Here is a 516626-nt window from a genome sequence, read left to right on the forward strand (position 1 = left end):
CTAATTTCAATCCATTATGATCTGATAGAGTACAAGGTAGTATCTCTATCTTCTTGTATTTGCTAACAGTAGCTTTGTGGCATAAAATATGGTCTATTTTAGAGAAGGATCCATGTGCTGTTGAGAAGAAAGTGTATTCGTTCTTTGTTGGATGGTATATTCTATATATGTCTGTTAACTCTAAATTGCTGATTGTGTTGTTGAGATCTATAGTTTCTTTATTCAATTTTTGTTTGGACGATCTATCCAGTGGTGAGAGAGGTGTGTTAAAATCGCCTAGTATGATTGTGTTGTGGTCTATTTGATTTCTGGAATTGAGAAGGATTTGTTTGACGTACGTGGATGAGCCAATGTTCGGGGCATAGATATTTATGATTGTTATGTCTTGCTGATTTATGCTTCCCTTAAGCAGCATGTAATGTCCTTCTTTATCCCTTCTGACTAGTTTTGGTTTGAAGTCCACATTATCTGAGATGAGGATGGATACTCCAGCTTTTTTGCTGTGTCCGTGTGCATGGTATGTTTTTCCCCATCCTTTCACCTTTAGTCTATGGGTGTCTCTTTCTATGAGGTGAGTCTCTTGCAGGCAGCATGTTGTTGGATTTTTCTTTTTAATCCAATCTGCCAGTCTGTGTCTTTTGATTGATGAATTCAGGCCATTAACATTCAGGGTTATTATTGTGATACGATTTATATTCCCAGTCAATTGACTCATATTTGTTTTTGACATGATTTGGTTTCTCCTTTATTTGGCTATTCCTTTAGGCTAGCGCCTCCTGTTGCTGATTTGCATCATTGTTTTTCATCTCTTCCTCATGGAATATTTTGCTGAGAATGTTCTGTAATGCTGGCTTTCTTTTTGTAAATTCCTTTAGCTTTTGTTTATCATGGAAGGATCTTATTTCATCGTCAAATTTGAAGGTAAGTTTTGCTGGGTATAAGATTCTTGGTTGGCATCCATTTTCTTTCAGGGCTTGGTAAATGTTGTTCCAGGCCCTTCTGGCTTTTAGGGTCTGGATTGAAAAATCTGCTGATATTCTTATTGGTTTCCCTCTGAATGTAATTTGATTCTTTTCTCTCGCGGCCTTTAAAATTCTGTCTTTATTTTGTATGTTAGGTATTTTCATAATAATGTGCCTTGGTGTGGGTCTGGTGTAATTTTGTATGTTTGGAGTTCTATAAGCCTCTTGTATTTGGTTTTCCATTTCATTCTTCAGATTTGGGAAATTTTCTGTTATTATTTCATTGAATAGATTGTTCATTCCTTTGGTTTGTTTCTCTAAGCCTTCCTCAATCCCAATAATTCTTAAATTTGGCCTTTTCATGATATCCCATAATTCTTGTATATTCTGTTCATGATTTCTTACCATCTTTTCTGTTTGGCCAACTTTGCTTTCAAGGTTAAATAATTTGTCTTCAATGTCTGAGGTTCTGTCTTCCAGGTGCTCCATTCTATTGGTTATGCTTTCTATGGAGTTTTTAACTTGGTTTATTGTTTCCTTCAAGTATTTCAGTTTGGTTTTTTTCAGTATCTCTAACTCTTTATTGAAATGATCTCTTGCTTCCCGTATTTGGTCTTTTAACTGTTGATTGGTGCGATCATTTAATGCCTGCATTTGCTCTTTCATCTCCTTCTTCAATGCCTGCATTTGCTCTTTCATCTCCTCATTTGCTTCCCTGATTGTTTTAATTACGTACATTCTGAACTCCCTTTCTGACATTTCTTCTGCTGTGCTGTCATTGGGTTTTATTGATGTAGTATCTAGGTTTGTTTGGGACATTTTCTTCCCTTGTTTTCTCATATTGGTCAGTTGTCAGTGGGACCCTGAGATATTGCAGTTTTCCGCTATTGGCTTATAGTGTCCCGGTAGATTTCCAGTGTATCACCTCCCAGCCTTCAGTAGCCTGATGTCTTGGAGGAATCTGATAAAGCAGCGTATCCGAAGAAAACTGCCCCTAGCCCCCTACTGGTTCCACGATTTGGAACTGGCTCTGTGCTGAAATGCTCTCACTGTGGGCCTGCACCGTGCAGCTGGCCGTGTGGGCGGAGCTCACTGCCGGAGTGTGGAAGGCTACCTTGGGAAGACTCTAGCTGCCCTGCCCGGCTCCAATAAGCCACCTCTATCTGGGCCTGCCCCCCGGGCTGAGCTTTACCCAGTGGGCAGACTCACCCGTGGCTCTATTTCAGTCCCAGTCTCTCAATGCCTCCCCTTCTTAACTCCTGGGTTCTGGAGCGACAGGGGGTGCAGTCTCCCTCTAGGCCGCCATCTTGGATCGCCCCGAGAAGAGAGCCTGCAGCCGGAGTGGGCAGAGCCGCCTGAAGAGGTGTCTGGCTGCCCTGCCCTGATCCCAGAGGCTGTTTGCGGATCGAGGCTCTCCGTTGGTTCGGGGGCTTGTGGCTGGTTCTATGTAGAAAGTCTCTCACTGGGCGGTCAGCTCCGAGAGGCTAGCCTTGAACGGCACCTCCCACCGCAGGGGTCCAGACTACTTGGGGAAGTCTCTGGCTGCCCTGTCTGGACCCTGAATCTGCTTGCGTGCCAGAGTACGCTGAGCTGCACTGGCTCCGGGACTCGGAGCTTGTTCTGGTCAGAAAGGCTCTCACCAGCGGGCCAGTTCCGTTCCGAGAACCTGGAGAAGCTGGCTGTGTGAGCGGGCCCACCGCCGGAGTGCGCAGGGCTGCCTGTGGATGACTCTAGCTGCCCTGCCCGGCTCCGATAAGCCACCTCTATCTGGGCCTGCCACCCGGGCTGAGCTTTACCCAGTGGGCAGACTCACCCGTGGCTCTATTTCAGTCCGAGTCTCTCAATGCCTCCCCTTCTTAACTCCTGGGTTCTGGAGCGACAGGGGGTGCAGTCTCCCTCTAGGCCGCCATCTTGGATCACCCCCAAGTCTACTGATTTTTATACCACAAGGGAACTAAATTAGGATTTCATTTAGTTATAATATCCAGTTTTTTGCAATGCTAAAAAGTATCCAAATATTTCAGGCTCCAGCTTGGTCTCCCCATTAAAAAAAAAATAGTAACTCTGATTCCGGTACTTGGAGCTGAAAGGCTGACAGCTGGGATACTTTCATTACATTCATATTATTCTTCAGAATTCTTCAGAAAATTTTATTGTGAATTTTTAATGTTATCACCTCACCTAAAAATAAGTACTTAATACTCCCTTCATTTCTCTTTATTTTACACATTACCATGAACTTACACACACACACACACACACACACACACACACACGCAAACACATTTTATACCCAATATCATCTCACATATAATACATGCATCTATAAAACATTCAGAGCCCACATATCCTTCACACATATATCTGAGAAATAGGCACCAAACCCAAATCTAATGTATGCATATTTATATAGATTTATTTATCAGAGATGGCAAATAGGTTCTGTTGAAAGGTCAGTGCCATTCAATTAGGGGTCTGCCTGTGGCACTGTGTTCATAAAGCTGGTGAGACCACCTTTGAGCACATAAGAACTTGGACTATGATTCTTTTGTGATGTTGGCTTTGGATACCAAGGTTGAAATGGGGACTTAAGTCAACTTATTTGCCATTCTGTCCTTTAAGAATCTCAGACATGGACAGATTTTTTTAAAAAGTATACTCTTGCTGCAAACTTACCACAGGTAAATGAACAGTAATTGGTGCTCCCAAGAATTGAGGCAGGTGGAAAAGTTCTTGGTAGGGATGACCTTGATGGAGAGAACAAAGATAATAGTAAAAGATTTGCAAAGCACTCATCGCTTTCAAAGTAACCCCATGTGTTTTACCCCACATGGGACCTCTGCAACCTGTTTTACTTTATAGATTACAAATCTAAAGTAAGCAGAGTTCAATGAAATCTTTGGGGCTTAGAAATTCAAACATGGTCATGTGGAATTTTAGGCAAAAATTAAATGCAGAGAGTCTGATCCCAAACTAAGATACCTTCAGGGATATAAGACAGCTTCCCAGAAATTGGAGGAAGCCCACTTCTCTGAGGTAAAAATGATTAGGAGTTGTCCTACATGTTTTTACTCATTCATGTAACAGATATTCATTAAGTGCCTCCTGTATACAAGATTCAATCAGTGATTATGAGGATGGTTTGAGTATTTTACAAGATGTTTCCAAGAAAAAAATGTTAGAATGCAAAGCAAGAATTCACTATGGCATTAGAAGTATTAAAACAAATAAATATTCAATGTAACAAATATATAACAAACAATAAACATTATTTTCCATGGATCAGGCACTATACTAGGTGATACTACTACAAATCAGAAAAAAAAAGTCTAATGCTTGTTTTCTCTTAATTTTATAAATTAATTCGCCCACTTCTCTGTCATTCTAGCAATTTGGTATCCATTTAAATCACCTGAGAAGTGTGTTGTTTTTTTTTTTTTTGTTTTTGTTTTTTTTGACTCTCATAGCCGAATCATTTCACCTCTGAATGTTCTTACATGATCTCACATGTGAGCTTTTAGGGGACACCTCACATCCAAACTGTAACACTGAGACTCAGAAAGTCAAAGACTGAATGTTTTCTCTCTTATGTGGAAAAGAGAGAGAGAGAGGGAGAGAGAGAGAGAGATGGAGAGGGAGAGGGGGAGTGAGAAGAGAGAGAGGGGGGAGAGAAAGAGAGAGAGAGAGAGAATAAAAAAGGGATTTCATGAAAATAGAATGGATACCAACAGAGCAGAAAAAGGGAATTGAGAGCTTGAGAGTGAGAGAGGAGAGGAGGGCATGAGGAAGTACTGGGGATGAAATCCACCAAACTGCACTGTGTCTATGTATGATCATACCACAATGAGTCACACGTGTGCACGTGCACACATATACATACATATGTATGTATGTGTGATTTACTGATTAAAAATACTCATAGAAGGGAGACCAGTGAGGAGAATAAGAGGATCAGGTGGAGGGAAGAGGGAAGAAAAAGTGGAAGCACTGGGGAATGAGACTGGCAAAATTATGTTATGTGCATGAATAAATATGGTATCATGAATCCCAGTATTATGTATAATTATAATACACCAATAAAAAAAAACAGGAAAAAAATTAGAAAAAAATGAATCTCTACTATACAGATTTTCCTCCTAAATTCTGTTTTAACAACTATAACGTTCATATTTTATTAGGTATTATAAGTGATCTAGAGATGACTTAAAGTGCACAAGAGGGCGTGCACAAGTTATATGAAATTACTATGCCATTTTGTTTTTTTGTTTTTTTGTTTTTTTTTTTTTACATTTACATAGGGTAATGATGTCTATTTTATTTTTCCCCTCCCCCCACCCCTCCCACCCCTCTTTTCCCTCTACACAGTCCTTCTTTCCTTCATTCTTACCGCTCTCCTTAGCCTAACTCTAAACCTAACCCTAAACCTAATGTTAGCCCCTCCCGCCCCCCATTATATGTCCTCATCCGCTTATCAGCGAGATCATTCGTCCTTTAGTTTTTTGAGATTGGCTTATCTCACTTAGCATGATATTCTCCAATTTCGACCATTTGCCTACAAATGCCATAATTTTATCATTCTTCATTGCGGAGTAATATTCCATTGTATAAATATGGCACAGTTTCTTTATCCATTCATCAACTGAAGGGCATCTAGGTTGGTTCCACAATCTGGCTATGGTGAATTGAGCAGCAATGAACATTGATGTGGCTGTATCTCTGTAGTATGCTGATTTTAAGTCCTTTGGGTATAGACCAAGGAGTGGGATAGCTGGGTCAAATGGTGTTTCCATTCCAAGCTTTCTGAGGAATCTCCACATTGCTTTCCAGAGTGGCTGCACTAATTTGCAACCCCACCAGCAATGTATGAGTGTTCCTTTTTCACCACATCCTCGCCAACACCTATTGTTGCTTGTATTCTTGATAATCGCCAATCTAATTGGGGTGAGATGAAATCTTAGGGTAGTTTTGATTTGCATTTCCCTTATTACTAGGGATGTTGAACATTTTTTCATATATCTGTTGATTACTTGTACATCTTCTTCTGTGAAGTGTCTGTTCATTTCCTTAGCCCATTTGTTGATTGGATTATTTGTATTCTTCGTGTAGAGTTTTTTGAGTTCTTTATAGATTCTGGAAATTAGCGCTCTATCTGAGGTATGGTTGGCAAAGATATTCTCCCACTCTGTAGGCTCTCTCTTCACATTTCTGATAGTTTCCTTTGCTGAGAGAAAGCTTTTAAGTTTGAATCTATCCCAGTTGTTGATTCTTGCTTTTATTTCTTGTGCTATGGGAGTCCTGTTAAGGAAGTCTGATCCTAAGCCAACAAGTTGAAGATTTGGACCTACTTTTTCTTCTATAAGATGCAGGGTCTCTGGTCTGATTCCAAGGTCCTTGATCCATTTTGAGTTGAGTTTTGTGTAGGGTGAGAGATAGGGGTTTAATTTCATTCTATTGCATATAGTTTTCCAGTTTTCCCAGCACCATTTGTTGAAGAGGCTATCTTTTCTCCATTGCATATTGTTGGAACCTTTGTCTCGTATGAGAAAATTGTATTTATTTGGGTTTGTGTCTGTGTCCTCTATTCTGTACCATTGATCTACCTTTCTATTTTGGTACCAATACCATGCCGTTTTTGTTACTATTGCTTTGTAGTAGAGTTGAAGATCTGGTATTGCGATACCCCCTGCTTCGCTCTTGCTACTGAGGATTGCTTTAGCTATTCTAGGTTTTTTATTCTTCCAGATGAATTTCATAATTGCTTGCTCTATTTCTGCAAGGTACATCATTGGGATTTTAATTGGAATTGCATTGAATCTGTATAGCACTTTAGGTAGTATAGCCATTTTGACGATATTAATTCTGCCTATCCAGGAACATGGGAGATCTTTCCATCTTCTAAGGTTTTCTTGAATTTCTTTCTTTAGTGTTCTGTAGTTCTCATTGTAGAGGTCTTTCACCTCTTTTGTGAGATTGATTCCCAAGTATTTTATTTTTTTCGATGCTATTGTGAATGGGGTAGTTTTCCTAATTTCTCTTTCTGAAGATTCATCACTTATGTATAAAAATGCATTGGATTTATGAGCATTGATCTTGTAACCTGCTACTTTACTGAATTCACTTATGAGTTCTAAAAGTTTTCTGGTGGAATTTCCAGGTTCCTCTAACTATATAATCATGTCATCAGCGAACAGGGATAGTTTGAGTTCTTCTTTTCCTATTCGTATCCCTTTAATTTCTTTGGTTTGTCTGATTGCTCTGGCTAGAGTCTCAAGGACGATGTTGAATAGGAGCTGTGAAAGAGGGCATCCCTGCCTTGTTCCAGTTTTTAGGGGGAACGCTTTCAGTTTTTCACCATTTAGAATGATATTAGCCATGGGCTTAGCATAGATTGCCTTTATAATGTTTAGGAATGTTCCCACTACCCCAATTTTTTCTAGTGTTTTGAGCATGAAGGGATGCTGTATTGTATCAAATGCTTTTTCTGCATCTATGCATCTATTGAAACAATCATGTGATTCTTAACTTTAAGTCTGTTGATATGGTGAATGACATTTATTGATTTCCAAATGTTGAACCAACCTTGCATCCCTGGGATAAAACCCACTTGATCGTGGTGCACTATCTTTTTAATATATATTTGTATGCGATTTGCTAAAATTTTGTTGAGAATTTTTGCATCGATGTTCATTAAGGATATTGGTCTGAAATTTTCTTTCCTCGATGTGTCTCTGTCTGGTTTAGGTATCAGGGTGATATTGGCTTCATAGAACGAGTTTGGGAGGGTTCCCTCCTCTTCTATTTCATGGAATAGTTTGAGGAGTATTGGAATGAGCTCTTCTTTAAAGGTTTTGTAGAACTCGGCTGAGAACCCATCTGGTCCTGGACTTTTCTTTGTTGGTAGGCTTTTGATGACCTCTTCTATTTCATTGCTTGAAATTGGTTTATTTAAGTTGTGTATGTCCTCCTCGTTCAGTTTAGGTAGTTCATATGTCTCTAGAAATTTGTTGATGTCTTCGAGGTTTTCTGTTTTGTTGGAGTATAGATTTTCGAAATAGCTTCTAATTATGTTTTGTATTTCACTCGTGTCTGTTGTGATGTTTCCTTGTTCATTCCGAATTTTAGTAATTTGAGTTTTCTCCCTCTTTCTCTTTGTTAGTATGGCTAAGGGTTTATCAATTTTATTTATTTTTTCAAAGAACCAACTATTTATTTTGTTAATTTTTCCGATTGTTTCTTTTGTTTCGATTTCGTTGATTTTGGCTCTGATTTTAACTATTTCCTGTCTTCTACTACTTTTGGTATTGGTCTGCTCTTCTTTTTCTAGCGCTTTGAGCTGTAGTGTTAAGTCGTTTATTTGTTGATTTCTACTTCTTTTTTTGAATGCACCCCATGAAATAAATCTTCCTCTAAGTACTGCTTTCATAGTGTCCCAGAGATTTTGATATGATGTGTCTTTGTTCTCGTTTACTTCTAAGAATTTTTTTATTTCCCTCCTGATGTCTTCTGTTATCCATTCATCATATAATAGTGTATTATTTAGTCTCCAGGTATTGGAGAAGTTTCTGTTTTTTATTCTGTCATTTATTTCTAATTTCAATCCATTATAATCTGATAGAGTACAAGGTAGTATCTCTATCTTCTTGTATTTGCTAACAGTAGCTTTGTGGCATAAAATATGGTCTATTTTAGAGAAGGATCCATGTGCTGTTGAGAAGAAAGTGTATTCGTTCTTTGTTGGATGGTATATTCTATATATGTCTGTTAACTCTAAATTGCTGATTGTGTTGTTGAGATCTATAGTTTCTTTATTCAATTTTTGTTTGGACGATCTATCCAGTGGTGAGAGAGGTGTGTTAAAATCGCCTAGTATGATTGTGTTGTGGTCTATTTGATTTCTGGAATTGAGAAGGATTTGTTTGATGTACGTGGATGAGCCAATGTTCGGGGCATAGATATTTATGATTGTTATGTCTTGCTGATTTATGCTTCCCTTAAGCAGCATGTAATGTCCTTCTTTATCCCTTCTGACTAGTTTTGGTTTGAAGTTCACATTATCTGAGATGAGGATGGATACTCCAGCTTTTTTGCTGTGTCCGTGTGCATGGTATGTTTTTCCCCATCCTTTCACCTTTAGTCTATGGGTGTCTCTTTCTATAAGATGAGTCTCTTGCAGGCAGCATATTGTTGGATTTTTCTTTTTAATCCAATCTGCCAGTCTGTGTCTTTTGATTGATGAATTCAGGCCATTAACATTCAGGGTTATTATTGTGATATGATTTGTATTCCCAGTCAATTGACTCATATTTGTTTTTGACATGATTTGGTTTCTCCTTTATTTGGCTATTCCTTTAGGCTAGCGCCTCCTGTTGCTGATTTGCATCATTGTTTTTCATCTCTTCCTCATGGAATATTTTGCTGAGAATGTTCTGTAATGCTGGCTTTCTTTTTGTAAATTCCTTTAGCTTTTGTTTATCATGGAAGGATCTTATTTCATCATCAAATCTGAAGGTAAGTTTTGCTGGGTATAAGATTCTTGGTTGGCATCCGTTTTCTTTCAGGACTTGGTATATGTTGTTCCAGGCCCTTCTAGCTTTTAGGGTCTGGATTGAAAACTCTGCTGATATTCTTATTGGTTTCCCTCTGAATGTAACTTGATTCTTTTCTCTCACGGCCTTTAAAATTCTGTCTTTATTTTGTATGTTAGGTATTTTCATAATAATGTGCCTTGGTGTGGGTCTGTTGTAATTTTGTATGTTTGGAGTTCTATAAGCCTCTTGTACTTGGTTTTCCATTTCATTCTTCAGATTTGGGAAATTTTCTGTTATTATTTCATTGAATAGATTGTTCATTCCTTTGGTTTGTTTCTCTAAGCCTTCCTCAATCCCAATAATTCTTAAATTTGGCCTTTTTATGATATCCCATAATTCTTGTAGATTCTCTCATGATTTCTTACCATCTTTTCTGTTTGGCCAACTTTGCTTTCAAGGTTAAATAATTTGTCTTCAATGTCTGAGGTTCTGTCTTCCAGGTGTTCTATCCTATTGGTTATGCTTTCTATGGAGTTTTTAACTTGATTTATTGTTTCCTTCATTTGAAGGATTTCAGTTTGGTTTTTTTTCAGTATCTCTAACTCTTTATTGAAATGATCTCTTGCTTCCCGTATTTGCTCTTTTAACTGTTGGTTGGTGCGATCATTTAATGCCTGCATTTGCTCTTTCATCTCCTCCTTCAATGCCTGCATTTGCTCTTTCATCTCCTCATTTGCTTCCCTGATTGTTTTAATTACGTACATTCTGAACTCCCTTTCTGACATTTCTTCTGCTGTGCTGTCATTGGGTTTTATTGATGTAGTATCTAGGTTTGTTTGGGACATTTTCTTCCCTTGTTTTCTCATATTGGTCAGTTGTCAGTGGGACCCTGAGATATTGCAGTTTTCTGCTATTGGCTTATAGTGGTAGATTTCCAGTGTATCACCTCCCAGCCTTCAGTAGCCTGATGTCTTGGAGGAATCTGATAAAGCAGCGTATCCGAAGAAAACTGCCCCTAGCCCCCTACTGGTTCCATGGTTTGGAACTGGCTCTGTGCGGAAATGCTCTCGCTGTGGGCCTGCACCGTGCAGCTGGCCGTGTGGGAGGAGCCCACTGCCGGAGTGTGGAAGGCTACCTTGGGAAGACTCTAGCTGCCCTGCCCGGCTCCAATAAGCCACCTCTATCTGGGCCTGCCACCCGGGCTGAGCTTTACCCAGTGGGCAGACTCACCCGTGGCTCTATTTCAGTCCGAGTCTCTCAATGCCTCCCCTTCTTAACTCCTGGGTTCTGGAGCGACTGGGGGTGCAGTCTCCCTCTAGGCCGCCATCTTGGATCGCCCCGTGAAGAGAGCCTGCAGCCGGAGTGGGCAGAGCCGCCTGAAGAGGTGTCTGGCTGCCCTTCCCTGATCCCAGAGGCTGCCTGCGGATCAAGGCTCTCCGCTGGTTCGTTGCCGGAGTACGCTGCGCTGCAGTGGCTCCGGGACTCGGAGCTTGTTCTGGTCAGAAAGGCTCTCACTGGCGGGCCAGTTCTGTTCCGAGAACCTGGAGAAGCTGGCTGTGTGGGCGGGGCCCACCGCCAGAGTGTGCAGGGCTACCTGTGGATGACTCTAGCTGCCCTGCCCGGCTCCGATAAGCCACCTCTATCTGGGCCTGTCACCCGGACGAGCTTTACCCAGTGGGCAGACTCACCCGTGGCTCTATTTCAGTCTGAGTCTCTCAATGCCTCCCCTTCTTAACTCTTGGGTTCTGGAGCGACTGGGGGAGCAGTCTCCCTCTAGGCCGCCATCTTGGATCGCCCCGAGAAGTGTGTTTAATGTGAGAATCTTATGTATTTGGTGAAGAGTAGACTCCAGAAATCCAAATTTTCAGCAATCTCCCAAATATCTCTAAAGCCAAATGGCATTTGATCATAAACTTCACTATGAAATGCATTGCTGTATTTGGGTGTTAGTGAACATAGAGTTAGGAGGTGAGTAACTTAAATTCTATTCCCTTGGCAACATGATCATCTATAAACCCAGTTACCCAGTTTCCCCCAGTGGGAACATCTTGTAACACTACAGTGAAACAGGACCAGGAAATCAATGGGGATATAGTCAAGATACAAAGTATTCCCCTTACAAGGATCCCTCCTGTCATCCTTGCACAATCATGGCAACTTTCTACCCCAGTCCTTCCTTAAGCCTGGACTACTAACCTCTTCTCCAGGTCTGTAATTCTTTTGTCATTTCAACAATACTATGTTGGTAAATCATACAGTCAGTATGCGAACTTTTGATACTGACTCTTTATCCCACTAAGTATTCATCAGCGTGGTCATATGCACCAATTTTTCACAGCATCTTGTTGCCGAGTACTATTCCATTACATGGATCAACCAGCTTGTTTAATCCCTCACCCATGTAAGGGCATCCAGTTTGTTCCTAGCTTTTGACTATGGTGAATAAAGTTGCTGTACACATAAATGTAAACAATATATACTATTAACCTTTTCAAAGAGTCACACTGGTTGAATAAAATGTAGTAAATTAGCTTACTGGTTTCTGGTTTGCTGGCCTCTAATGTTCGTAAACTGAAAACCTTAATTCCATAAAATGCATAAGTCTGGTGATGCATTTCTACAATAGAAATTTTTACAAAAATAAAATTACCAGACACAGTTTGGAGTCCAGTAGCTAGGAGAGCTTCTTTGTTTAACATTGGTTATGACAAGTTACAGAAGTCAGAGTTATTCCCCTTTCCAGGGTTGCCATTTATCCATTTATTTCTATATCATCTATTAATGTTTATATATATATATATATATATATACACACATATATATATATATACACACATATATATATACATGTGTGATGAGACAGATTTTAGAATCTGTAAGCCATATAAGTTCTATCACAACTACTGGCCTCACCATTGTAATGACAATAACAACTTAAATACCTGAGAATAATAACTTAAAAGAGGAAAAGTTCATTGGCTCAGAGTTTCAGAGATTCAGTCCATTGACAGCCAACTCCATTGCCCTGGACCTGAGGTAATGTGCAGAAGAGCATGGCAGAGGAAAGCAGCTCAGCTGGTGACTGCGAAGAAGCAGAGACAGAGAGGTGAAGGAGTTGCAAGGAAGATAAACTCTTCCCTGGTATGCCCCATGACCCCCTTCTCCAGACAGCCCCATCTGCCTACACTATCAACAGTTAGTCCATTAAAACTAGGATGGACTGATTAAGTTACAGCTGTCATAGTCTAATTATTTCTCTTCTGAATATTCCTGCATTGACTTGGGAACATTTGGGAGACACCTCATATCCAAATCCTAACATTATGTGTATATAGCAATGCTGTGAAAAATACATTGGTGTTTTAATACTGTCCAATACCTTTGAACAACCTTTATAACAATAGCTGACATGCAATATAGTGCCCTGGCCACAACCCTACACTGATGCATGCATCATCAACAAGCTGGAGGCTGCTCCAATCTTTTTACACCCATGTCTTAGAAACTTACTACTGTGCTTACTCTTCCCTTAACAGTTTTCTTGATAGCCCTAGAATCTTGACTTAAAATTGACAGATATCAATCTGCATTTGCTATAAATCTACTTCTTTGCATGAAACTGTGGCCCTGTGAGTATCTACATTTTGACAGAAAGCATCATATGGTCATGTGATGTAATAATATGCAGTTATTAAAATAATCAGTTAACAGAATCAACAATCAATAAGAGAATTACAAGCTCAAATGTAATTCTCAAATGTTTATTTCTATGGCTGGGGATATAGCTCAGTTGGTAGAGTGCTTGTCTTGCAAGCACAAGGCCCTGGGTTCAATACCCAGCACTACAAAACAAAATTTATTTCTAGTTTGAACATCTATTTCTCCAGAGTTCCAGATTTCCACTCAACAACTCCATCCACATGATCAACTATTATTTGAAAATGCATGTGACCCAAACAGAAAGTTGTTCAGACAAAAAAACAGGCATCACCCTTGATTCTTCCTTCTCCGAGTCGACTGCTCATTCAAACTATCAGTACAACCTGTCAGCTCTGTATCTAAACATGTGTAAAGTATTTTCACTTCTTTCCATTGAAATCACCTCCACATACTCATTTAGGCCCAATTTGAGTGTCACTTTAGGAGTGATACCTGAAAAGCTAAGCTTGGTGGCTCATTACCATGTTTCCTATTTTAACAGCTTTAAAACACTTAGTGGCTGAAGTGACCTTGTTTGTTCACACTTCCTTTATCTCACTCTCTTCATTAGGATATCAGTTCTTAGAGGTAAGGAATGCTATTTATTTTGTTCATCACTATATTCCTGACATCTAAAACTGCCTGGCATATAATAGTCACTCAAAAAATATTGACTAACTACCTATTCCCACAGCACCACTTTATTATTTTAGAATTTTCAACAATATTCTTAAGTATGTGATGTGACTTCAGATAAATTCCTTTCCCTAGGCATTTGTTTCTTCTTTACAAAATGAGGGGAAATGAATGACCTAGAAATTTCTTATATACCTATGTTAAAATTTCATGACTCTGTGTGTGCAAAGTTGACATAAATTATAAAATATTCCTTTCCCACTCAAGTCACTATTATTTCTATTTAGCTTTTCTATTGCCATAAACCATAATACATATATAGGTATATATACATATATGCATATATGTGTATATATGTACAAAGTACTTTGCGTGTGTGTGTGTGTGTGTGTGTGTGTGTGTTGCAGTTCACAGAATACTTTATTTTTCACAGATGGGGATCTATAGACCCAGCGTAGGCATATATGACAAGTTTAAATTCACCATGAACCTCATTTCATTAAAAAAAAACTTCTTTTTATGAACAAAAGTTGATGGCTAATATTTAATTTTTTCATAGCTATGAATGATGTAGACCCCTGATAATGGTCTTTCTACAAAATGCCTTTTCAATTAATAAAATCATCATATATGTGGTTTAAGGCATTCTAATATTGTTTCCCAGTCTTTGCAATGATTTTGATTAGTCCAGCCCTTTCAGTAAGAAAAGAGAGAGCTACTGAATGTTTGCATTGAATGCACAAAAGACCCACATGACCAATTCTACTCCCTTCCCATCCCTCAATAGCACTCACTATTTTCCCATTTGAGTAGTTCTTTGAGTAGATGCATTGTTTCCAGAAAGCCTCCACAGTGAATAGTAATACAGAATAATTATAAATATTTAGTTTCAAATTTCCACTGCACAACTTACTAATTTTGTGACTGTAAACAAGTCATACCCTCCTTTTCTTCACCAATAAAGTACATAGGAATAGCTACTTAAGAAAATGTAATAATTAAATTAGACAATGTAAAATAGTGCCTGGTATATAGTATACAATCAGTCAGTGGGAGCTCCTCCCCATCCTGTTACCTTGAAGAAGTAACATATCAATCTGATCACACTTTAGCAAACAGGTCATAAGGAAATAAAGGGAAGGGAAAGACAAAATAGGTTTGGAAAATGGTACTAAATAAATGGTGTTAAATGAGTAACTTAATTACAGACAGATACTAGTTCTACATATTTTGATAAAACAGTAAAGAACTGAATGTCAAAAATTCTTAGAACAAGACAATTACACTTTAGTTCCAAGAAAGAAAGGTTGGCATTTCTTTGCAATCACTTGAACTGAATTTGTTTTCCTCTAATTTGGGGTTTCTAATATGAGACTCTGGCACCATTTGGACCCTCTAACTTGTGAGATGTTTATTTAACCTTCTTCTCAGGTTAGAGAAGTCAAGACGGAATTTTCTTCAGTCCAATTCAAACTTAGAATCCAGAAAGAAATGAGTGGTAGGGAAAGATATTTTGGAGGTGGTGGTGGCATTTGGGTAGCCAACAAAATATGAATCCTGACTTGGAAACAGTGTTTGGGGAAGGTGTTGGGAACTTAAAAGGAGAAAAAAGAACCTAAGAACTAAGGAATCATGGTTGATGTAACATCGAAAAGGCTGTATTAGGTAACCATTTAATGTCCTTCATCTCAAAGGTTATATAAACCCCCTGATTTAAACCTTCTTTCTAAAATGAATTCTATAATTTCTACCATCACACTGTATTCTTGCAATATGTCCAGCAAAGTTTGAGCCCAGTGGATTGTGCTTAGATATTTTCCTTTTGATGTTTATTGTATTCTTAATTTCTGAGTGTTCTCATAGAGATGATGCACTGTAGAGAAGGTATGTTGACAAGGAGTGAGGAACAACGTTCCTTTGGGTGAGACCCTCCACTGGTCCACCACACAGTCAGAGTTGTGCCCACTCTGATTAACACCATTCTGAATAGGAGTTTTCCCTTTCTTCTTCCCATCTTCTGGTCTGCTTGACCCTTCCCAAGCAGGAACTCAACATCAGCACATGTCCACCTTCCCTCTTCCCCAGTTACAACCCTCACTCCCCACCCATCCCACCTTGTCCCTGAAACTCCAAAGACACTCTCAGTGCTCCTAAGGCTTCAGAATAAAAATTTAATAGTATTTCCTTCCAAACAGGTGGAAATACCTATTATAAAGAAAACTGTACCATTCCAAAGGCAGAGACTGAGTTTGTTGTTGTTGTTTTGTTTTATTTTGGTGTGGGGGAGTGCTGGGGATTGAACTCAGGGGCACTCAATCACCGAGCCACATCCCCAGTCCTATTTTGTATATTATTTAGAAACAGGGTCTCATTGAGTTGCTTAGCATCTCACTTCTGCTGAGGCTGGCTTTGAACCTCTCCTTCCTCCTGCCTCAACCTCCCAAGCCACTGGGATTACAGGTGTGCACCACCACACCTGATGAGACTGGTTATTTTTAATCTCACATTTCCAATGCACCTTTATTTCCATACACTTTGTTTTTAGTTGCGGAATTATCTTTAAAGAGCTGGTAAGGATTCAGTGGAAATAATATCTGATGCAGAGTCCTGGAAGCCTGAAATATAGACAGAAGAGAAGAACCAAATTCCCAGGAGACAGTCTAAAAGAACCTAAACCAAGCTGGTGAAGGAATGCTGGGCAAGCACTGGTTTTGACCAAAGCCATAGGAGGGACCTATATCCTTCAAAGGCCAAGGAACCGTGAAACTCAACAGCCGGACCTTGAGTAGAAGTGGTGGGGGCAGGGTGAGGCACCTACTAAGAAAGTAATGTCAAGATTTGGCACACAAAAAAAGATTTTTGTTGTTTTGATGGGGTTCCATTGTGTTATGAATCTGTTATTTTCAATGAGATTCAAGGGAATTTCCAGGACTTAGAAAGCACCAGAGAGAAGAAATCTTAAGTGAGCCTTACAATCAGAGAGAAGTAGGATAAGAGATGACCAAATGAAATTGAGTTAAGGCAACAAAATAAAATGTCGAATGCTGTTAACATGTGCCAAGTTCAGTAGACACATGAGTTTGGGTTTCAGTTTTTTTACAGACTTGTAGTATAAGGTTCTCTCAAGTGAATATATAAGTACATTGTATTTTAAGCTGTTTGTGTGTGCCCAACTCTAGTGAATATGACATGAAGGGGAAGGAGGGGAAGAAGAAGAGGTAGATACAGGACAGGGGTGCTACTATCAAGAAGCAGCCCTCTATACTGAAAACTCCTTGTAGAGGCAAAAATGAAGATTAATCCAAAATAAGCAAGTAACAAGAAACTCACCTAACAGAGCCTTTAGCCAGCTATGGTGGCTGCCCTTGACCCATAATTATGGTAGGAGTATGTAAAGAGTTTTATCACAAAGAGCTTTAATAGTGTTGGGCATTCTTGACGGAGCTACCTGGAACTCTAGCAATTCTAAGGGAAGCCAAAATCTTCCCGCGGAACTTTTCAATAGCCCACCTTCCGCGAAGGCAGATGTGTAGTTGATCCTTAGTTTTGCATTTGAAACCCAGTTTTTCTCCAGTCTGAGGAAAGTCTTTCCAACCTTGCCCAAAGACAATATAAATTATATCTATATTGTACTTGTTATTAAGTAAGTCCCTGGAGGCTTTTTGTTTGAGGTCTTAGTTTTTAACACAATTGCAATTATTTCCTGAGAGCCAGAAAATAAATGGCCACATTTATCGGCAAGTCAGAAATCAGGTTAACAGACAAGACATCTTGCTTAGACGCAGCGCCTAGGTCGTTGGTGAAATTGGAAAGAGCCGGTAGCCACAGACAAGTCTTGGGCCCCAGTTTTGAGTCGTGTCTCCTTAGCTGCACCCAGATCGACTGTGATCGCGAGAGGAATTTTCCCAAGGAGAGACAGCCCTAAAGGGCACCTTAGGTCCACGCTGCGGTTTTCAGTGCTTTTTCATCTTCAGCGAGGGGACAAGGTATTCCTCAGGTAAGGTGACGACCACAACAGAGACCGCCCCAGGCCCGGAGCAGCGTGGGCTTCTGCGACGCAGACCCTCTGCCTCTGCCAGGGCCCCCTCCACTGCCTGGAACCCAGAGCGTCTGCAGTGCGCCACCCCCAGCCCCGAACGGCTTCAGGAAACAGCCTGCAGAGAATTCTGCTGGGGACCTAGTGACAGCGACCAGGCCTTCAGTCCGCGAGCCCAGGAGCAGGACCCTGGCCGCTCCAGTGCTCGGTCCTCCTAGCTCCCACGTCGCTGCGCCCCACCTACCGGTGCTGACCCTTTGGTCTCCCTCCCGGCTCCCCACTTGGCCCGCAGCCCCAGCCGCCGCCGGGCTGGCTGCAGAAGCCGAAGGGCCGCGGGTACTGGTGCGCACCCGCTGCCGCAGCACCACGTGTCCGCACCCGGCTTGTGCGGGAGGAGCCGGCCGGGCCCGGCTCCCAGATCCTGGGCGCAAACCTGCAGCTCCGCGGGGTCCAGCCGGCTGGCGGCCGAGCCGGACCCCGGCCTCCCGGGCTCACGGAGGTTCCTTCTGGACCGCGCGATGGATCTCTTCTGCGAGAGAAAGGGTAAGTCCAGGGCGTTTGTGCGGGCACTGGTCAGCGCCTGTGGGCACAGGAGGGCAACTGATATCTTCGGTTCAATGGGGGTCCAGGTGGCAAGCTGTGATCCTGGAGCTACCGCTTCCATTGAGGGATATGTCGAGGGTGCTCAGGGACAAACAGAAGTAGGTCATGGAAAATGGGACATCAGAGGGTCTCCCAGCAGAGGAAGCTCAGGAGACAGTGTCCCTGTTTGGTTATTACAATGATTGAGCTTTGTGACAAGTAAGGTTGGCGTTCAGGGTCGTTTTTAGATCTCCCTACACTATTCTCCTCTGGTACAGGGTTTGAAAATGGTGCCTTTTGAAAGGTAAGGAATACGTGGTCTTCAGAAGTCTCAGTAGTTCTTTCCAAAGTTGTAGGCAGTTCAGAATCCCTAGAGGGTGCTTTATGAGTTTCTGCTTCCCAGAGGAACTTCCATACATTATTGGAGGTAAGAAAGGAGAACCATTTTTTCATCAGGGCTCAGTTGAAAAGTAAAACATCCTCGTGTTGGATGCTATCAACAGGTTTGAATTTAAAATAGGAGTGAATTGTAGAGCGGAAGAGATCTATAAGCTTAAAATGATGCGTGGGCAGGGATTTTTTAAAAACTTTAAGTGGAAGGTGTCTCTTGGGGAAAACTGCTTTCTTGATGTTATCTTCTTCCAAGCAGAGCAGGTGGTGTTGTCAAATAAAGCAGGAGAGTCCACTAAGCTCCTCATGATCCTCTAGTCCTCACCCTGGCCCTGGGTGGTGTGCAACTTCAGAATCTGAAACTCCCTTCTCAGTAAAGTGCTGAATTTAAACCCCACAGTTCAGAATCTTCAAACCTAAAGTCTTTGCTGCAGCATTACCAACTCAGATAGTTGGCCAGGCACATTTTTTGAAACGTTTGCTTCTTCTTTCTCAAAGAGTACGCTTGGGGACAAAAGAAGTTAGGTGTCCTCTGTGCCAGATTTTTGCCATATGTGCATTTGGCGAGAGAAGAGACAAAGTGAAATCATTTTTTCTTCTTATGTGCTTGGGAATTTGGAGCAGCAATATATTATTATAATGCAACTTTTGGTTATTTAATTTATTTGACAATGACACTACTTTAATGAAAAATACATGTGCAACACACTGTTCTGTGATGCTCTTCACATTTTTACATCATATTTCTTTAATTAGACTTGCACTTAACAGTTTGAAGGTAAAATCATGATTGAAAACAAAAAAAAGATGTGGTCTTAAATAATGGCCCCCTAAAAATGGGTCAAAACTTCATTTTTATGAATAATGTGTTAGTCAACTCTGTTTCTGTGACAAAATACCTGAGAAAAACATCTTGAAGGAGGAAAGATTCACTCTGGCTCAGAGTTTTCAAAGGTTTTAGTCCATAGTCACTTGACTTCTTTGTTTCTGAACTTGTGGTAAGACCCAGACATGACAGGAAGTGCATGGTAGAGCAAAACTTCTCACCTCATGGTCTCCAAGAAGCAGAAAGTTTAAGGAGATGCGGGGGACAAGATATAGCCTGCAAAGGTCTGCTCCTCAAGGACTCATTCTTTCCAACCAGACTCCATGTCTTAAATTTCCACCACCTCCTACTAGTCTATGAAATTATGATTTAGTCCATGGATGGGGTTAGAGCCCTCACAATACAATCACCTTTCAAAGGTTCACCTCTGAAAACTGCTGCCTTGGAGACAAAGCCTTCAACACATGAGATTTGAGGCACATTTTAGGTTCAAACCACAGAAGATGAGCTCCTGAAGCCTGCATTGAATTGTCTAGGGGTTTGAATAATTAGCAGGTGGCAAACAGAACCAACTATCTTCCAGTATCCAGTAGTGTGGAAGATACATACACACATACAAACACACACACAATTTGTACAAACTAGTGATTGGCAGAGCTTATAGAGGGGTGAGAGGAAAATGAACGTAGCATGGCAGAGATTTTCGTGTGATGGTAGGACTATGTATCTTTATAGTGGTGGTAATTACACAATCTATGTGTGATGAAATGTCAGAGCTATAAACACATTTCACCAAGGTTAATCTCCTGGTTTTGATATCATACCATAGCTATGTAAAAGACAACCATTGGGGGATACTGGGTCAAAGGTGCATGGGTCCTCTCTATATTATCTTTGTTATTTCCTATGAGTCTATAATTATTTCAAAATGAAAACTTGCCTTAAGGTCATTTTTTAAATATACCAGATTTCAACATTGATTATTTTTCTAAATTTGTACACAAAATAACTTGTTTTACTGTATGTATGTTGTTTATTTAATACATACTATAAACTAGTACTTGTGTGCTTCTTTATTGATATTTTAAAAGATCATGTATATGTTTAAGGCATTATTTCTTGTTTTAGTCAATTTTTTTCTGCTATAACCAAAAGACAATTTTAGAGGAGGAAAAGTTTATTTGGGGGCTCATGATTTCAGAGGTCTCAGTTCATAGAAAGCTGGCTCCATTCCTCAGGGTTTGAAGTCAGGCAAAACATCATGGCAGAAGAGTGTGGTGGAGGAAAACAGCTGAGAACATGGCACCAGGACACACAGAGAGACTCCACCCTTCAGATACAAAATATATCAAAGGCATGCCCCCAATAACCCACCTCTTCCAGCCACCCTCTTCCTGCCTTCAGTTACCACTCAGTTAATCCCATCAGGGGATTAATTCACTGGTTGGGTTAAAGCTTTCATAGCCCAATCATTTAACCTCTAAGCCTTTTTGAATCGTCTAACACATGAGCTTTTGGTGTACACCTCACATCCAAAGCATAACCCTTTTTATGCTAAGCTATCAGTATAGCCTGAGGATACTAAATAACATCTTAGCAATAGATATTGTTTTCAATTTGATTATTTAAAATTTGGGAGAAAAGGAGAAAGTATCTCCTTTAAATAGTTATTATGCTAAAAAATATAACAGGTTGCTTTTACTTTCTTTTCTCTCTCTCTCTCTCTTTCTCTTTTTATCTCCCCTTGCTGTATGAAAATACTGAGGTCTTAGGTCTACCCTTGCTCTTTCCTCTTGCTGGCTGTGCTTTGGGTGACTGAACCCACAGCCATCACCCAGCAGAAATGATAGAGGATTGGCTTTCTATAGAAAGAAACTGGTGTTCATAAAGATTTATCTTTTTCGGAGAAATTAAGAATGTAAATTAATTAATTAAAATATCTGAAAAACCTTCTATAGATTTTTAGAGCTATTCTCACTAACATTAAGGTGAAGATTAGCCACCACTAGCAGAAATCCCAAAATATCTAAATGTATTCACAAATGAGACAGAAAGTGAAATCTTCAGTGGTCCCATACACTGAGTTCCTAGCAGGTGCTGGCAAAGGAAAAAAGTCCTCTGTATACACAGTTCTGACCAAAGAATTATCCTTCTATCGGTGAGAAAGCAGGATTTCCAGAACCTGGGTTTTACTAGTATACTTCACAATCTTTACCATGTCTGAATGTGAACTTATTATTATTTATTTACTATTATTTAAATTGACAAATTGTTTTTTTCATTTAGCCTTTTTCTAAGAAGTAATACCTATGAAATGCCAGGTTTTATATGTTAGTTATAATTTTCCTAATGTGTAAAAATAAATATACAACTTCTAAAGCGAGTTATCTGAGGATCACCAGAAATCATGTGTGCACCACCACTCGTACACTTGGCACATTGAGAGACCCTGTACAATGTCAAGGCTTTGGAGAGTGGTCCAGGGAGTGATGCAAAAGGAAAGTCGAGCTATGCAGAGCACTTAGAGAACATATGACATTCATTAAAAATTTGATTCTAGATTATTTGTCCATTTATGATCTTGAGAAACCTCAAATTATGTTTAGAGTGAATACTTTAGTGTTAGGGCAGCCCATTTCATCATTGGGAAGATCCAGTTATCCTTATATTGAGATTAGATTTGAATTCATCTGGTCGTAGTATCTCTGATGTCATTTAATCAGAAATTCCCATTAGTAATAATATGTGAAACCTTCCCAGATGTGTTAATGAAGTACATGTACCTCACCACGTCCCAGGCTGACAACCTGTGGGCCAGAATTAGTCTACAGATGTATTTTAAATATCAGGGGAGCAAGTATGGTGGCACACACCTGTAATCCCAGTGACTCAGGAGGTGGAGGCAGGAGGATTGCAAGTACAAAACCAGCCTCAGCACCTTAGTGAGGCCCTGTCTCAAAAAACAAATAAAAAGGCCTGGGGATGTAGTTCAGTAGTAAAGTGCCCCTGAGTTTAATCCCTGGTATAAAAACAAACAAACAAAAAAATGGGGCACTAATAAAAAGGTTGAAATTAATTAATTTATTTAACAAATCAAGAGATTTCACATAAAATTTCCAAATTTCTGGCTTCCCTGGGAAAATGAAATGAAAGCAGTCGGAGCTGAGAAGTTCTGGCTGGGACACATGCTCTTCTGCTGCCAGTGTCCATTGCCACTGAGTTTGATTGTGCTCTGACCACTTTGTTCAGTGTGGTCTGAGTAAACGTCTGGGGTTCGTGACCTCTGTCCTAACCATTTCTCAGACTACTTGTCCTAACTCTCTCTGTAAATGACTGAATGAATAAATAAGTAAATATATAGTTAAGCTTGGTCCAAGTTATTCTTTTGAACCCAGACTTATCTCAGTATCATTTTTTTCTTGCCCAAGAGCTCAGAGACCGTATTTTTTATTAATTTGTGCCAAAATATTACCTAATATTTCATTTTGTTCTCACCAAACAGTATTTTAGAGACTCTTCCTTCTCTTTAGATCTTGAAAACTCAAACTAAATGCTTCATTTCTAGATGTCAATCCTCATGGCATCTTTCTCACGTCCAGGGTTCTTCAGACACATTTATACCATGATTCTGGTCGTAAAAGACAAGATTATAAAGCCTGGGATATAATTTGTCTGACAAATGAAATGCCTTTAGAGAAGTTTATAGTACAACATGACCTGAGCTTCATTCTCCTTTACAAAGTTTTATTCTGCCTTTTTTAGTTTGGAGATCATTTTTAGTTGGTAGAAAAACAAAAGAGTAACCAAGGAGTTCTGTATTCCTATAGTCACCTATCATTATTAAATAAACTGCAACAACTAATGGGTTTATACTTTTCTCTCTCTTCCTTCAAACATAATTTAAGGAAATATTTTGCCATTTCTTAATATTTTTGTAAGTCAGAGTTTAAAATTAGATTCTAGCCTTCCTGACCCTCTATAATGTATCCTTCCTAAAATTAGATTCCAGTCTTCTGACACATCTTACTGTATCAGATGTTTCTAGAATCACAAACTCGAATTTTTAAATTATTCACATTAATACTAGAATCAGATTTTAATATAATTAATCACCATTATTTAATGTATAAATGTGGTCACATGAAATAGAGATACAAAATAATAACATGGTGTCTGGCTCTTTATGTTGAATGCACAAGTTGAATAGAGAAAGGGAATGAATAAGAAGTTATCTAGTTCTTCAAAAATCTGGATAAAATATAAATTTAATCTCAGAAGAACGCATAGTTTTTATTCCCTGAAGAAAGTGACGAACCTTTGGTGATCCAACCAAAGACAATTTCCTGAGTTAAAACTATAGAAATCAATTTTAGGTTCAACTTACAAACTGAGCATTTCTTTCCCAAAGGCAGAGCTAACATCTTTTGTAGTATAAATGAAGAATAGAGTGGGATGTACTGTTAACCAGTCTTCTCCCGTGTTTCTTGGTTTAAATTGTGCCCAGGGAAACTCAATTCGTAATTTCATACCATTAATACACATTAAATTAACTTTAAAAGGTATGGAATGATAGTCTGAGTGAGTAGGCACCATTAAACCTAATGACACTTAAATGCATTTATCACAGTGATGCATGTCTTTGAAAACGCCATTATATTTTTCCATAAGATAAAAAGGGTTGAAAGTGTAAACTTCCTATTATCCAGCTGAAAATTCCTTATTATTTATTTGATTCTTAAAAGGTATTAAAATGGAAGATGGCTACTTTAAAGTTTTTTTCTTAATTTTAACCTAAAGAGAATAGGAATGGACCCCCTAGAGTAAGCTTGAGTGCTTTGTCCATGGTGCTGAACATGCCTCTTCTTCAGTGGTTCCACTACAGGGATAGGTACAGAAAGAGATTTTATTTATTTATTTATTTATTTTAAGATTTCTTCTGATTAATGAGTTATAGGAATGCAAATATTGACTTGGAATTCACTTATTTTTCAAATTTGTAAACAGCATAGCAAAGAATTTTCATACATTAATAGTTTGTGTATTTGAACAATGTAGAGAATGCATTTCAAATATTTGTTTTTAACCTATTTGAAGTAAAACTTGGGATTTTTCATCATTTTGATCCTTTATTTCCTTTATTTATTAAAGCATAATCACAGCAATACTGTTTAATAATTTTAAATTTCTATTTCTTTTCAGAAACTCTTCCTTTGGGATTTTCTTATGCTAATAATAATGCTTTTCCTCCTTGACTTTAATTACAGTAGTCACTTTAGGTCTTCTTTGTACAATTTCAAACCACAGGAAACGTCATATATCTTCTGATAATGGATCATTATTTGCCTTCCTTTCATATGTATATAAAATACTATCAGTTACAGATCAAGTCAATGAATACTTAATAGTATTAATAGGTACAATTGTGAGGATTACAAAGTTTTCCTGAATGACCCTTGTCTCTGAAGCCTAAAATTCAATGATTATTTCATCTGCATGAAAAATAAAATATAATACAAAGCAGTATATGTCACAGAAATTCAAGATCATTAAGGGACTGGACCTGTTTGATATTTTAAATAATTTATCTCTAGAATGTAATACAGTTTATAATACATAGTGAGTGCTCAATAATTTTTTTTTTTTTTTGTGGTACTGGGGATTGAACTCAGGGTCTTGTGCTTGCGAGGCAAGCACTCTACCAACTGAGTTATCTCCCCAGCCCTCAATAAATATTAGTTAAGTGTTAGAATGTGAATAAATGAATAAGTGCAAAAAGAGTTAGAATTTGTGGCATTAATTCCATGGTATTGGTTTACAGTGACCCACTTTAAAATGGTCATGCATTCCCAATTATTAAGTTATAGAAATTGATAAATATATTTATGTTTCTGTTTTCCCCAATGAATTAAATTATCAAGAGCAAAATAATTCTATCATTTTATTGTATGTTTAATGCTAGTTATCTTTAAAGGGGTTTATCTATGACTCTTCATAGGAAACTAAAATGACTCTTAAGCAACCTAGTCAATAATTAGGATTCAAAATCAAAATTCAGAACTGTCTAATTTTGAGTTTTTAATCAGTACTATGCCAAGACCTCAACCAATCCTTTAGCAATTAAGTGCCTTTGTAATTTCCATGTCATAATATACATTTTAGCTCCTTAGAAATCTTTCTCTTGATCCGTTTGTAAAAGATTTCTTACCTAGACAAACTTCTTGTCCTGGATAACAGTAAAGAAGTCACTTTTCTCCCTTTGTATAACTGAAGAAGGATAAAATCAAAAATAGCCAACAGCCATAACCATGTCTGGGTAGATATGGGAAGAAAATGATGGGGGCAGGGATAGCTAGCCCTCTCTAATCTCAGTCCCCATTCAGAATGTTTTGGGGGCTGTGCAGCAGTGATAATTCTCTGAGTGTGTTCTTTCCTACTTCTTTTTATAAAGAAGTAGCTCTGGCAGGGGTCCAGCCAAGGACTTGAAGAAAAATGTTGCAGGCAAAGAGACTTATTTTCCAGTTTCCCACAAGACTAAAGTCAAACACCTGGGCATGTAGATCATTACATCTTATACATTAAACTTATTTGCAAAAGCTTCATTAATAAGCCCACTAAGTCATTTTCTCACATTTCTTCCTGTCTGGTTGTTATTTCTTGTCTTTATGTCAGGTGTGTGTGTTTTACTGGGGCTTGATACCAGAGCCTCGTACATACTAGACAAGTTTATGTAACATTTTTTTAAACAAAAAATCAAAGCCAGCATCTATTAATAGCTGTCACCACTAGTTATCACTGAAGTTTGCCCATAAATACCATCAATCATCATCCACTCAACCCAAAGTAAAAATACTGATCACTTTTCTTAAAAAAGTACTAGGAGTATAGATTTGGTAGGGTAGTTGTATTAAGCACATAAATTTTTGTCATTTATAAATTTGCATTCTGACATCCAATTAAGGAACCTAAAAATGAAAAGTTAACCAAATCCAATAGTGCTAAAAATACTCCATGTACTAGCAATGCCTAACACTCATTTTACTTATTGGTGAAGGCAAAAGACATTCTGATTCTTGCTGAAATGATGATCAAATTATGTACTAAAGTGACTAATATATTATTGATGTGCTCATTAATCCTGTATTTGACAATAAATATACACAGAGACATGTAAATTAAATGTGTGATGGCTTCATTACTTGCTCTAAATGACTTTTTCTCAGTCACTAAACTTAGTGTTCTATTATCTCATTATCACATACAATGAGAAAAAAATTAACTTTATCAGTTATGCAGGTACTGAGAAAGGGATAATATAACACATAAAATATTTTTAAATTCTTTTTAAGAACTTGTGATTGGACAGTAATTCCCTACCTTATATTCTCTCTATGCAAAGAAAAACAGCATTAAACATGATTTCAAATTACTTCTCCTATACTTGAAAATATATCATGTTAGCACAAGAATAATTATATTGTTAGTTATTTCTCTCTTCATGGTCTTAAATTTTTCATAGCATTTCTCATTGCATCCTAAGCTTTGATCTATATTTCACTGCCCTAAGGAACATCTTTCTTTTTCTACTAACTGCTTTTATATATGCCCATGAAAATTTTGCACACCAGGGAAAAGAAAATGTTGAAAAATATTCAAAGACATATCCTTGACTTCCTTAATGGACATTCACAAGAAATGGAAAATTTCTTTTTTGAAAGTCTGTAATGTAGATATGTCTCTTACAAATGAGATCAGGTAATATGAATGTGACCACAAATTTCCAACTGTTTAGATTGACACATTTATTGTGTGGCTTGTTCTACTAGTACACAAGGGAGGTCTCATCTTCTGGGACTTATTTTTTTTCCCCATCAGGATTTTTAAGCTGCAAGCTTTGTCAGGCCACATCAGTGTTCCCTGAGCAAGCAAGAATGCAAACTGTGATTTTAGCATTTGCATTCTACTTAGAACAAAGGGAGGCGCCAGAAAGCATTACACACCAGTGTGGATATTGCTGGTTTCCATTTAGAGGGTACTCATAGCCATCTGACTCTTGGGTTCATTTAAACAAGTCTCCAACCCTTGGCCCCAGAGCTGAAGCCTTATATAGCTCTTTCTACTTGCATGATACGGTAATATTTGATACTTCTCCTCCCTAACAGGTAAGTTTGCTTGTGGTGATGAGGGAGAAATGTTTGTTTTTCTAGGGGGTTATATTCTTGTCAAAGATTTGTCATAAAAATATTAAGGAAAATGGATTAACTAAACCACAAAAAAAATTTTTTTTAATGTTGCTGATTTTCCAAAGAATCCTAGTTTGGGAGTTGTAAGGAATGTGTAGAAAATTTAAATTTCCAAATGGACATTTCAACAGAATTTATGCTGCCTGATTTATAATTCTTGCAAAGAAATTACAAAAGCCACTTACCTTAAAAATTATCCCTAATTTGTCACTAGGGTATAAAACAACTTTCCTTGTATAAACCATACAAATATAAAGTTGTATTCTTCAATATGAGTTATCTGTGATCTGACAGACAAGGAGAGAGTTACTAACTATGGTGTACCTATTCCCATACTTTCCATATTATAGCAGTAGAGAGAATGATTGGATTTCAATTAGTTTCTTTTCAGAGTTTATTCCAGGTCACATAATTTTATACTATAAACTTTACCCTAGAATGTAACAGAAAATTAATGCTCTTGATCTAGAATCACTTTTCATGAAATTGATTTGAATGTTAGTTGTTTTGAGGTTGTTTAAACGTGGCAGAAAATTAAATTCTAATGGCACTTAGAACCCACTGGAGCATTACTGTAAGACCATATCTGAGGAAGGCTGTTTGACACCTTCATTGAGCTTCCCTCCAGGCCCCCATGAAAGAAACTCTTTGAGGTTGAGGCTGAGTATACTTCTCAGAGGACACATCTAAGAGAATGCCCCATGAGTATATATTCCTTCTATCTCTAATGGTATGAATGAATAATGAATAAGAAACTTATGAAATATGCACTCAAATAGCCTTCCTCTGTCTTTAAGAAAACACTATGCCACACCCATACATAAAACTGCTGAAATAAAATGTGCCTTGAATTTAATATGACTGCACCATAAAGAATAGTTTCTACAAATAAATTTAGTTCATGCTATCAAAAAGAATTATTATGGGGGAAGAAAATCAGCATTACACATTTGAAGTGAAGATTTCCATACCTGCTTACTATGCTGTTAATCAGAAAGAACAAATAACCTCATCTAATAGATTCATAATTTAAGAGTTGTTTTGGCCAGTCTTTTAAAAGAATCTGTAGGGTTTTTATTCCTTAGAACACAAAGAGGAGAAATTCCATATCAAGGTTCCCTTTGATACTCAATGTAAAGCAATCTCTCTCTCTCTCTCTGTCTCTCTCTGTCTCTCTCTGTCTCTCTCTGTCTCTCTCTGTCTCTCTCTCTCTCTCTCTCTCTCTCTCTCTCTCTCCCCTTTTCTTTAGAAAAAAATTACATTGCCAAATTATATTATATATGGAAGGGAGGGAAGAAAAGAAGGAATCAGGATTGTTTGGGGGGAAAAAGTGATATCTTGGGCAGAGAGGAGGTAAATGTTCTTTAATTTAAAATTTTATACATAAAGACCTTATATTTAAAACAGTGATGAAATAAAAGTTATATAAGTGAACCACCCTTTATGCTTTCATTCAGTATCACTCATGGGAACAAGAAGTAATTATACAATAGCCTCATAGAAATAATATCATAGAAAAAACATCGTAGGAAGACTCAACAAACATTTAGAAATTAGGTGAGTTAATATATAAAAAAATAGATCATAAAACTAAAATATATAAGGTAATATTATTAAGGTTGTATTTTTCTGAAATTTTTTTACATGTATGAAGTCTGATTTTTCAAATTTTCTTTAAAGTAGAATTTAACCTGTTTAGTATTGTTTTAATCTTTTTATTAGTACATTGATGCATTCACATAGATGTTGGTAATAGCCAATAACAGAATAAAACAGAAGCTAATTTTGACATCATTAAAATGAATTTATTTATTGAAGTTCTGCTCATAATTTTGCTACCGTACTAGTCTTTTCTTTGTTTGACCTGAGCTTGCTACGCCTCTACATTTATACAGAAAACAAACATAACAGTGATGATAAGCATCCATCAGGTATTGAATTGCTTTGGCATGGTTTACATATGTAGCTAGGATTCAGGTTCAGTCAACACTGCTTGTGTGAAGACAGTTATAATCGAGGAAAGGATGTTTAAGCTAACAAATGTCCTTCATATGGAAACTCTAAAATTAATAATGTATTCTTTCCTGCTATGTATAATAGCCTCTGGCTATCTTGAACTTTCCTTAGACAAGCAGGGGAAGAAAAGTGAGGAAAGTAAAGAATAACCTAAAGCAGCTTTTAACTAGTATAAGGAAATCACCCTTCTCTTACTTGTACTGCAGATGTTAAAACATAAGAGTATTTACATAACATCTGACCTCCTATGAAACCAGGAATGACAATGTTTTCCTGTTGAAGTCAAACACATTGATATGTTCTACATAATAATACTGTAAAAATGCAGTCTATTCAATAAAATTTCATATGTATTTATGCCAAAACCAATAAATATTTTCAATCTCTTAAATTAAATGCTTTTTTTCTTTTCTTTTTTATTGTAAAAAAATGGAATACATGTTGTTTCTCTGTACATGGAGTAAAGGCATACCATTTGTGTAATCATAAATTTACATAGGGTAATATTGTTTGATTCATTCTATTTTTCCCTTCCCCCCACCCCTCCCACCCCTCTTTTCCCTCTATACAGTCCTTCCTTCCTCCATTCTTGCCCCCATCACACACCCTATTATGTGTCATCATCCACTTATCAGTGAGATCATTCGTCCTTCAGTTTTTTGAGATTGGCTTATCTCACTTAGCATGATATTCTCTAATTTCATCCATTTGCCTGCAAATGCCATAATTTTATCATTCTTTATGGCTAAGTAATATTCCATTATATATATACCACAGTTTCTTTATCCATTCATCAATTGAAGGGCATCTAGGTTGGTTCCACAATCTGGCTATTGTGAACTGAGCAGCAATGAACATTGATGTGGTTGTATATCTGTAGTATGCTGATTTTAGGTCCTTTGGGTATAGGCCAAGGAGTGGAATACCTGGGTCTACTGGTGGTTCCATTCCAGGCTTTCTGAGGAATCTCCATACTGCTTTCCAGAGTGACTGCACTAATTTGCAGCCCCACCAGCAATGTATGAGTGTACCTTTTCCCCCACATCCTCGCCAACAACTATTGTTGCTTGTGTTCTTGATAATTGCCATTCTAATTGGGGTGAGATGGAATCTTAGGGTAGTTTTGATTTGCATTTCTCTTATTACTAGAGATGTTGAACAATTTTTCATATATATGTTGATTGCTTGTACATCTTCTTCTGTGAAGTGTCTGTTCATTTCCTTAGTCATTTGTTGATTGGATTATTTGTATTCTTGGTGTAGAGTTTTTTTAGTTCTTTATATATTCTGGAGATTAGTGTTCTATCTGAAGTATGAGTGGCAAAGATTTTCTCTCACTCTGTAGGCTGTCTCTTCCTATTGCTGATAGTTTCCTTTGCTTAGAGAAAGCTTTTTAGTTTGAATCTATCCCAGTTATTGATTCTTGCTTTTATTTCTTGTGCTATGGGAGTCCTGTTAAGGAAGTCTGATCCTAAGCCAACATGTTGAAGATTTGGACCTCCTTTTTCTTCTATAAGATGAAGGGTCTCTGGTCTGTATCTGAGGTCCTTGATCCATTTTGAGTTGAGTTTTGTGCAGGGTGAGAGATAGGGGTTTAATTTCATTCTGTTGCATATGTATTTCCAGTTTTCCCAGCATCATTTGTTGAAGAGGCTATTTTTTCTCCATTGCATATTGTTGGAACCTTTGTCTAGTATGAGAAAATTGTATTTATTTGGGTTTGTGACCATGTCCTCTATGCTGTACCATTGATCTACCTATTTTGGTACCAATACCATGCTGTTTTTGTTACTATTAATTTGTAGTAGAGTTGAAGATCTGGTATTGCGATACCCCCTGCTTCACTCTTTCTGCTAAGGATTGCTTTAACTGTTCTGGGTTTCTTATTCTTCCAGATGAATTTATGATTGCTTGTTCTATTTCTGTAAGGTACATCATTGGGATTTTAATTGGAATTGCATTGAATCTGTATAGCACTTTTGGTAGTATGGCCATTTTGACAATATTAGTTCTGCCTATCCAAGAACATGAGAGATCTTTCCATCTTCTAAGGTTTTCTTTAATTTCTTTCTTTAGTGTTCTGTAGTTCTCATTGTAGTGGTCTTTCACTTCTTTTGTGAGATTGATTCCCAAGTATTTTATTTTTTTCGAGGCTATTGTGAATGGGGTAGTTCTCCTAACTTCTCTTTCTGAAGATTCATCACTTATGTATAAAAATGATTTGAATTTATGAGCATTGATCTTGTAACCTTCTACTTTACTGAATTCACTTATGAGTTCTAAAAGTTTTCTGGTGGAATTTCCAGGTTCCTCTAAATATATAATCATGTCATCAGCGAACAAGGATAGTTTGAGTTCTTCTTTTCCTATTCATATCCCTTTAATTTCTTTGGTTTGTCTAATTGCTCTGGCTAGAGTTTCAAGGATGATGTTGAATAGAAGTGATGAAAGAGGGCATCCCTGCCTTGTTTCAGTTTTTAGGGGGAATGCTTTCAGTTTTTCACCATTTAGAATGATATTAGCCATGGGCTTAGCATAGATGGCCTTTACAATGTTAAGGAATGTTCCCACTATCCCTATTTTTTTCTAGTGTTTTGAGCATGAAGGGATGCTGTATTTTATTGAATGCTTTTTCTGCATCTATTGAAATAATCATGTGATTCTTAACTTTATGTCTGTTGATATGGTGAATGACATTTATTGATTTCCGCATGTTGAACCAACCTTGCATCCCTGGGGTAAAACCCACTTGATCATGGTGCACTATCTTTTTAATATATTTTTGGATGTGATTTGCTAAAATTTTATTGAGAATTTTTGTGTCGATGTTCATTAAGGATATTGGTCTGAAATTTTGTTTCCTGGATGTGTCTCTGTCTGTTTTAGGTATCAGGGTGATATTGGCTTCATAGAATGAGTTTGGGAGGGTTCCCTCCTCTTCTATTTCATGGAATAGTTTGAGGAGTATTGGAATGAGTTCTTCTTTAAAGGTTTTGTAGAACTTGGCTGAGAACCCATCTGGTCCCGGACTTTTCTTTGTTGGTAGGCTTTTGATGATTTCTTCTAGTTCATTGCCTGAAATTGATTTATTTAAGTTGTGTATGTCCTCCTGGTTCAGATTAGGTAATTCATATGTCTATAGAAACTTGTTGATGTCTTCGAGGTTTTCTGTTTTGTTGGAGTATAGATTTTCAAAATAGCTTCTAATTATGTTTTGTATTTCACTCATTTCTGTAGTGACATTTCCTTGTTCATTCCGAATTTTAGTAATTTGAGTTTTCTTCCTCTTTCTCTTTGTTAGTGTGGCTAAGCGTTTATCAATTTTGTTTATTTTTTCAAAGAACCAACTCTTTATTTTGTCAATTTTTTTGATTGTTTCTTTTGTTTTAATTTCGTTGATTTCGGCTCTGATTTTAACTATTTCCTGTCTTCTACTACTTTTGGTGTTGGTCTGCTCTTCTTTTTCTAGGGCTTTGAACTGTAGTGTTAAGTCATTTATTTGTTGATTTTTTTCTTCTTTTGTTGAATGCGCTCCATGAAATAAATCTTCCTCTAAGTACTGCTTTCATAGTGTCCCAGAGATTTTGATATGATGTGTCTTTGTTCTTGTTTACTTCTAAGAATTTTTTTATTTCCCTCCTGATTTCTTCTGTTATCCATTCATCATATAATAGCGTATTATTTAATCTCCAGGTGTTGGAGAAGTTTCTGTTTTTTATTCTGTCATTCATTTCTAATTTGAATCCATTATAATCTGATAGAATATAAGGTAGTATCTCTATCTTCTTGTATTTGCTAACAGTAGCTTTGTGGCATAAAATATGGTCTATTTTAGAGAAGGATCCATGTGCTGCTGAGAAGAAGGTGTATTCGTTCTTTGTTGGATGGTATATTCTATATATGTCAGTTAAGTCTAAATTGTTGATTGTGTTATTGAGATCTATGGTTTCTTTATTCAATTTTTGTTTGGAAGATCTATCCAGTGGTGAGAGAGGTGTGTTAAAATCGCCTAGTATTATTGTGTTGTGGTCTATTTTGATTTCTGGAATTGAGAAGGATTTGTTTGACGTACATGAATGAGCCAATGTTCGGGGCATCGATATTTATGATTGTTATGTCTTGCTGATTTATGCTTCCCTTAAGCAGTATGTAATGTCCTTCTTTATCCCTTCTGACTAGTTTTGGCTTGAAGTTCACATTATCTGAAATGAGGATGGATACTCCAGCTTTTTTGCTGTGTCCATGTGCATGGTATGTTTTTTTCCCATCCTTTCACCTTTAGTCTATGGGTATCTCTTTCTATGAGATGAGTCTCTTGCAGGCAGCATATTGTTGGATTTTTCTTTTAATCCAATCTGCCAATCGATGTCTTTTGATTGATGAGTTCAGGTCATTAACATTCAGGGTTATTATTATGATATGATTTGTATTACCAGTCATTTGATTCATTTTTGTTTTTTGACATGATTTGGTTTCTCCTTTATTTGGCTATTCCTTTAGGCTAGTTCCTCCCATTGCTGATTTGCATCGTTGTTTTTCATCTCTTCCTCATGGAATATTTTGCTGAGAATGTTCTGTAATGCTGATTTTCTTTTTGTAAATTCTTTTAGCTTTTGTTTATCATGGAAGAATTTTATTTCATTGTCAAATCTGAAAGTAAGTTTTGCTGGGCATAAGATTCTTGGTTGGCATCCGTTTTCTTTCAGGGCTTGGTATATGTTGTTCCAGGCCCTTGTAGCTTTTAGGGTCTGGGTTGAAAAATCTGCTGATATTCTTATTGGTTTCCCTCTGAATGTAATTTGATTCTTTTCTCTCACGGCCTTTAAAATTCTGTCTTTATTTTGTATGTTAGGTATTTTCATAATAATGTGCCTTGGTTGGGTCTGTTGTAGTTTTGTATATTTGGAGTCCTATAAGCCTCTTGTACTTGGTTTTCCATTTTGTTCTTCAGATTTGGGAAATTTTCTGATATTATTTCATTGAATAGATTGTTCATTCCTTTGGTTTGTTTCTCTAAGCCTTCCTCAATCCCAATAATTCTTAAATTTGGCCTTTTCATGATATCCCATAATTCTTGTAGATTCTGTTCATGATTTCTTACCATCTTCTCTGTTTGGTCAATTTTATTTTCAAGATTAAATATTTTGTCTTCAATATCTGAGGTTCTGTCTTCCAGGTGTTCTATCCTATTGGTTATGCTTTCTATGGAGTTTTTAACTTGGTTTATTGTTTCCTTCATTTCAAGGATTTCTGTTTGGTTTTTTTTCAGTATCTCTAACTCTTTATTGCAATGATCTTTTGCTTCCCATATTTGTTCATTTAACTGTTGATTGGTGCAATCATTTAATGCCTGCATTTGCTCTTTCATCTCCTCCTTCAATGCCTGCATTTGCTCTTTCATCTCATCGTTTGCTTCCCTGATTGTTTTAATTATGTACATTCTGAACTCCCTTTCTGACATTTCTTCTGCTGTGCTGTCATTGGGTTTTATTGATATAGTATCTAGGTTTGTTTGGTACATTTTCTTCCCTTGTTTTCTCATATTGGTCAGATATCAGTGGGACTCTGAGATATTGCAGATTTCCTCTATTGGCTTATAGTGTCCCTGTAGATTTCCAGTATCTCACCTCCCAGCCTTCCGTGGCCTGAAGTCTTGGAGGAACTTGATAATGCAGTGCTTCCGAAGAAAGCTGTCCCTAGCCCGCTACTGGGTCCAGGGCTGGGGGCTGGTTCTGCGTGGAAATCCTCTCACTGGGTGGCCTGCTCCAAGAAGCTGGCTATGGACCCCGCCTGCCGCCGGAGGGAGCAGGGCTGCTTGGGGAAGACTCTAGCTGCCCTGCCCTGCTCCAAGAAGCTGCCCACTATCCAGGCCTGCCACCCCAGCGAGCTTCCCCCCGGTGGGAGAGACTCACCCCGTGGCTCTATGTTGGTCCGAGTCTCTCAATACCTCCCCTTTCTGAGTTCTGGAGTAACAGGAGATGCAGTCACCCTCTAGTCCTCCATCTTGGATCAATTAATTGCTTTATATAGTAATTCAGTGAGTAAATAGGCAGCATTTCTACTACCTGGTAACATTTTGCTCTGTTTTCAATGTCTCCCCATTTATAGGCCCTTAAATATTGGACATGTGGATGAATTTCAATCCATTTTTCCTTAAAATTTAACATAATTGAATTAAGTACATTTTAAAATACACATAATAAAAATTAAGAGGAATTTCAAGTTACAAATTACTGAGGTTGGGTTGCCAACCCAATCTTTTCTACTGTGACTATGTTGAAGGACTACAAATTTGGAAATAAAACATCTAGCATTCAGTGTGGCTCTGGCTCAGTCTGTGTAGTCATCTTGAGAGCTCCTAAGATATATTCATCATTGCCAGCAGTAGTCTGAAAAAGCAAGATACTGTTTTGCTATTTTAAATGATACCATGAAGACTACATCTTTGCTTTTATTTTTCTTGTTGGAAAATTATGTGATGACATCTTTCTCAAAATCACTCCTCATCCCCTCTTCTAGCATTCATGTGCATAGACAAAAGTGGTAAAGTCACATTATGTGCTGGGTTTAGTTTTTAAAGAAAGCACGCAAGGAAAATAATAATAGCATTAAAAGATCTTAGAAAACTATTTAACTCATCCATAAAGGTCACTATTCATTTTCCTTCTAATATCAGAAGAGGCCATTTTTTCTTTAAATACCAGCTGAAATTGTTGACTTATAATTAGAACCCTGATATAAAAAGATTTGGATCTTTAAACGCAAGAACACACATGGTTCAGGGAGTGTGAGCCCTAAGGAGACAGCAGATCCACACCTCCCGCTACTCTCAAAACCAGGATGAGCCGATGTCAAGTGGAAGAGCTGTTTGATGAAACTCTCTTTCTCTGGACTTGAATACTTGAATAGTTGAGTTTGATTAATTTAAATGAGTACTAGGACAAGATTCCACTGTTTTGCCAAAATGTCTTTTAGTCTCCTTGAATGAAAAGCTTCGTGATGTCAGGCTAGTTCTAAGAGTTAGGCAGGAAATGATAAAACACATAGTGAACTTGAGCCTTGGTATTAAAAGCTATGAGTCTGAAAACCATTTTTACCAGATACTTCACTTTCAACCAGTTACTCCCAACACCTCATGCTTCAGTTTCCTTAATTATCAGATGTGGGTCATAACACCCACCTCAAGCCATTAACATTAAAAGACAGAACATTCATTCAGTCTAATATAGTGTTTACCAATAATTGGTAGCTATTACTATTAACAGTGGTTACAGTAATGACTATTTAAGCCCTTTTGTATTTCTTTTTTTAAAGCCAATAACCCAAGGGTGGTGAGAACAATTTGTATACAAGGTACTAAGTGTTTCCAACCTAATCCCTCTTATAGTACCATGTTCCTTGTCTTGTGCAACATTTGTCTACCCGTTCTGTCATTTCGAAATAAACTTATAAGCTAAAACTATGAAACATACTTTAATTATTCTTAATTTATTGATCTTACTATTCTCAAATTATGCAGATTTTATTTGACAGGAACTAAGCTATGTAAAGATGTTTTATTCTGACCTCTTTTAAGAGACAAAGAGAGGAATATAAAATATGCTTTGAAGAGTTTTATTTATCCTTAGTATTTTTTGCAGTTTGAGAAGTTTTAGGTACTATTTAAGACATGAATTACCACATTTTCTTTGTGATGTGATGATAATGACATTTTAATGCCTTCCTTCTTTATTTAGGGAGTACCAATCATTACAAAAACATTATCAGTAAACATCCTTGTCATATCAGAAGAAGTTCATGCTGCTACATGTTCTTACTCTCTGTTGTGTATAATAATTAATTTTGTTTGAGAGTCAACATTCTCCTTATGGCTTACAAATTTCAGAAAAAAATGGATCATTTACCTTTAAATTAGAGGTCAAGCTAAAATGAGTTAATTGAGCATGAGAAGGTGGGATACAAGAAAATATGTAAATCTAATCCATTTTCTAAAAGCTATAAGCTCTTAGGAAAAGTAGATGCTATTTATAGTATTCATGGAGTTGTACTCTAACATCAGAGCACATAATATAGTTTTAAATATACAATTTTCTGACTTTGAATAGAACAGTGGTTCTCAGTTGAGGACAATCTTGTCTCCCAGGGTACATCTGGTAATGTCTGAAGACATGTTTGGCTTGTTCTAACCCGGTTGAGTAGAGCGGAGGGTGGCAATTACTCGGGGATTGCAGTGGGAAGAAGTTGGTGATGGCGCTAAACATCTTACAGTATAAAGAACTACTACTAGAGTTATCTGGCTTGGTATGTTTGCCATGCTGAGGTTCAGAAACCTTGGAATAAAGCCACAACCCTTTAAGGAATATGTTGTGCTACGGGATATTTTTCATTCCCAGTCCAGGTCCACATGACTGGACTAGCACTCTCTGCTCAGGATCACCACGGTGGCCTTGGTGATTGTCTTCCATTTTAAAGCTGCAGTTTTCCAGGGTTCTATTTACAGAATGTGCCATAGTTACTCAGTTTCTAACGGAGATGAAATGTGATTTGGAAACTTAACAAGAAATACGAAAGCTCTCCGTTAAGAGAACTTGTGGAAAATGAAAACTGAACAGCAGGCTTCTAGTTTCTTCTCTCCCCAAATGGCCTTAGTGGATTCAAAAATGGTAAGTGTGAATCAAACTGCTTTGTATTTTAAGAAGAAGCATTTGGGAAGCATTGGTAGAATGCCTTCAGGACAAGAAATCTTCACTGTCACATGATTACTTATTTAAAAATGTGATGAAGTGTGAAGAAACTGTACCAGCAGGAAGAGTCATTTAAAATTAAAAAAAAAAAAAACACTGGAAAAACAATTTCATAGAACATGTACGTGGTTACAAATCAGCTGGCACAGGCAGTACAGCTTTCTTGTTTGTCACAAATCCGCTGAATTTTCTTAACTGACAAGCTGAAAGGGAGCTCAACAATAATTTATCTGCATTAATGATCTGAGTTGGAGGGGAAAATGGAACTTTTCACCTTTAACCTAATTTGCTTCATTTAACTCTAGTCAAAAAATGAAACATAAATTTTAAAACCTGCAAAGAAGGTGTTTCTTAGCCCCTCAATTTAAAGAATTTAAAGCCTTTGATCATGTTAAAAGCTATCAGAACACTCTCCTAATGGACCCTGCTTCATCCAACTGGTCAATGTCAATGTATAGACCTCTGCTACCCAACAAGGTAATAGTAACCACGTGCACATTAAGCTCTTGAATGTGGCTCACCTGAATTAAGATTCGCTGCAAGTGTAAAACACAAACCGTTCCAACAATTTGGGACACTGAGGCAGGAGGCTCACAAATTCAAGGACAGTCTCTGCAACTTAGTGAGACCCTACCTCAAAATAGAAATGACTGGGGATGTAGCTCAGTGGCAATGCAGTCCCCGGTACTGCAAAACCAAACACAAACAAAAAAGACCACACAAACCAGATACTGAAGGTTTGCATCCCCTCCCAAATTAAAAACTCTTATTTTAATTTTTACGTTGATTGAATTTTTGAAATTATAAAAATTGGATGTATTACAATAAGTAATATTGTCCAATTCATTTTACTTCTTTTTTACTTTTTATGTTGTCAGTTGAAAACTTGAAAGAACATTTTCAAGTGGCTCATTATATTTCTTTCTGATTGTTCTGGCCTAGACCTTCCAGTTTCAGTTAAGTAATCACTTTCATGATCAAGTAGGTGTTTGTGAATGATGCCAACAGGAAGAGAAGTACATAATCCTACAGAGTTTGCTAGTCCCTTCCTTATGTGGTATCACTTTCATGTGTTAAAGACTGATTTCCCTATTTCTGCCCCTCAGGATCCTTCTCTTCCTCAGAACCTTCTGCTGCTTCTAAACCCCTTTCCTCACAACACCCCACGTTCTGTGTTTTCCAGGTCATGCACTCCCTTTGATTCGGATGCCTTCTTCACTCACCTCCACCTCCATCTTAAAGATCTAATTCAAAATATTCCTTCCTTATAATTGTTTCCCCCACCTTCAGGTGGTCTCTCCCTCTTCAGACCTCCTGGGCATTTAATTGCTAACCTGCCTTTCTCAAAACACTTCTAACACTCATATTGCCAGATGTTACATTTTCTGAGGGGGAAAAAAAGTTCCATGGCTAAATGAGTTAGAAAAACAGAGTCAAATTGACCTCTTTACTGGAGGATTTTTTGGGCCCCTCATAGATTAAATCTGTATTAAGAACTTTTAAAGAGCAATATGGAACATAGCATTTTCCATATTTTTGACAGGAGCACATTTTTTCCCATGCATAATTCAGGACTGAGTTCCTAGCTACATACTTTGAGAAAAAGTGTTATATACTACTAATAGGCACATGACTTTTTGTGGGATTTTTTTTCCTCTTGATTGGGACCATTATATAAATCTCATTCATTTGCTTGAAGTTTCAGACTTATATTTGTTTCCTAACTTGTACTGTGTGTGATTTATTAAAGCCAGAAATTATCTTTTTTGAAAATTTTTAATTTGTTTTAATTAATTATACATGACAGTAGAATGCACGTTGATACATCATATATAATGGAGTATGAAGCCAGAAATGATCTTGGTTAGTACTGTGCAATGTGAATAACTCCCTGTTGACTGAGCTTAGGATACTGAGTGGTCATACTACATTTGTATTAGTCCTACTACTAATAGCTGTACTAATCAGACATGCACTAGAAGTTTACCTTGCAGTTCTTACTATTGCCCAAGACTTTTAAATTTAAACTCTGACTAGTGGTAAAAATGTAGGAAAATATGCAACCTATTCAGTATGAAGTAGTAGCAGCATACCAAGCAAAAATAGCACTGGTGTATTTTTTAGGCCACAAGGAGTAAAATCACTGGAAAATATAGATCGGGGTCAAATTGGATATTAGAAAATGAGAGTTAAAAAAAGAGAGAATTTAAAGTAAAAATGTACTAGGAAAAACATAAAGACCAAAATCAATAATAAAATTATTACTTAATAATTATTAAAATATAAAGAAATATTTTAATACTAAAAACAGTAGCCACTTCTATCAGATATTGACTTGGTTGTATGTCAAGTATAACTTATTTTTTCAAAATTACACACTCACTGACCAATATCAATAGTGTCCTTGATTCATTATTATTATACACATATGCATTGACTAACCAAAATTAGAATATTTAGGCATACTTTAAGAGTTAAACCTGAAATATGATACTCAGGATATAAGTTAGAAGCAACCTGGGTACTATCCTAACCTATTCTATCCTTCCTTTTATTGTTCTATCAAAGTCAGTCTTACTGCTTCCCTTCATCCCTTGTATTTGTTCTTTTTAGTTATACATGACAATAGAATGCATCTTAACCTATCATACCTACACGGAGTATCACTTTCCATTCTTGTGGTTGTACATGATGTGGAGTCACACTGGTTGTGTATTCATATATGAACATAGGGAACTTATGTCCTATTCATTCTACTGTCTTTCCTATTCCCCCTTCCCCCGACTCCCCCATGTTGAGAGTCGACATTCTCATTATGGCTTACAAATTTCAGAAAAAATGGATCATTTACCTTTAAATTAGAGGTCAAGCTAAAACGGGTTAATTGAGCATGAGAAGGTGGGATACAAGAGAATATGTAAATCTAATCCATTTTCTAAAAACTATAAGCTCTTAGGAAAAGTAGATGCTATTTATAGTATTCATGGACACACACACACACACACACACACACAGGTAAGATGTGACTGAGAGAGACTATGTCTTGTGTCTCTTTATATTTCTAGTGCTTGGTATAGTCCTTTCAGTACTTGTGGAATCCCTGACAGTGGCATTAAACTAACCATCCTGTTGAAGCAGGAGTAGCTATTTACTTGGTCTCTACTGTATGTACCTTAGGATTGGATCCAAGTTTCTCTTAGTAGCCTACTCTAAATATCATCCATGACTTTTTCTATATCATAAACATGTTTTCATCTTTGATGAACAGTGTTATTTACAATCTGCTTACTGTGTTTGTGGCCAGGTACTTTGGGAGGTTAAAGAGAAAATGAAACACATACTTCTTTTGCCTTCCTGAGATCTGGTTGGGTAGAAAAAAATAACAGATCATTATAAAACAAATGGAATGTGAATTCTCATTTCTGTGGAACATATACTTCAGTTCAGAAAAGGGAAATTGAAAGTGGGACCAAAATAAACAAGTAAAGCCAATTTGTTTAAAGACTGTTGTGGTGGATATGGGAAAAACCATGGAGATTTTTGAGAAGAGGGCCCACAAGCCCATGGAAGTCGGGAGAGACTTGGAAGGGACGGCCATGCCAGAGACTGTAGGCTTTAGACTATGTTGGAAGGCTGGGACCAGAGTAGGAGCAGTTTTTGAGAGAACAAACGCAGCCCAGTGACTGACTAGAAATAGGTGGTTAAAAACAAAAATGTCAGTGAGACAGTCAAAAACTATCCCAGGGTACTGAGCACAGATAAAAAAGTAGTAATAGCTAAAGATTTTGAGCATTTTCTCTGTACCAGGTAGTATTTTATGTGCCTTTTCAGGATTTTCCTGAGTTTTATGATGCAATTATTGATGTACGTACTAACATTTCCCCATGTTATTAAATGAGAAAACTGAAATTTATAGAGGAAATATAAGTTGTTCAAAGTCACAGCTGAGCAGAAATTTTAATGAAGACAGCCTAAATCCAATGCTCTAACTTCTATGCTATCTCTGTCTCACATCCTAAAGAAGTGATGATGACAAAGATAAATTTGGGATGAGGAACTAATTTGAGAATAAGGAATAATAACGTTAAATATATAGCTTGGGTTGGAAACAACAGTATTTCCAAGTAGACATGTCAGGTGAGATTTAGAGATAAAAGACCTCATCTTGGATAATCTAAATAGTTATCATCAGAGAGAAATAAAATTCTCAAGAGACAAGATCATAAGAGAGGTATTAAAATTGCAATATTTAATAGATGCTACTCCTTAGAAGTAATGAATTTGTAAGCATTCATATTGGTATTTCATGTTATGTGACCCAAGCCTAGTGCTCTATAAATTTCTCTGACTACACACTTCTATTACAAAGAATTGCTGAACATATGTCATTAGTATATGTAATTTATTTTCCATTATTCTTATATGTATAGCTGATGAAGAGTTCATACTGGGAAAAAAGGCAGCTTTACCAACTTTGGGTTTGCTTCTTCTTGCACTATCAGCCTCAAATTCAGTCTGAGTTTCCTTTTCAGGGCACTTTCTTTAAAAAAGTATTTTTTTCTTTGTAGATGGACACAATACCTTCATTTTATTTATTTATTTATTTTTTTTGTGGTGCTGAGGATCAAACCCAGGGCCCCCACCACAAACTAGACAAGCACTCCACCAATGAACCACATCCCCAACCCTGCAGGGCACTTTTTAATGTCATTTCTTCAAATCATTGAGTTACTACTTCTCCGTGTTATGCAAGCTCATGCAAACTTCCACAGTGTTACAAACATACTGTAAGTGAAAGAAAAACACGATTGTCTAAGCCTGCCTTATGGATCTGTCCTGCTCACTGCACTTGCCTGGATGGCACCAAACATTTGATTTAAGAGGTCAATAGGGGTTCTGGTATCATCCCATATATTAAATACCAAAATTTCTCATTTACAAATTGCCACTCTAGGGTTTCCTTTCCATACCCAATGATATCTTTAGCAGCTTCCCACCCTGACAGGGAGCTTTTCTGCACTTTGGAGACCTCTGACTTTGTTCTGAACTTTCTCAAAGATCAAAAGATATGTCCCCATCTCATTTTCCAGGATTTTCTGGGTGAGAAGTCTGAGATTGCTGTATCTATACACTGTATGGTGGGCATACTTCGGTCCAAACCCCACACAGCCTTTCCCTTTCCGGATTCCAGTCTTTCCAGTTTTAGTCTCTTCTTACAACAGCCTTATTCCTTTTTGATCATTTTAATTTCCCTTTTCCCCTTTAATTGCTTTTAGCTTTGATCTGTGTTTTATAATTCTTAGATAAGACATTGAGAATTTCATAGTATTTCCAGAGTAAGCCACTGTATACTTTGTATGTTTCCAGGATCTTCTTTCATAATACCTAGAAACTCATGTCTTTTCCAGTTGCAATCTCTGTGGAATGAGACCCTCCCTTTTATCTGTCAAATGTAAAAGTAGTACCAGGGTCAAATACTCAGTAAGCATTCTCTTAGAATAAGTTAGACACAAAAGTCAAATGGTAATGTCAAAAATATTTATTAATCCTTGTCAAGTGAGTAGAAAATATTATTAATATATGTTTTAATTAGCTTATTGCTTTTAAATTTATTTTTAGTTCCTATATTTTTTGTTACTCACTTCCTTGTTTTCTTTAGCCTTTAAAAAAGGCTTCCCTATGCTTAGAAGGTAACAATCTTATTGTGTAAATAGATAGGCTAGTCACACTACCCTTGGAAATGTGCTCTCTTTTGAGCCATAGAAAATAAGCCTTAACATTGAAAAATAGTGTGAATATTAAGATACTAAACAAGGATTTTTATGGGATTATTTTTTTAAAAATTTTTTTAGTTGTTAATGGACCTTTATTTTATTCATTTCTATGTGGTGCTGAGAATCGAACCCAGTACCTCCCACATGTCAGGCAAGTGCTCTACCACTGAGCCACAACCCCAGCCCACCTATGGGGTTATTTGAGATCAGATGCACTGATGTAGTTAAGTACACAGTTCAGAAAACTGGTGATCTACTCATCTCTCCAAAACATATAAATAATGAAATATATTTTAAAATAACTTGCAAATTCTTAACATAGTACCGATGGGAGCCATTCATTAAAATTGTAAATGTGAAAAAAAAGTAAAGCTTATAAATAACTGAATTAACTTCCTTCCTAAGCTAACAAGAAAAAAGGCTTTGACTTTTTGATGTGTAAACAAAAATGTGGTTCTAGTTTTATTTTGAAATCAGTATGGAAATGTATGTTTCTATACATTCCTTATTGAAATCAACCAAGCCAAACAGGTAGTGGCAGAAGATGGCTCAGAATTAGGAATTTTTTAGAGTATTTCATTAGAGATACTTAGCTAAATGGCTTCTTGATTCATAAACATTAAGGTTAAAAGAAAAGTATTTTTGTCCTTTTCCATGAAATATTTATATTTTCACATGATAAATGTACTTAGAATTCTATCAATAACTTTATTTCAACAACTGATTTGAGAAACAATTTATCTCTAAAACTAGTGACATATCTACTTTTACCTTCTCATGTAATTTGCTAGATTGCAGCAAACTGGAAAAGTGCTGTAAGATGGGGGGGGGGGGGCCAAAGTGGAAAACAGGAATAGAAGGGAACAGCTGGTGGCTCTTGGTGTGGGCAGAGTTAAAAATGGCAGGCACAACTGAAGAGCCCCTGTGAATCTGGTGGTAAGGTTGTGCGGAGTAAAATTTTTTTGTTCTCTGCATACAAAAGAAAAAATTTAAATTCAGCCCGTGTGAAATACAGCACTACTTTTGCCAGTGACATCATGGGCTTCAGGTTGAAAAATAACACTGTAGGGCTGGGCTCAGTGGCAGAGCTCTTGCCTCCTGTGCACTGAGAACTTCAATTTGGTAATCATGAACAGAAGGTTTATAGGTGCTGATGCAAACAAAAGGTAGCAGATTGTCAAGTTGCTGTTTATTGCCTACACAGGGGCTAACCTGGAAATGCCTTTGGCTAATTGTCTCATGTCGTCAAGCTAGAAGTCCATCATAGAGTGAACCTGGGCAAGACTACCTTTTGGAAAGTAAATGTAAACTCACCCACATGGTTGAAAAAGTCATCAAACATGATATAATTGTCACTTCCGTGAACCCAGTACTTTTCCATCCTTATTGGAAAACACAAGGGTCTGAGAACAAAAATGCTAGTGACCTTGTAATAAGGTATATGTTCTATGTGGGTAAAATCAATTCAACAAATGTAAATTATTGGATTTAAAAGAGGCTAAGAAGGTGAATGAAGAAGGCTTGGAGAACTTAATTCTTCACACAGTTTTAGAGTTTGGATTGGGTGTAAATAGCAATCATTGGTATGATGGATGACAGCATTGGCTCTAATTTTCCAATGAAGAGACTTTTCTGACCTAACCAAGAAGGAAATGTCCTTCCTATTTTCAGGAACTTGTCTTAGTCATCATTTAGAAAGCTAGTAGCTATGAACACACAACACTGGCTTTGTTGACATTTTTGCCATACTTGTTTCTTTTGATATGTTAAAGAACTCCCATTTGTCTTTGTGAATTGGAAACCTTTTGTAGAAGAGGATTCGGCAACCCTGAGGAAGTAGATGGAATGCATTCATTATAGCATAAAAATAGGATAGGCAGAGCTCTTCTTCATACATTTCTTTGTGTCAGTACTTCAACTTATTGAAAAAATCTCAACTCCAGGCCTAAAAATGAGGGTTCAGTGCCTCCTGAGGATGCTAAACCAGTCTAAAATTTGTCCTACACATTCTACTTATTATCTGAGACATTAGATTTACTCTTCCGATGGTACTGTCTTCCGGAAAGACAGTATGACTAACTGTTTGCCACATCTCTTCTTGAAAATGCTATAGCACCCTCAAGACCCACAAGAGAATTGAGAAAGAGACCTCATGTGGTAGTTCATTCCACTGGTGAATGAAGAAAAAAATTCAAGATAGCATCTTTCAGTATGATGGGAACAAATGGGGATAGAATTCCAACAAAAAATGTTCAAGAAAGCGCCCTCATTTATATACTAATGTTATTAGAAACTGTGTACATCATATTTGGGTGTCTCTATAAAGAAGATGCCTCCCAGTATTTAAAATTATTGTGTATAAATGCATAAAAAACAAATAAACAAACTTAGAAATATGTGGAGTCAAAGAACTTGAAATATTTATTAAGCCCTTTGAAGGGCTGCTGCAGTTAAATCATGTGGATTCTTCCCAGTTGGCAAGGGAATGGCATTGCTAAAGGTTTCATATTGAAAAGCCTCACGCAGCTATCTAGGCAAGGAGTTTGGCACTGGTGCTGAAAAACTACAGACAAATGCCCAAATCATATGATTTGTATTCTGCAGTCATTCTGAGTTTCAGTGGCAACAGAGAAAAGGAAAGGATGAAGTCAGATTACAGAAATAGAATTTTTCAGGAAGGATTTAAATATCTAATGCTTATTTCCACAGGAGACTATAGCTATAGACCTGCTGTCAATCTCCTCTTACTGAAGTTCACCTGTTTACCTTGGGGCAAAACATCTCTAGAAAACCTTGGTTTTAAAGGAGAACAATATTCCTATTTTTAAAAAAATAGAATTTTCTGCTTAAACCTCCTCAGCAGATTATCTCTCACTATATTTTTAAATTACAAAGTGACCATTCTTAAATGAAGTATAATCATAGAGCTATTGTACAGCAAATGAAGTTAAAAAAAAAAAAACAGTGCTCTTTCTACCATCAAGGACTTATATGTTCACTTAGATTTCATGTTCACAGAAACAACAATGCTCTGTGCACAGGGATTCAGGAGATCCAGCAAAAGAGAAAAGAGATGCTTAATTTTCCACTTGGTCCCCTTTATTAACTATAATGAAAAAATTACAATCCTTGTTTTATATTAGTGAGTAGGAGTGTTGTGTTCTTAATGTGCATTTATTTTATTTATCTTAAAATGTAGTTTAAAGCTAGAAAATAGCAGTATCTTAATGTTAAATGAGTCAAATGTTACCCTGCAAGTGTCAAAGTGTCACGTTTTATTTTAGTATTTAAAAATCATCCAAAGGGATCCAGCATGACTCAGTTTCTGGGTGAAGCATATTACTCTACTTTTATTCTCCATGACCTTATTACAGTAAAAACACTGCTTAGGGCATGGTGTAAGGGCACAGAGTAAAATAAGAATCATCCTGATTTCTACTATCAAGGCAAACTATTTAAATTTCTCCCAAAATTAACCAGAGTTCTTGGTGTTTTAACAAGGGCTCAATTTGTAGTTGTTGAATAAATAAAATCATGTGTTTATAGAAAGTCTGGAATTCAAGGGATTGGATTTTTAGTCAGTGAAAGTATAACTGTAAGGTGATGATCAGGAGAGCATTAGGAAAACTGCATAATTATCATTTTCTTTATCTCCATTGTGTTTAGTGATTAATAATCTTCATATTTTAAAAAAGACAATAATTTAATGTATCCATTATTTCATAATCAAAAACCCAAAATAAAAAAGCAAAAGATATTTAATTCTATATTTATTCCCCATTCTCCACATTTCAGTCTGTTCCTATAGATGTATTTCAGAATTTCAAATACTGTGGAGAGAACTACTGACATTAGGGTTGGCAGAAAAAAATACAGTAAATTATATGCAAAAATTCCAGGTGTTTTTTTTTTTTTTGTGGGAACTATAAGCATATTGGCTTTAACAAATTCACGCTTCTATATTTAGTATCTCAAGCATTAGGAAATTGGCTGCTTGCAAAATATATTTAAAGTAGATTGCTAGTGTGAGATTTTCTCCTGCCTAAGGAACTATTTCTTATTTTTCCAAGTTTCAAAATAGATCTACTTAAATCATGTATGCATTTGAAAATGATGCATTATCCTGAGTTTATTAAAACAATAAAAACATAGAAATGCAATGATATGAATATTTAAAAATATAAGTGCCAATGCCTTTTAAATAAAAATCCTTGTCTAGAATAGTTTTCTATTTTAATACTAATGGTCTAGTAAGTGGCAGGAGAAAACAGAAAGAAAAACCATAACAAGGAATCATAGAAATAGTTTTTTAAGGAACATACTTTGAATTCTCATTCAAGGGAAGTGAATCCCCTAAAATAATGAACCTAAGATGAATATTTTATAAAACATAAGATAAAATATATGTATTTTCTGTGGCAGAAGCTTTTCAAGTTACACCAGTTCGGAAATCATTATTTCACTTGGTCACTTAAAATTCTTTTGAATTACATTGAATTCATGTTATAAGCCCAAAACACAAGACCTATGTTTCTCTTATCTTTAATATGTCTTCATCTTTCCATTACACTATATATATATCATATAGTTCTAGCAGAAAGTATTTCCAAAGCCAGGAATCGTTCTCCCCAATTGTATGCTCAAGACAGGAGTCAATTTCCTAAATCTAAAAAATTTAATTGTCCAATGAAGATGTCTGAAGATGTACATGGAACTGGACAGTGATTGGGATGGAGACTGGAGATGGGGAAGAGCATTCCAGGGAAAGGGACTCCTTGTGGAAGCCTAAGGTGGGATACTGGGTTAGATCAGGAGGGCTCTTCAGTCCACGCATGGTGTGTGAACTTTATGAGAGCAGTGGTGGACATGGAGAGGTTTCATCTGGGGCTGGGGGAGGCTTGGTAGGGATCTGCACTTCAAAGAGACTGTGCTAGCTACTGTTTAAATTCTAGACTAGACAACTTAGCAAGACTTTGTCTCAAAAATAAAACTATAAAAATAAAAGGGAATGTAGCTCAATGGTAGAGCGCCTCTGGGTCCAATCCCCAGTACTATGGGGGAAAAGAAAGAAAGAAAAAGAAAGAAAGAAATGAACTACAGGGAACAAGTCTGGAATCCAGGTTAGAAATTCAGGCAGAAAAAGGTGAGAGAAGTTAACACATTTGAAAGATAATCAGGAGATAGAACACATAGAATTTAGGTTCCAGGTGGTTGTAAAACGGTAAGGAAGAAAGAAGAGTTAGGACTATCACCCCGGTTCCAGGTCTGCATGATACCATTTATTAACTTGGGGACTACAGACATAAGATCAGCATATAGAGGAAGTGGGATTAATTCAATCAGGAATACAGATAATTTATATCCTATGGGATATAAAAGTTGAGATATCCAGGTGGATTATGGAGTAATATGGATTTATAAAATTTATAGAAAACTTGCCTTTAAATAGTAATTGAAGCAATTGAAAATAATGATATTACCCAGGGAGAGAAAGAAGGATGGAAGTATAAAATGCCAATACCAACACATAAGTAAGGAGCTGAAGGTCACTGAAAAGTAGGGAAAAAACCAAGAGGCTGATGTTACAGCCAGAAGTGGCTTTTAAAATGTAATAGTATTTATGCGAAAGGCCAATAAGCAGTCAAGATTAGGATAAAAACTTACCATTAATTAACCACATGGTTTGGTAGGATGAAGGGCACAGGAGTGTACTGGAGTGGGCCAAGGGGAAGGGACGGTCTGAGACAGATGACATAGGTAGCTAGCTCTTAAACAGAAGTATGGTGATAATGTTTATAGCAGCACAATTCATAATAGCCAAACTATGGAACCAGCCCATGTGCACATCAACAGATGAATGGATAAAGAAAATGTGGTATGTATACACAACTGAGTTTTGTTCAGCTATAAAGAAACATGAAATGACATCATTTGCAGGAAAACAGAACTAGATAGAGAACATTATGTTAAGCTAAATAAATCAAATTCAAAAGGTTAAAGGCCCTATGATTTTTCTCACATGTGGAAGCTAGAGAGGAAAAAAAAAGAGAGATGGGGGAAGATCTTATGAAAATCAAAGGGAGATCAGTAGAGGAAAGGGACCAAAGAAGTGGGAGGTGGGAAGGGAAGGGAGGAAGGAGTGATAGTGATCAAGTTATATTGTTATATTGTGTATTGTGTGCATGTATGAATATGTAACAACAACAAATCCCATCATATAATGCACCAATAAAAAATGTGGGAGAAAAAAGAAGTTTGGTGTTAAATGAAAAGAAGCAATCAGGTAGTATTAGATAGATAAAAGAATTTCAGAGTCATTTATTTCACCAACAAAGATTTCAGTTGTTTAAATGTTTATGTGAAATGCCCAGTAGAAAAGCAGATTGAAGTCATTTTTAAAAGAATAATAGCTAATAATAATAGGTTATATTCAATTATGCTTAGTGTGTACTGAGCACTCTTCTAAGTTCTTTATGTGCATAACTCTATTGATGTTTACAAATTCCTAAGTTTATTTTGCTTTGCAGATAAAGGAATGAAAAGCTGGAAAGTTAGAAGGGCTGATAGGATAACTTCCTTTATGAGGTAGAAAAGAATGGGATCCAGAATAGGTAAAGGAATTACCATTTCATAGGAAGAAACAAAACTTCCATTCTGAAGGACCAGAAGAGGGAGGGATGAGATGGAGGCAGGTGCATTTATGGGTTTGGAACTTCTGTTTTGTCTGTCAATCTGAGGGTGAGGGCATCTACACAGCACCGTATTGCTGAGATAGTGGGCTGGTAGGTTGGAAGTGTGGCGAAGGCTTCAGTGAACCCTGTGGTGAACAGGAGAGAACACTGCCTAGAAAGCATTGGTGATTTCTAGGCAGCGCTGAGGCCTTGATACAAGTGGAGAGCAAACCAGGTAGTGCCGTTCATCACCAGTGTCGTGGGGTTTCCCCTGGTGTTGGGCTTCAGGTCTGTGGGAAGATAGGGCTGTTAAGACTATCTAGGAAAGTTCTAGGAGTCAGCATGTTGGATCCACCACAGGACATGGAAGACCTTGGAGGCAAACCAAACACGCAGGGTTATGGGGGAGGATGGGGAGAGAAGGAGGGCGTGGATACATTTAATTGGCACTTAATTGCCCCTTCTTAAAAAATAGAGTATGATTGGACCTAATTAACCAGATAAAAGAGGAATGGATCATGTCCAGAGACTTAAAAAATAGCTTAGTTAAGTGGCATATGAGAACTCCCTGCACTTTTTATTTTTTCTGCACACCAAAAGCTACTCAAAAATATCAAATCTATTAATTAAAAATATAGATCCGTGAATAATAACATAGGGACCATGTAATATCATTTAACATTCTTTTTGGAAGAACGTATTTGATTATTTAGCTAAAATTGAATCACATAGTTAATCCTCTCCAGAGTTACTTTGAATTGAAGATAGAAAAGAAGGAAGAAGAATAAGAAGAAACATATTGTTGAATCTCCAGTTTGCACAAGGGAATGTGATGGGTTTATTGTAAGTTTTATATAATTTAATGTCTGGACTAAACCTATGAAGTAGGACCACATGTATATTTTGCAAATAAGGATACAAAGACACAGAGATGTTACCTAACTTTTCTAAAGTGGTTCAGGGGGTAAGCAGAGGAAAAGTTTGGAACCATTGTCTATTGACAATGAGTACATACTCATTATCCCACACTGACTAATGATTGTGTTCACTAACATTCAGTTGTTTTATGTGGCCTTACATTTTGAAAATTCTCTGAAACAGTGATGAGAAAGTTTGAATAAAGGCACCAATAAACTTTACCTGTCAAAAGAAAAATTCACCAGTGAACCAATAGGTGGCAGTATAATATGGCAGTCATATATTTAACTAATCTTGTTAATTGACAAATAATTGTTTGAGGCACCCTGTGTTGTGCTTGGCCCTGTGCTAGTTGAGTGAAAGGAGAGAGAGATAAAGAGGGAGATGAAGAAGAAGAGCAGAGATAAAGTAAAAGGAACTCTCAAGAAACCAAAATTATAATAGGACCTATATAGTCTTCAAAATTCATCTCAGAACTCAACCCTGGAAACCCCAGATGCCAGCAAAACCTCTATTTATCTGACTTGGTGCCAACAGTGAACAGTGTAACCACTGATAAAATGTCCCCATCTCTGTTAGACCATGAGATACCTTGAGGACAGGAAACTGCTCACCTTGAACACCTTGGAACCAGGGGTTGAGCCAGTGCCTAGCTTGGGTAGAAACAAAATAAATATTGATGGATGATAAGTGAACTACTTAGTGAAAGATGTCTGACTGTTTTATCACTTTATCCCTCTTTAATCTATTTGGGAGAAGTTCTATCAATATCTTTTCTAGTGAGAAATTCAGTTTCCCTCTATATATGTCATAGGTCATATGGGGAAAGTGTACCATTTTCTTTAATAAAAACTAAAGTTCTTTAGAATCCTCTGATTAGACATGTGTAGACAGATGCATCATCCATTGTGCCACTGGTCTGTTAGTAAAAATGAACTGTCTTTAGGATGAAAATATGGATCAAGCTGACTGGCAGTCATAGTGGTTGGAATATTTTGATCTGGAGGAAGAGAGGATATCTAACAAGCCCTAACCCTGTGCCAGACATACATGCTAGACTTGTCTAATCCTTATAACAGTATTATGAGCTAATTATTGTTATTAAGTCCATTTTATAGGTGTGAAAATGAAGCTCAGTGAATCTAATTTGCCCAAAGATATTAACTGGTGCAACTGGATCTTCCTTTTTGTTTTTGTTTGTTTGTTTGTTTGTTTGACTAAAATGCCTTTATCAGATGCTAAGTCCTAGAGAGATTAAAAACTTGCTTATACACAAATGGTATGCCTTTACGCCATGTACAAATAGAGAAACAACATGTATCCCATTTGTTTACAATAAAAAGAAAAAAAAAATAAAAATAAAAAATAAAAAAAAAAAACTTGCTTAAAGTAGCACTGTCAGAAAGAGGCAAAAAAAAAAAAAAAAAAAAAAAAAAAAAAAGAAAGAAAGTCTCCTGTCCAGGCTTATAGGACTCAGGACCTCATACTTCCTGTTCAGCTACATTTCCTCATCATCACAGATCTCTTTGTAGACTTGGGAAACCCATTTCACTCTCCTATTCTCTCCTGAATTAGCATCACATTAAGGAAGCCTGTAGAAATGGATGCAGGTGTTTCTCTCCCAGCCTCTGAATTGAGATAATTCTCTTGCTTTAACTTTGATAATTCTCCACTAGCAACTCTTCCTGAAACTTTGGCCTGGTCCAGATGCCACCAGGTCCAGATACCCAGGAAGCCATCATGGAGCTTCTAAGCTTCCAGAAGCATCCCCAGCTATTCATCAACAGTATCTCAGATTAAAGCACAGACAGAGGACACACAGGAGTAACTGCATGGGTAAACAAGGGGCATTTGAGCCCACCAGTCATCCACACAGCCAGATGCATCAGTATCAATAGGCTCAAAATGCCATATGTCACTTAGAATTTATTCTCATTTTAACAATGCTGTTTTGATGCATAATAAATAAGCCTGAAAGCAAATAAGCAAAAATGCTAACAGAAAGAATATGGATCATTGATATTAGGACAATGAAATAAGTGAGTTTTTTCTTTTCCAAATTTTCAATGATGTTTTCAGTACCTTTAAAATCAATATTAAAGTTACCTTTGTTTAAAAAAAGCATTCTTTTCTTTGATCTAACAGCATTCTGAAAGTAGCTAAAGAGGAAATGGATAGATGAAACAATATAGTCCAGATTCCTCAATCATAGATTTATTTTCCTACAAATTTTTCTGCAGTGAATTGGAGAGGACCTAGGGTACACAACAAAGGCTGTTTTCTAACTGAGTCACAAGATTTCAGGGGTGAAGGAAATTGCTCCATATGAATGGCCTTGGAGGTGGAAATAAAGCAGCAATCAAAACTGCCGTCAGCTTTACAACAGCAGAGGTACCCTCCCTGCATCCCTGATAGCCCACCGCTGCCTGGGTTCCTGTAGCTGCCATCCTGGAAGTCACCTCTAGGCGCACTCTGCTCTTTTTTGCAATAATGCTCACATCCTTTGAGTAGATGATCTCAAACCCTCTTTCCCTTCACCCCATCATTTAGCAGAAGAAAAGGCAGAATTCTTTCAAAAAGAATGCTAGAAAGGGGAAGAGAAAATAAGTACAAAACCATGGACATACATGGAAGTATGGAGAACAGATCCTTTTTAATGTAACTTGAATCTAGCTATAGATCTACTTTCTGAGAAGCCAGATTAAAATTTTCTTTTCCAAGCCTAGAGTACTATGGATGCTGAATGAATCCCTCAGAGCCTGGGTACCTCCTCTGCTCCTGCTGCATCTGAGAAAAGTCTTGGTCTCCACTGCTCATCTGTTCTCTAGGTAGCTAACCTGCTGGGTCAGGCAGTTTCCGACTGCCCTTCTCTCACCTTCTGGTCTCTCAGGGAAGAAAAGTGCTTCTCTTTCAGACCCAGAATTCAGCATCTGGATGTGGCCTTTCCTGGACCTACCTCCTTTACCCTTCCTGGAAGTCTGTGAGATCAGCAGATTGTCCAGCCGCCCAAAGCATTAGGCAAACGTCAAGACTCTGTCTCTTCCACATGGCAGGCTTCATACTCATCCTTTCCAGTGGACCTTCGTTTCATTCTAATCCATTGTCACATTACAAATATGCACCTATTTGTCCCATCATATGTTCCCATTTTTGTTTAAAATAATCACTGAGCTCATGTTTTAGCTAGTTTCTTACCCTATTTTCACAAATGGGCAGAAGTCCAGAAACATTCAATGGCATGTTTTGGAAGACCACCTCATATCTGCTTCCCCATAAGAGAAGTAAAAGATTATACCCTTAACATCCTTCAAAGCCCCTCCCCAGTCCCAACCTCTGCCTCTTCCTCTGGAGTTTCCCTTAATTTCTTTTCTTCCCTAAGAGATGCCTCTGACTGAAAACTCTTTTGCAGAGCAGAGATAGTTGACACACTCTGAACCCAAAGAATGTTCATGCCACCCTGCCTCCAGCTACCCACTCCTCTTTTTATCCCAGGTACTCTCTGGGCCCCCTCCTCAGGGATTGATCTAGCATAATCCTAATCATTACAGATTTATAGCATCAAAATACCTTAACCATATAGTACCAATAACATATACAATAAGAGGAGGGTTGATCACTCACACATGCTCTTAAAGGAGAACAGGCAGCTCTCTCTCTGGTAAGAACAACATGGGTCTCCACCCCACCACAAAAATAAAATCCCAGGATGCCCCAGAATTCAGTTTCTTTTCTTCATGACGTGTTGTAAAGCACGTCAGCTGCTCCTTGTTGCTGTGCAGATCACCCAACATCAGGTCACTGAGAGAGACGGCAGCGCTTTCTCGCACAGCTGATAGGATTAGGAGCCGGTGCTTTGTCAGCCCTGACTGAGTCCAAGAAAGCCCCAGCACAGGCAGGTGAGATGTGAGCAAGAGTGGATGCGGAGGACTGTGGGGTGTCTTGGTCTTATGGTGCATGTTTTTCTCCTTGGCAGTGAATTTGTATTGTCTTTTCTGTGAAGTTTGTAGTCTAGGGGCTCCTGTCAATACAAACCTGTCCTTCATCACTCTTCTGGTTTCAGGCATTGGCCACTTACACCTCATTGGATTTTTGTGAGGCTGAAATAAGATTATATATGTGAAAGAGCTCTGAAAATTTAAAGTTTTGTGCATATGAAAGGTATGAATCATTTAATTACAAATTTTACAGAAAGAATCAAATAACTTATGCCATATTTGGGTCCTAATTAGATAAAGACATTTCTTACCCCACCCCCAATATGCAGTATCTCCTCTGTTTCTTACCAGACCTAGACAGGTATATTAACTGTAATCTCTAAGTGTTTGATTTTCCTCAGGCAGTGGGTGTTTTCTAAAATCCAGCAATAAATTTGTTTTTCAAGGAAAAGTCACAAAATTATGAAACAAGATAATAAAATCAGGTTTTAAGTAGAAAATGATGCATAAGAATATGATAAATCAGATGCTAGATGAATATCTATATTATGCTGTATTAAATTATATGTCTTTGATGGTGTCATTCAAATGTTATATTTCTCCAATGACAGGAGAAAACCTGGAATGAAACTAAAGGCAGAAAAGATTGCCATTTGTAAAACTTGCCTTTTAGAACAGCACAAAAAAGGCTTGGGTTCCAAAAGTAGAGAGCTAAGGGGCATCTGAACACTAAACCATCAGCCTTTCCCTTGGCAAGGTTGCTATGGTGACAACAGTGCTACTGCACAGCCTCTCGGTGCCTGCACTTCTGCAGTAAAAGCTTCCATTGAACACATGTTGGATTTTTTAGGCACACACCCCATCATCAAATACAGAAACATATTGGAGGCAGCTTTTATCCCAGACATGTGCTAAACAGAAGTTTATATCTATGTTCTTCATCCTGTCCTGATAGGCTCCTTAATGTAGTTATGGGATTACTTGTTCGTGCATTCATTGGACAGTTAGATTGGTGCCTACTGTGTGTCAAGAATTGTGCTAGGAACTGGTTACAATCCTTGGTGGAAATAAACAAGTAAATGGTGGATTTCTAGCAGGAGATCACAATGGCTCTCCTAGGGGTAAATGCAGGTGTCCTGAAAGTATTAGGGAAGGTTTCTAGGGAGAAGTTGTTTAAATGAAACAGTGTATCCTTAGGAAGAGGAGGATGAGTGGAGAGGATACAAGAAATGCTCTAGACAGAGACCCCAGCTTGTGCAGCAGTCTAGAGGGAAAAGAACAGGAAATCTCCAGGGAAAGGAAGTGCTACAATTTGAAGTGGAGGGTGAGCCCCAGAGCCTGAGCCCCTGGCTGGGAGGGAGGATCCCTACAAAAGAAAAGGCAAGCAAGGAGATTGGAGAGGAGTTGGATCCTGAAAGTTCTTTGTGTCCTCTGAGGAAGTTTGAATATTACCTGGAGATTAAGGGCGGGGGGGGGTCATTAATGAATTTTAATGGAGAAGCATGATTTGATTTAGCCTTTCATGAAAGCCTTTTGGAAAAATTGAAAGACAGATTGACAAGAAAGGAATAAGAAATAAGACTGGAAGAAAGACAACTTTAGCTAGATTCCTGTTGAAACAACATGGAGTGATTATGGTTTAAAATCTAAATGAACATAATGGAGATAACAGTGGACAGAAGTGATCAGATTCAAGTTCTTTAATACCAGGGTAACATGGTATTAATTTGGAGGTTTATGCCGTGTGTGGGTTGGATAAAGTGAGAAGAATCAAGAATCGCTCTGAAGTTCCAACTTGAACACCATAGAGGGTGTTTCTTCTATCAGGTTCCCAAACTCAACACTCAGTTTTTGGTGGGGAACTCATAACTTAATTCCTATATTACTGTATATGACCCCAGACTCATAATTTTAGAAATAGTAGACTGTATGAATCATTTTGAACTGTCACTTTCCTGAGGCCCATATTTGAGATAGCTGTGGGTGAAGGACAAATGAATCAATTACCTCTTCACCCCAAAGAAAGAATTCTAAGATTACTAACCTCACTGCTTAATGAACTAAGTATACTGATTGAAAAGGGATGAGGATTTGTGGAATAAAATCTCTTTGGGGGTTACAGGAGGAAGACAAATTAATTTCAGTAACCCTGTAACTTCTGGATATTTCTGTACTCACAATGTGCATCCTTAGGTATGAGAGTTGAAGACTCAAGAGAAATGTTTGGAGGGCAAACAGATGGGGACAGTGGAGGTTCAATACAATTTCCAGCCGTAATAGTCCTTCTAGCTAGTGTATAGGAAGCAAACTGTTCACCCCACATTGCTATTTAGAATTTTCTCCAATATTGAAGAAAGTATATGTAAGTCATTAAACAGGTTGAATTCCATCATCAGGTAAGATTTAATAATACCAAGTGTAATAAATCAATACATGTAACTTGATCCTCAGACAGGTTTTTTGAGATTTTTTTTTAAACAAATGTGTCCGCATCACAAATATTTTTTCTGCCTGTCACTAAAAGGCATCAGCAAATTTTGACTGGACTAACCACCCTTTGGACGGTTCTGCTCAATTACCTGAGTATGATTTTTTTTTCTCATATAATCTTCACAGCTATCCTTGAGGTGGGTATTATCATTATGCCTCAATTTAACAAGGAAAAACTTGACGTGCACGGGGTCAAGAACGCTAGGCATGAGGCTCTGAGCCTGAAGGGATTGGAGTGTGACTTGAACCCGGTTTCTGAGTTCAAGTGCAGAGTTGTCCCAACAGCAGTGTGCCTGGGCAGCTGCGGGGTAGAGCTCCGGTTATCTGCCTGGCTTCCCCAGGCGCAGGGAGCCTGCCTTCTTGTTTTCCTGCGGTGCTGGGCTGCGCTGCCAACCCAAGGCCTTTCTGACGCAAACCCCCAAGGAGAATTCCAGCCTTTGAAATCCAGGAACCACGATGCTGTGCCAGTCCTGCAGCATTGGCTCGGCAGAGGTTCCGGAGAAGGGGGAACTGCCCCGCCATCCTCGGGTGAGGTAATTGTGGGGAGCAGTACATTGACTTAAAACCGAGAGACCAAGCAGGACCACGAGGGGAAAACTTTCCCTTTCTCCATTTTGGCTCTCGGTGATGTGGCAGCTTTTCTCAGCTTGTCCATCCAACGCATATCACCATCAAGCCCGAACCCAGGTGTTTAAAAAAGAGAGAGGGTGGAGGCGCCTCTGGGCTGGAGGCGCCTCTGGGCTGGAGATGCTGCTGACCTCCGCCTGCCGGCATCGGGTCACTCTCAGCAGGGGAGGGGGCGCCTGGCACCGGGTTTGGGGTCGTGCCAGCAGCGAAACCCGGTGGCGGTGCGCCGAGGCACGGATCAGCTGCCGGGGCGGCAGGTGAGGGAGGTGGCCTGGAAGCGCCCCGGGAGCGGTGGCGGTGGCGGCGGCACCACGTGTCCGGCCGGGGCGGGGCGGGGCGGGCGGGCGCGCCCTCGGAGCCAAGCGCGAACCGCGGCGGCGGCGGCGGCGGCGGCGCGTCTGACCCGCAGCAGCCGCCGCCGGCAGCCCGCGGCGCTCAGCGCAGTGTCCTCGCTCCTCTGCACGCAGGTGCCTCCTCCTGGACGGCGGCAGCGGCGGTGCGAGGAGCAGGCGGGCAGTGGCGTGATGGGGCCCCTCCGGGAGACCAAGGTAAGGAGGACACGTCGTGTGGGCGTCGGTTGCAGTGTCTGAGGGCGCGGGAGGGAGGAAAGGTGGGAACTGAAGGGTGAGAAGGGGGCCAGGTGAGGACAGCAGGCGGGGGCGGTTAGAGTTGAGTAAAGGAGGTGGAAGGAGAAGGCATTTGTTTAGATGATGCGATCTGGCAAATGAGAAGATGGCACCAGAGGAAGATATTTGGGGGATTGACATGAGTATTGGAAGGATTGACTTCAGAGGGTTAATAGGGTTAATCCTGTGTCCTGAAACGGGGTTTGAAGCTTTCAGTTGACAGCGTGTGTGTGTGTGTGTGTGTGTGTGTGTGTGTGTGTGTGTTGTGGATAAAAGGAATTTGATGTATTCGTGACTAAGAAATAAGGACTCCAGTGTGTCAGTGACCCAGCATTGGTACATTCTGCAGTGTGCCAAGCAGAGTGGCTGGCGTGGGATACCTGCTGGGCGACTGACGTGCAGGGCGGATCCAGAGGCTGGGTGCGGCTTGCAGCCCCTGGATAGCGCGAATGCCTGAAGGCACCTCAGATGTTCCCTGCGGCCGGGGTTTTCCCTTCAATTCTGCACTATGCCGATCTCCCAGAGGTGTTTACTTTGGCCTTGACCCTTCCTGGTAAGCCGAGGAAATGAGCAGGAGGTCATGTTGCAAAATGGTGTTTGTTACCTAAGCCAAAGCCCTCTTTCAATTGCAGAGGTTGGAGGGAGCAGTGGCATTTTTGCAAAAAGCTACTCCTAGGAATCCATTTAATAAGGGTGGTGGAGGACCTGAAAATCACTGAATTTGAAGCTTACTCTCTTTCTAGACGCTGTACAGCCTTTACCTCCTAAATTTAGTCTCAGTTTCCTTGTCAGTAAATAGGAACATGAATTAGTGTCTTCTCTGTGTTGCAGTCAGGGGTGTAAAGATCGAGTGAGATAATGGTTGGGAAAGAACTTTAAAACTGAGCAACATTTCAGAATATTACTTTTTATGCATTTTAAAAACCAAGGCATGGCAAGGTATTTCATGCTACATTTTTAAGGAGACAGAAAGAGAAATCTCTTCTCATGGTGTACTGTAAGAAAACAAAAGCTAAAACATGATATAAAAGGTGGAGCCATCTTCCCGAGTATTGGATTTGTGTTTGCTTTTCTGTTGGCAACAAGCCTTGTGTATCAGGATATTAATGAATAATTAAGATCCTGTCTGGAAGAGGAGGGATTTTAAAGATAAGTGTGTGTGATCCATCAGAAAAGAATTGTTCCAGGTACAGAAGTCTACTTTGTGAGGAGACAGGAAAATATAAGTCAAATTGTCACAGCTAATGCAGGCAAAGCAAAATGGAAGTGGAAAGGAAAAATGTGCTATAATCAAGAACCTTTGAAAGCCTGAACCTTGAATGTGATAGAAAAAGCCAGGTGAGAAGGTGAGTCAGGAGTGGCATGGGGAAGCAGGCAGTTTTCCTGAAGTGGCTCTTCAGTTGATGAGAAAGGTAAGCTCAGTGCAAGAGTTTTGGAGCTCATTTCAGTGCTTGAGATAAGGACTACACTGTGAAGACTCCATGTTTGGTAATTTAACTTCTTAGAAACTGATCCTTGAAGGAGCAGTCAGGAGTTGAGAGGGGGCAACAAGTTTCCTTTTGTTTTCTTTTTGATGTCCAATTATGAGAAGGAGCAGAGAGTGCAGCATCATGAGAAGGAGATTTCCCGAAGCCGGATTCCCCGGTTGATTCTTCGGCCCCATCTGCCCCAGCAACAGCACAAGGTGTCCCCAGCCTCTGAGTCTCCCTTCTCTGAGGAAGAGAGCAGAGAGTTCAACCCCAGCAGCTCTGGGCGCTCAGCAAGGACCATTAGCAGCAACAGCTTCTGCTCAGGTACAGTACATGAGAAGCCACCCAGCATGAAGCATGTGCATGGCAAGTGAAATGTGAATAGACCTGGGCTGCGCCCCCTACAGCCTATAACTGAACTTCTATTAGGGTGACTTGTATAAGACTGGACCTTTTTGGCTATTCTGACCTATTGGCTCTTTTGACATATTTGCTATTTAGTTTCATATGGTTCAACTTGGTGAAATCTCATAACTGTTTCTGTATGTTTTTCTAATTTATAATTTAGAATATAAAATCTAACTTTTTTCTGTGACTGTTTAAAATGTTTGTTTTTTTTTTTTTGTTAAATCTAAGAAAGATATTCAATTGAATTTTATACTTGCAACTGCTATAAGCCTACAACTTTTGATTATGGAATCCCTAAAATAAAGCAACTTCTAACAAATGAGGTTAAGACCAAGGAGGGCTATACTGCAGGACTGACCTCGTAGTTTAGTGACTGACCCTTTTACACTTGCAATGTGACTAAGTTCCTTAAAACTCAGTTGTTATATCCATAAAGTGAGATGATACAGGTTGGATTATCTTCAGTATAACATGCTTGGGACCAGAAGTTTTGAAGTTTGGATTTTTTAAAATTTTGGAACATTTGCAATGAGATATCTTAGGACTAGAAGCCATGCCTAAACATAAGATTTATTTATGTTTCATACGCCTCTTCTACATATAGCCTAGGGTAATTTTATATGATTTTTCTTTAGTGTACCTGCTTTATGCCTGGAACCTGTGACATGAAGTCAGGTGTGGAATTTTCCACTTGTAGCCTTAATTTGATGCCCAAAGAATGTCACACTTTAGAGCATTCTGGTTAAGCACAAGGATGCTCAACTGGTACCTACTTTGTAGAGTTGCCGTAAGAGTGAATGAGACTCTTTTCCTAAATGTACTTCTACCTCAGAGTGTGACTTACAGAGGTGTTTAGTAAAAGACAGTTGTTAATATGATGAAGGACTGAGATCAGTTTTGGCACATGATCAAGGAAATTTCCTTAAAGTGCAGGTATTTGGTAAGAGCATAAATCTCTTTATGCCTAAAGGTGTCACCATTATCACTTGACAGAGCCTATGATACCTGTTGAAGTACATGACTTAGAAGGACTTGTATTCTTTAAGAAACATTGGAAATTTGGGTAAAATTCATAGGAGCATGGGCCTGTGATTATTAAAGAATGTTTCATGGATCATTTTTTAGAACTTAGGGAACATGTAATTTGAAGATTAATGCATGCATGAGGAGGGATGTGTGCATCAAGATACCATGACTAGTGCTATCACTTAGCAAGATCCAACATTCCATTGCAGTTAGTGCTGGAAGTCACATTTTACCAGTATTTTATAAATGCAGCTTTGGGTGTACTACATACTTTCAGAAAATAAGTCCATTCTATGCAGAAATTGTATGTTAGAAGTATTTTCCTATGTCCTTTCTATTTTATTTTTCTCTGAAGACTCATTTGCTGCATAGTTCTGCAAAAATTCTACCCAAATATTGTGTTTTAAAACCTATTTCATGACACTAGAATGATATGAATCAAGTTTGAAATGAAAACCCACTAATGGTTTGTCTAATTCTCTCCCAAGGAGAAAACAAAAGGATCACTGATAAACTAGGCCCCTTAGGATTCCTGGAACCTGGAGTTGGATTTGCAGAATGTAATGCTCTTTACTTTAACTCCATTTTGGAGCTTAGGGCCCACTCTGGTGAGTGTGGGGACATCATTTCAAACGGACACTGTTTTGTGTTCATAACTCAATTCCACACTTATTCCTGGTATTTTCCCATGTCATCAATTTCTCTAACTTTGGGTTAAGTAGAATTATCAGGAGAGAAAAATTTGATCAAAACAAAACAAAAGAAAAAACCTAAATATATTTTAGAAAACATAAAGGCAAACCAATAAAATTATTAATTTTGGTCATGAATCATTCTCTCCCTGACCTGTTTCCTGAATCATCTCTTCTTCCTGGAAGACCTGTCTCCCACTAAGGCCATAATGGTGTACATGAAAATCGAAAGTAGATATTGATCTTTCTGCCATTAACTAGCTGAGAATTGAGTGGCAGAAACATATAATTATGGGCGTCTGTAAACCAGCCTTCCAGTCTAGCCTTGCACACTGCCTCCAGACAGGAGTCTCTCCATTCCTCAGCCCCTCCCTCATCTCTCCCTCATCTTCCTGGGTTGGCAGCTCCCTGAGGTTTGGGTCTGATGCCTTTCCCTTTCTTGCTTTCCTTTTCTACAGAGCTCAGATGAACCCCATGAAGGCTTTTGAGTGCTGTGCTGACTAAAATTGACAGCAGCAAGGCCTTTGGGGGCATGTTAATGATGCTTTAGGAGGTCAGTCAGTGGGTGGAAAATAAATGGGTTTGGTACTATGGGGAGCATTCATGCTGCAGGCAGTGAGGTAGAGAATGTAAAATATGTCCAACCAGCAGGGGGAAATAGCCAGTTTTAATCCAGCCACTCTAACACAGAGGCCAGAATATGTGTTGCTTAATCGTGGCAGTTAAATCAGAACAAGATACACACAAACATTAAACATGCCATCCTCTTGCTAGAACAAAACTAAAATATCCTCGAGCTTCATAGCCTTGCAGGGATCATTCTGCATTAGCATATGTTCATTATAAATCATCACACTCACTAATGTGAAAGAGGACATGCTTAGTTAAGGGAATTCTTACAATCTGGAAGTGAAATTATAAAGAAAGAAGTTATTTTAATAGAATGAAATGTACTTTGAAAATTATATTTTCTTTTCCCCAAATTGCTATCAAAGGCATTAATTGTGAAGTGTCATGTCCTAAAATATTCATTTTTGAAAGAAAAACAATATAATGAGCTTTCAAAGAGTTAAATTTACTTAATATAAAAGATGATCCTTTATTTTGAGTCTGTTACTCCAGTCATTTATATGAAAACAACTATTCATGATGTGGATGGTATTTATACTTGGGCAAAATAAATGACAACTGTATGTTGATGTTTCCTTTACCCTCACCCTCATATTTTACATATAATTTTACTGATCAGTGTGATTCAAAGTCTGAAATCCATTTCCAAAGTGGCCTGTCCATTTTTACCTACTTTTCCTTTTCCCTCCCCCACTCCACTGCCTCCCTCCTCTCTTCCCATGGGAGCCTTGGCAAGGAACATTTAATGACTGGATATTCTATATGCTAATTTGTATGTGTGTCTATCTCATTTCAGAGGGGAAGGAGTTGAGTGTGACCTTTTGCAATTCATTTGGGGTGTGTCCCCAAAGAGCTCATCTTTGAATGCTTCTTAAGGCAGGATCTTTTTGAAGATACACACGTGCCGTGTGCACTTTGTCAGCACATGAGTGTTTTTGCACTCAAACATTATTCTAGCATTTAAACAGCCTTTCTTTACATTGTACTCAGTCAGTCCCGGGACCTCATTTGGAGACCATCACATTGTATTGGAGGTCAGGCCCTATTTTGAATGTACAGCATGTAGATCATTGTACATTCTTAGTAAATGGTAATTAAAGCTTAATTTAAGTAAAATAATACCTAGGAAGTATAATCAATAGTAAGCTAGTAGAAATAATACGCCTGCTTTCACATTCCCCCTTTTTAACAATTTTGTTGTTTAAAACCATGTTTTCACCTAAGGTCACCCTATCATTTTCCCGCCTCATCTTCCTTGTTTTTAACATGCCCATAAGAAGTAATAAAACCCACACACTTTTAGTTTGTGTTCTGGGTGTGGCCTGTTCCATGTAGGCCTCTATCCTTTTTTTCCTCCCATTTTTTGTTTGTAGTGAATTGTATTTGTCATTGTCCTGTGACTCTAGCTACTGTGAGAAAATCTGGTGACCTGGGTGAGTGTGTAAGGCTCAGACATCAGTCACCTGCCATGGTTAGCAGCCTGCTGTGCATTCCTCTTTGCTTAGTTGAGGCAATAATTACCCCTTAGAACTGGGAGGCAGATGGATTGCTGGGTTTTAAGCTAGTTCTCCTTGGGGTGCCTTGTAAACATGGCAGGTGGAACAAATTATGCATATAGAACACTGGTTGTTTTATGGGAGGCCAGTAATTTTTCTGGGTTATTTTCATGTTTCTAACGTGCACATTCAGTTAGATGGGCACATTGTAACTTACATTAAAAAAAAACAGATATCAGGTCAACAAACGAAATGGTCAGAATTGGATATTCTTTGCAGTCTAATCTGAGGAAGGTGTTTGCGAGTATTTTTGTTTTTATAGTGACGTGGAAGAAATCACTCTTTGAGTGCCAGTGACCTAGAGGTAATCATTGTTGCTGTTTGTGGGTAGAACAATTAAAGCAAATTATAACCTGACTAGTGCCCTGCTGAGGCACGACAAAGCCTCGAAAAATTTGTCAGGCCTTGCCAAGCAGAAATATTTCTGCTATGCTTTTGTCTAGTTGAGGAAACTTGGCATCTGGATAGAGTGAACTTTTGAACATAATGATTAGAATTGAGATGAACTGCTTCCAGAGAAGTGAGCTGCAATACCAAATTATACTATAATTGAATGACTGCCAACCTGCTGTGAACTGCAAAACAAAGACCCTAAGAGTTTAGTATCACTTTAATGAGTCTGGGACTGAGGTAGATTACCTAATATATATTTCAAGGGCTTAGCTGCCTCAGCTCCAGAAATATGTACCTAATGAAATAGGTTACAGATGAGGGTGTCAAGGCAATATTTCTTTGAAAATGTGTTAACTGCAATTAGAAAGACAAGAGCAAAAGTTTCTTGTTACCATTTAATAATCTTAACATATTCTTAGCAATGGGAACTGTGAATAGTAATCATGATGGAACTGGACCTTGTCTGAGAGCAAATTGTGGTACTTAAGCTAAAAGTTTTTTTTTTTTTTTTGACACTCATCCTTATGGCAATGTTTCCCAATTTCAGACGATGGCCTCTGTCTACTTAAAAATCCTTAGCAAAACTTGTTTAAAATGTGAACACTTCAGCCCTACCCTGAGCCTGTCATCTTGGAAAAGGAGGGCCTAGAAATCTATATTTTGCAGGTTTTCCAGATGTTTCTTATGCATGAAGTCTGGGCCTCACTCCTTTGCAGTCTCCATGTGTTTGGGGATGTTGTATGAGCAATGTGAGGGACATGCCCAAAGTAGCACCACAAGATGACCAAAAATCCAAAGAAAGTAGAAGTGGTGGCCAGCCAGCTGTTTATACCAGTGGCCATGGTGCAAGGTAACTGCCTCCATGTCCCCTAGAATTAATAGCTTCTGACTATACCGACAGGTCCAATCTCTTTAGTCTTAGCAATAGTGTTACTTAAATCTGCATAATGGGTTTAAATTGTGCCCAAATGGTAGAAAAGTAAAGGAAGCAGATAGAATTTTCTTACTTTATTTTCCTACATAATCCTCTCTGAATTTACTCTCTCTATCCACAGTTTTTATTTTCCTATTTTCTTTCTTTGGAATTGGGATGACTTTGGGCAGACTGAAAGTGAGTATACTAGGTATACCAAGAGTAGACCCCAAGCACCTAGTGGTTGCAGTAAAAGAAGAGAAGCAGAGACCTGGGCATTAGAACATTTCCACTTTTTACAAGTTTTCACCAACATATATGTTTCTAGTAAAGATTTTATTTTATTAAATGTCTGCTAAGAATTAGGAATTGAGCTGAGGCTATAAGGATGAAGGAAATGTGGATTTAAAAAATCAATCATTTTACTGCCTTAACTTAGACACTTAAAATAAATGGAGTAACAAATATTTGGAAGTGATTCTCACTCTACCTTTCCTCACTTGTTTTGTCTCTCCTTTTCCCAAAACCACCCGCTACACCTTCCTGCCTTGTAATTTGAGTTTGTTGCTCCACTTATTATCAACATTGGCCTCTCATGTTTCATAAGCCCCAGGATATAAAGAAGTGACTTAGTGAGTATTATGTAGGAGATAAACGGAAACCTTTGCTTCGAGGGACCTGAGTTAAAGGTGTGAAATAAGATAGAAAGGCAGGAGACCAGATCATGAAAGACCTCATGTGCTAAGAACTGATCTGCGAGATTAAGGGCCCCTACAGGAACCAGGCCAATGTAAAGAATGAGACCACCTGGTCAAAAGACAATGGCAGAGACTCTAGAACTGGATGATCTGTGCCACTCCAAAGGGATTCGGAATTTTTAAAATTCAGTTTCTTAACTCACTCTTTGTACAAAGAGGGTGCATAAGTAGCTGAATATGGCCCATAGCTGTCATTTCCCAGTTCCCAAAGATTTAGCACAACCAATGAAGAATTATGACCGGGTTCATAAGGTCAAAAGATCTTTCTATTATGTGTTGGACAATGGACGGGAGAGGGCGAGAAGTGATGGAGAGTTGCTGCTTACTTTGAAGGCCATTGCAGCAATATTAGTGAAGCATTAGGTGTGAGCTTTGGGATCTGAACAGTTGGGTGTTAGTTGCCAGTTGCAAGTAGAAGGGAAAGAAAGGGGTCTTTTCCAAATTCCCACTGGACAAACACAAATGGAGTAGGAGAAGCGGGGAGGAAGATCCTGAGTCCAGTTAATTAGTTCGATTTAGGTTTTGTTGCCTTGGAGACAAGATCTGAAGCCACAAAGGGATAGTGGCAGCTGAACTCAAGGGAGTCAATATTCCAGAGAATGTGTATGGAGGGACATTTGAGGACCAAGGCTAGTATTCTGAAGTACAGCTGGAGTAGGCAGAAAAGGACACCAAGAGGGTATTTAGCACTAGGTCACATCCCCACGTTCCCAGGATCTGACTTGACATTAGCTACCACCCCACTCCACCCTCCAGGTGGTTTTCATTCTGAGAAAGCTCAGTCTCCTCCCATCCATACAGGGGAGGCCCACTCCTTGGGAGACTCCATGAACTTCAGGTTTACAAATCTGCTGGGTGTGCTTGTATATAAGTTGACTTTTCTTGCTTGCAGGCACGGGATGTGCCCAAACCTCCCCTTCTGCTCAACTTGCCTCTCTTCTGCTCTGAAGGTCCCACCCAGGTCCTCCCACTAGAGCAGAGGCCTCCTGACCTGGTACTTCGGGCCGTCCTCCTGCCCCAAGGTCCCCTACCTGCTGTTGGGCTTCCCATTCTCCAGAGGAGATCTGTTATTTCCAGGCCACTGCTCTCTCTTTACAGGGAAACCAAACCAAGCTTCCAAATGCACAGCCTGTGCCCATCCTCAGGATCATGCTGCCCACCCTATCCCACCAGAAACCACATCCACTGCCGTTTCTCAGGCCTCCTTCTCTTCACTAGCTGACCAGTCTTTATTCTCCCTCTTATGTGGGTGCCTGTGAGGAAAGGATCCCTATAAGACACTGACCTAGTCCTCAGAATTATGGATCCTAACTTTCCCTTCCAGTTATTTTGTGTTGTTTGTGAGGGTTTTTTTTTTTTCTTTAATAATTATTTTTTAATTCAAAAGTAACAAAAACTTGTTATTATAAAATATGCAAACACATGGCAAGTGTATATAATCACATTTATAGGATTTGTTTTGTTTTGCTTTTTGCTGAAGATTATGCTCTCAGTGAGCCTTCCTTTTCATTTGTTAGGTATTTATTGAATACCTGCTGTATGTGAGGCACTATTCTAGGAACTGAGCTCAGCTCCTGCTCTCACGGGTTGTGTGTTCCAGGTAGTGCCTGTGACTATAACTGCTTGTTAGCACATGGAAGTCCCCCCTCACTCATGTCATTGTGATGACAGACCAAAATTACACTCTACTGAGGACCATCACTTAGTCATTCTTCTGTGGGTGGATATTTTGTCTGGGAGGTTAACTTTCAAAATTCAGAATTTTGTTTTCTGAATGTTACTGGAATTAGACTGTATAAAAGCATATTTCTTCTTTTACTCCCTTTATTTTTTTCTTTTTTTAAACAAGTAGGCTGAGAGGGTAGCTCAGTGGTAAATCAGGTGCTTAGCATGCATGAAGCGCTGGGTTTAATCGCCACTCCCCGCAAAAAAAAAAGTAAATACTACCTAAAACAATTTTTAGTTTCCAATTATAAAACTCAGTTGTTGCAATTTCATAAAGTGTATAGTAAGCATTGGGTTTTTTTTTTTTTTTCCTTTTTTACATTTTTATTCCTTGCTCTATCTTGACCACCAAGTCTTCAGATTCTCAGTATGAGAAAAAATAGAACTGAGTAGAAAAATTCACATTGCTTCATCACAGCTAGCTATAATCTAGGCATCCTTAGAACGCATGGGAGCCTCCTTAATATGAGGCTCTCAAGAGATTAAGAGCCTTCCTGGTCTGTGTCTGCTTCTTCCCCTCCTAGTCTTCCAGCTCTACTTCCTCTCTGTCCCCCTTGCCTCCATCTCCTCCAATCATGAAAACAATTAAGAGAATTGAGCCTTTAAAAAAGCATGGCTTAGAAACTGCAAATAAATCTATATTGCAAAGGAGAAGGGAGGTCAGAAAGGTTTGTTACGTGCCTATTTGGGAAAGATCATAACCCCAGGAAAGAAAGAACAAGAGAAATAAAAGCTTTCATGACAGGTGAATTCACCACCCTACTTGCCAGACTTACCTCCCTTCTGGGAGTGACAGAGCCACCTGTTTCCCAATTTCAGCACCAGAAATTCCAGCCCCTCCTTGACCAGAACGTCTGGGTAGATTCATTACATTAAATATTTTGGACCATGATGTTTTCCCTCCAGATTCCCTCCCCAGGGGCAAATCACACAGTTTGATACTTGGTAGAAAACCAAAACCAGGTCAGGGACCCTTGGAGAGCTCTGGGTCCTTTGAGGAAATGGAGCTTTGTGGCCTCAGTCCTCTGTGTGTGTCCGTTTTCCTGCTCTGCCCAGGGCTTCACCAGAGGACTTTTATGGGAGCACTCAAGGCTCCAAAATAGCTCAGAAATCCTGGGAATGTTTACACGTGAAGTGATTATTTTGTCTCCAAGAAACAAGGGAGGCAGCCACTAAGTAATGATTCCGCTTTCCACTTCATTTTTAGAGAGAGTGGTTCCGTGCCTTAGCCAGAGGCGCTCCTTTGAGTTAGCTTGACAAGCTCATTTCCATCAGCATGCTCTGAGGGAGGCAGCATTCAGAGAGAAAGAAGCTCCCTGACCCCTCATCTCTGTGACTACTGTCCCCTTTCTGTGCTCCCCTTCACAACAAAACTTCACCAAAACCTCTGTCTCCATGATTAGCCCTTCTTAAGTGAGTGAGTGGCAAATCTAACATTCCCTTGCTGTCCTCATTGCCCTTGACCTGTCAGCAGCAGTGACACAATGGAACAACCCTTCACCCTCTTTGGCTTTTGTGACCCCACCCTTGAGCATTCTTTCTGTCTCTCAGATCACTCCCTGGTCACCTTCATGGGTCCCCTTCTCTTCCTGCCCTCCCCAAGGGCTGTGGGGGCTCTGTATCTTCATATCCTGCACCTGTAGGGTGGTATGCTCTTGACCTGCCCCTGAACTTTGTATTCACTTATCCAAGTGTTACTTGATTCCTCCAGTGTCACGTTTAATTAGTGCCTCAAAATTCCCATAACAAAACCACAATTCTTGATTTCGCCTCCTACATATTCATAAATCCATTTCTGTTCAACCAGAAATGACCACCATATATCCCCTTGTTTAAGGAAAAAAACTCCAGATTTCCTTCCTATTCTTCATTGTCATGAATAAATGCTTTAAATTATTTTCCCAAAATATCTCAAATTCATTTACTTTTCTAGTCAAACCACTCTTCACTTCTCAGTTGTACTGTGATGGTGGCCAGATGGGTTGATTTGCTACTGCCCTTTCATTCCCAAAGGGGTCACACAGCATAATAGTTAAGGTGGAGGCACCAAAGTTAACCTCTCTGGATTCATACGATGACTCTTCCTTCACTGATTACAAACTTGGGGAGGTAGCTTAAACCCTAGTGCTAGTTTTGTATGCCTCCTGCAAATCTGAATGACAATAGTGCCTGTCTCAAAGGGATATTAGATTAAATTAGTTAAGACATGTTAAGTATTTAAAAACAGCACTCACTACTTAATAGGCACTCCACAAGTATCAGCTAGATACATTATCGCTAATTCAGTCTGTTCTCCTTTATGAGCAGAGAACACATTTTTGTTGTCTTGTGTTTAATGCATACTATGGCTTCCATTGCACTTAATGATTCCTGGCTTACAGTCCTGTACGTGTGTGGGCTTTTGCTTCTTCGACCTCCCTATCAATCATTCTGTCCCCATCAGGCTCCCTTCAGTTTCTTCCATCTACCATAGTTGGTCCTATCTCAGAGCTTTTTGCACTTGTTTTTCCTTTTGCCTGGAATTTTCCCTGATTATCTACTTTTTAATTTAATTTTAATTTTAATTTTTATATTTTTGGTCTCAACTAGGAACTTTCCATGACAACTTATCTCATGAAGTCTTTCCTACCTCCCATCTGTTTGGTCTACATAACATCACCCAGTTTGTTTCATTAACAGTACATCAAAATCTAAAATGCCTTCTTTATAGAATTCTCTACTTAATTGTTTTCGTTCTCTCCACATCACTAGAACTCCTTGAGGAAAAGGATCTGAGTCTTGATCATCATTACATCTCTCATACATAGAATAATACCTGGCACACAATAGGAAATCAGTAATAATTTGTGAAAAAGAATAAGTGGGTCGGTGGATGGATTAATGGGTGGATGAAATTCTTATACCTAAATATTGGCCACTGGCTAGTAACATATTGTATAATTCTGAAGCTAAATTAGTGTAGAGCCTTGTAGACTTGTGACTTCTCACTATGAAAAGATGCTAAAATTTGGTGGAGGAATAGAAGATTCAAATTTACTTTTGAAAACCTAGAATGCAAAAGTATGTGTTCTGTACATATGGCTACATGTGTTGAGGCAGGAACTCTAAACAGAGAGTTTCTTGCCCTTAAATTTTTGTGGTCTGCTTATTATGGGATGGCTTTTTTCTAACAGCTTCCTTTGTCTGTTTTTAATTTGGGCATTCTCAGAATTTCTGATGTTTCCTCTTGGAATAAACACAAGTAGACAAAAAATTAAAAACAGCTAGCTAAAAAAACAGGCACTTTGTCATACAAACCTGAGTTTGAGTCCTGAGTCAATTACTTAGTAGCAATGTGCCCATGAAATTCTTAACCTCCCTGAGCCTCAATTTTTCTCAACTGTAACACATTGTTAAAATTGCATGATAAAAACTAGTGTGCTGACCACATGATGGGTACTTAATAAATGTTAATTTTCTTACCTCACCTAAATCCTTTCAGTGCATGTGAAGGGTGTGTTGTAAGAATTTTGCATGACCACATTTAACTTTTGACATTTTATCTGTCTCCATCAAACTGTCTTTAAAAATGCCAGTATCTGAAACAGTAAGATTAGTAGTTACAGCAGCATCTGGTACATAGTACTTAATAAATATTTACTGAATGAATGGATAGTCAATAAATACTGCTTTTAATCATGAGAATAAACTAGACTTCCATATAGTTCAAAGTAATGTTTTCTTAAAATAGCAATGATTTTTCCCTTAAATTATGCAACTGAACACTGAATAGCATCAAACCATAACTGAATGTTTCAAGACAGTATGGCACAAAACCACGTTTTCTTGTGCCTTATGTTATTTTTAAGCATGTCTTCTGGAATTGTTCAGTTCAACATTTTGGAAAACCAGTGAACTCTGAGATCTAAATTCAAAAGGGAACCAGGAGGTGTAGAGATGCTTCTTGAACTTTTAAGTAGTATTCTGTTTGCACTCTCTGTAACCTGGTGTTTTATTCTTATATATATTTGGTGCAAGGAAATTTAATTAGGTCATTAAGATTTCCACCAAATGTGTTTGATAGTATAATTGTTAAGCACATTTGTTGAGTATCAGGAAATTTTAGAATACACATCCACACACATGTGCACACACTTTGGGCAATCTTAATAGGTTAAAACCTAACAGCAAACTAGGTGAAATATGACAAAGGATTTCATATACATCATTAAGAAAGCCTGATTATCCAGATAGAAAACTAACCTAAGGACAATTAAGAAAATAAGGAAAAAATAGATCAACAAACATGAAAGACATTCAGATTCATTCATAATTAAAGACTTTCAAATCAGAGCATCAAAAATCCATTTTAATTATTAACTTGAAAAAGTAAAAATAAAATAATATTTATTACTGGCAGGAATTTAATAGATGGAGTGCTCTCATACAATAATAGGACTATCAGTTGTCTCAAACTCCTTAAAAGGTTTAGAAATTCTACTAAACATGCATTCTATGAGCTAAACAAAAATTGAACCAAAGATGTATGTATAAAATGTTATTAAACCACTTTTAGTAACAGCAAGAAAAATAGAAAACTAAAGTACCCTGTGAGATGGAATTGATCTTTAAAATCCTATGTTCATATCTATTTTAAATAGGTACTTATTTAAATAGGTACTTATTTATAGGTACTTAAATAGGTACTTATTTAAAATAACATTTTCAAAAAATTAAATAAAATATTTTGAAACTGTTTAAGATGTATTAAGAAATCAGAATAGTACAATGAACTCTGTGTGCTTATTTCACTTTAGCCAGAATAAATCATAAGGAGATATTGCTAAATAATAGGAAGATATTACTATATTTATTACATCTCTCCTTTTTGTATCTTTTGCTGAAGTATTTTGAAGCAAACCTCCAGACATCATGTCATTTCATGTCTACCTATATACATCAACATAAAATAAATAAATAGTCTGGGGATGTAGTTCAGTGGCATAGAGCTTACCTACTATTTACAAGGTCCTGGTTCAGTCCCCAGCACTGCAGCAGAAAAACAAAACAAAAACCATGTTTTCTTATACAATTACAGTGCCTTTGTAATTACTAATATAATTAATGTAAGTCCTCCCTATGGTAGAGAACACTGAAATATCCTTAATTGTCTCAGTAATGTCTGAGTCCTTCCTCCTGATCATTTTAACCCAGAGCTCAACAAACTTTTTCTGCAAAGGGCAGATAGTAAATATTTTCAATTCCACTGGCCACACAGCCTCTAGCAATTATTCAGTTCTGCCATTGTTGCTAGAAAAGCCACCATAGACAATAAAGAGGACTGGGTATGACTGTGTTCCAACGTTTTATTTGCACAAGCTGGCAGCCTCTGGCCTTGACCTGAAGGCTGCAGTTTTCCAGCCCGTTTAGCTCATTATTTTCCATGTCTTTCGTAAGATGGGCTTTAGCTTTAAAGCCTTGATTAGATTAGGGATCAATTTTTTTTTTTTTTTTTTTTGTGGCGAGAATACTTCATTAGGAGTTCTGTAGGTTTCCTTTCACATCCCATCAGATTGTCCCCCTGATGGTGATGCTAATATTTGGTGGGTACATGCGGGTAAGGCCTGATCCCTACACTGTAAGCTCTTGATTAGCCTTTTGTCTAATTGTGCTTGTTACCTAAATTAATTACTTCATTAGAGGTTGCAAAGTAGTAATTTTTTATTTGTATTATTGTTCTCCTTTTATTAACCAGAATGCTTCTGCACAGAACTTTCCAAAACCAATGGAAGATTTCAGTTACATTCAGTGAAATCTAGTATAGAAAATGTATAGAAACACATTTTGCAATCAGGATATATGCTAATTTTTCCTTTTAATTGATAATTTTCCATATAAAGTGTCACTTCCAATGATTTCCAGGACATTGGGAATTTGGGGAGTGAAGAGGGCCTTTCTCATTTTATTTTTATACTTTTGTGTGAAGATGAATTAATAAATCCTTTAATATGTCTACGGTTATCAGTCATCTGCATTAATGTTTTTTTCATGCTCGAATTATTCCATCTTTGGTTAATGGGGACCCCTTTGTGCTGGTTCCTTGTGTTAGCTTCTTTCTTACTAACCTAACAAGTTCCTAACAAGGATTATTCAATGACAAGATAATGAAATTGTCTATAATATATGTTGAAATTTTGATAAAACAAAAAGCAAGCAGGCAAATAAACCATATTCATCATTCAGAAAAGTCTAATGAAGTATGCTAAATTGTTCAATGTTTTCTGGGAAACACAATTATAGGAAAATAGTATTTATTGTTTTAATTACTTCTTAGTACTCTTCTGTACTCCAGATTTCCTCACAATGTGTTAATTTTATAATAGTAAAACGAAGTTAAAATTTTTATAAGCTCAACAGAAGATGTTCAAGTTCTTTTCATTTAGCAAGTTCCTTTAGCACATTTAAAATAAGATTTAAATTAGTTCAAAAAGTACTTAGACACATATTTTCAGAATTGTTAATAATTCTGTTAATTGATAATAATTAAAAATTTGAGCTATTTCTCATGTTCTCAAAAAGTTTGTAAGGTAAAGACAGAAAAACGATTTAAAAAAAAATCAATGTTTAACAATATCCATAGAATCATAAGAGTTGATTGTTTCTCCCTTCTGTCCTTATAGGCCTTGGGAACTTATATTTCTTAATAACAATGTAGAAAATACTCTGTAGTATATTTCTTACAGCACTTTAAACAGACCACATATTCTTGAGGTTCCTAGATCTGTAAGTATTCTTTCTACCCACTCTTAATTCTGTGTGTTCATAGAGTCTAAGAAAGTTAAGAAGAATAACAACATAGCCTATTTCTGAATATCAGTTGAAGCCAAAATGTAAATTAGTTTCCTTCACTATGGAAAGTGATCTTTAGGTATGGCCTTGATGAGGTTACTTTTACCTAAGTTCCACAAGGGACCATTCAGGACCCATCTAAGTGGGAGTTGAAATATTTGACACCAGAGGGAAATTATTCCATATTTACAAATGAGTCTCCCTTTGCACAACATGTAAAGTGGTCCTGTTTCTTTTTAATAGTTATACTTCCATGAATAATAGAGAAAGAAATGTGGAAGCTCAACTACGTAAGGATCGTACGGAAAGGGGATATTAAACTCTTCCCCCTCCAGTAGACCAAGAGTCTTCATATCCTCTTCCTGAATAGTCTTGGAGCAAAGCTTCCCTCACAACATAACCAGGTGGAAAGTTCTTACCTTCCTCAGGCATTCTCTCGGAAATGTGAAACATTCTATTCTTTTTGGATAGATCATTCAGGATTTCCGCCATTGCCTTCCCAGAAATAGTTCTATCATTTCTATCATAACAGAAATTTTTGTCATTGATAAATTTTTATATTAACATATAAAAGCTAGACTTATAAATATCATGTTCACAAATCTGTAGATTCCACAGGCCAAGTGTATGTCAGGGTTGCAACAGGAAACAGAAGGCACACTCAGAGAGTTGAACTGAAGCAGGTTTAATAACTCCATCTCTTTAATACATGTAGTGCAGCACATGGTGAGATTAGATCTGAACAACCAAACATCAGCTTTACTTCCCTGTTCTTAGATTCTTGATGTAAATGTGAGCTGTGAATATTTACATCGAATTTTGAAAAGTAGTAGTATGATCATCTGAACTGGTAGTGAGCACCCACCTATGTGGTGAAGAAAGAGAGTTGGGGAGGGAGACCAGGGAAGGAACCCTGAAAGAGAATTATTGACAATATAACCATTCTTTGGTGATGCACAGAGTAAAACCCCTCAGGTGCCACAGGTGACCAGATGACTCTGGCACATGTACCTCTTTGCCTGTGCTGGGGTCTTATTTTTATGCAAAGTGTGTCTTCTATCATAGGAACTAAGTTATTGACTGTGCCCTTTCTGAACTAGATTCCTCTGGTTGTGTGATCCCATAGACAGCATAGGCAGACATCTCAAGGTACTCTGAGAACTCACTGATATTTTTGGTTAATAGACTTGCCAGTTTTCTAAGAACTGTACACTGATAGTGATATATACCAACTCTTTTTGACTTTTCATAAGATGCATCTGGATGAGGACAGGGTACAATACCTGTGGGCTGTTTTGGTACCAGAACCTGATACATATTTGTTGAGCCAATGAAAGACCCTTTCTTACATTACTATTGTTTCCCCCACAATATGAAGCACAATAATAAAGAGTTAAGAAATGGTTAATGTAGTCCCAGGGGGAGCTCGAAGCAGGTAGATCACACATTCAAAGCCAGCCTCAGCAATTTAGCAAGGCCCTAAGCCATTTAGCAAGATCCTGTCTCAAAATAAAAAGGTTTGTGACTCAGTGGTTAAATGCCCCTACGTTCAATCCCTATTACCAAGAAGAAAAAAGAAAGAAATGTTTATGTAGTTTATGTAGTGATTCAGGTGCTTTAAGAAATACCCATAGTTCAAGATTTATTTAGGTATTATGTTCTCATTCCCTGTCCCCGAAATACAGACTGTAAATACGAGTAACAGGTGAGGCACACACTCCAGGTGAAAAATTGCTACTGCCCTCCTCACACTGCCACCGCTCTAAATAATTTCAATTCTCAATTTTTATCCAGACCCTAGCACTTAATTCTGAAATTACTGGTACTGAAAACATGACAAGTACATATTCTTTCTTATTTAATTCCATCAAACTGTTTATAGAACCAAACAAAACACATTGCTTTCTCTTTATTGAAAGCATTATTTTGATAGCATTTCTCAATACTGTTTCTTAGAACTGGAAATTGTTTAATTTTGTCCCTTTAAATCTGAGGGTTTTCAATAAAAATGGCTTTTTAAGTTAGACATTCTGAATCTCAGATTTTTATTTATTTGGGCCCTCTCTCTTTCAAAATAAGTAATTTATGGAACTGAGTCATAAAGAAATAATTTTAAAAGCAATTGGTAATTTTAAATGACTAGATGTCATTGATTTGAGTTTATCTGCTTTGGGATAGGAATCCAGAGAGTGTCTGTGAGGTGATGTGCAGACCTGTTTGAGCCTTGTGCTGAGTCTGGCTGAGTAATTAGCAACTTTGCACAGCTAGAGAGGAGTTCAGGTGTCTTTGGGTTGAAGCTGGGGACATGCAAATCTAAGGGAAAGGCCGCCACAGTAAGTGATGAAATAGCTGAGCAGGAGTAGCCTGGAAGGTCTCATCACTCCATGTAGGCGGTTGTTTCTTTGGGGGTCCAGGAAGGACATAGCGTGTTTAAAGGAGCAGCAAAGGCAGGAGGCACGAGCCAAATACCAAACATATTGATTCCAGAAACAGTCTGGGGAGGTCCTATGAATATTAATATGCCCAAAAGTTAAAAAAAAAAAAAAAAAAAAGACATGGAAAGAAATGAATCATTTGACTAGTGCCAAGTTCACTTTGTTCCAGGAACTGGGATATTTCATAATAAAAAAATGAAATAAAAGCCAAAAATGAAGCAATGGCAATTCCTTTTCAGATGGATTCGAGGCTTAAGTCAGGCAATGAGTATATTTTATTCAGGTCTAGTTCTGTTTCTGTCATTATTCCCGCTGTTGAGTCTGAAGATAGTCTTTGATAGATGGCGAATTATTTTGGTTCTCTTAATATTCATAAAAATTTAATAGTGCTATAAATGATCAATGTTACATATCATTATTCATTCTTTTGTCTAATTAGTTGTCATAGTTGGCCTGGGCATCAAAATATGTCCATATAATAATTTTTTAGTAATAAAAATCTACCAGACTGACCAGTTTGAGTAGGCATTACTTGAGTAAGTAATTCTAATTTGGCTTTAAATTACAATATCTTCCTCCTCATCAATTATAAGTGAATTAATGAACCATCATAAATACTTAAATAAATAGGGAAAGGATTTATAGGAGTCAGCAGTATGAATTTCCTGTTTGCCTAATAAACATCTTCACAGGTCACTTCATATCACACATACTAACTTAAAATAATGAACCTGGTAATAAAAATCAGTAAATTGAAAGTTAAGGGACTGTTTCTAAGTTGAATATCATTTTCAATTTACCAGTTCACTCCAGACAGAAATCTATCTGGTTGATATATTTTTGGTGGTGTATATGTGATAAAACAGGCTCACTTCTTTGCACTTCCCTGAACTTCCAAAGGCAGCAGTCTTACCTATCAAACTCTATTAGCCAATTGGTGAACCAAGCAGTCAAGTATTAGGTGTGGTCAATAATATTTGAGGAACTTTATTTTCCTAACACAAACAACTCTGAAGAGTGACCCTGAGTTGTTCTGGTGAACTTTTCATTACTAATTCCATCAAAAGTGTGTGGACAGATAGGACCCAAAATTATACTAAATAAGGATATTCAAACAGACATATGTTTAGGTTTTCACATTGTGTTACAGAAATATTTGTGATCAAGAAATCTATTAATGTTTTGCCTTACTTTAAAATGCTATTTTCTTTGTTAATGTGAGTGACAAAGAAAAATGAAATCATCAAAGAGAGTCATCCACAGCAGTTCACCTGGCCCACCTAAGCCAAGCACGTGTGAATGCACAGGGCGTGTACGTGTGCGCCTAGAACCCTACATGGCTTCTCGCTGCCATCATTGATTTCCTGCCCTCATTAAGAACTTATCGATCCCTGTTCTCTAGATGACACAGGCTGTCCTAGCAGCCAGTCAGTATCTCCAGTGAAGACACCCTCAGATACCGGGAACAGCCCCATTGGCTTTTGCCCTGGAAGTGATGAAGACTTTACCAGAAAGAAATGCACCATTGGAATGGTCGTTGAGGGAAATATCCAGTCAGCCCGATATAAGAAGGAATCAAAGTCAGGCCTTGTAAAGCCAGGTAAGTGGACCAACTCTTCATATTTTATCTGGGTAATAATATGACTGAAGCAATTTTGCCATTTGAAACAGAACATCTATATATCAAGTCAGGAATCACTAATCCCAGTACCCAGAAATATTTTTCAAGGGGGTAGGGTGTCGAGTGGAATATTTTTTTGTAATAGTTGTTACTAATTGAGTAAGTATAGTGACCTGTGTTTCTACTATAAAGAGATTTCTATTAAAGGAACCAAGTTGAAGGAATATAAGCTGCATGATCTAACAGATATTTAAATTATATGATCAATTCTAGCTAAGATTATAAATTATAAAAATAAATTGGTGCCTTTCAAAGTGACTACTATTTATGAAAAGAACAATTTATCTTGATGCTAATCTACAGAGCTGAGCATGCTTGCTAATTTACCTGCTTTATTTTCTTTTAGAGATTTAAATATGAATATGATGTTATACATATGCAAATAGATGTTCAATAATTAGAAAATATTCAGTGATATAAGATGAAATTAGGATAAATATTGCAATGAGTGTGATACCACAAGCATTGGAAAAGGTTAATTTTCAGAATCTACAATATATAAATAAATGTTTTGTATCTCAGAAACAAACAGATATATAGCGAGAACTTTAAAATAAGAGGACCTGAGCTAATATGAACTTTTGGAGACAGCTTCTGTGTCACTTTCTTTTCCTTAAATCCACATTTACACTATATGTTTATACTGAAAAGATGCGTTAGAGGCTTTCAGGAGTCCCCATTCCACATTTGCCTTTTAACTTTTGTTTGATGACATTATTATACAAGGTGCTGCAGATGATTTTACTTTGATGGGGCCAAGGCTGTGTCCTGTGTCCTTTTCTGTTGGGTGTTTGTGTCTGTCTGCTTTTGAGCTTCCTGAATAATTGCTGTGCACAGCATATCATAATGGATTATTCTTCCTCTTGCTTTTGGTCGGCCAAAGAGAATGTCATTTTATCTCAAAGAAAAACTTCAACTGTATGAAAAAGAAGTGAATTGCTAATTGTCCTTTGCTTTGGAATAGTATGAAAAAGAAAAAGCCTAATACACAATTGGGGAAGAGAGAGAGTATATAAAAGACAAAAAGGAGTATTATAAAGTATATGGGATCCCCTTAGTATTTAAGAAAGAAACAATGAGCAAAAGAATGTTGTGTAATTATAGCCAAGAAATAAAAATATTATCTTGTGTACCCAAGGAACAAGACTGCCATACTTTTACCCCCCTCAGCTCAACTGTCTTTTTTAAAAATTGAGATATAATCCACATATCATAAAATTCACCTATTTCAAGTATAAGATTTAGTGGGCTTTAGTCAATTAAAGTTACTGTACAAACATCACCATTATCTAACTCCATGCCTATTAGCAGTTCACTGTCCATTCTCAGCCCTGCCCCACCCTGTCCCTGGCAACCACTAACTTTCTCTCTGTCTGGATGGATTTGACTGTTCTGAACATCTCATAAAAATGGAGTCATACATTATATGGCTTTTTGTGTTTGACTTCTTTCACTTGTATTGTTTTTAAGGTTAACAAGGGTATATGTATCAGTACTTGTTTATTTTCATGGTTGAACAGTATTCCATTGTATGGATAGTCCACATTTAGAAGTAGCCTTTTTTAAAAATAATTTTAGGTTTATAGAAAAATTGAGTGAAGAATATTGAAAGTCCCCCTGGATCCCCTCATTACTAGTACTTCCCGCTTCACCTGTTTAAACAGCTTACTTTAGTGTGATAGTATAACACAATTTGTTTATCCATTCATGATTTGATGGACATTTGGGTCATTTCTACCTTTAAGCAGTTAAGAATAATAGTGCTGTGAACTTTGGTATACAAGCTTTTGTATGAACTTTTTTTTAGTTCTCTTGGGCATATACTTAGGAATGAGATTCCTGGATCATATGGTAACTATATGTGTGATTTCTCAAGGAACTACCAAAATGTTTTCCAAAATGGCTAAACCATTTTACCTTCCACCAGCAATGCATGCGGATTCCAGTTTCTAGACATCCTTCTTAATACTTGTTACTATCTTTTTTTATTATAATCTTTGTGTTAGTCTGTTTTGTGTTGCTGTAACAGAATACCTAAGACCAGGTAGTGTTGAAAGAAAAAAATTGTTTCATATAGTTTTAGAGGCTGAGAATCAAGGTCAAGGGGCCCAAATCTGCCAATGCCCTTGCATAGTAATGTAGAGGAGGGCATCCCTTGGCAAGAAAGGGAGTGTGCCAGCTCAAGTCTCTCTTCTTATAGAGCAATTCCATCAGGGGACTATGGGCCTATACTACAGGGGGAAAAAATGCCCATATGCACAAAATATTATGTACTAAATTCAGAGGTATATTTATTAAGATTTTTGAACCTAGTTTTAATGATTCTTGCCCAAAGGCAGAGCCTAAGGCAAAACTTTTATCAATTGCTTCTGATTTAATTGCTCACAGGCTTAAATGTCGCCTAAGCAATCTTTACCTGGTGTTCTTTTTATTTACTTGTACAAGGTAAAGGGATCCACTGAGTGTCTTAGTTGCCTAAAATTCCTCACATCATCATTCCAAAGGATGCTACAACTTTGGAACAGGACTCAATTCTCTACAGTAAACTCTTTGTATTTGAGAAAAATCTGCACAGTGACCTATACGTCTTTGAACTTTTGGCCTGTCAATCTAATAAATATGAAGAGAGGAAATCCCGGAAGTGAGGCCCCTGACTGACTCTGCATTTCTAAAATACAGAGACATAATCTATCACAGCATAAGAAGATAATGCTGTAGGTTAAAATGGCTTCCTCCCGGCCCGAGCTCTTCCCTCCCCTCAGCCAAGACTGATCTCCAGCTCTCCATGTGCGCTCCACTTTTTAAAAATAAATCGACTCATTAAAACCGATACCAATTTATTAAAATAGCAAGCAATTAGTGACTCTTGTATATGTGCTCAGGGATCCTTTAACATTAAGTAACCAAAGCCCATCTAATTTTAGGCCCACTTTTCTAGATTCTGGAGCACTGCAGTTCACCTCAGAAAGGAGTTATTGAAATGCCCCTGAGGTCAGTAAGATAAAGAGCTAATAATGATCACAGGGTCTGTGATGCAGAAAGATAAGGGAAATATGTCACAGGATGCTGGGAAGGTTTGGAAAGGGGAGCTGAGCAGTGAGCAAGCCTGTGCTTTGCCAACAGGGCCCTGTGGTGCACACAGTAGTGAACACTTCCTGCCAGGCAGGAACTCCTTCTGGAAACTTCTTGCAGGTGGTGAACCTTCTGTCATTTTGGCTTCTATCACTTCATACCTATGCAGATTTAATTAAAAATTGCCAACAAGGAGCAAAGAACACCATTCCTATGGTCTGGTAGGGTGATGGCTTTGTGTTTTCCTGTTTTCTTTTTATCCACAGTTCAGCAATATATACATTCAAGGCTGAATCTCCAGAGCCTAATTTCATGTCTGTATAAAGCAGGCATCCAATAAAAATTTAAATAGGAAACACAGTGTGTACTTTGTGCAAGGGATTAGGGTTGTTTTTTTTTTCATGTTTACAGCACATAATTTATTAGATGCTCAAACAGGAAAAAATGTGATTGAAAACAGACCAAATAACTAAAAACTGGACCTTCATTTGAATTATACAATCAGAGCCATCATCTCTGATTTTGATTTATAGTTGAATTTCTAAAGTTTTTTTCAGTGCATTATAACTATACATAGTAATGGAGTACATTTTGACATACTCATCCTCTACTGGCTTCCTTCTGTTTATTTTTTTTTTAATTGTTGCTTTATAGATATACCTAAAGGTGGAATTCACTGTGGTGTGTGTACACACACACACACACACACACACACACACACATCATAATTTGGTCAACTTCATTTCACAGTTCCTCCCATTTAAGGGAGGACTGAATGTGAGGTACGTGGGGAAGGGTTGCAGGAATGACCCTGTCATCATCCTGCCTTTAGGAAGCTTGTAATTTAAGGAAGAACACGGTGAAATAAATCCCGATGAACCCTGCAGATTAACAGAAAAGGAATGAAGGCCTTCCAGGGGGAAACTTTTTGAGGAGTCCTAGAAGGTGACATTCCTTCCCCTGAGGTGCTTCTCTAGTATCAGTCTGTAGTCAGTTTCCTGATGGAACTTTTTAACCAGTTATGAAAGGCCTAATTGGATTACTGCGAGAGAGTACATTAAGTGACAATAGGGAGCCAACTTTCTTGCTTGATTTATTACTTACAGAGTATCTTAACCCAGGAAAGAAAAAGATCCACTGCCATTGTTTCACAAATAGAAGCACTAAATCCTTTGTCCACAGACTAGTTGGAAGGGTGGAGAAACAATTACACAAATTTAAACAAATAATTAGAAAACGTGAAGGTGATGATTAAGGAGATCAGGAAAGAACAAGTGGTTAGGGTCACTATAATTGAACAGAAATCCACATTTAGAAACCTTGAAATGTTGAAATCTGCATTTGAAAGACGCCACTGTATCTCCTTAGCATTCAAACCAAGTTAGTATTCCCTTGTTATCAGACACCACCCAGGCTATTGAAATAGGAGCCCTGCAAGCTGAACCATAATAACCTCACAACAATAGCCAGGGATTGGTTACTTTAAAAAAAAAAAAAAAAAAATTTCCCACATTGAGAGGCATTTGCTAGAAAACTCAGAAGGCACCAAAGAGGTTAGTGATTAATCAGCACTGAGTCCCTTGATAGAGCCTCTTTCACACACAACCATAGCCCACAAATGTTTCTGTTCTTATCAAGAGCATCATTTCCACTTCAAAGTTAGTTGTGTAGAATAAAACGACAGCTTATTCTTGTAATAATTTGAGCTACCTATAGTAGTTCAAGGAGATTTGAGCACCTAGGCTTCACAGCTGCTCCCCATGTGTCTGTACAGGGGGAGAGGGAGCCAGACTGTATCCTACACACTAGGTCCAGATCTTCTTATCTCCATCTTATAACTGTGTGATCTTTAGCTGCTTGTCTTCTTTTTTGAAACTTTGTGCTCTGCATCTATATAAATGGATTATTAAAAAGACTTTTGAAAGAGATTAATTCCTCACTATATGGTAGTGAGGGCCATTTGTAGTTCTTAATAAAGATGTAACAAATTCCATGCACCTTATTTACAGGAAAACTCTTAAAACCCTCACATAGGACTTAAGTTTATTTGAAATAAAATTCTAGCTTGTCTTATTAGCCCAGTTCACATAAAATGAGAAGAATACTTGATAAAGGAAGACAGTGTGACCAAAGTGTGAATTGACAGCTGAAGGCTTGACAGTGAGCCAAGAGATAGGGAAATAGGAAAGAGTAAATGAAAGACCACTAAAAGCCTAGTGACCTCTAAAGTGTTATAAGCCATTACCAGCTTCAAATACTTGGTGGCACTTAGTGCAGTAATTGATGTAAAAGCAGACAGAATCATTGTGATGTTGGAATTTGGAAGAAAATGATGGGTATGAAGGCAGAAAAATGTCTTACACATTTAAAAATATTTCTATAGAGTGAAAAAACTAAAAATTTGTAAGACTTTGGTTATGGGGACTTTCTATATTCTTTGGGAAGGTATTATTATTTTTTAAATAGCTCACTAGTTATTAGCAAGTCTTCTAGCAGCAAAGCTCAGCCTCATATATAGACTGCAGACTATTTCAGATACTGAAAGCCTTATGAAAATATTTGTAAGGATATATTAGATGTACATTTAGGCTTCAAAAACATTCTGACATATGATTTTTTTTTTTTTTTTTAGTCAATAGTTATTGGGCACTGACTGTTCCAGGCAAAACTCCAAGAACTTAACTCATTTAATTCTAACATTGATGTGAAAAAGGGTCATCATTAGCCCCCATTTTACAGATGGGGATACAGAGGCACAAACAGATTTAGCAATCATCCAAGGTCACACACACAAGGATTTTAAAGAACATAATCTTGCCCCCAACTCTTAAGCATATAATAATTGTAAGACCTGCCTTCAAATTATTAATTTTAGTTGAAGTCGAGGAGTAACCATTAAGAAAAATGTGGGGCTGGGGAAATAGCTCAGCTGGTAGAGTGCTTGCCTTGCAAGCACAAGGCCCTGAGTTCGATCCCCAGTACTGCAAAAAAAAAAAAAAAAAGTAAAGAAAAATGTGGCTGATATAAAACACAAATTATTTTTCTTTAATGTTGATAGAGGCCTAAAAATTCGTATAAAGTCTTATAAATTAGCTGATGAGAGTCCATTTGTAAACTTTGCTGGCTATTGCTGATAACAAAATTAATAAGACTCAGTGTCATTTCAGGGAAGTACAGAAAGTCAAATACTTAGGACTCTCTGGAGCAGGTCAGTAAAATGAACATGAGAACATGGACATCACAGGAAATGTAAGGTATTTAGCGATTTCCACTTGATCCTGAACTAGTCCTTTCTCTACTGGTCACAAATGGTTCACCTGCTGCCCCACATGTCATGGATACTTTCTTAAAGGAAGATCATTAGACTTCGTCAAGCGAGAGTTTTTGCATTAATACTGAAATAAATATCTGCAACTTTCTTTCATCGGGAGAGAAAGAATGTTGAGATAGAATATAGCAGATAATGTTTTGTGGTGACTGTTAAAAGTTTATCACTTCTCCTCAACCAGGGACCAAAACAGTAAAATAAACAGTAATGAGTATTTGTCCTTATGGAAAGTTTATGTGTTTACTTTCATGCCTTTCTCCCATCTGGGATGCACCCAATCAAGCAATGGTGCCAAGTAGACCTTAGTGGAGTTTCCCTAAGAATTAGCAGATCATAATCGTCTTCTTCTCAGAGGTAACTACCATCCAAAACCCAGGTCTACTGGGATTTATTACATGTACAGTGTTCATAGCCACTGATTTGGAGGCCTGCCAAAGGTTCACTTAGTTCTCTAATGTGTTGAGAGGGAAGCATTATAAGTCACTTATATACAGCAGAATCGCCAGCAAACAACACACCCATCATTGAGGGTGCTTATCAACTGTCATCTTAACAGAAATAAAACCTGGAAATGTCTTTCATGTGTAAATTATGCAAGTAGATGCTTTAGACTGGGCTTCCCTCCCAACCTCAAAATCAAGGAGGATTCTGCCAAGGCCTGGGTGTGGTTGAGGGGATCCAGAAAGGTATGGTGAAATACTAGGCACTGGCAACAGCTTGGAGCCATTTCCAAATCCTGAAGGGGCTAGAGGAGGGTCATGTTACCTAGAACCCAAAGACAGCCTTGGGTGAAGGACTTGGGCAGAGGAACACAGCCTCTGGCAGAGAAGGAGCCAGAAGGATAAATGCCCTGACTTCACTGTCTTTGCTGGTAGGATTTGTTGTGTGGCACTGGGTGTATCCTAGGGTTACTGGCAAAGAAGTTACATGTTGAATAGCATAGCATGTACCCTTGGGTAGTTCATTGAGTTTAATTTTTTCTACCACTAAACTTGTATATAATAGCTTAGGTTGTCAGTAAATTGCATGAATGTGGGCCATGGTTTAGTGAGGTAATACTTCAGGAACATAGCTGTAACAAGCTTGCATTCTAAGATGCATGAACTAGAATGTTTGCAGCATTGCAAAAATCTAAAGGAAAGGGAACCCTCACTTGACCATGTGGTTAAGAAGAGTTTCTGTGAAACTAGGTTTGAATCTCAGCTATGTATTTGCCAGTTTTTGTTCATTCATTCAACAATTTATTAAGCATTTACAATGTGCTGACAGTATTGTTCCAGGCATTAAGGATAGAAAGCAGGCGAGATGCCCGTTCTCATGGTGCCTGCCTTTAATGGGAGATGGCTACTGCATATGCACACAAGCAAGTTCAGATAATGACAAATGAAACAAAGTAATGCAGTATAGAGCTGGGGCAGGGGAATGTCTAGGGAGATGACATCTGAGCTGAGAATCTCAGCCTCGGAGAGGGCCCAGGGGATGCACAGGTGGAAGGCAAAGCAGTGAGTTAGGAAGGGAGTTAGGGGGAGCAGATGAAGTCTGCAGAGTAATGGGAGGCCATGAGGGTTTTAAGAGAATGGTTTGATATATGTTTTTGAGATCACTCCAATGATTCTGTGGTACCTGAATTATCAAGAGGTGAAGCCAGCAGCAGGACACTAAATTGAGAGGCTTATCCTAGGATGGAGGCAAAGGAGACAGAAAAGGATAAGGATGCAGTACACATGACAGCATGTGACTCCCCATTTTCCTAATGAGACTAGAGATGTTTACTTGATAACTCCAGTAAGCCTTTTGCAACATGGATGAAATATCAATATCTAATTTTTTTAATTTGTAATTTTAGTTAAATGTTTTTGTACTCTATTATTAATTTAGAAATATTTCTTTTAGGCATTTTTCATTTAAAAACTTCATTCACTCTTTCTCATCTCTAGAGTGACTTCTTAATTCATCTGACTTTTCCAGAGTAAATCATCTTCACTTCTACCTAGATTGTTTGAGATAAAGCAATTTTGAATCCATGTCTCACTCTCATTGGTCATTTGTTCAAGCCAGCCAATAGGGTATAGGCTAAGTTACTGTAACAAATAGACTCCAAAATAGAGGTTAAAACTAGACAGATGATTGTCTCTTGCAAAATAGCATATCTGGGTGATTCAGGCTGATAGGCAGCTATGCCTCCTTAGCACTAGGCTACTGCTTCTGGGACCAGAGTGGCTCTCATCTGCCTAGCAGAAAGGAGGGGAGAGGGACCAGGGGACACTCTGGTCATTTTAAGGTCAGGATGAAGTGCCACATGTCGTTTCTAATTATATCCCAGGACATCCTAGTCAGATGGGCACCTGTTTTTGTAGAAGAGGTGGAGAGTAGAAGTAGACATTAGTGAACAGCCAGCAGGCTGTCACTACATCCACTGCATAGCCTGGGACAGCTGGCTTTTCTGTTATCCTGTAGATGTAGATAATTATCTTTCTCTCTCCAGAGCTATTCAGTTCCCAAGTTCAGATAGCAAGGGATGTAGGGTTTTGTGATCTCTACAGCTTAACTATTGACTGTGTTACCATTTAAATGAATCTTTAAAAGCATGGAGAAGCCATACCTTAGGAATAATTAGAAAATCTGCTTTTGAATTTCTCTGTCTCTTTCACTTGAAACAATCCCGTTGGTTGACCTCTGAAGGCAGCCAAAAGTACCACAGACGGAAGCCAGTTCAGACTGACGTGTCTTTTTTGAATGGCACTTTTTGTTCAAAGAAGGTAATTATGAAACAGCCCTAAAATAAGAGGCTTTGAAAAGACTCTAATATAAGGGGATTTCTTCTTTTCTGAGAGGTAATTGTGCAAGGAGAAGTACTCATCTTATATTTAGACATAGAGGTAGGGAGAAGCAGTTGGGGGAAGGGTTAGTGGGATGGAGAGTGAATCTGTAATATAAGGAAATGTTTTCTCTTTTTCTTTAATATGGAAAATAACTAATACCTAGCTTTTTTCCATTGCTGTAGTATTCATAAAGGATATTGGTTATATATCAGTGTGTATGCACCATTTAAATACTACTCAACACTGAGGGTAAAAAATAGACATCCTCTGTCTTGGCAAATAATCAGTCTCAGCATTTGACAGGGGACTGTTTATAGTGACAGAACTGGCCTGTTCTACAGTCTAGTCTCCATGAATAATCACATTCACTGTTGTTGTAAAAGGAGAAAAGAGGAAAGTTTACAAATGGCACACCTTTAAGGCATTGGGATGATCACTTACTGCCCCACCTGTGTGGGTTCTATTTTACCTCTGGTGCCTCATTGGTAAGAATTATTCTGATATGATGGAGGGCTTTGGCGGAAGCTAAATAAGTATATAAATACATATGTTTACTTTGAGAGAGCTCCTATTGGAAGTAAGACGCCTACTAATGTCCCAGAGAGCCCCGGACTCCATTTTCTCTCCTCAGAACAACAGATCTGTCCTGTTCCTCTCTTCCAGGCAGTGCTGTGAAGTGCCTTGCATATTTAAATAGCTGGAATTCATGAAGTACACAAGTATTTTCCTCAAAATGTCACATGCTTGCCATTAAATTTAGGGAGGTGTGGGGTTTTTATGTAATATCTTACTTGCTCATGGTGATATTATAATATGGAAAAATTGTTTTGTTCCAATATTGTCAAAGGATTAGTGTTGACTGTTGTGTAGGCATTTGCTTCTATTTGACAGTTTGGTATTTCTTCAGATGCTTTTGTGTCCATTCATGAGGGCAATGGTTTCATTTGAAATGCTGCAGTCACCAGGGAGAAGGCCCTGTGCTTTTCCCTGATAGGTCCACTCTCCCTCTGCCTCCTGTTGCTATGGTGCCCAGCAGAGTAACTTCCTTGCCCTGCACATGCAGGAGGCTCGGTCTCCATGGATACCCCACTCTGAGACTGTACTCTATGGAGAGATGAGCAGCACACACTGTATTTCTGCAAAAGACATACCCCAGCCTGTGGTGGGAGGCTGTTTGCAGAGGCAGTGTTTGCCATGAAAGTCTACGGAGCTTACCTTCTAAGTAAGTAGTATTAGTCACAGTAAGTAAATAATTACATGGGATCATTGAGGATATTCTCTGTGTGTGTGTGTGTGTGTGTGTGTGTGTGTGTGTAAAGTTAGTTATAGTAGGCTAAAAATGTATACTAAAAACAAATTTTCACCTCCACCTTTTAGATATTCTGAATACATGGCCAATAACTAAACTTTTCAAAATATACACATGTATTGTTTTAGATACTCCTGGTAGTTTGTGAGTCTGTTTATGTCATTTCACATGCACACATGCATGCGCATGCACACACACACACTGACCATGTGGACGGTTATATTTTAGAATGCTCTTCTCACCCTGGAACATTGCATGTTGCATTTGTAAATACCAATCATGGCCTTCCCAGTTGTGTGTTTGGGGGAAAAGACAAGCACAGCTATAATTAATGCTAATTGGCACTGCACACAGTTTGCAGTGGGCCTCTGTGTAGGCTGGGACGTGATGTATTTATTATCAAGAGAGGACCTGCTCATGTGATTACAAAAAGGAATGCTATGTCCGCTGGCTCACCCTGAAAATTATTCAGAGCACATCTCTCTGACCTGTTTTAATTTACTTTGCTCACATGGCCTCCAGTAGAAATTCTGAAGCTCTTCGTACCTACAGAATGGGGATGGGGAAGATTTTTACTTATATTAATTCATTTGCTTTATCATTTCCACTTTTCTGTACATTCCAAGAGTGTAAGGATTGGTTTCCCAATGTTGTAAAACATATGCATCATCTTAAAGGGCTTTTCATCTTTTGGGCAAATGATTAATGCCTGTGCTGTTAAAATTATATTAGTAGAAACACAAGAAAGACTCTGCGTATGGTAACTTCAACTCTAGTTTGATAAACTTAAAATTGTATAAAATTGTTTTTTTTACATAGTCTATAGGAAATAACCAGCATCTAGCACCTCCAAACAAAAATCAGAACACTGACTAGAAAGATATAAGAAATTCGCTTTTAATCATGTAAAACAGTGTGCACAAAACATTATGCTAGGCAGTAAATTTTTTCTTTTTTCTATGCTCATGTCCGTCCAAGCAAAGGAGAAACTGTTCAATGTCATCTTTTCCAACAGTTAGTCATGGCTTAGTGTTCATTATTCCAAGTGATGGAAAGATACCACCCTTTGAAAATGTGACTGTACCGATGACAACTTTGTTCCTGATTTTGTCACAGGGGCCAAGATTTAGGTCATTGCTTTAATATTTTATAAATATAAACTTCATTGTAGTTAAAGTGTAATGGACAAACATGGGTACATGGTCAGTTCTGTAGATATCATGGTTTTAAAGAACTGGAAACAATGTCCATGACATTTCCTCAGAGTTTTCACCTCACTTGTAGTCTAAAGCCCATATCTCTTCTCAAAGTTTCTGATGAATCTTCTTGTCCTTCATGTCTCTGAAAACCCGGATAGTGTGGAATTTTTATCCTACCTCAAAATGTCTGTCTCTCCTCTCTAAAATTGTTCCCTCATCTGTATAGTGCAGATAAAAATAGTACCTATCAGATAAGACTGCTTTGAAAAATTCAATGACCTAATCTGCAGCACAGGATATACATTTTAGCTGCTGTTGTATCATGGTTGCTCTAAGCATCATCGTCATCCTTGTGACAATGCACAGAGGTCAGTGTAGGTTTTAGCTAATAGCCAGAACAGTTATTTAACTTGATTTTTTTCAAGTTTTATATTTTATATCAAAAAGTTACTAAGAACCTATATGTACTTGGCATTTTGAATGGAATTATGGAATTCAATGTGCACAAGAATGTAGCTCATAGAAAATGAAATATTCATATTAATTTTCTCCTTTTCAAATGTGCAGCTTTATTTTGCTAAATGTGTGTGTGTGTTTGTGTGTGTGTGTGTGTGAGATAAAATGTTTATCACTTACTTTTGTTGCCACTAACACAATGGACATGGAAGACACTGCAGTGGAGATGTAGGATAAAAGAAGCTAGGCCACAGACTAATTCGTTACTACTTATAATGAATTAGAAATGTAACAATTAAAATCTAGGTTCAAATTTTTAAGCTCACTTCCTTTTCTGAAAGAATTTCCGTTCAGAGTGCAGTCAATGATGTATTTTTAAAAAAAATTAATTTCATTGAGTTGAAGGTTTGGGGAATGATGGGAGAGGAAGAGATGGGAAATGATTGATTAATCTGTTTAAAAATAGGCCCCATGCTGGGATTTTTCCTTTTGCACTAATCCTGTGTGACATCTGAGCCAAAAAAAATAAGACCAATGCCACATGTGCAGAGCCTGCTGGTGCTGCTTTTACAGTACATGAAGAGTTGACCTAGATTACATTTTGCAGCTTTATTTTTATTTTAATGTCATTTTCATTTCCCACTTCTTCTTTCTGGCACATTCTCTTCTTTCCATCTGTTTGCCCTGGAAAGAACATGGCATGTACAAGAAGGATGATACCAACTCACTTGAATGGGAAAGGGGAGGCATATACATTTTTAGGATATGGTTTAAAATGAAGCTTCTAGAGGTTGGGAACTTGGAATCAATGATAGTCCACACATGCTGAATGTATTTCACTGAGTATAATTTCATATGCAATATCACTCAGATGATATAGTTAGAATAAGCCTTCTTTCCTAATGTTTCAAGGCAAAATTAAATCCTTAGTGGCATCTCCACTGAAGTGATGATCTTATATTTATATTCTCCTGGTCTGTGACCAGAATAAATGACCCACTTTCTTTTCCATTGTAACTGGTCATGCATCTGCATGTTGAGGCGGTGCACAATTTGTTAAGTGTTTGTTAGGTACTTGGTGCTGCTGTCATGAATTTTGGGTCATATCCTTTTGTTGACCTCCAGGGGGCTTTTTGAAGTCTCTATTTATAATTCTATTTGCTGAGTCCTGTCTTTCACTGGGGGACTTTGTGGCAGTTTCAGATGAAGGGATGCTCCCTTGTCTTGTGTAGCAGTAACATTGTTCAGGGAAACTGGATCTTCCTGAGTCTTTGAGCTCCTTGTGCTCACCTCTGAAGCTGGGATAGGCAGGCTCTGCAGACCTCTGCCAGGAAGATCTGATTTCTGCTGAAGTTCTTGAGAGAGAGAGAGAGACTATGCCTACACCTGATACGAGGCTACTACATGACACACACTGCTTCTCTCCTCTTCATTCGTGGAGGGAGTGAGGGATCCAAGCCAGGCTTAGCAGCACTAGTTCACAGGTGATGGTCTAGGATCTACAGATAGTGCCCTCATCTGGTACTGCCAAGCCCAGAGAAGAGGGATGGTAAAGGGCTTTGCCTAGGCAAAGCTGGGTCATTCTTAAGGTCTGGCTGGGATTCTCCAGTTTAGCATTTCCACCCTTCCTTTAGTCATCAGTCTCAGCCACCATTCAACAGAACTGAACCCAGTAATACTACTACTTTTTTTCCCCACAAGTATGTATTGATAAGCCAGGCAGTAGAATAAAACAGTAAATCAGGACCCCTGTATATGTGTGATATGTTTCTGGGGGAGGTACAGGGTCCCATGAGAGGAAAGAGGAGGACCATGGTCTGTGAAGGCCCCAGGGAGCGTGATGTAATATTGACATTAAGAGCAAAACCAGATCTTTAGGTGCAGAGACACTTGAGGATTGACCTTGACATGCCATTGTTGTTAACTAAAATACTATGTATGCCCTTAGAGGTTTTTTTTCTAATTAAATTATGGTCTCTATGTTACATTTATAATTAGTGTTTAGATGGCTCTCTACCAGGAAGTGAACTTCTCTGTAACAAGGACTGTTTCCTTTCTCTCTCTCAACCATTTATTATCTTGTGTTTTAAATGCACTTTTATTGCTTCCATTTTTTTGTAAAAAAAAGAATATTACACATAATGTGATGCATAAAAAGCATGCATGTGACACCTGTGTAGGCCAGATGGCACACTCATGCAGCAGGTACTTGTGAGCTGGCCCTGCATTTTAAGCGTTGCCACCACCAAAGCTGCTCGTGCGCTCAGAATCCATTCTGTTTCCACCAGGGGTAACCACTACATGGAAATGTGTGTTTTATCATTTCCTTTAAGAATAATTTTCTTTTCATGTGCCCCTAAAAGTATGGTGGAACACAGGGTAAAGTTTTAAAGCCCCGGAGTCATGTCGTCTTTGCCTTTGTGTTCCCCTCAGTTAGCACTGCACCCCGCACTTAGTAGGTCCTCAAGAGATGCCTGTGAGTCAATGAACATGGCGGAACCTAGAAGATATTTTTGCAGCTGTGTATGCCAAGGTGGAATTGAAATCCAACTCTAGAGGACTTGTCACTTTTGAACCTTGCTGATTTCATCTCACCAGGGTGTTTGTAAATCTACAGTAAAGAAATTGATCGCATGTTTATTTACCTGTTTGGGGATATTTTGAAACTAGCATTTCCAAAGCCTACTTAATCTCCTTTTTACTGCTGTGTGAACACTCTCCAGTGGTTCTAAGGAGAGTGACCTTAATTAGCTTACAAGACTCTGCTTTGCTTTGCTATTCCATTTTGGTTTCTCATCGAACATTGTGGTGTGGGGAGAGGAGGAGAGCAGAAAGGAGAGAACATTGAGTACACTTGAATTTAAAAGTTAACTTGCACAGGGGGTGGGGCCAAGTGGCTGAGCAAGCAAAGGGTTGGCCTGGGAACATGTGCAGGGTGCCAAACTTCCCTGGGAGTTGAGATCCTGGAGAAGGTTCCATTAAACAGGCCTATAGAAATGCAGAACACAGGCTGTGTGCAGAGAACAGTGGAATCGTGAGTACAATCCATTCTTTTTAAGTGCTGTCAACCACATTAGGACAAATAGAGAGCTTTGGGGAGGGGACTAGGTGGAAGGGAACATTCAAAACATTTTTTCTGGAGACTTGAGAGTTGGAATAATTTTCAGTTGACAGTGGTATGAGGTGAAATGGTGGTGCCCATTATTGAAGGTGAAATACCCCATCTCTCTTTGGCTGGCTCCCCAGCTCCTGAAGGGGCGCTGAAGTGGGAGCACAGCATCCCAGGTGCAGGTCCCCTCCAGGAAGTTGTTGGGCCTGCTGGACTTTGAACAGGTCCGGGGGCAAGAGTGCAGGAGCTGCCCCACCTGCCTTGCACCTGCTTTCCTGAGCCTGTCCCTAGTCCAGAAACCGCCCAGTTGTGTGGCCAGGCCTTTCCCTGGAAACATTTCCTTGTCATGGCAGTTAACCTTTCCCACTCTCACTTAGTTCTTGGAGCACATGTCAGAATTAAAGTAAGGCACACTAGGCCTTCCATTTCTCCATTTGTTTTTATTCTCACATTCTGAACAGATGTCAGAATTGCCAGAATTTACCCAGCTTATCTGTCTGACTTTATTGATAGTTGTGCTTGCAAAAAAAAAAAAAATATTGCATTAAAGATTACGCAAGGGAAAATCCAACCTACATCTTGGAGGATCAGATTATTCATTTTTTTTTAGAAGTTCTTTAGGCCCTATGAAGAAGAGTTTTTATTTTCATTTGATTGATATAATTCCTTCTTTGTTGGTTTTTCTGCTCTTTGTTGTGTGGAAAACATGTTTTTCCATTTGATTATTCTTTTATGTGGGTAGCACTGCACCCAAGTGTGTAGCCTAAGATAAAGGCATTTTTAATGTTTAACTTGCGTTTATACATTTCCTGTTTTAAATTCTTTCGTTTGCCTGGAGTTCTGCAAGCTTTTGAACCTATACAGTTAATTTTGGGAACCTACAAGCTATGTGGAAATGAACTGCAGAGTCAGGTCTCCTTCCCACTTGCCATGTGACCTGTCTGCTAACTCTCATGGTCACCTGAATTGCCGTCCAGCCTCCAGCATCTCCTCCAGACATTGCTGTCACAGTTTCTTCATAAAACGCCACTTGGTTCACCCCTCGAAACTCACCCTGGCCCCCTCTGGCCTCCACAGTGACATGTTCCCTACCCACCATGGCCATTGCAGAGGTCTCACATTTTTCGACTTTCTCACTCTTTGGACTTCATCCTCTCATCTGATCACAGAACTCCATCCAGACAAGTGACTCTGCTCCATTCCTGCCCCATAGTTTCCTTCCTCCATGTTTTGGTTTATCCTATCCCTTTCACCTGAGGTCAACTCCCTTCCACACCCCAACACTTGGTCCTTTCTGTCCGGTGCCCCAGGCCCATCTCAATGACTCTGTCTCATGATATGCCCCTTTGCCCTCTTCCTGACATGTGAGCCAAGAGTATTTCCTCCTCCTGTGTGTTCTAGGTGACCCCTCTGCATTGTGCTCCTGTAGCCTCATTGTTGGTGTAGCTCAGCACCTTCTGCAGGATCCTGAGCACTGGAACTGCGTTTCTCCATGTCCCTTTCCTATGGGGCTGCTTAGTGCATGGAAGTCTCAGCACTGACTTGCAGTGAACCAACTTGAATGTTATCATCTTAGCTTCCAGTTCTTAGATCTTTGTGACATTTGATCACAAGGAACCAAGCAGAGAGGGCAAAGAAGAACGTTCTTTGGGAAGAAACAACTGTCCTGTTGAATGAGTCAGTTTTGCTGTTGACTAGCTCTGTGGCTTGGGATGAATCCCATCACCCCTCAAAACCTCATCTTTACCCTGTATGTCTTTGGGAGGAAGAATGAAAGGAAATAGCAGGTATAGCGTTCTGGACAGAGGAGACTCTGAGTGCACAGTGGCTAGTAGCATTGTTATCTGACTCTGTCATCTGTCATATTCATTATCCCTTCAAGGTTTGTGTAATCTGTAGTCTGCTGTCAGTACCATGCTTTCCACATTTTCTTTCACGTCATTAATTAAGCATGTTAAATGGGATAAGGGCAAGCACAGAGCCGGGCAACACATTACTAGCGATTTCCCTCGAGGGTGACAGGCAGTCCATTAGTCAGCATCCTTTGGGTACTGAACTGTGCACATGTCAGCCTTGTTTGTAAGAGTATCCTAAATGTTTGTATTAAATGTCTACTGAATTCCAGATATATGAGTTACATGGCAATCATAACTGTCAGAAGAGGATGTGAGAATTGTTTTTCGTATATGGCTCTCAGTGAACTCCTGCTGCCTCCTTCTTGCCTTATTAAGGGACTTTTTCTACACTTCTCTGGTGATCAACATCACACATAGCAATTAGTGATTTTCAGAATTTATTTTTGCTGTGTAGTACCCTGCATATTTTTTTTTTGTCCATTTCCAACCTGCCACCTCTTTCTTTGTGATTTCTCAAAAGTTGGTGAAGCGATTTCCACGATCATACCTGTGAGTCCTTTCAGAACCTTTCTTCCCTCACTCTTTAAATAATTCTTCTGAGTCTATAGCACTGTGCTTGGCTCAGGGGTTCAGTGATGGGAAGACAGAGGTCTTCTCAGTCTGCTTGTTTTGTAGATGATAGTATCCTGGGCTGAAAACTTGAGTTTTAAGAGATTTGAACATATGGGATGGGGGTAGGAATGGAGGAAATATTTTGATCCTAATTTATTGTAGATAATATCAGTCTGTCAGCTCAACTTAACTAACGGGAAAGCAGGAGAAGGAAGAAGGTAACTTGGCCAAGGCCCCTTCCAGGAGACATCACTGATTGCCAAGGGCAGAAGAACCTTTAATGCTGTGAAATCTTTGAAGGCAACAGCACCTATTCTGTGCTACATCCTGCATTAGTCACCTGGGATATAATGATGAACATGTATTAAGGCAAACCAGCAATTACCGTCCAAGAATTTAAATGCTAGTTAAATTCTGGGCGAGGTCAGTGCATAAAGGAGGGGCACTAATCCATTCCTGAAGGAACTGAAGGTCAAGGCTGAACTGAATGGTGATGAGCAGGTTAGTATAGTTAGCCAAGTCCAGAGAGAAAGGAAATAATATTGTTACAAGAGTGTGTGTTCAACTGGGCAGCTAGGAACTGGTGTTACCCTCAGGAAATGGTTTTGCTGGCCAGAAGTATGGCAGGAGCAAGCTGAAAAGCTCATTAAAGGGCTTGTGGATCATGCTAAGGAGTTTGGACTTTGTCTTAAGGACACGCAAGCCCATTGAAGGATTTTAACAAGAGAATTATCTAATGAGATTTATTCTCTGGAGCAGTGTAGAAGACAAAAAGTGCTGAGAACCACCCAGCAGCTGGGCACAGTGCAAGGCAGTTTCAGTAATTGTGGGTGAGAAATGATGAGGGTTTCAGGCAAGAGACAGGGTATAACAGCTGACCACAATTTGTAGTGACATATTGGAAACCTGTTTTGGAATGATTCTCCCAACTTTCCTGTACATGAAGATCACCTGGGCCATTTGTAACAATCTGGATGATGGTGCTGACTTGAAGGAATTTTCAGTCATCAGATCTGGAGTATGAGTCAGGAATCTGCATTTTTAATAAATAGTCCCGTGATACTGATGCAGGTGGTCCTCAGACCACACCATGACAAACCCCTGTTTGATGCTATAATATGGCAATACTTCTTATATTTTTGCTGTGTTAACTTTTTGCCTGAGAATGAAGATTTAGTCCCAGTGTCTTTGATGAAAGTATGAATGACTCAGCCCTAAGGGATCCTGTGTTGACAAAGAGCAGGCTCCTTGCTGGTGTGGTCTTTGCTCACTAATTGTGTGCTCCATCGTTGGGGATGCAGAGCAGAGTAGGGTAGGGGTAATCTTGTTGAGACCCTTGTTGCAGATTGGTTGTAAACGTACTTTCTTTCCTTCTCTGTCTCTCTGTCTCTGTCTCTCTCTGTCTCTGTCTCTCTCTGTCTCTGTTTCTCTCTCTCTCTCTCTCTCTTTCTCTCTCTCTCTTTCTCTCTCTCTCTCTCTCTCTCAGGGGATTGAACCCAGGGGTGCTTAGTCACTGAGCCATACCCCAACCCTTTTTTAAATTTTATTTTACTTTGAGACAGGGTCTCACTAAGTTACCTAGGGCCTACGTTGCTGAGGCTGGCTTTGAACTTGAGATTCTCCCACCTCAGCCTCTTGAGCCACTAGGATTACAGGCATGCACCATTGCACCTGGCTTCAAAGGTTTTAGCATGCCCTTTGCAAAAGTGAGAAAGCAAACATAAGGGAACAAAATATCCTTAACCCTTAAAGTCCCACACAGGCTTGTTTTCTTCTTGTTTAAGGCATATTTTGAAGCATTTGTTATTGTGGCAATTCCCTTCCAAGCTTTACCATTTATGAGCTGTGTGACCTTGAGCAAGTTACATGTGCTCTCCTTCCCTCATCTGTAAAATGGGAGAACTATTGCACCTATTTCACAGACTTGACGCGAAGATTAAATGTATGCACATAGTAAGCCATTTCTAGCCATTATTGACAGAAGCCAGGTGACCAGTTATAAGCTTACCACTGTTTTAGTTTGGTCATTTAATAAACACTTCACCGTCTTAAGACTTACTTTAAAAAAAAAAAAAAAAAAAAAAAAAAAGCAAGTCTCTGATGTCCATATACATGAATTCTTAGAGAAGCTCTTCAGCAGCATACTCCCAAATACACAGATAAATAGGCTAATAATAATGATGGACACTTACTGTGCACTTGTAGTGAAACATTATGACACTTAATTCTTAAAATAGACCTATGCAATAGGCAGTCTTTTTACCTTTTTAGAGTGAGAACACTGAGGCATAGTAGTTTAAACAACTGCCTAAAGTCAGTCTGTCATGAAAAAACAGATATTTGAACTCTGGACTTGCTGATGCTAGAACTTGCTCTTAACCATGGCTGTGATATATATATATATATACACACACATATATATGTATATTTATCTCATATATACAATTATATGAAGCATAGTACCGCTTTGTAGTATGCCAAGTAAATTGAACAGTTGACTCATTTTTTATGTGAAATGTTCAAAAGTGATTCCTAAAATGCATACTATAGTATGTATCTATATTTAAATAACTAACAAGCCTTCTGCTCCCTCTTTCTTAGGCAGCCTCTGAGAAGGGACCTCTGATATGGGTGAATCTAGTAGTGGTTTTAAAGTTTGGTGTTCATGTAGCTGGAGAGTTTATTTAAACCTGTGGTACTGGGCCCTGCTTCTGCCTGTAAGTTCATGAAGACTATTTCTCAGTGAGTTGGAAACATGTTCCCAGGAGATGCTGGGAATCTCTTAGAGGGATGAGAGAATGGTGAACTTGAGAGGAGAGAATTTTTAAAATCTATCCCACAATTGCCTCATCTGCTGCACAAATCATTTAATTTCACAAAGACATTTTGAAGAGACAAATGGCAGCTCTAGTATGTAGATGCTTAGATTACAACCAAAAGACAGAAATCTTTAACATTTCTGAAGTAGGGCAACTGCTTTCTAATGTAGACTTTATATGGTGGCTTTCCCCTCTCCAAAACAATGAGACCTGGTTTACAACTCTGATGTAACTCAATCCCAGTGTTTGGCCTTAGAATTAGAAACAAGTTCCGGGCTGCATTCAACATCAGCATGTATTCAAAAGGAAGTCTCCTATCACTTCCCTGGAACAAGAATTGTTTCCTTCAGTGAGGCTGGATGAGTAATCCAATAACTGGATCATCTCACATCCATGGGCTAGTCTCCTTATGGAGGTAAAGGGCAGGGTCATAGAGTGACCTAGTCAAGCCTACAGGGTACCAGGCAATCCCTGATCTTTTAGTCAGAACTGCCATAGGATGAAAAGTCACCTAGGCATGTTGGACTCTAAAATTGGGATAGCGTAAAGCAGAGATCGTAGCTTTACTTTTAACTTTTGGTTCGCCATAAAAACAGGGAAAGGGGAAAGGAATGTAAGAGCAAATGTGTAAGGACAGACAATTCACACAACATTTCTTTTTGTCTGTGGAATACATTATTTTGCTCCTGGAAATGCAAATAAATGTTTATAAGAATGGAAAATTTAGCTAGCCGAATAACAAATCCAACTCATTCTCTCATCATCAGGAGAATGAAGAAATAAATTGTGGTATAAATCATACCCTGCAATATTATATAGTAGTTACATGAAGTTGAATGAATTAGAACTATGTAGAAAATTTTAGCAATATAATATTGAGTGAAAATTGTCTCCAAAACTTATATATATCATGATAATCTGTTCACAAAAAAGTTAAAAACAAAATAAGAAACAGTCTTCTTTTTAGGAATACCAATAGATGTGATAATTATTTGTAAATGAAAGTGGTAAAAAAGAGATAGGATGGGATGGATTGCATAAGTAGATGTAAGTTCATGTCGGTAATTTTTGTAACTGGTGTTGATATCTTCATTTATTATAATATTAAACATAACTACATAACCAAAACACATCAGTCAGTAAATAAATATGGTCTTGTATGGGCCAATGATGAGTATGTGTCAAAAATCAAGGATTATAATTAATCCATTTTTGTACATTTGAAATTTATACCAATAAAAGAAAAAAATTAAGAAAAATAACTTTTTGGGTTCCAGAGAAAATAATGAAATGTCACTCTTCTGTAGATAGTGTACTTGGTTTGCACACAGCACTGTATGACCTGAGCCTTTTGCCTCTTTCTCCCATCTCTCACGTCACTTGTTCCCATTATAAATGGAGACCATTAGAGGCTATCAGTAGAACCACTTCAGACAGAACTGTGCAGTAGTATCCCTGAGGTAGGAAAAACACGTGCCTCCTGTTCTTGGATCCACCTTTCTGAGAAAGGTAATGTTGTCTCAGAGAAGTGAAGGCAGAAATTTTGGAGAATGAAAAAGATGCACGACTCTTAATGTCACCAGTTACAAACACTGGGGCCTGCATCTTAGGAGGATTTTAACTTATCCACCTTTAAGTTGCTTTTGTGACCTCATTCCCTGTGGTGGTTACCTCTCCTGTTTCCTGTATAACTCTCTCCCATACATGGTTTCCTTAGTCCTGTGGCCATCTCCACTGTTCGGCATGTCAGGGTCTCGAATAGTTGTGAATTGTTTAAAAATGTAGCTTGATCTGTGTGTCTTCTCCATCAAGTCTTGGTTCTACCACCTGGAAATAGTCTTTTTCTTTTTGATCTTTTTGAGCATTTTATGTCTCTCTTAAGATAGTACCCTCTTTCTGAAGCCAGGACCAGGGTTTCAACTTGCTAGATATGTAAAGAGCTGAAGGAAGTATAAGATAGTACCCTCTTTCTGAAGCCAGGACCAGGGTTTCAACTTGCTAGATATGTAAAGAGCTGAAGGAAGTATAAATATGAACTAATGAAATCTCACTGTTGTAAGATGTTGGCTCCTACCATGTATTATTTGTGATCCCCAGACCCTACCGGAAGGGTTTGATAATTAGCTACCCCTATTGTTTAGTGTGCTGCAGGTCTTCCTGTGAAATTAGAGAGTTAGGTCAACACAGCCAACATCTGAGAATTCATTCATGAATTTATAATCTAAAGGGATAAGGAAGAATCCTTTTGATCCACTTCTCTTAGTTTCTTTTCATGACTGTTTTGCACCCTTCCTTGCCACTCACACCCCACATGACAGCCTCACCTCATCATGAGTCCTTTCTCCAAATCTGTCTCCCTGATTTTTGCCTCAAAAGTATTAGGACCTAGATGTGGAATGTTAGTTGGCTTTTCATCACCATGACCGAAATGCCCAGTATGCACAACTTAAAGGAGGAAAGGTTTATCCTGGCTCAAGATTTTAGAGGTTTAAGTCCATGGTAACCAGCTTCATTGCTTTGGACCTGAGGTAAGGCAGAACATCTTGGTGGAAGGGTCTGACAAAAGGAAGCTGCTTAGTTCATAGTAACCAGGAAGCAGACAGAGACAGACAGAGGGAGAAAGACAAAGGATCCTGGGACAAGACATAGTCCCCAAGGACAAAACTCCAAGGACCCACTCCCTTCTGTTGGGTCTTACTTCATATACTTTCTACCATTTCCCAGTAGTCCATTCAAATTATGAATCCCTTAAAGGAATAATCCCTCATGTGGTTAGAGCCCTTTTGATCCAATTACTTCCCCAAATCCCCATCTTCGAACATAACTGGACTGAGGACCAAGCAGTGGTTCAGAGAGGATAATTGTAAGAAAAATTAAGACAACAGCAATATTATAAAGTGCTTACTGAGTGCCAGGCACTTCTTTTTACATGTTTTACATGAATTAACTTATATGATTCTTACAACAACTCTGTGAGATACAGATATTATTATCATATTAGTATTCTCCTTTCAGAGATGAAAATGAGGCATAGAGAGATTGTTTTTCCCAAGGTCACACAGATAGTAAATGTGGCTGTTAAGAAAAAGCAAAGAAGAACGACTTCATGGAGATTAAAAATTCAAGCAGGAAAGAGAAGAAATATTCATGAATCAGGTTGAAAGGACATCAAGATGTTGGCAGTAGAGGCTGTAACCAGGTTTAGCAGTGTGATTCTGTTCTGTGTAAATGGCATGATGGTGGAGGTCAGTGCTGCTGAGAAGGTCAAGGGAGTGAGCCAGTCTGACACTCGCGTTCTGAGTGGGTGATGGAATGGGAAGCTCCCATGCTGCCGTGGGGGCAAGGAACCTGTGAATCCAGAGTGGATTGTGGCATATAACGAGGTGACCGACCAATGGGGACAAAACAGGAGGGGAGTCAGTCCAGGCTATTAGAGGCAATTTTAAAAAGTACTCAAATGCAGAAGTGAGGAGAAAACATGTTATTTCCGAGTCCTGTTGGACGCCTTGGCAGTGAGTTTTAAATTATGTCATCTCTACTCCAGCAAGTGGGAGTTTTCCTTTCATTCAGATCTAGAAATGCAAGACAGCACCCTCTTACTGAGAAGAGTGGAGAAGGAAGTGGCTCCAAAAACATTCCCATCCTTTGCTTCCCCGTTATATTCTGGACTTGAAGTCACAGCTCTGCTCTGACTTATTGCCATTGATGGCTTCTCTGTCTCCATTTTTCTCTCCTGTGCTTTGATACCCTACCTCGCCTTAAGTCTCCCCACGTGGCACCTTGCTCCACACCCACCCACACCACTTTTCTGTGCTGCTTTTCCCTGATTTAGATTTTCCTGCCAGACATAGAGGGCAGACATCTCATTTTGGTAAACACTGGATAAACACTTTTCCTTAAATAGAAGCAGCGGTCTTTCGAGCTAGTTTTGTTGAAGGGGCAGAAACTCAGTTTGATTCAGCAACTTTGACAAGATTTCAAAGATAAGGACCAGGTTAAAGTCTGGAAAATACTGCAGGGAGGTTGTGGCCTATTATTACCAGGTCCCCAGGATAACCAGTTAGGATGAAGTTCATGGCCATTGTGGATGCCACCCTTCCCAGCCTGTTCAGTGAAAGGCATTGGGGGAGAAGGCTGTCTCTGGAGCCTACCCATCAAAAGGCTTGTTGCTGATGCTGATTCCATCATTTGGAAATTGAAGGATGCCTGTGCTTGGTTCCTTTGGTGCTGTCTGCCATGGACACAAAGACCACACCGAGGACAAGTTAGGGTTGACAGAACAACTCAGCAGTTGTGTATGCTGCATTGTGAGATGTTGCTCTCTGCTGAACAGTGTTTGACGTTCCCAACTGCACACTGACTGGTCCTTCTTTTAAAAGAGGATGGTGAACATCTCAAACCATGAATCAGTTGCTAGCATCCCTCTAGCTTTGCAAACCAACCTTTGTATGAGTTCAGCTGCAAATGACTCAGTTTTGAACAACCTGTGCCCTATGTTTTTCCCCATGTTCCCTTCTAGGTCTCTGAAATGGATTTGTCCTGGGAAAGTGTTCCTGAGACCTGTGAGAGTATAAGTCACTCCACAAGTTAGATTCTTTTCTCCTGGGTACTTTGCCCTCAGTTTTAACTTTTGTTCACTCACCTCTTACTTCACACTGAAGAAGGTCCTTGTAGAATAACAGAACTCGAGAAGGAAATCCAGTGTTCCTTCTCTTTGGAGCTCTGTTCATCACAGCATGGTTCATGAACCACCCACTACACAGTCATCTACAGCAATTCTTAAAACTGCAGATTTCTGAGTCCCCATCCTCCTAGACCTTCTGAACTGAAATTTAGTGTTGCCCAGAAAGAGTCGGCATTATTAAACTCCCCAGGTTATTCTCAGACACCATAAGGTACAGGAATTATTACTTATTTTATTGCAGTACTAGGGATTGAACCCAGGAGTGCTCTACCCCTAAGCCACATCCCCAGCCTTTTTAATTTTTATTTTGAGACAGGGTCTTGCTAAGTTGCTGAGGGTCACTCAAAGTTGCCTAAGTTGGCTTCAAACTTGTGATCCTCCTGCCTCGGCCTCCCTAGGAGGGATTACAAGCATACACCACCTCGCATGCTCTCACTAAGAAGTGTAGGTGGATATCATTGAGCATGTCAGGCACCTCCTATGCATTAACTTATTTCATCTTCATGCAACCCTATGAGTGTGAAAGCATTATCTCCACACCTAGAGCAGGGCCTAACATATGGCAGGCACTCAGTAAATATTTGTTCAATAAATAGTAAGCTAATCTTTAAAAACACGTATGTATATACACACATATATACTTAAATGGGGAAACTAAGGTGTGGAGAAGTTAAAAAACACTTTGGCAAAACCAAACACCTATTGATATTTCTTTATCCTCTGTTTATCATTTTCTCAGTCAGCAGGTGGATTGCCTACTTTTCTGCCAAGGATAGGTAACTGAACCAGCCTAAGATGGGCATGTGAACAAGGTAGATCTGTCCTTGACACTGGCTCTCTTAGGGCCTCTCTTGCCTGCTCCCTCCCGCCCTTTCTTAGACTTTTAAACCACCTGGTTCAAGAGACTGGCCTGCGCTGAGTGCTGTGAGTAAGCCAACTCACATTTTCCCTGGGGATTTATGAAGGCCGGATTTTGACCAAGGGCAACTCTAGAGCTTTTTGGAGAAGTCCATGGGAAGTCCGATTCAGGATACCCCAACTTTAGAAACACCCTATTGTGTATATGCACTTGTACACACATTTGCACATGCACATACACACACACACACAAACACACACAGAAAATAGAAACTGCTCTTCGCTGAACAATGGCAGAGGGAAAACTACTTTTGTAGAGAGTGATTATAAAAACGCATGACTTCAGTGGAATAAGTTATTTCCTCTTTTTGATCTTTTGAAAGAAAAGGCATATTGTTTGAAAAGGCCTCTTTTGTCCCTGAAGCCCCTGTACCATTAGTTTTAGCTAAAATGATAATAAATGTGTTGAGTGCTTGCTGTGTGCCAGGCATTGTTCTCATTTCTTGGCACGTTTCACAGTTCCTTAGCAATATTAACTTAGTATCTTCATCCCCATTTAACAGATGAGGAGACTAAGTCAGGGAGAGGCTAAAACTTTCTCAGGACTCCACAGAGAGTTAAGTAGAGGAGACAAGATTTAAAAACAGGAGACTTGACTCTAAAGTCCTCAAAGTACTATATTCTAAGGCACAATTGCTTTTATTATAAAAAGATTTTCCTTAAAATTTTTAATTTTTTTAAAGAAGAAAAATCCCAAATTATTCATAAGTGGCAACCTTATATCTATTATTTTTTGTGATAAGAATAATATGCACATGGTTAGGAAAGCCAAATGGCTCAGAAAGATAATAAAATGAAAATGGGTCTCTTTTATATCTGCTTTTTCCCATTCCCAATGGAAACCACTATTAGCAGATCTTTTTTCATCTTTCAGGAAGACTTTTTTGTTTTTGTTTTTGTTTTGTTTTGTTTTGTTTTATTTTATTTATTATTTTTTTGGTAATGGGGACCAAACCCAAGGGCACTTTACCACTGAGCTACTTCCCAGCCCTCTTTGTTTTTTGTTTGTTTATTTTCAGACAAGTTCTTGCTAAGTTGTCAAGGTTGGCCTCAAGCTTACAATCCTCTTGCCTCAGCCTCCAGAGTGGCTGGGATCTCGGGCATGTGCCACTGCATCTGGTTTGGGAAGAATGTTCCGCCGCATAGCAGGTTGCATATGATTTGAAGATTTATTTACACAAAAGCAGATATACCTCGCATACTGTGCTGCATCTTGTTTTTCTCAGCTAATATCAGGTCTTTGAGGTCTTTTCACTTTAACACACTTAGGACACATCACTCCCTTTCATGATTGCAGAATGCACTCTCAGGTTGCTCTACCACCTAATTTAAGCAGTCACTATTGATGGACCATAAGCTTGTGTTTTTGAATGCTCCTGTGCAGTGTAAATTCCTAGTCATACAGATAGTATCAGTTCACACTCTTACTAACTATCCCAGTGTCTGCTTTCACAGACCCTTATCAGAATACATATTATCAAACATTTTTGGCCAAATTTATAGGTGAAAAATTTCCTTGTTTTATTTACATATTTAATGAATGAGACTGTGTGCTCCCTCTTTTTTTTTCCTGTTATCCGTTGATGTCCTTTGCCCATTCCTTTGTTAGTTATTTTTCTTATTAGTATGAATTTGGGATAAAAGAAATTAGCCTTTTATCATATGTTGGACCCTTTGTCTTTGACAATGTTATTTTTCCATAAGCAGTTTTATTTTTATGTAGTTAGATCTATCAATTGGAATCATTCACTTCTAAATACTTTAAATTTGAACTTCTCCTTTGCTTTTAAATGTCTGTATGTGTTTTTAAGTAAGTATATGGCAGCTCCAACAATTGAACATCAATCACAATGAAGATAAATCATTTCTGAATTTATGATGTAAATTGAAATTATATTTATAATTTTTCAAGAAGTTTTCGGTTCTGAAATGCAAGAAAATCTGCATATATGTCTTCAATCAGTTTATTGATCTTTTATAAATACCCTCTTTCTGAAATAAGTATCAGTGGGGGTTCAGGGAATCAGTTTGCAAGAACTAAAAGGAAAGTCCTGTTTGTGAAGAGCTTCTTGCATTCCTTGGCTGGACCCCCAGACTTTGCAGCTAAAAGTCTACCCACTGATCTACTTCAGAGCATCTCATTTTAATAGTGTCTGCTGTAATTGCATGTGTTCCCTGCTCCAGCTGCTTCCTGATAGCTGTGCTTGGCTTCAGTGAAAGTGGCTCCTCTCTCCTCCCTAGAGACCTTTAAATAAAAGAACTGCATATCTTTGTGTATGTTGGGGGCGGGGGCAGGATTGGAAATGAAGGGGTAGGAAACTAATTTTTTTCCTTTTTTTAATTTGCTGCCTCTATTTGAGGTGGGGATATAGATGGTCAACCTGAATTAATTTGATAGCTTTGCAGAGACAAAGGATAAAGGAGGGTTTGGAGTTTCTTAAATCAATGGTTTCAAATGGCTTAATACAGCTTAGTAGATGGCAGGGTTGCTCTGTTCTCAGAGGCCTTGGGTGTTATGACATATGAGGACTCCACAGTATCCAGAAGGCCAGCAAAAATAATAACGTCCTAAGAGACCTGATTACAGCCAGTGTTTTTAAAATAAGTCCAGGGCTGGGGTTGTAGCTCAGTGGAAGAGCACTTGCCTAGCATGTGTGAGGCACTGGGTTCGATCCTCGCACCACATAGAAATAAATAAAGTCCCATCGACAACTAAAATACATTAAAAAAAAAAAATACTGGAGCTAGGGATGCAGCTCAGTGGTAGAGCACTTGTTTAGCACATGCAAGGCCCTGGGTTCAATTCCCAGCATTGCAAAAATAGTTTTTAAAAAGACTGGCTTCATTCACAGTTTTTTCCTTCCATAAAAATAAGCCTAGTTATTAGTTTTAGCTTTTTTTTTTTTTTAATTGCCCAGGGATTGAACCCATAGGCACTTTATCACTGAGCTACATCCCCAGTTCTTTTTATTTTGAGGCAGGGTATGTTGCAGAGACTGGTCTGGAACTTCCAGTTCTCCTGTTCCAACAATCCCAAGAAGCTGGGATTACAGGTGTGTGCCACCACAACCAGCTAAGCACATAGTCTTTTGTTCACATTTTTCCTTCTCTACTTCCCTGGTCTTAGCCATATATGCACTAGGAGCTTATGACTAAGGTTATTAAGAAAAAGCAACCTCTGAAAAGAATCCAGCAGTACCACCAAATAAAACTGCACTAGTGTTTTGGGGAGGCCTCCAGGCATAGCTTCTTGATAACTGGAATAGTGCCCTCTGCTGCAGATGCTAGTTCAGCATTACAAAGTACCTTAAAGGTCATCATACTCATCCTCCCTGTTCAATCCTGGAGCCCTAGAGCATCAATCCTGTAGCTGACTGAAGACAGTTTTATGAGGGAAAAAGGCAGTGTTGATGAGAATGACTTGGATATGCTTATTTTAAAATTCCTTTCAACTTCTCAAGCATAATTTTCAATGGCTAAATAGTTTCCCATGTTCCACTGTAGTATTTCCAATGACATTAGAGATTTTCCAATTGGGTATCTACAGGCAGACAAATGAGGCAAATAATGCCTTGACTTTAGACCAGTGCCATCCCTAAATCCCTATGGGTGTGAGGTATGTATTAAAACTCTTTCAATTGAGCATATCCTTTGATTTAAAATTCTACTTTTAGGAATGTATAGAGATCAGCAAGCAGAGAAATACATACATTTGTATGCCCAAGGATATTGAACATTGGCCTATGTTTAGGAGCATTATACCTGGGGGCAGATTCCAATCTTCATATTAGTTGTGTCTCTTTGCTTATGCCATTCTCCTCCCCTCCATCTATAAAAGGGACTGATAATTGTCCCTACTTTATAATTGTCCCTACTTCATGAAAATTAAATAAGTTCATAAGTAATAGGTGCTTAGGATAGTTTCTGGCATACAGTGTTTCTGATAATACAAAAATTGGACTTAGCCTACATACATATTCATTGATTTTGTTAAAAGTGTGGTATGTTTTAGAGATATTCATTTAATATTAGAAAAATTAAGTAGGTTACATAATAACATGTTAAATATGAATGGTCACTAGTTATATACCAAAGGGTTAATGATAAATATTTTTGGTGATGGGATTATAGATTTTATTTCTCCTACTTGATCATTGCTAAATTTTCTACAAAATTTTCTTAATTGTCTACAAAAGAAATAACAAAAGTTGCCTTTTTAACCCCTCTAGAATCATAATAATAGCTATTATTTATTCCAAGTTAAAGATGGGTCAATTGCTTTTCTAGGCTATATATTATGTGTATATTAATGGTTACAGTAATTCTTTGAAACAATTGCTATCATTATCATTTCCACTTAACAAATAAGGAAACCGAGTCACAGAAAGGTGAAGTAATTTTTCTAAAGTCCTCCAAATGGTAAGTAGTGGTGGTGTTTGACTGAGTCCAGGCCATCTGACTCAGGTTCTGTGTGTTTGTTTGGTTTCTCTGTGTATGACTTTAGTAGCCCAAAAGAACCACGTTGAACTACTTGCATTGAGCCACTCTGTCACTGAAATCTACGATGGCACACTGTGCCTGCAACAATGCTGTAGCTGCACTGTTGAAAGGAAATGAATAGCATGCCTCTTCTTCCTTTTATCTTTGTTGCCATTTAATAAATAGTATTTCTCTGTTATTTTTCTTAATAAACTGGGAGGGTATATCAGATGATCTATTAAAATCAGCTGTCTCAGTTGGGCATGGTTACCTGCATGCAGCTACTCCGGAGACGGAAGCAGGAGGATTGCTTGAGCCCAGGAATTTGAGAAAAGCCTGGGTATAGCAAGACCCTGTCTCAAAAATAAAATAAAACTAGTTGTCTTGTGTATCCCTCAAAAAGAGCTCATTGATTTTTACATTGTATTTATCAACCTGGATATAGTTTATATTTTTTAAATCACAAACTGAAGTAGTTGTGAAGTGTCATTTGCATTTTTCAGCACCATATTCAAATAGTTCCAAATACAGCTGTGGGGCATCCTGAATGTGTCTTACAATCTTTTTCAGTTATGCAGAGGATGAGATAGAAAAGTACTGGGGCAAAGTGACCTTAGGCCCTGCAAATATGTAAGAGTCAATATATTGAGTTCCAGTAGCAATAAAGTATGGAACAAAGTTATCCCTTTAGCTCAGAAAATATAGTCACTGCAGATCAAAAGCATCCTGAGGCAACAATGGATTTTCAGCAATTTTCTGTTTCTGTTCTACAGTTTGTTTTTTATGGAGGCAGTTAAATTATAATTAATGGGGTTTTGTATCTTTTAAGGAATGAAAACTGGGTGTTTCTGAGTAATAATTTCACATTAGAAAATAATAACTTAAACCTGGTGGCTGCAACCACAGGTCTATTTTTGAAAATTGCCAGCCATTATCATTTAATAACCATCCTGATAATTTGCTTGCAGACAAAGCTATTTGAATTAGGCTATCAGGAAGAGTGTGTTGCTGGATTGCACTACCAATCATGAATCCTTGAGATTGTAAAACTACAATTTAGCCAATGCATTACTTAGAAGCAACTAATTAGGTTTGGGGAGCTTCAGGAGTTCCTTACATCATTAGACAATATCTCTGCAATCCTGAAGGAATCGCTGGTATGGGTCCTGATAAATTGCCACCCTAATCTTCTTGGAATTCTGCTGGGAGATGGGTGGCACAGCTGTTATCTGATAAGGGGAGGAAGGGTGGACTTCCTGAGGGCTCCTGGAAGCTAGAGAAGCGACTTGTTTCTCTCCACTTCCTTGTAGCAGAACTAATAAAACACCTCAGAGAGAGAGAAATCTGTTCACAGTGAGCCAATGTCTGACTCCATCTTGTTCCTATGGCTCACCTGGGTCTGTTAGGGAGATGAGGATGTCTAGTTGATTCAGGAAGCTCCCTGTTTCCCTGCTCCCTCCCACTGCCTTCCCAAACTGGAAGCATGGTTTTGAAGTTTAATGTCTGCCTTAAAAAGCCAAGATGAAATGGCAAAAAGAATAGAAATAATTTCCTACAGGGCCTGGAACCTTAGGATGATGATAATTATTGTTCACTGGGCTGGGTAGATAGCTCAGTCGGTAGAGTGCTTGTCTTGCAAGCATAAGGCCCTGGATTCGCTTATGAGAAACTCAAGAATTTAGATTACTTTATTTCCCTCAACTCAGAAAGGAGAACTGGTTCTCTGGCTTTTAGGATGGAAAAATCATTAATTGTGTTGTGGGAGTTAAGTAACAAGGTCTCATAGTATAATTTTATTTCCAAAAGCTCATGGATTTCCATCTTTCTCTTTAAAAGTCCTGTTTTACTTCTTCCTGTTGTTCTCTCTTGCCTCTTCTACCCTCCCCTCATCCCCCAGGCAGTCTATAGAAATATCTCCATTGTTGCTGCTTCAAAACTCTGTGCTTTCTTTTAGAATGAATTTATGTTATTTTACCACACAGTGTGTTTCTATTATAATCACACACCCAACTCTGCTCTGTACTCTAAAGGTAATGAGATCTTTGTGAACTGAGAAACAACCCTACCCCAAAGCTAAGATTCTGAACTTCAGGATAAGTCACAGGTCCCATAACTGTCACTCTGTTTGGAAATGTTAATGTTCTGCTTTGGGTCAAGGTTCTGTTCTTTATAGAAAAACTGAAGCTGCAGTCGGAGAAAGTCAGATCTGTAATCAGATCTTGCCAGGTCAAGCACTTTATGGAGGCCTGGCTTTCCTCCTGACTCCTCCTAACCACTTGGACCTAATGTGCCAAATTCAACTATGACTAGCTGACCACAAAATCCCAAAGATAAACTGACTTGGGAAAAATACTTTTGAACTGATAAGTGTGCTTTTCCTTTTGTTTACACTTTGGGTGTGCACACTGCTGTTGTTGAGTGACAGCCTGACCCAGGGAGGCGGGCATTTCTCTCCTGCCTTGGGCCACTGTTGGTAACCTGCTGGAAGACTGGCATCCTTATGGAACCAGTCTGGCAATGCATCTAGCCTGTGTTTATGAAATGATGTCCTTGTGCTCCTGCTTTCTCTTGTCTGCTCTGAGAAATCACTGAGAGCTCAGAAGCTCTGGCATTTGGACCCTTGCTGAGTTAGCGTTTGCATTGCAGGCAGCAGCGATCTCAGGCAGGGCACTGGCCAGCAGGTGTCCTTTCCTTTCCTTCATGCTTCTCCCCTGTTGTTTTTCAGGTAGTGAAGCTGATTTTAGCTCCTCCAGCAGCACGGGCAGCATTTCGGCTCCTGAGGTCCACATGTCTACTGCGGGAAGCAAGCGGTCCTCTTTCTCACGCAAGTAGGCACTGTTCCCTGCTCTGTAATTAAGACGCTTTACAGGTGGCTTGCCCGTACCTTATGTTTCTACAGAAGCACCTGGATTACCATCCATTTGTATGTGTTATTATTCAGTGAAATTTTGATTTTTGGTTGTTTGTATTTTAGAGTGATTTGCAATTGGGCATTTTCCCTTCAACACTTCCTGTGGTCATGTGGAGCCTGTCTTGTCCCCCCACAGCTGTGTCCCATCCAGTCTTCAGCTCTGTGTCCACTCATCCCCTGCCTTCTCTCCCTCATTGCCCTGTCAACTTACCTGGGGATCAAACTACTAGTCTCCCATTTCATGAGTCCATCGTTTTTAGCTGTAAAGCCTCTTTCCTCTAGCTGAGTTTCCATTTTTCATCTTTGTGAAGGAAGCATTTACCCCTGATCGCTCCCAGCTTGTTCTTGGAGAAGGAGTGAAGAAAGTGTAAAGTTCATGGTTGAGAGCAGGGACCATGGCAAGACGCAATAGGGCAAAGTAACTGAGTATGTGGGCTCTGCGGCTGGGCCACCTTGGTTGGAGTGGCAGGCCCTGAGCAAGTTGCTTAACTTTCTAGGCCTCAGTTTCCTAATCTGTAAAATAGAATTGTAGGGATACTTACCACATAGGGTTTTGGTTGAATCAGTGCTGGGGGCACAGTAAGCATAATCAGATGTTCACCACTGATGTTATTTGAGTTGGCTGAGAGGACTGTGTGAAAATAGAAGCTACCATTCACATTTAGCAGAAGGGGGAATCTCTACCTGCCACCTGTGTCGTTGTTCATTCAACAAGTATTCATTGGATTTTTACCATGAGCAGGATCTAGAGATAAGGCTGTAAACAAGACTCCATGCAAGCTATATTTTTCTAGTGGGGCAAGAAAAGCAACAAATAGTAAATAATGTAATTATTTTAAAAACCCTTCAGTTAAAGGATAGAGAGCATAATGGGACTGGTTCCAGGATTCCCCAGTAATAAGATGAGCACTGAGAAGGAACATTTAGGGAGAGATGAAGTGAGCCTACCACCACCTAGAGATCACTTTTCTTCTGACTTTTTAAAATCACTTGACTCTCCTGTGCCATAATATCCAAATTTGTAAAAAGACTGTTGGACAATATGATTTTCAAGATCCCTTTCTAGAAAAAACAAAATAAAACAAAAACATGTAGATTCCAGAAGCTTGCATTTCCAGAAAGCAGTAAGCAAATACTGCCTATTTTTCTTAGGTGAGCAGGTTTGTCTAATGTCAAAACTGCAACACCCCCAGTGCACAATTTTATTGTTAAAAATAAAACTGAAGCTAGATAAATATGTAAGAAAAGAGTGAAGTCCACAGTGAAAAAACATAATTACTCTATCCTCAGATTCCTTCTCTTTTGGAAATAAAGTGCCTCTGGCATCACAGGGCGTGAATATAAACATTCTCTGTATAAATCAGATATGACTGGCTCTGACAGTCAACCATTTATCTCACCCATTCAGGAAATTAGCACATTTCCATGGTACAAGGTATCAAAGAACATAGGCCAAAAAAGAAGCCAATTTTATTAAGCATTTCAAAGGTATGTGGGCCTATGGTTCAATTCCAGGGTCATTTCAATAGTACAGAGGGACCTTAGAGAAAATGTTCTAGTTTGGAATTCATTATTTCTTTAAGTGTTCAAAAATTGACATATTAAGCATAATACAAATATAATTGCATCCAAATCATATAGATGCTTATACTAGAATCTGGCAGCCAAACAGTAATAGACTTCACACATTTAATAGTAATTAATAGTTGAAAAATTGAAATTGACTCCTTACCTTTCTTTATCAGATGCAGGCATGGAGTGCCGTCGTAGATTTCAGTGACAGAGTGGCTCAAGCATTTCAGCTGATCTGTGTTTTGTGGGACCATACATTGATGGTGATTCCTGTAGATGAACCGGGTATCCATGCCAAACAATAGTAGCTTGTGATCTTTATAGTCGTCTGGTTCCTCCTGTGGCAAAGGAAGGTTAGCATTTGGTGAAGGAGTTGGAAGCATGAGGGATAGGGGAGTAGCTGAGATTCTTCTTCACAAATGACTTTAAAGTCAAACCTTTAAAGGCTTACAAATTTAAGGAAGCCTCACTCTTATTTCTAAGGAATTGTCTTTCTTAAACTAAACTGCTGTTTTGTTCAGAATCAGAAATGGAGGAGGGGATGCTTGGAATCTGGGGTCAGACAAACCTGGGCTCAAAGACAGCCTCTATTGTTTATTAGGCATTTGACCCCAAGCCTCAGTTTCTTGTTCTGGAAAGTGAGGTAATAATACATCTGCTTCACTGAGTTAAGTGAGCTGATGTATTTGATTGCTTGATAAGGTGTCCAGACTTAGTAAAAGAATCAATAGAGAGTTGCTTTTTCAGTAGTTGAAAATAAAATAGATATGCTGCTACTGATGATTTTGATTATGGTGATGGTGATTGTATTTGTCTGCTAGAGGTACAAAACAAAATGTCAGAGTGGGTGACCTAAACATAAATTTATTTACTCACAATATTGGGAACTAGAAGTTCAAGATCAAGATGTCAGCAGGACTGGTTTCTTCTGAAAACTCCCTCCTTGGCTTATAGATGACTATCTTCTCTGTGTCTTTAATGTCTTCCCTGTATACATATCTGTGTCTAAAGTCTAAATTCTCTTTGATTATGCAGATACCAGTTAAATTGAAAAAGAACACACCTTAACTGCCTCATTCTAACTTAATTATCTCCTTAAAAGCCCTGTCTCCAAATGAAATCACATTCCGAAATCCTGAGAGTTAAGGCTTCAATGTATGAACTTGGGGTGGGAGACACAGTGTAACCCATAACAATGAGGCTGTGGGTGGTGATGCTGCTGCTGCTACTGTAGATACAGTGATGGTAATGGGGGGGATAATGGTACTTTCCACTCACTCTATTCAGGTATGCAGGAAGGGCACAGGGTTGGTAAAATTTCCTCTCCTTTGTGCACTCCATTCTTCTGGCCCACCAGACCAAGGAATTGGGGGTGGGAGGAGGAGACCAGCACAGGGCTGGCCTGTTCCTGACCTTGACAAACATGGAATTCCAGTGTCCTCTTTGAAAATGTTTTTTACATCATCAATGATGAGTTTGTGCTTATATGTGTTAGCATTTCAGCTAACAGAAATGAAAGGAACAGAGCTAATAGCCTTAAACATGTAGTTTCATTTTTAAAGGCTGGTTATTAAAACAGTCTCATAATCTCTTTTCTGAGATATTTATGAAGTCTTGATTATACTTTAGTAATCTTTTATAGCTTGAAGAACCTTTACTTTGTTCTGGGTAGCAAACGGATTCCCATAAAAATCCTCATCTAATTTGTCACATGCACCTTGATGCTTTGTTGTACTATGTATGTTGTGGTAAATTTTTCAGGTGGTAACCACATGCATAGCCAGTACCTAATATACCTCTTTACAGGCCCAAAGGAATGTATTGCATTTTTGTGAAATAGGAAACATTTCTGTAGAGTTACAAAAATCTGAATTTGAATCCCTGCTCACCTGTGTGTTCTTGGACCATTTATCTTCCTTGAGCCTGTTACTTCACATGTAAATGGGAGGTAATAACCACATCAACCTTGTAGATAATGGTCAAGTGAAATGAAACGAAGTTCATAAAGGATCTGAAACAGCACCAGGGTCACAGAAGGTCCTCAGCGGAAGGTTAACTCAGAACAGAATTCCCTGGGTCAAAATTAGGGATAGCTCTTGATATTCTCTCCTAATGTGTAAGGGTTAATTCTTCATATTTTGTAGTCATATTAAGAAAAAGGCTAGCTGGTGCCAGGCTTAGAAGTGAAGCATGGAAAAGAAAACTCAAGCCAGAATGTTTCTTTTAGCTACTCATGAGGCTCTTCCTGCCGAAGTTGGTTTGTCCCAAAGCCATGGAGCCCATCTGTTCCATATAAAATGTCCCCTTCTCACAAAAATGAGAGAGAATCCATTTGGGTGATTTCAAAAGAAAAGAACTTTTAATTTTAGAATTTGGTAGTTTCATTTATGTATGATTCGCTGGGTTGACAGCTAGTTGAAATTATATTTGATTTTAAATAAGTAATTAAGGTTTTGACGCCAAGTTTACCCTCACACACACTCACATTCACATTTGTACACATTTCTCATTGAGATGTGTCAGTTGGATAAAGCTGTAAGTAAAATTGCAAACAGAAGGGAATGTCCAAAAGAAGTACTACCATATGAAAGGAATCTTCTTCCTCTATTTTTTTGTAATGCCATTAAGTAATAAAACTAAAACTAAAACTTTTATCCTGTTTAAGCAATTTCAACATTCTCATGGTACTTCCCTTTACTGGTGGGTGTCAAATCTCTGTAACTAGATTAACAGGAAAGTCCAGACAAGAAGATCCTGTAATACTAGCCTACCGTTCAGTTGCATTTAGCCTCTTAAATGCACTTACATGCACTTTTTGATTTTTCACATCAGTTCTGTAAGGCAGAAAGGGTGTGTGTGTGTGTTTGTGTGTGTGTATGTGAGGGGGGGCTTACCTAACAATGTTCTTAATAAGTCTAATAAATGGCAGTGCCAGGACTCAAATCCACTGGCCTTACAGAGAGTACCTACCATGTGCCAGGAAGTAGTGGGGATGTAAGAACCGTTTGTGTTCCTGCCCTCAAGGAATTCCAATCCAGCAGGCAAAACAAGGAAATATGCAATGGTGACACCACATGACAGTTTTCATCCTGGAAACTAGCAGAATATTAGGGAATACCCAGGAGAGGTACCTGCCCTGGCCTAGGGGACAAAGTAAAAGATGGCTTCTTGGAGTAGCTTTCTCTGAATCTGAAGTAGGAGACATCCTGGTATCTAGGGACATAGGGAATGGAGCAGGATAACATTCTAGGCAGAAGAAATTATAAGTTCAAAAACATAAAGGTGATTATAAGCATGAATTCTTCAGGAAAGTAGGTTGTTTGGAATGTTGGAGTATGAAGAAGGAAGGAGGGCTAGTGAGTATGGGTTGGAAGGGGAGGTGAACTGGACCTTGTGAGCCATCTTAAGGAAGCTGCCCTTCATTCTGGAGTCACTGTGACACCATTGAAGGGCTTTGAGGAGGACAGTGGTGTTCAAATTCCATTTCAGAAAGACCACTCCAGACACATATCAACCTGCTGCTGGAGTGAACAGAGCAAGAGACAGGGGTACCAGGAGGGGACTATTGCAACATTTTTAGGTTGTGTTAAGTCATTGAGGATGGACAGAAAAGAAAAAAAAAATTAAGTGGTTAAAATTATAGACTTGAGTCAGGTGTGGTGGACCATTCATGTAATCCCAGGGACATGAAAGGCTAAGGCAGGGGGCTTACCAGTTTGAGGCCAACCTCAGCAACTTAACAAAACCCTGTCTCAAAATAAAAAATTAAAAAAGGGTTGGAAATATAGCACAGTGGTACAGTCCCCCTAGGTTCAACCCCCAGTACCACAAAACCAACCAACCAACCAACCAAACAAACAAATTATAGATTTGATACATTCTGGTAGCCTCTTCATCTGTTTCCGCTTCTGTGGGCAATTTCCATTCCTATTATCCTCCAGATGAATCATCTTAATTTTCTTATTCCAACATAAACCAAACTCAAATTTTTCAACCAAAACAGTTGTACTGGGACAAAACCCACATCTTCAAAACAGCCGCCAAAATGAACCTAAGCCAAATCAGTATTTAACATGATGTGTGTTCCTAACAATCAATTGGGTTTAATCCAAAACAAGCTGTTTGATCAGAAACTATTTAAGAGAGAGGTACTAATGAGGCCAGTAGGGGAAATATTAGGCAGGTGGGGAAAAGGCTGCTTGTGAGGCTCATTTGCATCAGAATTAGATTGTCCCTTTGGACTCCATGAATTGGATTTTCTCAGTGGTAACTAGCTTTAGTGAGGGGTAAGACATTGGCACTTGAGCATCTCTAGCAACAAGAATGCTTTGTAAGGAGGAAAAGTTTATTTTGGCACAGTTTCAGAGGTTCAGCCCACAGTCAGCTGACTCCATAGCTATGAGCCCAAGGGGTGGTAGAACATCATTGTGGAAGGGAGTGACAGAGGGCAGCCGCTCAGGACATGGCAACCAGGAAGCAGAAAGAGAGCTCGGTCCACCAAGGACAAAATACAAACCCCAAAGGCATGCTCCCAGGGACCTACTTCCTCCACCCACACAATATCTACCTAGAGTTACCTCGTAGTTAATCCATATCAGTGGATTAATCCACCGATTTAAATTAAAGCTTTCATAATCCAATCAATTTGCCTCTGAACATTCTTGCATTGTCTCATACATGAGGTTTTGAAGGATACTTTATATCTAAACCATAACATTCCACCATTGGACCCCAAAAGCCCATGCCCATCTCATAATGCACAACACATTTAGACTATTTCCAAGAATCCCTATAGGCTTAACAGTTTTAGCATTGTCCAAAAGTCCAAGTCAGGTCTCTTTTGAGATTCAAGGCAAGCTGTCAGCATAAGTCCCTGTAAAAATCAATGCAAGTTACATATATCCAATATATAATGGCACAGAGTAAACATTTCCATCCTAAAAGGGATAAACAGGGAAACAGAAAGAAGAGATGGGACCAAAACAAGACCAAAATCCAGCTAAGCAAACAAGCCCTGTAGCTTCATGTGTAGCATTCTTTCCAAAAAGCTTGTGTATGACCTTGCTAGTTACAGCCCACATGGTCTCTCACTTGGTTTGTCTCTGCTCAATTCATGCAGCTTTCCTTAGCAAACATTCTACATTACTGGTATCTTTTAATCTTGGGGATCTGCACTGAAGTTTTATGTTCCTTCTTACGTCTTTATGCATCATCCTCTAAGGGGCTGCCTGCAGGGATTCCAACCCTACTACACATTGCCTGGCTTCCCAGGCCTTTCTTTGAAATTGTTCCCCTAATTCCAGCATCCTGCATTCCTGCAGAACCAGCACAATACATGGTTGACAGCAAGGTTTGCCATCATCTTGAGCAGTATCCAGGCCTTCTGGGACTACAGCTGCAGTGACCTCTGAGGGCCTGGGCAGCTAAACACGGTGAAAGAACTCCCTAGGCCCCTCTTGTGCAAGCAGGGTGCCCCCATGGTATCTTCTCAAATGAATTTTTACTTTAACACCCTTGAGCCTGAGATGGGTTACAGTCTTGCTAATTCTTGAGATACCCTCAAGCCAAAATCTTGCCTTTTGTCTCTGAGTAAAGTACTTAGCATATAAAGATATATGCTATATAGATAGATGTGGCTATAATCTCTATAACAATCACACTTTCCATACCAGTTTTACTTGCACTTTGCTGGCCAAACTGAAAGCTTTTCAAATCTTTCTGCTCTTCTTTCTGCTCCTAATTATCACAGTAAACTTGACAAAAAGCATTCGGTAATATTCATGCCACTGCCTGAATGCAGTACTGCCTTAAATTTTCTCCACCAGAATTAGTCCAGCACTTTTAAATTCAGCCTTATGGAAAGTCTCAGGAATGGGCAACGTGTAGACAGCTGCCAGAATGTAACATGAATGACCTCTATTCCAATTTCCAATACAATTCCCCTTCCTCTCCAAAACTTATGAGCACAGTCTTTACTGTTCACAGCCCTGTCAACATCCTGGTCTTTTGAGCTCTCACCAGAATTTCTCATTAAGCCCCACTTACAACATTCTAAAGCTTTTCCAGCTTGTATGCTTTTCAAAATTCTTTCATAAACCAGTTCCGAAGGCTTCTGAATCACATGGTCAGGTTCGTCACAGCAATGATCCCACTTCTTAGTACCAAATTCCATTTTAGTTAGTTTTCATCTCTGTGACCAAAAGACCTGTCAAGAACAACTTAGAAGAGGAATACTTTATTTTGGCTTATGGTTTCAGAGGTTCAGTTCATGGCTGGCCAACTCTATAACTTTGGACCTGAGGTGAGGCGGAATATCATGGTGGAAGGGTGTGGTAGATGGAAACAGCTTAGAACTTGGCAGCTAGGAAGAATAGAGCTCTGGCAACAAGAATTCTAAAATCTGTCATGCTCTTCTTTCAGTCGAGGTCCTCATGGGCGAAGTAATGGAGCCTCATCGCACAAGTCTGGCAACAGTCCTCCATCCCCACGGGAAAAGGACCTTCTGTCCATGCTGTGCAGGAATCAGCTGAGCCCAATTAATATCCATCCTAATTATGCCCCTTCCTCCCCAAGCAGTAGCAACTCAGGCTCCTACAAAGGAAGTGACTGCAGTCCAGTCATGAGGTGAGTCTGGTTCCCCTCTTAATTCTTGCTTCTTAGTTCATACTATTTCGGAAATTTTTCTTTAAAAAAAAAAAAGGAGAAAAAGTACAACTCTTTATGCCCTGCCCTATTTTGTAACAAGACACTACTCTTTCCTTTCCCACACTAAACTAATCCTTCAAGAACTGCTGCAGAAAGAGCACAAACCACAGTCTCTAATGAGGTCCAACAGTCCAAACAGGGAGGAAAAATGGCACAGTGGCAGCAGAAGGGAAGTACTCATTTCCCTCAGCAGAGAAAGGAAGCATGCATGTGTTAATTCATTCCAACACTGAATCACTGAATGTTTTCTGAGTTCCACGTATGATGTTAAGCACTGGGAGTAGAACAGTGAACTGAAATGGCCCTGTGCTCACTGCTCAGAGAAAGACATTAACCATCTAATGACAAAAACAAATACAGATTATTCTGCAAGTATTTGCTGCTGTATGAGTGTGAAAAGATGGTGAAGGGGTCCAGCTGAGGCTGGAGGGATTGAGAGACCACCCTAAGAAAATGAAATTGAAGTGAAATTGGTAGAGAAGGGAAGGACTTAATAATATGGGGTAGGGAGGAGTGTGGAGTAGCAAAAAGGAACTGCACATCCAAAGGGGCCAGAGAGGAGGTCTCGAGGGTTGAGAACTAGACACAGACATCAGAGGGTTACAAGCACAGGAGGCAGGGGAGTACAGTGGCTTGGACTGGGTCCAGAGTCAAGGAAGGAGCTGGCAGCCCTCTCTTCTAGTCCTAGTCCCTGTTCTCATTAGGCAGCTCTCTTACAGCAGGGATGCCCAGCTCCTGACCGGGCCTGAGAGAGGCCAAGATTCCTGCTGGGACTGTGTTTGTAGAATATCAAGCACCTCTCTCACAAAACATGCCAATGAGAGCGGAGTAGGTTTGTTCCCTTCATAAGAAATGTAAAGTGTGCCAAATCAGCACACTCACACCAGGGATTGATTTCAGAACATTCTGAATTCCACTCATGGCAAGCAGGATTTTAGGCAGCGGCACACTGCACAGAAAGTTGCCTTCCTCCCCACTCTATTCATTGCCCTTTCATATAATAGCATGTCACTCTGAACTGACAGCCCAGGCCTGTGGATAATTGTGCATTGTTTCATATGAGATCTTTCCTAAGCCATAGAAAATCTGCCCCCCCATTGTCCCCACCTTCATGCAGACCTCAATTTTCTGTTATTTATGGTACTACTATTGACAGGTATATTACAGTCCACCTTCTGAAGTAAGCTCATTTGTTACTGAGGTTTAAGACCCTAACACATGGCTGCCATTTCTTCTCAAGCCATCAGCTGTGTCTTAGTTTGGGCTGCTATAACAAAGTGCCATAGATGGGAAAATCTATACATAGTAGAGATGTTTCTTACAGTTCTGGAGACTGGAAATCTGAGATTGTGGTGCCAGAGTGGTATGGTTCTGGGGAGCTCTCTTCTGGGTTGTAGACTGCCAACTTTTGTTTCCCCAGAAGGTAGAAAGAGAGAGCTTGAGAGCTCTCTTGGGTCTTGTTTATAAGAGAACATACATGACCTAATTACTCCCAAAGACCCCATCTTCAAATACAATCACAATGGGGGTTAGGATTTCAATATATGAATTTTGAGGGACATAGACATTCAGTCTATCACAGTGTGTTACTTTTCTTTTCTATGGAAAAGGAAATGGCAGAAAGTAACATCTCATTACTTGGCTTGTTTCAGGAGGTCTGGAAGGTACATGTCTTGTGGTGAAAACCATGGTGTCAAACCCCCAAATCCAGAGCAGTATCTGACTCCTCTGCAGCAGAAAGAAGTCACAGTGAGACACCTGAAGACCAAGCTGAAGGAATCCGAACGCCGACTTCATGAAAGGTGAATCTGTAGTCCTTGCACAGTATGGTTTAGGACAGTTTTCTGTTTCCCTAAAATGAAATGTGAACCCAAACTACAAAGAAAAATAGAAAAGAAAAAATGATTTTATTTTAGTTTGTCAAATTTCCAAAGCTGGTCTCTGAACAGAGCCATTTCATACGTCTTTAGGGTTTAACTGTTTCAGGAATTCAGGGGGTCTAGTAGGTTAGAAGGGCCCCTCTGTTTTTGCTGGGTGTGTACAGCTTCAACATGAAAAAATTGGGTGTGTATGTGACTATTTTTAAATGGCAGAAACACTTGCAGGAACAATTCTGTACTTCCAGAAAAATGGGTCACACATGGCCCCATCCAACCCTATTTATCTCAGCAAGAGAGTACATATCTGCGTGCATTGTGATTCCTGCAAGCTATTTCTGGGCTGAAGGAAGAGGTTTCATTATTCTTGGCCAAGCTTTGAGGTTAAAAAAAAACCATACACAACAACAGAAAAGCCCATGCTTGAGAGATCTTATCTCAGAGAGAAAAGACCTTTGACATCTTGGGGGCAAGCCAGTTTTTCTGCTTGATAGCTTTCCCCTGGAATATTTTGGGACAGATTAACAAAGCTCTACTCAGGGTAGATGTGAGCTCAGGGTGAGGGTGGTGTTTGCATCCTCTTGGGAATTCGGGGTCTGATGCACATGGCTTCTTGAGCAGCCCCAGCCTCCTCTGCTGCCACAAGGATAGGGAGAAGACTCAATGACTTTGACTGATAAAACTGGGCAGATAATATTATAGGCTGTGAGAAGGACCTTTTTTTTTTTTTTTTTTTTTTTTAATCTTCCAAGTTAATTTGATGTTTTACCTGTTCAAAATAGACTTGACTCCCAAATTCACTTCTGGAGTGAGTCATACCATACTTTCTGGGATTGTTTGGTCTATGATGTGAGGAGTTCATGGAAAGATTTGTGAAAGACACAAAAAATAGCATAGATTCTCCTTAGTGTGGGATTGGTTCAGTCGTTTTACCTGAGAGGAGATGGAGTAACTTTTCACAAAGTCCTTGTAACATGTAGCATTTTATGATTTAAAAACATTTTAGTTATCATTGGAATATGATCAGAACAGCTTTCAAAGCTAAAACTTACCATTTCAGCTTCTGTCCTTGATAGGTAATTAAAAACAAAATGAACTTTCCTTCCACAGCTGTTTATAAGTATTATGAAATGGAAGGCTATGGACATAAAAGCAGGCTAAGAGGTTCTAATAATAAAATTTCAAATATTAATATTGAGTAGAAGATAATGCTTGTAAAGTAGTTCATGCAATGTTGACAATAAGTACTCTAAAAAAATGGTAGCTATTTTAATTCTGATTCTGGTCACTATTATTACTTTAGCTAGTTTATAATTGGTGAAAATTCATAACTAATACCTGACAAAATCATTCCAAAGTGGTTTTAACCTCTATGTTGGAAGTGGCAAAGCCTGGGCTCCAGGCTGTGTGTCAGAATTGCTTATTGCCTGGTTCCAAGTTCACTTTGTTCTTAACGGTGCTTGCCGACCCTCTAGGGAAACTGAAATCGTGGAGCTCAAGTCCCAGCTGGCCCGTATGAGGGAAGACTGGATTGAAGAAGAGTGCCACCGGGTTGAGGCCCAACTGGCACTCAAGGAGGCCAGGAAGGAGATTAAGCAGCTCAAACAGGTCATTGAAACAATGAGAAGCAGCTTGGCTGATAAGGATAAAGGCATTCAGAAATATTTTGTGGACATAAATATCCAAAACAAGAAGTTGGAGTCTCTGCTTCAGAGCATGGAGATGGCGCACAATGGCTCCTTGAGGGATGAGCTGTGTCTAGACTTACCATGTGATTCCCCGGAGAACAGCCTACCTCTAAACGCCCCATTTGGCAAGATGGCAGGTGGATTGGTTCTGGAAGAGCAGGTCACAGAGGAGGGGGCCGACAGTGAGCTGCTGGTGGGAGACAGCATGGCCGACAGCACAGATCTGTTAGACGGGATGGTGACAACCGCCACCACAGATTCTGGTGAACTTGAGCTTGTTCATTCCACCCCCGGGGTCAAAGTCCTGGAGGCGTCCCCCAAGGGGGTGGGCCGCGAGGAGGGCAGCGCAGTGGTGGAGCAGGCAGTGCAGACCGACGTGGTGCTCTTCAGCCCGGCTGTCTCTGAGCTCATTCAGAATATGCTCAAATTCCAGGACCCTTGTCCCTCGAGCTCAGTTTCCCCTGACGAGTCTGGGGCTGACTCGATGGAGAGCTTCCCAGAGTCCATCTCGGCCTTGGTGGTTGATTTAACTCCAAGAAATCCCAACTCAGCCATCCTTCTGTCTCCCGTGGAGACCCCGCTGGGCAAGGTGGCTATGGAAGACCGCGCCAACCGCCTCATGAGAGAGCTGGATTTTTCAGCCTGTGTGGAAGAAAGATTGGATAGCATCATTCCGCTGCCCCCCGGGGGTGTCGTGAGGCAGTACTGGAGCAGCAGTTTCCTGGTGGATCTCCTGGCTGTGGCTGCCCCTGTGGTGCCCACTGTTCTGTGGGCATTCAGTACTCAGAGGGGGGGAGTAGATCCGGTCTACAACATCGGAGCCTTGCTACGAGGCTGCTGTGTGGTTGCCCTGCATTCCCTCCGCCGCACCGCCTTCCATATCAAAACCTAAATAGAAGTTTTTGCTGTGTGCCAATTCGTCCTGTGTGCCAGGTAGATAAACAGCAGGTCGATCTGTGGCAGTCTCTATTCTGTCGTTTTGCTCCTCGGTATTTGATTTGCACTATAGTTAGTTGAAGCCTGTTCACTGTTTAAAACCGGAGGTATCTTCAAAGGCATGGAGACCTGGTTCCAGTAAATGTCCCACCAGTGTGGTATAGAAAGCATGCTCATGACCCTGCCCGTGTCGTCTGAGGTACCTATTATCCTAGTGGTTCAGGAAGAGAAAATGCAAAGTTTGCACTTTCAAGACAGCTTCTCCAAGGCTGGCATGTTATCTCCTTGCTTTGCTTTGTGCCGTTGTAAAATGTGTAACTGTTCCAGCATTCCAATGGTCTTGTGCATAGCAGGGGACTGTAACCAAAAATAAAAATGTATTTGTGTAATTGATTTGAAGAAGTCTTGAATAGCTCTTTAGTGTCTTACTTGGGGTTGATAAGGTTTGACTGTTTGCAGTTTTTAAATAAATGTAGCTCCAAAGTCTTAAATGGCTTGTTTGTTCTTAAACTTGTTAATTGATGAAACTGTATGTAAGTTTACAATGTACTAACTTATTTTTTTGCTTATTCTATATAGTGTTTTACTGGAGATTGTTTGTAACCACACACTTAAGCATGATGAAAATAAAGATTAGTGTTTCCATTTAAATAAAGGTTTTATCCTCCTATAGAACAATTGTGTTTACTTTTGTATATAAGAATAAACTAATAGCAGATCGTCCATCTTTATCAATCTGTAAAAATAGAATTAAGAAATGAGAAAAGGTAAAATAATTATTAAGGGTGAAAACTTCCTACCTTGATGTGAAAAAAAAATAATTTCTACAAAAAAATAGCTTTGTTTGCCCACATATGTGTTCAGTAAGCATATTAGGTGCATGAGCGATGGAGAGTGTGGTAGGACCATCTATCCTCCTTCCCTTGCAGTGATAGAGTTAGGGTGGGTGCTGGGAAGGGATGAGACAATATTTGATCTGTATTTATTCACTTATTCTTTATACCATGCTTATGGGATGGATAATATTCAATTTTACAGATAGGAAGCTAAGCCTTAAAGAGAAAAATCGCTCAGGATCTCACAGTTCATCTCCAAAAACCAGTATTTCAAGTGCTTGCTGCAAAACAAATACTTTTCTATCTTACCATACAAAGGGAGGAGACCTGGGATGAGCAGCCACATTTCTCACCCAGAAACTCTTCCACCATAGCACTTATTACCTTTAAACATACTTTGTTTTTCATACTTTTTAAAAACTTTCTATGTCATGGTTATTACCCATCTTGTCCTTGATATATTTATGAATAAGGCCGGAATCTTTATTCTATTTAGTCCACAGATGTATGTCTAGAACACAGAATAGTAGGTGCCATATACTAAGAGGTCCAACAATCATTGTTGAATAAATTAATCCAACAGCTACTTACTGGGTTTTCACATGCTGACACTTTGTTAGACTGGTCATCCATAGCGCCCTCAGGGAGCTTATTTTCTATGACTGTGAAAGAAGGTACATGCCAACAAAGATAGTTTTCAAGAGTGGTACTTTGCAGGAAATAAGGCATTTTGACTTAAGAATGATGAAGATTAGGAACCTATCTTTGAAGAAATAACATGCTAATGGTTGAAAAGGTCAATCATGTGAAGATATGGATAAAATTTACAAAAAGAACAAATGCAAAGACCCTGAGCTAGAAAAGATCTTTATAGGTTATGGAGCATCAAGGAGGCTAGAATGGATACAGCAGAGTGAGGGGGAAGAGGGAGACTGAAGTAGACAGAAGTTGATTCATATGGGGTCATGCAAACTGTGGTAGGGGTTTGAATTTATTGGCAGAGTAATGAGAAAATATTGATGGATTTTGAACAAACAATGACATAAATTTCTTCTTTTTTTCCTCTTTTAAAAACGTGATTACTATATGCAGAGTGAATTGTAGGTAGATAGGAGGGAGAACAGGAAGACCACTTAAAAGTCTATTTTAATAGTGCAGATGAGATTATGACTATTTGGGGATAGAAGATTTGGCAATTAAGTTGAATAATTAAAAGATATAGCTTGAAAATAATTTTGATGTGATCTGCTGATGGATTAAATGAGAAGTAGGCTGTGAAGAAGAAAATTAAGATTGGCTCCTAGAATTTTGACGTGAACAACTAGATTAATGTTAGTGCTATTTTATGAGAATGTTAAGAGTTCAAGAGGACCAAGCTTGGCTAGGAAAATAAACTTGAGATGTGTATTGAAATCTGTGGAGATGCCAGGTAAGTAACTACATATATGAATGTGAAAATCATGGGAGCTGTCACAACTAGTTATAAAAGTTTTTACATATTAAAAAGCCATGAAAATAGATGAGATTATCCAAGAGTGTATAGAAAAGCCAAACCTTGAGTCCTGTGGTACTTACACATTTAGAGGTGGAGGATGAAGAATCAACAAAACCAGAGGCAGCCTGAGAGGTAGGAGGAACACTTGGTGGAATGTAGTGTTACGAGAAGTAAGAGAGGAGAGCGACTCAAGAGGAATAGAGTGGTCAACTGTGCTGATATTCTACCAAAAGGATTAGTGACATCAAATGTTACATGTCCACCGACTTGGACAGCAAGTGCTTAGCAACCTCATCAAAATAACACTCTTTGGAGAAAAGGGCATGGAAGCCAGATTGTAGCAGGTTAAAGCGTGAATGGAAGAGATAAAATAGAAATAATTTTGTGCAAAAATTTAAGTTTTACTGTGAAGGGAAGTGGGTGGTAGCTACAAAGAGATAAGAAGCGAAGGGCTTTATTTTTCAATATTGAGAGTAGAAAGAATGTTTATATGCTTTAGTGATTGAGCTAATGAAGGGAAAGAAATTTCTGACAGAAGAAAAAGGGAAGGGAAGAAGAGAAGAGAAGGAATAGGATCTAGGGCAGAAGGACATTTGTGGAAAGAAGAGGTTCATCTGTTTAGGATTGCTTCTATTGGAATAACCTGTATTCCAATGTATGTACCTTGGGCACACACATTTGTACTAACAACACACATCTTGCAGTTCCTGTCAGTAGGAGAGGGGTTTGGCTGAAATAGAAGGGAAACTATTTCTGGAGGTGAATAATTGGAAGTATCCCAAAATAATGCACCATACTGACTCAGGTTCCTTCCTGTAGTCCAGCTCAGACTAATACCTAGATACTGGTATCTTCCTTAAAGTCTCTCCTAGTGTTTATTTTTAGTCATTGCTAAATGAAGGCATTTTTACTTTAAGAAGAATTATAAGGCTGTTTTTGGCATCAGAAACAAATATATCTGCCCAAGTTCGGCACTGTTGCTTGTCAATTCAAGATGGGCCAAAAGAATGGACTCTAGTGAGAAAGAATGTTCATGACCATATGCATTTATGTTACCAAATTGGAGGCAGATTATCACCAAGAACAAATAACTTTGTTGTCTTGATGTCCTATATCTCTACAGAAACCAAAAGACACACACAAAGTAACTCAAAATTTGAGACATTGGACGCTATATTTTGTCCACATGGGATGAAATTTGCACAAAGGTAAAACATGAGATGCTGAAGCAGTTATTCATTTTTCTTCTCCTCATCTCCATATCCCACTCCTACTCCTTTAGAGTTATTAGCATTTACAGTCTCTGAAAAATTACTGCTTTGATTCAGAACAGTTTCTCAAAAATGAGTCCCTTGGAGTAAATAAAGGATGGAACATGCTTGCCTTTTGGAAGCCCAAGGCATTGGCTGGTTTTGTGGACAGGATGATCTGATCCCACACAAAGAACACCTCAGAGTTGTTTCAGTAATTTGGGTGACTATGATGCACAAACAGGCAGGAAAATGGAAAAAAAAGAACAATTTCATTCTATCAAACTGCTGTTCCATCAAAGCAAATGTTAAACATTTCCTACAGTTATGTGTGCAAACATTCCAATTAATAAGAAAAGATTTTCCCAAAGGGATATGTTGACCTTTCCAAGTTGAGCCGTTCAGAAAAAGGGGGAGAAACAATGCACTCAGATGCCAAGCGTTTCTGACATTTACAGAAGAAAAAGGAAGCCTGTGATTCACATTTATTATAGGCCCTGCCCAAGTGCTTGGGTTTGATATATTTTTCTCGAGGGTTTTTCATTTTAAAAGGTTTGGGGTAACTTCCCCACTTTGAGTCAGAGAATCCTTTTCACAAAATTCATTTGTTCCCAAACTTGCCAGACAAAAACGTATAACATAGCAGTAACCTAGGAAATTAACTATTTATAGCAAACTCCCAACTGTCCTGAGCAAAAGCAATTAGAAAATCCAAATAGAATAAAACAAGTTTATATCAGGTAATTTTTTTTTTTTTTTTGGTACCTGGTATTAAATTCAGGGTGCTGTACCACTGAGTTACATCTCCAGATCTTTTTTGAGACAGGGTCTCATTAAGTTACCCAGGCTGTCCTTGAGAAACTGAGATCCTCCTGCCTCAGTCTCTTGAGTAGCTCATATTTCAGCATGCATTCAACTTCAGGTGTTATTTTTAAACCACTAGAAAATATGCTTTGCTGTGACCACTAATTTATCTACCATAATGATTGTTACAATGATTATAACAATAAATCCAAAGAATGCTAAAATTTGAAAAAGTTTAAATGCTATCAGAAGAGTTTTGTTAAAACATTAAAATATTTCAGTAGCATTCAAGTTTGTTAAAAGGTTTATCTCTTTAGAAAAGTGTTTTAAACATAGAACAAAACCAACATATAAAACATGAGTGAAGTTTTTGGAAAAGGGACACCAGGCCTGGGGCCCGCCATTTGCCTCCCCCTCTTCCACTACTATGATCCCTTTATTAGCTTTTTGTTTCTGATATTTTTTTAGTTGCTGATGAACCTTTATTTATTTATTTATTTGTTTATTTATTTATATGCAGTGCTGAGAATCAAACCCAGAGTCTCACACATGCTAGGCAGGTGCCCTACCACTGAGCTACAACTCCTGCTTCCTGTATCACCTTTGAGAACTTGCAAATCACTTCAATTATAAACCAGGCTCTCTGAAAGTTGCCAATTCCTGTAAGAGCTCATATATAGGAACTTTCAGTTCACTGGAATAGTATTCTGGTTAATGCTGAAGATAATTCTCTATTGACCTAAACAAATGAATGCTTAATGAAAATGGTTTGTAACCCTTTCATATAAAACTTTGTCTGTCAATGCTCTGTTGGTTTAACTGTAAATAGGACTCATTTCTCCAGAATACACAGGCCATGTAAGGCATCTAGGGCTATGGTGACATTCGTTGATTATGTAAATCAATGTCTAGACTCTCAGTTGTGAATATTAAAGTTAGGTGTCACACCTTAAGAACCTCCTTTCCCTTCCCTGCAATCAAAATAGCTGTGTTTGAAATAGTTTGCCAGTTTCTCTTTCTACAGTAAACAATAAGTGCTGGCATTCTAAACTGCCCTTTTCTGAACCAGCATATTATTTCTGCTTTGTTGGTTGTATAGAGAAAACTAAAAGTGAAAGCAATCTTTATAATTTTTATGTTCTCCTAAAAGCAGGACATTAAAAAAAATTTTAAAAATATACTACTACTCCTAAGGGCTCTTTCTAACCAAATAGATTAGGCAATTTTGAAATTCAGGTGCACTGCACAGCCTTGCAAAGCGCTCTTGGTATTTTTGTGTGCTATAAACGTTCATGTGTCAAGTTAAACATATCTATATTCTCATCCACATCATTCTTCACTTAGTACTACAATAAAATAGTAAAAAAAAAAAAAAAAAGGTCTAATATTTAATGATGATGTCATTTTGTTCCCAGAAAATAAATAAGCATTGTTTTTATTCAGTAATGGTTAACATGTTTGGAAATGGCATTTCTATATGAGTTAAGGATTTAAATTATGGTTTGAATATTTTAACAAGTGAAACTAAGGGGCAGTGGTTAATATTACAATGAACAAAACTTGGCCTTAGAATAAGTCAACATACCACTAAAATCTGAGTATGTCCTTTTGAGTCTTCTATGCAAGGAAAGGACTTTTCCTGTGCTATTCATTCTCTTTATAAATTCCTCAAGACATACATTAATAAGGTAACTAGACAAGGTTAGGAACATTTGTAGCAGGCAGTTCACTACACACATTCTTGGTGTGCCTAGGCGTGAAACCCATGGCCTCATCAGAATTAGAACTCAATTAAGCAAGCTAATTGGCCTATCTTTGCACATATGTAAACATAAATCACATTTCATTTTGCCTTGATTATAATCTGACCCAAATAAACTGTGAATACATAATTATATAGCATATCATTCAGTTATAGCTGTCATTTATAAGAATATAAAAACCAAGTGAATTTTCTTCCAATTTATTAAATAAGACTTAGAACACAAACGGGTATTAATCACTAAAATTTCTAACAACCATCTTCATTACAAGCTAGAGAAGAACTTCTAATGGCTAATTTTTGGAAGCTCATCATTTCTTCGAGAAGAATTATACGTCAGAATACACAGAAAATGGAGTAACCACTGATGTAACCTGATCTCAAAGCTTTCTGTTTTCCTATTAATCAAGAATAAAATTGACTTAAGTAGTGGTTTCCTTATATGTGAAATGAGGATAATATATGCTTCACAAGACTGCTAAGAGTCATTGATAAAGTCAGACTCCAACAGTGCTAAGCATATATGCTAGTCAGATTTCCATTGCTGTGTCAAAAACCTGAGATAAACAACCTAAAAAGGAGGATTTATTTTGGTTCAGCATCTCAGTCTATGGTCACTTGGCAAGGTACATGGCAGAGAAGAGCTGCTCACCTCATAAAAGTTGGGAAGCAGAAGAAAAGGGCTAGGATCCCAATATCCCCTTGAAGGACACGCTCCACTGACTTAACTTCCTTCCCTAAGCCCAACTCCTAAAGGTTTCATTGCCTCCCAATAGCAAAGTTGATTACCAAGCCTTTTACCATATGAGCCTTTGGAAGACATTTAAGATCCAAATTGTAATAGTATATCATAAATGTGGATTCTCTGACTATATTTCTAGTTTAATTGAAAAGTACATAAAATATTGCAAGATCAGTCAACTTTTCTCACCTTCAGAAAGGAAGAGACTGTCAATACCACTGCATGGTGAGAAGCAATGTGAAAAGTGTACTGGACTCATAACTACCATTTGGTGAATGTTTATACTTAACACTCAGCTATTCTTTGAAACCACAATCTCCATTTAAGACTTACAAACTTAGGCAGGCTGTTTATGTCACATCATCTCTGTAGCAATTTTAAGGACCCTTGAGCAGTCCTCAACTCATCAGATCAGATCAATATATGAGGAAAATACCTGCAGAAAGAGCCATAAAAGTCCCTTGAAAGAGGGAGACTATTTTGGATTTCACTTTCATTCAGTTTCCTCTGAAAAAGTTGCTGCTTATGAATTAGTTTTAGCAGTGGGTATGCAAAAGAAATCTATAGAAACAGGAGGAAAGTTTCCTAGAATAGAGTGTCCGTTTCCAACCCTGAAGACAAGCTTTCTAGTGAAAAACCATCTTACTACTCTAAAAATTTGCTGGTTACTGAGCATACCCAACTGGCTATAACTAAGAGCACTGAAAATAAAAAGTAGGAAGTAAAGAACAATTAAAAGAATTTTTAAAAATTGATTACAAAAGGAATTCTAGCTTTTGTTGTAACCCTGGAATAGTAGTTTTGTTATCTTTCATATTAGGACAAGGAAACTTAAAAAAAAATAGCTAGGGAAACGGCAGAAACAAGTTTAAGTTTTAGTGATCAAATATGCTTTTCATAGTCACCACCTTCTTCAGCCCTCTAGTTTACCTGATAGTAGCCTTTCCTGGAATGTTTTGTAGGCCTTTGCCCATTGCTTCCTTCCCAACTTGGTTTCAGCTAGAATACTCAACTTGTTAACTGTTGTATCCTCTTCCACACCTAATGAAAGGTTTCCTTTAAACAAGGGGACAGATTGTGAAAATCATTGCAGGAAGTTATCCCAAATTTGAACTACACAGGATTAAACAAAAGATGAATGTTTGCTATATCTGGCCCAAACCATCCCTTGAGTAAACAGCATTATTAACAAAACAGCCATTTTGAAAAATCGGCTATAGTTAGGATTATGCTACAGGGGGAGCTAGATCCAGAGTGATGTTGGAAGATCAATCCAGATGGTTTCTATTGCTACCATCATCTCCCCAATCACCAGTCTTTATCCAGGAATTCAGATGTAGAATTTTGAATCATCAGTTCTAAAATGTCTGTTCAGTTAAATATGCTATCAAATGGAGCCAAGAGAGGGTATCCCTAGCTCGAGCTTAGTAACAGTAATAACTGGATTAAAGAGAAATTAGAAAAACTATCCCATTCTCAATAACCTTAAAATAAAAAAATACTTGGGGATCAATCTAACAAGAGGTAAAAGACCTCTACAGTGCAAACTACAGAACACTAAAGAAACTGAAGAGTATCATAGAAGATGGAAAGATCTCCCATGTTCTAGATAGGCAGAATTAATAGTTAAAATGGCCATACTACCAAACGCACTAAACAGGTTTAACATAATTCCTATTAAATTCCAAAATGATACTCTTTGCAGAAATAGAAAAAGCAGTTGTGAAATTCATTTGGAAAAATGAGAGGCCCAAAATAGCTAAAGCAATCTTCAATGAGAAAAGCAAAGCAGGAGACATCACAATACCAGACCTAAAATTATACTACAGAGCCATAGTAGCTAAAACAGCATGCTATTGGCACCCAAACAGACATGAAGATCAATGGAACAAACACACGGTGAAGACCCAGAGACAAACCCATGTAAACTCAGTTATTTTATACTAGACAAAGGAGCCATAAACATACATTGGAGAAAAAATAGCCTCTTCAACACATGGTACTGGAGAAACTGGAAATCCATATGTAGGAGAATGAAATTTAACCCCTATCTCTCACCTTGCACAAAACTCAACTCAAAGTGGATCAAGGACCTAAGCATTAGAACAGAGACCCTGTACCTACTAGAAGAAAATGTAGGCCCAACTCTCCATCAGGTCGGTTTAGGAACTGACTTCCTCAACAAGACTCCTAAAGCACAAGAAATAAAATCAAGGATCAATAAATAGGATGATAGCAAACTAAAAAGCTTCTTCACAGCAAAGGAAACAATCAAAAACTTGGAGAGCCTACAGAATGGGAGAAAATTTTTGCCACCTGCACCTCAGATAAGAGCATTAATCTCCAGGACATATAAAGAACTCAAAAAAACTTAACACACATTAAAAAAAACCCAAATAACCCAATCAATAAATGGGCAAAGGAACTCAACAGGCACGTCTCAAAAGAATACAATTGGCCAACACATTTTATGAAAAAAAATAGATGTTTTCAATTTCTCCAGCTACTAGAAAAACGCAGACTAAAACTACAATGAGTTGAGTGCGGTGGTTCACACCTATAATCCCAGCAGCTCGGGTGGCTGAGACAGGAGAATTTCAAGTTCAAAGTCAGCCTCAGCAACAGCAAGGCACGAAGTAACTCAGTGAGATCCTATCTCTAAATAAAATACAAAAAAGGGCTGGGGATATGACTCAGTGGTTGAGTGACCCTGAATTCAATCCCTAGTATCCCATACCAAAAAACAAACAAACAAAAAACTACAGAGATTTCATCTCACTCCAGTCAGAATGGCAATTAATTATCAAGAACACAACAATAAAGGTTGATGAGCATGTGGGGAAAAGGTACACTCATACACTGCTGATGGGACTACAATTGCAAATTGGTGCAACCATTCTGGAAAGCAGTATGGAGATTCCTTAGAAAACTGGGAATGGAACCATATTTGACCCAGTTATCCCACTTCTCAGTATATACCCAAAGGACTTAAAATCAGCACTACAGTGATACAGCCACATCAATGTTTATAGCAGCTCAATTCATAAAAACTAAGCTATGGAATCAGCCTAGCTGCCTTTCAAATGAGTGGATAAAGAAAATGTGATATATATATATACATGGAATATTACTCAGCTATGAAAAAGAATGACTTTATGACTTTCACCAGTAAAGGGATGGATGGATCTGGAGACTGTCATGCTAAGTAAAATAAGTCAATCTCGAAAAAACAAAGGCTGAATGTTCTGATATGTAGATGCTAACACACAACAGGGGAGGAGGGAAGAATAGAAATTCAGTGGATTAGACAAAGGGAAATGAATGCAGGGAAGGGAGAGAGACAGGGAATAAGAAAGATGCTAGAATCAATCAGATGTAACTTTCTTATGTTCATATATGAATACGTCACCAATGAAACTCCACATTATGTATAACCACAAGAATGGAATCCTAATTAAAGTTACACTCCATGTATGTATAATGTCAAAATATACTCTATTGTCATGTTTATCTAAAAAGAACAAATAAAAAAAATAAAGAGCAAATAGCTGGAAATCATTGAACGTCTATATAAAAAAATACAAAGTAAGATTCATTAAGTGATTACTTATCTCAAATGCACAATTCAGAAAATGGGCAGAACCACTAATTCTATTTAAACCCATCCATAATTCTTCTTTATCTCTAATAAGCTTCTAAAACAGATAATTATCAAAAGGAATGAAAAACCAAAACCACAAATTTAGCAACTAAAAACAATAGTTTGCTACTGTGAAGTGTTTATCATATATATTTAACTTGACTTCTTTTGAGACCATGATATTCCCAGTGTGGAAATTTAGTTTACACATCAACAGAGATCAAAAATAATTCCAGAACTGTTATCTATTCTTTTCATGAGAAAAATCTATTTCTTTGTAATTAACCATACAGACTATAAATTCTAAGTCTTTTATTCTAAACAATAAAAAAACCAAAGAGCCAAATAAACAAACAAAACCTCGGGTATATGAAAATTATGACCAAAGCAGACTTCCAATATTTTTCAACTACTGGGCAAAAGCAGTAAATGCAATTGTACTAAAGGATGCTATTCCTTTATGAATCCCAAAGTTTGAGAAATCACATAGTATCTCCATAAGAATTAAAAGTAAATAAATACAAAAGGATAAAGAGAATAGACACATTAAAAATTTGACTCTAATTCTAATTAATTATAAGCTTACTGGCAGAAACTAATAAACACAGTAACTAAAAATGCGTTTTGGCACTATAAAAAGCTTTCCACCAGTTAAATTTGACTGTCTATAATCAGTCACGTTTAGTCTGGAAGCTCAGGCTAACTTAGGAAACTTATTGAATAGTTTGTGATTTTACCATGAAATATTACTAATTCAAATATATTATCAATATTTGGGCTGTAGAATTTTAAAATTCCACAAACTGTTAATTCTGGGCAGTAACTTTTAGTAAGTAAAAAATCTTTAAAAATTCTAAAGCCACAGAAAAGCAGGCTAGATTCATTTTAATTGTGGAGAAAAATTTAGTGGGATTTTAAACTCCAATCTGTTTTTCCCCCTATGAATACAATATGCAACTATTTCTTTATGACAAGCCTATGAACACCATAAATAAAAGATTATTACTCCTATCATGGTTTATAATTTAATGAGTCCAAAATGTTATCATAGCCAACAACACAGGTAACCTGCATTATGCTAGACATATAGAAATCATCCAGAAGCTTTGAAATAGTAGAACTAAAGTCTTTCTGCATTTGAAAACTTAATGGCTTTTGAGGTGGAGGAAGAAGGAAAGTATGTAAAGACACCATGACATCTTAGAATCTGTAATGAAAGGGAAAAATTATCAATACCAATTAAAACTCACAAGTTATAATAATGTAAAACAAATTTGTCATTTTTAGCTGATTTTCAATGTTTATACATGCAATATAAATTACAAATATGCTTAACATTATACCATCCAAAAGAAAATAATGAAGTATAAAATATTTATGATAAATAAGATTATTGCATTTAATGTCATTTTCTTGAAAACCAAAAATTTCATATCCCTTAATCTTGTATCAAACATAAGCAACACCAATCCAAATTAGAGAAAATGTATGCCAATATCAGCTTCTGGCAACAAAAATAAAGAAGCTGAAGCTCTACAACTTGTCTAATTTAGGTCAGGTAATAATGGAAACAAAGAATATTAAAATTATTTATTTTATAATTATGCACATTGAAGGAAAGCATAATAGATAGCAGAGTTCTTTTCCATCATAAAATTATTTACAACCATTTAGCTAGAAACACTAGCTTGAGAGGTACTGGTATATTCCATTCATAATAATTTCTTTACAGCAAACAACTGTCATATTTGGAGCATGTTGAAAAAAATATTGTCTCATAAGTTCTTTTTGTTCTTTTGAGTCTTAATCACTAAGAGTTCAAGGTACTTTGGGAGAATTCTGGTGTCCTGGATGGCCTGATGAATGCACTGAAATTAAGCAGTGTGTTGGTATTCTGAAAATACTCTTAAATCCATGTAAATGATGTGTGGGTGGTGGAGCTCAGATTTCTCCTACTGGCACTATGACATTTGAAGAACATTTGTTATGAAAGTTTCACACCAATTTTATTTTGTTCTTTCTTCATTAGCCTCTGTGCTTCCTTTTCCATTTTCTTCCTCTGTTGTTCTGCTGCTCTCTTTTCTCTATCTGCTATTTTCTGCTGCCTGAAGAGAAACAAAAAGGATCTGAAGTTCAAAGTCAGCCATAGCAACTTAGTGAGGGCCTAAGCAACTTAGGGAGACTCTGTCTCAAAATAAAAAATAAGGGCTGAGGATGTGGTTCAGTGGTTAAGTATCCTAGGTTCAATCCCTGGTACCAAAGGTGGGTGGGGAACAGTCTACATCTTTTTACCTTTCTTAGATTATTTCCACTAAGATACTACTTCCATTCAACTCCAGTTTTTTATGAGGATACCATTCAGAAAGGCTTGATATTGAGGATTAAATCTCTTGTTATTATAATAGTCTAAAACAATTAGCTAAAAAGAAAATAAAAACTTAAGATATACCTTCCACTTAGAAGCTAGAAATCTTTGATCAGCTCTATTATAAGACAGAGTGGTGGGTATTTGCTAATTCCACATTATGAATACATATCTTCTCCTTAGCCTCTTCTGTAACTCCACTGGCCCAGAATCACAAAGTCTATTCTTGTGGACTGACTTGTGTAGGGAGTGGGGAGGTAGGACTGGGGTGATGAAACAGGAAGAAAAGGACCATAAATTGGTCCTAAATCTGAAGAGTTAGGGTGTGAGAAAATAACTCAAATATGCAAAGTTAAGGAAGAAAGTGTTAAGTCACAATTGAGCATGTGATAGTATGGTACCTTTTTTACAACTTAAAAGCTGAGCAAAATGTATACATACAGTTCTCAATCATAATTATAAATGGGAGTAAGAGAAAATTTATTTTTGGAACCATTTTGACTTTTACCATGAATTAACTAAGCTTAGAAGAACAAAATAATGTTTACCATTACTTAACTAAGTCTCTAAAAAAGAACAAAAGTGAATCTACTTTTCTCTACCCTGATTACTTTGAAGAAAATCTGATAATCTGCACTAAAATACTTAACATGTTAGCAAAGAAAAACAAAAAAAGGAGACAGGAAAAGAACTATAAAGGGTTAGCCAGTTTATAAATAAATATGATAATCAATCTGATGTGGTTACTAGCTGAAGTAAAAATATCAATAACTAGTGTATGCACACAAAATAATTTATAGATCACTGTACATAAAAATATACTTCACCTCTCCAGATTAATGTCTGAAATTGTCAAAATACTAGCTTTTCACTTTAACAATACTGATCATAATACTTTAATATTTTAAGGTGGCAATGGGAAAAGTCTGCGAGTAAGAGTAGATGGCATATGGACATACTTTTACATTGCTATTTTTTTAGGAGTAGCGATGAAATACGGAAACCTCCAAATCCCTTTGGCTGAACTTGTACAATGTGCAGCAGGAACCATGTCTTTTTTTGACTAATAGTCTCAGTCTCTGAAGCTGCTATTATAATGCAAAATGCTATCATTATTATTATTTTAAAAATTTTCGTTTAGTTTAGGAAGCAAGAGGGGAAGGAAAAGAAGGTTTTGATATAGTCATCATTAAGATATTTGCGAGTTCATGGCATAAATTCTACAGAATATCATTAAGATGACTGGATTCCAAATGAACAGCTTTTCCCTTTATCCTTGTAGCTAATGGTACCAGTAATCACTAAATCCTCCAAATTTTCTAAAACATTCTGAATTCTGTGTATCTATGATAAAGTTTAAAAACAGAATGAAAAAAGGATTATGATCCTTGCAACATGACTGTTATAGCCCACAGTTTAAAAAAACATTTCCTTTATAAAAGACTAAGCTATTCTGACCAAACAGGCACTAAATATTAAAAACTCTTACAACCTCACTGATGAATATTAAAATGTGACCACCTTCCCTGTCAAACAAAAAACAAACAAAAAAGACATGCTGAAAATATAAAGGACAAGATAAAAACCAAAATTGCAGCAGTAACTTTCAGCTATTTAACTGCACCCTCTGCTGGTTACTAAAGATAATTATAATCTACCAACAAAGACAGGAAAGGAAAAAACAAAAATAAAATCTGTTAAGATAGATAATGGTAATTCATTTTCTATCCCTATGATAAAAGTAATCTTTATTTTAAAATATAAAAAACCCAATGTAATTTATTATGTATTTTTAAAATACTTAAGTAAATTAGATATATTTAAATGAGTTTTAATCAGTGACCATAATCACATAATCTCCTTTAAGATAATTCTCTTTTTACTCTTTGACCTAATACAGAAATAGCAAGAATGAATTTTATTGCTCACCAAAACAAAGAAAGAACTATCAACAAAATGAACTTTAAAACCCTCAGAATAGCATTTACTTCTCTGTAGGACAGGTAGCTCACAAGTTTTCTACTATGTTCATAGGGTTTTCATGAATATCAATTAAGATATACATACAGATGAAGAGCACTACATTAATTATTTTCATTCAAATATGCAGAGCTGGGCACTACACTAAACCTTGAGGAAATTAAAGCAAAGCAATAATTTCTGACCTAGAAGAATATATATGGTAGTTCAAATTTATAGTATAACAATGATTACAATAAGATATTTACATGTAAAAGATTTCCTTTGCTCTTAATAAAATTATTTTATTGCTATAATGCTTTAATTTTTGATAGCATACAAAATAGCATATGTTTCTGAGATACAGAACAAGTCCATCTGAGGTCAAATGAGGAAGAATGAAGATAGACAATTGGCAGAATAGGCTTCCTTGACCTTAAACATAATAGGGAACAAATCTAGTTCTAATTAGGTTGTGATGTAAATATCACTCAAATACCTCAGAACTTCTTCTGCTTGCCAGGCTGCATCTTCTTCTTCTTCCCATGCATTGGTATTTTCTTGCCAGGTATCTAAGTCACCTAATTCAGACTAAATTAAAAACAAAGCAAAATTAAGATAGTAAAGAGCCATCTTTTTTCCTCATGGCAGTCAAGAGTATCTTCTGAAACATAATTCAGAACCTGTTACTCTCCTGTGGTTTCTCAACTTCGTTACTATGTCTTCTACAAAGCATAAATGATTTGGGCCTTGAGTTGCTTAGAACTGCGAGTTTCCTGATGATATACGACTTTCAGTGCTAAAAACTCTTGGGCAAGTTCAGTTTTCTTCCTATATTGTTTTACAGGATACTGTTTTATACTTAATTTTCTGCTTTTGCTTACTTAGTTTGGAATAGGTAAGAATAGAATATTTCTTCTTTCTGTTTCTCTCTCTTGAATAAGAGGAAGGGGAAGAAGTGAAGACACTAACTAATCCCAGACTAAATTAGAAATGTTTGAACTAAACTCTGTGCTGAAGAGTAGTTTCCAAACTAGCATAGTCATCTTCACTTAAGCATATGTAATTTTGTAATTAGAAGGAGATTTGTTCAGCTCCACTTACTATCTCCATCTTAGGCAAAAATTACAAATTAGGAAAAATTTATCTTTAACTGGAGTACTATTTCTTCCCCATGCTTCCTTTCCCCTGCTCTATATAACCGGTATCATCAGCTTGGTTACTATCTTTCACTATTCTCCAGTTCAGACCACTAAAAAGTTCTTCCCTTCCAACACCCTCCATCTTCCAAGAACCAAGAAAAATGAGATGTTTGCTAAGGTGTGGAAGTGATAATATGCATAAAATAACTGGTACCAAACTGCAAATCAATTATATTCTGTTTCAAATACTTACCCCCTAAAAATGTTTTGAGTTTCTTCCCTTGACCATAAATACAATAACATCCTGTTAAATATTCCTAAAATGTTTCTGATTATCTGTTTAGTATTTTCTAGAAATAAAGCTATTAACACAAAGAAAAGAAGCATTTTTAAAGCTACTGAACCTAAGTATAGATGATACTCTTGAAAAGTCCCAACTTATCCTCTCGACAGCAGTTAGTAGAAGTCTTGGTTTCCTGATACCTTTGTCAATACTGATAATGCTTTCTTTTCTATATTTGCTAACTTTTTGTGTGTGTGTGTGGTGCTGGGAATTGAACCCAGGGCTTTGTGCTTGCAAGGTAAGTACTCTACCAACTGAGCTATCTCCCCAGCCCTATATTTGCTAACTTGATAAAACTTTAGGGCTGGGGAGATAGCTCAGCACCGGGGGAAAAAAAAAAAAAAAAACTTTAAAAAAAGGTATCTTGTTATTTTTACTTTGAATTTCTTTGAGAACAAAATCAAACTTTTCTTCATGTTGTTATGTCTATTTCTTTTTTAAAGATTTTTAAAAATTGTAAACAAATGGGGTACATCTTGTTTCTATTTGCACATGAAGTAGAGGCATACCATTTGTGTAATCATAGATTTACATAGGGTAATGGTGTTTGATTCATTCTGTTATTTTTTCCTCCCCCCCACCCCTCTTTTCCCTCTATACAGTCCCCCTCCTTCCTCCATTCTTGCCTCCCTCCCACCCCCCATTATGCATCATCATCCGCTTATCAGCGAGATCATTCATTCTTTGGTTTTTTAAGATTGGCTTATCTCACTTAGCACGATATTCTCCAATTTCATCCATTTGCCTGCAAATGCCATAATTTTATTATTATTTATGGTTTAATATATTCTTAGTTGTTAATGGACCTTTATTTATTTATATGTGGTGCTGAGAATTGAACCCAGTGGCTCACACATTTCAGGCAAGCGCTCTACCACTGGGCCACAACCCCAGCTCCAAGTTATATCTATTACTTATTTGCAAATTTTCCACTCATACTATTTCTCAATTTTTCCAACTGGGGTATTTGATTATTAGTATAGGTACATCATTTAGATGTAAGAAAAGTAAAACTACCAAGATCACAGTAATAGAGATGGCCTTCCCAATAAAAAAGAAAAGATTAAAAAGGGTTATATAGATTTGCCTACCCAAAAACTAGATTTATCTGCCCATCAAAAAAACATCAAGGGCAGGGGATGTGGCTCAGTGGTAGAGCAGTTGCCTAGTATATGGGAGACACTGGGTTTGATCCTCAGCACCACATAAAAATAAATAAAATAAAGGTCTATCAACAACTAAAAAATATTAAAAAAAAAAATCAAACCAAGTTATAAAGTCAAGAACAAGCTGAAAAAGCATTAATGATGACAGAAAAAAGTTTATATTCTTAGTATAAAAAGAATTCCTACAATATAAATTATAAATTTAAAAAGAAAAATAGAATGTTCAGTTTAAAGGAAGACTAATTTGTAGAATGAATGATAAGATATTTTTGGTGTTGAGAACAAGGTTAGCATTCTCTCCTGTGCAATCAGCGTCCCTTTACTTTGTCTGCTTGGGAGGATCCATCCCCAGACCTAAGCTTAAGGATGCTTTGATTGATTATATTAGCTACCTATTGTTGTGTAATGACCCCAATAGCACTGGAGAACTCCTTCATCTACCCTATGTACCCCTTCCCCAGTCTTTAAATGGCTGTATATTTTCAACTTTATAATAAGCTATATAAGAATTATAATAACAATTGTAATTAGAATTACAGTTAGGCAGTATACATTACTAATTCTCCTGGCAGAGCTAAACTACTTTACCAATATGGATCAACATATGAATAAAGTTTAAAACTGAGAAATAGATAAAATTAAGTATTATGATGCTATGTTATTTAGAGAAATATCTATGATATTATCATACTCTCATTAAAATATCTGACATTATTATATCACGTAACTGCACAGGAGTTATCAAAGTTCATAATTACATTTGTATATGATTATTTATCTAATATTATGTCTCCCCCACTAGAATGCATTCTCCTGAGGCAAAGACGCCGACTGTTCTGATTGCTTACCACTGTATTACGAGGACCTAGCACAGGGTCTGGCATTAGCAGGAACAGTTATTGATCAATGAATTCAAAACATGCATAAACACTGATCCCCTAGAAAAAGTGGCCTCAGAAAACACACATTCATTTTCTGTCTCTCAGATCACTTGTTCTGGGAAAATCAGCAGTTATGTCATGAGGAAATTCATGGCAAGGAACTGAGGCTTTGTGTAAACAAGCAGCAATAATTGGTCAGGCATGTAAGTGAGACTCCTTTGAAATGAATCCTCTAAGCCCAGTCAAGCTACTGTAGCCCCAGTGCAAGGACTTATTCACACACACATTAAAAACCCAAGCCAGAAGCATTCAATTTAGTCAGTCTGGGTTCCTGATCCACAGAAACTTTATGTGATAATAAATATGTATTATTGTTTCAAGTCACTAAATTTGGGATCACTACGCAACAGGTAACTAATATAATCAATCAAAGGATTCTTAAGCTTAGGTCTGGATCCAAGTATTTGTATGTTTTAAAAATCTCTAAAACTGATTCTAATAATGTTCCCAAGGTTGAGAAACTCAGTTGTCTACTTTCTTTACTATTTCCTTTAAAATTTTCATTTACATGATTTAAATGAAATCATACTTTTAATGTAAATAAACTCTACTAGGGAAACAATCCATAACTCACTTAAAACTAACCTGCTATTATAAAGGTTTATGTCTTAGAAGTAATCTCCTAAAGTCCTTATTTTTAAATAACATATTTTGTCTCTACCTTTCATGTGAACAATGGAATCCTGATATTAATATTTGAGTAATTTGCACTCTCATAAAATGATAGGAGTGGTGAAACTACAGATTAACTTCTTGCAAACTGGTAAACCTGTTTCAAAGTCATAGAAATTATAAATATCATGTTCATTTAGTCATTTTCCTCTACTTTAAAGAAAAACAGAACCAAGGCTTTCCCTCTCGTTTTTTAACATACTTACAGATTGGTGAATAAAAGGCATATCTTGTGTAGCTGCTAATCTACTGGAGAAACCTGTGCTACCATCTGGGACGCCAAAATTTAATGGTTCTCTCTTTTTAATAATGATCTGAAAAATAGTTGAAATAAGATTATAGGGATATTTTACACAGAACTATATTAAAATAGATAACTGTCCAATGCATTTTGTAATGACTTAAAATATACTATTCTTTTTAAGAAAATTTAATTTAAAAACAACAACAAAAAAATAGTCTGTAATGAGTATCAAAATTCTCAGGAAACTGTCACAAATCAGTTTCAACCTAAGAAAGATTGTGCTTTACTCCCTAAAAATAGTAAGTTCTCGTCTTCATTTTTCCTCTTCCTACTTTCCCCAGAACCCCAAAATATAATTAGGATATTTTAATTACTATATTAAATAATAATATTTATAATATCCTGCTGAAAGTACTACCAGCTCCCTTAACATGTCGGATATCTATAAATACAGTAACTCACTTGGGTCAGTAGTAGTAAAACACTCTTACTTGAGTTCTGGTTACTTTTATTAAAACCATTTCCAATCTAATTAATTTTAAAAAGTACTATTATAATGAACATACTGTTGTTATGAAAAACAGCAATATACTTCCATGATACAATGTATTCATCTAGTATGACACTTATAAATAACCTTTGAAAAACACACAATTTAATGCTTTTCAGTTTTGAAGCATTAGGACAATTCAATATAGCATAATGTAAATTTTATTAACCTAGATTATGTAAATATAAATGTATAGCTGAAATTAATAGGTAGAAGAGAGTGAGGAACTGTAGTAGGAAGTGGAGAATAAATAATGTCCTCATTTTATAAAGTGTATGCATATACATCTATATGAAAAATTTTCCTTATTGGATTAAATAAGAAATGAAGCACTAAGTGTGTTTATCTCAAATAGAAGAGAAGAGTGGAATAATATTACAATATATGAAGGAGTTGGAAGAAAGGTAAGAACAGACTGAAATAAATCCTCAATTACCGTAGTATGATGTCAATAGGTAATGTCGATGAACAGTAAATCAAATACCAATGTATAATGTTACAAGTTTTGGAGATACAACTTACTACATCTATGTCTAAGTTATTTGAATATATGAAGTTCTTATTTAATATGACAGAAAACAAAATGATAAAAAAAAGATTTTTCAATACCAAATACTAATTATACTGTTTAAAAGTACAAATCTTTAACATACTTTCTGAGTTTTCCTTATAGTTGGTGTCATGTCCTTAAAATAGTCAGGTTCCATTTGTTCCAAAGCATTTTGTTGTGTTGCCACATTCCCATTCCCTCCTTCAATCTTTACACTTGTGGGTGCATCTTCATCCCAGGAAGTCCACTCTTCCACATCTGTCTAAATAGTTAACATTGTAGGTTATGAGGACAATGCACTGAACAGCTCATTACTCATTTATTAGAAAAATGGGTTTCTGCCCATTGAAAACACTTGTTTTCAAACTTTTTTTGACCCACAGTTCAATTCACATACCAAAATGAGAACAGATGTTTAAAAAGTACTTTTATTATGGGGTAGACATTCTAAAATATTCTGTTCTGTTCTATTTTGCTCTATTCTTTCCCATTAAAAAGAAAAAAAGTAAAATAAATAAATAAGTAAATAAAAGAAGGAAAAAAGCAAATGCTTTGGAAACTGAACCAACATTAAGACTATAGCTCAAAGGAGGAAGACTGGAACTTTCCACCCAAGTCTAATCAAACTTATAAAATAGAACATATTAACACTGTAGAATTTAAATAATCTCAAAATACAATATTTAAAATGCTTTTGAAACAATCCAGAATTTATTATTCATCACATGTGGAATCAATAAATCTCAATTCACATGGAAAATGAATTAATAGATGCCAATTCCTCAATGATGTAAGTTGGCATTATCTAAGACTTTGAAATGTAAAAATGTTCCAAAAAGTCACAGAAAACACTTGAACCCACTGGAAAGAATAGAAAATGTCAGCAAAGAAATAGAAGATAAAATGAAGAACCAACTAGAAATTTTAAAACTGAAAAATACAAGAATGGCAACAAAAAAAACCCCAACTACCAAATTTTGACTAATGGTATACAATCCAGTTTGAAAAATACTGTTCCATAACATTTAATTTTTCAAAAAAAATTTACCTGCTTAGGAACTGATGAATAATCAACTGTAGTTGGCAAAGTTATTTGGTCTCCACTTAATTTCCTTCCTCTGCCAGATCTGAAACAAACATGATATAATTTATTTCAAGAACTACCAAAACAAACAGGTGAAAAGCATTACAGTCAGTAATTTAAGGCTTATAAAATAAGATCTTTCTCAAATTCATAATTATTGATTTTAGTAATTATTGCTCATCAAGCTATGACGAAAATAAAAGGCATGAATCACATATGTTGTGAAAGTCTTTAAAATCTTACGAAAATGTAGCTGCTTTTGGGGTTAGGACTCAGAATTACGGAGAAATATAAAGTCAAAAACAAAGATGCAAGGTAGTTTCAAACCATACTCCTTGGAGTATAGGTGAAGCTCTGGGTCATCTTATAGCTTCACTGTAAGGGGTGGACTGGCTTTTATGTTGTACATACTGGGTTTCTTGGTAAGACTATTAAAAAGTTTGAAAATCGCTAGGTTGAACTAAATTATAAACTGAGTTTTAATCATCAGTAGGAAAAGTACTACAGGATGTACTGTTATTCCACTGCTAAGAAAATGGGCTCCAGACACTTTGCTGGGAAAGTGGGCTTTGGAATCTGTTACTTCTATTGAGTCTGGTTAGAATTACCAAAACTCTCAGTTTCAATACCCTCACTTGTAAAATGCAGGTATTCAAACCTGCTTTTGTAGGGTTTTTGTGGAGATTTAAATGACATATTTAAAGCCTAGATAGTGCCTGCTACATAGAAAGAAACTCTGGTAGCTATAACAAATGACTAGTCATTTGCTTCATTTCAAGTAATCTACAAACTATCTACTTAGAGCTAATTGGTAAAGACAGTTATCAAGATGTTACACATTATTTGTTTAAAGGATGAATAGAAGTAGTATAGTCCATGACAAAAGCTTGATAATTTATAACACATGACCTGTTCTTTTTGACACTTAAAAGAGGTTTATCTTAACAGAGTTGGTTTTCATTAAAACTGAACATATAAATATGCTATATATGTTATATGTATTTATATTAATTGCAGAAATTTATAGTGATAACAGGAAAATCCTTAATAGTTAAAATCAAATGCAGTTTCTTATTCTAAAACTAATCAATACAAAAAGAAAACACCTATAACTCATCGCCAGTATTAATACAATGCTTCTTTTAACATTCTGGTAATTACTATTCATTCTTATTCTAGTTTACATAGTGAATTTCTCATCGTTCCCTTTTATTCTGATAACTTGAGTACTTAGTTCCCTGTTTTTTCTGATTCCCAAATCCTGTCCTCTTGGGTGATTTTAACAGTCAACCACCTAAATTTTCCATTTCTTTCTCCATTTCATAGACTTGTTCCCTCTGCAATACTCTGCATTCTTATATTTCCCAGCCTTCTTTGGATCTAGGTGGCCATATAGCTAAGTTCCAGAGAGTGGGAACAGAATTGCTGTGTACAACTTCTAAACCTATCTACTAAAAAGACAGCTAATTGCTGTCCACTTTCTATTTTACTCTACCTTACTCTTAGTGCATCAGTAATATTTTCACTGTACCCCTAAAGACAAAATAAATACCAACTGTTCCACTGATTAACTAGTTAGGCACAAACAACTTAATACTCATTATGTCTTAAGTGCTTAGTTGCCATTGAAAAGTCAGTTGAGAAAAATAATACACATAAATTTAAAGAAAATGTGTTTTTATTTTGAATGAAATAAAATTCCTTACTAATGCAAAGTGTGTGCCTGTTGGACACTGCATTGTTTCTCAAGCATTTAAATCAAATTAGACACTGCCACCTTCATTTTCTGTTCTACGTTAATTTTGGTGTAGTACTTGATTTTATTAAAACCTAAAAACCTAACTTTGCACAGACATGTCATGAAACATAAAAGGAAACAAAAATTTATCTTCAGCATTAAGAACAATTCATCATAAGGAATGCTGCTAGATCTCGTGTTGCAAATAGAAACTATCTTGAGTTATGAGTTCATGCATATTCAACAGATATTGACTATCACTGTGTTTCACTGGGGTTTAAAAATTTTATAGCACCCTGTGGGAAGCCCTGAGGCACCTTAGCACACAGTTTAGAAGTCATAGTTCTAGAGTATGGTCATGTGTCAAGAGAGAAGGAACTGGAATCTATGGGTAATGGATAACCTACTGATGCTGAATAAATTACCTGCTCTGGACTACCTGCATATTCTGGAACATTACTTAAGAAATTAAAAAAAAAAAAAATCTGTTTTATTTAGGATTTCTGTTACATTTTTTAATAATATAAAAACAACATTCCTATAGTAGTACCCACAGAAATAGCTATGCTGAACCATCTTAAAACATTCCAATAATGACACATTTCATAAATTTCTGAGATGATTGTAATAATGAAAGCTAGCCTGCTATAGAATTACTGAAATTCTATAGTATTAAACATGTTACTTAAATGGAAGATGTAAGAACTTGAAAAAAATAAAAACAACTCAACTTCACTTTCTAGATTTGAAGTAGAAACCCAATATTTTAAAAAACACCAGAAATTAATGAACAAATATTACAATCAACAGAGTGTACACACAGAATCTCTTCTACATTTTTGAAGTTATGAAGGAATCTAAAACTAGCTAGAGATAAACAGATCAGTTTGGATATAAAATTTACTAACCTGCATATTAATCTCTTTAGGAATGAGAATACCGTTGCTAAGCAGGTACAAACTTTAAATAGCCGAAACTGAGTGATGGCCATGATGGGAATTAAAACCTGCAGAAAAGGCACACACACACAAAAGCATTAGATGATTTCATACTCCATAATCCTGTTCTTAAATCAAGTTGAAAAATACTTATGCACTGAGAAAATTCTTACATATTTTAACTTTTATCTAGAAGCTATGAATATAACAAATTTTAAAGTATAAATAATATTAACAACTTCAGAAATTAGGTTTTTAAAGAGTTTTTGATAGTTTGTGAACAAAATCCCTTGAACAGTTTTTGAAAATCATTTTGCTTAAATAATCTATTTTGTACAAATTTACTTCAGATTTTCAAATTCAAAAAGTATATATTGTCTTTTTGTACCTTTTGAATTTTGAACTATGTAAATACAGCACTATTCAAAATATTTTAAACATTTTAACCTTCAGATAGATCTTATTACACCCATTTATAAATACAGAGAAACTAAATTACACGAAGTTGAATAATTGCTTAAAGTCACATAGCTTATGAATTGGAAGTAACCAAAGAGCACATCTAGTACAATGGTTCACAAATCTGGAGATCTGTTCAAAGAAATATTGATACCTAGGCCGGATTTGAATCATTTTCCAAAGGGTAAGATCTGGTCACTGCCAATAAGCTAATAAAAGAGATAAAAACTATTCAACAGAAAAGGCAACAGAAAACAAGGGAAAGGAACAAATAAAATACTGTGAAAATAAATTGCAAGATAACTGCAAATTATCTAACATTCCAACAAAAAGGTAGATGCTAGATTGAATAAAAAAGGAAGGCCCTATTATATGTTACCTGTAAGAAATGTATTTTAAATCTCAAGATATAAATAGGTTAAAAGGATGGTGAAACTATACTATGCTAACACCAATCAAAAGAAAGCTGACAGGACTGTTTCAATGTCAAACAGATGGTAGAGAAAACAATATTACAAGATATAAAAGTCAACTGACAATAATAAAGGGTCCAATCAATCATAAGTACATGATAATAGAAAACATGTCAAAAATTTCACGAGTTCTCTCATGAGAGAGATTACATTATTAAGGCTTACAGATACGAAAAGGATAATGAGAAAACATTAAAAAACATTATAAACAACCTATGACTCTATTTGACAAATGAGATGAAACAAGTAAATTCCCATTAAGATACCAAAGTACAATAAGAAATAGGTAACCTTAAAACTTCAATATCTATTAAACATGAAATAAATTTATAGTTTAAAAAACTTCCAGTTCTAGATGGTTTTACTATTGAATTTACTATTTAGGAAGGTGTAATGACAATTTTACAGGAACTGAAAAAGACAAAATATTTCCCAACTCATTATTTGACATCAGCATTACATGGACATTAATCCAAAGACATTAACAGAAAAAAAATACTAGAGACTAATATCTTAAGAATATAGAAGGCAAAATCACTTAAGAAAATATCAGTAAATCGAATACAACCATGCATAAAAGGACTCCATCATTACCAAGTGGGCTTAGCCCAGGTTGTAGGACTGATTTAACATTCAAAAACCAAAAGTAATTCACCATATTAGCATATTGAAAAACTTTTCAGTAGAGACAGAAAAGGTCTTTAACAAAATTCAACATCCATTTCTGATAAAAACTTGGAGGAACTAGGAATAGAAACTTTCTCAACCTGCTTAACAACATCTATTAAAAAAAAATAACCTATGGAAATATGAGAGTAAATGTGTGAAAACTGTACTCCTCCCCCTAAAATCATGAACAACTCAAGTATGTCTACTTTACCACTTATACTCAACACCATAGGACAGCTTCTGGCAAAATAAAAGAAGGAAGGAGGAGAAGGGGATCCAGATTAGAAAGAAAGAAAATTGTCTATGCAGAAAATTCAGTGGACTCTACAATCAATTATACTGTTATATGTTACATCAATCAGAAAAAAATGTATAAAACATCAATAAATATGATACCTAGGGACAATTCTAACGAAAGATATGTATACTAAAAATGACCAAATTTTGATGAGACGTGTTTAAAAGACTTGCATTATTTTAAAAGACTTTTCCAGGGTTGGAAGACTCAATATTGTTAAGATATCAAGGCTCTCCAAATTGAGCTATAGATTTGATGCAATCCAAATCAAAAGCTCTGTAAGCTTTTTCTCTAAGTTGACAGGTTAATTCTAAAATTCATATGGAAATGTAAAGAACATATAATTGCCAAAAGAACACTGAAAAAGAATAATGTCAAGGGCTGACACTACCAGATTTCAGGACTTGTTATAAAGCTACAAAAAACAAAACTATGTAGAACTGGAGTCAATATACACCAATCAATGGAAAGTACAGAAATATACTCACATAAATACGAACTGAAATTTAACAAAGATGCAAAGAAAGTTCAGGGGAAAAGGATAGTCCTTCCAACAAACAGTGCTGGAAAAACTGGGTATTCACATGCAAACAACAAAAAACTTCATACCATTAACAAACAATAACTCAAAGTAGATCACAGACCTAATAGAAAATCTGAAGCTACAAAATTTGTGAAAAAAAATTTCTGACTCTAGAATAGGAAGATAATTTAGATTTTTATTTTAAAATAAATACATAAAATGATGGTCAACATCATTAATCATAAGAGAAATAAAAATTAAAGCCACAGTTAAACCTACTTATACATCTAATTAAATTAAATTGCTTAAATTAAAAATAATGATCAAAACAAATACTGGCAAGGATGTAGAGCAACTGGAACTCTCATACGTCAGTAGAGGGAAAGCAAAATAGTACAAAGTTTTTTTTAACTTATTACTAAGTCAAACAAACATAAGATATATGAAGACATAAATAAAAACAAAGGAAACACAAGATAAATGAAAACAAGTGCCCATACAAAGAATTTTACTTGATAGCAATTGTATTTTAAATAGTTCCAAACAAGAAACAACCTAAATGTACATCAACAGGTAAATGAACCAATTGTGGTATGTTACATGCTCAACAATAAAAATGAATGAACTATTGTTATAATAGCATGAGTATATCTCAAAATTATTATGCCAAAGGAAAGTCACGGTCCCAAAATGATATACTGTGTGATTCTACATACTTAAAAAAGAGAAACCTCTAGAAAATGCAAACAAATATATAATGACAGAAAGCATATCAGTGGTGCTTTCAGATGGAACAGGGAAAGATGGGAAGGACAGACTGCCAAGGAGCATGAGAATATTTTGAAGATAATACACATATATATTTTTTGAAAGTAGTCATAGCTTCAGAGACATAGCCATCAAAACTAACCAAACTGGGATGGGAAGGGTGGCACATGCCTGAAGTACCAGCAGCTGGGGAGGCTGAGGCAGGAGGACCGCAATCTCAAATCCAGCTCATACAATCTCTCAAAACAATCTATACTGAGACATTTTTGGACAACACTGTATCATATAAATTAGAAAAATTTTCAGATTGTGGTTTGAAATTTAAAAGAACTCATTAACACTATCATTATCTTATATTGATTATTTGCTATTCTTTCTGGACAGCCAGTTTCCATTAGGAAACTAGGGCAATTAGTAATAAACACGTTTCCAGATTTCTCTAGGAACTCTGATTTTACCATAGATTTCAATAACAATTCTTAATTGTACTAATTCTTACTATATACCAAGCATTTTTTTTAGTGCTTTACATGATATAACTCACTTCATGTTCACAATATCCCTGTGAAGGACTTGAAACAAGTACTTTTGATCTCTATTTTAGATACTGAAGTTGGGATACAGGGAAAGTAACCTGCCCAAAAACAGAGAGCTGATAAAATCTAGAACTAGCATTTGAATCTAGGTTCCAGTATCTAAATCCTTACAGATCACACTCACAGTCCCTCCCCACTATAATTAAAGATATGTATTTCTAAACAGAAATGCTACAGGAACTGAAAACTAATTAAAGCTATAGTAATGACAGGAATAAAAAAATTCTCAAAAATGGTAAAATGGGTATTATTTTGCCATCCTTTTAAATATGGTCATTGATTTTACACATTTCTTTACACATTTTAGTTACCCATATCATATATGTATTGCATATATTATTTAAGTAGTCATTATTTATTTAAAATTACATAAAATGAGTTTTGGTATAAGTTAAATTGACAATATTAATCTTGAATGCTCCCATTCAGGGGCTCAAAAAATGCAAAAGGAAGAAAAAGGCAAAATCTCTTAATCCACAGGAGACAGTCATTTTTCCACTGTTGAGAAGTAGAGGAGATCATATATTAAATCAAGTCACAAGACATATACAGGCATTCTCTCTCTCCTCTCTTTCTCTCTCTTATATACACACACACAGTTTCCAATAATGAAATTTCGTTTTTTAGCTTTTCCTTTTCTTTTGTCAAAGGAGGAAAAAGTATGAGTACACATTTAGAATCATGACTCCTGTGGTGGATTAACTCGATAATATATGTCATCCAAATTCTTCATTTCCTAAGCGAGGAAAAAAGTTAACCGTGATGCTCAAATTAAAGCAACTAGGTAACAACAGTCACAACTAAAATTCACTGGCCTTCCCAGTCCATTAACATCTTTAGAAACAATCACTATAGTTGGCTAATAGAAATATCTGAAGTAGTGATTTCCTATGAGGGGAAAAATAAAAATTCATTATTTTTTCCCAAAAATAAATAATATAATTTGTACTTCAGTTCTATACAAATTTACTTAAAAGGGAATGAAACCAAAAATTAAGTAACAATTATCAAGTAACCACATTAAAGAGACAGCTTTATATTCCTCCTCAAAACTGAAATGCTGATTCACTTTTTAATTACTTTATATAAGATAAGCAATAACACTGGAAAAAAACAAGGACTAAATTTGTCCTATATAAACACCAGCCCTATACAATTAAAACATGCTGTTTTAAAACTGATTTCATAGGAATAAAAGCAGAAAGCACTATCTTGTTTTTAATTATGTGAGTTGAGAATCTCTAATCTGAAACTTTAAATCTGAAATGAATGCCACGTGGACATTTCACCATGATTCTTTATTTCATGCACAAATTTACCTTTGGGCAATGCCTATAAGGTATATGTGAAACAAATGAATTTTATAGGCTTAAACATGGGTCTCATCCTCAAAATATCAAATTTTATATATGCAAATATTCTAACCTCCCTTCTCGCCCTACACAAAATCTAAAATCTGAAATACTGGTCCCAAGTATTTTGGATAAGGGATACTCTAACTACATAGGCAATAATTTCTTAAATTCTTAAAAATAGCATATAATAAGGTTTTTCAACTAACAAAATATTTCCTTGTGTGGATTAAAATTTTAATAATAAAAATGAATGGTCACTTCGGAGAGGGAGCATGGGAGCATTAGGAAACTAAGATCTGTATCTCATCCTGGGAGGTAATATCACCATATACTTTACTGTACATACAGTTTATGTGATATACTCAATAGAAAAGTTCAAAACAGAACCACGAAGGAAAACATATTTAGTTCTCATGGTACCTGATCTTGATTGCTCTGCAGAGCCACTACTGCCAGTTCTAAGAAAGGCAAAACATACAGCTAGTTCTTTCTATTTCCAGGACTAAAAATGAGCTTATAGACTATCACATGTACAGTGACAGAGTTCCAAAAGAATCCCACAGCAATGCTCATATATTTTTGTATATATGGAGGCCGCCTCTTCATGAGGTCATTTACACAAAGTTGGTCCTAGAGATGGCCTACTAATTGAGAGGCCAGACAGAACAATGACTCCTAAAGAAAGTAAAATAGGATATTATTAAAAAAATTTCACTACTCAAGTCATTTAAATGCTTCTGTCAAATACATTCCCAATCAATGGTTTACTCACATTCAAAAACACAACATTAACTCCCTTTCTCTCATATTGACTTACATTCAAACTGCCAAAAAGGCCTTACTGAAATTTACTAATATTGCCCATATTCTTTCCTATTTCCACTGTAACCTGCCTAGCAAAAGCCTTTATTACCTCTTGTCATACTAATGTGAAGTCTTTTAATTCCATCTTCTGTGAGAAACTCACATTTTCTAGATTGTACTATAGTTATTACTATATACTCTACCTGCCCTGTACAGTCCTTCACCACAGGATTCTATTCACCTGTACCTTTAGTGCACTATTTGTGAAGACTTGAAAGAAAGGTTTTGATTGCTTCATTATGAGTAGAATGATCTGAATAAGATGGTGAATAAGAGCTTCATTTCAAGCTCATTTGTCAACAATATAACTCTCAACAAAAATAAAAGCAAACTTCTCTGAATGACAATTTAGCATAAATTTTATGAAAAATTATAAAAAGACAGCTAGTAGAAAGATTAGAGTATGTGGCAGTTGGTGGGAAAGAAAACAACCAGAAATACTCCATCAGGAATCTGAAAGAAGACACTAGGGAATGGGAACAAGGGCTGATCTCAATATATGGATAAAAAGATGAGAACAAATTTCATATAGAGCCTCAGTAACCACAGCCATTACCTTCCTACTATTGTTGTCATTATTAGGTAAGTATTTGTTCACTTGAATTGTTCCAACAGTAACTGTAAATAAAATTCAAAGTTTTTTCCCAACAGAAAAACAGAAAATTGAACAACTGTTGATACAGAATTCCTTCCCTAGCAATTAAGAATAGCCTCATTCTATGGAAAATACGCTTAGTGATTAATGAAAGAAAAGAACTAGTAGTCATTGACCATCTACATGTGTCAAGTACTATCTAAATATTTCCTCATGTAATGTACAAAAAATCATGAGGTTTTTGTTTTTGATACCAGGGATTGAACCCAGGGAAACTTTACCAGTCACATCCCCAACCCTTTATTTTTTAAGACACATCTCACCAAGTTGCTTAGGGCCTCACTAAGTTGCTGAGGCTGGCAATTATGCAGGTATGCCACTGCACCCAGCCATCAAGAGATATTACCTTCTTATTTCATAGAATCGAAGCACAGAGATAAACACATTTCCATATTCCTGTATCTAATGACTTGTTCAAACCTAAATCTATTTAATTGAGCAATCAGGAATAACTCACTAAAGGGTTGGGAAGGTGGCTCAGTGACAGACTTCTTGCCTCACATGGATGAAGTCCTGGGTTTGATCCCCAGAACCACAAAACAATAACATCAACAACAACAACAAAAAACCCTAAAGGAAAATAACGCTCCCCAAATGAACATTTTTATTAATTCAGTAAAGATATTATAATTTCCAAGGTAAAATTTCCAAACAGTTTTTGCACTGAAATGGGAAAATAGGATGAGCTATCAACCAACACTTTGGATTTTATCAATTACCCTGATTTACTGACAGGAATATTCTTCCATGCCTGTATTTACTTAAAGTTCCAATTCAATTAAAGGATTATAAATATTACTATGTAATAGATACCACATGGCACACTGGGAAACACCCCAAGTCAGCAGAGAAATCCTGCATTAGCTGCTCAATTGTCATGAGTTTGAACGTGTACTTATTCCTCTTATTGAACACAAAAGGCTAAGGAGGCAGGACTCCATTGGTGTTGCTCAGTTGATATCTCTAGGTTTTAGCCAATGCCAAGTACCTAGTAGGTACTCAAATATTTCTTGAATGAAAAAAAGTAACATTCTTGAAACACTAATATATTCAAGACATAGTTCTTGGTCACATATGTTCTTCCACTTCACTGGAATCATAAGGATGACCAAAAAGGTTGGTGTGTGTATTCCCATTTTAATTGGGAATAAAGGTCAACAATTGACCCAGGATTTAAAGAGACTAATGAACCCAAGTCCCAGCTCTCCCACATCACATTTCACTTGTGAAAGCTTTTAATTTTGTACCCAATACTTCAGTAGGATTTTTGAAAAGCCCTCAAATTACAAACCTGAAAAGTATGTATCTTAGACTACTTAGCACTTTGGATGCTTTACAATACTTTCTAGGACCAAGCTATACTATTACTCTACTATATGTTCCTTATTAATTATTAGGAATATACAGAAACTTGAGATATAGCAAAGTAAATTTCAGGATTATGAAGCAACTTATCTTAGAGCTTTTGAAAAAAAATGACATCCCTAGGAAATCAAAAGAAATTCTGTTGTCGACTGAAAAACATTTTCCTACAACAAAAAGTAATACTATTAAAAGTATTATCTATTAGAAGGTATCGTTCCTTCTTGTAATTCTCAGTAAACCGCTCGAAACCCAGGGTGTAGATCCACTATGTCACGACTCATTAAACAAGCCAGTCAATCTGTTTCCAACACACTGAACGAGGCGTTAAGTGCTGTATTTCTCTAAAACTACATTTCTGAATCTTTCACACCAAAGCTTGAAAAACCATCCAATCAAGTATGGGACGAAAATATACTCTAATTAAATCTGTAGTTCTCTAAAGTAGCTTAAAAGAAAGTTCCAAAGATAAAATTTACCTGGACTCACTTGAATTTGAAAAACAAGGGTTCAGCAGTAGCCGCAAGTAAGAAAAGAAAAGCGGAAACAGAAGTGGAGCGTGAGAGCAGGTGGTAAAGCCAACATTCTGTGCCATCGCTGGCAACCGTAAGTCGGGCCCTCAGTGTGGCACCACTGGGGCTGTTGGCAAGGCGGGTGCGTCTCCTACAAGTCTAAAATGAGTTTCATAACTCAAGTGGTTTAATATCAGATCCCCCACCTAGAACTGGTTGAAGAGGGAAAAAATCATACCCACTGCACAGATGAGAAAAAGCGTGCGCTTTCAGGTCACGCGTCCCACGCCCGGCGCACCGCGCTACGTGGAACGCTCGCGGCCGCCGGAGGTGGCGCCGGGTGGGCTGGGACGGGGACTGTGGGGAGATCAGCCTGGAGAGGTGCGAGGCCTCTAGAGAGAGGGCAGGGAGGGCCGGCGAGTTTCCCTCCCGGCTGGGGAATTTCAACACTGGGGGTGTTCCGGGTCGGTGCCTCACAGGCCCGACTCCCACGCGTGAGCGCGCCATGGCTAGGGCTACACGCCCGACCCGCTCCTGGTCGCGCTTCCCTCGCCCCAGAGGTCACCCTGACCCGGAAACAGAACCCTAGACTGGCGGTCGGCCGTGGGGGGGGGAGGCGAGCCGGAGGGGCTCAAAGAAAGGTGGGAGGGCGGGAAATGGGGGGCGAGACGGAGGGCTGACGGGGAAGGGCATGTGACACCCTAGGGCTGGGGCTGGGGTCAAGGTGGGGATTGGGAGAGAAAAGCCCCTCGCGGGCGCGCGCAAGCCAAATACACTCACCTGCCCCTCCCCCTCCCCGCCCGGCGGAGGCTCCGAGCTGCCGCGGGCCGCGCGCGCACACGAGGCGCGCGCGCGCGCTGCCGGTCGTTTTCTCGAGCTCGCGCTCCGCCTGTTCAGTCCCAGCCCCGCTCATTCAAAGCCGGGCGCGCGCTCCGTCGCAGCCGCCGTTGCCGCCGCGCAGCTGCCATAGCCGCCCCCTCTTCGGGAAACACTCCCCCAGCCCCTCCCGCTCGCCCTCCTTGAAGGCGGCTCTCCGTTGTCTCCAGGCTCTGACTTCCGCACCCCGCCCCAAGTGCTGCCTGGTCCAATAGGCAAAAAGCTGTGGGTCTGGCGTCGGGACTGGAAGCCAATGAATGTCGAGGGGCGGGGCGAGCGGCGGCCGGCCTGCGGAGGTTTTGTCGCGGCTGCCTTTTTGTGACCGTTGTAAACTGTGTGGGATTTTTTTAGTGGAGTGCCTCGGTTTGCGCTAAGTTGTCCTACTCTCCTTTTATGTATAGTGCCTCCCAATCAAACCTTTTTCTGTCCCACCCATGGAACCCCGCTGCTAGACAGTACTAGGGAGAAATCGCGTCTATTTTGCAAAAAAATGGGAAGGTCCCCTCAGTGCCAGCATATTTTGTATGTGACCAGGACAGAGCCTAGTCATTCAGCCACCTGAGGGATGCTAAATGCTGACTTTCATTCAGACCTTTGCCCCTTCCGCGTTTTTTTTTTTTTTTTTTTTACAAAATTTCTTTTAACTGAAAGTAACGAGATATTTCACCGAGTGCCTTCATTTGTTCCTCTGTTGCAACCAGGGCTGGCCATTTTCCCAAGTTGTGTCCTTTTAGTAGTTCTCTCTTTGCAACCCGATTCTAATAATAATTATTATTAATAATATAATAATCCCCCCCTCCTCCAGCAGCAGTACCACCACCACCACCTTCTTTCCCCTCTTTCTCCCTTCTTTATTTTCTCTTATCCAATGCTTTAAAAACTTTGGAGTTTCTTAGGGCAAGGGACCCTAAGAAAACTGGTTGTAGAGTGACTGGTGAGGGAGGCTAGAAGTTTGTATGGTCAAAGCCTGAAAACAGTTTATTTAAATCGTTCCTCAACTAGCTTTTTTCTTCATATACCTCTTTTAAAAAAAAACTATTACTACCTTTTTTCTCTCACCCTGACCCAGCACTCACTGACCTACTTACCTTTGTAGCAATCTGCCCCCACCCTCCCCACTCCAATCTACTCCACATTTCCATTAATAATTTAATATTTTTAACTTCAAGGAGGGAAGAAAGTAAATTGAACTCTTACTCTGGTTCTGTGTAAACATAGATAAATTATTTAATCCCTTAGTCTCCGTGTCTCCATCAGTAAAATGGCCACAATAGTGCCTACTTAGATGGCTAATGCTTGCAAAGCTCTTAGTGCATAGCAGGTATTCCCAGATAATAGCTCTTACTGCAACTACTATTATTGCATGACATCACCATTAACTGTACCTCCCCCAATCCATGAAACCCTCTGCTGTCCCTTGACGACCTGCTCTAACTTTTGTATCTTATCTTGCCTAAATTCTAATAATATAAGATTTCCAATATTTTTTGGATTCCCCAGTTCCAATAATCTTAACACAATTTTAATTTTTTTGTACCAGAAATTGAACCCAGGTGTGCTTTACCATGGAGCTAAGTCCCCAGCCCTTTTTATTTATTTATTTTATTTTGAGACAGGGTCTTACCAAGTTGCTTAAGGCCTAGGTAAATTGCTGAGGCTCACTTTGAACTTGCGATCCTCTGGTCTCAGCTTCTCCGGCCGCTGAGATTACAGGCATGCGCAATTGCGCCTGGCCATAAATAGGCTTTCAAATTTTTTTCCTTAAAGACATCTTTGCTTCAGATTGTTCATGATTATTCAGTTTTCTTTATTAAATTTTCCATTTCCGTATGAAACAAAGATATGTTTCTCGAGAAACAGCTAGTTGCAGAATTCTTGTTTCCCAACACAGTAACAAATAGAAAACAACAAGACTTGCTAAGGATTTCAACAAATTTTATATTAGAAATACCTATAAGAGAAAATTTCTAAGCCATCTTTACTTGTTGAGTGGTAACCCCATAATTGGAGATTATAGGTGTCAATAATTTGGAATCTTGTTTGGAGATCAGCTCTTCGAAATTTGCAGTCTTGTCCTTTGCCCAAACCTGTGGGAGCATCATCAGGGAACCACCAAATGTCAAATGGGAGGAGCATAAAGGCATAGAACTTAGTTTACGAAAAAACCAAGAAAAAAGAACAGTATGTGAAAGATTTTTTTTTTCTGGATTGCCTATATTCGTGGGATGTAGTTAATTCTGCCTTCTCTGTGCACAAAACATTTAGCCACTTTAAACTTTCTGATCAGCCTCTGCTCATCTCTCTGCTCATCTAACCAGCTTGATTTATTCAGGCCATTAGCTTCCAAGCCACCTTAGTCTCCCTCTTCAAAGCCTGTACAGTCTTTGTTGTTCTGAGTTCTCCAGCTGGTGCTGATTTCTGTCTGGTCAACTGTCTCTGCCCAGGAGGTTGGAGCAGACCTTGAGAATACAGCCCTGTGCTTCCAGATTGCCCCCAACCCAGTTCCCTGGCTCTTCACCAAAGGTGTTTTGTTTTGTTTTTTCCTCCCCTCAAGCACAATTTTAGACCTGCTGTTCTGACTTGGACTTTAATGGGGTTTTATTAATGAGCAGCTGTTCATGGTTGAATACAGATCATAAAGTCATTTTTTGATAGAGCAAAACAAAACCTTGCAGCTCATAGAGTGATGACTTTAAACCGATAAATTTGAAAGCATAGAATTTTCTGATGATAATTTTAATGGATAGTTTTATTGCTCTTTCTGCTAGAAAAATATACTTGCTTTCAAAATAATAACTTTAAATATTCTGGAAAATTATATGATTTTTTATATTGAAAACCACCATTTAATAGTTAAAGTCAATTACTTAATAAAGAAACCGAACAGTCTGAAGCAGCCTTTTAATTGCTGGGCCACTAAATGAAAATTAACTTTCCATGAAACATTTAAATAAATATTTTCCATCATAATTGTTACTACAATCAGTAGTTTTTATTGCTTAATACAGAACCCAGATTTAAGAAAAATTTGAGAGTTAACCAGTTTCTTCAAAAGGGGCCTAGAGTGAAAAGGAAAAAAAATGCACTTTTATTTTTTTTACTAGAAAATTATTCAGATGAAAATATGGGTGAGTTATTATTCTATGTTCAGTAGTGAGATTCAGAAATGTAATACTACTTGGCTAATGTTCATATTGGTACAAGAGCTATCATATAGTTCAGCTATATTATGATTTCAGTAGATTTGATATGAGCAAGATCTGGCAACCTAAGGCTTTTATTATTTTTAAGAGCAAATGTGTTGAAACACTCATCCAACCAACATAAAACAAAAACATCTATATTGTATGTGGGTTGAAAACAATACTGAACTAACAATAGAAGTCTCATCCCTTTAGTTCCATACATGATGGACATCACAGTCGTGACCTTGAACAAGTTTGACTCAAGTTTTCTCTCCAGCAAAAATAGGTTAATAATTCCTTACTTGTGGATTTATTTTGAAAATTAAATTTCATAATATATTGGAATTGTGTTAGAAACATAGCCATAAAATCAATGAAAGCTTCCAGACATACAGGTTTATCATCTCTAAGTCCAGTAGAATCCTCTGGAGCTCACAAGAAATGGTGCTTCCAAGGAAAATACAAGTGAATTTTTCTTCACCATCAACCAGATAAAAGACTTGTTTGTCAGTAACCCATTAAAAAAGGAAAAAGGGAGAAAACATTAAGTTTTGAAGCTGCAGCCAGAAATCAGCCTTCTCCCCTTGACCCTACCCAGCTTTCTCCCCCTCCTTTGACTTAAAGTCATAGGACTGAAAAGCAGCTGTCAGGACTACAGCACTGCAACGCTTCCCTCTCTTCAGGCTTCTCTCACTACTCCTGGGATACTTTTCTCATAACAGCATGCACTACTAATTTTTGTCCATTCTTTCTGTGCTTGTCATTTTGGCACATCCAGATTATCATAATGACCCCCTAACTAGACTTATATATTATTTTTTCATTCCTTTAAGTCAATTCAATGCTTTGTTGTCCAATTACTCTAAAGTCAAAGTACAGCCTTCACTATGGTAATTGTTCTGTTCAAGATTCATTCACCATTGTTCATCAATTCAGAATCTCTTGAGAGGATGTGTCTTGATTGTTAGTCTTTTTACGTCTTATTTCTTTCCCTTTTTTTTTTTTTTTGGATACCTGGGATTGAACCCAGGGATGCTTAACCACTGAGCCACATCTCCAGCACTTTTTACTTTTTATTTTGAGGCAGGGTCTCACTAAGTTGCTGAGACTGAGTTTGAACTGGTGATCCTCCTGCCTCAGCCTCCGGAGCTGCTGGGATTTCAGGCATGCGCCACCATACCCATCAGTCTTTAATTTTATTTCTAACTGTTGTTTTCGAATCTTCTTCTGGCCACTTCTGGCCACTGAAAATATTAAACATATCCAACAATTCTTGTTAAAGGTGTTTGTCTATATATACCATACATCTAGTACAGTTAAAACTACTCACCTCCTCACAATGGAGTATATTTCTTGCTGTAGTTCTTATTTGAAATTATATCCTTTATAAGTGAGAAATTCATGTTATACAAGAAATTTTTAGTGTAAAAGCTTAATATATTTCCCTTCTTCCTCGGGAGAATTTATATCTATGAAGAAATCATCTGCCTGAATTCATAAATTAAAGAAAAACCAAATGAAAATACTTTTCTCACGTAGCCAGGCATACTCATAAGTATCTTACCCAAAAGGATTTTCTTTTCTGCTCACAGGCCCAGAGCCCATTACCATAGCAACCATAACTAGTTGGTGTGAATTTTATACACTGTTATTTGAAACATTAAGGCTGTAAGTCAGGAGAAAGTACAATTTCTATAACATTTTGGATTTCTTTATTTCAAAAATCGACTGGGGGAAAAGTTTCATCATGCTGCCTATTCATTCATTCATGTGAACAGTTTATTCTACACTTATAGGTACACTGTGTGCACACTTTTTAAAGAAATCAAAGGAACACATAACCCTTAACCTAAAGGAACTTCCCTCAGAAAGTTGGTATTCATGGGTAAGCAGCATTCCTGGGAGTACATTTTATCCACAAGGATTTTAGAATCACCAATCATTATTACTGTATCAGGACCCGTGAGTAAGGTGGTGGCAAGAGGATTGTATCTGGTTGATTACCACAGGTATTCAAGTACTTACTGTAATGCCTATTGTAGGCCCTTCTGTTTTGGTCTTACATAGTGTGTGTGGTTACTCTCTGGATAGGGGAAGTTGTAATAAGTAAATGTTGGTGTTTCTTTCTCTGGAAAAGATTGGCTACTCCTTAGCAGGTAGTGCCACTATGAGGAAGCTGAAAATGCCCACTGACAAGAATAGAACACTGGATAAGCGTCTCTGCCCTCCCACCTAATGGATTCAAAGCAAGGTTTAAACATTTCCATTTGGAGGGTGTGAGTATGTGGCTATCTTAAGTTCTTTTTCTTTTTTTTGGTCCTGGCACTGCCCCTACCCATCTACTCCACCTGCAGGAAGACTCATTTCCTGCTCTCTTGTTCTTTTCAAATTTTGCCACATCAGACATCTAATGAAACCAGGAGATACACTGATTAAAATTAGGATCCCCACCAAGTATCGATGAGGCCCTAAAAGATCAAGTTCTGGTAGAGTGCACCACAATATCAGGCGCCCAGACTTCTTCCAGCTGAATTTTCTGCCCCCTTTCCCTCATGGGCTGGTCTTTGTCCTTTTGGTCCAAGGAGGCATCATGGTGCCTTGGTGCAGCAGGAAAAACAGGAAGTGAAGAAGAAGGGGGCAAAGGGATGCATAATAACCATGTTTTAAGAAAAATTTCTAGACTATGCCACAAGGACATTTCTGTTTTGATATCCCACAGCACAGAAGTTGCACACTGTTCATTGCAAGAAAAGCTAGGAAACAGTTTTTTTTTTTAGGTGACCCTGTGTCCAACCAAAGATTCTAATAATTAGCACTCACATAGTGCTTATTACATGCCAGGCACTATTCCAGTGTAATAAGAAGCTTAATGATTTACTGAGATAATGATTAAAAAACATGATAACATTACGGTAATAAAAACCACAGGGTGGCTATCACTTAATGAAAGTCTACCACCTATTGAGCTCCACATATGTAACACACATATGATATCATCAGTCCTCAAAAACTACACCACAAGATGGATATTTTCAGTATCTTATTGGTGATGAAATCAAGAATAAGGAAAACCAAGAACTTGCCTGAGAGCATAGAAATGGTAAAGTATAAACCTCAAATGTGAACAGCAATTTTGACAGAAACATGTTTTATTAAAAACTCTCTTTACAATGAAATACTCTCCCATGCTTGAAAAATGAGAGGCAATTAAAACTTGGAACTAAGGCTCTGGAGTTAGATTGCCTGGGTTTGAATCTCAGCTTTATCATCAGTAGCTCTGAGAACTTGGGCATTTTTCTTAATCGTTTTTGGTTTTGAGTTTCCTTGTCTGGAAAAGGGGTGATAATGTTACAGGGTTATTGTAAGGAGAGTCATGTAGAACACTCAACATCTCTTATGGCCCTTTGTAAGCATGTGGTCAATCTCCATTTCATCAATAGTATTGTTAGTAATAGGGGATAAAAACAAGAGGTAAAAGCAGATGAACCATCTAGAAATCATGGCACTGATCAGAAGAGGAATGAGCTTAGGAAAAAGAAGAGACAATAGTATAAGATATAAACATTTTACTTCCTATGAGAAATACAGGAAGACGTTCTCATTACCTTCCCATTCTCTTTTCCTTACATTGACCACATTTGAAACATTATTTTACCAATTTTTCAGGTCCTGAATAGAACAGTACTGAGTAGGAAAAAATAAACAGACTCAGTTTCTCCTGCCATATGCTCATAACAGATCACTTCCATCACCACATGTGTAGGGTTTTCTTTCTCTCACAAACCAAGAAAGTAATCCTGGCAGCAGACATCAGCTGGGTGTACTCTGATTCAATTCATTTCTGATACTGTCTACCTAGAGACAACTTCAGATCCTGCAGATCGAGTGCACAGTTCCCAAAACTGTCCCCTGGCTTTAGAGGCCAATGGCAAGTCCCAAGTGGCAGGTTGTTTCATCTGTTCTTCTATCAACTGGCCATAAATCAGAGTAACCACACCCCCTCCTCAGGTTCATTTACATTGCCTAAAGTGGCTGGAGAACTCAAACACTGAAGTTATGTTTACCAGTTTATTATAAATGATATCATAGAGGACACAGATGAAGAGATGAATAGGGTAGAGGTATGGGGGAAAGGAAACAAAGCATTCATGTTCTCTCTGGGGTGCCACCCTCCAGGAACCCCTGCATGTTCAGCAATCCAGAGGCTCTCCGAACCTTATCCGTTTAGATTTTTTTTTTTTTTTTGCGGTGCTGGGGATTGAGCCAGGGCCTTGTGCTTGCAAGGCAAGCACTCTACCAACTGAGCTATATCCCCAGCCCCCATTTAGATTTTTTTTTTTTTTAATTTTTTTTTTCTTTAGTTGTCAATGGACCTTTATTTTATTTATTTATTTGTATGTGGTGCTGAGGATTGAACCCAGTGCCTCACACATGCTAGGCAAGTGCTCTACCACTGAACCACAACCCCAGCCCCCCGTTTAGATTTTGATAGAGAATTCATTGTGTGTCTGTTATAGCTAAATATGAGGTGTACTAGTTACAGCTAAATGTGAGGTACCCACATGTGTGAGCTGATGCAAGAAGGTTTAGAGGTGAAATGATTGGGTTATGAGAATTTTCGACCTGATAATCAGTGTATTAATCCCCTGATAGAGATTAACTGGGCGGTAACTGTAGGCAGAAGGGGAGTGGCCAGAAGAGGTGGGGTCACTGGAGATATGCCTTGGAGGGTATATCTTTTGTCCCTGGTGAGGAATGCTCTCTGCTTCCTGATGGCCACATCCTGAGCTGCCTTCCTCTGTTACACTCTTCCACCCTGATGCTCTGCCTCACCTTGAGCCCAGAGAAGTAGAGTCAGCTATTTATGATCTGAGCCCTCAGAAACCATGAGCCCCAACTAAACTTTCCCTTCTCTGTATTGTTCTTATCAGGTCTTTCGGTCCTATCAGTGAAAAAGCTGACTAAAACAACATCTAATATGAATAAGCTGGGTGGGAAAATGCAGCAAGTTCTGTCTGTTCAGAGTCTTTTGGCCTCTCTGTGTGGCATTTCTCCATCTCAAATATGGGATAGGACCCCTTCTGAAGTGGGAGTCTTCTCATCTCCCAAGCAAGGTGGGGAAGATTAGAGTTTCTATGACCTCTCTGTGGGTAGGGAAATTATATTTTCTATGGTCTGTCTTTGGGAAGGATTTATAAGCCAGGAACTGTGGGTGAAAACCAAAATATATACATATATATTATAATATCTTAAGTACTAACATACCAGAGGATTTTTATGACTTGTTTAGCAGCAAAATAGCCACTTCTTATATTTTACAAGTGTTTTAAGAATTTAAACACTAATTTCTTAGAAATGTCAGAGAAATATTATTTAAAAGTAAATAATTTAAAAGTAAAAGCAAAAAATAATAAGTGGCCATCAAACGAATAAGGGCTATGGGAAACCATATTGCCCACGGGTCCCTAGTAATTCAGGTATTTTCAAAAGTAGTAAATTGCAACTTATCTAGTATAAAGCATGGTGGGTATGTACTATGATGATTCCAGAAAGTTCTTAAAAAGCAGATAGCTAAAAGCAGTTAAATCAGAAACTTTTTAACGAAGTCTGTGGCCAAGAAGCAAATTTTTAGAAATTCCTTTTATTGCCAAATATATTAGAAAATCTCCTTATTAAAAAAATCTAGAGACAATTTTTGACTGAAAACTTAGAATGGATTAGAACTGTTAGGTAAGGCAAGAGTGCAGATGGTGCCAATTTTGTGGTTTTCACAGTGTTCTGATGTGAAAGACATTTTTGTATCTCTTCCAGAACCTAAATGTAGGAATTTGTTTCATAGATGCTAAAATTGCAGTTCTTGGAATTTAATTTCCTAGCAGACAGGCAGCATCATGGAATGGAAAATAAACCTGGTTTGCACTGAAGAACTTGATTTTTAAATCTTAGCATAGAATGGGGCACGTGTATTCTCTCTCCTCCACATTTAGGAACACAAGTTTTTCACCCCATCAAGGTAGGAACTGAATACAGTATGAAAGTGCTGAACTAGTTAATGGTGTACGATCCAGTAGCGAGTGTCAGTGGTCCCTGGACATGGCAAATGTCTCTCATGAAGGGCTTTCATGTGTTCGCCAGACCTCATCATCAGGTACCTCTTGCCTATAATTTCCTTAAAATTTTGACCATTTCTATTATAGCTGCTTACTCAAATTTATTCTATTGCTCCTAGGCATCTAGTAGTCCCCTCCCAGTGCCCTTTGCCTGTAGTCTGCTTCCCTTCCAGGCAGCAATCCTGGAAAAGATTTAAAGCTTCCTTATTGTTTGAAATTAATCTTCTCTCTTTCTCTCTCTCTCTCTCTCTCTCTCTCTTAGACACACACACACACACACACACACACTCACACCTCATTTCATAGGACATGCTATACCATGGTATTTCTTCCTAAATTGCAGCCCTAGAGTTGGTGGTCACCCACTGCTTCAGCTATGACTCAAAACAGCATTTGTGTGCCTCGAACCTCAGGGAACACCTAGTAAGCCTTCTGTGAGCCAAAGGAAAGTTCTTTCTTGACTTGGCATTCCATGCCAGTACCCTAATTCCTTCTCTTTGCAAAGGAAACCTTCTAGTACAGCCATCTCCGAAGAAATGCTCTCCAAAAATCCTCAATTTTCTACTCTTCCAGGCTACCTTTTTTGAAAACTGCTGACTTTGGTAACCTCTTTGTACTTTGTCTAAGCCAAAACTTCAGTTTTAACATCTGGTTAAAACTGAATTCCTGTGACCCACAAAAATCCAAGCTCTTTGACACATGTACTGAAGGCTGCCTCCCCCACCCCCACCCCTGCACAGCCTTGTCTTGCCTTTCCATTTGTCCACATTTGGCGCTCTCACAATGTTAAACTGCTTGTTGACTTCCCCATTCCCCATGCTCCATTTATCCAATAAATAGCAAAGGAGCATTCACTAGGGCTAAACATCTTGGGAGATGGCAGGGGAAAATGCTGAGTAAGGGAGAGTCGCCACCTGTGAGGTACCTGACACCTAGTGATCTTTCAGCCTTTGCTCTTGCCACTAAACCTTCTCCTGACTCTTTCTTTAATCCTGTGTTTCGTTTCTCAACACTCATCTTCTGGAAGTTGTCCCTCATTTATCTGTATCCTAACAGGATACCCCTTCCCTCCAGGGAAGGGCCCCCTCTCCTTCACCCCTCTAGCACTAGGCATCTATCTCTTATAGACCACATTGTATTGAAATGATCTGTTTCCACTATTTCCCCACCTACCCTGTAAACTTCTGAATGGACATAGAATCTTATTCCTTGTAGTCTTCCTCCTCATTAGAATGCCTAGTACCTAGAAGAATACTAAATAATTGTTTTTTCAACTGAATGAAGTGCCAAATATTTACAAAGATATTTGGATTTATTAACTGGTAGATATTTATAATTTTTTTTAACTAAGCAAGACTAACGATGATGAGAGGTGAATATACTAGATGATACACAGGAGACAAAAGTATGGGCTCTGTTGAATTTTCTCAGCTGTCCCCAAAGCTTATTGAGTATCACTTGCTAGAAAGTAACTTGTGAGTACTATTTGTACCTGCCCTAGACACAACTATAATGCCTTCACTGGGAATTCTGCTAAATTAAGATTCCCTTTAGAATTTTATGAGTTACTTAGCTTTTGTTTAACTTAGTTACATTAATCTGTGGCTTTTCTTTATTCCCCTTTTTAACCTCCTGAAAATAAGGTTGTTCTAGTCTCTTGTTGCCAGGGGTTAAGGGAGGTCCCACTCAGCCGTGGCACATTTTTTGCCATGCTTAGATTGAACCCAGGGCCTTGCACATGCTAGACAAGCACTCTGCCTCTCAGCTACACCTCCAGCCCTAGAAGTGGCACTTTGAGTGGGAAGGGGGTAAACTTGGTCTTTTTCAAAAGCTTTATCCAGAGGCACCCAGAAAAGTCTTCTTAGAACACTGGCCAAGGTTTGGGAAGCGCAGAAATCTAAAATAGTATAAAATTCCTGGATTACCATGAATCTGGAAGGCAGTAACTCAGTATGAGAAAGGTCTAAAACAATCTCATCTCTCCAAAATTCTCAGAAATTTAGAATGACAGATTGTTGGAAATCAGAGCCTCATGATGAATGGAGAAAATCAGATACCCCCCTCTCTCTATATATATAAAACTCCATATATATAAATATATATGTAACTTTTATATACATACATATATATATATATATATATATATATATATATATATATGTCAGAATGGTTCCAACTTGATCTAAAGATCTTCATTCAGAACTTTAAATAGCTTTTAGCTATTTAAAGGATTCTATGATTTGTTGGTACAATAACTTGGAAATGATATATCTACTTCCAAATTAGAGATTTCTGAAAGCTTTTTGAAATAAGAGCATACACATATGAGGAACAAAAAGAAATGTATATTTAGAAGAAATCTGATTTTCTATTAAAGCTAATTAGTCCATTTTATATATTATAAAAATACATTAGCATATGTTTTTGAAAACACTATAGACTTTTTCATGTAGTGTACCAAAATAGCTCACGAGCAAGCAATTCTTGTATTTTTGTTTTCAGCTTACGCTTTGGAACAGCACTATAGTTGCTTCCTGAAAAAATGAAAACAATACAAAATAATTTTAAACAGCAGTAATAACAAAATACAATTTAAACTGTTTTGTTAATTTTAACTTTAAAAACATTTTATAGTATAGGTTAATGGGGCAAAAATAATGTCAAAAGTGATGTTCACAAGTTAGTATTTCATCAATATGGAGGTTCCTCAAAAGACCAGGAATGGAACCAGTATATGACCTAGCTATATCACTCCTCAGTGTGTATTCTAAAAACTAAAATCATTTAACTATAGTGATATATGCAAATTCATGTTTATAGCAGTACAATTCACAATAGCCAAACTATGGAACCAGCCTAGGGGTCCATCAGCAAATGAATGAATAAAGAAATGTAGTATATATACACAGTGGAGTTTTATTCAGCCATTAAGAAAAATGAAATTATGTCATTTGCAGGAAAATGGGTGAAACTTGAGATTATTGTTAAGCAAAAAAAGCTAAACTCAAGATCAAGGGTCATATTTTTTTCATGTGTGTGGAAACTAGAGAAGAAAAGGGAAAAAGTGGGGAAGGGAATCTCATAAAAATCATGAAAATCAAGGGAAATCAGTAGAGTAGAGGTAAGAAATCAGGGCAAGGGAAGAGGGGGAAGGGAAGGAAAAGGGAAATGCTGGGGAATGATATTGGCCAAATTTTATTGTTATGTGCATGTATGACTATATAACAACAAATCCCACTATTACATACAACTATAATGTACCAATGAAAAATATGGAAAAAAAATCACAATGTATAAAGGTGTTAGCTTTTCAAAGTTTAGCAATTTTATGCTAGAATCAGTAATCCTATTTTTTTTGGTAAAAAATATAGAGAAAGTATTGTGGTACTTACACTTTTTTTTGATTCAGACTTTGCCATTTTATTTAGCAAAATGTCATGATTCTCTTAATAGTAAAGTACTGTTAAGTCAGAATGCAAAGTTATAAAATAATCCACCATGTCAATGCATTAAAGGTGTTTAAATCATTTTGTCTTAATTTAAAAATGGTTGTGTATTTAGCAGCAAAGAAGCCGCTGGTTAACTATTTTATTTGGAAAAAGTCCTGAAAGAGACTGGGAAACTATTATCATTACTAATGATTTGAAAATAGAACTTTCTTATTTGGGAAACTACAAACGTTGTCAGGATGAAGCAGAATGAAAAGTTAGTGAAGATAACTGGAAAACAATGCATTTAATGAGGAAAGACAAAATGCACTAGTATTTATCAAGCAGTATTTACACACTTAACCAGCTAGACCTTGCATTTTAATGCTCTGAGGAGAAAAAAATGAATTTAAGCAATATTTACCCTGCTATTATAAAATAAAGCACTGGTATTTTATTAGAATTCTGGAGACAAGAAAATGAGCATAAGAATAATTTGTGTGTTGGTCATTTGACTGTTTTCCCTCAGCTCCAACTTTCTGACTGTGTCCCTACCCCACCCTGCTCTTCTATATTCACTATGAGAAGACAGGATCTGGTCTCTGCAAACCACACTTCTCCCTTGACAGCTGGATCCTAATTAGCTTCCTACCCTTAAGAGGGAATCCAGGATTTGCTCCTTCTTGTATTGGGGTTGCTCCTGGAGCATCTTTGGTTGATTTCAGTCTCCGTTTTGTTTTGTTACACCTAGAACCAGCCTTATTGTGTGCCCTTATTCTGCCCTCTCTTATATTTAAATTTAAAATCTAGCCTTTGTTTTTATTACTTGAAGTACTTCAGTGTCCTTCTAAATTATTACTCTACCCCATGTTCTTCCTCAACCTTGTTAATATTTCTTATGTGAAGCTTTCATTTCATTAATTATTGGAAATTCTTCTTGATGAAATCAATTGCAAGCTGATTAACATCTGCCAATCAATATTCTTTACAATTTGGCTATACTACCCAACATCTCCCCCTAAGTCAGGGGTGAGGACTTGATCTTCTTTTAAAAGTTACAATCAACTAAACCATATTTTTAGTACCTATAACATGTAAAGCATGTGGTCTTCTAAAGTCTCATAATTGAGGAAGATAGGTTCACATAAAAGTTTAATACAAGTACACTATAGGAAGGGCTATAATAAAGATATAAACAGAGACCAATGGAGAGGGTAACTGAATACTTTGTAGAATGGAAAAGGAGAAGGGAAATTTCCTAGTGGAAGTGGAGTTTGAGCAGAACCCAAAGGGTGCTGGGAGAGGTGGACTGGACAAGCAGAGGACATAGCCCAGACAAAGGGAACATGCAGAATGAAAAGAATCTTTTCTAGGGATGATTTGGTAAAAAGAGGCAGACTTCAAAACTTACTTTGGAGCTTTGGAATTGGTTTATATTTTGCATGAAGTGATGAATCTTTGAGGACTTGAGATTACCATTATAGCTACATGATCTTGTGCTTATTTAGGAAGTTAAATCCAACACCAATATGGAAGGCAGAATGGAAGTGAGGGGGGTTGTAAGCAAGGAATTCAGGAGACTCTTATAATAGGTAAAGTGAGAAGTAAAATCCTAAGTCTAGCAGTGACTTTAAATGGGGAACAGATATGAGCCATCATGGTTGGATATAGATGGTACTAAGACCACTTGAGGGGACATGGAGCTTGAAGGAAAGGGAGAAGTCTAAGAAGTATCAACCTGAGGGATCAGAAAAGATGGCACTATCATTAACTGAGACAGAGTGGCAGGTGTAGAAATATGTTTGGGAAAGAGAAAATGAGGAATTCAGTGTAGAGCAGGTATAGTTAAAGATGCCTTTTTTCACTCTCACTTCTTTCTTGGTTCCTACCATATCCCTGTTCTTGAATGCCTTTTTCCTCCCTCTCCAGATCTTTTATATTTTATACAACAGTACCAACTTTCATGTGAAGTGAAGTGACATTTACCATCTTCTCTAATCACTATAGCCAGTAGGGACCTTTCCTTCCTACTAATCTTCCTAATATTCATTGTCACTGTCTGCCACATCTTGTACTGGCATCTGACTTCCACCATTCTCAGCACCTTATCCCATGTGACTCAGGCAAAGCTAATTAAATCCTGTGGCAACAATAATAGGTGCAGTGTCCCAAGCATGTGTCCCAAGCCAGGTTAAAGGCATGATTTGGGGATTTTTGCTGACTCTTTCTGCATTGGCTGCTGAACTGGTAGAAATTAAACCTGTTGGTGAGTACTTTTGCCATGAGGACTGGGGAGAGGAGTTGGCCTAGTAGTGAAGCTGCCACTGAGGAGAATGAAGACAAAGGATGGAGAGCACAGGTTCTAGATGGCATCGCCCGAGTCCTTGGGTTTAGCTAAGGTAGAAACCAGATGACTTCTGGACTGTTCAGTCAAGTGATCTTTTCACTGCCTGAACCATGTCACACTGAGTATCTGCCCCTTGATATTGAAAAGGAGTGCTGACATTACCTGCAGTTTTCATTCCCCATGTTCCTTTGTAGCAATATGTAATGTGAATAACATTGCCTGTACGGTTGCCTAGTCTCCGCCACAAAGGCTCTTACTCTCCTCTCTGTGTCCCAATGGTGCCATGAACAACTGCAGAGCACATGACCTTTACTTGGGAAACATTTACTGGTGTCTGAATATGTGGAGACATAGCTGACATAAAAAAAATGAACTGTACCTACCTATAATTACATTCAAATAAAAAGTGCAGTCATAAATATTTTCAAGAACAACATTCTTCCCAGCAGAGAGCTAATGACTACCATCATTAGTTGGGCAGATGTAGCCATAGCTGCTGCTTTACTGCTGCTGCTGCTGCTGCTGCCGCCGCCACCACCACTGCTAATGCTGCTGCCACTGCCACCAGAGACAGGCTGTGCCAGCAGACTAAAAGTGTTGGATTCTACCCGAACCGCATTATCCAGGAGGAATTCAATCTTAAAATTTTTTCCTAGGAGAAAGAGAAAGCATCATAGTTATTGACTTCCTTATTTATTTTCAAACAACTCCAATTTTGGTTTCATTGACTTATAGTGTCCAATTCCTAATGAAGAATTTTTGGAAATTGAGGCAAGTGAACTAGTTTTAAGCACAAACAAGAGTAGAGAGGGTCTTGAGTGAGAAGAGTTCAATCTGTCCATTATCCATGGGCAGGGAACATAGGTAGATTTTTCTCCGTGCAGCAACAGAACCTGCTTCTTAGAGTTCTTTGCTAGAGAAAGAGGCTATTGGAAACATAGGACAAGAAGGAAGACAGGTGGAAGTGCTGAATCTATTTCCTCCCTGCAAACCTGACCTGGGGTAGGGAAGCCTCAGCTCCACTTGGGGAAGGTAGTGATGGATACAGAACTCCATATTTTAAAAAATTTTAGGTTACAGAAGAGTTGAAAAATAGTACAACAAATACCCCTGTGCTCTCCTCTCAGACTGAACAATTATTAACCATCCTCCACGTTTGCTTTAAGTCAGAGACTGTTTTTCCATTGCACCATTGAGACCCTCCCTTCCTTTCTTCCTTTGTTCTTTCTTTCCTTTCTTCCTTCCTTCCCCAGGTAGAGAGACATCTTGGGAAGACACTGTTAACTATATAGATAATATGCAGGATAAATGCTTATCCAGATGTTTTTTTAATCCACATGTTAAATCTTCTTGCAGTTTTGACATCAGATAACCAATATATATAATTCCCTGGTATAATTTCTTCTGAGACTACTACTGTCTAATAACAGTAACCCCATAGAGTAGGGCTTGGAATACTTATAAAACCTTGTTAGTTCTTATTTTTCTGTTCTTTCTATTATCTGTTTTTAAAAAGTCACTTCTGTTTTCATTCTTCCTTTCTGTTTTAGGGAGAGAATATAATTACATCTAGACCTCATTTGTGCCTTCAAAAATAGTAGCAATGCATTCTATTGCTTTCAAGAGGTATGGACACTGTTCTATACAATTTCCTGTCATGAGATTGCTGTATTTAAGTTTTCTCTCTTCTCAGTCTGAAATAAAAAAAAAAAAAACCCTATGTTTTTGTAGCAGATACATTTTTTTTCTTAACACTTTCAGTGAGTACAGAATTTAAGGTGTCTTTTGCAATGTATTTTGGTTTTCTTGTTCTGCAATATTGTTAGCAAGGCAAAATGAGCTTCTTGGAGAGACCACATGGAGGAGAACTGAAGAATCCAGCCAAAATCCAGAATCAAGATCTGAAAACTACAACCCCAATCAAGCCATTCTAGGTACTCCAGCTAGTATAAATGACTGCTGAAACCCCAGAATTGTGGAACAGAGATGAGGCTTCCTGGCCCAAATTCCTGATCCAAACAATTGTGAGCAAATGGAATGGTTATTGTTTTAAGCAATTAGATCTTCAATTGGCGTGATATGTAATAATAGGAACTGACACAAAAACTAAACATTACATAAGTTTATAGACAAACATGTCCCAAAAGTCTGTTAATAATACTATTTTTATCTAAGTTAGTCAAAGATGCAATCTCGGTATTTAACAACTTCTCCCACCCTTTTCTGACTCTCACATCCCTATTATCTGTTCTGCAAACCACAACCTGTATCTCCTCTACCCAGGTGGCCCTTCTTTGCTCTGCAGAGCTATATGTAGAAGAAAGACACTGTTGCTGGTCTGTTAGGCTGCAGTATGATCTGCAAGGGGATTTCCCTCAGTGCAGTGACAGTGTGGGTATCTATTAGAAAGAACCAGGGGAAAACTGTTTTGTTAATTTTCTCACACTTTTTTTTTACACTAATTTTACTGTAGCTAATCTACGAACTGGCTAGCTGATAAAAATAATAAAGAGATGACTATATTTGCATTCCCTTATTATATATATCCAGGGATCTGGGACCCCATACTTGATGAAAGGGGAAAGAAAGACTGAGAGAGGAAGAAGAAGGAGGAGGAGGAGAAAGAGGAAGAGGAGGAGGAAGAGGAGGAGGGAGGAGGGAGAAACATAAATAAGATGCAATGGCATTTGTCCACAGCAGGTCAGATATACTTCAAGGGAAGAGTTGAATTAAAAAAAAAATACTGTATAAAATGAAGTGTTTAAATTATTATTTTGTTACCACAATAAAATGCCAAAGTCTATTTCACTGCTTTAACACTCCAGTGATCTGGTTACTTTGGAACATTGCTATTTGGAACTAGAAGTTTGAAGACCAAGTCTCTGCCACCTGGCACTTTTTGGGTCCACCTTCATGAAAAGATGAGCAACCTTCTCTTCAGGCAGCATTTCTGTCATGTGCCTCATTTTCCATAAAGTTCCAGTGCTACCAACATTTAGGCTGATTGGTAAAAGAATTTGACTCTGTCCTTAACCAGCAAGTATTAAGACACTGTAGGAACTTGTCCAAAAGCAGCATGTTGGACTCATTATCATTTGATTCTTATCAAACATTAGGTTAAGATATTGCTGTCCACTAGGCAGAATGAACATATGTGGTGTAGGGCATTATCAAACCATGAAGAAACAAAAAATAAAGGGAAAACCCCCTGAAATTATTTTAGCTTTTGGTTTTCATTTTAAATATAAGAGCAGTTTTGAATTTTTTCTCTATTTTACTCTGTGTAGTTATTTTTATTCAGACCTGTGTGTGTGTTTTTGACAGGAGAGAGCAATGGTAAGAAGTGGGGACTGCTACTATATAATCTTTAGAAATGTTCTTAAATGAACCCCAGATTGGCTAGAAAGATTAATGGAGGTCTGTCTCAAAGAGATACCCCATAATCCATCAACAGGAGAAAGCTGGGTGTTGTGGGCTTTTGTTTTGTTTTTTTTTTGTTTTTTGATATATCATTTGGTCTCCAACAGAATAGCTTCTGCCAACAAGAGTTATGCCACAAACCCCTAAATAAGAAGCATCACTGTGAAAGAAATGGCTGTATTTACTGTATCAGAATTGAAGTATCATCTAGTACAGGTTCACTGGGCATACTTAACAAGAAGTCATAGAAGACTTTGTTCCATTCTCAGAGATTGTTATAATTCTCCACAGCAACTGCTTGTGGATCTGATAGGTGCTGTGAGTCATGATAATGCTCGTGTTTTCTCCTTTGCATTGACTTTGAGAAAAATTACAGCCAACTTTGTAGCTCAACTGTGAACTCCTTTATTGGGTCTTAAAGTTATTTGCACTTATACTCTCCTTTTTTTCTTGAATTTGAAAATTTGCATATAAATTTTTCTTATTGTAAGTGTAACACACATTTATAAAATTTAGAATACACAGTGGATAAAAAAAGAACATATGAATCATGATATTCTTATGTATATCCTCAGAAACAAATCCTCAATTTGTTTTGCATATCAAATATATTTCATATGCTAGACTAAATATATTCTGAAACAAGGCAGTGTATAACATTCTCTTTTCTATAATTTATTGACCAAAGTATCAAAGAATGTTCTGTTCATTAAAAGACAATTATAATTATCCCTATTATGAGAGTTCACTCACCTGTTCTAAGAGGGGTAAGGTCTGTGTAGTTGGCCCAACAGCTGTTAAATGGAATTGTTGTATTACCACCAAGACCACTGATTAGGTTATTACTGGAGTCCTTCAGCACAGCCTTTAAAGTCAGTGAAGTAATCCCAACTGAGACACAATTACCCTACAGGAGAAAGAGTAGTGGGAAATTATAACAATTTCTCTTTCCCATGCTCTTTAAAAAAAATGCTAAACTTTATTTCTAAAAAATGCCTAATTATAAATTTACAATCTGCAGAAGCTCCTTACCTCACAAAAGAAGCTCATAGCTGGGCAGAAGGGCAACCTCATTTAAATAAAATGTTCATATAATAGTTAACAAGATTATCCACAATATGAGTCCAGCTTCTAAGGGGCAGTGCCATCCTCAGGTTGCCAACATCCCTGTATTAGCTAAATTGGTTCACCCTCCTGCATTTATAGCTCAACCCCTGGAAAATGTCCAGTTGTGACTTACATCAGAATCAACTGCCTTTACTGATGGCTGCTGAGAGAACAGTTGTCCTGGCTGTGCTGCCACTGGCTGGACCATCACCAAAAGTGAGGACACAAAGGCCACGTGGTGAACAGGAAATGCAGACCTTTCAACTGGTTCGGCCGTCACCTGGCATAGACAGGAGTAAGGAAGTCATTTTCTAGTGATAAACTTCATTCCTCAGCAAGCCTGTTTCAGCCAGGCTAAGTATATAATACAGTCATTGTTGATTTATAAACATGTCCAATATGTAAAACTAGTATTATTACAATATTTCTTTTAGATCAGATATATGAAACATTGTTATAAATATTCAAAGCAAAGTACATGAGGAACTAATATGGAATTTAGAAGATACACTTCTTTATTCAATCTAGTTTATTTTCTTTGAACAGCATTTTTACCATCTTAGTGATCCCACAAAAAATAGTCATAGTGAATTACAAAGACATACCCTCTAAGCTACTGTCTTGAATTAGAAAAGGAGAGTTAAAATAAGTAACAATATTCTAAATATCTAAAGTGCATTTTTTTCTAATTGCATGTTCTTACCTTAATCCAGCCAGGATCTCTTGGGCTGGGGATAGGATTGGTAATAGACATAGAAGAAATATTAAAGCCCAAGATACTACTGGTTTTTCCTAAAATTGTGGCTTGTCCAAGAGAACCAGCAATTTCCTGGAGTTCATATAATTGCATCTGACCTATAAGGAATCAGTATGATAATATTTGGATTATAAAAATAATGAACTCTAAAGACAAGAGTTTTTCACTTTTTTTTATGCATTGCTCCATCACATTATAGCATCCTAAGACTTTCTAAATGTACTTGGAAAAAATATGACAGAGTCATATTCATGAGGTATAGAAAGTTAATAACCCAGTAGAATATGTTTCATTCTGGAATTAAGGAAAATACAAAGGTAGATAAAACAAATACAAGAAAAATAAATGAAAACAGAGAGAGATAATCTCTCTTAATTTAATACTTTCCCATGTCAGTTTTTGTATAGAAGCAAAGCACTATTGTGCTTTTCTATTATCACATAGCCTTTTTTTTTAAATAGCATGTTAATTTTGGAATGTAAGAATAGTTAGCATCCATTAAATTATACATGTTTATTAGTAAGTTGCTAAGGTTTTCATTAAGTTGTCAACGAATGTTACTTGCCTTGTACATTTGACAATTTTCAAGGTTAATTTCAACACTACATATAGTTTCTGTTCTCTTTTTCTGGCATGGGAGGGCTGAAATTTCCTCTTAAGCCTGCTGCAGTCATGATCCTCCCTTACCTTAGAAGGTGGCACCTCCATGCCTCATATTCTTTGTCAGAGCCTGGTGCTTTTGCTTGATTCCTTCTACTGTACCTTTCTGCCATACCATAGCTAAGCAATTATTAATTTCTGTCTCTACTATCAAAATCCTAGGTAAAGCTATCATTACTGGGTCTCATATCCATTCTTGTCACTTTCCACTCCATTCCATACACTGTAGTTAGAGTGATCTTTCTAAAAACAGCTATAGTCAGGACGATGCTTGATGTACTGCAGGCCTTGCTAAGTCCTTTTTCCTAAGTAATCTGCATCTTCCATATCCAGAGTCATGCCTTAAGGCATCAAACCACTGAGTTTCTTCCATTAAAGCTGAACTATGAAGCTTGGTGTATTCAGAAAAGGGAGTTGATGACACATGACACTTTAAAACCCACAGCCAGGGAATTTTAGTTCCTATCAGTTTAAAAAGTTCTCTCTTGGATGACTCAGACTCCTTTGGACAAATGCTCAGTCTTCCAGGTTCCTCTCTCATCCCTGACTCCTTCCAGGACAGCCTTCTCCAGAAAGCCTCCCAACCCAACCAGGAGGGCTTATGTGATCTAGTCACAGTAGTACAAGGGTGCTGCATGTCCACACACTACTACTACTTGGTCTTCACTGGTTTGGGGTACAGAGTGGTAGATCTGACCTAGTTTGTACTGTGAACAGTTTCCCTCTGACAGTTTGGCATGTGGAGGCATTTGTTTCTGCTAACTGCCATGTAGAAACCAAAGACCTTAACTTTAAGACCTCTTACTCCTGAACCCAGGACTCTGCCTGCCCAGAGATCTCCTTAGTGTTTAAACAATTCCTTTCTAGGACATCTGGGGACTTCTAGATTTCCTAATACCATGTGAAGGCTGCAGAGAACCAAGAGTACAACTACATGCATGTCTTTGTTTCCATTTCCCAATATTTTGCAGTGATTCACTCCATGTCAACTAGTAGGGCTTTTCTTAAATTATGACTTGCAACCCAGTGCCAATCTATGTCTGAAAAACATGCCACTAGCCTGTTCTTCTTTGCTGTCCCTATGTTCCATGTTCTCAGATTAACACTATTTGGAAAAATCTAACAAGATAAAACTGCTTTAAAGAGATGGGCTGGAAGGAGTTGTGTGAAGAAAATTAGGGGACATATAAGAAATAAATCACAATTTATTTCTTTGGGCATCTAGTGGCTAGTGTGGTAAACTTTGGGCCTACATGCAAGAACTAACCAAGAAGTTCTAAGAATGGGTGAGCAACCTACATGTGTACCATGAACCCACTACAACTCCTATACTAAATTTAAAGTCAAAATTATGTTGAGCCCAAAGCACTGAGACTGTAAGTCCAAGAAAATACAAGGTTAAGGAAGTCCGCTATGACTCTAGGCAGAGAATAACAGGGAAGCTCTTGTTGCAACACATGCCTGTAGCCTCCTATGCTCTTCCAACCAAGAGGGTTTCATTGACAGACTCTGCATTCCTAATCTCTTATCCATGAAGTCACTTCCTTTGGTAGATCTTCCCAGATCTTTTATATTGGTTGATCCTTTTATTTAATTTGTTAGTCACTATAATAACAAAACAAAGTCTGAAATGCCTTTACAATTTCAAATTTGGTTGGGATTACAGAAGTAGAGAAGGAAGTGTTTCTAGACCTTTGCGGAGTTCAGGAGCTGGGAGGATTTCCTGAGGCCTGGCTCACCGGGCCCTGCTAGGATTATTTATGGCAGTGAACTTGGTAATTACATTCTCTATCTCACAGTCTACTCTTCATACCTGTGGTGTCACTGCCTAGGAACTGAGCGGGAGGATCTCCAATCTCCAATTCAATTGTGCCACCCATGGATCTCCTCCTCCGCAGATTCTCCCCTCTCATTATTTTGCTGACACGGATTTTGTCACTTGGTATTTTTAGGAACAAGATAAGATTTCTAACCAGCTTATGTGAGCTATAAAAATCATCTTCTGTTATAGCAGGTAGTTGGAAAGAAACAAATATGACTGCAGCAGTGTGGATTTCAACAGGTGTAGTTCCTCTAACCAAAAGGTAAAGCATCTGGTAAGGTCTATCAAAGTAGTTTTCACCCAGGAGAGTGGAATCCAAGCGAGGAAGTACTTGCTCTATGATGGAAAAAGGTCAAAACAGTACAATTAAATATATTTATATCATCACAATTGCCATTCATACTTAATATCTGTTTGAATATAGAAAATTCCAAAAAGTTCAATGTTAGTGCTTTCATAAAAAAAGCATGTTGAGAACTAAAACATTTATAGGACTGACATACAAAATTAAATTAAAGCCAATTCTTTCAATAATACCATTAATACTTGCTATACATTAAATGTATTTTTAAAACCAATTAGCCTTAAACAGTATGAATGAGAAACAAATCTAATTATAAATCCAGAAGCTTATAACTATACTTGCAGTTCTATTTATATATACAGAATTTTAAAACCTTGAATGAGGCATTAGGTAATTTAATATATAAATTTAAGAACCATCTGATTTATACAGTGTCATATAGCAATTATTAAAAGACCACTTTCAATTTAGTGTTTCTATTTTATGGAAGATAAAAGAATCTAATAAAACAAAGTATGTATTAAAGCATCTCAGAAGAATCTTAAGCCAATGGAACAGGTTTACATGTTAGCTGAAAAATCCATGGCTATTGAAAAATTATACTAGGAAATTAATTTTAGAAAATTGAGTTGTTTATATATCTGAGTGAATACATATATATATATTTATGTGTATATATATATATATGCATATATATAATTTATAGCAGAGTATCAATAATGGTTAAGAAATAATAAATTCACTAACATATATTGAACCCAAAGGATGAATAATATAATAGTAATGTAATATAATAAGACATGTATCTTCTTACCACATTTCATAGGGAGGCCAACTAGGGAAGAAAATCTTGGGGAAGAAGAAGGAATTTCTTATGAATGTAGCAGATTATAGCATTAAGAAGTCATCTCGATACCTACTAGAATAAACCCTGGATGCAGTATGGCATAAACATTGTGTGAATCTGAGGAAGTTGTTTTGTATTATAAATTGAACATTTTCTCAAGTTACTGTTAGAGATGTATACATCTATCCTAGGTAACTTTCTTATCACAGTAATGAAGGGATCAGAGACATAGATATAACATTTTAGATAAGCTAAAATATATGTCTGTATTCATAATACAGATACAGTATATTTGCATTACAGGTGCCAAAGTAAAAATTCACTTAAAAGCAATGCTATTGGGCTGGGAATGTAGCTCAGTGGTAGAGCACTTGCCCAGTCAGCATGAGACTGAGACCCTGGGTTCAATGCTCAAATGGTCAGTGCAGGAAAAATAAATAAATAAAAATCTTTTTTTGTTGTTTTCAGAAAAATAACGACAACACATACACATATTTATAAGAAGGCAATGGTAATATTGTTTTTCAACCCTTTGGTGTTGGGGGCTATGCCATGCGGACTCGCCAAGATGGCGCCTGGCAGCCAGCCAGAAGCTGTTTTGATCACATCGGAGGTACGGGTGCACAGGTGTTCCCGAGTGCTCCTGCTCGCGCCTGTTCATGATTGGGCAGCTGGCTCCTGGCCTGATCTCAACTGGTGTGGCTCCGCCCTCCACCTTTTGGAGGGAATATAAGTGGACAGTAGGTAGAAGGTAAGGAGCAGCAGCTAGCAGAAAGAAGCAGAGAAGCCATTAGCAGAAAGGAAGAAGAAGAAGCGGCAAGCAGATAGAAGCAGAGTAGGGGCAGCGGCGGAAGGCAGATTGCAGAGCGGAGAACTGAGAACACATCTTTAGGTTGCAGATCACAGATCGCAGTACGCGGGACACATCACTAAAGCACCTTAGGTAGACACACCCTTAGTTCACAGGATGCAGGATGCACCTTTAAGAAGAAGAAGCAGAACTAAGAAGACATGGATCTCTGAAAGTGTAGTCTCTCTCTCTAAAGCAAAGTCTCTCTCTCCAATAAGCAAAGCCTCTCTCTCTCCTCTCAAAGCAAGTAAACCTCATTTCCTCTATCCTTTATAAACAAGCAAGCAAGTAAGGAAGTAGCTCAGAAATAGAAGTAGCTCAGTTTCCAGTCCACCACCCATAAAGACCCGCGCAAATTGTTGCTGCAGGTGGTGACAAATATCCATGGATTTGGTACCGCAAAGAGCCAGTGACACTTTGGCACTTAAAAATCAATTCTATATATTAAAGTCTGCCTATTGAAATAGTTTTTCTTTTCCTAACGACAGGGTGCTTGGTACCATGTGTGTTAAAAATTCATGAAAACTAAGCTATAAATATGTATATATGAAAAGGGATAACACTGATTCTCTTAGCTTTTAAGGAAGCAAGATAGCACAATAGTTAAGTTCATGAGTTCTAGAACTGGACCCTGTCCTTGCCCTGTCTGCACCAGAGTTGAGACTATTAAGGACTGGACTGTGCCCCCTCCAAATTCATATCTGGGAGCCATAATCCTTAATATGATGATATTTGGAAAGGGGCCTTTGAGTGGTTTAGATAAGATCATGAAGGTAAAGGACCTTAGGATGGAATCAGTGCCCTTAAGGAAAGAGACAGATTGCTCTCACTGTCTCTGTCATGTGAGAACACAGCAAGAAAGTGGTCTTTGCAAGCCAAGAAGGCAGCCCTCACTAAAACCTGACCATGCTGGCACCCCAATCATGAACTCTCAGTGTCCACAACTATAGGAAAATAAATTTGTTTCCTTTTTATGTTGCATTTTGTTCCAGCAGCCTTAAAAGACTGAAACGGAGACTGGCAAATTATTTCACCTCCTGTGCCTCAGTTTACTAATCTGTCCCTCCTAGTGTTGTTATCATACAGTAACAATGGATTATTTAGAAAGCACTTAGCACAGTGCCTGACACATAGGAATGTCTGTGGAAACATTATCAATTTGTTTTACTAGTTAAAATAGATTTGTTTTATAAATGGCAAAGTGTACAGGTCACTCGTAATACTCTCAAGTTGAGCTTATATTATGGTCTACAGCATACATTTATGTAATGGTGAGCCAAGATTATGGATCACATCTAAAAAGGATGATCAGTAACACAAGGAATGGCATATCTGATTGCAATGTCATTAGAATAATCCTGTTTCATATAAACACTTAAATGAACAGAGATGGATCCTGGTTTTATATGTATTGCTAATTGGGTAAGTGTATCCTCTACATATATTCATTGAAGCCACATTTACATTGTCATATTTACTTCATAGTGTTAGGATGGTGTTATAATAGCTTTTTTGGCAATATGCCTGGTGACTACCAACTAGTTTAGGTTCTGACCTCCATGAAATAGAAGTAAATAAGAGATAAAGTACTAATTTTCTGAGCAAAATCTCCTTGGACATAGGCATAATTAAACTTAATGAATGTAGAATGAAAACCTTCCCAGGGAGCAAAAGGTAGATCATTATTTAAAAAAAAAAACTTTTATTTTTATGTGCAGATCAGTGGGTTCCATCAGCAGTAATCTTTTAGGACACGCCATACATGAGCATGTCTTATTGTTTGGTGGACCACAGCCAAAAACTTATTTTCTCCTATATTAATCAATAGCTAAGGAATTTAAAATGTTAATAATGAAACATTGCAAAGAATTTTATTAGTAACTAAATACAAACAACCATGTGTACATAACTCTTACCTGCGTACAGATGCTTATTAAGTTCACAGTATTTTTTCTGGGTGTTCCACACTGTATTTTTGGGACAAACCAATGAATTGTTCACATACACATCCAAACGCTGAAGTGTGGAATAAAAAATTCCTACAAGAACAGCCTGTTAAAGATAAGCATGTTTGTGTTTTAAAATATAAATAAAACAATATTTAGATCTTAGCACTTAAAAATGTCCTTCAACCATATATACATTCTGTAAAATATTAAAACTAATAAGTTTTGTGAATTTAGGGCAAATATTGAACTAAATTTTTAAAATGGGTTATGTTCAGTTATTCATTCAGAGGTTATAATTTAACCCTTACTTGATGACTCTCTGTAGCACAATGTAAAACAGGAAATTATTAGAAGAGTATCACTGAGATGAAGAAAGGGTTCCTTAAAGGACAACAAAGTCCAATACAAGCTTTTAATTCCAGGGGCAGAGAAAGGGGGCACTTAACTGTGCTCTATATTATGGAGCCACACAAAACTGGGTACTTAATGGTGAAAGAAATGTTTATCATTGAGAAAAGTTTGTTATTAAGGCTTATAAAAATCTAATGCAATTACTGTCCTCTCCAATTATTGGATTTTGTTCAATTTTCATGTTTGTATTCCTTATATCAAACATGACTACAAAGTAAAGAGACTGGCTTTTGCAGTGGCAAGGAAGGATTAATAAGGAGTCTCATAAGCCATAACATTTGGGAATCTTATTGATATTATCTTCAGTGGCAGAGAATATTAAAGGTCACATTACATTGTCATCAACATTTTTTATTTTAAAATTAAAATATTCTCTTTTAATTTTTAAAAAAATCAAAAGTTATGTTCCTATCTCAGTCTGGCATGAGGGTAGCTGTAGGGAAAAATCACTACCTTCTTTGAGCTTACATCCTAGTGAGGTCAGGGACTAGAAACATTAAATACTGAAGTCTGAATCATATTAGAAGGTGGTAAATGCTACAGAAAAGGCAAGGTAAATCATGGTATGAGAAATTGGGAGACCCAAATGGTGGGAGGTAATCAGGGTAGGCCTACTGAGAAAATGGGAATTGAGGAGATGGGGAATTTAGCCATCTAGGTTAGAATGTTCCAGGCAGATACAACAACATCTGAAACAACTTCCAGGTGGTAGCATGTCTGGTATACTGAGGAACTGCGAGAAGCTCAGTGTGGCTGGAGTAGTAGAAGCAGCAGCCAGGGAACTAAGGTATGTGGAGGTTCACATAGGGCCTTGTAGATCTTTGTGAGGACCCTGATTCTTGTACAGTAGAGATCAGCAGGAAAATCATTGCAGGTTTTGGGGCAGAGGAGAGAGCTGATGTTGCATTTGGCCAGAGAGGAGATCTGATGTTTTTCAGGTATCTTTCTGGTTACTAAGGTGAGAATAAACCATAGAGGGTAAAAGACAGAAGGAGGAAAACAAGTTTCCTGCCTTAATACAGGGAAGAGATAATGATGACTCTGCTGGATAGCAGCAGTGGAGGTGGTGAGAAGTGATCGGATTATAGATATTTTGAAGGGATTCTAAGCAGAATTTATAAATGAATTGGATGAGAAATGTGACAGAAATAGACAGGTCAAGAGTGGTTCCCAGATTTTGACTTAAAAAATGGAAAAGATGAAAATTTCTATAACCTGAGAAGGAGCAGGTATGTCTCCTGTTCCTCCACTTCTGAATTCACATTTTTTGCATCATATCTTCCTGTTACTAGCACTCTGGAACTTTGAGGTCTCATACTCTTAGAAAAGAAAATCTAAATTATAGGACTACCATTCAATCTCATACTTTTTTTCTCACTGACATAGTGAGCATAAATTTAATTATTCCAGCTGAATTCATTTTATAGCAAATATTTGACATTATTGAAGATGTCTGTTATGGTTTGGATATGAGGTGTCCCCCAAAAGCTCATGTTGGACAACAGGAATGTTCAGAGGTGAAATGATAGATTATGAGAGCTGTAACCTAATCAGTGGAGTAATCCACTTGATAGATTAATAATGCAAATGTATTACTGGGTGGTAACTGTGTATAGGTGGAGCGTGGCTAGAAGAAGTGGGTTACTGGGGTCATACCCTTGAGAATTATGTTTTGTCCCTAGTTCCTCACTCTTTCTCTGCTTCCTGGCTCTGATTATCTGAGCATCCTTTTCCACCATGATATTCTGCCTTGCCTCAGGGCCAAAGTAATGGAGTCAGCTGACTATGGACTGAACCTCTGAAACTGAACCCAAAATAAATTTTTCTTCCTCTAAGTTGTTCTTATCAAGTATTTTGACAAAGAACCAACACAATGTTTAGAGTAATATGCTACAATTTCTGAAGTAAATTCCAAAGCTTTCTCTCTCTCTCTCTCTCTCTCTCTCTCTCACACACACACACACACACACACACACACACACATAATGGCACTATGGAAAAGTAAATATATAATTCCAAGTGTCCAGTTTTGGATGTACACTATTTTATGTCAAAATTCAGGTTTGTTTGCTAATCACACACATCATAGGCATCACTGTTATGTCTTATATATGAAGCACCAAAACCAATTAAATATTTAGAGGAGGCATATTTTGTATCTGTATATATTTTCAGGCTGAGAAAAACTGTATGTGCTAATAGTATTTTTTGTAGTAAACTAATGTGTGTTTTGAAAAAAAACAAATGCTCATTTAAGAAGGATGATAAAATCCTTAACAGATAAAAATACTTGCAGATAATCAACTACAATAACTTTTAAAGACATTATTTCTACCTTGTCTTACCTTATTTTGGTCAACGTTAAGTAACATCAATCGAAGATTCTGAGGACTGGTACCAGTGAAGTAGACTTCATAAGATTTGTTTAGAGCCACAATGCTATGAAACAGGGACAGTCTCCTCTGACATGTGTATCCAGCACACCAGCCATGATCCTGGGGGCCTAAATCCATGCAAAATGAAAAAGTAGCAAATGTGGTATTTAAAATAAATTGCAGTGGTCAATTTCAAATACAAGTTCAGCATTTTTATCATATTCATCCACCATTGATCCAACTATCCTAAACTCTGACTAAAAAGGAGGGCAGGGGAGGAACTTTCCTATTACCCTTATTTTTACAATGCCTAGCATTAGAGGAATAAATTAATGTGTTGGTGAGGATTTAAACTGGAACATCACTGAGGGAAATAGTAGATTTACATGTATCTCTCATTTAATAATCATTTTCAGGTCTCACACAGTGAAGTAGAAAAATGTTTGATTCTTTCTCTTCCCTACCAAGTGTGAGTTTGGGCATGAAATCACTTTTCTCAAGCTCTGTTCTAATGATATGTGATGAAATAGGGGCTGTACTTGGAAAACATGGACCTATGAATGCCTAAACCATTGATTCATTAATGAGTTCTTTCTTTCTTTCTGTACCAGGGATTAAACCCTGGAGGCACTTACCCACTGAGTCACACCCCTAGCCCTTCGTTAATTTTTAATTCTGAGACAGGGTCTTGCTAAATTCCTTAGGGTCTCACTAAGTTGCTAAGATTGGCTGCCTCAGCCGTTTTAGCCAGTGGGATTACAGGCCTGTGCCACCAAACCTGGTTTAATTTGTTCTTTCACTTGGTCCTTCATTAGTTAGTTTGTAAATTCACCAAATAAATTCATTTTGATCAAGTCTTTAATCTTCCTACATTTTAGTTTTCATTAAAAACTTGTTTAGTCATTTGTTAAAGACAATGACTGCAGCTTCCATTGGGGGGATCAACATGATTGACAACTGAAGCCATTTTTAAATAACACTCCATCAAACCCTCTAAAAACCTAGGAGATGGTGGTTGCCTTTTTACCTGTAACTTGATTTTCAGAGCAAACTTCTCTATCTGATTTCAGTGAAAACACAGTGAAATATGGAATGATGAATTTTCTTGATGTATTTATTCATTATGTCTGAATTTCCTAGCTTACTTGGAAACATTATCAATATTTATGACTAAACTTCAATTGAATTTTAAATCAATATAAACTTATAAAGCTCAAGTATAGCATAACCTTTCTCTTGGCATACAAAGTATAAACTGTAGTTTGAATATAACTTCTTTATGTGTTTTGAAAACAAACATAAAGAAGCAATGTCTATGTATAAAATGAAAAGTTTAGAGTGACAAAAAAGTCATGTTTTAAAAATAGAGTATTAATATTTGAAAGGAAATTTTCATGGTGTTTGGTAATTTCATCTCGGGGAATTTTTTCCCCCACCTTGAGAAGCCCAAGCTTCAGTGATTCTTATAACAACCTTTATGATTTTTCCATGCTACTGTCATTTGCTTAAGACTCCTTTAAATTGATTACTGGTTAAAGTTTAAATTCTTTTAAAAGAGAAATGTCATGTCACTAATGTAAATGGAAAACTTATATTCACTGTTGGAAAATGGAAATGTAAAAATACGATGAAATGTTTCTCCATCACATAAGGCAGCAATTTGAGAACATCTTTTTCATTCCCCTGTTATTCACTGATTGATCTTCAACTGTTCCCCAAATCTCTGCTTTGTAAAATCTGAAAATCGGCACTTGAAATTGCCTTGACTGCAGGCCACAGAGACCACATGGATTGCGTGTTCAGGCAGGAGAAGTGAGAAGAATCTTAAAATCTTTGGGATAACCTTGAATTAGTTCCTTCTATTCTCTTTAAAAAGTTTAATGCATATTTCTGTTGGGTATTAGCTATTTTATTGAATTCTAATTTTTTTTTTCTTTTTTTTTGGTATTAGGGCTTGAACCCAGGGGTGCTTTATCCCCAGTCTTTATTGACCCGCTGAGGCTGGCCTTGAATTTGCAATCCTCCTGCCTTAGTCTCCCAGATTCTAGACTATTTTGATACATTTTAGGTCACTACCACATCAGAAATCTGTCTGATCTGTTATGTGTCCCTTCAGTTCTGAACCTGCTTACTAAGTAATCTTTGATCCCTGTGTCATTTCAGTCACATACATAAATCCATACCTATGTTTTCAGTTCCTTTCAGAAGTTCGTCTTAGAGAAAAGAGGGGTGGGAGGGGTGGGGGGGAAGGAAAAAAAATAACAGAATGAATCAAACACATTACCCTATGTAAATTTATGATTACACAAATGGTATGCCTTGACTCCATGTACAAACAGAGAAACAACATGTATCCCATTTGTTTACGATAAAAAAAAAGAAAAAAGAAGTTCATCTTATTTATTTAAAAAGTCTTGGTTTCCTAAGTTGACCTGAGGCCTACCAATATCATTATTTATCCTCTGTATTAGGGTCATCTAAGACCACAATGAAAGGAACCTGGACTCTGAACCTTCATGAACTGGTCTCAAAAGTCAAAGACATCAAATATGGGGGGGAAAAAAAGTACATTGGATACAAAAAAAAAGTCTTCACAAGAGTCATGGGAATGAAGAATGATTAAATTGAGAACACCCCTTCTCAAGTATTCTAAATAACACATTAGCTATTTTATAATTTAAGTACAGCAAAATGTATTTTTTGAGATATTTAGGACGATTTTTTCTTTAAAATATCTACCTCACTTCATCAATAAATTAATACTTCTCCTTCAAATGGTTCATTTAAAATAGTTGTCTTTAGCTGGGCATAGTGGCACACACCTGTAATCCTGGTGGCTCAGGAGGCAGAGGCAGGAGGATCAGAAGTTCAAACCCAACCTCAGCCATTTAGTCAGGCCATAAGCAACTTAGCGAGATGCTGTCTCAAAATGGAAAAAAAAAAAAAAAAGGGGGGGGTGTGGGATGTAGTTCAGTGGTTCAACCAGTGGTTTGGTACTGGGTTCAATCACCAATACCAAAAATATTAAAAATTAAAAAAAAAATAAAATAGATTCTGTGGCTTTCCTGGTTAGGAACTGCTAAAGAGTAAAGTCTAATCCTTGCATATAGATTTTTCTTATAAATAGAAGGCAGAGAAGTTCTGATGTTTACTAGTTTTATGTGATAAATCATTTATGAAATAGCACCATATATGTAATAGAATATGTTGAGTAACTAGTTCACTTACACTATACACCTACCATTAAGGAGATCAACAAAACCACTGCTCACGATAGCCACTGGTGAAAGTCTTCGTGTTTCTGTGTCAGCATCCAAGCTTTCAATAACCATCATTGCATACTCCATACCAAAGCACTGATAGCTCTGCCACTCTGGAATGTATTTACAGGTAGAATCTCTAATAATTCCTAGAAACATATGTATATGCATTTTAGCCATGAGAAATAACCTCTCTGCAAAATATTCACACACCTACTTTGTGGTATAAGATTAATAAAAAAGTAGAACATATGCATTATTGGTTGAGTACATCAATCATGAAAAATGTGTTTTATTTCATGAACTTATGGTCTAACAATATAAGATTCAACAAACCTTTATAAGGTGCTTTCTCAGTGACAGGAATTTTACTTCCATTCAAGAATGTGAGCATCACCTTAGGAATTCTGTAGTCTCCAATTCCTAGTTGACTATTTCCATTCCACTCATATTCTGCTTGAGGTATCACTGAACCAGAATTCCCTAGAAAGGAGCCATCCATGTCTCTAAGAAAAGATTTTCTTTTGGCATCACAAACCATGTCTACGCAATCAGATGGATTCACTTTACTAGGAAGAAAAGGCAAAAATGAAAGATTTAGTGCCTTGTTCTAAGAAAGCAAGATGAATAGACTTGAGTATTTGACAAGTGGGTTTAAAAACGTTGATTGATTTAATCTTGTTTCAAAAGGACTTAAAGTGGGACCCAGTAGCATATACAATTAGCATTGTAATGAGGTCTGTTTTTCCATTGTGCTGATTTGGTTCATTAGTATGAATTCATTAATATTTCAAAATGACAAGTTGTACCTGTGGGATGTAAAATTAGAATTCCAATATGCTATCCCATAATTGTTGAGGGATAGATTTCATTTTTGTGCATGGTTCATAATATACTAACTTTGGCCTACAGAGCAGGTAAATGGTTACTCTGTTGTACAAGACATCTTAAATCCCTATGTGAGGCAGGAAGTCTTTATTATTTTTCCCTCCCTTCTTGTCTTTAAAAATTAAAAAGCATTACTTATTATGAAATAATTTAAATATTTAGTGAAAATTCAGCCTCTTTCACATTCTTATTCTGAGTCTTAGGCTCTTCACCTATTGCAGATTGTTGCATAGTCTCATAGACCTTTGTCTGTGCACAGATATACTTGGGTTGTGATTTTTATGCTACATATTGGTGACCATTCTGTAGATTAAGAAACAAAGCATTATAAAATGTACCACAACCATATGTGGTACATTAACTTCATCTTGAGTTACCTGGAGTGTTGATTGTTCCCTGCTATACTAATAAAATAGGTGCCAAATTGCAATGTATTACATATTCAAATAATATATGGTATACAAAGAATACCATGATATAGGCTGTGAAGAAATATATTTTATATCAGAGGTATAGCACAATATAAGAGTAGAAAGCTCAGATCTTATTAGGTTGTACTTAGCATCTCTCTCTTTTTGTTGTAAGAGGAACATGGGCTATAAGTTGTCCTTTACTATAATATTCTAGTTTGTGAGAAGAATTTTAATAAGCATTTCTGTTGTTCATGTAGTCTTTGTATTCAAGTACGTGCAACGTGCTTTTGTAAGCAAGTCTATTGAGTAGAATGCTTGGTGGCACACTTTCATTCCATGGCTCTGAGTTTAGTTTCAGGTTCACAAGATACAGAGCCTGAGAGGTGGATTTTTGTGTTAGTTATGGAAACAGCACTCTCAAAAAAGAGGAAGAGAAGCCACAAAGAGAAAAAGAAAGAAGACGACTGTGGTCTTTAGGTTAGTTTCAGTCTGATTCCATGGAAAGCTCTGCAACTTGAAATGCATTACAGTTGTTGCTACTTCAAGACACAGAGGCCAACCTTGTATTCCGGAACTGATCAGTACCGCAAGTGTAGTGGTAGGATCAAGGGCTTTGGATAAAATCAAAATTCTGGAAAAAGCAGGTAATTATGCTATAAACCAACATTTAGATCACTGCCTTGTAAAGACGATCTGAGAGAACACCAACAGCATCCACTAGGAGTGTGGACCTCAAAGTAATTATATTTAAAAGCATAATATTTTCTTTATGACCTGAATATTAAAATTATAAATTAAATATGAATAATTCAATGTCAACTAAATAGAAACTAGTGAGAAAGGAACTCTATTGAACCAAAAATCACAGTAGTTAAACAATTATTAAATGGGTAAGTGTTGGGCTATCATCAAAGTAAAATCAGATAAAGTTAAACTACTTAGGATATGTTGAATTTTTTGGAACAATGGCTATTTAATTACAGAAAAATATTCCTTTTTTTATCCCCTAAAGTGCAAATGTACAAAAATCTCTGATAGAATTTTTCTTTCTTCCAATATTGTTTACATAAAATTCCTGATCTGTACTGTCAAAAACAGCAGTTATTGGTTGTGTTCTTCTATGTCCTAGAATCCAAATAACTAGCTTCCATAAATATTCTGATATTACTGATTTTATAAGCATAGAACCATTGTTCCAAGTTCTGTGTATTTATAATCACAGTGATTAGAAAGACTGATGTTTAATTTCCAAGCACATTTGGAGTGCCTATGATAGGATATTTGGAAAACAACCAGTAGCAAAAATAAATAACAGAAAGAAAACCTAGATGCCCTTTAATAGATGAATGGATAAAGAAACTGTGGTATATATACACAATGGAATATTAATCAGCCATAAAGAAGAATAAAATTATGACATTCCCAGGTAAATGGATGGAATTGGAGAATCATGCTTAGTAAAATAAGCCATCCCCAAAATCCAAAGGCTGAATGATTTCTCTAATAAGTAGATGATAATACATAACAGGGGAGGGGGTAAGGGAAGAATGGAGGAAGGATGGATTGTGCAGAGGAAAATGAGGGGTGGGAAGGAAAGAAAGATAATAGAATGAGACAAACATCGTTACCCTATATACCTGTATGATTACACAAATGGTGTGACTCTATTTCATGTACAACCAGAGAAATGAAAGTTGTACTCCATTTGTATACAATGAATCAAAAAATAATAAAAAAATAAAGGCCTATAAATTATAAATGGCAGGATAATTTTGTGGGGGCTGAAGATGTTGATAGTCACCTTTTCAAACAAATTATCATTAAAGTGATTCTTTTATGTCTTTGTAAAAAAAAAAAAGAAGAAGAAATGATAGAGATATATCTCATCCTTTAATGACTATTAATGGAGAGGTATCAATGTAAAATAAATTTTAGACCCAGCCTCGTCTTTTATATTTAATGACCTTCCATCGTTGTTTGCAGTACTAGGGATTAAACCCACATATGCTAGGCAAGCACTGTACCACTGAGCTACATCTGCAAATCTTTTTTAAAAATTTAAAATTTTGAGACAGGATCTCTAAATTTCCCAGGCTGACCTGGAACTTGTGATCCTCCTACCTCAGCCTCCTGAGTAGCTGAGATGACAGAATGTGATACCATGTCCAGCAATGCTGATATTATAGATAATACATAGAAATAAAAGTGAAAATATATAGTAAAGTCCAGTTTTAAAAACTCAACTGGGAAAACTTAGATTTAGGTTATTAAATTCTGAATTTTCAAAATTCTGATTAAAGTTTGGTAGAAATTAGCAGTTATTTTAATATACAATTTTCTCAGATCTTTAACAGGATACAGGAAGAATGGAAAATTATAAATATAGGAAAGAAAAAGCTGAGTTTTCACATTTTTTACCTTATATCAGGCCTGTGTATAAATATTTTGGATTGTTCAATAGTATCAACGAGTTGAATATTCTTCACATGGATTGGATGTTGCAAGTCCTCATTTAAAGGGTTAGTAATGAATATCACATTAGTTTCCCCTGAGCAAACATTCTTAAATCCAATGAATGTTGAATCTAAAACATAAATAATACAAAAGTAATTATTTTCTCTGGAGAAAGTGGTAAAACAGATTCATTCCAAGCACATTTATCTAACACATCCTTTGCTACATTTTTGAACATGGAGCTCTTCCCTGATATGGTTAAAAAAAAAAGTCTACCATTATTTATGGTAGAGTATTGTTGCCCTATATCTATATGACTGGTTAATCCTCTCCCACATATTCTCTCAACTTGGCCATGTGACTTAGTTTGGTCAATGGGACAAGAGTAATTAGCAGAAAACTGGAGAGTACTTGGGTATTAGGGCTGGCTCTTTCTTGATGCTCCTGGGAATTCCATAACTTTAAACATGTGAGTAAGTGCAAATACTCTGTTAGTTGGTTTCACATCACTGTGAACAAAGTACCTGACATGAACAACTTAGAGGAGGGAGTTTATTTTGGTTCATGGTTTCAGAGATATAGTACATGGTGGACCAACTCCATTGCTCTGGGCCCAAGGTGAGTCAGAACATCATGGTGGAAGAACATGATGGAAGAGTTATGTTCCCTTCATGGCAGCCAGGAAGCAGAAAGAGAGGAAGGAGTCACAATGAAAATGAACTCTTCCAGGGCATGCCCCAGTAACCCACTTCCTCCAGCTATGTCCCTTTTGCCAATATATACCACTAGTTCATTCAAAGTAGGATGGGCTAAAGCTCTCACAGTCCAATCATTTCAATTCTGAACATTCCTACATTAACATAGGAACTTTTGGGAGATACCTCACATCCAAACCATAACATATTCCTATCACCCCTGTGAACAGACGGCACTGCTGTTAGTAAGCACCAACCAGTAGACATGAAAGTAAGGCTATCTCAGACTAACCAGACCATAGCCATCCTGGCATAGTCTAATGAATAAGCCCAGCTATAAACAGCAGAAGAACTACTTGACTGATTAAGGCTCAAATTGCCAATCCACAGACCATGAGCTAATAAATGGTTGTTTAAAGACTCTAAGTTTTGGGGGTGGTTTGTTATGCAACAAAGTCTAATTGAAACACTATTTTTTTGTCTTTGCTTCTTTTATGTGGACAAAATAAAAATGATTGAATCCAGAAACTTAATCTCCATTGTCCTTAAAATCCAATAAATCAAAATACAGAAAAGCAAAAGGTGGCCTCCAAATTTCTTAAAGCAGGTATTGTTACATATTACACTTCTTAATTATATTTTCTCTTAAGAGATTTTACACATGAATACGAATCGATAGATGGGTGTTAATCAAATGCCACAGTAAAAGATGCTGTTTGTTTCCTGCCTAAATCTCTTTTACTGAGGCAGTGTACCCAATCTCTAGCTCCTCTTGTAAGTGTTGGCTAAAAGCCACATGTAACTAACTGTCTTCTCTAAAGAATTTCCCTTGGTCACTTGAGGGTCCCTCACCTTAGAGATTATGTACTCCACCATTAATACAAGGATAACTATGACTGACTGGTAGGAGATATGGAAGAATCTTAGGAAAAATATGGAGTATAATTTATATGCCACAGCTCTCTAAAATATCAGATAGAAGCCAGACTCTAGTTGAGGCCATATCCTTGCTTAGCTTCCTCCTGTATTCTATCCTATTTCCCTCACTCCCTTTCACCTGAAAGCACTTGCATAAGAATTTCACTCCTGGGTCTACTTCTAGCAGGTGGATGAATCTGTGGAAGTGGGTATAAAGTACATGTATTGCTTACAGAAATCATTCAATACAGAAGAATTCCCTGGAGAACCAAAGGAATAGAATGATTTTTCCAGTAGATGTCAGCTAATCTTTGTCTTCAGCTCTTCCAGTCATTTCCAAATAGACTTATGAACTAAGTAGCCTTGGTGGTAGAAATAGAGGCTATGTGTGGACTCAAGGCATGAACGCCTTCTTTGAAAGGTCAATCAAGTTATTTCTACCACTGAATGACTAACCAAAATTTCTAGGCACAGAAAACAAAGCTGAGTCTTTAGTACATTCTTCAGGAAGTCAATTAATTAATTAAATTCAAATTGATTATATCAGATTTATTCTACCCTAGAAAGGTAGAATTCATATTGACTGGTATTGATATGTTTTCCTGGTATGAATTCTCCTTTCTTGATTATAGGAATTCAGTCATTCTAACACTAACAAAGTGATCTAATTACATGGGATTCTCCACAACATCACCGTGGACTAATAATCTAGTTTTGCAACATGGATATAATGGTGGGCATATAACAATGGGATCACTATGGAGCAATTGCTCTAATAGTGTACTACAGCATTCAGAACCTATTAGTCTAACAGACTGATGCAATAGTCTCATGGAGGTACAATTGTGGTGACAGTTTTAGAAATGGCAACCTGGAAAAATAATGTTAGTAACTTAAAAAACCAACAGCCATTCTATGATGCTAAATATACAAAATAATAGAATACATGGTACCGAAGTCTAGAAGCAGGAATAACCCGTTCACCATTATGTCTGGAAAACTACTTGGGAAATTTGGCTTCTAATCCTACAATTTTATTTATTTATTTGGTTTTATTTTGATTATTATTATTTTTTTGCAATGCTAGGGATTGAACCTAGGACTTCATGGATGCTAGCCAAGTATCTACCACTGAGCTACATCCATAGCCCTCAATCCTACAATTTTAGATTTTATGAGTCTGGAAGTCATAGGGCTCAGAGGGATAATGTTTCCACCAGAGCATATAGTACATGTCCTAGTAAACATAAATCAATGACTACCTTATGGTCACTTTGGTTGTCAGATAAATAAGGCATTTACCATCTAGAAGAGGTAACTGACCCTTATCACTACAGAGAGGGAGGCCTGCTACTACATAAGGGAGGCAGGGAGTACTTACATGATCCACTGGGATATATGCCCAATGTTAGCTATAAATGGGCAAGTACAGAAATCATGGTTTCAGAAGGGACCTTTTAATAACAGGGGTGAGAGTCTGAGCCATCCTACCAAACAAGCTATCTTGGCCAATGAAATTGTTAGCTAAGAAGGAAGGAAATATAGAAAGGATGATGGAGGAGAGACATGTGTATGACTTATGATCTAAGGACCAGCTTTGTAAGTGTGATTACTATCCTTCTTAAAACGTGTCCCAGAAATTTTGATCATGGAGAATAAACTTAATGTAACTAGTAGAACAAATTTCATTTAACTAACTTAAAAAATGCAAGCAAATGCAAGTGGCCCCAGGAGTGAACTGAAGCAGACATAGACCAGCAAACCCATCTCCCATCTCAGTGAGTATTGGTTATTAACTGCTCAGAGCTGTCATCTTTTTCAGAGAATTAGCTTTAGCCAAACAGGAGCAACGTCACCAGGAAATTAAAGCCTTCCCCACAGTGCAGCTGTATCCAAACACTGACTAATATGGAGGTACAAGTGTTCACTCCCCACTCCCTCAATGAGAGACAACTCATTGGCAATTTACATTCCAGAATTCTCTGATGGGATCAAGTGGAGTTATACTCCAGCTTATACTAGATACTTGCTGAGCAACTTCCCTTACTCTCTCCTTCAGTACCTTTCCCTTGAGCATTCTTTCTATAAACTAACATAAAAATTCTCATCTAAAGTTCTGCTTCCAAGGAATTCAGCCTAAGTCAATCATCTTTCATATGCCGTCTTTTAAGACTGTGTCTTAGGAAAGAAGAACAATTATTTGTGTTTCTTTCAGCAATTTTACTTTTAAGACTCCATTTCATAAGAAAATTTTAATGCTATATATTTATAATATTTTAGGAAATAATCTTTATTTCTAGCAATATGTGCTCAACTAATCTATGTAGCATGCTATATAATGTTCTCTGAGGATATTCTCATTACAAGAAACAGTGAAAAATGATGGTCATATGTTTCACATTTCTGAGACCTAAAGTTATAGGGATAATATGTCAAACCTTAGATATCTAATTTATGAACCACTTCATTCAAAGAGACACTGGGTTAAATTAACAGGGAAGAGAGACTTGTGAAACAAATACAGTGTGGCACAGCATAGTTAAAACGCAAAATGAAAATGGAGTGTTCACACATTCATTTATATATAATTATTTTAAATTTCTAAGGAGGCCATCTGTTTCAGTGAATTTTGTGTCAGGAGAATTTTATGTGAATTCTAGTTTTGCCAATAATCGTGGCAATTCCACAAGATATTTAAGTTCAGTTGTAAAAGGAGATAGTAATAAATCATCCTACTTATATAAAAGGGCTTTTGCAAATTATATTAAATCACTCTACCAGTGTTATTTTCTGTTGGTTTGGAAGAAAAATGTCATTCTTCAATATGTAAAAATTTTTCCAGGGAACCATTCTTGAAACTACCTCTGATATCTAGCTTCTTTTCAATATTATTGAGAAGATTCATATAAAAATTCATTTAAATAGTTTTTACTTATAATAAAACATTATTAGTTATGCAGTACTTTAAATATTCATTATAGAACTTAGTTGTATGTATTCATAAAAGTCTGTTCAAACTTGCCTGAGACATCCAAAAGGCCACTGATAGCATTGTAACTCATGACCCCTGCATGAGGCTTCCTCGGTGACATGTTATGAGCTGAAGCAAAGGTAGGCCAACAAATCCCACTTCTGCCACCTTTGACAGAAAGAAAAAAGTTAACAGAACGTGAATTTGCATTTATGTGAATGTCAACATTGAAATTTCAAATTTTCACCTGAAGGAGGTCTGGAACTCCGATGTGCAGCAGTGAGCTCAATATTGGGATCATCATTAGTTAGGACATCAGAGCAATTAAATGCAGGACTACTTCCAACAATTAATGAGCTCTGTTTTTAAAAAAGCCAAACAATATACTTTTAATAACAGTGCTTCCTAAAATAAAACACAATAATGAATAATACTGAACTCTACTCTAGCAAAGCAACAATCACACAATTTAGAAATAGAACATTCTTTAAAACAAAGATGAAAAAGGTCTGATTGTTGCCTCAACTGGAATGACACTCAAAGCAAGAGACATTATATGCCCATAATGATATAAAATGACATGTTATGTTCCTGTGATATAAATATGTCCAAGGAATAGTAGAATCACAAAGTGGAGGAAGTGTTATTACCACCTATGCTCTTTCAAGAAAGGCTTCATGGAGTGAAAATTTAACGAACTATTGTACAATTAGTAGGTGAAAAGCAAGAATAGATGAGGGAAGGGGAAGGAGAGGTAAGAATAAAGTTTTCTGGTAGAGGGCATGATGGCAAAGGCAGAAAGGTATGGGCTAGACAGAAGTCAAGGAAATTATTTTTATTAGTCTTTCAATAATTTTACCGTTCTCAGAGTTAATCTTTCTCCTTGTTCATTTCTTACCTTAACCTGTACTGTTTTACTGGAAATTTTGTGAGAAACAGCAGCTGGCATGTAAATCATTGAAAAAATAGCCATTCCATTATCAACCAGGGTCGTGTTATAGATGCGCACACTCTCTGTGGTCTGCAAAACAATTTGTATGTTACATAATGCTAAGAACAATCATAAAAAGAAATACTCACCACCTTCAGTCACATTTACCTGAAAATAAATTCCATAATCCCAGCATGTCCAAATAGTAAATCCCTGTATAAGAGAACATCCAGGAAGGCCATCTTGATTCATATAGATGCCATATAAACCTCCATGGGCTTCATTGTCAAACCAGTTTTCCATGGGATTAGATTGTCCTTAACAGAAAATATAGACCCAGATAATTAATGTTACAAGCTGTGCTACACTGGTTTAATAAGCAGCATCAAAGTTAACAAAATTTTATATAGATGTGTGTGCATATATATATATATATATATATATATATATATATACACACACACACACACACACAGAGTTCCAATGTAAATTTTAATGTTTTCAAGGCTTACTCTACTTATTCTTTGGCCTTATCTAATATGTCTCTTCATTGTTAGTGAGAATAATTGGATACTCATTTGTGAAAGTTTGGTTTAGTGTTAGCACCCTAATTATTATATCTGTTTAAACAAAACATGAGTTTTATTAGAAAGAGGATGGGGATTAGATTCAAACAAACCTAAAGCTAAAATACAGTCAAACCACTTGCTGTCTGTAAAATGCTGCCTCTGCCCACCTTTTTGTTGCTGGCTCTTTCTGTTCATACCATTTTCAAGAGTCACTTCCTTAAAAGGCTTTCCCTGACCACTTGATTCAACATGGCACTTCAGTCATTTAACATTGACTTAAAATCTTTTCACTTGGTATTTTATTTATTATTTGTGAAGTATTCTTTCCTATTTCCTAGTAGAAAGTAAGCTTCATGGGAGGAACTACTGTGTCAGGCTCATTCATCACCATTATTCCTGGATCCTAGACAAAATTCAGAGATAGGTGCTCCTTAAATATATTTTTAATTGTTATATGCATGATCTCAGGAAAGTTGTTTAACCTTTTAGAATCTTAGTTTCTTTGTGCATAAAAAGTTTTAATGCCTAATTCAGGTTGCTGTTTTTTTCCCTCAAATGAAACAAAATAAACCACATAAGGTGTATTGCAAATACCCTCAATAAATGAACCTATATTCATTGTTAATATACAACAGAATTTAATTGGGTTTTAATGGAAAGTTTTACTTATGTCTGAATCAGATCAGTAACCTCAATAACTAACTCCATCTCCAAACATGCATAAGTTGAATAATTGTCTTCACAGAGCAGCAAAGGATATTTAGGACCAGCTGTCTATCTTGGATCTTCTGGTACCTGATTTCCTTCTATCTTCTATTGATTTTCCCTTTATCCTAGTTCTTTGAATTTTATCAACTCCTGCCTAGGGTTGATTTTGTTCCTCCCTAGGAATATGCTTACATTTTTCTCCCTGAACCCATATAGTGTAGCCCCATGTCAAGTATGACCCCTTCTCTGAACCTACCACATGCCAATGTCCCCTTCCTGGCAACCCAGACTCTTTTTTGGGATGATTTGGATAAACTGATGAGGGTTACAGGAACTTAATCCCCCACTCCTTGGTGATGTTTCATATTTCAATTGCTATAAATCCAAAACCTTATAAAAGTTCTCAATTATTTAGTAATATCAATATAATCAGTGAAAAATGTATTACATGGCATTATATATATTAGTAAATATTCATATTCAAAGGTCATATTTGATTTCCATAAAACCATAACAATGTCATAAAAGTTGTTGAGAAATTACAGATTTTAATTTTTAATGTCAAAGAAAAGCTACTTTGTGTTGTTGGAAACAGATATTTAATAGGAGCATATATGAAGGAATCAAATATGCCGACAAAGTTGTTTTATTCCTTTGAAATTATTTTGGACAAGAATAAAATTAGCTTGTCAATAATTTCTGAATTTATGGAGAAAATACTGATTCAAATAATCTTAAAAATAACTAACCCATTAACTAGTATACTAGTTAAAACAGGAGAATCTTATGGTATGTAAATTATACCTAATAAAGTTATTAAAAATAATACCATGCTGAAATTTTAAAAAATCAATTTTAAAAGGCACACAATTTTTTCAGGGAAAGTTCTATTCCGTTTAAGTTTTTAAAGAGATAAAGCTGAAACTTTATAATTTTACCTTTTTGATGTGGTAATAATTAATTTACATGGTTTAATAATCAAGACCTTTTAATAAGTCCCTATTCACCTTGTTCCCATTCACCTTCTAAACCTTTTTGTCTTTACATGTTCGGTATTTCTTTATGTAAGCATACATGCCAAACACATCCTTATTTTCTTTCCTTTCTTCCACAAAGCATCTTATAAATGGATCATATACAATTCAGCATTATATATACCATTGTACACCTTCCACTTATCCTGGAGATTTCCCCATATCACACACAAAGCTCTTCTGCTTTCTTGCTCAGAGGGATCTAGTGTTCAACTGTTTGACTTAAACAACCAGTCCACCATTAAGGAATACAGAGTGGTTTTCAACACTCTGCTAGCATTCATGAAAAACCTTGTTTATAAATCATTTTCTAAGTATGTAAAGGCAATCGTTAGCTAGATTACTAACAATGGAAATGCCAAGGTGGTGCATACCTGTAATCCCAGGGGCTTAGGAGGCTGAGGCAAGAGGATCACTAGTTCAAAGCCAGCCTCAGCAACTTAGCAAGGTCCTAAGCAACTCAGCAAGACCCTGTCTCTAAATAAAATACAAAAAAAATCACTGGGGGTGTGGTTCAGTGGTTAAGCACCCCTGAGTTCAATTCCTGGTACCAAAAAAAATAAAAAAAAAAAAAGTAAATACGTGTATGAATTTGGTAGATATTGTCAGATTCCCTCATGTAGAGGTTATTTTATTTTGTTTTGTCCTTCAACAGGCCAGGTGTAATTTTCCTGCTTCTCTCCAGTCTTGCAAAAAGAGTAGATGTTTGGTTAGTTCTTGATTTTCAGTAATCTAATAGAAAAATGTATTTGACAATTATTCATATCTTTTGGCTTATTTTGCATTCATGTTTAATACATGAATATTGGGCATTTAGTCAATTAAAGCAGAAGCCTAGAGTAGTGCCATATCCCTATAGCAAGTATCTTTATTTGCCATAGAAGTGCTATTTCTGTGAATATGATAGTGGGATGAGGTACTCAGTATTTAAATACCAACCAAATCAAGAACAAATGGTTGCTACTGGGATTTTTAAATCATAAACTTAGAAGAACCAAGTTTTCCTTAAAAGTCTATTCATTTTTCTTTAGACTTAATATTTTTCATTTGAAAAAAGTGACCTTGTTGAGTTTTTTCAATGTTCAGAAGGAAGAAAGATCACATAATGAATCAACAAATAATAATTTTTCATTTTAAACACATTTGAACAAGTTATTTCCTAGTATTAGTGATTCTATGCTAAGACTTACTTGAACAAGGTTCACCATCAATGCGGTATCCTGCTCTTCCAAATCCAGCAACTACATTATTTTGTAAAACTGTATTGGTCCCTTTATTAACCTAGCACAATGATAAAGAAAATACTTTGGGTTAGGTTATTACATAGTTATCCAATGAAAGTAAGTATATAACAACATACTTGTGAAAATCTTTAAGTATGATAAGACTTCAGAAGAAATTATTCACTCCATTTAAAACAATCACTAAGTACTACATCCTCATTAGAAAACTGCATTAAAGAGATTTTTAAAAACTTCAATCACAAAATATATTGAATAAGGTTCAAAATTTACAAGCTTAGGACAAATTTCAGTATTATAGGAAGTTCACAATGATGTTATTACTCCATTTATATTTTATTAAGAATTTGATCAATTTACTTTAAAAAAAAAAAAAGACAATTAAGGCAATCGGAGTGTGCTGTAGGCTTCCCTGGTGACATTCATTTAAGTAAATCTATCATCCTCAAAACTAAGTTAGCACAGTGAGCTGTCAGAGTGGTAGAAAATGAAAGTATAGATCACAGAAGTTTGTTTCTTATTTATGGTATCAGCTTAACAGTAAAAAAGGAAAAAAAAAAAACTTCAAATATTTAAAACACTCTAACTTTCCATATGGGGGAGGAAACTAAACCAGAGTTAATAAGTAACATGCACAAGGCACTTAGTCAAATAGCTGCAAAGAGACCCTTTACTCAAACTTGAGAATGAAAAATAATACTGGGGACAAAAGGAAATAAGACAACTATTTAAACCAATGAACTGAAAGAGAAAAAAAAGACAATGGCTATCAGAGTTCACAACATATTTAAATTTTTTTATTAGTTGTTGATGGACCTTGATTTTATTCATTTATTTATGTGTGGTGCTGATAATTGAACTTAGTGCTTCACACATGCTAGGTAAGTGCTCTACCACTGAGCCATAACCCCAGCCCAGATCACAACATATTTTTAAAAGTTTATTCACTCCTGCAGTTAACTCAAACATTTTATTTATTAGTTCATCAACCTCTAAGAAAGAAAAAGCTTTCAACAACATTTGGGGATTGGCAGTTCCTCACAGAAATTATAACTATAATTTTATATAATTATGAATTTGTTTTCGCTACCTCAATGGCTGCATGCCAAAGAGTTGAACTTAAATCTTTTCTGTTCTGATAGGTTCCTGGCCAAACAGAAAGTGCAACCAAATTTCCTCGGACTCTGTTGGCATCCCCCCATATTCTTATGCCTGTAATAAAAAGCAGAAAGAAAGAAAAATTCCCCAATATACATACGTTAACTTATAATCAATACTTTCAGATAAGCATAAATAACCCTGCTTGAACTGGTAATGTCTTTCATTTTTTCATGACATTATTTTTCTAGTTAGAGCCTGACAAATGATCCTATTAGAATTTAGAGTGAAGTCTCTGAAATCTTTGATATTGAACTCTACCACTTCAATAAATACAGGAATTAGAATCTTCTAGGGTGCTTGTTCATAGGCCCCACCTCACATTTTAACAAACATGACTTTTATATACATTAAACAAGTCTATATTATGTTGTATACCAATATGAAACAAAACATACTTAAAATTATATGTGTATTTTTAAATAGAACAATAGTTTTATCTTTATTTGTGATTAATCTTTATAATTATATGTGAGGAGATTTAAAACCACAGTAATGTAAATGCTTAGTGATTAGATAACTTACTAGGTCATGGTCTGGTAATAATTCTTCTATGCCCTAGGACTGTACTCTCCAGATAGCCATAGCCACATATGGCTATTGAAATGTAAATGAAGTACAATTAACATTAAAAATTGAGTTCCTCGGACAAGGTAGCCACAATTCAAGTGCTCATTAGCCACATGTAGCTTAGTGATTACTGTATCAGCACAGATATACACACTTTCCATCCTGACAGAAAGATCAATTGGCTCTAGGGTTTACTGATAAGATAGCCTCAGAAAGACAGGCTATTCAGTAAAAAGATTATTATATTACCTTCCCCAACTGTAAAGTGAATGATGTTGTCATCTATGTCCAAGCCATCTGTCCCAAACACACCAATTGCTGGGGAGAAGCCATGGTGGAAAGCACAGCCTCGGATATAAGATGAGCCGTGGTCTTCAATCTATGGAATACCAAGACCAGTAAGCATTGAAAATGCAAAATTAAAATATATTTAAAGGAGGCGATTGCCCAGGTCTTTTAATAGTAGATCTTTTTTGTCCTGGGAAATTTTCATGTGTCTTGAATTTATAATTAAAAAAAAACTAAAGACATACGCATACTATCAATGTGAATTTTTAAATCTCTCAAGTTCTTTTTTATGCCTACATATTTATGTTATCACCTATAAAATGCTAAATTCTTAAAATTATTCTTCAGAATACTGTATTCTATGATGAGTGGGGGAGAGTTGTTTTTTTTTTTCCTAATTACAAAAAAAATAATTCTTTAGGCAAGAGGTTACCATTTAGATGTCTCTAGGAATGAGTCAGTGAGCAGGTTAGGGGTTTCAACTTTAAACTTACAAAATTTTTTATTTCTACTAGAAAATATGCTCTTTCCCACTTTTCTTAAATCACCAGCCCTCTCAGGATATTTATTTCCTTACTTGTGGAAACATAGATAAACAGACATACTTATTATTTGAGAAATGTAGGAAATACTTTAACAGAAACTGCTAATCTTGGACTTAACAAAAGAAAGTGAAGATTTGAACCACTGTTATAGATGTTTAATTCTGTTACTTTTTCTCTGGTTTTTACTGACCTTAAATAAATGAATAAAATAAGTGAATCAAATACTGCTGAGTCTAAAAAAGTTCATGGGAAATATATTAAAGAAAGTTTTATTATATTAGATAATACTTTTAGCTATTTGAATATATAGCTGCTTAGTTAAGTTAAATAAAAAAATTTATTTTGAACATATGTAAAAATTAAAATACAAACCTGTCCTAGGTTAAGAAATGTTACAGCATATCTTGGATCAGTGCTATCCCTGAAGCCCTCTTGACCACTGTGATAAAATTCCACATTACTTATTCTTGCATTTCCTAGGGGAGGGGAAGGTGAAAATAAAATTTCCTAAAACAAATAGAATAAAACATTTTGGAAAAGTTATATAAAACTCTTTGAATTTTCATAGGTACTTCATTAGTTTTTCTTTGCTCCTTTAATCCAGAAAAGACAGTATTCCTCAACTGTTTTATCCATTGGCCCTCTTGTTAAGACATTTTTTTCCCTAGCAGCCTTCCTTCCCCATAAAATTATAAAATATTAATTACACAGATATATCCTATATCTGTTAATAAAAAGTGGCCCATTGAAGGATCACAAACTATTGCAAAATCTAAGTTATTTGTCCCAGAAGAACCAATTTTCTCCCCCGTTAGGATAATATTGCCCTGTTGAGAATGCATACACAAAGCATGAGATATAATTTACCTGACATTTCAGTTTTGAGACTATAAAAGGCTTTTAAGGGCATTATCTTTGAGAATCTCTTTCAGAACATATACTGCCAATTATGCACTGGTCAGCTTATAATAAGTACCACTGAGGTAACAAGAGATAATTTTATAGGTTAGTTAGCAATAGCAATAACACTCCATGTGAGATTGTTCTGTGCCAAATACTATACAATGGCTTAGCCGACAATATATGGTTTAATTTTATAAAGCATCTTATGAGTTAGAAGCTTTTATAATCTTTATCTTCTAGAAAAGGAAATTGAGGCACAAAAATTTATGCCTGAAAAACAACAGTTAAGGATATTCCTTTTTTCAAAAACTGATATCTAATGGAATACATTGAAGAAGGGTTATGTTTACTAGAAGGAAAAAGCCTGTCTTGAAATTCAAGAGTCAGATATTGAATATATGACAGAGAACATAAGAATAATAAGATAGAAACAGAGAAGAAATGGTTATTACAGACAATCTAGCATCCATTGATGTATTTTCTTTACTAATATCACAAAATGACATATAGGAGCAAGGGAAGGTTGTCATGAGAATATTGTCCATCATAAAATTTGAAGTAAGACACAGATTACTATCCAAAATCAAAGCAACACCATTCTTTTAATCACCTCTTTCTTGGTCTTTAAAGATGGATAATATTTATGCCATAGTATAATGATTAAATGAGATAACATGCACTTGATATTCAGCATGATGCCTGTGATCACTTACCATGCTCATCATTACCACCATCATCATTATCAAATAAACTTCTGTTGGTAGATTATGATCAACAGGTAGAAGTTACATTGGGATAGCTTTTTGCTCAACATAAAGATTTTCTAAAAAGTAGAGTTGTTGCTAAATGAAAAAAGTACTATCAAAAACAAGACCAGATGGCCTACTCCTGGAGCCCAGATTATGGAATCCAAACACGAGGTTCCAATGAAAGTATGAGGGCTACTCAGAGAAAGAACTGACTCTGAGTTTCAGAAAAAATAGTATAGGAGGTGTTTATCACATCATAGGTGAAGATTTAAAAATACTAAGTCATGTCAAAAGGATATAGGCATCAACACAAAAAGGTTCTGAAGACCAAGATGGGACATTCTTAGTAACAATACAAATAACAATGGATTAGAACACAGCAAATAGGTTGAAATCCATGAGCTCACAATGATACTAAAAAGAAAACAAGTAAAAATGCCTTTGTCACTGTTGGAGGATACTTGGAATCAACTCATTCAGAAAATAGTTAGTATGAGGAGAGAATCAAGCCTTTCCCTGCATTTCCTATATGAACTGTCCTTCAAGTTCACTGAATAGTTGTTTAGGGAAACTTCTTTTTATGAGATGTATCCTAGATGACAATTAAGTGAGTGGTAGAATTAATATGCCACCACTCTAAATCTCAGTGATTTAGTGAATCTATGCAATGACTGTTAAAGATAGCTAACACCATAAAAGAAGAAATGATTATATGCTAACAGTAGTGAAAAACTATTGCCTAAAAACTGAGTCTGAGTCTGATCAAGTCTCTAGTTCTGAAGCCTGTGTGTAAGAAATACAGAGGAGACAGGAACTTTAAATGCCAGGAATGTAATTGCTAAATTCCAAACTGTTGTAAAATCTATAGGATAAATTTCCCAACTTCTTTTATAAATTTCTATGAAAAAGAAATGAATCAGCTGGGCATGGTGGCACACAACTATAATCCCAGCATTTTGGGAGTCTAAGGCAGGGGGATCACAAGCTTGAGGGCAGTCTCACAATTTAGTGAGACCCTGTATGTTGTCTTTATTATAAAATGATCTCCATTTGGGAAAGAGGTTGGCCTATCTGTTATCTGAGGTCATTATGAGATATTCCTAGTGTCCATGAAGATAATATAAATAGTCAATAATAGGGAATTAATTTGGAGAGTAAAGTCTGAACAACATAATCACTTTTAAAGCTTTATTTTTCCATGTTATACTATGAATAAGTGAAAATTATTTAAGAAATAACTAAAAATAGAAGAGAACATGTAATATTTCATTTAGAAAAATAAACTGAATATATATCAACCTTGAAATGTCATCATATTTCCAGTGAATGAGCTGACCAGGATGCGTGCACCAAAAGAGTCCTTGGCCCAACCTGGGTAATCTTCACCAACTACTTTGATGTTTCTACTCAGTATCCCAACATCAGCTGCTAATGAATAGCTCTGACCTGTTTCAGGGACTTGGTATCTTTCAGCTGCAACAGAAGGACAGTCAAGTGCTGATTATATCTGCCTTTAGTGGTTTCTTTACAGTTCATAGGCTAACTTTCTAATATGCCAAAAGTCAACATACATGTATGAATTGATTGAATTTATATTCTTAAACATAAATAAATGGCAGACTATAATTAAGACACTATTTTATTAATAAACTGAAGAACAACCAAAAATTTTTTCCTGTTTACATCAAAAAGATTATTTTAATCAGCAATTTTACAGTTATTGCTTAATAAGACGTGAAAATAGTGTGCAGTCACTTCATATCATACATTAAAACAATTTTGTGCAATGAATTACTTATTATAATTTAATACAAAAGAAAATGAATTAAAGAAGTAAAACAAACAAACAAACAAAAAAACTTACCCAAGGCTCTGAAGAGAATTAGGAACATACAGATATTTCCCCTGACACCTGTACCTTGATTTGCTCCATGTTTCCTGAAGCATGTTGTGTATCAACCACAATTTTTTATAAATATGAGGTAGAATATTAAACCCAATCTTCACATTTATGTCTTAGTAATTGGAAAAACAATCTAAATTACCCTTTCTATTTCTAGAAATGTTATTCAAAACTTTAAGATTAACGGGTTCCTTTCAAGGAGAAAGAAATGTCTGATATTTTAAATGAAAGGATCTATAATATAAAACTTCAAAACCCAATTGCTTTATGGTTAATTAGACCAATTGTTTTATAATTAGCAGTAACTTCATAATTAAGCATTCTTCAACCAAACCTTTTACTTTTATGTAAATAAAAATATGTGATACAGAATGATAGATATACATGCCTCTATCAAAATAGCTCTTAGAAAAGTTTTTCAAAGTTTCTTTCTCATTCTAGTCAAAAGTCCCCCAGTCTATCCTGGTGCCTCACCACTGGAGTTGCCATGGGAAACAAAAACTGCTGAGAACTTCCCTAACTGTACTTCCCTGTCTGCTTTTGCTGCCTGAGATTCAAATGAAAGGAGCCTGTAAAATGGAAAGGTTCGGATGCTGGGAACCTTCTCCTGCTCCTACAAGAGAAAAAAGTCATCAGATGATATTTAGTTATTTTTTCTCTCCTTGAGAATTACAGCTTTTGACATTTTATTATAGCTTGTCTGAAGGCAATTAAAGTTGAAAAATGTGTCCATTGAACAAATTAAGACAACCTTTGTTTTGGACCAAGTTTTTTAAAATCCCATTGTGTATAATAATCTCCTAGAAGCCTGCTTAGAATAGAAAGTGTCACAGCCTTGCCACATAGACTGTGACAAGGTGGGTCCTTGCAGAATATTTGCTCAATCCATGAATGAATGAATGCATATAACAGGGACTATTGGTAGCCAACACATGAATAGTATCATCCCTTGGGTACCAAAGTCAATCTGGGTGAAATGCTCTGCTAAAATGTTTGTGATAAGTTTTATCAAAGCATTATAATTATAGAATAGAGCACTAAAATGTGAACATTTCCAGACATTTTAATTATATATCTATTTGGTTCAAGAGTAACACTTACCAAGGTGAGTGTAGGAAAGGCTATCATTGAGGATGAGAATTTTGTTTCCATGCAGGATTTTAACAATGCGTCTAGTTTCTGTCTGGTAGAGATCGTAGCTTGTGGTTGTTATCACAATATCTTCTCCCTCCTTAGAAAAATTTGTGTGCCAAATTCAAGAACAATTTTAAAAACATGTTTAAATTTCTTAGTAAGACTATTAAATAATTCTAATTTAAATGATATATGAATAGTCATCAGTATTATCAGAAAGAACTAACTGTACATTTAGGTCTCTAAAAATAAATGTTATGTTTGATATTAAGGATTTTAAATTGAGCCAGGTGCAATGGTGCACATCTATATTTCTAGCTACTGGGGAGGCTGAGGCAGGAGGATCACAAGCTTGAGTCCAGTCTGGGCAATTTAGAGAGGTCAAATCTCAAAATAAAAAAGGGCTGGGTTCAATCTTTAGCATCGCCAAATAAATAAATAAATAAATGAAAGAAAAAAGAATTCTAAATTGAGATTTTGCCATTTACATTCTACCAAAATCTCTCACGTAACATAATCATTTATTGAGTATCACTGGGTTTCTGATTTGCTTTTTTTCCAAATGCTTACCATGTAAAATCACAAATTAGAAGTGAAGCGATAACCAAGAAAAAAAAGCATATTAAAAATAATTCCATTGTCTCTTTTGCAAGAATTCGTAATGAAAAAAATCTTTTAAACAAAAACTTTCATATTTTTCTTTTATAACATATCTGTATCTATATATTATATTCACATATTCTGAAGTATTTTTGAGACCATGATTTTTAAATGCCTGCTATCAGGTCATTCCTTGCAAACTCATCATAAATTATATATTTCTCATTGAGTTAATCACAAAAAAAAAAATGCCCATGAGAACAGAGAAGAAATATTTTAGAATGAACTACATAATATTTTTTCTACCTGCCAATCCACAGCTTCCTTCAGAGAAAGGACTTTGGAACCTGCCTCTGCAGTTTCTGACAGTTTAGTTTTATATATTGAATGTGGAAGTCCATGAAGATCCAGCTCACCAAACACCCCTGAAGGAGAAAAGCATTACTATTTATTCACCACACAGAACTGAGTTAGGTGCTAGTATAAAATGAAACTTCTCATTAATAATATTTTAGTGTATTTTAATAAGCAATTGAACATTTGAAAATGAATGAAATGAATTGTGGTTATCTGCTCAGGACTGTGCAAGAAAATCCACTTTGACCTACTTCTAGGAATCTCATCCACAGGAATGAAATCTAATACCCAAGGATAAGGATATTTACCACAACATTTGGAAATTTTGGAAAACTGGAATTAAGTGTACATCAATGGGGATGAAATAAATTGTAATAATGTCAATATTGTAATATTCTATAAAAAGGAAGAGTTCTATCCATAAATATAACTTTGGAAATGTGTCTATGTTAGCCAAAAAAGAAAACTGCATAATAATATGTTTAGTTTGGCCATGTTTTAATAAAAGGAACATTATTACCACCATAAATCAGTATATATAATATATAAATGAAGATAAAAATAACTTAGGAAGACACATAAAAACTGTTCACTAATGCAAGTTTCCTTAAGATGGATAGAATTGGAATGATACATTCTTGTTCAATTTTTATGTTAAAAATATTGTTGTTTGAATATATTAATTTAGTTATATATATAACTAAAGTTATATATATAGTTTTATATATATATATATTATGTATATATATATTTTATATATATATATATATATGTGTGTGTGTGTGTGTGTGTGTATAAAATTTGCCTTAGGACATTTGCCAGTGGAGACCTGACCAATTCAATCTTGACTATTTTCTAACCCCCTTATTTAGAAGTTTTACAGTGGAACAATTGTAATACCTGTTTTTATGTGACATCTATATGTGATGTAGTAGTATTAATAAAAGCAGTTATTAGTTGTAAGCAATTCAACTCTTCTAGGCTCTAACAGGAATACTCATAGTACACCAATGTAATTGGGAAAGCGAAGCTCAGCTGCAGTCATGACTGGGTAATTGATAGCACAGTCAGCTGAACCACAGATTATTAATACCACAAACAGAATAATGTGTAGGAAAGTGGTCTTTTAAGGGAATGCACTAGACTATGAAAAGTATTATCGCTTATATAAAAGAAAGATTATAAAGAAGACCAGACCAGAGAAATAATATTCATATGTAGAAATCTGTTAAATTTAGTTTTGTAATTTTGGGACATTATTTAATTTAATATTTCTACTACTTTTATGACCCTTTATTATAAATAAATCTCCATAAAAGCTCTTGATACCATACTATCATGAACTGAGTAGTGCTATTTTAAAGTAGACTCTCAAAACTGACATGACATGTTTGGTATCTGGAGACACATACCTAAGACTTTTGCCCCTTGATTTGGTCCTTCTGGAAGAGCCCATTCTGGGGTAGAATGATTTCCTCGAAGAACAATCTGTAATTCTCCATTAAAAGGGTTATCTTCCCAGCCACCAATTAATCTACCTCCCTGTAGTGGAGCAAAAAAATTGTTAATAGTTTAAAAATTGAGCAGAAACAGGCTCTCATCCATAAAAAAGATCACTGGCAGCATCCCCTAGTAAAAAGTAAAGCATTTTGTTACAAAAGTATTGTAATGGAAGTGACTTTAACCCATTTCCTTTGGGATAGTCAGGTTAAAGGATTTTTCCAAGGTCAAATTCAATATCTACTTACTGTCAGAATTGGACCTAAAACTACTGGAGTTTGAACAAACCACACTATATGTGGATGTAATATGCCATATACAAAACATACTCCTCAGATTTACATCTAAGCTATGTGATTCATGAACTAACATTATTAATAATAATAGCTATTATCAAATGCTTGTAGATTCTATGTCAGGCATACTCTGTAAGGCTTCACATATTTTAATTACATAGTTTAACCTCTACCCTAAACCCATGAATTGGTATTTTTAGTCTTGCTTCATATGTGAAAAAAATGAATGCAGGAGGTCAAATAACTTACCCAAGTTTACCTAACAAAGTCTACCCCAAATATTATGCCCTTTAAAGCATCAAAGAATAGCTTTGCATCACTGTGACCACTCTAGAGGAGAAAAGTTTATATGGGGCTCACAATTTCAGAGATCTGAGTTCACAGATGGCCAAGTTCATTGCTCTGGGCCCAAGGTGAGGCAGCACACCATGGCCGAAGGACTGGGGAGGGGAAAGCAATTCACCTCATGGTGACCAGGAAACAGAGAGAGAGGAAGGGACTACAGGGAAGATGTACCCTTCCAGGGCATGCTCCAGTGTCCCACCTCCTCCAGTCACATTCTACTGCCTATAGTTACTACCTAGCCCATTCAAATTAGGGCAAACTGATTAGGTTATAGCCCTTAAACTCCAATCATTTCACCTCTGAACATTCCTGCTTAATAAGGCTCTTTAGGGAGACAACTCATACCTAAACCATAATAGTTATAAAGCACTTTTTTTTTAATGGTGATTAATAGCTTTTTGGTTAGACCATTCTTTTTTATGAACAATAATAAATGATGTCAGAACAGTTAAACTGTAATGTTGTTAAATGTTCAAGACCATATGAGGTTTATGAAGAAATGGCATGATGGTTCCAAACAATTAAGACATTTTTATTAGTCTGCTCTTGCCTTCATAATTCCACCTATTTCCATTTGTTTTAAGAAATATTGTTTCTTTTCCTCTTTAAAAAAATGGCTTAAATCTTTTGTTTCCAGAACTCCTAGGGATCCATTGTTTTTTGAAGCAAGTTTATAGTTTAGCTTTACCTAATAACAGTACAAATATCTTAAGTAGAATTGACACTGGGCAAGTCTTAGATTACGTAGAGGGAAATGAGAGGGAGGAAGGGGCGGGGGTATGAAAGATGGTGGAATGAGACAGACATCATTACCCTATGTACATGTATGATCACACAAATGGTATGAATCTACATCATGTACAACCATAGAAATGAAAAATTGTACCCCATTTGTGTACAATGAATCAAAATGGAGTCTATAAAAATTTTTTTAAAAGATACATAAAACACACACACACAAATTTTTTTTTGATAATTACTCTTTACAGGATGTTAAGTCCACAATTTAAAGGAGAGCAGAAATATATTGACTTATGTGAAGCTTGCATTTCATGGACTAGAGCAGCTGTTTGTTATTTACACCCTTTGAATATATTTTCTTATTATTATTTCAGTAAGTCTACATCTCAGAATTTGATTAAGAAGAATATAAATTATGAGACCTCATTTTTACCTGCACTGATATGTAGGTAGCATTCAAAACAACTCTTCTGTATGAAGGCCCTGCAGGTCCCATATTGGATTTATCTTCCAGTTCCAGAACTCCCCAAATAATGAGCCTTTCCATTGGTGGTATATCTGTGTCAGCTACAATCCATGTTCCTATAAAATAATAGTTTAAGAAATATAATATAATCCATAGACTGTATCTGATGATAAAACAGACGGGTTTCAGTAAGTCTTGGTTTTGAAGTTTATGATCAACATTTCCACAAAATGACTAATTCCTGTTTTCCCAGAAAATGTGTTATTGAGAGTTTTTCACTTTTGCCTTTGTTTTTTTTTGTTTTTGAGATAGGGTCTCACTATGTTGCTCAGGCTGGTCCCAAACTCCTGGACTCAAGTTGATCCTCCTTCATCAACTACTCTGGAGTAGTTGGGACTATAGGCATAGACCACCACACTTGGCTTATGGTATAGACAATAGTTTGGTTCAAATCCACCTAAAACTCAGAAGATTACATTTCGTATCTGGGACATATGAACGGAATTCATCCCTTCACATCTGCTCTTACCCCCAGGCACACTGCATAAAGATAGAAACCTAAATATTGAGGCATCTGTCCTGTTTTAGCATGAAAGTTACACAAAGAGAAGAATTTATCTATTTATATTTGTGTATTTACCTTCAGGAATAACCACATTTGCTCCCGGATAGGGTATGGTATAATTATTTTCTTGAGATGACTGCCAAAAAGAATCATTTGACCATAAACTGAAAAAAGAAGAGAATTATTTCCAAGAATTACTATCTTTATATATTTAACGACCATCTCCTTAGGGTACAGCACTATATTAGGTATTTTGAAGATGACAGAATGTTAGTTTAGAATTTTGCTAAATAGATAAGCTAATATGGACAATTAATAAAATACTCAGTATATACAAAATATTTATATATTTTCCATTGAAGATAATTTTCTTTTTATCCACAGTTTGAATGACTTTTTCTCCCACTAAATCCATGTTGTGATATACTCTCATTTTGTCTGTAATATAAAATTTCAATTTCCCTATAAGATTTCATATGGCAAATTGTATACACCTGTAATTCCAGTGGCTTGGGAGGGTGAAGGTTGGAGGATTGCAAGTTCAAAGCCAGAGTCAAAACTTAGCAAGGCCCTGTCTCAAAATAAAAAATAAAAATGGCTGCAGATGTAGCTCAGTATTTACATGCCCCTGGATTCAATCCCTGGTGCTAAAAAAAAAAAAAAAAAAAAAAAAAAAAAATTTAAAGTTTTTTTTTTTTTTTTTCATATGGCAGAAAACTAAAAAGAAATGCATACTTGGTCCATTTAAAGACTCTTGACCCATGACCTATGGTACAGTTTCATGGGGAAAGCAGTGGAGGATAGACAGCCTTATGATTTTAATCCCTATGACTTCTGGAAAGTACCTTTTAATGCAAATTGTTGTTAAGGACATAATTATAAAGTTGACATTTTCCTTTTGGAAAATATTCACAATTGTGCAGAAATTGTTCTACTGATCCAGTAAAAAAATTAAAAATTTCGTGATGCTAATTCTGAAATTCTACAAAAGTATCAACATGCAGTTTGGTTAAAATGAATGCTTTTATTATAGAGTTGCATTGCTAAATTGCCTTACTAAGAAATTGGTTGAGGGCTGGAGAGATAGCTGAGCTGGTAGGGTGCTTGCCTTGCAAGTACAAGGCCCTGAGTTCAATCCCCAGTACCGCAAAAAAAAAAAAAAAAAAAAAAAAAAGAAAGAAATTGGTTGATAATTATCTCCTCATAAAAATTATATTAGGGGATTTTAAAAAGAGGTTAGCATTTAGAGTTATTTAGACTCTCAGTAATACATTATTTTCCCTGAAACAATTTTAGTGAAGGTTTTTTTAAGGGGTTGCTCCTATATAAGCAATCTGAGTGGCTTCGCACATATTCAGTGATTTGCTTTTTCTGTGTTTTCTCAAGATTAATAATAACCCTCTCTTTCTATTCCCACCAACACTGTTACTATCACCACGCATGTCACACAGTCTTATTTCCTATTGTTATGGTCCCACTGTCATGATCACTAGGACCGAATCCCTCTTCAACTAGGGATTGTGTTGTATAGCTAGAGCTTAATGTTCTAATCCCAAGGTACCAGTTCTGGATTAAACTTCAGTTTGTTTTGCTGATAGCTATCTGAATAATGACATTAATCAATTTCATTACAGCTGTTTCCAGTGAGGAAATCTCATGCCATGAAGAGAAGAGACTATACTATGACATATGCATGCAGCCTATCATTATATATCTGTATTCTATTCGGGTCCAAACCAATCTGAATCTGTTAGGCTAGTCATAATATGTATTAATCAAAAAAGTGTTAATTATGTAATGATTATATCTACCTTCCTTAGACTGTATAAGGGCATTATGGTCAATAACCTTGATAACCCATGTCTCTTACAGAGCTCTCTAGGGTCTTTTTAACACCTTCCTGCTTTCTCCATTGTCCACATAATACACACTCCACAGAGCAGCAAAAGGAGTCTTTTTAAAGTGTAATTTGGAGTATGTTAACTTCTCAGTTTTATATCATTATATGTCTCCTTTATTTCTACCTACTGATCCAAATGGCCTGACTGACGCCTCTTTACATCACTATTTCCAGAATATTCTCCCTTGCTCAGATCCAGCTGTGAAAAATTTCTCTCAGATCTTTGATGCCACTCTCTTTCTCACATCAGGGACTCTGCACAAGCTGATCCCTTGGCCTCAAACATTCATCTCCTACCTTTTCACAGTGAGCTCTCCCTTATCCTTTGGACGGCAGCTTTGGGTTTCTATCACCCAAAGGCAGCCCCAGTCCAATGTCCATTTCCTTCACAATACCGATCATAGCTCACACTTATGTCCTTTATTTTCTGTTTACTTGTTTGCTTGTTTTGTGGTCTCTTTGTTTAGAATGCTAGTGTAATGAAGTCAGGGATCACATCCCCAGTGCTTGGCACATAATGGGTACTTAGTAAGTAGTATTTTAGTGTTTGAGTGAATACATAAGCAAATTAATCATTATTCTTTTGTACAATAACCATTGCAGTATCCACACATTTTGAAATGAAATTTACCTAATAAATATCTTTGAGTTGAACTTGATGCACTACAGTGGGTTCTTAAATGCCCATTGGTTTTTTAATCATCACCATCATCATTTTTATCATTATTAGTTGTTCATGAGGGATGCAAATATACATCAAACAAAGATCATGCCTTTAAAGGCCTTTAAAGTTCAATATTGAAATGAAAGGTAACATCATGTATGGTGTTTTAGTCAGGTTTTTTTTTTTTTAATTTTTATTTTTTAATTTTTTTTTTTTTTGTCACTATGATCCAAACACCTGACAAGAACAACCCAGAGGAGGAGAAATTTATTTCAGGCTCATGATTTCAAGTTCTCAGTCGATGGTTGGCTGACTCCTTAACTTGGGGCCCAAGGTAAGGCAGAGAACATCATGGGTAAGGGTCCATCAGAGGAGAACTGCTCAGCTTATAGTGGGGTTAGGAAGAAGATAATGAAGGATGGAGGGGGAAGGGGCCACAGGGAAGATAAATTCTTCTAGGGTATGCCCCCAGTGACCCACCTCTTCTAGCCACACCCTACCTGCCTACAGTTGCTACCTAGTCCATTCAAACTAGGATGGACCAATTAGGCTATAGCTCTCATAATCAAATCATTTCACCTCTGAATATTCCTGAATTAACTGGGGTTTTGGGGAACCCCTTACATCCAAACCATAATGTATGTTAATTAGTAATACAAGGTAGTAAATAATGTTTCATTTGAGAAATAAAGGTAAAAAGCCATATGAGTTACAGAGACAGAAACAAAAATTATTTTATTCCAAATAATAAAAACTGAGATAAAATATTTGAAATAAAATTAAATAAGTTGTCTTATGAGATTTGAACATGATAGTTATTCTAAGAGAGCATCACCCACAAAGAAAACACTGGATTAATGAAGAGATTTAGTTTTCAGTGCTGGACTACATGTGCCAAATATAAGTTCTATGATCTCAAGTATTTTATTTAAGGTCACTGGGCTTCAACTTTTTCACCTATATAAAAAGGAAGCTGGGTCAGTTTAATAATCCAAATCTAACATTCTGCAACAGTGAGATTGCCAATTAAGTTTTACAGGTATTGTTTTGAGATTATTTAATTTTCTCATGGGTGTGGTTATAAGGCCAAACTAAGCAATAAGTGTGGATGTACTCTGAATTATAAGGCACTGCACAGAAGAAAAGCATTATCATTTCAATCAGGGATAACATATGAAAAAAGATTACTTCAAGAGGTAGTACGAGTTATTTACTACAAAAGGTCTACATACTCATAAGTGGCTGGTCGTTTCCTGGGAATTGGGGTTCTTGAGGGGGGATGTACAGGAAAGCAGTCCTGGAGAATACAACAGTAGGCTTGGAAATTAATTGTTACATCTTTCACATCAGGATCCAGGGTCCCAGAAATGGGTTGACTCGGATGAAGGTCACTTCTTCCTGACACTGAAAGTAAAGTAAAAATGGTTTAAATTAGCATGTTGATCAAAGTACTTGAAAGGAAACAAAATCATAGCATTTTTGGAAATATTCTTTAAAACCGAATTTGGTATAATTTATTTATTTATTTATTTATTTATTTATTTATTTATTTTTATTGTAAACAAATGGGGTACAACTTGTTTCTCTGGTTGTACATGAAGTAGAGGCACACCATTTGTGTATTCATACATTTACATAGGGTAATGGTGTTTGATTCATTCTGTTATTTTTTCCTCCCCCCACCCCTCCCATCCCTCTTTTTTGGTATAATTTAAATGTATGGAATAGGTATAGAGAAATCCTAACAGAATGTATATCTTATTAAAAAAATACAAAGCTGAAATATCTTGAAAAAATGGTTTAGAATTTAATTTAAATTTATTCATAAACCTCTTATGTTATAAAATTATTAAATAATAAAAATGGAAATAAAATATATGCCAGAGTCCTTTGTACTCATTTCCTGTAAGTAAGTTGGTGTTATCTCCAAAAATAAAATGCAAGTTCTTAAACTCAAAGCCTTCTCCAGCATAAATTAAGTCTCTAGTCCTTTCATTCAACAGATATTTATCAAGTCCTGCTAATACAGAGTACTGTATAGCACATTTATCTTTAAGCAACTTTCTCATCCTTTAGACAAATAATTAGATAAAATAATCACTTCTGCATAATGAATACATACCCAAGTAGTATAGAGTACTAGTATTTGCTTCAAGATGCCAGTCTCCATTCTTACTAGTATTCCAGTTCAGTGGATTTGAAGAACCATTCCTCATATCAATAACATTAAACATATCAGGATTCTGAGTGAAGTTATGTGATATAATTACATAGTCTTCTTCCTATGACAGTGTGTAGAAAAATGCCTCATTTTAGATGATAGTACTCTGTATAATATACACTAATTTTAATGACATAACTAGCCTCTGTATTATGTTATGACAAAAGTTTTAGTTTCAGTTTATCTTTTATTTTGCAGTTTTGTTTATTAACATTTATACACCTTTGGCTATAATGCTAGCTCTGTCACTAAGGCAATAAAAAGATCTACCTCTATCTTTTGTCTCTCTCTCTACGCACACACACACACTTACACATAAGTAAGTATATATGTATGTTATGGTTTGTATATTTGGTGTCTCCCCAAAAGCTCCCATGTTAAGGGAATGTTCAGAAGTGAAATGATTAGAGCTGTTAACTTAGCCTGTCACAGTTTGAAAGGAATAACTGGGTGGTAACTATGGAGTGTGGCTGTGAAAGGTGGGTCACTGGGAGTATTCCCTGGCAAGGTTCGTCTTCCCTGTGGCCTCTTTCTCTCTCTCTGCTTCCTGGATGTCATGAACTGAGCAGCTTTCCTCCACCACTGCCCTGCCACAGTGATGTTCTGCCCCACATTGGGCCCGGAGCAACGGACTTGGTGACCATCACCTGAACCTCAGAAACCATGAGCCAAAATAAACTTTTCCTCCTCTAAGTGATCCTTGTTGGGGATTCTGGTCACAGTGATGCAAAGCTAACACAATATATGTATGTATGTATTTAGAGAATATTTCATTTCTATAATGTTTGAAAACCTTCAAAAAATACTAGATAGGATTTTCAGGCTGCACAAATATGTTGTACAAGTAGAAGAACATGTGTGGAAGGAAAACCAATTTAGAGGTGGACAGTGGGGAATGATATCAGGACAAAACATACAGGGCTTCTACTTCACCTCTGAAGTTTTATTTCTTTTCAAAAATAGAAAGGAAATATTCACAGAATGTCAAGATCAAATAGAGGGGCTGTGGTTGTGGCTCAGTGGTGGAGCGCTTGCCTAGCATGTGTGAGGCACTGGGTTTGATTCTCAGCACCACATATAAATAAATGAATAAAATATAGGTCCATCAACAGCTAAAAATATATATATTAAAAATAATTTTTAAAAAGATCAAACAGAACTAGGTGGTGAGCATGTAAGTATTGTTTCTTTAAAAATAATTTTCTGTTGTTTGATTAATTCATGATACAAACAAAAATCCCTTAGTTGGAACCCGAGGCATCACAAACACACAGTAAATGTAATCTGTTAGCATGGTAATAACAACGAGCACAGCATCATGGGAACATGGCAGGAAGACGGCTTACGTCCTCTTCTCAAGTAAGGCTTTTTTTGGCTTACTTCTTAGATTTATATTGGGTCAGGAGGGTGTGTAGGACTTTAATAATTTGGTTTGTGAGGCAAGGGTATTCTGGACCTGACAATGGTTGTAGGGAGGAGTACACATGCTTCATTTGAGTGATATGCAGTTACAATGATCAGAGGATTCATTTTATAGTCCTTGTTTACCTTAAATCCATAGAACGTTGATGTGTATGATATGTTGGTTACATGATCCACACCTTTAAAATACCAGTTGATGTGATTTGCATTTGGAATCAGAGCCATCCATCCAGATGTGTGAGTCAGTCGCTTCTTCTGAAAGGGAATGATACTTGTTCCTGAGGAAGAAAGAATGCAAAACAAGCAAATGACAGTGGTTGCTACCTTTATGAAATTTCTCCTTTTAAGAACAAGTGAAAATACAAAATATTGGTTTAGTTTATGGAAGTCTCTTCTCACTTGGTATTTTGAAACAAAAATCAAGACTTTTATTCCTTAGGAAAGATACAATTAAACCACGATGACAATTACTAATACTAGGACAAAACTACTTAAAAGTATTAATATAATTCTTTAAATCTCATTGACCTAGACATAATTTCATTTCTATTAACAGCTTAATTCTTCAGAACCCAGGATTTACAGTATATGCAAATATACACTGATTATTTGTCTCCTATGTATGTTGAATTCATTAAAACTTGTATAACAAAGACTAATTTTTTAGTAACAAATACTTCTATTTGGCTTCAATGAGGTTTTGATTTAGAGATCTTAAGGAATAATGAGAAAAGTATCACTTTTAAAAGTCTTATTTAACAGTGAGTATGCCATCTACATTTTGTGACTAACAAAACTGGAACTTGAACTACTATACTTTACACTATAAAGTGAAGGTCTTTCATTAACTGCTCCCTTTTTTCCCTCTTTCTTCCCTTCCCTCTCTCTTTCTGCTTTTCATTAGATTTTATGTAAAATTAACAACTTTTACCTTAACAATATAGGAGGAAGAAGATTACAAAATAAACCGTAATTCATTTTCTTTTAAGAATACAGAAAAAAATCCATAATCAAGAGAAAACGAAATTGTTAGGCTTATGAATTGGTATTAGTTTTACAAGGGTCTTAAGCAGAGGCACTAAAATTTGCAATATCCAAATCCCTGAAAAAAATAAGAACTAAAATAGTTAGGATAAATGTTCAGTAAATATCTACTCCTCGCCCTGCAAAGTAGACTTTCTGCTCTGTGGTTGTCATGTAACTCCAGGCTCTTCTTTCTCTCCCTTGCATTCTGGCCATGAGGTGAGCAGTTTGCTCCACTACGCACTTCCTACAATGATATGCTCCTTCACCACTGGTCCAAAAGTAATGAGGCCAACTGACCATGAACTGAAACTTTCAAAAACTGTGATAGTAATAGAAAGCTGACAAACACAATAAAAAACTAAAGCAATTTCAAATCCTGAGGGGAAAGTGCAGAGATTAGCGCAATAATCAAAGACTTGACAGAGATGAGAATCAAGATTCCCACCTCATCCCCATTGGCTTTCTTTCTGACTAGCAAATATACCACATTGATGAGGGATAATGATGGCACATTACTATAACCTAGTTGGTAATGATGCCAAGCATGTTCGTTGTTCTACATGTAGTGTCTGTACTAGTATAAATCAGAAAATTGGCAATACTTGGCAACTGGAATGCAACTATTCACCTAGCAAATGCTCCTTTATTTCATCTTAGTCATCAACATAAAAAATATTCGTCTTCAGTGATGGGAATACTGGTATACTTTAAAAGTGTTGCTCCAAGGGCTATGCCAATTTCTATGCTGTCATAATATTTCCTGGAGGTTTCTTAAACAACAGAACATTTGCTTGCCCATAGCATTTATTCAAGGCTTCTCAAATACTCACTGAGGGTGTTGTTTGTTTCCTGCCTAGACTCTGATATAAATATTATGATTTTTTCAATGTTCAAAACATCAAGTAACAACTCAAGAAGACAATGACAAATGTTTAGGAAAACATACTTAAACCAGTGGTTTAAATTATTATAATCCACATACCAAAAGAATCTGAAAGAACCACATCCTTTTCAAGTAGAGATACCGGGGAAGGTTTGTTGAATGCTAAACGGTGGAAGCTGACTGAAGCATCACAAACAGATCCAGGGAATCCGATGCTCCATTGGTCTTCCTGAATGCAATGTGAAGGGTCTAGCAATGAGCTATGTGGAATGACTGTGTACCCTCTGTGTCCTGGGAAAGAAACAGAAGCAGCATTTCGAGTTCACATTAGAAAACTGGTATGTGATGTACAGGTACTGTGATCTATAATGTTATGAATAAAATCTAAAAGTCTTGGTAAAATTGTTCTGCTTGCATGAGGCAAGGAGACCTCATACAGAGGCTCTGCAGGGGGCCTTATTGTGAATGTATTTGAAACACAGGATCTGAAGTATATGTGAAAATCATGATAAAAGATGGGGAGTGGGACAAATGACTTGGTTAAGACACACGAATTCGAATTCAGGCAGTTTGACTGTAGATTCTGTACTCTTAACTCATAAACTGCCAACTAACATTAAATATTAAGCTGAATTAAGTAAATCAATAAAGGTTACACAAAGATTGATATGTCAGAAGCATTCAAATGTTCTCCCTCTTAAAAGCCACAATTAGGAGATAGAAGTTAGCCATTGTAGTTGAATTCTCAGTCCATCTAAATACTGAAATGATTCCCAAGTATTTTATTTTTTTGAGGCTATTGTGAATGGAGTGGTTTTCCTAATTTCTCTTTCAGAAAAAAATAAAATACTTGGGAATCAATCTAACAAAAGAGGTGAAAGACCTCTTTTACAATTAAAACTACAGAACACTAAAGAAAGAAATTCAAGAAAACCTTAAAAGATGGAAAGATCTCCCATGTTCTTGGATAGGCAGAATTAAAATATTGTCAAAATGACCATTCTACCAAAAGTGCTATACAGATTCAAAGCAATTCCAATTAAAATCCCAATGACATACCTCATAGAAATAGAGAAAGCAATCATGAACTCCATCTGGAAGAATAAGAGACCTCAAATAGCCAAAGCAATCCTGAGCAGAAAAAGTGAAGCAGGAGGTATCACAATACCAGACCTTAAACTACACTACAGAGCAATAGTAACAAAAGCAGCATGGTATTGGCACCAAAAGAGACAGGAAGACCATATTAACATATATATTTTGAACAAAACCAAATTTAGAATTTAAATTGAGAAAAAAAAGTTAATAGCAGGCTTGTCACTCCTATTTTTTAAAGTATTCTAGCAAGGGTATATACATTCTGTCTACATGGCTTATGCAAATAAACCTGGAAGTTATGTTTTTGAGGCATGACTGGCTATAGAATTTGGGTAGTCATGAAAGTAGTTCCTTATCTCTGCAATTGAGTGTAAAATGGAAGTGTTCTAAAACTGAAATGTCTTCCTTTTGTGATCAGTGTCCCCATGTACATTGCTCAAAATTCACCATTAATTTAAAATCAAAGTGCAAATGTGATAGAAAAAAAGACACATTTGGAGGCTGGTTCTGACAGTTTGGGGCTGTTTCAGAAAAGAATGTCTCATCTGTGCCAGATATTGACCTCTATCTATTAAATCATTAGTAAAATTTGATGCTGGGCAAGGTCTGTAATGCTGATGAATTTGCTCTAACAAATCACTTCTATATTAACACAAACATATTTTCAATGTATTCTAATCACAAGTTGAAAAATAGCATTACCTGTAAGTGAACCATCAACATCAATCAGTACTGCTTCATGTTCCCATCGAAAGCCAGCCTTATTAGGTGTGTAAAAATACTGGATGTCAACAAATTTTGCACTCCATCCTCCACATCTGTCATTACAAACTCCAGTGATGGATGTCACTCCCAAAGCCACACAATTGGGACGGTCAAAATTCATAAAATGTACTGAAGATACAGTCAAGCCTTCACTAAATGGGAGCACCAAGCCTTTTGATGTGCAAAATGCAGAACCCATTCCAAGTTCATCAAGATGACCAACAATTTTGGCATTTTTAATCACTGCTCCATTGGTTTCACCCCACCCTCCAATGTAAGGAGCCAGGATCCTCTTGGTCTCAATTCCAGCCTCATAATTGTTTACCATCACAAAGTTATGAAACTGCAGGGCACCTCCATTGACCCATTCAGCTCCTTTTTGACAATTCCAAGTAGTAAGTGAATTAAAGATCGCAGGCACTGGCACTGTGGAAGTACAAGATCCCGTGTGCATGGGGAAATATTCTTCAAAGATCCACATTCCAAACCAACCTTGAGAATGAACAGTATTATTAAAGAATTCTCCAAGAGGAACTCTTTTTTGGCAAATATTCTGATCATAAGATGGTCCATCGGGGTGGTCATTCATGCGGTACCAAAAGCCAAAGTGAGTACCACCAGCAGCTGCATTGTGCCGTATGGTGTTGTTCGGGTTGGTTACCCAAAATGCAGCTGGGGTGACATCATCATTCAGAAGACTAGTACTTTGCTGAACAAATACTGCCAAGTTATATTGCAGAATGTTGCCATGTTCAATGCCATCTTCTATAAAAAATGCTCCTCCCTTGATATCATATATAATATTCCTCTCAACCAGAAGGTGATGCGTATTATGGATAGTAACAGCTCTATTATAGGTCTGGTGAATTGCACAGCCTCTTACATAAGATTTAAACTGTAAATCTCCGAGTAAGTGCCAATGTATTGGATATCGCCCCAACCGGAAAGCCTGGCCAGCGTGGAATATCTGTCAAACCCAGAAATCAGTTATTTATTAATATACATAGACTCACAGTTTGCCCAGATCTTTTTTCCTTGTTTCAAAATTATATATTAATTACAAATACATTAATATCTTCCATACAATTCATTTATCATTTGCAAATGTTATTTTATCCTCAATCCAACTTGTTTTATACAATGTGTAAGAGACCATGCTTGTGAAAAAAATGAATGAATGAATGAATGAACAAAAGCCATCTTTGACTCTTGCTTTTTACTTCTGTCTACTACTGAAATTTTGTGTTTTACAAAATGAAACCTCTTAAGAGACCTTTTCTTCCTTTACTTTGGTCATTACACAATAATTAGAAAAACTTCTGAATGTTGGTCATGTGCCAAATATTGTATTAAGTGTTTTCATAGCAGTCTTCCTCACAATCCTACAAAGTTGAGTCTGGTCATTAACTTCATTTTGAAGATGAAGAAACTGAAGTTTCTTAAAAAGTTTGTGTATCTTGTTTACAGTCACAAAGCTCCATTCAAAGCCATGTTGGTATGACTCTAGAATAGGTGCTCTTATTAACCACTCTGTTATGTATTCTTTCCAACAGTTTATGATCTAATAATCTAATACTGAGGATGACTAAATGTATAAATGTGTGAATGTGTGTGTGTTTAATATAAACTCATAAAATAAGAAAATAAAATATTAGATTATCTATTTTTATTCTCCATCTAAAAATAGAAAAATAACCATTGCTAATATTTACTATACAAATTAACCCTGGCAACCTCCTTCAGTTCATATCTTAGAATGTGTGCAACATCTTAGGAGGAGAGTATCATGAAATGGAGATATTGACTCTAGACCTCTCCATGAGGTCTAGGTGTGCCCTGGATGGGTTATGGATTTTGCTATCATTTCTTCCCTCCTGCCTTCTCACCTTTCCTTCCTTATCTGTCTTCCCTGTCAGATCATAAGTAGAATATGTCAAACAGGAACAATTTAATACATATTAATTGTATAGATGGCTTTAGTTAAGCCACTGTGATTTAACAGTAATGCTTCTTACCTCCACATATTCTATTCTTCCAGTTACCAGGTTAGAATTAGGTAAAGGAGCATGAAACATAATGCAGCCTCCAAATTCATCACTCCCTATTTCTTCTCCAAACTTTCCTTGGAGGCATGTCTGTGTAGCAAATTCACCTTTAAAAATATTTTAAGAGAATCATAAAAGACCATGTTGCAATCTTATTATATAAAGAAATATTTTTCTCCATACCTAGTTGCATCTTTTCATTCAGTGTTATTGCAATTTTATCCTGGAACATAAATACATATATTCACATCATCTCCTCTTCTAGATGGTACAAAGTTAGTACCTTGTCTTGTCCACCTTTGCATGCCCTAGAATACTTACTGAAGTATTTGTTAGTGAAGAAGCTAAAGAAATATTTCAATAGTTCAGTGAATCCTGATAATGGTATTTTGTTTTATTGTTTCTGAAGCTTTTCCCCAAAACTGGGTATTAGCATAATTAATGCAATCTTACATAGCATTAGAATATGTGCTGTCACCTAATTCTGAAAATTATAGTAAGTAAGCAAGACAGGAAGTATTATATACTTAAATAGTTTAAAACTTGACTTCATGTACACTGTGAAACTTGATGCAGATGAATTGAAACCAGAACATAGATTATTTGTGTCATAATGAGCTTTATTTATGCATCTCATTGAAGAAAAGGCTAATTGTCTAAACTGTTACTATTTATCTATTCATAGAATTGCAATGATATTAATGATTACATAAAATATTTAAGAGGCTTACAAAATACATTGTCCTTTGTACTACATAAAAATATCATTAAGATTCAGAAATACACAGATCTGTTCTACTGGGTACTAATTCATTTCCTTGAAGTTAAACATCACCATGGACTTAGCTCTGCCTAAATAACACCTGAATAGAAGAGGCACGTATGACTTCAGGTCCAAAGCCATTAATTACTACTGCTTGACTCCCCAACCTTCTCATCTTCTGCCTCAGAAATCATGGAAATTCATGTTGAGATGGAGCCTACATCAGCCTGGATTCTGGAATGGTTATAATGAACAGAGTCTCTCCCTTGGCCCATTTTGGACTGGACACATGTAGCATGAATGAGAAGTAAATGTTTGTCATTTTACATCACTAAGTTTTGGGGCCTGTTTACTATTAAAGCACAACCTAGTCCAGTGGTTCTTAACTGGGGATGATTTTGCCTCTAGAGAACATTTTTTGCAATATCTAGAAACGTTTTTGGTTAACATAGCTGTGGGGAGTATTACCAGAATTTAATCACTAGAAGACAAGTACAATGCCAAATATCTTACAATGCACAGGACAGAGCCACACACAAAGAATGATCTAGACAAAATGTCAAAAGTGCCAAAGTTAACAAATTCTGCCCTAGCCTATCCAGACAGGCTCTGTTCTATTTATCTACTTCTTATCTTTCCATTTATCCACTTGTCCATCAATCCATCATCTATCTAGGAATGATTAATTAAAATATCTATCTACACTGAATTCATTCCCACATATACTGCTCTAATGGAATACAGATTTTTGAAAAGAGGAAAGCATTGCTAAATCAAATATTTGCTAAAGACATTATCATCAAATGTAGTTTCCTACATTTTGGTAAGTTTAAAGAATATAGCTTCTTGATGATATGCAAATCCACCATTATCAAGGTAGAATCTAAACATAGAAGGGTTCATAAAAGTAGAGACTTTATCAATAGAATTCAAGTGCACTTATTTCTCCAATTAATGTCAACAAGTACCATTTTTCTTCAATATATTGCAAATACTTTCATAATGTTATTTTAAAATACTATTAGGTCTTCCAGATTTCCACATTTAATGAAATTCACAGGCAGATTTGCAAGTTGACACTAAAATATGGCATTTCAATATAAGCCAATTAAATTTTGAAAATTTGTATCATGATTATACCAGCTACTAAAATTACCTGGAAACTGCTAAAATTACCTGTATCAAACCCATCAGGACATGCTGGGATTTTGTTGTTCCACTCTACATTATCAGATCCTCTTATTAAGATATTTCTTGTAAGAATTCCAACTTCTGCCCTTGCTTCAAACAGAGTTCCATCAGGGAGTGTGACAGTGATTCCTAAGTGTGTGTAATTCAGTGGGTTAGTTAGTGTTATGTTTATGCCATCAGTAGATACAGATGCAATGGTTCTTTTTTCATTCTCTCGTTGACTCTGTCTGTAAAAAATTTTTAAGAATTTAAAAGTTATTATAAATAATACTATTTATATTGATTTGACATATTCAGTTGATGCCATTTTGAACACTTCATTTATGAAATAAGGAAATTATGTTATGAAATATTCTGAAGAGGACTTCGAATACAATATTTTACTCTTTCTTAGAGTAACTGAATAAAAAATTTTTTGAGTAGATTTGTTCATAGAACTGCATTCAATTTTAAAAAGAATTCAAAAGAAATATTCATTCAGAACTTCAAGGATCATCCTCAGAATTTCTCAACTGAGGGTTGTTTTATACCCCAGCCATGACTGGAGACATTGTTGGCTGTCACAAGTAGAAGGTGCTACTGGCATCTGGTGGGTAAAGGCCCAGGAGGTTTCTGAGCATCCTATAATCCTCGGATTGATCCCCACAACAAAGATTGTCTGGTGTGAAATGTCAATCACACCAAACTTGAGAGACCCCTACAAAGAAAAGCCACTGGATGTTTCTGAACAAAGAAAACACTAAGTTGAAGTTTATTTCTACCATTTCTCCAATATGCCCCAAATTCCAGCTACAGTAAAAAGGACTTGTAAATTCCATAATGTTCATATCACATATTTAGTTGCTCAACAAATATTTATTGTCTAGCCTGCTTTCTATGTCCTTTTAACTAAGGACATAGTTAAAAACTGGGGATACCAAGTATAAAGTGCCCTGGTTTTGAGATGGGTCTGTCAATTTCTGCCTACTTCAGTCTACTAAAGATTGGTGCTGTTAAAAAGAGGTAAGGTTAGGGGAGTTTCCGATGTTTTCCTGTAATTCCCTTTTGACCTTTCTCTCCCTTGCAAATGCTTTTCATCCTTTAAATACAAGTTCAAATGATAGTGCCATGTGTGAAACAGATTAGAAGTCAAGTCTCTTAACTTTTCCAACTCCTCTGGATTCCCAGTGCACTCTACATAGTGCGCTGTTGCCCCCAGAGCAACCCCACTGCAGTCTATAATTATAAAATACCTACTTCTTTGTCCCTTCCACCAGTCTGGCTACTGTTCTAGGCAAGGGACCCTGAACAGTTTTGTATCCTGAGCACTTAGAATAGTGCATGTCAAAAGTTAACAATAGTAACAGTTTTCTACTGATTGAACATATTAATGCAGAATGGATTTGTGTGGGGGGAAAAGTGGAATGGAGCCTAAATAGGACAATAACATCAAATTTCCGGTAAGAAGGACTGAGGGTCTAAATTAAACTGAGAGGAGGATAAGCTGATAGAGGAGACATTTCAAGGGTAGAACTGAAAGAATAGGTGATGTGCAAGGAGTGAAGAATGGTAACTGGAAGGTTGCTGAGAAAGGTTTTGTGAAGAAAAATATTAGAATGTAGGGATTTAAAGGGTTAAAAAAGGATAATAAGAATGAAACAGATGAAACTGGTATATAGGATTAAGCAGTGTACTTTAAAAAAAAAAAAAAAAAAAAAGGATAACAATGAAAGAAGCCAGAGGATACGGGAGAATAAAGTTGTTTTTCAGGTTGATGGGTCATCAGACAAACCTAGAATTGCAAAGGATTGAGGGGAGGGAATTGTGGGGGAAGGAGTTAGGAGAGGTGGAGACAGGATGTTTATGGAAAAGGGTGATTCAGCAGTACAAGATCTCACAGTGGTAGGGGAAAGGGGCTTAGAATGGTCTTTTTTCAATTCTCTTGCATCCAGATGATATAGCAATTTCTTTAGAAAAGAAAGTTCTAAGTGGTATTTTTGTATGTGTGTGCACCTAGAAACACCTTTCCTTCCTTTGTAGTAATAACTAATGCTTATAAAGCACTTACTTTGAGCCAAGTTCTACTCTAAGGCTTTGCACATTGACTCATTGACTGCTTACAATAATTCTATGGGGTAGATATTAATAGCATTGCAATTCAACTGAAGCACAGAGAAGGGAAACTTGGCCCAGGGTGGACAGCAATTTTGTTGGGAAAAGGGCACAGGCTGATTGACTTTAGAAGTCATTTTCTTAACTTTTACCTGGTTTTACAAATTCTCAGGTAGGATTTACCAACAAAATAGTGAACAATGAGTTAGAGTTGGAAGAGAACTCCTTAATTCTTGTTTTTTTGAAATTAAATAGCCCTATGCTAAATTGTAAACTTGCTCTGTTATTTCATAAAGATTATAAATAAGGATTTTCTGTTCTATTAATAAGCCCTGTGAATTTCCTGCTTTTTTTTTTTTGTTATTATGTAATTAAAATTTCTTCCAAGGGCAGAAAAAATGGGTACTTGCAAAGCTACATATGTATTTAACTCTTCCTAACATCTGCAAGTCTATTTTTAATTTGGAAAATGGAAAACTTTAAATGCCATCTCGAATTTCAAATTTAAATTGAGTCATGGCCTTAACATATCTGTTTCTTGTCATAAATTACTATTTACTTCCTCATAAGCATAACCATATCCAATCTTAGTACTATCCATAACTTGAACAACAAAGCAAAAATAAGGCTCTTCTTGTCCCCATTCTGATATACTTAGGAGAGCTATATTAATTTTTTCCTTGAATTTCTTGTTTATTAAAAACATATAATGAAATAGAAATTAAGGGTATAACAGTTTCAATTTTGAAATGTCAGGCATCTAAAAGATCACGTTAATCATCACTTTTTCTATCATGGTTTCTTCCCTTTTACTTATCATTGCAAACAATTTTGCTCCAAGGGAACCACTGCCAAGACTGTAAGATAAGAAAGGGTTTACTAGCTGCTTTCAACCATATTCTTTGGTGACCTCAAACAAAGAAACTCATTTACATTTTTGCATTCATGAATGTATTTAATTAAAGCTCTAAGTCATATGTTTTAAAATGGCTTTTAATAGCAGAATACTTTTTTGTTTTTTTTTAAATGAAATCTTACATAGGAACCTAGCCATGGAAAACAAAATGTTTTATTAGTAAATATTTATTTTATACATTCAGATTTGTACTTACTTTTTTTGTAATTGTAAATTTAGTCACTGAAAACTCAACCAAATGTTCACATTTGGCACATGTATTAGGCTGTTTATGCTTTTTTAATAGAGGATTCAAATTTAAGTCAAAGAGAGTGGACATCTGAATCATTCATTTTTTTACAAGCTTTAAAAAAATCTGTTTTCTAAACCAAAAATCATACCTGTGTCCTGTGCTCGCAATTACAATGTTATCTCCTGCCTTCCATGTCACTGCTTCTTGTAAAATCAAAACCCGTTCCCCTGCCTTTGCAGTGTGAGCCAAATGTGTCCAGACCACAGGAACAGGCAGACCTGGAGCCAACATGCAAAACTTCAGATGTGCTTTCTAAGTAACTGAGGTTATGCATTTAATTTTTGTCTGGATTAAATTAATTTAAGGAAGGTTAATTTTACCTTAAGATTTCATACCTATCTCAAAAAATAAATGTGAAGAATACTTGCTTCAGAAAAGTAACAGGTTTATAATAATATATGCTTCTATAAAATTAGAAAAAAAAATCCTTCTGCAATGATGTACTCCATTTATAACAATCTTCTTTATAGAAACATAGTATAACTGTCTTGTAATCATATTAACAAACATGGACAGAAGCCTATTATTATCTTTGCCATTATTGATAGGAATAGCTTAAACCAATACTCTAGAGATAAATAATGCATATTAACTTCTAAGAAATTATAGTAGGATAGATATTTAGCACAAAGGATATTTATGATCATAACAAGGTACTATGTTTATGACATTCTAAATTAAAAACAAACAGACTGTTGTAATACAGAAGGCTTCAACATGAAAAGGATAAATTTCATTCTTTTATAAAAATGTTATCCTGACACCTCCAACACTATCAAAATCATCTTTACTTGCTGACAATTTTCTGGAATATAGCTGTAGAAAAGTACAACTATAAATTTATTGATGTGTTTTAGAAAGAGTCCATTTCTGGATACATATGTAAGGAATTAGTCTTCTGTTTCCAGGTTTAGTGCCTTTCCACATAGACAAATAAATGAAGCAAACAGTCATGGTGTACTGTGCCAAGTGCAAAATAAGACAGAAAACATTAGGAAGCCTATGGTAAAGGATTAGAGGAAGGCTTAGAGAAGGCCTGGGGAAGAGTGGACTTGAGACTGGCCTGTGTAAGGGGAGGGTAGTGGGGTTGGGGACAAGACGTCTGAAGACAGACAAGCCTGGGAGCTTTTGCTTAGCTTGGGCCTCAGTACCGTGCAGATCCAGGACTCCCTCTCGCACAGCCAGTGTTTTGGCACCATACACAGGGAGCTCAGGAGATCTCAGGTGCCCATGCAAGGTGATTACTGCTTTGTGCTGGAAGGGGGATGCTTCTGTTCCAATCTGCAAAAGATTTCACAGGCCTCATTCAGAAAATTAAAATTAAAACCCAACATTTCCTTTTTTTTTTTTTAAACTCTACTAGGAATTGACCCCAGGCTGGCTGTGAACTTGTGATCCTCCTGCTTCAGCCTGCTGAGTAGCTGGGATTATAGGAATATACCAACACTCCCAGCTTCAATATCCACAATTCTCATCATGAAAAAGTAATTTGTTTTTCCATCTCTTTCCTCTCTTTTTGAGGATTGGTTGTTCAGTTGTTCATATTTTTCTTTCAAAATACAAGCCTTAAAGTCTCTAGTCAGCAAAATACTCTATGTCAGACCTCTGGTCAACTTTAGCCACATATCAGAGCTATATTTTTTGTTCTGTTTTAAATTCTGCTCCTTGATAATATATTAATTATCTTCCCATTAAATTGCAAGAATACTCTAGGAAACCTTTCCCCAGATAAAGGATGTTTTATTAAAAAAAAAAGAAACCTAAGCAAAGATAAACTCAGGAGAGGTTGGTGTAATTAACTATCCATTTTACACATAGTATTTAAAATGGAAATAGAGGCTAACAATGAATATATGTCATGTTCTCTTTTGTACCTGAAGAGTGCCACCATCTGTAATTAGAATATTTTCTGCTTGGAGTTCAATGTCGGCTTCATCAAATATTAGAGTTCCACCTATGAATCATACAAATTTTAAACATATCTCAAGAAAAAGTATTATAAAAAATTACCTACTAAGTTAAAAGTAAAAGTGTAAGTTCTTATCCCTGTCCTGCTACCTTGATTTGTGTTACTTTACTTCTGCTGTTTGATAACATGAAAGTATAAAAGCTTCAGATAAGACCCTGGAAGTTGACAGAGAAACAAAATCTAAGACAGATTATTTTCCCTTGGCAATTTTTATATCTTAAATGTTATTAAATAGTGTAGTTACACAAATTAATTCTATGAATTACAGTAATTCAAAATATAAATTAATAATAAAAATAATTAAGGGCTTGGGATATATAGCTCAGTTGACTGAGTGCTTGCCTCACATGCATAAGGCCTTGAGTTCAATACCCAGCATCACAAAAAAATAAAAATAAAAAAATTAAAAGTTAAAATCAGACAAACGCATGTTTATAGACACTATTCTATAACATCAACATTAACTCTGAATTCTTGCCCACTAATTTGCACCCAAACAGCTACAGGTTGATTAGTATTACCAATAATATACTGAGATGAATTTTTATGAGATTAATGTAAACATGTGGAAAGTAAAATTTTACTTGTCTAATGAACTCATACTCAATAACTTTGAATAACTGAACATTGTTATTATCCCAGAAGTTAAAAATTATTGCGAAATTACAAAAGTCTTTGATCAGCTAAAACCATCACAGCGAAGTTTATGTTCTAAAGCCCTAAGCACTTTACTCTTATCCCTCAATGTTTGTTTGTTTGTTTTTTTACATAATTGTAATAGCTGTGGTTATTTCACTTTTTATGATTAAAAGAATATATTAAGGAGCAGAGAGAAGCCTAGATGACCACTGAAAGCTGGGTCACAGGCAAAAGTCACAGGGTCACAACCTGGTTACCAAGGAGTCAGGGGGTCCTTTACGACTAACTTTAACGGAGTATTATAATTTTACATATTACTATTGAGATCAAATAAATATGAGTGCATGGGCAAGTTCATCCTCCCACTGTCACGAAAAACAGTTTCATGAGACATCATTTAACTATAAAAGCTACTTGCCTACATGCATGCAATATACGCTGACATTTTTTGTTCTATTTGATTAAAATAATGCTTGTTGTAATACAATAATATCATAACTACAAAGAAACTATAATACTCAAAAAAACTGAGCACTATACTCCATATTAAAAACACAGTATAACTATGAATGCTCACAATCATAAACTTTGATTAAATTAACTTCATAGAAATATTCCATGGGCAGAGACTCATAAACAGATTTTCAGAAATTTACCCTGAATAAGCAACATTTTCAGAATAGGAGTACTTTGGTCCAATAAAATGATCTGTCCTTTTGTAATAACAGCAAGTGACCCTTCCTCTGGGGGAGATTTTCCTCCCCATGAGAAATTGGAGGACCAAGCATCAACATACAGGAAGTCAGCATTATCCTGTAATAAAGCATGAAAGATTTTGAAATTTAGAGAACTGAGCAGAATTTTTCAGTTTCTCAAAGACATAAATCTAAAGCACATTTGTAACAATAATAAAATATACCCCACTTCAAATATGTGATCGCTGACTCAGTTTCTTTCATGATAATAAACTGAAAAATATATTACCAATTAGTCTATAATCCAGAATAATTACAATCTAAAGTAATAAAAATTTTAGTAATAAGCAACAAAATGCCAACTACTTTAAATCTGCAGTAGTCACAATTCATCTTTTGGAGACGTTAAAGTAAAACATCCATTACCAATTAGCCCACCTTCCATAAGTTTTTCTATTGTTGTGATTAGTATCCCCAACAGCATTATTACCAGCTTGGCCCTGCCAATGTCTTTGATGTTAACATGAACTGGTGCCCATCCCGAAGGAGTGTGGGCCTCTGTCATGCAGGTGATATGTGTCCTGTTGGAAAACTCAACATCACATCTGGCTTCAGCTATGGTGATGTGAACATCCTGTGCATTTTCGCTGTAAAGGAGAAAAGGGAAAACAGAACACATGTTTTTCTCAAATTTCTATGTCACATAATCCAATCCCTTTTTTAATCTATACTATGGCAAAGTAATGATCTCACCTAGGATCCATTCAAGTGCAGATCAATGTTTTTTTTTTAGTAGTAAGACTTTAAAAATATTTGTTGAGGAATAAAGTAAACAAAGAGATTAAAAGGTAAGGAAATAGAACTGTACAAACTAGCAAGTGCTCTAGTGTTAGAAGACTTCCTGGGTTGGAATTATTGAGAGACTCTGTTACTCTCCAAATGCGCACCTTCGAAAGAGACTTCTGTCCATTCATATATTGAAGGGCATCTAGGTTGGTTCCACAATCTAACTATTGTAAATTGAGCTGCTATAAACATTGATGTGGCTGCATTACTGTAGTATGCTGATTTTAAGTCCTTTGGATATAGGCCAAGAGTAGGACAGCTGGGTTAAATGGTGGTTCCACTCCAAGTTTTCTAAGGAATCTCCATACTGCTTTCCAGAGTGGCTGCACCAATAAAACTAATGGCATTTGCTGGTAAATGGATGAAGTTAGAGAATATCATGCTAAGTGGGATAAGCCAATCCCAAAACACTGAAGTCTGAATGTTTTCTCTGATAAGTGGATAATGATACATAACAGAGGGCAGGGAAGAGAGAGGGAAGAATGGAAAAAGGAGGGAAAGGAGGGGTGGGAGGGGACAGGGGGAAGGAAAGATAATGGAATGAGATGAACATCATTACCCTATGTACATGTATGATTACACAAATGGTGTGCCTCTACTTCATGTACAACTAGAGAAATGAAAAATTGTACCCCATTTGTGTAAAATGAATCAAAAGAAACTTTTTTTTATTATATACAAATGGAATACGTGTTGTTTCTCTATTTGTACATAGAGTCAAGGCATACCATTTGTGTAATCATACGTTTACATAGGGCAATGATGTTTGATTATTTTTTTTCCCTTCCCCCCCACCCCTCCCACCCCTCTTTTCCCTCTATACAGTCCTTCTTTCCTTCATTCTTACCACTCTCCTTATCCCTAACCCTAAACCTAACCCTAAACCTAATGCTAACCCCTCCCACCCCCCATTATATGTCCTCATCCGCTTATCAGCGAGATCATTCGTCCTTTAGTTTTTTGAGATTGGCTTATCTCACTTAGCAAGAAAAGAAACTTTTGAGAATCATTTTGCCAAGGTGACATTTTCATCACACTCACAAACCTTAGAAATTAACCTCCTTCTAAAATTCAAGTCCAAAATAATTATGGGTACTTGAGGAATTAGAATTGCCTTCTATACCTTATGTGATGTGGTGTTTTAAAGTCAGCCTTATCCACCTGAATAGTGACAACAGTAAAGAAGTCTGAGCTAAAGAATAAGTAAGAGAAGAAGGAACCCAACTATTTATAGGGGAATGGGCTTGGTGTATGGAAAGATGTTTCTTTGACCCAGTGATGCTGGACACAGATGGAGATGATAATACAGTGGGGAAAGTATAACAAGGGATTATGTTTGTGATGTTACTAGGATTTAGGGCAAGTTACACAAGCTTTCTCATTTTAGTCTCCTACCATTTACCAGCAAATGACATAATTTCATTGTTCTTTATGTTTGAGTAGAAATTCATGGTGTATATATACCTCATTTTCTTTATCCATTTGTCTGTTGATAGGTACCTAGACTGGTTCCCTAACTTGGCTATTATAGATTGTGCTGTTGAAATATTAGTATGTATGTATCACTATAGTATGCTGATTTTAAGTCTTTTGGATAAAAGCCAGGGAGTGGTAGATTTAAACCTGCTATATTTAATTTAATCCCATTTTATCACTAAAAGACCAGGAATGGAATCACCATACAATGCAGATGGGATTAAAAATGTCTCATAAGACAGGAAGTTTCTGTAGATGGGAAGTTACCTGGTACAGACTGAGTACTCAATCAATGTTAGATATTAGTACTATTTTGTGCCTCAAGTGTGGCTTATGAGCAGAGAGGAACACATGATATGGCTATATTTAAGCACTATCCTAGAATATTGGGTTGCAGGCTTAGTGGCTGGAGTCTGGAAAAATGCGTCAAACTGTGTATGTATGAAGACAGTACCTGAATCCTGATCCCCTGACTGTGAGTCTGGTACCACCTGCTGTGCTGCCTCTCTTGGGAGATATTTCAGTGATGAGCGGAGTCAGTGAGGCCATGTACGTAAATGGAGTCAGGGACAGAAACGAATCTTTCCCATTGACCACACTCACTTCACAAGCTTGCTCAGGTCCCCTGCCTATGAAAAGAGGGTCAAACTCAGCACAGTTCTGCCATAGGCCCTTAGTTATTTGCAAATTCCCCAGACATTTTCAATAACATTTTTCTTTTCCCATGACCACACATTACTAAACGCAGGCTGAATGTGAGTTATAAAAACCTTTCACAATAGCGGAAACATCACAAAGTGCATGCACATATTCAGAGGGGAAAAAACCTTCCCCAGACAGTTACTCTAGACAGTTCTGCAAACCTGCCTCCTTGGTTTTCCACTGCTGGTGTTTCCAACACTGCAAATTGGAAAAAGGGAGGAACTGCTAAAGGCAGAAACACTGAAAACAGCAAGGAGTGATGGGTGAAGGCAAGCCAGAGGCAGGAAAACTACAGAAACCTTGTACCAAATATGAAAGGAAGGTGAGGAGTCTGTGTTAAGAGAAACAACCTAGAACTCTTGCCAGATCTCAGTAGCATTGCTGCATATTTTTATCAGAAACTCTACTATTAAAAACGAGAATAAGCCCAGACATAAAAATGTTATATTTTCAATATTCTTGTTTAAAACGTCACAGAAGCTGGGCACAGTGGCACATGCCCACAATCCCAGCAAATTGGGAGGCTGAGACAGGAGGATGACAAGTTCAAAGCCAACCTCTGCAAAAGCGAAGTGCTAAGCAACTCAGTGAAACCATGTCTCTAAATAAAATACAAAATAGGGCTATGGATGTGGCTCAGTGGTCGAGTGCCCCAAGTCCAATCCCCAGTACCAAATTTTGCTAAAGTTTAAAAAGATTTTTGCACATAAATCATATCCTTTATTCATCTAGAATAGTCACCTTGTTTAAATACCTTCCTAACTTTTGTTAAATAATAATTAAAATTGATTGCATAAAGTACTAGATACTTTAACAATAAATTAAATTGACATTAATAATATCTACTTAATATAGAAACTGAAGTAGAGAAAAGTTTACTTAGTATTACACAATAAATGTAAAAGTTGAAATTCAGAGACTCCCAGAGTTCTGGTTCTTAACCACTAAATAAAAATAAACAAACATAATAAAAATAGAAAATCATATATCATAGTCTACATATCATTTTACCCACTTTTCATACATTAACCTCATAATAATCCTGTAAAATAATAATAATGTGATTAATCTCACATCATAGTTGAAGAAACTGAGGCGCAGAGATGTTAAACAACTTGCCCAAAGACACACAGGGTTTGAATTTTGGCAGTTTGTTTCATACTATCCTATCTTTAAAGGAAACCTAATACACTAGCAAAAAGTATAGACATGTTCTCCATTTGACCCACTCAATAAGCTAAGTATCATCATTTTTTGTCATTAACTTACATCTTTGAAGATATGTTAAATCTAGAAAACAAAGTTTGGAATAAATTGCTTAAAATCAGGTTGATTCAATTATTTCCAAGTAAACTACCAACTTGAAAAAAGCAATTCAGACTATGATCTTTATACAATTTTTTAAACATTTTTCAATTTTTTTTTCTGACAACTTACCATTGTGGGGTGGAATCTCACATAATAATATTGTGCAATCAGATCTAAGTCTGTCGATTGCACACTCTGAGCCACAGACTAATACAATTGAATTTTGTGGATTAAATCCAGTGCCTGTCACTGTCATGGTTTGGCCGCCACCAAAACTGCCTAATGAAGACAAATACAAGGAAACAGTAAAACTGATTAAAAGAAAACTTTCCCTATGTACATATTTATTAACTTTATCTTGAAATCTAAAATGGAAATTATATTAAATGAAAAGATTCTTAGATCTAAAATTATATTAATAAAACAGAACATCTTTTGATTTGTAGTGTTTTAAAATCTTCAGTGAGAAAATGTCAATTCTGGTAATTGATATAAAGTATTTCTAGAAATATTTTTTATTTAAAAGAAATATAAAAAGGAATTTCGGAGTAGTTAAAATATATGCATAAAATTACTATTGTAGTTGAGTACATTAGTGAAGCTTAGAGGCTTTTAGCCATTAAAATGATTTTCAACTAGAAAAATAATACTATTTTTGTAGCAATAAATATATTTCAGTGATGGCTAAATACCATTTTTTAAAAATTCGATACATACCCTGGTCACTTTAGGGTTAAATTTTAAATAAATTATGCAGTCCTAAGACAAATAAAGGCATTAGCCAAATTCCTTGAATGTTTATATTACTGCTTACTTATTTGTTTGATGAATAATAATAATAATGTATTAGTGGAATAATATAATAATTAGTGTACTAATAATGTATTAGTGGAAGTAGAAATTTTAGTAATGTTTAAAGAACATTTTTTTTTTCTAAATGTGTTTATGGAAACAATATAAAATATGCCTATGCTCCTGTATATCCATGACTACCTTGCCTTGGATGAATATTTTGAATATGAAGTGGGTACTCAAATTCAACAGTGGACACAGCAGAGCCTTTAGTCTTATGATGCATCAGCACAGGAAAAGTGCCACCAGCATGGGCTCCAGTGATGCACTGCAGCATGCTATCATTGACCATGGTTACGTTGCACTGAATGTCACCAATAGTCACTGAAATTTCTGAGATATCAAAACCAAAGTTAGATCCAGTGATCTCAATTTCAGTTCCTGGTGGACCTTTAAAAAAAAGAAAAGCAAACACCATTCAGAATATATCTTAAATTTCAATGCTTACGCATGCATTCAAAACTATACCTCTTTCTAGAAACAAAATAATATCCAGTGTTTCAAAACTAACACTAACATACATGCTGTGTCATATACAATTTGACTTCGATAAAGACCACAGTCTACTGTACATTAACTTTAAGTGATTTATCTCAGTGGTCATTATTTTCCAGTCCTTCTGTACAGTCTCCTAAATGGTAAGTTATTAATTCAGGCTATTAGAAAAGATAGAGAAGTAGAAGAAAGTCAGAGAGAAAAAAGAGGATCTAGAGTTAAGAAGTAGAAATGTCTGGGCAGGGTATGGTGGGTTGGGGTATATGGATGAGGCTAATTTTTTATTCTTGGTGATTTTCCCCCCTGATATTAGCAACTCTTTTTCAGAATAAACTACTTTTTCTTAATTCAAATATTTTCAACAGATATGACTTGATAAACAAATTATGACATATGAATAATCAGGTATAAGATTGTAAATACAGAAAAAAAAAATTAAAGACTTTTAAAAGAATATTAATGTTAAGGTCTTAATGATTGCACACAGAACCAAGAATGTCAATCTATCTTTCTTTTGAAAAATGTACACTGAGGACATTAAACATACAGAATTTCTCATAGGTCATTCAAGTGAATATATATACCTAAATCTTTATGAATAGGTAGTAATCTCTACAATTTGTTACAAATGCAGAGTCAAGTAGTACTTTGAATTTAATTCAAGTAGTAATAATAAGAATTACTATATAATTGACTATAGTGAGAATTACCAACAGATGTCATGATATATGCAACATCATATACATTACAAATATTAATATTTCAGGTTAAGAATAGTTTTAAGGTATAAGAAAAGATACAAAACAAAAATTATTTCATATATTGTGGGAAGCCATCCTTATTTAGCAGAATCGACTGGGTTGAGCCATTGGGACACAGAGGCCTGGCTTCTAGGAATGGCTGGGAAGCATGTGGCGCTACATGGGAGTGGTTCCCTGTCTCCTTCTGGAATTTTCCCCCTAAGAGATGGTTTCCCAAACTCCACCCTATCCTGTCCTGTTGGGGGCTGTGCCATGTGGGCTGCGCTGGGATGGCGCCTGGTGGCCAGCTGGAGGTTGCTTTGATCACATCGACAGTGAGGAGGTTAATTAACATAAGCACACCCAGGTGATTTGTCATTGGCCGTATTCAATTAAGTCCACGCACACAACGCATGCACAGGTGTTCCCGAGTGCTCCTGCTCGTGCCTGCTCATTTTAACCTTTGCCGTGATAGGGCAGCTGGCTCCTCGCCTGATCTCAACTGGTGTGGCCCCACCCTCCGCCTCCTGGAGGGGATATAAGCGGGCAGTAGGCAGAAGGCAAAAAGCAGCAGCTAGCAGAGAATAGAACCAGCAGTAAGCAGAAGCAGCTAGCAGAGAGAAGAAGCAGCTAGCAGAGAAAAGCAGCAGCTAGCAGAGAGAAGAAGCAGCAGTAAGCAGAAGCAGCAGTAAGAAGCAGCAGCTAGCAGAGAAAAGCAGCAGCTAGCAGAGAAGAGAAGCAGCTAGCAGTAAGAAGCAGTAGGCAGCGGCAGAAGGCAGACTGTAGAGCGGAGAACTGAGACTCACCTCTGGGTTGCACCCTTTAGTTCACAGGATGCAGGACGCACCTCTAAGGAGAAGCAGTAGAGTTTAAGAAGAAATAGATCTCTGATAAGTGTAGCAAGCCTGTCTTTCTCTAAAACTTCCTCTAAGCAAAGTTTCTCTTCCTCTAAGCAAAGTCTCTCTTCATCTATAAATTAGTGAATATAGGAAAAGTAGTTTATTCCCAGGCCCCTCCAATAAATACCTGCGCAATTGTTGCCACAGGCGGTGACACTGTCCCCCCCACAGAAGAAGCTCCTCCCAGTCCTTGCCCCCTTTTCCTGTGTATTATAAATAAAGGAGAGTTGAGTGACTCCATGTTGTTGTAAGAGGCCAAAGCTGGTATGGCCCGCCCGTCACACCCTCTCTCATAAAAGGAGTATTGGCTCTCTGTGGTCACTGAGTAGATAAGTTTTTTGGGTAATAGATAGAAAAACTGCCAACATCCTCCTCTGGCAGTTAACCCTTTTCTCCTCCACGCAGGATATGGCAGAGAGGACCCCTACAAAATATACTGAAACAATCACTTTATCTGACATTTCACATTAAAATGCAATAATGCTATTCTGGGTGTCATCTACTATCTGTCTCTTCAGTAAATAAAACTGTTCAGATTTCACTTGCCTACAGGTTTCTTATGCTTCACATACCTTATTCTAATAGAGACATTCAAAGAAAATTTGGGAAGAGAAATGATCCATGGAAGTAAGAAAAAAATGCCATTCTTTGCAATGACTACAAATATATAAATGTTATTTCTATTGTTAACATTTGCTCCAATGAGCAAACTTGATGTAGTAAAGAAAATTTTAATAGTAAACTTCTTTTTTTTGTTGTTGTTGTTTGATTCATTCTGTTATTTTTTTCCCCTTCCCCCCATCCCTCCCACAATAGTAAACTTCTTGAATGCAGAAAATATATCTTACCCCTACCTGATACATTTCCCAGGATATAAACTGAAAAGGCACCTTTTTAAAAGGTGAACATTTAATGAATTCTTTATGAAAAGTACCATTCTAAATTACATTTTATGAATAAATTCCTAAGTTATTACAAGATAGGAACCTTTATTTACAAGGAAACTGATGTTAAAACAAAACAGAACAAAAGTATCCAAGATTTTATCATTAGGGAGTAGAAGATAGGATTTGAACCTAGCATCAAGGCCATGCGCTGAACCATGGCACTATAGCTACCACTCCAGAATTCATTACACAGATGAAAATTATTACAATAGCATGAAGATGTTCAGAAACAGCACAGCAGAATGACATGGAACTGGGAAGACACTTTGATCTATTCTTAGCTTGGAAAAAAAGTGTATGCTAAATAACTAAGTAAATCATAATAATTTTCTCTATCTGAATGCGCCAATTACCTCCTTAAAAAGAATTCTATTGTGCTAACAATAATCAATTGGAGTTGCATGGAATTAAAGTACTCTAAAAAATTCTCAATTTCTGTAAGAATGACTTTTCATGAATTTCAACGATTGTTTTTTGTGCCATATCAACATTAATGACATAAATTATCCATTTTGGTCCATAGAAATTAATCATTCCTCTATTTGAAAGGTAGGTCAAATTAATGGGGATATTGTTTCTAAACAAAAATTGGAATTTAGCTAAAAATTTTATCCCAAGAACATACTAAAAATAGTCACAAAATAGAGACTACACAGATCTTGAATCCCATGTACTACTTGGGTTAAGAAGTGTAAAAACACAACTTAATAATTATTTTTGAATATTATTATAACTATAGTAATAGTACTGATAATATGATATAAATATAATAAACAATGCAAGCAGATATTGGAGTACCTCTATTTGGAACAATCCCTCTGAGAAATGGCGTATCCTCTAGGGAATAGGTAAATGACAAAGATGGATAAGTGATGGCATTAACAAAGATCTTCAGATTGACCTTTCCAGCTCTCCCTGGTGGGGTGCTGCAGTAGACTTCACTGGAGTTGACAAAAATAATCTGACAAGGGTCCTCCCCAACAGTGATGGTAGTGTTGCCAGGGCAGAAGCCATTCCCTGTGATACCCAAAGTCGTTCCTCCACCAATGCTTCCAGACTTTGGTGAGACAGAAGCTATGGCAGGGCTGAGAACAGTCAGGTTTCCCAGAGCCAAGCCTTTGGATCCCACCACAACTCTGAGAGAATGAAGCCCAGCTGGGAGAGAAGTCATAAGAACAGTGATGTTCTTTTCATTAACATGTGTTGCTCTGAACTGTTGCTTTCCAATGAAAACAGCAACTTCCTCCAACACAGTCCCAAAACCTTCTCCTTCAATAAGAACATTTATGGATCCTTCAACAGAGTTTGGGAAGATTCTTGTTATATAAGGCGTGATGCTTTCTGAATATGAAAAGCTGCAGTTTCCCTGACATTGGGCAGGCACTCCGTGTATTAAAAGATGTACAAGCACGAACTGTTGGGGAGCAGGGGATGTTTCACATTCAATGGCTGTGTAATTCACTGTTAGAACTTTACATGGAAAATGACCCATGAAGATTTCTACACCTGCAGAAGAAGATGCAAATCCAGAGCCTTTTATGGTTACTCTTGTCATTCCTGTAACTGATCCTTCATTTGGCAACACCATGTCGATATTTGGCAAAAGTACAAATCGCCTGTCAAATTCGTTTGACAGTGTGTTGATAGCAGTGCCCAAATTGTAGACTATCAAAGTGACAATTTCTCTGATACCAACATCCATTGAGTTTTGAGGGTCAATATGACACATAATAGTATTGTCACTACTTTTTTCTACAACACAGGGGTAACTACCAATTGTAACCTGAAAGTAAAATGAATATGAAATAAAACAAATCAGTACATTACTCTAATATGAACTCATATTTTAGATTAGCAACAACCATAATTTTAGAAAGCTAATTCTGTGTAAAGTTTTTATTCATAAAATTAAATTTCTGTATTGATTAATACATATTTTGAATTAACTGTAAGATCAAACTGTGATTGTACATGCATATTCACAACTACATCATTCATAGTAACCACAAAGTGAAAACAAACCAAATGTCCTTCAACTGATGAATGGATAAATGGATAAATAAAATGTGGTAACATACAGTGGGATATTATTTGGCTGTAAAACAAAATAAAGTACCAATAAATGGTACAACATGGATAAACTTTGAAAATGTGCTATGCAAAAAAACTGGTCACAAAGAACCCCATATTGTATGACAATATTTATAAGAGATGTCCACAATAGACAAGTCTATAAGGATGGAAAGTAACTTAGTGGTTTCCTTGGGCTGGGATGAATAGAGTAGTTTGGGGTGATATCTAAAGGTTTCTAGGTTTTGTTTTGGGGTAAAAAAAATTCTAAAATTGATTGTGGTCATGAATTTGTGAGTATACCTTTATATATCTTTAGCTATTGAACTGTATACTTTAAATGGGTGAATTGTATGGTATGTGAACTATATCTCATAAAGCTGGTAAAAATTAAATTATGAAGTTATGGTTAAAACATCTTCCTTTCATTGAGAATATGGGCGTTTCAAAAGAGATCCTTATTTCTTACCTTATTAGCACATGTGAGATTACTGAAGCCATGCCCAGTAATTGTTATCAATTCATTTACTGTTCCAGTAGATGGAGTAATATTGCTTATAGATGGTGAAATACAACTTGAAAGCTCAAAGAGCAATCTATTTGAATTTTCAACCCTGGTATTGTTCAGGCTACACAGGGGTTCTGTTGCTAGGCAGCCTGCCACAGAGCTTCCTAAGTGCAAATTCTCTGGTCCTCCTTTAGACAAAAAAGAATTGCCTGTAAGTCGTGGATAACATTCTAAAACAAGAACTGTTTTCAGACCGCATAATTCTTTATTTTGAGGAAGATGCTTTTAAATTCTGAAAAATCTTCTTCTGTTTTTTTCTTTTTCTTTTCTTTTTTTCTTTTTTTTTTGTTTAATGACAAGAGGGTCTCAGATAAAGATATTAAAGACTTAGACAAAGATGTTACAGTAAAGAAATGAGTCAATAGAAAGTTAATTTATTTTTCAATTTGTCTAAGGCCAGATCCCACAGGAAAAATAAAATAGCATCGCCTAACATTTTAATAGGTTTTCAGGCACATGCAGAGGGTCAGAATTTTCACTTTACATTTCATTTGAAGCACACAAGGGTTCTGAGAGAGTGGCAAGAAGACATTAACACTATCCTTATTTTATAGAATACACTCCAGCCTTAGAACTGTCTGAACCTAAAGGTTATATGGTAGCAAGAGACAGAAGTAGGTTAGACCCAGGCATGGACTGCTACTCTAGAAAGGTCCCATCAGCCCTGGGTCACCTAAACAACATTTTCCATCTCTAACCCTCTTACCCTGAGCATAGGTGGCTTCAGTGCTCCCCACAAACAGGTGCAGGGGAATATGCCTGGTGTGGGCTGGTAAAACGTTAATGACTCCTTGGAGGGAAGTGGAGTGAGCCTCATCAACGTACCCACTGCTATAATAATGGATTCCAGGTGAAGTAAATTGGTAAGAAAATGAACCTGCCATAAAATAGGATTGTACATAATGAATATAAGTAATTAATGCACCTTTGAAAGAAATTTAAAATGATCATTTAAATGTACATGTAGATGACAAATTTATTTTTCTTGTGTTTGATATTTCAACAGGAAGTAGTAAGGAAATGTACTTACTGGTTATAAAAGAACTATCTTGCATACTGAAATTACACTCCGGAAAGACAAGATCCAACATTAATTTTTTAGAAAACCATGACAAATCTGATGTAAATTACCAAAGTTTAAGGAAAAACTCAACATGCAATGAAAAATTAACAACAGGACCATACTCTATATCTTTATACATACAAAACAAAACAAGTAATCTAAAAGGCTCACTTTACACTGAGTTCTCCTACAAGAAGCATTCATTTTACTTATTCATTTTTTAAGATGCATTTATTTTAAAGTTGATTCCGACCACCAGAAGTTGATAACTTGCTACTGAAGTCAGAATTGAGGACAGGCAGGCAGTGTAGAAATAGGGAATCGGGTCAAATCCAGGAAATGGAGGCCATGAAAGCCATCTGCATCTGGAAGTTGGCGACTGCCCCTGGGACAATGGAATGTCAAAGACCTCTGGAGCCCATTGATTACCAAATCTACCTTTCCTTATGGAGGACTACAGACAGGGAGTTGCTAATTAATGCCCCATGGGCCTCTACCTGCCTGAATCTTCCCTGTGGCCCTTCCCGCTGCCATCAACTGCTGCTCACCTTTTTTGCTCTGTCACCGGCAACTCCTGGGCCTAGTCACTGTAGGCAGGAAGCAGAGATAAGCCGGGAGAGAACAGACAAAGAAGACTCTAATCTATGAAAGATGTAGGGTGTGCTCACTTCTTGGGATTCTAGAACATCAGCCAAGGTCCCCTTTTCCCTCCCGGGAGGGGAGAAGTCTGTATTATTACTTTTAAATAAAACCTGCTTAATAGGCTTGCCTTGTCGTGCTTCTCTAATGTTCAAACTTCAACACTTGAGGAAGCAGAACTCGTCATCAGTGAACAGCAGTATCACTACCAGATTGGTATGATTCAAATATATATATATATTTGTTATATATATAACATATACATATATGTTACTATTTTCATTGTAATTTGCAGTTTCAATGTATTTTTCAGTTGGTCAATTATCACAGAATTATTAAAGATATTTCTAATATCAGAACTCATTTCAGAATGAGTTCTTACACTCATTAATATTAATAAAAATATTAAAAACATTAATAATATTTTTACTATAGCCACAAAATGCCTGGTAAACCATTTACTGCATTTATGTATATAGTTTACGTAAAAATATGTTAAATCTAAATGAAATGTCTTTGTATTACATCTAGGAAAATGAGGCATCATGCAAAATTTAATAAAGTAGAAACTTACCTGATGAAGACTTTTGCCTTCCATTTGTAAATCCTTTGCCATCATAAATTACACTTCCAGGACTGGAGACAGAGAAAACTCTATATCCTATCCCCCTAAGAAATGGATGTGCTTTCCAATGCCATATCACTGTGTCTCCTACAGACACGTTTAAGACTGATGGTGACCAAGCATAGCCTAATCCATGCACTGGATGCAGGAATTGAGTCATATATTAAAAGAAAAAAGAAAAGGAATCAATTTCTTAGTTAACTTTGAAAACACTATTTTTATAGTCACTACCAAAAGAAACTTTTTAGTTAATATTGTAAAATTTTATTACAGATGTCATTTAAGCACTTAACAAAAATAAACAGGAGGAATGGGGGAAAAAAGACAATGAAAAGATAAGCAAGAAATAAGTCATACAACCTGAAAAGCAGTGATCAAGAGATAATTTTTAAAAATTTGGATACTCAATAAATAAGTTGTTATAAAACATTACAGGAATATCTTTAAAGGCAAGGATCAATTCTTTAAAAATAAGAATTTTCTGAAACATATAAGCATGCAAAAATATAAAATTTCAACTTAAATATTCATTTAAAAACCTATGACTGATAATAAACTGCAGTAATCAGGAGATTTTGCACTGAAGCAAAAACAAATGTTGATTCCTGAGCAAGTTGTAAAATCTAGCTCACTAGATCTAACTCATTTGCCACTGATTTACTCCATATGTAACTTCTATGTCAAAGAGAACACCACAAATTTAAAAATAAATAGCAATATTTATTATCCAAAGAGTTTGAGGTATTTTATTTTATAAATAAAAACCAAATTAATTTCAGGCTAAGGTGCTTCCCTTATTCACAATATATAAATATTGGTTGGTACCTAAATCTTCCCCATTGTTGGTAATTCTGAATATACTTCCTGTTGAATGAAGAATACATTTTATGACATTTTCTGATGATGATGTAACATTGCATGGAAAGGAACCTAGAAAGAAGAAAGATGTTAAAGATTTTTTTCTCAAATATTTCTTGTGAAGAGATGAAGAGTAATTAGTAAACTGTCAAGGCCTTGTCAAAAGTTGTTATATGGTAGGATATTGTTTCTAATGGTAATCATGTTTGAGTACTGATTATTTTCCAAACTGACCCCTCCTCCTTTAAATGATCTATAACATGAAATTAACATCATTAGTTGACTGAAAATTTAAAGTTTGAAAGCAGTTTTTCAGATTTTCTTTATCCCCTTCACCAAATATAATTAACATTTTTTACATTAATAGAAAAGTAATGTTTCCATGATAGACAGTTTGTGCAATAACTCAGCACCTGTAGTTCATCCTTTAAGCTAAGAAAAATGGCAACAGTTCTCTGGTGGGGATATAACTCTTACCTAAGAGGACAGTATTCTCCATTGGTATTGTGCTGAACCCAAAACCCAATACAGTGATTTCAGTCCCACCATACAAGGAACCTCTCTGTGGAAACATGTTGGTCACTTCCAAAATATACTGAATTGAAGCATTTAATTTATTTCTGAAAAGGAAAGAAGAATAGATTTCCTTCTCATGGGTCCATATTGTGAAACTCTTACAAAGATATGACTACTTTACAAAGAGAAAATAGCTGAATCTATACGTAACTGTTACACATCATTTTTTAAGGCTAGATAATCTGACTTATCTTAACCTCAATTTGTTTGGATGCTATGTTAGTAATTTTAAATTAGATTTTTGAAAATCTATCAGCACAATAGAAAATTCTAAACTATTATGGAAAATCTGGGTTATGAGGACTGAGATCACAAAAAATGCGGCAAAGCCTTTAAAATATATTTGCATTAGAATAAAATATAAAAGCAGTTCTGCATATAAAAAAGAAAATAAATATCATATTTCTTATATGAGTAATAAATTTTTGTGTAATTAATTTAAATTAATCATTCCATGTTTGTTGGAAACTTGTCAGTATTTCCCTTCCTTCTAGTCAGTGAGAGGTTTTAATTTATTTTGCTTTTCTATACTTAGAATGTGTCTGCTAGAAACCCATCAAAGACTTGATATAGAGTTGAATTCCACATTTCAAGTATCACATAACTGTACAGGCAGAAAAATTCAATGAATCTTTGTATTAACTTTTATTTAACTTCTTTGGCCTAACTGAATTAGTATTTCTTCAAATACCACCTAAATACCCAATTTGTAAGGTGTCAATCCTGCACATTGTGTCATCCAGTCAAAGTACAAGCCAGGAGCCCTTCTAAAACTCAGTTGAGCTATTCCTTGTGAGATAAGAGTAAATCAAATCAGATTGAAAGGGAATGTAGCCCTGAAAGGGAATGTACTGTTGTTCATCTTTATCTCCTGAAAGATTCTGCTGTCATCATCTCTCATAACATTCTGACATCAGCTTTATTTGCCTTCTTTTTAATCCCTAAATTCAGTTTCCCCTTCTTCTAAATATTCCAAATTAGTAACTTCCTCACACAAGAACTAAAATTGCTATAAGTAAACAGTTTCAGGGAAGAAATACTAAATCCCTGTGGAAAAAAGAATTGGAGAAAGTCTCTTTATCATGTCCTTCAGATTGCCAGCACCTACCCAGTTCCTGGTTTAATTGTTACCTTTAAAGAGAACCACTACTTGTTCCTCAGAATAAGTTAGCTCCATTTTTTACCTATTCTAGTAACACCTGGCACCTCTTATTCATAGTCTTTTTCACATTTATGATTAAGTTATTGATCTAATTCTCTGTTTAAAATCTTTTCTCCAACAAAACCGTGAGCAGCATTAATGTGGGTGCTCATTAATGACCCTCTTGTTCTCTACTATTAAGTCCAGCATCAAGCCTGTCCCCTAGAAACTGCCTGACAAGTATTTCCTGTCTTAAATGAATGATAATCATATGACACATACATGAACCTAGTTGCACAGAGAATTTTACAAACTGATTTGAATGGTATTGGCTGAGATTTTCTGAGAATCTTTGGCAAAAGATTCATAAAGGCAAAGAAAGCAATTAATATATTAAAGATTAATGATTACTTCTTTTCTTGTCCCAATTCTACTAGCCCCATGTGTTTCACACTTTACCAAGTTTATATTCATTATCATACCTTGTTGATGCAAAGCCCCAGTTTCTGACTTCTACATGGATATTATGCTTTCCAGGGGACAACGTGGGCAAAAGGCATCTAATATCTGTGAAGTTCCAGTGAAGAACCTGGCAGGGTTTTCCTCCGACATACACCACCAAGTTTTGTGTGAGTTCATTTCCAAAGTTATAACCCTTAATTGTTAAATTAACATCTCCTATTATTTTAGAAGAAAAAAAAAACTTATGCAGAAGGTTTCAACATATTATCCAGTGTGGAATTTGCATATTAAATAAGTCAACTCAATTCTCTTTTCTCTCATTAAATTTAGGAAATCCTGTTTCATTACATTTAAGAAATCCTAACTCTATAAGAGGTAAATGGAAAAACAACAAAAGAGTAGATGGTTGCCATGTGGAGATTAAATTCAGGTTTAACTCTTTTGCAAGGCAATAAGGATAACAAAGTCCTTTTTTTTTTTTTTTTTTTTTTCAGTGCTGGGGATTAAACCCAGGCCTTGGGCTTGTGAGGCAAGCACTCTACCAACTGAGCTATATCTCCAGCCCAATGAAGTACTTTTTAAAACAAATAATAATTTTCTTTATGTTGCAAATGTTAAAAGAAAAATTATAAGTAGATTAATTGATATTAAAAAGAAAGAAGAAAGCAAACTTGTGACTTGCTTCACTTTAAGAAACAAAACTGTAAGAGATACTCTGCTTTGAAAGAATTTCTGGTTTCTTTATGTATGTTAAATGACTGGTCTTATTAAAATATTTCTTACCTAGAATTGTTCGTACTTTGGGACTAAAATCAGTTATAACTGGAGTCTGTAAGCAATTATAACTAAAAACATCCTTTGCTGTGGCTTGAAATCCATTGGTAATAACTGATATATCAACTGTACCCTCAATTCTCTAAAATAAAAGGAAAAAATGAAACAATAAAAAAATACTAAATGTTCATTGAGTTGGAAATTCATTGTCTGAAAAGAAAGCAATAGAATTAATGTAAAAAACTTCTGCAATTGTGTTTAAGTCATGAGTCAGTTTTCAGATAATTAAAAAACTGTGGCATCAAATATAGATTATATGTTTGATTCTCAAGATAAAAGTATATAATATAGTGGTTTTATGATCAACTTAAGTGAATCTGTATTATTGGATTTTGAGGGTTTCACAGTGGAGTTGAGATGCTCTGAACAAGTGCTTCTCTGTTTGATTAAGGTTAGGATACTAAATAAAAGTTGTGCCTTTTTGCTCCTGGAATAGACTCAAATGCAATTATTCTATTTCATTTGCAAATCACATTATTATATCTTCTGCTAGTCTAGTTCCAGAATCAAGACTAAACACTTGGACCTCTTAAAAAAATATTGCTTTCAATGTTACAGCATCTGTGAAATTCCCAATTAGGAAAAACATTTTTCCATCATCTGGTGTTCATTTAATGCATACTTAGCATGTAGCTGAATGCCATAATTGAAACAATTGTGAGATGAGAATCTGAGGGATATGATAAATCCATCATTCTGTCCAGCATATACTCATTTATTTTCTACGATTACAACTATATGATGACCCCATTTGCTCTGTCACATTTTTTGTGTCCAAGACTAAATTCATTATCCTTTTGTAAATAACTGGCAAACCAGAGACTTTATTTAAATATAAAGATTTGTTTTTAAAATAAAGAATAATTATTGACCTAACATTTAATATTCCATGAAGAATGTCACATTTTTTGTTAACAAACTTAAACACATTTAAAAATATATTCCTTTTTAAAAATTAAAAATGTCTACATTTGTTTTCCTGAATTTTTTAGAATATTAGTAAATACTAAAGTAAATACTAATTTTTTTTCATCTTTTGATTTACCCTAGTAATCTTCTATGTATCTTCAAATTCTGACAGGATGTTAACTTTCCTATGACAATTTATCTGACACTCCCTTTCCACTATATTTTATCTCTACTTTGTATCTACTATTATTATTTCCAGTGGAACACATAGTTTAATTAATATTGATTCGTGTGTCCTTTTTCATGATTTTTAACTATCTAGAATATTGAGATGGTATTTTGTCTTAAGATCTTATCAGAAAGATGTTGAAGAAAATTCTTAAAGAACAAAGTGAAAACAGTACAATTTTTAGAAAAAAGCTCATTTGTTTAACCCTCTGCCAAGAAGATGCCTAATTTATAAGATTTAGACTTAAGGGGAAAATAACTGAAATCAGAGGCCTTACTTTTGGTGTTCTGCAAGTTATCTTATTCAAATCCCCTTCAATCACACTGCAGGTTTCATTTCCAACTAAAACCTTTGAATTTTCACTAAAGCCAAATCCAGATAGAGTCAGTAGAGTACCACCTTTATAAGAAAAACAAAGAAAACAAAAGCAAAAAACAGATTAACTAAAACAAAAAGAAATTTTGGCAACATCTATCTCATCATCAGAATATTGTCCAGTTATTTAAGAGTTGGACAGACAAATAAATCAAGAATCATAATAAAGTCTTGTTTGTTCACCACCACACACCTGAGTCTGAGCTTTGAAGCCTGGAATCATAAAGGAATGGGGCTGCGGGATTTAGCAAGTAGCACAGATTTGCAACCCACATTTGCTTTGGGGCATTGTTAGCAGGAACTGACATTTCCCATAGTGCCTTCTTCATCCTAAAGAGAGTCTGCTGTTTCTATTTACTTAATCATTCCATGGGTGGAAAATGAAGTCTCTCACCAAATCCTAAATTTTAATATCTCTAAGTAAAAGAAAATCCAGGAAAAAAAAATCCATTCAAATAAAAATAAAATATCTTTAAAACACCAAAAAGATCAAAACCAAACTACAAAACCTGAAACTAAGCATGGTAAAAACAAACAAAATACAAAGGAAATGAAGCAGGACAAGAAAAATGTGTTATTTTCTCTCCACCTTCTTTGACAGCCTTCCTTTGCCCCATGTGTTCCCAGAACTTTTTCTGGGTCAAGTAGCTCCATTGAGACTATGGTTACAAATGGAGCAGCTGGTAAGCAGAATAATAACTAATAAATCTTATCCTGACATAATTAATGAGCTTGTTATAGAAACATGTAATAATTGATGATATTAATTCAATAACCTAAGATGTAAGTATAAGCAGTCAACCTGACTTGTGCTTCATAAGAAACAAAAGAATTAGTCAGCCATTTAATCACTGTGCCTTCTAAAGGAGACTCTCCTTTGTTCTATATGAGGGAGCTCAGGGTTACTCTCCCTTTTCTCTGTACTAAAAATAGCACAACAAAATGTAAGAATGTATGAGATTTTCTGTGTTGAGAAATATTAACTATTACCTGCCAGGCTTCCAGAATCAGGCCAGATACGTGAGATCCGACTCTGATAAATGAAGTGGAATCCCTCATCCTCTACATTCTGTGCTAGTCCAACATTGGCTATGGACACAGCAACTGGTAATTGTCCAGCACTTCCATTCAGAATCTGGCACTTGATCTCATTTTCTTGTGATAAAAAAAGAAGAAAAAAAATGATAAAAATATTTTTGACATAAAATAACTGAAAATTTTTATTTGCAAATATTAACATTAGGCTTAATGTTTAAATCCTAAGAAATGTATATAAAGAATACTATAGATACATTAATTATCCAAGGGGAAACATGGAGGGAAAAATCTTTGCAAACTGTCTGATGCCTTAAATCAGACACTCCTAGAAAATGTTTATGTTAATCAGTAATGAAAGCAAAGAAAACAATCTTCCCTTGATGCTACTGTAGTCACACAAAATTACGGTCATAATTTTAAAAATTCTAATTTGTAATCTCATTTATAATAATGATTCTAAAGTTCTTACAGCATACTGTTTATGTCCAAAATTGAGTAAAATATAGGTTCTACCAATAAAAGTGATAAATAAAACTAAGTGAAAATGTTTTTCACTTTATTTAGAATAGTGTATGTGAACTGGTAATATAGATACAATATTGAGTATTTGACCTCGAAAGCTCATAGAAGATTTAAATTAAAGACAAGAGAAATGATTCCAATCTAAGTAATTCTAATCTATTAAAGTTATGGAAAATAGAATCCTGAAAGATAACTTTTGGAGAAATAACTATGGACTTCCCAATTTTAAGAGGTAGACGGTATGAATGGCCTATAAGTTCTGCCTCACTACAGAGAGGTCTATTGGAGTAGAAGTCAGGGAAGGTGGCCACAACTTCTTGCTGCATGAATAATGCAACATTTCAAAATATGGGTAGAGAAGACCATGGGACACTGCAGAACTTCTAACGTTTTTGTGCCCCTATACACAATAATCTTAGAAGGATCTTACATGATTTCCACTTTGTGAAGAAAAAAGAGACAAAGAAAGCAAAAATCAACTGTTACTAGGGAAAGGCATTGTATATCAATGAAATAAACTGTCTGTGGTCATAATCAAACATAAAAAGATAAGGCATTATCCAGAACAGGTTGCCAATCTCATGATTCCATAGGACACACTACAAAAATAATCGTATTTATAAAACTGCTCTTTGATTCTACCTTCTCTCAGAGAAGAACAATTAAACTTCATAATTTTTAAAAGAACCTACCAATCACAGAAAGAAGAGAGCATCTAGTTGGTCCAACCAAGACTGATACAGCTGAGCTGGGAGAAAATCCAGAGCCTGCTATAGTTAGAATTGTGCTATCTTCATACGATCCTGAAAGGGGAAAGTTTAAATAATAACATTAAAATGACAAAAATTAGAATCTCTTGTGATGAAATCAGATATTTCTCCAAGGGAAAAAATAAAGACTTGTAAAAGACATAACCAATACGCCTATAAGTAAGCAGGGGGAAAAAAGGACACATTTATTTGGCAATGGTATGTTCCCATTGAATTACTCTATATTGCTTCATATTTTGACTCTGTGTTGGCAAAGAGTGGGAAGACAGCCACACCTTCTTGCTGCATGAATAATGCAACACCTGACTGAAAATATGGAATGAGAAATAAATTAAGTAGACAGTTCTGTAGAGTAACTTAGTATATGACAGGCTTGTTGTCACAATTCATGAGGAAGCAAACATTATAATAAGTGTTATGAATACTTCCCATTTAAAAAAAATAAAATTCCAGTATATAGTGATATACACCCTAAAGTGCTTGGTATAGTCCTCACTTCCTGCTGCCCCAGCATCGTTTTTTTTTTAAATTACTTTTTAATATATATTTAATATATATTTTTAGTTTATTTTATTCATTTGCTTATATGCTATGCCGAGAATCAAACTCAGTGCCTCACACCTGCCAAGCAAGTGCTCTACCACTGACCCACAACCCCAGCCCTGCCCCAGCATCTTAAACTTAATGTTTTCCATCCACTCTTAAAAGTATCCAGATTTTATTGGAAAATAATATATAATCACCTATTTATATATAACTACACATAATATAGATTTCACATGAATTTAAATAGTGAAAAAATGAAAAAATAAAACTAAAAAAATTTAGTAGTATATATAATCAAATGCCTTGAAGTAGAGATGAATCTCTTAAATAAGATACAAAAAGCAATGGTTAACCATACAAGCAAAGATATCTAAATTAGAAGAGATCAATGATTTAAATGTTTCCATGAATGAGATACTACACTAAAAGACAAATGATAAAATGTTAGAATACATGTGCAAAGGATTGGTAAACATATAATAAATAGCTACAAGTCAATTAAAAAATCCAATAAAACAGAAATAAAGAATATAAACAATTTGCAGAAGAAAAAACAATCTGAATATCAAGAAACATAGAAGAAGATGCTCATGTATATTGCTAATCAGGGAACAGACAAATTAAAATAATGATAACTTTTTTCATCCAGCAGATTGGCCAAAATTTTGGCAAGAACATGGGGGATCTGGTGCTTTCATGCCTGCTGGTAGTACAGTCACTTTGGAGAGCAATTTGGTCATCTAGTAAACTGACTCTGTAAATAACCAATTATTATCCAGCAAGTGAATGTCTGGACATACATTCCTATAAAGGTCTAGCATATGTAAAATATAAGGTTTGTATAGGAATCTCAATATAGTTTTATTTGTAAAACCAAAATATGGTAGCAGAGAAACAAATAAATTGGTATATTTATGAAGTACTTAAAAGTGATAAGTTAGATATACATACAACCATATAAAATATATACCAAAATGAGTCATGAGTGACAAAAATAAGATGCAAAGTGATATTTACATTGCACTATATCATTCATAAACTTTACAAAATGGCAAAATTACCATATCTGTGTGTGTTATGTACGAAGGGAATTAAATAAAGATGGCCTGGGAGAATACACACAAAATTATTGTGATTGCCTCTGAGGAGTTGGGTGAGAAACTAGGACTAGAATGGTGCTCAGAGAAGAAGATTTTAGCTATTCTGATAATACTTTCTTTCTTAGACTGATGATTGGTACCAAATAAGACAAAATGTGAGCAGTTATTAGTTTTCAGTGAAAATATTTTGATAGCATTCTTTATACTTTTCATTATTTAAAATTAATCATAAGATCACAAAAGGCAATTTGGTTAATTATTTTGAATAAGGAATAATTATCAGGAAGTACATATAAATATGATAATTCATTTAAAATGCAAGGATAGGTTTAAAAAAATAAAGATACCAAAAGATTATGATCAACCCCTCATCAAGTTCTTATTCTTGAACCTCTTGACAATATGTGACACAAATTATCCCAAAGTCAACATTATTACTATAAAAAGTCTAAAGAATATATTTTCTCAACTTAAAAATACACTAATTTTTAAATATCAATGCTTTTGGGGAGGCCCAATATAGAATCAGGTGAAGTTTCCAACTAGCCACCAAGACTAAATATACATGTATAGTATCTGAGCTTATCCTTCTGATTGAAAAAGCCACCACTTAACAATCTTCGTTTCTGTTATTTATGTCAATCCTCAGGAGTTCAGATGCAGAGTATAATCACATTTTTTGAAGCAATAACGTGCTATGAAGAAATGTTATAATGCAGCCCATGGACTAGACTGAACTCTTGGCAACAATTTTCCTCTTTTATTCTCAAATCTAGTACCAAGCTATTAAACAGTAGCTGTCTTGTTACTAGTCTTTTCATAGTAACTGTCCTAGAAGTGTTCTCAGAAACTGAAAGGATCCAATTAACACCCTAGCTAGATGAGTTGAACAAAAAATGTCTCAATGTCAAAGTGAAAGGTAGAAATTGATTCTAAATTGATCAAACTGGAGAATAGAGAATTAGTGCCTCCTGTACTTCAAAGGCTATGCTGCAGTTTCAGGCAGCATTTTGAAAAAAATAAAATAAACAATTAGTGTTCTTTACATAGCTTTCTTATCTGGTAGACTTTTTTTTTTTTTTTAACTAGGCAGGATGTTCTATTTGCCTTGGTTGGTGACACCAGTATAAATATATTTTAAAAATCATTATTAGTTTACATTTGGCTAGTTATTTCCCCCCACCCCATACTCTTAAAAAACAGTTTACCTTGAGAAGGGCTTGTATCCAAGATTAGGGGAGTACTCATGGGATCCCATGTAAACCCACAGTCACCTGAACATTTAGATGGAATTCCATTGACATAGACTTCAACCTTCAAGTACAGAAATAGAGCTAGTAAACAAAGGTAAAGATGCAGCTTGGATCACTAGACTATGCACAGAATTTGGAGCAAATGGAATTTTGTTTTCTTGCCTATAAAAATTAGTCTGTATATTTTCTATTTTGAAATTTCATTCTTTCATTCATTGAGCTAATGTGCCCTCTATGTATCTGGCACCATTGTAAATGTTAGTAATATAGGAAATACTAAGCAAAATAGGTGACATCCCTGTTGTCACCCAACTTATATTCTTATAGCGTTGGAATAGAGAGTTGCTTAAAACTATAAATGAAAAACAAAAAGTGAATGCATATGATACCAGGAGTTAATTAGCACTAGGAAGAAAAACGGGTTGCTCTTAGGAAAATCACCTAACTTCTTTACAATTTTAATTTCATCCTCATTAAAATGGCAGTATTAGTAATGACTTCACAAAACTACTGTAAAGATTAAATGAAAGAATATATTCTCTAATTATGGCAGCAGTATATTTAAAAACAAAACACTATTTATCATTAAGGAGGATAATTTCCCCAAAAGTCATAAGATAAATTTATTGAGTTGTTCAGCTGTTAACATGAATATTAACATGAAGGTAGAGAAGTCAACCCTCCTATTTTACCACAAAAACATATTGAAAATTAGTTATCTATTTAAAATTATGCCAAATGTCATGGGAAAAGTTTCAAAAATACCTGTGGCTTTTGACTGGGCATGCGAAGGAGGTCTCCCAGGATGCGTCGTCTGAGTAAGCCACCTTCCTTTACCTTTGCAACTGTCACATTAGCCTTTTCTCCAGTGATGTTGGAATCATTAACCTATTTTTACAGAAATGATTTTACCAGAACAACTGTAGTAAATATGACCACACAAGTTTTTCTTTATGATTTAAGGATTAAAAGGCAAACGATATTAAAAAATAATTTTTTTTGTCACTTTTGTCACTTTTTTTTCAAAGGAACCTCTTCAAAAAAGGGTATTTTTTGTCATATGCTGTATTTAAACATGAATTAAATGACTAAAAATTCCCTTGAATTTTTAGAATTAATAAGTGTAAAGAAAATCAATGAACTAAATAAGGTTTTTTAAAAAATGTTCTACACTTTTTCTAAATATAATCACTTTGATATTGTTGAATAAGTGAAAAATTGAATGCTCTTTCCAGCTGAGAGTCAACTTTCCCCTTTAGCATATTTCACCTCTGACCACACTGGTTTTTCATCTACTCTTGGACTTAGGTTTTCTTCCAATGGTAAAAGTGAACCCAAATCAAGTCATTATGTACAATTTGGTCATTCCAAAGTCTCTGTGCCAATATGGCAGCTTTCTAATTCATACAGGGGCTAGCAAAGTGCTGGGCTATGTGTGAGACAAAGTGTCTAGGCACAGAAATGATGAATAAGCACAGAAGACTGGTAGGAAAAGAGAGGAGAGTGTGGGTGCACTGGCACTAGCAGAGATGACAAGAGGGAGACCAGTTACTAGAGCTCTGGCAGTTACAGAATTTTCTAATTCTAGCTCCAGGACATGTGTTCTCTTAAAATAACTTCTACATCTTTACAATTGCTACTCTTTTGCACAGTCATATAGACGTATTTACATACTTTTTTTGTCTCCTATTTCCCTATCTCCCACTCCTACAGCAAAAAAAAAAAAAAAATGGTTTCATAAGTAGAGTTCTGCCACCTTATGTCATGGGCATCTCTCCAGGTAAAAATATGTGGGTCTATATGTGATCACATAGTATTCATGTGAAGTATGTCATTCAACTAACCATTCTCCCATCGATGACACTTAGGTTTCTAGGTTTTTACTGTAATAAATAGTGCCTCAGTGACTCTCTTTGTGCCTGTATCATTTCACAGTTGCATTATTATTTCAGTAGGATGGAGTTATATAAATGATAAACTGAACAATATTCAATACTCTTACATTATCTTCCCCCAAAGTTGTACTAATTTATAGTATCACCTCAGTGCATGGGACAGACTATTTCCTATCACTCTCGTCATCACTAGAAAACATCATCTTTTTAGTGGTGGACACTATGAGCCCTAGTCACTTCTAGACTCCTTTCCTTCATGTGCTCTAGACCTAAATCTTCTCCTCTAGCCCTTTCAACACTTTAAGCAAAGACAATTAGATGAGAGTTTAAGGTGTGACTTCCTCCTGAACTTAAAAAGGTCACATTTCAAACCACAAAAGTACCAAGGACCCAGGTTGCAGCTCTAGTGGCTGAATTATTAACAACGAAGCTGATTCTACTTGACCTCCACCCACACCCCTTAAAATACACCTAGATTTTGTTCTGAGACTGGCCCTTCAGGCATTCCTTCTGCCCCTAACAAGGGTCTTTAATTTCACATATTCCTGAACTTTTCCCATATGGGACAGAGAATAAAGTACCAAGAGTTATGCTCCATGAAAGAGTACACCTCATCAACCTAATGTAAAACAATCTTCTGGTCAAATGCCTTTAAAATTTTTTTAGTGTATAGTTTAAATTTTTAACATATACACAAATAAAAATCTCTGACTCTTTTTAGAATAAGGCAGGGTCCAACTAAGCAAACAACACATAGAAGAAAACAAGCCAAGCCAAATGAGGGGCACCTGGAGAAGATTCTGCCTTCCACATGTACTTCTCCATTTGATGCTCCATGAGTATCCAGCGCAAGTGCCCTCTCGTGTGACTGAGACTTGCCCCGCTTCTTCCAGGTTCTGAAGAGCAAACTGCAAATCTACAGCTGACACAGCAGCTGGGATGCCTGTACTCATGGGGGTGGGGGGTGGGGGGTAAAGAGCATGAGTCAAGAATTTACTAACCATATTTCACCATTAAAATACAAGTAATGTGTACTGCGTATTACCACTTGTAAACCACACACTTTCCTCCATTAAAAACAAAGGTGAAATATCTACCTGACTTATGCTGTGAATGTATATATTTATGAGAAGCAAAAGTTACATAAACAATGTACCTCCAACTGTGGCCTCATCTCAAATACTTTTATTTTTAATATCAATTCCCTTTATAGATAACCTTTAAGTCACGAACATGGTACATCTGGTGACATGATAAAAAAAATATGAAAATACCATTATGAATCACAAATATAATTTAAAATGTTTCTAGTACTAATTAAGAAACAAGAATAAACAATTAAAATTACTTTGATAATAAATATTACATAAAGGAATATATACTTAAAATGTTATCAATGTTATTTATTTCACTTTGCTGCACTTGTATCATTTTAAGTGATATGTGGCTCATGGTTGTCATGTTGGACAGCAAAGGTCTGGATGATTCAATTAAAGTCATCTTTAAAAATAATATTACAATTCCCAATTTTTATAATGTTTTAATGTTATCATTATTATTTCTGGCTACTCTAGTCATAATTCTTTTTAAAAATGTTTGTGTTGTGTGAGGCACTGGGTTCAATTCTCAGCACCACATATAAATAAATGAGTAAATAAAATAAAGGTATTGCATCCATCTACAACTAAAAATTTAAGAAATGCTGTTTAAAAAAAAAAAAGAAAAGAAACCTCATGACAATGACTTTCCCCAGTTTTGAAACACATTCATGATTCTTGACCCATAATTCCACCCCACTTAATGATATTTTAGTTAGTTTTAATTTCTCATTATCTTTGTATTTTACCTGTCTGTACTTTAAAGTTTGTAATGGTATGGTCAAATACTACTTTTATTAACAGAAAAAGAAACATTATTTTTAAATAAGTTTGTCAAAATAGAACTCTTTGACCCTGTTAAAAAAAAATGTTTGTGTTATAGAAAGGTATGATTTATGAAAGTCATCTACCTTCAAAAAATGACTGTTAAGAGTGTATTATATTTTTACAGACTATTCTCTTATATTAATGGTAAATAAGAATCATTATAGCCAGGCATGGTGGTACACTACTATAATCCCAGAGGCTTGGGAGGCTGAGGCAGGAGGATCACAGTTAAAACCCAGCCTCAGCAACATAGCAAGACCCTGTCTCTAAATAAAATATAAAAAGGGCTGGGGATATGGCTCAGTGGTTAAGTGCCCCTGGGTTCAATTCCCAGTACCCCCCCAAAAAAGAATAATCATTACAAATAACAGTGGTTTTGGATGGGTGAACTCTTTTCTAATCTAGTTACAGAAGAATTTTAAACAAAAAAGTTATGATTGGTTATCTATTGACCAAATTTGGGGTGTGCATGTGTATGTGTATGTGTATACCCACGCACAACTGTGTGGTCACATATTTCAATGTAAAAACAGCAATAAGTAGCAATTCTTAATTGAAATGACATTTAATATTTTGTTGACTATATATTTGTATGTGTATATACCAATGTTCTGAACATTTTTCATATACCTTTGAGAACACGTCCATAAGCGTGAATGTCAAAGCTGCCACTTATAGGTGGAGAAGCTTCTTGAATTCTTTGAATACGAATCTTTGACTTCCCTGGCCAATTATTTCCTCTGTAAACAGACTCATTCTCTGTCTCATTTGTGATTACCTAATTTCCAAAATAAATATTGATAAAATGATTAAACCTACAAATGGTTAACATGATTTCTATTTCACCATGGTACAATCTTGTGACATGGCATAAATGAGCTTCAAGTATTCAGGATTTTTCAGAACATTAAGGAGAGTCACATAAATCAATACAGGCTGTGCATACACAGTTATAATAATGAGGCCAAAGTCAACTCAGTCATTTGTGCAGCAATCAGCTGGAACCACAGTAATACCTCATTAATTCAGAATGTACCCTCCATCATTCAAGGAACAAATATTTATTGAGCAGACACTCTGTTCAACGTGCAAAGCCCATGACTATGGACAGCAAAGAAGCAGGAGATGCAATCTTGGCTATCAGAAAACTAAAAACCATTTTGAAGAAATAGCATATGTGGACTTGACCAACAATATAAAGAAGAATATGGCAGTAGAGTGATTTATCCAGCCTTACTGAAGACTTTTTAAATACTGAGTGCCAATCAATTTGCAGAAGCAACACATTCTATAGAAATTCTTAGATTGTAACTTTAATACTAAGTGGTTTTCTCCCACTTCCAGTCAGTCCCTCTGTCAATTTTATGGAATTAAAAATGAAGCAGAAGTAAGTAAACATAAGTGCCAGATGACATATGCAGGAATGTTTATATCAACTTTATTCTTAAAGACCCTAAACGGAATATAATGTGAAAGTCCATCAACAGAACAGATAAATGGTGGTATGTTTATTCCATGAAATAATGAGCAACAATGAAAAAGAAAGAACTGTAGCTAGATATAACAAATGAATCTCTCAATATTGGCTAAAGGAAGGTAAATACAAAAAATTGCATTCTTATGAGTCCATTCACGTAAAGTTGAAAAACAGACAAAAGTATTTCATTGTGGTAAAAGTAAAAAAAATGGTTATCTAGGTGTGAGGGGTTTGTAATCTAATGACAAGGAGGAGATAAAAGGAAACCTCTCAGGAAACTAATGGCTTTCTTTATCTTGATGTGAATGGTGGTTCTGAGTGTATTTACTTGGTAAAAATTCTTTGAGTTCATCAAATTTCAGGATACAAGATCAACACACAAAAACCAATTACATTTCTAAGCATAAATGATGGGCATGTGAAAAGCAAAATTAAGAACATAAGACCACTTATAATTGCTTCCAGAAAAATGAAATACATATATATCTAATAAAACATGTTCTGAATCTGATCTGAAAATTGAAAAATTCTGGTAAAAGTAATAAAGTAGACCTATCCTAAATAAGCTGATTTTTCTTTTTTAGATAGCATATAGGGGCCTAAATCAATGAAAATATACTCTGTTCATGGACTAGAAGACTCGGCATAATTAAGGCACCAATTCTTATCAAAACAATTTATAGACTTAAGGCAATAATTATCAAAATTCCAGCAAGACTTTGTGTAGAAATAAACAAGCTTATTCTAAAATTTGTATGAAAAGGCACAGGAATTAGAATAGCTAAATTACTTTTACAAAAGAAGAATAAAGTGAGAGAACACTTAATGTTAAGGTTTACTATATAGCTATAGTGTTCAAGACAGTGTGGTATTGGCAGAAGGATCAACACGTAGAAAATGGAACAGAATAGATAACCCAGAAATATAACTACACAAATATGATCAACTGATTTTTTCATAAAATTACAAAAGTAATTAAGCAGAGCAAAGTTATATTTTCAATAAATGGTGCCAGAGCAACTGGAGTCACAGGTGAAAAAATACTAAAATCATATTTTATACAAAAATTAAAATGAACCATGACCTTAAGTGTAAAATGCAAATCTATAAAACTTTAAGAAAAATGTTTAGGACAGGTAGATCAATGGTACAGAATAGAGGACACAGACACAAACCCAAATAAATACAATTTTCTCATACTAGACAAAGGTGCCAAAAATATGCAATGGAGAAAAAATAGCCTCTTCAACAAATGGTGCTGGGAAAACTGGAAATCCATATGCAATAGAATGAAACTAAACCCCTATCTCTCACCCGCACAAAACTTAACTCACAATGGATCAAGGACCTTAAAATCAGACCAGAGACCCTGCATCTCATAGAAGAAAAAGTAGGTCCAAATCTTCACCTTGTTGGCTTAGGATCGGACTTCCTTAACAGGATTCCCATAGCACAAGAAATAAAAGCAAGAATCAATAACTGGGATAGATTCAAACTAAATAGCTTTCTCTCAGCAAAGGAAACTATCAGCAATGCGAAGAGAGAACCTACAGAGTGGGAGAATATCTTTGCCACTCATACTTCAGGTACAGCACTAATTTCCAGAATATATAAAGAACTCAAAAAACACTACACCAAGAATACAAATAACCCAATCAACAAATGGGCTAAGGAAATGAACAGACACCTCACAGAAGAAGATCTACAAGAAATCAACAAACATATGAAAAAATGTTCACCATCTTTAGTAATAAGAGAAATGCAAATCAAAACTACACTAAGATTCCATCTCACCCCAATTAGAATGGTGATTATCAAGAATACAAGCAACAATAGGTGTTGGAGAGGAAGTGGGGAAAAAGGTACACTCATACATTGCTGGTGCAGCCACTCTGGAAAGCAGTGTGGAGATTCCTTAGAAAACTTGGAATGGACCTACCATTTGATCCAGCTATCCCACTCTTCAGCCTATACCCAAAGGACTTAAAATCAGCATACTATAGAGATACAGCCACATCAATGTTCATAGCTGCTCAATTCACAATAGCCAGACTATGGAACCAACCTAGATGTCCTTCAATTGATGAATGGATAAAGAAACTGTGGTATATATATATACAATGGAATATTACTCAGCTATAAAGAATAATAAAATTATGGCATTTGCAGGCAAATGGATGAAATTGGAGAATATCATGTTAAGTGACATAAGCCAATCTCAAAAATCCTAAAGACAAATGATCTCACTGATAAGCGGATGATGACACGTAATGGGGGGTGGGAGGGGGGCAAGAATGGAGGAAGGAGGGACTGTATAGAGGGAAAAGAGAGGTGGAAGGGGTGGGGGGGGAGGAAAAAAATAACAGAATGAATCAAACATCATTACTGTATGTAAATGTATGAATATGCAAATGGTATGCTGTTACTCCATGTACAAACAGAAGCAACATGCATCCCATTTGTTTACAATAAAAATAAATTTAAAAAAATATATACTCCCCCCCCCCAAAAAAAAAGAAAGAAAAATGTTTAGGACTTGAAACCAAATGCACCATTCATAAAAGAAAAAAAATTGTTAAAATTGCAAAATTGTCAAAACTAACAACTTTTGCACTATGAAAGTTCTTGAAGATGAAAAGAGAAAGTAAGGTCTGGGACAAAATTTTTGTTAAACACATATCTGACAAGGGCCCTGACTCTAGAATATAAAAAGACCTTTAAAAATTCAACAATAATGAATAAACAATCCAATCAGAAAATGGGCAAAAGACAAAAGCAAACATTTCACAGAAGATATATGATGTTATGGTTTAGATATTAGGTGTTCCCCAAAAAGTCATGTGGGAGACGATGCAAGAACATTCAGAGGTGAAATGAATGAGTTATGAGAGCCTTAACTAATCAGTGAATTATTCCTCTGATAGGATTAACTGAGTGGTAACTGAAGGAAGATAGGATGTGGCTGGAGGAGATGGGTCATTGGAGGCATGCCTTTGGGGTATATATTTTGTTTCTTTCTAGTGGAGCCTCTCTGCTTTCTGATCACCATGTGAGCTGCTTCCATCTGCCATACTCTTCTACCATGATGTTCAGCCTTTCCTCAAGCCCCAAAGACTGGAGCTGGCTGTCTATGGACTGAGACTTCTGAAACCATGAACCCTCAAATAAACTTTTCCTTCTCTAAAGTTGTTCTTGTCAGGTCATTTAGTCATAGCAGTGAAAAAATTGACTAAAACATATGAGCAATAGATAAGCCCATAAAAAAATATTCATCATGAGCCATTGGGGAACATAACTTAAAACCAAAGTAACTTATAAGAATGACTAAAATTTAAAAAAAAATATATATATATATATACATATAGTGATAATACCAAATGTTGACAAATTTGTGTAGAAGCTGGATCACTCATACATTGCTGGTGGTTTAAAGGGTAGCACAGAGATGCTCGTAATAGCACTGTTCTGGTGGTGGTAAGATGAATCTACCCTTGTGATTGGGTTGCACAGAACTTACATACACACACACACACACGCATGCAAATAAGCACATGAACAGTTGATAAAATCTGAATAAAGTTAATTAGTGGATTGTATCAATGTCAGTTTCCCAGTTGTCATATTGTGTTGTATTACACAAGAAGTTACCATGATGGGAGGGATAGGTGAAGGTTTTAGGAATATCTTTATATCATTTCTTACAACTGAATATGACTCTGCAATTATCTCAAAGTTAAAGTTTTTAAAACAATTCATGAATCTATATATTAAATATGTATGCACATTACTGCATTTATCTTTCATTTCTGATTTCTAGACATTACAATTACCGATTATCAGTTTAGCAAGGAATCTTGAAAAATGGGAGACTGTTGACATATATATTTGAGAACACAAAGCCCTGAGTAACACTAGAAAACATTTACAAGACATTTATCTTGAAGTTATTGAGACTAAAACATTGAGTCAGGATGGGGTAGAGGCAATTTTGGGGAATATTGATAGTTTTTCATTACTTTTAATCATAAAGTAGATAAACTAAAGTTTTCTGTGGCTCTCTAATTACAAGTTAATTATTTAAATGTTAATCTTGAGGTTATTTGCTTGTTTTTAATTTGTTGTAGGAAATAATATTAACTTATCATGTATTTTTACAGAAAATTAAACTTTAAAATGCTTATTACATTTGTAGTATTTAATTCTGATCTTATAAATAGTTCAAGAAGTTCAAAACCTATTCAAATTATTTTGGAATCATGGAAGAGACCACAACTTTTCATTTTAAGTCAACAGGAAAATTCAACTTAAATCTGACTAACTTTGTTTTTTAAGGATATTTACCCTGTTTTCTTTACTCATGAATATTTCTTGAAATTGTTTTTCATGCTTAAAAGTCAATGGTCTTGCTCAAGTAAAAAAAAGTTTATAAATAATTTATCTTTAAAATAATTGCCCATCTTATTAAAAGATATTCAGTTAAATATCAATAATTTTCAAAATTAAAAAAATTAACTACATGAAAAGAAATGATCATTAATTTGAAAATAGTAACTTATAAAATTACAGGCTTACCTGCCCAAAGCTCACAGCCATCAAGGGTATATTATGACTGCAATTATAAGAAGTCATGGTAATAAAATACTGGATTGTCACAGTTGATTCATTTGTTTTGCTGTGATTCACCTGAAAGTGCTTAAAAAATATTCCTTTATCTGCTAATGCTGGAAGTCTTCTCTTTGGCATTTCTAAGCAATGTAAATAAACAACGTGAATGGGAGATACATTGGAGTGTTTTATTTTTATTTTTTATTACCATCTCTCATATGTATGAGTCAATTAACATGATTAGGTACATAAGGCTATGACTATCAAAAATAACTTTTTCATTTTTAGCTAATAATGTCAGTGTAAATAGGTGTTAGGAATGGCTCTCCCTCTTGATAGCTGGTTCAAAGATATAACAAACAAAATAAAAATGTTTGCCATACTGTATTTATTGATAAGCAAAATAAGGACTATAAAACAAATTTTTACTTTAATGAGAAAGATAATTCATTAATAAGCAAAATCTAGGACTATACTGCTAATATTGCTATAATAAGAAGGTTTATATTAAGAATGAATTTATTCTCAGAAAAGAACAGATCACCTTGCCCTATTCATTAAAAATACAGTTACACAATATTATTTATTTTATTTTATTTTGTTGTATATTTTTGTAGTGCTAGGGATCAAACCCAGGGCCTTGTGCATGCTAAGAAAGCTCTCTACCACTGAGCAAAACCCTCAGTTCCTAAATCATAATATTATTGAGGTAAAAGAATCACAAATATTTAGAGAATAATATTCCTGTCCATACAGAATATAATAATAATATCCACAGTAAGATTTTATTATATGACAAATTTAGAAGACAACAGTAGATATAAAATGATAGAACATACCATTCAACATTGAGATTGTAGATGTCTGTCCAATGTATACTACATCCACATAGAAGAACTGTGATTCTGATGGTTTTTGCAAACTAATCTTCTGAAGAGAAAAATCTGTTCCATCATATTTGGTTTGTATGAGGTCCAGAAGATCTATGCAAGTGTAAGTCCAGCTGAAATAATTAAATCAGTGCATAAATTATTAATAAAAATACACTGCAAAAGGCATTAAAATTTTTAGAGGGTAAAAATTTTAAAAAGTAAAAGCCCCTCTGCCAAGATGTCCATTAAACATACTCATCAGCACAGAAGTCGGCAAAACAAGGAACATCAGGTAGAAGCTTACACTGGTAGTAAAAGATTTAATGTTAGATACAACTATAGGTTTTCTTTAATTTGTAATCCTTGGCAGTAGTTACTGGAATATAAATTAACATTCTGTAACAGTAGGTAAATGGTACACCTTGGCATAGAGAACTTTAACAAAAAACAAGACACAGAATAAGTCAGCTATTTTACTTAAAATGTCAGATAAAATAGTAAATTCAGTGTTAAGAAGCAAAACTGGAACTTGACAGTACTTCCAGAAGAGCTCACTGGAGTATCATTGTCCATCATTTTTTAAGTTATAAAAAGGTGCCAAATCATTTAGAGGTATAAACGGTTTCACAGAATCTTTTAACTGTATAAGAAAGATGCAGATTTTTCATTACATATTAATCTCACTGGAATTCCATAAATTACAACAAAGCAAATTCAGCTATGAGAGTTTGTAACTAAGGGGTGAATACTATGTCCAAATAATTAAATATAGTTCAACAGTAATCTTTGCATAAGATATCACTGTAATTATTAACTGACTTGCTTATTAACTTCGATTTGGGCAACTTCTATTCTCATTATGTGTGTGGAGGGGTGTTTGTAAACTTATGAGGTCTACCTCTAGTACGTCAAAACTTAAACTTTACCTATAAGTTTTAGAAAATTATATACAGACCTACATTAAGTTATAATGTTCTTTAAATTTAAAAAAATGTACTGTTATGGTTTGAATATGAAATGTCCCCCAGAGGCTCATGTGTTGAAGGTTTGGTCCCTAGTGAGGCAGTATTCAGAGGTAGGGCTTTGAGGAAATAACTGGTTCATGAGGGCTCTGACCTCATCAATGGATTAATCCACTGAGGGATTCATAACTGAATGGACTATACAGAGGTGGTGGGAATGTAGGGAGTGGGACCTAGTTGAAGAGAGTGGTCCTAGGGGGCATGCCTTTGGGGGACTGTATTTTATCCCCTGACCTTCTCCCTGCCCCTCTCTCCTCCCTGGAAGCCAACAGGTAAGTAACCTTCCTCTGCCACAACCTCTGCCATGATGTTCTGCTTCATCTCATGCCCAAAGCAATGGAGCCAGTTGACTATGGACTGAAACTTCTGAAACCATAAATCCAACAAATCTTTCCTCCTTCAACTTATTTTTTTTTTTTTCAGATATTCTGTCATAGCAACTCAGGACAAACTACCACAAGTTCTTATGGCCTCTAAGTAAGAATTCTACAACTAATTTTAGAATTCTGAAGTTTTAAAAATTAGTACTTAGAAAGTATGATATACTGAACAGAACCCTTTACAAAAAAAAAAAGAGAGAGGCTGAAGGATAGTAAAACTTATGTGAATGTACATTGTGCCTTTATGGCTAGATAACTCCATTTAAAAAAAAGAAAAGTAGCCTACTTTTTGAATTTTTTTTTAAAACTTGATTTACAACAGGAAGCATCACAATTTACGAAAAGTTATAGAATGATTCTTGAGAAAAATGGCACTTTTAGCATTAATAATGTGCTGGCAAAAAATTAACAGTAATACATTTACTCGATTTAGATGAACTATCTGACCTACATAAAAGCAGATCTAGAAATACCCATCAAGGAGCAAGACAGGTTTTACCTTGACTGACAATATCTTTAATGGCAGAACTCTACACTTTTCGAAAATCATGATACTATCACTGAAAGGTCTGTGACACTTAAGGCAAAGAAAACCCATCAGTTCCATGGAATGTGCATTTTCAAATGATTACAGAGAAGAAAAATTGCAGGCTAAAAGGAGAGACCTATTTATTTGACATTGTAAGTGATAACCTGCCTAACATGAAAGAATAAGATCTTATTCTTATAAAATCTTTCAAAATCGTACTGCAGTGGAGGGGTAAAATATAAATGGTGGGCATCAAAACTAAAATTGTGATTACATTTTTCAATTAGAGCATACACAGAATTATAGCAAAACATGTCTTCAGCTGTCACTTCAAGAAGGACTTCAGCTTCACAATGATCCACCATGGGATTTCTCATGATCTGAAGCACATTAGTCATGAAGCAGTGTTATATACAACGTTCTGTTTGTGGACTTCCAATGTTCCTTGCCTGCTACGCCGCCTCTGGCATTGCTTCTGTGACTACTACCAGAGGGCAGTTGCAGCATCTCCTGAGTTAAAAATTAAACCACAGAATCGCAAAAGTATCCCCTTTCATTTCATTCATTCCAGAACCAACATTGGTCCCAATTTATATAGTGGATTAAACTGTGTAGTGGACTCAAAGGCATGTATTTGTGTACTGAGGGATCAACACCTTTTCAATACTATTTTCATTCATTCTCTCTCTGTCTCTCTCAATCTCTCTCTTGGACAAATGTATAAAAAAATGTCCAAAGCATGCAAAAAAGCCACAGGCTGTTTAATCACATGCAATTTGGGGACTAAAGTTGAATATCTTACATATTTGTTCAAAAAGATGTCCTTCTTTTGTCCCAGGGGTGGAGGGGAGGAAATTAGATTGGATGACTTATTTTAAGTTTTCATGAGAAAACACAACTCAAGAGTGTCCTACATCTTTCTCAGTGACCAGCTTCCTGTATCTTTGAGCAAATACTGTCCACAGCACGAAAGGAGCTTGTGCAGGGCTCTCTCTTCTTGGACAAGTTCTGCCACTTCTGGTTCTACCCAACCAACATCAATGTCTGGTGAACTTTCTGTCTTTGTATAACAAGTAATTTTCTTTTTTTACATCCTGTGGAACATGTATAGATTTTTTTCCTGGGGCAAAACAAAAATCATCTTTTTAATGTTTAGTTCTAGAATCTAAGGAATATTAGTGTTAGGATTTGTGTGCTTCCTGAATAATTCTTTGAAACTCTTACTGACCTTATGAAAGATTTTTCTCTCTAACAAATGGATTTGATACCCACATTTTAACTATGACTTCTTCCTTCATGGATAAAGAGAATTGGACAACTGTATTTAAACTTTGTCCACAATTGCCTTCAGTTTATATATTAATCAGAGTTTCTAAAGGGTAGTAAGTTCATATACTTAGGATATGATGCCAGCAATGTATACTCAAATATGATGCTTTATTGAAAACTGAAACAAACAAATGATGACTTCCCTTCTTTCCTCAACATAAAATCATTCCACTTCTACAGGATGGATAGTTATAACCTGGCAAAGCTACTTTAAAACTTAAAGGCTTTTTAAGTTCCGCTGGGACACAGGCAGGGCTGTAACTAAGGGCACCTGTCTCTAGTCCTAATGACTTTGACTGGCTCCTATATGATCCTATCCACTTACCTAGTCCCATTTCTGTTACTGCCCAGTGAATGCATCTTGTTTCCTCCTGAAGGAGCCGAGAGACCCAATGCCACTGCAACACTCAGGGCCCCATCTTCTTTATCTCCATTCCACCCCTTTCCCAGTTCATGGTAAACCCATCTAAAATAGTTTTAAAACCTTTAACAAACAAGGTTCTCTTTCCAGTCCAATCTATTTTAGTGAATTTTAGGGTATACTCATTTCTACCACTGTAAATCAAAAGTTTGTCACTGCCTTTTGAAAGTAGTGTTGGGTTCATGTAGAAAGCAGGATGCTTTAAACTGTAGAAACGGACAGCATCTTCTTCATCCATAATCTTTTCCCAGAAATTAATTTCTCCATCCCACCTGTGATTCTACTCCTCCTTATCATCTTGACTTCAAAAATATTCTTGTCTTAGTTGTATTTTGTTTATAGTTAGCATTTGGTTCTATTTTCAACTTTGGGCCATTTTCTCTCCACCTACCCGACTGTTAAGAAAGGGCACTGGTTCTGCCTCATGCATGTTCCAAAGATGACAGTTGCACGTTATCAGAGACTTATGCTTAAGATGAAAATAAAATAATGCTCTCCATGTATCTTAAAAAGATAGCAACTTAAAAGGCATGTATTAAGGAATGATACAAAATGTACAGATCTATACTAAATAAAGATTTTGATATACCTATTACAAAAAAAGACAAATCTTTTCAAGCTACAGAAATCATATCATGGTTACTTTAGTGGCATAAATTTTATGTGAAAGAAAAAATTTCTAAAGTTGTGGAAAGGAAATTTTCTATATCTTTATTGGAGTGATAGTTACATGAGTATATATGTTTGTTTGTTAAAACTCACAGAACTGTCACTTTAAAAAAGTAAATTTGGTTTATGTAAGTTATATTTCAACATTTCTAAAATTTATGGGAATTATTTTGTGAAATAGAAAGTGTATGTGTCTTCATTTTTATTTCTATTATAAATGGATTTTTGCATATATTGCATGGAGAAATATAGTCAGAACTGATTAATTTCAAGCTACAGCAATTCATTTTTAAAAACTCAAAGCATAATTATACAGAACTAACTGCTTGAGTTTATGACAATTGTGGTCATTGAAATCATTGTCAAGGCTCATTCAGAAACTTCCTTTATAATTCCCTATTTGCATTTCTACATGTTTAATTTTTGGCAAAGCAAGCATTACTTCAAAATGTCTTTTCTCCCTTTATCTTGTATTTTCATCAAAACATTCTATTTGCTCTGCTGCCACATAGCAAGCACTTTTTTTCCCCAGTGATTGAAGTCCATAAACAAAATTTTGATAAGCTAATCTCTTTCTACCATCTTTCCATAGCTGAGAACACAATTTGATTTAATATATAATTTAAATTCTAAAGTTTAAGTTGTTTTGTATTATTTTACTACTGGGAATTTATCAGGGTGCTTTATCACTGTGGTACATCCCCAATCCTTTTTAAGATTTTGAGACAGGATTTTGCTAAGTTGCTGGGGCTGGCTTGGAACTTGCAATCCTCCTTCCTCAATCTCCAGAGTCACTGGGCTTACAGACATGCACCACCATGAGAGCTTTGTTTTGTTTTTCAAATAGTCATATGGGATGATGATGATAACGACATTAAGTTACTTTTCATTTTCATAATCTACATATTTCTTTCTGACACATCTATTTCTGTTAGGAAGCACATGTAGAGACCAGAATTGTAAGTTAGATCCATGTGCACATGATTTTCCCTCCCTCCAAATAAAACAAAACAAGAAAGGAGTTTATCTTTGTATAAAAACATATAAACATATGCTATAGTAATAAGTTTTCAAATTCACAGTGCAACTTACTTGTTTCCATAAGCAAAGTTATATGTGAATTTTATATCAGCACTTCTAGTAATCTTGCCATTGTCATGGTACTGAAATTTTAGACCAATATAATTTTCCAGGAATCCTTTGTAGGCTAAACATAACTGTTTGAAAAATACAGCAATAAGTCAGCAATACTATCTTCCCATTAAATTGCTTTGTAACAATTCAAATTAACTCAATTCAATTAAATAAATCTTTATTGAACCTTTTCCATATGCACTATACAGAGAAAGGAATACAGAGAAAGGAATGATTAATTTTAGCCAGTTAGCTGTAGGAGAATAATTGGGAAATATTTTGTAAATAAGGAAGTGAGGTTGACATGACCTAACAACTAATGATTAATTCTTTATTCTTTTCTTAGATATGATTTCCTTTAAAAATGGAAACAGTTCACTCCCTATGCAGGTGAGCTGTCTACTAACTAAACTGTTCACTAAACTTAAAAGTCACTGCATGTGAAGAGAGAAGAAAGGTAAATATTCAGGTGGATTAATCAGGATATGAATGCATTTTAATATTAAGAGATAGAGATGAATGTAAAATACAAATTAAAAACTTATTTTAATGGTCCAAAATTTCTTAAGCATGCAAGATATTTTAAGAACATAGAACATTGGACTTTTTGTCACATTTGAGAATTTTAAAACAAGAGAAAGCAAAAAGTTGTTTGCTAGTTTTTAAATAACCATTCTAAAATGGCCATCTCTTCAATTCATGATTTTCTTTCATGTTTCCCCAACTAATCACTCAAGATTAGCCAATAGTGGCTGTTCATTTTGTTTTTTCCTAATTGATAAAGAAAATGGAGGATGTTATACATTTTAATTGTTTTAGTATTCAAAGGGTGTGTAAATCATGTCTTCTAAGATTATGAGATAAAGCAGATTACATAATACATGGTGATACACATACATATATATATATATATATATATTTTTAGAATTGCCAGAAGAAGAATCACTAAAGCACCAGAATATGAAGCACCCAGAATGTGAACTACAGCACCTGTTCAACATGACATGATTTCATATGACAAGCACTTTTCCTTGTCTTAAAATTTTATGAAATTTTATTACTAAGGTATTTTTCAGATTAATTAGCATATCTTTTTGTTGAGCATACCTGATTATAAGGAAATAATAAAATGTCTCCATATGGTAATCCGTTAAGTTTAACATCTGTCGAGTCAAAAAGAACAGCTGGGTTTTTCAGGGAATAACGACCACAGTAAGCATCAGTTTCAGCTGTCTTCTGCCCTCTATTAATATGTTCCTACAAAAACAATAACATTTCAAATGAAAACATGATTTACTGTCTTGTTTTTCTCCCACCATCCCCAAACAGTTGTTCAAGGTTCAACACTGTTCTCAAATAACTCTAACTTGAAATGTTCCCTCCCTTCCTAAAAATTCTAAAGCTCCCCTTCTGGTCCATAACCATTTAATCCTTGTACCTGTATTTGATTATTTCTCAAGGCCTATCTTTCTTATATTATGAGCTGATCTTTCTTATATTATGAGCTGATCAAGGATATTTAGTCATTCCTTTTATGATTGTGTATTCAGTGTTTACTATATGGCAAGTTTTTCTTTGCTTTCTATTTAATCTTCAAAAAATTTAAGTGATGAGAAACAATATTCCTATATATAGGAGCCATCGGTTTAGAACAAAGGAATCAGGGATTATACTATGAAGGCTGAACAGAGTCATGAAACCCATATAAAAGAATCAAGAAAACTGACTCAGAGCAAGTAACAAGTGAGTGAAGACCGAAGTCATCAGGAGTTCTTCAAATGGATAAATGAGTTGGGGTCTTCAGAGGGAGGATAAAATAAGTGCAAAAAAGCAGAGGCAGAGAGGTAAAGAGCCTGTTATTGGAAAATGTAGGTAGGTAAGGTTGGGTTGAGCAAAGAAATGAGTGTTAGGATAGTGATGGGAGATACAATGTAAATTGTAAATTACTTGTGCAGTCCTCATGGCCATTAGTACCACATTCAGACTTACATGTGTTTATTAAGTTGAACAGGTTGCCAATTAAATGGAAAGGTTTTCCTATTTTTCCTCACTAATAAATCTCCTCTTGCAAAGTAATAATATATTAAGAATTCATAGTACATCTAGAGTGTTATAAATTAACTATATGTTTCTTATTCTTAAAATATTTTCTTGGAACAAGTGCACATCTATCTGATTTGCTGATTTTGCTCACTTTCTGTTCATTAAGTAAATTTATGTATGGTGGAAATGGAGCTTTCAGAAATGAATTATTTTATCATGTGAGAAGATGTTAGAACAGGTCTTACCAATAAATACATAACAAAAATTGTTTTTACAATTTGACTTTGAATAATAAAAGAATCAATGTTAGTTCAAAAGGAAATAATAAAATTCCAAATATTCATATGAATTCTTATTTGATAAGTTTCAAAGTTAATTAAACATTCCATACCAGGTCAAAATCAGTTTCATAGTCTCTGAAGTATTTTACAACAAATCCTTCTTCAAAATGTGCAATTTGTGGCGGGCATTTAGTGCTAACCATTTCTTCCACTGCTACCTGAAACTAAATGAACAATATGTGCTATAATAACTTCTTTTTCATGAAGTCTTAGAACATAAGTAATTCTGCTATTAATTTTACTAATTAGTTCTAAGAGAATACTTTCATAATTCCCATGTTAGCCATAATTATGAGATAATTATCTAAATAATTTTGTTAATGTGACATTTTAGTGTCCAATAATTTTCAAAAGTTTTATTTTAGAATAAAATAGTTATACACAACTGGCTACTGTTACCATAGTTATAAGTCAAATATGTTTTAAAGAGAACAAGAAAAAAACCTTTAATTATCAATTAATAATTAAACCAATTCTAAATAAAAGACTTACCCAAATGTCTCAAATTAACTCAAAAAGCTAGATACTCCAATACAATCCATTTTTCAAAAAAAAAAGATTCATGTACTAGAAGCCTATATTGAAGATATAAAATAATAAACAATACTGGATTATAAAGGAATTGGTACATTTGGGAGTCCCCTATTACTTCTACATCGATTTCTCTGGCAAAGCACAGAAATAATTGTTGTTTAGAAATAAGGGCCCAAGCCAGACAGGGTGGCACTCGTCTGTGATCCCAGCAGCTTGGGAGGCTGAGGCAAGAGGATTGCAAACTCCAGACCAGCTTCAGCAACTTAGTGGGGCCCTAAGCAACTTAGCAAAACCTGTCTCAAAATAAAAAATAAAAATGCACTGGAAGTGTTGCTCAGTGGTTAAGCGCCCCTGTGTTCAATCCCTAATAACAAAAAAAAAAAATTAAGGATTTGAGGCTGGAGATGTAGCTCAGTGGTAGAATACTTCCCTACTGTGAGTGGGGCCCTGGGGTTTGATGCCTAGCTTGCGCTCGCTCGCTCTCTCTCTCTCTCTCTCTCTCTCTCTCTCTCTTTCTCTCTCTCTCTCTCTCACACACACACACACACACACACACACACACACACATCAAAAAAAAAAAACAAAGAGGATTAGGGGCTCTAGATAATGTATATTGTCTAATCATCAAACAAATTATGATTTACACACAGGCAGTTGTCAAAATGCAGTAAATATAGCATTCTTTCTCTAAGAAAAGCTGCCCCACATGCAGACATCTTAAGTCCTGTTAACACAGACCCAAGAACTCCCCTTTCCTTCCTCTGTCTTCATGATGTCTCCTCCCTTCTCTCCTCACTGTGGGTTTGCTCCAACCCACCATGCCAAGTAGGAGAATATATTACTACTCTTTAAACTTTTTTTTTTAATAAAAGATTAACAATTAGGTGATTTTCTATGTGATAAAATAACAAGAGATCTAAACTTTATCATTAAGTTTTTTTACTATACTCTATCTCTCAAGAATTTTCTGACTTTCACATGATGGATTACAGTTGGATTTTGAATGAGGATGAATGCTGGTGTGGGTACAAGGACAGAGAGCCTGTACTTGAAAGCAAAGGAAGATTCTAAAAACTTTGAGATGCCTTGTCCAGAAAAAGGGGTGGTTCTGCTCAATTGTCTCCATGGTCCCTTTTAGACAAAAATGTTCACAATATATAAATCTTAGTAAGCTGATGAAATGCTAAATGATGGGTGTGAATTTTGGAAGCAATGTCTCTTTTCTCATTTGTCTATCAATGATTGGTGAACACCATGAGAGGGTACTGGGAAAAAGCATGGTAAGAATATTCCTGGAGCATACTTGAACTTCTGATGACCCTGGAGTAAGAGGCACAGAGGCAATCCCATCCCAGTTCAGTGTGAATGTCTCCAAACTGGGTTTCCCTTTGGTTTGTTCTGTAATATCCAGTGTGACATTATTCCCTTCAAGTACTTCATAACCAAGCAGATCAAAGTCTCCTGAAATGAGGTACCGAACAATTTAAAGAGTTAGTAATATACCAAATATCTATAGTAGATATTCAAATATGACCAAATTGTTTTTATTTGGAGTCCCATTAATATGAAATAAGGATAAATGGAAAAAAAAAAGTAGAAGCAGATCCTTAAACTTGAGATTAATTCATAGCAGAAATAGCAAAACAGTGAAGTGCTATCTACCAAAGTTCCCTTTATGTGACTTAAAAAGAAATATTATAAGATACACAGAAAGATACAACTGGGTACATGCAGTAAAGATCAATGATCAGGAGGATATCCAAAAAATGATTTTAATTCTGTGCCAATGCCATTATTTTAATATACAGGGCTTGACTGGGCTATTTTCTTTGGGTATCAATAGAGCAGAAAGATGATTTCCAAACACCAGCCCAGACCTCTGAGACTTGTTTAGACAATGTCACATGGAGAGAAACAAGACCTTGTCCTCAGAGCTTTCTCCTCTTTGAAAGGATACTGTACTAGTCAAATTCCATTGATCTTCTTTATTGGGTAAAGATTCAGAATATATGTCATGGGATTAAAACCATATTTCTTAAGGTGACTGCTGAAGTTCCAAAATTTCTCTCTGATCTATATAAATAGATCAACAAGGATAGCCATATCTTCATTTATATAGTATTTTGAACAACTAACTTTTAAAAAATTTTCGGAGCTTCAATTCATATTAAACAAAATTCTTCATCTTCCATTCAAAAATCAAATAAACAATTTCATAAAATAAGACATAAACATTGAGGTAACATTCTACTTTTATGAATTGGAAAATAAACACACAGGAACCTACTTTATAGGCTTAGCTATACCAAGTAGCTGAATTGCTTACTAACTTTAATTGAAAACAGACTATCTACCTCAATATCGTCAAAAATATCATGTATAAAACATTAATATGAGGTCAAAAGCTATTACTTGAAAATATTTTTAAAAGGTTGAGAGATCAAATTATTTTGCATTAAACCCAGGTGAACTGATTTTTTTTTTTTAATAACAGGACTCCTCAAGGATATTAATATTCTAATGAGTTCTGTCAGTCTTCAAGGAGTCTGGTATGAAATTTTCCCTTATGAATTAGACCACATAATCCTTTCTTCTGGCAAGATTTGGTCAGACTAATGTCTCCTGAATGATATGGATTTACTTAAATTTCATTTTCAGAATTAATATTTTTGCTGATTATAGAAAGTATGATATTACAGCAATGAGTGCATTTGCAGTGGATATATACAGTACATGTCTCCTGCATTGTAGTTGTACATTTTTTGAAATAAAACTAAAATTTAAATTAATATAGAAAAAAATTTACCACTTAATTTCCATTTCTCCTGTCATTGATCAAGGCTATGACTCTATTTTCCTTTACCATTTTATGGAACTTTTACCTTTCACAGTGGAGTTGCATAAGATGCCAATTTGTTTCCTGGTGAAGCACAAAATGAAATACAAGCTCACCTCTAGTTGATATAAAGGTTATTGTGTAGATAAAGCTCTGGAGATTTCTTGTTCTTATTACTTTAACTGTATCTGGTTTTATAGACCAGAGGTCATTCAAAGCTGATTGCATTAGGAAGCCAGAAGCATCAGCAGGTAGCAAGACTTTTGGATGAATTTAAAAAAAGAAAAAAGAAAAAAAAGCAGATGAGTTGAAATCTTTCTGGTCTACAGCAAACAAAATATATTTTATACTTTTTTTAAAGCAACCATACTCTGTAACTATGTGAGTTATCACTTAGAGAAATTAAGCTCTGAAATTGATTCAAGTTCAACAGTATTGACTTTTTAATTGGTTCGTGATGGCTTTGAGACCAGAGATCATATTTTACTATTTTAATATTTCCATAGTAATAAGTATGTATTTCACAAACAGTATGCACTCAATATTTATTAGTTGAAATAATTAACAGAAACGGCAAAAAATTTTAGAATTTATTATCAAATATAGAAATATGTTATTATTAACCAACAAATTAGTGTTTCATATGTCTAGCACTTAATTTGGAAAGTTGAAAGACATGTTTATTTCACTGTAAGGATGAATTTAATCTTTATTTTCTGAATTTACACCAGTGAGTCACAGATAGAGAAAATCCTTATATGCATTTAGATATACATTTATAATTGTCCTTATAAAATTATCATATACGCCATAAAGTTGTTTATATTGATGTCATTTTCTGTCCCCATCTGAAGGCTTTTCTTCATAATTTATTTTTCTTGTGTCTCTAGTATATTATTAAAACTATATTTTCCAAACAGCATAGGACTAGAGCAAATACTTTATAGCTACATCTATATGTAAAAAGAAGCAACATCACCCTTATTATTTTTAACTTACCAGTTTTTTCCATGTTATAGATCAGTCTGTATTGGTGAAATGAACATGAATTAGCTCCCACACATGGGCTGGTTACTGTGATCTCTTGGACTTCATTAGTTGCATTAGTTGTTTCCCAGTTTTCCAATGTTATAACCTATTTTTCAATTTGAAAAAAACAAATCTTTAATCTGTGAAAAAAAATACACTTTGAAAGTATTGTAATTCAGCTATTTAATGCCTCTTTATTACTCCATTTTACTGCAAATGAGTAAATGGTACTATAGACTATTTAAAAACCAGTTTATAATAAAAGTAGGTTTTAAGAGATATTCCAAACTGCAGCTCAATAATTATTCATAATTGCATTCCCCTAAAACAACATCTTACCTCTTGATATTAATACACAACAGAGCCTCTGTCTTTGGATATTTTTATATTTTTTGTGGGGCTGATTGAATCCAGGGCCTCGTGTACTAGGCAAGCATTCTACCACCCCCAGCCCTGAGAATTTATTTTTGGTAAGTGAATCATCACAGCAAACCTGTACTTCCTGGGTGATTGTCGACTGGGATTTGATAACTTGTTCTTCATTTATTGAATCTCCTGTTTGTTGTTCAGTATAGACATTTCTAAACTGGTATAGTCCAACATCAACAAAAGCACTCAATCTATACTCCTGAAGCAAGATTTCAATATAATATCTGGAAAATAAAGTAACTAATGAAAATTATATTTTTCCCCAGAATAGTAGTCATGAAATTTTTTTCAATGAATAAAATAACATCTATAAAATCTATTAAATGACTTTTATTGCATAAAAGTCACACTTATACAATATGTTAAAATATTAAAACATTAAACATTTCAAACAGTTTGCTAAAATATAACTAATTATGTAAGATATCTGCATTAGTAGAGAGTTGTTCCCATTCATGACCGATTCTTTTAGCTTAGTCAATGAATATTTATTGAAGAAGATACCATCTCCTATCCCAAGGACCTTAAACAAAATATCACTGTAAGTTATGATAATAATTATATAAAATACAATACAGAGGACATATAGAAGTTAAAGATTTTTATATGGCCAAGAAAATGACAAGCAGGCTTAGAAATACTGTACATTTTGTAACTAAGATGTTATGTGTCAAGGATGAAAGTCTTTGCAAATATGGTTTCGATTCAAATATCCCCTAAAGGTTCATATGTTAAAGACTTGGTCACCAGCTTGTGACACTGTTGGAGATGGTGGGACCTAAAGGATATGAGACCTACTGGCATACCCATGAAGTATATACTGTGACTCTGGCTCCTCCCCTCACACTATATATACATCCCCCTGAGCCATGAGGTGAACAGGCTTTCTCTTTACATACTCCTTGCCATTATGTAGCATGTCACCACATTCCCAAACAACAGGGACTAGCAACTTCTGAAACCATAAACCAAAATAAAACTTCCCTCCCTATAAGTTAATTATCTCAGGTATTTGTCCCGGTCCCACTCTCACATTTCTGAAAGTTAGCTCCATTTGTATCTTGGGGAATAAGATAGTATCTCAGGAAATTTTTACTGATTAAACTGACTATAGCCCTCTAACAAGATGGGTGGGATTCACACCTTGTGTTTGGAATTCCTAAGAACTCCTACTCATTGTCTGATTCTATCCAGGATAAGGCATTCACTGATCAGCTGTTAGAGATGAGTGCAAAACTGCTGGGTCCTCATCTAAATCTCTAGAAATGTCACTATTACCAGATCGTATCACACAACAAGTATTCTTGTATATGAAGAATAAGTATCCACAGTTTGTGGGAGACTGAATGAGGGATGTTTACCTTATGTCTAGGATGATGGAGCCCTAGATATTCCCCCTGATAGAACTGGTATTGGAGGATTACATCGGGCTTTTTGCTGCCTTAGGAGCCTTTTCACCAACTCTTCAGAATCTAGCACTTTGGAGACATTATTAATCTTCACAAAAGTCTCATGTAAGTATTATTCTTTCTTCAAATGAATAACAGATACCAAGAGAATCTTATGGATTTAAAGTTTTTTTTTCTCAATTAGTAACTAAGATAGCATCCAAAGCACAATAAAGAACTAAACAGACACCTCTCAAAAGAATAAATATGAATGGACAAGAAACATGAAAAACATTCATTATCCCAAGCAATCAGAGAAATACAAATCAAAACTACATTGATATTTTTACCTCAATCCAATTAGAATGGCAATCATCAAGAATACAACTAATAATAAATGTTGTCAAGGATGTGGGGGAAAAGGTACACTATACTTTTTTGGTGGGATTGCAAATTAATATGACCACTATGAAAAGCAGCAAGGAGATTTCTCAAGAAACTAGGAGTGGAACCACCCTATGCCTCCACTATACCACTCCTTGGTTTTATCCTAAAGAACTAAATTTTTTTTTAAAAAATGAAAATCTGCATACTATAGTGATACAGACACATTTATGTTTATAGCAACACAATTCACAATATCCAAGTATGGAACCAGCCCAGGTACCTATCAACAAATGAATAAAGAAAATGTGGTGTATATACACAATGGAGTTTTACTCAACCATAAAGAAGAATGAAATGATGGCATTTGCTGGAAAGTCAATGGAACTGGAGAATATCATTCTAAGTGAAATATACCATACTCAGAAAGTCAAGGATTGTGTTTTCTCTCATATGCAGAAGCTAGAGCAAAATAAAGGACAAAAGTGTGGGGGAGGAATCACATGAAAATAGAAGGGAGATCATTAAAGTGCAGGAAGAAGATTGAAAGGGAGAGAGGAGGACAGGAAAAAAGGAGGAACTGCAGATTGAAACTGACCAAATTGTGTCATGTGGTATGTGAATACACCCCAATGAATTCCACCTTTATGTATATCTATAAAGTACCAATTTATAAAAGCTATAAATAAACAGAAGGAAGACAAGTACAATAGAAGAAGGGGAATAGGGGAATGGAAGAAAGGAAGAAAAGATGAAGTACTAGGGACTGAAGTGGAGTAAATTATATTCCATGAATGAATAATTATGTCAAAATGAATCCTAATATTATGTATAACTATAATGCACTAATAAAAACACTTTTAAAAATTGGCCAAAAAACATGCACTTAGATGGAATTATATTATCTGAGCAGAATGAACAGTAACATGAACTGCCTTTGGAAAGTCTCTGGGAAAATGAAGTTTATTTCTTCATCCCTTAAATCTAGGCTTGGTCATTTTCTTTGGTCAAAGGAATAAAAGCAAATATGACAAAAGAAGAGAATTGAAAAGTGTGTGTGTGATAGTAATTGCTATCTTTATTGCTGGGAACCCAACCACCAACATGACAAGCCTGGGCTAGGCTCCTGGAAGATATGAAACCATGTAGGATGAGATGCTCCACATATCTCAGTTCCAATCATGCCATCTGAGATGTATAAATGGAAGTGAGATCTTACTAGATCATCAATCTCCAACTAAACAGGGAAGGAATAAATGAACTGCCCAGCCAATGACAAAATTGTGTGAAATAATAAACATTTATTATTTGAAGCTACTAGTCTGGAGTGGTTTGCTATGCAGTAAAACCTAACAGATACATATGTTAAACCTAAAGCCAACATCATTCTAAACAGAGAAAATTGAAAGCATTCCCTCTAAAAACTGGAACAAGACAGAAATGTCCTATTTCACCACTTCTATTCAACATAGCCCTTGAAACTCTATCCCAAGCAATTAGGCAAAAGAAAGGAATTAAAGGATATGAATAGGAAAAGAAGAGCTCAAACAACCCCTATTTGCCAAAGATATGATCCTATATTTACAAGGCCCAAAAAACTCCACCAGAAAACTTCTAGAACTCATAAACAAATTCAAAAAAGTAGCAGGATATAAAACTGACACCCATAAATCAATTGTATTCCTACACACCAATGATGAATCAGCTGAAAGAGAAATTAGGAAAACTATCCCAATCACAGTACCCTCAAAAAAAAAAAAAAAATTGGGACTCAATCTAACAAAAGAAGGAAAAGACCTCCACAATGAAAACTACAGAACACTAGAACACTAAAGAAAGAAATTGAAGAAGATCATAGAAGATGGAGAGATCTCCCATGTTCTTGGATATGTGGAATTAATATTGTCAAAATAGCCATACTACCAAAAGTGCTATACAGATTTCATGTAATTCCTATTAAATTCCAATGATGATCTTCATAAAAATAGAAAAAGTAGTTATGAAATTTATTTGGAAAAACAAGAGGCCCAGAATAACCAAAGCAATCTTTTGCAAGAAAAATGAATCAGAAAGCATCACAACACCAGACCTTAAATTATACTATGGAATTACAGTAACAAAAACAGGATTGTATTGGCACCAAAATAGGCAAGAAGACCAATGGAACAGAATAGAAAACACACAGATAAGCCCACATTAATACAGTTGTTTCATACTAGACCAAAAACATACATTGGAGAAAAGATAGACTCTTCAACAAATGGTGCTGGGAAAACTAGAAATCCATATGTAGCAGAATGAAATTTAACCCCTATCTCTCACCCTGCACAAACTGGATGAAGGACCTAGGCATTAGACTAGAAACTGTATGCCTTCTAGAACAAAATGTAGGCCCAACTCTCCATCATGACAACTTAGGAACTGATTTCCTCAACAAGATTCCTAAAGATTCAAGAAGTAGGGGGCGTTTCAAGATGGCGCACTTGAGGGTGGCTGCATTTCATGTTGCTCCAGGACTCAGGATTCAAAAGAGGAGATAGTGAGAGACTTGGGACCAACTCAAAGCTGCCGGGTGAGTCTCTCCCATTGGGGAGGCGTCCCGGATGGAGTGGTAGTCCCAGAACACAGGGAACTTTGTGAAGTAGAGTTGCCCTACGAGACACCCCTCCCCTCGCTGGAGCAGTGAACTCGGACAACTGGGAACATCGTAGAGGAGGCCGCTTAGCACAGCGCTTGGACTTGGAGCAACCACTGGGGCTCCGGGCGGCTGCCTAGAGGAGGAGCTGCATGGTGAGCTGTTTGAACTCAGACCGCTTCTGAACACCGGGGCCTGCCCGGAGGAGGAGGAGGAGGAGCACGGCGGGTTGCTTGGTCTAGGAGAGACTGCATCAGAGCTCCGGATGGCTACTCAGAGGAGGAGGCGAGTGGTGAGTTGTTTGGACTCAAAGCGACCACTCCTGAACACCGGGGGCCTGCCCGGAGGAGGAGCGCGGTGGGTCACTTGGTCTCAGAGCCACCGCTCCTGAACACCTGGGGGGCTACCCCAAGGAGGAGGAGGAACAGGGCGGGTCACTTGAACTCAGAGTGACTGCCTAGGGCTACGGGCGGTTGGCGGGAGGAGGAGACGCAAAGTGAGTTGCTTGGACTCCTAGTGACTGCATCGGAACAGCAGGCGGCTGTCCGGAGGAAGAAGCGTGTGGCAGGTTGCTGGGACTCGGAGCAACTCTATGGGACTCCAGGTGGCTGCTCAGAGGAGGGGCCCCATAGCCAGGTGATTAGGTGCAGAGCAGGGTCCCAAGACCTAGGTGGCTTCTTGGTGGAAGAGCCGCACAGAGACACGTTTAGGGCGGAGCAAATTTCCAGGACTGCGGGCAGATTCTCTGAGGAGACTCGACTGCAAAGGGTGAGGCTCCCAGGCCCAGGAGGTAGGTCTGGGCCCCTGGGAACATTGCAGAGGAAAGCTGCCCAGGCCAGGCGGTAGTTGTAGATTGAGGGGAACCTCTAGGAGGGGAACTGACCAGCGAGACCTCCCCACCGGATGAGTCTTCCCTGCCGGGTGAGGTTTTCCTACAAGGACAGTAAAACCAGAGACACAGGCACAAACAGGCCTTGCCTCAGTCCACAGCCTAGTTCCCCTTTGGATGACCATTGGTCCACAAGTGGAGGCACCTCTGCCCACTAGCAGGGAATATACCCAACCTGAGGGTCACCACCCCTAGAGAGGCAGCTTCCTTGTGGAGCACTGCATTATCAACTTCCTCCAAGACTTCAGGCTACTGAAGGATAAGAGGGGATATACTAGCAATCTTCAGGGACATTATAAGTCAATAGAGGAAATCTGCAATAACTTAATGATCCACTGATTCCTGAACAATATGAGAAAACAAGGGAAGAAAATGCCCCAAACAAATCTAGATGTTACATCAATAAAATCCAATGACAGCATGGCAGAAGAAATGACAGAAAGGGAGTTCAGAATGTACATAATTAAAATGATCAGGCAAGCAAATGATGAGATGAAAGAGAAAATGCAGGCAGTGAATGATGAGATGAAAGAGCAAATGCAGGCATTGAATGATCGCACCAATCGACAGTTAAAAGAAAAAATACAGGAAGCAAAAGATCATTTCAATAAAGAGTTAGAGATATTGAAAAACAAACAAACAGAAATCCTTGAAATGAAGGAAATAATAAACCAAATTAAGAACTTCATAGAAAGCATAAACAATAGGATAGAACACCTGGAAGACAGAACCTCAGATATTGAAGACAAAATATTTAACCTCGAAAACAAAGTTGAACAAACAGAGAAGATGGTAAGAAATCATGAACAGAATCTCCAAGAACTATGGGATATCATGAAAAGGCCAAATTTAAGAATTATTGGGATTGAGGAAGGCTTAGAGAAACAAACCAAAGGAATGAACAATCTATTTAACGAAATAATATCATAAAATTTCCCAAATCTGAAGAATGAAATGGAAAATTAAGTTCAAGAGGCTTATAGGACTCCAAATACACAAAATTACAACAGACCCACACCAAGGCACATTATAATGAAAATACCTAACATACAAAATAAAGACAGAATTTTAAAGGTTGTGAGAGAAAAGAACCAGATTACATTCAGGAGGAAACCAAAACGGATATCAGCAGATTTTTCAATCCAGACCCTAAAAGCTAGAAGGGCCTGGAATATTCTTCAAGACCTGAAAGAAAATGGATGCCAACCAAGAATCTTATACCCAGCAAAACTTACCTTCAAATTAGACAATGAAATAAAATCCTTCCATGATAAACAAAAGCTAAAAGAATTTACAAAAAGAAAGCGCGCATTACAGAACATTCTCAGCAAAATATTCCATGAGGAAGAGATGAAAAACAAAGAAGCAAATCAGCAAAGGGAGGAATTATCCTAAAGGAATTGTTAAATAAAGGAGGAACCAAGTTGTGTCAAAAAAAATAAATAAATAAAATAAAACAAATGAACCCAATGACCGGGAATACAAATCATATCTCAATAATAACCCTGAATGTTAATGGCCTGAATTCATCAATCAAAAGACAAAGACTGGCAGATTGGATTAAAAAGAAAGATCCAACAATATGTTGCCTGCAAGAGACTCACCTCATAGAAAGAGATACCCATAGACTAAATGTGAAAGGATGGGGAAAAACATACCATGCACATGGATTCAGCAAAAAAGCTGGGGTATGCATCCTCATTTCAGATAATTTGAACTTCAAGCCAAAGTTAGTCAGAAGGGATAAAGAAGGACATTTCATACTGCTTAAGGGAAGCATAAATCAGCAAGACATAACAATAATAAACATCTATGCCCCAAACAGTGACTCATCCATGTATGTCAAACAAATCCTTCTCAATTTCAGAAACCAAATAGACCATAACTGAACGACCTAAACTGAACGAGGAGGACATACACAATTTAAATAGACCAATTTCAAGTAATGAAATAGAAGAAGTCATCAAAAGCCTACCAACAAAGAAAAGTCCAGGACCAGATGGGTTCTCAGCCGAGTTCTACAAAACCTTTAAAGAAGAACTCATTCCAATACTTCTCAAAGTATTCCATAAAATAGAAGAGGAGGGAACCCTCCCAAACTCATTCTATGAAGCCAATATTACCCTGATACCTAAACCAGACAGAGACACATCGAGGAAAGAAAATTTCAGACCAATATCCTTAATGAACATCGACACAAAAATTCTCAATAAAATTTTAGCAAATCGCATAGAAAAACATATTAAAAAGATAGTGCACCATGATCAAGTGGGTTTCATCCCAGGGATGCAAGGTTGGTTCAACATCAGGAAATCAATAAATGTCATTCACCATATCAATAGACTGAAAGTCAAGAATCACATGATTATTTCAATAGATGCAGAGAAAGCATTTGATAAAATACAGCACCCCTTCATGCTCAAAGCACTAGAAAAAATAGGGATAGTGGGAACATTCCTTAACATTGTAAAGGCCATCTATGCTAAGCCCATGGCTAATATCATTCTAAATGGTGAAAAACTGAAAGCATTCCCCCTAAAAACTGGAACAAGGCAGGGATGCCCTCTTTCACCACTTCTATTCAATATCGTCCTTGAAACTCTAGCCAGAGCAATTAGACAGACCAAAGAAATGAAAGGGATATGAATAGGAAAAGAAGAACTCAAACTATCCCTATTTGCTGATGATATGATTATATACTTAGAGGAACCAGGAAATTCCACCAGAAAATTTTTAGATCTCATAAGTGAATTCAGTAAAGTAGCGGGATATAAGATCAATGCTCATAAATCCAATGCATTTTTATACATGTGATGAATCTTCAGAAAGAGAAATTAGGAAAACTACCCCATTCACAATAGCTTCGAAAAAAATAAAATACTTGGGAATCAATCTCACAAAAGAGGTGAAAGACCTGTACAATGAGAACTACAGAACACTAAAGAAAGAAATTAAAGAAAACCTTAGAAGATGGAAAGATCTCCCATGTTCTTGGATAGGCAGAATTAATATTGTCAAAATGGCCATACTACCAAAAGTGCTACACAGATTCAATGCAATTCCAATTAAAATTCCAATGATGTACCTTTACAGAAATAGAGCAAGCAATTATGAAATTCATCTGGAAGAATAAAAAACCCAGAATAGCTAAAGCAATCCTTAGCAGAAAGAGTGAAGCAGGGGGTATCGCAATACCAGATCTTCAACTCTACTACAAAGCAATAGTAACAAAAACGGCATGGTATTGGTACCAAAATAGAAAGGTAGATCAATGGTACAGAATAGAGGACATGGACACAAACCCAAATAAATACAATTTTCTCATACTAGACAAAGGGGCCAAAAATATGCAATGGAGAAAAGATAGCCTCTTCAACAAATGGAAGAATTGGAAATCCATATGCAACAGAATGAAACTAAACCCATATCTCTCACCATGCACGAAACTAAACTCAAAATGGATTAAGGACCTCGGAATCAGACCAGAGACCCTGCATCTTATAGAAGAAAAAGTAGGTCCAGAGCTTCAACATGTCGGCTTAGGACCAGACTTCCTCAATAGGACTCCCATCACACAAGAAATAAAAGCAAGAATCAATAACTGGGATTGATTCAAACTAAAAAGCTTTCTCTCAGCAAAGGAAACTATCAGCAATGCAAAGAAAGAGCCTACAGAGTGGGAGAAAATCTTTGCCAATCATACTTCAGATAGAGCACTAATCTCCAGAATCTATAAAGAACTCAAAAAACTCTACACCAAGAATGTAAACAATCCAATCGACAAATGGGCTAAGGAAATGAATAGACACTTCACAGAAGATCTACAAGCAATCAACAAACATATGGAAAAATGTTCAACATCTCTAGTAATAAGAGAAATGCAAATCAAAACCATCCTGAGATTCCATCTCACCCCAATTAGAATGGCGATTATCAAGAATTCAAGCAACAGGTGTTGGAGAGGATGTGGGGAGAAAGGTACACTCATACATTGCTGGTGGGGCTGCAAATTAGTGCAGCCACTCTGGAAAGCAGTGTGGAGATTCCTTAGAAAACTTGGACTGGAACCACCATTTGACCCAGCTATCCCACTCCTTGGCCTATACCCAAAGGACTTAAAATCAGCATACTACAGAGATACAGCCACATCAATGTTCATAGCTGCTCAATTCACAATAGCCAGACTATGGAACCAACCTAGATGTCCTTCAATTGTTGAATGGATAAAGAAACTGTGGTATATATATACAATGGAATATTACTCAGCCAAAAAGAATGATAAAATTATGGCATTTGCAGGCAAATGGATGAAATTGGAGAATATCATGCTAAGTGAGATAAGCCAATCTCAAAAAACCAAAGGATGAATGATATCGCTAATAAGTGGATGATGACACATAATGGGGGGTGGGAGGGGTTAGTGTTAGGGTTAGAGTTAGGGTTAGGGAGGGGGGCAAGAATGGAGGAAGGAAGGACTGTATAGAGGGAGAAGAGGGGTGGGAGGGGTGGGGGGGGAAGGGAAAAAATAACAGAATGAATCAAACAACGTTACCCTACGTAAGTTTATGATTACACAAATGGTATGCCTTTACGCCATGTACAAACAGAGAAACAACATGTATCCCATTTGTTTACAATAAAAAAAAAGATTCAAGAAGTAAAATCAAGAATCAATAAATGGGACATTATCAAACTAAAAAGCTTTTTCACAGCAAAGAAAATAATCAAATGCATGAAGAGAGAGCCTACAGAATGGGAGAAAATCATTGCCACCTGTACCTCAGATAGAGCTTTAATCTCCAGGATACATAAAGATCTCAGAAAACTTCACACCAAAAAAACCAAATAACTCAATCAGTAAATGGGCAAAGGAACTGAATAGGTATTTCAGAGAAGAAGAAATAAGAACAGTCAACAAGCATGAAAAAATGTTCAACATCTCTAGCAACTGGAGAAATGCAAATTAAAACTACACTGAGATTTCATCTTACTGCAGTCAGAATAGCAATCATCAAGAATACAAGCGACAATAAATGTTGGCGAGGATGTGGGGGAAAGGGTACACGAAGCCAATGCCCCAAACCAAAGGTCAAGTGTTCTCTCTGATACGCAGATTCTAACACACAACAATGGGGAGGGGAATAGAAGCGCCCCCAGATTAGACAAAGGAGAATGAAGAGAAGGGAGGGGAATGGAGAATAGGAAACAGAGTGGAATGAGTCTGACATAACTTTCCTATGTTCATATATGAATATACCACTAGTAAAACTCCACATCATGTATAACCACGAGAATGAGATTCTAATTAGAATATATTCCATGTATGTATAATATGTCAAAATATACTCTGTCATGTTTATCTAAAAAGAACAAATAAAAAAATTTAAAAACCTAACAGATACAAATAATAAATAGAAAATGATCTCAACACATCTTTTGATATTCTCCAAGGAGTTTACCCATTTTAAATATATCATGTCTTTTATCTTCTTGTTTTCTAGGAATCCTGAATGGCTTCTTGAATGTGATTATCTGCTATTTGGATAATACCCTCATTTGCTTTCTGAACCTGACTTTTCAACACTACAGTATATGTTCTTTATGAGAAGGGATTTTATTTTAATATTATTTGTATTAAAATTCTAGTGCCTGGCCCAGAGCCTGGGATAAATTAGTGAATGATAAATATATATTAACAGTGACACCAATTCATGGGACTTTTGTGATTTATCTCTAGCAATATTCAAGTGCTCAGCTGTTGGAACAGAGAAATTAGACAACTGGAGTGACTGAAAAGTCCTAGAAAAGAATGAAAATCAGGATTAAGTAAATTTCACAAAACTATAGTTTCTGCAACAGAATTAAATTAAATTTCAAATTTACCTGGTTAGCTAAATGTCAGTATTCTTGAAAATATAGAAACAAACTTTAATAAAATTATAAAGAATGATCAATTATAAATTAATGAACTATCATGTCCACCAACAAAAACAAAAGATCTAAAAATATAAGCTTACATTTTTAAAACATCACACAATCACTTAACAGCAAGAAAAACACCTTACTCTTTTCCTTTCTGAAGATGAATATCATCTGATCTTTGTGTTGGACTGGAAAAATAACTGTTGGCATTGGCAGAATGATATGCAATCCTCACCTTATCCCAAGAAGACAGAGATAAAGAGGAGAATTTTTGAGTAAATTTTTAAACATTTCATTATCATTATCAGTACAGTAATCCTGACACTTTTCTTCTAAGATCTGTTATCTCTGACAACATGGAGTTTTTAAAAGTTATGAAAGCTCATTTCATCATTCCACCCTTCACTAACCAACACCACTATACCGAGGGTACTGCACAGATCATGGTTTTCTATAATCATATTGTCCACTGAAATGGATGATAAGAGGAAACACTGGGGAATGTGTTATTATTAAATAATCACTCCTTTGCTCTGTGTAGACCTTTCAAAGATTTGATCGAAATTATATCAGTAGAGGTAACCCTGATACCAAAGATTGCTAAATGGCTCTATATAGTAGAGTGAGAGGACTTTGGGCTTCCCACTAATGTCATTTTTGGAGTAAGCATGCCCTACCTTGTCTTCTGGAAGTCCAGTTTGGCTGAAATAAATGGCATAACGGTCATCACCTTTGATGTAGAATCTATAAACATCAGAATCTGGAGCCACCAAAAATCCACTGAAGCGTGCAACGAATGTGTCTTGTTCCATGGGCCATGCATAGGAAGCTGAATCCACCCAACTGGCACCCATGTACCCTGGTGTTTTTTCATTGTATTCAAGGACCTCCTCAAGATGTACTGGCCGGCTGTTATTCCATACCTCAAGTTTTAGACCTCTTCCACCTAAATATAATGAAACAAAAAAAGCCATTCATCAGAGTCATGATTCAATGTCTTGATGGTCTTATATTTGGGTGGTGGTTATAGATGTCCTATGTCAATTAACATTTTTAGATCAAAACCAAATCAATTCCATGTGCCCCTACAAGTACCTGTTCCCAGAATACAGAGTGCTATTAGGGAAATCTATAGTTTATCTAATAGTACTTTATTTATCTGGGCCTCCATTACCATATGATATGTTAAATGAGAATAATAATATTACTTGAATGGTTTTCACTGGGGATTTTATATGCTATCTATGTAAAATATCTGTCACTTAAGAACTTTACATAAAGATAATGATGCATAATACTTAGTTACTTATGATATGACTAATGTTTTATATAGTGAAGTCTCAAAACTTCATAATTCAAACTTTTTCATTACAAAATCTTTGCCCTGTTTATTCTAACAAATGGCTTACAAAGCCATTAATCAAGGAATAGAAATTGTTGGCTTTAAGATTTCTCTCAGAATTTGTTTTTCTGGGTGTTTTCTTCTTTTTCTTAACACTGCTTTTGTGCTAAGATTTCATCTTCTCTTAGATAGAATCAGAGAATACTCTCAATAAAGTGTACCTACGCTTTCCAGTACAAACTCAATGATGGAGTTTTTCTGAATCAGAAATTTGCTACCACATCTTTTTCTTTTTTCCTTAAAATGTAACAACTGTTCTGCTCATGCCTTCTTTCAGCAGCCTTAAGTTTGTTGGAATCTGGAAAATAATGGCTACTTTTGTTGAGTTGCATTTGGATGGAGAAAAGCTTGAGCACTCAACCTCCTTCCTATAGCATCAGGGTTTCCTGATACATACAACTTTCTCTAAAGTTACCAATTACGAACATCAAAAATATCTTCTTAAACTGGTGACTTTTTTCAAATTTTCAAAACAAAGAGGTTTAAGAGTTTGGTAAATTCTTAATTAGGCAAATTCTTTATTAGGCTTCATATACCAACAATGACACTGGCACAACTATAAATAGATTTCAATGTGTGCACAATGTGATACATGTCCTGCTCAAACACATGCATGGCATGCCAGTGGAATTGTGTAGCTGTGAAGGTCATGCACTGCAAGGGGAAAGTCTGAAAAGAATTTTGAGTTACATTTCTTTCATCTGTTTTCATTGCCAAATCATTCTAGACAAGTAGGGATTTAACCTTTGCTATTTTTTTTTTCACCAGGAAAAGGCATTTTTAAAATTTCCATGAAGACTATGAAATAAAGGTACCATTACACTCTATCAAGAGAAATGCTCCTTTTAGTAGGGTGTCAGAAGAACCAGACTGAGTTCATCTCCACAGGTGCAGCTTTGATGCAGCTATTTCAATACAAACGTTTCCTAATGCAGAAAATATAAATTTAAAAATTTACTGCCACATCTATTTCCTACCACTCCAACACTTGACATGGTTCTGTTGGAGTAGAGGATTCAACATGTGACACAGTTCTGTTGAAAGATCATCCTCCCTCTTGGGGGCCATAGGCATGGCATGTCTCCATGTGCAGTTGCTTTTAACACTAATAATCAATATATCCTTAGATTCAGATTATAGAGAACACTAGGGAGATTTCATGGTGCTGGGACATAAAATAACATAAAATAAAGTTTAATATTAATACTTAGATGAAATTATAAATAAGCAATTATGATTTACTCAAATTTGTAGGGAACCTGTGATTTCTTTTAGTATACAAATTCTCTAAAAGTTATATATAAGTATGTGAGAGTATTCCTCTGAGCTTTGATGTGGTGTTTGGTCTTCCTTGCTTTCTTATTATTTATGATTAAGTTTAAGGATATTTTTCCCACTTAATAAATAAATAGGTTAATCATAGGTACAATTTGTATTCTTCCTATGTCTAGTTAGAGTTTTAGTCCATCATTGACTACATGAAATAGAATAAATATTAACTATAAGCTAATTCTCTATTCTCTGTTAGTAATAACAAAAAACATTCCACTGTTAATAACTAACATTAGAGTTCTTGGAAGGGGTAACTTCTACAGAAACTTAATGTCATATTCTTTCAGGGAAATTAAAACTAAACGGAGCATGGTGCCCTCTACTTTGCTGGGAACTGTTTTTCTTTTTAAGCTATCATACAGTAAAAACATGTTTATTGAATAAGATCATTAATTATACTCGTGAAGATTTTTTACTTTAACATTTCCTTGTATTAACCATGGAATGATGTAATCAATACCAAAGAAAAAACATACAAAAAGACTCTGTGAACAATAAAGATTCAGACTCAGTCTCAGAATACTTGGTGTCACTGTGTGCTGTTTCTCCACCGCGCCGACGCCTCTCATCCACCTGGGACCCCTGACTGCTGCTAGGGCTGGATCCCGGCAATTTACATTTATTATAATTCTCACCACAAATTCTAAAGAGTTCAAATATTTTGACTAAGCTGTATGTCAATAATATTCTTTTATGGCAAATATAGAAATGGTCAGTCTCTCTTATGATAACTTACCAGGATATACAGTTTTGAGAATGGGAGGTTTGGGGGATGTCTTGCAATATATACTATTCTCTGTGACATTCAGAATATCACAGGCTTGACCTATGTAGAAGCAAAATGCAGAACTGTTACAAATGAAGCTTCAAAATGCATATCACATCAGCATATCTTGGACTATATTTTTCAATTAAAATCAAATTTGCATAAGCAAGTGGCAAAGTCAGGACCTTTCATTTCCTTCACATATTCTACATTAAAGCTATCATTAATTACTTGTTATATTTCCACAAAAGGAAAAATTTTCTGGCAAAATATTGCCAAGTATGAGATAGAAAATTCCAGTTTCTGAGAAAAATAATATGAAAAACTCAATAAAACTTGTCTTTGTAAAAGTGAAGACTTATTTTTTGTTCCTCAGAGAAAAGCTGCAGAATGTCCATGATGTCCAGAATTTGTAAAGGCAGGTGATCCCTGGCCTCTTAAGTAGGAAAAATAGTGGTTTAATCTAAGTTCTTAAAATGAAAACAACAGGGAAAATAATTTTGAAATGGTATTTTCACAGGAAGACTGCATCCCAAACAAGGGTCTAAAAGAGAAAAATTATAACTTCTACATAAACGCAGTTAGAAGAGTCTGTTTTCAGACCTCCATGTTTGCCTCATGAGGGTCAGCCCTCAGTATTTACTAGAATAACAATTAGCATTCACAAAACACAAAGACAAAGAAAACGAAGAGAGATAGCTTTGTCAGTTTCTATTTGGTGTCCTGGAAAAGGTAAACTTTTGATGCTTTTACTATTTGAATAGTTTTGAGGATGCAAGAAAATTAAACTAGAAAACAGTAAATTTAAACAATATATTAAACCCACAGTCCATTTTATTGGAAGCTAAGGAAACATCCCTAGAAGGATCACTATCTTTAAAAAATTATTGAGGATTCCAAATCTCAAATCTGGTTGCTATATTAATGATAATGATAAATAATAGAAATGTGACGTCCTCTTGGTACATCAACTGTGTCCTAGTCAAAATAGGCATAATATCAGATAAGAAAGCATATTAAATAAATTATGATTATTTTATACCCTGATTTTAATATTAAAAAAATAAAATTTGATCCAAATAATGGGTTATATGAATGTCAAAATCTTATGTTTTAATATTTGGGCAGGCGATCAACAAGGATTCATGCGGACTAGAAGTTATTGTGCATGTATTAGAAGTTGCTTTATATCTATTTCTCTTCTCTTCTGAAATCACATTTTGGCAGGCTCATAAGAAGATTCCTTAAGAAGTAGAAAATACCTGAGCAAGAAGACTGTAAGAAGAAAAGTGTATGTGCCCAGTTACAAGAGCAAGCATCCTGTCCCCTGCCTATCAAGGGAAGTGATGTCCTATGACTCATTGGAAAGGGCACTACTATGATATTCATCTCGACCTCCCTTTTCAGCTACATAGTTCACTATCTCTAAATAGATCCAGAACAGGCACATAATGCATACCTAGAGAACCAAGTCCTATATGCATTTGTAAACAGATAACACAATAATGAATGCTCTTTCTAAGAGCATGTATCACGCATAACTACTAATGCACAGATGCCACAGTATACGAAAAAAGTATGAGCAGAAAATCCCAAAATACTAATTAAAATTTCCCCATAATTAGTTAACTCTTTGGAAGTAACAACAGTTCAAGGGCATTTAAGAGTTTATTAAATAGAGAGTAGGTAGGTGTATTCTTAACTGTGGTGGGGAATTTGTGGATGGCAGCAATGATGCTGCCACAAATGCCCAGAGGAGTCACCCTCAGAGATAAATCTCCAGTGAGAGTTGCAAGGAGTGGTCCTCTTGAGAAAATAGCAGAGGGGAGAGCATCGAGCCCAAAACCAAATGCCACGTGAATACCCCCAGCTTCAAATGAGAGACAATTGACTATTATTCTTCTTACAAATTATAAAAGAAAAGGCAGGATTTGTTCTTATAAATTAGTATTGTAAGCATCATGAAAAATACCTCCAACTAGAACTTTCACTGGGACATCTGTCTGGTCAAAGAACCTCCCACTTATTGTTAGTGTGGTGCCGCCTCCAATGCTTCCTTTTGAAGGTGAAACTGAAATGACTTCTAGGGGAGAAAATCACATTAAATATCACATGTCAGGAACATCACACATAATCCCAAATCCTTCATTTTAAAAAAGATTACTGCATTACCTAAACATAGCACCTAATATAGTGTAGGTATGGATTACTGATTGAATGAATTAAGTGTTTCATTATTTTGTCTCTGATGCAGTCCTGCAAAGAGGATAAATAAACATGGCTTTCCCAGAGACTGACATTCCAGGGGGGACTGGACTTTAATGATGACTGGTACTAGAGAAGTGATTATCAGGAGACAGGATGAGTCAGGAAAAACGGAGCTAAGCATAGATATTTAGCTCCAAAAGAAAACACAGGCTGGGTGCTGTGGCGCACGCCTGTAGTCCCAGCGACTTGGGAGGCTAAGGCAGGAGGATCTCGAGTTCAAAGCCAGCCCCAACAATTTAGCAAGACACTAAGCAACTCAGTGAAATCCTGTCTCTAAATAAAATACAAAAAAGGCTGGAGACTTGATTAAGTACCCCTGAGTTCAATCCCTGGTACCAAAAAAACAAAACAAACACACACAGAAAGGCAGGTCAAACCCCCTCTTCTCCCATAGGCTCCTGAAGATTGCATCTGTTTAAGGACAACATTTTATATTTATATTTTCTCATATGGTAATACATTTAGCTATGATTAGACTTTTTTGTGGCTTTGTACATAAAAGCTTTAGGTATGTTGATAAATTAACCCAGTACATAACAGATGGCAAATTCTTACTAAAATATGTCCTTATTAATGGCATCAAAGTTTTATGTATTATTACATATGAATTTTAAATAAATTTTCTAGGAAAGATCAAAATATTTTACATTAGATTGATTCTAAGACACATTTTTTTTCACATTTTAACATCTGTAAAAACTGAACATGTCTCTCCATCACTCCTGACGTGGGTATGGTTCTAGCAAGAGGGTTTGTGCTTCCTTCTGCCACTCTACTAGGGGAACCATCAACCTGAGACCTCTTTAAAATAATTAAATTAAATTAATCTAAAATATTCTTGAGAATTCTTTCGGACCACACTGACAGCACAAATATGAGTATTGGTTTGAGGTTTAAATTAACAGGAAAAATTTTTTCTCCTTCTTCCACCAGCAACTTAAGTTGAGATAGAAGTTTTTGTGTTGCCTCTGTTAGTGTGACAAGTTTATTTTTTAATCTTACACAAAAAATGTAGTTGGGTATCCTAGTTGAATGTCAATCTGCTTTTGAACTCTTCATATTAGGTATTTTTTTCTTAGTAATACATAAAATAATATAGTATACCTTAAAATAATTGTTACCTTTGATTTAATGAAATGAAGCATAATTACTTCTTCCCATATACACATACAGAATGAGAGAATTGTCACATACCTGCATATGTTTGAAACATTGAAATTTTATTGACAGAAGAAACAAAATATGCCATTTTATGTGGGAAACTCCTGTTTAGAAAAAAAAAAAAAAGTAAAATTACCAGCTTTTAAAAAATGGTCTTTATTTTAGGATTTAAAAAAACTGTAGTGATAGAGATCATAAAATGACTTGCAAAGGAATGGGTTGGAACTTTTAGGGGAAGATAGAAGTTCCACATCTTGATTTGGTTGTTGGTTATACATGTATATACATTTGCCACAATTTAGTATAACTGATCATTTCAAATAACCTTAATTGGTGCATTTTATTATGTCTAAATTATTCCTGAAAAATAATGATTTTTAAGAAATTATATTAACAAAAGCAACCATAACAATAACACAGGAGGATTACCTTCCCTAACAGCTGAGCTCTTCTGCTGGGAATGTTCAATTTATTATGCACCTTGATCTTTACATCAACCACATGAGACAGGTGACAATCAGAGAATTTCCTTGAATTCTCAAGGTTATAGAGCCAGTAAGCAGTAGAAACAGAAATGGGACGCCGGGCAGTGTGACCCCAGAACCCTGGCTCCTAACTTGAGTACCACACAAAGCTCCTCCCCTATCCACTGACTGGTGTGAGATACAGATGGAGGAGAGCAAATTAAGAACAATCTACCAGGCTTAAATCACCCTTAATAAACACATAACCTTAATATTTGTGCATATATTTTGGTAGATACACACACATCCATAACCTGGAGGATTAGGAAGGGAAAGAATCCTAGAAATTAAATACTATCCCCTTAATGACTTCATTGAAATTCATAATTAGAAAATCAATAAATTCAAATGAGAATTTCAAGACTCAAAATGTATTTAGCATAATTAAAATACATCAAACTAGAATCTAAAAGGATAATGTAAATCTTCTGTTTGAGATCAACAACGAACTCTCCTGCAAATCTAAGGCAGGCATTTGAGTATGCATTTATAAGACTAAAGAGTCTTTGGAAATATTTCATGCTAAATTAGTTATTTAAGAAGTTCCTTATGGATGTGTATTTTTATGTTATAAGCTTTTCAGTTGATTTGCAAAGATCTCAGATCATGCTAGCTTCAAAACACTTGTGTCTGGCCAGATCCTGAATCTCAAAAATTAACTCTGCTTCTTAAGTTAATGGGAAAATTGCCTCCTGAAATAAAATTTGAATGCAATTTATTTTGGATGACACTGAGGTGATTTTCACTAATTCATTGATAATGACTAGGCATTTCTCAATTAAGGGCAGCCTCATCTGAACCTTATCAGTTTGGAACAGCTGTCATTTGAACTTGGGGGAAATAGCAGAGAGAAGGTTGGCTATTAAAAGAGATATAGAATGGTGCCACTGTGTTCCTTAATTAGTTCATTTGATATTCAGGAATGTTCCTGAAATTTGTAAAGTGTGAACTTTATAATTTATAGGATGGTTTACCATTTTTAAAAATGTCGAGTAGTATTAAAAACTAGATTTTTAAGTAGTAAATATCATATTTTTAAGAGTTATCTTAAGCTCCGTAGACTATTTCATACAGAAACACAATTTTCTCAATTATGAGGCATTAATATCAAAAGTTAGCCATTGGCTTTAAAGAATAAATCTTATATAAAGATCACAGAATCAATAATTTAATGCAATATTCTTACTTATATATAGTCAGTGAATTTTCTGGCAATTTTGAACAGAAAATCTCTGGGCCTGTTAATATGACATATTGATTTATTCATACTTAGTAAATGTATTCGGACCTGATCACTCAAAGTCTATTTTCAAATAATTATTTCTCTGAGAGACATATGATGAATTTGGCAATGAATATATCTCATACAAACTCAGAACCAAGAAGTCATTTTTCTTCCCTAAGGAAGAGTGAGACTAAGACCATAAAAGAACCATATATAGTTCTAGAAATCATTCAAAACTTAGTTGCTTCTATCATGCTTTTCTAATATTTTTGGTAAAATTATATTACTCAGTCTTAATAGTTATATGTAAGCAGTTCTGTCCTTGCAGAGAGTAGTTGTTAAGTCATGGGTTTCTAGGTCATTTGTCTCATTAAGTGTATCCTCGCACCATTTATAATCTTTCACTCTGATATGCTCTTGAATAAAACTATTCTTCATGGGTTTGGTCTAGTCTATATTAGTCTATTAAAAGGCATCACTTTGTATTAAATGTTTTGCTTCTAGGTGTCTAGCACTAGATGGTCTCTAAATGCAATGATAGTGGATTTTGGTTCCAACTGGAATTGTAGTTCTATGCAGGGAGAGACTGATTCTGACTTTCTCTTGTAGTCTGTGACCAGGAACAAAATCTACTTTGATTGTAGTATTGCCATTCTTTTCAATCTCCTAGTCACTGAGTCTCTCTTTCAAGACAAAAAAGAAATCAACAGATCTGGTTAACATTGACATTAAATGTTAAATATTTTTGGTCTACTACAGTTATATTAGTATTTGGATGGCAAATAATGTAATGTATTTGGATTTTCATTAACTGGCTCATTTTCTCAATGAAAAACACTCTGATATTTTGGGCAGAACAATTCATTTAGGTTTGGTACATCATGGTACTGTCCACCAAAGGATTTAACATACCCAATTACCTTGACAGTCAGTAAATATTCCCACACATTTGCAAATGTTTCCAAGAGTGTAATTATCCTGCATGGTAGAGAACCCTGTCAGGATGGTAGTGATAAGATGTGGTATTAATGGTTGAAATCTTCCATCAGTCCTGGAATGACATGCTCAGGTCCTAGAGTTGGATTCCATGGATCTGCTTACCCAGTATTGCTTCTAATGGCTAAATATTCTTGGGAAAATTATTTAACATTCCTCTTATTTTTCCAGTGAGTAACATGGGACGGATAATAGTTTTCATTTTATAGGTTGTTCGAAGGATTAAACTAGATAATGCACGTAAAATGCTTAACACCACGCTTGCCACTAAAAGCTGTTATTATCTATAATATGTAGTTTGCAACATGGGTTGAGATTGTCATATTCTGATATTTCTATGAACATATGAAAGTCTTATTGAAATCAGGAAGGGGAACATCTGGAAATGAGTTCCAGTTTTTCTAAAAACAATAAATGTAAGTTATTAACATTCATGTTAAGATATACAATTGAAAGGTGTAACTCCCATCTTTCACAACTTTATTGCCTTGATTTCTTGAAAGAAAACCTTCATGAGAATATTAATGATGAGGTTTCATCTATGCTTAGATTAGTTCAAATCAAAATTTAATTACTTTAGTTATTAAAAGAATTATAATTAAATCAGAAGAGCAGCAAGAAATAAAATAACACTTTTCCATATCACAATTAAAATGTTTTATCTGTTGTTTTAGTTAGTGGTAAATTTCCAACAATTGGAAGGTCATATGTGAGGAACACATTTTGAGTAAGAAGAAGTCACTAACTCTTTTTAAATGTTAATCTGGAGGAAGAAGGCATTTAATTCTTTAATCTATGTATCTATAACCCAAAGTAAATATGTTTTATTTTATTTACCAGGTTCAATCAATTATGAAAATTATTATTTACAAAGTGACCTACCTTCCATAATCACTATCTAAGATGAAGCTGACATTGTGATGACCTGGAATTAATTAAAATACACAATCAATTAAATTCCTAATCACAGGAAAACAATAACTCTATAATGTAAAGCAGATTTAAAAGTGGAAAAAATGTGATATAAAAACTGTACTTAAACAATAGTGTCCTCAAAGAAATGAAAACTGAACTATCTTTAAAAAGCAAAATGAGAAGCATAAAAAAAAAAAAAAAAAAAAAAAAAAAAAAAAGCAAAATGAGTCCTGGGATCCTCTGGACCAAGAAAGAAGAAAAAAAAAAGAAACTTAAAGAAGTTTGCTTTAATATAAACCTTAAAAAGAAGCAAATTCATAGACGCTCATATGAAAGTGAAAGAAGCAAGGAAGAGAGGAAATAAGAAAAAAAGATAAAAACAGCAGAGTGGTGCATAGGAAAACCCCAAACAGGGAAGCAGAATCAAACACCTAGGGCAATTGGGCAGCAAGATGATAGACACTTACCAATGTAAGTTCCAGTTATCTTACAAGTCATAGAACCCATGTCTCCATTCGAATGATCCAGTTTTAGACCATACCTAACAAATCATATATTACAATATCAAATTTTATAGAGATGCTATTTGTTTTAAATGTTATTTTTCCCTGAAAATATTCCATTAATTTCAGAATATGTTTTAGGATGGAAACTGTTAGTACAACTAAAATTTCTGTAAGATGAAAATAATTCCTAGACTTCACTAAAGATATTCCCAGACAATTTCACTTAATAGTGAAATATTTTGTGATTAGCTTTGATATCACCATGTATTTAAAGAATTTAAAATATTATCAAATAAAATAATTATTTGATTAAGATAGTTCTCAAATCATCTTTCCTCATAATAAAATAAACAGTAGTTCATATCACACTACATTGGAGACACAGGTGGGTAAAAAGTAGCCCTTAACTATATAAATGAATGCTAATACACAATATAAAATACTATCATTCATACTATATTATATTTAGCTATGTAGCATTGTTAACAATTACTATTTAAATTTAGTATGTTTATCTACTATTAACTTTTATAAAGAAAGTTATTTTAATTACTTACAAATCATCAGATTGTGGTATGAGAAGCTCACAGGGCATTCCTCCAATATAAACTCTGCATAAATATTTTTATTAGAAAAGATCAAATTATGTTTAATATATTATTTCAAAATGTCCTCCTCCCATCAAGCTCACTGGCCACCTTATATATTTTTCTCTCAATCAATTAGTATCCATCTCTCATTCCTTCAAAAAACATCTAGTGAACAATCTAGTGAACATAATTATGTGTCTCTAGGTATTGGGTCATATCAGTCAATGTGGGGTTGTCCTGCTCTTGTGGGGCAGACATTTTACTGGGACACACTAACAATTCATGATATTCATAACACATTTGGCATGTTAGAAGGTACTAAGTATTACAGGAAGCACTTGTCTACCACGTATGAGGTCCTGGGTTTAATCCCCAGTACCACACACACAAAAAGTACTAAAGAAAAAGAAAACATAGAAACAAATAGTAGACTTATCTTCTAAAAGTTCAAACAATTCCAATAGAAACATAATCTTCAAATAAATGTCATACTGATAGAATGCCATGCTACTGAAGGCTCATGGTAACTAGTATTATATTGTTTGCAACACCAGAATAAACCACCGAGCTTCTGTGAAACAAATGCCAAACTCAAAATAAGTTCACATACAAACCTAAACTATAAAAAATGACTTCCATTTGCAGAGAATACTGAACTTTTAAATATACTGTTACACACAAGTCCTTTCATTTGGCCATTACACATGGTTTATAAAGCAAGCAAACCGAATTATTATACCATTATAGAGGAGCATGGATTAAAATTCTTCTAACCTCCTGCCATATTCCAATTCAATAAGAAATTTAGCAGCTAACACTTACAGGTGTTCACTACTTTTAATCCTTGCAGCCATCCCATGGTTCAGTAACTACTATCCTTCCACTTAACAAATGAAGAAATTGAGGCTGAGAGTTTAATTATGTCACCAGAGCTCCCAAAGCATTTCAGGTGCCTGGGTTCCATTAGGAGTCAATAAAGCAAAGGGCTGTGCACTAGGCAGGAAGCCAGAAGACCTTCTGCTTCTCAGATCTTGTTCATTCAGCCAAATCTCCAAATTCAGATCAGGGACAAATTACAGAGAACCCTTTATAGAGATACACACCTGCAGTGAGTGAGGGGTACAGAAGGAATTCAAACCCAAGCTCTGACACCTTACAATTCCCACTGGTGACATGCATATACGTATCTATTAGAATTTTTTCCACCTGAGCTTTTAGATATAAAGCTCCTTAGTGGGAACTAGCTCCTCTACTCATTTGCATGTCCTCTGTAATTTGTTCCTGGTCTGAATTTGGAGATTTGGCTGAATGGACAAGATCTGAGAAGCAGGTCTCCTGGCTTCCTGCCCAGTGCACAGCCCTTTGCTATCGACTCCTTCCTAATGGAACTCAGGCACAATGAAATGCCTTGAGAGTTTGGTGCCATAATTAACACAATGCAAATGCAATAACTGAGTTTCTAAGAACTTCTCATCTGCCCATTAACAGGCAAGTGGAAAAATTTCCTATGCCTATGATCTGAGGATTTCTAGAGTATAAGGGCTCAGTAGGATGCCCTCTGGTGTCCCTGTTTATTGTGAAGTTGTGATTTTTATGAAATAAGTTTCATTAATTTCCTAGCATGAAACAGAAATAAATTCCAGCCACAGTGGGGGAAAAATGAATCTCGTTTTAGAAGTTAAACTTTCTTTTCCTTGGCATCATTATGAGAAAGGATAACTAAAAAAAATCCTATCTAAGACTTAGAATATTAACCATTTATAACAATCATATTGAAGCAAACAAAATCTTTACTTATGCTCAATTGTATATATAAAACATTAAATGAGCTTCTAGTGGTTACTTTATTACATATAGGAATCAATATGAATATTTCTGGAACATCATAGCTGCATACAAATGTAATTTAATCAAGAGTCTACCTGATAGAATGCCAGACAAGTCACCTTTACTTCATTTAGCAAAACCTTTCAAATTGCTTTTCTTACAAATTTATGTATGCATATGTATGTGAGTATATGACCTTTTTATATTTAATAATCCTCTAGTTATTGCCTAAATTGTTTATTTAATTTATCTATTCATCTGTTTTATACATGTATTCCGTAAGCATGAAGCATCTTGAAAGTTATGTCATGAGTCCATGCTTCCTTCTGCAGGAAATGAACAGCACTTTCCTTCTCCTAAGGCAGGCTAAAATATCCCCATCTAACCTATAGAAGGATACTGTAGTGACAATGTTAGTTTCCATTCCAAATATGGACAATTAGGTTTTGATGTTAGTTAACTAGCCAATGTTGCATCTGGTGCACAGTTGATAAGCAGAGGAATCAAGAATCAAACCCTAGCTTGTACGTGAATTACTGACGTTTTTCCCAGTACTTACAATACACCACAGTACAGTCAGTACAGTAGAAGAAGTGCCAAATTGTATTAGAAAGCTCGGGTTCTACTCCTGACCTTGACTAAGTTATGTGATCTCCAGGCCCTAGGTATTTTGAAAAATGTACAATGAGGAAATTAAACAATAAAGTCCTCCATTAATAGAGTTCTATGACTATAAATCAATTACTATTGACCTTGCCTTCATATGCTCTCTATTAATAAAATCCATCACAGTAAAAGAAAGGAATACAGACCATTGCTTCGTGTCAATGAATCAACCAACAGTCTATTTTTCTTCCTTTAATGTGGTTAAAGAAACACACTGGCTAGTTCCATCATATCATAGTGGGTTTTAATATCACTGGATCCAATATTGTTGAAATATCATATCTCATCTGTAAGCTATAGGAATATATTTCCACATCAAAAAATTACCTCAAAATTCTAACATTTTTCCCATTTGAGCTTAGTGCAGTATTACTTCCATAGACATCAGTGAAGATTCTGCCTTGGACTGTTATTAGTGTACCTAAAAACAACAACAACAAAACACAAAAAGGTTCTGTGTGGTTCTAAGAATGTCTTTTCGTACACTTAACTCCAAAACACTAGATTTTTCCCAATAAAACCAGCATCCAGACACTTACATCTGATGTTTGCCAGAATGTTCAGCTTTTTTCAGAAAGTTCTAATAAATACAGTGAAACATGAATGAATATCTGCAAGTATTTATAAATTAAAAAGGTATATCACCAAGGACAGGTTGGATTATTTAATGAACACTGCTTGAGTCAATAGCAACTTATTCGAAAAGATAATGATTCTTACTTTATACTGAAAAATAAAACAGATCTTAGGTGAAATAAAAATTAAATATAAAAAATAAAAATTCCTGAAATCTAGGTGAAAAGTTATGTAATATTTTTATAATCAGGATGGCAGTCTTCTACAGCATAAAAATGAAAAAACAAATAATAAAGTTTAAGATTTATAGATTTGACAATAAGAATTAAGTCATCTGATAAAAAACAATACATTTTCAGAGCAAATGATAAATTCAAAAAATATTTCCACATATTTGACACATAAATTTTTAATATATAAAAAATCCTTCAAAAAATTATTAAACTTAACAGAAAAAAATGACTAGTTTTAAATTAAGCCAAGATATTTCTTCCATATGTAAGAAGAAATGCAAGTATTCAACAAGTCTAAAATAAATTTTAAATCAAGGAATTAGAATAAAGTTTAAAACATACAATATTTTTCATATAGATACTTGAAAACAATTAGTACCTACGATTGTCCAGGTGGTAGAAAAGGCAATCTCACATACTTACATTGTTTATAAACTGGTATAATCAGTTATGATTATAATAAAACACTGGAAGTTAGCTAAATGTCCAACAGGGGAAAATTAAATACCTTATAGTAGATTCAGATGCAGTCAGTGAAAATAATTTTTAATGTTTCAATTGATACATTGCAAGAATACATAATAGTGAGATTAATTTCACATTTATACATGCATAGGACCTAATTTGACCACTTTCATTCCCCAGTACTTTCCCTTTTCCTCCTTTCTCCCCTCCCCCTTGATCTCTTTCCTCTACTCTCTTGGTCTCCCTCCTATTTTTCTCTAATTGGTTCATTATAATTACACTCAAAAGTGGGATTCATTGTGATATATCTGTACATGCACGTAGCATAATTTGGTTGATTTCATTCCCCAATGCCTCCTTTTTCTCAGACCTTCCTCCTTGCCTCTTGATCCTATACTCTACTGGTCTTCCTTTTATTTTTGTGAGACACCTTTTTGTTTCTTTTTTCTCTCTAGTTTCAGCACATAAGAGAAAACAATCACCCTTGACTTTCTGAATCTGGTTTATTTTACTTAGCATGATGCTTTCCAGTTCCATCCACTTACAAGCAAATGCCTTAATTTCATTCTTCTTTATTGATAAATAGAACTTCATTGTGTATATATACCACTTTCTCTTTATCCATTCATCTGTTGATGAACACCTACGTGGTTCCATAACTTGGCTATTGTGAATTGCACTGCTCTAAACATGGTAGGCATGTATCACTCTACTATGCTGATTTTAAAAAATAATTTTTAAAAATTGATAGTAATTTTATAATCAGAAAAATGCTGTTTATAAATTTTCAGATATTAAAATAATTTATATACTGAAAAGTAAACAAATGACCACAAAACCAAAAGCATTTTAGCTATCATACAACAAACCTGGTGTTCCAGATAAAGGTGTGATGCTCATTATTGTTGGGGTTCTGAAACTTTTTGCCTGAAAAATAATAATATTAATAATCAGTCTTATCTGTTTTGATTTTATGCATAGAGTCCACTTCTTACATTGTTTATATTTCAACAATATTCAAAATGACTGTCAAAATATTTTCTTTTCTTATAAAAAATGAAGTTTAAAACACTTTCTGAGTATTTAAGACAGTTTCCTAATCCCCTAAAAATTCTCTTCATTTCAAAATATTGTTAGCTTGAAATTTTAAAGTTTACCTTGAGAAAGAAGTCAGTTTTACTGACTGGGATTTTATAAAGCAACATATTAAAAAATAATTGCTGCATAATGGACTAGGTGGTAAGGTATACAGAATAAGTAGATTTTTTTTAACCCTAAAATATAGTACTATGTGTCAATTTCTTTTGGATTACTTTATTAATTTATATTATCTAATTCTGACAATGATGTTACAAGAACCTATTTGAACCCTGAACGACAGAATTAAGCCACTTTACAACTGAGGAATACAGTGGAAGAAATCTCCCATCTCTCCTTTGGGGAACTGTAAGAGTCCTGTTGGGAGAAATAAAAAGAGAACTGAATCAACTATAGGAGTCCTTGGTCAGGGAGAATGTTAGAAATCACTGTTAAAGACTGACTTGGTTCCTGTATGTGAGAGAATTAAGAAAACCTCCAGACAATGGGTGAAGCAAGAATTCTGAGCAAGGAGAGACAATGCTTGTGGTATTTAGGGTAAAACTGAACAGTTCAGTGAAGATGGTAGAGAGACCTATTAAGAGGCTATTGCCATAACCTGGTGAACAATGATAAGATCAGTATTAAAACAAAGGTCGTATATGAAAGAAAACAAGAAGAACTTAAGAGCTGAGTCAAAAGATAGGATCATCACAGTTTGGCTTCCAGGTAGCTATGAGGCCGAAAGTGAAGGTAAGGAGAAACCAAGGATAGTAACATATTTCCAGTTTGAGATGGAGAGAAATAATCAGAAAAAAATAGGCTGAAGGAGGAATATGAGAAGTTCAGTGAACTTACGATGAATTTAGGTTGTTTGAGGGCCATTTAAGTATGACATTCAAGGAACCAAAACCTGGTTTCACATCTAGGTAGAAAAATGGGAGCCATAATATATGGCAATGTATTTGGAAATCAGAATCTTCTCAAGGACCAAGGTCATTATGGTTTTGCTCAGCATTCCATCTTATATTGGTCAATTTTGGTATTCAGTAATCCACTACTTAAAACCTAAATACTATTTTTAAGAATATATGAGATGGTGCTTAGAAAAAAATGTAGTTTTGCAAACACTTCAATTCATGCAAATTAAATTTGAGTGGCTTCTATGCTACATGCAGGTTCACTAAATTAGAAATTATATAGAAAAGATGATGGGATGAGACAGACATCATTACCCTATGTACATATATGATTACACGAATGGTGTGAATCTACATCATGCACAACCATAGAAACAAAAAGTTGTACCCCATTTGTGTACAATGAATCAAAATGCAGTCTGTAAAAATTAAAAAAAGAAATGATATGGAAAAGTAGTTGTGTTGCTATTCAAAATGAAGTGGTGAATCCTATGAAAACAGAAAAAGGGAGAATCAAATTAAAAGCAGAAATGGGAAAAATGTGTGACCAAGAAAATAATTTTAAAATATAAGTATTTAATTCATTAAAAATAATTTAAACCAGAAGTAAAAGAGATTCAATTACCATGGGACATTCAATTGGGGAAATTATTCTTAGCCACATACTAGTGTACTTTTTAAAGTGGAAAAAAAGAATCTGTCAAAACAGAAAATAAAAACCTAGTTCTTTTAAAAAAAAAAAGAAAGAAAAAAAGAAAGAAAACAAGCTCAATTATATGTAAATAAGAGGAGATCCCCACATACATGAAAGCTGCATGCCCGGCTGTTGATAAGACCTTTGCAGGTGTTATTTTCTGCAATGAGAACCCCATCCACACTGACTCTAACAGTGTAAGAATCTTCTGGCATTGCTCTGGAAGGGAAATGAAGAATACACGAGAAATGCAATAATTTTATTTAGCATATAGCATTAATGAAAAATACTGCTCCAGACCATGTTATTTTTGAAAATAAAAATGTCTAAAATTAAAATTGACTTATAGCTACATTCCATTTTACATTGCAGATGGAAGAGGTCCATCCTGAACCATTCCATGCCTAGTCTGACTGTGTTTATAGGTACTTATTAAAAAGGACAACAGGTAAAATTTTAAAATAATAATATTCATTTAAAAATAGTAACATTGCCTTGGTACATATATCATGCATTTTTTTTAAGTATCAGTCAACCCTCCTCTTAAGGAAGATTTTGCTGCTGAAAAACAGTCAGCAAGTTTAATGTAGATGAAATCCTCTGGAATATGTGCTGCTGCTAAGGTCAATACTGAAGATGTTGCAATTTAAAAAGATTTAATTTTTCCCTAAGATGCTAATAATACACATCAATTTGGGCTTGGAGGAAAGAACTTGAAATGTCACTATGCAAAATGATCATCTTTAATCTTAATAACCATGTGAAGATTTTGAGCAAAATTAATCAAACTGGACAGGAAAGCATAATTTTGGTATTTTGATGTACATCATTACAATTTAATAGTAGCCATTTATCTCCTAAAAGAGCTCAATAATGATAAGATAATGGCTCTAATAAAATGAGAAAGGATACAGGATATATTTTTATCATACCCATATGGGGAAAGAGCATTAAAATTGAATATAAAAAAGTATAAAATAATCTAAACATTATGAAATCAAACACAACTGATAACAAGAAAGATTGCTTGCAATATGCAGAGTGATGAAACTCTTAAAATACCAATATGCATAACCTATTTCTGACATGATAAGAACGATGTTATTAAAGATACTCGAAAACAGACCTAGTATAGCATGTAATTTGAGTTGAATGACTTGAGTCTTTTTCTACATCACAAGTAATTGACCGGAAAGAAGAAACTAATCGCACACTGTTTCCCAACTCGGCGTTATTAACTCCAAAGTCAAACTGGTTTGCTTGAGAAAAACCTGAAAAGGTAAAAACACTCAATTATTATTAATGGAATTCTATTTTTACAGATCTGACAATTGTAATTCAGTATCAAATAATTCAATGTATAATAATAAATTGTTCTGAAGTTAACTGTTAACCTACTGCATATTTTTCCCATGATTATAATCTTCTTTGGTAGCACAGAAATGGGCTTTTAATTTATTTATTCATAAAAGCATTAGGGCAGAAAACACACGCATGCACGCACAGACACACACACACACCATCACCACCACTACCACCACCACCACCATCAGATGCTGATGCCGTATGTGGTGGGGAAACTACTATTTGAAAACAATGGACTATAAGGCCTAGAAAGAGTTGAGGAAGGCTGTTTTATAAGGGATGGGGTCTCTTCACATTCCTGTAAAGCAAGACTTAGATGAAGACTTGCAAGGAGACAGTTTAGTTAGGGAGAGTAAACCTTGAAGAAAAAGAAGCCAGCATCACTGAGGACAACTGTGGCTCCATCTGGTTGGAATTTCTAAGGAAAACAGAGAAGGTCCTCTGAATAAAAATATCAATGGCAACTTTTCCTACATTTTTGGGCTGCAACACAGGTATATGCTATGTTGATTCCAATGTCCTAAATCACTGTATCACAGAAACTCTTAAGACAGTTGACAAACACATGTGAGAACTTCAAGCCAGAAGGTGGAAGCGAATATTGAGTCAAAGTACAGAGAACTATTTGCCATAGCTGTGGACTAGAGTTAAGAACAAGAGGATGTGAGTCTGAGTATAAAAGGCATCTAATACTCCTTACACAGTAAATGCCTGCTTATACCCTACATTTTAAGCACAATTCATCACCAAGTCCGGAGTCAGTTTCAGTCTGATGAACAGCTGAGAGTTCTACTAAAGAGTTAACACAAGAGGGTTAGTGTGACAAGCTGCAGGTCACACTGCCACAAATGGTCCTGAGTCTATAATTAATATTCACAACGTCTCCTCTCTATCACACATTATAGATTTACCTATCATGAGCAGTGAAGGTAATGGAGAAGACAGTACCCTTCATCTGTGAGAAATCTGAACCCTTCATTGCCTTACCCTTGTTGTGTTGTGGTTGCTGCAATTGCTTATTCACAGTTATCACTGGGTATGCAAGCCAAGAGATGCCCCATAAATACCCTGAATACCAGATACATGCCTCACTTCTGCATCAAGCAAAAACATTACCTCTTCATGATAAGCAAAATTTATTACCTCTAGTAGTACACTAGATATTCTAGATGAATTCATACTAATTAGGTGGTATCGACAGTTTCAGTTCAGTTCATAGCTCAAATTATGATTCCTTGTGGAAGGTTTCTCTACCTGGAAACTCAGACTACAAATACAGCATAGCCTAAGGTTGCAAGTAGAGATGGCACAAATTCAGTTTCTGGATCACTGGGAGTGATGGTGAAGGGAAGCGTTCCTTTGTGTCCAGGTCCGTGCATTCTATCTATTGGGAAACATCAGCATATATTTTCATGGTTCAATGCACGTGGAGTATGATGGACAACAGCAGGTCATTCACAGGATATTGTCCACAACCTGGCATCTTGGCAGTGGTTTAAATTGGCTCTTCTATCATTGTATTAGACTAGATGTTTCAGAGTGACACAGGTTTTGTGGTCATTATCACAACTTTTTCACTATTAAATGAAAATACTGTTCAGAGACAATACTTTGTGGAATTCTATGACAGTAAGTCTAGTTCCACAAGCTCTCAGAAGATGGTGCTGGCAGAAGCAGAATAATTGAAAGAGATGACAAAACCCATATCTGGAGTAGGTGCCAGTTCCAGTGCAGGTAATCTCTGGTCTTTTCATGAGAGAAGGGAGTGATGTAATCACCTTGTCACTTAGTAGCTGGGTGGACATCTTGAGGGTGGTACCCTCCTAAGAGCTCAGTGTTGGTCTGTGCTACTGGCAATAGCAGTAGGTTGTTTGTTCTTAGTGGAAGTAAGTCCATGACGTTGGTCCATGCATAGCCTCCACTCCACGCCACTTTCTATGGGCCCATTGTACAAGCACTGAGCTGGCCAATGAAAAAAACTCCCAGATGAGTTGTCTAGGCAATCTTCTTGTTGCACTCTTCTGTGGGGGATGCTATAGGAGAAAACTTGAGATATGCAGATTGGCATGCTTTATGTTCAACTGCCATGAATCCCTTTAGCTTTCTCTTTCTAAGACTTTCTTGTTTCTGATCTACCTATCCTGTTCCTTTCAGATCCTGGCCCATTTGTCATTAACCACTGCCTAGGAATCCATTACAGCCTTACCTGGAATGACTTTTCCCTCCATACAAAGTCACTGACTGTGTGTGCTGCTCATAGCTCTTCCTACCCAGGAGGTTGATAGTGGAAAGCAAGTTAAGAGGCCAGAATGACTTCATAGCATCTATTCTGAAATCAGAGGTGATGATATGAAGATGTTAAACAAGACATGGAAAGTATATGGTATAGGTGGTCCTGGAAACTCTTCAGAGAGATCTCGAAAGTTTAAGTGCATTTTGAATAGAGGGAACAAAATGTGCCAAGGCCCTGTGGTGGGACCATATGTGTGGATTCAGATATGAGCAAAGTGTGGTTGGAGAAGGAAGAGTGAGAACAGGTAAGAAAGCAGATCAGAAATGGAGGTGTTTCAGTTATTTTTATGAGTGGGGAACCACTGGGGGCTTTAAAACAGAGGCACAGTATCATCAAACTTACACTCCCCTGGATTCACTGGCTGCTGTTCTGAAAATAGCCAGGGGCAGGAGTGGACCTGCTTTTTTAGTAAGCCATGGAGAAATGGGTGGGACAGATGTTTTGGCTGGGATTCAAGAGAAGATTGAAGAACTATAAGTAAAAAGAATAAATACTGGTCACACTTTTCAGGAATTTACTGTAAAGGGAAGCAGAGAAATGAGGTGGTAATTGAAGAAGATGGTAGAGCAAAAAGGTTAATGATTCTGCTTTTACTTTTTTCAAGTAGGTGAAACAATAGTATGTTGCTATGCTAATGGGAAGGACCCAAATGGGACAAATGAATGTACATGAAATGTAAAAGAGCAAAAAATTATTTTAATCTTACTATATATGAAAATTCAAACTACACTTGGAAGTAGACATTGATTAATTATTTTTGTGCCACATGAAAATATTTTATAGTGTTGAAACAATATTCACCTTTGAAGTAAAACACAGATGAGATCAATTGGATAGTATCCTATTAATTAAAACCTACAATTAAATATCCTTCTAATAATAATGTTAAAGAGGTACCTACACTACTCTAGTTTGCAGAGAATAGCATATAACTATGAAATAATCTACAAGTATAATAGTTTATAAAGCTAAATTTGTAAACAGCTTTTGCCCAGATTACTTCAAAATCTAAAATTTGTGAAGTCTGAAGTTTAAGAATTGTACCTTTAAAGATATATTTCTATGACTATTACAGGTACTTAACATTAGATCACCATTTTGGTCCACAAGATGTCTAATACTATTTTTGAAACTATAAAAATTTCTTTTACAGTAAAATATTTGCATTCGTTATATATAAATTTATAAACCATTTCAATCTCAGAATGCAATTACCTACAGACTGTCTCATCCCACAGAATAATAAACTTAACCTTGGTAAATTAGAAAAATAAATAAGACTAAAGGTGCAGATTTAACTTTTTAATTCCTGTTTACAAACTATTTATAGTGCTATAAATGACATAAATATCCTATTTATAACACTGTAAGATATTTTTAAGGTATTACCTTAAAATTCTGGGATTCTCCAGCACATTTCAGGAAAACAACCATTACTACAATACAAGCTTTGTATGAAATGGTTATTGAAGTGACAGAATTGGACTGGAAGACATTTGTGATGGGACTCCTTTTTAAATTACTGAACATTTTCAGTGTTTTTCAAAGGCCCATTAGATAATATGAATACAAATATTGTCTAGTTTAGTATAGGACAGGAAGTAGGACTTTCCTGAGCTAGATGTTTATCAAATACCAAAGACCCCAAATTCCCACTGTGGTAAAGCTGCCTATATGGGGACAGTGATTACAAGGACGGGTGACAGTTCTGTTTCATGGATAGGGTCCATGCTTCAGACCCTGACATCCTGGGTTGGAATATTAGCTCCAGCGCTTCCTTGCCAGTACGGCCTTGAGCAAGTTATAAACTCCCACAGTTCAGTCTCCTCATCAGAAAAACCACCCAAACCTACCTTATTAGATTGTTAGGAACACAAAGTGATAACTTACGTATCACACTTAACAAAGTGCCTGGCTCAATAAGATTTCAGGGAAGAGTTTATTAGATAATCTGTTCTTACTAGTCATAAAAAAAAAAAATCCTGAGATTTAGGTTTAGCATCAACGTCCCATTTTCAAAATAACACAGAATCAGTAGTTGGGCAGTTAGGTATTGAGCCCAGGCTGTGGATGTCATGTTCTTACTCCAAACCTTACCTTTATAGCTCTATCCTATCCTTCCTTTACATGTGGGAGAAGTAAGCAAAAATGCAACAAAGGGTAGAGATTTTGATAAACAGGCTCCTCAAAGGTTAAACCTTAAGCCAGTAACTCATTTCACATAAACTGATACGAACATATGAATAAATTTTACATATGAAATATATGTGCACTGAATTTGCAGATTTGAAAGTAGAAAGACAGTTTCTACTAAAATGCAACTGTGAAAAAAATACATGAAAACAGCAAAGAAAGTCACTCTTAAACACACTCTTTTGCCAACTTCTGCTTATCTTTGGAGTTCACATTGAGTTTGGAACACACAAAAGGACTGCTGGCACCTAACTAAAGAATGGAAAATTTTACTTGTGGTGTGGTACAGGATGTGATATATATATTTATTTTTCTATTAGGTATGTGACACATCAATGATAGCATAACACAAGTTTACTCTTCAGCAATGGAAGACCTGTAAAAGTAATACTAGCCAAGGATTGTTTTTAGCTTAGGAATAGTTATGTCATATCTATCTATCTAAATTCATATCTATCTCTCTATGGGAAATATGAAGTAAATAAGATATACAAGTCTCTTAATTTTGCTTGAAAACACAATAGAGGAATATTCCTAATTTTAAAACTAATTCCAATGAGGTAAAATGAAATACAAATAAATTGCTTCTAAAAAGAATTTTAATTTAAAACTAAAACTCTAAACAAATAATGGGTACAAAGAAGACACCTTTGGAAGCCCTCCAAAGCACAAAGATTACAGGAAGGGTTGGGTGTACCTTGGAAACAGAAATTCTAAGTTGAAGCTTCAGAGGGAAATTCCTGACCCATTGAAATGTTCTTTTCTTCTTATTTTGAAGAAATATTGGAGACAGGAATTGCCAGGCACACAAACCTGGGTCTCCTGATAGCAGCAATCCAAAAGTAACACCCATGCTGCTATCATGGAAAATGTCAGTGTTACTCAACCAGGGAGTTGTTATGTACAATGCATGCTGTTTTGGTTTCTCTCTCTCATCTCTCTCTCTCCCCCACACCCTTGAACAAAACTGGGAATGTAGAAATGCACTGAAAAGTTGTAACATTCAAACCAACTGGGAGGAAAGACACAGCTGATTAATGGAAGATAACCTCTAAAGAATGAAAACAGGCTTATAACATAAATTCAAAGAATAGCAAAAATAAAATAGCTCTAATATATATATGATGGATATCTTAGATATATTTTCTTTTAAATATTCACAAGAGTCCTAAAAGATAGGAATTAATAGCCCACTTTACTGATGAGGATAGCCAAGGCTCAGAGAAGTAATTTTCTCCAGTCATATAAGGTGCAGTGGCAAACAGATTTGAAAGCCAGACTGGACCAAAGGCCACATCCTTCCCATAACATAAAATTTATATGATTTAATACTTCAATTCAGCAAAAAATGCATGTACCAGACAAGGGAAACAACTAGAAAAACTAACCAAAAGTAAAACGTTAACTCTCCTCATCTTACTTTTTTTAAAAAATTAAGATTAATATCAAGGAAGACTATTGAGCATGGCTACAAAGTAACAAAAGCAATATAATTACAAATACTCCACAACTCATTCTTTCTCATCAAATAAGTCATCTGAGAAGGACGTAAAATTATTTCTAAGATCATGCCATTGCTTAAAACACTTCTGTTTTGACGTCTTAACTGTAAAATCATATATCTTTGGATCCTTAAGCAATCTTTTTTAAAAAAATATTTTGCCTTTAAAAGTCTACATGGTGTTTGGAAATAGCCTAAAGAAACGTAAATACTCCAAAGTGTTAGCAGCAGATTTTCTAGTGGGTGCAATTTCACGGAACTCAATTTCCAAATCAATAACTTTCTATAGTATTTAATTTTTACAATGACTTTTATAAAAAATAAAATATTTTAAAATCATACTGGACCAATATTCAGGTAATCATCCAGAATTTACAAATACATTTGGAAAGTGGTTTTGATTGATAAATTAGTGCTGCATGCAATTATAAAAACAGTATTTCTCAATCAGGACAGCACTGCCAAGTTATATGAAGGTATTTTCTTAAACTCTTTTCCAAATTCATTCATGTAGTCATAGTAGCTCTGATGTGTTTTGTAAATTTATTATCATTGCTTCATACATCTTCCATATATATCGTGGGCATAAACAACCCTATATTAAAACCTATATTTATTTTAAAACTGTGTTATTGAGGTATGATTGATAAATAATAAATAAAAGAACTGTATATATTTAATGTACTATATACAACTTGTTCAGGTTGAAGATAAATATATATCTATGGAACCATTTTCACAAGTAATTCCATAAACATATTCATCATCTCCAAAAGTTACCTCCTACCCTTTACGTTATTTCTTAATTTTTTGTTCTAATAAGGACACTTGATGTAAGTTCTACTTTTCTTTTGTACCAGGGAACCCAGAGGCACTTAACCACTGAATCATGTCCCCAGCAGAACCTCCATCTCCCCTCGTTTTTTTTTTTTTTTTTTTTTTTTTTTTTTTGAGACAGGTTCTCACTTGGTTGCTTAGGGTCTTGCTAAATGACTGAGGCTGGCTTTTAAATTTCTTGCCTCCTGCCTCTGCCTCCCGAGTCACTGGGATTCCAGGCAAGCACCACTACACTCAGCCTAGCAAAATTTTAAGTATATGTTACAATATTGTTAATAGGCACTAGGATGTACAGTAATTTCTAGGACTTCACTCATTTTTGCATAACTGAAAATTCATACCCTTTGACCAATACCTCTGTTCCCCCTTCTCCAGCCTCATGCTACTCTCTACTTCTAGGAAGCAGTAAAAACAGTATTCAGACTTAGCCTCTGAGAAAGATATACATCAACACATTTTTAATCGCCTACAATGTGCAATTAAAGCAGGGAGAGGGAAAACCAATCAATGTGAGGGTGCAGATGTCTGCTGTTCAAACAGGATTTCACTCTTCCATAATTCTCCGCCAAAAGCATTCAGAAATTGGGACTGACAGGAAAAGTGTAAATTCACTATCGCACACTTGGTGCTTCATTGAGAGTCCTGAGCCTTAACTTCCTCAGAAGGTCCAAAAAACAGCAAAGATGATAGGTAGAGTAACAAGCATACCTTTCTAAAATGCTTTAAGAATGGAATGCTTTACTTTCCATATTCCTACCCAAGACTGAGCTGGATCAATGTACTTAAAACTCCAGCCATTATTCTTAAATAAGAAAAAGTTCAGCTTTGAAGACAGGAGGAAATAGCTGGGTATTTGGGGTTTCTTTAATTTTAATCTGGACATTTCTCTCTCTGATGACATTTAAATTCCAGTTTAAAATCCCAGTAGCCACCAAGCACATCATCTTAGCAACAATTTACAATATAAGGAAAAAATAGTTCAAGATGTTTAAAGTAATCTTTAACAAATACATTGTTTTGAGTCTTAAGTCTAGAAAAGAGCACTTTAACCCAAAATATATTTTTCACAATTCAGGCACATAAACTATTTTAAGAATATCATTAAGAGATTGGATTCTATAAACTATTAGAAATATCAAAAGATGTATGGATATATATGGCAAAACAATGAAATATCTTGCTTTGTCAATTATCTGACTCCAAAAAACTCCCTTATTTTAAAGACCAAATGGTATATTTTGCTAATGTTTTAAAAATGTTTCTTATCTTTCAAAACTTAAGTGTCTGAATACTACTATCATTTATATTTCAAATGTCTTTTGGCTGACAGAACCTCATATTTTTATTTAATCCTAGGAGCAGTTTCTCATTAAATATATTTGCTGATTGCCTTCTATATTTTCATTCTAAGATCAGGCAGGGGGAAGGAGAATCATACATAACTTATGCCCTGATGAAGCATGTGATAGGGGTTAGGTGGCAAGAGAAGGGATCCAGAGTTTTTCTTTCTATTGCCTTTTATCTTTCATCAACATTCTACTTCTTTATCATCCTTTCTTTGTGTTCTACCTCAACAGCCCCAAAATATTTTATTTAATATAAAAAATAAGTTAACTTGCTAATAGACTCATGAAAGGTAAAGCACAAAATTACAGAATGGGGCTAAAGATATTCCTTTCAGTTCAGTCATAAAAATCCAGATCTTAGTGTTAAGCGAGGAATAACAATAAGAATTCAGATGATCAGGTTAAGAGTTTGGGGGATCTTAAAGAGGTTAGAATTTTACTGCCTTGGCCAAGTGGAGAAACAATGTTAGTGGGTTTTTTCATTTGTTTGTTTGTTTTGTTTAGGTACTTGTTTTGTTTTGTTTAACCATAAGTTCTAAATGTGAAATAGTATTCCTTGGCACCTGTACAGGCACACAGAGACACACACACAAGGAATTATACCTTCTCCTTTGATAGTCAGCTTCGTTGCTCCATTTATGCTGCCATATTTAGGTAGTACTTCCATGACTTTGGGGACTACGTTAAAGTCATCTAAAAGATATGAAAGTGCAAAGAGGTAAAATAATCAAGTTCTTCATTTCAAGCACCACATTTTGTGCCACATATCACAACATCACAAGAAAAACACTGTGAATATGATAGGACTAAAAGTAAATACATACAGGTTCTATTTTGGGCCCTAATAACCAATGACTTGACAGGGATTAAGTCATTAACTCAGTTAATATTCACCAGCTTTGTGCAAAGTACTATCTTAGCTACTCCAAAGAAGAATAATACAAAATCATTTTCATCCTTCTTGCCTATCCTATTATAAAACACTTATTAAACCTTTGCTAGACTTGGCAGCCCACATGGCAGCAAACACTGACACAGAGAAGTAGATCATTATAAAAGCACATAAGAAGTGCAGTGCTACGTAGGCTGAAATAATCCAGTTATAAAGAGGAAGATAGTGTGTTTAAGAGGAAATTGTTTGCTGTGACAGGCTGAGACTTCAGGAAAGGTAATTTCTGGGATCTTTCCAGTGTTTTGATGATGCTGAGTTTTTAGTGCAAAGGCCAGTAATTCTCTCAACAAACTAGGTTTGCTTCCCAGGGATACAGCAGTGCATTTCAGTCTTAACTTGTTAAAAGTTTGGCTTAGTACAGAGTGACCGGTAGGAACAAAGGTTCCTAGGTGACTCAGAAGGAGCATTTCACAGTATAGTTTGGGCTATCCTGGTTTCTAGAAAGAAGGGATTTCCCTGCTGCATGTTGGAGGAAAAATATGAATTCATTAACTTGGTCCTACCATGAAGAAATATGAAGGAGTTCGACCCAGGGGGAACTGCCTGAGCAAACAGGGGGTGAGCAAGCTGCTTGTTCTTTGGAGAACTGCAAGCACTTCTTAGATATATCTTGAAGAAAATCTGACTAGAAGTGCTTATTTCCTCCTTAAACTTCTTGTAATTTAAATAGAATTTAAAACAATTTCTCAGAGTAGGCTGAAAAATTTAAGGAGGGAAACAAAGAAAGGTCACAGAAATTATTAATTTTTTGAAATGGATGTATGAGAAAAGGTTAAGGAAAAGGTTAAGGTTAAGGAAATTATGATTGGTAGTTCATTGGAAATTTTGTAGTGAGGACTCAATCTATAACAGCAAAAGTTCTCCAACATAAAGAAGATCAGCTGCCAGCCCCTAGACCCAAAGCGTCTGTACTTCCGGTCTCTTTTTGCCAAGAGTTCCAAGGTGTTCCTCCTTCCAGTACCTTGGTAACTCCAGGCAACAGACAGACAAGACTAGCGAACCCCAAGGAGGGAGCAGGATCCTATCTCCAGACATTGCTGTGTCTATCTCAAGTTCATCCTCCTTATCTCTGCAGACAACTCCAATTTCTTATCTTATCACTCTCTTCCCAGCCCTCTCCTGGGTATTACTTTGAAGACACAGGGTAGCTGGCCTGGAAGTGACTGACAAGTATTGCCCTCCTTCAGTGGGGAAAAAGATCCAAGAAGAGTAAGGGAAGAATAACTCAGGTTGTGTCTGCCCACCCCTCTCCCCATCTCCAGCACAATTTCAGTTTCTTTTCAGTTATTTGAAGGGAGGTTCCACAATTCTAACAGCAACACTGATGAATTAAAAACTATCTCTCATGCACTCTCTGTATCTTTCTCTGTCCCTTCTCTGTCGCTCTGTCTCTTTCTGTAACTTTCTCTGTCAGACCTGGTTCTCAGGTCTCCAAATTGCCTGGGTTCCGCACCCACAACCTGGGTCCAGAGCAGGTGCCAGGTGGTCCCACCTCTCCTGCGACCTCGCGAGCAGGGGTCTACGCAGACCTCTTCTTATTTGCCTCCCTAACGCCCTGACTGGGTTACCTGTGTGGGGATCCGCGGCACGCAGGAGCAACGCCCAAAACCCCCAGGTTCTCAGGAGCCACAGGTGTCCCATCGCAAAGCCAGTGCTGCAGAGTCTGCGCCCGCCGCTGGCAGAAGCTGCCAATAACTCACGCTCTGGAACTAGCTCTGGGAGCGCAGGGGCCCCGCCCCCGGTTCTGGGGCTGCGCCTTTGGAATTTGCGCGCGCGCGTGCGCACCCTCCGCCCCCGAACCAAGAATCTAACCGGGAAAACCAAGCGGGCCCCGGGCCAGTCTGTAATTATCAGACTTCTGGTACTGATATCCCATGGCCATCTTGGTAGGTGTAGGGCCCCACTCTTTGGCAAAAGGGATCAATGGTCAAGTTCTCCATGAATTATGCTGCTTACCGCCCCTGCCCCTACTTCTAAGTTGTAGGCCAACATACTATTTACCTGTCTGCCTTGGTCATAAATCCTCCCCTGGTGGAGTAATTGTAAGACGTGCTACCCCTTCAATTGATAATCATAATAATTGATAATCTCAACACGTCCCAATCTTGTTAGGACTGTTATTTTTATTATCCTTAATAAGCAAGCAGGGGCTGGGGAGATAGCTCAGTCGGTAGAGTGCTTGCCTCGCAAGCACAAGGTCCTGGGTTCGATCCCCAGCACCCCCTCCCCCCAAAAAAAGTAGAGTGATGCTCAGTAATTTTCCTCTTACTCCATTAAAAGGCGAATATCTCCACCCTCTTCGGCTGTCAGATTTTCCATTTTAAAATGTTTTGTATTTTTACAAGATATTTAAGGAAATGAATATTATGGAATTGTTCATTTTGCTAGATAGGATGAGGGCATTACTCTTAAGTAGGAAAATATTCATAGCTTCCATGCTGAGTTACTTAGGTTTGGGGTGTCATAATGACTGACATCTGCTTCAGGTGGTTTGACCTTAAGGAAAATATGAGATAAAATCTGGAAAATGATGAAATAAAACCTGGAATTTTTAAAACAATTTTAGAATTTAGGTGTAGTTATGATATATTCCATTTTCAGTATTTTTATAATACTCAAATAGAAAATTTGAATTCCTTTTGTTTACCCTTTCAGTTTTCTTATGTTATTCTCTTTCGGGAATAAGGAATTTTCTTTCATGACATGGTCAATCCCCTGCTTGTGCTCTTTTTCAAAACTCTTGTCATCTCAAATTATTGTTCAAATTTTCTCTTATCCCACTTGTAATTAATCCCCTCTTTTCCTGGGAGATGACAGATAAAATAATCCATCCAGCTAAATTTGCACCCCCCCCAAATAAATACATTTGAATTTAATATAAATAACAAATCTCTATGTCCTATGCAATATTTAGGACACATTCATACTAAAAATTATTCAGTTAGTTTTATCTAATATTCAGACTTAGCTTTCTGTATTTTTATTTACTAAATCTGAATATTCTGGCTGGAAGAGAGAAAGATAGAATTCTAAAATTAGTAAAATAAATAAAATTAAGCCCTTACCCTTGAGGACTTTATATCTATCTGGTTCGGGTTAAGAAAATAATTTTGTATAATCTTGGTACATTAATTTCATAACTTTTTACAAACTGACTCCTCAAATCACTACCTTACTGAAAAGTTTGTCTACAAAGGTACCACTGACCTTACTTATCTTGGAACTTTCTGTAGCATGTGACATAGCTAATCTCCTTGAGATTCCATTCTTCTGAATAGTTTTGGGCTTCTTCCTACTTCCCTAATAACTTTTATTTCATATTTTCTCTTACATTTTCTTTTTAAAAATTGGTATACCTTCAGGTCCTATTCACCCTTTCCCATATATATATGTATATACATATACATATGTATATATGTATATATATTTATAGGTCAATCAGCAGAAAACCAGGTGGTTGAATACCAATTTGCCAATGACTTTTTTGCCATATTTGCTAAACTTAGATTGTACTGTTGAGCAGCAATTGTTAGCGACTTTACTAAGGTTGATTTATCAACATCAATAAAAATATCCAATTTTATTATCTATGAAACACAAATGTTTATTTTCACTGTCACTAGCCAAAATAAAGTTTAGTGTGTGAATATTTTTATATGAAATTGTTTTAGCTAATTTTGATTTTTTTCCTGATGCTTTCAAATTAAAGTTAACCTAAGTTAAATTTTGGATGATTTCACAAAAATTTAATTTAAATACAATTTAAACCAAAATTTTCATTTTTTTCGGATGCTTTTAAATTTATGAATTAAAATTGAGATGATGAATAGGCTAATAGATACCAAACGGGTATTAAAATGTTTTTAGCTTTTAAAAAGTTGAAAATGTTATTTGAAAATATTGTAAAATAAACTAGAAGCAGTTGAAAAACTCATGCCATGTTATATACTGAAGTTGTGATTTCTGATGAGGAACCATTGACATAGGCAGATTTTCTTACAGAAAGAATCCATATAGTTTATAACGAAGAGGAAAACTGTCCTAAGTTTTGGAAATGTCAATAAAGTGATTAGGAACTTATTTATGTTGATTTTTTCCAAACTTTTAAGCATTTTTAAGATTCTTTCACCAATTTTCAGAGCATATCAACCAACAAGTTATATACAATATTAAATATATAAGTGATTACTCCTATTTCATCCTTTTTCATTTTTCCATTTAATCAAGAGTAATCACCTGATCCATTATAGTTGTCCCCTCCAGATAGCCTTTCTTCTATTCTTAATCTTTTTAAAACAAGTTAAATATATTGACAAATAAGTGTGTGTATATATGTGTACGTGGTGTTACATACGTATTTAATATGTACATGTGATATTCAATATTATACATGCATGTATAATTTTCTATGTATACGCATGTGTGTGTATCTCACTATCAGTAACCAGAATAAAAACTCCTGTTAAAAGCTGAAAAATATTTCCATTAAATTAGTCATTCAGTTCTGCAAAGTTTAGCAAATTGGACACTTAGCAAATTGATCATTTGGTTAATTGGCTTCAGTAAAGTTGATTCCAGCAAATTAGCCTCCTTTTTTACCTTATAATGCTTAAATTTCTTAAAGAGGCAAGCACCGTAATCTCAATATATAAATTTTTAATAAACTCTTGTGGAAGGAATGAGCATTTAAAAGCAATTGCTGTCTTTTAAAAGTGCTTATTTATTTGATAAATAAATGCCCTGAAAAAAGATCACACCAGTGAGATTTTAAATCTTGAATTATTAAAATAATTTGATGGGATAATGTGACAATAAATAATTATAGCCAGATGGAAATTCTTATAGCCAAAATGTCACCTTGGGACCAGAAAAAGTGGTTATGTAGTTCAGGTAATTTAGGATTTAAATTGTTTTTCAGTGTTAGGCGCTTTAGATCTTTACGATACAGACTCATCAGGGGACATGAATATGAGAAAACTTTAAAAGAGAATTCTGATCACTTTGCCCTGTATTTATTTTTTACGATTTCAAAAATCTAACTCTAACAAAACACTGCCTTCCAAGGTTGGCATAGTGGGTATCTGACAGGGGCTTTCTCCTGGAACCCCATGCTTGGTTTAATGTTGTGCTGTCAACATCTTGAAATGCTTAATACATTTTGAACAAGAGGCTTCTCACTTGCATTTTGCATGGTGACTCACAAATTATGTAGCCTGCATTCCCGCCTGTATTTTAAGAAAATACACAGATTTTAAACTTGATCTCTGAAAGTGGTAGGGGCTTCATGGGAACTCTTGTAGCACTAGAGGGAGTCAGACATTCAATTGTGTGTGTTTCACTTAACTTAGAGAATGAGCTGTGCTGGGATCTGATTTTGAAACTAGACCTAATTGTGAATGATGGTGAACAAAACAACAGTACTTACAGAACATTAATTTGCCTTCAACAAATATTCAATATTCTAGGTATTAAAAATATGGCAGTGAGTCAGGCATGATGGCACACACCTGAAATCCCTGCTACTCAGGAGGCCAAGGCAGGAGGGTGGCAAATTTAAGGCCAATCTTGGCACTTATTAAGACTTTCAGCAACTTAATGAGACCCTGTATCAAAATAAAATGTAAAAAAGACCAGGAATGTAACTCAGTGGTAGAGTACTGAAAAGAAAAGAAAAGAAAAGAAAAGAAGATTGTGTCAGTGATTTTGATTTTTTTAAAAATCCCTGTCCTCACATAGCTTATATTTTTGTCATGTAATAGAAAATCAAACACAAGAATCAGTAAAATACAGTTTTTTTTTTGTTCAATGCTGAAAGAAGGTGAAAGATTTTCACTGCTTGCTGAAGTGTTACAAAAGTAGACATTTTTTTTAAAAAGTACATTATTCTGGGTAGACAGCTTCTCATGGAGCTACATAACCAAGGCAATGTCAAACACATTTGACTTTGAGACACTTGTTAAATTGAATAAACAGTGGTATATATACACAATGGAGTATTACTCAGTCATAAAGAAGAATAACTTTATGACAATTGCCAGTAAATGGATGGATCCGGAGACTATCATGCTAAGTGAAATAAGCCAATCCCCAAAACCAAAAGTTGAATGTTTTTTCTGATATGTGGAAGCTAACCCTCAATAAGGGGATGGGGAGGTAAGTAAAAGAGGTATAGAAGTTCAGTGGAGTAGACACAGGGAAATGAAGGGAAGGGAGGGGAATGCCAAAGTAAAGATAGTGGAATGAATATGACAGAACTTTCCTATGTACATATATGAATATACCACAGTGAATCTCACCATCATGTACATCCACAAGAAATAAATTTAAAAAAACTATTATGGGTGAGATCATTCGTCCTTTAGTTTTTTGAGATTGGCTTATCTCACTTAGCATGATATTCTCCAATTTCATCCATTTGCCTGCAAATGCCATAATTTTATTCTTCTTTATGACTGAGTAATATTCCATTGTGTATATATATATATATATATATATATATATATATATCAATCACAGTTTCTTTATCCATTCATCCATTGAACGACATCTAGGTTGGTTCCACAATCTAGCTATTGTGAACTGAGCAGCTATGAACATTGTTGTGGTCGTATCTCTGTAGTATGCTGATTTTAAGTCCTTTGGGTATAGGCCAAGAAGTGGGATAGCTGGCTCAAATGGTGGTTCCAGTCCAAGTTTTCTAAGGAATCTCCACACTGCTTTCCAGAGTGGCTGCACTAATTTGCAGCCCCACCAGCAATGTATGAGTGTACCTTTTCCCCCACATCATTGCCAACACCTATTGTTGCTGGTATTCTTGATAATTGCCATTCTAATTGGGGTGAGATGGAATCTTAGGGTAGTTTTGATTTGCATTTCTCTTATTACTAAAGATGTTGAACATTTTTTCATATATCTGTTGATTGCTTGTAGAGCTTCTGTGAAGTGTCTGTTCATTTCCTTAGCCCATTTGTTGATTGGGTTATTTGTATTCTTGGTGTAGTTTTTTGAGTTCTTTATATATTCTGGAAATTAGTGCTCTATCTAAAGTATGAGTGGCAAAGATTTTCTCCCACTCTATAGGTTCTCTCTTCACATTGCTGATAGTTTCCCTTGCTGAGAAAAAGCTATTTAGTTTGAATCTATCCCAGTTATTGATTCTTGCTTTTATTTCTTGTGCTATGGGAGTCCTGTTAAGGACGTCTGATCCTAAGCTGACATGTTGAAGATTTGAACCTACTTTTTCTTCTATAAGATGCAGGGTCTTTGGTCTGATTTCAAGGTCCTTGATCTTGAAGGACCTTGAAGGTGAGTTGATTTTTGAGCAGGGTGAGAGATAGGGGTTTAGTTTCATTCTGCTGCATATGGATTTCCAGTTTTCCCAGCACCATTTGTTGAAGAGGCTATCTTTTCTCCATTGCATATTTTTGGCACCTTTGTCTAGTATGAGAAAATTGTATTTATTCGGATTTGTGTCTGTGTCCTCTATTCTGTACCATTGATCCACCTGTCTATTTTGGTGCCAATACCATGCCGTTTTTGTTACTATTGCTTTGTAGTATAGTTGAAGTTCTGGTATTGCGATACCCCCTGCTTTGCTCTTCCTGCTAAGGATTGCTTTAGCTATTCTGGGTTTCTTATTCTTCCAGATGAATTTCATGATTGCTTACTCTATTTCTGTAAGGTACATCATTGGAATTTTAATTGGAATTGCGTTGAATCTGTATAGCAATTTTGGTAGTATGACCATTTTGACAATATTAATTCTGCCTATCCAAAAACATGGGAGATCTTTCCATCTTCTAAGGTTTTCTTTAATTTCTTTCTTTAGTGTTCTGTAGTTCTCATTGTAGAGGTCTTTCACCTCTTTTGTTAGATTGATTCCCAAGTATTTTATTTTTTTCGATGCTATTGTGAATGGGGTAGTTTTCCTAATTTCTCTTTCTGAAGATTCATCACTTATGTATAAAAATATATTGGATTTATGAGCATCGATCTTATATCCTGCTACTTTACTGAATTCACTTATGAGTTCTAAAAGTTTTCTGGTGGAATTTCTGGGTTCTTCTAAATATATAATCATGTCATCAGCAAATAGGGATAGTTTGAGTTCTTCTTTTCCTATTCGTATCCCTTTAATTTCCTTGGTCTGTCTAATTGCTCTGGCTAGAGTTTTGAGGACAATGTTGAATAGAAGTGGTGAAAGAGGGCATCCCTGCCTTGTTCCATAATAGAATGAATCAAAAACTATTACCCTAGGTGAATGTATGATTACACAAATGGTATGACTCTACTTCATGTACAAACAGAGAAACAAGATGTATCCCATTTGTTTACAATAAAAATGAATTAAAAAAGAAAGAAAAAAATATAACTGGTAGGGAAAGTGGGTGTGAGCATACATTAAATAAGATTGGTCAGCAGCTGAGAATCATTAAAATTGGATGATGGGGGGCTCACTGATATTATTTTCTACCTCCCTATATTATATTTAATTTTTTTCATAAGAAGACATTTTTAAAAACAGGGTTTTGCCGTGGAGTGAAAAATGTGTGACATGTCACCACACAGTTCTCATTTGTTTGGTGAAGTGTTTTTTTTCCTCAGTTTTTTCCCATATATTTTCATCAGACCCTTTGCCCTAGGGGATAGAGAGTACAAAGTTGTTTCTCTCCAGAGTTACAAGACATAAGCTTGATTTTTTTTTTTTTTTTTCTTCTTAAAACAAAGCATGTCGCCCATGCCTGGAATCCTAGCAACCTAGGAGCCTGAGGAGGATAGCCTCAGAAATTCAGAAAGAACCTGTTTCAAAATAAATAAAAACGCTCAGGGGATGTAGCTTAGCTCAGTGATAGAATGCCCTTGGGTTCAATCCCTAGGAAAGTAGGAAAGGAAAGGAAGGGAGGGAAGGGGAAGTGAGGGGAGAGGAGGGAATGAAAAAAAAAATATTATGGAAAAATGGCAGAAAGATCAGTAGAGGGAAGGAAGCAAGGGTGGAAGGAGGGAGGGGAAAGAAGTGGTACCCGGGACTAATTAGAACAAGATGTATTCCATGCTTTTACAATCTTGTCAAAATTGATTCTATTGTTGTGTATAACTAAGAAAATAAATAAATAAAAATTAAAAGGGGGGAAAGGAGTGCTAACATTTGTAATTCATTATTACTAACAAATTGTGAGTAATAAAGGTCTTACAGAGTTTGGTAACTTCTGTGAAAGGGGTTATTTGTGATCATTCTTTTGTTAAGATCAGGTGCATTTAAGGGCTGGGGAGATAGCTCAGTTGGTAGAGTGCAAGCACTAAGGCCCTGCGTTCTAATCCCCAGCACAGCAAGAAAAAAAAAATCGTGTGTGTTTAAAATATGACTTTTGAGTGAATTGTGAATGATATCAGAAAGGAGAGTCATTATGTAGTAAGGCATAGACACAGAAAGCCATAGAATTCTATAATCAAAAGTAGTCACATTCACAGAAGGGCTTGTCTTCTGAGCTCTGGCAGAAACTGTCTATATGAGGATTAAAGCAATAAAAAGGGTAAATGTTTTGGATGAATTTTTTAAAATCTATTTTTCTTGCTTTACAAATTGCTTGAATATCTACCAATTACCTAAATGACAGACAAATTTCTTGTTTCTATGAGATTTATCAAATTGTTTAAAAGACTTAAGGCTTTTACCATAGAGTTTCAAAGTGCCACTTGAATCATTTTATTTTATCATTATTTGTCTTATGCTTTTTACAGATTCACTTTAAGCTGGAATGTTGAAGAACAGGATGATGGTGAAGACTGTGGATTATAGTTCACTTGTATTAGTATGGCAGTGCAAGGCCACAGTGTTATTTATAAAGATTTTGAGAAAAAAATTTTTTATGCAAGAAAATCTCAAGATAAAAGGCCAAAAACTTCCAAACTTGGGTTCAACTCTACAAAACTCTTCTAAGAATCTATAAAATTGTAGAGGCCTTAGTGTATGAATATAAAGAAATAGCCATGTGCATGGGAAGTGTTCAAACTGATTTTTGAGCCGGAACACAGGAGAAATCTAGAAGATGTATTCTTTCTTTTCTTTTCTTTTTTTTAAAAAAAATTTATTTTTTTTTCACTAACTTTTTTTTGACAGTGATAAATATTTAAAAAAAATTTTTTTTCATACACGTATATAGGGTAATAATGTCTGTCTCAATCTACCATCTTCCCATCCTTACCCACCCTACCCCTCCAATCACTCCCCTCTATACAGTCCAAAGTTCCTTCATTTAGAAGACGTATTCTTGTCCAACTTGCAATTATTGAAAGATATTAACACTCTGAAACAAGACATTGAGGGGTTGATAGCTTTACCTTTTCCCTTCAGTATATAACTGGAAAAATTTGGAGTTTGTGAGTGTCTTTTGGAAACTATTAAGGCTATTAACATTTTAAAAATGTTGTAAAGTTGCTTTATTGTTTGATTTTGTTTTTTTTAGAATTATTTTGCCAAATAAAACTTTAATTGGAAAAAGGCAAGCATTATACTCCTTATATAGTAGGTTCTAACAATGCTCACTAATTTGGCATTTACTGCCTTCACAGTAAAGCAAGAACTTATGCTGTTATCACTTTTTGTTTTTTGCATAGACATGCACTAAGAATTAAGACTGTTGTTACAATCCTGAACAAAACTTTTTCAACAACCAAAAAAGTCATCAGTATTATCTAAAATAGTTCTGAATCATTACATTTAAAAAGCAGTAAAGAAATAGGATCAGAATATGAAGTACATTTTTCCAAGTAGAAGTTCACTGGTTTTTCAAGGAGACAAAATTTACTTAAGAGAATACTTAAACTCTACCATTTTATCAATTTTTAAGTATGTAATATATTGTTATTAACTGTAGTCACCATGTATAATATATCTCTTTAATTTATTCCTTCTAACTAATATGTTTCATTGGTTAACATTTCCCCAATGCCCCATCCTCCAGCCTCTGAAAATCACCATTCGATACTGTTTCCATGAATTAGTCCATCTATGAGGGAGACATGTAGTATTTGTCTGTGTCTGTTTATTTTACCCGATGTCTTCCAGGTTCATCTATATTGTTGCAAGTATAAGATTTCCATTGCGTATATTGACCACATTTTCTTTTCCATTTATCCATTGATATACACTTATGTTAACTTCATCTCTTGACTACTGTGAATAATGCTATAAAGAACATGGAAGTAAAGATATATCTTTGAGATTCTGACCTCAATTTCTTTGGATATATTTATATCCAAAAATGGGATTGCTGGATCATATGGTAACTCTATTTTTAACTTTTTTGGGGAACCCCTGTACCATTTTCCATAATGTCTGTTATACTTTGGATGTGAGGTGTCCCCCAAAAGCTCATGTGGGAAACAATGTGAGAGAGTTCAGAGTGGAAATGATTGGGTTGTGAGAACCTTAACCCAATCAGTGAACTAATCCCCTGATGGGATTAACTGTGTGATAACTGGAGGCAGGTGGGGTGTGGGAGGAGGTGGGTCATTGGGTGTGGCTTTGAGGTATGTATTTTCTAACTGGCAAGTGGAGTCTCTGCTTCCTGAACATGTGAGATACTTCCCTCTTCCACCATGTTGTTCTTCCACACCTGGAGTCCTGAGGAATAAAGCTAGTTGTCTATGGATTGAGACCTCTGAAATTGTGAGCCCTCAAATAAATTTTTCCTCCTTTACAATTGTGCTGGTTGGGTCTTTTAGTCACAGTGGTGACGAAGCTCACTAAAACAATGTCTGTACCAATTTCCATTAATACCAACAGTGTGCTACCATTTCCTTTTATCCACATCTTTGCCAGCTCTTGTTATTGCCTTTTTGGTAATAGACATTCTAATAAATATGAGGTGATATAGCATTGTGGTTTTAATTCGCATTTCTTTGGTGATCAGAAACGTTAAACATTTTTTTATATACCTGTTGGCCATCTGTATACCTTCTTTGGAGAAATGTCTGTTGAGATCCTTTGCCCTGTTTTCATTTCTTTGATTGAGTTGGTTTCTTGCTTTAATGTTGTTTTTATACGTTTTGAATATTAATCCCTTAACAGATACTTGTCTTGCAAATATTTTCTCTCTTCTGTCTCTTCACTGCTACCACATTGTTTCCTTGTCTATACAGAAACTTTATTTTGATTCAATTCCATTTGTCTATTTTTGCTTTTGTTTCCTGTGCTCTTGGGATCATATCCAAAAACTCATTTCCCAAGCTAATGTCATGGATCTTTCCCCCTATATTATCTTCTAGTAGTTTTACAGTTTCAAGTTTTATGTTTGTCATTATTCTAAGTGGATCTTGTGTATAGTATGAGAAGAGGCTGTTACTAATTCTGAGTGTGGATAAGCATTTTTCCCAGCACATTTATTGAAGAGAATATCCTTTCCTAGTATGTGTTCTTAACATCTGTCAAAACCCAATTGATGCCAGGCATAGTGGCACATGCCAGTAATCCCAGGGACTTGGGAGATTGAGACAGGAGGATCGCATGCTTAGGACCGGCCTCAGCAATTTAGCAAGGCCCTAAACAACCTAGTGAGACCCTGTCTCAACATAAAAATTTAAAAATGGGCTGGGGATGTGACTCAGTAGTAAAGCACCCATGGGTTCAAACCTTAGTACCAAAAAAAACAAAAAACAAAAAACAAAAAACAAAAACAAAAACTAAAAACCAATTGATCAAGGTTGGTGCAGTGGCACATGCCTGTAATTGGGAGGCTGAGGAAGAATAATGTCAACCTGGGCAATTTAGTAAGATTCTGTCTCAAAAATTAAAATAAAAGGGACTAGAGATGTAGTTCAGTGGTAGAATGACCCTGGGTTCAATCTCCAGTATCCCCCACCACACACACATAAACCCAAACAACAAAAAAATCCACCAAAACAAAAGCAAACTTTAATTTTATGCTATAGTTGGAATGATTGTGTTCACCTGAAATTCATATGTTCAAACCCTAACTTCCAAGGAGGTGGATCTTTGAGCAAATGTTCAGGATGATAACAGAGCCTTCCATGAATGAGATTAGTACCCTTATTAAATAGGCCCAAAGGAGATCATTCAGTCTGTCATATGATGATGCATCAAGAAGACACTTTTTATGAACCAGAAGACGACCCTAATTAAACACCAAGTCTGCCAGCAAATCTTAATCTTGTATTTCCAAGACTCCAAAACTGTGAAATAAATTTCTGTTTATAAGCCACTTGGTCTATATAGCATTTGGATGGACGAATGTCATTCAGCTTTAAAAAAGGAGGTACATCTTGTCATTTGAAACACTGTGAAAAGACCCTGGAGGAAATCATGCTAAATAAATAAGCAACCACCAAAAACCAAATACTGAATGACCTCCTTTATATGTGGAATTTAAAATAGACAAGCCTGGAGAAGCAGAATAGACTGATGACTGCCAGGAACTGGGGTGAGGGGAAAATAAGGGGGTGATTATCAAAAATATAGTTTTAGTTAACAAGTTCTGGAAATCTACTCTTCAGCATAGTGCACATGCTTAAATTCTAAGAGGGTAGATGTTAGGTGTTAACACACACATGTGCATGCCCAACATCAACATCATTTACATCATCATCATCATGATCGTAAAGGAACAGGGAAAACCTAGGGTGGTGATATGTGTTTATGGCCTTAACAGTGGTGATTGTTTCATGGTTACACACTTATCACCAAAATCACTGAATGGTATAAATTCAGTCAGTATAGAAATTTATATATCAATCATACCATCAATGAAAATCTTTTTAAAACTAAAATATAAAAACATTATAGAATTATATAAACAATATAAAACATTTATGCATATATAAAAAGGAACACTTACATAATATTACATATTTTATAGTTTCATAAAACTAAATATACAAAAGCCAAAGAATATTTTGATTTGATCTAGTGTTTTATTCACTGAAAATTCACTCCATATTTATTATGTATACATTTTTTGTTGTTAATTCATTTTGGAGTTAGTAAATAATGTGACACTTCATCCCTACATAGTTCAATATGAAACATGCTCATTCTTTAAGAACACATTTGTAATGCTAAAGAAATTAAACATGGAAACTACAGCCCATGTTTATAATTTTCCAGATATCCCAAGAATATCCTTGATGACTGTACTTTATCAGGGATGACACACTGCTTTACATGCTAATATCTCTTACCTTTTAATAAAGACCATTTCTTGCTGTTACTTTCTCCTTTTATTCCTGGTTGTTCCTCAAGACATTGACATTTTTTTGGTCAGATGTTAATACCAATTATTGCCACGATAATGCGACACCAAAAATCATGCCAATAGTTTTTCAGAATGTTCTGGTTGTCATTTTTTAAATAATACTTATCAGAACTATGATACTTTCTTCAAGTTCAGTTTTGTACATAGAATAAGCTTTCTCGGTAGTTACATTTAAGCAGGACTATATAAGATTGATAAAAAGGAGAGAGAAGTTGAGGGTAATTGTAAGGGAGTTCTAATGACAATCAGATCTTAGCTGGTAGGGTGGGAAATAACATGAGAACAGTGATGACAATGATAAATGGGGCAGTTATTTCACTGGATGATGAGTAAGAGAATTGAATCAAGAACATAGGAAATATAACTAGTCAACAATGAATGTGCTGAGTTCTTCTGCACTAAATATATCTGTCTACAATCTCAGTTTTTATGTATTGGGGTTTATGGAGGATAGACCCTATACACAAAACTGTTTAGAGTACATGCTGGAATAGTATGGCAAATATGTATACATTTGCTAAGTCCTTAACCATAACTCTTTGACTTTGTGTCATGACTCTGAAGAGAAGCACCCACAATTTTCATACTTTATTATTCTGTTAGTGTTCCTAGAAAATAAGAGATAGTGGGAAACTCAAGTAACTAATTAGTTTTTTTTTTTTTGTTTGTTTTGTTTTTTTTTGTGGTGCTGGGGATCCAAACCAGGGCCTTGTGCTTATGAGGCAAGCACTCTACCAACTGAGCTATAGTATAACCGGCCCTAACTAGGTTATTAAGTGCATTGATGATAGAACTAAGAAATAGGGTACTGCCATATTGTCAGTATGTCAGCCAAACTGTCTCAAACCACACAATGCATATTGTTATCTGAATCACCTGCACATCCAACAGACAAAGGTTTAGTAGACAATTCTATTTCAATTATTCTATTCTGTGGCTCTTACTCCATCAAAGTCCACATTTGATATAAGCAGCTGTTGAAAAAGAATAAATTCTGAAGGGTGTGCCTTCAACAAAAATTTTAGGGACGAAGTTATATGGCAACTGAAAGCCATTTTTTAATCACTTAATTCTTAATTGTGATTTTAGGCACAAAGCTGAAGCATTTGTGGATGTCCAAAGGTCAATACCTCCTGTACTCAAAAACTGCCTGATGAGTAGCATCATACCATGAATGTCAATTCTACGTCTTCTTTGATTTTTACTATTGTCATCATATGCCAATATTCATTATATGTCCACAGGGTTTGGGCACTATTATACAATGCTCCATTTATACCTTTTCTTTCTACAAAGTGACATAGGATGAAAAAGAAAGATATTTCCTTTTAAAACAGTGAAAATTACTTTTCTTTCATTTGTTAAGGATTTTCTCCTCTCTGCTGCCCTCGACTCCTCAATAAAGTAGGTGAAAGAGAACTATTTCAGTAGTGGTATATGCTATATAAATCAGTTTCCTGTCTTAATTACTGAATTGATTGCAGAAAACCACCCCAGCCAAATAACATCTAAATTTCAATGTAGCTTCATTTTACTTTACACCAGAAACACATTCTGAGTTCCTCACATTGATTTCAGTAACACTTTCATCTTGAAAATGCTGGCTGGCTTAGATTGGACCTGTTCAAATGATACACAGGATTACCAGCCACATCAAACAAAAATACAGCTTCCAGTGCCCCCTTTTGGCTGGTAAGCAGAATAACCAAATATAATTTGAAGTCTGGTATAAAAAGGTACATGCCGAATTTTTTTCTCCATTGTCGCTTATTTAAAAGTAAATTAACAGTGAATTCATTAGTTAATAAGGACCCAAAGACAAATAGGATACAACCTGAAGCACAAAGGAATTCATAGTAGAACGAGGGTAAAAATTACTACTGATAAGGTCAAACCTCCCTAAGTGCTATTATAGTGATATTTTCTCTATTTCGATCAAGTTATGTTACACAATTTTATTTTTGTAGATATTCTCACGGTAATTAATATTAGCTAGAAACTCCAGATAGTAAAAGCAGCTATTTGCCACAGTGTAATTCATGTGTATAAAACTAGAAAACACAAGTAAATAATTTAAATATTTCTAGAGTTCTTGCTAGGATAACGTGAATCTATCCTGATTATTAGTATTAAGATTTCCATTATTTTAATTCCTGCCAGGTCAATATTATCAGTTCTATTAAGGAAATTCAAGAAGATTCAGTCTTACCTGATAATTCAGTATCATAGACGAGATTAGAACCTGAATGTTCTGATTGTACCATTAGTTTTCTTGGTAGATTTCATCCAATGGCTTTTGTGTGGTTTCTAATGGTAAATATGAGGGGTTTTATGAAGTCACTGAGTAACATGAGAGTCTTTTACAAGGATTAAACACACACACACACACACACACTCTCTCTCTCTCTCTCTCTCTCTCTCTCTCTGGATCATTTCCAACATCAGCTACTGAGCAGCTGTCACAGTTCTTTTGTATTGAGTAGAGCTTTTTATCAAGTTATGAAAAGTCCCATATCCAATAACCAATCCCCAGTGTCACCCAGTCCCTGGCTTGGCACTGCCCAATCAAATGATAACTTGTAAGGCCAAAGCTAAGTGATTACATAAATAATTTAGCTGGATCTTCTTTAATCCTATATGAGGAGCTTATAGTAATCCTAATTATACTTACCCAATGCAGTCATGTAATAATAATCCTATTAAATTTCCAACATTGAGTGAAAGTATGCAGGGTTTTTAAAAGAATGTATTCTTAGTTTATATAAATCAATGATTTGAGTCAAGATGTTCACAAAGTTGGTTTATTTATATCAATGGTTCTAGATGCAAATGAGACATCTATGTGATGCCAAAGAAACCACGTTTTTTTAGGGGTAGAGGTGAGAAAGTTTTTAGCACTATCACTTTAACTCTAAGCTCTTTTAGTACTAAAAATGGCTATGAAGTATTTTCAATTCAGCCATTTCCTGTCCCATTTCAAACTTATCTTCATAAATTGTTTTCATTTTTTCATATTCTTTTGGACTACTAAAATAGTTTCTAAATGAACAATTTTTGGTTTGCTTCCATGAACAGTACTATGAAATAAGAACTACTTTTCTATCATTTTCTATGTACCATTTAAGATTGCTTTTTTTGAAAAATGAGTAGCAAAATGATGAGCATCCTGATCAGCACTTTAGAACTTTGTTTTATGAGACCAAGAGAAACAAAAATCTCTTTTTAATAGGTTTTGTGACTGTCTCTCAGGCTCAAAACTTTACGTAATCAAGCCCAACTGTTCAAAGGCTACCAAATTCATTAGAAAGTTGACTTTTTTCTGGAACAGCGAACAAAAGATTAATGTGCAGCTTTTAATCAATTACGCCCTATTTGTTGTTCCTTTCTTCATGCTCCCATGTTCATTCACTGGTTCATTTGTTCATTCATCCCCTTACCCATTCATTCACAAATAACCATCATACAAAGTCAGATACCAAGTTTTCTCTCCTCTGGATGTATGCAAAAGTTGAAGAAACCCTGTGTTGAAGAGAAACACACAGCTGCTTCTAATGGAAACACAGTGGTGGGGAAATCTACATCAGAGGAGTCAGGATATTTTTGCAACTCAAACTGAACTTTGAAGGGCAAGTAGGAATGAGATGAGGAGGAGGGAAGGACTTCCTGAGCAGATAAATTTGCAAAAGTATTAGGGATTGAACTTGATAACTTTTGGGAACTCTTTAAGTAGATGTCAGATCTCGAAGGGCCTAAATTTTATGCAAAGTTCAAACTGTCCTGCACTGAGACATTTCAAGTAGAGGGATAAAATGATCAGACTTAAATTTTAGTAAGGCCACTTAGCCAACAGTGTACAAGAGATTGCGAGAGGCATGGAACAACTAGAGCAAGGAAATATTAGGGGTCTATTGCAATAATCTATGTTTGTAAAGAAGGCAGAAAATAATTTATAGCCTCACTATACTCAAAGTGATCTTCAATTAGCAGCATGCAACCCCATTCAGAGCTTGTTAGAAATAAAGAATAATCTTGTACTGTATCTCTTACCTTCAGAATCAGCATTTTAACAAGCTCCTCAGGTAATCTGTATGTCTGGGAGGTACCATTCAGAAATAGGGAACACAGCAAGGGTAGTTAGTGGGGGGAAAATAAAATTGCTATTTTAGGTATTGTGATTTTGAGGTGTTTGAGGAATATCCAAGGAAGATGATCCATAGCAGTTAAATTTATGGGTCTGGAGGCTAGAAATAAGTCTGGTTTGGAGATGCAACCTGTTGGTATTTGAAGTCATGGTCTGACTTGTTTCCTGGGATTTGCTCAGGAAAAGTATATCCAGTTAGTCAGGCAGAGGGCTCAGGAAAGAGCTCTAAGAAACATTACTTAAAAGTCACAATCAGCAAAAGGTACTCCACAAGAAACAGAAGGAATTTCCAGTGGTAGGAAGAAACAATGTGAGGAGTGGGACGAGGGTTCCAAGTGGCAGGATGGTCAACATTCTCACTTTCCAGCAGAGGTCACATAAGAATAGACAAGAGTCCATTGGATTTGGCAATCCTGATGCCAGAGTAACGCTAATGGGTGAAGATTATTCACCCATTAAGTTCTTTCTTGACCTTAGTATGTGGGGATGCAATTTAGAGTCTGCTTTCAAAGTTCAGATGAGTAGAGTATGTGGGAGGAACTTGGTGTGGAGCCAGCTTGCAAATATTCTCTCTTCCACTAGATGGTAAATTCTTTGAAGCATAAGGAAGGCACATAAAGATGAGTAAGACCCAGTACTAACTCTCAGAATTCGTAACAAATAAGAAATAAAGATAAATAACCATGATACAAGAGGAAGCATTACAATTTATAAAACAGTATGGAGATTCAAAACAAGAATACATATGCAATCAGGAAAGGCTGCTTACTTCTAAGTTGTTAGCACAAACAATTCCACAAAGTAAATACTTAAACCTGTATTCATTCCTGACTTTCTCAACAAATTTAATGAATTAGTAATAAAGACAGAGTCCCATTCATTCCAAACTCCAAGCAAACTTCAAACTCATTCGTGAGATATTTATTAAAATAACACATTTAGGGAAAAAAATCAATACAATGTATACATCATTACTGAAAACTGTATACCATCATACAAAAAAGGATTTTATTTTGGGAAACTGTTTTCTAATTTATGGCAAGTTTTACTTTCAGAAATAAAACACAGAACAACACAATCTAATTCAACCTTAAAGGCTGGCATGCTGAGCAAGGAATGTTCTTATTCTTTGTAGGAGCTCCTTCTTTACACTGTCAGGTACCAGGGCTGAAACAAAAACAAAAACATCAGAGTAAGATGATTCTTGTTGAAACATGTCAATTTGGGATGTGACATCTTATTCAAGATCCCCACTAAAAGAATTTCATGCATAACCCTCATGGTTCAATTAAAAAAATAGGAAAAGATAACTGAAAACAAAGTGAATATTTATAATTCATTATTTTAATGAACTATTCAATATCTAAAGACACTGCACACTGCTATGAAGAAAATATGAGAACATTATTTAAACTAGTGGAGGAGGCCATTTTAAAATACACAGGCTATCACACACTGATAAATTTGACTTAGATACAATATCTCATACTTAGTCAAAATTATCACAAGCAAAGCCAAAAGACATAATGGGAAAACATTCTTCTACAAAAACAAAACAAAACAAAACAAAACAAAACAGATTCTTCTATTGAAGAGCTATTTTAAACTGATAAGGAAAAGACCAGATGACTAACAAAAATGAGCAGAGATGAAAAGGAAAGACACTATTCTTATGTAAGAGGGGCTCAAACTTAAGACAAAAAATAAAAATTAAAACCATACTCAGCATGTTTTAACAATCAGAGACCAAAACTCTATGGTCAATAATAAGAGAAAGCAGACATTTCTTTTATTAGCTGGAGGAAGTATAACCTGGCACATGCTTTGGAAGGTAATTTGGCAATGTCTTATTGAAATAATGAATGCACATACTCTCTTCACCCAGCAAAGATGCAAAAAACTACAATAGTTACATGTTACATTTTAAACTTTCTGAATATTGACCCATATGACTGTTCTCAGAATATTAAACAAAAAATGCAAAAGGGGCAATTAACTAAAACATCTATTTGCTTGTGTTCAACAGAAGTAAAAAATTTCAGATAAAGTTCAATATTTCTACATACAATTATACAACTAACTACATAAATCAAATAAGCGAGATACTTTTTATAAATTGTTTAAGTCTACATAAGAAGACTACATACTGAAAGTCCACTGGAAATGCAGTCAATACATACATGAAAATATTTTAAATTAGAATTGAGAACAGATCATTTGCTTTGGGATAAAGTATAATAAAGGGATAGTGGGAATGAGTTTTTTTTGGGATGAATGTAGTGTCCTGAATGTAGTGGTTGTTACATGCATCATGTATCTATACATGTATATTAACTCTGCACACCAAAAAAGACCAATTTTAGTGTATGCTAAAAAAAAAAAAATCAACCAAACAAACAACCACCAAAACTCTACTCCTGACAATTAAAGAAGACTAAAAGCAGAGAAAAGAAACAATTTATTTTTACTCATCTTTTCTTTAAAAAAAGAAATTTTCATTCTTTATCAGGGCAGTTGCTACACAATGAAATATCCAAGATGCAAGTGGTGAAGGAGAAGCAAGAGATAATCTCTAACCTGTATAACCAATTCCTCAAACAATGTTAACATATTAAGTATAAATTATAGAAGAAAACAGAAAAAGAAATTTGAGAAAATTATACAAAAACATAAATTCACAAGAGGAACAATTTTTTTCTTTTTTCTTTTTTTTAGTTTCCCTGAGACATACTAGAAGAAATAAACCATGTTTTCTAGCTGCAAATCGGCTTTAAGAAATGGTTGAAAAGGATCATGGGATTCTGTAGTTCCTTCTCAGGAGGGAATTAGTGTTCTATGGTAATGTTAAACTTATTTGTTTTTGACACTGAAATTATTGTTACTATTTCTGTGTGAGAAAAACACCTTACAGGTCATCTAATTTACCTGTTTCCATTTATAAATAGAAAATGCCACCAATTTTTTGAAAATAAATGAAAATAATATAGTGAACATCTGAGGTAACATATCATCAGCATTAATATGTTTCCTATTTTTCCCTTCTGTAAGCAAGGTACTTAAGGGAGAAATTAAGAAAGAGGTTGCTCTGAGTCTTAAATATGGATCACCTTGAACATGAAGTTGTGGACTTACAAATTCTTAATTAGAATTCAAGAAGACAGACCTTTATTTATTTTTAATAAGGAAAGAGAGAGCAGAACAATGACTCAGAGGCTGGAGTAAAACTCTGTATTATTAAATATTTAAGTGGAGACAAGCTATATCTGATACAAGATTGTAAATCCTAGCTTCAGGTGATATTTGCCTCTGTAAAATCCCAGATCTGTCTTAATAATTCTATCACTTATGTTGGTATACTGTTTAAGAACACCAAAACATTTTACACTTATTATCTTATTTGTCATATGAGATTGCTAGAGAGGCAGGTAGGCAATTTTAACTCTTTCCACATGAGGCAATGAAAACACCCACATGATTTTGGAAAGGGTACTTTTCCTTATAAAAAGAAACATTTGAATTAGCAAAGAAAAAAATGTCTGCAGTACATTTCCTTTGACATAGATTACACTCCTTACCTCTGCCTTTTGGAGTGATTTCAGCCACCAAGTCATCAACAGTAACGTGTTCTAGTCCTTTTTCTTTAATTACCTCTTATGCAAAAGCAAAAAACAAATCATATCATTTAAAATCATTATCTGTAAGAAAGATTTTCATAAGGAAGGGTTAAAATCATGTTTTTAGAGTATATATTGGTCTTAAAAAAAAAGAGGATACTTCTTTTTTCTTTTCTAAAAAAATTTATAACATTATAAACACATTAGGTATTCTCCTGATTAAGAAGACAAATCTATTCATCTTTCAGCTAAATAACCTGTAACTTAACAAATAACTAATAATTAGGATAAATTTGAACTCTAATATTTATAAAAAGATAGAACTTATAACAGGTCTTATTTTACTATAATCATACCAGCTCTTACCTAAATATAACAGAGGAAATAAAACTTATTATGTGAGTCTAACTTGTAATTTCATAGCTAAAAGTTAAATGTAGAGCTATTTAGTTCTTTTGTCTTCTCTAGGCTGGGCCAAAAGAAATATAAGAGGGGATATGATTAACACCTACTGGATCCCCAGTAGGTGCTTTACATCATTTAATACTCAGTTATATAGTGGACAGCATTTTTCCCACTTCAGACGTGAGGCAACTAAGGCTTAAAGATCAAGGAACCCAGTCCACCTAGTTGAAAATCAGCTCCACCTTTTAGCCATGAAAGTCTGTAAGGTTTCAAAAGTCAGTGCTTTGATTAATTTGCCACATTGCCTTCTTACAGTTAATGTGTAAACAATTTGTTATTTTTAATTGCAGAAAACATTATGATACAATGGAGAGTCATTAAAAATATCCAGAAATCCATTATACCAAAAGCTGAGCCAGAAAGGTGGTTCATCTTAGTGACATGTAATCTATCTAGTGGTATCATCAACAATAGCCAGCAATTTAACAAGTTTCTATTCTATTTATTTTTTAAAGTGTAATTCTTCAAGAACTTTTATGGGTGAATTTTGTAAAAGAACACTGTTAAAGACAAGAAATATAATTCCTTTAAGTCTTCTAACTCTCAAGAGCACAATTTGTTATGAAGTGAAAATATATTAGGAATACTGTTCTTGAAAAACAGGTTTTTTTTCCCCCTTTCAGTTCTGGGGACTGAATCCAGGGTCTTATACTCGCTGGGCAAGTACTTGACCACTGAGGTACATCCCCAGTCCAGGAATCCATTTTGATGGCAGAGGAAACCTTGAGTACTCATGCCTCACTTGTCTGAAGAGACACACAAAAAAATTCCTGAACATTTAGGAATCAGGTCTACACATACTTTTAAAAAGAGGAAATCACTGCTGCAAGATTCAGTCTCCTATTGTTTAAAATTACGGTGGAGTATTTCGACTTTAAAATACTGAATATACCTTTTTCATAGTGAAACCCAGACTAACCCATTTCAAACCAGTGGAATTAGTTTATTTTTAAAGTTAAACTGATTACCTTTACAGTGTGCCTTCAACTGATCCTTCCAGCCACATTCAATTAATTTAGCTCTCAGCAACTCTTTGAGGCTGTTGAAAAAGAAGTGTTTTCAAAGTAAAGAGCAATGTACATCTTAGATAAGAAAATCTGAAACAAAGGTTCAACCACTGAACTTAAAATTCCCTGCTTTTCAGCTGGTCCCAAAATGTTGTGGCCAAACTTCTTTCTATCACTGAATGGTTCTTTGGACTTATACAAATCATTCAAATTCTGGGCCCTGAATTTCATTTGGGTCTCATTTAAAAGTAAAACTAAATGCAAAGGAGGGGTTACAACAGTTTTCAAGAAGTTCTGTTCTTCGGCACCTCTGAAAACTTCAAGTTCCAAAACCCACTCTTTGACTACAAATTCTTATTCTTTAACTCTTATTTCCCTGCTATATCTCCCTCTAACCTTACAGACTGCACCCCCAACATACATTTTAATAATTCAGTAGCTCACATGCATACCATAATTAATAGTAGTTTCTTTTTTTTTTTTAATGGCAGAAAATGGCATATATTGCAACTAATGGCATCATGAATGCTATAAAATATTTCATTATTTTTTGGCCACATAACACTGTTAGAAATCCTCACTTATATCATTTAATTTCTCAGTTTATACATGTCATGTAACAAACCAGATTCTCTTTCCCTGCAAATTGCTTCTCTGTGCATATTCCTAGAGATCCACTAAGTGACATTTTCATTTTGATCTTTCAGTCACAATAGAGCTAAAACCCATCTTTGTATTTTTCTCCTACTCCATCTTTTTTCCTTCTCAAAATAACTCCATTCTTTTGGTTCTTTGGACTGGAAACTTTGGCAGCACCTTTCACTCAGTTCCCTTGTTAACTCTTCATATCCAATTCATGAGGATATCTTATAGGTTTCAGTTTTAAATATATACCTAGTATTCAAATGTTTGTCACCATCTTCATCAATATCCTAGTTTAAATCACCATCTTTTCTTTTCTGGACTGTTAACCCAACTTCCTAAGTTGTCTCCCTTCTTCTTCCGTTGTGCATTTCACTATCCTCCACTGCTCAAAATCCTCCAGTGCTTTCACAATTTACCCAGAACAAAATTCCAAGACTTTACTACAGCCTAAATGATCCTGCATGATCTGCTTTCTCCCCAGCTGTGTTCCTGACTTATCTCCTTTCTCCTTACTCAACTCATGCAGTCTCTTTAGCTTCCATGTATTTCTCAAAAATGGCAGGCAAGCTCATCTCAGGACCTTGGCTCTTGGAATTCCCCCACTTCCTCAAATCTTTCTGATCTGTTGGCAGTGAAACTTTCTCCCCAAAATATCACCTCCCCACACTTATTCTCTGCTTTACTATTTCCATAGCACTCATCGTCATCTGACATATTACACATGTATTGTCTGTCTCCTCCCATTAGAGCGTAAGTTCTACAAAAGAACAGACTTCCTTTTGTTGATTATGTCTCCAGCACCTCATAGGGTAAGTCATGTGATAGAAACTTGGAAACTAAGCTGCACAAATAAAAACAAACAAACAAAAACAACATATAATTCCCTCTACTTACTACTTAGCTGTACTATCTTCTCAAGTTTCCCAAGGCATTATTCTTGATGACTCCTTCCTCATATCCAATTTTTAAAAAACTTTTATGTTCTCCTTTCCATTTTTGCTGTTTTTCTTTTCAACCCCAATATAATCTTCTAAGTCATTTATCTGCCTCCTATCTTGAAAGTCTATCCCCACACAGTCAGAATACAATTTGTAAAGTATAAATATGATCCCTTTCTTATAATCTTTCAATAATTCCCATCATCCAAGGATAAAGTTACCAATGAATGTTTTTGCAAATCAGAGCATCCATTTCCTGACCTTTCTTTGATTAAAAACAAAACAAAACACTGTCACTCTCAGTATATAAATCTGGGTAAGGATCTGATGATGGAATATGACCTAGTCAAGGCTGATCATAACTTGCCTATTACCTAAGTAAGATGGTAATCAAACTAGGTCCTTTATTCAACAAGGGAGTCTAGGCAGTGAAATATAAGTTTGAACTGCTAATCTCTGCCACCTGTTTGAGAATGAAGTCAACAACTGAGGAAAGAGAGATGAGAGAAGAAAAGATATATTCTTGGCAATAATTTTTGCATGCCCGGATTCAATGATATATGAAGTAACTTTGAACCTTAGATATTTTAATTAGATGAGCTTATATGTTTCCAATAGTTAAGCCAAATTCTGCATTTAGTTTCTGTTATTTTAAGTTGAAAGAATTCTAACTCATACAAAATCCATACTTCTTCTGTCCACTCTTCCAGCCACATGCTTGTACACTTTACCTCTAGTTTTCACCTAGAGTTTTGTAGTATCCAGAGAATTAATCGTGTTGTACCAAGCTCTGTGACTTTGCACATGCCATTCCATCTATGTAGAACACCCTCTCCTTTACTGACTTAGAGAACTGCTAATCCTTCTAACCCAGCAGAAGCATCTTTTATTATTCTGTGAGATCTTATCCATTCCCTTAATCCCCAGGTAGAATTGAAAAGATTCTTCCTGTTCTACACATATATATTTCTCTTTCAAACATATATATATGACCTTGCTTCTAGGAGTCTTACTGATCCTCATCCCCTTCTCTACATTTCTAAACCTGTTCCTTCTTTAAATATTTACTTGACCAATTAGGTGTCAGGTATAGCATTAGACTCTGGGGATAGAAAGGTGTTTTCGTTATCATAGCATTTGGATTATAATGACAGCTATGCACAAGTAAAGCAGGTAACTAGAATACGTGATTAAATGGTATGACAGAACAAAGTATTTGGGATTCCATAATTAGATTCCTTGAAAAAAAAAAAAAAGTTAAGACCTGAGAGATGAACTAGAATTTACTAAAAATGAACAGAAGGAGGAGAAATAGTTCAGAGAAAAGAAATGGCACATGCTGCTCCAAGGTTGTTTTATCATGTTGTCTCTCTGTGAAAACCCGGGTAACATTATGTCTTCAACTGTAGCTATCTTTTTTTTTTTTTTTGGGTGCTGGGGATCGAACCCAGGGCCTTGTGCTTGCAAGGCAAGCACTCTACCGACTGAGCTATCTCCCCAGCCCCCAACTGTAGCTATCTGAGTACATTTTTCTTCTCCATTATATTATACATTCTTTAAGAGTCATTTCTGCCTTGTCTTTAATACATTGCCTGTGTCTCTCCAAATCTTACAATGCAATGTTGCACCTAAATAATTTCTAATAGCTGTTAGGAACAGAAATTTTGATAATCTCAACTTTCTGTAATTCTTTTCACTGAGATGTTTTGTTTGTTTCTTGATATTTAGAATCTTATAGCATAATATAACTATTAAAGATAGTAAAATGCAATTTAATAACACAATCTATTACTTACCGCTCTCTTTCTCCAGTTTCTATTAACTTTTGGTTAATTGCTGCTCTCATCTGCGCATCTTTGTTCATCTTGCTAACCTGGACATCAACATATATGTTCAGACATAGAACATTTATAAAGCATTTTCTTCTAAATTCTCTGGGCAATTATCCTAACAGATTTAATATTCTATCAACTTGAGGGAAGATAAATTTCAAGAGTAATACTTGTATCATCATTCTCAATATAATTTACTATATTCCAAATAATATTGATGTACTCACTAAACAATTTTCTTCCCCCATATGTCCTTATTAATGAATCTAAAGATAACTATTATTATTGTAACATTTATTAAACACTTAAGTACCTAGTACTCTGGATTTTTTAAAAATCACATTTAATTCCCCTAACTTATTACAAATTTACTTATTTTTTTTATTTTACAGATGAGGAAACTGAGGCACAGAAATAGAAAATAGTGAAAGCAAAATTTCAACTCAGGTACTTTGTTCCTAGAAGCCCCCAAACACTTTAACTGCACATCATAAATGACTGCGGATCATTTCTGCACCTTAACTGCATTCAAAATTCGGGAAAGCCATACCTAAATATTGGTACAAGATAAAAAAAAGTATTACTGAAAAACAAAACCATCAGATAAGACTCTAAGTGCTTTACTTTACTCTGCACTAGGATTCGGAATTACAACTGCTACACTAGCTGTAAGTCTATAAGCGTTTCGTGTATTATCAAATTCAGTATTCTCGGTGGGTTAAGTGGAAAACAAATAGCAAACTAACTCTTAACTTAGAAAATTCTCAATTTTCAGCAAAAGCAGACAAACAAAATCAAAATGGAGTAGAAAGGAGAGTGTGGTTAGGTTCTGGGGGCATTCAAAAGTTTCAATCAAACTTGGAATAAGCTTAAGCTTTCCCACAGAATCTGTCACTAACTTGTCACTTTTCATGTCTCCCACTTCTTCTATATGAAAACTCACACTGGAAATGAGTTTTTAGGTTTTTTTTTTTTTTTTTTTTTAAAGGAACAAGGAAAAAGAAAGACTTGAGAAAGAACTAAGAAACGTTTACTTTTGTAGTGGGAGGCTAACGTTTCCAAAATAACTACAAGGTCTAACCAGTACCATACCAGGAATACAGAACTTGATCTCGCCGTGGCCCCTGAAATACGGATAGTGACCTTGGACAAGTCACTTAATTCCTAAAGGCCTCAGTTTTCTCACTGGTAAAACAAGGGCACTAGGGGATACCTCCGAGTTCAGACATTCTTGGGGAAAATAGAACAGGGCGGAGACAGCTGGAGAGGCGGGAGGGGAGGAGCCAGAAAACAAAGCGAGGACTGGCTCCAGGCCAACTCCAGTAGCACGCCCTGTCGGAGAGCCCTACAGGCCCGCGAGCGCGGGTCGGGGAAGCTAACGAAAGACAGCACATCGAAAGGAGCCTGGGCTGGGCCCGGGTCCCGGCCCTGAGGACCACGGGCATAGCTCACCACCATCACCGCGGGCGAGGGCCGTCCCTTCCCAGCGACGAAATGACCCTTGCGCTGACGACCGTTACCTACCACACTCTTCAGCTGCCCGGACTTAGACCCTCAGTAGCTCGGGCACCTAAGCATACAGAAAGCTAGAACACGCATTTCCGGGGCGGGGTCTCTCCACCCTGCCTATAAAGTAAGAATTTAACTAGCGCGGGCCGCCTCCTGGTCGCTCAGCCCGCTGGGTAACAGAGTCCAGGTCCTGCCGTTGAGCGGGCCTTAAATTCCCGGGAAACTACAGAACCCAGCATGCAACAGGGTCCGCTTTCTCGCGCTCACTACATTTCCCAGAAGGCATTTTGCGCCGCAGTGTTTTCTGGGATGGGAACCACGCCGCTTCCTTGCCTCAGTTTCAGGAGTGAAGCGCGGATCTTTCAACAAGAGCTTTATTAATTCCCACGCTTGGACCTTAGAAGGAGATGGAGGTGGCTGCTAATTGCTCCCTGAGGGTGAAGAGACCTCTGTTGGACCCCCGCTTCGAGGGTTACAAGCTCTCTCTGGAGCCTCTGCCCTGTTACCAGCTGGAGCTTGACGCAGGTGGGAAGCTGTGGCGACCCCTCACACTCCCTTTGCTCTTTCGGCTGTTACCGGCCCGAGCCTTCCCGCGTTTTCTTTCGTTGTACTGGGGCAAGCAGAGCAGCATGGCCTTCATCACTGCCCGGGGTGCAAACAGGGTGGTTACCTCTGGAGAATGATGCCCATCCCAGAGTCCCGTGAAAACCGCTTTCGTGCGGATCTTCACCGGTGGGACCGCGGGCCTGACCTCGGCTCGGAGGTCGGGCACGCGGGTTATGCCTGGACTCGGGCCGCCGGTCCATTGCTGGCTGGCCCTGCTTGCTGTGGGGAAAGCTGAGGATGTTCTTCCTAGAACGTTGTCTGTTAGCGTGTTAGCTGAGAAGCCACACCTCCTTGGAAAACCCCCAACGCCTGTTTTCCTTTGACGCAGAGCCATTTCTTAGAGGAGAAACTTACATACCTGTCAGAGCATTTTCAGTTACCCAAGCCCTGGCACACTGAGGACTCTGTTGTAGAAAGAACATCAATAGAACTTTATGAGGAAAGGTGATTTTGTAATTACGCTGCTGATTGTTTTGTTTTAGTAACCACATTGCTACTAATTCTTTTATTAGTAGCTGGCCAGAATATTTTCATTGTAAAAGGTACATTTTCGTTAATGATAGAACGCAGAGATGTGCATTTTTTTTTTTCCACATAAGAGGGTTTAATAAGAAAACAGAGTGTCTCCCCGCAGGCAAGAGAGAAAATGAGAGGAAAAGAAAGGGAAAGAGAAAGGGCGCGCGCAAGAAAGAGTGGAATAAGCGAGGAGGAGAGAGAAAGCAAGTCAGGGGGAGACTGCATTTTTTAACACACCTCTGCTGATTCTGGTGCCGGTTGTCAGTGAGTGGATCACACTTTTGAGAAATACGGATCCAGAGTTAATTAGTAGACGTTATAGTATCAAAGAAGTGTTTATCCATTTATGAAATTCAAAAACATCTATAGAGGACCTGTTCTGTTATATGCCAATGTTATCAAGATGAATAAGACACAATCCAAAAATGGATAATATAACTGTTGTTTGATTAGGAAGAAAATACCAAATAGATAACCATTAAATAATGTGGGAAGGCAATGATGGATATATGTACAAAATACAATGGTAATTCTTGAATAACTAGCCAGTGGATCTGGGCCAGCTTTCTGGAGAAGTTGTTATCTAGGTTGCGCTATGAAGGATAGGTCATAGTTAACGAAAATGAGACAAGATAATTTTGAGTTTTCATTTCTTTTCCTCCTTTTCCACCTTTTGTTTCTCCCCATTTTCAGTCTCCATCTCCTTGTCAATAAATAGTACCACCATATTTTGTTAGCTGATGCATTGGGAAAAAAACTAAACAAAACCCAAAAAGTACTCACTGTTGCTGACAAATTCATAGGTTATCTACGTGATTCTTTTAGTCCTGGCTGGGCTCTTTCATTCATTTTTGTTCAGGTTTGGGTCTGCTAGGCAGCTGTGCTCATCTTGACTGGATTTCTTCATCTGTTTGGGAGTTCTTTGGCTATCAACTGATTTAAGACCATTTCAGATGACCTTTGCTTAACTCTCCTTGTGGTCTCTCATCTTTCCACAGGCTAACTCAGTCTCTTTCAAGGATGTGTGTAGAGTGCATAAGTGCTTTTTTAGTCTGCTGCTTGCAGCAAGTTTGTTGCTCCACTGGTCAAAGCAAATCAAATAATCAAACTTAGAGTCAGTATGGGAAGGTCATACTAAAGGGCATAGATCCAGGGAGGCATAAAAATTGGGATTGTCAATGTAAGCTTGTTCCTGTTGGAGTATTTCTTTGTTAAGTCCCCAGTTCAATTGTCAGCATTTGCCCTAAGCTCTGATTTTGACTCCTCCATGTCTCCTAGTCCGAATCATGATTTTCACTTTCCTAAAATATAGTAGTTTCCTGACTAGCCTTCCTGCTTTCACTTTAGAGATCCTTCATTTCATTTTCCATAAGGTGGATTGCAAGTTCCAGGCTAGACTGGGCAACTTAGTGAGACCCTTCTCGAAATAAAAATTAGAAAGGGCTGGGCATGTGGCTCAGTGGTAAAGCCTCCCACTGCCTAAATAAATGAATAAATTAATTTACTTTATTAAAATCACACTGTCTCCCCTCCCCTACATTTCACAGTGTTGGTCTTAGAATCTGTGTTTAGAAGGCAAAACTGGAGTTAATGTGGTGCTGTTTGAGGTTTTTTAAGTATAAAGGGAAATGAACAGATTTGGTGGTTAAATCATTTACCCTCTGGCTCTATAATTGTTTGGAAGACCAGAGGAATGGAGACAAGAAGTCTGAAGGCTTTTGTAATAGTTAACATTAGAGGTTTTCATTAAGAATTACTTGAGAACAAAAGAAACAACAACAAAAACAAAAAAAGAATTACTCAAGGATGAAGAAGAGGTTAATTCTTTACAAAACTATCATTTCTAGTGATAGTAAGGTATACTTGAGGAGCTCCTGATAATTTGTTATCCTAACAAATGATTTGTTATCCTAACTCAAGGAGTTTAATTTAGCAAACCTTTGGTTGGACCCTTGGGTGTGTGAAATACTATGTTTAAGATATGAGGATGCAGATGTGGTTTTCTGGTCTCAAAGAACTTGGTTGTCTTAATATTATTAAATTGTCCTGGAACTCCCCCTGCTACATAAACAGTAAATATTACTTTGTCTTTTTCTATTCCATAAAACTAAGGAAAAGGTGGTGGGAAATGGGTAGGGAGGGAAAAAGTGCTGGGGAGTCATATTGGCCAAATTATATTATTATGTTGTTATATTGTGTGCATGTATGAATATGAAGCAATAAATCCCACCATTATGTATAACTATAAAGCACCAAAAAACAAAAACAAAAACAAAAACATGGAAAGAGGGGAAAAAAAAAAGCAAGACATTTTTTCCCTAAAATTGTAATTGTCTTTTGATCCAGCAATTCCATGTCTGGGCATTTATCCTATAGATATCCTTTCCTTAGAATCTTCATTTAGTAAATCTTTTTATGTTTCCCCCTTATATTTCACCTGACTAATTTGTACACTTTATTCTTTCATGTTGGTTTATATGCTTCTTCCTCAGGGATTCCTTTCTTGACTACCTAGTTAGAATATATACTGTAAAATCTGTACAAGTTAGAATCTGTTCTGTACTTTCCTATGGTACCCAGTACTTTGTGAACACTTTGCTGCATTTAGAATCTGCTTTTGTGCCAAGACTCTTAGTTCTGTATTGTGTCCCTGTGTCCATCTTTTTCGGTGCTTTGTCTCCAGAGCTGGAGGTTGCTTGACTGAGTAATGGATGATTTTGTATCACTTCCACATTAATCAGTTTTGTTGAGAAATAATTGACAATAAACTGCATGTATTTAAAATCTACAATTTAGTATGTTTTGGTGTGGATACACCCATGAAGTCACCATTATCAAGAAGCTAAACTTAGCTATCATCCCCAAAGGTTTCTTTGTGCCCTCTGTAACTATCCAGCTATCCCTCTGTTCTTCCCCATATTCCTCCCTTTCCCAAGCAACTGATATGCTTTCTGCCACTATAAATTAGTATGCATTTTCTAGGATTTTATACACATGGAATTATATTCTGTATACCTTTTTTATCCCCCTGGTCTGGCTTCTTTTACTCATTGTGATTATTTTGAAATCACTCTTGTTGCATGAGAGGGGTATTAGAATCTGTGCCTATGATTGTGAATTTATTTCTCCTTGTAGTTTTGTAAATTTTTCATTTTATTTTTTGTAGGGGTACCAGGGATTGAGCCCAGGAGGGCACTTGCTTAACCATTGAGCAATATCCCAGCCCTTTTTATTCCTACTTACTTTTTTGAGGTAGGGTCTCACTAAGTTGCTCAATGCCTTGCTTAATTGCTGAGGCTGACATTAAACTTGCAATTCTCCTACCTTAGCCTTCAGAGCTGCTGGGATTACAGGCTTACACACCCACACTTGACTAATTTTACCAATTTTTACATCATATATTTGAAACTTTGTTGTTAGCTTCATAAACATTATGTTCTGTCTCTTTTTGTTAACTATTTTGTTTTAGTTGTAGGCGGACACAATACCTTTATTTTTATGTGGTGCTGAGGATTGAACACAGGGCCTCACGCATGCGAGGTGAGTGCTCTACCACTGAGCCACAACCCCAGCCCTATGTTCCCTTTTTTAAAAAAATTTGTTTTTGTAGTTGTAGATGGACAGAATGTCTTTATTTTATTTATTTTTATATGGTGCTGAGAATCGAACCCAGTGCCTCATACATGCTAGGTAAGTACTCTGCCACCCAGCTACAGCCCCAGCCCCCATGTGTTGATAAATTGACTCCTTTATCATTATGAAATAACTTTTATCCTTAGCAAGATTTTTTTAGTTTTTTGCTCTAAAGTCTGTCTGATATTAAAGTAGTCACTTTAGTTTACTTTTGATTAATTTTAGCATGGTATGTGTATATATGCATACACACACACACACATACATACATATACACGTGTGTTTTATTTTATTTTTTTTACTTTGTTGAGGCTATTAGCTGTAGTTTTTTATTATTTTAGTAATCACTTTAGGGTGTGTAATATATATCCTTAATTTATTATCCTACAGGTTACATTTAATGATAGTGTTATTTACCACGTAGTGTAAGAACCTTATACTTTTATACATTTCTTCCTGGTCTTCGAGCTATTGTTATACATTTTAGTTTTACATATTATTATAAATTTCACAATACATTATTTTTATTTAAATAATTATCTCTTAAAGAAATTTAAATAAAAAAATCTTGTGTATTTAAACTTATATACTTGCCATTTCTGGTGTTTTTCATTCATTTATTTAGATCCATATTTTTGTCCGTTGTAATTTTCCTTCTGCCTGAGTGAATTTAATATTTCTTATAGTCTGGTGATTAATTCTTTCCGCTTTTGTAGTTTGAAAAAAATATTTTGCTTTGGTTCTTCCAAAGATGTTTTTGCCATGTATAGAATTTTAGGTTGACAATTTTTCTTCTTTAATTCTGTAAAGATTTTGCCCTACAGTCTTCTTGCTTGTTTTATATTTGATGAGAAATCTGACATTATCTTGTCTTTGTTGCTCTGTATATAGCATATCTTTTTTCCTCTTACTGTTTTTAAGATTTTTCTATTTTACATTGGTTTTGAGCAGTCAATAATGATATATACCTAGGTGTATTTTCTTAATTCTCATTCTTGGGGTTTGCTGAGTTTTAAACTGTGGGTTTATAGTAGTCTTCCAAAGTTTTCTCTTTGCTCTTTCCTTAAAGAACTTTATTTACCCATTCTGGAAGTTCATCAGTATCCCTTTTATCCTGCATTCTTTTTTCTTTTTTCTTTTGAATAGTTTCAGTTTTTCATGCCTTTAACTTTATTAATTTTTCTCTTTTGCTTTGTTAATCTCATTAATCCCATTTGTCTATTTTTCCTTTTAGACATTGTTGTTCTTAATCTCTGGAAGTCTGATTTAAATCTTTTTCTATCTTTCATGCCCCTATTTATTATTTTGAACATATGGAATATACTTGTAATAACTGTTTTAATGTCTTACTCTGCTAATTATACCTTTTATATCAGTTATGTGTTGGCTTCTTATTGATTGGTCGTTCTTATTATGGGTTTTTTTTTTTTTTTTTTTTCTTTTCTCCTTTGATTAGGTATCAGAAATTGTGAATTTACCTTATTGAATGCAGGCTATTTTTGGATTCGCATAATATTTTGAACTTTTTTTCTGGATTTTAGTTTAGCTGCTTGGAAGTAGATTAATTCCATTGAGTCTTGCGTTTTAAGATTTGTTAGGCTGGTCTGGAACAATGCGTAGTCTAGGGCTAACTATTCCTCACTACTGAAACAAGGCTTGCTGTGTGCTCTGCCTAGTATCCCACAACTTAGAGGAGTTTCTTTCCATTCTACTTGTTGGGCCTAGTCACTTTGTAGTCTTCTGTGAGTGTCCAGTATCATTCCCTGTAATCTTTCATTGGTTTGGGTTTGGGTCCTACTTCAGGGAGAACTCTGCCTATCTCTAGGATTTGCCTCTCTTTTTAATACTTTGTCTAATCAACTGTAAGCTTCCATGGTTTCCCCGGACTTTCAGATCAATCTGCCAGGTTCTACCTCACTTTCCCATTTTTTATGCCATGATCTGGAAACTTCACAAAACTTTGTAGGCAGGAGCAGTGGTAGGGTTCACCTCATGTGTTTTGGGTTTCTTAGGGAACATTTTTCTGTCACCTGTTGCCGAGTGCCTTGGAAACCGTTGTTTCATGTAATTTTGTCTGATTTATTTTTTCTTATTGGTTATTTCTGATGGAAAACAAAACTGCTTTCTATTCCTTTTTGACTACAAACAAAAATTGTTCTATATAAATTTTTAAGTGAAAACATAATTTCTCTAGGAGAGTTCACTATAAAACTCCTATCTACACTATGTAGGAAAATATGGGGAAGATGACCAGCTGAATGTGTTATAATCCCAGAAGCATTTTATAAAATAGTTTCATGGGAGCAGTACTTCTAACTTAGGTGCCCTCTTTTGTAAGAGTTGCTTTAGAACTCATTATACATATTTGTACTCTTTTCTTTTTATATCTTCATACACAAATAGCAAACCAAGTAGAAGATAAAAAGACAGTTGATTCATTGGGTTGATTTTAGAAGGTGAGAGGTCTAAGAAGTGACCTTTGTAAGTTATTATTCTTTGCTTCTCCCATGCTTTTTTAAAACTAATGTGTTTGGAAAAATTTTAGATCAGATCATATTTAATTGATGTCAGAATTTGGCAAGTTCATGTGGTTCAACATAATAATATACTTTGAAAGGACAAGAAACAGTAGTGGATACCATCCTTAGCACCATTAGCATAAGAGTCCAGTCTGTTTTACTTACTCGCCACTGTAGGCCCAGAGCCATGCTCAGTGTCTGGCACACAGTAGATATTTAATGAATAACTTAGGAATGAAAAAATGTAGATTTTTAAGGCTCTATGAGACCCTGATAGTTTTTTTAAGTTTTATAAGGTTTTTGGGAGAAAGATTTAGTGAGTTTGCCTTCTTGTTGGGCCCTAGTCTATAAAAAAACTAAGGAGGATTTTTATCAAAGCTAATTTATTACTAATATAAAATAATATTTAATAAAACTTTTTTTTTTTTTTTTTTTTTTCCTTTTTGGTACCCAAGCAGCCAGGCAAGGTGGTGTAGCCTGTAATCTCAGTGACTTGGGAGGCTGAGGCAGAAGGATTGCTAGTTCAGAGCCAGCCTCAGCAACTTGCAAGGCACTAGGCAACTCAGTGAGACCCTGTCTCTAAATAAAAAATTTAAAAAAGGACTGGGGATGTGGCTCAGTGGGTAAACACCCCTGGGTTCAATCCCAGGTACCAAAAACAAACAAACAAAATAACAAACAAACAAAAAACAAACCTACTGCACTAACTTCTTGTAAAAAGGTTCCTCTTCAACTATTCCAAAGATCCCAACAGAGCATAGTTTCCCTGCCTCATACTCACTTTCTTGGGAAGACTCTACAAATGAGTTTGCTGGTGTTTAAGCTTTATCACATTCTGGACACTGCTTTTTTCCTTTCATGTGTTCTGCCTCCGGTCTTTGTACTCTCAAGAAGATCGATGTGATAAATGTAGTTACAACTTTTCATTTCTCATTTAAGGCTAGAGAAGCAGCCTTTTTATGCACACTAAGAGAGTTTTACAAACTAGTAAGCATGCCCTGTGTCCTAATAATTTACATAGATTATCTTGTTGAAATGCAACAACTATATCAAGGTCTTTTAACTGGTTTCCAGAGATCAGCGAGTTTGCAGCTGAGATGTTTAAGGCAAAAAGCTAAGAAACTTCTGACCTGTTCATGATTATTGAGGACTCGTTACTCCCATAGGAAGAACACATATTTTTTATATTATTATTTAATGTTAAACCTCTTTGGGCTATTACGTTCTCATGGACATTTCCAGCATGATTCAGTTTCATCCACACAGAGGTCCTAAAAAAAACTGATAATTGTTTTCTTCCTAATTCATAGAATATTTTTTTGTTAACCATTCCTTGCAAGTAAACACTTCCTCATTTTAACAGTAAGTTTCCTCAACTTCTGTCAAGTCTCACAAAATTATGATTTTTTGTCTGAAGTGTTCCTAATGGATCTTCCTGAATTTATCTCTGCTTTGTTCCAGTTTATTTTCTACATTATATTTATAAGTACTCTCTTAAAAACTCACATCTTAACTTTCCTGCTAAAATTCTAATGAATTCTTATTACAATGGGTTTATCAATAAAGAAATAAAGATAAGGACTTTCACAGTTGGGTTTATCAATAAAGAAATAAAGATAAGGACTTTCACAATCTAACTCCTCCTGCCTAGTTCTCTAACTTCATTCATCTTTAGTCATTCTTTCTAACAGCTGTTCTTGTTCTGTATGTAGCCAGTATGGTCTTTTGGTTCTTTGAACGCATGTTTTTCCTCCTACTTTTTTTGTTTTTTTTTTTTTACTCAGAAAAAGTACACAGGTATATATGGATGTGTGAGTACATTTATTCTTATCTTTTGTTTTGGCTTAATACTTGAAAAGTTTTCTTTACTCTCCCAAATAAAGCTCACTACATTGTGTGTGCTTTAATAACCAGTAATTTTTCTTTATAACATCACAGTTTAATTATATAAAATTATGCTATAAAATTTATGTGATAAAGTACTGCCCATTTCTTCACTTAATCCTAAGTGTTAAGAAGATAGACAATGTACTCTTTGCCACTGTGTTATTGGTACCTATTAAAATATTTGCTAAATAAATGAATAAATGTAAATTAGCCAGGACTCAAGTCAGGTATTAGAAGTAGGAAAAATTAAGTATTCTGGGAGAAGAAAATAGTTGCAATTAGAATATAGTAAAGTAAGTTTTATATCAAGGTAATATATTGGCCCATTGTAGTCTACCTACATATTTCTTGTTGCAGAAATTAATTCCAGGTCATGGGTAGCACTGAGCTGTAAGAGTTCTTATCTGCATGGAGGGGTAAGGAAGAGCTTGAGAAGAAGAGAACATGTATGGCAGATTTAAAATTATGGAGGCAGCTAATGTTTTAGTAAAGAATTCCCTTTTCTGTAAGTAGGAAGCCTTGTGTCTATTCCAACTATGACACTGTTTTGTTCTGTACTATTGGAAAGATTGGCATGATATTGGAGAAGTTGCATTTGGTATTTATATTTATTTCCATAACTGTGTAGTGATAAAATAAAAACTTTCTCTTTATTTCTGAATGTGTCATAAAAATGAAGATATAATAGAAATAGAAATATTTAAAATTATAGAAAAACACTGTATAAAATTGGGCTTATTATTTGCCCCAAAGAAAGGAAAACCTTCACTTTTAGAATTTCTGTTCTTAATTATAAAAGGTACCTAAAAGAAAAAAAGATTTATGACTTTAAAAGTCCTATCTACTGTGGTCACTATATCCTAGGTTCTAAAGAGTATAACCATGTCCTTTTACATAGTCATCTGCACACAGTGCATATTAGGTACCCAGAAATTATTTCTGAGTCAATCATATAGTGAATTGCCCTGAAGCAGCCTTTGTTATTGGCATGATGATTTATTTGCCTTTTAGGTATTCTATGAAGGGAACAATCTGAAAAAAACTCTTGATGATAATGTTTATTTATTATATTTCAGCTGTGGCAGAAGTAAAACTTCGTGATGATCAATATACACTGGAACACATGCATGCTTTTGGGATGTATAATTACCTACACTGTGATTCATGGTATCAAGACAGTGTCTACTATATTGATAACCTTGGAAGAATTATGAATTTAACAGTGATGCTGGTAAGAAAAACGTATAGTATAAAATAATATAATTTATCCAGTTCTATTTGATCTTTAATTTTTCCTTTGATTCTGATATCCAGGCAATTAAGGTACATATAACTTTAGTGACTGCATTTCTGCTTTATTCAGTTTAAATTTTATCCTTTGTTCCTGTTATCCTCAATTATTTATTCCTATCCACTCCCATCATTATGTCATCTCTCTAATTGAATTTACAAGTGTGGATGTAACTGTTCTAGTTGCTTTTTCCCATGTGATGTGTTTTTACTTTTAGTTGTTACATTGGTTATTTTTAACTATATAATTGGGTAAAACATTTAGGATTGTTTGATCCACTGTAAATTGATTCTTTTAGTATTATAAAATATCTCTCTTTATCTGGGGAATAAATTTGTCTCCAAATTTTCTTTGCTTGATATTAGTATAGTCATTGTTGACTTTTAAAAATTATCTTTTTCTTTCAATTTATCAGTGTTTTTGCAGGGGAGGGTCACACCTGGGGCCTCATATAGGTGAGGTAAGTGCTCTAACACTGAACTACATCCCTAACCTTTTTCTGATTTTATTTTGAGATTGGTTCTTGCTAAGTTGCCCAGACTAGCTCCATCTTGTGATCGTCTTGCCTTAGACTCCTGAGTAGCTGGTATTGCAGGTGTGCACCACATTTGCTGACTATCTTTACCTACTGCATTCTTATTTTTAAAGTGTATTCCTTACAAAAAGCCTGCAGTTTGTTTTTCTGTTAAATGCAATATGAAAGTCTTTATCGTTTCATTGTAGGGCTTAATATGTTTATATTTGATTTAATTACTGATAGTCTCAGGGTTTGTTATATCTTGTTATTTCTTTTCAGTTTATTCTATTCTTTGTTCCTTGGTGTCTATGTTCATACTTTTTGGAGGGCTTAATTGACATTCTTCTTTTTATTTTCTTAAAATTCTATTTGATTTTCTCTTTTGACTTTGTTCTAAGCCTGTTAGTATTTTATTTATAATGACCAATTTAGAGATTATAGCATTTGTCCTTAGTTTATCATAGTCTGCCTCTAATATGTATAAAAGCCTTACAGTAATATAACTCCTTTTACTTTCTCTCTCATCCCTTTGAGCTATTTTTGTCATGTTTTATATCTTCATGTTGTAAACACCATAATACATTGTTAATATTTTTGCTTTAAATAGCCAGTAATCTGTCCATTGTTTTCTAACTACTGTCTGCATCTGCCAGTCCTCTTATACATTGTATGTACAAGGTAGTCTATTTAATTTGCTTGTCTAATCTTATCACTTCTTTCTTAAATTTTTGCAAAATCTACACTTTTTAATTTTAGAAGATAAGATGCTCATTTAATTTCAAAAACAGAAAATTAAAAATAATATTTAGTGACATCTTCTTGACCCGTTTATCTGTCCTGTCTTCAGTATTCATTTTCCTGCAACTTTTTTAAAGTTTCTTGTTTGTTCTCTCAGAGGTAATGGGTTTTTTTTTTTGTTTATTGTTTTTGCAAGTATAAACACAAAGTGAAATACATGTTCTTAAAAATGTATATGTTCTTAAAAACACACAAAGTGATATATATATATTCTTAAAAGTAAAAAGTTTTCCTTCTGTTACATACAGTTCATAATGCTTTCTCTTCAGCCTTGTCTTCTACCACTTGTACAATATTCAAGCAATACCAAACCCTTGCAGTTCTTGAGACAAGCCCTGTATCCTGTTGCCACTTTTCTTATGTAATTACCCCTACATACAGTATACTCTTAGTTCTGTGTCAGGCTGCTTTCCAATCATTAAGACCCAGTTAATCATTTCTTCATTTAGGAAGTTTTCCCTGACATTCTGCTGACTCAAGAATATTCACACCATTGACTGTCAGATCTACATGGGCTGTGAACTCCCTCTATGCCAGAGATTGATTTTTTTGCACAGGGTCAGATACTATATAGGCTTTGTGGGCCAATCTTTTGTCATAATTATCCACTTTTTCTGTTTTAGTGGGAAAATAGCTATATATAATTGTAAATGAATGATTGTGACAATCTTCCAATAAAACTTCATTTACAAAAGGAGACAGTCCCAGAATTGCTTTGTGAATTATAGTTTGCCTACCCCTGGACTAAGGCCATGGATCTTTTTATATTTCTATAATCCTAGCATCCAGGAGAAGACTTGGTTAGTATATTTGTTAAATGGAGAATAGTTGTATAAAACTTATTCAGGCTCTTTTATTTCTAATCCAGGTATAGGTTCTGTATTTGTGATGCAGTGTTTGTCTTAAAATGTTAGGGAGGAAGTTATGCATTTTCTGGTACTGATAAATCTTCCCTCTAGGTGGCTCCAAACATCTAAGCAAAAATTCCGATTATTTCTTGTGTTGAACAGAAGAGATATAATCTGTCCTCTTAAGTGCAATTGCTTTTCCTCACTAGAGCTGCCTCTATGTAGAATTCTTATGCAGACCCAATGTGTCTAAAGTAATAGGACTTATATGTGTTTTAGTGACTATGTTTTGATTTGTCTGACCAAACGAATTTTGCTTTAGAGTTGTGGGTGTATGTGTATGTTTATGAAAATTTTTCTGTAATGTTTGCCAATAAACTTTTTCTGCCTCAAGAAGAAAGATGGCATAATGTTAGATAGGAAAGTATTAGGTTTTAGTGGTACCATATTCATTATTTTATTTTACTGTTCCTTAGATTTCTTGTGTCACATATGGTGCAATTCCAAAGGGTAGGGTAGTTAATAGAGAGGGAACTAGATGTTTAAGTTGTACTTGCAAATGAGTTCATTTTAACATAAGACAATATGTTATATACTATTACTAGTCTAAGATAATAGGAATGTATAGGTAACTTATATGGTAATGTACATAAGAATATAGTGAATTCTATATGTCCTTAATTTTTTTCATATAACGTAAGGATTGTGATAAGTATTTTTAAAAGTTAAAGCAAAGAGTATAAAAATACTTTGAAAAGTGGAAGGCATTATGCATATGTAAGGAGGTAGAATTAATGTAGGCTACTTTACAGTGAAGGAAACTGAGGCATAGAAATATAAATAAATCGTCTAAGTCAAACAGCTAGTTTGAGGCAGAATCTGGATTTCAACTAGTCTGTTCCAGTGTGCTGCAATGTTCTACCCATTCTTCTTATTACTGGTTAATAAAGACAGACAGTGTAGCAAGGTAAACAGTATGATGTGGCATTGTCCAAGCAAATAGTCTTTGGTTCTTAAAAAACTAAAATTCATTTTAAATTTTTGTGCTTATTGTTAACATTTATACTCTTATTTTTTAAAGATTTTTTATTGGTTCTTCTAAGTTATACATGACAGCAGAATTCATTCTGATATGATTATATAAGCATGGAATATATCTTATTCTAATTAGGACCTCATTCTTGTGTATGTATACAATGGTAGATTCCCTGTGGTGAACTAAATATACAAATGGGGATGTATTTGCTTAGTCATATGTTAGTAAATGTTGAACAACCAACTCTGTGAAGTGGGTTGAGGGCTGATTTGTAGAGTTCACCAACTTCTGTGGTATAAAATATCCCTACCAAGGCTAATTTCAAACTGTGGCTTGCAGAATTCCTAGAAATTTACTACTGAGTTTCAGTGAGTCAGTAGGCATTGTCTTCAGCACATTACTGTGTCTGCTAGAGCTAAATTTAAAGAATGAAAAATGGAAAATAAAAAGTGAAATGGTATCATTTAGCTAATTTAAATTTGGTGAGGGAGCCAATCATTTAAGTAGCATTGATAATAAAGTGTCTACGGTGGATAACTTGAACACTAAATAATTAATATATTTTTAGATATTAAGGACTTATTATTTTTAAGTAGGTTGATGACACTGTAGGGATTTTTGTTTGTTTTTGTAGTCCTATCAGAGATTAATACCAAAATACTTTAGTTAGAATAACTGGGATTTTCTTCATAGTAATGTGACTATGTATACATGTATACATGAGGAGTAATTGAAACTATATGTTGGGTATATGGGAATTTCTTATGTTTTACCTATTTTGATATATATTGGGAATTTTTCTCATTAAAAAGTAAAAATTTTTAAAAATACACAAAAAATCTGTCTCTTTCCTATGTGGGATTTTAGTTTCTTAAGGAGACAAGAGAGTGGTATTTATTATAGTGGGCATACTTTTATAGTATTCTCTTTGATGTACGTAGATGAGCCATTGTTTGGGACATGAATATTTATGATTGTTATATCTTGCTGATTCATGCTTGCCTTAAGCAGTATGAAATGTCCTTCTTTATCCCTTTTAACTCATTTTGCCTTGAAGTCTGCTTTATCTGATATTAGGATGGATACCCCTGTTTTTTTACTGAGTTCATGTGCGTGGTACATTTTTTCTCATCCTTTCAACTTTAGTCTGTAGGTATCTTTTTCTATGAGATGCGTCTCTTGAAGGCAGCAAATTGTTGGGTCTTTCTTTTTAATCCAATCTGCCAGTCTATGTCTTTTGATTGATGAGTTCAGGCCATTAACATTCAGGCTTATTAGTAAGATATGATTTGTATTCTCAGTCATTTTGGCTTATTTTTGGTTTTTAACTTGACTTGAATATTTTACTGAGAATGTTCAGTCTTCCTATTTGTAAATTCTTTTAGCTTTTGTTTATCGTGGAAAGGTTTTATTTCATTGTCAAATCTGAAGGTAAGTTTTGCTGGGTATAAGATTCTTGGCTGGCATCCATTTTCTTTCAGAGCTTGAAAAATGTTCCAGGCCCTTCTAGCTTTTAGGGTCTGAGTTGAGAAATCTACTTATATCCGAACTGGTTTCCCCTTGCATGTAATCTGATTTTTTTCTCTCACAGCCTTTAAAATTCTATCTTTATTTTGTATGTTAAGTATTTTAATTATAATATGCCTTGGTATGGATCTGAAATAATTTTTTACATTTGGTGTCCTGTAAGCCTCTTGTATTTGATTTTCCATTTCATTCTTCAGATTTGGGAAATTTTCTGATATTATTTCATTTAATAGGTTGTTCATTCCTTTGGTTTATATCTCTGTGCCTTCCTCAATCCCAATAATTCTTAAATTTGATCTTTTCATGATATCCATAATTCTTAGAGGTTCCGTTCATGATTTCTTACCATCTTCTCTGTTTGGTCAACTTTGTTTTCAAGATAAGTATTTTGTCTTCAGTGTCTGAGGTTGTGTCTTCCAGGTGATCTAGCCTATTGGTTATGCTTTCTATTGAGCTTTTAATTTGGTTTATTGTTTCCTTCATTTCAAGAATTTCTATTTTGTTTTTTTGTTTTTTGTTTTTTGTTTTTCAGAAAATCTCTTTATTGAAATGATCTTTTGCTTCCTGCATTTGCTCTTTTAACTGTTGATTGGTGTGATCATTCAGTGCCTCCATTTGCTCTCTTATCGTTTGCTTCTCTGGTCATTTTAATTATGTACATTCTGAACTCCCTTTTTGACATTTTTCCTGCCATGCTGTCACTGGATTTTATTGATGTAGCATCTAGGTTTGTTTGGGACACTTTCTTCCCTTGTTTTCACATATTGTTCATGTATCTTCCCCTCTAGGAGTACAAATCTGAAGTATTGCAGTTTCCCCCCTATAGACTTATAGTGTTCCTGCAGGTTTCTAATACCTCACCTTGAAGGGAGAGATCAATATTAGCAGCACACCATACAGACAATATGCATCTTTAACTCAAATAGTCCCTTTTAAGATATAAATCATATTGTCTTAATAAACAGAGATTATGAGTTCAATTATTATAACTTAGCCAACAGGTTTGTAATAAGGACTGTGATTTCTAATGGTGGACAAAGAGGATGGGGAGGGGTGTAGGATGAACATTAATGAGATAAGAAGTGTGTCTATAGAGGTACTATGTTATAGGAGTAGTGAAAGTGGAATTAAAAGATATTGGTTGTTAGTATGTGAAAAGGGAGAAAGAGTCTCCAAGGAGACAGATAAGAGAAAAATAGGATGAGAAAAATATTAATAAAAGTCGGAATAATAGTAGTTATAATAGGAATAATTGTAATATTACTACCACAATAAAACTATACAGTACTATTCAAACCTCCTACTCTTCAGTAGCCTGCTGTCTGGGAGGAACTTGATAATGCAGTGACCCAAGAAGGGTGCTGCCCCTGTAGGGATGGTGGCCTCCAGGTGGAGTATGATCCCTACTAGTGGCCAGAGGCACCTCCATGTATTGACAGATGGTCAACTGCAGCCTAGGTGCTAGACCACAGGTTGGGGCCAGGCTGCACTGGGCCTGGGTCTCTGGGCAGGCCTCCCTAGAGCGGAAGTCTCGCCTTATAGTATACTCTTATGGTATACATTTTTGGTATTACTATGGACTGAATTCTGTCTCCCCAAATTCATATATTGCAACTCTAATCCCCCATGTGCCTGTTGTTGGAGATAGGGTTTTTAGGAGGAAATGAAGAGTAATTAAATGAAGTCATATGGGTGAGGACCTACTTGAATAGGATTGTTGACCTAGATGGGGAAGAAGAGAGAGATGTCTTTCCATATGCACAGATGTAAAAGCCATGTGAGGACACAGCAAGAAGGCAGCATTTGCAAGCCAGGTAGAGTTCCCTCCCAGTAGCTGACCGTGTTGGATCTTGGATATGATACTTGTAACTTTGAAACTGAAGAATTTCTGTTAGCTGCCCAGTGTATAGTATTTTGTTATGACAGCCCTAGCAGACTAATACAGATATATGTTGATTTAGACCTGGCTCAGCCATGGACATATTTGTGACATTGAGCAAATATCTCCCTCATTTTAAGCCTCTATATCTTATGAGAATATAAAAGGCTTGAACCGTGATCAGTGTTGTCTCTGAAACCCTAAACCCTAAAGAATTCCTTGGCACTGCATAGGCAGGGACTACCTACCCTCTGCTCTACCCCCTAACTGCTTTAGATGCAGCTCTATATGTTTGTCTGTTTTTTATAACAGTTTTTACAGAAGGGCTTCCCTGGCAAGGACAATTTGACAATTGGACCAGATTATCCCTAAGACTTGATCTAGTACTTTATTATGTTTTCACATAAACCCAGAGAATATGTTTTTTGAATATTAAGTTATAATGATCATTTAATACTTGCAATAGATATGCAATGTTATTTAATATTTCTTCTCATAGGATATATTATTCCATAATTTCAGATTTTGAATTTGCTGGCAGGCAAGGTTATTGGCTAAAAGCCATGGACCTGGATAAGGTACAGATTGGATTATATTCCCGAAATAATTGCTTTGATGACTATAAATATATAAATTGTATAACTGCTTGTTGTCAAATGTTTGCTTGAAGTTTTTATGTCATGGTCTTTAGAGTCATTTGCTTATTTACTAAAATTCACTGGAGAAGAACAAGAAAAGTGAGCTTGTCTTAAAATTAAAGAAAAAAAATAAGTTAATACAGATATTCTGTTTTCCTTGTCTTTCTTATAACTTCCTTTTTATAAAAAGAATTCAGACTACTTAAATCAATCTGTTTCTTTTGTTTTTTATCCTCTGAATAATATTTCAAAGCTACTTATATACTTTATGATTAATTTGGCTTACTTGTAGCATCTATGTAGATGCTATAAAGGTTTCTACCATTAGTCATCAGTGAAATCCCATTTATTTGTTTCTCTCTCTCTCTCTCTCTCTCTCTCTCTCTCTCTCTCTCTCTCTCTTGTTTAGTGAAATAGAACTAGTTTGCTCCTAGGGGAACATTTTCCGTGAAACCTGGTTATAGTAGTTTAAATAAATGTCTTGTTTCTTCTCCTTTAAGGGGAAGAAATTCTTAGATCTCTCTCAAACCATCTAAAACCATTTTTATTCTATTTTACTTGTTTTTCATTGCTCAGTATTTGCTAGAAAAAATCCACTTGAAGGCATACTCTCAGTTATCTTTAGTTTTCCGTGATAGATAATTTTTCTGAATAAAAAATAGTTATCTTCAAACATTTACTGAATGCTTTTACGTACTTAGTAGCTACATACACAAACAAATTGGTTTTATGCAATAGTAAAAGTAACAATAAGATGCCAAAATATGAAGAAGGAATGATACATGTTAAGGGATGTAGTGTTCAAGGAAGATTTCACAAAATGTCACCCTAACAGATTTCTAAAAGATGAGTTAGATGTTACCATGCAGATTGGGGCCAACTGGGTATGTTTAAAAGAATTTGGCAAACTTCATCAGGCATGATTTTTACTGTGGGTATTCTAGTTTTGTGTGTCTAATGCATAGAGTATGTATGGAAAGACCTAGAAGGAATCTAGGCTATGGATGGAGATGAGGTTGCTAAGATGACAGATGGCTGGATTTGAAGCAAGCCAGGAGTGGTCATGTTATTATTGTACATTCAGCAGGGGAAAGGTAAATGAGAAAGACAAGTTTTTTTTTTTGTTTGTTTGTTTGTTTTTTTCTTGTCTAGTACTGTGCTGGACTGAGAGATGGGCATGGATAGAGTCACATTTAGTGCTCAGAAGTTTGGTTTTATTATTGTCCATTCAGCAGGGGAAAGGTAAATGAGAAAGACAGTTGTTTTTTTTTGTTTGTTTGTTTTTTTCTTGTCTAGTACTGTGCTGGACTGAGAGATGGGCATGGATAGAGTCACATTTAGTGCTCAGAAGTTTGGTTTTATCAGTTAACACCATTGACAGTCAGAATTTGGAATACCCATTCCAGTGTAAGTCACAAAGGATTGGTTGGAAGTCTGAAATGAAAGCTTAGTGATTGTATTTGAAATACAGTTAAGCAGCTTAGACTGGTCAGTGTATTTTTCTTCCATTGCAAAATTTTCATGGGAAATCAGATACTCTAATTATTCTTTTAAAAAACTTACTTGACATCAAATTAGAGCAGAGACTAATTATGTTTTTTTATGATCTATTTTATCTTTTCTATAAAAAACTTAGAGTACCTGGTTATTTAGTTTCTCTTTGTGGGCTTTAGTGAAAGATACTATATATATATATATATATATATATATATATATATGTATACACTTTGTATGGGCACTATATATTTGATTGATGTGTACAACAAGCCAGTTGCCCAGTATTCATTCAGGTGGATTCTGTTGCCTAATACGTGATCATTCATGTCCACATTCTGTACATGCATAGTTTATACTATATTGTGACTTTTAATTTTAAGAACATATTTTCTGGATTTTGTTTAGATTTCTGTTTGTTTTAGAAGACAGAAAATCTGAAATCTCACTTATGAAAATTCTGTGAGAATGTTCAACTCAGTCATAGTCTAATTTGTACTATTCATTTAACATTCAATATATTTATTGAATGCATTCTGTATGTTATGGGTACTGGGAATGCTACAGCATACAAAATAAAATCTTTTTCTACTTTTTTTTAACAGCAAAATGTAAACTGCTTCTTTCCCTCTCATAATATGACCTTCATATTGAAATAATACCCTCTTTCATTACATATTCATGTATGTTTAAATCAATACTTGTCTTTTCACCTGCACAGTGTACATTTATTGACTTTCCTGATGAAATTAGAACTTTCAGGCATAATTTAGAATGGTGATTTCTCAAAGTTTTTACAAGTTGCCTTCTTTCCTGGTTCTTAATTGTCATTCTCATCCCTGAACTCTTTTAGCACTTAATATGTATTCTTTAACAGTTGGATTTTAAATCCTTGAATTATTTAGTTGAAAAGACATAATGCACTCCAAAAATAGTTTAGTAAAAAGATCCACCTCAGATTTTATTACCTTCCCCCACCTCCATCCAACTGGTAAATGACAGTGTAGAACTGAGTGCCCCTAAATGTTGGTTTCTTTTCCCCAGGCTAGCAAGTGTCCTCAGAGAGGAGTCCTGTAGTGTTGTTGTTGTTGTTGTTAGGGCCCTGATCCTCACTTGCTGGAATAAAACAGAGGAAGAAAATGTGTGGTCTCATGTTTTAATATGTAGGCATTCAATGAATCTTCTTTTTACCTCTGTGCTCAGCTGGACCTACTATCGAGAATTAGTCTTCAGGAGTAGTGAATGAATTATGGGTCTTTGAACTGCCCAGAGACAGAGGTGCCACCTTTGGGAATTTCTTGGTGCAAAGGAACTGATCGAAGATGACCCAGTTGATACAGTGATGCTCTGTGAAAGTGAGATTCTGGGCCAGCCATGAAATTTATTAGTTCATGGCCTTGGGTTAAACACCCACTGCCTGCCTACTACCTGGAGAAAGAGAATTATGTTTGCAAACTGATAAGTTCTTATTGGTCTGCTTTTATCCTCAGCTTTGATTTTGTTTGTGAAGAAGCTTTCTCTTCTGATCTTTGAACCTATATAATAAATATGCCAAACTCACTCTTGGTCAGTCTTCCTCCATCAGAGGCAGGCTGAACCACCAAGCCCCAGCTTTTTCTCTACGTTTGTGTCTATCTTTTTCCTAATCCCCTCGTCCACTGGTCCGGTTAGCCCTGAATAAACTTATGTAGGACATGATATCAGTCTGTTTTAAACTTTTAATAAACAAATCTCCAGTCCCCTCTCCCACCCCCAGGGTAGGAAATTTATATTGATTTGGGGAAAATTTGGTGTTTTTAAAAACTTTTTTCCCAACCCTGAATTTAGTATGTCTTTCCATTTATTTAGATCTGTTTAGATCTACTTTTATACCCGTAAGTAAGATGTTTGTAGTTAGTATCTTATGTTCTTTTTATAGTTTTTGCTGCTGTTGTGAATAGATTAGTTTTTTTTTTTTCTATTTTCTTTTCTAGGTGCTTATTGATAGAAAAAACTGTTATATCAATAGCTACCTTATTTAATAATTCAATAATTTTTTAACTACTACTTTTAAGTCTACATTTATATCATCAGAAAAGGAAATCGTTTTAATCCTTTTCCATTCTTTATGAAAATGGCAATAATGTTCTCATGTCATTTCATTTTTGTCTTACTGCTTTTATAGATAGAACCTCTGAGACAATGTCATGTAATAGTGGGGATTTCAGGTATCCATCCCTCTTGAGCTTGTGGTTTTAATTGTAATGGTTTTTAATTTTTTAAAAATTATATTGGTTTTGACAAATAACTTCATTGTTTTAATTTTCCTTCTGTTTAGATTTCTATTCAATATTTTTATTAAGAATAGTTGCTCGGGCTGGGGATATAGCTCAGCTGGTAGAGTGCTTGCCTTGTGAACTCAAGGCCCTGGGTTCAATTCCTAGCACCACAAAAAAAAAAAAAAAAAGAAAAAAAAAAAAAGAATGGTTGCTAAATTCTATCAGATGCCTTTTCAGATTATATTTACTACCAATAATCACAATTAAATTGATACAGTCCTTGTGTTAGTCATATTTACATTAATTAACACCTCAGATAATCAACTTAGAATGATTATTTTGGCTCACAATTTTTAGGTTATAGTCCATGATCAATTGACCTTGTTGCTTTTGGGCCTGTAGTGAGGTAGCAGCACATGGTGGAGCAAAAATGCTCATCTCATGGCCAGGGAAGTGAAAGAGAAAAAGAGACTGGATTCCCATTACTCTGTTCTCAATCACACCACCAGTAACCTAAAGGCCTCCCACTAGGCCCTGCCTGTTAAAAGGTTCCATCACTTCCTCATAGCAACAAGCAGGGCACCAAACCTTAAATATTATATGGGCCTTGGAGGGGCATTCCAGATACAAACTAGAGCAATCTTTAATTTCTAAATATTCTCAGAATAAATCTTTTTGGTGAGAGAGTATATTCCTTCGATATATTATTGGATTCTATTACTGACATTTTATTTAGAATGTTTGCATTTGTCTTCACAAGTCCATGGTAGTTTTATTTTGATTTCAGTGTTTAATAGGTTTTGATTAAGACTTTTATGATTCTCTTAAATGAATTAAGGAGCTTTCTTATTTTTCTGAAGACTGGTATAGTTTAAGATTAGAGTGATTTCTTCTTTGTATTTTAAGATCTTCTTTGGCTATGTTTTATTTTGTTATTCTTTTCAATAGTAGTTCCCTAATCACCTGTACAGTTTATTCTGTGGTAATTGGTTTATTTAAATTGATTCTTGGGTAATTTATCCTATATATTTCTAGTAAGTGAAATCCTCTATTTCCTCTTAAGTTTTCAAATTTGTTGCTATTAAGTTTCATGCACTATGCTTTTCAGATTATTGACTTTTCTTTCTATATATTTATCTCTTTTTATTCAGTCAGTCTTTAGAAATATGTTGTGTTTTTAAAGAACCAGCTTTCAGGTTCTTTTAGTTCATTTTCTGCTTCAGCCATTAAGTTTCTTTCTTTGACTTTCACACTTTGTTGTCACTTGAAGTAATTGGTCTAAACTAAAACTAATTTCAGGATAGCATGCCCAAAGGTTGTTTCAGTGTCAGAGTTAGTTTGGTCTGGAAATCTAAATTTTATCAAGTACTTCAGGTGATTTTGTTAGTGTTCCAGTGATGACCAAATCTTGAGAAACCTGGCACCTGGGTTACAGAAGAATATCATGCTTATTTCTGATTATTTTTCTGTTCAGCAACAAAGGAAACATCTTTGAGCTTCTAGTTGGAAATGGTTGGAAAGTGTTGACCACTGATTAGACATTGGCTTTTTGTGTTTAACAAAAACAGACTAATAGTCAACCATTTTACTGTCTGATTGATATATATATATATATATATATATATATATATATATATAAATATATATATATTTATATATATATATTTTTTTTTTTTTTTTTTTTTGAGCCAAAGACCCAAATGCATAAATACCACTCTCCTGTGCCTGATGTACAAATGAATACCCTTGTCCAGGAGTAAACACTGTTCACAGTGGAAGACTGTAGGGCCCAGGACTTTTGTCTTTCTCAGCTGACTTTATTAGGAGCCAGAAGGTGGCAGCAGTTCAACACAGTCTTATAGAGCCATTCTACTTCCAAGTAAGTTTAATTTGTAAGTTTACAATTGCTAATTTTTGAGAAATTTCAGTTGGAATTGTGCTTAGGAAGTAGAAGGTACTTTAGGAAAGGAAAAAGGTGTGTTTAAAATTTGATTCTAGATCATCATTATTTTATAGGTATTATGCCTCATTTTAAGATATTTTATTCAGTTTCTTAATATTTAGGGTATTTCTGTTATAATTTTTTCCCATTTAATTGGAAAGCTATATTGTTTTTGCTGCTAAAGAGAATGTTATCCTTTTCTGTATTTTTAAGATCCAGAGGACAGTTGCTGGATTTCATTGGTAGGCATGTATTTGTGAGGTTGTGTCTTGAAGTGAAAGGTTAGTTGTTGTTAGTCCAGGTCCAGCTCCTTGCATAACAGTACGTTCATCTCTAGACTTGAATCTCAGCTTATTTTCAATAGTTGAGTTAATTAACAAGTAGATAATTATTTACCTTGTTAAAGAAAAAAATAAAGGGGGTAACTTCTTAGGACTATGTATTTAATACATTGTTGAAAACATCATTTTATATACAAACATTAACTGAACTGCAGTTGATTAGAAATACCTCTCCTTAAAGCTTTAGCAAAAAAGATAATTAAAAAAAAGAAGGAAAAAGAAAACCATCTTCCAAATGAAGTTAATCGTTATTAGTGATGAAAGCTTTCCTTTAGAAAAAGATCATTTCCTTTTAAAAGAACAAAACTTTAAATGTCAATATCTAATAATACTGGTAAATGGCATCCCTTACTTAATTTTGATTGACCATTGTTTTAAATTCGAGTATCCCTTTCCTGTAGATGTGTGTATATTAGAAAAACAATGATGTGCAGCATCCCATGCCTGTAATTCCAGGAATTTGGGAGGCTGAGGCATCAAGTTTGCAAGTTCAAATTCAGTCGTAGCAATTTAGCAAGACCCTATCTCAAAATTTAAAAAATTAAGAAGGGTGGGGGCAAGAGCTCAGTGGTAAAGCACCTCTGACTTCAGAACCCAATGCCAGGGAAAAAAAAGAGAAAAAAGAAAAGGGAAAACAGTTCATTAGTTAAAGGTTTTCTGCATATAACTGCAACTAAGAGGGCTCTAAACCCCTGTTTAGAGATGTTTTTCATAAACATATGTAACTTAGGTATTAACACTTACTACTGATTTTTTTATAATGTCATTTATATACAATATGTAGAAGCTATAATTTTCATATCACACCTTATTTACTCAGGAATCTTAATTAAAAATACTATATAATTTCCTGAAGAAAAACTGAGTATGGTAGTTGCAATCAAAGTGGGTTTGTGGTGGGGGAGTGGAGAGAGGGAAGTGGTTTTTGAGGAATTGTGTTGAGGACTGAGGTACCATTGTTTAGAAAAAGGTTGGAAATGCCTTATTTTCTAGTATATGTGAAATAGGGGAAAGCCTACCAACTTTCAGAGTAGAGTTGACCAGGATTTGAAGGTTGGCCCTGCCATCTTCTAACAGGGGAGTTTCAGGCAAATTTTAAAAAGTTTTTTGGACCTGTTTTCTTTAAGTGGGGATAAGAATTTCAACTTTGTAGTGTTTATGATAGATAAATGAGATAGTAAAAAGTTAAAGCACGTATTTAATACACTTTTGTACATTGTGGTCGTTCAGTAAGTCTTCCACTCATCAATGAAATTTTAATCCTTCTGTATATCAACTGTGAAATATTGCCTCAGACTGATTTTCAGTAACCTTGAACATAGTTATATTAGCCTTTTTTGTGAAGAAAAGGGAAAGGGTGAAACCTAGACACTATAGATACCAGTTATATAAGGTGTCACCATGAAGACACTTAAAACTGTCATTGAAGGTTATTCAGAAATGATTTAATGTTTTAGTATAGGACTTACTGAAGAAAAGGTTTCATTGCTTCAGTCAAAATTAAATTGTACTCAGAATTAAATTTCAAACATTTTGAACATTTATACTGCTTACACTTTTGTCATCTAACTCAGGTAAGAGAGGCACTGTGTGTTTTCTTTTGTATTTTAAGTTCATTAATTTTGGTTTCACATTTATATGCTTGAGCATCTTAATTATACTATTGGATATTGTATCCATTTATCTGTATAATTAGACTTCTACCAACCTCATCATGTGTAACCATGTATTTAAAAGAATGTGACTTAAAACAACTGTGTATGAAATAGAGAACAGGGATTTAACAAGTTTAGACCTACATTCCTCCTGATAACATTTAACTAGATTAGATAAAGAGAGGGCCATATAATGAACCATTAGAAAACTTTATTTTTTTATTTTTAAATTTTTTTGTTTTTTTTTAATTTTTAAAAAATTTTTACAGACTGCATTTTGATTGATTGTACACAAATGGGGACATTTTAAAATGTGTCCTAATTAGTTATACATGACAGTAGAATGCACTTATGCACAGAATTTTATTTGAAACACCTGTTTTAGGAAAGAATCCCATTATATTTTATCTTTTTAATATCTTTTAAATTATGTATATCACACAAGTTGCTCAGTGTAAAACATAAAAAAAGAAAAAAAAAAAAAAGCAACGTATTTAAAGCAAGAGAATTTGCTTGCCTTCACATTCATCTCTCCTAGGAATGCTCTGGTCTTATTTTCCTTCCTAATGGGAAACACTATTAACAGATCATTTAACAGGGTGTATCTGTCTGTATCTTACTGTGTGCTAACATATCACAACTTTTGTTCCAGCGTATATGGATTCATGTTATACATATTCTGTGTGCTTTTTCTTTTTCTTTTCTTTTTTTTGGGGGGCGGTGGTATCTTTTTGATTTTTTTTTTTGTCAGTAATATAAATCAACCTCAGGATATTTAACAGTTTATATGGAATTCCATAGGGTAGACGTTCATTTCCCTGCCAGTGCTCTCCAAAGACATCAGGCACAGATCTGTGTTTGAACAAATTGGATTTATTACTTTTTGCAGCAAGGGAGAGTGTACACCATAGAGAATCATAGGGTATCTCAGAGGAGTTAGAAATGATATTAAAGGATTGGGCTTATGTTAGGTGATTTGCTGGGAGGTTTAAGAAAGTATTTGCATTGGGTACTTTCAGGAAACAGGATAATTCTATTATGGGTATCTTAGTCTCATCTAGAAGAAGGAAAGACTAGACTGAATTGCAGGATGTAATTAGTATAGAAGCTGCAGTTATTCATACTGAGCTGGATTGAGGATCGTATTTGTAGTTTTGATAATACTAATGTTTTATCTTTGCTTATCATTATAGAGTGATGCTGTTTTGTCAGTATCACAGTGGTCTTGTCTGATATTTATATTCTGTGAAACTATTTATGTTCAATAGAACAATGCTGTTAGTGCTAGTATAACTTACAGTAAAACCAAAGCTTGGCTGATGGTACCAGGCCAGCACCACAATGTCAGGGGAGCTGCTTTTTTCCTCTACCCTTTATTAATGATCAACAAGGTTATTTCCTACTTTTTATTGGCACAAGTTTTCATTTGTAATGTTAAATAGCGAACATTTTTATTACATGAGGTTTGAGGAAACATTAAGTTGAATTTTTTTCTGAAAAGTTCTCCAGTGTCTCAGTACCATTTGTTGACTAGCCCATTGTTTTTCTCATTAGGTAGGATATAGCATTGTGTTCTAAATGCTGACATAGGCATGAGCCTATAGCCAAATTTCTCTTACTTGACCTTCACTTAACTGACTGACTGGATTAACTGATACTCTATTCTAAACTCCCTCTGTAAAATGTAGGGGCTGGAGACTATAGGAATCTTAAAAGTTTACTGCTAATATAGGCTGCTCAGCATTGTACTGATACAGTTCAGCTTTTTACTAGTTAAGTTTTACATTACTAATACTCAGATGTGATGAGTGTAAAACTGTTCATGCCAGATACGCTTGCTATATTTTATATTCATGATTTCGTTCAGTATTATGCAAATCAGTAAAATATGAGGGGTGCAGGAAATAAAGGTGCTGTTTCAAAGAAAAGTGAAAAGAAACAGTAGGTTACCAAAAACACCTGTGGCTAGTTAGGGCATTGTTCATAGGAGCTGAGAATGAAATATACAAATCGAGGATTTATCTTGTCCTATGGTAAAACCTCTTAACTGGCAACTAAAACTTTAATAACAAAAATTTTGTTGAATTGAATACTGAAAGGAAGTTTATTTCTGGAATAATAAGCTATTTTTTGTTTTCTTGTAAAACATTTTTAATGATGCATCCTATCTTATGTCTTTAAATTATAAGAGCACAGGCACAATTAAGAATTTGTTAACAATAAACTGAGTTGGTGATAGTTTAAATGTAGTGTTTTATGCTGCAGGCTGATATCTGCATGGTATTTCTAATTAGTGAATTAAAAAACTGATAACTTTAAAATTAAGGGAAAGAACTAGCTTTCTGCATTGGATTATTTATTTATTGCTGAGAAACAATTTCAGAACTTAGTGACTTGACACAGAAACATCTCACAGTTTCTGTGGTCAGAAGTTAGAGTGCTTTCAGTGGGTGATATGGCTGAAGCTTTGTCATGAGGTTGTGATGTCAGCCATGGATACAGTCATTTGAAAGCTTGATTAGTCCTAAAGGATACAGTTCCAAAATGATTCATTCATAAGGTGCCAGTTACTGGTAGGAGTGCTCAGTTCTTCCCTATGCGTTTCTTTCCATGGGCTATTTAATCATCTTTATGGTTTGGTAGCTAGCTTCCCTTTACAGTGTCCAATCCAAGAGAAAGAATGAGGCAGAGGATGTAGAATGTTTGATGATCCAGTCCTAGAGATTACAAACCAATCATCCCATCTACTGTATTTTATTTGTTTGAAGTGAAATCAGTAACTGAAAAAGTCATTTGGGGCCTGAAATTAAGAGACCTCATGTGATGACTTCAAGTCAGATAGCTACTCAGGACTCACATGTTAAAGCTGTATTTTCCTCACTTCAGTGATTCTAGTACTGCATTTGATTTTTTTGTCATAGGTGTGTCCTATCAGTCATAAAATAGTATTTTTCTTTAAATCCATTTAATTTAAAAATTTTTTAAAACTTGAAAACATAGTTAATAAAAAATGTGTAATATTGCAATTTGAATGTGCTAGCTCAGTGTTTTATAATACATAATATATTAAATGCATAACAGTTTCAGTAATAAATGTTTCTCTGTGCCACATATAATCTCTTAAGCCCTCCCCACCAAAAATAAGTGAATCAGTAGTATAGCTTATACTCAAAGGGAAGGCAATTAAATCTGACTCTTGAATAGAGAGAAATTACTACACTGCAGATATTTATTTTGTGTGTGTATGGATCAGGGAAGAGGAAAGGATTCACTTATAATATTTGACTTCTTTTTAGGATACTGCCTTAGGAAAACCACGAGAGGTATTTCGACTACCTACAGATTTGACAGCATGTGACAATCGCCTTTGTGCCTCTATCCATTTCACATCATCCACCTGGGTTACCTTGTCAGATGGAACTGGAAGATTGTATGTTATTGGAACAGGTGAACGTGGAAATAGTGCTTCTGAAAAATGGGAGGTGAGGTTTTTGTTTTGTTTTGTTTTGTTTTTAAGACTTGAAACGTCCAGAAAGTATAAGCAAATTAGACCTTATTTATTTTAAAATAATACTTTTCAAGGACAGTTTACAGGTGACCTCCTTTTTTTTTTTTTTAATATAATGAATGTTTTGTGTCTGTTTTTAAGTAAATCATAACACATATATCTTGTGTATAACTGATAGTTTAGATGTTTGTTTTCATCTAGGGTCAGTGTACTTGTCAGGATTTGCATTCATTTTTCAGCAAATATTTCTTGAGTGTTTTGTATATATTAAAGCACTGCACTAAGCACTGACATTGCCTCCTCCTTCTTGAAGCAGAGTTGAAAAAGCTTATATTGGAATGTTTTTCTCCTCTACCTTCATATTAGATTTGCTGATACGTTTACATTGGTCAAATAGTGAGTTTACCAGAATATTCCCTACTTAGAAAAATACATTATAATATAAATATGCTTATGTGCTAATGTCTAAGGTACGATTTTTCTTTCAATGTTAAAAAATGAAGCAGATTTAAATTTGAGAGGTAGGTTAGGATTTTAATGGCAATAAAAAGGAATTAATTTTTCCAGAGCCTGTTTTTGAAAGTAGAAGAAAATGATATGGAATAGATAATCAAATGATTTATTGCTTCAATTTCTTTGAATCACACTATTAAGTATAATATTGCCACTATCTAAATCTTAGCAGGTAGCCTTTAGTTCTGGGTAAATAAAGAAATAAAAGCTTAATATATTTACATTTATATTTATATTTGTTATAAAATATGTTTATTAGATCAACAGATACCTATTAACACCAGGCCTTAATTATTTGAGGAAAACCAGGGAGGTTTTCAAACTAAATGACACCTGACTTACTAAGTTTTACTAAATGGTATACTACCAAATTATAGTATGTCCAAAAAACTAAAAAACTAAACAAAAAACACCATAAATAACCATACCATCAATAGCCCCTTTACAAAGAGACTCTTGAATTCGGAGTTTCAAATACTTGTTGGACATTGTGACATTTTCTACTCTAGTCTCCAGTAAAAGCTTAAAAAAAAAAAAAAAAAAAAAAAACTGAGTTATTATGTGTTTTAGGTATCACTAACTGAAAGAGTTGGAAGGAGTTTTGAGAATGATGGACAGAAGAGATAAAAATGAGAATTTATTATTGAGTTTTGTAGATGAAGTTGGTTTTAAGCAGGAAAAGACAAGATGACTCAGCTCACTCTCAGCTTAAAAATAACACCACAGATTCTGCTGGAATGAAATGCACATAGATTTAGAATTCTTTTGATTTTTTCTGTGTGTGTCCTCTTGATGCATATTAGGCCCTTAAAATATTTTTAATTCATTAAAAATTGAAATCTATCTTATGCCCTTTTTAGTATAAACTGCTGTAATAAAATAAGCACCCTTCTGAGATGTTTTTAGTTAGTAATAATAGTTTTGCCTGGATACTGGGGGAAGTGAGAGAAGAGTGGGACTTGAACATAAATTAAGGTGAAAAAGCTATGGAATATATTAGTCACTTTAGGAAACAATTTAGGAGAGTTTTAGGACTTTCGGGCTATTGGTGTGACAAAAAGAAAGCTAAGAGTAAAAGTGATTAAGGGGCATGATAGGGCACAAGGGGGCCAAGGCTGGTAGTGATGACTAAGGTATAGAAAGAAATGAAAAGACTAGAAATGTCACTCAGCCTAACAACTTTTAAAAGTGCAGTCATCTCTTCCTTTTTTTCTCGTTCCAGTCCCTATCACTCGTAAGAAAAAGAAAAAATTAGTTGTTTATACCTCCTAGAACAGGTTATTTCGCTTCTCTTCAGCTTCCATTGTCCTACAAATAAGAACAAAATTTAGTCAACCAACTCAAAACTTTTCACAGGTTGTCTCAGTTTTGAGTCTTTGAGGGTTTGTTGTTGTTGTTGTTGTTTCTGCTTTTGAAAATTGTTAAGAGTGAATTCCAGAGGGTTACTGTTTGAATAATTTTGGCAGAGATAGATAACAACTCACTTTTCTATATAGGAATTTCAAGTAGGAGAAAATTGTGGGAACTCCAGGTATAGATTTCAAAAGAAAAGAGCTAATGTTTTCTTCAGTTTAGTTTTTTTTTTCTTTTTTCCCCCCCGAACTGTTCATTTTTTCAACTTTTCATTTAGAAATCAATCTTAAAACTCTCCTGTTTAGTGTTTACTTTGAGAGATATAATTATCTTTTAGAGCACATGTTTATGGTATAAAAAAGATTTAATAGGATTTTGGGTATCTTTAGATTTGTTTGGGGGAGGGGGATATGCAAATGGTGGAATGAGACAGACATCATTACCCTATGTACATGTATGATTACACAAATGGTATGAATCTACATTGTGTACAACCATAGAAATGAAATCATGTACCCCATTTGTGTACAATGAATCAAAATGCAGTCTGTAAAAAATAAAAAGTAAATAAATAAACATTAAGAATAATTTTAAATAGAGTTTGTTGAATTATCTTTTAAGTGTAAATGGGCTCTTTGGTTGAAATTAAGTTTTATTGTTTTGTTCTCTGATGCTTTTTATCTTTGTGAACTTCCAGAAATAAACATAAAAACAAATAAACATAATAGATATAAAACATACATGCACATACATGCATGCTACACACAGGATCCAGAAACCAAGAGGAAGAATGCAGAAATAAGTCCATACATGATACAGGGGAAGAGAGTAAGGAGTGAATCTTGACTTGCCTGTGGTCTTTTTATGTAGAGCACTTTTACCCCATGTAATTCTCTTTGAGGAATTGCTTTTAGTTCTCTTTTTCCTTTAGATACTGTATAGATGCCTTGTTATTTTGTTTTAAGCCAAGAATATTGATCAGTTTTCTATTATACAAATTTTGCGTGTGTGTGTACATAAGCTTTTTCTTCAAAGAACAATATTTAAATTTGCTTTCTTATTTTTTTATTCTTTCTAATAAATAGTATGCAAAATAATTTGTCACCGGTTTTATTTTTTCCTCTGTGCTGTGCTCGTGTACTATATACTTTTTTTTTTTTTTTTTTGGTAGATGATGTTTAATGAAGAACTTGGGGATCCTTTTATCATAATTCACAGTATTTCTTTGTTAAAAGCTGAAGAACATTCGATAGCTATCCTAATTCTTCGAATAGAGAAAGAGGAACAGGATATGAAAGGAAGTGGTTTCTATGTTTCTCTGGAGTGGGTCACTATCAGTAAGAAGAATAAAGGTAAAATAAAATAAAATTCTGAATCTCTCTATAGTGGTTGCCATCAGTAGGTTTTGAAATACAAAGCCGTCCCTGTAAATGCTTGGAAAAAGAAAAAGAAAGCAGCACCTGTTTGAGTATTGATTCTAGCACCTGCCACCACAGGTGGAATGAATATCCACAGATAGTTTCTCCTCAGGGATGAGTTAATGAAAAAAAACATATAATGTGCTTCCATAGCCAGTTATGCCTTTGTATAAAAAGAGAGATTACATAATTCTTGAAAACTTTTAATATGTATATTTTTAATATTGCTAAGAATATACATGAGTTCATATTTATATATAACATGAAGATGGAAGTGAATGTTTTTATTTTATTGAACTTTACCTTTTGCTTTTATCCTTCATAAATCTGTTACTTTTCTCATCCATTGTGTTTTCATGTGTAGAAAATACCTGAACCTAGATTCGTTTGAACTTGTGAAATTTTTAACTTGACATTAAAAATTACTATCTCATGTATTAATTGGGATTTCTTTAATGATGTCAGTTTGCTTTTTGTCTTTGCTTAGTTCTTATTCACTCACCAAGTGTTTTTCCCCCCCGTAGTCAAGAGTTAAGGGAACCTTTTCCCAGATGACTCTTTTCTTTCTCAGCATTTTTATTGACTTACGCATTTAAAAATAAATTAGTTTAACTTATTAATCACTACAGAAATGTATTTCTTTACCATACTACTTCTTTATAGTCTGATGAAGGATTAGCATTTGTTTTCTAAGAAGTCTTTCCCTTTTATTCTAAAATGAGTAACTACCATATGATATATCTATATAGTTATAGATATGAAAATTGTTTATAAATAAGACTGATTTGTGCTCCCCAGCATTTTTGTTCCATCTCTGGAGAAACACAGTCAGTAGCATAAAACTCTAAATTAGGTGCAGGAAAATTTTTCTGTAAAGGACCAGATGATAATCATACGGTCAGTGTCATAGCTGTTCTGTTATGCCTTTGTGTTTCAAAAGCAGCTATAGATAATCCATAAATGATGAATGTGACTGTGCTAACGACAATTTATAGACATAGAAATTTAAACATATAATTTTTACATGTATTTACATTTTTTTAACTGCTTAAAATATAAAATTCATGCTTAACTCACAGGACATTTAATAGATCTAGATTATGCTTTTGCTAATGGGCCATGGTTTGCAGACTCCTACTTTTAGAGAATAGAAGCTTTAAATTTTTATTAAGGTACATGATTCAGTATCTTATAGGAGAAATCATCATGCATATTCCTTTTCCCTTTTTCCCAGACACTTTATTCTGTAACTTTTAGTCCACAATAGCTCATCAGATCACCTCCATACACATTGTGGTCCTCTGTTCCAGCTCTATCATCTCATCTCCTCCATCTTTGTTTCATCATTTCAACTGGACAAATATAGTCTCACTTTCTTTTTTCTCCCAATTATAATTGTAGAAACATCATTTTTCTTCATGGTTTTCTTTATTTTTCTTAATGTCATATTCCTTTTCCTGCCTGTTACTAATATAATTGTGCTAGTCCTTATTTTTTGTTAAAACAATAGCAGTATTTTTCTAAACTGCATTGAAACATTGAATAAATTATACATGTGGTCAATGAAGTTTGGAAATGCAGACATACATATATTAAGGTTTTGAAAGGTTTTGTTAATTTTAATCCAGCATTTCCCAATTTACTTAATCATGAAATCCACTGTTTAATACCTACCCTGTTATATTCTGTTCCACACATTTTGGGAAAAGCCTTCCTATAAAATTTATATTGCCTAAGTTTGGGTCTTTAAAAGCAAGTAGAATTGCTTTTCCTGCATGTGGGGATGTATAGGATTATTTAGTTCATTCATGAAATTATAAGCCTGTTTTTATATATGTATGAATTGAATGTGTGAATGTAGGGGAGGAGTTAAAAACGATGACAGGTGTTTTAGGACAGACTGTATTATGTTTAACACATAATAACATAACATTGAATTCATTTTTGACTGCTCAGTTTGAGGCTTATAGATACAATCCACTTTAATAGAGTAATAGTATAAGTACAGATATGGACTCAATTGAAGTGTTTGAGTAGTTTTTAAAACAAAAACAATAACCTATCTTCACAGGAGAATAAATTTAGTTAATTTATAAAAACTTTGGGGATATGGTTGCTTATGTGTTAAAAGTTATAAACTATTTTTTAATATTTGGTTGTTAGTAATCTAGATCTAACTTTATGTATAAAATAATTTCTACTATAAGCATATTTTATTTAAAAAAAAAAACCCTTTACCAACAGTTAGAACAGACAAAAAAATAGTCCCCCCCCCCAACTTTTTCCCTTATCCTCAATTTGTGGCTCTTTTCAGAAGATGCCTGTCATATACCTGCTGGGAAAGTAGACAGACTGTAGTCAAGGAGAAGGTAGAACCTTCAGAAGCTGATATTCTAGGTAAGTTAGTCACTTTGAAGGCCAGATCTCTGTTGTTCAATAGAAACTGCTGTGAGATGGACATGTTTCACATGTGTGCCATTCACTACCATAGCTACTAGCCGTATGTGACTATTGAGCAGTTGAAATGTGGCCAGTGTAACTGAGGAATTGAATCTTAAACTTAATTTTAATTAATTGCTTGTGGCTGGTGGCTACTGCATTGGACAGAACAATCTAGAGAAAATTTCATCAGATCCAGTATTTTTAAATAATCATTTAAGATAATTGAGGTTGTAAATTTTTATCTTACACAGATTCTTAATGTGAATTTTAATAATATATTTAGAATATTTAATTTTAAATTAATATGTTTCAGACTATTTTTATTATCCAGTTTTTTAATATTTTGTTCTCACATTTAATTTTCTTACAGATAATAAAAAGTATGAAATTACTAAGCATGATATTCTCCGTGGAAAATCAGTGCCACATTATGCTGCTATTGAGCCCAATGGAAATGGTCTAATGATTGTCTCCTACAAGTCCTTCAAATTTGTTCAGGTTGATCAAGATCTTGAAGAAAATATGGATGAAGACATGTCAGAGAAAATCAGAGGTGATTTTATGTTTAATCATTATAAAGTTATGCATATTCATATACATGGTCATTTATGTCTGTTTTGTCTTTCCAGTTAGGTTATGGGTTATACCAGGTGGGATAGATGCTTAATTTTAATTTTCTTTTGTATTTCCCAAAAAAGTCTTTTGTAAAATATACCACCTAAATAGTAGAAGCTGGTTTAATTTTATAATTTTGTGATTACCAAAGTTTTCTTTTTTTTTTTTTTTTTTTTTTTCAAAAATCTGTCAGCTTGCTTAATTGGCTGTTTTATAAATACTTAAATAAATTAATAAGCAAATAAATAACTGTTGGCATTTGAGAAGCCCATATGATGGTATTGAGGAAAATGAGTTGAACTAATATTCATGTGCTTATCTTTCATACTAAACTGAAAGAAAGTTGCTTGAGAGCAGAATTGAGGTTTTCTCAAGTTTGAATAAATGAATAAAGGTCATATTTTAGAATGAAAAAATTAAGTGTCTTTCAGAAGAAATTTATATTTGTATACAAAGAATACATATTGTTTTAAAGCTATTCAAAAACATCCCTCCATAATTACTATTCATATATCTGATGTTCATAGCCAGGGATATAATTTACAAATATATCCCCCAGGTTTATTATATATATGTATGTACCTCTAAGTACAAAAGCTTTTGTTTGTTTGGCCTTTTAAGTAGCCTTTAAGCACCTTTGTGTCCTCATACATTATGTGACTTTTGTTAAATTATCTTCTATTCTGTCTTAATTACAGTGTTTAACCCTAGTAAAATTTTCCAGATGTTCATATCCACATGCCATCTAGCGCTCTGTTGGTGAGCAGTTCAGCAGGAAAGAAAGGAGGAATGCCTTGATCATTGGAACCATTCTGCCTGATGGCTAGGCCCATGTAGCTGGAAGACATGTTATAGCCAAAGTGAAACACAACTTGTATTTACGTCACTAATTGCTAGTCCAGATATTGTTTTTATTATTGACTTATTGTATCTTGAATTCATTATTATGTTACAGAATTTTCACAAAACTAATTTTTAAAACTCAGGATTACTTTATTAATTAGCATGTTTTACACTTTTCTGAATATACATAATAGTTTCATTTTCTGTAAACCTCAAAAAGACTGATATTGTTTATTGCCTATTTAGTATTAAAATAATATAAATAATACTGTTTTTTTCTAAAGTCCTAAGACATAATCTCTAAAAGCACAGAAAGACTCTAAAAACAACCAACAATTAAGAAAGTTATTTAGATGCTCGTATATTTTTGGTGAGGGACTAGAAAATTTTAACTTGCCCTTTAGTTTGTTTTCATGACTTTTTATACTAAAATCTCTTATAATTTTGCAGACCCTTGCCAATCTGGTTGAAGTTTTCCATTGGGTGATTATTAAGTACAAACTGCTTTAATAACTTTTGAGAAAGACATTTTATATTCTTTTCAAGCAGGTATCCTGTGGCGGGGGGTAGAGAAGGAGAGGAGGGGGTGAGTACAGGGAGTTGGGTAGGAAATGGGGATGAAGGATTGTCTATTATATTTTATTGTATTTTATTAATCCTTATTTTCTGAGCATTAGGTAAAACTGGAAGAAGAGCAAGTCAAGTACAATTGCTTAAAATTCTTTAAGGGAAAATTTCCCAAAGTGTATGTGGGTTCATTTATAATTACTTTTTTTGTGTGATAATCACTAGAAAATATGCTAAGGTTCTTTTGGATAGGTATTCTTTCTTATGTTCTAGTCTCTAGTTTTGTATGTTGTAGTCTCGTTTTTATTACATAATTCAGTTTTTTGGTTTTTTTTTTCTTTTTCTCTCAGTAGAACCTCTTTATTACTGGCAACAAACTGAAGATGATTTGACAGTGACAGTACGACTTCCAGAAAACAGTGTTAAGGATGATGTTCAAGTGCAGTTTTTGCCTGATCACATCAACATTATGCTGAGGAATTGCCAGCTTTTGGAAGGAAAGCTGTATTCATCTGTTGATCATGAAAGCAGTACATGGATAATTAAAGAGAATAATAGGTATTTTTCTTAAATAGTTTTATATTTGAAATTTTACTTTTTATTTATTTTTATTTTTATTTTTTCATTTCTTTTTATTCTTTCCACAGTAGTTACATCAAAGGTGAATACAATAGTCCTGTTTGCATTGCTGATTTTCCTTAAAATAGATTAAAAATGAAATTCTTACATCACAGAGCATAATTATGGCTAAGATTAAAGATACTAGTATAGTTATCACTTGCATTATGTAGAAGTGCATTACCAGCTCTAGATATAATAATAACCCTAGTCAAAATGGTTATTTATTTTAACTTGCACTCTTATTTTAATGGAAATCTTTTATTCTTTTAAGCTTCATTTGCTTACTAAATAGTACTACTGTTCCTACTTTCCTTCCAGAGGCATTTCATCTTTTCTAACAACATACACATCTTTTTCCTTTTAAGAAAAAGGTTTTTGACATATACTGTACACAATTTATATGTCTTGCTTTTGTTCAAGGTCTAGGGGAATAGCTGAATTTCATGCAGGCAGTTTCAGTATTCAATACATGAACATTTGAGGTTTTTGATTATGATTTTGTTACAAAAGATAATTACACTGAGGTTTTGGTGGTATTGTTGGCTTAAAAAAACACATGATTTTCTGTGATTGATTAAATTGTTCATCTCTCTCATTTTCCAATAATTTATGTTCATTTTTGCTTTGGAAAGATTTGTTAACTAGGCTGTAGCTTTTTATGTATGGTGCATGTTTCTTTTTGCTTGTGTAGTAGGATCTGATGCTAATTTTAAAACGTAGAAAGAGTCATGCTGAAAGGGGTATATTGTTGAGGTGTGCAAATTAACACTAGTTCAGAAATTCTTTGTAACTAAGATTATGTGAATGTTTTCAAACATCTTGAGGTAGCAACTAAGAATGTGTTTATATATTCTGGTCACTGGGTGAAAGTTCTTAAATATTTATTTACATGTATTTTTTCAGAGAGGCAGAGTAGTACAGCAGTGAAGAACATGGATCTGGAGCGAGATTACTTTACTAGCTTGTTACCTTGGCAAGTTACTTAACCTCTCAGTGCTTTTTCCCCCTTGTTTGTAAAATGAACATAATGTACTTACTTTATTTGGTTGTGATAAATTAAAACATGTAAAGTGCTTAAGATGATGCCTGGCATATGGTAAATGTTAGGTAAGTGTAAACTGTCATTATCATCATCATCAAGATTAGCGTTTTACTTAGAAAATAAAACTAAATCTGGACATTGCTGATTATGGTAGTAATTTTTAATGCTAACAACAGGATCTCCTATCTCTTAAAATAAGTAATTTTAGAAAATTTTAAGATTCTATAGTTAATTCATGAGATGGTAATAATAACCTTGAAAAAGAATAAGTTAGCATGTTTTATTTGATAAGTATTATTGTATTTTGTAAATTGTTTACTTCCATTTGTGTTCCATAGCATGATTTAGTGTGGTGTATGTACCAAAATGTCACATGGAAAAGGTCACTTTGCTGTGGAACAGCTCCCACCATCCCACTTTTTCTGTGGTAGCAACGCCTGCTCACAGAGCATCTTACTTGAATTTCCCCTCCTGTTGCAAAGGATCAAAGGCCAGCTACCTTCTTCTACATCAGTGGTCTGCCCTGACTCAGCTCTTTCCCTCCCCTCTTCATCAGCCCCTGATCTAGGGTTCCCTGACAGACACTGTTTATTGTATTTGGAATTTGTTTAATGGCTCAAATGTACAGAATTAGATTCTAAATAGCTAATAGAGACCACATTAACATCTTTATTCCCTTATATTACCAAAGTTGTTTCCTAATTCTTACATTTCTTTTCAATTCTTTAAACTCTGTATACTTAAATTTAACATTTGTGTTGATTTAACCTGATAGTTCAATTAATAGCTATATATTAATGGTTATTAGTTTGTGAAAGTAAAGTTAATTATTGGTTTCAGATATTGAGAACTACCATATGGTTGTAGACTTTCCTTGGTTTATATCACCCACCCATTCAATACTATCTCATAGATCCATGCTATTTGTGTTATTTGTACTTTAATTTTAACATTCTGCATACCTGGACAACCACACTACTTACTGAGTAGCCCCACTTTTTGTAGTCACTCCTCTCTGAAAGCCATCTGAGGCATCATTCCAGTGGTACTTTCTTGTTTGTTTATTACATCTACATTACATGCCCTTGAATTTTAGGTTTTCTATTATATGCAAAACTAAAATGAACAGGATTTTGGGTAAAATATTCTCTGGATACCAGAGGAGTATTTCTGTAGAAGATTCTTCTGTTTGTTGTTGGTAGTATAATTTGTATAGTCGCTTAATATCACTTTCCTCATTTATACTTTTAGCTTGGAGATTTTCTTGATTAAGAAGAATGAAGGATTGACATGGCCTGAACTAGTGGTTGGTGATAAACAAGGGGAACTTATAAGAGACTCAGCCCAGTGTGCTGCAATAGCTGAACGTTTGATGCATTTGACTTCTGAAGAACTGGTAAGCAGTTGCAGTTGTATGACTTTCCAAGAATCCAGAAGTATGTTATGTGAGAATTGTCCCATGGTTTTCAAATAGTATTTTGTCTTTACTAATATAAAAGACATAGATTCAGTACTGTTGACTTGATTAATGTTTTAACATGATTTAAAAGTTCTACCGTTTCTTACACAGTGTGAATTCATATATGTGTGGGCATATTGTGTAGGGTGTGTGTGTGCATGTATTTATGTATCTGCATATATTCTCCTTTAGAAGAATTAATTGACAAATGCTGACAGGAACAAAAATAATTATTTAGCACCTTATGTTAATAATCTTATTAACATTTTCTAGGTAATCTTACACTATCACAACGATATATATGTAGATCATATCTAGTACAGTTATTTTTGACAAAGTAATTTCTTGTAATGAATACAATGACTAAGACAGTACTTATTCAGCTATGGGGTTGAAAATGCAGTGACTTGCAAGACCACGTTGAGAATTTGGACAAATATAGTATACCAAAAAGTAGGTTATACATTTCTTTACCAAAAATTCTGTCAGTATATGTAGAATGTTTGCTTTATTGCCATCTTGAATTATAATGATGAAGGTGACTATATCAACAATTAACCTGTAGGTTTAGTTGCATTATAAGGCAGTAAAGAAAGATTAGAATATTGCAAGTGAATGTCTTTGTCAAAAGGAAACATGACCAGAATAGAGAAACCAAGTTTTGTGTTTGCCCGTGATAATTGAAAATTTCAGCAGTCACTGGAATTTAAATGTAGATCACAAAACTTTAGTTTCATAGCCTTTTTAACACAGCCATGCAGGCTACATTGCTGTATGTTCATTCATTCATTCAGCAAGTATTTTTTGTGTATAATATTTCCAGGCTAATATTAGTAGAGACTTGTTTTGAAATAAGTAACTCTTCTAAGTACTTTTTAAACCTGATGATTTCAAAGGAATATTGGTATTTTTGAGAAAACTACTTAAACCTAGATATCATTATGTTTGTTAAATTTTGAAAAGATAGTCCTGAAATCTGCAATTGAAAGCAGTTTTATGATTTTGAAACCTTCAAAGTTACTTCATGTGGTGACTCTACTGTATTGTTAAATAGAATCTTGAATGGTAAAAACAGGCATTCATGCTGTACTGTCATCTTTAGGAAATGAGTATTTCACTTTAAAGTGTGGTAGATTCTTTTTATCACATTGAGGAAATTTCCTTCTATTCCTAGTGTACTGAGAATTTTTCTCCTGAATGGCTGTATAATTTTTAGTCCTTGTGATAATCCCTACTTGTTTTCTATTTCAGATATTTTATTTTTTATTTTCATATCTTGAAGTTTGATTTGGTTATTTTTTATATCTTCCATCTCTCAACATGATTATGTATTCCTTTACATTTTTGAGTACATGGAACTTATAATAGCTGTTTTAATGTCCTTTTGTGCTGACACCATCATTCTGTCATCTCTTTGGCTGTTTTTGTTGCTTATGTTTGTATTGGTTGTGCATCTGAAATTAGTTTTAATTATTGCTATAATCAATATCAACATTTCTAAGGGTGAGTAAATGCATTTCCTTGTTGTCATTTTTTGACTTACTTCTTTTATTTTATGATCTAAGAATCCAAATCCAGATAAAGAAAAACCTCCTTGTAATGCTCAAGAGTTAGAAGAATGCGATATTTTTTTTGAAGAGAGTTCCAGTTTGTGCAGATTTGATGGCAGTACATTAAAAACTACTCATGTGGTAAGTTCTTGTAATAGTGGCTTCAAAAAAATTTCTAAATAAGTAGAAGTTACTCAGATAATAATTAAATGACCAAATATGTGTTTTGCAAAAGTAGCTTGATTTTCAGTTATGACTGTGATAAATCCCATCATTCCATAAAATAGCACTGTTCCATAGCACTAAATCTAATAAAACAATACTTCTTTATTTTGGTACTACTGTGTTGATATTTTTAAGTTGGCTTTTTTCTGTGCTAGTCTTTTATATATAATTTTGACCTAATAATGCATAACTTCATATCTTCTTTTTTCACTGAACATTAGGACATAAACATTTCATGTTTTTTTCTATCCCTGGTTAAATGGTTGGATTGTACTATGATATTGTTGTTGGGAGGGTAAGTATATAACTTTTTAACTGCATTATTCATGATGCTGCTAAAAAAATTCCTTTGTTACATGAAGCTTTTCTATATTCATGAATATTTATCTAATGAAGAGTTAACTGAAGTCAAATTCATGAGTCATTGACTAAGCCTCTAACAAACTGATTTCAACTCTCATCAGTAATATTTTGAGTTATTGCCTGTTATTCTTCATCTTTACCTACATCTTCAGTTTTCTGATTGATCTTTACTAATTGGTATGCAAGATATATAGGATCTTGTTTTAATATGAGTGTTTTTTACAACTGTTGACTGTTCATTTATTAACTATGCTTTTGTGAACAACTTTTTTATTTGACTTAAGTGTCTCTTACTGAATCGTGTGGCCTGTTTTAAACTTGGAAAAACCCTTCTTTGCCAGTTGGTTCAATTTTTTCCTTTTTTTTCTGTTTTGGAATATTTTTATTATTCAGCTCTTTAAATTGTATTTTTTTCCCTTCTCTCTTTGGTGTGTCTCAAATATGTCATAAGTAAATTTTTTCCCCTGAGAATTACATTCTGTTTAAAAGCTTTAAGAAGGCATCAATACTACAAAATATTGCCTGGAGTGACTTGGTACAGTCACTATTTCAGCATTTGGCCCTCAGCTTTGTAGATCTAGATTTTTAAATTTAAAAAGCATGCTTAGGATAGTCATGCTTAGGGGACTCTTGAGTCATTAGTTAATACTGCACACTCAAGTGTGTATAACAGAGTTGATTTTGTGAGAACCATCTCTATAGCTAATCAGTGGCTAATTTGTAGCTGCACATAAATAAATTACTCTTAATACCAAAGCTAGAAATGATGGGACTTTAGGAGACTGTCCAAGCAGAAACAACGGAGTCAAGGGAATAACTTTTTCTGGTGTTATTCTGTTTTTAGAACTCTTGAGTCTTTTTATAGGGCTTAAAGGCTCAAATGTTTTCAAGAAAAATCTAGGAAATGTATGACAAATTTGGCCTATTGTCTGTCTTACAGAGAATTGGGGGAAAGTGTATTTCAGTAGAATTCATGGAACCAATTAAAATAGGAACTTGATTTACTTAATCTAAATTCTACCCCACCTTCTAGGGGTTAAAAGAAAATCTCTTTATTGTTCCTCTTACTCACTTTACCTCCCTTGTTTGTTTGTTTGCTTTAGTTACTTAACAGGTATCTTTAATGGTTTGGCATTGTTCTCAAAATTGAGTTGTAAAATTGAGCATTTCTAGATCTTATACTTGCAGTGACACAGGACAATGGCTAGGCAAAGGTGCTGATGAAGTTGTGACAAAATTATGTATTTGAATTTATTGTTAATTTTTATGCCTGCACTACTCTACTTCCCATCACCCTATAACACTAGTAAGTTCTAAAAAGCATGTGAACAGCATCCTGTTCATCACAGTGTCCCCAACACCTAACCAAAGGTTCTGTTTCACAAGTGTTGAATAAATATTTTTAGACTAATTTCTTGGTAGCAATCATGAAAAGAAAAAAAAAAAAAAGCCTCAGGTCCATTTTGGCTTTTAAGAAATTGACCTTTACCTTTCAGTCCACCTTAATACTCAGTGACTCTTCTAACTGAAGAGTGAACAGTGTTTGGGGGCAGGTGGTAATGACCAAGCTGGGTATTGATGCAAAGCTAGATAATCATAGCTATTTAGGCTTCCTAGGAATTTTGCTTCCTGGATGTTGTTTGTTTCTGATATATTCCTTAGATGACGCCCTTAATTGTGAGCACAACTGCTTTTCTCTCTCTTTTTTTTTTTTTTTTTTTTTTTTTTTTTTTTTGCGGTACTGGGGATCGAACTCAGGGCCTTGTACTTGCAAGGCAAGCACTCTACCAGCTGAGCTATCTCCCCAGCCCTGCTTTTCTCTTTAATGCCTAGTTTTTTAAAGAGTCCCTCTCAAAGTGTGACCGATGGAAGACACTTAATTTTTTTTTTTTTTAATCTTACCAAAAAATTTAAGTTGATTCCTGGAAAAACACTGGTTTTATTCAAATACTACCCATTTAAAATACATTTTAAAAACAAGCAGAATAGAAGTAAATGTTTTATTCTTCCAACTAAATTCTAGTACTACAAGAGCAGTAAAACAATGATACACTGGGAAAAAAAATGCAGCAATAAACATTTGTTAAAAAGACTGATAGAATAAATAAAACTACCCAAAAAAAATAAAGAAAAGGGAAAAGAAAATCATATAAATCCATACTGAAACCCCAAGAAGTCCTGAATACAGAAATGCCCTCCTCCTTCACTCTTTCACAGGAAGTACTGTAGGCTATTTGCTCAATATTGTCCTGGGATTACATTCTAAATTATTAATAACTGGTTACAGTTTGGTTGTAGTGCACAATTAAAATCACACTAACTTCATCTAAAGTGTCATTCTACAGTTTTATTTACACAACCAGTGAAGGGCATGTTCTAGAGTACCAGCTTTAATCCTTTTCAAACATATTAATATAAAAAGCCAAATTGTATTGATACAGCAAAATGAGGCCACTGGTATTAATATAGGTAGCAAAGGTCCACATCCAGGTGGTACTGACATCAGGGAAATTTCCAAAACCAGTTGCCACTGCCTAAGAGTGGTTGCCACTGAATAAGATGCCTTAGAGGACACTTAATTCTGACTGAATGAACCTTATTTGTTTTTGTAATGAAGAAACTGGCCTCTCTTCCTAAACTTGTAGTCCTAAAAGCTATAACTTCTACATACTATTTTTTGCTTAACTTATAGAGAAAGCCCTTGGTCTTAGGTGGTATCAACTATTTTAAGATTTTGATAATTTTTTAAATTTATTTTTATTTTTTTAAATAAGTATTTCAAAATACTGATCTTGTAAAGCTGCAATACAATGGACTTAATTTTAAAATGAATTTTAAAATGTTTTGGTATTTTCCAATACCACCAAGCGTTCAGGTATATCAAAATAAAGTATAAGGTGTTAAAATACTCAGCTCTTGTAATAATATATTCATATATTTAAACTTGTAAAATGTGAATGATACTTTTTTAAATCTTTTGTTACTAGGGATTAAACCCAGGAATGCTTAATCACCGATCCACATCCCCAGCCCTTTTTACTTTTCTGTTTTGAGACAGGGCCTTGCTGAGTTGCTGAGACTGGCCTCGAACTTGGCTATGCGCTGCCTCAGCTTCCCAAATCACTGGAATTACAGCGTGCACCACCATACCTGGCTTCATACATGTTTAAGCATGTATGAAATGTTGACAGCTTCCATCTTGTACAATATTCTTCATACTGTGTAAATAGGGGTATAAATTAAAATATAATTTTAACAATGTATGCTTATTTTTAATAAAATGAAGTTGTACTATAAAATATAGGCTCAATAAAATGTAAAGTTAGGTTCTCTGTGAATTTTAATTCATCTTAGTATTGCTCAGTAGTATTGATTAGTAATAATTTAATGTTATTATCTCACTGAGAGACCCTCAGTTAATCTCATTTTCTATGTTTGATCATGCTCTTTAAAACCAAGGAGTCAGAGAGGACCAAAATAAAACCTTTATTGTTGACCAATTGTAATACAAAGGTCTAGTAGATCTTCTCAGTGAACCCTGAAATTTAGCAGCTTTGACCATAATCACACAATGCCAAACTAGCTCGATTGCCCCAGAAGGGGGTCCTTGGAGGGCCCTCAAGCACCTTAGAGGAAAAAGAATATACCCAAATTTTTCCTCTTATTTACCAACCAGTTGTCACTTCACTTCTTGAGGATTTATAAAAACTAGATGATGATCAGTAGCTAATCTGTTAGGTGTCCTAAGTGGAAACATCAAAAAAGTGGGGAAGAAGTATAATATATATTAAACAGAGACAATCCTTCCAACCTTGAAGAAACCTTGGGTTTGTAGAATTAATTATTAAATATCCATTTTATAAATTATTAGGCTAAGCTGAGATAGATGAGGTTTATATGCAATTACTGAAACAGCCAATATTAGAAACTAGATCTATGGGCTTCCAGTATGTTTTGCTGTAATTTTCCCCAAACACCTGTACAATAAATTGAAAATTGTAAGTCCTAAGCTACTACATTCAATCTTTACTTTTGAATAAAATGTGATCTGAATGAGAAATGTGAATGATAGACTTCAGTGATAAACAGGTTCTGTCTTCAGAAAGTTCAGAGATTGTACAATCCCTCATTGAACCATAACTCTTAGAGACAGAATCTGATGATACTCTTGTATTTTGTACATACTTTGAAACTTTTAAATCAGTTAAATCTGGGCTTCATTTGCTAGAACTGCCTTAACAAAGTATCATTGACTGGGTGGCTTAAACAATAGAAGGTTATTTTCTTTTAGGTTTGTATACTACAAGTCTGAGATCAAGGTGTTAGGAGGGTTGGTTTCTTTTAAAGCCTGCCTCGTTGACATGGTTTTTCTTTGGGTATTTCTGCATCCCTTAATCTCTTATAAAAGACAACAGACAGTAGTCATGTTGGATTAGGGTCTACCTTAATCACCTCAGTTTAACTTAGTCTTTAAGGTCTTATTCCCAACTGTAGGTCACATTCTGAGATACTGGGGGATTAAGAATTCCATATATGAATTTGGAGGAGATAAAACTCAGTTCATTACCATATCCTTCACTTAGATTTTAACAGTTGTTAACGTTTTGCCACATTTTTCTCTATATCTTTTTTAACTTTTTTTGCAGAAACGTTTAGTAGTAAGTTGTAGATACTGTGTTCCTTTACCCCTATTTCACATATAAACTAAAACTGAAGGCCTTTTTAATGTAATGATAATATAATTAATGAAACTTAATATCAGCATAAATACTTTTACCTAATGTAGATTTCATCCTTGAATTTTACCAATTGACCAATTACACTCAGTGTTATTGAGAGATGATTTTTATTTCCTGTCATTTTGGTTTATTTCTAGTTTTTAATTTGGATTAGTTTCTCCTTTAACTTTTTATAGTATACTTCCTCCCTCTACTGGTTTTCATTTTTATTTTTCATTTCTTCCTCATGAAATATTTTATTCAGTATGTTTTGTAGTGTAGGCTTTCTAGTTGTGAATTCTTTTAACTTTAATTTATCATGAAAGGTTTTTATTTCATCTTCAGCTCTGAAGCTTAATTTTGCTGGGTATAGTATTCTTGGTTGGTATTCATTTTCTTTCAGAGCTTGGTATATATTATTTTAAGACCACCTGACTTTTAAGGTCTGGGTTGAGAAATCAGCTGAAATCTGGATTGGTTTACCTTTATGCTTCCTATATTTGATTTTCCATTTCATTCTTAAGTTTTGGGAAATTTTCTGTTATTAATTGAAAGGACTGTTCATTCCTTTAATTTATATTTTCAGAGCTTTCCATCTATCCCGATGAATTTTAAAGTTGGCCTTTCATGTTATCTCATATTTCTTGAAAATTCTGTTCATGGTCTCTTAATGTCTTTCTTCCATGATCAATTTTAATTTCCAGATGATATACTTTGTCTTTGTTGCTTGAAACTCTTTATCTTCCAAGTGGTCTAGTCTGTTGGTGATGCTTTGCGTTGAATTTTTAGTTTGGTATGAGGATTTCCAATTGATTCTTTTTCATAATTTCTATTTTCTTATTAAAGTGGTCTTGCAAGTCTTGTATTTTCTCTGTGATTTCACTTTCTAGTCTTCTCTTACTTTGCAGATCAGCTTAACTATGAACTTAATATAAATTCCTTCTGTGACATTTTCTCCACTGTGGTGTCAATGGATTCTGTTATTGAGGTATTTTGGTTTGTTTCAGATGGTTTTATTTCCTTGCTGTTTCATATTTTTTTGTACACCTACCCACCTAGCAGTAGGAATCTAAGGCAGCAGAGTTTCTACTCTATTAATTTAGTGTCTGGAAGGTTTCTAGTACTTTATGGTTTAGGGAGTGACAAATAATGACAGTAACTAATGTAAACAATATACAGCATTAAACTAAATACTTAGTTCCTTATATATCATATACAATGTTAATTGGCAAAAAAGACAGAAATGGTATGATAAGCAATTGCCAAGAGTAAAAGCAGTAAATTTGCAAAAGGGGATACAATTTCAAAAGGTGAACTGGGAAAACACAGAGGAGATGTAGAATGTGATGATTATGAGGGGGAAGTAGAAAAAATAGAAGTAAAAATTTAAAGAGTAAAAGAGAAAAATAGAATTTGATCATAAGCAAAAGAAAAAAAAAGAATCAAGAGTCACAGATAAGTGAAAAACAATACAAAACAAAACCAACATATACTAATTAAAAACCCTAGCCCGCAGAAGACAGTCATGAAAAATAACTGCCTTCATAAAAAGTTAGAAATGAGGAGAGACAAATATGTATATATATAAATGTCCATGAACCATTCAGCACACAAAAAAGGAGAAAATAAGAAAAATAAAAGGTTCTTGATGAAAAAAATTAAAGAATTGTTTCCATTGTGGTGGTCAAAATTGTCAATGAGAATAGGTGTGTGTTGTCTGTTCCCAAATGTCTTTTATGTTTTTTCTTGAGATACATACTGTGTACAAGAGCAGTGGCTGCAGACTTTTAAATCCTTGTTCTTTTTGCGTTAACTCGTGAAGTTGCCAGCTGGAATTCAAAAATTCTCAGCAGTATGAGGTAGAGCAGGTTGAAAAGTATTGTCTGCTCCACTCTCAGGTTGGGGTCCCTGTAGAGTTCTGTGAGAGGAGTTTCCCTAGGTGGAGCTCCTGAAGGCAAGGTTTAAATCTAGTTAGGCCCCAGGTATTTAGTTAAGTTGTGATTGTCCTGAAGATTTTAAATCAGCACACCTCCAGAGCCAAGCAGTTGCCAATCCACTCTGGGAGACTGCACCCCAGGAGTTCCCACTGGGTTCCACTAATGTAGCAGAGGAACCCATTCTTCGCCCAGGGACCTGCCATCTGGGCATTAGTCCCAAAGTACACAGTTACTTCCACCTGCTGAATCAAATTCCTGGTCTTCCATAGTTGGTCCTTCAAGCTGTCAGACTCAAAGTGGAGGGTCTTGGGCTCTCTCAGATCTCTAGGACTCATATTCCCCTTTGTAAAACACTCTCCACACCTGACTTTCTCCTGGTCTCCTAGGCACACTCAGAATTGTGCGGTGGTTGTCAGTGAGGTCTGTATTTTGGACTTAGCTCAGATTTCTCAGGTCTGAGCTCCTGCACTTGCTCCCACAGCTGCCAAACACTGTAGTGTGGTGGAAAGATGGATTCTGCCTCAACTCTCAGTAGACAACTGGGAGACATGAGTTGTCTTTCCCTCACAAGGATATAGTATAGCACACACTCTGGATCAGAAATGCCGATTGCCTTCGTCTGCTTTGCCTGCAGTAGGTCAGCTCTGGCAGCTGCCACAACCTGCAGTGGGTTTTCTTCTTGACTTTACTGTATCCAACCTTCTGAGTCCCCAGGCTGTTCTCCCAGAAAAATCCCTCTTTCACCAACTTCACTGAGAAGCTGTTTATCCTTGGTCTCATGCCATGGAGCAGCTTGGAAAGCAGCCTCCTCTAGTCTGCCATCTTCTGAGAGCTCAGAAAAACCTCAGACATTAATTTTAGGCCCAAAATGCATGAATAACTTTTCTGTACAAGTTAACTGCCAAAACTGGAATATAAACATTGTATAATATGTGGATTACCATATCTGAAGTAGTCCCTAGTCAGGGGTATACACTGGTGGTTGCTTAATAGTTGCTCTAAAATAGATTTGGGGAACATAGTCTTATGATGAACATGGTTTTAGAAACACATATGAATTTAAATTATAGCCACTACTTACTAGCGTCTTAAACCTGAAACCTCTCAATTTCTTGACTTTGAGTTTCTTCTTCTGTAGAACAGGACCATATCCCTAATTCTCAGGTATTAAAGATTAAATATGGTAGCAAATATAGGTCTGCTCAATACTTCATACATAGTAACTATAGAATAAATAATATTAGCAATACAGCCTATATAGAGAATATGAATTTGGAGTTTTAAGTTTCAATCTTTTTGGAATCCCAGGAAGTACTTTATTTCTGAATAGATAAGTAAAACATTTTTCTTAATATTATTTTTCAGTTTAATTTTGTAGTAGCCATAATTAAAGGTTGTTTAAATGCCTTCACTTTGACATTTAATCTTCAGAGGTCTTTAATTACTAGGTGTTCTACAAAGAGAATTAAGAAACAGTCAACTGACTACTTGAAATGCATAATCCAAATTTTCCCTAGAGAATATTTACTGTAATTATAGTCTTCACTGGTATTTCAAAGATAAACCTTTTTTACAACAAACTTGGAAATAGAATAAATATTATATTTTTTTATTGACCAAAAGGCTAATGAATTTAAAAGTTACTTCTTTAAAAGTTACTTTTCTCTTTCAATACAGTATTTGTTTTGCATTTACAGCACATGAATTTTTGAAGTAAATTATTTTTTCCCATTTAAATACCAAATCTACATTTAAAGCTTTCTTTCCCCTTGGAATCTTAAAAAAATTTGTTTGCCCAATATATTAGGTAGGGCATTCTGAAGAGAAAGTGACATTTTATTTATTTTGGATTGAACTCAGGGGCATTTGACCCCTGAGCCACATTTGCAGCCCTATTTTGTGTTTTATTTAGAACCGGGTCTCACTGAGTTGCTTAGAGCCTTGCTTTTGCTGAGGCTGGCTTCGAACTTGTGATCCTCCTGTCTCAGCTTCCCAAGCTGCTGGGATTACAGGCGTGCGTTACATTTTATTGATGCTTGAGTATCATCAGTGTGAACATCAGTGACCATGCTGTGTATTTCTGTAGTAATACTCTTAGAGACATTTGAAGTAAGGAGAATTCTTTGCCCATCTAAGTAACCTCAGCCTACTCGATTTTAAAAATTACTTTTCTGGTTGTACTTGGTTTGTTTTTATTCTTTGCACTACTAATATGCTACTGGATATTACGATTTATCTCTGACACCGTTTGCCCATTTTTTTTCTTATTTGCTATCCCATTTTGCTCATCTGTCAAGTTGTAAACCCAGTGATTTTTGTTTACAAACAGAATTCATAGTTCTCTAGTTAACGATGGGATTTGTGATACCTGTTATTTTGTTTTGGTTTTACTGGGGATTAAAAGCCAGTGCCTCACACATACTTGGAAAGTAGAGCTACATCCCTATCCCTTATGTCATCTGTTCTTGACTCATGAACTTTTAGAACATTTTGTTCTCATTTCTTTCAGGTAATTTCCCATGCTAGATAATGGATAATTGTCTCACTTCTGTTTTGTTCATTTCAAATTTTAACACAGTGTCTGTTCTTCAAACATTTTCTTTGTTTTTCTAATATGGGCATTTTCTGTCTGTAGGGTCATACAAAATACACTTTAATTATCACACTTCATTTCTATTCACTTAGCAAAACTGGTTATTTTAGTTACTTTGTAGCCTTTATTCTGATTTGCTTTTCTTTAGGTGAAAATTCAGTACTCTAAGCTTTTCTAGGTTTCAGGGAACAGAGAAATCGTTTTTGTATCAGATGATGGGTATGAGCATACATGGAGACCTTAAGGAGCAGTAGAAACAATCTCTTCAGATCTGGAGAACTAAAGGCCAGGCTGGGAAATAAGTGCATTGAAAGAATGGGACACTCTTTTGAAAATAACACATAGTTCAGATGATTAAACAATCTACTTGTCTCTTGAAAATCAAGTGTCCCTTGCTCTCCACCTTAACACGTTACCATTTTGATCACATTGTCACCTTCTGTATTTATGTCTGCTAAACATCTTCTGTTGATCACTACCTTACTTTCTACTTATCATCTTTTCTGCTTACTGTGTCCTCTTCCTAGTTAGTTGTATTTTACCTTCTTCTTAGCTTGAATTGCTTTTGCATGTGGATTTCCCAAAGAAGAATTTATTGTTTTGACCAGCTATTATCTAGTACATGAAGTACTTGTTTGCAAACATCATTCTGATCATTTTTATGTATTTATGGATAAGATAATTTTGCCTTTGGGTTAAATACCTATGTTTGATTTTGCTAATGGAAACCAGGTGAGTGGGATCCTACAGTACACAATTCGCCTGCTTTGCCAAAGAATATCTTGAAGATACTAAGCTATCACTAGTTTGTGATTATAAGTTGAAGTCCTGGACTTTTTAGGCAAGTTTACAAATAGTGATCAAGGGAATTCTGCTTCTGCCTAAGATATTAAAAGTTGAAAATTGTCCATCCCACTGTAATAAGAGAAGACTAGGTTATCTAAATAGTCATAACTTAAAATTTCTTTTTGTTAGAGAGCTAAGGTTACAGGGTGATCAACCTGCTTAGCATCTAATGAAAAGCATGTACCACCAAGGAGAGATGGAATGGGAATACTGGTTCATCTGATTATAGGAGGAAGATCATAATGTCATGTAAGTGGGTAAGGGGATGCAACCAACAAATTGCTAAGGCCTAAATTGGGGAAACCAGAAAGTATGGAACCCTTGGAATGCACAGACATAAGGGAATTTTCATAGTTACAAGTTGTTCTTTATGGACCCGTATTTGCTAATGAGAAAGACTGGTAAAAGAGTAAGAGACTAGAGAAAAGCTACCTTGGTGTATAGAATTGGAGGAGGAAAGTATCTTGTGTGGTGGAAAATGTGTGTAGTCCTTCCTGGATTATTTTCCTTATGTTCCAAAAGCCTATGCTGCTGAAGGAAGAGCATCAACTATTAGCATCCCAGTGGCTCAGAAGATTCTTTGTAGCTTGGGGAAAAGATAAAGAAGAAAAAATCTACCATATCCATGCTAGGGAAAAGAGCAGGAAAATCATCTAGAGTAGAAGTTTCCTGCTTTTGGGAAAGTCACCATCACTGAATGCTCATGCCCTGAAACAGAGGCCACAGAGACTGAAACTGAAGCAGAAAATACAGAGCACCCTACCTTCAACACTCCAACCCCCTTCTATCATTAGAAGCACCAAGTTATAGATCATGGTAGTCTGACATCAAACAAAGAGCTAGAGCATAGAGAGAGACTCAGTGCACAGAATGCCTAATACTGGGAAACATTGAGAAACATCCTCCAGCAAGTTGGTTTACCCCAAAGCACAAGGTGACAATGAAAGAATTTGAAGGTAGTGATGCCCTGAAGTCAAACCTATCAGCAGCAAAACCCAAATTCAGATCAATCTTGTCTCAACCTCCCACTGAAGCACATAATCTCCTATACTAATGGCCTAGTAGAAGTATGTTCATTCCCAAGCATAAATACTATGTACTTTATTCTCTGCTACCCTACACATGAGTTCCAATATTTAATCAGAATTATAAAACAAATAGCCAGGCATTGTGGCACATGTCTGTAATCCCAGCTACTCAGAAGGCTGAGGCAGGAGGATAGCAAAGGTGTGCCTGGGCGATTTAGTGAGACTCTGTCTCAAAATAAATAGATGAAAAGGACTAGAGTTGTAGCTTAGTGGTAGGGTACTCCTGGGCTCAATCCCTAGTACAGATTGAAAAATAAAAAGTAAAATTAGAAAACACACACACACACACACACACACACACACACAAAGTTAAAACATCCCATTGTCAAGAAACAAGGCAAACAATATAACTAAACTCAGATGACCCATGTTTTGGTCATCAGGCAATTTAAACAAACAATATGTAATATGTTAAACAAATAGTGCAAGGATAACAAAGAAACAAATGCCAAATTTTAGCAGAGAAGTAAATTGCAAAAGACTCATGAAAAATGCAAGGATTATAAAGTAAACCAGAAATCAAAGAAGAATGCTTCCAAAAACTCTTCACTTTTCTTAATACATCTTTTATTGTTTGGATCTTTAATATGCTCGGAAAATCTTACGTTTTGAAAGCATGATCTCTAAGGCAGAAAAGTCCAGAGCTACTTCTTTTAATAAAGGATGAGAACTATAACTTCATCAGTAGATTAATCCATTTGATTGATTAATAATATGAATGAACTACTGGGTGGTAACTAGAGGCATGTTGAGCATGGTTGGAGAAAGAAAGTCAGAAAGGGGATGCTCTTGGGGATTATATCTTGTCCCTGACTCCTCGGGTCCATGCTATTTTTTTCTCTCTTCACTTCCCAGCTGCCATGAGCTGAGCATACTCCCTCTGCCATGCCCTTCCAGAGCAATGGAGCAATAGAGTTCATTTGCTATGTATTGAACTTCTGAAACCAAGTGCTCAAAATAAATTTTCCTTCTCTAATTTGTTCTTGACAGGTTATTTTAGTCACAGCAATGTAAAGCTGATTAACACAGTACATGGGGGGGGGGGCGGGAATCAGTGACCATGGAGATAGGCTATTGAAAATTATAAAAACTGAAACCAAAGTGGGAGAGGGGGTTAAAAGAAAAAAAAAAATCCAAGAACTGTAGGGCATTATCAATGGAACATTCACCAAAATAGACCATATTCTGACCAATTATTTTAAAAAACATAAGTTTAATAGAGTAATTTTAAGCAAAATTTTGTTAACTATAACAAATTAGAAATCAATAATAAAATCTGGAAGGTTCACAAGTACTGGAAAAATAAACTCATTTATTAGTAATCTATCCACTATAGTGGAACTGGGAGTATTTTGTATTGAATGAAAATGAAATATTGCATATGTGGGATGCGAGTGGAGCTTAAAAGGAAATCTGTAGCATTACATGTTATATTAGAAAAATGTCTCAGCTTCTACTTGAAAAAACAGAGAATGAATAAACTAAATATAAACCAAACAGGAAGAAAGAATCTTCCAGCTATAAAGATAACCAGTGAAATTGAAAACTGAAAATAATAGAGAAAACTGATGAAACTGAAAGTTGGTCTTCTAAAAAGATTAAGATTCTTAAATCTCTAGCCAGACTGATCAAGAAAAAAGAAGACACAAATTACCAGTGTCAGCAATAAAGAATGGGAATATCAGTATAGATCTTAAAAACACTAACACATAATAAATGGAACATTACGAACAACTATATTTTATTATATTTGAAAATTTATGTGAAACAAATTTCTTGATAGCTCACTCGAGGAAAAAAATAGATAACTTTAATACTCATGTATCTATTAGAGATTAAATTTATTATTAAAACTTTGCAACAAAGAAACTTCCAGGCTTAGATGTCATCACTGGTGTATTCTATCAAATGAAGAAACAATACCAATTTTGTATTAACTTCCAGAAAATAAAAGAAAAAGGAACACTTCTTAGCTTATTTTTGAAGCATTACCCTGATACCAGATAAAGACATTAGAAGAAGAGAAAACAAAAGAATGGGAAGGAAGGAAGGAATAGCCTTTGTTAATAGAAACAAAATATCCTGAACAAAATGCTAGTAAATCAAATCTAGCAATAAGTAAAAATGATAATATTCATGACCAAGTTGTATGGTCATGAATGGGAATTCAGGGCTAACTCATTACCTCAATAATCAATATAATTGATAGTCGATACCATATCAGCAAACTAAAGAAAAACATTTGATCTTACTAGTAGGTGCAGAAAAAGAATTTGACAAAATTTAGCACCAGTTTATGATGAAAGTGCTCAGAAAACTAGGTATTAAAGGTAACTGCCCCCTAAAACTCTAAAATTGATCATTATACTTCATAATAAAAGACTAAATGCTTTCTGCTAAGATTGGGAACAGGCCATGATGTCTACTCCAACAACTCCTGTTAACGTGCTGGAGATTACATCTATTGCAATGAGTGAAGAAAAACTCATGAAAGCCTTAATTATCAAGCAATTCCAGTACCACCATGAGAAAAATGTAACCAAACACTGTTGGTATCCAGTTCCTTTACCCTTAATCGGAATCTTTGAATGGAAGCGCAAGCTTGTTTTCCTATGTGGCAGCTGACTAACCTGAGAAGCATCAAATAACTTCAGTGGAATCTTTTTAATTTAGCTTTGTAAAATACTGCTGTAACTACCATCATAAATTGACTAGTTTGCTTACTTTGTTTTTAAAATTTTCAGAAACTTTGAGTATATAATCAAAATCTTATGTGAAAAAAGTGCATTATCATATGATTTAAATTGAAAGCAATGACCTTATGTTTGAAACTACTGATAAAATAGAATTTATATGACAACAAAGTTATTGGCAGAACAATGAATTCTACATTTATTTTTGAAGTGGTGCAAGGGTTTAGAAATTTGTTTTAAAAGTAAATATTTTGGGATCAGAACAAAGGAAATGTATGTTAACACCATTTTTCATAACTATTGTCACATATCCAGGCATAAAATAAGTGTTGTTCCAAAGCTGCTTTGTTTTTCTTACTATTGTTGCTTATCTCATTTGTTTAATTTGGAATGCCTGTTGTATAGAAAGCAGAATGAATAGAAATATAAAATGGTAAGAACACCAATGGTAAGAATATAGATGGTAAATGAACACCATCATTTAGTAATGTTTTAGTGCTAACACCATCATTTAGTAATGTTTTAGTGCTAATCATTATGCAAGGGTTTTTGAAATATGTTGTTTGCTTGTAACAATGGTGCAAGAAGTACTGTTATTACTGAACTTATAAGAAAATAAATCATTTCTTAACTATCACTACCCAAGGTTATAGTTAACACCCTCAAAGAATATATGAACAGAATAAAGAGATAAGTTCATTTGGAAAGGTATAAATAGGATGTGTTATTTCTTTGTATTAACATTTCTTTGTAAAACATTCTTTGAGGAAAAAATGCTATTCATACATGGCATATAAGGACAATGGGCAGAACATACCACAAGTAGAGAAAATATGCTTAAAGAAGGGGGAATGTAGCAGAAACAGTTTGTAAATTGTGATCCAGTTGTGCTGCATGTTTTGAGAGTAGTAGGAGCCAATATTGGAAGGGCATATTGGGACCAGATTTTGAGAAATTTTCAAAATGTCGTTCAAGTTTGGATATTTTTCTTTAAACTTTGGAAAGCCAAGAGGAAAGATTGAGGAAAGATTTCTAGAGGCAAGACCCAGAAAGCACTCAGAACTGTGTACTTGGTTAAATCTGGAAACTCCTAGCCAGGTGCCTATAATCCCAGGGCTCAGGAGACTAAGACAGGAGAATTGCAAGTTCAAGGCCAACATCGACAATTTGGCAAGATACTGTCTCAAAAAAATTAAAAAAGGGCTGGGAATGTAGTTTAGTGGTAGATCTCCCCTGGGCCTAATCCACAGTACTGGAGGAGCTGGGGAAGAAGTCTACAAGCTCCTAAACCCTAGTAATCCTCCAGTGAGTAAGTTCTTTAAGAACCTAATCCTAAGGATTTTCCCTTAAAGAATACATAACATTCATTCAAAAAATATTCAGAATATAGAGACAAGAAGATAGACTTCTGGTTGTCAGCGTTATTTAGTCTTATAGCTGGGTGCAGTGTACATGCCTGTAATTCCATCTGCTATGAAGTTGAGTCAAGAGGGTGGCCAAGTTTGAGGCCAGTCTCAAACTGGCCAGTTTGAGGCCAAACTCAAATGGGAACCTGTCTCAAAATAAAATTTTAAAAAGGACTAGGGTTAAGCCCAGTGGTAAAGCACTTGCTTAGGTTACATAAGACCCTGAGTTCAATCAGTACCCCACCACACATAAAAAAAGATATTTAGTCTTGTAAAATGGGTGTTAGGTTGATGTCGTTGGTGTAATGAATTGTCACAAGTTTAATGTCTAAAAACAGCATAAATTTATTCTCTTACAATTCCAGATGTCAGAAGTTCTAAAATCAGTTTTCAGGACCACATGCCGTTTGGAAGATATGGGAAGAATTCATTTCCTTGCCTTTTCTAACTTCTAGATGCTGCCTGCCTTACCTGGCTTGTGGCCCCAACCTCCATCTTCCAATCTCTTCGCTTTTGTTTGCTTTTGTTGTCCCAATGTCTGTTGATCAGTGATCCTTCTCCCTCCTCTTATAAGTCTTGGTAATACATTGCGCCCACCCATATCATCCAGAATAATCTCTCCATTCAAAAATTCTAAGTTTAATCACAACTAGAGAGTCCATTTTGCCTTGCAAGGAAACTTACTCAGAGTTTCCAGGGAATTAAGAAGTGGGATATCTTTGGGTGATAAAATCCAATCCACAGATGATAATATATGCATAGTAATAATTAATACAATATGATAAATAATTGGGGATAAGAAAAATGCAGCTGGCAGTTTTCAGAGTTCATGCAGTTCATACAACCTATGACAATTCTGAGAACAGCTGATGGTTGAACTGCATCTTAAGGGATAAATAGAAATCCATCAAAAAAAGGGGGAGGCAGCAAGACGAATCTGGTCAGAATACCTTGTCAAAGGTATGGTAGAGGCAAACTGTGAAATTGCTGACTTTGTGATTAACACTTGTTTGACATACTCACAGAAATGAAGTTAAGTGGGAACAGAAGAAAAGGAGCATCAGTCAGAGTAAAGGGCTCATAATAAGAGACCTTTATCATCCTCATCTTATTTTCTATAGTTGATCTCCCTTGGTGGTTAACCTTTCACTTGATTGCTCAGGGTCCTTTGTTCTTTTATCACTGCTGTCCAGTCAAATATGGGAATCATATCATTCAGATATCATTCAGTTATGTGCTTCATACAGTTAATACTCATTTGGCTTATGAAAATAAATACACCTTTATGAAAATATCTCAACTTGTAGTTTTACTATTATTATTATTATTATTATTGTTGTTATTATTTCCTTCTGTGAAAGCCCTTGGGAAACAAGAATGAGTGTGGAGGTGCAGGGAAGAGAGCTAAAGCAGTGTTGGCTCCATTGAGTCTGTCATAAAAGGGCAATTAGCTAGTGGTAATTTTGAAAATAAACCTTACTTTTCCACTTATTATCAGGAGCAAAGGTAGAGAAGAAATTATCTGTGTTCTCTTGTGTGCCAGCCTGTCTCCATTAAGAGAGTGAGATTCCTGAAGGTCAAATCCTTTTATGAGTCTCAATTTGACAATTTTGTATTAAAATCAGTTCCTTTAGTCATCAGTATTGCAATAACAATTATTGGCATAATAAATAATATAGACTTAATACCATGATTAGGCAATATACTCAAGTAAATAATTTATAAACAGATCTGAGTTTGAAATCCCAGTTTTGTGATTTTTCTGTGTAGTCTAGAACAAGTTTCTTAAGCACTCCAATATTATTCTTTCATCTATTAAATGAGGATAATAATAACTTCATGACATGTTGAGAAGATTTAATATTTATGGCATGCTTGGCATATAGAATACACTCATAAATTCTAGTAACTCATTGTTCTTGATAATTATTACAAGTTAGCATTAGTAAATTTCATGTTTGTATTCTATGCTTTATTAAATTGGCATTTTATGTCATACTTTAGCTATCAACAGTTAAGAGGTAGTTATATAGCAATGTTTAGGGTCATAAACTATAGGTCCAAATTTCATCTTCACAAGCCATTATCAGAATGACCTTGGGCAAATTAAATGCCCTGTGCGCCACTTCCCTCAGCTTTGAAATGAGTGTAATAGTAGCTCATTTCTTTCAGGACAGTTACAAGGAGTCTTTTTACGAAAGTTTTTGTCAATATTAGGTTTTGTCAATATTAATAATTTATTATTGAATAAGTTTTTTTTTTTGTCACTTTAGGTAAATCTTGGAAGCAACCAGTACCTTTTCTCTGTTATAGTAGATCCTAAGGAAATGCCCTGCTTCTGTTTGCGTCATGATGTTGATGCCCTACTCTGGCAACCACACTCCAGCAAACAAGATGACATGTGGGAGCACATTGCAACTTTCAATGCTCTAGGTATAAAGCAAGCTCTTTAACAGCATTTTCCATTATACCAAAAATTAGTCATCATTAAGTTCATTTCCCTTTTTTTTTAATTGAACTGTCCTAATTACATTTAGATTGATTTGTGGTATGATTGGTTGCTTATATTGCTTATGTTATAGTTGATGAGGGTTAATGCTATTGGAACAGGGCTAATCTTTTCTTATGCTTGTACAGAAGATTAACACAGAATAGAAATGAAAATGGTTATCTCATCAGTTGAATCATTCTAATCAGTCGTTTGCTTATTTTAATTCTTTAAGCTATGCAGTATTATAATATGAATAAGGGAACTTGTATTTGGGTTTCTTCATAGTAATCTTCAAAAGTGTCATAGTATTGCTCTAAAGTAATGTACATTAGGCAGTATGTTTTGTTGAACTTATGTGCAAAAGAGCCATTATAATGGAAACACAGAAGATGACATTAAGCAGAAATTAAATTTATTTGTTAGGATAAAAGGGAAAATACTGGTTTCAAAACTAAGGCTTAAAATTTTTTAAACTGCATAGGATTATGCAATCATTAATTTTATGTTAAAAATACATTAGGAACTATTGTGTAGGGAGAAATTTTTTATGTCAGTTAGCCATCATTACTTTATTGAAAGGTTGTTTTAAGCTGGCAGCAGGAAGTAAATTTATTCATTTTAATGGCTAAATATGCACAACCCTAACTGTAGAGATTTGCCGGTTATCCTTTATATAGTTAATAACGTAGTCTACTAAACTGGTTAATTCAGATTCCAAATAGATTTTTATGACCTGAAATTCAGTTTGATAACCTTAGCTATATAATTTTTAGCCTCTCTGCTGTAATTCCTATTTTTAAAAAAAATCTCCTTTTTCAATAAGAGGAGAGTTCTGTCATGTTTTAGATGCTCAGATCCTCCATTTGTATGCCCAAACCCTTTATTATAGAGGAAATCTACTATGCTTAAGTCTCAATTAAATGAACTTTACATTAGATATGTACTCTTGAGATGTTATCTACATTATTAATTCTGTCAAAGTTAGTCTGGACAGCTAATTCTAAACTACTCATAGGAATCTATGTCCTCTTCACTTTTTCTTCTTCAAACCTTACAAAAACAGTATTGATCTTCCTGTGCCCCATAGCTTTTGCTCTTTTATTTTTTGTTAAGAGTCTGTTTTCATTAGTGTTGCATTTTTTATTGCACGTTATAAATTTATTAACCACGTATCAATCTGAAAATTCTAGCTTATCTTTCAGGACATAAATATCCTTTTAATATGAAGAGATATTTTTTAAACATGTACATGATTTGACAAGATTAATATTTTTTCAATTTTCAAAGATATCCTAATTAAGTGTTTTAATAGATACTTGTTTTTAACTTGAGTAGTCTCTAAGTTCTGCTTCTGAAATACAACAACGTACTGTTATAATTTTGGTATTAGTGTACAAAAATACCTCAAACATTGTAGGGATGATGGGAGAATGCATCGTGAATATTAGTACCTTCAGGGATGCATTACGAACCGCCTCCTTAAAGTAACTTCATGGTGTTATTCTATAAACATTTTTCCCAGTGGATAAGAGAAAAATATGACTCTGATGCTATATTCGTTATTCATCCACCTACATACTAAATTGGCATTTAAAGATCTTTTGGCTTGTTAATGTGTCAGATTTCAAATGTGTGTTTTAATTATTCATGGAAATTAAATGGAATTATATTGTGCTGTTCTTGAAGAGATGAATTCCTATTTTGTTCCTTAGGAATTAACGTTGTATTTTTGCCCTGGTTGGGAGAACCTGTGGGTAATTGCTAATGGTTCTGAATCCATTTGACTATTTATGGTATATATTTTACTTAGGCATCTTAATTTGTAATAGAAGTTACAAAATATTTAATGTTAAATCATTATTTTCTCCCTTCTGTTTAACATAGGTTTTTTTTGTTGTTGTTATTTACTGTTTGTCTTATATTCTTGGCAGGTTATGTCCAAGCATCAAAAAGAGACAAAAAATTTTTTGCCTGTGCTCCAAATTATTCCTATGCAGCCCTCTGTGAGTGCCTTCGTCGAGTGTTCATCTATCGTCAGCCTACTCCCATGTCCACTGTGCTTTACAACAGAAAGGAAGGCAGGCATGTGGGGCAGGTTGCTAAGCAGCAAGTAGCTAGCCTAGAAACCAATGATCCTATTTTAGGCTTTCAGGCAACAAATGAGAGATTATTTGTTCTTACTACCAAAAACCTCTTTTTAATAAAAGTAAATACAGAGAATTAATTTCTCCAACATGTTGACTTCTCTGTACTGGAAAAGTATTCAACAGTGGCTAAAGGACTCAGCAGGTATACCATAACCTGTTAAGTTTTAACATGTTAAAAATATCTCATATGGGTTTTTTATATTTTAAAGGATATTAGAAATGTATTTAAGATTATGATACTGTAAAAGCTATGAAATGAAGCTGCAGATTTAGAAAACATTGGCTTCTGTAAAAAATATACAATATTGGAAGTATAATTTAAAAAAAACAAGCTAGAATCTCATCTTTTATAAATGAAACATGTACAGTTAAGTGTTTAAAATAAAAATATATATCATGTAGTTTTCATTGATTAGGGTGGTACAGTCTATAGAATGTATAGGTTAACAGTTGAAATGTTGAGTATCATAAATACTTATTTAAAGGGACTAAATATCTTAGTCTACACAAAGCAGAATTTATGAAAGTATAGCAGGTCTACTAGTCTTAAAGTTTGCTCAGAGATCTTGGTTGTCTTTCAGATTAAGCATAACTATTTAATTTTTAATTATTTTGCTCTGCCACACAGATAAGGTTTCCACGTTATCCATTGTTGCATAAGAAACCACCCTAAAACCCAGTGATTTAAAGTAAGATTTGTGACTTTTCACTGTTCTGTGTCAACTGGCTGTTCTCTGCCTCCCAACTTTCAGTATGCTGCAGTGGGCTTCATCCCATCACAGAGCAGATATTTGGAGAGGGCAAGCTCCAGTAGGAAGAGATTACCAAGCCTATTCTCCCATCATATTTGCAAGCCTCATGGCCAAGTCTAGAATCGGTGTCAGAGAGGATTACACAAGGATTTAGATAGCAGGAAGTATGATTCTTTGGAGCCGTTAATGTAGTAGTCTGCCATACAATAAGGATGATAAATTCTCATTATTATTAGAAAAAATAATAAGAATATATTGTCATTATTTTTCTAAGAGCTTAAACAAAATAATCCTGTTTATACATTAATTTTTTTTCACCAGGAGTTTTAGTTTTTCATACTTACTTTATTTCCCCAGGTTTCTTTCTTTTTTTTTTTTCTTTTTTTTGGCGGGGAGGGGTACCGGGATTGAATTCAGGGTTGCTTAACTACTGAGTTACACCCCCAGCCCTTTTTTGTATTTTATTTAGAGGCAGGATCTCACTGAGTGGCTTAAGACCTCACTAAATTGCTGAGGCTGGCTTTGAACTTGGGATCCTCCTGCCTCAACCTCCTGAGTCACTGGTATTACAGGCATTTGCCACCATGGCTGGCTCCCTGGGTTCTTTTAGTTTGTATTTATCTGGAATTTTTCTTAATACTATTTTGAGGTATGTATTATATAAGACTTTACTCTAAGAAGCAGAAAATTAAGATAAAAAGAGATAAGATAGAAAATAGCTGTTCCTAACATATCTTTTGTTGATCTGGGCAAGTATTTGACTGAACTGGATTTTAGAAGAGAATTGAAAAGATGAGGCTTGCTTACCTGTTCTAAATTCCATCTGAGAATGCAGTTTCCTAGAGAGAAATTTAAATGGGGTTTAAAATATATTACCGATTTTCCCCCATTTAGAATAAAAGATTTGTGTCTTGGGTATGTGGAGAATGTCAAAGACACAAAATATGTTTCTAGATTGAGAGATCACATAAATTTACTTTTCTCTTCCTGGTACCAAAGAAATTGCTTTTAAGTTTCTTTTCATAAATATAGTTTTGAAGAGTCACTAAACTATTTTGGAATGAAAGTAATGTTTCCCCTTTAAAAAGCAGTTGTAAATAAATTATTAAGCCCGTATTTTGATAAAAATGTTAGTTAAATAATCTAATCCATAAACTCAAATGTAAAAATCTAGATAAAGTCTCATTATGGATAGTTATATATATATAACTATATATATATATATATACTATATACTACATATATAATATATATAAAAATATATATATAATATATATATATATATATATATTCCGCCCCACCCCCCACTATGAAATTAGGCCTCTTCTGAGCACAAATAATAGGAAAACAGACCTGAATTGACTTAGGTAAAAAAGAGAACTTAGTGGTTCATGTTGCTAAAGGTCCAATAATAGCTTTGGGTTTAATCATTGATAGGTAGGACTAGATGATGGTCTATTTTCACTCACAACCACCTAGCTCCATACCTCAGTTTGTTCTTACTGTAGTGAGAAATACAGTTGTTATTTCCCTTCATTCTTATATCTAATAGGAAACCTTTGTCCCAGAAATCACAGCAAAACTCCTTGTGAATGATTGGTTCTTAATGGGTCAAGTTCCCATTTATGAGCCAACTATCATGATAGATATTTTGCATTTGAAAAATACCCACTGGCTTATCCTTAAGTAATGCTCTCCATACCTGGTGCCAAGAGTGGAGTTAGTAACACACAAATGGAATTAGAAATTATGGTCTAGCTTCTGAAATAAAGAGAAATGGATGTCACTGCCCCCAAATACAGGAAATGTACACTGAAATGCTATTTATTACTAGAAAAGTTATTAATAAAACCAAATATAATGAAATAATACAGATATAGTAATAGAAAATTTTGATAAAGTCTTTTTAAAAATTTAGGCATTACTTTAACAGCATTATTGAGGAATTAGCTGAGAATAAAAGGAAAATTTCAGTGAAAGAAACAATGAAAGATTTTTACAGAACGAAGTCAGAAGGGCATTTAATAAACAGTGTTTAGGGGTGGGGGGTGTAGCTCAATTGGTAGAGTGCAATCCCCACCCCCCCCTAAAAAAAAACAGGGTTTATTCACGATTTCAATTGCTGCCTGAAATGTGAACTGTGGCCTCTGTCACCCTTTGACCACAGGCATCTGGAACCACTGGACAGTTACATTGTGCATAGGGAGTCAAGATGCATTTCAAGGGATCATAGGACTTTTGGTTTTGTGGACATTTCCATTCTGTTTATATTTTCTCTATCTTCTATCAGTCATGTCCCTGTTTTTTCTCAACACTTAGTAACCCATATTAGCTCCCACTTTTCCTGCTTTCATTGGAACACTGATTCACAGCGTCTGAATCTGTTATTCCAAATTACAATTCTTCAAAGACTCCCCATCCTCAAATAAAGTCTTTTTTACTTTTGCAGTGTCTGAGTGTGAATTGACCAATACAGCATATGATAAACTGTGCATTTGAAGTATTGTGATACTGGGAAATATATATTTGGTCTTCTGTGCCTTTGCCTGACACACAACTCCTAAAATCCTTGGAATCTCCAAAATGATAAACATCTTTTATATACTAATGAGTTGAGTGAGGGGTGACCACCCCTAGGTAGCTTCAGGACGGGTGGTTGGTCACTGGGAGGGTAAAGCCATGGTCAGAAGAGCATTGGGACTTTCAACTCCAACCTCCAAAGAATTAAAGTTTGAGTAGATCACGAGTGACCAGTGATTTAGTCATGCCTATGTAATGAAGCCTCCCTAAAACCCCACATGGACAAATCTGGAGATCTTTCAGATAGCCCAACACATGAGAGTTTCCAGGAAAGTAAACAAAACCTTTACATGCAGAGAGAGTAGTTCATCCCAACTCCATGGGTACAGAAATTCCTATACTAGGAACCTTTCCAGACTTCACTCACCCTGTGTTTCTCTTTATCTGGAGCTTTATTTATATCCTTTAAAATACCCTTTGCAATAAACTAGTAAACATACATTTTTCCTGAGTCCTGTGAACTGGTCCATCCAGCGAATTAATGAAACTTGAGGGGATGATGGGAACTGATTCATAGCCAATAGGTCGGAGAGGTGAAATAACCTGGGGATTGCAATTGGCATTGGAAGCCTGGGGCAGTCTTGTAGGACTGAGCCCTCAACCTATGGACTCTAACCCCAAGAAAAATTCTGAGATGGTCTACATTTAATTACAAGGATCAGAGGTTAACCTGTTAATAAGCAGGGAGCCAAGAACAAACAAAAAAAAATTTTACATCTTTGAATGTATGTTAGAACCTTAAATCTCATCTCAAGTCCCTGACCTCAACACATCTTGCTTGGAATCTCAAACAATCTGGAAGCAACAATTGTGTCTGAAGGGCTGTCCTCGCATCTCTCAATGTAAACTACTCGTGCCAGGACCTGGTTCTTTCTAACTAGCATTTGTAACAGCTCATTCAACCCATTTATTTCAGTGTTCCTTATGTCTCAAAAGTTTTAACAGTAGTGCTAGAATTGATGTGTAGGGAAAAATCACATGCATTTTATATTACAACTTTCCCCTCTCCCCCTTCCTTCTCCTCCCTCTGCCTCTGGCAGTCACTGCCTAGGCAAAGTTTCCTCCCTTTACCCAGATACTCATCTGCCATACACCTGCCAGAAGAGAGTTAAGATACAATTAATGGAAAAATAACAAAAATTCATTTGACTACTGGTGTATTAGGACCATCTTAATACATAAAAGACAAAATTTACCTGTTTTTACCTCTGTTGACAGTTTATCAATAGCACATGGCAAACAACTGTGACAAGCTAATACTCCTGTAACTGAAGGTAGGTGATGATACTTGACATCTGAGCATAGCATGGGAAAAAGCAGTTTGAAAGAAGAAGCTGGGATCAACAAGGACATGTCACATAATTAACCTAGTCTGCTTTGTTTACTTTTCCACTGTGTGGGACCAAACTGAAATTTACATTTGCACATGTGTGTGGGTATATGTGTGAGGGGAGAGAGTATGCTGGAAGAGAGCTGTTTACCATTATATTACATGTGGGCAAAGAATTAAAATAGTCTCCAAAGACAGTGGCTGTTACTAAATTTAAGTGAGCTTCAGGTACATTTGTTAATTGATAACATATATAGCACGTATATGCTTTTGTGTTACTTTGCTACATATTGAGGATGATCAAGATGTCAACAGATCTTCCAGGAGTTTTGTTTTGTAACATGAACATGATTTTTTTATAAAAGGAACAGATTTTCTCAAATACCTATAGTAAAATGGGGACAATGATATATTCCTCAGAGCTATTTTGAAGATTGTTATGAGTTCCTAATTTTTAAACATGCTACTTTCCTCAAAAGAGTGTATAATGTCATAAAGAATATGTAGCTGTTTGATGAAAAATTAATTGTGATAGCACAATATTGGGTATTAAATGAGATTTCTCCTCCCATAATTGATTAAAACCCCCAGGATGAGAACAAAGTTTGCTAAGTGTGCTACCTTATCGGCTTGGAGAACCACCTGTTGTGGATACCAGGGCTTGCCAAGAGGTCAGCATGCAGCAGAACCTTTCTTACCACCAGTCACTCGTACTACTACAAGTGATTTTAGAGGACTGAGATGGAGACAAATTTGGCAAGAGTGAGAGAGGGAGTACCTGATCAGTTTACCAGTTCGTTATGAAGTGTGGGGGGTTGAAGAAGGGGTGACTGCATTTATTTCCTAGCTGGATATCTATTTTAGTCAGTAGGTTTTTCCACCTACCCAGTGCTGCAGGAGCAGGGGAAGGGCCAGTATGGGCAGGAAGTTTGATAGTGAGACAGCAATGAGGAAAAGTGGCAGGACTCAGGTGAGCTCCCAGTGCCTGAGAGGTACGGAAATGTGTTCTCTTCACATCTGCAGCACCAGTGTTGAGGATGAGAGTAGATGAGATTGGAAGCCAGAGGTTCTCCAGAGACCACCAGGGTGTGTGGCAATGAAGCCATCCCAGGGCAACTGCAGGGTGCTGCCATATGGGAGTAAGGTATATTGTGTGACTGGTTTTCCAATGGGCAATTGTCAAAGGCAGAAAGCTTAATTCATGGGTAGGAGGAGGCAGGATGAAGCAGCTAAGTAAATAAGCATTAGTGACAGCAGCAGAAGGTTGTGATGTGGCAAATGAGCATCTGACTACTACAACCAGACTGCTTTGGTTCAAATCTGTAAAAGGGTGGTGGTGGTAATGATTATACTTACCATACAGGTCTATTGTAAGAAATAAGTTCATACATGAAAGAATGTTTGGCATAGTCAACAATGATAGCTGCTATTACTGGTATTTCTGTATACATCCTGAAAAGAGGTACGACTTGGATGGGCAAATACAAAGGAGTTGTAGGCTTTGTGAGATTCTGAGCCTCCTCAGTGTAAGAAATGGCTTATTCATCTTTATACCTGCAGGGACTGCCTCATAATAGATGCCAGTAAGTGTTTCACAGTAGGTTAATGATAAAGTAGTGTTGAAGAATATATGAATTTCAGGCAAGAGGAGTGCTAATGGGAAAATAAAGCCTAGAAGCAGGATGGTAAAGCAGGTGATTGAAGCAGCCACTGCCTTAGCTGGGACAACAATTTCTCGGCCTCAGCAGTATTGACATTTTGGGCTGGCTAATTCCTGGCAATGAAAGGACTACCTGGAAATTGTAGAATTTTTAGCAATATCCTGGCCTCTGCCTACCAGACATCAGTGGCATGGTCCCTCAATTTCAACAACCCTGTCTCAAATCTTGCCGTATGTGCCCTGGGGAGCACAATCATTCCTGGTTGAAAACTGCTATGATTGAGTATTGGGGGTATATGTGGAAATAGGGAAAAATAAGGTAGGGACATTAGGTTACCATCAGATCAGGTAAGGCTGGAAGTCTCCAGTTAAAGATCTCAGAGCTTATTTCAAAGACAGAACTGTAGGAAATTTGGGGCTGGGAAGTAGTAAGAATAAAGTGATACTTGTAAGGTTTCTCCTGGGTGTGGAGCTCAGTGTGGGAGCACTTACCTAGCATGTGTGGGGCCCTGGGTTCCATCCCCAGCACCAGAACAAAAGGGAAAGAAAAAGTGGTAGGGGAGAAAATATTCTGTTCTGTGAAAGGCTAGGGACAACAGAAACAGGAGGCATGAAATCAGTGTGAGGGCTGTGAGAGAGTCCTTGCAAAACACCTGAGGCACTGGGCTGGAGTAATAGCATTGGTAGTCAAAAAGAGAACAGACAATATAAAGAGGACAAGGGAAAAAGGAAATACAGTACAGATTTCTGATACATCTGTAATCGGAAAAGTTTGTAGATGCCTTTTATCTATAATATATCTATAATCTGAGTCATTCATTCTGTGTTGAAAAATTCAACCTTTTAAATTTGGGAAAAAAATCTCTTGAAGTTAAGGACAGAGAATTCTTCTTTCAAAAACAAATGCAAAAACCTTTGGGATCTTGAAACAAAAGTAGACTAATACCATCTTAAATTCATACATTTATATCTATATGACTAGTCAACATCTTTGTCTTCAAGTCCATAGAAGCTGTAAGCATTTTAAAATTCCATTTCTTATAACAAGTACAACTAATACAGAGCACCCACAGTGTACCAGCCCCTCTTCTACCACTTTACATATTAATTCCTATTTCAATCCTGTTATTTTCCAGAAAAGGAGACTGGGACACAGAGAAGTTAAATAATCTGAGTTACATAGCCAGTATGTAGTAGAGCCTGGATTTGGACCAAGCCAGTCTGTACTCTGTTCTGTTCTTAACCACTTTTAGATTTTGCTTTGTACTTGCTTTTAGATCTTACTTTGTAGTAACTGACTTGGTTTTGTTTTGTTTTTTTGTTTTCAGTCCTGGGAATGAACCAAGGGGCTTGTGCATGGAAAGCAAGCCCTCTACCACTAAGCCTGTATCCATATTTTGATGATTTCAGTGATAATGACTTAACACATATGTGTCAGTTCTCTAGTAATGATTAAGAAATACATTTGTGCCTTAAGCATTGATATTCTAGAGACTTGGAACATATACGATATTGTGTTTTCTGCTTGCTTAATATTCACTCCAGTTGTCATTATTCAATATCTTCAGAGACAAAGGCTTTGGGACAATAAGTAATTAAAGATATTTAGATCACAGGCTGGCACACATCTGTAATCCCAGCTACTTGGGAGGCTGAGGAAGGAGGCCAGCCATGGCAACTTTCCAAGTCCCTGTCTCCAAACAAAAAATGAACTGGACATGTAGTTCGGTAGTAGAGTGCCCCTGGGTTTAATCCCCAGGAGAGCCAAAGCAAAAAATAAATAAATGAGATCAAACTTGATGTATGAGTTTAGAAGCTCATAATTTCATCCTGTGCTTAGCAGGATGGTCAGGATAATTTCCACCATGATTTCCACAGCACTATTTTGAATTCCTTCCAAATGAATGTTTTTTTATGATTTCCCTTCTGATCAGAGGGAGTGACTGATCTCAACTGTGTGATAATTCCTAATTAGGCCTGAAAAGGTTATTACAGCTTGGTGCAATGAAAAGGAAAGCTGCCATTCAGCTGCTCATGAACAACCTTCCTTCAGGCAATGCCCTCGCATAGTTTTTTGAACCTTCTTCAAGTCCTGTCTCTCTCTCTGTCTCTGTCTCTCTCTCTCTGTCTCTGTCTCTCTCTCTCTCTCTCTTAATAATCTCCCTTGATGTATTCTTCTTAAAGCATTACTTCAAACTTTGTTGAATGCTGGCCTAAAAGCACTTGTTTACTTACCCAAAGACCTTGTTTTACAAAGATAGCAGCCAGCTAAGCTCCCAGATCTACCCGTGTCTGTGAGTCACTGATGCAGCAGGAAAACCTGTTGACCTATTTGCCAAGTCTACCTACAGTGGGGACAGTTGCAGTGACAGATTTTTTTTTTAAATAAGTGAACTCTAGTAGGGGTTTGGCCAGTCCTTCCTCTGCATTCCTGGTAGGACTTTGAGATGATGACTCATAAGGATTGACTCATTGTAGAGAGTTAGAGAAAGGAGTGGTGTGAGCCATCTGTTCCTCAGCAAATGCACTCACTGGGGTGTTAACAAGTATTGATCCTAGATCTGACAGCAGTCCAAAAGCAAGCCATTAGAACTTTCAGACTGATGTGGAATTAGAAACTCCAATCAGTCCCTGGTCATCAAGTACCAAATACAATGGATTAGGTCAGAAATGTTGCTTTTCATAAAAAAGAAAATTCAGCATTGCCATATACATTTTAGGTTGTTCAGTGGGAAGCTTTTGACAATTGTGTCCCCTGATTCTCTCCAAAAATTATATTCAAAATCACATACAAAATGTAAAAGCTATTATATGTTGATACCATTATTTTGTTTTCACCCAAAAAAAGTAATGTGCTAATCAATAGCATCCTTTAAATAGTACTGCCTTGCTGAGTTTGCCCCTTCTAACTTCTGAATTTAATCAAAATAGGAATCCTAGAGAGATTCATGAACCATAAATGATCCTGAAAAAAATAAGACAGTAGATCAAACACTTTTTAAAATGATTGTGGGAGATAGAATTAGAAGTGGGTTGATGATGAAATAAGTAGAAAAAACCACAGCTGTAATATACCATGAGAAGGCTACTGAAGAGAGAGCGACCAGTTTACCGCAGTGGAGCCCAATGGCTGCTCTGGGTTCAGATTCAATCAGCAGGAAAGTGAACAAGACTGCAATCAGAGGGATTAACTGAATGTCTCTGTGGTCACTGGACCAATAGGCTTGCTTTCTGTCCTCTACCCTGTTCACAGATCACATTTCTCCAGGAACGGTATTTTCTCAAAGCATAAAATGTGTTGCTGCTGCTTCTTCCTTTTTAATAAAAAACCAAAGTGGATTATCTGATACTAAGACCAGTTGGTAAAGATTTTAACTCTACTGAGAAAAGTATTTCTCATTCCACAATTTGGGCAGATTTGTAGCCCACAGATAGTTCTCTGTTGACTCACATTGAAGTAATGGACATAACTCTGAATTTCCTTACTAAGGTTCCTGAATTTGTTTTCTTTTTTTCCTGGAGAATGAATGATTTTGTCAGAAAAGAAACGAAGGCTCTCAATATAAGAGAAAATCATAAGTGGCAGCCTGTCATTTGTTTAAAACAAAAATGAACAACTCAGGTAGTAGAGAAGATTAGCAAAACAATTTCTGAAAGGAATTTCCCAGAACTGAGAAGCTGAGAGTCTTCAGGTTAAGAAGACCCACCTCTTGTCTAGCAAGGTAAACATGGGAAGACCCACACACAGATATTGTCATGAACTTACACAATATCAAGATTAAATACTGAGCCTATAAACTTTAAAGGGAAAAAACACAAATCACTTACAAATAAGAGTCATACTGATGTCAGATATATTTTTTCAATTATTCTGGCAAATAAAAAATAATGCATAGTAAGTTCAAAATTCTGTTATAAAGTTATTTTTTTATCTAGAAATTTGTATCCAACAAATCATCAATTTAGTGTAACAGCAGAATAAATACATTTCCCTGGATAAAAATTTTCAAAAGTTGAGTATTATCATAGTAAGGATTCGTCCAACAAAATGAGAATACAAACCAAAGGAGGGGAGTACATGATACTGAAAACAGCAGCCCTTCACCCATCCCCCACAAAAATATAGTGGTAAGAAGTATCTCATGAGGACAGCTGTGTAGTAGATTAAAGAGCAACCAATTCAGGTAGGAACTGGAGGACAGAGGTCAGAGAGAGAGAGAAGGGAGGAGAGAGAGAGCATGCACTTTGGATAGAGACAGATTTTTATAGCAAAAGAGTAGTTGAGATATTCAGAGTTTGCTAAATATATTGAGTATGCTAAATTTAAATGTAAGAGAGTATATTATATATAGAATCCCTGAACAAAATTTTAAAATGGAGAAAGAGTCATGTTTCACATACTGTGCTGATACTTGCATGAAGTTAAGCATTTCAACCTTAATTTCTCCTTTGAGTAGCATTGGGTCAAGCTATTCACTTACAGAGGAGGAAACACGATCCTAACAAACTACTTAGGTTTTCAATGAACAATACTTATACAGTCATAAATATGAGGGGAGGAGGTGATACTAAAAGATCAAGAGCTATGGGATATGGCTGTGCTACAGGATGCCAACAAATCTTAGTACAGTTTACTAAAATCCTGCCAACTTAGAGGAGTGATGTTTATGGTGGCATGTCCTCTATACATGGTATGGTACAGGTAATGTGCAAGGAGGCTGGGTCCCAGTCTCTGGAGTGGCAGGGATAACATAAAATTCCTAGGAATCATCTAACATCTTTGGAGGTAAAGGTGAAGGTTTGGGAGGGTATGATGTAGTTTTGATATCCATGGGTGATGGATTTGGAAAAGGAAGGTTTAAGAAATTTTACCTACATTTGAATTGATGGCATTACACCCATATCAACTATAGTAAGCAAGTACTTTGGTATAAGTGACAGAGCACTTAGAAAGATATAACTGTGTGAACCATGAACTATCTGGGTTCTCAGAAATTGAGCCAGAACTAAAACACTATTGGCACACATTTCCTCTCTACTGCCTCTTCATCTTTGTGTATTACCCCCATTCTCTCCTGCTCCATCCTGGATTTCTTCATCTGCTGGTAATGTGACTGGCAACAATTTATAGTGTTATATCCTAATAACTTTATGCTCAAGTTGGAAAAATTCCACTGATGGCCTTCAAATGATCTTGATTTGGTTCATGAGCCCATTTCCTGGCAGTCGTGACCAAAGAAGCAAGACTCTCCAGTATCTCAGATGTGGAGTGGAGATTAGGCTGTTTATCTGACTTTAGGAGGCAAAAAAAAAAAAAAAAAAAAAGCACATGGAAGAATTTTGAACCTAGCTTGTTTCCACAAGACAAACAAGCAAACAATAAAAACTCCAGAGCTAACACAAATACAAAGAGTACAAAAAAATCATAAGAATTTAAAAAACTCTCACTTGATTCCAAGTAAAATAACAAACCATGGACTATCCAAGGCTTTATTAATCTCTTGGGTTAAGGAGATTAGAATATGCTCTGCAAGCATACACCAAGAGGAATTTTCTGTCACTCAACAAATTAGTCATATCTTTCTAGGCACAAACCCAGAAAACTTCCCTAGCAATCCAGTATTCTCAATGTAGCCTTTGTCTCTCTTTCTACAAGAAAGCTCACTTTCCCTCCTCCACCCTTACCATCCTCTATAAAATCTGCTTCTCCTGTGCCCTTCTACTTACCTTTGGGTTCTATGTTTTGCTTCCAGCAATTTATCACACAAACTCATCTTTGCTAATGTGTTACATTGCCCAGGTAACAGAGCTTGTTGTTGACTACGTAGGATAAATCTCCCCTGTATCCAAACTGTCTCCCTGGACCAATTACTTTCCTCTAAAATGCCAATGTCTTTTTCATTTAAATGCTTGCAAATCCTTCAGGTTATTAGGTTTATGGTAGCTCCATTAAGCAGAACAATAATGATTTATGTAAGAAGTTAGGCTTGATCTTTGTTTTGTTTAACAAAAAGGTTCCCAGTCTGCAGCCAGGTTCCTAAATCCTATAACCTTGCTTTGTGGCAGTGTCTCTTTGTGACTTACTTAGATCATCTCCCTTTTTTTTTTCCCCAGAAGAGTGTTAGTTCTCCTTGAAATTGTTCTTTAGGATTTATAAGCTGGAAAGCCCCACTGTAGTGTTGAAACATCTGCTGAGAAAGCAGCAGGGGTTTGGGTCAGGATGGACCTTGGTAAAACTTCTAGATCTGCCCTTTATGCTCCTTGTGTCTTCAGGCAAGTCACTTAACCCATGAGCATGTTTCCTCAGCTATAAAAATGGTGACAGTACCTTGCTGAGTGCTGTACAAACTAAAAAAGATACTGAAGGAATCACTCTGCCAGGCCTGTGTCTCTGGTCTAAGATCCAGTTGTGACCTTTTCCTTGCTGCTGCATCTCCCAAGTTCCCAGCTTCTATCTGGACTCAGTAACCCTGGTGGGGGATTAGAGGTGTGGGAAAGGGAGAAGCTGAGATGTTCCCTCCATCTTCTCCACCTTGGGTGGTGCATCACAGCCCAGTTCCTGCTCACCAGGTGCAGTATGATATCAGCTTCTGCCAGGTACCTCCAACCCCTGAGCTGTAATAATTCTACATCCTGTCTTTGTGCCTCTGGCCTAGGAATAGTAATCCTAAATTCTGCCTCAGTAATCTCTGCCTTATCTCACTATTCCCCATTTGGTTTCTCATCTCTTCCATTACTCATGCAACCAACTCTGTGCTTTAAATTAAATGTTTTAAATGCTGTTTCCTGGTTAATCCCTGACTGAACCACTTAGTGTAGTAATGGTATCTGGTAGATATTTATCTTCTTAAACTCATACTTTAGGATAATATTGTTAACCAGAGCTGGGGAGTAAAGTGATAAAAACAGAATATACTCAGAAACTATTCCAGTAGAGGAAAAGGGACCTTGTTATATAGAATTGGGCCTGATTCTGAATAAAGGATAAGAAAACGGGGATTTATAGCCAAGGAACCCAGTGGGGATCAGTGGATGGAAACATTGGAATGGAAGATGATCAGATAACAAGGGTGAAGGATGAGAAATCAGATCAAGTATTAAGGGTGGGAAGTTTACTCTGAACAGACTTAAAAAATTTTGCTACGATTGGGTAATTCAAACCTGAAAAGGATAGATACCAATGTGGAAGCTTTGAGGGCTTGAGGAGCCCAACTAAGGAGTCTTTATCAATATCTGAGAATATTTCACTGACCAATAGAAGGCGTAGTGTGTATGAATATTATAAAAAATATGGTAGCATACTGATAAAACAGTTTCGAATTCCTGCTTGTGTTCCAAGTAGAAACAAAGCAATGATAACCACATGTGCAGAAATAGGATAAACATTCTTAATTGCTAATATTAATCAATGATATCATTAAAGTTGTCAGAATTGAAATAGAATCCCTTGTGTCAACCCTAATAATAAAGTCAGTAGGTTTAAAGGAAGGGTTCTTGTGCACATTTGTGTCATAGGAACTATCCCAAAAGACTGTCAAAACCACCACCTTACAAATGCCCTTGTTGTACAAAGACATTTACCCTGCAACTGTCTGTTCAACCTCGGATGCATACCACCCTTCTTACTGATCCTTGTCACCAAAGATTGTAGCAGTGGTCCACTTGCCCTTTTGAATACAACTCTGAGGCTTATTTTTAAAAGTGACAGTTTTCCTTTTTCTCTTCTCCCTCTCCCTTTTACCTAACCTGAGGGCAAGGAACAAGATTACCCTGAGTTATCTGTGCTCCACAGGAAGGAGATATCTGCCAGAGGATCTAGGAACTGAATATCTCCCAAATTAACAAGTGAGTGTTAACACACTATCAGGGTGCCCTAGGACCACCTGTCAGGGCACACCTGGAATGTAGTCTTTGAAGAGCACCTTTAAAATCCCCCTGTTCCTGCTGATGGGCAGAATCACAGTCTTTGGGACTAGAGTCCCCTGTGTTTCAAAGCAATAAACTTTCTTTTTCCTTTTTCTCAAAACTGTGTCCTTATTATTGAATTGGCATTGGGAATAAGGACCAAGTTTTTGGCAACAGGATTATTGTTTTAAAATGTTTTATGTAATTCTTCTCATTTTTGCCTTTAAATACTTCCCCTGCCACAACCTCCTTGAATATCTTAGTTTACTATGGTATATGTATTCTCATTCTGTACAATTCTAATCCCAAAAACATAGCCTTCTTTGAAAAATCTTTCTCTGGTTGTTATTTAAGTTGGCAGTATTAGATATTATCTCCTTGAATGGAGAATCTAATATATTTCATTTTTGAATTTCTATTTTTCATATTACTGAACAGTATATGATATTTAACCAAATCACACCTTATTTTCTTTTTGGCTGGTTATCTATCTTTACTTTGTTGTTAGGAGCATCATAGTAATGGTACATGAACACTATTAGACTGTTTCATTATTATCCCCACAAAACCTTGCTATATGTGCTCTTAATGACATTAATAACCCATAAGGAAAAAAAAAAAACTGACATATACAGGAAGGAGAGAAAAATAAAAATCCTAATGAAATTCAAGATTCTGGTTCTAATATTCCTGAAACCCAACACATTTCTCCTACTGGTAAGATCCCTCTGCATCCTCATAATAAGTTTCCTTTTGCTTTTGCTACGTTGAGTTCAGTTGGACCACTTGCTAGCAAGTATAGTAGCTAAGACATTGGCAGGCCCATTCTATCACAAGAGAAAAAAAGAGGGCATTTGTCTCATTTGCAAGAGCAGAATGCAAGATAGTGACTACATAAGGCCCTTTGACTCTTCATGCATTTGAAGCAGGAGAGAGAATTTGGAATTTTACTTCAAAGACATTCTTTTAAAAACAGGAATCTTTAAAACACACACACACACACACACAGAGCTTTAAAAAATTTCCATTAGTCAATGTACAGTCTTTGTGTTTTCTAGTTAATCTTGAAGGATTTTGTAACATAAACATTTACCATTACTGGTACCAGCTTCAATCTATGTTTCCTTCCTCTCCATTCAACTCTAAATATCTGGCTTATTTTTCCAAAATTGTAACAAAAATATTTAAGCAAAGGACTCATGTTTTCTAACTTCTTTCTGCCTTTACTAATAATTTGGCAATGATAAATAATTGAATTACTTGCATTTTTGATAAGGATAAAAGTGAGTCACCATGTGTATGTCTTTAATTTAAAAGCCAAACTAAAGAAATAGGACACATGCCCAACACAATTAAAAAACTATTAGAGATAAAGAATGCATCTCTTGACACTGATCAGTGGGTTGCCAAATGAAGAACTGGATTGGAAAACAATTTTATAGGCACTTAATCCACCTAGAGTTGGCTCTTGATAGTTCTTTATTGCCTAGATAACAAGGATTTCATATTGTTTACTTTTTATTCTCAATGCCTAGTACAATGCTTGTCTAATCAAAGATGTTCAATAAGTCTGTTGAATGAAGAAAAAAAAAATACCAGATTCCAACCAGCTGTACTGTTTAGCCTGTATCAAAGTTTAAGTCATCAACTCTCTATTAGGTAGGGAGCAGGTCAGGAAAACAGGAATTATATTAGGTATTTCAATCACAGGGGCTTTAATACAGGGAAATACACAAATAATGGAAGATGAGAATGCAGCAAGAGTATTCTGAGGTAGGTCTAGGGTAATATCTCCCAAATGAAACCATTCCACCATTGTGCCATAGAGCTGGGGAAGATGGGGCAGTTTTGAGGTTATCCTGCAAATCAGAGCAGAGGCCTAAGGAACTGATTATCAGAATTTTGAAGTGGGGCTTCCCCCAGTTGTGGCAACTATTGGTATCACAGAGGGGGCAAAATAAGGTCAATTCTGGGACTGCCAAAATAACTTGGAAATGAGAGAAAATGCTACCACAAATGATTGCTGACAAGACCAAAGACAGTACAGTAGTCCTTCTTCATCTGACAGTCTCTCAACAGCGCAATGTTTCTCAATGGGTGATTTTGCTCTCCAGGGGACCCTGGAAATGTCTGAAGATATTTTTGATGATCACAGTTAGGATGAGGAATGTTGCTGGCATCTAGTGGTAGAGGCCAGGGATCTTGCTTAGCATCCTATAGTGCACAGGAGAACCCCCAACAACAGTTATGTAGCCCAAAATATCAAGAGTGCTAAGATCAAGAAACCTGGTTTTCATAGAACCTAAATGAAGGCAGAAGACAAGGCAGTCTTAGAAGAGTCATTCACAAAGTCCTAGTCCACAGTACAAGAATGGAATCTTGAAAAGTAGATCTATTGCTCAAAGAAAATACATAGAAATGATTGACACAGGCATCTGTCATATGGATACAAAGAAGGTATGAATGTCCATAGACCACACCAAATTTGATAAGCAGAGAAAGATAAATAATATGATTAATTTTCAAAAGTAAATTGGTATGGTTTATACATATGGTGTCCTCAAACTCATGTGTGAGACAATGCAAGAAGGTTTGGAGGTGAAATTATTAAATTATTAAAACTTTAATCAATGGATTAATCCACTGATATGGATTAACTGGGTGGTAACTATAGGCAGGTAGTGTGTGGCTAGAGGAAGTGGGTCACTGGTGGCATGCCTTTGGGATTTATATTTTGTTCCTGGTGAGAAGAGTTTTATCTCTCTGCTTTCTGGTTGTAATGTCCTGAGCTGCTTTCCTCTGCCATACCCTTCCACCATGATGTTCTGTGTCATCAGGAGCTCAGAGCTATGGAAAAGTCCAACCATAGACTGAACCTCTGGAACCATAAGCCAAAACAAGCTTTTCCTTCTCTACCTTGTTTTTACTAGGTCTTTTGGTCACAGCAACAAAAAAGCTGATGAAAACAAAAAGTAAATTGTTTGATATTCTAGCAGTGATAAGTAAGCATAGTAGTTAAAATGTGAAGCATGATGTGGCTGGAAATAGAAAACAAGTGGTATACATAGAATTCATTTTGAATCCTTGTGAAGCTCCTCAAATTTTCAAACAATTATCCTTTGTAGAGCTTCATCTTGAGGTACAAGAACAGGTCATTGTCATCACTGATCAAGAGAGAGGGGCAGACATACAAATGCCTAACACCTTAGTCAGTTAGCACTATTTAAACATTAGATCCATAGCTGAAGATTTCTGTGAATCTGTTTTTCTGTGAATCCTGTTTTTTAGTTTAACCTGGTTACTACATTGCCATAAGACAAATTTCCTCAAAACATAGTGGCTTAAAACAATGGTCATTTCATTGTTCTCATGGGTTTTAAGAATGAGAATTTCAGTCAGGACTCAATAGAGATGACTTGGGGCTCTTCCAATGTGTGGGACCTCAGTTGGGCAGACATCAAGACTTGGGTGACTCAGTGTCTGAAGACTGACGACATTAGGAACTTCCTTCACTCACATATCTGGCTTCTGGGCTGGGTTGAATAGAGACTTCGATACTGACCAGAGTTTCTGTCTATGATTCCATTTGGCTTTGTTTCTACATAGCACAGTGGTCTCAGGATTGAGTTCTTACATGGTGGTGCAGATCTCCAAACTCAAGTGTTTCTGTGAACCTGGCAGAAGCTGCAACACCTTTTATGGCTCAGCTCCAAAGTCACAGTGTCCTTTCTGCTGTATTCAATTGGTTGAAATAGTCACAAGCCTGCCTTGATTCAAGAAGACAGACTCCATTTCTTAATGGGGGAGTGTCAAGATCACATTAAAGAGCATATGGACTGATAGATGTTGTTGCCATGTTGTGTAAAAAAAGCATACTCAAAATAAATATTTGGAAAGTGTCCTGAAGCTAAAATATAGCACTCAAATTTTATATCTGTCTCATTGATTGTAGTTGTATAACCTTATACTAATTACTTCATTCTAGGGAGATACAATTTTGTACTTAGGCAAATCGAAGATACTTCAAGATCTTTTTAAAAAATGTAAGATTCCTAGATCTTAATGAATAAGTTTGGGAAAAGAAAACATGATTAATGAGGAACTGCTGTGTATATGACTTAAATAAGAAAGAACAGCGGTTTCTAAAGTCAAAAAAAGAAAATGTAGGAAAAACAAACAATGGGGATCAGATGGGTTGAAGGAAACATTTCCGTTTATAGTTACTGCATTTTTATCACTACGGAGATCTCTTCATCCAGTCTCTATCATTTATAGACAAGAAAACTGAGATCCAGAGAAGTGGCTGCAGGAAGAAAATCATTTTCTTTATAAAGAAAGAACTGATAGCCAGGGGCAGTAGTGCATGCCTCTAATCCCAGCAGCTTGGGAGGCTGAGGCAGGAGGATCTTGAGTTCAAAGCCAGCCTCAGCAACTTAGCGAGGCCCTAAGTAATTCAGTGAGACTCTGTCTCTAAATAAAATACAAAAGAGGTCTGGGGATGTGCTTAGTGGTTAAGCACCCCTGGGTTCAATCCCTGGTACCAAAATAAGTAAGTAAATAAATAAATACTATTTAAAGCTCTTGAAGGATTATATTTGTATCAATTTTTTTACTTACTATTAGGAAATCAAATTAACACCTGAAGAGATTGAACATAATTCTTCCTCTGAATCAGTTAAAAGTATAGAAATATATTTTTTTTGTTTTGTTCATTTTAAACCTGTATGTGACATATAAAAGGGCTCTCTGAAAAATATAAAGTTAAATTAGTTAGAGTAACTGTTCCTAAGAGTTTTAAAATTTCTCACTAAAAATGTAAAAATGTGTTTTAAAAAGCCAGAACAAATTTAGTGAAACTTTCATACTGAAAAATGTAATAAGCCAAACATAAGGCATTTAAGTAGGCATTGACTTAAGTCACATTGACTCTTTCTTTTTAAAATTCTTATTTACTTCTCATTACAAACCAGTAGAGATGAACAGATATTTTAAAAAAGACAAAGTGAGGAAGAAAACATATATTACCTTTATGTGATGCATTACTCAATTCTCTGTATTTGAGAAAGGATTCCTATTGCTGTGGCATATTATCAAAATACTAACATAGTATGAAGCAGTACAACAATGTCAATAGGAAATCAAATATAAAACAGGAACTATGTCTGAAGTTCATTAATTATAGGGAAAGTGCTATTTTAAATTGATATGAAGTAATGATAGATAAGAGATTACATGTTAACCATGAAAAAAATTACATATTCCTTTTTGAAGATCTAATTTACCTCAGTTAACGTCACTGTCCTTTTTATAGTTTCATTGGTTGGAAATTACATGCAAAACAACTTAAGAACATGAAAATTAAGTTTTCAATGAAATCATATACCCTCTTTATCTTGTACCTGTGTCTTTTTCTTTCTTACTAAGCAATACTTCCAGAAGAAAAAAGTTAACACTTGCTATTTCTAGTTTCTTCTTTTCCATTTTCCTCTTCATACATTGCTCTCCGGTTTCTCTCTGCGGTCCACTGAAAAGACTAAAATGACAAATTATATTCTAGTTCTCAACCCAATAGTTATTTTTTAGTTATCCATTCACCATGACATTTGACACTGTTGAGAACTCATTCCTGATACTCTTTTCCCTCTTATTTTCTATGAAAGCATTATCTTCTTGTTCTTTCCTACCTCCCTATTTCTTCTTGATCTCTTTTGCTGGAATCCTTTCCTCTTTCCACTCCTCCCCTTTTCTAAAATTGAGATATAATTCACATAGCACAAATCTCACCATTTAAAGTGTGTGGTTTAGTGATATTTTAGTATGTTTATGAGGTTGCGTATTTTAGCTCATTTTCTGTTTCTATGACTACGTAACTTATAAGGAATAGAGGTTTCCTTCACTCATAGTTCTGGAGATTGGGAAGTCTAAGACCATGGCACCAGCAACTGCTGAGCATCTGCTGAAGGGCTTCTTGCTTGGTCATGTTGTGAAAGAGAGCATCAAATGAGAGAATGTCAGAGCTTACTTTTCTGAGAAAGCTACTCTCTTAATAACTCTTCAATACATTAATCTGTGAATGCAGTTTTCCACTCATGAACTGCCTTCTTGACCCAATCATCTATCAAAAACCTACCTTCAACTACCATTAACATAGGACTTCATGGATTTCTGAGGGCAAACATTCAAACCATAGCATTGTGCAACCATCACCATTATCTATTTCCAGAACATTTGAATCATCCCCCCAAACAATCTTATTATCAGTCATACCCCATTTCCCCCTCCCTCCTTACCATGACAACCACCACTTTCTATCTCTATGTATTCACCTATTCAGGACATTTCATATAAATGAATTCATACAACATGAGACCTTCTAAGTCTGGCTTCCTTCACTTAACAGAATATTTTCAAGGTTTATCTATCTTGCAGCATATATCAGTACTTTATTTTTTAAAATATTTTTTTAGATATTGGATAAACCTTTATTTTGTTCATTTATTTTTATGTGGTGCTGAGAACTGAACCCAGTACCTCACACATGCTAGGCAAGTGCTCTACCACTGAGCCACAACCCCAGCCCCAGTACTTTATTTTGGAGCAAATCATTGGAGTGATACCAAGCAATTCAATATATGTATAATTGAGGTTCCAGAAGAAGAGAGAGAGAAATGAGCATAAAAATATTCCAAATTTGGTGAAAAACATTAACTTATAGATCCAAGACACACCATTAAATCCTAGCAGAATTAATGCAAAGAGAACAATACTTAAGCATATTAGAGTCAAATTGATGGAAGTCAAAGAAAGAAAATCTTGGAAATAACCAGAAAAAGTGATGTTTTACAAACAGTGCAACAAAAATATAATTAATACCTGGAAATAGATAATTATATATTTTTCATAAATAACCTTTAATAAAAATAAGAAAAATTGAAATTAAAAATTGAATCAGTTAGCAATGTATCTGCACTACCAGAAGTACTAAACAAAGTTCTTCAGGTAGAATGAAATTACTCTAGATGGAAACTCAAATAAAAGAATGGAAAACACTGGAAATAATAAATTGGTAGTTCAAAGTAGACACACACATGTTTAATATATGTATTATATATAGATAATATACTTTTCTCTCTTCTCTAAATTTCTTTAAGGACATATGGTATTTTAAAACAAAATTGTCACACTGTACTGTTGATCTTATAACACCCATGCATACACATTTCTGTCTACCAATACATATCAATATATATAAAACAACAGCCCTACATCCTAAGGATGGGAGACATGAAATTATGACTTTTGTAAGTTTCTTGTGTTTCACCAGAAGTAACTAAATATTAACTCTAATTAGATTGGAATAAATTAAAGATGATTATAATCCATAGAGCAACTGAATTTGATGCAAAATATTGAAAGGAATCAGGGTTCCTTAAAGAAGTACTTAATTTCAGAAGTTAGACATGGAAAATACAAGATGGACTTGATTTTATGGTCAGAAAGTGCAATAATATTCACAAAACGATGGAGGAGAGGTTGGGGGTGTAGCTCAGTGGTGGAGTGTGCACTTGGAATTTTCTAGGCCCTGGGTTACTGACAACAATAAAAACAACAGGGTGGGGCTGGAGTTATGTTGTGAAAGCATTGGAGCTGATCTGAAAGAGCTCCCAATGGTCCAAGTGGGAACAATTTGAACAACAGAAAAATAACAGTAGTTATTTGATTATAATCCAAAGAGTAAAATAAAAATACATGAGTCTATAGTGATGTAAATACATTTTTAAATAAACAAATAAATGAGGATGAAGGGATAGCTCTTCCTTATATTGGAATCCCAATTAATAAATGTAGACAGAAATACCATGTGGATACTACAATAATAATTGTTACAGGCAAAAGCCATTAATCAATGTAGTCTAATGTTTGAGAAGTAATAGGATAATTTGCATAGTCTCAAAATACCACTCAAGATATTAATCACAAAGGAAAACACAAATGTTTACCAGTTCTGTGATATTCTTGCTCAATCTACAGAGCAGAAAATATCAAAAAGCCCAGTTTAGTGTATATTATATAAAACAATTGATTGGTACTTTTAAAATGTGTCAAGGTCATATAAACAAGAAAAAGCAGACAATTCCACAATCAGAGCAGGAGATTTTAACATATCTCTTTCAGTAACTGATGGATCAAAAAAAAAAAAATCAGTAAGGATTTTTGTGTTTGTTGAAGCACATTTATAATAGCTGCTATGAAGTCTTTTTAAGATAATCTAGCATCTGTCTGACTTTACATTAGTATTTATTGTTTGTTATTTTCCCAAGTGAAGTAGTCAGGAAAACTAGTTTGTTGGTAGTACATTGTGACCTGCTGTCACAATGATTTTGTTTTTTTTAGAAATGTTGATGGAGTGAAAGTGGAGGCAGTGAGGAGTGAGGTAGTTGGAAGCACCAACAGATTTCTATGGCCTCTGGCTTGCATAGCCAAGTGAATTTTGGTAATATTTATTGGAAACTGGATGTGAAAGAGAGAGATAATGGAGACTTTGTTTCTTCATAGGCAGAGGTTGAGGTGCCCATGGGAGGCTGAGGGGTACAGCTCTATCCAACAGGCATTTGGGTATTCAAGTCTGAACTCAGAAGCAGGGCAGACCTAGAAATAAAACTTGTAAATATTATTGTATAAGTGGTATCTAAAGCAATAAAAATGGTGTGAAAGGTTGATTTAAAAAAATCTATAATGAGAACATAAGTATTTTAAGAAATAAATAAAAATGAGCAGCTAAAAGGGAAAAGTTAAGGAGGAGGGAAGAAATACAGAATGTGAGGCAGAAGGCTAGGGAATAGTGTCAAAGAACAAAGTTTCAATAAATTGAAAATTCAAATTAGCCTGTATTAGCAATCCTGGTCTTTTAATTTAACAGTTCCATTTGATTAGTTGGCACCTGTACTTTTAAAATTTAAAAAATTAAAAAACAAAATGGATGAAACAATGAAATGTTTTAGATTATTTGATCAAGGTAATTATAATAAGAACAAAATGTCTCAGAGGATAATGATCAACTCTCCCCAAAGTGAAGTAAAACTCATTTCAGTTGTAAGTTGAACAATGAGTATCCTATAGAAAAATCTGTGTAGTCACTTAACTCTTTTCATGTACTTAACACATATGACAAATTCCTGTCTTCTGAGAAATTATCTTGCATGGAGAAACAAATGGACTGGATAAACTAGACCCTGAAAGGGTTCTCTGACTTCATGATGGAGGTTTTATGTAAACTTTGAGCTCATAGATATATCACTTAATATCAAGTTTCAGTTTCAGAGCAGCTAGCAATGGTGCCTTAATGAGAAATGAAGGGAATTTGGATGTGGGTGATTGGCCTCTCATGAGTGCATTTTACTTGGGTCTTCTAGCTGGCAGATGCCTAATGCCTCATTGTCTGACCCATGATGAGGGGATTCCTCATGTAAGAAATTTGTTCATACTAGATGCCCTTGTGACTGATGTCTGACCTGTGTCTGGTTTATGCCTGTCTAACCATCATTCTGGTGCTGGGAGCTCTACCTTATGTTGATCCTGGTATCTGAGGGAAAACCCAGCCTGCCTCTTAGGTCTTCAGGTAGATGGTACCAATTCAATATAGGTGCTGAGATTTTGCTTGCAGATCCTGGGCCATGAAGGAATTGGTCTTCAATTTTTAGTTGTTTAAGATAGGAATGAAGAGTCGGCAGACAAAGGAAGAGTACACTGTGCAAATAGCAAACTTGGTTAAGAGTGGGGATCACTGTAGGTTCTCAGGCAAATGCCTGAGTTGTCTTTAGACAACTGTCTAAAGAAAGTTGTTGAGGAATATCAGGACCCGAATCTGCCAGGCAAAAGAGATGCCCTCTTAGTTTTGCTTGTTTTTTAATATAATTTTTTCAAAATGATTTATCAATTTATTTAAATTGACAGATATAATTGTGTTTATCATATATGACAATGCCTTGAAACACAAATACACTGTGGGATGGTTATATCTAGCTAAGCATTATCTCTGGCCACTGGCATGGGTCATTTGTGAGGGAGGACTGGAAACTGTTGAGGGTGACTGAACTCTACTTCTAGCATGAGAAAGTTAACGTGTATATGAAACGGGTACCAAAACAACATCAAATTGTAAGAATTCACTGCAGCATCTTTTAGTCTTTTAGAAATGTTTCAAGAGGAAACCCTTCAATTTCCTCAAGCTATCTAAAAATTGGTCTGGAGTGGGTTGTATTTTGAAGGATATAAAATGGAAAAATGATTGGGGATTATTTTCACCTTAAAGAAGCTTAACATTTGAGTTTTTTTTTTTTTTTTTTCCTTTTCTTTTTTTTTTTTTTGCGGTTCTGGGGATTGAACTCAGGGCCTTGTGCTTGCAAGGCAAGCACTCTACCAACTGAGCTATCTCCCCAGCCCTGAGTTTTTAAAAACGTGTTAATTGACAGAGAGACTGCATATAAGATTACTCATTCTATGTAGACATTCTCTGTATGCCTAAGTAATCATTTTTAGATAGAATTATTCAGAATGGAAATTGTTATTTCTGTTTTTATTTCATAGAAATAACAGTATTTGGAAAGTTTTTTTGTTGTTGTTTGTTTGTTTGTTTTGTTTTGTTTTGTTTTTTTTAAGAGATGGTCATAGGATGGCTGGGGAAATAGCTCAGCTGGTAGAGTGCTTGCCTCGCAAGCACAAGGCCCTGAGTTCGATCCCCAGTACCGCAAAAAAAAAAAAAAAAAAAAAAAAAAAAAGAGATGGTCATAGGAAAAGATTATATCCTGGGTGGGTTTCAGCAAATTAAAAACAAAAATAAAAATATGTGACTAGGAAGATGAGGTACCTGATTAAAGAAACTGATCATTTCATGATGCCCTCCAAAATAAGGAGCAATATAAACACATGAAGATTTGGGTTTAACTAGAGTTATTTTCAAATGAAAATATAGTGAGATGAAAACTATATTGATAAATTATTCTGGCCTGTTTTATAAGATCAATAACTGGTCAATTGTTGGCCACTGTGGCATACAGAACACCTTGGAACTGTACCAAGAATTATCTGTACCATCCCTAGTTTTATTTATTTAGTCAATATATACATTTTGAGAATCAATTACACTTAAGACACTGCTCTGGATACGTGGGATACAGAGACAGAAAAAAAAATAGGCAACTTAATACTGAACTTGAAAAGATGTGCAATGAAAGGATAAATGAATAAATGAAGTATCTTCAGATAATACTAAGTATTATGGAGGAAATAAAGAGTCATGTGGTAGGAGTAACTGGAGGGATAAAGTTACTATTACTGTTAGGATGCATTGGGAATGACTCTTGGTGACTGAGATCCAAAGGGTGGGGGAGTCAGTTGGTGGAGAGCCTGAAAGAAGAACATTCCAGAAAAAGCCTTTAGTCAGGGAAGGTTGAAGTATTCCAGAAACTGAAAGAGGGACTTCATTGTGGCATTTGGGCAGTTCAGATAAGATGTGTCTAGGAAGTAAGACAGGAGTAAGAATCCATAGCATGTGGAAGACAATGGCAAAAAGTCTAAATTTTATGCTATAAATGCAATAGAAATTTTTTTGGTAATCCTGAGTTGTAAGCAGGTGATTGTGGCTGCCTCGTGGAGAGGAATGATCATATAGAACTGTCAGGCAGCTCTCACAATACCTGAGTAAAGAATGGTGGTGGCTTGGATTAGGATGATGGCAATAGAGAAGGAAACAAGAAGACAAATTAGACATTTCAGATTTTAGAGGGAGAAGCATCACAATTTCTTTCTTTTCCTCTCCATTTCAGTAATATTTTATTTTACTTTTTAAAGGAATCAGGAAAACAGAATAAGAATGATGCTCTGCTGTGTTTAGGCTATGAGAATGTGGACAGATTGTGTGACCTCTTTATACTTCAATTAAATGGGAATAAAAAAAAAGGATCTTGTGTTATTGTGAAGATTAAATGGGTTGATACATGGTAAGCCCTTGAGATGGTACTTACAATATGGGTGCTAAATAATTGTTAACTGTGATTATAATCTTTATAATGAAATATTCTATCTAAGTCTTCTCTAAGTATTCTTTGACAAGTGTTGAAATGTTGTGATAACATGGATAGCTTTTCAAATTCAATTAAGCTCTTATTGAGTATTTCTAAATAATGCGTAAGTCCTAAATTGCAGAACACACAGACGTGAATAGGGATACTTTCATCAAATACTAGAGAATGCAGAGAAGAATTAACGTATGTACAGGAAGGTTGGTGGATTTGGTGGTGGGAAAATACTCACCTTAAAAAAATCGTCCAGCAAATAAAAAGTTTTTAAAATTCTTACTATGTGCCAGGCATATTAGATGTCCTTATCCTTAACAATCATATTGAACAGTGCAGAATCTCTGCATCCTGGGGTCTTCTTCAGGGAGTTTGAGGGAGGACAACTGAGGCAGATGAGTGAGGAAGGAGATGAAGAAGATTTGAAGAGTAAAAATTGGAAGAATGAATGCTCTAGACAAATATCATAAAGTTTCAATTCTATGTTGAGTATATGAGTTTTAAATTAATTTAAAGTGTAGCTCATTTGTCCAGTTGTATGATTTCTCCAGCAGCATTCAGTTATTCTGGTGTGGGCACAGAGAAGGTAGATGACCTGGTCTGGGTTCAAAAACTGGTTGGCTGAATTTTGAGCAGATGACTTGCAAATGGGTCATCACAGTGATGGTTCATACAATCTAAGCTGGGTAGACAGCAATGATAAGAGGAGGGTGTTGGAGAGGGGAAAAAATGCCAGGTTAAAAATGGAAAGTCTAGATGGGTAAATGAAGAGTTTCAGTGGGAGTTAAAGGAGGCAGCTAGAGGATTGTAGGGAGGGATTTCAGTTTTAATATTGCCTTGGGGATGTCTCCTTAATTTGTTTGTGATGATGGTTTGAAATCTCATGATACATTATTGTAACATTCCAGGAGAGATGAAGAATTTCCACTGGATCTTAGTTTTACTTGATATCCTGGCACTAAGGATTTCATTGAAACTTTCTTCATACCCACCTCAATTGATTTGAAGAATTTTTAAGGATAAGAAGAATTCTAGGGGTCAATTGGGATAAAAGTAAAGGCAAGATGTCCTAAACCAAAATCAGCTATAATTTCCACCATTTCTCTTTTGGATAAGAAAACTCATTTCTTCCCTCACTCAACAGTATTTCTTAAATATTTACCATGTTTGAGGCATTTTTTTCTAGTTACTGGAGATAAAGTGATGAACAAAGCAGATAGCTTATAATCTCCTGTGAACAGGTATGGAGAATGAGGAGACAAGTGAACATGTAAACAAATATTTTCAGATGAAGTTTAGTTCTATGAAAACTATAAAGCAAATTAAGGGACTAGAAGTAGCTGAGGAGAGTAAGGAAAGAAGTAATTTCAATGGATTGATCAAGGAATCAATCTCTAAGAAGATGACATTTGAGTAGAGACCTGAATGATATGAATAAGCACAAGAGTCGGATATAAAGTTGAGACTGGCATTATTGAGGAAAACCAAGAAGGGTAGTGGGGATGGAGAGTGATGTGCCTGGGATAGAGTGGTAGGTGACAGGGTTAGAGAGGTAGATAGGGGACAGGACATGTACAGCTTCAGATTGCCACAACAAGGACTTAGAATTTATTATAAGTGTCATGGGAAGTTACTGAAAGAATTTTAGCAGAGTAATGATGTAACCTGACTTACATTTTAAAAGCTCATTTTGGCCTTATGTGGAGATTTGAGAGACAAGGGGGAAGGAAAGAGATCAATTAGGAGCTGATTGAAATATTGTACTTTAGGTAGGGATGATGGCCTATCCTAACTGGGGGAGCAATGGAGGTGGTGAGAAATGGTCACCATCAGTTAAGACATATTCAAAGGGAGAGCCACAGGACTTGCTAATGCATTAGGGGTAGGATGTGGAACAAAAATAGATCAAGTCTGATTCATAGGTGTTAACCTGAATAATAGTGAACCATGGAAATACTCATTGAAATGGGGGGAACCTGGTTAAGCACTCAGGTCAAGAACTCTCTTGAATTATGTTATGTTCATAGAATGTTACAGGGCTATGTTTCCTGCTGGGACACAAAGGGGAAGAAATGGTTGTCTACTTTAGTATACAGAGTATGAAGCCACCGTGTATTAGTACCTCAAGTAAATTAGTACTCAAGAAAATTAGTTACCCACTCACAAACTTGTCAGAATGCAGCTCAAGCCTATCTAGTCAGTTCCACCCAGGAAGTCCCTTCTAGGTTTTTAAGGACTAGGCCTGTTGTTACAGATCCTATTTAATATGATCTGAGATCTTCATTTTTATTAGGGAAAATACTAAATAAACTGTTTTAGTCAGTTATTTCACTGCTGTCACTAAAGACTGAACCAGAACAATTGTAGAGGAGGAAGTTCATTTGAGGGTTTCAGAGGTCTTTCTCCATAGAAGTTTGTTCCATTCCTTAGGACCCAAGGTGAGGCAGAACATCATGGCAAAAGAATGTGGCAGAGGGAAGCAGCTCACATGATGATCAAGAAGCAGAGTGGTCTCCACTTGCCTGATACAAACACATACCCCAAAGCCATGCCTCCAATTCCCCCCTCCTCCAGCCATACCCTATCACTTCAGTTACCACTCAGTTAACCCTTATCAGGGGATTAATTCACTGGTTGGGTTAAGAGTCTTGCAACCCAATCAACCCAATCATTTCTCCTCTGAACTTTTTTGCATTGTCTCACATGTGAACTTTTGGGGGACACCTCACATCTAAACCATAACATTCCTTCCTTGGCCCTCAAAAGCATACAAACATACAACATTTCCAAGATTGCTCAGGTTCAAGTCCAAAGTCTTCTCTGAGGCTCAAGGCCATCTCACGCATTGTGAGCTCCTGTAAAATTAAAAGCAATTTATAAATAACCAATATATAAAGGTACTGAGTAAACATTTCCATATATAAAAATAGAGGCATAGAAAGAAGGGATGGGACCAAAGGAAGACTGAAATCTAGCTGGGCAAACAGGTCCTGTAGTTCTACATTTGACATTTGGAGCACATGGCATGATGCCCTCTCCAAAGGGCTTGGGTAGCTTCATCCTTGTGGCCTTGTTGGTTGCAGCCCAAGTAGCATTTCTGTTGACTTGTCTCTGCTGAGTTCCTGCAATGTTCCTGGACAATGTCTCACATTACTAGCATTTCTTAGTCTTATAATTTTGGGGGTCTCCACTACAGCTTCAGCTTCCTCCTCACACCTCCATACTTCTGAGGGGATGCAACCCTGCTGCACCTTGCCTGGCCTCCAAGACCTTCCTTGGAAATCTTGGTGGAAACTTCCATGACCCCCTAACCCCAGCATCCTGCATTCCCATAAAACCAGCACCACATGGTTTACACCAAGAGCTGCCTCCATCTTGAACATAGCCCAGCCTCTGAGGACCCTGAATGCAGCAGCCTCCGAGTGTCTGGGTGGCTGAGCATGTTGAAAAGACTTCCTAGGACTCCATGTGCAAGAAGGATTCCCCACTGCTTTCTTCTCAAGACTTTCACTTTTACTCCCTTGAGTCTGAGATGGGTGTAGTCTTACCAACTCCTGAGATGCCCTCAGGCCATCTTCCTTATTATCCCTGGGCAGTCTTCTGCATTTCTTTAGTGACAGTAATGTCTTTAACAACTGCAACTTCCTTAGCTCGGGTTTTACTCCTGCCTTTCAAGTTTTTCAAATATTTCTGTCTTCTTTCTCCTCCTGAAATATCACAATAAACTTGACTAAAAGTTACCAGCAATATCCATGCCACTTCCCACTTCCTGAATGTTATGCTGCCTAGACATTTCTTCCACCAGGTTAAGAAGTTCATTGCTTTTTAAATCAGCCTCACAGAAAGTCTCAAGTCATGGGCAAAATGCAGACAACTTCTCAGTCAGAATATAGCATGAATGTCCTCTACTCCAAATTCCAATCGAGTTCTCCTTCTTTGAACCCTCTTGAGCCCTGTCACTGTTCATGGTCCTATTAGCAATCTGGTCTTCTGAGCTCCCACCAGAATTAGTCATTAAGCTCTGCTTACAAGAATCTAAAGCATTTCCAGCTTGAACTGCTAAGCATCTCAAAATTCCTCCTATGAATTCCAAAATTCTCCAAAAACTTATGAGCTACATGGTCAGGTTAGTCACAGCAACAACCCCATTCTTACTACCAACTTCTGTGTTAGTCAGCTTTTCACTGCTGTGACTAAAAGATCTGATCAGCACAATTATAGAGGAGTCAAAGTTTATTTGAGGGCTCACAGTTTCAGTCCATGGACAGCAGACTTCATTCCTCTGGGCTCAATGTGAGGCAGGACATCATAGTTGAAGAGTGTGGCAGAGGGAAGCAGCTCACATGATGATCAGGAAGTATAGAGGGAGACTCCACTGGCCAGATACAAATATATACCCCAAAGCCGCAGCCCCAATGTCCCACCTCCTCAAGCCATATCCCACCTCCCTCCAGTTACCTCTCAGTCAATCTCATCACTGATTAGCTTAATGATTAATTCACTGATTAGTTTAATGATCTCACAACCTAATCATTTTCACTCTGAACCCTCTCACATTATCTCACATATGAGTTTTTTGGGGACACCTCACATACAAATCTTAACATAAACCCTCTAGCTTCACTTGCTCTTACCTGTCTGAAAAATTACTAATTGAGGATGTCATACAGTTGGGAAATACATTATTAGTCTTCCACTAGCTTTACTATAGATGACATTTTAAATATATGAGCTATAATAATAACAGTTGTCTAGGTTGTTCTTCAAGGACTTAAAGGCTACTTTTACTAAAAACATTAACCCTTCACTTGGGCCTACAGATGTTTAATGGGTAACTAAAAATAAAAACAATTAACATTTCAATATTTATATTGTGTCTGTCTCATTTTCTGCCTTAACCCTTGGGTTAAATTATACTCAGCAATATATGTAAATAGGTTAATCACTTAAAAAATGTCTTATCCAAAACTATAATACAGGGTTAACTTCACCTAGAATTGCTTAGCCTTTCTCTTCTTCTTTTAAGGCTAAAAATACTTACCAGTCACAATAACCAGAAACACCAAATCATAAAGAGAATAAAGGGAGATGACATCCTAGTCCCTGGAAGATCTCTGCCTACTCCCCCAACTGCCCCCTCTGCAAACAAATTTCTCTCCTTTTTGTTAGCCTGTTGCCCTCATTATTCCTATCTTATATCTATAACCCCTAACTCTTATGGAATTGAGAAGCTGATTTGTGAGCAACATTCCCTCTTCTTCAGTTTTTGACCACTAAATAAAGTATTTTTTTCCTCCCTAGCACTCAGCTTTTGGGCATTGTTTTTTTGTGGGATTTGTTTTCTGAAGTTGGGTTCAGTAACACATTCACCATGATCTCTCTGTTGTGCCTCATTAATATGAATTCTGGGTTTACGAGAAACTTATCTAGACTTGGCTATTTGATAAACATGTTCTGTTCCTGGTCCGTGGATTCCTATTTCCTGCAGAATTCTTCCTCTAGGGTCCTGCCCCCATGGGGGAGAGTTAGAGTTGTATATTATTATAGCAACACTATGAAGCAGAGTGTTCTAAAAAATGAGAAGCTTATAGAAGATATATGAATTCAAAAGTGGGAGCTTTGTATAAGAGAAGCCAAAGCAGATCAGATGAGGCCAGGGCACAATGAAAGTAGACCTGCAGGAAGGCTATTCAGGGAATTTAGAAGTTGGAGTTTACAAAACACAGGGCTAGCAGTGAATCATCTGACTATGAGTTAACGGTTTATCTGTATTAAAGTATCATCAAAAGAATAAGAAGATGAACTACAGACTATGAGAAAGTATTTATAGAAGGTACATCTGATAAAGGACTATTATCCAAAATATACAAAGAACTCTTAAAACTCAACTATATGTAAACAACACCCCAATTAAAATGGGCCAAAAAACTTAACAGGCTTCTTACCAAGGAATATACACAGAGGGTAAAAAAGCATCTGAAAAGATGCTCAACATCACATGTCATTAGGGGAATGCAAATTGAAACAATGGATCACAAGATGCCTATTAGAATGTCCAAAATCTGCAGCACTAACACCACCAAATGCTGATGAGCCATGGAGCAGCAGGAACTCTCTCTCTCATTGTGGAAAGGAATGCAAGAGTACAACCAGTTTGGAAGATAGTTTGCCAGTTCTACAAAACTAAATGTACTTTTACCATATAACCTGACAATGGTGCTACTTGGCATCTACCCAAAGAAGTGAAGTTGAAAACATTTGCACACAAAAACCTGTGCACAAATGTGTATAGCAGTTTTATTCATAATCATCAAGACATGGATGTGAACAGACAATGGTCAGTAGATGAACAGATAAACTCTGGTTCATAAAAACAATGGAATATTATTCAGTGTTAAAAAGAAATGCTCTGTCAAGGTGTAGAAAGACACAATGGAAGCTTAAATGCATCTTATGAGGTGAAAGAAAATCACATATAATTCCTACTGTGTGACATTCTGAAAAAGACAAAACTATGACAAAACAGTAAAATGATCAGTGATTGCCAAAGTTTGAAGTCCGTGGAGGTGCATAGGCAGGGAATAGGGGATTTTAAGGCAGTAAAAACACTCTGCATGATACTATAATGTGCATACATGCCATTATTTGTCCAGACCCATGGAATATGTACTATTGAGAGCTAACCCAATGCTCTCTATGGACTTTGGGTGATTATGATGTGTCAATATAGTTTCATAAGTAATAAAAATGTGCCACTCTGGTGGGGATTTTGACAATGGAAAGGCTATGCACGTGTTGGGAGGAGAAAATGGAAAATTTCCCTACTTTCCTCTCAATTTTGGTAAGAACTTAAAACTGTTCTAAAAATCTATTTTTTGAAAAAAGTCTTTATATTTAAAAAAATTAAAAATCAAAGTACTAGATTTGTTGCTTAGAAAAGTAGAACTTCTTTAAAGAACTAGTTTGATGAAAAGATTCCAATTTGGACTTGAAAGTGGAGAGGACTAATAAGAAAAAGAAATTACAACTGTGTGTGTGGCACATACCTGTAATCCTAGTAACTCAGGAGGCTGAGGCAGGAGAACTGCAAGTTTGAGGCCAGCATCAACAACTTAGTGAGGCCTTAAGTGACTTTGTGAGACCCGTCTCAAAATAAAAAATAAAAAGGACTGGGGATGTGGCTCAGTGGTTAAGTGCCCCTGGGTCCAATTCCCAGTATGAAAAAAAAAAAAGGTAATTATACAGAGTGAGGCCCCAAAGCAGAGCATTCTGAATGGAAGACGGTAAAACTCTATTCAAGACAACAGTTTTCAAGTTAATTGAGTGATGGAAGGGCCTGAACTATCCTAACCTCTATGTCATCCATGTCTCAGAGTACTCTGTGCTTCCCTTTTAAGTCTAGGAAGATTAGCTCACACACCTATCACAGGCCACATGTAAAGTTTTACCATTTCCTACATTTTTTGCAGTTTCTTGGGACACTTAGGTTCTCATGGACCTTTATGATTCTAAGCTCTGCTGCTTCTAAAGAAGCAATTCCATGAAGCATTTGTAAATGAACGTGAACTCTAGAGCCTGGTGGCACAGGTTCAAAGCTTCCTCCACCAACTGATTGGCTGTGTGTACATGGACAAATTATCTAACCTCTATTGCCTCAGTGTACTGTATTGAAAAATGAGATTTTCCAGGGTTATAATGAAGACTAAATAAATAAATAAGCATAGAACTCTTAAAGCTGTGCCTTGCACATGTTGTTATGCATTTTGTGATGGTCTTTCCTTTTCATATGTGGTATCCTTAATTTAAACTTTGTTTCTTACTTAAACCTATTCACATAAAGTCTCTGAGCATGTAGCAGGTTTTTACTGGAGCAGTACTGCCTAATAGAAATACATGATACACATGTAGTTTTTTTGGTATAGTAGCCACATTATAAAAATGTAAAATTTTATCAGCATATTTTACTTGATCCAATATACCCAAAATATTGTGATACCTTGTTATCAATTCAAAATATCATTAAGATTATTTTTACATTCTTCCTATTCATATTAAGTCTTTGAAATCCAGTGTGTATTTTACACTTAGAGCACATCTCCATTCTTTCTACTCATATTGCCATGACTTAATGGCCACCTGTAGCTAGTGGTTGCCATATGGGACAAGTCTAAAGTGACAGACAACTTAAATTGAGTTATTGAATACTACTTACAGAAGTTTTTCCCCTGAGAAAAATTTAAAGGCCCTGGCAAGCTTTAGAACATACTGACCTCTCAATATCTGGTTAGTTTCTCTCTTCTCTTATCTCCCTGCATTCTCCGAGCAAAAGAAAAAGAAATCAATGGGAATGAATTCATCCAATTTGAGTATACAGAGCAGTTTGACCTTCTCTAGCCTTAAGCTCAAGTCTCAGCCTCTGTGAAATACACTCAGTTTTTGGTTTGCATACCACAGTTTTAACTCAAACTTGTATATCTGGGAACTATGTACAAATGGTTCCCCACTTAAAATGAGATGACTTGACTTCTGGTTTTTCAACTTTACAATAGTGTAAAAGCATTTTATGTACAGCAAAAACTGTGCTTCAACTTTTGAATCTTTCCAGGTCAACAATTTGCAGTAGAATACACTCTAGGGATGCTGGGCAAGGACAGTAAGCCACAGCTATCTGCCAGTCAGATGATTGCAAAGGAAACAACCCACTCTCTTCAGTGTATTGAGATGCTACACTGTAAAGTATAGTTGGTTAGGTGTATTACAGGCATTTTCTATTTATAATATTTTCACTTACGACAGGTCTATGGGGACATAGCCCCATCAAAGGTAAGTCAAGGAGCATCTGTACTTTCTTGGATAGCTAAGCAAGGAAAGTCTATAGTACCTTTAAGATATTTATTTTCTGAACAAAGGCCAACTTTATTTCTAGTCCCAAAGTGGTGACTGAAGACAATTATTTTGTTCTTATGGTTTTAAGTTTATTTCTATAACCTGAGGTTTCTGTGCCTGGATTTGAATTTCATTTTTCTCATGTATTGGTTTAGTGGTTTTTGTTTTTTTAACCGCTGGAAAGCACAAGGAAAAGGATTCCATTTAAGAAAAGCAGTGAATTTTTCCAACTGTCAAAGAAATTCTACTTTTCCTCCTTAGGATGAAGGTGGCCGAAAGTTTTCTACCAGTAGTGTGGAGTGCCATTTAGATATCCTCAGGTTGGCTCTTATCAAAGGGAAGTTAAGATTGAAGAAGTAATTTTAAAATTTCTATTTTTATACTGAAGATATTTTTAAGTGTTGGATATTTTAATCAATCATATTTGAGACATTTCAAAAGATAATATATTATCAATCAATCAAATTCACAGTAGACTTTTACTAAGGATTTTTGTGTCTAACATTTCATCTTCTGGTGCCCCATTAAAGTGACAGCTTTCTAATTATCATACTAAATAGATCCTTGATAGAGCATAAGATAACTTCATTATGAATATATTTCATTTCTCAGTTTTACTTATGGTTAGATTCATTTGTCTCCTTTGCTCATCAGGTAGAGTATACTGTGGTCAACAATTTTTTAAAAATAAAAATTCTAATGAATTTCTTATTTTCATACATTTCTAGTGCAAAGAAAATTTTCTCATTGATGACTGGGGAATTTACAATCTAAATGTGCCTTTTGAATTATCAGAGCGATTATATGACATGCTTTGATTTTTGATTTTGAGATTTTATGATTCTTTAAAATGATTAGACCATGTATTTAGTACATATTACATCTTTCTGGAATGAATACTTGAATAACTAGATCAATCCATTCTGTTAGATTTAACTAGGTTTATTGTAAAAATAAGAGGATTAAAATAATAAGAGAAAATTTAAAGAGTTCCCTTACATTATCATTATTATAACAGAAAATAGAAATTGCTTCACTAAAATGTATAATTGAATTTTTTTGGTAGGAATATTATCTGTTTTATACTCATAAATTCTGGCCTTATTCATCTGAACCTTAAAAGCGAGAGAAATCACTTGAAAAAAAAAATGGCGAAACTCAATATGCCAACATTTTAGTTACTGGAAATAACAAAGAGAATCAACATAGTGTGATTTTTTTTCCCCTTGAAGAGCTTTTAATTTTCCTCGCTTCATGGTGTAAATATTCCTAATCAATAGCTGGAGTGCTGACAACCTTCCTGGGCTCAGGTCCTTCATTTCCAACTTTTCAGTGTACATTTGCATTTGGATGTTCAATGGCCACAATAAAGATTAACCCATCTCCAGTTGAATTCCCATTCTTTTAATCTAACTTTTCTCCAGCTTACCTGGAATTGATACTGCAAACCCACCCCCAGATTCTTCCTTTCTTTCTCACTTTTAACTGCTAGTCCATTCATCCTGTTGTCTCTTTGGAAAATCTTCAGCAGCTTCCTGCTTATGCTACCTTGATTCTCGCTGTAGCTCCTAACTCACATGTCAGCAACACTAATTTCCCATCAGGCCTCTTTGAATCATGTACTTTCCTCCTCTATCCTATTCTATTACTGCCACCAGAAATAACATCCTAAAATAATCAGAGTAGAATGCAAGCAGTTTGTCTCTATCCAGGAGAAAGTAGGACCATGAAGGGTCTGGCTGATGGATGTTGGATAACCAGGTGAGAGGTCAAGTTCAAAGAGGCACAGACTGGGTAGAAAAATCAGTGGCTTTTATAGGCCATGTAGGGAAGAAGTTGAAGCTCAAAAGATTCTGCTGAGTGAAAAAAAGATCAGATGGTCAGACACACTGAAGTGCTGAAAAAGAAATATCTTGCATCTTGATGTCAAGTAGTGTAAGTGACTAAGAGGAATAGATATTGTGTTGCAAACACAGATGTATCTCAATTTACAATGGGGTTACATCCCAATAAACCCAACATAAGTTGAACAAAAGTAAAGCAAACATGCATTTAATACCCTTAACCTACTGAACATCTTAACTGAGCAACACAGTGTAATGCAGAATATCAACTTACTTTCATGCTTGTGAAACTATGAGAATATCTTACTGCATATTGCTAACCTGGGGGAGATCAAATTCAAAACATGAAGTTGTTTTCTACTGACTGTGTATCCCTTTCACACGGTGGTAAAGTTGAAAAACTTCAGGTTGAACCATTGTAACTGGGAACCATCTATACAGGGTTTAGCTTTCCAGTCTCTGTGGTAGACTAGCACACCAGGAGGTGGCTGGAATGAAGGTTGGCACCCATCCCCTACGTAAGCTATAGCATTTCAGCTTCAGGTTTCCCTACTTGGTACAAGTGTTAACGAACCCAGGATATGAAATGAATTTCCAAAGGGTCTTCAGATGGCGATTTAGAGTATCTTGGAAAGGGGAAAGTGTGAAACTTGGAGTGAGACAGACCTGGTACTCTACCTTTGTGACCTAGGGCGATTTTTTGAAATTCCCAGAGATTTACTTTTCTATCTGTTAAATAGGATCATAAGCCTACATTTGGAGTGTTATATTGAGTCTTAAACGTAAAATCTATGTCATATTGTGAATGCTCAATAAATGGCTAGCGCTGTTGTTTTAATGAGCGAGGAAGAATATTTAAGGTTAAAGTCCAGAGACTGATACTCTGACATTCCGAGAAACTGGAAAATAAAAATTCTTTCTATAAGACATGCTTTCTTCCTCAATCAGCTGCTCTGATTACTTGGTGAAAAAATGCAGTTCTTCATTCCATAGCCATACTCTTTGCAATGTTATTTTGTAGTTTGTCACATCAAAAAGAGGATGCTGTTCCCTCCTTAAGTCTGGACTGGCCCTCCCTCCACTAACAATGTGGCAGAAATGATGTTGTGCCATTTCTTTTAGAGGGATTAAAGCCTTCTCTGCTGCCATGTATAGGCCAGGCTGCTGGAGGATGAGAAATTACCAGATGCAAAGAAAGGAAGTACCAGTTGAAGCCATCCTAGACCTGCAGGCCTCAGTCAACTCTGTAAGTGAGGCACAAATGAGCCTAGCTGTGACTTGAAGAGTCATAAAACTGATCCCAGACATGTTAGCCATACCATAGACTTTTGAACTAAATAAATGGTTGTTTTGATCAATCTTTCTTATTTTTTATGCAGTAACAGAAATTGATTCAAAGGATGATGATGGTGGTGGTGATTTTGGAGGGTAGGGTGGCAAGGGACACTGTTCAAGAGGAAAATCCTTTTCTAAATTTGCATATTCTTCAATTCTCACCCAAGCCAAATTTTCTGTGATTTTCCAAGACTTTTGCCATTAGTGCTTTTCCTACTCTTTAGTTTCCTTGCTACAACTGCCACCAAGATTTCCTTTACCATCTCCCACATTGTTGGTGCACCCACACTACCCACTTTCCCAATGTTTTGGCATACACATCTCCTGTATTTTTTTTTTTAAGAGAACATCACTTGTGCTCAGAGAATAGAAGACAGTAAAGAAGATTCAGTTTTAGATTTAGAATAAGTGACCCACTCCAAATAAAAGAGAAAGTTCAAGGGCTATAACAATATGGAGAACGGAAAATAGATGCAGAGAGGCAGGATGATCATTGTATCAAGAAAATTTTATATATTCTTTTGGGCCCAGTAAGCAAAGTGTGAGAAATAATGGAATGCTCCTCCTTACTCTGGGTCTTCAAAGTATCATCATGAGATGAAAAGAAAGTGGGTTGAGTGTGTAATGGGCATGGGCTTAAATTACAATCCTATTACTTATTGAGACCTTAAATAGCTACCTTGAATGTTCATAGTGAGTAGTCAATGTGATAAAACACATGTAGCACTTAAGACACTTAATGAGCAAGCATTTAATAAAGTTGTAGCTGTCTTGTTTCTGAGCAGGTATACATTTTTGTTCCTTAGAAGCTTGGAGCTATATATACCATAGCATCTATTGTCATAAAATTTTTAGTTCTTGCTAATGGACATAGTATCCTAATGGATTAATTCATTGAAGGATTCAAAGTTGAATGAACGATTGGGAGATGGTGGAATTTAGGAGAAGGAAACTAGTTGGAGGGAGTGGTTCCTTGGGGGTATGCTGTTGGGGACTATATCTTGTCCCCAGCCCCTTCCTGTCTCTGTTTCCTGGATGCCATGAGGTAAGCAGTTTCTCTACACCATGCCCTTCCACCAGGATGTTCTGCTATGCCTTAGGTCCAAAGCAATAGAACTGGCCAACTGTGGAATGAAACCTCTGAAACTATGAGCCAAACTAAATCTTTACTCCTTGAAGTTGTTTTTCTCAGAGATTTTATCACAGAGATGAAAAACTAACATATACATAAAGTGAAAAGGAGTAATAAAGGCTCTAAATTTCCTATAAATTATTTGCAAAGGTAAAAATAAGTTATTAGATGTAATTAACAATTGAAAACTTCAATGTCCAATGCAAGAGCAAGCCAAATTGTTATAACTATCAGTTTTTATAATAGAATATAAATATGATTTCATTAACTTCAAAAGCCATACTGAGATAATGTGTTTGGTGTAAGGTTATTCATTTAACAAGTATTTACTAACTGCCAAGAAGACATTGTACTTGTTGGAGAAAAAGAACTTAAAGAGTCAGATTCTACCCTTGAAGTCTTTTCATTTTGGAAAGGGAGACAGACATGGAAACATGTAGATGAAATTTCAGAAACGCCAATATTTATTATAACAAGGTTGTGTTGCTATTTTGCATTTATACTTGCTTCAGATTTGCCTTGTCCTCATTTTGTCTTTTTCTCAATATCTTGATTATAAATTTTAAAAAATCGTAACATTTTAATTTCCAGTCCCTGGTGGATACTTTAAAGAGGGAAAGTTTGAGGGAGAGTATAGGGAAGAAGCATTGGGAGAGGATGGTCAACAGGTATATAATCTTACAGTTAGAAGGAATAAGTTCTAGTGTTTTACTGCAGGGTAGGATGGCATAGACAACAATAATGCATTCTATATTTCAAAACAGCTAGAAGATTTACAGTGTTCTCACCACAAAGAAATGACAAATGTTTAAGGTGATAGATACGCATATTACCCTGACTTGATCATTTTATAATGTATACATAATATATACATATTTGTATGCCACAAATATGTATCGTTATTATGTGTGAGTCAAAACAATAAAAATAAGAGAATTTGTTAGAGGTTGACCTCAAAGTCAGTGGGCATGAGACTGGGCTTCCTGACTTTTGTGTGGGTACTCCTGATGGTGGTTGCTGAAGATAGACTTAGAACTTCCCTTTGAATGTCCCAACGGTTGTGCTTGGGCCATGGGCTGGCCACAGGGGACCCTGGAGAATAACAGAAGTATATTCAAAATGTGAGGCTCATTCCTTGAGAAAGTTAAGAGTGTGTGTGCATAATCACCTGTTTGTGACTTCCTCTCAGCTATGCTCTAAAGTACATTCACAAACGTTTACTGGAAACTCCTGAATTTGACTCATCTGTATGACAACAGCAGCAATAACAATCACTTCAATACATAAAATGTATGCCATGCATTTTATATATATTATTTTAATTCATTGACTAATCCTATTAAGATATATTTTTTTAGATGGGAAACTGAAGCTAAGAGAGGTTAGGTCATTTGTTCTTTTAGTTAATGTGTTTGGACAGTTATAGAGGCAAGAATTTGTATACTTAATATATGCTTCCTTTTTGAATCCCACAAAATATTTTTTTAGATAAAACTACATACTTTCTTACACATTTTTAGGTTTATGTCTATTTTTTAATTTAGTAATTAGTTTTTTAAAAAACTATTTCAATAGCAGCTTTATATTTGCAGAAAAATTTCAAAGATAAGTTCAGAAAATTCCTATACTCCTATACCCAATTTCTCTTGTTATTAACATCTTACCATTAGTATGGTACATTTGTTACAATTAAGGAACCAAAATTGATGGACTATTATGAGCTAAAATCATTATTTAGATTTTCTTAGTTTTTACCTAAACTCGTATCCCTTTTCTGCTTTGGGATCCCATTTTGGGTACATGTCTCTTGGCTATCATGGATGCTCAGCCTCTTGACTGATGATTTCTCTCTCTTTAAAAAAAAATAATTAGGTATATTTTACTTTTGATTATGTAACATAAAAATAAAATTACTTAACTCATAATTACTATTTATTTCAATATTACTAAGGAATCATTTCTAAAATATGTCTACAAATTCAATATATAGATCTTGATGAGTTTGGACATAGCTATATAACCATAAAACCATCACCGTGATCAAGGTACTAAATACATCATTTCCAAAAATTTCCTTGTGTTCCTTTGTGTGTGTGTGTGTGTGTGTGTGTGTGTATGTGTGTGTGTGTGTGTGTAAAAACATTTAACATAAATTCTATATTGGTAACATACTTTAAAGTGCACAGAGCCATATGTGTAACTGAAATGTTGAATAACAGTTGGCACTCCTTGTTTTTCTATGACCTTGCAATTTTGAGGAGCACTACTTATGTTTCATAGAATGCCCTTATATTGGGATTTTCCTGCCACTTTGATTAGACTTAATTAATTTTTAGTTAATTTCTAATCATTAAGGAAATGTAACAGATACAATTTCTGAAATATTTCAATATTGATATTTTAAACAAAACTGTCAAAATGTCCTTTTAATTGTATCCAACCTAATCCAAATACTTGAGCAATTTGATAGATAGTTACCATTTATTTTAAAATTGTATTTTTTAAAAATATATTTTTATAAAAATATGTTTGTTTTAAAAATATAAAAGCTCTTTTTAATCAAGAAATTGAACATAATTTTCTCCTTGAGCCCTAAATTTTATTCTACTTCCCTCTCCATGTTTTATTTTAGGAAACCAAATTTATGTTTAAAATTCTTTTATTGACCCCTTTTCATACTTGTTTTCAATAAAACTTTAAATTTAAATAAAAATATTTTATTATATTAGAATATTTCAGGATCATGTTATTACCTTATGAATATCAAAATAATATACAATATTACAGTTTGATAATTATTAAGCCCCTACTGAGATGAATGGAATATTTTTCAATATTTCCAACTTACTGCTTGAGTAATATAGAGAAGGTTCAGCATCAATTCATATAGGTGAGTACATGAGAGTGAAACAGATTTCATTATAAGTAGATGAGAATGAAATAGATTTGATGATTTTTAAATGCTTTCAAATTATATGCCAAACATCTCAAAGTGGTCTAGCATCAAAAATAATGTTTAATGATCTATTAACTGAACATTCTACTAGTCCATCCTCAATTTTGATGAGAACAAGAAATTAAAAATCGACTCACAAAGAGTTGTTAAACAGTTGTTGGAGTCATTCATTTTCTCAATTTCTGGGAACTGAACCAAAACTGTTTTCAAATGGCGATTAATTGTATCTATTATGTTTGCACTTAGGGTCCTATTGTTTAACTCAATACACTCAGAAAAAGTTAGGATATGAAATAGACGAGTGTCAGCATGCTTTTCCATTAGAATAGTTTGGTAAAATTCTGTATCTCTCATATTCTATATGCTTTAAATGTAATTTTGTCAAAAACTTGGGGCTCCAGATAGTTCAATTAAAAGAAATTTGCCACTCTGTAGCCTAATTAGCAAAGTCAGAGCTTATTGGCAAACCAACCAACCAAACCAAATATACTCATTGTCAGAAAAAGTCTATCTTTTTTTTTTTTTTTAAATCCAAGCAAATGCATTAACATGTGCTTCGACAACTACTATGGAAAGTACTGAAAATAAATCATGGCATGCGTCTTGTATGATAGATCCCCCCAAGCACTTAAATCTCATTTAGCATAATGTAGGGTTTGTATGATTAATGAATCAATTTTTATAAATCAGAAAATAATATATCATGTTATTTTTATGATCTAATTTATAATAATGTAAAATTATGCAATATCCAATACCCAATGTAATGGATAGCTAAAATAATTAGTTGTGAAGTAAGGAATATAGTAAATCAAAGCTGTCATGTCTTTCATAAGTGGGTTTGTAAGTAGGCCTTGAACTCTAGTTGCATTTTTTGGAAACTGTTAAGTATAGTATATAAATGTTCAGAACTCTACCAATTTTTTTTTAACAAAAGAATAAAGCATTTTTTCTGTTTGTGAAAGAATATTTTAATTGTTAAATTGACCTGGTAACTGGCATATAATTACATATTATGCAATAAGAGATAGAAAATATTAACTACTTCATAAAAGGGACTAGTATGTAATTAGAATAAATATTTCAGGGCTGGTTTGATATACTATACTTTAATGACCTTATTGAATAATGCATACTGAAACCATGTTAAAAATAATAAAATCTTTATATGTGGATGTACTTTCTACTATAACTAGAAAAAAATTGAATAGTCCTGAAAATTATTCCAACTACTCATCTATACTGCTCTGGTACAAATGTATCTTTCATTTATGAATGTTTTGAATTTCTTGAAAAATTGCTCATTTTAGAAAAGCAATTTTTAGCTTTTAGTGTTTCTTGACAATGCTCAGATTCTCTCCCAGGGGGCAAAGCATTCTTTGAAAAGAGTTTAGGGAGCAGAAGAGTTGGAAACTGCCAACTCTATAACATATCTAATCTTAAGTATTTTCACAAGGACCAACATACCCCATTTCTGATGTTGTGTTCTTCAGTTTTATCAGAAATACGTGTGTACTGACAAAGAATCTTGATTAAACAACAAAGAAGTTTTTTCTGAATACACTGTTTTAATTGTCTTTTGCTGGTGCCCTAGATATTATTATATCCTAGGACAACGAAATAGATTTAGTATAAGTCATGGGGATGTCTTTGTAAAATGGGAGAAGCGCTCTCTCTCTCTTTTTTTTTTTTTCCAGTATTGAGGATTTAACCCAGGGGCATTTTACTACTGAACTACATATCCAACAGCCTTTTTATTTTATTTTGAGTCAGGGTCTCAGTAAGTTGCAATCCTCCTACCTCAATCTCTTGAATAGCTGGGATTACAGGAGTAAGCCACAGTGCCAAGCCAAGAAGAGCTACTTCAAAAGGTAAAGTAGGGAAGGGAATCTACTTGATGCTGGGAAAGAGTCCATATGAAAGCTGAGAAAATGAGATTAGATTCCCTTAAAATTTTACCCCAATATGAAGATAATCTCTTATACCTGACCTGTCCCAATTCTAGCTTTGTTTCTGCCACAAAAATTATTATCTTGACATTGCTCTCTTGGCACAATATTCAAACTCTGCTCTATTTTCTGCTTTGTATATTTTAGCTTCATCTTTGAAAGAAAGAAGAGCCACTCCTAATTATGTCTGTCCTTGACAGATAATGCCCATGTTCAGGTTCTCTGGCAACACTGCTCTTCTTTCAAGTTGTGCCACACCTTGGCACTCCAATGTATTATAATGGAATTGGAAATGGCAATATGACCAAATCAGGATGCTGAGATAATAACCCTTAATTAATTATGCCTTCCTTTTAAAAAATTTAATACAAGCACTTTAATAGCAAAATCTGAAAATAGAAGATAAATACTGTCAGCCAGAAATAACTGTTGACAACATGTCCTGATCTATTGATCTATTATTGTTAGTAAATCCATATATATTTGAAATATAATGAAAACTGTTTTGAAGCTTAAATTTTAACCCTTGAATAATTATAACATCTTTCATATTAATAAGTGTACCACTACAACATAGGCTTTAATGGCTGCAGATTGTTCCATTGCATGTTTCAGTCACAATTTAAATTAATTCAATGTAGTTGGATGTTTAAATTGTCTTCAGTTTTCCACAGCTCTAAAGAACTATGTGGTTAACATCTCTGTAGATGAATCTCCTAATAGTCCCTAGTTATTTTCTTAAAATTGCTCCTCAGAAGAGAACCCTGAGTTAATATTTAAGTCTTTTGATACATACTCTCCACAAAGGTTATATCAATATACACTCCCACATGCAACATATGAGGGTCTCCTTAGACACTTATGTGCTTAACTTGAGAAAAGGTAATGTGTCCAGCTTTGGTGAGGAATGTGTATGAGAAGAGAGTGTGTAAATAGCATACTGCTTCAAGAATGTGTAAATATTCTACAAAGAAAACTATAGAGATCTTTGTTTTTCCTCCCTTGCTCAGTAGTTTCTTCATGGCTCCTGATTTCTAGGCTTTACAAATAGAACTTTAAATGTCTACTGATTTTTGGCAAATGAGATAATCATTCCACCATACATGAATGCATGTCTTGCTGTCAGCATCTAGATGGTTTGAGGCTTTGATTAACTGCTCAAGCTGCAGAGTCCTAAAACTTGGCTTATTTCCTTATTTGAAGAATTTGTTAATTTGATAGCAGGAAGTAACAGAGGCAGATCTAGAGAGGTGAACTATTTACATAAGACAGGGGAAAAGTTGGGTTTGCATTATTTAAAATCATTATGGGGTTAAGGCACCAATGTTTCCAGTGAACCAAATAATTAGTTATTGTCTGAAAAAAAAATCCTAGCAATGACAATGATAAAAATAGGACATTGAGAGAGGTCATGACATTCCCTTTCCTAGAAAGACATTGAATAGACCTGAATTTTGATTAGCAGAGAAGTTATATGTGTGACGGAAAGGTACCATGAAACAACCAATATGACTGGTAAAAAGACTCTCAGAACAGGACTGAAGGGGCATATGAGATGTAGAAAAAAAGATTATTGGACTTGTATTTGGACTTTAGTTATTAATCTGTCTACCCATAACAGATACTTATTAAGTGTTTTCTCCATGCTAGAACCTGAACTTGCTTTAAAAAAAATTTAGATCTTAATGGTTATGTATAGTAGTTTGGTTCATCTTGACAAATTCATACATTCATGGAAATTGATTTCAGTTCATGATCCCGTCTCCTTTACCTCCCTCTATCCCCTTCTGACCTCCCTTCCCTCTCCCATTCTCCTTCCTCTACTCCACTTGACTTCCTTTTGCTCATCTATTAATTTATATTTGATTGGCTCTTTATATCATCCTATCTTTCCCTCCCCCTTTATTTTACTCTAGCTTTCACGTATGAGAAAAAACATTCCGTCTTTGACTTTTTAAATCTGGCTTATTTCACTTAGCATGATATTATCCACTTTCATCCATTTACTAGCAAATGCCATAATTCCATTCTTTTTTATGGCTTGGTAGAACTCCATTGTATATATCTATACCACAATATCTTATTCCATTCATCTATTGACAGGCATCTGGATTGCTGCCATAATTTGGCTATTGTGAATTGTGCTGCTATAAACATTGAGGTGGCTGTATCACTGTGGTATGCTGATTTTAGATCTTTTGAGAAATACCAAGAAGTGGGATAGCTGGGTCATATAGTGGTTCCATCCCTAGTTTTTTGAGGAATCTCCATAATGCTTTCCAGAGTGGTTATACTACTCAGTGATTCTACTAACAATGTACAAGTATGTCTTCCCCCCCCACAACCTTGCCAGCATTTGTTGTTCGTATTTTTGATCATTGCCATTCTGACTGGAGATTTTCCCTGATTGCCAGAGATGGTGAACATTTTTTTCATGTATTTGTTGGTCATTTGTGTTTCTTTTTGAGAAGATTGTTTAGTTGTTTTAGCCATTTATTGATTGGGATTTTTTATGTTAAATTTTTTGAGTTCTTTGTATATTATGGATATTAAACCTCTATCAGAGGATTTTTCTCCAATTCTGTAGGCTCTCCCTTCATGCTCTTAATGGTTTCTTTTGCTCTGCAGAAGCTTTTTAATTTGATGTCATATACTTATTGTTGGTTTTATTTCTTGTGCTTTGGGGGTCTTGTTAAAGAATCTGGTGCCAGCACCTGTATTACAGTGTTGATTGTATGTTTTCTTTTAGCAGTTGTAAAGTCTGAAGTAGGTTCTTAAATACAACGGTCAGCAGAACTGACAATCTTATCCTCATAGATCTTAGAGTTTAGGGGAAAAGATGGACATTACAAATGTTTTTAGCTCAAACATATAAAGAGATTGAAAGTCTTCATTCCTGTGTTTACAATAAGAAAAAGCTGAACAAATGACTTTTCTTGGATCCATTAGAGAACTGAGATCACAAGGCAAAGTGCCATACTTGAGTTTGGAAAGAGGTGAATTTGGAAGATCATGCTGAGATCTGCTTACCTGTAGCAAAATTTAAGCTGCCAAGAACATTTAAATGGTGATGTTGATAAACCTTAATACTTTGCAAATTTTAAGGAAATCATTTAGGATATCAGAGAATCCCACAATGGAATGCAGAATCCAACTGTATTACAAGCATATGAAACAGCCTCATTGGAGGAATTGGGGGAAAGTGCTAACTTGAGAAACATTAGATTAAGTGTGATCTGTAAGACTAAAGGCAAAAAAGAACCACATGTAAGCACTGTACTTTGGTTGATAAAATAGAGTATGTGGTAATGGTATACTTATAGGTATACTGGAGGTGAGCAATTAAGGAACTGGATGGCAGATGGTCGGAGTGAGGTTTCCTACTGTTGGAATGGGAGTTTGTAGATAAGCAAGGGGAGGAGGCTAGAACAATCCATATGGTAATGGTCAGAGTTGGAGATATCAGTATGAACTCGTGTTTAGTTTAACATAAGTACAGATGGCTATGTGTGTACATTTGCTAATGTGCATGCTAGCGTGCACACTAAGATTTTCTTAATTTCAGCTGAGAGGGTCGAGGAATGATGGCACCCACTATCAACAAGTGTAACTGGTGTCCAGATCTTGGTTTCTAGTCTTATTCCTCAGTAAAAGGAACCAGTACTCCTTGAAGAAACTAGACTCCGGGGCTCTTGTAGGAAAAACACAAGATAAGCCTGGAAAATCTTGTACAGCCAGAAATATTAAAATGCCAAAATCAAAACTCAACACACAATGTGGAGGGTATGTCTAAATAATATAGGAGTCAATAACTTAAAAAATAGAAGTGTCAAATGAGAGTTCTCAGTGGCCAGTGCCAGAAAAATTGTAGAAACAAGATATATTATAATTTTATGTATAAAATAAATATACATGATTCCATGACAATATAACTATTGAATAAATGAATCAATAAGTACAAAGAGACAAATTTCCCATAAATCAGAATTTCAAAGATTTTATGTAGATATTTCACACTCAGGGAGGTAAAGCAAAATTCTTCACTTCTTAACTGTGGTCTACACAGGGTGACTTCTTAGAAAAGGGGTACAAAATGGAAAGGGTAAAAAAGTAACTATCGTGGAGAAACCTGACAAACACTCTTGGCTAAATGATCAAGGTTAACACCAGCACTGAAGAGTCTTGTTGATATTACATATTCTCTTGTGATTCTCTTGTGACAAAAAAATGAAAACTTTACCTCTGTGGTCTGCTGTTCTAAAGCACACAACTCCTTTCTAACCAAGAGGCAAATATTAGACAAAATCCAACTGAAGAACATTCTAAAAAATAGTTGATGAGTACTTTTCAAAATTAAAAATAAGGAAAATCTGAGATATTGTCACAGTCAAGAGGAAAATAAAGAGACATGATGAATAAATACAATGTGGTAACCGAATGCAATCTTGACATAAAAAAGGACTTGAGGACATTAGGTAAAAACCAAGGAAACATCCAAAGAGTATGGACTTTAATCAAGAATAAAAAATTGTTTGGTCACTAATTATAATGAAGGTATCATAACTTAAATGATATTAGAGGAAATTGGATTTTGAATATGAGAACTTTCTATTGTCTTTGCAATTTTTCTATAAATCTGAAACTATTCTAAAATAAAAATTTTATATTAACAACAAAAAATATGAAATTATAACCATAATGAATGATGGGTCCAAAATTTCTACCAAAGCATGGCTTAGAAGATTGAAAGGAAGGTTTGAGAGAGTGAACTTGAAGTGACTATTGCTTTTATAAACAAGCACAACATTTACACTTAGACTATGTTACCTATACAATAACAAAGATTTCCAAAGTTCTTTCTTTGATATAAGTATGGCAAAAGATGAATTGCCCATGTCAAGAATCGTATATCTCTGTGGGTGGTTTGGAGGGAACTTCTAAAGAGATCAGCTATGAAGAAGGGCTAAGCAGGGTATTTCACCGTAATATGAAAAGGTTGGGGAAGACTTTCTGCACAATAGTTGAACTGAGGACTCAGGGAGCAGCAGTCAACTGGTGATTATGGAGCAAAGAGCATTTCAAACTGAAGAAACTACATGTGTGAAATTCCACCAGAAAAAACCAGACCCATGAGACTGAGGACAGGAGGAAGGCCACTATCGTTTGAGATGGAAAGAATGAAGATCTGTGGTGGACCAGGCTGAAGAGGCATGATCAAGCAGGACCTTGATCAGGCAGGACCTTGTCTGCATGTCAAAGAATTTTTGTGTTTTTCTCTGAAACACTGAAAAATCATTGAAGGGTTTTACCAAAGACATTGATGTCATCTTTTGGGAGAATCTCTGACTGAACTACAGATTGTGGATTAAAGGATGGCAAAATATGGGTACAAGTTAGAGCAGTAGTAGTAAGAGACTACTCAGTGGTCTAGTCAGAGATGATGGCTCAGCCCAGAGATGGGGAGCAGGTGAGAGGGTAGATACAGACAGAACCTTAGCGCCAATGAACTAGCAGTATAAATGTAAGTCATCAGTGTTTACTGATGTATATTTTCCTTCAAGATGTGAGTGAAATTCAGGGCAGAATTCAATTTATAGTTGCCTCTTAAAAATCATTAACTTTCTTACAAATTAGCAATGTTTGAGTGTTGTTTCAGAGCAAAACATTATCATTTATGTCATAAAATCAAGAAGTAATTTTCCTACTTAATAAACCATCACATTGTTTTGATCTTCACATTTTTGAAGATTTTAGTACTGAGAATCAAAAACTGAGGTCTTAAAACAGGACAATGAGGAAAGGTTAAATGAGTTGAGCAAAAGAAAATAAAGTGATGATTTGATGACGGTTTTTCAGTAAAGGAAAAGTTATAGAGAAGTATGTACTCGATTATTCCATTTTCATTGGAGTTCTAATGAGAAAAATGGCTTAAATTGCTAGGAAGGAGTTGGAAAATGCTACTGACTATGTGATAAGTATTAGCATGAATGATAGAATTTCCATGACTGAAATTTATAAAACGAGGTCAGACAACCATTTGCCTTAAGTATTTGAAGTTTCCTTCATAAAGACAGGTGATCAAATCAGAAAACTCCTAGTGGTCTCTTTCAACTCTTTCGTTCTTTTAGAGACGAAATTACTATCTGCTAATTCTTACTTGGTGACAGTTCCCTTCATTATGTTCTTGATCCTTACCATTACCATGTGAGGTTGGAAAATTGTGCCTGCTTTATAGATATCAAACGTTTCTCTTCTCCTCTTCTTTCTCCATACCTTAGAGTATCTTTTTGGATGTGAAAGGAATAATAAATGGACCCTCAAAACTGCTTATAAATATTTTTATGTCTAGCAGTTAAACTGTTTTTTGTCATGGACTCAGGGGTACAAAAATAAAAACGAGTCCTCCGTTCTGCTTGATGGTGAAAATGTTATTTTGCTAAGCTAAGAAACTTAGTCATTGCTAGTTTACAGCTTAGATTCTGCAGTCTCCTGGTACCTGTCCTTCCCCTCCTCTCCTTGAGTGGCATGTGAGACTTGGGGGGAATTCTGGTTTATGTGACATTGTGGGGTGGGCTGATGTGGGGATTCTGTGGTTGTCTTCTGACTTTGTTTGCCTGTCCTCATGGGTGCCTTGTCCTATCAGGTCTGGTCATCAGCAGCACAGGCTTCTGCATGGGCCAACAGTGTGACATCTATCGTGGCTTTAGCTATATAGGTACCACGGTCTGTTTCAGACTTAGTTCATCTATAGGCTTTGTTTTGGTCTACTGTTATTTTTTATACTTTTCTTGGAGACCTGATCACTGTTAGATGCTTTGCCATGTGGCTCTGGATCTGGAGGAAACTTGAAGGGGAACATACCAGGCAGGCCCAGGCCCATTTCTTTCTCTACCCATTGCTTCTCCACTCTCTAGTGTCATGTAGATATGTAGGGACTCTCTCAAGGGCTTGCAGTAAACGTAGAGAAAGCAGGCCATATCCCCTATGCCCTACAATTTCTCTACATAACCTGCCACCTGGGATTATAATTTGAGTGGGGGAAGGTGGCAAAAGCTTGGGTACTCCACATCCTTTAATTGTTTTGCTTTTCTTTTTGAATTCCCGCCAGATTCCCTCTTCCCCTATAGCCCATAAAGAGTTTCAAACATCTTTCTGGGTGTTAAGAAAGTAAGAAAGCTATTTTGTACCAACCGATATTTTTCTCTGTAGTATGTTTTGAGTTTTGTAGGTTTTGCTATTAATCTAAGCTTTTAGAATTTTCTCAAGTACACCAGAAAATTCCCTGAGAAAAACTAAGTCACAGACTATTATCATTTTCAAATACCTATCCCTTGCAATGGAAAGCCATGTGTTTGAAGCTAATTTTGAAACAAACAAACAAACAAACAAACTCAGAATATTTTTTTTTTAATTTTTTTTTATTGTAAACAAATGGGATACATGTTGTTTCTCTGTTTGTACATGGCGTAAAGGCATACCATTTGTGTAATCATAAATTTACATAGGGTAATGTTGTTTGATTCATTCTGTTATTTTTTTCCCTTCCCCCCCACCCCTCCCACCCCTCTTTTCCCTCTATACAGTCCTTCCTCCCTCCATTCTTGCCCCCCTCCCTAGCCCTAACTCTAACCCTAACACTAACCCCTCCCACCCCCCATTATGTGTCATCATCCACTTATTAGCGATATCATTCTTCCTTTGGTTTTTTGAGATTGGCTTATCTCACTTAGCATGATATTCTCCAGTTTCATCCATTTGCCTGCAAATGCCATAATTTTATCATTCTTTATGGCTGAGTAATATTCCATTGTATATATATACACCACATTTTCTTTATTGATTCGTCAATTGAAGGACATCTAGGTTGGTTCCACAATCTGGCTATTGTGAACTGAGCAGCTATGAACATTGATGTGGCTGTGTCTCTGTAATATGCTGATTTTAAGTCCTTTGGGTATAGGCCAAGGAGTGGGATAGCTGGGTCAAATGGTAGGTCCATTCCAAGTTTTCTAAGGAGTCTCCACACTGCTTTCCAGAGTGGCTGCACTAATTTGCAGCCCCACCAGCAATGTATGAGTGTACCTTTCTCCCCACATCCTCGCCAACACCTGTTGTTGCTTGTATTCTTGATAATTGCCATTCTAATTGGGGTGAGATGGAATCTTAGGGTAGTTTTGATTTGCATTTCTCTTATTACTAGAGATGTTGAACATTTTTCCATATGTTTGTTGATTGCTTGTAGATCTTCTTCTGTGAAGTGTCTATTCATTTCCTTAGCCCATTTGTCGATTGGATTATTTGTATTCTTGGTGTAGAATTTTGAGTTCTTTATAGATTCTGGAGATTAGTGCTCTATCTGAAGTATGATTGGCAAAGATATTCTCCCACTCTGTAGGCTCTTTCTTTGCATTGCTGATAGTTTCCTTTGCTGAGAGAAAGCTTTTTAGTTTGAATCTATCCCAGTTATTAATTCTTGCTTTTATTTCTTGTGCTATGGGAGTCCTGTTGAGGAAGTCTGGTCCTAAGCCGACATGTTGAAGCTCTGGACCTACTTTTTCTTCTATAAGATGCAAGGTCTCTGGTCTGATTCCAAGATCCTTAATCCATTTTGAGTTTAGTTTCGTGCATGGTGAGAGATATGGGTTTAGTTTCATTCTATTGCATATGGATTTCCAATTCTTCCATTTGTTGAAGAGGCTATCTTTTCTCCATTGCATATTTTTGGCCCCTTTGTCTAGTATGAGAAAATTGTATTTATTTGGGTTTGTGTCCATGTCCTCTATTCTGTACCATTGATCTACCTTTCTATTTTGGTACCAATACCATGCCGTTTTTGTTACTATTGCTTTGTAGTAGAGTTGAAGATCTGGTATTGCGATACCCCCTGCTTCACTCTTTCTGCTAAGGATTGCTTTAGCTATTCTGGGTTTTTTATTCTTCCAGATGAATTTCATAATTGCTTGCTCTATTTCTGTAAGGTACATCATTGGGATTTTAATTGGAATTGCATTGAATCTGTATAGCACTTTTGGTAGTATGGCCATTTTGATAATATTAATTCTTCCTATCCAAGAACATGGGAGATCTTTCCATCTTCTAAGGTTTTCTTGAATTTCTTTCTTTAGTGTTCTGTAGTTCTCATTGTAGAGGTCTTTCACCTCTTTTGTGAGATTGATTCCCAAGTATTTTATTTTTTTCGAAGCTATTGTGAATGGGGTAGTTTTCCTAATTTCTCTTTCTGAAGATTCATCGCTTATGTATAAAAATGCCTTCGATTTATGTGCATTGATCTTATATCCCGCTACTTTACTGAATTCACTTATGAGATCTAAAGGTTTTCTGGTGGAATTTCCTGGTTCCTCTACGTATACAATCATATCATCAGCAAATAGGGATAGTTTGAGTTCTTCTTTTCCTATTTGTATCCCTTTAAATTCTTTGGTCTGTCTAATTGCTCTGGCTAGAGTTTCAAGGACGATATTGAATAGAAGTGGTGAAAGAGGGCATCCCTGCCTTGTTCCAGTTTTTAGAGGGAATGCTTTCAGTTTTTCACCATTTAGAATGATATTAGCCATGGGCTTAGCATAGATGGCCTTTACAATGTTAAGGAATGTTCCCACTATCCCTATTTTTTCTAGTGTTTTGAGCATGAAGGGATGCTGTATTTTATCAAATGCTTTTTCTGCATCTATTGAAATAATCATGTGATTCTTGACTTTAAGTCTATTGATATGGTGAATGACATTTATTGATTTCCTGATGTTGAACCAACCTTGCATCCCTGGGATGAAACCCACTTGATCATGGTGCACTATCTTTTTAATATGTTTTTGTATGCGATTTGCTAAAATTTTGTTGAGAATTTTTGCATCGATGTTCATTAAGGATATTGGTCTGAAATTTTCTTTCCTCGATGTGTCTCTGTCTGGTTTAGGTATCAGGGTAATATTGGCTTCATAGAATGAGTTTGGGAGGGTTCCCTCCTCTTCTATTTTATGGAATACTTTGAGAAGTATTGGAATGAGCTCTTCTTTAAAGGTTTTGTAGAACTCGGCTGAGAACCCATCTGGTCCTGGACTTTTCTTTGTTGGTAGGCTATTGATGACTTCTTCTATTTCATTACTTGAAATTGGTCTATTTAAATTGTGTATGTCCTCCTCGTTCAGTTTAGGCAATTCATATGTCTCTAGAAACCTGTTGATGTCTTCGAAATTTTCTATTTTGTTGGAGTATAGATTTTCAAAATAGCTTCTAATTATGTTTTGTATTTCAGTCGTGTCTGTTGTGATATTTCCTTGTTCATTCCGAATTTTAGTGATTTGGGTTTTCTCTCGTCTTCTCTTTGTTAGTGTGGCTAAAGGTTTATCAATTTTGTTTATTTTTTCGAAGAACCAACTATTTATTTTGTCAATTTTTTGTATTGTTTCTTTTGTTTCAATTTCGTTGATTTCAGCTCTCAGTTTAACTATTTCCTGTCTTCTACTACTTTTGGTGTTGGTCTGTTCTTCCTTTTCTAGGGCTTTGAGCTGTAGTGTTAGGTCGTTTATTTTTTGAGTTTTACTTCTTTTATTAAATGCGCTCCATGAAATAAATCTTCCTCTAAGTACTGCTTTCATAGCGTCCCAGAGATTTTGATATGATGTTTCTTTGTTCTCATTTACCTCTAAGAATTTATTAATTTCCTTCCTAATATCTTCTGTTATCCATTCATCATATAATAGCATATTGTTTAATCTCCAGGTGTTGGAGTAGTTTCTGTTTTTTATTCTTTCATTTATTTCTAACTTCAATCCATTATGATCTGATAGAATACAAGGTAGTGTCTCTATCTTCTTGTATTTGCTGACATTAGCTTTGTGGCATAATATATGGTCTATTTTAGAGAAGGACCCATGTGCTGCTGAGAAGAAAGTGTATTTGCTCTTGGTTGGATGGTATATTCGATAAATGTCTGTTAAGTCTAAATTATTGATTGTGTTATTGAGATCTATGGTTTCTTTGTTCAATTTTTGTTTGGAAGATCTGTCCAGTAGTGAGAGAGGCGTGTTAAAATCACCTAGTATTATTGTGTTATGGTCTATTTGGTTTCTAAAATTGAGAAGGATTTGTTTAACATACATGGATGAGCCACTGTTTGGGGCATAGATGTTTATGATTGTTATATCTTGCTGATTTATGCTTCCCTTAAGCAGTATGAAATGTCCTTCTTTATCCCTTCTGACTAACATTGGCTTGAAGTCCACATTATTTGAAATGAGGATGGATACCCCTGCTTTTTTGCTGTGTCCATGTGCATGGTATGTTTTTCCCCATCCTTTCACATTTAGTCTATGGGTATCTCTTTCTATGAGGTGAGTCTCTTGCAGGCAACATATTGTTGGATCTTTCTTTTTAATCCAATCTGCCAGTCTATGTCTTTTGATTGATGAATTCAGGCCATTAACATTCAGGGTTATTATTGAGATATGATTTGTATTCCCGGTCCTTTGGTTCATATTTAAAATTTTATTTATTTATTTATTTATTTATTTTTGACACATCTTGGTACCTCCTTTATTTGACAGTTCCTTTAGGATAATTCCTCCCTTTGCTGATTTGCTTCTTTGTTTTTTATCTCTTCCTCATGAAATATTTTGCTCAGAATGTTCTGTAATGCTGGCTTTCTTTTTGTAAATTCTTTTAGCTTTTGTTTATCATGGAATGATTTTATTTCATCGTCAAATTTGAAGGTAAGTTTTGCTGGGTATAAGATTCTTGGTTGGCATCCATTTTCTTTCAGAGCTTGAAAAATGTTGTTCCAGGCCCTTCTAGCTTTTAGGGTCTGGATTGAAAAATCTGCTGATATCCGTATTGGCTTCCCCCTGAATGTAATTTGGTTCTTTTCTCTCACAGCCTTTAAAATTCTGTCTTTATTTTGTATGTTAGGTATTTTCATTATAATGTGCCTTGGTGTGGGTCTGTGGTAATTTTGTGTATTTGGAGTCCTATAAGCCTCTTGTACTTGGTTTTCCATTTCATTCTTCAGATTTGGGAAATTTTCTGATATTATTCATTCCTTTGGTTTGTTTCTCTAAGCCTTCCTCAATCCCAATAATTCTCAAATTTGGCCTTTTCATGATATCCCATAGTTCTTGGAGATTCTGCTCATGATTTCTTACCATCTTCTCTGTTTGTTCAACTTTGTTTTCGAGGTTAAATATTTTGTCTTCAATATCTGAAGTTCTGTCTTCCAGCTGTTCTATCCTATTGGTTATGCTTTCTATGGAGTTCTTGATTTGGTTTATTGTTTCCTTCATTTCAAGGATTTCTGTTGTTTTTTTTCCAATATCTCTAACTCTTTATTGAAATGATCTTTTGCTTCCTGAATTTGCTCTGTTAACTGTCGATTGGTGTAATCATTCAATGCCTGCATTTGCTCTTTCATCTCATCATTCAATGCCTGCATTTGCTCTTTCATCTCATCGTTTGCTTCTCTGATCATTTTAATTATGTACATTCTGAACTCCCTTTCTGTCATTTCTTCTGCCATGCTGTCATTGGATTTTATTGATGTAACATCTAGATTTGTTTGGGGCATTTTCTTCCCTTGTTTTCTCATATTGTTCAGGAATCAGTGGGTCATTAAGATATTGCAGATTTCCTCTATCAACTTATAATGTCCCTGAAGATTGCTAGTATATCCCCTGTTATCCTTCAGTAGCCTGAAGTCTTGGAGGAGGTTGATAATGCAGAGCTCCACGAAGATGCTGCCTCTCTAGGGGTGGTGACCCTCAGGTGGGGTATATTCCCTGCTAGTGGGCAGAGGTGCCTCCACTTGTTGACCAATGGTCATTCAATGGGGAACTAGGCTGCGGGCTGAGGCAAGGCCTGTTTGTGCCTGTGTCTCTAGTTTTACCGTCCCTGTGGGAAATCCTCCCCCAGCAGGGAAGACTCACCCGGTGGGGACGTCTCGCTGGTCAGTTCCCCTCCTAGAGGTTCCCCTCAATCTACAACTACTGCCTGGACTGGGCTGTCTTCCTCTGCAACGTTTCCAGGGGCCCGGATCTACCTCCTGGGCCTGGGAGCCTCACCCTTCGCAGGCGAGTCTCCTTAAGCTGCCTCTCCCAGAGAATCTGCCCGCAGTCCTGGAAACTTCGCTCCGCCCCTAGGCGTGTCTCTGTGCGGCTCTTCTACCAAGAAGTCGGTCCTGGGACCCTGCTCTGCACCTAATCCCCTGGCTATGCGGCCCCTCCTCTGAGCCGCCACCTGGAGCCCCGTACAATAGCTCCGAGACCCAGAGACCCGCCACACACCTCCTCCTCCGGACAGCCGCCTGGTTTCCCACGCAGTCACTAGGAGTCCAAGCAACTTACTTCGCGTCTCCTCCTCCCGCCAACCGCCCGTAGCCCTAGGCAGTCACTCCAAGTCCAAGTGACCCGCCCTGTTCCTCCTCCTCCTCCTCGGGGTAGCCCCCCGGGTGTTCAGGAGCGGTGGCTCCGAGACCAAGGGACCCACCGCGCTCTTCCTCCAGGCAGGCCACCAGTGTTCAGGAGCGGTCACTTTTAGTCCAATCAACTCACCACTCGCCTCCTCCTCTGGCAACCACCTGTGGCTCTGATGCAGTCACTCCCAGACCAAGCGACCCGCCGCACTTCTCCTCTTCCTCCGGGCAACCCCCCGGTGCCCAGAAGCGGTCATTCTGAGTTCAAACAGCTCGCCACGCAGCTCCTCCCCCGGCAGCCGCCTGTGGCTCTGATGCAGTCACTCCTAGACCAAGCGACCCGCCGTACTCCTCCTCTTCCTCCGGGCAACCCCCGGTGTTCAGACGCAGTGGTTCTGAGTCCAAACACAAACTCAGAATTTGACACTGTTGAGGGGCCAAGATGGCGGACTAGAGGGCGGCTGCATTTCACGCTGCTCCAGGACGCAAGATTCAAAAGAGGAGATAGTGAGAGACTTGGGACCAACTCAAAGCTGCCGGGTGAGTCTCTCCTGTTGGGGAGGTGTCCCGGATGGGGCGGTAGCCCCGGAACGCAGGGAATTTGTGAAGTGGAGTTGCTCAGCGAGACGCCCCTCCCCCCACTGGAGCGGTAAACACGGACAACTGGGATCATCGTAGATGAGGCGGCTCAGCATAGCGCTTGGACTCGAGCAGCCGCTGGGGCTCCGGGTGGCTGCCTGGGGAGGAGCTGCGTGGCGAGCTGTTTGGACCCAGAGTGACCGCTTCCGAACACCGGGGGGTTGCCCGGAGGAGGAGGAGAGGCCCGGCGGGTCGCTTGGGTCTAGGAGTGACTGCACCAGAGCCACGGGCGGTTGCCAGAGGAGGAGCTGCGTGGTGAGCTGTTTGAACTCAGAGTGGGCGCTCCTGAGCGCCGGGGGACTGCCCGGAGGAAGAGGAGGAGTGCGGCGGGACGCTTGGTCTGGGAGTGACTGCATCAGAACCACAGGCGGTTGCCAGAAGAGGAGCTGCATGGTAAACTGTTTGAACCCAGAGCGAGCGCTCCTGAGTGCCGGGAGGTTGCCCGGAGGAGGAGGAGGAGCGCGGCGTGTTGCTTGACCTGGGAGTGACTGCATCAGACCTGCGGGCGGTTGCCAAAGGAGGAGCTGCGTGACGAGCTGTTTGAACTCGGAGCAGCTGCTCCAGAACACTGGTGGCCTGCCTGGAGGAGGAGAGCGGTGGGACGCTTAGCCTGGGAGTGACTGCATCAGAACCACAGGCGGTTGCCAGAGGAGGAGGCAAGTGGTGAGCTGATTGGACTAAAAGCAACCGCTCCTGAACACCGGTGGCCTGCCTGGAGGAGGAGCGTGGTGCGTCACCTGGTCTCGGAGCCACCGTTCCTGAACACCTGGGGGGCTACCCCAAGGAGGAGGAGGAGGAACAGGGCGGGTCACTTGGACTTGGAGTGACTGCCTAGGGCTACGGGTGGTTGGCGGGAGGAGGAGACCCGAAGTGAGTTGTTTGGATTCCTAGTGACTGCGTCGGAAACCGGGCGGCTGTCCGGAGGAGGAGGTGTGTGGCGGGTCTCTGTGTCTCGGAGCTATTGTACGGGGCTCCAGGTGGTGGCTCAGGGGAGGGGCTGCATAGCCAGGCGATTGGTGCAGAGCAGGGTCCCAGGAGCTAGGTGGCTTCTTGCTGGAAGAGCCGCACAGAGACACGCCTAGGGCGGAGCGAAGTTTCCAGGGCGGCGGGCAGATTCTCTGGGAGAGGCAGCCTAAGGAGACTCGCCTGCGAAGGGTGAGGCTCCCAGGCCCAGGACATAGGTCCGGGCCCCTGGGATCGTTGCAGAAGAAGACAGCCCAGTCCAGGTGGTAGTTGTAGATTGAGGGGAACCTCTAGGAGGGCAACTGACTAGCGAGACGTCCCCACCGAGTGACTCTTCCCGGCCGGGGGAGGTTTTCCCACAGGGACGGTAAAGCCAGAAGAAAGAAAATGGATGCCAACCAAGAATCTTATACCCAGCAAAACTTACCTTCAAATTTGACGATGAAATAAGATCATTCCACGATAAACAAAAGCTAAAAGAATTTACAAAAAGAAAGCCAGCATTACAGAACATTCTCAGCAAAATATTTCATGAGGAAGAGATAAAAAACAAAGAAGCAAATCAGCAAAGGGAGGAATTATCCTAAAGGAACTGTCAAATAAAGGAGGAACCAAGATGTGTCAAAAATTTTAAATATGAACCAAATGACTGGGAATACAAATCATATCTCAATAATAACCCTGAATGTTAATGGCCTGAATTCATCAATCAAAAGACATAGACTGGCAGATTGGATTAAAAAGAAAGATCCAACAATATGTTGCCTGCAAGAGACTCACCTCATAGAAAGAGATACCCATAGACTAAATGTGAAAGGATGGGGAAAAACATACCATGCACATGGACACAGCAAAAAAGCAGGGGTATCCATCCTCATTTCAAATAATGTGGACTTCAAGCCAATGTTAGTCAGAAGGGATAAAGAAGGACATTTCATACTGCTTAAGGGAAGCATAAATCAGCAAGATATAACAATCATAAACATCTATGCCCCAAACAGTGGCTCATCCATGTATGTTAAACAAATCCTTCTCAATTTTAGAAACCAAATAGACCATAACACAATAATACTAGGTGATTTTAACACGCCTCTCTCACTACTGGACAGATCTTCCAAACAAAAATTGAACAAAGAAACCATAGATCTCAATAACACAATCAATAATTTAGACTTAACAGACATTTATCGAATATACCATCCAACCAAGAGCGAATACACTTTCTTCTCAGCAGCACATGGATCCTTCTCTAAAATAGACCATATATTATGCCACAAAGCTAATGTCAGCAAATACAAGAAGATAGAGACACTACCTTGTATTCTATCAGATCATAATGGATTGAAGTTACAAATTAATGAAAGAGTAAAAAACAGAAACTACTCCAACAACTGGAGATTAAACAATATGCTACTATATGATGAATGGATAACAGAAGATATTAGGAAGGAAATTAAAAAATTCTTAGAGGTAAACGAGAACAAAGAAACAACATATCAAAATCTCTGGGACACTATGAAAGCGGTACTTAGAGGAAGATTTATTTCATGGAGCGCATTTAATAAAAGAAGTAAAACTCAAAAAATAAATGACCTAACACTACAACTCAAAGCCCTAGAAAAAGAAGAACAGACCAACACCAAAAGTAGTAGAAGACAGGAAATAGTTAAACTGAGAGCTGAAATCAACGAAATTGAAACGAAAGAAACAATACAAAAAATTGACAAAATAAATAGTTGGTTCTTCGAAAAAATAAACAAAATTGATAAACCTTTAGCCACACTAACAAAGAGAAGACGAGAGAAAACCCAAATCACTAAAATTCGGAATGAACAAGGAAATATCACAACAGACACGACCGAAATACAAAACATAATTAGAAGCTATTTTGAAAATCTATACTCCAACAAAATAGAAAATTTCGAAGACATCAACAGGTTTCTAGAGACATATGAATTGCCTAAACTGAACGAGGAGGACATACACAATTTAAATAGACCAATTTCAAGTAATGAAATAGAAGAAGTCATCAAAAGCCTACCAACAAAGAAAAGTCCAGGACCAGATGGGTTCTCAGCCGAGTTCTACAAAACTTTTAAAGAAGAACTCATTCCAATACTTCTCAAAGTATTCCAGAAAATAGAAGAGGAGGGAACTCTCCCAAACTCATTCTATGAAGCCAATATTACCCTGATTCCTAAACCAGACAGAGACACATCGAGGAAAGAAAATTTCAGACCAATATCCTTAATGAACATCAACGCAAAAATTCTCAACAAAATTTTAGCAAATCGCATACAAAAACATATTAAAAAGATAGTGCACCATGATCAAGTGGGTTTCATCCCAGGGATGCAATGTTGGTTCAACATCAGAAAATCAATAAATGTCATTCACCATATCAATAGACTTAAAGTCAAGAATCACATGATTATTTCAATAGATGCAGAAAAAGCATTTGATAAAATACAGCACCCCTTCATGCTCAAAACACTAGAAAAAATAGGGATAGTGGGAACATTCCTTAACATTGTAAAGGCCATCTACGCTAAGCCCATTGCTAATATCATTCTAAATGGTGAAAAACTGAAAGCATTCCCTCTAAAAACTGGAACAAGGCAGGGATGCCCTCTTTCACCACTTCTATTCAATATCGTCCTTGAAACTCTAGCCAGAGCAATTAGACAGACCAAAGAAATTAAAGGGATACGAATAGGAAAAGAAGAACTCAAACTATCCCTATTTGCTGATGATATGATGGTATACTTAGAGGAACCAGGAAATTCCACCAGAAAACTTTTAGATCTCACAAGTGAATTCAGTAAAGTAGCGGGATATAAGATAAATGCACATAAATCGAAGGCATTTTTATATATAAGCGATGAATCTTCAGAAAGAGAAATTAGGAAAACTACCCCATTCACAATAGCTTCGAAAAAAATAAAGTATTTGGGAATCAATCTCACAAAAGAGGTGAAAGACCTCTACAATGAGAACTACAGAACACTAAAGAAAGAAATTCAAGAAAACCTTAGAAGATGGAAAGATCTCCCATGTTCTTGGATAGGAAGAATTAATATTGTCAAAATGGCCATACTACCAAAAGTGCTATACAGATTCAATGCAATTCCAATTAAAATCCCAATGATGTACCTTACAGAAATAGAGCAAGCAATTATGAAATTCATCTGGAAGAATAAAAAACCCAGAATAGCTAAAGCAATCCTTGGCAGAAAGAGTGAAGCAGGGGGTATCGCAATACCAGATCTTCAACTCTACTACAAAGCAATAGTAACAAAAACGGCATGGTATTGGTACCAAAATAGAAAGGTGGATCAATGGTACAGAATAGAGGACACGGACACAAACCCAAATAAATACAATTTTCTCATACTAGACAAAGGTTCCAACAATATGCAATGGAGAAAAGATAGCCTCTTCAACAAATGGTGCTGGGAGAATTGGAAATCCATATGCAACAGAATGAAACTAAACCCATATCTCTCACCATGCACGAAACTAAACTCAAAATGGATTAAGGATCTCGGAATCAGACCAGAGACCTTGCATCTTATAGAAGAAAAAGTAGGTCCAGAGCTTCAACATGTCGACTTAGGACCAGACTTCCTCAACAGGACTCCCATAGCACAAGAAATAAAAGCAAGAATTAATAACTGGGATAGATTCAAACTAAAAAGCTTTCTCTCAGCAAAGGAAACTATCAGCAATGCAAAGAAAGAGCCTACAGAGTGGGAGAAAATCTTTGCCAATCATACTTCAGATAGAGCGCTAATCTCCAGAATCTATAAAGAACTCAAAAAACTCTACACCAAGAATGTAAATAATCCAATCGACAAATGGGCTAAGGAAATGAATAGACACTTCACAGAAGAAGATCTACAAGCAATCAACAAACATATGGAAAAATGTTCAACATCTCTAGTAATAAGAGAAATGCAAATCAAAACCACCCTAAGATTCCATCTCACCCCAATTAGAATGGCAATTATCAAGAATACAACCAACAACAGGTGTTGGCGAGGATGTGGGGAGAAAGGTACACTCTTACATTGCTGGTGGGGCTGCAAATTAGTGCAGCCATTCTGGAAAGCAGTGTGGAGATTCCTTAGAAAACTTGGAATGGACCTACCATTTGACCCAGCTATCCCACTCCTTGGCCTATACCCAAAGGACTTAAAATCAGCATATTACAGAGATACAGCCACATCAATGTTCATAGCTGCTCAGTTCACAATAGCCAGATTGTGGAACCAACCTAGATGTCCTTCAATTGATGAATGGATAAAGAAAATGTGGTATATATTTACAATGGAATATTACTCAGCCATAAAGAACGATAAAATTATGGCATTTGCAGGCAAATGGATGAAACTGGAGAATATCATGCTAAGTGAGATAAGCCAATCTCAAAAAACCAAAGGAAGAATGATATCGCTAATAAGTGGATGATGACACATAATGGGGGGTGGGAAGGGTTAGTGTTGGGGTTGGAGTTGGGTTTAGGGAGGGGGGCAGGAATGGAGGAAGGAAGGACTGTATAGATGGAGGGGAAGGGTGGGAGGGGAGGGGGGGAAGGGAAAAAATGGCAGAATGAATCAAACAACATTACCCTATGTAAATTTATGATTACACAAATGGTATGCCTTTACGCCATGTACAGACAGAGAAACAACATGTATCCCATTTGTTTACAATTTTATAATAAAAAAAAAAAAAAGAATTTGACACTGTTTTCTTATTGGATTACTTTATATCCTTTTTTTAAAAACAATGTTGATATAAATTTTTATGGATCTGATTGGCAAAAATTCAAACATCTGACAACATATACTGTTGGTGAGGCTCTGGGAAAACAGGCATTTCCCTTTGTACACTGTTGTGGGGTAGTTCATACTTCTCTGACCCTGGGGTTGATAATATCTATTAAAATGGGGGGTAGTTCATACTTCTCTGACCCTGGGGTTGATAATATCTGTTAAAATGCAAATGCATTGATCTTCTAACCCAACAAGACTACTTCTGGGAATTCATGTTACAGAGTCACCTGCACATGTACAAATGCCAGATGCCTAAGTCATATCCTTTTTTCTAGGGCAATAAATCAGTTTCTTGGTATACTTTTTTGATATTCAAACAATAACTTTGATGTTGAAATCTTACATATAAAAGAATACAAAAATAATGGGCATACAGTTTATTGTCTTACTGTAAAGTGAATAGTAGTGATCTCATTATTCATATAAATAGAACTTTACCACTATCCTAGGAACCTCTCAGACCTCTTCCATCTCAGATTCTACTCCATCTTTAAAGGAAACAAAGGTTCAACTTCTAATACTATAGATTCACTTTGCCTGTATTGAATAGAGTATGCATTAATTTTGTCTGGCATAGTTATCTCAGTATTACATCTCTGAGAGTCATTCCTGCTGATATGTGTAGCTGTCATTTCCATGACCATTGTATGAATATTCCACTGTATTTATCCATTTTGATGTTGATGGATATTCAGGTTGTTTCCATTTTGGATTTATTTTAAACAATACTTTAAAAATCATTCCCTTAAATTCTACTTGACATACATTGTATATATTTCCATGGGAAATTCTTTGGAGTGAAAATCTTCATCTTTAAATTGAAGTGCTTAGTCTAGATGCATATTATTGTTTCAGTAATCGGCTATCTTGACTTTCTCTAATGCCTTTTCTACACTATTGATGGAATATTCTTTCTAAAAATTAGATCTAATTCTGTTACTTATATTTTTAAACCACTTTAATTGATGTCCCATTGCTCTGGGAATTAATTACAAACTCCTTCCGTGGTTAACAAAGCCTTCTAAACTCTGGCATCAGCTTGCTTCATCTTCCACTCTTTTCCTATCAAAACCTTGTTCACCTTTCCTACATGTTTCTTTCACAAATTGTTTCCTCTTATTGTAAACTGTATTTCCTATCATTTCTTGCCCATTTGCATCCATCCATAGTTTTTTTTTTTTTTTTTTTTTTTTGTGGTGCTGGGGTTCGAACCCAGGGCCTTGTGCATGCAAGGCAAGCACTCTACCAACTGAGCTATCTCCCCAGCCCCCCATCCATAGTTTTATCTGGCTAACTACTATTTAAGTCACAGTCTGTCAGTTCTGAGATAACATAGAAAGTTGAACTGTCAAACTCAGGAGACTGCAACATTGGAGTGAGACCTGAAAAGTCTGAGCATGATGATGAATTAATTGCTCAGGTCCATTTTTCCTTTATGAGGATGTGTTTTAGAATCTGTGAGGGTTAGTGATATCATTCGCACAAAGGGAGTCATTTCAGTTTTGGAACATCTCCTTTATAAAATGCCCCATTAATTAGATTGCTTGCATTTTCCAGTGAGTTGTGTCCTATAAATTCATAAGTTTCAGCTTTACTTACAACAAGCAACCTGGATAGATCAGAGTTAGAACATATCAGAGAAGCGTACCTCCCCATTAAAAACAAAACAAAACAAAACAACAACAAATCCATAGGACTTTCATTAGTGTGTTTCAAAGGGATGAAGTATGGCATCTCTTTCTAGAGATTGATTCTTCACAATCTTCCTTTCCACAGAGGTAGATTGTAGCCCTGCTGTTATCCTTTCCTTCCCAACTTGCTGGAGTGAGTGCTTCTGCCTTCTTCATTTGGATAGGTATCCCTGCCTGTATTTCCCCGATTTCTTGTTTTTCCCACCCAAGTGGTTTTTGGTGTATTGTAACTTCTTGGTTTCCCGTTCCCTTAGCTTCCTCCACATTGGGAATTCCATTAAGATGTGGATTATATGTATTTTATTTACTATGATGTGCCTGATGCCTAAGATTGAACTTGGGACATAATGAGGACTCAATGATATTTGCAAATTGTAGAATTATCCAAATATGTCTGCTCCTTTAAATGGAAGTCATTTGTTCAGTTGGTGTATAAGCTGACATGTTGCCTTTAGAGCTTGTTGAATAAAGTTTATACATAGTTAACTATGATGGATGATTTTAGCATGGCAGGAAGATTCATGGGTGTCTTGTACAAACCTTGTCATAATAATTAGATTTTGTATTCTGATTGAATATAAGGCATAATATATGTCTTTGACCTTTCCAGAGATGTTTTATTTATTTCCAGGCTCATTTCTGCTGACTGACTTTGTTTCATTATCCTTCTCTTTTTCTGTCATTTATTCACTCTTCTCCTTTTCTGTCTTATTTTCTATCTGTATATATTTGTGATTTATATTGTTTTTCTTTAAAATCCATTTTCTTTCCCTAATTTTTGTCACATCAGATAATTAAAAAACTTAGATTTCCCTTGTGTTTGATTTTGAGATTGAAATAAATACTTCTTGTTACCATAATAATAATTAGTGGTTTAGAGGAAGCTTTGCTCACAAACACTGATCTCCATTTCATCTAGAAGGCTGACTGATGAGATTATGGTAAGAAGATAACACTGATAAAATTATAGGCTCAGTTTCAAAATTATGCCACAACATCTTAGTGAAAAGTGATATATTCACTTGTTGATCTGGGTTCAAACAATACCTCACTCTAATGCAATTCATAATATTAATGTTGATAGCTGGCATTTTTCTGAAACTACGGCATCATTTGCAAAGGGAACCTGGTGCTGAGTGCTGTCATATGGGTTCTTTTAAATCAGATATGCCCATGCCTTCGTATTCCATAAACTGGTTCAACTCTACCAATCCTTTTTTCCCCTAACTTGCTTCTTTATTCTAATTGCTGCTAAATCTCTGTTCAGATAGCATTTATAATATCATTGTTCTTCACTGAATGTGAATATAACATTGATGTAATTAGTCCACCTCTATTCTTATCCCATTATCTAGTCTTATTAACAATTAAACTAGTACAACTTGGTGTTGGTCTAATTTTAATTATAAATACAAATGTCACTGAAACTATGTGGAAGTATCCAGCAATAAGGTAGTCAACTAAATGTTTTAGAGTAAGTTCATATTAATTTTTTTCAGATAACTAAACTTGTATTTATCAATTGTGATAAACTATTATGGAGACTCCTCAGGTCCTTGAGACTATATTTTTGGATCCCCAGAGGGTGACAGAGATTCATTTGAGAAATAGCAGCACTGACCCCCCCACCTTCGATTCTTAGACCAGTGAGTCTCAGAGTTTGATCCCTGACCAACAGCATCTGTATCACCTGAGAAGTGGTTACAAAAGCAATTCTTTGCCCTTAATCCTAACTCTGCTGAATCAGTGACTTTGAACATGGGGCTCTGCAATCTGTGTTCTAGCTTTCTAGGTGATTCTGAGGTAGAGTGTGAGAACTGTTGTTCTAGAATATGAGTAGATGCTATTTGCCCTAAATAGAAAAAGATCTTAGAGCAGCATAATTGTATATATTCTAGGATATGTATGTGAGTTGGTGTATATAGCATAAATCATTAAAGTCTTCTATTTCAACAATGTAATCGGTTCTTATAAACCATGCTTTAAAGCACAAAAAAGGCATTCGTAAGATTAAAATAGGGCTATTCTAAGATCAGAAGGTGAGGCATCACGGGCTGTATCCTAAAACCTATCTATGAAGGTCAAATTGAGCCAGTAGAGAGCAGGGTCAGAGAGTGTGGAAAGTATGTTTGAGAGAAATGATGTGAAATCTGAGGATTAGGAGTTAATAATCTGTGTTCATGAACCAACCAAAGTTCTGAACTAGTCAGAGACAATAATTTGCTAACTGTTGTCATGGAGAGTCATTTGGACTAGATAAAACCTGTTATTGTGAGATGACACACTGCTATTGCTCTTAAAACTTCAGTGCCCTGACAAATATGGTTTAGAAAGATATGAGGGATATTACATTGAATTATACTTGAGAATGTATCAGAATCTGAACATTGTTTGTGTCCATCTGGCTGGCACCTAATCATTCAAGGGTCAGTGTGAACTTCACTTCTCCAAGGGAATTCTTCTATAAGGAAAGAGAATTTTTCCTATGTGCTTCACAGTGTTCTGAAACCCCATCACAGAACTTTCCTACTATAATGTAAAGGTCTTGCTTCTTTCTTTTCTAGTATGTTATAAACTTCATGAGGGACTGTGTCAGGCATCCCCACAACTCCATCATCTTTGGGGATTCTCTAGAAAGGTCATGAAACTCTTCATATGGATATATTCATGGCTAAGATTTATTACAACTGTGTAATAAAGTTACACAGCCAGTTCATAAGGGAAACACATAAGCAGATTCTGGAAGAATCCATGTGCAGTCTTTCTTACATTCTTTCCATCCTACAAAGAGATGGAAAGCACACACTCTTCCCCAGCAATGAAAACATAGCAAACTTCCTGTGATTTTTCTGCCTAGGCAAGCACATTAGAGACAGAGTACTGCATAGCATGTTACTAAATTCCAGGTTCCCAGAAGGAAAGCAGGCATGCAGCATAAACTGTCTAGCCACAGTCTAGCCCTTTTTCAGTTAAGTGTTTACTGGGAGTGCTCTGAGTACCATATTCCCAAATGCCAGATAAGGCTAACCTTGCAGGCAGACTCTTCTAAGGATAACAGTGACCATCCTACATCTGCCATATTTCCTGCTATTTTTTTTTTTTTAGCAACTAGCACATTGCCTGAGACAGAAAATTTTCAGGAAATAATCTGTTAAATCAATTTCTTAAGGTAAAGTTGATAGACACACACTGATAAAAAATGATTCTAAAAGTTTTGGTCTAAGCATGTTTGCATGTTTGCATATACACACATAGGGAAAACACTGAAAATTGTTCCACATTTGACTATTAATCTTTCTTAGGAGTTACTTAAGATACACAAAGCTCTGGGAATTTGCAAGGGTTAAGAATACAAGTCACCAACTCACCAAAACTCTTCTATGTCTGTCAGAAGATCTGAGCCCTGGTTCAAGCCTCTGAGTGCTCTTTAACATGGTCCAAGGTGGTTGAATGTACGTAGGAATGAAGCTGTTCTATATTCCCTCCTTCTCAGACAGAAACAAGACAAGGATGCCCACTCTTACCATCCCTATTCAAAATAGTCCTTGAAACTCTAGTCAGAGCAATCAGCAAGAGAAGGAAATTAAAGGGATACAAATAAGAAGAGAATATCTCAAATTATCTCCGTTTGCTAAAGACATGATCCTATATTTAGAAGATACAAAAACTTCACCAAAGATTTCTAGAGCTGATAAACAAATTTAGTAAGGTAGCAGGATACAAGATCAACATACATAAATTAATCTTAAACTTTCCTGTACTTCAATAATGAATCTGCTGATTCACTGTAATCTCAAAAAAAAAAAAAAAAAAAGTCATTGGGAATTAATCTGATGAAGGATGTGAAAGACTGCTACAATGAAAACTAAACAACACTGAAGAAAGAAACTGAAGACCTTGGATGATGGAAAGACCTCCCATGTTCTTGGATAGGCAGAATTAATATTATCACCATGGCCATACTACCAAAAGTGTTACACAGATCCAGTGCAATCCCTATCAAAATATCAATTCACAGAACTAGACAAAGCAACTATAAAATTCATTTGGAAAAATAAGAGACCCAAATTAACCAAAGCAACAAAAAGTGATGCTGGAGGCATCACAATACTGGATCTCAAATTATACTACAGAGCTATAGTAGCAACACCAGATTGTACTGGCACAAAAACAGGCATGAAGACCAATGGCATAGAACAAAAGACACAGAGACAAACCCACATAAATATGGTTATCTGATACTAGACAAAGGTGCCAAAGACATATTTTGAAGATAACCTCTTTAACAAATGATGTTGGGAAAATCTGTATGTGGAAGAATGAAACTTGATCCCTATCTCTCACCCTGCACAAGAGTCAACTCAAAGGGAATCAAAGACCTAGGAATTAGACCAGAAACTGCAATGACTAGAAGAAAATGTGGGCCCAAAACTCCAACACGTTGGCACAGGAACCAACTTCTTTAATAAGACTTCTAAAGTGCAAGAAATAAAACAAACAAACAAACAAACAAACAATCAATGAGTATGATGGCATCAAATCAAAAAGTTTCTGCACAGGAAAGGAAACAATTAAAAGCATGAAGAGAGAACCAATAGAATGGGAGAAAATCTTTGCCACCTGCTCCTAAGATAAAGCATTAATACCCAGAATGTGCGAAGAAATCAAAACACACCAAAAAAATTAATTAATAAATGGCAAAAGAACTAAAGAGACACTTTTCAAAAGAAAAAATACAAATAGCAAAAAAAATACATAAAAAAGTGTTCAACATCTCTAGTAATTACAGAAATACAAATTAATACTACATTGAGATTTCATCTTATTCCAGTCAGAATGGCAATTATCAAGAATACAAATAATAACATGTACTGGTGAGGATGAGGGGAAAAAGGTGTGCTTATACATTGTTAGTGGGATTGCAAGTTAGCACAACCACTCTGGAAAGCAATATGAAGACTCCTCAAAAACTAGGAGTAGAATCACCATGTGACTCGACTATCCCACTCCTTGGTATATATCCCCAAAGATCTAAAATCAGCATACTACAGTGACACAGCCACATCTATGTTTATAGCAGCACAATTCACAATAACCAGGTTATGGAACGAAACTTGGCACCTTCAACAGAGGAATGAATAAAGAAAATGTGGTATATATGCACAGTGGGGTATTACTCAGTTATAAAGAATGAAATTATGGTATTTGCTGTAAATGGATGAAACTAGAGACTATCATACTAAGTGAAGTAAACTAGACCAAAATGTCAAAGGTGGAATATTTTCTCTCATATGCAGAAGCTAATTCAAAATAAGGAGAGTGGGGAAGAGAGAGAGAGAGAGAAAGGAAAAAGATGGAATTGGGGGGAATTCCATCCAAATAGAAGAAAGATTGTTGAATTAGATGAAGGGGATGGAAAGGGAGGGAGGAGGTATGGGATAAGGGAAGAACAGTGGAATGAATCTGATCTAACTTTCACATGTATATATATGAATATGCTCCAATGAATCTCACCATCATGTTTAGCTACTAGATACTAATTTAAAAAAACTATAAAATTTTTTTTAAAATTAAAAAAGAAATTTATATTACTTTACCAATAAATAATTTTTTTCCCTGTCAGGGGGAAAATTACAAGAAACATGAAACAGTTTTATACTTGTAAGGAAATGAAGCTTTCTGTCAGAATTGATCAAATATGACACAGAAAACCTAAAATTGTACCCTTAGCATTTGCTCAGTAACTGAAAAAAGTAATTGAGAGAAAACGCTGTGTACAAACTAATTACATACTTTTCTAAGATACATGTTTTAAAAGTGTAAGACCCATTTGACATCTACAAAATTCCTATAATTAAGAGGGAAGGAAATAAACAGTGGAAGTTTAAAAAAACAACAAGAAAGGTGAAACAGATTTGACTGACCTTTCCTCTTGAGAAACTTCTAATGGAGTGAGTAAAAAAGACCTGTGAACAGATTACAATAGGATGTGCTAAGTTCAAAAAGAAAATGTGGTATAACTACAGAAATAGCACACAGGAATAATTTTTAATTCTCCACAAAGGAACACTTCAGTATGAGGCAATTTCTAAACTGGGTTTTGAAGGATGAATAAGAGTTGTCCAAATGAAGAAAGGAAAGCATGATGTGTTAGGAAAGGGTGAAACCCTGGATCCTGGTAACCACTAAAACCACAGAATGGGGATGTAAAATTTTCAGTAACGTTGTAGACTAAGGTGCTATTAGAATTTTCTCTGCCCCAGCAAAATATTTTCAAGATGATGTGTTAAGTTCACACAAAAATGTGGAAAATCTCAAAGGGCCAGAAAACAAAAAGAGAATGCAGCAATCACAGATGTGGATGAACCCGGGCACAGAGGCTCTTGCTGCCATAGAGATGACAAGTTTGTAACTCAAAGTTTTTTGTACCAGTGAGTACTAGGGAGAAAGACCGAGTGCTCCACTCCGTGCTAGGCAATATCCACAGACTGAAAAATGCTGAGACAAGCAGAAAACTAATACTAGAGATTAAATACAAATCTCTTTATAAAAAGAGTCAGGATGGCTTAGTCATTGTTAAATAGCCTAAAATGAAAGTGCCATCAGTGTTAATCAACTTTCCATTATTACGAGAGAATACCTTGGAAAATCAGCTTAAAAGAAAGGTTATTTTAGCTCAGCGTCAGTTTATGTTTGCTTTGGGTCAGTGACAGCACAGAACATCATGGTGGGAGGCCATGGCAGGGGAGTCCTGCTCACCTCACGGTGTCTGGGAAGCAAAGAGAAAGACAGATGAAACCCACTTCAAGGGTATACCACTAGTGACCTAATTACTTCCATTAAACCCCAGCTCTTGAAGGTTCCACTACCTCCCAGTAGCGCCATGGGCTGGAGATCTAGCCTTTAACACATGAACCTTTGGGAAACATTTTAGATTCAAAATACAGCACCTTTCATTTCAAGGGTATATTAGAACTTCTGTCCTATGTGGTAGTTGGTGCCTTTGGAATTATAATGGCAAGTGTAAGAAGTAGAATACATGAGAGATCATAACTAGAGGAGTATGGAAAGATAAGAAGCTAACCTCATAATTCTCATCTAGTTCTTAAAAATAAGAAGCTAACCTAATAATTCTAGTCCCCAGTCCCAGTCAAAAGCTTGGGTCATAATGAATTAATACATTCTGAAGCCACAAGATTTTACTAGCAAACAAAATCCCTCCAAAAGCAAGGATAGTTAGTAATTCCCTAAACAACATTCTGAAGCTGTGCAAATTAAACACTATGAAAAATTTCCATACAAAACAAAGGGTGATTGCAAAAATAAGGAATTTAGGACTCACAGAAGAACATAAGTGAGCGTAGGTGAAAAAGTTGTATAGAAAGGAGCTATGGAAGCTAGCCATCACCAGGGGCAGAATAGTCTCTGAAGTATTTTCATATTTCAGTTGAATGCATGAGTTTAATAATTACTTCTGAAAGATATTCTGTCATTTGTGCTTTCATTCATTCACTTAATAAACACTGAAAATCAAGTATGTGTCATATACCATGTCAAAAGCTGGAAATATAAAATAGAACTCAGTCCTTGCACTTCTGGAGCCCATGGTCTGTGAGACCTTCATGTAACAAAAGACTGTGAGACAGCAAAAGAAAGGTTAAGACAAGACTTATGACCATACAACTCTGCCATATAGCCTGGGATGGAGAGGACTTTTGTTTTTGAAGGAGAACTTTAAGAACTGAACTTGCTTTCAACAAATATGCTTGAATGTATACTATAAACTGCTGAAAGAGAGTCATGCTAAAAAGTCTCCCTGAAGACTGAACCAAATGTACTGATCCCTGGAATGAGCATTTGCTTATTCTCAGGATCTTCCTTTCATATTTAGAGTCAGGTGCACGAAGAAAATGAACCAGACTTGAAGATTCCAAGGTGAGGTGGGGAAACCCTCTCCTCCCTCCGTTACAGAGGGATCCTGCTGCATACTCTATCTGTACTGTCCACCCCAGGGAAGGTTTTGAAGTAGGGAAAGATTTAGATTTGTAGGCTTATGAATCACTTTGAGATTTGTAAGTGAAATTTCACATAAGCTATATTCCTGGCTATGTATATCCATGTCTACGCCTATTATAGCCAGTGTGAATGTAATAACAGCAAGATACAAATATTAGAAAATGGAAGATAACAAACATAGGTGCATTCAGGTGCATCAAGGGAGAAGACAAAGTGCTATTCAAGTGTTGGATATGAATTTGATTCCTTTCAGTGTCTTCCTTCTCATTAGGACTGGGGATCATACAAAGAATTAGAAAGAACTAACTGTTTACTCAAGATCTTACACTGTAGGGTAATGACTAAGTGTAGAATCCAGAATCTGTGTAGCTCAATCCAGGCAGCACCACCGACTCCTCTGGGACTCCAAGCACAGCAGTGAATTTAGTAACATCTTAGTTTTCTCATCTGAAAAATGGGAATGTAGTTGCAGTTTTTCCTAAATGTTATTGTGAGGATTACATGATGCAAGCAAATAGCTTAACACATGTGAAGATAATGAGGAGCCACCTAGGCTATAGGAGTGGGGCATGGTCATGGGGACACTTTTGTTCAAAGGTTTTCCAAGTTTTTAGGCTAGTGGTTTCACATGGGGCAGGGCTGGTTTCATGGATGTGTGACTCATGTGGTAGAGGCTTGCTCAAAGCAGAACTCCACACTTGGTTAAATGGCCTGCTGATGCCATCTTAACAGTCTTAATAATTTATTAATAATTTTTAAACAAGAGCTCTAGATCTTCATTTTATAATGAACCCTGCAAATTTTGTCGCTGGTCCTGTGTGGAGAATGCTGAAAACCCCAGTATTGAGTCTTATCCCATGTGGATTAAATCAGAACCCCAAGGCTGGGACCAGTGTCTTCTTACTTTTGAAAGCTTCATAGGTGAATCTTCCACATAGCAAAGTTGAGACCTGGTGCCTTGGTTTTCTGGTTGATTGACAGCAGTCCAATGAACTCCCCCTGCCTCCCTCAGTGGCCTATGTAAACTTGGCAGGGGAAATGTTTTTGTTTTCTGCTATGAGATTTTAAATACAAGAGTATTAACATATTCTTCGATTTTGAAACATGTCTAGCACTAGACTGCATACTGAAATGCCCACAAGACCACATGATGACTGGCCCTAGAATCAGATCCTAGGACAGAACTCTTCTGAATCTGTAAAATAGGACTTAAACTTAACATCCTATATTTGTTGTGAGAACTAAATGAGATGATGCATATCAAGTGTTTTACAAAAGCCTGAAAGATAGTAAGTGTTCAATAAATGTGAACTATTATGAATTATGTGATTCCTGCAAGTTGCTTTTGGTTTGATGGGGATCCCTCCATGACAAACATCTCCCATCACAGGGACATATTTAACTATCCTTCAGAGTGCCAAGTTTAAAGAAGGCACTTGGAGGAGGAGGAAGAAGAGTGGTTAGAGGCCTACTTCAGCACAGGAGCAAATTGGGAATAGTTCACTTTTCCTGCCAAGCTGGCAAATTACTGAAGAATTTTCCAAAACAGCATCTGACCTGATTCTCAGACCCTCCTCCTTTAAGGGAAGACATAGCTAATTGGAAGGAAAATAAAAATGTCCTTAGTCCTCATGTTTTGTGCACATCAACACATGCCATCTGTCACTCCTCTTGGTTACCGCCACGGCCAGCAAAGTCTTCTCATCATCAATTAATATACCTGTGTTTGTTACTTGATCATTATTTTCCCGTTTATTCTGTTGCCCTTTGTTTTTAATGGTAAAATAACAAGGAACACTACAATTCACTTTGTTTAGAACTTCAAATATTGCTATGATGCAGATGGATGGGTTTGAAGCTGTAGAGGATGATACAAAAAAAAAAAATGAAGAAAAAATAGATTTTGTTTTCACACATAAATAAGCCATAAACTCTCAGACTTAATTTTGCAGTTTGAAATTTTAATTCCCTATTTCCTCCACTTGAGAGAATAGTGACATTTTGCTACTATCACAGGGAGGAAAAAGTTATGAATGACTTTTAGTAGAGAATTACAAAGAACTGTGTAAACACTGATTTAATTGGAATTCATCAAGAAAGTCAAGAGCCAGAAATTATCTGCCTAACACCTGGTTGATATGTTTACTTGGCATGGTGGTTCTGTCTGGCAATACTTCAGGATGAGTTGGCAAACTTAAATGAAATCATATGGAGGCTCTGGTCTTACCCATAACCCATTATTTCAATCTTTCAAGATGGGGTCTCAGACATTGATATTGGAAAAACTATTCCCTCACCCAGTTGGTTCTAATATGTAGCAGAGTCGAAAAGATAGAAACCCTGATAAAAATGAGAAGAATTTGTGGAACCCTCAAAGGTTGTATGTTTTAAGGGTTTAAGAAGAACAAAGGCTTCAAAAGCAAACCCAAAACCAAACAAACCCAAAGACAACACAATATAAAGGAAGTACATTTGATATTCTGGTTGAACTATGTCTCCAACCAAACAATAATGGTTATATTTAGTTTTAAAAAAAGCTATAAAAAAATACCTTCAACCTCCTTGTCTTGAGTAAATCCTCTTTGGGTTGAAACTTCTCATGCTGGAAGCACCTTCAAGGATCCAGCACCCTGGCCCTATGGGCATCCTGGCTACAGAGCAAATTCCAAATTCTAGGTGGACTTTTCTGCAGCTGTCCCTTACATTTAATCTTTCGTCTTAGGTCAGCTGTTTGGAGTCCTCAGCAACACCTGAGCTCCCCTGAAAAGCAGCTGTCTGAATTCTCCTTCATTTCCCCACAGACCATGGGGGGATCTTTTCTATAATGTTGTCACTGCAACACAAACCACCTGTACCTCTACTCATTGATACCACCAGGTTCCTGATGGAGGCTACCTCTCCCACAGACAGGAGTCTAGCATCCGAGACTTCTGCCCTGAATCCCTTCCTTCAGAGAACTTCCTGCACTACATGGAGGGCATTGCCAAGGACAACTTAGCCTTAATACCTGAGGTCCTACCTGGGTCTCCAACCTGCTTGTTTCCTCTGGGGCACCCATCCTGGCCCCTGTGTGGCTCTGAAACAGAGCCTCCTAAACTACAAAGGCAGTTCTTTTTGGATGACTCTATATAGGGAGTGACACTATAAAGAGAAGTGAGAAGGGGAAAGGACAGAAGTAAAAATCATTTATGAAGCCAGAATTAAAGACAGGCGATTAGCGTAGATAGGTGATTGGGCTGTGTTGAGAAAATGGAGGCTGGTTTGGATCCGGGCACTTGGAGACCCCTCCTGGAAGACTGGAATGTTAATGTCTCCATAGCACTTTTATTACCAAGATTACCTGCCTATACTACCCCTCCCAAAAGGTTGCAGACAGGGAGTTGTTAATTAATGCCTCCTGGGCTGCTTCCTGTGTGGATCACTCCATGTGGCCCCTCCCCCTGCCCTTCAATGTCTCACCTTTTGGTCATCCCACCAGCTTCTCCTGGGCCTAGTCGGTATGCAGGAAGGAGAAAGATAAGGGGAAGAGAGCAGGAGAACAAAGCCTAAAATGTATAAAAGGGGCAGGATGCTCTCACTTTTTGGGATACCAGGATACCAGCTATGGCCCCCTTCTCCCTCCCAGGAGAAGTCTGTGTTACTACCTTTTAAATAAAACCTGCTTTATATGCTTGTCTGGTGTGCTTCTATAATGTACAGACTTCAACATTTGAGGAAGCAGAACTCTTCACCGATAACCGGGAGTATCATTTACTATACTGATAACCACTGAGCTCCCCTGATGAACTCCCATTGGATGAACTCTGGGTCTCTTCTCCACCCAGAATCCAGTGATCCTTTGTTAAGTAAGTCAGATCAAGTCACTTCTCCTCTTAGAAGTCTCCAATGGACTCACTCCACAGTCCTCATCATGGCCCAGAAGACTCAGTAGGATCTGTCCCCCTGCTTACCTGGTCTCATCACTTTCACTTTCCTGCCACTCATGAGTTTCAGCTGCTTTGGCCTTTTGGCTATTCCTGGGACATACCACCACCCCAGGGCCTTTGTACTTGTCTTTTCTTAGCTCTGCAAAGGAATCCCCCAGAATCTAGCATGACTTCCCTCCCTTCCTTAAGAGAGAGACAAGCTGAGCCTCCCTTATTTATTTATTATTTTTGCTTTCTGTTTTGAAGTAATTATAGATTCATAAGAAATTGCCATGGTGGTGCAATGAGGTCCTGTTTACCCTTCATCTGTTTTCTCCCAATTGACACTCCTTATTTAAAACACTGCCTGCACCCACCTCTCCCACTCTCTCTCCCCTTACCCTGCTTTGCACTTCATGGTATTTGCATCTATCTGTCATGTCATATTAGTTCTTGGTTTATTGTCTCATTTCTCCAACTAGAATGAAAATTCCATTAAAGTGGAGGCTTTGTTTGGTCCATGGCTATATTTTCAGTGCCTAGGTTGGGGATTATTAAATCTAAATTGGTTCCAAGTTAAATTTCTAGGCATATGTTGGAAGATCATTGAAAAGACATCCCTTGGCAAGGTCTTTCTCCAGAGCACTGAGAACAGCTGTTCAGCATTTCCACTTGAGTGTCTCAGCATGTTAGCAGACCACAGAAAGGCAGGGACTCTTATTTTTCCCCTGAATTTCTCCCTAGCACCTGAAGCAGCACAGAATTATCACCTGTGCTTGATACATATTTGTTCAATGAATATGCAGAATTGAACCCTTCCCATCCTTCAGTTAACCATAAACCTGGAAGACAACCTTAAATTCTCTCTTTATGCTTGATATGAATTATGTGTCAATTCTTATGGATTGTACTATATTTATATGTATACAATTTGCCTAGTCTTATGGCCAAAGTTCAGACTTTGATTATCTTTCTCTTCATTATTATTACAAACCCAATCTCCCTGTGTTTAGCTTCCTTCTAATTTATTCTTTAAGTCCATAGCTAGATTATAGACTTTAAAGTGGATTTAATGTGTTTTTTTTTTTTTTTTTTTTTTTTTTTTAACTTGTTAAAGACTTTCTATTGTGCTCAGGGTAAAGTCCAAACTTCTTAATATGATTGATATGCATTGAATGATTGGACCTGTTTCAGTCTCTCCCATCAAACTCAACTCCAGTCATAATGGTGTGGGTTTAGCTCTGGAATTTTGCATACATTTGGCAGGAGGCTTTCCAGCTGCCAGAGGAGTCTTTTTCCTCCTCCCCATCCATGCACCTACTCTTACCACTTTCCCTCATCCCCCTTCAATATTGGGTTATGTGCCTTGTAGAAGCACCTTTCCCAAACATACCCTGTATCTCTGTGAAGGTCAAGGCAGCATCTTCCTTGTTCACTACTGTATTACTAGCACGGAACACAACCCCTGGTATATAGGAGGGATTTACCAAATGTCTTTATCGACTATTCAGGTATAATGAATAGGGAGCATATTGCCAAGAAGAATATGCTGTGTTGTTTAAGTTTAAATCTAGTATAGAACATATCCTATATTTTCACAACTAGTAGTTTTTTTTAAACATGTACATATATTCCTAGGGCATAATAGTGTGCCTAGCATGTAGTAAATACTTAGAAAATGTGGAATGTATGTTGCATATATTATCACAGCAGTATTTTAAAATATGTTCTGGCTTGGTAAAAAGTCAAGATGATGACAAGAATGAGAATTTAGATGAAGGAGGAAAAATTCAAATTGTTTTATTAGTAGTAGTGTGAACACCTTCTGATTATAGTAGAAATAACTGAATAATTTCCAGTTTTACTAAATTTTATTTTCAAGATATTTTAGTTATTTAAGGGGCACAGAGTATGAATTTGAATTTGATGCACAGGTAACACCTTCACACACACTTCTAGTATCTTAGGAAGGTAATATGGTATAGAGGTTAGGGCAGACTTGGAATTACACATTAGTTTTGTCTCTCACTAGATGTTTCTAACTGGTTAAATTGTATTCTTGGAAGTCTTCATCTATAAAATTGTAAAAGAAGAATAATAACACCTAAAGTTTAAAGGATGTATTAAATGAGCTAAACACTACATTTAGTTCTTGGTATACCAAAGGCACGGTATTTTGGAAATAGTGCCTGATACTATTTTCCTTGTTACTTAAAGGTAGTCCAGTACCCCTACCTGTAACGGTGTTTCTGTTGAACAACAGCTCACCCTTCGTTTTGATGCCTCACTGAGGCTACCTAGTCATCACTTACTGACCTTGGCTTGCCTTACTACCACCATGTGGCATGTCTAAGATTTTAAGAAGGCAAATGTGAACTGGTCTACAATATTCTTAGCCAAGGGAACTCCTGATACAAAAATAACAAACAAAGATTATACATTCCAGGGAAACCCTGTGGAGATGTCTTCAATGGAAATAGCCTTTACTTTTTCAATATTGAGAAGTTTATGGTGTGGGTTTTCCCGGTTTTAATTTAAGCCACCAAACAAGAATTGTTTTGGGGAGGAGTGATGATCAAAGAGCAATTTTATGAACGTTACCTTAGAAGATGAATGTTAACAAATGTCTAGTGATGTTTTGTGCATGAATGAGAACCACTCTGGACTTATCTGATAAAACTGGGAAAAGATGCCAAAAACTTTTCACATCAAATGTGTTAGATAAATACATATGTTCAAACACATTAACTTGTATACATTCACTATGTGCAATTTTTTTTATATATCAATTATACCTCAATAGAGATGTTATAAAAAATAATTCTTACTGAAATAAAAATATGTTGGATTTTTCTGAATCTCAGCAGGAGAAAGCAAAGAAACAGAAACCAAAAGGTTTCTCCAAGTTTCAAGTAGTGAATCATAGAGAAGGGACATCTGTTGCATCTAGGAATGGGCTGTTGGGAGCAAAAATATTCTCTGGAAAACAGAGAAGCTGAACCTAAGTCATAGAGAATTTCACAAATAGTTTCCAAGAGTAAAGTGAAAAAAGAGAATTGAATTCAGCTCTTATGGCTACCAAGCCAGTGTTCTGTGGCATTATGCCAACCTTATTGTTTTTGTTCTAAAATAAGCCCTGATCTTTAAAGTTCTCTTGAGAGAATCAATCAGAATGGAATTTCAAATGTTATTCTCATTTAATTACATGATTCACAAAACTCTCTTCTCTCAGCTCAGCACGCACATGTATTTCTTGTTCTGAACTGTAGTTACCCCGAAAACTAGAAGACCTCCTGTCTGAGAGTGACTCTCAGCAGTATTATTATGTGACAGAAAGGTAGTAGACTTGCAGTCAGGACTGATTTGAATCCTGTCTCTGTCACTGAAAAGTTGTGGACGTTCAGATAATTTGAATAAATTACTTCATTCAGTGGAATTGAGTTGCCTCGTTTGTCACTTGAGAACCATATCTACCATGTACAATTGTAAAGAATAAATGACATGCTCATTACAGAGTACTCTAAATGCTTTCCCTTCTATCTTTACCAAACAACTTGTGGCACTAATGAAATATCTAAATAAATGCCCTGGAAGTCAGGACAGAGACAGAAAGTGTTATTGGTAGAAATGCTTTTGTAGTGGATCTTTGATCCTGTGCATGACCAGCATAAAGTTTGCTTGATAACGAGTGAGATTTCAGAAAGGATCTAGTGTACTTGATGATCAGTGTTAAAAAAAGGTTAACTAACCTTTTCTGGGCATTTGATTGTTCTTAATAAACAGTCAAAATATTTGAACATGAATATTAGTTATTTGTTGACTGACTTCTATGATCCAGGCACTTTTTATATTTTACTTAAACCTCAGTACAATTGAATTTAGTGGCATTTTTATCACTTTTGATGTATGAATGGAAGCCCTGAGATGCTGAGTTGGATACACTGACAATAAGTGGCAGAGTTAGGGTTAAATCTGGTCTGCCACCTAAAATTGAGCACTTTATCCTCTGTCACTGCTTCCCCAAATCATGCCTTTCTTCATGTGTTAGCATTATGTGGCAGTTTCTAATCAGTATATTCCTATTAAAATTTTAAGGATTTGATCCTTCCTATGTTCCCTTTAAGACCCATGTATTGTCTTTTTATTTAAAAAACACATTACATAGCTATAGCTTTTTGTTTGTCAATCACACCTCAAAAATGTTAAAAAATTAAATAAATGCATGAATTTAAAAAAATTTGATTCGAACTTGATACCTAAGTAATCCAAGCTCATATTTTAAAAATTGGGTCCTCTCTTTTCTTCCTCTCTTCTTTCCCTTTCCCCTTCCTTCCCATCTCCCTCCTTCCCTTCTCTTCTCCTTCCTTTTGTCATTCCAGTCCATTAAATATTATATATGTGTATACAAACATGTATGTACAGAAATGTGGTAAAGAACTCCAGAAGTATGAGCTCACAGTGTTAAAGTGTACCATGCCAGGGAAAGACACGTTCCAAGCAATGGAAAGTTTGTACAGCATAAATGAAAGATGAAGGGTGGAGTTCAGGGCTTGGCTTATTGGAAGGAAAAAAAGGTGATTCTGTTACATATAGAACATTGGAGAGACCATTTTACTGTGTTCGCACTCCATATGCCCACATTAGACTTTTACCCCTCTGTACTAAGGTGCTGCTGAACCTGGAACACTTTTGGAAAACAATTGCTAGATGGGTTGAAGTTTTCAGTACTGGGAGCAACCCCACCACACTCACTTGAAAGCAGATGGAATCTGGAACTTTATTTTTTAGCTTCTGCTATGTAGTAAGCACTGGAAATTGAGTAGTAGGCTCAATCCTTATCCTCGTGGAGCTTATAGTCCAGCTGAAACACATTATTTATTATCCAGAAGGAGGAACAAGGGTAAAACTCGACAGCTATCCTGGGTGGTGTCCATGATTGGGGTCTCTCAGAATACCTGGAAAAGGGGAAGGAATACTTAGGAAGGTAGCAATTAAGGTGATGCCAAGGCAAACATGGCTTCCTGCCTAGTGTTCCTATTACTAGCTATGATCTTGCAACCTTCAGAGTGCAAAATAGGGGTAAGCATTTCTGAATGACCGTGGCACACTTGACCAATTCTTCCATGTTCCCTTTGTGTTTGAGGCATGTCTGGCCAAAGTCCTTCTAATTTAATATGGATACCCTTGAAATGAAAAAGTGACATCTAATAAGTTAACTGGCAGCTCTCTAATTCTTTTTCTTTTGCAGAAGCAGATTTTATCTAATTGTCTTCTGTTTGGAAACATTCCCTAGATATTGAAGTAGCATCTTTAGGATTTATTTATGACATACCATTAAGCAGTTGGAAATATGTTAGCTTAGATTTCTAGAAAAGTACAAAGATGAAGAGAATTACAGAATGGAACATAATTAAAGGTCAACATATGCACAAAATAATTGCAATGAAGTGAAATAAAATGGTTCCAGTGAAAATGGATTTCCATGGATACATGTGCTCTGGTTCTGTGCCAAGTGCTTTAGAAACTAACAACTTTTTTGGGATGGTAAATAATTAAGGAAACTGATATAAAAACTCTATGAAATTATATTTAAAAGGAATCTTTTTCTTGCCTTTATCAGTGGGAATTTCTGCTTAGAATAATTTACTTGGCTTACTAGAACTAAGACTTCTGATTCTTTATTTGTATTTGGTTAGAAACTTCTCATTCAAGTAAATATCACCTGAAAGTCTAATTTAATGAGATTATGGAGAGTAAATAATAGTATTTGAGCTTCTTTATGCTACTGCTGATGTCCTAAAATTATACACTGAAGGACAGGTATATCATAAAAGTATATACCTAAACAATTAAACTAAAGAATATACTGCATGTATCTATCAGATGCATGTGAAAGATAATGCTCTACTTTATAGTATCAACTTATTTTAAAAATTATGAAGGATATGTATGTCATCACATATGAGTAAAACTCTCAAATACATACATACAGATAGCAGTTAGCTGTTCTACATTTAAAAATATGGTTGACATTCTCATATTTTCTGCTACCATATCAGACACTGTAATGTACAAAGCTGCTCTCCCCACCCTTTCCATTGCAGCCATTTCCCCGCCTCCCAACTACTGTCAGTCTGTGAGCATCCTAGCTAGATATTGGTTCATCAGTCAGCTTGCAAGTATCCTTCTCCATTATTGGTCCTCTGTTAGTCTGGCGGGATTCAAATGCTTTAGCGTAGCTACCCTGCCATCTTTTCTCTGGTGCTTTTCTCTCCCCCTGACTCTCTTTCTCCCCCTCGCTTTTCCACTCTCTCTAGTGTGCGCCCTTTCTCTTTCCCTTTCTTTTCCTCTCATTTTCTCTCTTACCCTGCAGGGAGATACTCTGTTTGCTTAATAAACTCCCTTATGTGATTTCCTGTATCTGGCATGGTTTTCGTGGGATTCCTTACAGATACCTTTACATGTTATAACACATGTCTAAAGTTTTGTACTAAGAAATAGTATCAAAGTACAGTAAGCCCTCCCTAGCCACAGGTCCCACGTTTGTGAATTCAACCAACTGCAGATGAAAATGTTTATGAAAAAATACTTCATCATTTGTTAGTTAGCTTTTTGTCACCGTTTAATTTATGTTTAGTCAATTCCATTGCTCTGGGCCCAAGGTGAGGCAGGTGTGGAGGAAGGGCAAAGGGCATGTGGAGGGAAGCTGCTCAGCTCATGGATGCCAGAAGAGAGAGAGAGAGAGAGAGAGAGAGAGAGAGAGAGAGAGAGAGAGAGAGAGAGAGAGAGAGAAAGAGAGAGAGAGAGAGAGAGAAAGAGAGAGAGAGAGAGAGAGAGAGAGAGAGAGAGAGAGAGAGAGAGAGAGAGAGAGAGAGAAAAAGGGTTGCAGGGAATATGAATCCTTCTGGGACACTCCTCAGTGACCCTCCTCCAGCCACACTCCTTCTGCATACAGTTCTCACCAGTCAGTCCATTCAAACTAGGATGGACTGATAGGTTATGGCTTTCATAATCCAGTCATTTCACCTCTAAACATTCCTGGATTAACACAAGAACTTTTGAGGGACACCTCATATCCAAACCATAGCACATCTGTACTGAACAAGTTCAGGTTTTTTTCTACTCTTTATTCCTTAAACAATATAGTATAATGATTTACACTGTATTTGACAAATACTTTGGAGATGACCTAAAGTACAGGGGAGAATGTGCATGGGTTATATGTAAATACTATACCATTTTATATAGGGACCTGAGCATTTGTGGATTTTGGTATACTCAGGGGGGTCCTCAAACTAATCCTCCATGGATATAGAGTGATATCTGTACTTATAGATAAAACAACAAAGAAAACAAACATGTAAAAGACCAAAGAAAACCTAGCTATTTCCTCTTTATAAGAGACCCACCTAAAGGAAAGAAAATAAGAATACAAAAGGTTGGATATAATAAGATAAAAAATGTATACTTGGAAAATATTAGCGAAATAGAGAAATGTGTGACAAAATTAATAGAGAAAAAATACATTTTCATAAATTTCATCTTTCCAGGATGAAAGTATGAATGAGATAAAGAGAGACATTGCATATTCTAAAGAAGAAGAAATTTATAGTATGGCATACATCAAACAAAAGGATATGGCCTGAATATATCAAAATGCATAATATGAAACAAGTAAGGCAAAATATTGGAAATACAGGAGAAATGGAAAGAACTACATTATTGCAGAAAAATATAACACATCTTTTTCAAATTCATGAATAAGAAGAAAAAAGGATATAGTTGATTAGATACTAATAGATTTCTATATTAAACTTACAGAGATCTTTATTTCCATGAACAGAAAATATACAACCATAAATATATAGTTTGAGAAAAAGTTCCACGTATTAACACATTAACTAAAAACATTTCAAAAATGGATCTAAGAAGAGGATACATTATTTGATCATCATGCAAATTAGAAAAAGAAATTTGTAGCAGACAATATAATCACTTGGAAATCTAATCCATTCTAAAAAACTTTTAGGTTGAAAAGGAAAGTAAAATTAAAATTAAAATTTATATTATAAGGAAACACAAATGAAAATATGACTGGAGTATAAATCTGATGACCAAACCAGATAACAATAGCACACAGACACAGATGCAAACTCATTCAAGGACTGCTGGTACTAACATGGAAGACAACTCTGTTAATCTGAAGATGGTAAGATTGGAAAAACTTAAAAAAAAAAAAAGGACAATAGCAGGAGAGATTGCTTGTAAAATTTTAAAATTTAAAGCCAACATACAACGGTATTAATGATACCAATATACAAATTGGTATCATTTTGTACATATTGGCAATCACCAATTTATGAAGTCAATGGAAAAAATTCCATTTGTAGTAAATCTATAAAGTTCTTAGAAAAAGACTAATATGTTAAATTCTTTTTTGTATTTAATAAGTAATCTAGAAATGATTTAAAGTATGGGGAGAATTCACATAGGTTATATATAAGTACTATACCATTTTATTTAAGAAAAATAAATTGCATTACTCAAGTTTTCTTGATGAATGTTGTGATAAGCATGTAATTCTGGAGACTGAACCTAGGACCCTGTGTATGCTGAGATAGTGCTCTAATACTCAGAAAGAGGAATTCCCTCTTCTCCCTTTCCATCTTCTTCTCCCGACTCTTTCCTCTACTTGTATTATATTTAATTCTAAAGTTGCTTTCTCATTGTTGTGTCTATTTTTTTTTTAATTGCTTGAGTTTCTTGCTCTTTGCAGGAGCTCTTTGTATATTTGATCTTAGTGTATTTATAGAAAGTGTTTTTCCCCCATCTGGTCAATTGCTTTTTAGTGTGCTTTTATGATATCTTTTATTGTATAAAAATTTCTAGTTCTCCAGTTAAAGACTTCTTGATCTCTTGCTTTAAATTTCTATGTTTTATTCCTTATTAGAGAAAGTCTTGCCCATGTCAAGGTAGTGAACACGTTCCCGTTTTTCTCTAATGCTATTTTTAAAAAAAATTTGGTTTTTGACATAGCTAGAATATGATGAAAGATGATATCAATAATACTTTTTTGAAAAGAAATTCAATTGTAACACATTAACTAAATAATTTGTTATTTCCTCAATGATCAGTGGGGCCCATTTAGCAAATGTGTTATTCAACTCACTTCTAGGTACACATCAGCTTTCAGAAAATCAGCTAACTTTTTTCCCAGAATAGTTTGGATAGAAGTCATCTGGGCTAACACCCTAATATTTGAAGCATGTGTGCACACACACATACGCATATGTGCTGAATTCTGGATTGTCTATCTGTAAATCCATCTCTTTAACTCTTTCTTGCTATACTACCACTTTAAATACCTAAGTTATATGGCCTATGAAATTTGACAGTACTATTTCCTTCTCATTTTTTTAACCAAATTTCATGTGCATGTTCTCTTACAGATAAAATTTAGAATCCAGATATCAAATTCCATGAAAACTCCTACTGTGATTTTAATTGAGAGTAAATCAAATTACAAATTATTTCAGAAGCCTTTACAATACTGAATCTGTCTATGCAGAAATATGATGAGCTTTTTCTTTATTCAGGTCTCCCTTTCTGGCTTTCAATAAAGTAGTGTAGTTTTCTTATATAAAATTTTAGAGCTGGGGTTTGTAGCTAAGTGTTAGAGCACTGTCTTAGCATGTATAAGGCCCTAGGTTCTATCCTCAGAATTATACATTTAATTCAACATTCATTAAGAAAACAAACTCCTGCTGTGCAATCTATTCTATTTCTCTCACTAAAGGTATAGAAAAAACAATAAACATTTAATGCTGCTAATATAGGCTACCTTTGGGGTGTGGATTAAAATGAAGGAAGATTAAGTAGTACTTACATTTTTCTATTCTATTTCATTCTGCTCTGTTTCATTTATGTTTTGATAAGATTATATCCCTTAGTTAACTTTTAAAAATAAAAATAATATTAGGGAAAGAATTTTAAAACTTGGGGGTAAAAGATGATTTAAGAAGCAGATCAAGTCATACTACATCCAAATGTATCAATATAAAATGAATTTTTCATTAGTGATCTCTGAAGTCAAGTACTCAAGTCATTATATGCATGAGAAGTCTGTTAACTTTTTGGAGTATTATTTGTCATTTGAGCTTGCTCTAAAATATTTATTCACTAACTTATCTGCCTCATTCTGTGTAGTATTATGGACAGAAGTAATTCAGCATTCATTTTGTCACATATGAAAAGTCCTCCATGAGAGAATTTAGTAGCCAGAGGTGAGGTCACTCAAAACTCACTACAGTTTTGGGCCCAGGAACCCATTAGAAGAAAAGAAAAGAAGGGTTAAACTCCATGCAAGCCTTTCTTTCATTCTGACAAAACAATTTAATTGTATTCAGTTTTAGAGATTGTAAAAAGCTTATATGCATATTATTTCTGTTTGCTCCCCACACAATCCTCTAAGATAAGGAAGACATGCAATGTTAAGTGTTTTGATTTTCAATTTTTTTATATTAGGGATTGAATCCACTTAATCACTGAGCCCTTTTTTATTTTTTATTTTGAGACCTTGTCTCACTAAGTTGCTGAGACTGGCTTTGAACTTACAATCCTCTTGCCTCTGCTTTCTGAGCCATGAGATTAGAGGTGAGAATCTTTGGTCCCATCATAGGAGCCAGTGATAGGGTTCAGAGGATCAGTGTGTGTGGATCCAGGGCAGGGGCTCTACATGCCACAGCGTGGGCAGCGTCATCTTGTGATGCAGGTATAGTAGATTAACACCCACAATCTATAAAAGGGAGATTTACATAGTAAGTGGTGGAATATGGATTCAAACCCATGTCTTCAGAATGTCAATCCTGTTATTTACTGATGTCTACATCACATATCTGTTCCTTCCCTTTCATTCTTTTCCTGAAACCATCTTAAAATTTTTCTGCCCATTAACACTCTTTGATGTTTTCATATTTTAAAATATTTTGGTTTTGATCATAAAATCTGACTTCTGAAAATGCATTTTTCAGCTCATTTCTCTCTTGACATTTTACCAAGCTTCAAGACCTTTCTTAAACATTACTTCCTCTGTAAAGGTTGTTCTGACATCTTCAGAAAGAACTTACCACTAATTCTGTATATTTCCATAGCACTTTGCAGAACTCTATGTCAAAATATATTTCATTATAACCATTTATATGTAAATTCACAACTGGGAACAGGAGTGATCTTGATCTAGTACAGCTCCTGGCACATTGTAGGTGCTTTAAAATTATCACTTAATAAATGAGCTTTTATATTTACACATTTACTGACTTCAGTTGGTATAGATTTATGAATTGAAGAATGCATAACCTATGCTAACTCTCCAAACACAAAACTCATAGGCAGCTGACATTTGAAAGATTTATAAACTCGGATCATAGACTTAGATCAGGAAAGTCTTAAAAAAAAACCTGGCCATTGGAGTCCAACAGGCTACACTTTAATCAGATGACATCAATTCTTCCATTTGGTGAAATGGATTTTAGCTTGAGCAATCATTTATTCAATTCTCTGAAGAAAAAAGCTTAGACTTAGATATAGGCAGACTATTCAATAATTCATATTCAATTCTGTTTTTGATGCTGGAGGCTGCTAACATAGGAGGGTACCCAATGGAAACCCACACTATGTCTCTAGTAAAGAGGGGGTTCAGATTCAGACACATCCAGCTGTGTCTGAAGGGGTGAAGGGATAGAGTCACTGACTAAAAAGTCGTCTCTTTATATAAGGACAAGCTAAGGAATGAAATATTGATGTGAGTACAATGAAATGTTTTGAATTTAACAGGAGTATGGGAGCACAACTTTTGGTCCAACATTACCGACATCGATTTAGTAATTTTTGAACTGTGCAAATAACCATTTTTTTATGCTACTTGCATACTAAAGACAAACATACATTTAGTCTTTTAGAAAAATTCTCTCCCAAGTTTCTCAAAATATAGTGGTGCACCTGAAATTTTTTTTGCATGTGTGACTACTCCCAGGTGATTCTTGGTCTATTACTTCTCCCTTTTCTATACCCATTCCTCAGAAAAATATCTCCACACATGACTACTGAAACAAGAACTTCTGGCTGACCATCTGACCTTTATTATTTTCTCCTTCCTACCCCAATCCTGGTTTTTCCTAGTTATCCTTCATTTTATCTCACTGTCTCTGAGATTAAGAGGAAACTGATGTAGTCCCCAGCACCACTGATGCATAATAGCTAGCCTAAAGGAATCAGCACATGACATTCTCTTGGCAGTTGTTAGCGATGCAGGAGTAGCCTTATGCTCTTAGTTGGTTCAATCAAACTAAAATTCAAGACTTATGTTTCAACCTTGGGCAGTGATTTTTTTCTTTATATGTACACAGAGGTCATGTTGCTCCAGTTGTGACTGGCAGCCATCAAATGACCACACTGAGAAGGACTCTGAGGATGAAGTCAATCACTCCAGACAGTGGAGCAGGAAGAGAGAAAATTCTAGGTTTTTCTGAGGTTGTGGCTAGGGTCACTGCATCAAATCATCTTGAAGTTGACCATGTACTTCTTGTTATACAATATAAAAAAGTTCCTTGTTGCTTATGCCTGGATGGTTCATAGCTTCTGTTACTGCATTTGAAACAGCACCAAATGATGTATTAGAGGAATAGCTAATTATTAAGATGGGGAATGCAAAAATCTTGTGTTGTACTCAAAAGCTGGAGTGAACAAAATTCAGAGATTTACATGACTGTTATACCACAATATAATTAGATATAAGTTACAAACAAGGCACAAAATGACTCATTTTGTAGACAGTGGTGGGAGAAGGTGACATGAAGTAAAGAAAAGCATACCTTGTTCAGAAATGTAGTTAGAAATCCTCTTCATGCTTATTTCTAAGAAATGGAGTTACACATAAACTTGTAGTCAATGCTCAACTCCTGGTGAAAAAGGATTATTCTTTACTAAATATTATAGAAAGCTAGGTATTGTCTTAGGTGTTTTCTAATAGAGTTGGAATCTAGCAGTATTTAAAAGCAGTAGATATGGAACCATTTGGAACTGGCTCCATTGGTACATGTGCTGGAGCTGGTCAGTTCTAAGTTGGAGAAGAAGATGGGATGCATGTCTTTCCTATTCCGCTTCATCTAAATTTTACACCAGGATTCCCAAGAACTATTCACTTAGCTAGGTCATATTTCCCAACGCATAGGGGCTGGTTCCAGAAGGATTTCTAAAATCAGCTACGTGCAGATTTGGAAACAGTCCATCCACACAAACCCTCAAGGCTGGGTCAAAAACCTAAACAGTTACATTTTGGTTAAAGTAAATTTATTTCATTGCTTTCTTGCCAATGAAACCTGATTGGAACAATTCAAGAAAGCCCCATCAGGTGTCTCTAAGTTCTCATTTTAGGCAAAAGTGTTGGGGTTGCATTCCCTTGTCTTCCAGAAATTTTCTGGGCTTTGGGGTAATTTCTGATATAATGAACTGATCATGTTACAAAATGTTTTGTTTTGTGCCAACCCAAAAATGCTTACTCCCAACATTGGAACATCCAAGAAGCTACTCAAGTGATATTTTGCTTGATAAAGAGTTTAAAATTTACAAAAAAATAGGGCAGTACAAAAATGCTACTTTAAAAATCTTGTGTGCTAGATCATTTTTAAATGGTACTTGTTCATGCCTTCATTCCATCTATAGATCTACCATAATTTACTTAATCATTCTAATGTTGAATTTTTAGATTATTTCTAATGAAGTCACAGTGAACATCAGATGGATACATTTAAACATTCCCATTAGCATCTTAAAAACCTCAAGACTTTCAAACTCTAAAATGAAATTGTGGAAATCCAGGACCATTGTAAGACAGTTTTGTGAACTAGTTTGGAATGTGTTACTAAGTTTACCAGAGAGATTATGAGAGTCAGGAGTAAGTAGTGGGAACATGAGATTAAGGAAATAATTAAAAAAAACTGAACCCACTGTGCTGACTCCCACATACTTTTTTCTTTTTTGAATTTATCTGCAGCCCTGCCTGGCTTAAGTTGACAGGATATTTTACATTCCTCAGCAAACTGGTATCTGTAGGAGAAATGCAGGCCCAAAATATCCATAAGAAGAACATAAATTACCTTGAATGGGGGGATTTTTGTGACCCTTAAACCAACCAGATCCCAGAACTCAGGGAGATAAAGATAATTCCCCTTTACCATAAAATCTATTAAGAAGAGGTTCCAACTAGAACTTGTCAGCATGGGCTGGGCATGGTAGCACACGCCTGTAATCCCAGTGGCTCTTGAGGCTGAGGCAGGAGGATCGTGAGCTCAAAGCTAGCCTCAACAATTTAGCAAGACCTTTAGTGAGACCCTGTCTTTAAGTAAAATTAAGAAGAGGGCTGGGGATGTGGCATAGTGGTTAAGTGCCCTTGGGTTCAATCCCTGATAAAACAAAAAACAACAAACAAAAACCCAAACAACAAAGCTGGTCAACAAGGGCCAAAGTGACTTAGAGTGGTCATGGCAGCAGGGACTGGAAGGTCTGAGGTCATCCTGCTGTCAAAAATCAAGAGGTGGACCTGGGTGGAACTCTCTGGAAACTTTTCTGGGATCCCCCAATAAAACTGGAGGGCAGGAGGGACATCCTTCTCTCTGAGAGGATCTTGAGAGTGTCCCCCTTTCCCTTTCCAGTCCCTTCTAATAAACTCATACAAGTAACTCTGAGCAAGAGTTGGGGTGAGGAAGGATTATTGAAGCTGCCTCAGATCTGTGTGGCAGGCTTTTTGCTCCGTTACAGAAGCAGATAGCTTTTCCTTTTCAGTGTAAACAATACCTAAGTAATGGACACAAACTTCTCTTCCTTAACAGTTCATTTGCCTCTGGCATGTTGGATTTCATTTGCCTCCCGAATCTTCTTCCTTGAGTGTCTCCTCATTACTTTTCCAAAGATGACCCTTGACAATTGACTCTGGAACACTTCCAAGAACCCAGCCTACTACCTCCTTGCCTTTCTCAGCCTTTTAGAATGGGCAGCTTGCACCAGGTCTGCTCTCCAGTGAAGTACAAAGAGGTGAACACAGAGGCGTTAAGTTTTCAGAGTAGGATAGGAGTCAAGGGCAGGAAGAAGAGTAGTGCTGAGGTCAGGTGGTTGACAACTTAGGGAAACCCAATTTCATAGCATAGATCCCACATTTTTCCCAAGTGCCTATAGCTGTGATATTCTATTTTATTTCTGCTTTCTGACTCAGGCTAATTTTTCAGCAACTGCACCCAAGCTGCACATTTCATTCATTTTTATCTCCTGTTTGCAAGCATCCAGGCTCCTTCATTTTACTGAGATCAATTGGCTTCTGACCCTATTCCTCTTTCTAAATCTTCTTGTGTCTCTTGGAGACCCAGGTGCCACTCCTGCATCTGGCTGTCTTGGTAATGAAGAAGCTGTGTTGTTCAGTCATTTATTCAGCCATTTGTATTCATAGAAAAGCATAAAAACAATTTTCTTAATTACAGTACTTGATGCTGCAATGTGTCTCCCAGTTTTCTGTGTGCAGTTTCATCTGTGTAACAGGCACTCTGCATGAATTCAACACCTTTAATTGCTGGGAATTTTCTCCAATAGAGGTAATATGCAAAAAGGGAAATCAGCTTCCAGAATTCCATTTAAAGAATGCTTATTTGCCTCTGGTCTTATTGGGCTCAGGGAGTTTGACTGAGCAGCTCCTTTGTGATTTGCATGTACAAATCAAGATTAAGCTGGTTTGCACTGTTCATTTGCTAAAGAAAATGCTTTTTTTTTTTTTTTAATTTACCTACAGGTGAAGAGTTAGACCTCAGTGTCTTCTGATACCACTGTAAAAGAAGGGAATGAATAATTTGATGGTCTCCAAACCATGAGGAGAGAAATACTTCAGCTTTTACCACAAATTGAATTTTGTGAATCTATGAGTTAATGATTACAGAAATAAGAGTGTGGACCCTGCGGCCTCCCTCTAAATGCACTGAAAAGGTTCAGCAGCTCTAGATTTGTTGGGTAGAATGCTTTATATTCTCAGTCTAATCTAAAGAATTTCAAAAGAACAGTTGAAAAGCAGAATAAATATCACCAAATACATTTGTTTTAAAGATATTAACAGATAAATCTCTTGTTTGGTTTCATAATTCCACCTCAGCTTTATCAGATGTCCGTTGTTCAAGCAAAACAGATCTTTTTCTTTGTAGTCATTTATAGCCCAATGATAGTCAAATATGTTTCCCTGGGCTCTCCCTTCACTTCTGCCCCTGGAATGCTCCAGGCTGTTGCTGATGGAGTGATGTTGTCTGAAGTTGGTGTTAGTACTTCTTGTTTGGGTTAGGTTGCACTCAGATTTGAAGTAGGCGAGGGATCCCTTGAATTTTTCTTTCCTTTAATATTTGTTCTTTCAAGTCCCCCAAAGAAGGAAACCTAACACATCTATCTACTTTGTTCCTCAACTTGCTTTCAATATAACTGTTATCTTCACTGAACTTACAGGTGTCCAGTAGACCAGTCTGCTGTTTGAATGGGCCAGTGCCCTCCATTATTTACATTCACAAGCTGCTTTATACTAAGGAAGAAAGAGATACTAGATGTGGAAGTTCTGTGATTGAGTGTCCAACAGCAGAGATGGAGGTGGCACAGAGAATGGACCCAGGCTGTATCCTCAGACAGCTTCTGCTGGGGAAAGTTGACAGTCTATAGGAATCATTGCCCACACAGTACAAGTCCATCAGCAGTGGGATACACAGTCAAGGATAATGACACAAGTGAGAGGAAGTAGGAGAGAGAAGGTCACTTTATATGGAGCAGGAAATATATATTGTTCTTTATGGCAATGGAAAATCTTTGCACATTTCAAAGTCAAAAAAGATGATTCCTAGGTCAAAGCTGTATTATTATGGTGGGAACAAGAAGTCAGTCAACTGGGAACTGCTGTCCCTTGATAGTTCTGCACCAGTGAGCAGGCTGAGGCACAAAAATAAAATAGGACAAATCTTGGGCAGTGTGATACATCCCTAGGGTCTGTAAAAAATAACTGAAGGGGAGGATGAGGATCTCTGGTTAGGAAGGAGGTGTTGATTCACCTTGGAAGGGTCTACTAACGTTAATGTGACTTAATTTGTGTTCATAGACTGTCAAAGCCCAGGGGAATTCAAACTACATTTGCTTGTATTTCAGACAGTACCAATACATATTTGTGATCTCAGTTTTCAACTCACTTGGAAACAGAGGCGTTACACTTTTGCCTTAGGCACCGTTGAGTTATTATCAAATTATTGGCAGATATCACCCTTTTTATTGCATTTGCATTATCTCATATTTGCATCTGATGGCTTTTTCTAAAATCTGATGAGAAAAAATTTTCTATTTGTTTTGGGTTATTTCAGATGGTTTGTGGAAAGTGAATTCCCCCTAGGGGTGATAAAACCAAATGCAAAACCTACTTCTTGGCAGAGGAGAGTGTGTGGAATGAGTTTATTACCTAATTTAACAGGGGTGAGAGTGGAGGAGGACCGAGATGGAAGGCAACAAGAGTTTTGATGAAACTGCTAGAAACTGAACTTGTAGGAGAAATTGTGCTATGAGTAATCCTAAAAGCAATGAGAGAAAGCTTTCAAATAGACGTTTAGTAATTTAAATATTCAAAGACCTATCTGTCAGTCTGTCTGTCCATCCATTTATCCTTCTTAAATATATGTTGTCAATTTCTAATAGAATTAAAATCTATGCTTCAATCTGTAGTATCAGAAATAGAAAATGTAGCTTTATACTTATGTATTTTTGATGTTGAAATTATATAATTTCTGATATAATGCTTTCTCATATTCTCTCTTTTTTTTTTTTTCAGGCAAAGCAGTGGTAAATTGAATAAACTTTTAGATTCTTTTCTGGAAAGTATTCTCTCCCTAATCAAAGTCAGAAGTCTCTTTCAAGGAACCTTTTTACCCCTTCCTGATGTTTTCGTATCATGCTCTTAGCACCATGCTCTTTGAAGGACCAGAAAGAGAATGAAGAGGAAGAAAATGAGACTGAAGGGCTGAAAGAGAAGGGTAGAGAAGGAGGTAGGGAAGGAGGAAGAGAAAAATGATAAGGAGGAGGATTATAAGAAAATTTTATTATATTTTTAGTTCATTGTCTTAAGTGGGTGTGTGGATCCTGGGTACTTTGATGGGTCAGCTGTCCTAGAAGCTTTGGAGCAGGCATGCTTTGGTCCAATATGAGGAGGAAAGATCATGAAGTGATCGGTAATTTTTATTACCAAGCGGTGTTTGACATAAGTGTCCTCACCCCATCTTGGAGTTGCAGCTCCTTGAAGAGTGCATTGAACATGGGGAGAGGCTGAGGCTGGCTCGGAGGGAAGGAGTGAAACTCAAGACTGGAGCGAGCAGGAAGGTGAATACTAGTCACTGTTTCTAGACAGCACACATAAAAATCAAGAGGGACATGCTTACTAGTTTGCTAATCTCAAAAGGCACAAACATAGTCAGCAAAGATGCTGTGCACCCTCAGAGAATTCCCTGGAACTACAAATGTCTCCATATCACTACCCATTTGATGCCTTCAGTTAATTATGAGGATGCCATTTCCCTGTTGGATAGAATTTCCTCTTTGCTTTTCTAGATAGTTAAACCTTCACCTCAACTTCTTCTGTGTGTGTGCTTATACAGGCAGCAGTTTTGATACTGGGTCCCCGATCCCTCTATGTCTTCTAGTTGTCACTCTATATAATTCTATTGTGACAATCTTGAGACCTAGCAATATTAAGTTTTTTACTAAAATCCTAAATATATAAGATGTCAGAAATTAAGGGACAGCAATTCATAATACTCATATTCACTGTCATATGATCAGCAAGCAGAAGGGCAGTAGGAGATATAGTTTAGATGATCAAATAATTAATGGTAAACTCAGCAACTTCCCAAGTTGTAGCTTACCATCTGGCTATAGAAATCGGTTTCTACATCCTTTGTATCTTGGCATGAAGATGACTGTGTTCCATGTTCTAAACAAAGGCACTGATATTTTTCAACTGCCTCCAATCCTCCTGGTGGTCTATGGCTTTCCTCCCAGAGAAAATGACTATTAATTAAAAAATGGTACCCATATGAAATATTTAAATATGAAACTCTAAAAGAACATTCATTTCAATAAATAAAACATAGAATATGCTAGTTGAAAAGATTTTTAATTGATACTTTATTACTCTTGTTTTCTTCCTTTTACCTTCCTGTCAGGATAATGTCTCAAGATATTTCTGTGCACCTCTCTGCAATGATAAAAAATAGGACCTAGAAGTTAAACCAAACAAAAAAATCCCAGTTATTGCTGTTGTTCCCTGTTTTTCAGGTTTTCTTCAGCCTAAGAGTTAGTCTTCCATAAAACTCGAAAGTTGCGTCCTACTATATCTAGGACTTAAGAAGTGACACCCAGGTTGTAGTGTGGGGAAAAGTTGAAACAGCATTTTAACCATCAATGGAGGAGTTTCTTTAACGATAACATGGGAAAGGTAGAATGATTACAAATTCCTTGGAATCAATGATGAACTTTCAGTAACTCATGAAAATGAGCTTATAGAGAAGGTGCATAACATATTTTAGCTGATGAGTAATGTGTGCAGTGAAGAAAGAAAAATGTTTACTCTGTACTTCTTGTTTTATATTTCATAAAATTTTGTAATCTGAGTGAGCGAGAGAGAGAGAGAGAGAGAGAGAGAGAGAGAGATCGAATTTGGAGTTAAGATGGACTTTTCTGACTTACGCTTCTACATAACAAAATATGAAGCTGGGTAAAGTGAGAGTGATTCAAAAGTTCTTTGCAAAAGAACCTTGATGCACTTGAATTATGATTTGACAGTTATGAACATTGTTAGTCATTTTGAAAAGAAGATTTGCATAATTTTGTCATTTGACTAATGTTTCTTTTAAAAAAATGATATCTTGCTGCCAAAATAGTCTGGAACGTATAGGAGAAACATTTTTGATTACACTACTTTCCTTCTGGACTTCTATTATCAACATTTGCTTTATTATATGTGTGTATATATATATATATATAATATATATAATATATTATATAATATAATAATATTATATTATTATATATTTTATATAATATATATAATATATAATATATATAATGTATATATGTGTATATATACATATATATATATTTTGTTTAGATATATGCACATACCCATATGTATAATTATTGAAAATATTCTTTTGTAATAATTTTAGATTTGCAGAAAATTTGTGAAGATAATAGTACTATAATTCTAAACCAGAAAAAGTTAAGAAAATAATGTTTTTATTCTTATTAAGATGCTTTATGTTTTCAGGAAAAATAATACACAGCTGAACTAAATACCATTTTTGAATGAGCACTATCTAATTTGAGAGTATTTTTCTACTCTTGACATTCCATTGTAAACAAGTACAAACCATGGCTATATATCTTGTAACTGCTTCTAAAAGTAATTTAATCCTCATTGTACACTCATCAATTAAGTTTCTATCTCCATTTTAGATGCAATAATTTTATTTGCTAAGAGTCAGATATATATAAAGTATGTAAGAGAGAATGAGGAGAACAAAATTGAATAGAAATGGTATGATCCTTTATGGTTCAGGAGTAAAGAGAAATAACTTTTTTCTGCAATTCATAAACTCTGTGCTTTATCAAAAGCTAACATACATACTCCATGTCAGTTCTCCTAGATTTTAGAGGGCAATTTCTGATTGGAAATACAAAGAGATTTTTTCTGAGTCATTTTCTGATTTTCAATTTTCAAGATAAAAAGGTATTTCAGACTACCACTCATATGACATTTAATTTTAAAAAATTGTAGCATTGAGGATACCTCAAAGTGGAGCATGAAACAGGGATTTGGGTACAGATGGCACATTTTGTAGGTTACTTCAGAAAGAAGAAGTGAAGGAACTTAGATGCTAGGAAGGAAGAAATGTCAATGCAGAGTATATATTTGAGTTTATTTCTAGTATGGAGAATTGAAGCACAGTCATGTGAGGACCCTTTGGAGAATCATTTTGAAGATACCTAGAAATATTTCACCAGAAAATGAGAGGCTGGAGCATTTGTCCATTGGTTTCATTCCCCTTTGCTTGAATGTTGTTCCCATAGACATTAACTTCCTTGAAATTCTTGGTTACCTGTGCTCCCACTGAGTGATTTCCACAGCTTTGGAGAATATTGTGAGGCAGTAAAGTAGTCACTTGGTTTAAGGACAAGGCAGAATGATGCTATGTGGAACTGTCCACTACAGCTGAGCTGAAACCATGGAGCAAAAAGGAGACGCTGGTACCAAGCACCACTAGTGGCTACTACTAGTGATTTGCATAGATGCATCTGCATTATGTCAACTTTTATGATAAATATATCAGCATAATGGGCAGTTCTGTGAAGTGGGTAAGTTGGACACATTAATGAATCTTCATGTCACAGGGAGCATTATTAAGCCATGAAATGGAAGATATTATAAGATTAACACAAATGAATGGAAGTCTAAGACCTTTCAGTGTCTACATGCAGTCTACACCCTATGTGGTTATTATGTGTGATATACAATGCTTCCTGTTCATTAAAGTTAATTCTTTAATAATTTGTATATATATAAACATATATATATACACACACACACTATATATATATAAAATATATTTGTTTGCAACCACTAACAAAGATTTGTTGAAGGTCCACTGTGTCCCTGGTACTTTGTTTTGATGACTGAGGTGAGGGAAAAAGAATGAACTCTCAGTGATTTTTGTAGTGTTTTTAGGAGGTCTAGGAAACAGGGATATGCTACTTGGCAAAAAATCCCATGAAATTAATTGTCAGAGAAAACAGAAAAAATTATAGAACTTGACATATGGTACATTGCAATATATGAAAAAATTCTTTGAAAGTGTTAGGGCTAGTGCTATACTTGAGCATTTAAAAGAATCTTCTCTTGTTCTGGATGTTACAATGCTTCAAGTGTATTCTATATTTTTCCCTTGTTCTTCAAGTGTGAACAAATGGGTTAATTTAACAAAGCTTGGGATTTACTTAAGCACGATACTTCTTATCTAGTCCAAAATCAATCTTATCAAATGGAGTCTACCAGAGGAGTAGCCCAGGAACCAGCCAAGTTTACTGCCACATAGAGCTAAACTTTGTTGCTCAGGTATTTCTATCTCACTTATTCCAGGCAAAAGATTATTTGGAGCTTTACAATAACATGTAAGTATTAGAGTTTACTTTGGCAGTTGCTGTTATCCAAAACGTGGCAGTAAGAGACATTTGAAGCAACTGCTTTGAATAGTGCTGCCCAAACTTCAACCCACTTGTTAACCCTCATGATTTTTACCTTCTCAAATATCATCAGGAAAGGAACTCATTAGTGTCATTTAGGATTGGATGAACTAGTTCATCCAATATGCATTAAATTTATTATTACAATGGAAAGTGTATTTGTGTCTTATTTTACAAACCCAGCATTTGTGGTATGTGTTGGGTGGCACTGAATAAGAATGAAATCTTTTGGGCAAATGATTTAGGGTTGAGTATCACCCAAAATGAGACAATTTGGAAGAAGAAAGTGAAAAAGACAAATATTTCAGTTTGATGCTTTATTGCTCGCCATACACATATTGGAGCAGACACAGTTTCCCACAGTACAGCACATAATACTGCACTTTCTTAAAGAACACTCTGTTCCACAAGGACACAATAGTTAATTTCCAAGTGGTGAAGCAAGTCAGCA

At 36.0% G+C, this 516626-nt stretch overlaps 5 protein-coding genes and 1 non-coding gene across 17 annotated transcripts; 3 read left to right on the forward strand and 3 right to left on the reverse strand.

The window, feature by feature from the left end:
- The first annotated feature begins 18113 nt into the window (after positions 1–18113).
- Positions 18114–127241, forward strand: Sybu (syntabulin). 7 transcript variants are annotated; one of them, XM_047562114.1, is made up of 8 exons: positions 18114–18404; positions 59542–59622; positions 61289–61493; positions 79936–80133; positions 113603–113705; positions 121781–121984; positions 123718–123867; positions 125418–127241. In XM_047562114.1, the coding sequence occupies exons 2-8, from the start codon at positions 59599–59601 to the stop codon at positions 126520–126522; spliced, it is 1989 nt and encodes a 662-aa protein (XP_047418070.1). In that variant the 5' UTR covers positions 18114–18404; positions 59542–59598; the 3' UTR covers positions 126523–127241. The 7 variants fall into 7 exon arrangements, with proteins under 7 accessions (XP_047418070.1, XP_047418073.1, XP_047418078.1 ...); XM_047562117.1 differs by having other exon boundaries at positions 18116–18404; positions 61292–61493; XM_047562118.1 differs by lacking the exon at positions 18114–18404 and adding an exon at positions 58933–58980.
- An 11429-nt stretch (positions 127242–138670) lies between these two features.
- Ebag9 (estrogen receptor binding site associated antigen 9) lies at positions 138671–160320 on the reverse strand. 3 transcript variants are annotated; one of them, XM_047529966.1, is made up of 7 exons: positions 160102–160320; positions 150758–150855; positions 148076–148154; positions 147131–147289; positions 145890–145997; positions 141919–142010; positions 138671–139200 (listed from the first exon to the last, which is right to left on the reverse strand). In XM_047529966.1, the coding sequence occupies exons 2-7, from the start codon at positions 150838–150840 to the stop codon at positions 139080–139082; spliced, it is 642 nt and encodes a 213-aa protein (XP_047385922.1). In that variant the 5' UTR covers positions 150841–150855; positions 160102–160320; the 3' UTR covers positions 138671–139079. The 3 variants fall into 3 exon arrangements, with proteins under 3 accessions (XP_047385922.1, XP_047385915.1, XP_047385907.1); XM_047529959.1 differs by lacking the exon at positions 160102–160320 and adding an exon at positions 159560–159823; XM_047529951.1 differs by lacking the exon at positions 160102–160320 and adding an exon at positions 159289–159527.
- An 11497-nt stretch (positions 160321–171817) lies between these two features.
- On the reverse strand, positions 171818–327353 carry Pkhd1l1 (PKHD1 like 1). Its single transcript, XM_047523703.1, has 78 exons — positions 327281–327353; positions 325364–325453; positions 316352–316496; positions 315336–315444; positions 313404–313461; positions 311588–311681; positions 308735–308788; positions 308139–308212; positions 307639–307681; positions 304045–304115; positions 302555–302665; positions 300553–300642; positions 297760–298028; positions 297226–297317; positions 285929–286088; positions 285406–285541; positions 284523–284666; positions 282874–283031; positions 281087–281200; positions 279760–279909; positions 278611–278735; positions 273136–273299; positions 272264–272436; positions 266845–266992; positions 265078–265232; positions 263160–263282; positions 262350–262455; positions 259418–259528; positions 258156–258320; positions 257068–257189; positions 255602–255734; positions 254839–255034; positions 253117–253259; positions 252607–252711; positions 251731–251919; positions 250161–250331; positions 249356–249582; positions 247615–248599; positions 243877–244125; positions 243013–243162; positions 241328–241502; positions 239042–239198; positions 238513–238669; positions 237123–237202; positions 236400–236529; positions 235337–235466; positions 231935–232176; positions 229966–230102; positions 227888–228917; positions 226187–226378; positions 224305–224456; positions 222658–222817; positions 221768–221939; positions 218047–218135; positions 217374–217522; positions 215471–215600; positions 214008–214126; positions 213069–213198; positions 211364–211537; positions 208785–208888; positions 207829–207958; positions 206942–207063; positions 205801–205891; positions 202468–202616; positions 202267–202389; positions 201616–201727; positions 201420–201536; positions 196749–196914; positions 193366–193598; positions 193011–193178; positions 189740–189897; positions 186951–187086; positions 183025–183369; positions 180498–180649; positions 179928–180074; positions 179441–179594; positions 175651–175919; positions 171818–172026 (listed from the first exon to the last, which is right to left on the reverse strand). Exons 1-77 carry the CDS (start codon positions 327351–327353, stop codon positions 175663–175665), a joined length of 12744 nt encoding a protein of 4247 aa, XP_047379659.1. The 3' UTR covers positions 171818–172026; positions 175651–175662.
- Positions 327354–327864: 511 nt separating this feature from the next.
- On the forward strand, positions 327865–327944 carry Trnaa-cgc (transfer RNA alanine (anticodon CGC)). Its single transcript has one exon. It is a non-coding gene; the product is annotated as a tRNA-Ala (tRNA).
- A 17084-nt stretch (positions 327945–345028) lies between these two features.
- Eny2 (ENY2 transcription and export complex 2 subunit) lies at positions 345029–354229 on the reverse strand. 2 transcript variants are annotated; one of them, XM_047551595.1, is made up of 5 exons: positions 354077–354229; positions 352589–352665; positions 349171–349241; positions 347699–347773; positions 345029–345290 (listed from the first exon to the last, which is right to left on the reverse strand). In XM_047551595.1, the coding sequence occupies exons 1-5, from the start codon at positions 354080–354082 to the stop codon at positions 345214–345216; spliced, it is 306 nt and encodes a 101-aa protein (XP_047407551.1). In that variant the 5' UTR covers positions 354083–354229; the 3' UTR covers positions 345029–345213. The 2 variants fall into 2 exon arrangements, with proteins under 2 accessions (XP_047407551.1, XP_047407559.1); XM_047551603.1 differs by having other exon boundaries at positions 354149–354228.
- A 192-nt stretch (positions 354230–354421) lies between these two features.
- Positions 354422–417097, forward strand: Nudcd1 (NudC domain containing 1). Of its 3 annotated transcripts, none has more exons than XM_047551566.1 (10): positions 354425–354658; positions 364371–364525; positions 382815–383000; positions 386064–386244; positions 389123–389305; positions 391128–391335; positions 393692–393836; positions 395465–395590; positions 413592–413751; positions 415741–417097. In XM_047551566.1, exons 1-10 carry the CDS (start codon positions 354541–354543, stop codon positions 416031–416033), a joined length of 1755 nt encoding a protein of 584 aa, XP_047407522.1. In that variant the 5' UTR covers positions 354425–354540; the 3' UTR covers positions 416034–417097. The 3 variants fall into 3 exon arrangements, with proteins under 3 accessions (XP_047407541.1, XP_047407522.1, XP_047407531.1); XM_047551575.1 differs by having other exon boundaries at positions 354426–354658; positions 391131–391335; XM_047551585.1 differs by lacking the exons at positions 413592–413751; positions 415741–417097 and adding an exon at positions 399096–399292 and having other exon boundaries at positions 354422–354658.
- The last annotated feature ends 99529 nt before the right edge of the window (positions 417098–516626 follow it).

The sequence above is a fragment of the Sciurus carolinensis genome, chromosome 1 (genome assembly GCF_902686445.1).
Source record: "Sciurus carolinensis chromosome 1, mSciCar1.2, whole genome shotgun sequence".
NCBI classification, from domain to species: domain Eukaryota; kingdom Metazoa; phylum Chordata; class Mammalia; order Rodentia; family Sciuridae; genus Sciurus; species Sciurus carolinensis.

Excerpts from the sequence above, each read along its gene's own strand:
- Sybu (XM_047562114.1), top strand. The coding sequence starts at position 59,599 with ATGGGGCCCCTCCGGGAGACCAAG. Across the intron at positions 61,494-79,935 it reads CAGCAACAGCTTCTGCTCAG|ATGACACAGGCTGTCCTAGC; the intron begins GTACAGTACATG and ends CCTGTTCTCTAG. Across the intron at positions 113,706-121,780 it reads CGGTCCTCTTTCTCACGCAA|TCGAGGTCCTCATGGGCGAA; the intron begins GTAGGCACTGTT and ends CTCTTCTTTCAG.
- Ebag9 (XM_047529966.1), bottom strand. The coding sequence starts at position 150,840 with ATGGCCATCACTCAGTTTCGGCTATTTAAAGTTTGTACCTGCTTAGCA. Across the intron at positions 147,290-148,075 it reads ATTCATCAGTTCCTAAGCAG|ACAGATGTGGAAGAGTGGAC; the intron begins GTAAATTTTTTT and ends TTAACTATTTAG. Across the intron at positions 139,201-141,918 it reads CAAGCAGAAGAAGTTCTGAG|GCAGCAGAAAATAGCAGATA; the intron begins GTATTTGAGTGA and ends GTTTCTCTTCAG.
- Pkhd1l1 (XM_047523703.1), bottom strand. The coding sequence starts at position 327,353 with ATGGGACACCTGTGGCTCCTGAGAACCTGGGGGTTTTGGGCGTTGCTC. Across the intron at positions 273,300-278,610 it reads AACTTTGCTTATGGAAACAA|CTGGACTTACACTTGCATAG; the intron begins GTAAGTTGCACT and ends TAATTATTTCAG. Across the intron at positions 187,087-189,739 it reads TTAACGTTGACCAAAATAAG|GCTGTTCTTGTAGGAATTTT; the intron begins GTAAGACAAGGT and ends TATCTTTAACAG.
- Eny2 (XM_047551595.1), bottom strand. Across the intron at positions 349,242-352,588 it reads GAAACTGGAGAAAGAGAGCG|CCTCAAAGAGTTGCTGAGAG; the intron begins GTAAGTAATAGA and ends CTTTTTCAACAG. Across the intron at positions 347,774-349,170 it reads GTTGAAGGCACACTGTAAAG|AGGTAATTAAAGAAAAAGGA; the intron begins GTAATCAGTTTA and ends CTTTTGCATAAG.
- Nudcd1 (XM_047551566.1), top strand. The coding sequence starts at position 354,541 with ATGGAGGTGGCTGCTAATTGCTCCCTGAGGGTGAAGAGACCTCTGTTG. Across the intron at positions 389,306-391,127 it reads CATGTCAGAGAAAATCAGAG|TAGAACCTCTTTATTACTGG; the intron begins GTGATTTTATGT and ends TTTTTCTCTCAG. Across the intron at positions 395,591-413,591 it reads CATTAAAAACTACTCATGTG|GTAAATCTTGGAAGCAACCA; the intron begins GTAAGTTCTTGT and ends TTGTCACTTTAG.